Genomic DNA, 576,716 nt, shown 5'->3' on the forward strand with positions numbered 1-576,716 from the left:
AGTTCTCATCTTTCAAAGGTCAAAGTTCCTGCTGTTTCTGCCTACTTTTGGTAGCTTTCCAGTAGCTTCTAGTTGTGACTTTTCTTTTCTTTTGGCAGCATTTTCTGCAGATTTTGTATGTTATCTGTAGGAGTGCTCATCCGGCTAAACTTCTAGTCGTTACTAGAAGACAAAACTAACTTTCAATACGTCCATGTTTACCTGGGCTGTCTAGAATCAAGCTCTTTTTCAATAGAAAAAGAATCCTTAGTGAAAAGAAGGTAAAACTAAAATTTGTTTTCAGCCTTGTTGACCTGGAGAGTATAAGAGAATTGGAGGTCCAACAGGCACCCCTCAGAAAAGAAACACAGAGTCGGTTCGGAACTTGACCCCTGCCCTAATGCTGCCTGAATGCTGACCCTGGAGTTTGGTTTTGCTGCAGGAGAATAAACAGTTAACTGTGGTGAGCGTTGCAATCTGCTCAGCTAGGACTTCCCTCCTCCTTATTTTTCTCCTACTTCCCATAACCGTCCCTTGAGAACCATTTCAGCAGGAACATGATCAGAGCATCCTATGAAATGGCAGTGCCGGGGTTAGTGAAGCATTTAGGAAATATGGTTTCCCAACAATATCTTGGGAACAAATAGGTCAGATGCAATTTTTATGTGTGATGTTCTATTGTTTTGTAGGAGAGGATCTTATGTTTGCCAATGTTTCCAATGGCTAAAAGAACAAATAAGACCAGTCCACATAAACCAGCCTTAGGGGTTTCACAGGCACACATACGCACTGCGTGGTGACTGCCCGGAACAAAGGTACCTGGCGAGGAGAGGGTCCAAGTAAAGAAAAGGGCAAGTCCAGAGACATGCCCAGGTTTGGCTTCCTGTTGTTATTTGTGTGTGGACCCAATGCTCCGGACATCTGCTGGGAAGTTCCCCCCACCCCGCCCTGATCTCTTCCAATCATGCAGAACTTAAGGAGTCCTCAAAGGGAAACGACTTCCATTTCGGCCTGTAGAGCAATTGTTTATAGCTGGGTTTGCAAAGAAGAATCTGGAATTATTTATTGGTAATTTGCACATTACTAAGTAACAGATGGTCTGCAAAAGAGAATTTCTTTTGCAACTTAAAAAATGGTTGGATTTCAAGTGCCTCCCGTGGAAGGCGTCTCACGTTGCATGAAAAGTCCTTCCAGGGACACCAGGCGGCCGAGGCCAGGCAAGGACCCCGAAGATCACAGAGGTGTGCTCAAAACCCCGGGAGCCTCTGCTGGGGACTTGGGGCGGTTCCGTCTTTGTCTGGGTGATCGCTTGCGTGAGTCTCCTGGTGACACGTGAGGACAGTGACACACTAGCGAGGTTCAGGATCATGTTTCTCCAAAACAACTGAGTAACAATAATGACAACAGTTTCATGTTAATTCTGCGGATATGCTGCACCCAGTGTCCTAACACAAAAAAGAGAAGAGAAGCTGGGAGAGGGGAGGGGAGGGGAGGGGAGGGAGGAGAGGAGCGAAGGGGAGGCCCGGGGACCTGGATATCAGGGCAGCTGCCTAAACGCTCTTGGGGAGGTGCTGCTCCCCAAACCCACGTTCCTGTGCCCATGTCTGATGTGCGATGTCCTCTGGGGCACCCTCAGGAAGCCCCAATGCTGTGTGTCCCCTGGAGTGTTCCTGCCCCCTTAGGAGAAGCCGGGTGAGTCCAGGCCTCCAGCCACGTGCCCTGGGGCCCCTGGAGCCTGGGGATCTGAGAGGATGACTGGGAAGGTGACAGGGCCAGCTGGAGGATGTCCCCACGCTGGTGGGGGGGATGTGGAGGTGGCCACCCAGCCCCACTGATGCCTGAGACGTGGGGGCCCTTTCTTTCCTGGAGGAGGAACCGGCCCCGCTGCCTCCTGCCCAGGTTTGGGCCTGGCGGGTAGGGGCTGTGCTGGGGGATCTGGAAGGTTGAGGACGGGCCAGGCCCATTTTCTGTCCTCAGAGTGAGGACAACAGGGCAGGGTGAGCTGAGTGAACCAGGAGCACTTAAGGGCTTAACAGAACTAGGCCGGATTGTTCTCTTCTCAGAAGAAAGACAGGCGATGCTGACCTAAAATCCTGGATTATCGACCACTGGCAAGAGGCCCACTGGGGCCCTTTTTAGGCTACAGCACTTCAGACACCAAAAGGAGGGAAGCCTGAGGTGGTTCTAAACGCCCTTCCAGGGCTGCTCCACTTTCCAGAAGGAATTTGGGTGGGAACTCACCCTGTTGAAACGACTTGGATTCTGAGGCCCAGTCTGACCTTGGTATGTGCTGTGCTCCCGGAAGGCCAGTTCTTCAATAATAACTTATCAGCTTCTGTTGGTAGAATGTTGTTAGTGTTCAAAAGACTTCTCTGTCCACTGTTTCACTGTCTTTTATATCATTTAATCTTTAAAAAATGTTTCCAGAACGCATTTATAAAATTATTACCAAATGGAAAAGAGGTAAAAAGCAGCAGAAGATCAATACGGCGATGCTGGGCATTCTTCCAGAGGTACTTCCAAAGTGAGAAAATGAAAAAGGAAAAGGAAAAATGTATAGGAAGGAAGGAAGGAAAGGAAGGAAGGAAGGGAGGAAGGAAGGAAGGAAGGGAGGAAGGAAGGAAGGAAGGGAGGAAGGAAGGAAGGAAGGAAGGAAGGAAGGAAGGAGAAAAAGCCCCCAAGCCGTGTTCTCCGAGTCTGTTTATCAAATGGGAGGTAAATCGCTCCGGTTGCATCAGCCCCGTGAGCTGAGGTAAGATGAGGCAAGAGGGACCCGGAGCAGAAGAGGGACTTACCCGAGGTGACCACATTCCTTGGGGACACAGCCGGCTGAGGGCCCAGGCCCGCAGCCCTGGCGCTGCTCTATCAGGAAGAGATGCCCCGAGCAGGCAAGAGGAAGCAGGTGACGTTGTCTCACAAGGAGGCTCCATGTCTGAAAACATGAAGAAAGCATCCTCCACGTGCCCGGGTGTTGAGCTCAGGGCTTCAGGCCCACGGCAGGTGCAGTGACACGCGTGTCAGCTTTAATCAGGGGCTGATGTCATGACCCCAGTCCTGTGGTTTTAATCGAGGGGGCGTCCAAGGGAGAAATAGTGAGACCCCTGCCTCATGCCGTCAAGCTCCCCGTGGCTCACTTTCTCAGTACGTTGCCCTTCCTGGCCTCTGCTCAGGCCACGTTCAGCGGCTCCTGACCACTTGGCTCCGTGGCTGGGTCCCCTGTCACTCACCCCGCCAGCGTATCCCTCCGCGACCACCCCAGCACGGCCAGTGGCCCGCATCCTCCTCTGCTCCCCACCCTGCGGCCGGGTCTCCTTCCCAAGTCCCCCCAGAGTGTGGCTGCAGATCTGTCCAAATCGAGGGTCACCCTAGCCCTTGTCCGTTTCCCGTGTGCATGCACAGGACGCAGCTGCCAGGAGGGCTGTTAATTCTGTCCCTCATTATCAACCCTGGTAAACAGAAAGGAGGTTTGACTGGGCACAGAGGAATTTAAACTGTTAGCGCAAGTGGAGGTTTGGGGATTATCTGTGGATTTCCTTTATTTGTTCTCTTTCCTCCTTTGCCGCGGCTAATCCAGATTTGATGGGAAGTGAGGCATGAGCTGTTCCAGAAGCCGCGCAAAGTCCTTTGTGATGTGGGATCCTGCCTGCTCGCGGGTTGATTTTTGTCACTTCTCGCCATCAGGTGTCCGTGCATTGTGCTGCTGTGTTTCCTGAGTCTCCGAGGGGTTTTTAACCCAAAGCCGGTGCTGCAGGCCCACGGCCTCAGTTGGGTCCCTCCAGGCCTCAGAGAGGACGTAGGTGCATCCCTGGCTCCAGGCCACATGCCCTCTGTGTCTGGTGAGCGCTGGGGATGAAGCACCTTCATTCTACAGATTCTGCTCCTCACCTGTTAGCACTCCTGCCCCAGGTGGCCCCTGAAGCCAAAGGGACCCCAGTGTTCACATCCTCTCGGGATTTGGGAAGATGGGCTGGCGGCCCGTGGAGGGAAGACCTCGCCCTCCTCGTCAGGAGCGTGCCAGCCCTGCCAAACGCGCCCCCCCAGACTGGGATCCTCACCGATGAGAAGCACAACCGCCTGAGGAAGATGTTTGCACTAAGGTGGAAGACAAAACCCACTGACTAATTTTTGTTACACTTTTAAAATCCCAAAGGTTGGTCTGACTTTTCTGAGTCTGATTCTGACAAGGTTTTGATCAGTACATCCATCGACTCATTTATAGCCAAGATTTTCCTTTGGGAGTGAATCTTACAGTCCTTTAAGCTCTGTGTGAATTACTATGAGTTACAATATCTGATTTTTCTTTCAATTATCAAGAAGTCACAGGCAAGCTTTCACACAAAAAAGAAGAGACATTTTTATTAGAAATTAGAAAGTTAGAGCTACGTCATCCAAGAATAAAAGCTATATGCCCACACTAATCCCACGGTATGTTTGAGTGCTGATTTAATTGAATTAGTCAACAAAAAACAGAGATAAAAAGGAATTATTCCTCTCCTAACAAATGAAAATTGACTGTGGGTAAAAAAACCCAGATGATCAGTTAAACTTCAGAGTCCTGTAGTTCAAGTTCAGGGGGAGTGAGTCAGTGGGGCCTGTGCCTGGCGTGGGTGCAGCCCCAGGCGGGAGCAAGACGGCTTTAAACTCAGGAAGCTCAGCTCCGGCAACTTTTTTTCATGTGGGCTCTCAAATTCTCAGAGTGGAAGCTAAGTTACACAACTAATTTTGAAACAAAATTTTCCAGAGCTTAAAAAAAAGTTTTTAAGGAGAGTCATGAGATTTTTACTTCTAGTTACAAAGTTGTCCCCAAACCATTATGACTTACAATGACCTGAATTGATTTAAGGTAACTGCAGCCTGTGTGAGTGTCATAAAAGTCCAGGCACGTCTCCCCAGTTTACCTCAGAAGTAAACAAATGCACCTGAAGGGATCTTTGACTATAGAACTTTTCTTTCTCTTTGGAACAATATAAAGTGAACTTGCTTGAGAAATAGTTTAGGTAGCAGGAAAGAGTCTAGTAGCTAGTGAAGAATTTGCAATAGAATTATCATCATAACACATCACTTATTCCAGCTCACGAAGCTCCAGTCTCCCCAGTGCTGGGAACGTTAGCTAACGGTCTTTATCCGCGGGCTGTGCGTGTTTCATTCGCCACATTCTCTAATAACTCCCACTCCTTCTCCAGAGGCCATACTGAGCTGTGTTTAAAAAGGAACATAATGAAATTTAAAATTTTGACCTATTAATACTCCTCTGCGTGTACACATCTCGGGGATTTTGTTCATTCCATGCGTTACACTGATTACCCAGGGCAACTGAACGGGAAGAGCTCCACCTGTCACAGCTGGGTTCCCACCTCTTGACACGAGATCCCGAGGAGGGACCTGGCACATTTTCTGTAACTTGTAGAAACACATGAAATCACTGCTTCCTCTTTCCTACATCCTCGCCCCCAATCCCAGGACGTGGGGCCGTTTCAACCAGCAGTGGGAGAGCTGCTGTTTCCTGGGGGACGGGCATTGGACCGACCACACAGATACCGAGGAAGCCAAGTTCACTGCCATGTCTCTGAATGGGAAACCGGAACTGACATCAGGATTTCAACAAACCCTAGTGGACATTTAGAGCCGAGTCTAGTTCCCAGACATGATGGACCCTCGTTTCACATGTGCGGCACCAATTTTAACCCCCCTTCAATTTGGTAGAAAGTAAAAAAGCAAATAATCCTCAATAATATTAAACTGGAACATACCTGGGCTAGAAAAGGAAGAATTTAGGAATTTTAAAAAATACATATTTCTATGAAAAAGAAATATATAGAACTCTAATCTTCAACTTCTTTCCAAAACGGGGCCTTGTGAACTGGCCTCTGCCCATCACAGATGCAGAATCTCAGCGTGAACGAGAGCCTAGAGGTAATTTATTCTCAAGTGAATCTACTGTCACCAAGTTGTGCTTACCTTCGGGATGGCAAGTTGCAACAGGCACACTTTGATCCTTACTTTTTAACACCTTCTCTAATATTTGACACTCCTGGGAGCCCCTAAGTTGACCTCCGGCTTCCCTTGACGCCAGTGGAGCTGCTCTGGCCTGGAGCCTGGCATTTTCCTGCTCACAGCTCCTCAGGCCTCATCACGCTCTTCCCTTCCTGTGTCCACATCATACATGTTGGGATTCATCACGGCTTCACCGCAGCCTGTCTCCTCAATACCCAGTCTTCCTGGGTGATCTCATTCGAGTCCGTGGCTTCTGCTACCCCCTGAAAACTGGCTCCCCCTTCCCTGGGCAGGCCATCCTGGTTTAAACAGTCATGTTTCCTCTGTCGGATAATTGAAGCAGCTTTATCACTGACTTTCTCTTTCCCCTCGGACCATCCTGTACTCCACTGCCTGAGTAATTTTCTGAGATGCAGACAAGTCCGCATTAACCCAGTGTGTTAAGTCTTTCAATAACCCTTCATGACTTCAAATAGTTTATGAGGGTACGATCTTTCGTGATCCAGCCCCATCCCACCTGACCCATCTTGACACTTTGACTAGGACCCTGAGGATGTCCCATCAGGTCCACTCAGTAGACCGAGGCTGTTTTGTGATACCTGCGGTGCTCTTTCTTTGCAAGGCAAGTGCTGAAGTATAGATGGTGTATTGCATGGACAAACTGTGTGGCTGCCAGAACCCTCAGAGAAAAGAGGGTCCGAAAGAAAATATAAATATACATTTCATTGTTACTTCATTAGTTGAGTCATATGTTTTTGACTAATCAAACAGTTTTGAAAGACAAAGAGCAGAAGTGCATGACCTCTTAGCTTTCATGTGTTGATTGCATGCTGTATTTTATAACTCCCTTTGCTTTTTGTTTTCAGTACATTAGGCAGAGTCAGTGATGCTGTGGATGCAGTAAAGAGGCGGTGGCTACAGTTTTGAGGACATTGCATGTGTTGCCATCGGAGGCATTTAGAGGATGGGAACGATATAAGCAGAGGAGCGCCCACGGGAGTGGCGGTGGGGCTCCGTAGCAGGGGTGCGGGCTGGGGGACTGCATGCCCGGGGATCAGCCAGCTGCTGCTTTTGAGACTTTACTCCGACCAGATTCAGTCTGGGGATAGCCTTCCTGGCAGGTGAGTGCTGTCGCAAGTTGAGCTACGGACCCTTTGTGAGTTTAATGTAATTTTTGCTTACCTACTCACGGGCCTTGAGAATTTTTTAAATGCTTTCACAAATATGACCACAACCATCGTTCTACAGGGAAAGAAGCCACCCTCAGAAATTGAAACGTCTGGTCCAAATCCACAAGGCTGACCAGAAGGTGCGCGGGAAATAGAGACTAGGGCTTCCGAACGCTACTGTATATAGCACAGGCGCATGTCTATTTAAAGGTATTGCTCACGGGAGAGAAGAACCTAGAAAGTGAACAAGTTGATGTGTTTTATGCTTTGTTAATGGGAAACAAGGGGCGGCAGGAGGGGCCATCACACCTGAGCTTTGGTTCTGGGCCCGGCGGCCCAGGGATGGGCGGGTCAGGAACAGTCCAGAGGGGACGCGGACCCTTCCAAGGTGGAGAACACTTTGGACAAGCAGGTGCGCGAAGCCGGTGCGTTTGTTCTGAGGGAAGGCTGCGGAGTGTTCCAGGGTCAGAAGGGCACATGGCTGGTCTCGTGGGTGAACCGCGGGCTGCAGGGCCTGTTGGTCTGTGAAACAATTGCTTCGGATCAGCCTCCTTCACGGGAATCAAACCATCAGGGGACGACATCAGAACTTCAAACACACAACGGCCTGTGAGAACCGTCTTCTAAGAATTTGCCTTCCACTCGTCACTTTAAGCGTCCGTACTGCTCCTTTTTCTCTTGTCGTGACTGTTTATCGTCCTGTTTGGCTCCGGCGGGACAGCCAAGGCGGAGAGTGATTCAGGGGAGCTGGTGGCCGGCGGGGGTGCGCGGGCAGCGGGGGTGGCCTCGGCCCAGGAGAGTGCGGAGCGGGGGTGGGGGGTGGGGGTGGGAGGTGCTGGCTCTGGAGCCGGCAGACCGGCACTGGAATTTTGGCTTCCCATCCGGAGTGAGTTGGAACAAGCGGCTGAATCCCTCCCAGCCTCGGCCTCCTCGGCAACGTGGAGGTGATGACAGCAGCGTGTACCTGCCTCTCATACAGCATCTGTCACGATGCGCTAGCACTTCGCGAAGTCCAGCTTCAGCACTTACTCACACGCACGTGTATGTGTACAGACATGCACACATGCATGCGTACAGACATGCACACACACACACGGTCAGCCCAGAGCATGCCAGGAGAACTGCGAGTGAAGGGTCAGTGGTTCGTGCGCTAGGCCTGACGCCATCCCCAGAGTGGGCCGGCCGTCCCCTTGCTGTTCATCTGTTTCTCCAGGAGCTCGTGAAGCGGCGTCGAGGCCGCATCGAGGCCGCACCCGAGAACAGCCGCGCTCTGCAGAGGCGTTCGGTCTCCCCGTCAGCTGCCAGGTCACCTAGGTTTGAATCCACTCCCTGCTGCTCCCCTCAGGGGCTGGTGAGCCCTGCCTGCTGCCCACCGCGTGCAGCCTGTGAGCTCAGGATGGTTTTCCCTTTTTAACTGGTTGAAAACAACCAAAGGAATATTAATTCTCCGCACGAGAATTCTGTGAAATGCGGTGTCTGTGTTTCTCGGGTGTTGTCTGCAGCTGCGCTCACACCACCAGGGCAGAGCTGACCGGTGACAAAGGTGCCGCGGACCCGCAAAGCCTGAGCTACTCACCATCTGCTCCCCGACAGAAAAGGTCTGCTGGGCCCTTAACTCCGCAGGGTCAGGTCACTTAACCCCCCATGTCTCAGCTTTCTCGTCTGCAGGAGGGAGAAAATGATGCTGCAGAGTGACGATGTAGGGGGGAGAAAGGATGAGGAGGGAGGGGGAAACACTGTCAGCAGGGGTCCCGACCAGGGCGTCTCTCCCCTTCCCTTTTCCCCCTGACCAAGGCCTATTTTCTAAGCGGGTTCTCAAGCCCATTCATAAGCAGAAGGCAGTTTGAAAGGAATAACGCACGTTTGAAATACTATTTGAACTGGGGACAAATTTTGGTGGACGGCACGACACTCTGGTGGTGGAATTTGGGCAGCGAGTGGCCGTGGGGTAGGCAGAACTTGGGGGCAGAGGACCCGCCCTCCTGGGTTTTGGGGGCCACGCATCCTCGGTGGTCCACGTGTGGCCAGCTGGCAGCAGGAGTGGAATGGAAGCGGCTAACTCTGACCGCACGATGATTAAAATTCCGGGAAACCCCGACGGCTGCCCTCGCTGCATAAAAGGCTCGGGATCCCCTGCCAGCTGCTGGGCCTGAGAGTGACCCTCTTTCCCCACCTACGCTCACTCCAGAATTCTGCCAACAGATACATTTGTTCTCTGATTGTCACAGAATTCACCCAACTTGGAAAACTCTCCAGACGTTCAATTCACCGATTCTTTTAAAAACGATCCCTTTGTGTGTCTGTATCCGGCTTTGGGAACCAGTGTTGGAGCTACAGTCTGTTTATCTGTCACGCCTCCCTTTCTGTACACATTCCTCATCTCTGGGTGACGCTGCCACTTTTTGCATATTTGTGTCCAGGAGCGGGCATAGCAGTCATTGGTCCCAGGACGCCCGGGCGTGTGACTGGGAAAGCATGTGCGTATCACCTAGGCAGTGATGTTTCACTCAAGCAGCTGAGAGGTCCTGTGGAGCATTTCTTGTGTTTTCTATCCCTCCCTGAGCATTCGGTCCTTGGCTCTTCTGTTTGTTAAAATCCAGTGTACTTTGCGCAGCTATCGGGGCTGTCGTGTTCTGGACTGTGGATCCTGAGTTGAATAAGGTGTGGATTTGTTTTCTGGAAACACATTCCCCTGAGAACAGCCAATAGAAGAGAGAGAAGCTTTCAGACAATTCTTCCCTGTGTGGCCACCAGTTCTCCACCCTTCTGGTGTTGGAGACTTTTATCCAAGTGAAGCCACAGCCTGGTGTTGGTCAAGACTGGAAGGGAACTGGCAAGGTGATCCGTTTGTCTCCTGTCTTCTGGGGGAAAGACGAGGCTTCCGACTGTCACAGTTCCCACTGCAAAGCTCTCTTTCCGTTTATCCATCCAATTCCTTTCACCGTATCTTCAGAGAGGATGAAAATTCCACATGTCCAAACTCAGCCGGAGTTCCACCGGGTGCAGCGAGGGAGCTGCCCTTGTGCTGGGTGCTGGGTGCAGACGCACAAGACCTGGTAACTTTATGGTCGCAAAGACCAGAATCAGTGGGGGGACCAGAATCAGTGGAGGGACCACAGCACACAGACAAGTTACAGTGCCGGGCATGCGCGTAAGTCCTGTGAGGACGCAGCTGAAGGAGGAACGGGGCCAGTGGAGAATGAAGGGAGCCGCACAAAGCCTTTGGAACCAGCTCTGACTGTTTCCTTTAGTTAAATTCGCTCAAACATGCAAGCATTTATATAAACAGCAGTGTTTCTCTCAGTGATTCTGTGGGATTTCTAAAATGTGCATCTATTTAGTCTAAGATGAAATACTGGTTATAGGACGAAAAAAATTAAACATGCATTCCTCAGGGCCCAGGCCTCAACCACAAAATGAACTCCCCAAAAGAGTCATTAAATCACAGTGTGTGTTTAAAATAACAGATTTGAAAGAAAAATGTTCCAAGATATTAAACTTCAACATGATCTCTGACTGTAATCCCTTCTGCTCTTGGGTCTGGACAGCCCTTGGGCCCCCTTAAAACATCAAGGGAGAGCTTGGCAGGGCTCCTGGGAGGGAACCCACCCAGGCCTGCTGAGTGAGAACACGGCCGCCAGGCGCTGGGCTTCCCTGGGGGATGCGATGCTCTTCACAGATAGCTTGTGTGTGGACATCAGTCCCGAATCAGCTGCAGAACCCATAGATAACTTTTTTCTCCCCTGCAGATTCTGAGAAAGTAGAGCAGCGGATATAAGCAGACTCCCTCGGGCTGGCGAGTAGGAATTCCTCTGTGGAACCAGGAGGGACATAGCAAGTGTGTTCCTTCAAAGGGTGGCCTGGTCCTTGGGGCAGGGTTCTCAGTCCCAGGAAGCAACACGGGACTGTCAAAGTCCCTGGAAGGCTTTTGCAAACTTCTCTTACCCTCCACCCCTCTGGAGAGATGGGGCATCTGGCCTGTTCCCTCTGCTCCCCAAGAACCTCTGCCCCAGGGAAACGCCACCTCTGCAAGAGAAGAGAAGTGATGGTACATAAGGCATACACAGCGTCAGAATCCACAGCTCTACCCCAACCGCTGATGGATCAGAACCAGAAGGTCAGATACATTTCCGTGACCTTCCAGCAAAAACACGATGTTCAAGAACAATTACTTTCTGACTTTGATCACTGGCTGGGCTCTTACAATCTGTCAGAGGAAACCCAAAGCCAGGGTGGGAGCGTGAACGAGATTCAAGGGGAGGGAGTGTCCTCACCTCTGTTCCAGGTCAAACCCAAGGGCAGGGCGGGACCCCGGATGGCAAAAGAAAGAACTAGAAACCATGTCTTAAAAGGAATGCTTCAAGAGCTAAATGTTTACTGGAGACAAAACACAGTGCATAGATGACAGAATTTCCTTCAAATGTTTGAAGCACTACTGTTTGGAGGAGGAAAGAGCGTTATTTTGTTTGGCTCCAGAGGATAGAATTAGAACAGACAGGAAGAAGTTACAAGGATCCAGACTTTGAATCAATAGCAAAAGAACATTCTAACAGAGTTGTTTAGACAAACAATGATCGTTCTCTAAGGAGGAAAGGATCCTGTCTTTGAACTTGTTCAGGAAGAGCTGCAGAAGCACCTGTCAAGGATGCTGGAGGAGCTGCCTCCAATTTGGGAGGGGTGAACAGAGCGACCGGGGGTCCTTGTGAAGAGGCGACTTCTCCCTGCAGAGTCCGGGCTGCTTGCCCTGCCGATGCGCGGAGATGGGGGTGAGGTTTGATTCTTCAGTGCATCTGCAGGACGAGCCCTTTCTGAGTTGGCAAGTGGGGATGCTGTAAACATTTTCCTACTCTGCTCCATATTTGTACAAACAAATGTGTTTTTACTGAAACTAACGTAAATATTTGCTTACTAATGAATGCACTCACCAAGCACTGAATAGCCAAACAGACCCCTTTTTTCAACGCAAATAGCTAAGCCCAGTTGTTTTACACCTTAACCAATTAAACAAAAAACAGAGCCCACATTTGTCTTCATTCTTAGCTACAGAAATTACTGGTAACAAATCCAAAGTCGCAGCACCTTCCAGGGAAGCCGGGAGTAGAGGTCGTTAGAAGTATAAAGGTGTCCGGTGGGCACACAGCACAGACTGAGCCCAGAGTTTAATGGGAAACTCCCACGGGGCACAATCCCACAGCATAAAGTGACCACTGTCCACCCATCCCTCTTAGAAGCACAGGAACAATCAGAGGGCTGGGCCCTTGTTAATCCAATGGCACACCAGTCACTGGGGAGCCAAGGGTGGTTACGAGGGTCAATTTTTTTTTTTTTTTTTTTGCGGTACGCGGGCCTCTCACTGTTGTGGCCTCTCCCGTTGCGGAGCACAGGCTCCGGACGCGCAGGCTCAGCGGCCATGGCTCACGGGGCCCAGCCGCTCTGCGGCATGTGGGATCCTCCCAGACCGGGGCACGAACCCGTGTCCCCTGCATCGGCAGGCGGACTCTCAACCACTGCGCCACCAGGGAAGCCTGAGGGTCATTTTTACCAAATGATACTCCAGACTCCAAAAGAAAACAGAGTAAAAGACCATTTGCCCAATAGTCTAAACACCAGAAGCGTCACACACTAGGACCTTTCTACAGGGATTTAAAAATGAGCAGTGATTTTAAAATTTGCATCACCACAGTAACAGCAGGAAACGTGCCATGGTTTGTGGTCCATGGTGATGGCATAACCCACGGGTTGCAAATGACAGTTTAAGTTCAGTCACGGAGACCCTGCGATGGGCACACATAGTGACTCCATGAAAGACCGCCTCGTGTGTAAGAATTTCAGGATTTCATCCAACAACAATCATTTCCTACGGAGCTGACACGACTCTGGATTCTTACAGAAAAATAGAAATTTGAAATAGGAAGTTGTAGCAAGAGCAGCAGATGATACTGGCTGATCTTCTCTAAAGAGAAGTTCACTCATTTTCCACAAATATTTTATGACAGATTCCTGATGATGTGGTCTTGTCAGATCCCTCACTGCTCATCACAAAGATTTTTCCAGTAAATCATATTTCATGCATCCTCTGTTATTGTGTGGTGCTCAGGGCCACGTTTCAGGAGATAAGTGAGGACGGTAAATTATGATCCTCAGATGGAGATATAAGATTAGGCTTGTTCGTCAACTTGTTGTGAGAGAGAGGGTGTACTCTTGTTTAGAAAGAACGCATGACTGCAAGGCAGTGAACATGGGTCCAAGCTTAGATTCCCCGGTTCACTGGGCAAGGGTCATCTAGTTAAATTCCCCCTCTGTTCACGAGAGAGGAACACCCAGCCTGCCCGCACCTGCAGAACGGTGTGGACCAAAGCCCTGTGTAACTCGGAAGCATAGATGAGATTTGTGGGGAGCGGGGAGAGTGTGGACCCCACGGTAACCTGGGCTGGAATCCCGCTACTCACCACTTACTCACTCCTGGTAGCCGGCAGGCTTTAGTTAATGTCCCCGAGACTTAGGCTTTTCAGTTTGAAAATCCCTAAATTTTAGGGCGATGATCAGCTTTGAATAAAATACTGTTTAGATGCTCCCAGTAGAGGGTCTTGAGAAGGGAAGGTTCTGAATACCGACCGCTCTCGGCTGACCTTTCTGCAGCATTTAATGCATCACAGATGCGGTGCTCAGTGGCTTACCCATGTTCCATCATTCCAGCTTCATGACAACCTCGTGAGCGGATAGCATTAACCCCGCATCCCATACGAGGACCTGGAGCATTAGCATAGCTCCACAACTCACTGAATGTCACGTTATTTCCCTTTTCAAGGAAACACCAGAAATTCTTCATTCAACTGAGGGGACCTCCTAGAGGAGCTGGCTGATGTCTAACAGTTTCCCTCTGTTCTTTCTGGGAAATAGCATCACAGCTAGTATATTAGCCACCAAAGAAAAGAGCTGTCTTATTACTTTAGACTTACTCCTCATTTTTTGCCCAAAATGTTACCCAGATTGATCACCTACGTTTGTCACTAGACTCGGCTCAAAATGATTTTATTTTATACACAAATCTCGACACCATTAACAAAGACTTGCCATTACTTTGGGCACTTGACAGAACCTACGTTAGGGTCTAAAGACTTCTCCAAAATGGAAGTTTGGTCAATGGAAGCCCAGCTGAATGAGCATAAGGCTTCCCAGTGTGCTTTGGTTCCAAACATCTGATTTATTCTCTTAGAACCCCGTGTGACCTTCTCAGCACCGGGGCCGCCTGTTTCCTCCGCGAGATGCTCTCAATGGCTCCTCCCTGGGATGAGCATTCTGTCTCTCCTCCCACCTGTGGCTCTCAGCTCAGTCATCCCAAACCTGCCACGAACCTTTCTCTCTGGGCAGCAGGGTCACTCCTGGGGGAGCCGCTGCCCTTCCCCGACCTCGTTACACCTTTGAGTGTCTCTCCCTTAGACCCCAATATGCACTGCTCTTATTTGCCTCCGGGGTGTCTGTTCTCAGCCACGTTTAAATTTCAGCATTTGTCTCCATAAGCCGTGCCCCTCAGACCACCATCTATCACCTGACTCATCTGTTTCCCACGGTTGATTTCTCATCCTTTCCACGTTAAGTGACTTAGACCATCTCACCACGATTCCAACGAGGTTGAACATTGGCTCAAGGACACCCATTCCTGAGGGTGGGTGTGGTCTCCTCATTTACCTGGAGACTTGAGTCTCAGAGAGGATAAGTGATCATGCTGGATCACACAGCTTCTAAACTGCACACCCAGAGTAAGCCCTTTCCAGGGCCTGAGGAAGAGCTCAGCAAGTCGGAACTCATAATCTTGTATTCTTCTCCTTTAGAAGAGCCCCCAAACTTGCAGTGGAACCTCAGAAGATGACCTATTTTCCTTTCCTTGTCCTACCCAGAGCCAAGGGCTTCCAGCTGCTGGGACGTGTACAAATTCATCACACGTCATGGAGCTATTCTTGCACATTGCTCTAAATGTGGATGGTATTCCACATTCTTCAAGTATGCCTTCCCTGTTACTTTGAGACCCTTTTCTCTCCTCTAACTGCTTGAGGACCCCTGTAGCACCTGCCCCACCCCCTCCACGCTGGCACAGCCCTCACTTCTCTTAACGAGGCTGCCTGATTCTGCTCTGGCTGCTTTAACAAATACCACAGACTGGGCGTCTTAAACAACCACGAATTATCTCTCACAGCTCTGGATGCAGGGAGTCCCAGATCGAGGTGCCAGCAGACCACATGTAGCAGAGAGAGAAGAAAGAGAGAGAGGCTCCCCTGTTTCCTCTTATAAGGGCACCAATCCCATCATGAGGCCACCCCCCCACCATGTTCTAATTACCTCCCAAAGGTACTTACTTTTAATTTATCTCTTAAAACAACTCCATGGGGTTAGAGTTTCAAAATATGAATTTGGGGGACTTGAGCCCATGGTCATAGTGGACCCCAGTGCTGCACGGTTTGCCCTCCACAAGGGCAGGTCTAAACAGGCATGTCTGCTGAGCATTGGAGAGAGTTTGAAGTTGGCTTTGATGGAGTACTTATACCATGGGAATCAGCAAATTCTATAACACAGGTCTTTCTTCTCTTAAAGAGCTGGTTTACCAGTATACCCTTAATTGGTCTATTTAATCATCTTTTCTCCATTGACCTTTTCTGCCAATTTATTGTATATTAAGTTCCCAAAATACAGGGGTCTGTGTCTGAGCTCTCTATGCCATTTCGTTGGCCTATTTATCTGTTCTTTGACCTGTACAGTCCTGTTTTTTATGACTGTGCCTGTGAAGCATATCTTAATAGCTCACAGAACAAAATTCCACTCATCTTTTTCCACTCCTCTTAACTTTTCATAGGCCATTAAATATTAGAATATTATGCCATGTACATTTCAGAACCAATTTACCAAGTACCTTAAAATACATGTCTGACATTTGATTGAGGTTGTTTAAAATTATAGAATGTTGTTGGAGAATTAATGTCCTCAAAAATTAGTCATTCCATCCAGGAACATGATTAATTTTCCATTTACTCAAATTCTATTTTACGAAATTTAATTAGATTTTAACATTTTTTCTGAACAGCTTTTATTCATGATTTGTTAATTTCTGATGCTGCACAGATAGTGTTACAAGAGTGAATGGCATCTTATTTTTTTCTGTTTTCTAGTTGATTAGCTCAAAAAGCGCTATTGAATTTTGAAATTTGACTTTGCTAAACTCTCACTGCTTCTGTTGGATTTTGTTGAATTTTCTCTTTCATTTTCAGATCACGGTGTCTGAAAATAATGATATGCTTATGTCTTCCCTTTCAATTATTACACTGCCTCTCCTTCCTTCCTCCCTCCCTCCCTCCCTCCCTCCCTCCCTTCCTTCCTTCCTTCCTTCCTTCCTTCTTTCTTTCTTGCTTGCTTGCTTTCTTTCTTTCTTTATTTCTTCCTTCCTTTCTCTCTGTCTTTCTTTCTTCCTTTCTTTCTAATGATGACCAGCACCTACAGTACCAGGTTCAGCTGTAGCAATGATAATAAGCAGTCAACAGAACCTGATCCAGAAATGACCCAGATATTGGCACTATCAATGAGATGTTAAATATGTTAAATATTTAAATAAATAAATATTTAATTAAATAAGTATTTCAATAAAGATGTCAAATGTGTTAGAGAATCTAGTGCAACAGATGGACAACATGCATGAACAGATGGGGAATTTTGGCAGAGAGACAGAACTATAAAAAGAGTCAAATGGCAATGCTAGTAATAAAAAACATGATATCAGAGAAGAACTCCTTCAGTGAGCTTATCACCAAACTGGACACATCAGAATGAAAAATATTTGTGAATGCAGATAGGTAAATAGAAATTAAACCAAGTGAAACACAAAGAACAAAGAGAAAAAATAATAAAGCAAAACACGTAAGAGCTGTAGGACAAAAATAATAAAGCAAAACATGTAAGAGCTGTAGGACAATATGGAATACATATAATTGGAGTGGCCAGGGAAAGAGGTCAGGCAGAGGAAACATGTGAAGAGACAATGGCTGAGAATTTTTTAAATTAGAGAGTCAACAAAGTACAGATTCAAGAAGCTCAGGGAAACTGAAATGGGATAAATAAAAAGAAAAACATACCTAAGCACATCATAATCAAACTGCAGAAAACCAAAGAGAAAACAGAAAATCTTGATGGCAGCAGGAGAATGAAGACAACTTACACAGAGAAAAAGAAATGATAGCCAATTTCTCATCAGAAATTCATCAAGCCTAATTAAAATCAAGAGATGTCTTTAAAGTATTGAAAGAAAACTCAATAAGCCCAGCGTTCTGTGTCCAGTGAAAATACCTTACAGAAATGAAGACAGAACAAAGGCTTTTTAACAAAAGCCAAAAGAATTCACTGCCAAGAAATATTGAAGAAAGTTTTTCAGGAAGAAAGAATAGGATAGCAGACGGAAATGTGTTTGTACACAAAGAAAAGAAGTGTGATGGAAATAATAAAAATAATGTTATATATAATAGACACTTTCCTTACTTTTAATATCTTTAAAAGGGAATTGAATATCCAAAGCAAAACTATTAACAATGTGAAGCTTATGACATACATAGAAATAAACTGAATGACAACCATAGCATTGCACACACACACATGCGCGCACACATACACACACACACACACGTTTCCTATAACAAAAGACTTAAATAAGATCCAGAATCTTATAACATAATACCCAAATTTCCAGGATCTAATTGAAAACTGCTCATCATACCATGAATCAGGAAAATCTCAACTTGAATGAGAAAAGACAATTAACAGAGGCCAACGCTGAGGTGACACAGATGCTGAAATTATCTCACAAGGATTTTACAGCAGCTGTCATAAAAACGCTTCAACAGGAAATTTTGAACATGTTTGAAACAAATGAAAAATACAAAGTCTTGGCAAAGAAATAGAAGAAGTACCAAGAAATAAAGAAGAAGCAGATGGAAATTTTGTAACATATATATAATAACTGAAATTAAAAACTCTGTAGATGGGTTCAGCAGAAGAACAGAGAGACAGAAGAAGAATCACTGAACTTGGAGCTAGAACAATACAAATCACCCAGTTCTAACAATGGGGAAAAAACTTTTTGTTTTGAAAAAACAAAATGAACAGAGCCTCAGGGATTTGTGGTACTATAACAAAATATCTAATACTTGTGTCATGAAGTCCCAGAAGAAGAGAAGAGAGAGTGGGGCTGAAAAGACATTCAAAGAAGTAATGACTACAATATCCCAAATTTGGCAAAAGGCATAAGCTTAAAGATTCAAGAAACTGAGTGAACAATAAAAAACAATGAAAAGCTTAATTGGCTATACTCCAATATAAAATAAAAAGTTAAAAATAATAAAAAAAACAAAGAAATTCATGCCAAGACTCAACATAATCAAACTTCTGAAAACTTAAAACAAGAAAAATATCTTGGGGCTTCCCTGGTGGCGCAGTGGTTGGGAGTCTGCCTGCTAATGCAGGGGACACGGGTTCGAGCCTTGGTCTGGGAGGATCCCATGTGCCGCGGAGCGACTTGGCCCGTGAGCCACAACTACTGAGCCTGCGCGTCTGGAGCCTGTGTTTCGCAACAAGAAAGGCCGCGATAGTGGGAGGCCCGCGCACCGCGATGAAGAGTGGCCCCCACTTGCCACAACTAGAGAAAGCCCTCGCGCAGAAACGAAGACCCAACACAGCAAAAATTAATTAATTAATTAATAAAAAAAACTCCTACCCCCAACATATTAAAAAAAAAAAAAAAAGAAAAATATCTTGAGAGCAGCAAAAGAGAAATGACACTGTACCTATAAGGGTGACAATCTGAATGACGATGAATTTCTCATCAGAACCCTGGGGAAGACAGAAGGAAGCATCCTAAGTTTTTCAAGAGCTGAAAGAAAAGAACTGTCAACCTGGAATCCTATACCCAGCAAAAATATCCTTCAGGCATGAAAGGGAAGCCTACACAGTCTCAGATGAAGGACAAGTAAGAGAATTTGTCACTAGCAGATCCACCCTGTAAGAATGGCTTATGGAAGTTCTTGAAACTGAAAGGAAAGGATAAAAGAAGGAATCTTGGGAACATCATGAAGGATGAAAGAACGTGGAAAAAGCAAAAATATGGATAAATGGATTTTTCTTCTCCTCTCGAGTTTTTAAATGACATTTGATTTTGAAGCAGAAATTACAACATTTGTGCATTTCTCGTTCTTATAAGCCCCACATATTCAAGAGATATTATTCCATCTCATAATCCTGCTCACTAATCTCTTGGGAATTTTTTCGCTTACAGTTTATCATAGCTGAACAAACAATAGATTGGTTTTGCCAGAATGTTCTGGATCCTAAGCGAACAAAGATAGAAAGATTGATTATGATTTGGTTTCTACTTGGTGATTTGTTTAGATATTTGAAGAGACATCAGCTCAGAGTATCATCTCCACGGCTGAACCTTGCCAGTGATAAGGAGGTGCAAGTGATGAATTCAAGAACTCAGCACAGTAACAGAATGAGCGTGAATTGAGAGTGGGACCTATCGTAAGGTCTGTACCTTCTATGAGGGACGGCAGTTTCAAGGGCGTTCACCATCTCATAGGCCAGAGATTCTCCATGTGATTGTGTGTTTGCTTTTATTTCTTACCTAAACTTAAAAGGAAGGAATGAGAAGTTTCATTTGAGATGATGGTCCCAACACATTCTTAATCCAGCCGAGAGGGAAACCATCTCTGACTTTCGGGTCTACTTTGCAACTGGCTCAGAACCTGGTATTTACCAAGAGCTTATTATTTTCCAGGAATGTATCTCTCAAAAAATATAGAAAATACAGCAGCCTGTCAATAAATGACAGCTGTCATTACTGCTGGGGTTATTGTTGCTATTAAAGATGACCAGCATGTGGGAAAAACTCCTGGTCATGGAACCACACCAACTGGATGAGGAGAGTTAGAGAGTAAGAACCATGCCCAGGATCACACATGAGGAAGGGCCTCAGGGGTGATAAAGATGAGAGCAGGACGGTTGTCCAAGGATGACATGAACATACATACAGGAATGCACTTTTAGCCAACTTACAGCTTTAAACAAATGCAATAAATTGAAGTTAGAATGTGTCTCAAAAAACATAGTCAAAGGAAAATGTATATACAAGTGCAGAAATAAGTACAAATATATCCAGTAATCACAACCATAAATTTTTAACTTACATGTTAAAAGAGAGATGGAATTTTAAAATCCAGCTACATGCTGATTATGTAAATGGAAATATCAATAGATTTTGAAAATGCTACGCTGAGTTTAAAAAATGAAGTTGTTTTCTAAGATGATACCATGTATACATAATTTTAAAACACAGAACAGTATTATCTATTGCTTATGAATATATATGTAATTAAAATGTAAAAAATATAAACTAGAGGGACACTCACTGAATCTGTGATGGTAGTTCTCTGAAGAGGAGGTGAGTGAGTTCATACTTGCGGGTCCGGGTTGGATACAACTTTGTCATCATCTACATATTTCATTTTAATAAAACCCAGAAAAAAATGACTAAATGCTAACTCTCTTGTCTTTTATAGAGAGTATTTGGATTTGTACAGGCTTCTGCTTTAAAAAAAACAAAAAACAAAAAAGAAGGAAGAAGACCTTTAGAATAAAAGCCAGTGGGCACTTGTGCACTGCTGTGTAAGGGGTGCCAGGCCCACTGGGAAAATGATCTCAATGATGCTAAGAGTTGGGAAGATGGACTTTTAGATTCTCACGCAAAAACAGACATAAATTTGTCCTTTGATTGCTCTGAACATTAATAAAACTGTGTACCTACCAAATGAAAAATAGATACCTAGTGGGAAGCAGCCGCATAGCACAGGGAGATCAGCTCAGTGCTTTGTGACCACCTAGAGGGGTGGGATAGGGAGGGTGGGAGGGAGGGAGATGCAACAGGGAAGAGATATGGGAACATATGTATATGTATAACTGATTCACTGTGTTATAAAGCAGAAACTAACACACCCTTGTAAAGCAATTATACTCCAATAAAGATGTAAAAAAACCCCAAAAAACTGTGTACTCTGTACAAAAGAGCACTGTGTGTACTAGGAATAAAACGCATGCAGGAAAAATGTAGAGTTGGGGTCCTGTCTAGCTTAAAATTTTGCACGAAGGTATAGCACGCACCACAGCAAATGTTGTGTGATTCAGACAAGATGCGCTTGTTGCTATGGAAACATAGGAAACTCAAAAACAGTTCCAGGATTGTTTTGTCATCTGGTTCGTAGGGTTAATATGAGGGGCAAGTGACGTATTGCAGAATCTTCTGCATTCTATAAACTAACATAAGTGTAGGTTACTATTTGGAGTGTGATTATTAAGGGTTAAGAAGTTCACGGTGGTAGAATAGCCAAGTCCCTGATTTTGTTTTCATCTGGTAATTTGAGATTACGGCCTTGGAGAAAATTATAAAACATAGGAAGACTAGTATTTGTTTGGTGCAGAGTACCTGAAATTAACTAGGGAATAGTTTTTAATTCAGTTACTGAGCCAGCCACCGGCATCCCTGGGTTCCTAAGAAAACGCAGTTGGAAGATCGTATGTAAATGAGGCTCTCGGGAAGTGCTTTGCGCATCTGAGCCAACTTTTTCTGGTTGAATGATTTTTTAGAATCACATTAAAGCCTATTCATTATTTGGATATTGAAAGCCAACTTCTCACAGACTCCTCCACCCAGGGAGACCTCACCATCGGGAGCTCTGAGAGTTGCTCCTGGCAAAGGAGGGGCTGCACACCATCTGCCTCCTGACGGTGAGAGAGGGTGGTCGAGCAGAGAGGGGAGAGCAGACTTCTGCTGGAGGTGCAGTGGATGGATCTGTGGGCTTCCAGAAAGAGTAAGGGCCCCTCCCCTCCTCCGCGCTGTGCCGACGGGACGGGAGGACGTTAGTGCCGCTTCTCAGCTTGGGCTACTCATGCTAAGAAGAGGATGCAACGCGAAAATCCCTCAAAGCAATAGCCAATTGAAAATCAATGTATACTTAGGTTTGAAATATATTTAAGGACAGCCATTACATTTCTTAGTGACATACTCCGCGTATCTGTGAAGCTAGGAAATATCAATGAATTTTGGACTCCATCTATGTAAGGATGAGGAGGAAGTGAAAATCTCGACACCTGAATCCTGAATTGGATCCAGTTGGCCTAATTTCTCCTTCTCCTCTTTCCTTTTCCCTCTGATGTAGTAAAATCATTTCTAGGAAGAAATGTGCTTTAGAGTCAACCTCTCAGTCCTCTCGGCTCCCAGGTTGGGGGTGACAGCAGTTCCATGTCCCCTGTGGTCAGACTCTACCCAGAAAGGATTCTCTTTCAGACTGTGATGGGGATGGAGGTAGGACCTGGGACCCCGGACCAGCGCTGGTGCCTGGGAGGACTGCTAAGATATCAAAATTGGACCACAGCGCTGTGGACTTCTGTAAGCCACACACCACTGGTGACTAGCCAGGACTCCCTGCAACTAATGTTATTTTCAGTGACTGACTATTTTTTTTTAACATCTTTATTGGAGTATAATTGCTTTACAAGGGTGTGTTAGTTTCTGCTTTATAACAAAGTGAATCAGTTATACATATACATATGTCTCCATATCTCTTCCCTCTTGCATCTCCCTCCCTCCCACCCTCCCTATCCCACCCCTCTAGGTGGTCACAAAGCACCGAGCTGATCTCCCTGTGCTATGTGGCTGCTTCCCACTAGCTATCTATTTTACGTTTGGTAGTGTATATATGTCCATGCCACTGTCTCACTTTGTCACAGCTTACCCTTCCCCCTCCCCATATCCTCAAGTCCATTCTCTAGTAGGAGTGACTGACTTTTAATATGATCTGCATGTTCATATAAATTTATGTTGTGTTTAGGACACAGCAGTGCACGTAGCGCTAGCAGCTGGGGCCTGTCTTTTCTTTTACCTTTTCTTTTTTTTATTTTTAAAAATTTTATAGAAGTATAGTTGATTTACAATTTTATGTTAATTTCTGCTGTACAGCAAAGTTACTCAATTATACATATATATATTCTTTTTCATATTCTCTTCCATTATGATTTATTACAGGATATTGAATATAATTCCCTGTGCTATACAGTAGGACCTTATTGTTTATCCATCCTATATATACTAGTTGAGATATGGATTTTCTACTCAGTAACTTACTGTTGCTGCTCGCGGTGGGGAGAACAAACCAGGCCGTCCTCGCCCCGGCATTCAAGGCCCTGCAGGCAGCTGTCCAGTCCCATCTGTCACCTCATGTCTTACAGACGTGGTCTATTTCCAAACAAGTCAGGGACCAGCGACGCTGCATCTTTGCTCGCCACGCCTTCAGCTCAGAGCGCCCTTCCCTCCGAAAATGGGACCCGTCACACTCATGACCCACAACACTAAGTCCTGGGGACACATGAGGGAGGCATGTGTGACCCCAGAACATCCTACTTCTCCAGGCGGCACATTACCCACCACCCACCAATGAGTTAAAAGTTGAGATAACACAACAAGGAAATAAACATGCATCTTAAACATAAGAAAAAACGCTCAGTTTCATTCATAGTAAGAGAAATGCCAAATAAAACCTCACTAAGATACCATTTCTGATTAGCAGTTTGATAATAATAAAAACTGTGATAAAACAGCATGTGGCTGAGGGAAAGGGGCGTTTTCACATAGAATTGGCAGGTGTGTAAACACCAATCAGTGGGGATGGCTATTGGGAAACATCTAGTAAATGATAAGTACATCCGTCCTTTGACCCAGAAATTCCACTTCCAGGAATGCATCCTCCCCATATATAGGTTGATGTGGGAAATAACATACGTACACAATTATTTAGTGCATCATTGTAACTGCAAAGAGGGTAAAACACCCAAACGTCCCTTAGTCGGGGTTGGTGCCCTCACTCACCTGTTATATGAACTAGATCACAGTGCAGGCAGGGCCCTGGGATGTGACTACGGGAGGAATCGAGGAAAATCTATATGATATATTGTTCCATTAGGTGCAGACAGTACAGGTCACATTTTAAAGGGGGAGGAATGTTTATTTCTATTTGCTTATGCAAGTGTGAAGACAGTCTGAGAGGATACACGGGAAGCCAAGAGTCATGGTGACCTGTTGCTTTGTTCTATTCTGGGGAAGGAGAAACTGGGGAATGTGCTGGAAGGAGATGTTGGCCCTCATTTTAAAATATTTTCTGCTTTGTGAGCCATGGTAATGTGTGCTCTAACCAAAAATTAAACAAGTACATTTTCCAAAATTAAAGTGGATTTGCCATTTGAGGTGGGGGAGGGCTAACTTGCAACATTGGAAACAGCTGCCTGGGATGCGGCACTGAGAATTCGGAACCTTCATCTGAACTCCTCCGGAAAAGTTGTCCAGATCCAACACAGGCATCCACTCGGTGGGGAGGGAGGGGGCAGGGGAGGGAGGGGGATGGGAAGGAGGGGGAGGGGGAACGAGGGGGCGGGGAGGAGAGGACCTAGAATTTGCTGAAACCACTCTTGGCCTAATAAGTTAGATAAATTTATTACCATCAGTTTTTTCTTTTATTTGAACAAAAATGTCCCATTTCTTAGGACACGATGGTATGGCTTCATCGTAGGGTCTGTGATTTGAGAAACAAGTGCCCACCTACCCATTTAATTCACAGTTTCAATAAGGAGGTCAAGAAAGCCGAAGGCAGAACTCTGGGCTCACACCTCTGGGGCCTCCATCGTGCGGAAGGTCACTTAAACCACTGAGCTTTTGGTCCTTTTATGAAAATTGGAGTCAGCCCCCGGGTACGACGTCAGATTCCACCACAAGACAGCCAACGGGAAGGACGGCCATCCTGTGTCACCTCCCCAACCTCAGGTGTCCTGCTTGGGCTGCCTGTCCTGTGCCCTCCTCATCCCTCGGGGCCCCTCAGGACCCTCAGGTGGGGCAGGAAGGGGCTCAGGCAGACTCAGCCCCTCCCGAGGGCACTGCCCACAGCCTCCTGCTCTCCCTGATGACATCAGCCTTCAGTGGGTCTTCCAGGGGACCGAGAGAGAACAGAACAAGGGGTGCTGACTTTGGAGACATATCCACAGCAGTTCCTGGGGCAGGAACTCAGAACCAGCCTCTTAAAAGGAAACTCTGTTCCCCGGGGCATTCCTGTGGACTTTGCGCACAGAGGCTCACTTGCCACATTTCTCTGGGTGTCAGGGTGGTGCCTGGATCAGCCTCCATCTGCTCAGCAGAACCCCGTTTATTCGCAAAGCAGGAGCAGCCTCCCCACAGCCTTGAAAACCAAACTTCTAAACGCCCACCGTCAGGCCCACGAGCTTCTCTCCACTCTGCCGGCGCTGCCTCGGTCACGCTCTGGGACAGTCCTGGAGACGTCCAGCCCGCAGGCGCACGGAGGGCTGCATCCTTGTACCCTGATGACCAAAGGGCGACTTCAAAGCAACGGTCATCTCCTAAGAGGTCCAAGGCTCAATGCCTCCCTCAGGTGAACGTTGGTAAGATCTAATACTTTCCTGACTTGCAAAAACACTCTCATCCACGCGCACAGAAGGGCGCAGGAAGGCCTAAATCCTAGCCAACCACTCAGCAGGAATTTGCACATCTCGCAGACACATCAAATACAGTTTACTCTTCTTCCCAGCTGTGCTATGATGGCTTGGCCTCCCCAGCGCATAAGCACCTTGAGATGAAAGAAACAAAACGGGACAGAAGTGAACGGGTGAATAAACCGAATCCCCACACATCCCTCAAAGGAACCAACGTATCTGGGGAAGGTGGATGTTCCCCAGGGACCCACCGTCCCTCTGAGATGAACCCGCCTCCCTCCCCTCTGGCATCCCAGGCCAGGGGCGCATCGGAGGGCAGTACCCACAACTCCTAATGATATGAACTAATCCTCCCAGGGTCCTGAGGGGATGTAATTATGCAGCCAGGGTTCTGAAAAGGCTGGTGAAACGTCAGAAGCTTCACAGCTGTATTTCCACACTGAGAGAGATTTGCCATCGTGGAAAAAAAAAAAAGGTTCCTTCATGTAGCATGGAGCCCTCCTTGACTGTGGGGTCGCTGGGTGCATACATTTGATTTCCAGATTTAAAGTTCCTGTTGCGTTTTGTGACTGGCTGGGTAATCCCGTGCCACCCAGCCCCATTGTCCACTCAAACTCCCCATCAATGGAGGATAAGCCCCCTCCAGGAGCCCCTGAATTTCCACAAAGGCTGAAAAAACTCCCTGGCAACTCCGTCGGTTTCTCATCCACGCAGGGGCATTTGCTCGGCGGTCCCCACCCCCATGCCGTCCCCAGCACACAAAAAGGCTTCTATTTTTTCCAGGGATTACATGGAGGGCAGAGAAAAGAGCAGCTAGGACACGTGACACAGGGGGTGCTGTGAATAGCTGGCTGAGCGGGCCTTTGAGCCTGCGGCTAATTTACTGCCTGGGTTTCCTTTCCTGCGGCTTTGAAGGGGCCGTTGTACTCCACCCACCAAAGTCCTAATCGCCCTGCCTATCCTCCCATCCACCCAAGGAACTAACTCCAAAGCACTCTGACGTACTCGAAATAAAATCAAATAAAAGGGATGCTCAAGAAATCCGCATCCCTGAAGCCCATTGCCTTGAAGTCAAGTTTCTGAAAAGCCCTGTAAGAGTATCTCATTCCAGCCGGAGAGTGGCTTCCGAGCTCGCCCCCCTGGCTGGCCTGGCTCCTGCAGGGAGCGGGAAGACCCAGCTCCAAGTCTCTGCCCCCAGCTTGGTGCCTGAAAGACCCCTACTGTGTCTCCAGGCCTTTTCTCCGAGTGAGGAGTCCTGAGCAGGACGAGGCGGAGCCGGTCTTCCAGCCAATCGGTTTGATCAGAGCCATTCCTTCCTCTGCTCCTGGAGGTTAGGGGCAACCCGAGAGAATGGGGCCCTAAGAAGATTAAATATCCAATGAAGAGAGAAGCTGAAAGCAAACTGCAGGAGTCGAGGAAGGGAAAATCGAACAGGGGATTCACAGATTTGAAAGGGGTAAGTATGTATTCCTTTCTCTCGTCACCAATTCTAGTGGCAAGTTAGCAAAACGAAGAGGCTAAGTTTTGATTCTAGTTCTGAATGGTGCAGGGTCACCAGTCTTCCAACCCTCCATGTGCTCACAGACCTGATAACTAGGAAAAAGGGCTTAAAAACATGTCAAGATTCAAAAGCACCTTTAAATGTGATTTCAAGTACCATTAATTTTCAAATTGGCATTTTTATGACTCAAAGCAAAGTCAAACTTCATATGTTGCAATATTAGAACCAGTTGAACAGTTAGAGGCTGCTTATACCTGAGATGTATGATCTTTCCACACCATCCCCTGGCTCAGAAACAAATTTTAAATATAAGATGATTTCTCATTTATTCAGGAAAAGTGAATTTTGGAAGCTAAAGATGGCTGAATTTGTGTGGTGATATTAATTGCACATGGTTATCAAGCGTGCTATTTCATTCCATTCTTCACATCTGTAAACACTCACCCTCACCTGTCAATTCTGTGACCATACTTTTGATCCCAATGGAACATTCAGCATTGTGACACACAGAGCACGGTATTATTTTTAACTAGGAGGTTTGACTAAAACTTGACAACGTCGTTGTGGAACCTCACAGACGCTTGCGATCATCCGCCTCATCTCACCCCCATCCTGTGGTTTGAAAGTGGATTCTGGAAATCAGAGCTGGACCCAGAGCCCTGGTCACGTGGGCGTGGGGTTCCAGGGCCCCCAGCCTCTCACGGTTTCCCTGACAGCTGCCATCTGGAAAACATTAAATCGCCTCATCCTTTATATGGGTCCATTATGTTCTACCAAATTCATTACCAGTGATCAACTGAGGGCGGAGAACGTTTGAAATCAAAACGAACAGGAAATACTTAATGAAGAAAGGGATGTAAATGAAAACGAGTTCCTGGTGACGGTGACAAGGAGACAAGTGCTGGACCTGCTGTGTGTCCCTTAAATGCACTGGCTTTGGCAATACTTCTTGAATCACCTAAAGATAAGAAATTTAGCTCTCACACATGTGAGAAAAAGTACGGCCCAGGTCTAAGCTGACGTGTATCTTCAACGACACTCGGAAGGTTTGTGTCGCAGCCAGGAAGCCAGGTTTTTGGCAGGTTGTTATCTACAAAGGGAAAACGTACACAAGAACCTCCTCTCTGAGAAAGGGCCCCCAAAGCAGTGTGACTCTAAAGAAAAGTCTTTCCCACAGACACTGCCTGTGGTACCCTAACCCTAATAAGCCATTGACGGAGGGGCCTCCAAGACCCCGCCATTCACAGAGAGGGCTGCCCGCCAACCTGGGCCAGGCACCCCCTTTCCATAGGATAGCTATTCTTCATGTGGATCCGCCCCTGGTTTCTGACATTCAAGCCTCAGACATTGGTGCTCAGAGTGTACTTTCCTACCTCTGGCAGTGAGCTGGCTTCTGTGCTGTGGGGACAGCCCCTTGCCCCTCCATCACCCCACAGAAACAGAAGCTGCACCCATCGGATCGTGCTGGCCTCTACCTGTGAGCAACAGACAGGTGTGCACACGCTCCCTTGGGGACACGGATGGGGAAGGGAACCAGATGTCCCCCTCCTCAGCTGGTCAGGAGGGTAAGACAAATGCTCTTCCACCCTCTGTGCCAAAAAAATGCAAGCTCCGAGCATGTGAGAGAGAGAGAGAGACAGAGACACAGAGAGAGAGGAGGCTGGGCTCCTTATCAAGGGCTTCCTTGCCAGCTGGCATCAGAGAGCTGTGTGGGGATGGGGCCAGGAAACGCTGGTCGGGAGCTCCACAGAGGGGCAGCCACCTGGCACTTGTGGAAATGTCTGCCCCAGCGAGAGCGACCCCACCATCACCTACAGCTTGTTCAACCGCAAGTTCCCCACCAACGAAAAGCCTGTTTCGTTGCACGTCTGCTGCCCCCTGCCTGGGAGGGACCCCCGAGTCCCCGTAGCCGTCGTGGCCGTGTCTCCTCCTCCCCACAGGAAACCTCCCCAAGGTGGGGATGCCCCGCTCAGCCCTGACATCAAGGGCTCTGCTTGGAAGTAGCCCAGCTGGGTGCCTTCTTCAGCCAGGATGCTCACCAGGCCGCAGCCCATCGTTTGTAAAGTAAACTCGGAATCCATGTTTAAACCTCCAGAGGAAAGGAGGGGCTTTCCCAGAAGCCCTCAAACGCCCCCCTCAACTTCCCTGCCTGCCCTCCGCCCGCTTTCCTTCCTCCTCAGCCCCGGGCAGCTGACGTGCGCTTTCAGCAGGCCAGGCGTGACCAGGAATTGTTATGCCCTGAACTGATGCAAGAAAACAGTCTTGTAAAGTGGATCGATGAACAAGGGCACGTGAGTGCTCACGCGAAGCACGCTCCAGCGTCAGCTCTGGGGTTTTAGCTTTCCTGGAACCCATGTCCAAATCCAGTTCTATGGACCGGATCACATAACCGACTTGGAGATGAGATGGATCTCTATAAAGTTCCCTAATAGTGTTTAAATAAGTACATGAAGAAATGAACTTGGGAAGTAAACACGTCACCCCCACCTGTGCACTCTCGCGACGTCACTAACAAATTTCAGCACCTCTACGGTACCACGATCACCATCATGAATCTGACAAAAATCGTCTCTGAATGACAAAGACCCGTCCAGGTAGCACCGTGAGGAAACCATTTCATTTTCTGTGGCAAGGTGAATTGTTTCAATATTTCTGATGCTGTACATATTAAGGGTAAGCTCACGGTTCAGACCTGGCCCTTCTCATTCCAAATACGACCCCCCCCCCCCACCAGGAATAAACTAAGAAAAAACATAAATGACTTGTGCAAAATAGGGGGAAATTAAAATCAACTCAAATACCCTCAGAACTATCTACCTGCATGAAGGTGATGTCTTAGAGCTTTCAAGGTCATGAGAGAGTGCGGTTCAAGGTGACGTGAGGGTGTTGGGAAGGACTTCCCAGATGGAAAAGCACCTCCGTGTCCCCTGTTTTGTGTTTGTAGGAAAAAAAGGCTTTCGTCTCCTAGGCCTTCCCCAGATTCCAAAGAGCAGGCTCGAGTAGTTCATGATCAGGAGAATAAAGTCACCTTATGATCCTAGTCCCTCCTGAAGGGATATAGGTTGTTATAACCTGATGCATATCTTTAAGATGTTCTGTAGAAACTAAGACCCCCACCAGGTGGAGGATGGTGACTACACGCTGACCACAAGCATGCAGACCCCAGACTGGTTGGAACCAGAAGGTTGAGATTCCCAAAACATCACCCCGTTACCTCACAGCCAACCCATCAGAAGGTCCACAAGCTGTTAATGTATCCTTCCACCCTCTCCCCTAACACTGTCTTTAAAAACCCTTGCCTGACAGCCGTCAGGGAGCTTGGGTCTTTTGAGAATGAGCTGCCTGTTCTCCTTGCTTGACACCCTGCAAATAAACCCTTACTTTGCCGCAAACACTCGCTGTCAGAGTTTGGCTTTCTGCACCATGGGCACACGGGTCCTCGTCAGGGCCTGGGTTCCACCCTGAGCTCATCCACACCAGCTTGTTCCCTCCTTGGGAGACATTTCAGAGATGAGAGAAGTAGCTGCCGGGGTCGCACAGTAACTGGAGGGGCAGGGCGTCACTGCTGGTCCATCGCTGGGGGGATGGCCAGGGAAGGGGCGGGTGTGCACTCTTCGCTGCGAGTTGAGGGCCTTAGATTCATGTTTTCTCATCCAATCCTAATGCCTTAGGAGGCAGAGACTTTTCCCACCAACACTCCCACATGCACACCCACACCCACTCCTCTGTCCTTCCTCTGCCTCACCTTTCTCTCTATACTTATCACTACGTGGCCTTGTGTACATGTTACTTGGTTTTGGACTCTTTCCTCTTCTCTAGAACGCAAACTGTGGGCTTATTTTTTCCTCTCTTCCCCACTCTTGGGTTGCCCATTTCTGGAACGTGGCATGTAGGTGGAGCTCAAGAAGAAACGGTTGAACTAATTAGAGAAATCAAATGCAGAGTAGTTGTCTAACTTGCCCAAGGTCTTGGAGCTGGTCCGTCACAGCCCAGGGATTTGAACTCTGGGCGTCCCAACCTGGAAACCATACTCTTTCCTTTCACTGTCATGATCATCAGAAAACACGTATGTTGAGTGAAACCTTTTTTGTAGTCGCCCCACTTCTCACCTCGGTGACTATTTAGTGATAGGAAACGGGCCCCACCCCCTTCTGCTGAACAATTGTCAACGTCTGCAAACAGCTCTGGTTCCCTCCACGTGTCCAGCCTCGCAGGAAGCAGCTCCCCACCTCTCTCCTGAGCACACGTTAGCTTCTCCTTCTGAAGACCCATCTCCTCGCGTGAATCCACAGAAGTAGGAGGACAGGCCAAACGGAAGACCCCACTGCCTTCACTGGGCTTACCTGCTGCTCCCCATCACTGCCCCAACTCTTCTCTGTCTTGCCAACTGACACGGTGGATTCAAAGTCACAAACGTGTCCATACATCCTCCGCAAAGACGGTGTCACGTGGGCAGAAGGTGAAAAACTGCTGGCAGCCCGGCAATTCCCTGGGTGAGGCAGGAAGCCTGCCAGCCTCCCCAGCTCCTCTGGGGCTGGAATCAAGACCCAGCAGCCCTGAGCCAAGAACCCAGCTGCTGTGTTCAGACTTGGTGATCCCGCGTTCCTTATGAACCTTCCCGTGCGCGTGCCCTTGGGGTATCGCTGTGTGGGCAGGGCACCCTTGCCCAACGACCTTGGGTAACCCAGCACCTCATTCTTGGGGGTGCCCCTCTGCCCCCCTATGCTATGTGAAATGTGCTGGCAGAAACCAAGCGTCACAGCAAGGGGTGGAAACCTCTCACTCCAGACCCAGCCCCAGGAAGTCCCACCTCGAGCCTGTCCTTCTGATTCATAAGAAAGGCTGAGAAAGCTTTCCTTCACCTTCACCTTAGGAGGACACCGTTGGAGTTTGCTAGTGATGGGATCCCTTCCTACAACTTAAAAGGGCCAGGCTGCCCGCACAAGCCTCCTGAAGTCTCGTGGTCCCCCTGAGTTCAGAACGTCCTCCTGATTCTCCGAGGCCACCCTGCAGGGCTCTGCCCTCCTTCCCCACGCGCCAACCACCAGCCCCTTCTGTCCCCAGTGATGACTCTGCTGGGGCAAAGATGAGTGACGACTCTGTGAGGCTAGCATTCATCTCTGAGCCGTGCCACTTTTGGAGGAGCCTACACGCCCTCAGTGAGTTCTGGTCCTTGGAGAACGTTCATCTGGAAATGTCTAGAACATTCTGTGCCTGATGGAGTTGTAGCTGGGCAGACATCAAATACCCATTTTCCAATGGGGAAGTAGGTTCTTTGAAGGTAACAGCATTCAGAAGCATCTTGGAAATGGCACAAAACTGGTTATTTAGGTGCAAACGGCTGCTGTGATCTGGGCGTCACCCGTGCAGGCTGGTCAGCAGCTCTGCACGCGTGTGAGTGGCCGCTGCGGGCTCCGTGCTCCGGCCCCGCGTCCTGGGGTACAGGTGCTGCCCTGGCCTTTGTTAAGCTGCTGGTGCCCTTGACCTTCTCAGGTTTCTCTCAAAGGTGTTGTCCCTTCGATACCAGACAGTTTGAGTTCCCCGAAGGCAATGGGCTTCTGCTTTCTCTTTCTGAATGTTACACCATGGATACTCCAGAGATGAAGCATCCAAAAGATGTCCACGGAGACCAGGCCGAGAAAGGGCGCCTGACGGCCCAGAGCCGGAACAGCTGCCGTCTGGCTGTTGAAGGCACGCACTTCTTCCTCGTGAGCCAGGCCACCTCCCTGCTCTAACAGGGCATCTCCAGAAGCTTCTCTCCACTGGCAGCCAGGGCCCCTCTCCCAACACGTGTTGTCTCACGCCCCACATGGCCTCCAGACCACTTTCAGAGCACAGTGCATGCCCCGCCCTGATTTACCAAGTCCTGCTGCCCCCAGGCTCTTCTCTCCCCAGGAGGCCCAGCTTCTCTTTGAACCTGCCCAGCGAGTCCTCAGCTCAGAGCTTTAATTTACTGCTCCTTCCACGTGCAATGCTTTTCTCCCAGACTTCATTACCTTTTAATTTATTTAATCAACACTAATATAGCAAGGGGGTGGGGGAGGGATGAGTTGGGAGTTTGGGATTAGCAGATGCAAACTATTGTATATACTATGGATAAACAACAGGGTCCTACTGTATAGCACAGGGAACTATATTCAATATCCTGTGAAAAATCATATGGAAAAGAATATATATATGTATAACTGAGTCACTTTGCTGTACAGCAGAAACTAACACAACAATGTAAATCATCTATACGTCAACAAAATAAATTTTTTTAAAAACCCACTAATATAGCAAGGAATTTGTGGCAACATTTACAAATCTTAACTCATCTTCCCTGATCGTCACACCTCAGCTGATTTGTTAGCCCATCAGAGAGGCTTTCCTGATCTTCTGCTAAACCAGCTACCAGGTCTCCACGACCTTCTACATTCCTTGCCGTACACGTGACCCTACACGCTGCTTCCTTCTTTTGGTTACTATTCTCTCTCTCTCTCCCCCACTGGAACGTCAGCTCTGTGAAAACAGGACAATATGCCCTTAGAGTCAAGGATGGTCTCAGAGGTATACACATGGGTACTGTCTTGTGAAAAATGAATGAATATATAGAACACTCTGAGTATTTTCACCCCAAATTTCAGTGCACATAACACTCCCAACATGGAGACAATTATTTACTGGCAAACTTGTAGGAATGTGACACTCTCCTGTTCACACGTGAAAACTCACCTTTCAAATTCAATTGCATAAGATCACTGCCCACTTGAACTCAGAAATGGAATATACGTTCCAAGGACATGGTCATGAGGACAAGGTTTTTGTCTTCAGGTCTTAAGACAACCATTCTATTCCTTAGGGTTTCCTACTGGAGGCCCAATGCCTTTGCCATTTGAAAAACAAAACATGCCTCCATGACAAAAATCCATTCCTTTCCCTGTGCCACTCATCCTTGGGGACCCAAGAGGTATTTTGATCCTATAAGTATTGATAACTAAGGGAAAAGTAATTTTCAGGTCTTAAATTATCACTGAACATACAATCAGAACTGAAAGGAAGCAGGATCGCCTCTCTAGCTCAGAGGGTTTTTGAATCCTTTTTATCTGACCAAGACCCGCGGTAAGAATCACATCTTGGATCATAACCTGTACTCATTCCCATACAGACTGGAATGGATGATTCACAGAACCATCTGTACCATTACCACCAATAATATTCTCCTGTATCTTTGTTCTCTTCTATTCTAGTACATGCTTCAAAAGGCCAGCCTAGCTCACCTAATGGTTTCACAACCCACTAACGGTTTATAACCTACAGTTTGAAGACACTGACTCCAATCCCACCCTTTTCCTTGCAGAGAAGAAAGTACAGCCCGGAAGACTGTGAACTGCCCAGGGTCCAAGAGTTAGTGCAGAGCCAGGATGAAGCCTGGTGTCTGACTCACAGCTCCTGTCCGAACAATCGCTTCTCCTCCCCTGTGTGAGTCTCTGATCACCTGGGAAGAAACTGCATCCGTTAAAGTGTTGTCTTTTGAGCTTTTAAAACTCAAACAGCGCTCAGCCATCAGCGGGTCGTAAACCGGGTCCCGGTGCTGACACCACGTACGTGACACCATTTCCTCTCCAAGGAAGACAGCCTACCCGCTGACCTGAGCCAGCCCCGCCCCCGCGAGTTAGTGATGCCCCTGAAAGGCTTGACCCCTGCCTGGCAGAGTGGGTTTGTGTGTGGAGAGCATTGTGCCCAGGGGGCCAGTTGCATTGCAGAGCAGTGTGTTTCCTCACATTCGTCTCAAAGATGTTGACCTGCAGATCTGAGGTCTTCTGCACAGAGGAAAGGCATTTCATGAGATGATAATCCCAAGAGGGAATTCCAAGGTCAAAGGGAAACGGCTGGAATTAATAAACTCATTGGTTAATACGAGGTAAGCCCTAGAACTCAGAGAGGGTTCTTTTAAACATTCAGAGACGAATCTGGACCACTAATGTCTGATACCCTTTTCTAGGTTTAAGGGAAGGGACAAGAAACACCAGGTTTCCCACGTACAATCTCGGTAGGTGGTTTGGAAGAGCCCCCAGGCCCCTGGGGAAGGGGGTCACCTCTAACTTAGTAAGTGTGCACTGAGCCATGTAAGAGCTACACCTGCCTCTGTGGCGGCTTTGCATACAGTACATGAATAGTAAATTAAAAAGTCCAAGCAGCTGGGGCTCAATACTGTCCCAGAGGAAGAGCTGAGCAGGACAGACAGGCAGCATGAAAACCCCAAACCAAGGAAGGCCATGGACTGGCTCAGACGGCAAGGTGGCCAGTTCCCCTGGGTCACGCGGAGGTGCTTGTGCGCCCTTACCTTTGGCTCCTTGCGTCTCCCGGCTCCCCCACAAGCAGCCGCGGTGCTCAGGGTCTCAGCGCCCGCTTGCCTGACTCAGTATGTGTGCCCCCCTGCCTCCACCCCTATCATCAGCCCCTGAGCCTCGTCACTCGCTGCAGGAGCCTCCCTCCCACACGGCAGGACCTGGGGCACTGCACCTGAGCGGGGGGTGGGGGGGGTGGGGGGGGTGGGGGGGTGGGGGGGTGTGGCATCGGGCAGGCCTTGCCTCTGGGCTCTGATGCTAAGAGACAAGGCAACAGGCAAGAGAAAACTCCTAAGTAGAAACCAAAGCAAGCGTGGGGCCGTCCTTCCACAGGAGGAGTCGGGCTGGGAAAGGCAGGCACCAGGGAGCCCAGATTGGGGGAATAGGACAGGAGAGTGTGGAGAGTGGGCAAATGTGGAGGAATCCCTTGAGCCATAGGATACATCTCAGGCCAGCCTTTGGAAGGGTGGGAGGGGCTAGGATCGGAGAGCATAGGCTAGGGCAGGGCAGGATAGAACAGGAGAAGATGGCCTGTGGCCAGGGTACGGATTGTCCTGGGACGGGCTTGGGAGGACTGGGTGATGATGTAAAACGCAGCTCCTCTTGGAGGGGGTCTCGGTTGAGGAAAATGGGCCGTGCGCTTGGAAAGTTGCTCAGGTTTCCAGTCCCACGGAATGGGCTCCAGCCGACAGCATGTCCCCAGGAAGTGGCCCAAGTGCGCCTAGCACAGCGCCCCTCCCTGCCCAGAGGTCAGGGTCCTTGGCTCGGTGCCAGCTGCATCACCCCCTGCACCTCACGCCGCCCACCGCCGCCTCCACCCCCGGTGCGGCGACTTTTTCCTAAACCAGGGGCTCTGACTTTAGCCAGAAATAGTGACTCAATAATAAAGAACACGAGGAGGTGACGCCGGACCCTGTGAAACACCTTCGCTGTCAGAACGACAAACCAGTGAGGTCATACCTCTTCCCCTTCATTATTCTAAATCTTTATCGAAAATCACTCTATTGCCTCTCACGGACCCAGGAGTTCTGTCACACATGTTAAAGTCAAACTGTAGAGAGAGGGGCCTCACAAAACATGTGTGCCCAGAGCCCTGCAACCCTGCAGCCAGCCCTGGGGAGGAGGGGGGCCACCCAACAGTGGCCTTGATCTTACCTTTTTTTTTTTTTTTTTTTTTTTTGCGGTACGCGGGCCTCTCACTGTTGTGGCCTCTCCCGTTGCGGAGCACAGGCTCCAGACGCGCACGCTCAGCGGCCATGGCTCACGGGCCCAGCCGCTCCGCGGCACGTGGGATCCTCCCAGACCGGGGCACGAACCTGTGTCCCCTGCATCGGCAGGCGGACTCCCAACCACTGCGTCACCAGGGAAGCCCTGATCTTACCTTTGATCCCCCTTCTCGGTGGCTTTGGTCACATATGTCCACGGTGCCAGCTCTAGCCACACAGTCTGTCCTCAGTAAATAGGTCTAGGGAGGAAGGGAGACAGAGGCGGTAACACTAGCGATGCCCTTAATGCTTTATTTTTTATCTTCTCAAAAGTGGGCGTGCTAGGGAACTCTCCTAAGCAGTGATATGAGAGGACTTCTAGAAGGAGATGTAAGTGGAGGTCAGATAGTGGGCCGACTTCAAATTGAAGTTCAGTTTCAGAGAAAAGCGATGTTCTCAGCCTAAAGCTGAGAGGCCCCGGGGGGCCGAGGGCATGGGGGAGGCTGGTGGGCCTGCCCTTTGATCCCCGCTGCATGCCGATTCCACTGCAGATTAGGAAACGTGCCAGAAACCACAAGGACAGCCGTGTGGGCTCAGAAGGGACTCGCTCTTGGATGGTAAACCCACAAATGAACACACACGTTCAGAACTCATAAATGTTCCAGAAAAGACAGCACACTCTAAAAGCCGTGTGCATTTCGTTACTAAGCCAATGGACCCATTTGTTCCAGTTTTATGTCCCTGGAAGGATATATCCTGGCAGGATCACCCCAGGCTGCTCCTTTGATTTCTCCGTCCTGGGTGGTGACCTCTGCCAGCACCCCTGATGCGGACCTGGGATGGTCTCACTTCCACCTGTGCCAAGCCAGGGCTCTTAACCAGATGACTGCAGTGGAAATTTCTCTGATCTCTTTTTTTTCTGAAATTTGGGTTGAAAATGAGGTTTGAGGGTAAAGTACACTTTATAAGCCAAGACACGAGCATCACCGGCTTAAACAGCTGAAATGATTGTTCTGCTGAAACCCTACTGTTGTAAACATGTGTGGTCACAAAACACACGATCAGACCCACGGTCACAGCCTCCGTGCAGCCTGACTACATTTCTGACGACCCCGTCTCCTCTGGTCTCGAGGCCTGGGAAACACCCAGCTTCTCAGAATTCGAGGGGTGAATATCTTTCATTTGATACAACTTCTTCCCAACTCAGGAAAATGGTGATGCAGACGGCCGCATTTTCCAGATTCAGAATGGCAACAGGAGGCCTTCCTGGCATTCGCCAGGCCCCCAAACCCACGATCAGCACTGACTCCTGCTCGGTTGAGGCCACACATCTCCACTGAGCCTGACCCCGGGCAGGACACTCTGGGCATTTCTGTTCCCCACGACAACTGTGATCTGTGGTCCTGCCCCCCTGAGGGTTTTCCTTTGCGGCAATGGGGGTGGTGAGCTGGAAGATACACGTACATTTTTACTGGATGAATTAATACACGAATGCAGGCTGCATTCGTTCTCTGCTTTCTAGGGGACAGACTCTGTCACCATCTACTGTGGCACGACACCCACTGGCATAGAAGAGTCGCAGTGCTAACCAGACAAGAGGCAGCCATGGCAACACGAGTCTCCCAAGGGAGTGAAAAAGGAATCATTCTGTGGCCCAGTACCGTTTCGGCTGTGCCTGGAAATTGTGGTTTTGTCAAAGCTAAAGGATTGTGGAATCTTAGAGCTGGAAGAGATTATTAGATCATCCAGCCCAACATCCAGCCCAGGAATTCTCTCTAAGATATCACTGGCAGGATGTGCTAAAACCTTTGAAGGTTGGGGCTTTCCAGCTGAGGAGGAGTCCGGGGCGTGACTGTAACCAGCCTTTAACCAACCTGTACACAGCTGCGTTTGTTGTGGGCAGAGTAACTGTCCTGCGCTAAGAGCTTTGAATGTGTCCTCGGTTACCCTTCAAAACAAACTTACTAAAGAGGAACTACTGATTTCTGCATTTATAGATAAGAAAACTGAGAGTTAGATATTAATTAACTCGCCCTTGGTCACACAACCGGTAACTGGCAAAACAGGTCAATCTGACATCAGAGCTAAACGGGTAATGTAAACTGTCCTTCCTCTGTGGCCTCGTATGCCCTATAACAAGGTGTCACCTTCTTCTTAGGGTCAAGAGGAGGCTTTCATGCCTTGGAGAGTAAGGACGTGCCTCCTTCCTGAAGATGCTTTGGATGCCAGGAGACCTCCCCACACATCTGAGGGACCACAGAACTGCCACTGCCCTTGTTTAAGGACTACTCACAACCTGACTCCAATCATTTGCTGTGGAGTCTTCCTATCAGCCTTTCTCCCCTCTTTATTTTTTTTTTTTTCTGTACGCGGGCATCTCACTGTTGTGGCCTCTCCCGTTGCGGAGCACAAGCTCCGGACACGCAGGCTCAGCGGCCATGGCTCACGGGCCCAGCTGCTCCGCGGCATGTGGGATCTTCCCGGACCGGGGCACGAACCCGTGTCCCCTTCATCGGCAGGCGGACTCGCAACCACTGCGCCACCAGGGAAGCCCTACCCCCTCTTTTGAAAGTTGAGGCCATTTTCTTCACAACTCCAGACGTCTGGCACTTCTCACGTGTTTTTGTAGGATATTGTCAGTAACGTTGCCTGTAGTGGTGTCAAAATCCTATCTTCAATTCTTGGGTTTTATGAATCGTGTTATTGAAATCATGGGAAAAAAGGCTCCAAAGGTGGATTTCCTTCCCCCTCAGACATTTCTAGTAGATTTTAACAAACTTCCCATCGTGTCAATAAATAAGGGCAGGTGAATGGTACTTGTGCATGAACCGTTTCTTTTCAGTTAAATATTTTGCTGCAACTTCTACTCAGGAAATATGTTGTAGACCAACTTTATTTCCGTCACCTTGGCTTTACCAGGACTTGAGTGGGGTGTTGACATTTTTTTTTAAAATAAATTCGTTTTATTTATTTATTTGGCTGCGTTGGGTCTTCGTTTCTGTGCGAGGGCTTTCTCTGGTTGCGACGGGCAGGGGCCACTCTTCATCGCGGTGCGCGGGCCTCTCACTGTCGCGGCCTCTCCTGTTGCGGAGCACAGGCGCCAGATGTGCAGGCTCAGTAGTTGTGGCTCACGGGCCCAGTTGCTCTGCGGCATGAGGGATCTTCCCAGACCAGGGCTCGAACCCGTGTCCCCTGAATTGGCAGGCAGATTCTGAAACACTGCGCCACCCGGGAAGCCCGGGCTGTTGACATTTAAGTGGGGACCATGGTAAAGGAACCTACGATTTTCATCCTGGGGAAATCACTACAGCTACACCAGTCGGCCCCCTTCTTACCTACATCACTGAACAGAGGGGTTGATATTTGGAGATTATTATTAATCCTCAGGAGTCAGCACTTCTTCACAGTTTGTAGAACTGTGAAGGACTCTGTGAACATCTGGTACAATCAGCAGGGTACCCAAACTAGCACAGATGAAAAGGCTTTCCCTGAGGAAGAGGTGGAACACAGGGGCTTGTTAGGGCAGTGAACCTCTTCTGCGTGACACAGTAGTGACAGTCATATGTCACTGTACATTTGTCAAAACCCATAGGAAGTACAACACAAAGAGTGAACCCTACTACAGACTGTGGCCCTTAGTTTAATAATAATATATGAATACTGGCTCATCAATTGTGACAAATGTACCACACCCAGGCAAGATGTTCGTAATAGGAGAAATGGGGGGGGGGAGTCGAGGGTATGTGGGAACTCTCTGTACTTTTCCCTCAATGTTTTCTGTAATCCTAAACAGCTAAAAAAAACCCTGTTTTAAATAAGAACAAAAGCCTCCTCTTAGCCAGTACACAAATCTGCTGCAAAATAAAAAGAAAGGGGAGAGAGAAAAAAAGAAGGAAGCAAGGAAGGAAGGGAGGAAAAGGAAAGGAGCACTGAATGACAAAGGACCCAATTAGGAAGAACGCATAACTTAAGAAATGGAAGAAGTTCAAATATAACTTGAGGAAAAGAAGAAATTCCCAGAGTGCTTTACACTATAGAATTTTGAAAACACATGTTAATAAATGATTATAGCATGTGGCTGTGATATAGCCAAAAAAAAAAAAAAAGTAAAATAATGCTGTATCCACTGAGGCAGGAGAGAGGTTAATTGAAAGCATCATGTCACAAAGTAAATCGACAGTAACATGAGCTCCGAGCAGAATGCTGTGTGTCCCAGTCAGAGATTAACACCTAGAGGACAGCAGTCCCAGAAGCCTGGGCAGTAAGCACAGGATGAGCCGGTTGTGAAACTAAACCTCCTAGAAGTGAGGGTTTGGGTTTTCGGCTGCCCTAACCCTGACTGTCAAGAAGGTGAGCGTATCTATCCAGGGCTCAGGGCTACCAATAACACTTGAGCGTGGAAGCCACCTTGGTACAGATTAGAAAAAGGCACAAGCTCTAGGAGAATAAGTGGGTGAATAAAAAGATGCTCTTCTGGCTGGACCAGTCAGCAAACGGCATGCTCTCTGGGCACAGCGGTCAGCACAGTGCCCTTCCTTCCCCATCCTTGCTGGGGCCACGGCTCGGTGGAGTGCAGGTTGGATTTCGGCTCCCATAGTGCCCAGTGCAGGACACAATCTGCACAACCGTCCCTGCTTCTTCACTTGGACAGACTCATCCTGCAGGTGTGTAGCCCCAGATCCTGAGTTCTGGGTGCAGATCCCCCTTTGATGAATAACTGCACTGATGCCCTAGGAGTTTTTGTCCAGAAAACCCCAGTCCACCCAAGGAGGCAAAACCACTCCTTCTTGTTCAATATGGAAATGTATCAATACATGGGCTTCTAAAAATTAATATAGGGGGCTTCCCTGGTGGCGCAGTGGTTGAGAGTCCGCCTGCCGATGCAGGGGATACGGGTTCGTGCCCCGGTCCGGGAGGATCCCACATGCCGCGGAGCGGTTGGGCCCGTGAGCCATGGCTGCTGAGCCTGCGCGTCTGGAGCCTGTGCTCTGCAACGGGAGAGGCCGCAACAGTGAGAGGCCCGCGTACCGCAAAAAATAAAAATAAATAAATAAATAAAAATAAATATAGGGACTTCCCTGGTGGCGCAGTGGTTAAGAATCCAGCTGCCAATGCAGGGGACACGGGTTTGAGCCCTGGTCTGGGAAGATCCCACATGCTGTGGAGGAACTAAGCCCATGCGCCACAACTACTGAGCCCATGTGACACAACAGCTGAGGCCTGCATGCCTGGAGCCCATGCTCCACAACAAGAGAAGCCACCGCAATGAGAAGCCTGTGCATCACAAAGAAGAGTAGCCCCCACTCACCGCAACTAGAGAAAGCCCACGCGCAGCAACAAAAGACCCAATGCAGCCAAAAATAAATAAATAAATAAATTAAATTTTAAAAAAGACAAAACATTAAAAATAAATATAGAGATAAACTGAGTCAAACTTATAAGATTAATTATTTGTGTTGATTTACATTTATAAACAGAATGATAAGATGTGTGCGTTACATCTGAAGTCTTGAAATTTGATTTTAACATTTGCCATTTGAATCAGTCAGATATTCATGTGAAGCCAAACAACTCATAAATCATCTTCTCTGCACATAAAATCACTGCTTTAACATTGAAAAGCGCTCCATAAAATAATAAGCAAGATAGGATTTGAAAAAGAACACAGATAGAGGATTATAGAATTGTAAAGCTGCAGAAATAAATTGAGCATGGAAATAATACCATTACGGAACCAAGAAATAGATTAGAAACAGCAAGAAACAAAATACTTAAGGTCAGAAATCAATTACTAACATTAAAGAATGGTTTCATATTATCAGAGTAAATGCAAAGGAAAAAGACAAATCACTTACAACAAGAACAATGTAATAGATAAAAGTTAGTGTCCTTAAGAAAAAGGTCAGCCAGTGAAAAACTAAAAGGCACTCAAAAACATATCATGAAAAGCGTTTTCCTGAAATGCAGGGAGAAGAGACACTCCGGATCATGGTGTCATATTTTTCAGAGAATCAATACAAAAATTATGACTATTGAGACTTATCCTGGTTGTTATTAACTTTCCTGGAGAAAATCAATAATTCGTCAGTTGTCCAAGTAGAGAATCTTCTAGGGAGCATCTGGCCAGCCTCAGGCTTGTCCACAGCAATATTAAAGCCAAAAAACAGTGGAGCAATGTTATAAGGGGAAGCTAACGTGATCCAAGGATGTTACACCCAACCGAGATGCATTCAAGTCTAAAACGTCCCCAACATGAAAGGACCAGAGAAATACAGCACCCTAGAGTCCTTCTTGAAAAACTATGTATTGATGCAACCAAGGCATAAACAGAGAAACTGAGGTCTAACATTTCGTGCCAGAAAATAGTGGAGCGATGTTTACGGATTCTAAGGGAAAGTGATCCAGGAATATGATATCCAGCCAAGTTTTCCTTTCAAGCATTTGAGAATGAAATCCAGCCAACCAAGGGATAAATCAAAATAAAGAAACAAGGAATAGAACAAGGAATAATAAAAGAACTAACGGTGAGAAAGAAATTGTTTACAAAGAGAGCTGTGCTCAACAACCCATGGTTACAACATGAAATATAAATGTTCTAAAACTTAGAATCACAAAACGACATGAAAAAGGAGGCAGGGGGATAGTAAAAGTATTCATGTCCCATTTTTCACAAAAGTGGATCGACCCTACCTAAAAATGAAACGTTCTTTATAACAACTAACGCCTCCTACCACAACGTTTTCCTGATCTTTTTCGTTAATTATGAAGAATCTTTTGTGGAGAAAAAAACATTGATCTGAATTCCCAAAATCCCTCCGTTTTACATAGATTTCTGCTTAATTTAGGGAAAATTAAATTACTTTTTTAAAAGTAGGATGCACAGCACGATACCATGTTTATAAGACGATACTGTTAAGTCGGCCTATGTTTTCATTGGTATCTATTCATGGAAATATGGCTGGAAATGTATTCACATAATGATAATGACACCTAATTCTTTGTGACAAGGTTTGGGGTGATTTTTTTCCTCTCTTTGTATTTTTCTGCATTGTGTGACTTTTTACAACGATTATCAATCATTTTCACAAAAAGTATAAAGTAGTTATTCTTAAAGGAAAAAAAATTGGCTTCAGGAGGTGAAAAATTGGTGGATCAGGAGGGAGAAGGCTGTATACTCTGATAGTCGACTTGAAAGCTGCTCCCACAGGCGCAGGACTAGACCCACAGACAAGCAGACATGGTGAGATTTGAAGGACACAAAAAGCCACCAGCTTGTCCAAAATTGTCATCCCTTTGAATTATCAACTATGGTTACATCCACTTGGATTCATTTATCAAATCTTGTTTCAAATTGCTGGTGGCTGAAACACCAAGCCCAGAGGGATGGCAGAGGTGGGCTGGCACCTGTACTGAGCGAGGGGCAGCAGTACCGAGGTCGGAGGAGCCTGGGGCTGGGGACACTGGGAGGTTGAGAATGCGAGGGAGCAGAGATGGGGGTGGAAGCAGCATTGGCCAGGGAGCAGGTCTTTGCAAACTGGAGGCCCCAAAGCTTGAGTATCACACAAAAGGAGGTCAGTTTGAGAACAGATGTCAATGAAGAGCTAAGGGGCAGAGGATAACCAACAGGGACCTACTGTAGAGCACAGGGAACTCTACTCAATGCTCTGTGATAACCTATATGACAAAAGAATCTGAAAAAGAATGGCTATATGTATAGCTGAATCACTTTGCTGTACACCTGAAACTAACACAACATCGTAAATCAACTATGCTCCAATAAAATTAAAATAAAAAAAGAACTAAGGGACAGAGGGATGGAAGGATAAGGTGGAGATGGGGACCCTACAAGTAATTTCCTTCAGGTGAGAAATTTTTGCCAAACGCTCCTCTGAAAGGCCCCTGGCTCACGTCATGGGCTCAACTCACTGATTTTGGCCCCTGAGGAGGGTAGTGATAAGGCTGAAATATCAGGCACGTGTGAGGTGGGCTAGCATGGGAGGGCTCCCATCACAGCCTGGGGGCAGCAGGAGGCGTCTGTCTCCACTGGGGTGAGGAGCAGCATGGCCTTGAAAGGAGAGGGGCAGAGGATAATTAAGCCCTAAAGATGAGCCTGCCAATCTCCACCCTTTGCCCAATCTCCAGCAGCCTTTTCCCAGGGAAGCTGCAGGACACACCTCTTGCAATAAGCCAAGCAAAGTGCCCAAGAGCCGCCGGAAATGTCTGTTTGGGTAGCAAGTGTCTGGTCTCCTCTTGAGGAGGGGAAGGGGCTGTCCCCGTGCTGGTCACCCTGCACACAGCCATTTCCAAGACACTCCCCTCTTCCTGCGTTTTACACCCGTTAACCCTAGAGAAAAGCCGAAAGCCTGCTTGGCCCCTGTTTGCACAGCAGTCGTTTAGAAATGGCACCGAGCTCTTATCAGGCTGGCTGATTCATGCTGAAACTTGGGAATTATGTCCAATCAGCAGAGATGTTTAGGAGAAGGTGCTGCTCATCCTGCCTGGAAACACCCCCTGGTCAGCACAGCTCACAGAGATGGAGTTTGGAGGTGCTATCTCTCAGTGGAGCCAAAAAGGGAGAAGGGATTAATTTCGAGCAACACACATTCATTTAAAAATCATAATTAGTCACCGTAGTGTACCCCCGAAGACGGGCAGAGGCCAGGAATGCAGCTGGCCTTACTGATGCGGAATCCGGAGCAAAGACCAGAGAGAACGGGCGTGCCCAGGACCAGGGAGGGGAAAAAGCCATGAACGAAATAGAACAGATCATGTTCGACCCCTGACACGAGGCAGGACGTTCCCTCCTTGAGGGAAGTCGGGGACCAAACAGATGCTCTGGGCACAGCTGTTGCAAACAGCTTCTCATCAAGGCTCCTACAAAGACCGCAGCACAGACACTGCTACCACCAGCAATGAGGACGTTAAGAAACACCATATCAAGCATTTGAGAATTTCTTCAGGGTCACCGAGTCCGACGGACTCTGTGTCTTAGCACACATGCATCTTTGCCTCCTCGCACGTCACACCGCAAACACCTTGCCTTTCTCCCTGAATTCATTGAATCCCCCGCCTGCGTTTCTCCCTCTGCTTGTCTGTCATCCACACGATTTTCAGAGTCATTTTCCTAAAATGTAACCTTATGATGCTCCTCCTCTGCTGAAGCCCCTCTGATGGCTGCTCGTGGCTTCCTGGTCAGTTATAGCCTCTTGACCAGGGGTGAATGACGCCCACCTCTCTGGCCGTATCCCCTGCGTTTCCCAGGTGAACAACCTGTCAGGTTCGCCCAGGACTGTCCTGTTTTAGTTGTGCTTCCCGGGGAACTTTCAGTCCCTGCAAAACCAGGACGACTGGTCTCCCTACCACTATGTACAGCTCCCTGAAAACTCCCTCTGGGCTGTCACCGCTCGTATTGTATGAGCTGAGAATGGTCCTCTTTCTCCTCCTACAAAACCCAGCCCACATCTCATCCCCTGGGATGGCAGGTGGGCACCCTCTCAAAGGGTGGGCTACAACCATCAGCTTTAGCATCCCCTGGGACCTTGTCAGAAATAGGAATCCTTGGACCCCACCCCAGACCTACTGATTCAGAAATCTGTGTTATGACAAGCCCCCCAGGGATTCTGATGGACCTGAAGGGTGAGAACCAGTGCCCCAGAAACCCTCCCTGAGCAGGGACCCCTCTCCAGCAGCCTCGCCAACCCCCTGCGATGTCTGCCTTACTTTGAGCCTGGCCACATTTTTTTTTTTTTTTAATGTTATTCTATTTATTTATTTATTTTTGGCTGCGTTGGGTCTTCATTGCTGCATGCGGGCTTTCTCTAGTTGCGGCGAGTGGGGGCTACTCTTTGTTGTGGTGCACAGGCTTCTCACTGCGGTGGCTTCTCTTGTTGCAGAGCACAAGCTCTAGGCACGTGGGCTTCAGTAGTTGTGGCATACACACTCAGTAGTTGTGGCTCACGGGCTCTAGAGAACAGGCTCAGTAGTTGTGGCACATGGGCTTATTTGCTCGGTGACATGTGGGATCTTCCCGGACCAGGGATCGAACCCATGTCCCCTGCATTGGCAGGCGGATTCTTAACCACTGCGCCACCAGGGAAGTCCCTGGCCGCGTTTTTAATATCAACTCATGACACTCGAGTGCAATTATTGGCAGAAATCTACCTTCTCAGCCGAGAAGTTCTTTGAAGACAGCATTGCCACTTTCTACTACTCTCCAGGTAATATCAGTTTATATTTATAAGTCCTTGGCAGTTTTATTAACTCTTTTATTAAGGCAGCAGACTTATTAAATTATATTTAGTTTCCTAAGTCAAACCACGTTGCAGAGAAGTGTGTAATCCCTGGGGAAAGAATGTGGGAAAATGACAAAGGCGCAGGTGTCCACACGACGCCCGGAAGCGTCTGTAAGAGTGAATTTTGCCCTAATTCTCATTAAAAGCCATGGGTCTTATCTCCCCTCATTTAATCATAATGATAGACATTCTTTTTGTGATCAAAGGATTATCACTACTTTTCACAATATCTTATCCCTTGAGCTCTAAGGCTACACATTGAAGTTTTAGACATTAAAAAAAAAAAAACCCTCTAGGGGACTAAAAATTGATTTTGAATATTTTACAGCCTCTGAGCCCACACTGTCTTTGTATACTTTTGGTCTCAATTAAAACCACCGCCACATGCCTGCTATTAATAATGACAGCAATTTACTTCTGTTGAAATTGAAAGCCTTCAGTTCTCTTTGAAAAACCTAAATGCATTTCACATGGTTTACAGACATGTTTCAAAGCTTTCTTCTCCTTTATAGTTTTTTTTTCTTTTTGTGTTTTTGAAATAGACTTAATCTTCAAAGTTTATGATTGCCGTCGGTGGGTGCCTGAAGACAGAGATCTGAGCATACACAGCTGTACACGTGTGTGTGTGTGTGCATTTACATGGATACCCGTATGTATATGTTGTGGTCAAATCATTCTGCCTTCCGAGACAGCTTGTTATTGTTCATGTGAATGTAATTTAACTGATTTTTTTTCCCAGAATTTTTCCTTGACATTTTAAGAGTCAGTGAAACTATGGAAAAAGAAAAAAACTTCCAATGAAGAAACATAATTGTTTTCAGCAAGCCACATGTGACATTTCAGATGTATGTTTTATACAGTATTGTCTTGAAAGAGCATGCATTTGGGAAGCTTTCTTAAAGTAAATCATTGGAAGAAAACCTAAAGCAAATCATTAACGTTCATCAGATACATACGAAGAGATGGGATTTGGACAACGTCAAATGCAAGTTTTCGTAGTCCAGTTTCATACCCTGAATATTGAAAAAACAAACTCTGATTCAAAAAGGATTACGCCCCGCCCAAAAGAAGTGCACATGTTGGCGAGTTGCTGGTGTGAGTGAGGGAAGACGTCTGGAAGCAATTGGGGCAAAACGTCCCCGACACTCAGTAGGAAGCAGACCCCATGCCAGGGCCCTGGGATTCTGAAGGACTCGCAAAATTTAGAGTCAAAATTAAGTAGAAGGGTTTTAAGTCAATAAGTAGGAAAGTGCATTTTTAAATTATCTTCAAGCCATTAATAATGAAGTTTGGGATTTTGTTTGGAATCTGTTCACTGTAACCGATCTTTGTTGATCATATTTGTTGAAATAGCTGATCTGTGCCATTTTGCTGGATAGACACAAAATAAACCCATATACAGTCAAGTGATTACCTACACTATAGTTCACGCAGAAAATGTTCTATATTTACAATGCATCAGATGAGCAATTTCACTTATTCATTTACTTATTTGTTCATTACTGAAACGGTGGTGGGCTCATTACAGATGATTGGATATTTCAGGAATTGTTCAGTAACAACTGTAAATTACTGTATTATCTTGCATTGCATTCCTTTTTAATTTAACTTTGTGCGGAGGAGTTGAACAGACCAAATATTTCATGCCTCTCCAGTTCAGCTATATTCAGAGTCATGATGTGAAAAGAACGTATTGATATGGGTGGTGATTCACGAAAAACTAGCTGGAAGTGACAATGTGTTGATGGATCAAAAGTGAGCAGGTAAATAGGCAAAAGACCCAAATGCTGCTGTATCACTGGCTCCGTAGCATTCTTTATTTAAAATCAAGTAAAACGTTACTCATAAAACGCTAAATTAAAATAACCAGATTTCACTGGTCATGTAGAATACATGAATCTTTGTGATAAAGTTAATGTGGCATAAACATTCCCCAAACTTCCACTTTAGAGCATATCATGTATAAGAATCCTTAAAAAAAACCACAAAGCTCTGACGTTATTTAGTAAACCCTTATGGAAAATGTATCCAAATTAGAAGCTGAAAATGAGTCATTTAAGAGCCATAGAAATTAAATGAAACAGGCTAGAATTCCTTTTACTATATTCAACTGGTCAACAGTTTCGGTTTCATAATTATTAATTTACTGCTACCAGCAATTTTTGACACCTGCTTTTCAGGTAATGTTTTTAAAAAACTTAATAGTCAATATATTTACGAAGAGTTCAACAGGTGACATTATACACACTTTCTCTAGTTAATGCTTTAACCTCTGTCCTTAACTTTTTATCTGAGACAAAATTAGCAAAGTTCAGTAATCCCCTCGAGGTTTTAAATTCAGCTTTATATGGTGCAAAGAAAGCAGCCTCTACCCAATGGAGAGAGGCTCATCTTCCATTTTCCTTGCCTGAAGGAAGGGATCCAATTTCTTCCGATTTTATAAAACATCTAGAGCTGAGGGCTCAACATTTTTGATCACATACCCCTTATTGTTAAAAAAAAAATCACTCTATCCTTAATAAAACATACACAAAGACTATGATTTTTTTCTCTTTTTTAATAAATTTATTTATTTAATTTATTTATTTTTGGCAGCGTTGGGTCTTCGGTGCTGCACACAGGCTTTCTCTAGCTGCAGCGAGCGGGGGCTGCTCTTCGTTGCGGTGCACGGACTTCTCACTGTGGTGGCTCTTGTTGCGGAGCTCGGGCTCTAGGCACGTGGGCTTCAGTAGTTGTGGCAAGCAGGCTCAGTAGTTGTGGCTCGTGGGCTCTGGAGTGCAGGCTCAGTAGTTGTGGTGCACGGGCTTAGTTGCTCCGCGGCACGTGGGATCTTCCTGGACCAGGGCTCGAACCCGTGTCCCCTGCATTGGCAGGTGGATTCTTAACCACTGCGCCACCAAGGAAGCCCCAAGACTATGATTTTTTAAAGGATGAAGAGAGGATAAACTAAACAATCCTGAACATTATTAATGGCATAAACAGTATCTTTTTGCTTCATGATGGACTATGCTTCTTTGAAAATCTAACATAAAAACAAAAGTAGGCAGAAATGCCGCTGTTTTCTTCCTGCCCCCCGAGGGCAATGGGGGGGCACACGTACACTCTGAGTGTTTTTCCCAACCGTGTTCATGTGTCCATCCTCCTGTCTCCGATCTCAGGTCTGGGGAGAGGCATCGCCACGCGGTGGGATGTAAAATCCACACGTGCCAGTTACATCCGAGACTGTTGAGGTTGGAAACTCTTTCCTCTGTGCGTCATGGGCCCGGGGACAGGGAAAATGCTTGGCCTTTCTGGGCCTCCCTGGGCTTCTGCAGGAGCAGACGTTCCATGAGCACGGGAGGCGGGGGGTGGTGGCACGAGGAGCTTCCTCAACCCTCAGCAGCCCCCAGGGTTGGGGCCTAGGGATGCTGGAGCCACGGGACCGGAACCACGTGTTCTGAGCTGACCTCCCAGCGACCAGGCTGCCGGCCCCACTCGGGATGAAGCCAGTTCTCCCAGGATCCTCTCTCCCCAACACCCAGGGGCGTCTTCCATGTTCACACCCCACATGGCTTTCTATTCCCAATGTGTGTTCCCTCGTTTAACCCCCAACTGCCTCTACAAGGAGACCCCCTCCCCCACACACACACCCACCCAGTTCCGGGAAGGCAGAGACCGTTCCAGGTAGATCGGCCAGAATATCAGAGTCCAGCCACCCGCGGTCCTCAAACACTCCTGCTCCTTGAGCCCCAGATCCCGGTGCTGGAATCCTCTGATCCCTGATCCCCGGGGCAGAATCGTAGCAGACACGCCCATCCTTCCCCAAGAGGAAGTTCAAGAGTCTCAGGGACGCCAATCCAACCCACCCACCCTGGGTTTGTAGCTGCAGCACCTGGTGACATGGGTCCCCTGGGAGAGCACTGTGGAGTGGTGGGGCCGCAGGGCTGGCAGTCCCCCTTCAGGTATGTCGGGCAGCTGCTCCAGCGGCCATTCCCAGAGTCCAGGGTCCTGGCGTCCACGGGGCCGTCTGCACTGTCTGGTCCCGTGACAGCAAGTGGCCATGACTTTACCAGAGCAGTCCGTGCTTTCTGTTGAAATCAGCTAAAGTTGGTCTGTGTTGCTTCCCAGCTGAGAACCCTCGCTCGTACAATTAGTTCAAAGAGGTGATTTCAAGGTCAAGGCGAACGGTTACCATCGGCCCTGAGGAATGGCCTTAAGTAACAGAAGAGAAGCCTGTTTCCACCCTTCGAGTCTGTGGGGCTCTCCCCCAGGAGCGTGTCGTGACTAAGGCCACCGGTGTCTTATCTCAGGAATGCTCACCAGGAGACACTCAGAATCCTCCTCAGCGTCTGGTCAACAGCCTCCCGGGCAGTCTAGCTCACATCGGTGCTACCTAATGCAGCATGTCACTTGTCATCTGTCTCGAGGCTGGGCGATGCCACCATGGAGTTGGGACACAGAAGGTCAGGGCACTGAAAGCTCATTGAGCGCAGACACCAGCCCCAGTCCCGCCTCCCTGGCCCTGGGCTTGTCCAGCACATGGCTTGGTTTGGTTTTACAGAACCGTGTTGTCTAACCAATGACACCGTCCACACTTCATAAGACTAGCCGGTTCTGCACGATATGGTTTTAATATTTTCCCTTTTTGTATGAATGCCCGTGTCAGAATGCTCCCGGAAGACTGTCAGCTGGCTGGCAGTATTCACTTGGCCCAGTACTGGTTTGTTTTTCCCCACTTTGTTCATATTACCGAGTGTATTCGGTGAATGTGGGAAGCAGGCAACACACACACACACACACACACACACACACACACACACACAGAGCTTGGTTGTTTAGCAGCTGCCTGAGGATGACTTCATTGTGCAGTAAGAACTATGGTGTTTAATACTGTTATTATTGTGTGTAATTGCAGGCTGGTTTTTAGCCATTTCGTATACTTCATGAACTTTAAGTTAAACTACACGGCCCCCAAAGGCAAACGCGTTAAAGCTAAATTATTTCATTTCTCCTTTGTAACAACTTCCGTCTCCACTTGAAATAAAATTAACTGAATAAGCTGAAGACCCTGCATCTTCATATTATGAGAAGAAGTTGTTCTACTTTGAAAGAAGAAGATAAACAAAGGGAATATCTTAAATAAACACGGATAGCCTACCTCTCGGTGGGACTAAACTTTTCTGTGCATTTCCTATTTCTTAAGGAGTCACAAAGCTTACTGCAGCCCAGGGAAATGGTTTTAGTTTTACAGTTTGTTTTCTGTCCTTTTATTTCTATTTATTTTAGCTTCAAAGAGTTTTGTATCCAAAAGGAATAGAAATTGGGAAAAATCACTTTGGAACTCTGGTAAGAAAATGCCTCTGCTCTCACCTGCCAACAGCAAACCTCTTCCCATCAGGGAAAGAAGCTATCGTAAGGTGTCTGTTAGACTCTGTCCTATTTGTGTATTCATTTAAGCCAGGTACACTGATTTTCATAATGAGCTATAAATAAGTTTGTGAGAGCTGACACTCATCGTACCAAGTCCCAGATGTAAAAATAGACTCTTTCTATTTTCCTTAGGTAGTACTGAAATAGAGTAGTTTTCTTCAGTCTTGGGCCGCCATACCCACGTGCAGTGTGGTTGACCCACCTTGAGGACCGCCTGCCAAGTCCATCTTGACCCAAAGTGCCACTGTTAGGTGGCATCAGCATTTCCCACTTCATGAAGTGTCCTTGGACAACACAAAGGCCGTCAGTGTATTCAATTACGGGATCATGGTCCAGCTCTTGAAATGCATCAACTTCCCACGTATTATAGGAGGCCTCATGGGTGAGGCCTCTGACCAGCAGCGAAGAGAGACCAGGAGTCCCAGGTCCCCAGCTTGCTGACGACGGAGAAATTGCCACCAGGAAATGGAAGATACGACAAGAGGACAAAGCACGGAATGAAAAGCAGGCAGAGCTTTTGGGGGCCGCCCTGTCCATCAGGTCTGTTCCCCAGCGGGACCTCGTAGAAGATAACATGGCAGCTCTTGTGTGAAGCCACCATCCCACAAATCTAAAGACCTGAGCCATGTCCCTCTCTTCCTCTGCTCTCATGTGGGAAAGGCGAGGGCTTTGCAACCTGATTCATGGCTCAGATAATTCAGGTGCTGAATTTCTATTACATAAGCTGGAAAACAGAACAGAACTAGATAACCTTGACAAGTCAGACCAGAACCCAAAAATGACACTCCCGTTGGTGTTACCAAATTCTCCACCCCCAGCTAAAAATCATAAATAAAACAACCAGAGCCATAACATAAATGAAAGAGAAATCTGGCTTCCCCGGATTTCAAAATAAACACAGCAAAGCCAAGTCCCGCCACCCTGTCGCCCGCACCCCCGAGGGGAGCGAGTGGCCCTGTCCACACAAGCACAGAGGCTCACGAGGTGCCCCGGGCTCTAGGTGGTTGCTTCCAACCCAGCCCGGAAATTCCGCCTTTCCCGTTTCCATCCAGCGCTGGGTGTCAACTGCACCTTAAATGCTAGCTCTTTAGCCTTGTTATTTATGGTCTAGTATGAATGCTTTTGTGAGATCAAGTCTTGTTTGGTAAGGACGAAGGGCAGAGGACAGGAGGGTCTTTGAGGAGGGGGTGAAGGAAGGAAGCCCAGTCAGATGGGAGCTGAGCAGGGCAGCCCCAGGGAGAGGGAGGCAGGAAATGAATCCTTATGAGGATCCCTCACCTAATTAATCCGGGGCCTGTCTGTGTTCTTCTGGTGAAAATAGTGGTGCACTTGTGTAGACAGTGCCTGAAACACCGTGGGTTCTAAATAAATGCATATTAATGAATAAATGACTTAAAGTGGACACGAAGGCTGTCCCTTGGCCTGTGGGTTCTGCTCCCAGTAATAGTCGTAACAGGAGGCCCAGAATTCAGGGGACGTAAAGGAGGAAACCCAAGCTGCGACCCCTCAGGCCCCCTCCAGCTTCCTAGCCCTTAACATCCATGAGGGTCCTCCCAGGATCTCCAGGCTCGTGCTTCACCTAATTCACACCCCTAATCCACCCTCCAGCCCCAAGAGGTAACAATTTCACTATTATGGCCAATTCACAGATGAGAAACCTGAGGCTGGGGCTCCACCAGGACTCACAGACAGTAGGTGGTGGAGGCAGAAATTAAACCTGCTCTGACAGAACCTGAGGCCTTTGCCCCAAACACGAGGCCACGCTGCCTCTGTCATCGTTGAAAACGTGAAAATCACTAGCAGTGATCCCTGTGGATCTCTCTCCTCTCACCACACTTGTTTAGGAGGGTCCTGGAGCTGAGCGGACCCTCCTGGGAAATTTTAGGAAACCAGGAGGGTATCTGCCAGCCATCACTCCTATACACGTTTGATTATACTTGTAACTGCAGAGATTTTAATTTTCAGAAATATTCTCAAAGCTGCATATATTTGGAGTGTGTGTGTGCGTGTGTGGGGCATGTGTGTTGCTGTCTGTGTGTGAAGAGGGTAGCAGAAAGAGCAAAGGCCCCGTGCCTTTGGGACCACACGTGTCTCATCTGTGATTCCCCTCCCTTGCACTGTGCGTTCACAGCACGTGGGAGAATCTCGGGGCGCTGGGGGCCAACCCACAGTGTGAGCACTGTTCTCCCGGGTGTCCGGTAGTGGCCACCTGTTTCCACACACCTCACCTCCCGTGGGCTCTGCTGGTCCTCGCCGCCCTGCTAGCAGGTGTGTATGTACCGCATCTCCTGGAAGAGCACACCTGTCAAAGGCTCCTGTCCTCTGAGGCCCCGCTCCTCTCACACCCCCGTGACGAGGCTCTCCCCTCTCCCTGCTTATTCTCTGCATCACCAGTTGAGCCCAGCACAGGGTGTAGTGGGGAGCATAAGATCTGGAATCAGGAACGCCTGGATCCGAATCCTGGGTCAGCCTCTTTGCAGCCTCCCAACCTGGGCAGTTAACACCCGTGGTACTCAGTTTCTTTGTGGGGCAGGTAGGGATGGTTAACAGCTCACCACTCACCAGTTATAAGACTTGGGTGAGTTAATTCAGTGCGGCTGGAGCTCCGCACTCAGAGGAACGAGAACAGGGACAGAGGGGGGGTCCCAGACCTTAGCCTGCTGTGGACTGAAGTCTCCTCGCCCTCCTCTCTGCCAGGACACTGGGAAGTGGGGTGTTTTGGCTGGTCAAATTTCCACCCCAAATAAAATGTTGCTGAAGCCAAATCAAAGGCATGATGGGCATTAAACAAGCAACCAACCACTGTCGCCTTGGGTTATACGTTTTCCGTAGCTCATGGGCATGCCCTAGCTGTGGACGTCCTTGATTCTGAACTTAAAGAGGCTGAATTAAAATGTCATTCCCTCGTGCCAAAGGAGGGAAAAATTGATAAAGTGATTGTAAACCAGGAGCTTGCTCTCAAGTAGAAAATATTTGGATACAAGGGCAGGAGAACCTAACGTATCTCCAGAAGCAGCAAGGGCAGAAGTGATGCAATGAAGGAAAGTAGTGATGCAGGATATAAATTTAAGAGGAAAGCCAAACTACAATTAACTTAACAAACATAATGCCTCAAAGTCCTGCTTTCCGAGTTTTGAATCACTCCGAGACAGGAAGCATGGTTCTGAAACACAGAGTGGAAGTGAGGATACTCTGAAACGAGGTGGGGGGACCTGGGGTCTTGTCCCCAGCTCTTGGGAAATTGGGAAAGTCTGACTTCAAGGGGCCTCGGTCTCCTCATAGCTCTGAACCCATCAGGGGTAGATGCCACCCCCCGAGGGTAAGAGGACCCGCCTGGCGTTTCTCCCACCTGCTTTATGGTCAGTCGTTTCACTTCTGACAGCTTTGGAGCTGTCCACCCTGCTTGCGTTCCAAGATGAGAGAAGCGAGGTCTGGCCTAGATGCCGACAGCCCCACCATGGGCCCGACCCCCTGCTTCATCTCGGGAGTGCCTGCAGATGCTCGTGTCACAGTGACCTTGCAGCTGTCCTCGAGGTGCAAGCAATCCTGCCCCACAGCCCTAAGGCCACCCCCACTGATGAAGGGTCAGCCAACCAAGAGCGTCAGACTCTTACACCCGGAGAATGGTCCTAAACACGCCTGCCCCTTTGTTCTGGGTGAGCTTAGCATCACATTGGCTTCTTGTTCTGTGAGCCTGGTTGGTACACTTAACTCTGTCTATTTTCCACCCTGATTTGCCGGAGTATTGGAGGCTCTTTACGGAACTCTAGGAGTCCTTTACAGTAGAACATTTTGTTTCACCCCACCAGTTGGGAGTCAGTGAAGAGCTACTAACTCAGGCACTGGGCTGAAGCAGATGAAAAATCTAGAGACAAGATCTGAGAAAACAAACTGTATACACAGGTAGTTTTCCTAGGTGGATATGGTTAATTTATTTTTGACTGAACTCTGGGGCCTTTGTGAACGCTTGTGTCTGTTTATAAAAGTTTCCCCCCCCTGCTGTCTTTGTAAGGATAGAGGCAGCAAAGACACTAAAATCTGTACAAGAAAACAGACTCGAAGTTAGGGCCTGATGTGGTCCAACATGAATAAAATACACAGTGTCCATGTGCAGGGAGGTAACATTGCCGAGTGTTGAGTGTCAGTGGGAGATATTAGCACAGACACGGTAAACCTCTCCAATCTCCAGTTCACGTGTCTAAGTCAGAACAGCCCTGGCTGTCCTCTGGCCTTCACAAAACTGCATGAAGATCAAAAGGAGACTGTGCCTTTGAAAGTCTTTTGAGAATTACAACGTGTTACACAAATGTGGAGATTAAGCACCACCGTGGACTTGGCAATGCTGAACTTGGGGACCACAGGAATGTTTTGTTTCAGCTCAGCCCTGCCTTGGAGAGCTGGGTTTCAGGTAGACGGAATGTGATTGCATGTGGCCAGGCCTACACAGCTCGTCACTCTGACACACACAACCAAAGCCACGACAACACAGACATGCACCTTCTACATTTGGAGACTCATAGCGGCGGGCAGCCTTTCAGTGACCATCTGGTCAACCTGCCTGTTTTACACATTGCAACAATCTGCTCTAAAAACTAAGCTGCTTGGATATTTTACACATAAAACAGTAAACCGCAGACCCAAGCACCCAGATACCAACTGCAATAAATGTCCAGATAGCCTGTCTAGCCTTACCTTTGAGCTTGAATGTCTCAGAACTCATAGAAATAAATCTACTTCTGAGAGGTAAAATGTATGTATGCATGTATATATGTACGTATGTGTTTATTTACAGCACAGGCTTAGAGCTGAAAACAGTACCTTCCTGGGAGTTGAAAACCTACTGACTCTACCCCTATAAAGTTGTGTGACTTTTAGGCAAATGACTGAATTTCTTTGGCCTTAGTTTTCCCCTCTGTAAAAAGAGATTAGTAATAGCTGAAGTATTTAAATCAAAGATAAACAACATTGAATGTGATGTTATGATGATGTAACCAGATGGGAAAAGACCACTCCAGATGGCCAGTTGAAATGAAATATATTTGGTTTCATATAATCAAAACATACCTAGTGAATTAAAGAAATGATGTTATTGTACATATTTGATATATGATTAATTATAATAGGAGTCATCTTATAATTTATTGTTTTCACACAGTGTTTCTCAAACAGTGTTGCCCCCCCAGGGGCTTTCTTAGACATTTATTCCTAATTGCCCCCTCCTCCCCCGTTAAGTTGTAGGTAATGTGGATATACAGTTCACCTGTGATGCACATCTCACCCTTTGGAGGGCCACAAGCCATTGTAGTAGCTGAGTCTTTTTAACACCCTCCCCCACCAAAAACAGATTTTGGGGGGCAGTTGTGCCGGGTGGTCCAGCCTACAGTGCTCGGTGTCGGAGGGTTATTTTTAGGGCACGCTTACACAGCGCTGGACGGTGTGCAGGTTCATGCTCCTATTACTTCCATCTCACAGCCGTGTTAAGTAGCTCGCCCAAGTTCCTGTAGGGATTTGACCAGAGCACCATCCTGTCTCTCATTTGTCAAGCATGTCTGAGCACTGCTACGAGCGCACTGACAACCTCAGGCGCGCCGGGGTTGAATGCCAGCCCTTCTGTGTCCCCCTGTTTCTGTCATTGTGTGCTGCAGTGGTGGAGGGTGGTGTCAGCCTCATAGAGACTCTTTCTTGATGCTCTGATCTTATCCTGCCTCATAGACCAGCCCAACAAATGCCCTTTATGGAAAGACTTGTGAAGGGGCCGGGGGAGGAGATGTAACATAATACCCAATTTTCTTCCTGCCCTCAAAGAGGCAAATGATCTAGTGAAGCAGATAAAGCAGTTGGACATACAAGGCAAGCAGCCCTACAGGAAAAAATATTATAAGAGGACATAAAAGTACAGAAAAAAACGCTACTGAAGTCATTTATTGTCTCCTGCCCCTGGGTGAGCTCGTATTTTCTTTCAGTGGGAAGGGCTCTCAGTCTTGTCACCAGCTCCCCAAACAAACTTGGTTAGACTGAATCACCCTCATCCACATCTGTCCCTATTTTCAGACATTGTACATAAGTATCCACTTGGCAGTTGGTTAGTACATGTTGATGGATGGATGGATGGATGGATGGATGGAGGAATGAACAGACACTAAGCTCACAAACATTTGACTGGTTTTCTCTGATAACCACCATGAGTATAAAATGGAATGTAACCTTTAATTTCTTAAGCTCAGAAGACCGTGCCACTCACAGATGCATCTAAACTGCATGTTATTTTCAAAATAGAGTTGTTCTAATTAATGTATTTTAAAAATATAACCCAGAGGACATCCCTTTCTAAGGACTCCTCAGGATAATTTTATTAGTTCTGCCTCTGAGGAAGCTGTATAGGATTTTTCAAATTTAATGTCTTTATCATTTACTTAAGCCCTGCTCTGAGCAATATACTGGAAGCACTGGGTCAGGTGCTGAAAGCAGTGGAGAGGTGACCCAGCACCGTTCCTGTCCTGCAGACCCTTACCGTCCCAAGGAATCACCATGGTGTCACGGGCTTGGAGCTGACATCTACCAAGTTTTGAGAAAAGTCTTCTCCCGGTGCCATTGCCCATCCTCTGAGGACACAGAGGCAGGATAATGTTTTCAACCATATTCACAGTTGGACACATTTTGGAATTGATGTTTTAATTCCTCTGACCCTTCTTAAAACTATCATTTTGTTCACGAACCAAAAGCCCTGGGATCTCTGAAATTCCAAATGGCTTGCAGGATTGCACGCCCTTAGATCAATTTCACAGGCTGCACTAGGAAACCAAATTGCAGCACAGGTTTTAAAGGACTTTGGTCCTTGTGTCTCTCAAGATAATGGTGAAATCGAGCTTGTCTACTGCTCTGTGCTCCCTAAAAATCAAGACACCCTTCCAAGAAAATCAAGCCAAGGTGAGCACCCGAGCTCTGTGCCCAGCACAATACATCCCAGAAAATTTCCTCATGATCCAGAGTTACTGGGGGAGAGCAAAGGACTGGTTCTCAAAGACTGAGCCAATTATAGAGGCTCTTAGGATCTGCAGTGTTCATGGGAAAAGACAACTTGGTAACCATGTGAGCAGCCTTGTGAGCTGGTGACTGAACAATCATGGGGTTCCAAGTGTGCCTCTGATTTGCTTTGTGGCTGGGAATCAGCCCCTTTGTGTTTCTCCTTCCCCATCAACATGAAAAAATTTATTTACCAGTGGCTCCGTATAGTCTAGCATGCTTGCCGATGCTGCTAAGGGCATCTTGTCCAGCTGCCCCTGCCTGGGACTCTCCTATCATCACCAGGACCTGCTCAAGACTTGGTCCTTACAAGTGGCCCAGAGAAGTTCCTTGTGCCGGTTTCAGGGGGCCAGATTCTGAGCAGCTCATAACCACCTTACTTCCTGCCTGGGAATGCCGTCCTCCCAATTCTGCTACTCTAAGCATGTATCCACATGTAATCACTCTAAGACAAACTTAAACTGTTTTGGTTTTTTTTTCCACTATTCTCTTCCAGAAGTGAGTACACTAACAGCAAACATAAAATATAATGCAGAAAGTGAAACCTATATTGAGAACGAGTCTCCCCTTCCAGACAGGCACAAGGCAGTGAAGGAATCTCTGAGAGCCACGACTCTGGCTGGATGTTGAGGGTCGAGCATTTAAAGCTATGACACCACGTGTGGAAAATAAACTGGCAAAACAAATTTCAAACTGGTGACATCATTCTGGCTCTGTTTCTACTACACCAGTAAAACCAGTTGGAAAAACAAAAATGGAATCAACTTAATTGTCAAGCTGACACCAAATTATGGTGGGCCTGTTGGTTTTCTTCTTCTTTTAAATAACAAGATCAAATAATCATTTATGTAAGTGTACTACCTAATTGTTCTGCTAACATGTGATGAATGACCTTCACATTTCAGTGACGATCGGCCCAGTTGCTTGTACATAAACACACCACCCCAGCACTCTCTCGTGTCATTTGTTTGTTTCAAATATTCCCTGATAGACTAAAAGGCATCCAATGACGAAACGCATAGAAAAGTAGACATCGCCCACTAGATGTTCTTGGTGACAAGGCTAAGTTCTGTTTAAGCAGCCAAATATGCTGTTTACATCATTCCCAACTGCCCAGCATTCACGAGAAATTCAAGTTCCTGCTTTAAACCCAACTGACCCTTGGGCAACATTCAAATCCCACAGGTCATAATCTGATACCCAAACCTAGTAAGAGGCAAGCATGTGATTGGGAAGCGTTGGTCCAGAGAGATGCTGCACAGCAAGCCCAACTCAGATACTCTCCTGCTCCTAGGTTTTATGACACCAACCGTCCCTTCTCTCACCACGGAGTCTTTCATCTGCCAGATTTGCAAACATCAGCCCGTAATCCTCACAGCATCCTTGTGAGGTAGGCAGGTGGTGCATGTTGCAATCCCTCATATTAAAGATGGAAAGATGATACTGATGGTGATAAAAACTAAAGCACCTCGAACAGTGCCAGGACCATCACATCAAAAGACCTGTGGCTTTCTCAGGAAAAAAAAAAGGGCAACTGTCACATGTATTCTCATCCATTTTACTGTTTTACACAGATGCTAATGTCCAGCTAGTTTTGAAAGTCTACAGCACAAAGAGTTGAATTACTACATTGTTCAAAGGGACAGAAAACTCTCTTGGAAATCAGGCATTCTTTTTTAAGTATTTTATTTATGAAAAACACCAGCAGAGTACAGAAATGTTCTCCTGATTCCACGTGGTCCCTGGCTGCTCCTCAGCCAGCGTGAGGAGGTGACATTCAGCCTTCCCTACTGACAAACCCTCCTGGAGGAGAGCCCTCCAGATTCATCGGAGCGCGTCGGGCACCTCCGTCAGCAGGGGAGGCGCCTTGACTGAAACCAGCGCCTGGAATGGACTGATGGAGACTGTCCCTGCCTTTGGGTCTTCAACGCCCATGTAAAACTGAACACCCCAAGACTGACAAACCTTAAACAGAACCAAGCTTTGGGCTGGGAGGGAGGAGGGATCGGGGAAGGGGGCCTCTGAGATTTCTCCCGTGTCCCAACGAGTCCTGCCTCCTGGAAGGGGAGGGTGGAGGGGGCCCTGCACCCCTTCCTGGGTCAGCTGGGGCCTGCGGCCGGGCTCCTGCGCTCGGGAACCCGGCGTCAGGACGCGGCGCTCAGCATCCCCACCCGTGCGGTGGAAACCTCTTCTCTTTTCTGCCGTCTCTTCTCTCCTCTCCTTTCCCTCGTTCTCACGTGCCCGCGGGCCACAAACACACGCCCCAAGCTTGGCACGCGGACCTCTCTCCGACCCGCTGGAGACCTGGGCCTTGCAGCGTCCCCACCCCTTTTGGAACGCCTTTTACAAGTGGGGAATCCTCCCCTGTGAGTGGAGGGAAGACAGGGGTCCAGAGCTGCCCCGGGTGGGTGCAGAGAGGGTGAAGGGCACTTTTTCCTCCTTTGGCGGCGGGGGCCCGGGCGTAGGTCTGTGAGCCCCTCGCAGGAGGAGCTGTCCTAGAGTGAGCGGCCGAGGAGGAGGGGAGGAACGGGGCCGGAGCCGGAGGCTAAGAGGGGATGAGGCTAGTGGAGGGCGGGGCAGGGTAGCGAGGGGAGTGGAAGAAGAGAGCAGAGGCACCGGAGGGGGAGGGGAGGGCCAGGGGGCGAAGAAGTGCAGAGGGCGCCAGGGCAGGGGCGGCGGTGCCCAGCACCCTTCAAGTCCTGAGCCGGGTCCCGGGAGGATCCCCAGCCCGGTCCAGGCCCCGCTCACGCCCATATCACCTCGCCCCACCCAGCCCAGCCCCCGCATAGCCCCTCCCCGTTCAGACCCCGCCCTCCCCGCCCCCATCCAGGCCTCGCCCCGCCCGATCCAGGCCTCTCCCCCCACATCGCCCCGCCCACCGTCCAGGCCCCGTCCCGCCCCACATCGCTCCGCCCCGTCCAGGCCCCGCCCCCGCCCGCCCCTTTCCCGCGGCGGCGCCCTGGAAATATGAAGAGGAGCTGCGGCGGTTGCGGCGGCTGTGGCCAGTGCAGCGCGGAGCGGCGGCGGCGGCCGGGCGAGCACGGGGCGGCCGGGCGCGCAGGGCCGGGCGCGGGACGGGAGGCCGGGAGCGGAGGGGCCGGGCCGGGCATGGGGCGCGCCGCGGCCGCCTGAAGCGCGGGCCTGGCCCTGTCCCCGCGCGGCCGGGCCGCGCCGCCCGGGCTGCAGGCGGGTCCCGGGAAGCTGGGTCCCCGGACGGCGGGCGGTGCGGCGCGCGCGGGCGGCCCCGGAGGAGGCCTGGAGATGTCCTGTGTGCGCCGCCTCCTGCTCACATCCCTGTTCCCGGCCCTCCTGCTTCACGGTGAGTCTGGGGGTGCCGGGAGCCGAGTGGACACCCCGGAACCGAGGGGACCGCGCGGCCGGGTGCAGCCCCTTCCTGGGCACCCTGGAAGAGGCTCGCCTTCCCGGGCGCCGGCCGCGCTCTCTCTGGAAGGGCGCGCACACAGACTTTATGTCCAAGTCACCGGACACTTGTGTCCACTCTGCGGGGTTTCAGACTATAGGCGGTCATGGAACCGCAGGCTATGCGACCCTTTACAGAGTGTCAGAGCGCAGGCAAGGCTCTTGCTGGGGTCCAAGCTTTGGGGGCACTGTGCAGAGAACTGTGATCATTTCAGGGAAAAAGCAGCTCGGGGTGTTTGTGTTCGTCCCTCGGAGGACGAGTGTGTTGAGGGGCTGGGGAGGGGTCTCTCCCAGGTGGACCGGTAGGTTCTCTGGACGGACTTTCAGGGAGCAGGGGCCTCCTAGCAGCCAAGGTGCAGTAATTAAAACCAGTCCCCTAAGTTCTCCGGGACCTGAGCTTGTTTCCTCCCGCTCTTCTGGGTCGTTTTGTTTCTGTTTCATGTGTCACATGTCGTCAGCAGCTCTAGTAAACCCTCAGCCAGAGAACAGCAGGCTTTAAAAGAGTTCCAGGAATTGCACTGAGGAAAATAAGATAGCATTGCACCGGGGGTGGGAAGGCAGATTTTGTGGGAGATCTGTGGCGATCATGGGGACAGGTGGCTGCAGAACACGTGCTGATCTAGATGTCCTGGGCCAGCTTTTCCTAACGGTGGACACCTGACTGTTCAGCAGAGTGTCCGCCAGGAGCAGGACTCTCCTGCCTCCACACCCACCACGGGCACCCCAAACCTCTGTACATCGGGTCATCAGGTCAGCACCCTCATGGCCTCTAGGTTTCTGATCCAGCTTCAGAAGGCATTTGGCCAGCACTGAAGGTCAGGGGTGACTCCCACACCATCTAGGAAGGTGAGGAGACAGCAACCCGGGAGCCCTGTGCAGCTGTATTCTTTGTCACCCTGCTGGGGCTGGCAGTATGGGTAGCGCAGGTCCACAGGCCCTGCACACAAGTTGGGCTGGGCCAGACCTGCCTGATGGCCAAGGTGTGCCCGGAGCCCCAGTGATCCCAGACTTTCCAAGTCAGGATGGAAGGCTGGCAGTTCGAGGGCCAGAGAGAGAAGGTGTAATTACAGGGTTGTACTCCTAGGCCCATCTGCTTAGAATTACAGAGCCGTTTTCATCTTTGGCTGAAACATGAAACACATCAGAGCCAATGGGCAGATCAAACAACAGCTGCCACCCACACCAGAAACAGGCAGAGAGAGAGACACAGGGGAGCGTGTCCCCTAAAAGTCTCCTGTCGCATCTGTGCAGGAAGATGGTCCTATGGGCAAGTGCCTTTAAAATGCAAAAGTACTTGACAATTTGGCATGAACAGAATTGTTTTTTCATAAAGCCGTTTGCCTTTCGGACTACAAAAGCTATGCTCAGAAACACAGCCTGGGCCAACCCACCCTGAACTTTTCTTCCTTGTTTTGAGAGCTGGAAGTTGTAACCATACTTCCTGCACCACAGTGCGGTAACGGCTGGTAAGGGGAGCCCAAGTATATCCTCAGTGAGGTTCAAGTATAGCCCCAGATTTCCAAATTCCAGCTGGAGTCAGCCTGAGCTCCTTGAGGTCAGGGGTTCACCCAGATCCACAGTGTGCAGGGAGGGAGTAAGGAAGGGGGGAATAAGCCGGTGGGGCCAGACCCCGTGCACGTGTGCACGTGTGTGTGCACATGTGCATATGACGAAGAGTATGTAAAATAAAAAAGGAGGTTTGCCAAGTTTAATGGGATGACGGGGATAACCCTGCAAAAAGTCACCCCATTTCAAAGTGAACCTGCAGTGGCAGAGTTATTCACACTGCTGTTGCCCACAGAGCAACTGCACTCGTTCAGGGCGCGTGGGACTCCAGCACAGAGGAGAAACCGAGGGAGTGGTCCTTCTGGGTATAAATCTCTGCGATTTGAGAGAGGCTTGTCACGATTCCTTAGGATAATGTAAAGCACCAAGAAGAAATTGGGTATTCTCTCTTTTCTGTCTGATTTTTACTTGGTTGAAGTAGTTTTAATGGGAAATGGGTATTAATCAACCTAACCCATGGGAATGACTTGAGAGTGTGTCCTACTCTGTAGTTAGGGACTTTGCAAGTATTTAGAAATTCCGTTGTAACAGATGGAGCTTGATTATGTATCTTAATAGAAGTCGTCCGTCTGAAGGACATTACCTGTACTCTTTTAGAATGGCTTCATGATTTTTTTCCTGATACAGAGGCATTTTTATTTTGCTACTTGTATATTTATGACAGCAATTAGGTAGGTAAAAACATATTTTCTATGGTTATGAATGTACTTGGGACCAACTTTACGAAATTTAGTTCCAGACATCATTTATAGATTATTTGTTACACTAACAAGTCTCATTAATAAGATTAACAAGCGCACAAGGCCTTCAGGAAGATTCTGGGTGAAGATGCTGTAGAAACTCTTTATTGTGTTTGCCATCCGATCTTTGTTCAGTTTTTTTGGTTACTTTTATTTCAACTCAGGCAAGTTATAAATCACCCCTAGGTTCTATTGGTGAGTAAATTAGGGTCTGGAAAGACTGGAGTCCATTGTTTATTTTTTGCTGTGTTTTAAAACTGTAAATGTAGTGGGAGACCCAAGTTCAAAATGTGACGGCATAAAAGTATACATGTTGGTCTTACTTTCCTGTCCTCCAGCGTCTGAGAACAATTGCATTTCTTAATCCAAGTAAAACCTATTGAATGTCATGAAGGTATGCAGCTGGGGTATGTCCCTTGTCACTGTTTTATTTGCTTAGATGAAAAGCCACGAAAATCATTCTGTTCCAGAAACCAGATTAACATGAGATATTTCAGAAAAAGTGGTGCTTTAATGTGCCCCAAAGTGCTCATTCTCTTTATTAATGGAAACATTTGACTTTAAGTTTTGGAGCCGTTGTTGGGGAGATGTTCTTCCATCGCCATTTACTTGTGTAGAATTCATCAACTTTTCTGAAATGGGAAGACACTTCTGAGCTATCACCTTTCACTTGAGTGTATTCTACTAAAACTGAACAAACAAACAAACTGTGGATTACCGAATGACTGCTTAACCAACAAAATGTGAGGAAACATTACAGTAGGGTAAAGTAGAATCTTTGAAATATCATTTTACTGGAGGCAGTTTTTGTGACCAAGAAAACATTGCCTTTCCTGCACTTTTTCCCCCTTAGTCATAAAATGTAATCTTGAAAAGAAATATTACTCATCTGCTCATAGCAGGGAGCAAGGGTCTCAGACAGATGGTAAATATTCTCTTTTGAGAGAAACTGACTATCTTCAAGCACGTGGCTGAGCCGTCCCGTCATAGCCGTGGTCCTTCTTTTTCTCCCTAAAGGATTAAAGAACTCAACACCAGGGGATGATAGGACTGTGTAAATACCTACCGTTTAGGGTCAGACTGATGACAATTTGATAGAATCAATTAAAGGGAAGCATAAAACTTTTAGGACTGGAAATATGAAAGGACTCATTAGTGATCTCGTACACCTGTGGAAAGCTGACATGGCAGCACGTGGCCTGTGCGCGGCATTGAAGCGATCCCAAGGAAAAGCTCAGGAAGAACCTGCCACCATCCGAGCATGAGCTCTTGCTGTGTCCAGATGTTATGTGCACAGACCATTGAGTTCTTTTCAATTTGGGTTCATATTGGGAGTAAAGTTATTTTGGAATGTCATGTGATAGGGATCTAGGTCAGAGTAAGGATGTGGTGTCACCCTGTAGTGACTGAGGCTCATCTGTTCTCGAAGGGTTTTCTAGCTTCATTCCTTCAGCCAACCATTCGGTCGACAGGTACATTAAGAGGGCCTCCTGCGTGCCTGTGTCACTGCCGGCTGAGGACAGGGCTGTGAGGAGGGGCAGCCCCCCTTCCTGAGGAGGCCTGAGAATACCTGGCAGGATGAGAAGAGCTTATTGGAGAGCCCAGAGGTGGGAGCCTGGCACACCGCCCTTGACTGCGGTGTTCTTCCCTGCTGGGAATCCCAGCACTCAACACACACACGCACACCCCACACACATCAAGCACACACCAGACACACAAACACACACATACCATGCACGTAGTCAGACACGCCATACACAGACACACACACCATGCACACACACATACGCATACACACACACACACACACACACACACACACGACTGTGTGAAGAGCACAGCTATGGCGGCAGCCATCAGCTCCAGGCCCAGCAGGAAAACCATGCTGTCTGTGGTTGGACCCCAGTGTCTGGCCCGGTGACCATGGCCTTAGAAGAAAACGACTTAGAAAATTACCTCATTTTCATCAAAAGTTAAATGAAGCCAGGAATCTGAAATCTTGACTTTACTATATTTCTCATAAAGGGAAAGTGCTTTTAGATAAGGTTTAAAGCTTGGCAAAAGCAGCTCTCTCAGCTTTGATCTCCAACAACGTGGAAATAAAAGCAAGCGCTTGGTGAGTGTAGGTGCCCACCTGGGAGTGAACGGCAGCTTTTGTTCCAAAACATGGAAGCTGTGCAGGCGGTCACGTAGCCGCCTCGACTTCACAGCCCACATTACAGTGATGATGGCTCTCTTACCGGGGCTGGGCGATTTCACGGCAAAGTCATCACCTGCATTTCACCTCATCGCTCCCGTTTTCTCTGCTGCGTGTTTTTCTGCATCGCACCAGTTCCACCGTGAGATGCTTCCTCACTCTGGTGTGGGATTGACGCAGGTCACGTTGTATCAAGGACAGAAACGTGCAAAGTGAGCGGGAAAGGGCCTTTCAGAGACCCTCTCAGAGACCACCATTGTGAATGTCTTGACATTATATTTATTTGGCCGTTTTGATTTTATTTTTTTAAGCATTAAAGTACCTATGCAGTGACTAACCCGATCAAAGATGAGTTCATTCCCAAGTGTGCCTGAAAAGTGTCTCCTTCCGAACTCAGTTCACATGTTATTGTGTGTAAAGTGGTTTGGTGCTTTGGGTTCTCGATCTAGAGAGACAGGTGAAAAGCTGCTGAGCACATCAAGAGGATTCTCCCAGGGACTTGGCCACACGCTGTGGTCCTCCCTCACTTTTCCCTTCACGTGTCAGCGATGGGGCAGGCCTTGGAGACGACCTCACACGCAGTAGGCCCTCAGTCACCTGCTGAAGGGACGACTCAGGGTCTCTGCTCCATCCCCCGCCCCATGCCCTTTGTCTTCTGCCTGGTCCCTATTGGTGGCCTGGCTCGAGGGCTCAGGAATAAGCGTTGCTGTAGGCGGCGGAGAAATACTGCATTTGTTCCCTTTGAAGCCTGTGCTCAGGGCTGCTTTCTGTGTGCGGAGTCTGGTGACTTGGGTGATGCCAACAGTCACCTGGCCTCACGGGCCTTGAACTTAGGGTACAGATGCCCATGTAAATGGTTAATCCTGTGCTTCCTCTATTTGGGGAAATCTGGTTTTTTATTTGCTATCTCTGGGTGTTTTCACTCTCTGAACAGTAGACTGGCAATCATGGTAGTAGTAAAGATCATTCTGGAGTCATTTAGGATTTCTGTTGTGAGTGATTTCATCCGTGGAAGTGAGAAACTCTTACACACACACACACCCGCGCATGTGATACACCCTCCAGAACCCAAGGAGCTCATGTAGTTCTCTGCAAATGGTCATCTATAAAATTGTCCCCTAAAGCCTTCGGGAATTAATTTGTTTTCAACAGGAGAACAATTTCCTTCCAGGGTCTACATTTTTCTCCCACCCGTACTTGAAAGAAGCTGCCCCCTTGTCATAACCATTTGATCTGGGCCCAGGCCATGGGACCCCAGATATTGGAGACCATTTTGTAGTGAAGCCACTTTGATAACCTGCTTCATCAGAACGCCACTGGTCGGGGCGGTGCTGTGGTGGCTCCCACTGGCGCTGGTATCGGGGCCTGGCTGTTCGTAGAACCCTTGACGTTGAAGGCTGGTTCTCCACCCACTCCCTTCTGTTCCCGTGTAGTAACTGGAATTTGATACATGAGATAATATAGGCGTGAAGTGAGCCTTCGAGTGTTTTAGAAACATTAGTTATTATCCCCATTACTGTAATGTTCACTTTGTACAGGGGAACGAAAGGCACCTATCCGATGACTTAGCCAAAGTCACCTTGAAGCCTGAAAACTCAGTCCCTTTCTTACTGCACTGATGTTGTTTAACCCTTCGAGATGCTCTTTTCCTTGGATTCATTTACAGCAAAAATCTTAATGGATGGAGCCCAATGAACCAGTCTTTGCAACTGACCAAAATATCTAGAATCCTCAGTTCGTCAAAGTCTTGATGTTATTTGTGTGTGCCTCCTCACTCGTATAAGAAACACAAGGGGAAAAACCCTCTCTTGGACTAAATAGGGTTGTCACCTGTCCACCCCACTAGCTCCGTATCCAAAGCAACATCCCACAGGCACTGATGTTCCTAACGATTACCTCACTGTGATCTGCCTTAAGAGCCTGGAAGATCATAATGTCCACTGCACTCAACGTTGAATAGCAGAATTATCGACAACCAAATATTGTGGTTAGTCAATACTTCTGATTATACAGATAATCCAATCAAGTGAAGGTTTTTAAAGTTATTATATATAATAAGCACATTTATTATTATAACTAATAAGTACACTCAGGCAGGAACTGTTATTACAGCTAGTCACCACCCTTAAGTTGGATGTTTATTTATACAATTGAAGATGTATGAAAGTGGACATATAAGTATTTTGCAAAAGTTTTTTTCCAGATATAGTGCTAAATTAGTACAGACCCTTACTTTCCTCTCTCTGTCTTTCCCTCCCTCCCTTCCTTCTTTCCTCTCTTTTCAAATAACTTTCTGGTAATACCTTTTCCCACAACATGCCAAAGATGGTCCGTGCCTCTCCGGGACCACAAAAAGATTTACTGCTTTGTTGAAAGCAGTTCCCTTCTCTTATCTTTCTCATTTATTCAGGCAAAAATGATGCACTGAACCATGGCAGAAGCTTCATAATTGATCTTTCTGCTTCTTAGCCCTCCAAAAAAAGGGAAAAGCAGTCTTTTCAAAATGGAATCCTTATCCTGCGTTACATTGCTTACAAGCTTTGGGTGGTTCCTCTTCCCTGTTTCAGCCCAGTCCATGCTCAGGATGACGCACTCACAGCTCTTGATCACAGCCTGGCCTCTGTTTTGCCACTGTTCCCTCCTGGGCCACCCTGCAATCTCCCCTCCCTAAGGCCTCTCCATCCTCCCTGCACGAATCTCCCGCCCCTCCTTACGTTGGGCATGTGCTGTATAAACCCTGCCTGGACCACTTCTGTTCAGTCTTCAAGGCATAGCTGCCTGCTCCCTCCATCCTTCTGAGTCCCTTTATAAGTCCATTGGGATTCTGATTTCTTCCCCAACTGACGATTCCTTGGGGCATAATGTTTGTAGCTTCTGTGCCTGCACAGTGCCTGGCCCTGCAGAGAGTCCTTTCTGATTGTTTGAATGAGTGAGTTGCTAGTTTCAGTCTCAGATTTGGAGCTGACATAGTTCTGGCGATGCAGGAACATGGGGATCCCTGGGTTGACCAGAAGTCTAAGGCTGGTCTCCTTGGAGGGCACCCATGGCTGATGCTGAGAAGGAAGTCGTGGGATGTAAGGTGAGAGCGTTCCACATGGCCTCCCCTGTGGCTGAACTAGGTGCTTCAAGGGGCCTTTTCATTCCCAGCCATTTACTAGAAGGAGGCCTCACATGGGGGCGGGGGGGGGGTGTAATCCACGTCCCACACCAAATAAGCCAATAAGCGTTGGTGACCCCTGTCCATACTTGACCCTAAGAGACGGCTTCTCTTGCCTGACAGCAACGCCTGCTGTCACTTGACCCTTTTAATTTTGCTCCCTAAGGGTCATTGAGGTGGTGGGTATTTCAAAGGAAAAAGATAAAAAGAGAATAAATTCCAACCCTATTTTCCCATCCTAAAAATTCAGTCCCACCCTCGCGAGTGAGCCCTCAGCCACTGTGTCCTGGGGAGGGGCTGGCTGTCGAGTCCTCCATCTGGCTATCCTGCTGGCCTCCTGGACCGACGGCCTTGCCAGGTCCCTGACGTTGGCTCCTGTTTGACAGGAACAGTAGCAAGACGGAGCTTGGTCTCTGGAAACCCTGAGTGACGTAATCTTCTGCCTGCTTTCTAATGATGTGCAAATGGGTGGTTCTGGGATTTTATGTCTTCCCCACCCCCTGGTTAAAAAGCTGACTGTCGGCTCCAGCCTCCTGCACAACCGTGCAGGTCCTGAGCACCACGGCCCCTTCCTTTGCCTCTGAACCCACCTCCTGCCCAGACCCCACCATCCCACCCTAGTCCTTGGACGTGCAGTCCAAGTGAGACCTTAAGAGCCTCCGGGTCAGAAAAACTTATCTTCCATCTTCTTTATGCTTCCAGCCCCTAAGCTACACAGAGTGGCAGCGTGTAGTTATTTGTTAAACCGAGTAGAGCTTGTCACCACCCCTGCTCTCCATTCGGGTCACCAGTTAGTTGGCTGCCAGAAGCCCGGGCCTCGCTCTGTGCACACTGTCCCTCCAGAGCGCAGAGTGAGCTGGGCTCCAGGAGACTCTTACCATTATTCTAGCCATTCTGTTAGTTAGGAAGGCCTTCCTCAGGACCTCCAAGAGCCTTACTCATCATTTAAAATAATAGTAACTAACATCTAACAAGAACCATGAACCATGTGCTAAAGGAAATGATCTCAGTGGATCCTGAGACCAACTCCAGGTGACGGCAGTGCTGTCACCCGCTCCGTACAGATGAGCACACTAAGGCTTGGGGGACTTAAGTGACTTGTTTATGGTCACAGTGCTGATCATGTGTTTCATCGATTGTAGGATTTACAGTTTTTCATGTATAAGGTCTGGGCAGTGTGTGTGCATCTCCGGTGGGTGGGGCCTCTGGCCCCTGTGAGCCTGCAGGTGGCAGTCATGCGGCAGACCTGTCATCGCCTGTGTGAACCTGGACCCATACTGTCCTCATGTCACTTCCTCTGTGTGTGTCCTTGTTACTCTCGATCTATGGTTTAGTTGCCAATAGGTTGGTTTTGAAAATAGAGTAAACACTGCAGCCAAGTGTTAGAATTCACTTGTAAACTCCACTCTCAGCGCCGAAAAGAAAAACAGTGTGGAAATCAGGCAGCCCAGTAACAGAGCCAGGGGTGTCCGTGTAACATCAGTGGGGCGAGTATTTATCACGGTGAGGGGGGTAGTAACTGCACTTACATATTTTCTCACCGAGAAACAGTTATTTGGAAAGAAAGATGCCACAAAAAGATAAGGCTGTGTTTGAGCCTTGTTGCCAAGATTCGTGCAGAGCAAACCGACTACCTGTCCTGAGTGAAGCGTTGCAGCTGAAGGCCAGACACGGTGCCAGTTCTCTTTGGAGAGAGAAAGCAGTTGGAGGCCCTGTGCGTGCTCCGAGGGTGTTGGGACTGCTGCTAAGGCAGGTGTCATCGTTTAAATGCAAGTGTTTTTGTCGCTGATAATAAAATAATGATGCATCTTAATCATTGAAATCTTGGATTTGATGAAATCCTTTAAGCGGCTGATCTAGTTTCAAACCCAAGCAGCCCAGCTCCAGAATTTCACCGATATCCGCTCCCCTCCCGGCTCTCCTTAGCTTTACGGGAAAACATTTGCAGGGTGTAAAGGGGTTTATAAATCAATTTTTAGTACATAGCTTGGTTGATCGTGAGAGCATGACCTCTTTACTGAATGCTGGGTGTCATCTTTCAAGAAGACTCTTCCGCAACTCCCAGTGCTTTGTGACGAGTTAAGATATGTATCTTTGCCACGTTACAATTTATCATCCAATTGGCCCACCAGATGGCAAGTTGTACTGTTTGATTTCATTCCCGACAGGGAATTCAGGAAGTGCTTCCTATCAACAAGATGACCACAAATCTTGGGGTTGATGGAGGTATCCCCCCGTCCTCTAGTTTAAAGCTAACTGAGAGAGATCAGCACAAGTGCCAGACAAATGGGGATTAAAATGCTGGAATTGGGATAAATACCCCATCAGAAGTCACAGTACAGGTGGATGTCCATGTAGGATTGCCAACAGGTCACCCCTGCATTTTCCAGACTTTCCACCTGGCTCAGTGCCACAGCCCAACCACTGAAGGGTCCTTACTATGGGGGTGGGAGGGGGCTGATCAAAATGCATATATTTTATGTATTTTGAAAACAGGCTGGTTTTGCAAAGAAACAGAGAAAAATAGCCCAGTTAGCAGGCTTGTTTCCGTCTTCTCTCTGGGGAGGGTCAGGGACGGAGCACCCAGGACCACTGTTTCAGTGGAAGTGCCTTCCCTGGGGTGGGAGCTCGAGGCCACGGAGGGGGTCCTCGCTTAACAGCCCTGAGCATTAATGTCTACTCCACCTGACACAGATTTCTGAGTTTTAGTGTCACCCTTGTTCTAGCTCAGGCGTGACTCACCTGGTTTGGCTGAATGGGGTTGCTGGTGAGGTTGCGTTTAACATTCATTGCAAAACGATTACCGCAGTTTCATTAGCATCCATCTTTTATTGTTGTACGTTTGTCTAACTAGTGTCGTTTTTTTTTTTTTTTGCTAACACAGTGCTGAATTCCTAGTAGGTCCACAATAAAGACCTCTCAGATTGTGAGTCACTTCAGGAGTGAATCTCAGAGGAAACGTGGGCTTTCAGATGATAACTCCATCTGTTTTCCTTGCGTTTTTCTGCACACGAGGCTGGTGGTACTTTTGCATGTGTAAATTTTGGCCAACCCGGACGACGTGAAGATAAACTTAGTCCTAGTGTCCCTTTACCCGTGGAAAATACAGATGTGCAATCAACCCTGTAACATGTGTTTGTTTGTCACCAACTCTAAGGGGCAGCCTTGGAAGATCACTGGGGGAAATGCCACACCTGAGCCCTTATAGGGCGGGCGTAGGACTTGCACCCCCTCCAGAGGGCGTCCGTTTGGGGATTGAGAGACCCCGAGGTGCATGAGGTGGTGCGGGCAGAAGGGAGTCCCCACTGTGGGGCGCCTCCTAGCTGTTCCCTGGGCCTTTCTCCCCGTCTCCATTCACCCTTCACTGAAGCTGCTGGCTCTCTGCCTTCCTGTCTGTGTGTCACTGCACCTGACCACCCTTCCTGACTACCTTTTCTACCTGTCCCCTCAGCCCCATCTCCAGCCTTGATGACTCTGGAGCACACAGTTCTGTCCCCTGCAGCCCTGCACAGCTGCTCGTGGGATGCACGGCCTTGTTTGCAGTTTCATGGACCTGGGTTTGAGCTCAGGCTTTGCCAGGAGCTCGCCAAGCGACCTCATGCAAATCACATTCGTTATCTCCACAGACCCCAGTTTTCTCACCTGGGAGAGGATCTCCTGGGACACTGTAGAATGTGAATTCTAGGAGAGCAAAGACAGTGATAAAACCTGGCATTTCCCACCTGTGGGATGTCCCCGCCTCGGGGACAGCTCCTCAGCTGGCCTCACGTCTCTGCAGCTCCCCTGACACCTGCCTTGCGTGTATCTGTTTCAGGGCTGGGAGAGGGCTCTGCCCTCCTTCATCCGGACAGCAGGTCCCACCCTAGGTCCTTGGAGAAAAGTGCCTGGAGGGCTTTCAAGGAATCCCAGTGTCACCACATGCTCAAACATCTCCACAATGGTGCCAGGATCACTGTGCAGATGCCGCCTGCCATCGAGGGCCACTGGGTGTCTACCGGGTAAGAGGCTGGGGCGGGGGCCCCGGGAGGTCCTGGAGAGCGCACTGCTATGCAGAGCCTTCTTAGGGTTTCTCAGGTGCACAGAGACTTTCTAGAATTTACAGTGATTCTGGGGTTGTCTGAGTTCTAACTCACAGCCAAGCGACGCTTTGAAACTCGGGTTGGTGAAGAAACAGAGCTCAGTCCTGTTGAAATCTTAGCCTCAGCAGCGGTGATACGGTACCACTGTATCCCACATGGGAGTGAATATGTCCTTGTTTATTGAACCCCGTAGGACCACTCCTGTATGAAAAGAAACCATTAGCAAGTGAAATTAGGAGTCTGTGTTTCACCAACCCTGAAACACGACTTGCAAGCTTCTGATGGTCTAAATATTCTAGCCATATTCTGGTAATTTAATATACAGCTTCAGGGTCTGAGAGTAAGTTAAAAGGTACCCATGCCACCTCAACCAGCCAGGGTGCAGCTCTTGGCTTCTTTTCCAGGCGGTGGAGCTGAGATTTATCCCAGTTTGAGCTCTTGCTTATCTTCCATTAGAGCTTTTAAAAATAGCCCAGAGGCAGACCTGCAATCTCTTTCCTGCGCATTAAATTGTTGCAAATTCACAAGGCTAAAGGTGGGATCTGATCACTTCTGTGCAGACCACTCCTCCAGGTACCTTGGGGAGGAATCACAGGCATCCAGAGAAGAGAAAAAAGAAATCTTACGAGGAAGACCTAGCGGTTTTTGGTTTTTGGTTTTTTCCTAAAAATGGAGTTTCTCGAAATAACCGCATGGTCAGTATTGGCACAAACAATCTTAACGCGACGTACTTTTAAATAATTTATCATTTTGTTCAACAAATATTTCTGGAGCTCACAAATATTTACCGCATGTGAGCACTGTTCTAGATTTTGTGTGTATAGCAGCGAACCAAACAGACATGGCCCCTGTCTTCGGGAATTTTACAAATACACAAAGAAGTGTTACGAAGAGGGAAGAAACAACAGGTGCTCAAGGAGAATACCAGGGCCCCTATTTTAGGACAGGGTGGGGTAGGAAGGGCTACCAAGAAGAGGACACTTGAGCTGAGATGTCCTTGGCTGTGCAACACCAGGGAAGAGCTTTCCCTGTGGGAGGACTAGCAGAGGCTGGACCGGAGAAGCACGGACAGGAGCCCTTGTTCTGGGGGTGGGGAACAGCCCCAGGCAGGTCAAGGAGGAGGCGGGGCCAGCCCCCAGGGCCCCCTGCACGCCTTGTCTCTTCGAGTTTGGCTTTTAATCTAAGAGAACTGGGACGTCATTGAAGAGATTTCAGCAAGGGCTGTGCTCAAACCTGATTCAGCATGACTGAAGGGCGCTCTGGCTGCAAGTGGGTGGTGGGAAGAGTGACTTGGGGACAACCAGGGTTCTTGGCCTCCTTAATCCATAGAAGTTGATAAGAGGCCAGACAAGAAATTCAGGCCAGGCTTTATTGGGGACCCTGGTGCAGCAAGGGGAGCAAGAACAAACAACAGGTTCCCTTGCTTGCTTCCCAAGGAAGGGCGAGCTGGTTCCTTGTATGGGGTGAGGGTAGGGGCAGTTCCAGGGGTGGGGCCGGAGGCGTGGCTCAGGCGGTCTGCCCACCCCTTGGTGATGTTGAGTGCAGGGGGCAGGTGCAGTACCCTGCTTTGCTCCTGACTCTTCAGAAGTGGCAGTTGGCTTTTTGGTCTCTTTGTATCTTGTTATCCATAATTTGCCCCAACTGAGCATGTGCGCAGTTATTTTTAGTCTCTTATAGTTTCTTTGTATTTTGTTGCCCGAGGAGACGAGTGTTCAGGTACAAGCACTGCAGCAAAAGGGTCCCAGGTCCCAAATTGTTTCAACTTGGGGATGACCAATTAAAAGACTCAACAGTCCCAGCTGGAGATGACCAAGGCCTGGGTGAGGGGCGTCGGGGATGGGGCGATGGAGAAGTGAGTGGGCTTGAGCTTGGGACCAAATCAACAGATTCTCAAGCTGAGATGAAGTGTTAGAAGTCGGCGATCCTCCTGTCTGAACTGCAACAGACACGAATCGCTGCTCACACGGAAGGACTCCTCTGTCCCTGGGCAGGAACATGGGCTTCCTCTCCCTCCTGTCACAGAGACGGATGCCCAGAGCACCTCTGGCTGCTGTCTGGTGGTATCTGCGGCAGGTGACAGTCTTTACTGAGCTCATGGTACCCACTTCTAAGTGACCCATTCATCAGTTTGTAAACTAATAGTAGTTTTGAGAACCACTGGCCTTTGGAATTTCAGTCCCACTGCTTGATTTCGCCACTCAGCTCAAACCAGAACTACTGTATCTAATAAGTTTATATATAAATAATAGACACAAGCAGGGTTATACGGCCAAGACTGATAAGACTGAAGTCTCAATGTCACTGAGACTAGGATCTGATTAAAGGTGACGAGTGGACAGATTCTTTGCCCAATGCAAGGAAGGAAACCCCCTCATTTCCTGATGTGGGCCGTGCTGCAGTTGTAAAAATTGATTACAGTTAGACCAGATGAGGAAGGTCCCATCCAGGTGTTTCTGGCCTAGGCATCCAGCCTTTACCTGATGCCACAGCAGAAAACATTTTGCAGACTTCCCTGGTGGCACAGTGGTTAAGAATCTGCCTGCCAATGCAGGGAATACAGGTTCGATCCCTGGTCCGGGAAGATCCCACATGCCGCGGAGCAACTAAGCCCATGCGCCACAACTACTGAGCCTGCACTCTAGAGCCCACAAGCCACAACTGCTGAGCCCACGTGCCACAACTACTGAAGCCTGCACTCCTAGAGCCTGTGCTCCGCAACAAGAGAAGCCACTGCAATGAGAAGCCTGCGCACCGCAACAAAGAGTAGCCCCCGCTCGCCGCAACTAGAGAAAGCCCGCGTGCAACAACGAATACCCAATGCAACCAAAAATAAATAAATAAATAATATTTTAAAAAGATATTAATATTAAAAAAAAAAGAAAACATTCTGCCACTGTCGGCAGCACAGCCGAAGGAGCCCTACCTGCCTCTTTATTTTCTGCTAGAGGGAAAACTAATTTTGACTGGACGGGGTAAGAGATGAATTTCCAGTGGCCTCCAAGGGGTGCCTCCGTGAGACTAGATTCCGTTCCAGGACAACAGACACCTGGCACCTGGCTGCTGTGGACACGGTCCAGATGATGGAAGTGGTCAGGAAATCAACATCTCTGACAACACAGGGAGCATCTTTCCTAGGCCAGCCCCGCACCCTCCTTCCTCCTTCCCGCCTGGGAGTGAGGCCAAGGGGGGCGCTGAGGACGGCAGGTTCCTGCCCTTCTGTCTTGTCCATAAAGTGAAAGGAGGACAACCCCGGTGTAGAGTGACCGGGAGCACGGGTGCTGGGCCAGGCTCCCCCGGGCTCACATCTGGCTCCAGTGCTGGCTGGTGAGGGGACCTTGGACACATTGCCTCAGCTCTTATGCCTCAGTTTCCCTATCTGTAAAACAGGACGGTAATAATACCCACCCTTATAGCACAGGGAACTGTACTCAATATCTTGTAATAACCTATAATGGAAAAGACTCTGAAAAAGAACAAAACTGAATCATTCTGCTATATACCTGAAACATTGCAAATCAACTATACTTCAACAACAAAAAAAATAGAGAATAAAATGATCCTTGGGATGTAAATAATAATAATAATAATACCCCCCATCCCCCAGCTCATAGGTTTCTGTGCGGGTTCCATGAACTGCCCGGAGTACCATCCTGTTATCATTACCGTGATCTCCTGGCACTGTGATGAGCCTCCTCCTCATGGCTTTGGGCTCACAGGCGTCTTCCTCCCCCTTTTCTGCAGCTGTGAGGTGCGGTCGGGCCCCGAGTTCATCACCAGGTCCTACCGGTTCTACCACAACAACACGTTCAAGGCCTACCAGTTCTACTACGGTGGCAACCGCTGCACCAGCCCCACCTACACACTGGTGGTCCGCGGCAAGATCCGCCTGCGCCAGGCCTCCTGGATCATCCGTGGCGGCACCGAGGCTGACTACCAGCTGCACCGCGTGCAGGTCGTGTGCCACTCAGAGGCTGTGGCGGAGCGGCTCGGCCAGCTGGTCAACCGCACGTGCCCTGGCTTCATGCCCGCTGGGGGTCCCTGGGTGCAGGACGTGCCCTATGACCTGTGGCGGGAGGAGGGCGGCCGCGAGTGCACCCGGGCCGTGAACTTTGCCATGCACGAGCTGCAGCTGGTCCGCGTGGAGAAGCAGTACCTGCAGCACAACCTGGACCGCCTGGTGGAGGAGCTCTTCCTGGGTGACATCCACACTGACGCCTCCCAGAGGATGTTCTACAGGCCGTCCAGCTACCAGCCCCCACTGCAGAATGCCAAGGTACCCCTCACACCCTGCATAGCCCCTGGTGGGGCAGGGCTCTGCATCATGGAGGGGCTGTTGGGGGGGATGGGGGCGGGAGGGCTGCAGGTTGGGTGGGGGGACACGTAGCCCAGTCAGGAGGCCTGGGTGGGCCACCACCTTGCTCTGTGATGGGGCCTCGGTTTTCCTATTTGATGAGGGTGGTGGTCCTAGGACTGGTGATGCAGAACAGCCTTGGTGGTCGTCCTCGAAAATTCCTAAGGCTCCCTTCTGCCCTGACCCTCTGGGAACTTCTTCTGTGAGTCTAAGAGGAAAGCTTGCAGGAAACGTGGAGATGTTTAACCTATCTGGGAAGATGCCCAGCAGGGATCCTGGCCCTGGGGCTGGGGGCAAGGACAGTGCTGCTGGCCTGGGGCTGTGGACCCTTAGAACCTCCTGTTTCGTCTCCACAACGACCCTGTGAGGCAGTGACGACCACCTCTTAGCAGAAGAGGGGGCAGCTGAGGTGCGAGGGGTGGTCTCCTGCCCAAGGTCACTGCTTGGTGAGTTTCAGGGCTGGAACTTGCCCCCAAACCTTTCCCCAGACCCCACTGGACTATTTCCCCAAATCCCACACTCTTCCCATCAGACTAAGTGAGAAATCACTGTGACCCGAGGGGAGGATGGAGGGGGCAGGAAACAATTAAAACCTTCTAATGTTCTTTTCTTAAATGATAGTCCCTGTAATTACACTTGGAATTCTCCAGGCATTTCCTTCCCACGGGCTCAGAGTCCGTGTCTGCACGTAACAGGGTCATTACCACCGCAGAAGCTGGGGAGGCAGGAAGGGGGCCTGGGGGGCAGCGGCTTTCTCCCACCATCAGACCGGCCCACCATCAGACAGGCTTTTCTGGACTCCTTTCTAGAACAGCAACTCTCCAGTTGCAGGGCTTGTCCAACTTTTGTTTGGTGGTTTATTTGTTTTTAAAGCATCTGTTTTCTTCTCAGTCCTTGGAGCGCGCTCATGCCTGGTGAGGGTCCTGCTGGTACTGCCCCCGCCGGACCACTCGGTTGTCTTCTTTCTGTCTGTTACCGCGAGCTTGTGTCGTGAAAGTTGCCTTTATGATGACTGTGGGGCGTCTGCCAGGAGGCCGAGCGGGCAGGGAGGCTTCCTCTGGATGCGCATCTCAGGGACATCCCCTCCCCGTGCCGAGGGGACGCTGGGCTCCGCGCAGACCCCGGCCAGGTCTGCTGTGCTGTGCCTTGCGCGTTCTAGAGGCGCCAGGTGAGGCAGGGCTGCGAGGGAGAGGGCGGCCCTCCTGCCCCGGGGACCTCAGGCGTCCTCTCAGGGAGCGGGCGGGCAGTGGGCTCTGCCTGCTTCACAGCCGATGCAGAGGCACCGAGATGGGACTCTGCCTAGGGCCCTCCAGGGCGAGGGCCCGGCTTCTGGGAAACGGAGGAACCGTCGAGGGACCTCTGCAGGTGGCCGCCTTATCCAGACACTGCAGCTTAACGACGCTTCTCTGCAAACTCCTGGTGTCAGGTGGCAGCGAGAACGGGATTTTCAGACATGCATCTGGCTTTCTATGAGCACAGTCGAGCCAACATTCACATTATCTCCGGGAGTAGGGGTGTCGTGAGTGAAAACGGTCTGCAGCTCATCCAGAAACCCCATGGGAACCAGAGCCCTGACCCAGCCTGGCCTGAGCCTGTGGGAGGATCCTCCCAGGAGCAGAGCCTTCATCCCTGCTCACCTTCCAGCGAGGATGCTGGTGAGTAGGGTGGCCAGGGCCCAGGAAGGAGAGAGGAGGCTGGATGGAGGCCCCCTGCCCAGAGGAAGCAGCAGACAGCCTGGACCAACTGGCTACCACTCTGAACCTGACCTTGGGCTGTTGGTGCACGTTGTCGGGTCCAGACTCCGTTTCCTCACCTGCGGATGCCCACGTGGGCTCTTTGATCTCTTGAGCTCTCCTTAGGCCTGGAAAAGAAAGGAGTACCCACAACCACCTTTCTTGTCTTACCTCCGTCTCTGCCACTCTTCTCACTCCCATTCTCTCTTCCCTCCTCTGCAGGGGCAGTTGTGGGACCGTCTCCCCAGATTCTTAAGAAGTAAACTCTTTAAACCCTAGGCCACAATCCCTCATTCAAGAAATATTAAGGGTGGAAAGAACCTTGGATCTTGGAGATTATCCAGGACACACTGTTAAGCTTTTTTGTTTTAAAGGAAGGTACAGAATAGCATGAACAGTGTGGTGCCATGTGTAAAGCTAGTAATAGAAGAAGAAGGTGAGCTGAACCGGGAGCCAGTGTTTCTGCAGTGGAACAGCGATGGCCTCAGAGGAGGGGGACAGTGTGGCCGGGGGAAAGATACTTGTCACCGTGAACGTTTCTGTCCCTGCTGTGACTTGTGCTGTGATCTTATACTACCCAAACTCCATCACCACGCTCAAAACAGATTCCAAAAAGGCAGGATTCTGAGGCTCGGAGGAACGCTGTGGCCACAGAGGAAGCCGATGAAGAGGCTGGGCGGACGCAGGCCGGCGTCCAGGACCTGGCCTGTGCTCTCCCCCGAAAGCCGGCCCAGGTCCGCGTGGCTCTGGGAGCTGAAAGGACCCGTTCTTCTCCTGTTGTCCCTGGCGTGTGCATCCTGGCCTGCAGTGAGCAAGCAGTCAGGAAGTTTTGAGATCCCTCCCCAGGCCGGCTAGGAGAAGGGATCAGTGGACTTGGCCGCTGGTGCCTTTCCAAAGCCCCAGGTGCTGCCTGCCCGCTGGGCTCCTGCAGACCACCCCCCCCCGCCGGGAAGGAGGAGGGCTGGGGGCGCATCCGGACAGACGACAGGCCTCGCCAACCCCTCTGAACCCTTCACCTTCCCTAATCGCCGGTCCATAGAGACCTGGCTGAAAATTAGTTTAAATGCTAAATTGAGTTTAAAACGACTAGTCTCAGCCCCTCTGGAAACGGGACACCATGTAAAAATAGAGATTTTAAATCAACTTGATTTTCTAGGCTTTATACAGCTTTGCTGTGAGGTTCAGAGCCCTTCGGCAAAAAAAAAAAATGATGTTTGAAGAGAATCAGGTGAGCTGCGAGGATTCTTTCAGGATGAAGTTGGCTACTCTTCATTAAAAAAAACAGGACCCCCTAAAATAACCCTGAAAGAAGATGCTTTGCTCGAATCGAGTTTAGCATCAGGGCAGCCCTTACCCTCTGCCTGGATTCCTGTGCGGTGGAGGGTTAGCCAGGTGCCCTCTTTCCTTGGCAGAATCAAAAGTAATTAAGAGCAAATGATTGCTGGGGTCATTGGAAACGCCAGGGCCTCAGGATCATACTTGCAAGCAAGCAGAATTGGTCTTTTTCCAAAACCCTGCACTGATGAGGCCACAGGGCCGTAAATCAAAGGGCTTGCCTGCAAACCAGACCGCTCTCCCCAAGCCACGTCTCTGAGAGAGCCTGCCTGGAACACCGATAGTGGGTGGGGCTGCCCGTCGGAGGCGGAAACACAGCAGAGTGTTTTGGGGTGCCGGACCGCTGGGAGGAAGCAGGGGTACTCGTGTGCTTTCTCTCCTAAGTTCCCTGCAGGCCTCTGGACTGTGAACAGTCGTTTGTTTTTGAGGGAGCTTGTCTTTCCTAGCCTCCTCAGAGCATGTGAGAAATACAGATTTATGGTGACATCTGTGACATCTGAGGGACTTTGGACCACGTGGCTGTGGACATTGGAGTTTCCGCCCAGCTCCAGGAGGCAGCTCTGCAGCAGGAAGGGGTCTCTCCTTAGGCATGTGGCTGGTGTGGCTCCCGGCGGGGTGGGTAAGTGGGTGTCACAGGTGCACGAGTAGAAGGATCCAGAAGCTCACAGAGGAATCCCTGTCCCTGCTCTTTCTGTCAGTGCAGGGCAAAGAGAAGAGGGTTTTGCGGAGGTGACGGTACTCAGAAGAGGTGGTAGAGGACCGGGGCCTTCAAGGAGTCATGACCGAGACAGTGCCAGAAGCCCACCTTATGTTCAATCAGTATGCCCCTTGCAGAAAACCGTGACCCTGCCCCCAGCCCGGGCATTCACTGCCAGGCCGCACGTGCTGCCCGCAGGATGAAAAAAGAGCCGGCGATGGGGGTCGGGTGATGGGTTCTGGCCTCCGAAAGGCTTGCTCACGTGGACATTTTGTTTGGGTCGAGATATGAAGAGTCACACGATTGCCACACTGCACAGCTGCTGGCCTCTGCTGTGAGTGCAGAAACAGTTCATTATTTTTCCTGATTCCTGAGTGCAAGATTTTTATTTAAGGAGTCAGCAGACCAGGAAGTCGTTGTCAGGGACAATGCAAGTGGTAAACATTTCATCCCTTAAAAGTCCAGAAGCTGAGAGGACAGCGTGAACACCTGGGCGGCAGGAAATCGACCATTGGAGAGTCTGGGTCAAGTCCTGTGTGCGGGGCATTGGCCACCGTGGGCAGAGGGCAGGGGAGAAGGGGGCCAAACGTGGGGTCTGCTGCCTTTACAGCCAGTGTGATTATGAAGATGAGTCTCCTTCAACTCTTTAAATACGTTTAAATTAATAGGAGGGGAAGAAACAATCAAACAAGTAAAACTTAATCAGCATTTTCTTCTGAAACCATTCTTATAGTCATTTGTATTGAAGAACCACCTTCTCATGGTCCTTTTATCGAGCTCTGGGCTCTGTGCAAAGTGTGTATGTACAGGCAAGGTGGAGATGAAATTGTCTTTTATGTGATTTACCGGAAAGGCCTTTGGGAGCTCACATCTCAGAGTCTAAACTTCACGGAAATCCCATTTCTAGAAAATGCAGTGCTGCTCCCGGGCACCCACCGATGCTCCTTTTTCCCTCCAGGAAGCGGTGTTCTGTCGGTTCCGCTCGCAGAAGACCTGGCAGCCAAACGCAGGCCCCGAGGAACCGGCCATGCCTCTCTTACCCTTTTCCATCGTCCTTCCAGCCCGGGCCCCTCTGTGGTGGTTGCATCACAGCTACAGGGTTGCTGTGCAGAGTCCTTGTGAGGCTAAGTCCTTCTGTCCTCAACGCCTGCCACCTGCTCCTGGCAGGCGGTGGCCAGGCTGAGGGGGTCCGAGCGCTGCCGTGTGCATGTGGCATTGGCTGCGCCGGCCTGGCCAGACACACTGCCAGCCTCTGGGTGTGGCCCCAAGGCTGCAGTTACAGAGACCCAACCTGTGTGGCCACGGCCATTTCCCCTACTTTCTTCTGAAAGGGGAATCATCACGGCTCCTTTGGGAGGTCAGAATGAGCCCTAGTCCACAACATCCCAGGATCCCAGCTCTGAAAGGCACCCCAAGAGGCCCCTCCCACAAGACGGGCAGCACTCACGGTTGTGATGAATGCTGGCTGCTCTGTTCATCTTGTTGCGTATCCGAGGACAACTTTCTAACCATCCATGAGCCCCTGAGCCATGAACCTGTATCACACCTGCTGTATTCTCCTAGGTGTCGTGGGACGTAGGAAAACGGGAGGGCGCTGGTCTTGGCCTCAAATACCTACCATGTCACGGAGAGGAGCCGGGAAGGATGTCCGTGTAGAAAGCCCTACCATAGGGCGTCTGCAGTTCAGTCACACACGTGGTGAACGGCACTCGGGAAGACCGCTTTCAGCATCATCCTTGGCCATCCGTGGAGGTTTCTTCCTGAGAAACGTGACCCGGGGGAGCAGAACTCTAGGAAGGGGCATTTCATCATCTATCCCCATTTCTCCTCCTCAAACAGAACATTTAGCCCAAGAAATGTCTCATGCAGGCTGCTTCTCTAGTTGACTTATTCACGACAAGATCACGTCAAGTAACTTTTTCCATTCTGGGAAGATGCTGGGAAACAAGTGGATCCGTCAGCAAATGCTGACAAACCAGCTCTCCAGAAATAAACGTTGGCGGGGAACAGGGCAAAGCCTAGAGAACCGTGTCAGTCATCGGCCAGAGAGGACCTTTTCAAGGGACCAGAGCCCTTGGTAGGGAGACGTGTGTTCCTTGCAGACCCCAGCCTAAGGGGCAGCCTGGGGCCGGAAGGGAGCACTCTGCAAGCCCCACAGCCGAGTTCTGTCCCAGATCCCTCCGAACCATGTCGTTCTCTCTCTCTCTGTGCTTCGGTGGCCTCATCTGTGACGTGTACTGTGGTCTCTTTGGGAGACTGAGAAGCGTAAGAGACGATGTACTTGAACTTCCCCAGCATCAAACGCCCTGTACATGCAAACTGTGTTATTTAACTGTTCCCAGGGCCGGGCCAGGATCAGGAAGCACAGTGGGAAAAGCCCCCTCTGCCTAGGACATTGCTCACTGATAAAATGTGATGTTTTAGAATAAGCTTGATTTCTTTCTTAAGAGATTAATAATGGTATAGGGATTCCCCACCCCCACCCAGGAATGAAAGCTTTTTATAGTTGGTGTAAAGAATAGCAGCAAGGAACACGTTCTGGTCCCTCGGCTCTAGCCCTCAGCTTCTTGTGCACAGGAACCCTGACGTTAAAATAGCCTATCTGAGATGCAAGGGAGGGAGCGATGTGAAGCCTAACGGGAGAGCCTGGGAAAGACGGCTTCTCAGATGAGACCCATGGATCAGAGCATGGACCAAACAGAGTAACTTCATGAAGCAAATGAGATTTCATGGTACAAATCACTCTTCATGTTGAAAAACTCTTCCCCTTTCGTCATTGTGAATGGCCGCTGTTTGAGAAAAGCGTCTTGGAAAAGAGAAACTTTAGAGCCAGTGTGATATCTAGGCCTTAATTTCTGCTTCTCCATGGTTGTTCCTGTAGGTCTTTGGGGTTTTATTCAAGCCAAAGAGAGTGGTAATTAAGAGCAGAAATCAGATTTTTAAAAAATCTGTCCACATGGGCTTCCCTGGTGGCGCAGTGGTTGAGGGTCCGCCTGCCAATGCAGGGGACACGGGTTCGTGCCCGGGTCCGGGAAGATCCCACGTGCCGCGGAGCGGCTGGGCCTGTGAGCCATGGCCGCTGGGCCTGCGCGTCCGGAGCCTGTGCTCTGCGGCGGGGGAGGCCACAGCAGTGAGAGGCCCGCATACCGCAAAAAAAAAAAAAAAAAAAAAAAAATCTGTCCACAAGACAGAAAGGTGTTCCCTTTATCCAACGTTGGCTGAAACTGTCCCCTTGTTGACAGCATCCACAGAGAGGGCAAACCTCCCACACTGACTTATGACATCTTTGTTTCCTTAATGCCAGCCAGAGAGTTGGTTAAAACGGTGACTAGTCAACTCAACAACAGCAAAAAGCAACCCGATTAAAAGATGGGCAAAGGACTTGAATAGACATTTCTCCAAAGCAGATGTACACATAGGCCATAAGCACATGAAAAGATGCTCAGCATTTCTAATCATGAGGGAAGTGCAAGTCAAAACTTCAGTGAGGTAGCACATCACACTTATTAGGTTGGCTGTTATCAAAAAAAATAATAATAATAACAACTGCTGGTGAGGGTGTAGAGAAATTGGAACCGTCGTGCTTTGCTGGTGAGACTATACAATGGTGCAGCTGCTGTGGAAAACAATATGGCAGGTTCTCAAAAAATATTGAACATAGAATCACCATATAATCTAGCAATTCCACTTCTAGGTATATACCCAAAAGAATTGAAAGCATGTTCTCAGATAGATTGGACACCCATGTTCATGGCAGCATTATTCACAATAACCAAAAAGTGAAAGCAACCCAGGTGTCCATTGACAGATGAATGCATAAACGAAATGTGGTCCATCCATACAGTGGAAAACTCTTCAGCCTTAAAAAGGAGGGAAATTCTGACACATGCTACAACATGGATGAACCTTGAAGACATTATGTTACGAGAAATAAGCCAGTTACAAGAAGGACAAATACTGTATGATCCCACTTATATGTGGGCCCTCTAGTAGTCAGATCCATAGACACAGAAAGTAGGATGGTGGTTGTCAAGGGCTACGATGGGGGGTGGGATGGAGAGTTGTATTCAATGGGGATCGAGTTTCAGTTGGGGAAGATGAAAAAGTTCTGGAGATGATGGTGGGGGTGGTTGCACGACAGTGAATTACTTAGATGGGAAGTTTCATGTTATGTACGTTTGACCACAATGAAGTAAAGTAGCTAGTTCAGGAATTTGGTGAGACCAATACCCAAAGGGCAGCTTCCTCCCACTCCTTCCCTACCGATGGGTGACAAGCTTCCCTGAAACTACCCGGCCTGCCTTTCTCTGCTGCCGACCAGAAACCCTTCAGCCGGGACCATCTCTCGCCTGAAGGACCACAGCCCAGCCAGATACTCATCTCAGAGCTCAGGACCCGTGCCCTGTCATTCTTAAAGAAAAACACCAAACTCTAGCGTGTTGGGCATGGAACAGCCTGGGCCCCACGTTGGTGCCCCCTCCCCTCCGAGCCGGTTCCTTTTCTGAAGAGCAGTTGATACCTGGTGTCGTCCGAGCAGTGGCTCTTGCAAGAACTAAGACCCCTTGTTCCTGCCCCGCCTGCTCAATCTAAGAAGCTTTCTGGGCACTTCCTGAATGATATTGGTATTTGAGAAAACAAATCTTTTCAGGGATTGAGGCTCGTGTCTTCCTGGAATGGTCAGAAATGAAGTGGTCACAACTGATGTTTTTAAATTCCCAAATCACATATAGCGAACCGAGTGGTGGGGAACAGAAAGAAGGGGATGGAGGCTGGGTCGGCGTGTAGGGACCTGCAGTGCACGTGGGCTGCATAGGATCTGCTCAGTGAGTGAGTGTTGGGGGGGGGGCAGTCAGCAAGCTTCCAGCTGGCGAGCTCCCAGTGGAGTAGCTGAGCCATCACTCCTCGTGGGTGTTTTGGAAGCTGCCTGGCGTATGTTCTCAGAGGTTCCTCTCTCTTTCCAGGGCCGTCTCCTGCACCACTCAGTGTGCTGGCTAACAGGTACCGGCACCAGATTTCCCCCTCCCCCGTCCTGTCTGTGAAATCTCAGAGACTTGAGTCTGAGTACAGGGCTGGTTTCACACAGACCATGTGGGGCTGGGGCATGGGAGCAGGGGCAGCAGGTACAGTTTGATCAAGGTGCTGATCGTGATAACGCTTGTTAGCCATTAAGGAAGGGGCTACTTCCTGGGTGTGGGAGTTAATATGATGTCACAGAAATCACGTTAACTTTCCATCCCAGACTTTCAGTAAAAACCCCCTTTTGGGGTAAAAAATTGGAACCTTCGCTTCCTAGTAGTTTACAAGAAAATACATAGTGGCAAAATTACTGAATTCAGTGATGCTTTTTTTTAACTAAATTTGTGTCTTTTTCACCCTGTTATGCATTTGAAAGATAGTGGCACATATAGCAGGAGCCGTGCCATTTGTTTGGTCTTCCCACTGAGTGCCATGCGCGCGTGCAACCCCATGCCGAGAAACTTCTCCTCATGGTGGTTCTGGGAGCCCGAGTGGGACCCACCTTAGTCTAATCCTCATTTCTTATGGTATTTAGGCCCAGGGTCCCCAGCTGCAGTCGCTGGCCTGTGGATCTCCTGCCAAGGCCGGAACCATCTCTTTCTGTGCAGTTAAGTGCAGGCCTCGTGGGCTGTGTACACATGTCCTTCCTGTCTGTTTCCTTGCTGTAGCTTGCAGATGGCTCACTGCTGACCACGGGCTGCAGGGCACTTTCTCCCGTGTGTCCCAGAGGCCTTGGTAGGAAACTGTAGGCCCACAGACGCATGGGCCCCGGGACAGCGAGGCCTCTGCACTGCCTGTTTGATCTCATTGTCCGCAGGCCCCGAACAGACCTCCTCTCCCGTAAATAACAACTCCAGGCTCAGCTGATGAGCACAGGGACTGTCCGCGGGCGCTGAGCTGTCCTGGGAGGAGAGTGTGGAAGGGGCGGCTGGGGAACCCTGGCCCCCTGCAATTCTCACCTACTCTCCCAGGCAACCCAGCCTTCAACCAAAGAACCGCTGTAGCCCTGCATGCCGTCAGTGCCGGCGATGGAAAGGCCTGGAGGTTTGGATTTCTGCCCAGAAAACAAGTGCCTGCCTGCCCGAGTGGCCACCTGTCAGTCCCTGTCTACAGGCCAGGAGCTGCTGGACCAGGAGCTGCTGCACAGTGGGCCCCGGGCAGGGGCAGGGCCAGTGTCGCCCTCCTGCCACAGCGCCGGGCACATTCACGTGGGCCTCTAGCGTGGCTGGTGTCTGGCAGCCCGGGAGGCTTTACAGACCTGCATGGGAGGGGGAGTAGTGGAGATGCCCACTAGTGGAGATGCCCCTTCTGTGGAGGCAGCCCTGGCACATGGGCCTCTGGTGACTTGGGTCCAACAGTGGATGGCAGTCTGGGCAAGGAGCTAGCTCCTGTGTCTCCAGACCTGGCTTTTTGTGTGAGCCCCGAGCCCTCCAGGCAAACAGCATCTACGTGGCTGACAGTGTCGGACCCCCCTACTCTACTCGGAGGAGGTTTTCTAAGTGGCAACCCTAGACAGCCCTTGTGCCAGGTCCATGTTGGTGCTATAAGCAGGCCCGGCCAGAGAGGCGCTCCCGAAAGACGAGGCGGCCACTCTCTTGCACTGATTAGATGGTGTGAAGCTGTAAAGCAGGAAGCATTCAGAGCCCATAAACCATCCAGGCCTCAGGCCAGCAGACGCAGGTAGGGACAGGAGTGCCCACGGCCTCTCCGGGCCTCTGCTCTTGCCTCCTTTGGGGCTGTGTCCTTCATGCCTCCTTCATGGGGACCTCTGCCCTCACTACACAGTGCCCTGTGTCACCCACGGCAACTGGAGTACTGTCCTTTTTTTTCTTTTGTGTCTCATACTTATTTTTAATGGAAGAATCTAGTTGTAAAATACGCGTCACATAAAATTTACCATCTTAGCCATGTTTAGGCGTCAGTTCAGTGACGTCAAGGACATTCACATTGTCATACGATCTTCATCTCCATCTGGCCACGAACTCCCCACCCCAGCCCCTGGTAACTCTATTCTGCTTTCTGTCTCCATGGATTTGATGACTTGAGGTCCCTCCTATAAGTGGGATCGCACAGAATTTGTCCTTCTGTGACTGGCTTATTTCACTCAGAATGATGCCCTCACGGTTCATCCTTGTAACAACATGTGTGTCAGGATTCCCGTCCTTTTGTGAGGCTGAACCATAGTCCAGTGTGTGTCTAGACCACGTTTTGATGATCCATTCAGCCATCGATGTACATTGTGTTGTTTCCGTTTTTAGGTTATTGCAAATCGTGCTGCTGTGAACGTGGGTGAACAAATACCTCTTTGAGACCCTGATTTCAGTGCTTTGGGGTATAAACCAGAAGTGGGGTTGCTGGGTCCTAAGGTGATCCTTTTCCACAGCAGCTGCACCCCTTTACGTTCCTACCAGCAGTGCACGAGAGTTCCAGTTTCTCCACGGCCCCGCCAATGCTGTCATTTTTTGCTCGTTCTGATAGTAGCCATCCTAATTGGGGTGAGGTGATGCCAGCCTTTCTTTTTGAAATCAAGTGTCCGGGACAAATGGTCCGAAAATGTAACAGGATTCTAAAGGGGGTCCAGATCACAGCTGAAATATTTAGGCAAGGCTCTACTGTTAGCCAAACACACTATGTACTTGTGAGCACACGCAGGCACACACACCCGGTCTGTGGCTCCAGTTGCCCCTGGGGTTCCCAGGTTACTGGTGGCGGTGCCTCAGGGGCTGCCGTCGCATCTGCCGTGAGCCCCGTCGAACGCAGCGCATGCGCACTGCTCTCATGGAGACGTTTTTTTCCCCCCGTGTTTGTGTTTTGGCTCCAGAACCACGACCACGCCTGCATTGCCTGCCGCATCATCCACCGGTCGGACGAGCACCGGCCACCCCTGCTGCCCCCCAAGGCGGACCTGACGGTGGGCCTGCACGGCGAGTGGGTGAGCCAGCGCTGCGAGGTGCGGCCCGAGGTCCTCTTCCTCACGCGCCACTTCATCTTCCACGACAACAACCACACCTGGGAGGGGCACTACTACCACTACTCCGACCCCGTGTGCAAGCATCCCACCTTCACCATCTACGCCAAGGGTCGCTACAGCCGCGGCGTGCACTCCGCCAGGGTCATGGGTGGCACGGAGTTTGTGTTCAAAGGTAGGGCTCCTGCCCCACACCCCATACCCCGAGGTCACGGCAGCAGTTTGGGGACGTGTTTGTGGAGGCGGAGCCAGGGGCAAAGGGCATCTTCTCTGCTAGGGATGTTGGGGAGTGGACTGCCTGCCTGCATCGTTCTCTGCAGCCTCGGAGCTGGCGTTAGTGACGCCCAGGTGCGCAGAGTGTGCGCGTCGTGCCCTTGAGAAGATGCCACGTGCTTGCAGGCGGGCGGGCGGTATGCCTGGTGATCACCTAAGTAAGGCAGGTAAAGGGTGACATTCTCCAGGCTGCAAGGCTGTGAGCAAGGGGTGGTGGGGGCCTTGTGATCTCTATTTCTAGACCTTTTTTAAGCTTGTGCATCTTTTTAGGAAGGTGTCAACCCTGTCATGGACAAATAAGAGGGTTGGCCTAGATACCCCTCCCAGGATAGCATCCTGTGATTCAGTCCATTTAATATGAAGTATTTCTGCCAACCCAGATAAGCCCTGGGGCATTTTACTGCCCCCCCCCACCTTAGGGAGGAAGAGTGGCTCTAGGGACAAAGGGCCTTTGGTAGCTGTCGCCCAGAGAACAGCTGTCTGGGTCTCAGTCCCCTCCAAAGCTCTCACGTGTACGCAGGATATGGGCCCCTGGGAGAGCCTCAGAAGCGTCCTCTACAGGGGCTGGGATTTCCTTTGAGCAGATTGGAGCAGATTTTCCTTGCTTGCAACCTTATTTATTTTAGTTGCCTGATGTATGGGCCAGTATAGACTGCTCACTAATATAGGTGTCTGACACCAAAACTATTTAAAAACCTCAAAACCTATTCGTAAAAACAAATGCCAGTTTTCGTTGAATACTGTGTCCATCCCAAAGAGCAGTGTCTTCACAGGAACGGGCTTGGTCAGCTGTAGTCTGGGCTCAGCATTTACTGCCAGATGGGCTGGACTTTTCCTGTGGCGCCTTCAGGGTGCTTGGTGTGGCCACCGGTCACGTCCAGACATGGGACCTTTTCCATCTGAGGGTCTTTTCTGTGGGCTACGGTCTGGTGGGTTGGTCTGCAGGCTGGGTTTGAGAGCAGAAGCCTATGAGGCTTGGTGCCCCCGGCATCCTTGAATCACGGAGCTGTCCTGTGTCCTTGGCAGTGAACCACATGAAGGTCACCCCCATGGACGCAGCCACTGCCTCGCTCCTCAATGTCTTCAACGGGAACGAGTGCGGGGCCGAGGGCTCCTGGCAGGTGGGTGTCCAGCAGGACGTGACCCATACCAATGGCTGTGTGGCACTGGGCATCAAACTACCTCACACGGAATACGAGATCTTCAAGATGGAGCAGGATGCCCGCGGCCGCTACCTGCTCTTCAACGGCCAGAGGCCCAGCGACGGCTCCAGCCCGGACAGACCCGAGAAGAGAGCCACATCCTACCAGATGCCCTTGGTCCAGTGTGCCTCCTCGGCGCCCAGGGCTGAGGACTTCTCTGAGGACTCCGGGCAGCATCAGCACCGGAGCCAGGCACCCGGGAGCGGCCCGTGTCCCCTGCTGCTGGCTGGGCTCACTGGCCTTTGGACTCTGCAGCCCTGGCACAGTCTTGGATAGAAGCGCTTACAGAGTTTGATTTTTCCAAACCAGGATGCCTTACAATTTACAGATTTTCTTTACAGAAAGAAAAGACACTTCTTCCTCGGATGCACTTGAGCGGCTGAGAACAGTCCTCCTCCCCCGCCTGGCCCCCGCCCGCCTGGCCTGAGTCATGAGCTGTTTGAAGTTTTGGCTTTGAACTGCATCCAGTCGGATCCCAGGCCTGGGCGTCCTCACCATATAATTGCACTTTAAGACCACAGAGAGGTTCAGGCGAGCGTGTTGGCAGCGGGAGCAGGGTAAGCGCTCCATCTTCTTTTCTTCCTCTTCGTGATTATTGCATTTCGGGGGGGACTGAGGAGAAACAAACAGCAGCTTCAGCTTTTCCTGCTGCTTCACTGCGGTTGCTTTCTGCTCCTTTGAGCCCGTTTCACTCTCCGAGTTTTCCAACCTGGAATGCAGTGCAGAGTTGGTTTGGGACTGCGATCCAGACACCTTTGATGAAATAAAGAAGAGATAGGGGTGCAGGAAAAGACACTGGTGTAACGGAACCACCTTGACAGCTTTATGCAAAAAGAGAGCAAATCCACACTTTCAAATGTTGAAAAGTATCTGTAATTAAAGTTTCAGAGTCATTTAAACGTTGGTTGTTTTAACTTGTTGGGAGATGTTGATGCTGGTCTCTGGGTGGCTGCAGGATGCATGCTGCTCTTACCTGCCCGGGGGACAGGGTGGTGGAGTATGTGTCAGATGGAGGCTGTCCCGCTACAGACGGACAGGAGCAGCAGTGCAGGGAGGGTGACGGTGCGTGATGGTGACCCGAGTGACGCAGTGCCCATTCGGTCTGGCCTCATCTCCGTGGGACCCCATCCCGGCTCACGTCGTGTCTGGAGCTTCACTCTGTCTTCTCTGTCACTTCAAAGACCAAGACTCAGAGGCCATGCGTGGGCGCCACGGGCCTGGCTGTGCAGAGAAGGCGGTGGGGGGATCCTAGCCAGCTGCCCCACGAGACCATCCACCCTCCTCACTGGACGGGCCGGCCCGACCCGGCTGTGTCACTGCAGAGGGTCTCAGGCCACCTTCTACAGAGTCTGTGAGGGTGCATGAGTGACATCTGCATGTCACTTTGGATTATTACGAATGGTGCGCTCAGGACGCCAAAGGTGGTTGCCAGGGGAGACCGATGGAGGGAAATGGTGAGTAAACGACAGAAAGCCTGGACATAACTAAAGACCAGTGTGGAAACCACGGTCAAGGTCTAGAGTCACACCTATATTTAAGAGTTACCCTTACGAGATGCTGTGATGTTAAGTTATAAGTGGGGCATGGAGGACCACAGTGCTTTACCTCTAGATGATATTTGACGTTGTGGTTGAGGGGGTTTATTCAAATGAAAGTACTAACTTAATGTCTGCCAAGTTTATAAACAGAGATGTCAAAAATACTCCCACAATACACATTTTACCTGTGGGTCTATTTAATTAATACTAATGCTATCTTTAAAGAATATAATAAAATTATGTAAAAAGCGATGATCACTGCTAGAGAATACTTCAGTGATTTACCATAAAAGTGATAGGTTTATAGCCACGTAATTCGCAGCCACTCACCTGGACTTAGCTATTCACACTGTTTAAACGTACACTCCACCTATGTATACACACACATAGGTACATATACCCAAATATATAGGCATTAACGTGTGTACAGTGTGTGACTATATGTATATGTGTCTTAGGGATGACATGAAATTCACTTTCTGATCCACTACAGAGAATGACCAGTATAGTTTATTCACAGATTATTGTCAGTTGGATTTATGGCTGTTACTTACCATCTCACCACATACATCACGTCCTAAAACTAAACCGCCTGTGCAGCCTATGAAGATCTTCATTTTAAGTGGTTTCCCGTCACCTTGAAGAAACATAATGACCAATCTCTAAGGTTTGAGAGCTGGAAATTTTAACTCAAGACCAAGATGCTATCTCTGAGGAAGGAATGGGTGACTCTAGAATATTCCATGACAAGCAGAAAATACTCCATGACAGGCACTCGGGCCCTGGCAAGTCTACCCCTAAGTTAGAAGTGGGTGGTTCCTGTAACTCCGAGATTTGGGGGAGGTAGGGAGTGAATATAGGACAACTCTGCTAGGTGTCGTTGGCCTCTGGGGACTAGACTTCTCGTCCCCAGAAGCAGGCCGGTCAGGCACAGGGTCAGAAAGTTGAACCTTGGGCAACAATGCAATTTGGTTGTGATCTAGGCTTCAGACTCTATAAAATCCAGTTGACCCTGGACTCAGGAAGGAGTTTCCTAGGGTCCCAGTGTCTCCTGTACAGAACGAAGGGAGTTTGTTCAGACAGGACAAGCCCAGCCGTCTGTCCTAGAGGAACATCGCCCATCATGTCCAGCATCTGGAACTGCCGGGCACCGTCCATCCTAAGTAGTCCGTCTCCGGGTTCCCGTGCTGTGCAGCCCACCAGGGTGACTCTCTGTGCTGCTCAACACGAAGGATCCCTGTTAGAGGAGCTGGCAGCCCAGGGCATCCTTGGTGGGGCCTCATACCCACACCTGATGGAAACAACTTGAGTGTAAGAGTCTTGTGGTTCCTGGTTGAAGGAAAAGCTTTACGATAGTAAGAGCGCTGTTCTCTAGTCCACCAACTCTTTAAATATATTCTTGAAAACAAAGATGATGTTCACAGCCGTCCACAGAAACATCACGATGTTTTATTTTAAATGGTACAGCCCATCCCTGTAACACATACTGGGTCCCTGGCAGTGGACTACAGAAGCCAACAGACAGCATGTAATTAGGTATTTCAGGACACTGTCCTCAAAGGGAGATGCTGGACCACCTGAGTTGGGGTGGGGGAGAAGGGGTGGTGGGTGGGACAGGGAGAGCAGGTCCTCTCTTTTCTCCCCCGCACAGAATTTTCTGGTCTTCTTGACACATCTGAGGGTTCATGAACCCAAACAGCCTTCATTAGGATACAACTGCAAATAAGAGCAAATAAAGGCAGCTGGATAATAAATGTTTCCCACTGATTTCTAGGTTCTGGAGAAAATGCATAAGCATTCTTTTCATACCAGTAGGAGAATCACATGTCCTAAAATACCAATTGAATTATTCAAATCCCTATGATGGTCCAAGAGTGTTTCTGGCTCACAGGGTAGACAATTGCTGATGTATTTGGAGCCCCTGTTTTATCGCAACCCCATTTCCTTGGTGTCGTTAGGCAGAATTAACACTATCACAAGGAAGAATATTGGCCAAGTCATGACCTCCAACTTCTCATTGGCTAAGATGTGACGGAGCCGACACTTAATACGGCAGCATCCCTCTGGGGGAGACTGAATTGACACCTAGTTGTCAGCCACCAACGGTGTGAGGCCGGACAAATACATCTCCTTTACTCAAGCTCACTGCCCACTGGAAAGCGAGTCTCAGGGTCTAACTAGTGCCTCTCATTCAAAGAGCAAGGCCATGGTTTCCATGGATGCATTTGGGTCTCTTAGTTTCTGCCATTTGTTGTACAGCCACCACTGTGGCCCCTACGCCCTGGAGAATACCACCCAGAAATCCCATCCCCCTTCATTTAAGGAATCCCATCCCCCTTCATTTAAGGAATCCCATCCCCCTTCATTTAAGGAATCCCATGTAGCTGTTACATTGGAATTCAGAGGGGCAAGGGTTCGTGGGCTCAGAGAGCCACATGGTGCAGTCTGTTGTGTGTGAGGGGTGACTGTGTGTGGGCTTTTTTGCTGTTGGGTTGTAGGAGTTCCTTCTATATTTTGGCTATTAACCCTTTATTAGATACATGGTTTAAAAATGTTTTCTCCAATTCATAGGTTATCTTTTCATTATATGAATAATCTTAACTAAGGAAGTAAAAGACTTGTACGTTGAAAACTATAAAACATTGATGAAAGAAACTAAGGGAGGCACACATAAATGGGAAGACATCCATGGTCATGGATTGGAAGAAATAACATTGTTAAAATGGCCATACTACCCGAAGAGAGCTGCAGATTCAATGCAATTCCTATCAAAATCTCAATGGCATTTTTTTCAGAAATAGAAAAAACAACCCTAAAATGTATGTGGAACCATAAAGGACCCTGAGTAGCCAAAGCTATCTTGAGAAAGAGCAAAACTGGAGGCATCACATTTCCTGATTTCAGAATTTATTGCAAACCCACAGTCCTGTGGGGTACTGACACAAAGCCAGACACACAGTCACCTGGTCTCTTGACAAGGGTGCCAGGAATACACAAGAAGAGTCTCTTCAACGAATGGTGTTGGAAAGGCTGGATATTCACATGCAAAAGAGTGAAATTGGGCCCTTACACCATAGACAAAACAAAACAAAGCAAAACACAAAGTCAAAATGGATTCAAGGCTTAAACATAAGACCCAAAACTGTTAAACTCCTAAGAAGAAGACATAAGGGAAAAGTTTCATGACATTGGTCTTGACAGTGATTTCATGGATATGATTCTAAAAGCATAGGCAACAAAAGCAAAAATAAACAAATGGATTATGTCAAACCAAAAAGCTTCTTCACAGGGCTTCCCTGGTGGCGCAGTGGTTGAGGGTCTGCCTGCCGATGCAGGGGACACGGGTTCGTGCCCCGATCCGGTAGGATCCCACATGCCGCGGAGCGGCTGGGCCCGTGAGCCATGGCTGCTGAGCCTGTGCATCCGGAGCCTGTGCTCCTCAACGGGAGAGGCCACAACAGTGAGAGGCCCGCATACCGCAAAAAAAAAAAAAAAAAGCTTCTTCACAGCAAAGAAAAAAATCAACACAGGGAAAAAGCAACCCATGGAATGAGAGAAAATATGGCAAACCATATATCTGATAAGGGTTAATCTCCAAAATACATAAGGAACTCCTACAACTCAATAGCAGCAGCAAAAAAAAAAACAACCCCAAAAGCCCCCCAAATAACTTGCTTTAAAAAATGGTCAAAGGATTTGAATAGACATTTCTCAAAAAAAAAAAGTTCTGTTTTCTCTTCTCTGACTATTTTTGCTGTGGAAACAACTGGATGATGTCATTAATGAATGGTATAAACATGGAAGTGCAGACTTTACAAAAGAGCTGGTCAAAGATGAGAAATAGCTCTGATTTCCAAACAAGAGTCATTTCAATAGCCAAGGAAACAAAGTCCCTGGTACGATAAAATGCATTCTCTAAAGAACCTTCTTTGAGTTTGTTCCAGCACAAATGTCTACCTACAGTATTCATAGCAAACTCCAGCCAACCTCTGCATTTCCTTATTAGCTTGAAACTAAATGGCAGGAAACACCCAGGGGCACCAATAACACTTCAGAATCTTGTGCCAATTTCCAACTGGGTAGACAGTCCTGTAGAGCTAGTCTCTTAATACTTTGAAAAATTCCATTGAAATGAGAGATTACAAACTTGAAAGGCAAGTCCTTTTGTGCATCAATAAATAAAACATCAAAGTGATGATTGATCCAGAGATAGGCAGAAGTCGCGTGTCATTTTCAGCATAATAAAGCAGAGAATATGAATTCACATGAGCGGCCTGATTGGAAATAAAACAAACCATGCTTTCTGTTTCTGGAGTAACCTTTCTCCCCAGGAGTGATGGAGGCCTTAACACCATGGTACTTCGCCCACTTGTTCACTGGTGCCTTGTGTCTCATAATTTTTCCAGACCACAGAGAGCCAGTAAGTTATCTTCTCCGTTACAGTTCACTCAAAGAGCGTCGGGATATTGGAGAAAATGGTGGTGATAAAAATTCACAGGAACTCTGTGCAAAATTTGGCCACACATGCAAACGTCTATGAGCGAACAAGTTTAAAAAGTTACTCATGCTGTACACCTGAAACTAACACAACATTGTTAATCAACTCTGCTCCAATATAAAATAAAAAATAAAATAAAATAAAAACAGTTATTCAACCTGTTATTGTAAAGTCTGTGAAGTCCCAGCATCTTCCTCCAGGCCGATTACACAGCCCAGCTGCTTTTTACCAGGAGTCATGCTACACAGCACAGTGGTGCAGGCAGCTTAGCTAAGCCTAGGTGGCATGACTTACATAAATTACTCTAAGGTTCAAATGTTTATTTTGATTATTCTTCACTTATTTTAACATGACCAACATGAAGTAAACCAATCGTTAGACTATGCCCTTCCACCATCTAGGAATAACAATTATGTCGCAACAAATAGAGGACTTTACACTCAAAGAAAATTTAGATCTATCTAGTTCTATCACATACCCAGTGCAGTGACCCCCTCGGTGCTGAAACTCACGAAGCCATCCAGGGTCAGCTTGAACATTTCCAGAAACATTGCGGAAACCTCCAAGGCATGTCATTCCATTTCTGAACACTTGTAATTCTTTAAAAATTCTTTCTAATATTGGGATGAATATTAGACCCTAGTTCCACCCAAGACCCTAGTTCTGTCAGAAGAAATTAGACTCTTTCTCCACTTGACAGACTTCCAAATAACTGTTCTCCCCAATTCTTTTCTTTGGTAAAGTTTTTTCACACTTTCCTAATACGATTTGCATCCGGTACTGCAAATCATTGCTCCATTCTTTCTTATTTAGTTAAGCTTCAGTTTGGAAAATTAACAGTTCTCTTAAAATACTGAATAAAATATCATAGATATAGATGGACCAATGAAAATAATATTATTACCACTACTTCCCCTATTCTAGACCAACTCTGGTGGAATCAATAAATTATAGTTTTAAAAAGAAGACATTCATTTTTGGCACTGGTGTCCTTAAATATTTAGAAGTTAAAATTTTATGTTGCATGGCATAGAAATGTCGGGACTCAACAAACCATTGCTAAAAGAAACTTGAGAAGAATCAGATATTTTTTAATAAGGAAATAATTTAGGTACGTATTGGTTGCGTCTATCTAGAAGCTATTCCAATGCAACATCAGCTTTCCCCACCTCGTGTCTGGTATCCAAGGCATGCATCATATATAATCCACAAAATAACAGATGCTGCGTGAAGATACTTGTTAAAATATTTTACCTTTGACAGATTCACTGCTTATCAAAACTCACAGAAGATACTTAATTGCAATGAAAGAACCAGGTCAGTCCGCAGGGCAAGATGTTAGGGTGTGTTTGGCATGACCTCTGGGTTTTGTTTCCATGTGGAACCAAGAAGCTTCAAGAATTTGACATCTTTTCCGGGGGGAAGATCAAATAGGGAACATGACCTTGGTCTGATAGCAAGTGGTTGTATTTAGCATAGAGGAGTGGTTCTAAACTTGTATTTTGCTTATCAGTTCTTTATTGTTTATGCTTTTGAAAATGTATATTCTTGGCTTTCCTCTTACTGCATTAGTTTAGATCTTACGGCAGTAGTTTAGCACGGTTAAATAGTTTCAGTTTTTTAACTTGCAATCAATATTTCTTTAGTTACTTATTTTTATCCCACTTTATTCCAAAAATGATTCAAGGCAGCTTACGGAAATACCTACAATTCAAGAGACCAAGTGGAATATAAAAATAGCTGAGTGCATCTGGGCAAACAAAATCAAAGGCTACAAAAATAAGAACAAGCCAGATGTGACCTGGGTGTTCTCAGGATGTGCTGGTAAACCTTGGCCCCTCCCTAGAGGGGAGCCATACATAGTTAATGTCAGGCTTTCTAGAAGCCAAAGAGGTAACATGACTTAAAATTTCATATGACTTGAACAAATTAATTGCTCAGGAAAAAGAGCAACTATTTCTGAAAGCAGAGAGAGATTCTCCTTGGGAAACGTCTTTGGTAAAGAAGACTCCACCTACTTATTCCTCAGTTTGGCTAGCACACTCATTTCTATTCAGGAATTTGGACGCTCCATAATCTTGCACGCTACCTGCTGAGCTGCGTGCTGTTGGGTGCTGTTTTGTGCATCTTTTAGAAGATGCATAATGGTGCCTGTGTTGCACCCACGTCTAGTCCCAATATGGACATTTTCTCTTAAATTTGAAACCCTGGGTCCCTCTGAAATTACCCTTCACTGGTCCAGTTATCTTTAGAAAACATAATTTTCTTATTTGTGTGCACCTTTGAAGTCTGTGGCTTTCATATTCAATTAGTGCGTGAAACACAGGGATCTTCCTTCCTGGGCTTTGTGGAGCAACCTTGGACTTTCATCCTTCAGTTAAATCTAATGAAGAAAAGGAACTGAAGGAATGGCCCATAAAAGTGAGATGTTACTGTGTGCTAATGAAAGGCAGACTGTCTCCTAGTAACTCAAGTCGTAAACACAAGGTTGGTTCCCATCAAAGAGTCTTAATGATCTGTCCCCAGAGGGTTCCGTAATTATGGGATCCTATTATCAGGTGTGTCAATAAACACCCAAACACGTGCATGCAGAGTATGCTCTGCTAAGCTTATCCAAGTTCAAATCCTTAGAGCAAAAACACTTATACAACCTCATTGGGAAAGGGTCCCTGCTTTTTTTCATATATCCAAAGATGTTCTTAGCTTAGAGCGCTGTGGAGGGGAGAGTGGAGTGGAGTGGCGATCAGGGAGTTCATCCCACTGTCCACACCACTGGAGGGTCTGATGTGGCCAGCCCCGAGGGTCTCCCCTCTCCACCCAAGTCAGTCTGCATCCTTCACCCCAGCTCTCTCATAAGATGGTTGGCAGTGGAGAATCTTCCTTTTTTCAGGATGCTATCCACCTGGACAGTCCACCCCTGATAAATTACGTCAACCCTGGGTGGTGTTTCTTTCGGAAGAGTCCGCTGGCTCTCAGAGCCATGGTATAAGATCAGAAACACCAAGGAGAGAATTTTTAGTTCATGTGGTCCCAAATCACTCCCTTGTACCACCCTGTCATTGACAGCCTCCTGGATCTGACCCCAGGAGGTACCCTGTCTCTCCCATCTTCTCCCTCTTTCTGCAATTCTTCCTTGTTTCCTTGCAGAGGGTTTTTTTAAGTCCTCCATGCAGGCCAATTTCTTCTCTGGGAAATCCCTGCTCTCCCTAAGAGACGTGTGTATGTACTTGTGTGTGTGTGTGTGTGTGTGTGTGTGTGTGTGTGTTTTGCATCACAAAGCTTTTTCTTTGTCTTACAAAGAAAAAGCTGGGCTTTTTGGGAGATTTGTCTTTCTCTGTCTGACTTACTTCACTGAGTATGATAATCTCTAGGTCCATCCATGTCCTGGCTTTATTGGGAGATTCCTTCTTGGCTGGGTCCCAGCCGGTTCCCAGACAGGAGAAGGCAGTGGGCTCTAAATGAGTTCAAAGTGAATTTAAAAGAGCATCTACACGTCCTCCCCCCGTTCTGCGCCTGCCTGAGCTGGGGCGGTGTTCATCCCTAGCGGCAGGCATGGCACTGAAGGATGGGCCTGTGTGTTTTTTGCAGTATTAGGAAGCATTCGGTCTTCCCTGGAATTGCTTACAATCCAAGAGTTAACCCAGATTAGCCTCTTTCTCTATTTCCAGTCATCCCCCCTCCATTTCCTTCTCCCAATAAAAGTGTTTCCTCACTTCATCTTTGTACTTACAAGGACCGATCACTCTGTACACACACAAATCAGCCAGCGTTCAAATACCAGACTGAAGCACAAACTTCAAATGGGAAAAATACCAGTTACCTGAATGTTTCTTTCCTCCTAATTGTTATTATATTGTTATTATTCCTCAACCTTTTCTGCTAACTTTTCGGGATTCAGATATAACCCGCACCATCCTGACGAAGAATCACCTGCTCAGTTGATGAACGTTGAGTGTCTGGTCCACACGCACACCTGAAGCACAGGTGGCGCTCACGGCACCGGGGTCCCCGTCCCAGAAGCTCCCTTACCCATTGATGTATGCTAGTCCTGAGGACCTCGTCTCCCTAACGCTTCCCCGAGCTATTTGAGATTACACCCACGCCCACAGCCCCGTAACTCACCCCACACCCCAGCCCCGGCAGGTTCTATCTCCTTGGTAGCACTTCCCATATTTGTAATTTTTTAAAGCGTTGTATGATAGCTGACACTTCTGCTCCCAAGTGCTCCCCTCGAGGGAAGTGTCCATGCCTTCCTTGCCCGTGCTGTGTCCACATCCGGGTTCCCAGTACTTTGCAAACACGTGATGGATGAAGAAGTAAACGTTGAATGTGCCATCTGGTTTCTCCCACCCACTGTAAAGCCTGGCTTTATTCAAAACTGCTCCAGACAGAATTCTAAGTTACAGAATATTACAAAGTTTGAACATTGAGTAAAGAGATTTCATCATAGCCCTGGCAATCAGCAGAACCCTGGCTTCAAAAATCTGTCTTTTGATTCAATTCAGAATGTTTGGTTCTGTATATAAAACATCCACACTTTTTTTTTCCCTAAGATGAATGTTACCCTCATTCTTGGTCTAAAACTGTTGCCAGGAGCAAAGTTAACCGTAAGGGCCCCGCTACACAGACATCCAGTGCTTGCCTGAGAAACAGAGAGGGAACCTTTCACACAGGAGGCAGAAAAGAGAATCTTGCCTGGGAAAAAAATTACACACAGATAGTCCTAGCAACACGTGTGAAGATCTCCGTCTTTTCTGGTGGGTGCCTGAAGAGCAGGGTGGCCACAGCTGGGCCCTGGGAGCTGAGAGCACCCACTCTGCCAAACTTGACCGGAGGGTAGTCCTGGGGTCGGGCCGCGGAGGGGTGGAGCGGGGGTGGGGGTGGGGGGAAGCCGGGGACAAGGCAGGAGGGACGGGACAGGGCAGGACAGTTTATCAGTTGATAAACTGATAAGGGAAAAGCTAAAGTTGCTATATTTTTAAATAAATAAGATACAGAAGGTTGTAAGTCAGTAAGAAGGTTGATTTGAGAGTCTATTTTGAATATCAAAGCTGTGCCCTGTAGTTTAAACTAGACGTTGCCTGCCGGTCGATGCTTAACTAAATTATAGGTCCCGTCTTGGACTTAAGAGTCAAAGCCACAAAATTAAAGTTCTACGACAGCACGTGCCGCAGCTTCTGAAGAGGGGCTCCGGAGCCGAAGCGTCAGGGCTGCTCCAGGGGGTCTCTCTGTTCAGACGCATCCCTGTGGGCTCTTCACAGCACGCCTTGGGGGTGGGATCTTTCTGTGCTCACCTAGGATCAGCCCCGACCCCTGGAAATGGGGGCAGAGTAAATCATTGCTAACGTAGAGACTCTTCCTAGAACCGTCCACACACACGGTCCGTCCTCGCGATGGTCCCATCTGACCGTGTCGGCGCTCAGCACAGCCTGCTGGATGGAATGGCCAGCTCACTTGTCCTTCTGTCCCCAGGACAATCCTTGGTGGGTGGCAGAAAGCCAACCAAGGGCAAAAAGAGGCCACCCAGGGAGTGTCCTTGAAGAGGCAACGAGGCCAGCGGCGGGGTGGGGGTGGGGGTGTAGTGGACAGCGGGGAGCTGGGCCTGGAAGCAGGTCCACACCGAGGGCAGGGTTGGGCCTGTGGGGATGTCGGAGCTGTGGGCTGAGACCCTGAGGGAGGAGCTGGAAACAGGGGAAACCGGAAGCATGGAAAACCAGAAAAGGGCGTGGGCAGAGCAGGAGCTGGGAGCTTGGTGTCTGAGTGGGGATGCAGAGGCCCCGGGGCTTGTGGCAGCCCTGCCTGCACCTCTGGGGAGCAGAGGCATTTGGAGGTGTCAGCACAAGAGCTAAAGGGCCAGGTCCCAGCTTGGCAGGGGATGGAGGGAGTCGTGGATGGAAGTCCCTCTCCTCCCTCTTTTTGCTTTTTTACCTTTGCTTTTACCTATTCGTCCCTTTTCCAAGAAGTTCCAAAGAACCATGGGGAAAGCACGTCATCTACAGTTACGTGTCCCAGTTGTGATGACTTTAACTGCTCTGGAGGTTCCCAGGTCAGGACCCAGAGGTGGATTGTGAGAAATGTGAAGTCCTCAAGCAAAAGACCCACCCCTCCCCTCCCTTCCCCTCCAGGCCGGGTTCCTCTGCTTCGTCCTCTGTGAGCTGGGATGAAGGTACCATCATCGCCTTCATCCCCCTTCCTCCCGACGTCCCCTCCTCTCTGGGGTGGCAAAGCATCTGCTGAGCTATCAGCAGAGCAGGTGGGGGCAGACTCGGGACCTGGACCAGGCGGTGGGTTCCCAGCCCCTGGAGTTGCTACATTTTCTTCTGCCAGTGGGGACCTGCTGAAGCCGTGGTAACCTCAGTGTTTTCCGAGGATTTGCAGCCCCGAAGCCCGAGGCTGCCCCTGTGGTTCGGCTGCGAGGGACTTCCACGTCCTCTGTGAGCTGGGGGAGGATTCTCGGCCTACGTTTCTGAAAAGCTGTGCGTGAAAGAACCTAGAAACGACAGGAATGATGACGGCTGCTGTGTACTGAGCTCCGGGCCACGTGCTTTGGACAGTCACCTGTGAAATCGACAATGGCTCACAGGACAGGCACTCGGTGGGCTTATCCACCGCTGCTTAGCAAACAGTCCCGAAGCTTGGGGCTGAAAACAAAATGTCATGAATGTATCCTGAGACTGTGTGGACTGGACTTTGGATGGAGCACAGTCAGGGGCCCCGTGTCCGCTTCGTGGTGGCTGGGACCTCCGATGCTGGCAGAGCTGGGCATCCTTCCCTCCACATACGCGGACCTCTCACCGTGAGCTTGGGCTTAGACTGGTCAGGGCGCCCAGAGCGCCGGGAAGTGGGAGTCGCCTTGCCCGAAGGCCTGGGCCCTGGAACATCGCTTTCTCCAAGTTCTATTGTTCAAACAGTCACAGACCCACCCGGGTGCAAGGCAGGGGACACAGACCCCACCTCTCAGTGGGACGGGCGTCTGAGATTTGACCACCACTTTCAATCCACCGCAGTATTATTATCCCCATTTTATAGGAAAGGAAACCGAGGCTCAAGAACCCCAATGATTTCTGTCTTATAAGAAACAGAGCTGAGGTCGGAAAGGATGATGAACCCTAAGCCTCTTCTTCCCAGGACACAGCCCTGCTCTCTCATCCTGTGAACGTTTGGCTCAAGGTGAGACTTGGTGAGGGGCAAACTAGCTTTGCACAGGATTTGGAATAAAGCATAGCGAGCACAGCAAATCATTTTGCCACCATCCTTTATACTGTGTATCCCTCGCCGAAGAGGCCCCTTCCGTCTGATATTCAGCCGTAGAATCTAGAATTTCTGTTCTGTTTGAGAGGTTGTTCAAGGTAAAAGAGGAGGAAAAAACCCAAATGAATAAAATCACCAATTTAGATGAGAGCTACCTGGCCTAGGGTAGGTTTCTTTCCCCAGAGAAGAGACGTGTATTTACATTATGAGACAAGCTGGGATCCAATGGGAACCCCTTGTTATTATTACATTTCCTCTTGAGAAGGATTTGTAAATGAAAACATAACTTGCTATTTTAGTATTTTGTTTTTCAGGGAAGAAAAACCCTTTGCAAAAACAAATTTAAAAGGAAAAACTTAGCCACTCAAGCACTTGTTTATTTTCTTATTTGCCAGGCTAAAACCATCTTCTTTCATCTCTGATTTCATTGGGGGTTGGGAAGGGTGGGGGTTTTCTTCCTTTTTCCGAATCTGGGAGGACCCTTCACATTCTAGCAGTACTGAATCCTTGCTCATCCGTGGTCTTCCTGCTTCCTGGCCTCCCGGGAGGAGCTGCAGGCCAGGAGCGCCGCTCAGCGGACAGATGGGGAAAGGCAGGCCCGGGGAGCTGGCGGGGGAGCTTGGGGGATTGACATGGCCACGGTCCCTCTCTGGATCTTTTCTCTTTTTCTAGCATGTGCCTTACCATACTGCTGTTATTCTATCTCCTCAGCTACCGAGAATCTCGAGAAGAAGGGTCTTACAGATGCTGTTGCAGTCCCAGTGCCATTGTGGGCTTGAAATTTTCACATTTGAGTAAACTTCCTATCATACATAGACTATGAGTACTTTCTAAGCTTCTCTATTAACATGTATTAATTTCTAATCACACAAGCAGAAGGAAGTTATATTTAAGTGAGAGATGTTTTCCTGAAGATTTTCAAGCATACTTCAAACTTTGCCTGATTCCAGACAGATCTTGACTCAGGAAGGTGTGTTGGTTCAGTGGTTCCTTGTGCTCCTGGAAGGGGCCAGGCACCCCGGCGTCACCAACATGCTGCCGCACTTTATCAGCAGCGCTCCTGGGCCAGACAGACCCTGGCTCAGGCCTTCATTCGGGCAGGTCTTTACTCAACAGTCACCTACGGTCACCTGCCCAGGGAGGTAACTGCGCCCACCCTCACCACCCACTGTCCCAGCCGCTCCTCTTATTTTCCCCGAAGCAGGGATCCATCTAGCATCCCGTCTACACTGGTTTATTTAGCGTGTTTCCTGCCTGCCTCCTACTCCCTCACCGTTCCCGTCCATCCCCGGGGGTGGGGTACAGCCTGGAGCAGTGCCTGGCATGGAGAACCCACTCCACAAAGATTTGCTGAGTAAATGCCTAAAGAGTGAACAAGATAAACCCAGGTCACACCTGCTTCTTCCCGATAGCTTCAAATTGTACACTTCTGGAGGAATTTTTTGTTTGGAAGATGCATGTTATTTTTTAAAACTTCATAGAAAAGAGTCAAGCGTTCTTAATATTTTAAGTTGTATTATTTCAAGTTTCCTAATTGTCGTTTGCACAAAATATAACCACGTGAATATATTCTCCTTGCAAGAGAATTAAATTATTACAATGTGAGGCTAAAGCTCTCTTTACAAATACACCTATGGGATATGGTTTTAAAAAGAGACCATTTGCAGGGTGGAATAGGTCATCTCCAAGCAGTGCAACAAAATACAGAGTAGGACTCCTCCAAGCCAAGTCAGTAGGCTGGTTTTATCTTTCATTCAAAGAGAACGAGCAACGTTCTACATCTTTTTCTCTGTCTTTTTTTTTTTAACATCTTTATTGGAGTATAATTGCTTTACAATGGTGTGTTAGTTTCTGCTTTATAACAAAGTGAATCAGCTATACATATATCTCTGTCCTCTTAAAAGTGATGCTCATCAAGACGATTGTGTTGGTTCAAGTTCATGTGAAACACACGTGCTGTTGAACATCAATGCTGCAGACCTTTCCAGCTCTACTGCACTCGGAGCCCTTGGGCGGCACTGTTTAACTTGCCAACAAAATAGTGAAGGGCATCGCTGTCATGTGGAAAGTACAGTATGAAAGCAAAACCGAACCTGACTGTTATCCAAAGTCATCACCACTCTTGTTTGGATGCCTGGTGGCTATAAAAGTACATGCAGGTGGTGCCCCCTGGCGCTTTCAAGGGGAACTGCAGGACGCAGAGCCCACCGGCCCCGGGCTCCGGAGCCCCAGTGCCACACGTGGGAGGAACAGTCACCTGGCAGCTCACTTCGGTCACACGTAATAAACTCTCAACCCCAACTTTTAAATTATTAGTGAAATTTCAAATAAGTACCATACGTAGTAAAGTGCACTGTGATGTTTTTCTTTAAAAACATTTGGAAATCTATAATTGGTCCATGCACCTTAGTGGGGGTAATGTGTGAGTTGTTTATTAAACTACAGTTGACCCCTTGAACAACACTGGTTTGAACTGTGTGGGTCCGCTTATATGCGGGTTTTTTAGTAAATATATTGGAAAATTGGGGGGGATTGTCAACAATTTGAAAAACACACAGATGAACCACAAAGCTGAGAAATATCGAAAAAAATTAAAAGGTATGTCATGAATGCATAAGATATATGTAGACACTGGTCTCTCCTTACATAAGCATAAGGTGACTGATATGTAATATAAAATTAATAACGTTCGTTTTCTAACTGCTTCATAACTTTACTTTCAGAAAATTACATTACTGTACGGTAGAACTCTCTCTCTTGTAATTGGAGGAACTGCCTATCAGCCTATCATCAACAGATAAGTGTTTTTTAAAAAGTGTAACAGTGTGTCCAATACTGTATTATGAATATGCCATAATACTGTGTGCCATAAAATTTTTATATATTGATTCACTCATGAGTATATAGGCTGGGCTACCAAGAGGCAACGGTATGGATGACACTAGGTGACCATAAAGCAATCACATTGCTGCTTCTTTGTTATCAATGCCTGAATCATTACACCTGTAAATAAATATGAATTTACTTTTCACATTATCTTTTAATCTTTGACGTCTAGTGTTAGTAATACATATAACACCTACAGTGTTTTGTATCACGAGACAATTTTGATGTAGGTACTGATGATTCATCTTGTGAACAGACCATGTAAAGTTATGACGTCAATAAGTACAGCACAGTACTGTAAGTGTGTTTTCTCTTCCTTATGATTTTCTTAATAATATTTTCTTTTCTCTAGCTCATTTTATTGTAAGAATAGAATATATAGTACATACAACATACAAAATATGTGTTAATCAACAGTTTATGTTACTGGTAACGCCTCCAGTCAACAGTGAGTTATTAGTGGTTGAGTTCTGGGGGAGTCAAATGTTTCATGTGGAGTTTTGACTGCCTGGCGGGGCTGGGACCCCTAACCACCACGTTGTTCAAGGGTCAACTTTACTACGAAACAGAGAAGATTTTTCAGTCCATTATAGTGGCTCAAGTGTAGACTTTGGAGTCAAATGGCTCTGGGCTCCCACTGATTGGCTGTGAGGCATCAGGCAAGTTTCTTAGCTTCTCTGAGCCTCCTCGGTGTCCTCACACGTGTTTGGGCAGCAAGCAGGCTGAGTCGCTATCAACCAGCGTGGGTGAGGAGAAGCAGATCTGGGGAGCACAGGGAGCTCACATTCTGATAGGTTATGTGTGAGTCTTTAGACTTCTGAGCACACACTGCACCTGTCTGGAGAAGTCATTCTCTACATCAATCTCACAGAGACCTAGAGATGATTTTTTTATCACTAAGACTTTACAAAGAAAAAATATATATAGATCATAATGGCATCTATCATCTTCTCCCCAAAAAAGCCAGGGATAATTTTCTAAAATCCTATTACAAGGAGACGGACCCATCAAATTATAATAGGATTTGTTCTAAACGTTTCGTTGCAAGGTTGGTTTTTTTTTTGTAGCTCAGAATATATTTTCCTAGAGAAATGATTTTATGACTTATGGTTATACTCTTGGGCCAATCTCAGAAGTGTATCTCATCTATAAAGTAGCAGTATACTTGGAAACAACAAAACAGTAAACGATAACACTGCAAAGGTACTAGGAATTAAACAAAACACACAACTTGATATAGGAGCTCCTGTGTTTCCCCAGTTATGATCTGTGGGCTGAAACAGCCAGAGTTCATCAACCAAACTCTTTCCCCAAGTGACGACAAAGACCCTTCATTTCATTGAACATCAGCAGAGGGAGGTGGGTCTAGGAATCTTGCTTCCAGGCATCAGACCAGACTGTGGTGGGGCAAGTTTGTGGTTGCAAGGAGTCTGGGGACGCTGAGAACTCTCCCAGATGGCAGCCCACCCCTGGAGAGCCATTTGGGGTAGCAAGCTCTATTTTAAGCCTCGACCCTCTTAGCATCCCTGGCTGGGTCTGAACATGAAACAGACAATGACAGATTAACAGGAGAAAAGCATACAGATTCATTGAATAGACGTTTCAGGTGACATGGGAGTCCCATAAGGAGATGGGCACCAGAAGGCACATCTGGTTCCACGCTCACCACTGTGTCCTGCGTGTGTAGGAACAGAGCCCATTCAGAGTAGTTACAGGAAATATTAATAAAGGAATGTGTGAACAAGGGCCAACGAGGAGGAGGCTACAGACTCTGAGTGTAAATCCTTTAGAAGAACTCTGCACCCTTTCACCCTTTGGTTTTACAGGTTGACCACATTGGGTGTTTAGTTAAGTGTGATTTCACTCAAAGACGTAAGGTTTTCTGTTTCTGGACAAAGACATCAGAGACGGTCCTCCTGTACTTCCCCAGTCACCCCAGAGCAGCGGTGGACAGGCAGTCACGGCCACCACATTTCACAGCTCCTGTGTCCCCACCTCTTGAATCTGGTCTTGCCTTGCGACTTGCTTTGACCAATAAAATGGGCAGAAGTGGAGTGGACTTGGTCCCAGGAGCCGAGGCCCAGCTTCCACTGGCCCCTCTAGGATTGCTGTGGCCAGAGGACAGGACGACGGGAGGCCTCCTGCCGGGGTATGACTGTACCCAAAAGCCTAAAGGACGTGAGGATGGACGGGGAAGGGCCGAGGCCACTTCACCCAGACACCAGAGGAAGCACAGCACATCTGCAAAAGATGCAGGTAGATTGGGAGACAGGGTGGTGGGCCCGAAAGGAAGGTCTCTTTTAATTGCTATTTTCTATTAAACAGGAAGAGTCGGCAGTCAGGCGGGGAGGCAGGGAGATTGTGTTGGAGTTCTGAAGGGAAGTGGGTGTGGACAGCCATCCCAGCGAGTGGGTGCGTTATCTGACCGGGAAAATGTACAGTCGCTCAGCAGCACAGAGGCCTCCTGGATGTCTGTGAGCATTAATTCGAGTAACGAGTCATGTCAGCAGCTGCTTTGTTTTCCTCCAGCCCCCTTCACCTGCTCTGAGCAGTTCCGGAGTCGGTGGAGAGCTGCGGTTTCCCCAAACAAGGAGAAAAGAGGCACAGAGAACCCGGGGTGTTTCGAGGACACGCAGATGGGAAGCTAAAGTGATGGAGCACGGAACCCACGCTGGGTAAAGAGGGACGGGTGAATAGGGGCAGAGGGACGGCAAAAGGCGGGAGTTCTGTTGAAGGTGAACAGTTATCGAATTATCGGAGCTAGGGTTCGGTCTGTCGCACTCCCTGCCGACCTGCCAGTGGTTAGAACAGCGCCTGATACATAAAACGTGCTCAACAAAACTGCGTTCCACTGGCGAATGGAATCGCGAACCCCTTTACTACCCACTGCGCCTGCGCACTGGGCCACGCTTGAGGCCAGCCCGGGCGCTCTGCGCCTGCGCAACATCTGCCTGTGCGGCGCCTGCGCGGCTCCTGGGCCGCTTCGCTGCACTAGGTTTGAGCCTTACGGGCCCTGGTAGCGCGGCTGCGGCGCAGTACCGGCCTCCTCTTCGGCGTTCCCACGCCCATTCGGCGGGCTCTCGGCCTCCACGTCAGGGCCGCGCCGCGGAGATGGCGGCTCAGAAGATAAACGAGGGGCTGGAGCACCTGGCCAAAGCAGAGAAATGGTGAGTGAGAGGTCCAGCGCTGCCCTGGGTAGGCGCCTGGACCGGGCCCCTCCGAGGCCGGTCTGAGTCAGCACCGGGTGGGGGGTGCTGGGGCGGGGGGGGGGCCGGGCCGGACGGGCGTGGTGGGGTCGCCGCGCCCCGGAAGCGCTGCCGTCGGACGTCAGAAGTCGTCTTGCCTGGGGCCGTGGGGGCGCCGCCGTTGTCGCGGGCACGGCTCTCCGCGTCGGCAGTTGGGATGCCGGTGCTTCCCGGCGCGTTGGGCGGCTTCCAGGCCCAACTGTATTTAAAAATCTTTAGTTTTTCCCATGTGTATGTAGCACATAAGACAATTGAGAGATTGTATCTTGTTTTTGGTGGGGTTTTTAAAAATTATGTTAAGATACAGAATATAATGAGGGCTTTGGGGTAGAGGTGGTGGATTAGAATTTTGCTTTATTGCAGCACTTCCTCAGTTGGTGGATTAGAGTAGACAGGTTGCAATTTAAGGATTTTATTTTTCCGAACAATAATGTTTTTGGTAAGCTTGAGAACTGTTTACAAATTTGAATCTTATAACAGTATTAGACAAACACAAATGTTAAATAAATTTAATTGGCAGAAAATTAAAAGGAACAAAATGAAGGGTGTACTTCTGCAGGCTCTGGGGCTTCCCTGATTCTTTGGAAGGTAACACTGTTACATGTAAGCAGGCTTTCACTAACTGAATTCAAATGTAGAATTTAAGATGGTGTTTATTTAGCGGTTCTTATGCACACCCAAGTTTGACAATGTGAAATTATCATAAAATTTTAAAAAGAGTTTCAGAAAGGGCAAATTAGATAGGGACTCAATTGATTGTCCTTTGGTGCGGTGTCTAAGATGCCGTGTGATCCTGGGATCCTGGAAAGCAGTTTGTCGTGCTTTCCCGTCATCCTGTCTCTGGTTGTCCTTCCTGTTCACTGGTGGTTAACTGCAGTCTTTTTTGCTGATTCCCTGTGTCTCTCTGAGTGTTTGGTTCTGTAGTCTTTCTGGCCTCTCTCTCCAGTCTCCCTGCGGGTCTTCACGGGTGTGACAGGTGCTGATGATTCTGGTAATCTCCGGCCTTTCCTGAGCTGCAGTCTCACGAGTCCACCTGCTTATTGCTGTGCTTCAGCCTACCTCAAGCTTCTGTGCGTCTCAGGGCTTGTTACACCCTGGATTGCTGCTGCTGCCACTCCCGGGATCCTGGTTCAGCAGGGCTGGGCTGGGGCTCAGCACTTCATACATTTCTAGCGCACTTCTGCGTGATGCTGCTCATCTGGGGATCAGGCCTTGAGAACCTCCACTCCCCTTGGATGCTATACAGACATTTCAAAAGGGGGAAACCATGTCTATGACAGTGGGAGGGAAAGTGGTGAGGTTGTTTGTAATTGTCAGTAAGTTTGGATGGAGGTGGGCGAGATGGGGACTGTGTACCTGATGGTCCCCCCCTCCCTTTTTAATGACCTACAAGATCCTTATAAGCAGGGTTCTGACTTAGGAGTGTGGTTGGTAACTTCTGTTAAATGTGTCTCTCTTTCATTTTAGCCTGAAAACTGGTTTTTTAAAATGGAAGCCAGATTATGACAGTGCCGCTTCTGAGTATGGAAAAGCAGGTACGTGTGACTGTAGCCCTGTCCCTGCAGTGTGTAATCTTGAAGCAGGCTGGTAACTTCATCTCGGCATAGTTCTCACTCTTAATGCTTCCTATATAGTATTTGCATTATTAAACCCTGCGCTTTTCCACTTCCTGTTTTCAGATGTCGAGTTCTGAGCTGTAGACCCAGCCGCCTCTCCCTCTCCCACGAGTGCAGATGGCACGGCGGGTGCCCCTGCAGGCTTTTAACATCGTTCATATGTTCTTGAACTTCACTCAGTTGATACTACTTCTGGGAGTTTGGTCATATTTTTTACTATTACTGAATAAAGATTTTTCTCGTTGGCTTTTTAAAACCTTAGGCTTATCTTCCGCATGCGCACGGAGCGTGTTTGGCTCTCGCTCTTGATGACCCTCCTGTGGAGATGCACTGATATGTGTTCATGAAGAGTTAAGCTCATATGCATGTTTTATTGCCTTTATCTGCATATGAGATAAAAACAACCTGAAATTTGCAACAGAAAGGGAATTTGTTAAAAATTTAGCATTTTAAGTTATGGAATGATAGTTTTCAACATATCCGTGATTATTTTGGTTATAAAGCATAATACGATTTTGAAATACCCTGGACACATTTTACTGTGTGTTTCAGCAGTAGCCCTGATCACATTTGTAGAAATCACCTAGGAAATGTGCTTTTGGCAAACTTTAGTTTTAGTATGTCACCAAGAAGAAAGAAGTCAGTAAATTGAAACTAATAAGCATAATGTAGGATGTATTTTCTAGATAATAAAAGAAATGACAACAAATTAATCTTTAGCGCTTTTATTTAAGTCTTGAGTAAATTCTCTGTTGCATTATGGAAATTACTGTACCTCATATTTAGAAGGAAAATTATTAGAAGTTCAAATTTTACATGGATTTTATGGACACCTTGTACAAGAACACCTTTAACTGGAGGGCACAACATTTTGCAAGTATCCTCCATGAGGGAAATTTAACACAGAGTTGTTATGTATGTATCTGTGACCATGAGCTGCTTTCAGAAATGAATATTTCAAGTCAGATTTTCCCATGAAAACATCTTTTGTTTATTTTCGTTAAGGGGTTATACAAGATACATTTCATCAGTAAATTTTTCAAAGAGAAAAATGTAGAAATGCAGGGATGAAAATAATTTGTCATTTGTTTATTTTCTACATTTTGTTAAATGTAATTTTAAGAGTGTGGGTGGTTTTTTTGTTTTGTTTTGTTTTGTTTTTTGTGGTACACGGGCCTCTCACTGTTGTAGCCTCTCCCATTGCGGAGCACAGGCTCCGGACACAGAGGCTCAGCGGCCATGGCTCACGGGCCTAGCTGCTCCGTGGCATGTGGGATCTTCCCGGACCAGGGCACGAACCTGTGTCCCCTGCATCGGCAGGCGGACTCTCAACCACTGCGCCACCAGGGAAGCCCTAAGAGTGTGTTTTTAACAAACAATGTTTTCTTAAAGCAGTATCCTTTTCATTTATTTGTAAGCAACACTTTGTAAGTTTTCCAAAGTCCGTAAGATCGTATTTAAAGATTGTGCCAAAAAGGAAGATTTATTATAAAAATATTGAGTGTGTTTATTAGACTTCAGTTTCAGAATAATTTAAAAGATAGAATAAGCCATAACTAAAGCACTGTTTCTATTATTAAATGTGAAACTGGTGAGGTAAGGTGCTGTTTTAGTGACAGTGCCTGTAGTTTGGGTGTGTTGGTTTGACTGATGCCGTCTTAGTTTCCCAAGCTTAGATGGTGGTGTTAGAAAGACTTGGGCTTGAGTGGAAGGAGTACTGATTTATTGCCAATAGTGTACAATTAAGAAAAAAAAAAACCTTTTGAAAATACTTGTAAGTTATTGATAATCAAAAAAGTTGTAAGAAAATGGCTTAGAAAAAAGTAGTATTTATAGTTTTATGAAATTTCCTAAGTATTTGATTAAAATAAGTGTTAAGTTTATTTTCTGATACTTCACATGTCATGCTCATTTTGGTAAGGATTTATTTGAGGTTTCTTTAAATGATGGAAATAGACAGTCTATATATTTTTTCTCTCTTTCAGCTGTTGCTTTTAAAAATGCCAAACAGTTTGAACAAGCAAAAGACGCCTGCCTGAGAGAAGCTGTCGCCCACGAGAATAACAGGGCGTATCTTTTCAGCCTTTAGAGATTGTTATAAATTTGCTGCATGTGGAGTACAGTGCTATTAAATTAGAAGCCACTTAGAAAAATACTGCATGTCTAAACTCTGGAAGTGCATTTATAGAGACTTGGTCATAAGGTCCACACTGCTTTGCAGAGCTGCGTTTGAGAGTTTATTTCTGTTGTTTCTGGATTTGCTTCATGATGGTTTTACTTGGGATGAAGTGAGGGAGATATAGAGACAGGTGCTGAAAAATGAAGAAGTGGCACGGGTATTAGAGACATGTTAACTGCTCTATAAATATTTTAAAAATGTAGTTTTCCTCCGATATTTGAAATAAAATTTTTAAGTAGTTTAAAACAAATTTTCCTGAGGTATTTTATAATCTTATCAACTAAAAAATGTTTATTTTACCTCACTTGCAGATTATGGATATAATAACCTTGCATTTTAGTAAAACTTCAAGTTAATGCATCATGGAAGTAGCTTAAAAATCGATGTGTTTTGTCAGTGTTTTTGTGAATTACATAGTTTTTAGGAGACAGCTACAGGTGATAAATTTTTCTTCTTTTCCTGATTTGTAGGGTTCGTCTTTTCAAACAAACTGGGACAGTGATTTAGTTAACCTTGTTTTTTAAATAGTAGATCTTTAGAAATTATTGATTTGCTTTTTTTTCCTTAATTTTGACTTTGTTACATCTATTCAGTCTTTTTCATGCTGCCAAGTAAGTAAATATTCTCCATGTGTTCATGTATTTGTAGATTATTATGTTTTAAATGTTGCTTTTTCTTAGGTCAGTAAATTTTTCCTAAGTTATAAATTCAGAAATAGTGAATTAATTTGTATTGATTTAAATAAAATAGTCATTTCCATTTGTTTCAGTCTTCACCTGAATCTTAAAAATGAAGTCACTCCTAAGATAATTCAGTGTTTAAGTTAAATCACCATCATATTTTTAGGACCGTTTTGTTCAATAACCTATGAAAAAACGAGTTAGAATCTCTTTTTTTCCCTCTTTTTTAATAGTTAATGGTGCCTGTGGAGAGAAGCAGGAAGCTTTCTTTTGCTTTTGTGGAGAAAAACACTTACTTGTTTCAAAACTTGGATTTAGGTTTGTCAAGTACAGTAGAAAGTCATTTAACCTCTCTGACCTTTACTTAACTTTGCATCTGCAAAGTGAAATCCCTTTACCTCAGATGTCTGTTGTTTCCAAGGCATTATTGCCCACGTAAATAAAAGGAAGAAAAATTATGTTGTGTTGTAATGAGAGCCTAAAGTAAGTATGTGTTGTCTGAGCCAGTTTTAATTGATGAAGCTTCTCATGTCTGTGGTAGAAAGCTTCTCTTCCCCCATCTCATCAAGATCTCATCTGAGAACTTATATTCTCTCTGCAGAGCTTATGAACAAGCCGGCATGATGCTGAAGGTCAGTACCGTTGTGTCACAGCTGCTCTATAGGTAAAATGAGTTACAGTTTGAAGTTCCCATAAGAACAAGACCAGCAAGTTTTGTATCCTAAAGAATTTGTTAACTTAGTGAAGGACAGACTTGAAAACAACCTGTGCAAGGTCAGCACGGAGATACAGTATGTCAACCCTAAATAGATAATACCTAAAATCTTTACATCTAGCTTTTACATGATTTTTCTTCAGTTTTTAAAAAAAGTTTTGAATTGGAGATATTAGACATAAGGAGCACATGATGCTGAGACTTGGAGTTTACTAATAAGATACGTAGGGTTACTCTGTTGATGGCGCTCAGAGTAAGAGGGCTGCAAGCGCAGGTGAACGCAGGGCTTGCTGAGATGGAGGAGGCCGGCCTGGGTGTGCAGGAAGTGGGGAGAAACACGCCCCTGGAGGAGGCCGGCTGCTGCACAGCCCCACTCGCCAGTGCCATGTGGGGCGCAAGCCTGCAGATGCCGTAGCCTATGACATGTTTAAAATGCGAAGCCACAGAACAGACCTCCTGTGAAAGTATCTGACTTTAAGATATGGAGGGTTGAAGCAAGCCATCCTCGGAAATGACACACAGCCCTTGGGCTGCCAGTTTGCAGCCTTTGGCACAGGCCTTGTATGTAGTAGGAGCTCATAAGTATTCCAGGAATTGTAAATGCTTAGAAAACTGTGAAGAGCAAGTATTTTGGTTTCTACTGTGTGTGTAGTTTCCCTGAAACTCTGTGAAGGGATGAACTCTGCAGAAATCAACTGATGCGTTTTTGGTTTAGCAAAATGAAGCTTGATGGAGAGAGTGACCATGTGAACGCATTTCATTTTCAATATGTTTATTATTGTATTATGTTTTGGGTCCTTTGCTTTCTTGAATTTCAGATTGTTAATTCTGTATTTAAGTTGTTGCACTTACTGGTCCATGCTGTATTGTTTGCCTAAAGGAGATGCAGAAACTCCCGGAGGCTGTTCAGCTGATTGAGAAAGCTAGCATGATGTACCTGGAGAACGGCACCCCGGACACAGCAGCCATGGCCTTGGAGCGGGCTGGAAAGTGAGTGTGTGGACACAGGTCTCTGCGTGGAAGTCTTTTTGTTTTAATAAAGTCCTTTGTAAAACAAGTTTTCTATTTCTCATGTAAGTCAGATTTTCTTGTCTAATTTAGGCTTATAGAAAACGTGGATCCAGAAAAGGCTGTGCAGTTATATCAGCAGACAGCTAATGTGTTTGAAGTAAGTTTGAATTTTTTTTTCTTTGAGTATATAGAATTTTATGTTCATGATATATAGGAAAACAGAGAAATGCAGTGGCTGCTTTGAAAACTTTTCTGTGCTCACAGCTGAACTCTTGTTTTCTTCTGTTAGTAGTGAGATGGCTTAGCAGCTTTGGAGGAATTCCCACCCCCACCCCACCCCCCGATCCAGTGCTATTACCTTTTTTTTTTAAGATTTATTTATTATTTATTTTATTTATTTTTGGCTGCATCAAGTCTTAGTTGTGGTGTGCAGGATCTTTCGTGGCGGTGCGGGCTCTTCGTTGTGGCACATGGGCTTTCTCTCTCTCGTTGTGGCGTGCGGTCTCCAGGGCGTGTGGGCTCTGTAGTTGTGGCGTGTGGGCTTAGTTGCTCCACGGCTTGTGGGATCTTAGTTCCCTGACCAGGGTTCGAACCTACGTCCCCTGCATTGTAAGGCAGATTCTTTACCACTGGACCACCAGGGAAGTCCCCAGTGCCATTACTTTTTTATCAGAAATTGTTAGGGGAAGAAAAAGATTCCTACATTGAAGCAGCCAACACTCCCTTCTCTTGGATTCCTGCAGAATGAAGAGCGCTTACGACAGGCAGTTGAATTACTAGGAAAGGCCTCCAGGCTGCTGGTGCGAGGGCGCAGGTACGTGTCATAGAGCTGTGCTCCTGTGTCCCTGTGACCTTCTGGCCACAGGGACAGGCTTGTTAATCTTTTGGTGTAACCATGGGCACACCAGGCTACAAGACAGCAGCACGTTGGATTAAATTTTGAAAGATCTGCCGCTTCTCTAAAGTGTCATCCCAAAATGTATCGTGCGTTGTGCTCTTGTTGGCTAAGCCCTGACTCAGCAACTTGGGAGGGGGCAGTTGTCTTGTTCTGTTGTCTGGGTGGGTGGTGATGCCTCTCAAGGACAAGTATCCGTATGAGCTAAGTGACAAGATGCCCTAAGTGCTCACCCAGGAAAATTGACAGGTTACGACAGCCAAATAGCGTCGTTAGACAGGGTACTGATTTTTTCTCCTTCACACTTAGGACCTATGGCACAAATAGCCGGACCCCAGAAACCTAGAATCCTATGGATTTTCCTTTTGTGTTTTACTTCAACTTAAGCTTAGTAAACAATCTCCCTTATTAATAAAATTCTGCAAAGGAAAATATGTGAGAGTAGATGGAAGAAGACTGTTGAGGGTCAAAGTGGCAAGAAGGACCTTGTTTCGCCTCTCCCTGTCTACTCTCCCCTGCTGCGCGTTCTGGCCCCAGGAGCTGTCGGGGTCATGAAGGCCGCGGTGGGCGTGTGAGGGCCCGGTGGGGGTCCTGGTTCCTGGGAGCCAGTGCTCTTGGGGCGTCTGCACGGCCTTTCAGTGAGGGAAAGGTATCCGCGGTGACTGAGTCAGGGCTGGGCTCCGGCACGTCTCACAGATGCTCACAGAGCGGTTTGTTGGACTTGCTGGGTGCTCATTAATGGATGGTCCTTACCAGACCTAAAACTCCGCATATGAAGCGGCCTGTCCTTGAGTTCTTTCGCCCTGTCTGCTTGGTGTCTTAGAAGGGCGAGTCTGACATTTAGAAGGCAAGCCGAGTGAGCAGAGCTTACGGAAACACGGGTTATGGAGCAGTCGTTACAGTGCCTGATGTGGTCTTTACTTCTCTAAAACCTGTAACATCAAGTACATTATAGGACCTCTGCTGTGGATCACTTAGACCCGCCTTGTTCTGCATTTCTTATTTTGTCTTTAGGTTTGATGAGGCGGCACTCTCTATTCAGAAAGAAAAAAATATTTATAAGGAAATTGAGAATTATCCAACTTGTTATAAGGTATGCTTTGAAAGTGCTTATATTTGGCTTTTCCTTAGATCATTTTTCATATTGGTGTAACTGTGTACCTAAGACCGGGTTCCCTGAATGTTTGTTTATTTTTAAAATAATACCTTATGGGCCTCTATTTTTGGCCAAGATGGAGTAAGCCCACTATCACCTCTCTCCTGATCACAGCTAACACTGCTAGGCAAAACAGAAGGCTGTGCCCCTCGGACCCTGAAAAGTGAGCAGCCAAGAGGGCTGGAGGGCAGGGAGCACAGGGCGGCTTTCCTCCCCGAGGGCCCCCCGCCCCATCTGTCTAACCAGAGGGGCTCAGAGGAGAGGCCCCACATCTCCTGCTCCTTCTCCCTCGGCTCCTCTGCAGCTGAGCCCTGGTCGTGGAGTTGCAGCTGGGATGGTGGTGCAGGCGGATGAAACACTGTCTGCCCCAGTCAGAGGAGCTGGGAAGATGAGCTCAGAGAGCCAGGAGAAGAGCCCAGAGAGGAGGGCTGGAAGTGGGCCCTCCCCGCCCCCCCCAGTACGCGCACGTGTGTGTGTGTGTGTGTGTGTGTGGGGCTGTGAGTGGGGGGGGGCACTCCAGCTGCGTGTGCAGGGCACACCCAGAGCAGCGGAGCAGGTGGCTGAACTAAGACTAGAGCCACTGCCCAGAAAGCAGACAGAACGTGCAGCCTGAGCCCGAGATCGTGGGAGGGCCCTGCAGTGTCCAGGGGGCAGTCCCAGGTGACTCAACATAGAACGGGTCAGGAAAGTGTGACCGTTGTCAGGAGGAAGGACCACAGAGGGGACCCGGATGTTGGAGTCACCAGGTCAGGACCAGGAAGCAGCTGTCACAGCTGCTCCATGTGGCAGAGGTGAACATGGGCGAAATAATGGACAAAAGGACTGATTTTTATTTTTTTAATAGAAACCATAAATGAACTAAATGAGAATTTTAGAACTGAAAAAGCAGTGTCTGAACTAAAATACCGGATGGGCTTTTATATAAATAAAATAAGCAGATGGGCTTAATCTGAAAACGGAGATGACAAAAGATCAATAAAAGTTGTCTGAAAAAATAGATATAAAAAAGATTGAAAAATACTTCGTGTAGAGCTCTTTTGCCGATAAGATCTTATCAGTTGTGTCTGTGGTCTCAGTCCTTTTGTTGGCTTATAAATAGTGTCTATTTCTGTTACATGAAGTTTCCATTCATTTATCTTTTCCTCGTATCTCTTGAAGAATTCCAAAGTAGAATTGCAGAGTTATGCCCCCTGCTTCTTGTTCCCTTTTCAAAATGAAACCTATATAAGCATTTAGAGGAAATTTTCTGTAAATTGTGCAGTGGCTGTGTTCTGGGGCTTTGTTTCTCCAAGTGTGGCCCTCAGACTGGCGGGACCACGACCACCTGGGAGCCGGTGAGGAGCAGTGGACTCTCAGGCTTCCCCACCACCAGCTCCACCGTCTCCAGCAAGACCCCCGGGTGGGGTGTGCGCATTGTAGTTTGAGGTGCGGTGTTCTGGGGTGTTCTCCCCCCAGTGTCCTGTGGAGGTGGCTGCAGAATTCACGAGTCTCTCCAGGTGCAAACTGAGTCAAATTCCAGGTGTCAGGAAATTGACTTCTGCAGGGATATGATCTTGGCCTAATCACCTCTTTTGTTTTAGAAAACAATTGCCCAAGTCTTAGTGCATCTGCACAGAAATGACTACGTGGCCGCAGAGCGCTGCGTCCGGGAGAGCTACAGGTAAGACCTGCCAGTGCACGGCTGCTTCTCCGCCCCAGCTCACTGCCTAGATAGGCAGTCCTGGCTGTGGAACGGGGTTTTTGTTTTCTGTTTTTTTGTTTTTAATATAGTTCAGAGCAATATGAGTGCGTGGCTAGAATTTCAGCTTCTGCAGCAGAATTTTTATGAGTTGTGTTCTTTCCTGTGTTTTTCTCCTGGGGGCTTCCGTGGAATTGAGTGATTTTGTGATATTTGCCATCTAAGAGAAAAATAACAAGAGAAAGAAAAGTCTTCAGGTTGTATGTTACAGGAAGGTCAGGCTATAAGGGGTTTTCTCCTTGGCCATGTTTAAACCGAGCAGCCTGAGGCCAGGCACCCTGGCTCCGGGGCCCCGGGTTCTCCGCTGTCGGCCGTCCGGTGTGGGTGGGTGCGCCGAGGGCCGGACGCAGACGTGCCGTGTGCTCCCCGCAGCATCCCTGGCTTCAACGGCAGTGAGGACTGCACCGCCCTGGAGCAGCTGCTCGAGGGCTACGACCAGCAGGACCAGGACCAGGTGGCCGAGGTCTGCAACTCGCCCCTGTTCAAGTACATGGACAATGACGTGAGTGCCTCCTCTTGGCCCTCCCTCCCTCTCCCATGCGCTCGTAAGGTTTCTCCCTCTGCTGTTCGCCTGGAGCTGCTGCTCAGAGGAGGCTCACGATGGGTGCACGTTGCCTGGCTGGCCGGCTGCTGGGGGGTTTGCCGTGGGCGACGCCCGCTCCTCCTCCGTCTGCTGGCCTCCCTCCAGGGTGCTGGGTTAGTGAGTTTCTCTCAGGCTCACGGTCTCAGGGCCCATGGTGCGTGGCCTTTGTGGGTCGGCAGGCCTGTTGGAATCCCACTTCTGAGAGCACCCGCTGTGGGGTGCAGGGTGGTGGCTGACGGTCTGAAGCTCAGTTTACTCATCTGTAAACGTGGGGCAGCTGGCCCCCGTCTTGCTGCCTGTGGTGACAAGTGGATGAGTCGGGAGGGGCCCGTCCCCCCACAGTGGGACGCCCGCTGTGATCAGGCTTCTCTTCTTCCCAGTTTCCCTGTTCAGTAGATTCATGAGCGCCTGCTCATTGCATTTGGTCTGGTGGCTTTAGTCTTGTGATGGTATCAGATCAGTGTAAGACCTTGGTAGTTTGTTTTTTTCTTAATAAAATGATGTACTTGGAGGAACCAGTGCTTTTCTAGGTAAATTCTGGCATCAGCTTTTGTAAGTTTGTGTTTTCAACACTGACTCAGCAGATGGTTATTTCGTAAGGACCAGAAGCGTCCCTCAGCTCGTGTGTCTGGTTATCTGATTCCTCAGTGTGCCGTAGAATTGAGGTTTTCCTCGTCGTGCCCCTGCCCCACCCTGGTCACAAGCCCCGATGGCTGAGCAGCGTTGGGTTTTATGGTGGTCTTTCCGTCTGAGTGGTATCCGGGGTTTTTGGGGACGGAGAGCAGGCTCGTCTCACAGGTGACTCCGGGGAGGCGTCGCGGGTCAGGCCTGAGTGTCCAGTCTGAGCAGTGCTTTGTCGTTGACAGTACGCGAAGCTGGGCCTGAGCCTGCTGGTCCCAGGAGGGGGAGTCAAGAAGAAGGCGGCGGCCCCCCCGCAGGCCACGCCCAAAGGCCACGCCGCCCCCGCCGCTGAGGACGAGGAGGACGAGTATGCAGGGGGGCTGTGCTAGGCACTTGTCCCCTCACAGACCCCACATGGCCCGGATGTCGCCGCACGGCCCGGGGCGCGGCCAGACCTCACGCCATCCTGGCTCTGATGCTGGTAAAGACAAAGTCTTAGCTCCCATTTCCTGGACCACCCGTCCTGCCCACTGCCTGTGAAGCATTTTTTTCTTTCCATGATAAGAGCTCTTCTCAGACACCAGCAGGCATTAACAGAGAAATGTACTGTCGCATTTTAGGACAGTTGACTTTAAAATTGGCAAACCAAATTCTAGACAGATCTATTGTAAACAAAGGTAATAGGCATAGATAGTCTTAGATAGCCTTTTCTCTTGGGCTCTTGTAATTTATTGTTAGAGAAGTTTTTTTTGCATTTTATTTAATAATTGCTGTTAAAAGTGATGTTTACTGGTTAAACAAAATAGTATTTTAAACATTTGTTATGCCTTCAGAAGGAAATTTATCCCCCGTGATAATCAGAGGCATTTAAATTGTTCAATCTTCAGAGTCGAGATTGGGACAGGAAGCTGTTTTGAGCCTTACAATGTTACTTATCTCAATACAAGATGCATCTGAAGTCTCATGTGTAAGTTTGAACATTTTGAAGGGTGGCACATTACAGTGATTCTGTAAATGTCTTCAGTTGTCTCTGGAATATGGGTATTTTTCCACCTGAAACACATAGTGATGGTCTCTGAACCCACCAGGTTGTTGACCGACTGGGACTAATGAGGACCTTTGTCCTGAGTTTGCACAGTGTGGTGGTTTCCATCAGGCTGGGATGCATACGTGGCTTCCCTCTGCGTCGTCCAGGGCTGTGACAGGACAGCAGCTTGACTCAGGAGGTGCTGTCTGTAAACCTCTTGCATGTGGCTGAAAGGTGGGGGCTGAGTTTCAAGGGCTGGGCTGCCGCTGTCTAGTGCTTTCTGGGTCTTTCCTGACGGGTCATTTTCGAGGCGTTCCTCTCCCTGTGCACAGAGCCATCTCCCTGTCCCCTGACTGGAAAGAGGCCCAGACACCACAGTGCGCTCTGCAGGAGACGCTGCCCGCCTGGCTTCCCGGGCTTGGATCTGCTGGCCTCCCTGGGATCCTGGGGTGGGTCATCATGAGTGGTCGCAGCCACGCTGGGCTCTGTGGCGGGTTCGGGGAACGTCCTCTCGGGGCCCGTGTGCCGGAGTGGTTGGGCAGTGGGATGGACTCTATCAGAAGTCTGGTGCAGAACACTAATCCACGCAATCTCTCCAGTCCCCCTGTTGCCTGCGTGGCTCTGCGCACTTCCAGTCACTGTTTGGAGACACTGAGTGGTGGTCTCAGTAAAGCCATGTTTAGGCGTTTGTGGTTAATGACGTGTTAAGAGTTCTGAGGCCCCGTCCTCCTGCTGTGCCCTCCAGATCCAGTCACACTTCAGGAGTCTTATGCTGATGTGCATTTGAGCTACTTAACAATCCCTATCAACAGATTCGGCAACACTTAAAAGGTATTTTAGACCGTTTCCTGTAGACCATATTATCCATTACAGCTTTGGAAAAAAGCTTTTATTTCTCTTTTCTTACATATTAAACAAAAATGAGGGCTGAGTCGAAGGGTCCTGTAGCAGCCGTGGGACTGGGCCTCACAGCACAGGAGGCTTGAGCTGGGGCGTCCTCCACACCAGCCCCTTCTCGGCCTTCATGTCAGAACTCGTGTGCGGGGCGTGTGGGTGTCTCTGACGTCACGGCTGTTCTGCGTGGTGTCTAGTGAGGAGCATCTCGTTTTCCCCTCATAGAAGCCTTTACCCTGAGGGGACACTCAGAAGTGGGGAACTGGTGTTCACAGCAGGAAGAGGTGTCTCCAGAGCTCATGTCATCACTTTACCAAAGTGGGCGTCTGTCTGCATGGGTGTGCTCAGGATCCAGCCATCAGCGTTCTGTTGTGTTGTAGCGAAGCAGGCTACAAAGTCTAGGTAATATATCGAATTTATTTGTACATATGCAGAGTATGGTATTTGTGTATGGAAACTGCTTTATTCCTCTTATTTCCAGCTCTGATGAATAATATCAAATGTGATATGGAAATGCAGGTTATTGCTTCTATAGGATATAATTATGAAAATAAAATCTGAAACTCTATAAGTATGATCATTCTTTTTATTATTATTCATTTTGCTTGGTTTATTTCCCTTTTTTTCCAAAGATACATCTTCAGCTATTTACATGATCCCAGCCGTGCTGGACAAGAACAATATTTCGTCTGTTCTTGTAAGTTGTGCCTTATGCCGGGAGTCAGTTAAGTCCCTCTGGGGGTTACTTCAAATGCGTGGAGCTTTTTAAGGTGCCAGTCATCCTGCTACTGTCACACTGTGCTCTCTGGCCTTGGTGAGGTGGGAGGCTTCAGCACACCTTCCAAGAGAGTAATTCTTTCATCGAGTTAAGTGAGAGAAAAATACCCAGGAGGTGAGAAAACTGAAATGGCATTGTTTGCATTTATACATAGTTGACACCTTAGTTACCAGCGGATTTACTAAAATTAATCACACGTTTATTGAGTGAGTGCTGTGTAATGCTGGCCTGTCCTCTGGGGAATGGGGATCGGTAGTAGGATTTGACACCAGGATTTGGTGGAAGTTGGAGTAAGAGGTGGAGAGAATGCAGGGGACGGAGGGGCTTGGGTGCAATGCGATTTTGGTTTCCCTCAGGACACCTTGGCGTGTTCTGAGTGGCCTTGTGGTCCCCCTGGCGTTTGTGAAGATGGGTCAGCTGGGAAAGACAACAGAAGCCGTCTCCCTCTGTCTCCCTCTGTCCCCGCCCCCATGTTTTCATTAGGTTGGTATCAAGAAAAGGCTCGTCACCGACTTTAATTTGATACTAAATTTAAGGACATAAAAAATGTCTTGAAGGAAAAAAGGACTGAGGCAAACATCCCTTTCGAAAAAGGAGAGCAACCCTTTTCCATTTGAGTGTTTTTTTAAATGGTCAAGGGGCCTTTGCCCATGGAAAGAACTTACATGGCTTTTAATAACAGTCAGTGGTACTGATTAAAATTCCCCTAAAAAATAGCCCCACTTACAAACTAGGTGAACTAAATCCCCTTCGAATTTAAGGTAGAACATTTTAAATTATATTTATAAATCTTTTATTTCTGATTCTCCCAAAGCTTTCAAGAGGCCTAAATAGGGCCGTTTTAAAACTTAGCTTTCAAAATCTCAGTAAGCACTTAGCTAACTTGTATACGTACAGTAAACCTTGTGTGTATTGTTTGTAAATGTGAATGAATGTGACCTCCGCCAGGGGGCGCCTTGATTCTCTCCCGGGCAGCAAGTCTCCGGACGTTGAGCCAGTATTAACAAATACAGAAGCGCTCAACGGAGGTGGCTCTGTTCATTGAAGTTGGCCGGCCCCTCGTCAGGCTCTGTCACTCTGTGTTACCACCGTTATCTAGCACCTTTCAAACCAAATGGATGTAACATTGCTAAGTCCACGGAAACGTACTGTACCTTACGGAGTGGTTTCGCCCACCCTCCACACCTCACTTAGAGGGGCTGAGTGTACCCCACACCTCAGGTTTCAAGAAGCATATGAGTCCCTGCCCCCCAGGATCCAGCCACGCTGTCTCGGGTGATTGTTGGCCTCCAGGTTTCCAGGTGTCGGAATGTCGGAGCCAAACCATAAAGTTGATTGAAGCTAAGCTGGGCTCGGGCTGTGATTTCCCAGAGGTGATACATGGGCAGCGTGGTGGTCGGGAGAGAAGGAGAAATCAGAAACAGAGTTTGTTCGACCTGCCCTGTTGGCACTTGGAGCTTGTCCATGACTCCTCCCTAGAGCCCGTCGCCAGCCCCTCTTGGGTGGGCTTCCTGCGTGGAGCAGGGCAGCGGTCTGCCCTGAAGACCTCGGCAGTGAGCACTGTCGCCTGCACGACCGGTGGAGGATCCATACACCCTCAGGCCCTATTCACCCGATGACCGTGGGTTGAGTCAGAGCCACGTGGCCCCAGAGAGTGGTGGCTGTGGCCCTGGCCCTGCCCCTCATCCCGCTGGGCCCATGGACAGTGCAGGAATTGGTCACGGGCACATACTGCTTACCGTAAATTCATGTCAGGTTGGGGACTGGGTGACAGAAGTCACTGCATCTCATGGGGGTCAGACTGACCCTGGGCACCCAGAGGAATGTGTCGTCTCTGAGCTGCAGGCATCATCGTCTAGGAGGTGCACAGACCCTGTTCCCCGAGGGTGTCCACGCGCGACCCACGCCCAACTCCGGCAGCAGTGATGGGCTTGGAGGCGCGCTTCAGCCAGGGCCAGCTTCATGATTTTCGGGGCCCAGGGCAAAATGAAAATGGAGGGCCCTTTGTTCCAAACTCAGGCAGAAAGCCTTCTTCCCCTCCTGTGTGTCCCTCTGCCTGCCCCGCCCTGCCCCGCCTTTGTCTTCAGGGCCAGTCCTTGGGGAGAGCACCTCATGGGGGCATCGGCCCTGCCAGCAACTCGGCCCAGAGGTTGCCACAGGGGCGGGGGGCCCCCCAACATCTAAGGCTCCAAGCCCCAGCACATCCCCCACCGCCCCATAGCACTTCGCTTACAAAACACAAACCCAAAGGCAAAATTCTTAAACTCCAGGTGACCTCAGGGATGGCCCTCTGGGTTCTGCGGGCCCTGTGCCACTGCAGAGATCGCCGGAAGCAGGGTTGTCTGGGCCGGGCCCCACTGCAGGGCAGCCGGCGGACGGCCTGGGTGCAGGTGTAAACGTGCTCCTTCCGCAGCAGCAGTTTCCTGTTTGGATGTGCACCCTACCCTGGACGTGACTCCAGCCTGGGGCAGCTCCCCCAGGCCCTGGGGGTCTAGTTCCGGGCTCCATTGCAGGAGGGTGGATGGATTTGATCCTTCAGCCCAGAAGCCCTCCGGCCTCTCAGGCCCTTTACTGCCCAGGGAACAAATGGCATTTCTCCTGCTGGTACTAAGCCAGCCTCCTTGAATTACTACTAAGCTGGGAGGCCCCCCTGGGGTGGGGGGAGGGGATCAGAGGTTTAAAGAAACCCAGACTCTTCAGTCTGCAGTGGAGACGCCCCAGAACCAGTGGGAAGGCTGCTGAGGGTGGGGGGTAAACCAGTGGCCCTCAGCCACTGCAGCCATCCCGCTCCTCAGGACGGGGAAGCACAGGATGCTCTGCCAGAGAGCTGAGGTGCACGTCAGAGGAGTGATCTCAGTGAGCCCGGACTGGGGCGTTTTCCCATACACAGAAAAGCGGATGTCTGGTTTTCTTTAATTAAGTGATCTTTGATGTCCCATCTACCTGGGGTTTGTTGCAAAACCCCCTCTGTATCCTGGCTTCTCCCTTACCTCTTCAGAGCAGTCCCTCACAGGTATCTGAGAGGCTGCCTCCCGACTTGAAGTTCTTAGAAAGTCTGCTGAGTAAAACATAATTCTCAACTTTTAGGTTGTGCTTTTTCCCCCCCCCAGTTGATGGCCTTTATCTGTGGGCTGTCTCCCTCCTCCCCCCCCTTTTTGGCTTGTTTAATAACAAGCAGGTTTGTGACTCTGCCTGAAATGCCCAGTTTCTTAGGAGGATCTTTAACATTTTTTGTCAGTGTTTTATCAACATTTTTTATCAGTCGTAGAACTGCACAGGTCGTGCATGATTAAAAGTCTGGCAAATCACCACTTTATTTCTACAACTCCTATACTTTTTTTTTTTTTTTTGCGGTACACGGGATCTCACTGTTGTGGCCTCTCCCGTCGCGGAGCACAGGCTCTGGACGCGCAGGCTCAGCGGCCATGGCTCACGGGCCTAGCTGCTCCACGGCATGTGGGATCTTCCCGGACCGGGGCACGAACCTGTGTCCCCTGCATCGGCAGGCGGACTCTCAACCACTGTGCCACCAGGGAAACCCCCTTGGATTGTTTTTTCCTAATGTGTTCTGATTTTTTTTGTTATTAATTTTCCCATTTTCAAGGTTTGTAACATTTACATCTTGTTCTTTAACCACAATCCCTCAGGTTTTTTAGTCTTAAAAACTTAATCTTAAATTTATATTTAAATGGGTTTAGAGCTCACCAGCACCAGTTTTTAACCATTATTTTTCCTTTTTTTAAAAAAAATGATTTTGACTCATCCCTTGATTGGCTAAATTTCACCATTTCTCTTTTTCCAAGAAAAGCTCATGGATTTCTTGAATTATTGCCTACATGACAGCATCTGCCTTGTGTCTTTTTACTTTATGTACAACTTGGCTAAGTAGAACACTTATGGGTGACACCTTCCCCCCTCAGAAACTTGTTAATATTGCTTTACTCCTGGACGTGAAAACTGCATGGGAGGAATCTGAGCCAACCAGCCCTTCCCCTTGTGTGTATGTGGACGTTCCGCCCGATGCACCTGACTCTTCCTGTGTCCCGGGGCTCCCACCCTGGACTAAGCTGGGTGTTGATAATTCTACATGGGGTTTATATATTCACGGTGCAGGTTGTATAGTCAAATGTGCCATCGTTTCAGGAATATTTAATTCTAAATGAATTTATTTTCATCAAAGTAATATATGCACATAACCTAAGGGTCAAATACACTCCGCCTACACTCCCCCAAACCCCAATCCAATTTTCTGGTGATGACCAAATTCACATTTTCTCTTTCTTTTATGTATACTTTCTAAATAACATGTTTATAATATAACATAACATGTTTATAATGTTCTTCCTTGGTTTTTAGATTTTAGAAAGTGTTGAATAAGTTCCTTTGGTGAAAGTTGAGATTTCTCCTAGGACTTTTTGCAGCCCCCTGCCTCAGCTAATACAGTTTTGATTGATTAGTGCCTTATGTTTTCATATTTTACATATATAAGTAACATCTATTGCTTATCAGATTTTTCTGTAACTAGCATAGAGGTTTTCCCTGAACATCCAAAGGCTTTCTCCACCTTCCTTACCCTGATTTTTTTTTTCCATAGTCTTTTCTTGTCTTTCCTCCCTTCAAGAATACAACCCAGGGACTTAGTCTTATCCCCAGGGCCTAGAACCGTGCCTGGCTTGAAATCGTTACACATTAGATCCTTGCTAAGTGAATAAATCTGAGAAAATAGAGAGCCACAATTATGTATTCTTTCTTGTTCATCCTTTGTTTTTTCCCCAAATTAATAATTGCCTGGAATTAATCATAGCCTCACTTTTTTACTTGCCTGTATTTCTATATAATTATAATTGATCCTTTTCAAAATTCCCAAAGGGCTTTTAACCCCTCTGCACACTCTCCATGTTGCAGTAATACATCACGTGGGCCCTCCTCCAGCCCCCAGCCTCCCTGGTGTCCAGCATTGTGAGCAGCTGTGTGCAGACGCCCTCCCCACGCAGGGGTCTCTGTGCCCCTCCCTCTCCCCAGGGTCCTGCTTCCTGGTTCCCATCTTCCTCTTCCTTGTTTATTCCCTCATTTCAGTGGAGCACGTCTTCCAGGAATTTCCCAGAAAATGGGGCCAGAGGGACTGTTTTGAGCTGTTGGCTGTCTGCACTGTGTCACCGTAATGTTTGTGCCTTGGCTGGAAATCCTCTTCCCTCAGGGATTCGAAAGCACTGCTCCATTACCTTCTAGCTCCATGTCCAAGTCCATTGCCCGTTTGATAGTTCTCCTCTCTCTGAAATTACCTCGGATGTGCTCTGAAATTTCACCAGATGTGCCCTGGAGTGATTCTTTGCATTGATTATGCTGGGAAAATCTCTTCATTTCTTTATTTTTAAAAGTAATTTCCACTCTTCAGTTTTCTCTTCTTAAATTTCCTATTAGTGGTGTGTTGCACTGCCCGATTCAATCCTCTAATTTTATTACCTCTTCTCTCCTATTTTTCATCTTTTACACATTTTCTCAATTTTATCTTTCAAACCTTCCATTCATTTCCACTTAAGGTCTCAGATTTTTAATTTGCACTGAGCTCTTCCTTCTTACCTCATTTTCTAATTGTTCCTTTTTCCACTCCTAACATAAACTATTCTTATTTCCTGAACTCAATATCATGTATTATCTTTTGGAAAATGCCGATTATCCTGCGTTTCAAATTCTGCCCCTGAGATGCATTTTGGCCTCTGTCTTTGTGTTGAAGGCACTCCCAAGTGTCTGGTGATTCTCTGTGACTCTTTACCTTTGAGAGGGAGGCACTAAAAGCTACCCGGGGTTGCCGGGAGGCTGTTTGTGGGCGGGGTTATGGGTGAAGGGCTGTGATGCAGGGTGATTTGTACACGTGTTTGGAAGTTTCTTTTGGGGATCCCAGGATGCTGAGGAGCTGAAGGTCTTTTCCCTGGTCCGTTGGTCCTTCCAGAGAAGACAACTCATGTTCTGTGAGCAGGTGGAAGAGGGGCCAGGGTCTCCCAGCAGCTCCTGAACTTGCACTTGTAATTCTGTTAACATGATGAATTACAATGACATGTTTTCTGATGTTAAACCCACTTGATCATGATGAATTTTTTTTAGTGTACTGCTGAAATGGATTTGCTGATGCTTTGTTAAGGATTTCTGTGTCTGTGCTCATGGGGGCTATCTTTCTTTAAGTTCCTTATCTTGAAACGTCTTTGATGATTTTGGCACCAGGGTAACCGTGGCCTTAGCAAATGAGCTGAGAAGCATTCCTTTCTCCTGTGCTTTCTAAGAGAGTTCATGGAAGGATTGGTATTTCTCTTTACATTTTTGCCAGAATTCAAAAATGAATTCATCTTGCCTGGAGTTTTTTTTTCTGGGAAAGTTTTCAATTATGAATTCAGTTTCCTTAATTGGCATAGGACTATTCTGTTTCTTTGAAAATTTTCTTTTGAGTCAGTTTTTGCAATACATGCCTTTCATGGAATTTTTCCATTTTGTTTAAGTTGTAAAATTTATTGACCTACACTTGTTCATAATATATAACCTCATCATCCTTTTAATGTCTGGAAAATCTGGAGTGATGTCCCTCAGCTTCTGGCTCTCAAATCAGTATTTATTGCTTTATTCCATTTGTATTTTTCTATTTCTTCTTGAGTTGAATTTTATCATTTACATATACATTTTAAGAAAATTTTCTATTTGATCTAAGTTTTCAAGTATATTAGTACATAATTGTTTATAATATTTCCTTATGGTTGTTTTTAAATTTATGCTTTGTCTTTCTCTTTTTCTTTTCCCTTTTTTTCTTTTGTCAGCCTTGGTAGAGCTTTGTTTGAATTTATTTTCTTCAGAAACAACTTGATTTTAGTGTTACTCTCTTGCATTTTTTCTTGTATTTTCTCTCTTACAAATATTCTTACCTTTGACTTCCTTTATCTATTATTTATGTTTATTATTATCTGTTTCATTCTATCTATTCTCTCTTCCATCTTGAATTAAAAGCTTAATTCATCTATTTTCAGTCTCATTGATTAGTGCACCTTACTTACATTTTACAAATTTTGAAATGTAGTCATTTTCTTTTGATGAATTAAACAATTTTGCATTCCATTTTTTTAAACTCATGAACTATTTAGGAATTTACATTTTCCTACCATGATTTTAAAATTATTTTTGCTTAGTCATTAGTAATTTTTCAATCTTGGTTTAAGAACATGTGAGTCAAGACAGGCTAGATCATGCTGCCAGAATGAATAACCCCTGAATCCCTGTGGCTTAAAACAGCACAATTTTAATCTCACCTACACTATGGGACCATCAAAGTTTGGTAGTTACCTGGGCACCCTGTTACCAGTTGCTGTGTGAGCGGTTCCAGGAGAGAGGAGGAAAGAATGTCTGAAAGCTCCAGGCCACTAGGGACAGAACTCATCACAAAGCCCTACCCGATCACAAGGGGCAGAGGTGGGAAATGCAGTCCTGCTACGTGCCTGGAAGAGGGGAGAGCTGTGTGGGGTAAACAGCGCAGTATGAGGACTTTTGGTTGCAATTTGTTGATACTTTTTAAATTTAACCTGGTCAAGTTTCGTAAATGTTCCGTGTACCCTAGAGTTTATGTATTCTCTATTTGTAGAGGGTTGGGCTCTGTAAAAAGTGGACATATCAGACTTCTGAGCTGAGTTGTTCGAATAATTATTCACCTTGATCTGTGAGATTCTGCAAGAAGACTCTTCTAATCTCTCACCATGGCCATGACTTTGATTCCATCAGTTTCTCCTTGCACTTATGTCCATGTATTTCGAAGGTGACATGGTTAGGTTTGATTACTGTATGCTTTTGATCTGCACCCCTAATTTTTACCAAAAATGATAAAAATACTGATCAAGAGGGCTCATATACTGGCCATCTTCTCTAATTCACTACTAACTGGTGCTAGTTGTCACTACAGCATATGGCCAGGATTTCATTTTATCCTCCCAGCCCGGCTGTAAGGCCATTGCAATATTATTGATTTATTCCTGAACACAGATCCCAGACCAGATCCTCAAAGGCCCAGTTCCTTCCTCCACCCATGCTGCTCTCAGAAAAGACAAACTGCTGTTTGAGGCCAAAACAACCATGAAAGACCCATTTTCCCCAGCAGCTGTTTTGGTGGTTCTGTGTGTGCAAATACTCGTACTATGGAAACAAGCTGTTCAAACTGTGTCTTGCCACTCTGCCAAGTTGCAGGGCAGTTACCTGAGGGCAGGTGATGTGTCCGTCGTTCATCGGTACATCGTCAGCGCCTAGCGCAGAGTGGGGCTTAGCAACACCAGGACCAAGAGGGACAAAGGGATACAAGCTGTGTGGGGTGGGGTGTGGGTAGGGTGGGGTGGCGTGTGTGTGGGGGTCCCTGGTCTGTAACCTTCTTCCTTCTGATTCCTTCCCTGAATGTATTCCCTTTTCTGTAGTTCATTTCCTGGGTCATTCTCATCAGGGGTCCCACAAAGCAGTGCTGAGCCCAAACACCTTCCTCGTGACCTCGTGACCCCCCCATCCCCCTTGGTGTCTCCATGGAGCCTGCCTGAGCCTGGCGCTGTCTCTGGCCAGACCCCAGCATGGGAGGCGGCCCGGCCAGGCTCCCACGATGACTGAGGTCTGCAAGGGCCCCCCCTCGGCCCTTCTGCAAGAAGACTTTGTTTTTAGTACAAATGTACATTCAGTACATTTTCAGTACTGACACCACAGGGTCTCTCCTCTTTTCTGGTTATTTTATATTTTCTGATTTTTTGGTTTTGGGGGGTTTTTTTGTTATGCTTTCTGGGTTTCATGCCCCAAGGGCCGTGCAGGGCAGAGGTGCTTGTCATCAGCCTCTGGGGCTCCGGGCAGCGCTGAACAATGAACCATCTGCAAGGCTCATTAATATTTCACACCTTGCATCAGCCAGATGCCCCGGAGCAACATCGCTCATGATTTCGTAGAGCTGTGTGGTTCTTTAATGTGTGGTTAGCGTTTTAGGAAGGCCCAGCCCTGGAGCGCTCAGCGTTTGTGCTGGCAGCCTCCCGGTCAGGCTCTGGGCAGCCCCTCGGGGCCGAGCCACCAGCCAGCCAACGGCACCGGGAATCCAGAGAGGTTACCCCAGAACTCTCCACGGCTCAGCTGGCCTCTGTTTTCATAAAGTCTTCCTACGTGGAGATGGAACAACATTCCCGTATGTGAATTTTTCCCTGGAAGAAACTTGCTGTGATGGAGGTGGTACCAAAAATCTAAACAGATGAACGCATCAGGGAAAACAGTTAGAAGATGGAAACCGGTTTTATTTAGTAGGATTTTAAGTGCCTACACTGGCACACTTGGAGGTCTGCGTCCTGGGAAGTGAGTGAGGGCCTGGGTCCTGCGGCTGCATCGGGGCAGGCCCAGCAGTGCAGGCATCGGGTCGGTTGGTCCAGGTGTTCTGGGCTCTATCCCAGGCGGTGTCCTTCGCCGGTGACTCCTGTCCCCTCCAGGCCCTCCCTTTCCTATTTCCCACTGTCCTCTGGACACCATCCACCCTTCGTGTAAGTTCAAGGCAACATGCCCCCTGCCCTGGGGCTGCTCCATTTGGGACTTCTCTCTAGCGCAGAACAGCAAATGTAGTTTGTCTTTGCAAAATAATCTAATCCAGTGGGTGGGGAGTGATTTCATGGGAGGTCTGAGAGGCTCCTTAGTGATACTGAACCCAGACCAAGTGGGTGACTGACTCACTGCCCCCCTCTAGGGTTGAGCCCAGGCTTGGAGCCACCGACTAAGCCTCACTTATTATCATTTATTAATGAGGCAGACCAGACATTTCCAGTGATTGGCTACTTAGTTCCAAGCCTAGAGACGTCCCTTGTCAGCCATCATTTTTATAAGGCTGCAAAAATTCTTCACTTTTCTCCATAAGCTTGACCTAGTTTTCCCATCAGGCCTTTGACCAGCAGCCGAGAAAGTGTTAAGTGATCAGGAGGGGAATGTGAGGCACGTGGATACGGACCTTCCTTCTCTGAGCTTTAGTTTCTCAATTGCTTTAGACGCCCCTTTCGAAGGGATGGGGGAATGAAATTTTGGATCCAGGCAGGGTAGACGACCTCTTGGCTAGAAGGCAAGGGTCAACATTTCCCAAGCGTCTTCGCCTGGAATCAAGACTCCAGCTCTGTGTGCATCTCCAGAGCATCCCTGGGAAGCAGGACGGGAAGGGAGTGTCCTCCAACCTGGCTGATGTCAGAATCACCTGGATGGTTTAAATGTGGTAGATTCTTGGACCCCGGACCCCAGGTCAGAGTTGTGGGACCATGTGAAGTCTAGAAGTCTGTATTTTTTAACAAGAACTGGGGGTGATTCTGATGATTAGTCTGTGTTAGGAGCGCATGGATTAGACATCCTGTCCCCAAACACAGATCCATGACAAGAGCTGGGACGCTGATGAAACGAGGTATTTCTGGGCCCTAGATCCGTATGATCTGATCGGTGAGTCTTGTAGGGTTCTGGAACCTATGGTTTTTCAAAGCTCTTCTGTTGGTTCTGATGAAATTCCAGGACCACAGGGGATGGAGACCAGGGCTGCAAGCCTACTGCTGTAATGAGCAGTAAGAATGGCTTGCACAGGGCAGGAGCGGGGCTCCGGACTGGAGGGGCAGGGGTTTAGGGGAGTCGACCAAACAGGTATCTGTTGACTTCATGGCCTGAGCGAGTCCCAGACCCTCTGAGCCCCTCCGCCCCAGTGAATGAGTATTAACAAATAGAAGACAGGAAAGAGAGAGAGCGTTGGGGTGAAAATCATGATTTTGGTTTTGGTCCTGAATGTGAATGTGAGGTGCCTGTGGATTCACCTAGGATCCATCTGAGCAGTGGGTAAAAGGCAAGACAGACGCCGAGGAAGGAAATCAGTGTAGAGCGCCTGCCTGGACGGGCATTCAGTCCGGATGACATCCCTCATTGATGGTGACGTTTGTCACCCAGAAGCGAGCTTGGTGAGAGAGACAGAACCACCAGGAGGAAGAGGGCTCCTAGGAAAGCTTTCGGAGCTGATTTTAGGCACTTTTGAAAGGAAGACTCTGTGCCCCATTGGATGACGTCTTGCCTGCAGGGCAGGGGTTACGATGAGGACCCTCTGCTGAGAGCCGGGCCGCCTATTCCTTCCAGGGCCCCGAAGCTCTTCCGGGCTGTTCCGAGCGTCTGAACCCCTCCCTCGGGTTGGGAGACTGGCTGGTATCCCCCTGACGCCCAAGGTGACACCAACCAGCCTAGAGGCACTTCCTCCTGGCATTGGACGACGTTCACTGGGAAGGAGACGTACACGTTTGTGTGAGAGACGCAGGGGCTGTGCCTGTGAGACGTGGGGCCTCCCGGGGGACAGTCCCGCCACCTTTAGGGTTTCTACCTGGAGGTCAGATCACACCAACCTTAACCCCTCCCCCTCTATCCTGAAAACCCCGCTTCCTTGGCCTTTTCCCAGCCCTTGGCCTTTTCCCAGCCCTTCCCCCTCTCTCCCTCCGGAATAGCAACTGGCCCTGAACCTGAACCTGGAGAAGGAGGATGGCTGCACCCACCAGGGGCTGGGAGGACGATGGGCGGGACCTGGCGGGAAGCAGAGACCCTGGGAGGACAGGGCGGGGATGCGGGGTGTGTGAGGGGCATCCTGGGTGCTAACCAAGGATGGGCCAGGCTCTGCGGCTGTGGCCACATGTTCAGCCCTGGATGCGAATGGCTCCAGTCCCTGTGCGCTCTGCTCACCCGGCCTGGGCCTCCAGCCTGGTCCCCAGCCCCTTCCTCCACCCCCACCCCCACACACACCCCCCCGCTCTCCTGGACGCTTGGGTATCTCACAGTCTCCTGGGTGTCTGTGGCCTTTCAGAAGTCCTTTCCCAGACTGCGGTGGATGCAGAAGCAGGGAGATGGGGGCCCAGAGCTGCTTGAGTGCCGCCTGCCGTTTCCATCCTCCCGCTGTCGCTCTCCAGGACGTTTCCTTTCTGTCCTTCCTCCGGCCAAGGGTCGAGTGGGCGCCTCAATCACGCCTGGCAGCTCCCCGTTTCCTCGGCCACCTGGCTGGCGCTCCTCACCTGCTCTGCCTGAAAGAACAAATGCGGGCACGTGCGCATAAACGTTGGGGAAAAGCGGCTTTGGGGAAAGTCTCCCTGCAACCTATTAAATCTCCCCTAAATCTAACCCTAAAGACCATTGCTTTGGACCTGCAGGGCAGCTGCGTCCCGTGGGCGGCCCCGGCTCCTCCAGCTGTGCCTCTGGGAGAGGGGGTGGGGTGCAATGGGGGTATCTCTCCCAAAGAGACGCAGCAGCCAGAGGTCACCACGCACCAGGATGCAGCCCTGCACTGGGTGAAGGTCACGGTCAGGGTTTTGGATTCTGCTCACCTGACTCGACAGACAGGCTTCCCAGCCAGTCTCGGACCCACGTGACTCCACCAGGCTTCCGTTGAGCTTCTGCTCTGGGTTTTGGCAAATACCCTTTATGCTTCTGAGACACGCATTGGCCTTGGACAGCTGGGCAGGCAGGGACTTGTCTCAAATGCTTTTGAAATTGGTCATTATGAGCAAGTTCTGTGGGTCTTACTGATTTTGGGACTCTTTTAAAAATGAGGCACAATCAGAAACTTGGTGTTGAGTGGAATGAACATCTGAAGTACCAAAAGGCCCTGTGAAGATGCCACGAGCTTCTTCCCTGAAGTGGCCTCTGTTCCTCCCAAGAATGGGGACACGGCTCTACTGTCTTCGACTATGAACTCATGAAGGTAAGAGAATTTAATCCGTCTTCTTTAATCCTTGGACATTAACTTGATTTACTATTTTAACTTTCGTTTCTCCCTGAAAAATTGTGAAAGGAGGCTTGCATTTAAGGTTGAAGTATTTCCATGTTAGCATTTTATTTTGACGTATCTTAGGGATGTCATTTTATTTCTCTGCACATCCTCACAGAGGTGACATTGGACCAAGTGCCTGGACCATAGTTTGTGATGGGAAATTGAATAAGGACTAAAAGTTTGGTCTTAGGTGTGGAGTGGTATAGAAATCACTTAATTGATGGAGTTTCTGAGCCATTTCAGAGCCTTCTGGGGACAAAATCTAAACTGACCACTGGAGGTCCCATGATGTTGGTGATGGAGGATGGATTCGATGTGGGCTCAGGGGAGTTAGAGGGTCCCCAGGCTGGCTTCCTTCCTCCAGGGGGGATGGCCACATACTTGGCTAATCAGGGACTAATGATTAAGGGGTTTAAAGAAGAAGATCTGGGAGAAGATCTGGGAGGACTTTTTCTCCCCTATTCTGCGTGGGTTTTTCCATGGGGAAGAATAGCATCACTGTAATATTCCTGGTCTCTCCCCACTTTCATATTCATTCCCCCCGCTGAGTTTTATCAATATTTATCAATATTACAGGTGGCTTTTTTTTTTATTGAAACAATTTTTTTAGAGCAGTTTTGGGTTCACAGCAAAATTGAGAGGAAGGTACACAGATTTCCCATAGACTTCCGGACCCACACATGCACAGTCTCCCCCATTATCAGCATCCCCCGCCAGATGGGACGTTTGTTACAAATGAGGACCTGACATTGACACATCATTGTCACCCAAAGGCCATAGTTTACATTACAGTTCACTCTTGGTGGTGTACAGTCTATGGGTCTGGACAAATGTATTTTATGACATGTATCCATCATTACAGTTTCATACAGAGTATTTTCACTGCCCTACAATCCTCTGAGCTCTGCCTCTTCCCTTCCTTCCGCCTTAACCCCTGACAACCATTGATCTCTTACTGTCTGGATAGTTTTGCCTTTTCCAGAACGTAATATATTTGGAATCATACAGTATGTAGCCTTTTCAGATTGGCTTCTTTCACTGAGTAAAATGCATTTATGTTTCCCCCATGTCTTTTCATGTCTTGAGAGCTCATTTCTTTTTACTGCAGAATACTATTCCATTGTCTAGATTCTAACACAGTTTTATTTATTTATCCATTCACCTACCGAAGGACATCTTTGTTGCTTCCAAGATGTTGGCAATTATGCATAAAGCACCCAGATGCTGGGCCTTTGCTCAGGACCTGGAAGGGCGGCCCCAGCTCACCAGCACCCCCAGGTCTGGGTGAAGCCCCACGTCCCTCTGCCTGGTCCTCCCTCCTCGCTGGCCAGACCGCCCCCCCCCCCAGGTCCTTGGGGACGGCCCCTCTCAGAGCTGTCTCCAGAGAACATATTCTAAGGGGACGTGTGTCCCTCATCTCTGGGCCTGGTCCGGCCTCATTTGAGGCTGAGGATTAAGCCGGTTTACAGCTTGCTGATCCCTTCACGTTGTCAGATAATTGGGCTGAACAGGGTCGTGACGGGCTGGCCGGGGGTCCCAGCAGAGGCACCTCCTTCTCTGGGGAGTCCCACTCCAACACAGGCCTCGGCAGGGCTGGTCCTTCTACATCTCTCTGTGTCGTTCTGTGTCCTCCCTCCTCCACACCCGAGGCTTTTTCTTGAACCATGGGACTTGTTTACCATCCTGGCATCCTTTACCTCTACGCCTGTTAGAAGGATTCCTATTCCTTCTCTTCCTAAATATGCTGTAATGTGCTCTCTCGAGGTCCCTTGCTGACATTTTTAAAAGAAAGAATTCACAACCAGGAACGTGCAGGAAGATGCTTCCTGCTGTTGGGAAATCATGTGTGGGCTGAAGAGCTCCCTGAGTGCTCTGAGTTTATTGCTAAGATGACAAGCATTTCTCTAAGCAGGGGGGAGGCACGCGGCTTTCACAGCTGAAGCACAGGTTTCACTGATTCCCTAGAAGACACGGGGCATCAGTTGAACTCTGATATGTTTTAAAAGATCCATATTCACTGTAATGGTTTCCTTCTGGGAAGTTAATTTCTCACCAGTTGTTTCCTGCTTTTATTATTCCCATAGAGCACCCACATGAGAAAACCCACAATGCAACCAACAAGAAGTGGATTCTTAGCTGATTTTTCTAGCTCCCGGTACACAGTACAGAGAAGTCGCCTTTCCTCGTTCACGCAGTAGGGCAGAATGAAGAGGATTCTTGAGGTGACTTTGCAGGATGTGCTTTATTTTGTCAGTCCTGAACCCAAACTACAGAGGATCATTTTTTGGGGGGGGGACATAGTCTAGTCCATTCGATGATTCTTCTCAGAAACTGTCTTTTAATATGGAATGAAAACTACATTTCAATCATCAGTTTTTCATGCTACATTGTTATTTCATGAAGAGGTTGTATGACCCATAATAATAATTTAAGAAAAGGCCATTTGTTTATTTCCCCAAGCTCAATATACACATTTCTTCCATAATTTTGAACTTAAAAAAACCCGTCTCAGATGTAAAAATGTGAATTGGAATATGTAAACTCGTTGATAGACCTGAAAAACAGGGGAAAAAAATGTCACATACTGGAAAAACCACTGCCGTGAATCATGGAAATGGGAGGAAGCGTGGGGGTGGGGCAGAGGAGAGCTCAGACCTCAGTCAGTAAAAGTGACAACGTCCAAGGACCCCGCCTCCAGCTGGGCGTCGGTGTTTCACGGAGAGCAGTAACTCTCTGAACCAGAAAACCACCAGGTCAGAGTGAGTCACCCACCACCTGGGCCTCAGCAACACCATGTCCACGTATTTGTTTTGCTGCTGTTTTTTCCTGAGAGGTCACTGGTGTTTAATGGAAAGACGTCTCATTAGTCTTCAGTTAAGGTAAGGCAGTAAGTGTCACTAATGTTATGTTTTTGCTTAGGATGAGGCTTATCCTTCCACTGGCATCGCCATGGGTCACTGGCCCCCTCCCTGTTTCCCCTCTAGACATACGGGTAGGAGTTTTCAGTCCCCGTTCTGTTGCGTATTCGGGGTGCAGGGCCCCCGTCCTCCTCACGGCAGTGTCCCCTTGGCCGCAGAGCCCCGTGCATTGCGTTGCATTGTAGCGTCTCTTCGGAGGGCGCCGCCCCTCACAGGAGAAGGCCTCTCCTTCCTTCTCCTCCTCCTGTTCTGTTCCTCTGAGGGACGAGACCCATCAGTGACTCCAACACGTAGTCCATCAGACTGCAAGACACCGGCACTAAAACATAAAGCGAGTAGCCCTGATTTCAGAGGAATGGAATTACAAAGGACTTTTCGAGAGTACCTCTGCTCGTAGCTCTGAGGGCAAAAGGAAGCCCAGTCCTTCTGCAGCAGTCAGAAGAGAGACCGTTTCCACCGAATTAGAAATGCTTAGCTCTTAGGAGAGTATTGTGCTTTTCTTTTTTTCTTTGGAAAATTCCAATGTGAACTTGGCTTGTGGTCTGTGGCCTGGGGCGTCAGTTTGTTTTCTCCCTGGTCCATTTGATCATGGTTTCTGGCGAACGGTACAGGAATATTAATTTGGCATAGAGGTCCTCCTCCAGTTCCAGCTCCCCGGTCTCTCGAACTAAAAAAATATCTGTGCATAACTTCAAAATCCGATCCACATTCGGAAGCTCTTCAAACATGATGGAGTGAGAAATACCGCTGAAGAATTCACGGACAAACTTCCCAATCACCAGGACCACTGAAGCGTAGAGGCCCATGATACTGAAAAAAAAAAATGAGGTAGAAATGTATCTGGCCGTTACATATGGTTAAGAGAACATGCCTAAAAGAAAAAAAAATTGAACATTTTCCCTCAAATGCCATAAAAGACGTGATAGACTTACCAAGGCTTAAGTTGTTTCCCCTTGGTGAAAACATTGACCTTTCTGCTGATTAAAGGGTAATGCATGCTTTTTTTAAAAAAAATTACACATTACAGAACTGTGGGACTTGAAAAATGAAAGTCCTTTGAAATCTTACATTCTGGAAACAACCAATGTTAATAGTTTCGTGTATGAACTTCTGGTGGTTTTACTGCGTATATTATATGCATAAGCTACGTAACATATCTGGTAGATAGAGGGGTGGGATGGGGGGTGGGAGGGAGACGCAAGAGGGAGGAGATATGGGGATATATGTATATGTATAGCTGATTCACTTTGTTATAAGGCAGAAACTAACATACCATTATAAAGCAATTATAATGCAATAAAGATGTTAAAAATATATATATGTGATAGAAATGCAATTATTTTATACACTTTTCTGTATCCAGGACTTTCTCAGGGATTCATGTTTATAATAAAATTCTGGATAGACAGTGATTTCTTAAGAGGCTCATTCTGGGAAGAAGAAAACTTTGTACTAGCATCTTGTAGGGGGTGTGCCTGTCCTAGGGTTGAAGTGTCAGAACATGGAGAAGTGGTAACATCGGGCATGTCCCAAACTGTGATTTCTACCTGACTCTCCATCTGTTCAGGTCAGAAGGCAATGTTAGCAGAAAAGAGAGAACTCTGCCTATTTCTAGTTTAAGCCCTGAATTGCACTAAACTGTGCTGTAACAGGAAGGAATAGTTAAGAAGCTGGAAATATGGCGTCTGGTCCTATGCTTGGTGGTGGGACTCACACAAGGCATTTTTGACTTCTTTGGGACTCTGGTTCCTCAGTTTTTAGAACGAAGGGCCCTGTGACAAACCATAATGGAAAGAAAAAAAATATATATATATATATATATGAATAACTGAGTCACTTTGCTGTACAGAAGAAATTAACACAACACTGTAAATCAACTAGACTTCAATAAAATTTAAAAATAAATAAAATAAAATGAAGGGCCAAGGATCTGTGAATTCTAATAATGCAGCTATAGAATTTTAGAATTCTAAGAAGATAAAAGACTTGCCATCCTCAACTTGGTGTGATACATAAGTGGGATCTCGTAACTGTTAATGGTGAAATGGTTCCTTACCCGTAGCCGGCCAGGAACCCCAGGCTTGGGGGGCTGACCTTGTCATTGAAGACCACCAGCTCCAGGGCCTGCGCATGCTGGTTGTAGATTCTATTCCCAGTCAAGTTGAGAACCCACCACTCACTGTTGGATTTAGTTGTATTGTCTCTGGACAGAATAATGGTGATGTTCATGAAATTATTTTCTGGAGAAGGAGAAACATGAAATCAAATTAGCAGGAGAGTTTATGGATTTAATGCACTTCATTCTCAGATGAACCAGGATGGCCTGGTTGGTACCCATGGCATCTGGTTCCAGGATGGGGACACACGGGCACATCGGCTCTGTGAGAGGAAAAGGAGGAGGGGGCCTGGCCGTGGGGGTCTCTCTCTTTCTCTAAGAGGCCAGTCCTGTTGCTACATGAGACAGCAGCAAAGTCACAGGGTGAATGGAGACCCATCACCGGAGCATCTTGGCTGACAATTCCAAACAACTAATTAGACATTTAAAAACCCCAGTAGCTGACTGTTGATGGAACTGATGGATTCCTTCATGTTACCACCGTTTACTGAGTGCCTTCCAGGAGGAAGGTGGTCCAGGAGGTGCTAAGGGGTCACCAGGTTGCACGCAGCCTGGTTCAATGGGAAAGGCCATGCACACAAGCACTATTTATGGGCACGTGGCAACCCCCGGCACTGACAAGGTCTGTTAGCTGGGGGCGACCACTTCTGGGTGGTATGATCCCTGAGGACTTCCCAGAGGAGGTGACTTTTTTGCTGGCTGAGAGCTTTAATAGATGGAGCCCTACTACTGGTACTCAGTCACCCTCGGGCTGAATCAAGTCCATTTCCTGCCATCTTTTTATTCTTATCGTGGGGCCTTCAGAGTTAACGCTGTATTAGGCAGTTTTCTGCCCAAGATACGGCTGCTAATAGAAACAAACAGATTCTGATGAATCAGTTAACATGTCACTGAACGTGGAGTTAAGTCAATCAAGTTCTGTATCAATGAACAAAGGAAGATGAAGAACACGCCCCCAGGTGAGTAAATGATCCCTTCTTGCTGGTGGACACAGCTCAGAGCCTTATGCTTCTTGCAAACCATGTCACGGGGAAGAAAACTGGAAAGGAGCTTGATAAAGGCTGAAAAGGCAAACTACAGACATTGAATAAAAGAAAGATTAAGAAACGTTCTGAAACAATTCCTTCTCATTCTTACCAGATAAAAGTTGCTTTATGGGTTTGGAGTTAGAGTCACTGGGTGCTTTCACGTAGTATGGGTAAATCCTTTCTATGGTCCTGGGCATTAAGAGAAAAAAGGATAATTAGGTTTTAGTTGTTTTACCCATGCAAAATTGTTTTTTTGTTGTTCTTGTTGCTATTTTTGACCTCATCTCAAACAAGTAATGGGGAGAGTCTTCCTATAACTACGCGATGTGCAGTCATCATAGTTTATCGGTTTCCATTAAAATGAGAAGTCTCTGAAGCCGAATAAATTCACCAGGTTCTAACCAGACACTCATGCCAACTCTGTACACAAGCTGGTTAATGGCTTAAAAACTGCTGCAGAGATTTTCCCACATCTGTGACTTTTCTGAAGCCAGGGGCTGTCTTTCTTGCTAGGATCCTACCCACTCTTCCAATTTTAATTTTTGGGATTCCAAAACTCTCTCTAGTGAAGTGGGCTGCCCGAGCAGATCCAGAGACGGGAGTGAGGGGCGGGGGGGCAGAGGACTGGCATCCTAGCCCTTAGCCCACCCTGCGCACGGGCCACTCCATCTTTCCAGGGCTGTTTTCTTATCCAGGAAGTGATGGGGGAGGATCCGACGGTTCTCAGGGGCCCTTAGTGTTTAGTGATTGACAAGGGGTGCTTTAGGGACCATGTCTGAGGGCTGCATCGTGGCAGTCCTCACACTCAGCACTTTGACCTGGGGCTGGGGCAGACAGGGGACAGAGCTGGGCTGCGGCTGGTGGGCGTCTGGAATACTTTACTTAGCAGTTTGGGACCAATGGCAGTGTTTTTCTCCTGCTGGTTCTCATGTTAGAATCTAAACGTCACAGCTCAGATGTTTGGAGTGGAGTATTGTGTGGCAGGATAATATATTAAGATACAGTTTTTCCCCTCAAACTTCCACCCACCCCCTCGCCTTCTTCTCATGCCCATTTGTTAGCCAGGCATTTGGTGCCCCAGGGACAGGAGTAATAGTAGAAAAGGGTCTCCCAGGGCCTTTCCCTGGCTTTTGGTGATTACGGTCAGATGAGAGCAAGGTTTGCTCCCCAGAGAAGAGGTCAGTCGTCCCCGGACGAGCTGGGCAGGGGCGGGGGGAGGAGAGCAGATGCGCTTTGATCCAGCCCATCAAGGACTCTAAGTACAGGCTCACTTGAGTTACCAAAGAAGGAAGAAATGGCGTTTCTTGCACACACGTATTTGTAGAGGAGATTTGGACCAGATACACACACCTTCTAACACTGTATTAAAAATGACAATCAACTTACACTGGCGTTTTGGAACTTTCTGTGTTGTTGCCAGCTATCATTTTAGCAATGTGCTCTCGTGTCGTATTTTTAAGAGGAAAAGAAAGCTTATCTGTTGCTATTTCGGCTTTTGCACCCAGACTCATGTTTCTGTGAAGGAAAAAAAAAGAGCTCAATGTCAGTGGTTATTCAGAAGTCTGCAGGAGAGGTTAAAAACTCACTGAACTATTAATCTCACCAAGTTTCACTGTGTCCACAATTGTCAACCTCAACCTGTCCTCCTCACCTTTACAGCCAGCCTCTTAGACATCCAGGGAGGCCTCAGACACCTTTAACACAGATACAGGTGAGGAGGAGAGTGTGGGGACACAAGAGAAATCCCTGATGATCTAACAGGGATTCTGAAACACTTTATGTTAACCCAGTGACGTTAGTCTCCATGGGGACTCAGAGAATCTATGTTTTAAAAAGAAAGTTCACAATGAGATATCACCTCACACCTGTCAGAATGGCACGATGCCCATCATTAAAAAGACAAGAGTTACCAAGTGCTCTTGGTGAGGAGAAAAGGGGACCCTTGTGCACTGTTGGTGGGAATGTAAGTTGCTGCAGCCACTATGGAGAACAGTTTGGAGGTTCCTCAAAAAGTTAGAAATAGAGCTACCATGTAACTGAGCAATCCCACTTCTGGGTATTTTTCCAAAGCAAATGAAAACACTAACTTGAAAAGATATCTGCACCCCCATGTTCACTGCAGCATTATTTACAATAGCCAAGATACAGAAGCAACCTAAGTACATTGACAGATAAATGAATAAAGAAGATGACACACACACACAGGAATATTCAGCCATAAAAAAAGAATGAAATCTTGCTATTTGTGATAGCCTAATGCCATCAGGTTTCATCCAGGTTAAGTGAAATAAGTCAGAAATACTATATAATCTCGTTTGTATGTGGAATCTAAAAATAAAAGCACAAAACCTGAACTCATAGATACAGAGAATGAATTGGTGGTTCCCAGAGGTGGGGTGGTGGTGAATGAAATGGGTGAAGGGGGTCAAAGGGCACAAATTCCAGATATAACATGAGTAAGTCCTGGGGATGTGATGTACAGCATGGTGACTGTAGTTAATAATACTGTACTGTATATTTGAAAGTTGCTAAACGAGTAGATCTTAAAAGTTCTCACGGGGAAAAAATTTTTGGTAACTGTGTGGTGATGGATGTTAACTAGACTTCTTGTGATCATTTTGAAACGTATACAAATATCAAATCATTATGTTGCACCCCTGTAACTAAAATAATGCTACATGTCAATTATATCTCAATCAAAAGCAGAATGTTCAATCAGAAATTGATTTTTAATTTCTTTTGGTGGCTCTTCAAAGGAAGGGCTAGGAAGTGCATTTTTGCCAGTACAGAATTCCACGTGAGGAGTTTGGGACATTTAAAAGGAGAAAATAAGATTAAAGAAGGAGTTCTTTAAATTCTGAGCGGCCTCCTTCAAAAGACTTCTTACTACTTCCTTGTGAAGTCAGATTCTAGAAGGCTTTCTTCCTTACTTATCATGATTCTTTCTTAATTCCAACCAAGAAGCTGGTATTGTGGACCCAACAAACCTATCACGGGACTGCCCAGAGTCCTGAGTCACAGCCTGTCATGAAGGAAACTGAGCTAATCAGACCGGGTATTACGTCCAGGCCCCCCAACGGCCCCCCGGACACGTCGGGCTTTCGGAGGCAAGAACGTTTTGCGAGACGTGCTGCGTGGTGGCCGCAGGCTGGCCAGAGGCTCAGATGGGGTGGGAAGGAATCTCCCTGCTCTCCCGTCCTGGGACTGCCCAGAGGCTCTCCCAGCTCAGGCTCGGAGAAAAGAGGTGCTGGGGCTCCCCAAGTGCTGGAGGCCGGCAAGGGAGAATCAGGGTTCCCAGCGCTGCAAGTCCTTTGTGATTAAGACCAGACCCCCAAGCACCCCCAAGTTACACTTCACCTGACTCAGTTTCATGTTATGAGTCATCACCCTCTTTCTTTTCTCTCCACCTTTCTCTCTTGGTCACAGATCTCACTGCCAGCCTCTTTAAAGCTGAAGTTAGTAGAAAAAAGGAAAACTAAGAAGTTCTTCGTTTTGTCAATGATTCCCAGGCAAATCATTATTTAATAAACAAAAATGTTAGCTGTAGCATCGAATGAATGTTCCCAGGAAGTAATGTGAACCAAGATCAGAATTTATCTGAGGTGTGTATCCTTCCACACCCCCCAACCCCCGCCCCGAGTTCAGGTTGGGGAAGGGGGAATTATGCATGGAAATACAGTAACTACCTCTGCACACTCCATGAAAAAACAACAGAGAAGCTACTATTGGGATCCATGAGCTCGTGTATCATTTTCTGCTTACTGGGAGGGCTGATGGTCCACAAAGAATTTGAGTTTCCTTCCAGTTCTGCTACTGTTATGTCTTCTTTTTCATAATTTTCCAGAAATTGCATAGCACCCTGTGTGCACACAAATACACTTGCATAAACAGATACATACTTGAGGATGTGTAAGAAAGTAACTACTCTTCCCTTTAACTGACCGTATCCAGGGGGAATCTCTTCCTCTGAAAGGCACCTCCCTACAATGGGTTGCCTGGTGTGTTCTGACACTGTCAGCTCCAGTCACATCACCAAACCCCAGTGGTGATGTTGCCACACCCACGGCCATGGAATCATTCCAATGAAACAGTAAAGAAAAATCAGATGATTTAGTGTCATTTTTTCCTTCCCACTAAAGAAAGACATTTATCAGCTATTGGGGAACGTCCATCTCATGAGAGAGTCAAATTTAATCCACCCAGGACATCGGGGCCCTTCCTCACAGCTGTGCACTCCTCAAGATTACTTTTGACAGTGTGCACTTACAGGCCGATCATTTTACAAGAGAGAACAGCATCTGTTTGCCTAATCACTTTATTTAAATAAAAAGCATCATCTGTAAAGCCAATTTTAATTATGAAGAATCATGCTACCATCTTATTAAAAGCATGGAATGTAGAGAAAAGGATGATGTCCACCACAGCTCTGTCACCAGAACATCATCCCTGTTTTATACAGTAGAGGATGCATATCTTCATTTTTTAAATCATTTAAAAATAATAGTGTCTTTTAAAAGTTATGTTTCATTTTGAGAAATTTTCGTGCCATGAAATCATCTTTATAATGATTATCTTATTACAAAGGAAGTTGCCTGAAAAATCTGCTGTAATTGATTCACTCATTCCCTACTTGTTGAATCCCAAATTGCCTCTAGTTCTTACTAAGGCGGAGCGTGCCACCACAAACAGGCACCTCTTGGAGCTTTTCCATATTTTGAATGATTTCCTTAGGATAGATTCCCTACCAGTTAAAGGGATCCATATCTACCACAATTTAAAAAATTTATAAAGGATCAACACCTGTTGTGCTTATCATGAAAATACTCTGAATTAGAAATATGTTTATTATCACATGTCTGATAATATAGACATAACATCTTAGATGATCAAAGCGGCCAGTGGCCAGGAACCTGCTGTGTGTGACTAATAACCCCCAGAAAGTCCTGCCCACCGGCTCAGGCCATGGTAAAGTGGTGAATAAATAAGGTGACAACAGTCAGCTGGTCGATATGACAGGTGTTCATCGAGACCGACTCCATGCATTTACTTACAGTGTCCTTAGAAAAAGCTTTAATAAATTTATTAAATTTCGGCTGGTCCATAACTTTCAGCTGGCTTTGCTGGGCACTCATTGTGAAAATAGGCTGGAAAACAAAGACACACAGGATGGTTACTATTCCAAAGCACTTCTCTGCATCCTGGGTTCTAAGAAAAATATTAGGTCGTGTATCACCCACAACTAGAACAGAACTCTCCCTTCACGGTCTTCTGCACCTTAGCTCACATATCACATATTTGCAGAACAGTCAAAATTCAGACAGAAAATATGTCCGCAAAACCTAAGTAAGTCCTCTGGGTGGTTATCGGGGAAAAGCACGGCTGGGCAAGGCACTGGCAGGGGCCGGGGGAGGGGGGAGACCCCGGAGGGAGGCGCGGTTACCTGGTACCCGCCCAGGGTAATTGTGACCGAGACGTCCAGGGGCTGGTTGATGACCCCGGCGACAGATTTGACCAGAGACATGAAGAGCAGAGGGAACCAGACAATACAGATGAGCAGGACGATGATCATCCCCCCCATCCCGTACTTGACCACCTTCTTCTTCTTCTGCCCCCGGGGCTGCGGGTACCTCTGCAACAGAAGGGCCACGCGCTCAGGCGGGGTCCCCGGGGAGAAGCGGGTGGGGGAAGGGCGGGCGCTCTAACCACGGGGTCCGCCCTGGATTGGGTCCTGAATCTGCTCTGAATCCACTCTGTCCCAACCCGGGAACAAGGCAGGCAGTGATGCAGGGCTGCGAGGATCCCGCTACACGGAACACAGGGTCCGTCACGGCCTGAGCGGCTTTCTCCTTAACAGGGCTGTGTGGGTTTGCTGGGGGCTGACCTATGGACCAAGGGACCAAAGCCTCTGCTGAATAAACCTCTGGTTTTAAGGGATCAGGCGAGATAAGGATATTTTAAATTCCTGAATATTCAAAACCTGTGCCTTTCAACGGGCTCCTCCCCAGCATGGTGGGCGGAAAACATTTTAACTTCATTCATGACACACGTCAGGACCACGCTGTCCAAGCTGGAATCACCTCTGTTTGCTGCATCAAGGGCTCCCCAGCCCCAAGCTCAGGCTGCGGGCGGTGGAGGGCCCAGCTTTGCCACGTGTTGTGGAAACCGCTCGGTCTACAGGCCTGTTCCTTGCTTAGCTGCTGCTTCTCCAGGACCTGTTTCCCTTCAGGGCTACTCAGGAGGCTGGACTACATCCCTTAAATAACAGTAATTCTATCCATATGTCAACCTTAATATCCAACCTAGCAGAATATGCAAATATTTGCACTTCAATTTCCTTTGCACAGGATGTTACATTGTCTGTCCCTCATCAAAGAGTAATCAGAGGCTGACCCTGATTCCCAGCCACCTGACCCCACTTTTCTCCAGCACATCTCATTCCCTCTTGCTCTCAAATGAGCCACTTCAGAATTATTGGGTTGTACAGCAATACACCTTCTTCTTAACCACAATATACAGCTGCCAGAAGAAGAACAAATCTGGATGCTATTCTCACTAAGGCAACAGCAGGTCCAAGATTCCTAACTCGCGTGGGGTGAAATCAATGGGGCATTTATAGGTCCTAGTAGTTTCTGCTTCATTTATTTGGCCGGAAAATTTGCAGAAGTTCCTATTAATAACAGCCTGTATCTAAGAGAAACAAATAGGGCTAAGGCATCATTATTGGCTTACTTTTTCCGACTCCCGCCAACACTTGAGGATGAATATGTGAGCATAGATGTCCTCCACACAGATCCAGCTGGACAGGCTCAGGGTCGTGTCTGTCCACACCCAGTCCATCACGGCCCTCAGCTCCGTCAGAAAAGGGACGAGGCGGAACCTAGCAGGAACCATGTCTTGTTACAGGGACAGTTGTGGGATGGGCCCCCATCACCTGGCCAACCCCGAGGGCTCATGGAGGTCCTGATTGTTTCAGCCCTTACAACTTAGAAAAAATTCTCAAGGTGACCATTATGGTCAAATCCAACTTGGAATACAACTGCTTTTCATTGTAAGTCCAATAAAGGATTTTTGTCTTTTGACAAAAATACCTTTTTGAAAAAGGTCTTTTTCATTCTTAAGATTAATTTTTTTCTTTCTTTTTTTTTTTGCTAATGGTCTTAACAAACTGGAATTCCCTTTTCAAATAAGTTTGAAGGGTCTTCAGTTTCTTTCATTAAAGTCATGGTTTTCATGGTACAAATCTTTCACTTCTTTGGCTACATTTATCTTTGGCTAAATTTAACATACAACTGATTTCTATATGTTGATTTTATATCCTGCAACTTCACTGAATGAAAATGTTGATTAGTTCCAACAGGTTTTGAGTGAGTCTTTAGGATTTTCTCTATATAAAGATCATATGGGGGGAGGGATAAATTAGGAGGTTGGAATTAACATCTACGCACTACTATATATAAAATAGCTAACCAACAAGGACCTACTGTATAGCACAGGGAACCATACTCAGTATTTTGTAATAACCTATAAGGTTATGTGTGTATGTGTGTGTGTGTGTGTGTGTGTGTGTGTATACCAGAATCACTTTGCCGTACAGCAGAAAGTAACACGACATTGTAAATCAACGATACTTCAGTTAAAAAAAATTTTTAAAAAGGTCATATCATCTGCAAACACAATTTTACTTTTTTATTTTTTCAAGTTGCTGATTTTGTTTTTTTTCTTTTCTCATTTTTTTTCTTCTTATTTTGGTGCCCTTCTTTCACTCAACATTTTTTGTTTTTTAAATTTTATTTTATATTGGAGTATAGCTGATTTACAATGTTGTGTTAGTTTCAGGTGTACAGCAAAGTGATTCAGTTATACATATACATGTATATATTCTTTTTCAAATTCCTTTCCCATTTAGGTTGTTAAAGAATATTGAGCAGAGTTCCCTGTGCTATACAGTAGGTTCTTGTTTGTTATCCATTTTAAATATAGCAGTGTGTACATTTCAATCCCAAACTCCCTAACTATCCCTTCCCCACTGGTAACCATAAGTTCATTCTTTAAGTCTGTGAGTCTGTTTCTGTTTTGTAAGTAAGTTCATTTTAAACATTTGCTTCTGCTATGAGAATCTGCTGGTCGTAGGATTATTGAATTATGGGGGCTTTGCTGTCGAATGAGCTAGGGAAGGTTATATACTCTTGGTCGGGGAAAGATGAGGAGAGGTGAGAAAAGTCATCAGGCGTGGCCACGTCATCGGGGGCACAGCAGGGCCCACGGCTGGGGGACCTACTAGGTGACTGAGGCTATCGAGACCCTGGCTCAGTCCCTTGTATTTCAGCTGGAAGTGGGATGGCCTGGGCTCCTCTGGGGTCTGGGTTTGGTCCTTGTTTCTTGACCGACACAGAGCTCCTTCCAGGCTGGGGCTCATCCCAGACCCTCCCAGCAGCTTGGGTTGCCACCCGGATTTCTCCCCTGAGCTCCTCAGCTTTGAAGGGAGTGCTATTCCACCCCCTTGAAGACGTGTCAGGCCCCCTCCCCACACGGGGCAGCATGCAGTGAAACTCTGACATGCGTGGTGGTTCTCAACATCCGAGCACACTCAACACTCCTCCATGACTGAGTCCCCAGTCCCCAAGTCTGGTGCTCCAGGGGCCAGCAATGCTCCAGGGGCCAGCAGTGCCCCAGCAGCCTGACCCTTCACCCTGTGGTATAATCTCCATGGGAACCGGGAGGGGATGCTCACACTGAAACCCTCACACAGAAGAACGAACATGTCCGTGTGAGTGTTAATAACTTCCTACCAGGAACAGGCAAGTCGCGTGGCATTCAGGTTGACATTAGGTGACATTAGTGGAATCAATGCCCCTCCCATGGATGGCTTGTTGCACAAGCAAAATTCCAGAGGCATTTTGGAACACTCCAGATTCCAAATATTCTGTTGCACTGTGCCCAGAATATATTAATACTTAGGATCATGGACCCCAATTTTTCATCCTGAAATAGTATCAGTGTAATTATACACGATACAGAAATAGAAAACGAACCCACGCGGCTGACTTTAGAGCAGCATCCTGGCCAGGTGGGTGGAACCACACACAGAAAGGCGTTTCAAGGGCCACACATGCTCTCCTGTCAAACACTGTAGGAGCCCTGCAGGGACCCACATGCTGAGGTCACCAGCTTCTTCTCCACTCCCTCCCAGGGAGGGGACACAATGCCGTCCCGCGGCCAGCCCCGCTCTGTGAGTGGCTGTGACAGCACAGAGCGTCTCACCCTTGAAACAAGAAGAGATTGACGTAGTTGTAGCTCTTGGTGAGGAAGTTTCCGAGGACCCGCGTTGGGTAGCCGCAGCGGATCTGGTAGGCGGACAACCCGAAATACACGCATTTCACGAAGTACCAAAGCTGGGCGACCAGGTTCTGGCTGAATTTCCTGAGATGTGAAAACACAGAAAAGTGGAGGATGGAATACTCTTCTGGAACAAAAGGACACCAGTTTAGCATAAATTTAAAAAAGCCTAATTGCCCATCTGGCACTTAAAGACAGTTCAGTAAATTCTCTCTACATAGTGGATCTCTTCAAAAGGCAAGAGGTGGGGTCAGAAAATCTAATGATTAAAAAAAATTGCTCTGAATGTGCCCCCAATTTATTAGAGCATTATTCAGTTGTTTCAGCCATAATTAAAATAAATGACTGTTAAGTGGATTTACTAGTAAACATTTTCTCAGGACTTTGATGGTGCCGCTATCATGGTCCAGATTGAAGCTCAACAAAGAAAAAACCAAAATGTGGTTTTTACTTGACAAGATGTATAATTTGGAAGATGTAGGAGAAAGAATTCTGACAAATGAACCCCCATTTTTTTTTCTTTTGCTATACGTACATAAGACAGGTCAGGGATTAATACATTTTTGACACCTGGATTTTGGTTCCAGTTCTGTTTGCTATGGAGTTTGTTCCTCAAGCCATCATTTTTCTAAACATCAATGTCTATATGAAAAGTTTCCCTTGCTCTAAAAATCCATGACTCTCTGATCTACTAACTTGCCTTTTTCTAATGACATCCTCAGAGCTAGAGATGGTAGTTCGTTCTCCTGGTGGACAGTTAATGAAGAGGCCCATAGTGTTGAACAGTTCATGAATGCTAGCGTAAGTCTGAGCAAAAACTTAGTGGAACTAAATTTCACACTGGAAAAAAAATTAGAACACATTTTCAAAGAATGATGACCTATAGGATCATTTTTAACTTTGGATAAACGCGGCATCCTGTGAGTCTTAAACATGATTAGTACAAATTTTTAAAAATGAATCCGACTTTCAACTCAGTAAGATTTAAGTATAATCTTCCCTGTGTTTAAAATTAAGAGCGATACTTTAAGTTTTTTAGACAAAGCAGTGTATTACTCTTTACGTTGTATCCTGGATTTGTCTTATTAATTTTCAATTTTGTTATCAGAAGAAAACATGTACTATTTTTTCATTGAGAACAGCTATTCTTTAGTTGACAAGATCTAAGAACAAGCCAGGAGCATGTGGGCCTATGTGTCTGGGGGCCTAGAGGCCTCCACGTGGATGTCAGCAGCTAAAGATCTCAGAAATGTTGCTTTTGAGTGTCTCTGCTGTGGAGAAACCCAGCCTCGGTATTTCAGGACCTAATGAATTACTTTAACTGCATTTGACCATGGTGGGCGCTTGACAAGTTACCAGTAAGATATCAGATACTTTACGGAGAGCCCCCATCAACTATCCAGTTCCTCGTCTTTCTAGGAACTGTCCATATTGGTAGAACTTTAGGAAATCACATTTTTTTAAATCTCTCCAGGAAAATGCCCTTTGATTTTACAGATACTTGATATAAAAACTACATGGGAAAGAATTCTTCTATATTTATCAAAATTATAATCAAAGACTTAAAACTGTGTTGCCTTCTATTCTTTATAAAAGGTCCAACCCCTGTTTTACCTACTAAAAAAAATTCCCTTTCTATGATGTTAAAGTGGGTCAACTTGGAATAAGTACTAGTTAACCTACAGATCCTGAAGCAATCACGTTAACCGTAATTAGGGACACTGAGGTTGTCCTGTACTGGGAAGCGTTTGTCTGTGGCGTCTCTGCATGGTTTATTCCCGGAGGCTGGAGTCACGCCCTCCCCGTCTCCCTCGGCACCTACCGTGCAGAGCTGTGTAGACTGTAGGGAACCCTTGGATATCTGTGGGCTATATGGTGTGATGCACACAGAAAAAGCCATTTATCAGATAAATTATTCAAGATATCCGAGCTTCCTTGTCCTCAGTGTTATGACCGGTAGCCCTAATTTTCTTCTGTAGGGCTTAAAATACTCCTAATCTATTTCTCCCCTTACGCTTTCCTTGTCTGGAAAGGATTTAGACAATATGACTATTAATCAATGGTTTCTCTTTAAACAATGAATGAAATTTTCAGTAAATTTGAAGGAAGAAAAATGAATTTTGGAGGTTAAAGAGTAGCAGCAGGGCTTCCCTGGTGGCGCAGTGGTTGAGAGTCCGCCTGCCGATGCAGGGGACACGGGTTCGTGCCCCGGTCCGGGAAGATCCCACGTGCCGCGGAGCGGCCGGGCCCGTGAGCCATGGCCGCTGAGCCTGCGCGTCCGGAGCCTGTGCTCCACAACGGGAGAGGCCACAGCAGTGAGAGGCCCGCGTACCGCAAAAAAAAAAAAAAAAAAAAAAAAAAGTAGCAGCACAGTTTGAAATGTCAAGAAATTATGTTGTCACTGACATGCCGGCAGTGATGCCAGAGACTCACTAATCCTAATATATCTTGAATGAAAGATCCAAAACCAAAGACAGATTAGTCTGTCGCACTAGGGATGGCCATTACGTGAGACCCAAAGGTGAGATCCCAGGAGAAGAAAGGACCTGTGTGGCCATAGTTTGGTGACTCTCACAGTGTCGGGAGCCTGGGAGCCCCGTGTGTGAAAGGCCGTGAAAGGCCGACAGGTCCTTGCTTTACTCACGTGGGTGTCACAGCCCTTTTCTCCTGGTCTGCTGCCCTGGACCTAAGAGGTCCTCGATAAACGTGAACTTGAACTGAATATGCACGATTTGTAAGACACGCCAGAGAAGCTCTCATTCATTCGGTCCTTATAGCAGATGTTTCAGCCGTGTTTGGTTGGCAGGCGTTGTCGCTAGGCCGTTGACCTCCTCAAAAGCCTGGCAGGACAACGTGGTCGCCAGAAGAATGCCCCCAGCCCCCACCCAAAGACATGCACGTCCTAGTCCCCAGAACCTGGGAACGTGTGACCTCCCATGGCAAAGAGGACTTGACAGACGTGTTAAGGTCGGGGACCTGGAGAGGCGGAGCAACCGGGGCTGTCCAGGTGGCCTCAGTCAGTGAGTCCTTAGCGGGAGAGAGCCTTGCTCAGCCATGGGTGGAGGGAGACGCGGCAGGGGAACAGAGGCTGGGTTTGAAGATGGAGGAGGAGAGGTGCAGAGCATGGGCATCTCTAGAAGCTGGGCGGGAGGGGGATGCTCCCCTGGAGCCCCCAGAAAGAACCACAGCCCTGCCCACACACATGAATCAGTCCAGTGAGACCTGGGTCTGCCCCCTGACCTGCAGAACTGCAAGACGACACACCTGCATTGCTTTAAACTCTAACTTTGTAGTGATTTGTTACGGCAGCAACAGGACACCAACACAAGCAGAAATAACCAAACCATTTGCCGATTTGACCTAAAAGGACTAAAATGCTAAAAGGACTCTCAGTGGCTTCACTGTTGCAGTATTTCTGGGAGCTCTGGTCTCTGCTGGACCCCCTGTCAGGACATGGCAAAGATTTAGGCTCAAGGGCTCTGGAACTCTCTCTTGGGACTGGCTGGAATAATCAAATCCTTTTCACACTGCAGAGTGAAATAATAGGTTGTGTTACCTAAAAAAAAAAAAATCTTCCTGGAAGCAAGTACGGGATGCTTCCCATGGAGGCAGGAGTGCAACACACAGTAGGCGCAGCACACAGTAGGGCCAAGAGCCCTGGGGTTGGGGGTTGGTCCCTCCAGTAATTGGCTGAGTGACTCTGGGGAGGTCACACTTCCATATGGGCTCACCTGTCTTCATCTGGAAAATTAGACAGTAGGTCTAGAAAGCTTTTTAAGGTCTTTTCTTCTCTGAAATTAAGAATTTCAATGAGAGCTGCTGGAGCATGCCTCCTTGATGCTTTTAAAAATCAGACAAATTACCAAAATTCACCATCCAGCTATCCTGGGTGTTAAATTTGGCCTATTTCTCTGCTTTGAGATATAGCTATAATTAAATATTTACAGAGAAAATTGTACTTATTCTATTTTAAAGACTAACAAATAAGGGACTTCCCTGGTGGCGTAGTGGTTAAGAATCCGCCTGCCAATGCTGGGGACACGGGTTCTAGCCCTGGTCTGGGAAGATCCCACAAGCCACAGAGCAACTAATCCCGTGTGCCACAACTACAGAGCCCATGTGCCACAACTACGGAAGCCCACGCACCTAGAGCCCATGATCCACAACAAGAGAAGCCACCGCAATGAGAAGCCCGCGCACCGCAACGAAGAGTCGCCCCCGCTCGCTGCAACTAGAAAAGGCCTACGCGTAGCAACGAAGACCCAACGCAGCCATAAATAAATTAAAAAAAAAAAACTCTTTAAAAAAAATAAGATTCACAATGTTCTCATGACCAAATTCTAATATGTTTACAAACGGCTTGCCCTATTCTGAATTATCTTTACCATGTGAGCTACATTTCCTCCCCTAGTTTGCGGCGTGGAATGGAAGGCTTACGGAGCTATTGGGTATATTCTGAGTAACAACCCTTTATATAGTTAGTTCTACTTTAGACTCAGGAAAGATGATCCTAATTCCAATTTTCCTTTTAAAATATTTTCATTGCCACCATTTATTATCACAAAGCAATGACTCCCTAGACTGAGGTCAGAAAGTCAGCCTGAATGTTCAGGTGGGGGCAGACGTCAGTCTAGCCACTGGTAGAAGAGACTTGGTTTCCTCGTGGAGAATTACATTTGAGTCGGTTTCTGAACAGCATTAGGAAAATCCATTTTCATTACTTGTTACTCCAGAAACGGTGCTCACCAGCTTGACGGACAGGTTATTCCTAAGGCTTGGCTGTGAATGACTCATGAGGTCTGATAAAGAGATCAAACTGATGGTACACATGAAGCCCTTTTCATGACATGTTCTTAAAAAGGTCACTCCTCTCATGTTATATGGACAGTTCCCTGCTCCCCTTCTGCAGACCCTTTGCTTTCATCGTCTACCAGAGCCGATACCAGGCACACCTCCTTTTACCGCGCTTCACAGATACTGTGATTTTTACAAATGGAAAGTTTGTGGCCACCCTGCGTCCAGCAAGTCTGTCAGCACCATTTTTCCAACAGCATTTGCTCCCTTCGTGTCTCTGTGTCACAATTAGGTAATTGTTGCAATAGTTCAGGCTTTTTCATTACGATTGTATTTGTTGTGGTGACCTGTGGTCAGTGATCTTTGATGTTACTACTATAACTCACTGAACGCCCAGGTGATGGGTAGCATTTTTTAGCAATAAAGTATTTTTAGATTAAGGTATAAACATTGTGTTTTTAATACATAATGCTATTGTACACTTAATAGACTACAGTTTGGTGTAAACGTAACTTTTATAGGCATCGGGAAACCAGAAAATTCCTGCCACCTGATTTGTTGTGGTGGTCAGAACCGAACCCGCCGTATCCCCAAGGTCTGCCTGCATTTCCTGTTCATAGGGGTCTCCCTGGTTTTTCTTTCCTGGACTGACTCACTCATCTGCTCATGCGTGAAGCACCAACTTGGCCCCAGCACCGTTCTGGGTGGAGGCGTGCCCTCTGGTCTGAGATCTGACCTTGGGGAGGGGAGCCCTGCCAGGGGAGAGGAGAGGCTGTCAGGAGGCACCGAGGAGGGTCAGCATGGCCAGAGCTGGGGGCTCAAGGGACAGACGGCCTCCAGCCCCCTCCTGGGACAGCGCCAGCCCTTCCCTACCCAAGTCCTCGGCCTCCAAGGCCCCTTCACAGCAATAGCTGTATTAACTGCAGCAGCGGCGGCATGGGGGCTGCTGTGTTTACCCCTCAGAAGGACCCAGGGAGGCAGACCCCTCGTCACCTGCACCCCTTTCTCTACCAGTTGAACAGACTCCGTTCTTTTCATCCACTTCTCATGTGACACACTTTTGCATCCTCTCATCCCCTTACGCTGTTAACACCGCACTCCAGTCCGTCTCTCTAACTGCTCAGGTCACAGCACGAGGACCCCAGGTGTGCGCTGACCGCTCAGCCCGTCCCCTCCCTAGCTGAGAGCACTAGGTCTGCGAATGCGTATAAAACGCAGTGATGACGTTTCTGAGGAATCAGCTCACGCCCTGGCTTCACACTGAGTTTAGCATTGATTAAACCCCCTGACTTTCCCTTCTCCTACGGGCCGATCCTTATGAAAATGTCTGCGTGAAAGCGGCCCGCACGGCTCTAGCTTCCGAAGGCCTTACCTCTCAGTCACCCCAGGCAAGATGAAGAACATCCAGAAGTGAATCCCAAACACCAGGATGACCTGGAAGATGACCTTCCCCAGCACCGTCTTCCTGAGGTACAGTGCCCGGTCTACCACCATGGTGCCGAACTGAATGAGGACCATCACCAAGAAGGGCCCCGGGACCTGGTCCTCCGACAGCGAGGAGGTGATGTCGGCCGCGGCTGAATGTTTCTGGGGGGGAGACCACAGGTTCAGGCCCGGTGGCACCCACGGGACAGCAGCGCTAGTCCCTGGTGTGCAGTGGCCTTGGTCCCCGACCTACCCCAAAGGCCCAGAAGCCAAAGACGATGATGACGAAGTCGACGGTGTCTGCCAGGAACATGAGCACGTACACGTCGGTCACGGCGCTGTAGTCGGGGTGGATGAGGTCGTAGAAGAACTGTCTGATGGGCACGTAGAGCTGCAGGGTCCTGCCAGACAGACACCCGGAGGGGGGATGCAGGAGCCACTGGATACAGTGATCAGAGCATTCCATCCTCTGCTTCCCTCCTCCCACCAGCTCTCAGCCCCTGCCCCCGACCTCAGGACAGTCTGCTGGGGGAAGGGGGCTCCTGCCCCAACAGAGACTGTGCACTAGTTCATGGCCGACGGGACCACAGACCTCTTCTCTCCTTGAAGCATAATGGAGCGGTAGCCCCAGAAATGAGGGGCCGGTTTATCCCCTGATTCGATTACTCTCCACCTGTGAGGCCCTGATCCTGCTACCCAGCCCTCTGCGCTTCTGTAAAAGGTGTGATAAGTAATGAGGCGGGAGGCCTGGGCTGCGGTGAGAGCAAACGGGGCCTGTGGTCCTGCCTGAGACACAGGAAATGCCACGCAGCCCCTGCTCCTCCCGTTTCCGACCCCGTGTGTCCCCCGGGTCCCGGGCAGCGCCCTGGGCTTTGGAGCTCACCTCGCTCCATCCTTCATGGCCCTGTGCCCTGGCCCTGGCTTGTCTGCCCAGCCCCTGTCCCCCCATCTTCACTGTGCTCTGGGTTCCACCTTCAGTTCAAGGCCACGTTCAGGTGAGCAGCGCCCTCGGTCTCAGAGCCCAGACTCAGGGCCAGCCCTGTTGCACCTCCCCCGTTTCCACTCCTGTCTCTGCATCCCTGTCACCTGGGGGAGGGGCCTGTGAACTCAGCTGGTGAACTTGGGCGGCAGGACAGACCAACCACTTCCCGCGTGCACCTCGGTTTCCCTCTATGGGGTAAGTGTATCTCTAAGAACCTTCCAGCTTTGACTTCATTCCCTCTCTGTCTGGTTGGACTCTTTCATATGCCTGGAAATACACACGGTGAGCCCGTGTTCAAATAGAAAAAGTCTGTTTAGAAATGCAGTGGATGTAAAAATAAATCATCCTTATTGGAAAGTGATTTTTAAAAGCAGTATCACGATGGGCTATTTCGTTCTGCCTGAAGCAGATGATGTTTGTGGTGGGACAAGTCACTTCACTCGTCACCTCTGGCTGATGTGGAGTGACACCAGCTCCCCAGCCCCAAGGCGTTCTCACGCACTCACTTCTTTATGGTAAACGCTTTTGCTTTGATTAAGTGTTCTCGAAGCTTCTCCACATAAAGTTCCCGTCTGCTTTTTTGCTTGCCGCTCACAACACTGCTTCCTTTCTGGCTGCTGTTTCGGGTGCTTGTGCTGCCTGAAAGTAAAAAGAAACCGAGATGCACCGTGAGTTGCAGGTTTGTCGACGTAAATATTGCAGAAGCCCCGCCGCCCCCAGGACAGAGGATGGTCTGAAGCTGTTTAGAAGGTGAGACACACAGATGCCCGTAAGAACAGAGGCGGAGAACTTGGAATCTGCAGCCTCAACTCTGCTTCCATAGCCAAAGGCATCCGTGGGTTTTCACACCCACTGCTGGCTCTTTCCTCGGCCGTGGTGGGACCTCTGTCCCAGGAGGAAGTAGACCGTAGAACAGTTTTTATCGTGCTCTGTGGGGTCCCAGGTTTTTGTTGCGGGTTTTCTAGATTGGGTCCAGGACCCATGCCTTTTTTCAGGTCCAAATGTCTGTAACTGTAAAACAAATAGGAGACGACCTGCCAGTGCTTGCCTGAAAAATGTCTTCTGCTGATGAATACAGAGTGTCTGGAAGGCTTCAGACAGAAGCACTACCAACACAAAAGCCCACTTACCCCAAGAGGGGCAACTGGAACGCATATGTACTTTCCTACTACTGGCTGTTGAGTAAGAAATTAATAACTAGCTTAGGAAATAACTAAGAAGGTTTGGCTAAAAGTTCCCATTGATTAAAATGTATTTTCAAAATAAATCGTGATGTATACTCAGCAGAATCTCTGGATATGATTTATAACTACCCTGTATCCAACATCCACTAGGTACGAGGCGGCGTGCTGGCCACTTTTCTCCACGACCTGGAATCCTCGTCCCGGGGACGACTCAGACAGACACCCTGGACAGTGATGTGATCGCCCCGGGCCACACAAACAGCTCAGCCCAGACTCGGAATTCCGTCTGTCTGGTTGCAAAGTACATTCTTTTCACATCACAATATCTGTCTCCTCGACAGCACCCAAAAAACTCCCCTGCCCCGGACCCACTGGAACCAGGGAAATGGTTCAGCCTGGGGACACCGTGTGACAGATACCTCTCTTGGACCTATTGGAGGAAAAGCTGGAGTCCTGGGACGTCTGGGAGCCGCTGCTGGAGCGCTTCCTCCTGATGGCGGCCGGCTGCTCGGGGAAGGTCACGTGCACCGACTCCACGGACGCGGCCAGGTTGATGGACTTCAGGGAGTCGGAGGAACCCCTCCTACCGTGGCTGAGGGACAGCGCGTCGTCCGAGCCCACCTCGTCAGAGCCACTGTCTGCGATGTCATCGTCGTCCCACAGGCCGTGGCACTGAGAAGGCAAGGAAGGGACAGCTCAGCCCGCCGTTCCGGGGAGGGGGCTGGGATTCTGCCCTATGACATCCCAGCCACCAGAGCGTCCCTCAGGATAAACGTAAAACAGGGCGACTGTAGCTGACAACACTGTTGTACAGCGGAAACTGGCTAGGAGAGTGCAACTTAAATGCTGTCACCAAACAGACAGAGAGGCAGGTGAGGAGGTGTTGGATGCACTAATTAACCAGAGGGAGAGAGCCTTTGCTCCATGTATACGTTTATCGAATCACTGCATGTACACCTTGAATACCTTACAATTTCATTTGTCAATTATACGTCAATAAAACTTTGTCAATTATACATCCATTATACGTCAATAAAACTGAAATTTAAAAAAAGATTAGAAACCCAAAGCAGTGCAAAGGATTCTAAGAAAGAGCATCATCTATAATTTTCCAACGGTCCCAGCAGAGTGGAGGCGGTGGGCATAGACCATAGCATTTGGCTCTTCAGTGGAGATGCAGACAGATGATGGGGTGGAGGTCAAACAGAATCAACGCAGCTGGTTCCCTGAGCGGAAGTGCTTTCCAGCACACACTGCTGTGCTGACAGCGTGCACCGGCAGTACCGAGCTGAAGTGGCCATGGGTGAACTGATCCCCGCCCCGTGCTCACCAAATATCTGTACTGGAATTACGGTGCTGCTCCTCCCCCAGCCTGCACCACAAGACCTGAATCCTGGGATCACCTGGGATCACCACGGCTGACCCAGGAACAGACCTGCAAATCCTCTACTCCAACAATGCCGGCCCACGTGTGAGAGTCTGTGACGCATCCTGCAGAGCCTGGTTTTTGCTTCAAGGAAGTGGGATAAAGGGGGCCGGTAAGGACAGGAGGGAGGATTGCAGAAGAGAGGGCTGAGGAAGCAGGACTTTCCTGGAATGAGATGCTACGTGGACCACAAGTCGCCCTGGTGTTGACCTTGGACGAAGTTGCCCAGTGAGCTGTCCGCCCCCTGAGCGCCCTGGCTGCCAGGCTAGCATTTATCCCCAGGACCCCGTCCAGTCCTCCGTCTGACTCTGTAGAGAATAAGAGCTCCAGGCCCATTTGCCAAACCAACTCGGAGAACGATCCGTTCATCCAAAGACAGAGTCACGTAATTTACAGATTTTTCTTAAATATTTATGTATAGATATATATTTCTTAAACACATTCAATGAATGTATTCTTATAACAGACATTTTAGATGCTCGTAATGGGATTTTTCAGTTTATACTGATTTCTTTCAAATCATTTTGAAAGTGGCTTTGTCTTTTGTTAACATTTTATTAACGTATTTGGATTCTTTCACTGCTTTCTCAGTAGCATATTTATTTAGGTTTGTTAATTCTTCCAATTATTTATAAAATTATATTTATTCATAGAAATAGGATAATTTTAACCACTTTTGAAATTTGCACATAGTTTTTAATTGTTTGGATTTCAAAGCAGCATTGTTAAAAGGTTGAAAAAAATGATTTTTTCAAAAGCTGTAGGATAGTTTTGTCTTTTTATGAAAGGATTTATCATTACAAAAAGCATTTTTCATACCATTAGCCAAAATTTCAGCATTACAGTACCTCAAATATATTCACTGTATATAAGACATTTTCAAAGAAGAAATCAGAGTAAGTGTACCAATATGAAACACCAAAATTTCATTTATTGTGTGCTTTAAATATAAAATCATAGCTGTTAAACCATCTGAATGTTGATGAAAAAGTAATAAAAGTATCTAAAGTTTTATAATTTTCTTAAAATGACACGCAAAAGGATTCAGAATTTGCAAGAGAAACTGGAAGCGGCCAAAATTATACTAAATGCTGAAATTTAAAACTTTAATTTCTAGAACTAAAAAGATAAGGTTAAACATCTATTAATATGTTCGTCAAGAATTAGTAAATTGGCTACATTCAGGTAATTACCATATTCATCAGAAGAACTGGAAAAATTAAGCAAATTTTATTTTGGCTAATGGGTGCCTGTGGATAAATACCTTTGCAAACTCACCACACCCCAATGACTCAGGTAAGCCACCCCCCGCCAAGTGAAGGGTTAGGGACTTGCAGTTTGCAAGGTGACAAAAGGCAGAGTAAAGGTCTTGGTCATGGTACACCAATGAAAGCCTGTTTGAAACAGCCCACTGAATAGGACAGAAGTTGAACATACTGTTACATGTACGTGTGCGTGTGTGTGTGTGTACGCATTAACTGAGGCCAAGCTTGTTCTCAAAAGGAACGAATAAAGATACTACTTGATAAAATGAATTTAAAATACGTTATACGAGACAAGTTAAAATAAGAGAAGGAAAGTAAGACTGTGACCACAGGCACATCAATATCTAATTTTTAGAGTTGAGTGGCATATTACAAGTTTAGCTTATAATTCACAGTGTGTGAGAAGAGAAAGCCCCACAGACTCTCAGTGGGATGACAGGAGTTACTGATCCCGAGAAGGTCACTCTGTAGACAGGTCTTCCCAGAGCAACGAGGGAATGGCTTTCTCAGCCTGTGCTCTCTGGGAGCACAGCCCTGGGCTTCCCAGGCCCATCACGTAGATGGTCTCTCACTAAAGCCGGTGGTTTCACGACAAGAAACTACAAGAGAAGCAATGCTACTAGAAGGGGGTGGGCCGAGGTCAGGATGGAGAGGAGACCCCAAACTGCAGCTCCCTGATGATCTGCCGTGGATCAGGAGGTAAGAACTGCTCACCGTTCGGGTGTTGGGTTAATTAGGCTGTGTTCAACCCAGGGTAGAGACGGGAAAATTTCCCCTTGATTTATTACAAACTCCATTATTGAGCACACAGTGTTGGAGAAAATGAATGAAATGAACACAACTGTCTGTTAACAAGGAAAAAAAGAGCACACACACAGACCCCACCCCATGGACCCTCGGCCCCATGCGATCGCAATGCTCGGGTTCTCGGGAATCTTTCAGGGGCTGTGAACGGGCAGTACCTTCAGGATGGACCGGTGGAAGAAGAGGGCCAGCAGCTGGATGAGGTCGTAGAGAACGTAGCCCTCCTTCTTCTCCACCCCGATGATATTGGGTGGGTGGTAAGGCTTGTCTTTGTTCAATTCCACATTCTTGTTCCAGGGAAAGAACCCAAACTGGAAGAAATACTTGACCACAATTGCCACCTGCACACAGATGATAGAAATTTTTAAAAAACGAGTCCTTTTAAGAATAGTTCTATAGGAGAAACAGTGACACAAAAAAATTAAGGGGAAAAAGTCTCAGTTTTGTTGCTGGGAATGCACACACCATGTGGAATAACAAATTCTCATTCTCAGACTCTGACTTTAGGACAAGCGCAGAATCTCACCTCCAGGGCCTTTTTTTTTTGCGGTACGTGGGCCTCTCACTGCTGTGGCCTCTCCCATTGCGGAGCACAGGCTCAGCGGCCATGGCTCACGGGCGCAGCCGCTCCGCGGTATGTGGGATCTTCCCGGACCGGGGCACGAACCTGTGTCCCCTGCAACGGCAGGCGGACTCTCAACCACTGCGCCACCAGGGAAGCCCACCTCCAGGGCCTGTGACTACGGATACATCAGGGCCATTTATGTTACTTCTGACTCGGCTTAAATGACTTCTGCTACTGTTGAGGAATTGGCTAATTTCTACTGATTCAATTGGATATTTACACAAGTATTCAGCTATTAACTATGGTAATTAGAACCAACAAGAACAGGAAGACCTTTATCTTTATACTTCAGGGTATTGCTTTAATTTGGAATCTTTAGGAGCAAACCACACAGGCTCGCTGTACACGATATTACTTTATTCTCATCTCTCTCTTCTCACCATTTTATTGCTCATTGGAAGTGCTCAAGAAATAAAAGTGAATGAAACAAAATCTTGCCAATTGTGCTGGTAACTAGCTCACGGTGCAAACGTGGAGATGTTTGCAGAGATGGACACTGAAACATCGTCCAACGTCTGCGTCATCAGGGGTTAATTCATTACACATAATCCATCAATAAAAATAGTTTTACAAGTCCTCCATTGACCTAGAGTCCCCCTTCAGCCCTCCTCCTCTCACACTTCTTCCCAAAGTCGAGCCTCTGTGAAGAGCAGCCCTGCGTCCCTTACCCTGGTGCTTGCACCCAGCGCTGGGTACCCACACAGAAGCCAGAGTCCAGCCACACCCCCCTTGCACCCCACCCAGTGTCCCTTCCTGAACCTGCTCCTCTGCCCCCTCCTCTCAGCCCCCCATGCGGTGACATTGGTCCGGACCGTGATATTTCTCACCCCGGCTGTTTTCCAAGCCTCCACTTTATGAAAACTTGCTAAAACACACACTTGCCGGAGTCATGTCCCATTCAACTCCTTCAACCCAAGGGACCGAGTGCTGAGCTCACACCCCGTGGACAGGCATCCCTGGGCGCCTCTGCTGCCCGCCCCTCCAGCCTCCTTGCAGCCCCATCACGGCCCGTCCGTCCTGCGCTCGCCGGGCTGTCTTACGCCTTCGTTTCTTCGCAAGGACTGGACTCACTTTGCTTTCGTCCTTTGCCGAACTTCTCTCCTTCCCACGTACCCCCTTGTGCTGACGAGTCCCCCCACCCCGGCTACAAGAGGCCACACGCCTGCCGCGCTCTGCACCAGTGCCCACCCATGCCGTGTGGTTTTGAACTGTAGGCAATTCTCCGTTTACACTCATCAGTTCGCTACAGGAACCTGCAACCACTGAGAAACAGGAACGACCATTTTTTTAAAACTTTCTGTTGTTTCCTCTTGCCCAGCATAGCCCCCAGCTGTGGCCCAAAGTCTGGGTTGTGCAGGGAATTAACGTCAACAACGCCTCAGTGTGACAGAGAAAATGGAGAGCCCCACTTTGAATCGGGAAGAGCTCATTTCAAGACGAAAGCTGCGCACCAGCGGCTCTTTGTCCCTTCTCCACATTCCTAGAACCTGCCCTTACCTCAAGTCAGGTAAGAAGCTCCTCCTGCAGAGGCGCTGGGGAGAATCTCCGGGCCCCAAACAGGGAGTCACTTATGCCCCGATCACCAAGTTATGCAATGGAAGTAATATTTAAGAGCCATTATTTAGACAGACTAATTAAAGTCATGGGTATGTATTTGGCTTCACATCTTTTATTTTTATTATGGAAATAAGATGCATGATAGCAATACTTTAAAATGAATACTTTGGAGATGATTTAATACATAACTTTGTTTTAATTTTGCTGTTGAATTACTTGTAAACCTATAAAATTTCTAGACTCTAACTCTACACCATGATGAGTACTATCCTTGAAGAAGCAATTACAGCTCCACTGTTAGTGAAAACTTTCCTTCTGAGCCAGGTAAGAAAATGGGGCTTCTTCACAAATCTAAGATGACAAAGAACCGTGACGGCCCGAGGAGCAATGTCCTTAAGAGCCTCCCTTCTACTCCCAGTTTTACGGTTGCCATGGGAATTTGTGAACTGCTACGTACACAACAGGGTAGGGCAGAAAGGCAGGTTCATATATTTGGGCAGAGTGCCTCTTGTCCCCTCACGGGTGATGAAAACAGGGTGGCAATTCTCCTTTTCTGTTATTCAGACTTTTAAGGAGGTGGGTATGTGACTTTGTGTTTTGATGTGTGGAAATTGCCTTTAGGTTTAAAAATGGGAGAAACGCATGCTGCGTCAAACTGTTCAAGGTGCTCACTGTACTGTCTGATGCAGTGTCCATCACTGACTGTGCACCGGCCCCTGGGCCGCGCTTGTGTCTGCCTTTCACTTACCGTCCTGGTGGCTGAAACCACAGGGCAGACACCAGACCTCAAAGGCCTCCCCCACCACTCGCTAGTTGGGTAACTTCGGGGCAATTATTTAACCTCACTGAGGCTATTTCCTTATCTGTTAGATGGAATGATATTAGCCCCTATGCAGTGTGAGGTGTGAAATGATAAATATAATTACCGGCACCAGGTAACTGTTGGTTATAATCATGTGTCCACCTAAGAATATCAGTTTCACTGACTGTTTATGTGAAATTGTCTGGAGCCGGGCAGGCCCACCCAGAGTGACGCCCTGTGACGGGCAGGCCAGTTCCGCCCGAGGCCTACCTCTGTGTAGACGATGGCCATCATCCAGAAGCGTCTGCTGGGCCGGGGGACGGACAGCATGGCCCAGAGGAAGATCAGGATGGGCAGCACGAGTGTGATGACGGAGGCAGAGACCATGTGGTTGAGGATGATGACGAAGTAGCACACCATCTCCGAGCGGGCCACCAGCGTGTTGTACATGGCGTAGAACAGCAGCAGGAAGCGGGGCTGCCCAACGTAGAACTTCTCCGACTCTTCCAGCTCATCGTCATGGAACATCCTGTTAGAATAAGCAGCGTGACACTACGTGGGTCTTAATTCCCCCAGATGACTGACTTCCTCTTGGTGTGACCCTGGTGTCCCTCCCTGCTTCCCAGGTCCCCAGGTGTCTTGTGGCGTCAACTTCATATTGTGCTACAGAAAGAGACGTGAGACGCTTCCCTGGTGGCACAGTGGTTAAGAATCCGCCTGCCAATGCAGGGGACACGGGTCCGAGCCCTGGTCCGGGAAGATCCCACATGACGCGGAGCAACTAAGCTCGTGAGCCACAACTACTGAAGCCCACACGCCTAGAGCCTGTGCTCTGCAACAAGAGAAGCCACCACAATGAGAAGCCCGTGCACCGCAAAGAAGAGTGGCCCCCACTCGCCGCAGCTAGAGAAAGCCCACATGGAGCAATGAAGACCCAATGCAGCCAAAAATAAATAAATAAATAAAAGAGAGACGTGAGCACTCATGTCTGTTACAGACGCTTTGCTGGTTGTACGATTCAGTGGTAGAAGCACCAAGCTGGCTCCTACTTGCGGTGCAGGAAGTACTGAAAGCAGCACGTTGCCTCTAAACGTCCGAGTGGACGTTCTGCACGTGGGTCTCTGCGCCCAGCAGCCCAGCGGGCACGAAGGGATACTCCCGGCTGTGGCCTTCGCTGTGGCCGAGGCTCTTACTTGTTCAGCAGTAGCTCGCTGGCCGTCAGCTCATGGGTCAGGGGTGGCAGGATGCTGGCCTCCAGGCGGTCTGAGCGGCTGTCGTCGGGGCTGACCGCCATGTGGGTCTGGCCCCCCGAGTCGTCCCGGGAGTCAAAAGACAGGCGCTCCAAGCTGACGGCCTTGCTGTAGGACGGCGGGGCCTCCACTTCGCCGTCCTGCATGGGGTCCTGCGGGGACTGGGTGTCCTCAGGCACCTCCTCATCCTGCTCGGCCTCCACCTCCTCTATGGTCTCTGTGGTCCCCTGGCGCGAGTACAGCATCGTGCACTGCGTGGGCTCACTGTCGGGACACAGGGACGGGCACCGCCTGGTCTCAGCATCCCACTCCCCGCCCTCCCGAGGGCACCCACAGCCACGCATCCAGGCACGTGGGGGGAAACGCCCCCTCGCTCCCCCGTGTTCCACCGGCTTTGCTCCGTCTGGATAATCTGTCTGGTCCGCAGAGATGGTGGGCTGGGCTGCGGCTCCCAGGGTGCTAAAGCCTCCTGAGCAGAGGTTTTCAATCCCATCAAGCTTCCCAGCCACGGGGCCTGGTGTTTATTTCCAATCAAGACACAGTGAGCACAGCTCACCTCCCAGTGTATGGATTTTAAAGAAAGGTGCTCACGGAAACGAGAAGACTCAGCTGGCTGGGTCCACAGGTCTTAGCCAAGATACACTCTACTCTCAGTGGAACCCAGATCCATAAGGGGAGGACGGGAATGAGGGACCGTTGGCAAGACAATGGCATGCTTTATAACACACGGCGCACTTCCTGCATGCTTGCTTCTCCCTGTGTTTCCATCCTTTGCCTTTTCTCACTGGTGCCTCTTACATCTGACTGAATGCTCACCACCTCCCTGTCCCTGGCTCCCCACCGCCTGGTATGTGGAAGCCCCACCCACCACTCTCTGCCCTGAGGGTCTCTCTCCAGGGCTGAGTCCCCAGCTCGGGCTGCCCTCCTGCTCTCTCTCCTCCCAACGACGCTACCAGCTCCCCTTCCAGCTTCCTTTTTCATGAGCTCCTCTGCCATTATCTTCACTCTACTTTTGCTTCCTTTTCTTCTCTTTTGCATCCCTCCTGTCCTTCTAACTTTCCCTGCCAGGTCCGTGCAGGAAAAGCTGGAAATGAAATACAGCAGAGAGCCGTGAAATTCAAAGCGTGCTTTCTATACTGTCTACCTCGACACACCCAGCCCTGAAGGGGAGGGGGCAAAGTCATCTAGAGATGCAGAGCCTGCCGGGTGTAGAGCGATAATCTGTGAGACTCTGAGAAGGTGCTGCTATCTGAAGGGCACGTGTGCGCAGCTGGGGACATAAACACTGGGATGCTCAAATACGCAGGCTGTGCGCATTCTCCTTGTCACGGACACTGGAGCACATATGAGTGAATGAATGAATGCAACTGGCTGAGCCCTGAGACTGAGAACCACATTTGTCTGAGCTCTTGATCCTAACTCAGGGGTCTTCAGCGTCCCCAGGGCTTTGGTTCTAAGCGTGCACATCAGTTAGAAGGCTGTCGGAACACCAAGCCAGCCAGCCTTTGGCTAAGACTCACCTTGATTAGACATGGCCGTGAAACTGACTGATCACCCCCTTGAGTTTTCAGACCCCTGGAGCCAGCCCCACGCCAGGTCTAACTTCCAGTGGGACCGTAAGCGACCACAGGCACGCTCTCTGTGGTTTTAAATGAGGTCTGGCCCCAAAGGGATTCAGCAAATCCTGGTACATTCAGGAATCAACAGAGTGGAATGGCATAGCATGTGGCAGCCAGAAAACATCTCAAATGGCCATGGCATTCCCAGAAACACCAGGCGCCAGCCTCCTGCAGCTCTGAACTGAGATACAGAGCTGCCGGCAACAAGGACTTAACACCTCCCTGATTTGCCAACGCTGACATTAGTTTTGGATTGGGTTATCTGGGTAGGTTGTTTGGTGTCGGGATAAGCACAGTGCCGCTCGTGCTTCTGTGCTCCTGCTGACTTTTCAAAGGCAATTCAAAAAAGCTTTTGGCTTTTACGCAAGTAATTTCATTTCTAAATGATTGTTGTTTTATCATAGGATTTAATGAGAAAACTTAAGCCCAAAGTAATCGTTTCCAAACCAAACAAGTTAAGGTCTACAAAGGTGATCTATTCTACTGCACAATAATATTCTTTTTAAAAAACCAATGGTACAATATATCCTGACTTTTATGTTAATTATGCATATAAAACGTGGACAGATTCATCCTGTATCAACCAAATGTGACTACATATGGGATTTGGGGATTTTTTTTCCCCTACTTCATGGATCTTTGGATGAAATCGTGAGAAAAAGTTTCCTGCCCTTCCTGACCCATTTCTCCCTGTGAGGACCACCTACCTGAGCCCTCAACCAAGGAGGAAGAAACATGCTTGTTCCTTTGGAAATAAAAAGTGTGAAATACTTACAAAATGAAGGACAATGTTTATAGTAGGATTTTTAAGAAACTCCTAACAGACAAAAACCAAAGAGCAGTTAGTTTAATAGAATGCTGTCCTGGGAACGACCAGTTGTATCCCAGGAAGGGCAGTGGTTATGCTTTGGTTAGTCATGCACATTCTTAAAATAAAAATTAACAAAAACACACAGGTCACAAGAACTCATTTGTGCAATGACCCAGGGGGGAGGTGACACGGTTACGGACAACGCATGCACGTGTGAGCACCTGGAGGCTAAGCTGGCGCTCTCAGCTGACGAAGAGGACACATCCATGCTGAGCATTTTACGGAGCCCGGGCCGAGCGCGCTCACTTGTTTTAGGAACAGTTTCTGGTCCATCTAAATCATCAAGGGTGGACTGCCTTGAGAACAGCATGGTTGCTTCCGTGTAGCAGCTAGCAGCGCAAACAGTCACAGAGACACAGTGTTAAAACAGCACTGGAACATGAGTCACACACGGTCAGCGACCCAGACACCGCCATGCAGCAAACCACGCGCCACTCCAGCACCACGGACAGCGACCATCGCAGCGGGGCCTCCGGGACAGAAAAGGGAAGATAAAACACAGCAGTACTGGGCTGAAAAGAATATAACAGCTGATACATGAGGAAATGTCACTCTCTGGGTGGGACAGGGAACTAGAATAAAGACAAGTCCCGACCTTTCTCTCACAGAGCAGAATTCATAGTTTTACAACTGAGTTTTTTTTGATGAAAGGAAACATGTTTTATTCACAGCCCCCCACCCAATTCTGAGTTCATTGAGAGCATTTTGTAGCCGAACTGGTTACACAGAAATATCTGCTCATGTAAATTTTATATAAAAATGTCATTTTTTTTTTTTTAAAACACAGTCTCCAAAGGGAAAGAGGGAAGCTCAGGACTGACCACAACAAACTGAATTTTCCATCCCATTTTCTGAGTGATATTCAGTTGAACCAAACTAGATGGCTTGGAGAAGAGATGCTGGTTTGATATGCAACTGGATATAAACCAACATCAAAAAAATGAAACAAAATGGTAAAAGGCAACAACAAAGGAAATCCAGCAGTGGCAGGGCCATTTTGTCTGTTAACTGTTCATTGAGCCTAATGAATGGTTTTCTTCAGATCACGTTTTAGGTGTTGGCGGATGTCATGAGGGCGGGAGCCCATTGGCTGAAATCCTCAGCTCCTGTCACCTGACAATCAGGGAGGAAGGGCGGCAGAGTTAGGGCTGAGCTGCTACTGGGTGATCACAGTACTGGAGATGCAGCCAACAGAGCTCAGACAGAGGTGTGACTGCAGTTCATATGCAGAGTTTAACCCCAGAGAGGGACACACCCCCCAAAGTGCCTGACACAGAGGCTCCTGGGGCACTAATCTTCAGCTTGAGTACGAGTGACCCAGCTGACCCTTGTGATACTGGACGGCTGATTTCCTGAATAAATGTCACATGTGGCTGCACTAGGGGACCTGCTGTGTGCCGGCTGCAGTCAGACGCCCACAGTCAGTGACCATGGGGCAGAAACGGAAGCCATTCAGGACAGTGGAGCTACCTCTGGGGTCCCCTGTGGGAGTAGGGAATTCGAGGTTCTCTTGGAACCATCAAAGGGTTTCAGGTTCCTGGAGTTACAGCTCCCCCACCAAGCCCCAAGTGCTCTGGAGGGGGCACCCTGACTGCACGTTACAGCCATGTGGCCAACACGGGGGCTGGGCGATGAGAGGGGGGAACACGCAGGCAACCAAACAGTCTCTAATAAGGATTTTTAAAAAATGACATTGACTCCTTTAGATGTCAGCCCGTCCTGGACAAAAAGAGGAGATGATGGGGAGATGAACTAGGAACGCAGTGGACGAGCACAGTGGGCCTGGGCCTGGGTCTCCACGCCGACCGACACTGGCTGCCTGCTGGGTTTTAGATAAAGCGCTTCCCCTCTTCGGGGTCGGTTTCATCATTTATGAGATGATGGAACTGGATCTGTGAGCTTCTGTGTCATTTCCTATTTTCAGAGGTGGAGCCCATGGCCTTTTGGGAGTTTGCAGCAGAAAGATGCTGTGCGCCCTCACCTGCTCGATTTTCTGCACGGGTATCATTGCTCTGACTCCAAAGTCCTATTAACCTTGTTAATTCTTAGGTGAGTTGTACTGTCACATCAGCCCACTTTCGGACCCCACACAACCCCAGACTATTGGGTTATTTGCAGTGGACCAATTTGTCATCCAAGCCAGGACAGTTTTAAAAGGGAAAGGGGAGAGGAGAAGCTTCACAATAACAGATGACAAATCTAATCGGACGATGTCTTCATCGAGATGCCCCAGGGGCACACAGCACACACTTCAAATGCTAACCACTCTGGTCCTATCTAGGAATGTTCCTTAGAATGTCACCGTTTCCTGAAGGAACTTAAACTAATTTATTTTCTGGGAAGGTAGAGGATATCCGATTTCATAAAACAACCATTTTTTTTAAAAAAGCGCTCTTTTCCAACTGGATTTGAAGGAAATCGGGACGATTCCAATAAGTCAAAGGGAATACAAACTCCTTTGTCAGGTTCCCACCCTGACCCCCTCTACTGTCTGCCAGAGGGAAAAGTGGCTGAGATGGGGTGAGTAGGAAGGCTCCACGCAGGCTGGGTCCTCGGAAAGGGGCCAGGCCCCATGGAGCGTGTGTGTCCCCATGTCCCCGCCGGGGTTGACGCTACCCTGCCGCAGGGCACAGGTGTCGGAGAGCAAGCTTCCATGCTGGAAGTCCCTCCCAGAGAAGGTCACTGCCTCCCCAGCAATCGGCAAGGCTTCCTGTGGACTCTAATGCAGACACATGATTTGCAAGTTTCCTCAACAAAGAAACTGGAAGCTCTGCTCAGCCTTTAAGGAAAGGGCAGATATGTTCACTCAGTTACTAATGACATAATGAACCTACTGTGTCTCCCTTTTCTTTAGGTTACAAATAAAGAGTAAAAGAACATTAAAAAGTAATTTTGAAGGTATTAGCTTTCTACTAGTAAGTGTATTGACGGATTGACCATTTAAAAATGTTTGGGATACTCGACAGTCTCTGTTAAAAAGCAATCGATGGATTTAAAAATCTCCTGCCTCACAGTTTTTGACTATGGGTTCAGCTTTGTTTGTCATCTTGGACCAGATTTAAAGGCAGTTACTTGATTTTATTTTGACCAGTCTTTATTTTCTTTTTCTTCGTCGACCTCCTAAAGTTGTGATTTACAGTACTTAGTTACTTTCTTCATTGACCATAGTCTCAGTGGTTACACAGCTGAAAGTTACTGATAAGTAACTTTCAGGAATAACGAATCATGCATGTTTATTTTATGAACAACTGACTTTCAGTTCACTTTCTAATTTTCGCTTTGGTTCATTTGGTTCAGAGTTCGGTTCTGGAACCACTATTCTTAAGCCAGGCTCACATATAATATTCCGGAGGCCCGTGAAACCCCTGAAGTTCTACATAAAAAATTTGTAATTATGTGTGGTTTCCCCCTTTGGGAAATAGTCTATAGCCTCATGAAATTTCAGAAGAGGCTCATGTCTCTGTCAAATGGGGATGATAACAGTACATCTCGAAGGGTCTTTTAAGGATAAAGTGAAGAAACCCATGCACAGTGTTTAGTGCAGCCCCAGGTGAAGGGTCAGCGCAGGTGCCTGTGTGAAGTCGGGCTGTGACCACACAATGCGGAAGATGGGGGCAGACAGAACCACTTCTCAAATTTCTAAAATCACAAACCATAGAGTAACGTTTCTGAAAGGAAAAAGATCAAGGATGGCAATAGTAGAAGATTCTAGAACAGAAGATTCTTTCTGGAGCAGCATTTTAAAGGCATTAAAGAGGCAGCTCTTGATACAATTCGTCATTTTGTGATGTGGAAGCCTCGTCCATCTGACTTGACTCCAGCTTGGAAATCCCAGTCCTGTGGCTGTGAATCATACAGCTCCTGCTAATAATTATTATTGATTCCTGCTTCTATCTGCCCGGTCCAGGGACAGGCAATGCTCTGCTTGGCTGTGGCCACAGAGACAGCCCAGAATGGCTGGGCACCCTGCATGATTCTGATTAATCTGCACCTCACCCATCATTTCTCACCTCTGTTACCTTTGTCAAAAGCAACACCATCGTGGAGCACGTGACGTACCTGGAGATGCTGTCGTGGGAATCTAAGCTGTCCATCCTATGGGCTGTCTGTATACCTGCGGTGGCGCCAGGACGGTCATCGATGGTGTCCAGTCCCGACTCTCTGGAAAGGTTCATGATGTGGTTCTGATAGTACATGTGGATGCTCTCCCGGGTTGGGACGTTGCCCTGCAGAGAAGGAGACATTGTCACGGTCCTCACGAAGCACTGGCCTGTGCAGCTGCCCGGCACTGCTCAATACGGACAACCCTCCGCCATCATGCACACCTTGAATAGGATGAAAAGCCAAGCTAGTCAAGCTGGGGATCGACATTAACTCATTGAATTAATGGTGCCCGATGTGACTGGGTCATGCTGCACAGAAACCCGTTCTCATTTATGGATGAAGATGGTCAAATGTACAAACTTTCTGTTATAAAATAAATCAATCCTGGGGATGCAGTGTACAGCATGGGGACTATAGTTAACAATACTGTGTTGCATATTGGAAAGTTACTAAGAGAACAGATCTTCAAAGTCCTCATCACAAGAAAAAAATTGATAACAAGGTGTGGTGATGGATGCTAACTAGACTTTCTGTGGTGATCATTTCACAATATATACAAATACCAAATTATTATGTTGTAAACCTGAAATTAATATGTTATATGTCACTTACATCTCCAAAACTAAAATTAAAATATTGAAAAAGAAATCCCTTCTTATAGGTAGATAATTTTGCTAAGTCAGAGTAACTTTTCCAGCAATGAACTATTCTTTTCAAATGTAATCTGTAAACCATCTGTGGCTGTATTTTGTGGCTCTGCATATATCCTGATTTTCCCTATGAGAAGTTTCACATCAAACTTGCCAGACTATACAACATGCCCCTGTATGAGACACGACAGAGCCTGTGCAGCTGCGAACGGTGGTGATGGGAGGGGACAGAAAGGACCCACTGGCCGAGATCCCGGGACTGTGTGAGTGTGTGTGTGGCGTCTGATTATTTTCATTCTGAGCGTGGAACAGACTTAAATATACAAGAAAGCAAAGGGGTTATGTAAAGCTGTCTAGAGAGAACGGGTTTTGTCTGATCCTACTTGGGGCTCTGTATACTGACTTTCAGAACCGTGCCAGTAGTGCTACCTTTTTAATCTCTCTGGTCAGCATGCACCTCTCGATCCTCAGGACGGTGGAGATGTCGATGTGCTCCCTGGAGATGGAGTTCAACCACGTTGTGAAACTGTCCACGGTCGCCAGAAACAGGACCCAGGTGAACTTCAGAATATTAAATATCCTCTTGATGATATTATCTAGGAGGAAGAAGAGAACACGATTTAAAGGGACATCGTGCCCTCAGCCGCGGTGCTGTGTGTGGTATTTTACCAAAGGCAGCCCTGGTTTTGCCCTCGTCCCCAACATGGAGGGACAGGGGCGTCGTGGGGACCGCAGGCTAGGAAGCCGTGGGCGGACCTTTCCACATCTGCTGCGGAAGCACCAAAACCAAAGGCGGATAGAGTTCTTTTTAATAAATTCCAGGGACTTAATGTTTTTTTTTTTTTTTTGAAGATGTTGGGGGTCGGAGTTTATTAATTAATTAATTTATTTTTGCTGTGTTGGGTCTTCGTTTCTGTGTGAGGGCTTTCTCTAGTTGTGGCAAACGGGGGCCACTCTTCATCGTGGTGCGTGGGCCTTTCACTATCGCGGCCTCTCGTTGCAGAGCACAGGCTCCAGACGCGCAGGGTCAGTAGTTGTGGCTCACGGGCCTAGTTGCTCCGTGGCATGTGGGATCCTCCCAGACCTGGGCTCGAACCCATGTCCCCTGCATTAGCAGGCAGATTCTCAACCACTGCGCCACCAGGGAAGCCCGCGGATAGAGTTTTTAACCTTGGGTCAAAGCATCAGTCAGAATAGGTCTGTATGCAGTTAACAGGTTTGATTAAAAGTAGAGATTGTGCTCAAAGATATTTGTTACTGACGCAGGGACAGAAACAGTCTGTATCTATCCAGGTAACTGGGTCCTTTAAGACTTTTCCTGTATGTTTCTTCTTTTCTTAAGTAACAATTGTCGTGGGAAACAATTCTGTTGGTTCAGAAGACTCTGATGCTTCTACTGCAGCTGGATTGCAGTTAAACCACCTCAAAGGTATTTTGTAGGGAATTCAGTCCACACACTAAGAGTCTATCTAAACCACTGACTTACCTTGTCCATATGTATTTAATGACATCAAGCTGTGCTAACTACAAAATTTTCCCCGGGGGTTGTGGGTGGGGGTCAGTCGTCTCCAAAACACAGGAGCCCCGAGATTCCCGATGACCCTGGGCTGCCTTTCTCATCTCAGCTGTGACTGGGGACCCGCCTGGGAGGCCGCGTGTGACAAGCTCCACTTGGGGTCCCACCGTGTCCCTGATGTCGTGCCTCTCCGGCACCCCCGGAATTCAATGTGAGCTCTGGGTCACGGCTGTGACATAACTTATTTTAGGTCAGAATCAAAATAAAAGAGGGAAGATCCCATATTAACTGTCTGTCTTACTCATTGCTTCCCGTAAATCAGTGCTTTTTCAACTGGTATACAAGGAACGCTTCAAGACACATCACCAAATCGCCATCCATGTGTACCTATTTTTACTTTGGCTTTTTAAAAAATTAGTTTTATTAGCTATCTCAAACACTGACTGCAATAAAGGGAATACTTAGTGAACAGGACAATGAATTAAGAATTGCCTTATTGTTTAAAAAAATCAAAGCACCACCACCAACACTCTCAATAAGAAAAACAACCGGTATCCTTCACTCTTCCTCTCACCAGAAAAAGGAAATCAGATTCAAGTGTCATCGTAAGATCGTAATGAATTTATGATGAATGATGATAGTTTGGAATGGTTGTAGTTTAAGGTCACTAATACAGCAGGTAGAAAAAGACAAAATTCACTGACATAAGCTTTCCTGTGCGGGGGGGTCATTTTCTGGATGGGGCCGTACAGTACACATTTCCAGCTTTGCAGCCTTGCCGTCTCTGGTCGTCTCGGCTGGGGTGGTGTGAAAGCAGCTGTAGACAGTGGGTGGATCGTTTATCAATGGGCAAGCCTGGGTTACCAAACTTTAATGACGGACACTGACACTTGAATCCCATAGTTTTCATATGTCATTAAATACTCTTTCTTCTTTTGATTTTCTTCCAGCCATGAAACATGGTAAAAGTCATTCTTAGCTAACAAGCCACAGAAGAACAGGTGGCAGGTGGGATTTAGCCCAGAAGTGGTAGAGTCTTGCAACCTCTAGCCCAGGTGTATGGCCCATCCCTGGTCACTGTCCTCTCTCTAATTTAGAGACTGAAACATGAACCAGAGTTTGACTTTGTCATGGAAAAAAATTATTTGTGCATTTGGGTGGCCTAGGAGAAAGGCAGAACTTCTCTCAGGTGAAATTTTGCTCTTTTCAAAGGAAATCCATCCAAGGGAAGCTTAGCTAGAGTGTGGGCTCCGCACATGGTCCAGGTGGGTCAGGGAGACACAAGGAAGCGGTAGACGGTGCTACCTACTGAGGTCACAGGAACCTTGGAGCTGCCAGCTGGGACTCTGGGAAAGGAGCTGGGGGAACCATGTAGTGAGAAGGGGCCTTGAGCCTCCGGGTCAAGCAGGCCCAGAGGAACCAGCCAAGAGAGCCCCACCTGGCAGATACTGACTGCCCACAGCCTCTTCGTGTAGACATCAAAGGCAAGTTCGACCCCTGGAGGCTGAAGGACTAAACTTGACAAACTTTAGCAGCATCTTAATATTTTGATGACCTATTTTTTTTCATATATTCACAATTATTTTGTTAGAAGCTGTGAAGATAAGCCCAATTATTTTGCGGTTTTGCTTATGGTGTTCCTGACTACATTGGAGCCCTGTGTAACATAACGTGCACTTTACCCACTGGGGTGATCATAGACTCACATGGGAAATTAGGATTCTTATTCTTGTTTATTTTTTAACCATAGAGGCCGGAGGGCATAGTTGTTAAGAGCACAGACTCTGGATTCTGAGTCCTTGGATCCAAATCCCAACTCTACCCAAGTGGTTGTGTAGATTTGGAGAAGTTGGCTAATTTTTCTCTGCCTCAGTTTCTTCTTGGTTAAATGGGGAAGAGGGTTTTGAGGGGGTTGAACAAGTCGATGCATGTAAAGCTCATGGAAAAGTGCCTGGCAAAGGAGCTGTGCCGTGCAAAGCGTGATAAAGCTTTGCAGCAATAAAGGGGTATGTGGTCCCACAGACACATGAGCCGGTTACCTGGACGTGGAGGCCAGGTTCAAGGATTGTGCCTCCGAGGGCTTGGAGAGCATTCAGGAAGCCTCATTTTGTGTCAGCAGATGGCATCCTTGGATGTATTTGTGTCCAGAGCAAAAGAGCCTGAAAACCTTGCCTGCTGCTAAGTGATGCTTACAGGAATGCCAGCCCCATGAGGGACGAAGCAGCGTCTGTGGAGCCAAGAGGCATCTGGGTTCACTGCATTTGGAGGCTTCTGTTTCTCCTCTTTTTTTACTGATGGAGAAATCTTCCTCCTGATCGTGGACTCCGTGAAGCCCAAACGGCACCGTGACCGGGCTAGGAGTTAGAACACACCGGTTCTGTCCCCCACTGTGTGGAGTCCTGAGGAAACGCAGTGGGGTTTGGTTTTCTTCCCTAAGACGAGAAGGTTGGCCCAAGCCTGGAGGCCCGCTCAGTTCCGCAGTTACTTACTTCTCACTTCACTCCTTTTCCATGTACTTTAAATTAATTGCCAATATTTTTTGTGCCTCTACTCTGATGGCTTCCCTGGGACATTTACAAGTTGCTCTCCAAACTCCGTTTCATAGGTACTTGGACAAAGGAATTTATAAGCCGACTCTAATCCAACATTTCATTCCACAGTGTAAAGGTCAGGTCTACTTTTTGGAGTCCCTTTGCAATTTCACTAGAGATGAGATTTCAAGGGACACTGATTATTAAGTCACAGTCCAGCAACAGGATTTAATTCATTGTTTTCAGGCAGCCTTCCATTACGTACTATCTGGGCAAGAAACAAATTCCAATCTCGCCCCCCGCCGATGGGAGCCTTTATTTTGTTACCTGGTCCATCAGACTTCTTCTTGATCGGTTCATCCTCCCGGTCTTCCCACTCCACAGGACCTGACAAGATTGTTCGAGAAACACGGGTTACATCCTTTTAGGGTAAATTAATGCCAACACTACTCTTCTGGATTCAAAGGAATTTTATAATGAAATCTAGGACATTCTGCCGATTTGAAGAGCTCCTGGGGAAAAGTCATAAGAATTCTGAGCTTTCAGATTCTCTTCACTCCACTCCAGAATGAACCATGGAACTGGGGGTGGGTAAACTACAGTCCTCTGGCCAAATCTTTCCTGCTTCCTGTTGTTAAATGGCCTGTGAGTTCAACTATTTTTAATCGTTGAAAAAAGTCTGAAGAACAATAATATTTTGTGCATATGAAAATTACATGAAATTCAAATTTTACTGGAACACAGTTACACCCATTTGTGGACACACCGTCCAAGGCTGCTCTCATCCCAAGATGGCAGGGTTGCGTTGCAGCAGGAGTTTACAGCCTGCAAAGCTTACAATATTTACCATCCGGCCCTTTACAGAAAAAGTGTGCTGGCTCCTGTTACACACTGTGAAGTTGTAATTTTGAACACCTTGGGGTAATGTTATAAATTTTAGTGGGTCACCCTTAAAATGACATCACAGAGTTTCGTTTCATTTCTTAGCCTCTTCTTTTAAGGCTGAGGTTGTCAGATATAGCAAATGAGAATATAGGACACCCGGTTAAATTTGAATTTAAGATAAATAACACATCGTTTTTTTCCTTTTTTTTTGCGGTACGTGGGCCTCTCACTGTTGTGGCCTCTCCCGTTGCGGAGCACAGGCTCCGGACGCGCAGGCTTAGCAGCCATGGCTCATGGGCCCAGCTGCTCCGCAGCATGTGGGATCCTCCCGGACCCGTGTCCCCTGCATCGGCAGGCGGACTCTCAACCACTGCGCCACCAGGGAAGCCCCCACACATCATTTTTTAGTGTAAGTAAATCCCATGCAATATGTCCAAATTATACTGAAGCTTAAAGATTATTTGTTGTTTTTCTAAAAAATTCAGCTAGAACCGGGTTCCATGTGTGTTATCTGGTAACTCTATTAAACACGATTCACAACCTGACTCCAGTTAATCTTCCCAAATTTATTTTCTACTGTGCTCTTTTCTGCTGCTCTGTTTCACATCCCGTCTTTACTAGCTAAGCTGACCTGCTCTTTAGTTTTCATACACGAACTTGCTTTCTTCTGCCAGGCTCTGCTCAAAGACTATCTTTTGCACGAAGAACTGTATTCCTTTGCACACTGGGTCATAAGTCACCTTTTGTCCTCTGGTCCCACACTATTCTATGTATGCTTATTTTTTAAATGAAACCTTGCAGTTTCTATGTCAACAGGGATTTTTTCCCCTACATTTGTGTTCCCTACTGGTTAAGGTGGAGGGGTCTGGAGCCAGGACACCTGCTATGAATTCCAGACCCACCACTCACTGGCTGGCTGTAACCAGGGCAGGTTCCTTCACTCTTTGGGACCTCACATCCCCAAGTGTAGGGCAGGGAGTGAGGGGCGAGTGAGTTATTGCACAGAAAGCACAAAGGCAGCTGGCACTCTGGAAGGACAGATGCTACTTGTTTCATCTGCCGACGAAGAAGGGATGATCCCTTGTATCAAGAAGGTGCTGAATAAATATTTATTAAAGAAATAAACATTTATTTCTGTCCCAATATCTTTGAATTATTGCTGTTCTAGATTTGTAGGTAAACGATGGTGCATCTATGCACGAAATAATCTTCATGATACAGACTAATGAGATATTAACAAGATGACTAAAGATTTTTTCGAACTGGCCCAATAATTTTGGAAGAACAAATGTCTGAGAATAGCAAATACAATTTTGAAAGAAGGAGCATAGTGAGGGAAGTTTGCAGCACTAAATATTAAAACTAACTCTAGCTACTGGACTCAAAAATATAGGACAGTGGCTCAGATCTAGACAGTAGGATAGTGGATCAGAATACAGAGTCCAGAAACATACCTAAGAGCCATACCACAAATGGGAGCTTAATATTGAGAAAAGGAGCATTTAACTTCAATGGAAAAAGGAAGACATTACCGAAAAGGTTTAGCATAATAGACCTCTACTTCACAGAATAATAAAAAATTTAAAAGGTAAATAAAATTAAGAGGAAATATAAGAAAACATTTGCATAAAATTGGGGGGGAAGACTTCCTTAAACAAGATGAAAACATAGAAATTGCAAAAAGAAATTCAGACCTATTTGACATCACAAAAAAATTAAACATTGCTTAGAAAACATATACCATAAACTAAATCAAAAGATAAGCATTGGATTGGAAAAAAGATACTTGTAACACTTAAAAAAGGATAATATCCCTAACATATAAATATTTCCTAAATTAATAAAGACAAACAACCCAATAGAATGACAGTATGGAACATGATAAAAATTTTAAATCTCAGATTTGAAAGTAAAAAATACCAAGAAAATATGAAATAGGAAATGTTCAATCTCATTAGTTAGGAAAATTCAAATGAAAATAAAAGCCGTTTGTCATCCTTGAGAAAGACACACAATAAATAGAGTAATAACAGCCTATGGGATAAGGCTACAGGGGAATAGACACTCCTGCACCTTATACATAGGAGTGTAAATTTCTAAAACCTTTTGGGAAGATATTTATTAAAGTAAAAAAGCACCCACTTTAACCCAGAAATCCCACTTTCGATCATCTATTTTGTGGAAAGTGTGTGTTCTTCCTGACTTTTTGCCATGCATTTAAATACACACACACACGACTACATGTGAACTTCTGTGCAAGGATATCTATGACAGCATTCTTAATTGTGGCAAAATCTGGAAGCAAACCTTATGTCCATTAGTGATGGAAGAGTTGGATAAATTATGCATATCCATATTATAGAATATTTTGCAGCTATAAAAAAAGGATGACATAGTTTTATAAATACTTAATTGGAGAAGTGTTCATGATACATTGCTGATGAACGTACAGGAGAATTTGGACGGCATGGACTCATTTTTGAAACAAAGGAAACACTGCCTGTACATCACAGGAAAGGGGCGGAAGAGAGCACAACCAATGCAAGGCTTTGGTGCCTCAGGGTAGCTTTCAAGGCCAGACTGTGCATCCACTTCTTTTTTTTTTTTTTAATTTATTTATTTATTTATTTATTTTTGGCTGTGTTGGGTCTTCGTTGCTGCGCGCGGGCTTCTCTATAGTTGCGGCAAGCAGGGGCCACTCTCCGTCGCGCCGTGCGGGCTTCTCATTGCGGTGGCCTCTCCTGCTGAGAAGCACGGGCTCCAGGCACGTGGGTTCAGTAGTTGTGGCTCGCGGGCTCTAGAGCGCAGGCTCAGTAGCTGTGGCGCACGGGCCCAGTCGCTCCGCGGCATGTGGGATTCTCCTAGACCAGGGCTCAAACCCGTGTCCCCTGCATTGGCAGGCGGACTCCCAACCGCTGAGCCACCAGGGAAGCCCGCATCCACTTCTTTATTGCTTGACTTGCTACATTGCCTGTGTCTTAATTTTGCCTTTTTTAAACCAATAAACTAAACTAAACTAAAAGCTACTGGGAGGTAGCAGCGACCAGAGTGGTCAGAAAGGAGAACGGCTTTGCAATTAGAGTTCCATTAGAAATTATGTTTTCCTTTTCTTTTCTTTTTTGAATACATTTTAAATTTGACAAAGAATCTATATATACATTTTCTTTGTAAAGAACTAAAATATAACAAGGCTAAAGGTTCCTTGAATCCTACCCCTTAATCTCAGTCTCTCCCCACCCTCTGCCAGAGGTCACCACTGTAATTAACTTGCTAAGTATTCTTCCTGATCTTCCTCTGGCATTTATACACGACTATATGTACCCATTAAAAATGCAAAACATTGTCTGGAGGCACTCTGGTTTCCTTTGTTTCATAAATGGTTTCATAATGTGCATGCCAGTTTGCAGCATAATGCTTTTCATTTAACAATATGTCAGGAATTGTTCTCCAAGTCAGTTCAAAGTAGCCCATATCATTTTTTAAATTACTAAGTCGTAAGCCATAATACATTGGTAACATAATTTACTTGATTCTTCTTCTTTATGTGGGCATTCAGGATGTTTCCAAATTTTTGTTAGTTATAAATAATGTTTGATGAATATTCTTGGACACGTGTGCTTGTGCTCATGTGCAAATATTGATTCAAGTTAAGCCGTACACCTGGAGGTGGGACAGATCTCTGGTAGGAGACACACATTTAAAATTTTCATGGATGCTGACACCTGCTCTTCAAAGTGGATATGCTGCTTTACACCACCACAAATACGTAGGCTCCCACTAGCTCCAAACAGCGATACTATCAAATGTTTAGGTTCTTGCCAATCCAATAGGTTAAAAAAACAGTATGTCAAAAATATTTAGTTTGTGTTTCTTGTACTACTACTGAAATTGAGCTCCTTTTGGCCATTTCTATTTTCTGATCTCGAATTGTTTTTCACATCCGTTCATTCATTGGGTTGAATTTTTCTTTTACTGATTTTTAGAAGTTCTTAATCTATCTGGAACACTAGTCTTTAGTCTGATATATAATGAAAATGTTTTTCCTGATTGCCCCACTTGCTCTTTAACTTTGCTTTTGGTGTGTCTTACCGTCGTTTGGAATTCTTTTCCCCCTTAGAGATGTGTTCCTATCATATGTTTTCAAATGAATCAGTATAATGTTGAATATGGCACTGGTGGCTATGTTCCATTTTGGTTCCTGACTACACTTTAATTGTGCTTTCCCTTTTTTTCTTGATCAAATTTCCATAGGTTCATCTTTATCATTAGTTTTTTCCAAGAACAGCTTTTCACTTAATAATCAGGTTGTATCTTATATTTCTTTTCTATAACTTAATATCCACCTAAAAATTATTATTTTCCTTCTACTTTCTTTAGGTTTATTTTGCTTCTCTCTCTCTTCTCACTTTATAAAATGCACCTTAACTTAAATTCATGTTTTACTTTATTCCAAGACCTGAGTAATTAAGGGTAGGTAAAACTCTTTGCACTCTTTAGAAGTCAAGAATTTCATTCCTCCCAAGCTTGTCTTTTGCGGTTCCTCATTTGTGTTCAAGGTCACAGAAGCAGGGGTGCTGCCGCATTCATCACTTACCATCCCCAGATCCTCTTCTCCTTCTTTTCTGTTCTTCTCTTGCAGATCTTTTTTTCTCTTTGCGCCTCTGTCGGAGTGCTGTTTTAGGGTCAGTAATCCAGGCTTGATAAACAAACTGAAGGGAGAAAACGCCATTATTTTCTGGATTTTTAATAAGCTGAATTAAAAGAAAAGGGACCAATACCAAGCTTCCTGACCTTCAGAATCTTTTCTTTCTCTGAACACAAAGTAAACTTCTCTTTCACATATCCCTCAATACACTGAGCTGACCTGTGCTATTTCCATTATCATGAAATAAAATGTGAAAACAGATGTTGTAGGCATATATTTTGTTCGGTATCAGACAATCATGAAATACTTTGGGTCTACAAACCACCATTTCTCCCACATCCCCACATCCCACCACCATCTGTGATACTTAGTTCCTGATCCTATTGCATTATACACGCTAGGAACAAGCTGGAAGCCTGGCTAGGTGTCATTCGTTTTCTCCCGGCACAAATAAACTTTGAGTTAAACCCCAAACATCTTTTGTTCATTTACTTTGGGAAAATACTTTTGCATGTTTGATACTCTCTCTTCTTTTTTTCTGTTTTTTTTTCTTTTTGGCCGTGCCCCTCGGCTTGCAGGATCTTAGTTCCCCAACCAGGGATCGAACCTGTGTCCCCTGCAGTGGAAGCACGGAGCCCTAACCACTGGACCACCAGGGAATTCCCAATACCCTCTCTTGTGAATAACAGCTATTACCAGCAACTTGAGAAAGGGCTTTGTAGATTGATTCGTATTTGGAGAGGAAAAATAATGTGATATGAAGGTTAAGGGGTTATTCCAGAATGGTACAGAAGGAAAACTGGGGTGCCTCTGGTTGCCTTTTGTCATTGTCGTTCAATAGCTAAAAACAGTTGCATTAATACAGTACAACCAATAACCGTAACAGAGCAATTGTGAACAGCCCGCCCAGCAACCGTATCCCAAGTCATGCAGAAGGAACAGAAAGAAACCCCTGACACGCAAAGTCAGCCATCCACAGCCTCGAAGCCGAGCAGCATGCTCTGCGTGCACCCACACACACCTGGTCTCAGGGAAGCTGGGTTTTCTATTAGGAAGATAAAGTTAAAGGAGTGTTTCCTGGGGGCGCTTGAAAACCCAGACACTTTCATTTTATGCTATATTATTTTCAGATTTCTGAAATCTTTGAAAAACAGAGTGTAAGCAAACTACTGGCATTGTAAAACTAAAGAGGGATTCAACTTTTCCATACATGGAAATGTAAAGGTCATGGGTTACCAAGACAGAACATTTCCTTTTTCTTCACAGGTAGAAATCTGAATCTTACGGGCAATTCACACACATGTAAGATCTGTACAGTGTCTGAATAAGAAACACAGGAGGCCAAAAATTCTCCTATTTTATGCCAAAAACATATTTTGGAAAGTGAGGAGAACTGGAATTTGAAGGAGAAGCACCAAAAAAAGGAATTCACGGTCGATGTTTATTGAGCGTGTTAATTGGGAATTCTATTAAGAGTAGCTCTGAGGTTTAGGATTTTAATAGGCAAACTTGCTTCGGCAAAATATTGATTTTAAAAAAAACTCTGAAATGCTAAACTCGAGAAATTTTCAGGCTTAACAGATACATATGGTGACATTTCCTTAAAAAAAGTGTTATGATGATACTGGTTTTAGATAAAGCAAGAATGCCAAAGTAGAAAATAAGAAAGTGATTCAGGATTTGTGAATGTATTAGGTGCGCAAGTCTTTTGCTCTGAAGAAAAATGAAGCCTCTGGGAGGGAGGGTGGGAAGGAGAGAGCAGGGTGGGTTCAGGACAGAACGGAAGGAATCTCGTAGAAAGGGCTCGGGCCACTCAGATGTTGCCTTATTGGAAAGGCATTCCTGGTGCTACGTGTGGTCCTTAAATGATTGATCCTGTTGGTGCTTTCTCATTGAGATGAGAGTTTGGATCATGCCAGTAAGGGGAGAGGAGGGACGGAGAGACTCTTATGACAAGGCCTCATTTGTAGGTAAATGCTCTCTATGTCGATGTTTGGAAATACAAATATTTTACAGTTCCAGGAACATCGGACAGAGGATCAGCCCAACTGTTTCAGGAAAGAGTTGATAATGAAGGAGGAAGAGGAAACATCCCAATTCTTACAGAGTTGAGACACTAAGTTTCGTTCTGAAACATCTCAGTTCTGAAGTCACAGAGGTAACTATCACCCACTGTCACGGTGTCTCTGGAGAACAGACACACGCACACTAATCCTAAGGAGAAAAACATATGAAAATGTGCATAAATGACGTCCGGCTTCTCCAACTGCTACTGCCACTGGCCTAACTTCATCTCAGACTCTGCCCTAAGTGATTGCACTGTAAACGTTAGGGAAATGGGATTCCTTTGACTGAAAACTTCTTATGCAAAATACATTTAATGTTTGAAACAGGAGAGAACTTTATGGAAGTGTAGATCTTGAACTGAAATTGGTTGTTTTCTAAAATGTTCTTTAATTCAGCTGTGATCCAGACCTTTCTTTTTGTTGCCCGTAACAAAAATTTTTTTTTTTTTACAGTAAGATGGGGGATAATCACATTGCAGTCTTCCATATAAATTCGTAAATATGAATGGAGAGACTCATAGTGCCGTCGTAAAAGGGGAGAGGAAAAGAAACCCAGGGAAGTGGCAACAGGGAATATTAAACTAAAAGTCAGAATCCTGGCATTTTAAAAAGGGAAGGAGCCCAGAGGTCGAGACCCTGCTACTCAAGGCAAACCAGCATTTACACTTCACCTGGGAGCTTGAGAAAAACATAGAATTGCAGGTCCCACCGGACCTGCTGAATCTAAATAACCTGCACTTAAATAAGACCCCCAGGTGAAAGGCGAGAAGCAAAGGTCTCCCTCGCTATCTAAACCCGGGAGGAACATTTTATTAGTTCAAGTGCTTACTCCAGATTAAGTCAGGAGAAATGGCTTTCTATAAAGTACAAGAATAGCGATTCATTGTTTATGATTTCCAGTAACTTAGTGACCACAGCACAGGTAGCCGGATACTTTCTGTTGTGCAGTGGGTGAATTAACAAATAACTGTAACAGCAGCATCCCTGACGACATGGAGTGTGGCGGCTGCGTAGACCTCCACAGCAGCTCAGCCCAGTGAAGAGAGATGCTGAACGCAGGGCGGAAGATGCCAGAAGAGTCCAGTTTAGGAAGATGGAGGCTTAAAAGGGAGCCAGAAAGGAGATGGAGCAAAATGAGTCTTTTATTACTGATTCCTAATTTTACCAGCTTTCTGAGAAAAATGATCATACTTTGACATATCATATCTGATGCATGCAACCAGATGTGACCTTTTAACATGAGATGTGACTTAGGCGAAACTACGAGAAGGGGAGAAATTAGATCTGTATCTGCATTTTCTCTTTCTATTTTTTAAATCGGCTCTGATGTCCACCGAAAAACACATAATAAGAAATTTGTCTTCTCAGAACAGTTTTTGGAAAAGTTTGCCTAATAGTTTAAATTCTTCTAATTCCTTCATCATACGATGTATAGAACAGGGAAAACACAGATGTGGAGCAACGGGATCTGCTCGTCTAAAGGTCTACAGAGCGGAGGGCCACACACCACACATCAGTAAAACATCAAATACCTTTGCAGCTCTGATTAAATACTGAAGAATAGTTTTGGGAAGTTTAATGACAGACTTTGGCAAGGCTAAAATGGCTGACGCAAACTTCCCAATAGCTCTCTACAAAGAAGGACAAAGCAAGAGTAATTAGTAGAAAAAAACCAAAAACTGATCATTTAATATATGACATTGGTATGAGTTTGTCTCTATAATTACATCGACTAAGTTAAAACGTGCTCATCACTGAATGTGGAATCAAATATACCCTGCTTGTAGGTTAGGAATAAAGAAAATAGCCTATTGTTCATGTAATCTGTAAAAATGGTGAAGATGGTCATGTTCTCTCCTCTGCTGCATGATGAGTGATGGTTAGAGGAAAACTCGTTGGAATAAAAATAAACAAGTCAAGTTATTAGTATTCGATAAGCCAGCTACAGACATGCACATAGACACTGTCATCAAGAAACACACACGGGAGGTAATGGGGCCGGTGACAAAGCCTCAAAGCAAGGTGTCCCGGTGAATAATTTAGTTCTTCAATTTCACTGGGAAGACAGGGGTGGAGATAACCTGCCAGCTTGGGAAGACCTGGCCAGCAAGCTGACAATGGCCTTCTCATGGACACATCATGAGCCTGGATGGACGTCCTTCCGTGTGCCCTGTAGTCTAACAAATGGGAAAGAAGAGTCCTCTATACGCTCCTTTGTAACAGAAATCTATACCAAGTTTTCATCCCATAGGTAACTCTACTGACTTTAACAAGCACTATACATTCACTGGATACACGATACTAGGCTGGTGAGTCCTAGCGCCAAGAATGATACAGCAGGCTCTGAAAAAGAAAGGCCGTTAAGCTGAGAACGTCAAAACTGGGCTGGAGGTTTTCATGATTTCAATACATTCTAAAATCTTTAGCAATACAAACGGAACTGATTTTCGAAATTTGAAGTAACACTGAAATGACCGTTTATGTTCACAACAAAGCAGGGCTTTTATTTTCATGGTCAACTATTTCACCTATGGAACTAGAAGTCCACTCAAACAACACAAAGCAATGCCAGCAAAGGAAAGTTCACCCAAGGAAGCCTTAGTTTTGATAGAGCATCAGAATTTTTTATGCAAATGAACGAAGCCCTGGCTGGACCAGTGCTCCCGCAGGAACTCTTGCGGTAATGATGGCAACGCTGACAGCAAGCAGCAGGATGGGACACACTGTTTCAGATGTAAATCAGACGCTTCTGGGAGCTACAACATATGAACACGGCAGAAGAAATCTAGGCCTGCAATCAAGGTCTGTCAAGAAGAAAAACTCTTCAACTAGCAAAGACCGTGATTCCCTCATCCCCGTAATTACCTGGAAAGCTGACCTTCGTGGAGGCTCTTCATCCTCCTTTTTTAATTCTTCCTCTTCCTCCTCTTCACTGTCCGTTTCAAACAAATAGTAATCTCCACTCCTGACCACTAAGCAAAACAAAATATTTACTTATTTCTTGGAAGAGACATGAGATAACTGGGGGCGTATGAATGAAATGCCCCCAAAGACACACAAATTGTCCTTCAAAGGACCACAGCAAGAGACGTTGGTGGGGTGGAGGAAACAGGAGATGAGGGGGTGCTATGTGGTCTGCAGAGCACCAGGCCTCGTCCAGGCCTCCGAGGAGACTTGGCCACAGCTGCATTCATCTGGCGTTTTCTTCCTTTTTCATAGCAAATTTTACACAGATGCACCAGATCAGCTCTGCGGCAGCCGCTTTGGTTACCAAGATGGCCAAAGACTGAAAACTATCATCGTGTCACAATTCAGCACTTTGGGGCCTTTAGGCAAGGCCAAAGGGAAGCAGAGGCTTTGCTGTTGTCTGAATGGGTCCAAACTGCTGTAGCAAAGCTAATCAGGATGATTCAGGAGCAAGAATCAGTGTCACCAGCCTTCTCCTTCACTTTATACTGTGCAGACATGGGGCCGTAATACAGATGGCAAGACATTTGAAAGAGTTTTTTTAAAAAATCACACATTGTCATGAGGAGCAAATGGGCAGGTAACATCAAAAAAAGAGCACCACCACCACACTCTGGCTGTTTCTACGCCTAGAATGGGACAGATGGAGGTCCGGCAGACATGGTCCACACAGTTTAGCGCTGTGAGGCTTCTGGTCAACCAGGAGCCCTCAGTCACTTACTGAAATTTGAGGAGAACTGTGCCGACCATAAGACCCAAAGCACAAACAGTATGGATCGTCCTTGCCTTGCCTGACATTGTCCCTACCGGGACATACTGCTGTCTTAAGCACGGGAGCAGAGAGAGCTGAAATGTTCAGAGAGTTAAAGAAGTTTGAGAATGGAATCTTTATCAATTTGATCATTACTTTATCAGAGAAAAGAGACCCAGCATGTGCATTTCTGATGCTACAAGAACTGTACCATCATTGCAGGAAAACATATTCATATTTTCAAGTTACATTTGTGTTTTCAAATGCTGAGGTGTCTTTTGGATGACATCACGTGATGTCTTTATTTATCTTTTGGACTTCTCCGTTGTAAGGTCATGGGGAACCTTGGCTTGTTGAAAATTAGTTGCTTGAATATCACTAAACACAACAGTGAATAATTTTGCCCAGATTTCAGACGAATCTGGAGGCTCCATCGTGAAGATGCAGTGTGCATGAATTGGGCCTTATATCCTTGAACAGAAGCACTGTAATTTGTTATTTTTATTTTGAAGAAAGAACCAGGCCCAGAGGACTGGGCCTAAGCCTGAGGAAATAAACGCAATTCAAAATAAGGTAAGAATAAGCAAGAACAAACCAAAGTCACAGCATTCTGTTGGACAGTGAGGGTGACCATGAAAGTAATGCTTCAGATAAGCTCAGAGATTTGAGGGAAAGTCACATGGACTTGACGTCACGTGGTCATTTGGTAAAAACCAAGATTTCCAATATTGAACATTTTACCCTCATTATAGCCTCTAAAATCAACAATAGCTTCAATTGTATTCAATCATACCTTCAATAACTTTTTTTCATGTGGATACTGAGTCCAAACATTTTTCATCACAGTCATAACACTGATTTTTATTATTTGAAAAATGTTGCCAATTTGTACATGACAAGTACAATTAACACATCAAAAAAAGAAGGAAGTATTTTAAAAGTCTCCAATTCCTTTATAAATTGTTATTGAAATAAAACTAGGAAATAGAGACTATTTTCTGAAGTTCTATCTGCTAATAACAAGTAGAGAAGCTCTTATATATACGTTTCTGGGTTCTGATAGCTATGCTGCCCCAGCCTGGGTCCATATATGTACCATGAATGCTGATGCTGACGGCTGAGTGTGAAAATGACTTTTAAAATCCCACCACCTGTATCCCAAAGGAACTTGGCCCTTTATTTCAGATATTTGACAATAAAGTGACGCTTGGCACTGACTTAGGCTGTACAGAATCGACACAGAGACCCACTACACGAGGATGGAAGGTATCATTGAACAGCAATGATGCAATGGTTTGTGTGCACATAGATATGGAACTGAGAGGGTGCCCCCTACAGACCATGTTAAGCATCTCAGATGCTTACCCATAATATGAACAACGTAACAGCATTATTACGTCGTCAATGCGTTTACACAAGGGCACTCCAAAGACACTTATTCTTACACTTGCCACCTCTAAGGAATATGTAAAAGCCCAGTGACTCAAGAGAGATCAGAAAAAGGGCTTTCAATAAAGTGCTTCCAGGCAAGTTCTGGAAATCGTCACAGTCTACAAAATAAACCTCATGTCAATTCCTTTCCTTTCCTCACCAGCTGGTAAAAAGGAATATGTTTTGTAGAAAAATTTTAACGCCACGGTCAGACTCTGATTCCAAACTATGAGTGGCACACATCCCAGCATTATTGCACTGGAAGTCTTGTAACAGGCACAGGTAGTGTAATACCAGCCTTCAAGAACTTGATATAATGAGGGTGAAATGAATCAGAAAATCTAAAGTCAATAACCTTCAGAAGAAGTTCTTTCAAGGATAACCAACTCATAAGGTGATGATCAAAGACCATATCCAATTCCTTCCAAAATGCAATGTTTACATGAGCAAAGGAAAGAACCACAACGATTGCAGTAGGAATGTAACCCCGGACGAAAGGACAAAACATCAGTAGGACACCATTTTGAAATGGATAGGTCTCTCTAAATTAGCAAAGGGCCCTTTAAAACAGAAAGATCGGCACAGTTTACTTGTGACTTGATAGAAATCGGCACACAGCATCTGCACTACGAGATCGTTAGCATGACTGACACGCCAGTGGACCATAAGAGTCACACGGAATTTCAACTTGAATCTTTGTCTTTGGACTTGAGCAGAAAATAAAATGAAACTCTTTAGAACTCATGGATTTTTTTTATACCATAATGCTAAAATTCAATATTTGGGATTACGTTTGATTACATCCAGGTATCCTGAGCAAATTTTGAATATCACTTCCTCAGATGGGCTTGCTGATTTTAGGAAATTATTTCTTGGGTGAAAGGCCAATACCAGATCTAAATGACAGTAAGAATTAGGTGAGGGAAAGGATTCTGATCTGTGATTTTCTAGTGATTCTGAATATCACCCTGCTGATGTTACGGACCTTGGTGATATTACTCGTGATTACATTAGCTACAGTAATCGAGACATAAGACGCAAACGGCTGAAGACATTTTGAGTAATTTGCAAGATAATTAATAATTATTCAATAGTCTAACAAATTCAAGGAGGGCCAGATTGAAATGGATCGTTCCATTAGAATACCATCGCCAACAGTGAGTGCTGTGCCCTTTGCCAAGCGGAGCAGATAAAGCCACTGAGTTCCACGATTCCTCATCCATTTTTTTTTTTTTCTTGTGATCAGCGGGGTAATGCTCCAATTCTGTGTGGCTATGAAGCTCTGCTCTTCCAAAACCATCTTCTGACTTTGCTCTGAATTGGTCCTGGCTGAGCTGCGGGTGCCTCTGAGGCCAGCCACATGTTGGGCATTGAATTTAGAGTGTAGTTTTAGAGCTGTTTTGAAACTGGGAAGGAGGCAGGGTGAGAAAGTAAATGTGTTTTAAGGTCCTCATCTTTATGTTTAATAAATTGCCCAGAAATTTTACGTGCAAATGGAATCAAAGCTCTGGGAATGGGGAGGCGGGGAGGGAGGGCGTTGGTGCTCGTTGGCATTCACGTCAAGTGCCTTACAAAGAGGGTCACGGACACTCCGAATATAGCGGTTCTCCTTAAAGCAGAGTCCCAGGAAGAGCTGAAACTCATTTTTAAGAAGGGCTTTCAGCCATGAAACAAATACATCTCAGCAGAACTCTGGACCTCAGAATTGGATAATACATAATCAATCCCTCTTCCCTTTCTGAGCCTGTAAGTGGTACTTGGGAGCACGTAAGCCACAGGGTAATCAGCTGATTGCTCTGGACGACTCCGTCTGTCGGGCTCAGAGACCCACAGAGATCACACTTCCTACCCTCTGACCCCCTATCAAGTCACAAGCGTCAAACCATGCATGGGACACACAGGTCATGGGGACGCCTGAATTCTGGTCAAGGATATAAGGGTTAGAATCGATGAAATTGTAAGAGGATCAAGAAAACCTACTGGAAGCATGATCAACCCAAGGCCGCCACCACTGCTTTTTTTTGCCCTTGGCTTTCTGTTTGTCTGCTTCTCCTAAAATAAAATATGTCCAAATATTAATTCTTAGAAAGTGAGAAAACAAACTTTGAAAACCACGCTTTAACAACTCAATTGTCAAAATCTAGACAAGTTGCAAAAGTACATCAGAAGTCAGGAAAAGAAACTCTACTGAATCTGAAAAGTTTCCATGGGTCAGCAGCCGATTTCACAAGGTAAATACTCAGTATTCTATTAACATAACGCCACGTTTTCACTTTCTCTCTAGGAATTGAGGGCATATGAAGAAATATAATAATGAAGGGGTTATCTGTCAAAAATGCATCTCGCAGTAAATTTTCCATGGAATTAACAGAAAAGAAGCATCACCCAAATATTATAGAACAATTTAGTGGCAAATAATTTGTTAAAATGCATAATTCCAATAACCAGAAATTTCTCTTGTGATCATTTTAATGCATGGTTGGAAAAATATAAATTTACTGTTGATAAATAGATATTATGCACTGGCAGAATACCATGCATTGTTTCTCCATTCCTTTCAAACAGAAAATCGCCATGCAAACATCTTTAAAAAGAGCTTTTAAACTTAACTGGATATAACAAATCTATAATTAGATATAATAAATATGTATTTCATCTTAAGTTTCATTGGAACAGACCATAATTGAATGATATCTTAACTACTATTATTCAGAGACCTACATATTTAATTTTTGTATAAAATTTATAGAAATCAAAGGCAACAGTAGACTGCGTATCTTAAATAGCTTCCCTAAAGGAACAAATGAAGCAAACTCATCCTATTTTCTTCAGAATCACACGTCCGTGAAACAGAAGCTAGGTTATATTAAAGTCGTCTTGCTGAACTGGGGGGATACTTGTAAAGTCACAGACATTAAATATGTACTTTATGAAACAAACAAACACATCCCACTCACAATGGGAACATAAAACTTGCTGAGTTAAAAAGATACATTGATAAAACTGGCATAAGGAAAAGTAACATTATTTCACAGCCCTACCCAATATCATGCTTTTACTCAACATCAAGGTACTCTGGGCTAAGAAGGAAATGTTTCAACATACTTTCATCATCCTCTTCAGAGAGTTTTTGGATGTCCTGGCCTTCCCCTGACTCCTGAGTCAAGCTCAGCATCCTCTCCTTACCCTTTTTGTATTTCTGTTGCCTGGCCTTGATGCGATCCATCCTGTACAACAAAACAGCAGCAGCAATGCCAAGAACACACCCATAGTTACCTGTACACTTTTATGCAAACAGCTAAAATCATGGACAAAGTGGTCAACATTTGGGACTTGTGGATGCTTACTTATTAGCGACACGTCTCCTTGGTTTTTTTTTTTATACCCATGTTATTTTGCGCTACACAGGTGCTAGCTCAATCATATGATCAATAGTAATTATGCTAAATACTTTAAGTCCACTTATACCTTGTACCAAAGCCATTCTGAACACAGTAAATTATGAAATATAAATCCTTTATTCTCCCAGGTTTTGCATTATCTTTTTAGATACTGTCTGCCTCACATAGTTGTCGTGAAGGTCAGGTGAAAAGAGGTATGCGCGTGAGAACTGTTTTGTAAACAGGAAGTTGCTCCTCAAATGTTCTCGAGTATTCTATCAGACCCTGCGACTCTTCTCCATGTCAAATCTAATCTCTTATTGGATCTGGAAAAATGCTGAATTGCAGCTTTTTGTCTGTTTATTCAGGAAGTCTATTCAGAAACCGCAATGCTGAGCTTTTTCTCCCACATCTGCCCTCGTGAAAGATTTCATTTCTTAATTTAGTTTCTTAAAATTCTGAATGTATTGCCCAAGTTTTTAAACCGATTTAAGTGACATTTCTGTTTTGGGCAGCTTAAATAATATTTGTCTTTTGCAATGATCACTGCCTTCATTCTTTTTTATTCTGACCTCTCACTTGAGAGGATGCATTCTTAAAAAAATGGAAAAATCCAGTGACATGAATTATAGTAACAGGTCTCACTTACGGGAAATTCAGAACACATTCTACATGTGGGGTCAAATTTGTTATTTCTCTACACCTGATTTAGATAGCTAGAAACAACAATAGTAATAGTTATACCATACTGTATTTTCATTATTATTTCATTACATAACTCATATCTTTGATTGTGAAAATAACCATGCCATGGGATAGTGTAATTTTTACTGGCAAATATTTTTGCACGGGGAAAGAAGCTGGAAAAATGAGGTCAGGATGGAATTAAGTAGTCCTAGCAAACTCAGGGAATTTTCCTGGTGGGCTGACAGAGTACCTCCATTTCCTTAGAGAAAGTGGCTAGGTTTTGAATTCTATGGCCATCAGCTGTTAAACCTGGCCCCAAACATGTGAGGCACTAGCAATCCTCAGAGGTTCCACTTACTGCTAGAAATTTCACTCTAAGAGAATAATTATTTTCAGTGGGCTAATTAAAAAAAGAAAGAAAGAAAGAATTCTCAGATCTCCTGGGTGGAGTCAGTCCATTACTTGAGTTCTCCAGAATGGTGTGGTGGGAAAGGAGGCCTTGAACTGGATACAGGGAAATTCAGGGTGTATTTCTAGTACTGCCTCTGGTTAGTTGTGGATTTTTTTTTTTTTTTTTTTACCAGTATGCGGGCCTCTCACTGGTGTGGCCTCTCCCGTTGCGGAGCACAGGCTCTGGACGCGCAGGCTCAGTGGCCATGGCTCACGGGCCTAGCCGCTCCGCGGCATGTGGGATCTTCCCGGACCGGGGCACGAACCCGCGTCCCCTGCATCGGCAGGCGGACTCTCAACCACTGCGCCACCAGGGAAGCCCTAGTTGTGGATTTTAAGTCATCTGTTACATGGGTCATCAGTTTCTTCCCAAGCAGACTGGATTACATTATCTCTAAAGATCCTTCCAAAGTGAGAACTCTGTATTTGTTCACTTAACCCACAGATATGATGGACTTCAAGTGAGTATTACTGGGAACGACCCGGTCTCATTCACTAACTGTTTAATCTTTACCAATACTCAGGTAGAACTGTGAGTCCTGATTTAAAAATAGAAACTGGAATTCAGAGAATTCGACAGACCTGCCCAAGGCTCCCGAGTAAGCATCTGAACTAGGACCGCCCATGGCGGCCCCCTTCCCCCCACCCCGATGCTCTCCTCCTTTGGACCATTTCCATTTCAGTCAACACCCAGAGCAAACACCTGGGCAGTTGTGAAAGTTACCACAAACGGATTCCTCAGGGCTTGGGGCTCCCTGGGAGCTGAGAGCTGGCAGAATGGGACCAGGCAAACCCCAAATAAAAGGAAAGCATCCTTACTGCCTCTTAAGCTGGTCCATGGACTTTTTCTCTTCCTCAATTCTTGCCTTTACAGCCTTTACAATCGTGGCCTGGAAAAGTTCAGCCCCCCTGAAAGAAAGTCAGAAACATGGAACATATGAGCATTTTTATCGGTGTTACCCACCTTCCCCTGACAACGGTTACTAAGGGCTAGAAAACAATTCTTCGGGGGCAGCTGCCTGGCTGGGAGTGGGAGTCCCTTCCCTGTGGATGGACACGCACCGCCTCCTGCCTCCCCTGGCGGGAGGGGCTGCTCACAACCCTGCGGATAAGAGAAAAGAAAACGGTGTGTGTTTTCTGAGACTGTCAAGGCCCCTTCAAGCCTCTTAAAGCCTGTGCCCCTGACCTGCCCTCATTATGGTCGTCCCATGAGGGGACATTTAAGGAGGGGTGAGTTCAGGTTCATTTTCTACTCAGTAAGCAGGAAAGGGCGTGGAGCAAGCTGGGGCTTCGTGAGGGGAAATGCAATGGGATGGGCCGTCCAGCCCCTTCCCTTTGATTCTCTTCCCCCTGTCCTTCCATTCCCTTCTGTTCCTTCTCACTTTTCAACCCACTTCCAGGTCCCCTAGAGCTCATCAACTTCTCCGTATCCTCAGCTCTGTCCCATTGGGGTCCATCCCGTCTGCGGGAGCCCGTTGGGATGCCGGTCCCGTGCTGCCTGATGACGGGGCGGCAGCGGTGCAGGAATGCAGGGCTGGGCAGAGGATCTGGTGAACTGCCCCCTCCCCCATGCCACGGAAATTCTGCTTTTCTACAGCGGCTGTTTCAAGCTCCTTACACTTTCCTCAAACTAGAATTCTGTCAAGGGCTTTTCACTCCTGGCAGACGACCCAGCTGCTTGCTTTCCAGAGAGAACAAAGTCACGAGGCAATGATTCTCAGCCTCCTGCCACCCACCTCAGATGGCCTTTCCTGCGGTGACGTGGAGAAGGTGACAGCCCACGCCAATGGCCAGCGCCTCCCCATCCGCAGCCTGAGGGGCCCTGGCCCTCCCTCTCAGCCCCTCTTCCTGCATCTCTACCTTCCCATCCCCACTGCATCCTGCGCACAGGCATGCAAACATGCTCGGGTCTGCTAATCTTAGAAAAAGAACCACGCACACCGCACGGGTTTCTACGCACGGCCTTGCATCACTGCCCCTGCAGTCAAATATCCTGCAGGCACCATCCCCAAGCCGTCACCTCAACCTGAACTTGCTGGTGTTTGGCTCTGACCCCACCTGTCGAGGTCATTGATTTCAGCGTTCAGCCTTGTCTCTGCGTATCTTGTCTACTGAATTTCCGCTCTGAAGCTGCTGTCCTCGGGCCCACGCTCTCCTACTGGCTCAGACTCCCCACCCATCTCTGAGGTGTGACTGCTGCCCAGGGTCCTTGTCTCACCTCCACATTCTCTCCGGGCAGCTCCCATCACTCCACTGCCCCAACACCGTCTGTGTATCGACGACCCTCAAGTCTCCTCACATCTCCAGACCCGTCCACTCAGCTGCCCGAGGGCTTCCCGACGGGCTGCGTGTGTTTCACAAGCTCATGAGACCCACAGCTCCACAGTCGGAGCCCATCTCCGCTCCCGGCTGAGAGCTCCTCAGACCCTCTACCTTTGGGGCTGTCCCCCCACCACCTGTTGAGGCCAGAATCCTGGGCACAGTGCCCTCCTCTCTTCCCTTCCCATCACCACCTCCCTGCCAACCAATCGATTTCCACCTGGGCCAGTTTCACCTCTGAACTATCTTAATTTATCCCTTCCTGGTCCCGGCCATCACCTCCATCCTGAATCACCAGAGCCGCCACCTACCTGGTCCCTTCGCTTATGGTCCTGCTTAGACCCCATCTGTCCTGCAGCCCACTGAAAAGCAAGTGCAGCCACTTCTAAAGTCATAAACGTGGTTCTAAGGCCCCTGATAGTCTGGCCTTCCCGCAGCTTATTTCTCTCCACTTACTGTCTTCATCTTCACATGTCTGTGTGCCAGCCACTCCGACCCCCCGGTAACCTCCCTCGGCTGTCTCCCTCCTGCACCTTCCTCCTCTCACTCCTGTTCATCCCTCAGGCTGTAGCTTGGAATGGAGGCTGCCTTGGTCCTGCCCCGCGGCTGGTTGCACACCTGCCTACAATCCCCAGGTTCCCGAATGCCTCCTGCATCACGTGTGTCCCACCACCTGCAGCGGCTTGTGGACGGGTCCCTCTCCCTGCCCGTCTGCAGGCTCTAGGAGGGCACGCATGGCAAGCATCCACCTCCTCATAACAGAGCAGGTGGCAAACGAGTGAATGAATGAATGTCTAGTCTAGTCTTTGGAAGTTGCATCGTGAGTTCAGTGCTTATTAAGACACGGTTGTTTTTGGACAAGCATGAGCTGTACTCTGACCAAAGCCACCAGTTTCTATAACAGGAAGATTATGCTTTGTGAATAACTGTGACAACTTTGAGAAAAAGATGGTGGCTTACTATTATGTCCTGAGTGTCTAAGGACCGAATTTTAGGGGAAGGTGAGAAAGATGCATTTGCTAGCAAAAGGACTGGCTGCTACATACAAGTAAATAAGGTTACTATTGGGATGAGACATGTTCTGCTCTGAAAATGATGTCCTGGGCGTTAGGAAAACAACTGTAATGGTCAACTACTGTCCCTAAATGAAGTCAGCGTCCGTCTACATGGTGAGGGCTGAGGGTGCAGCAAGGCTCCTCGGATTAAACGTAGGTGCCCGAAGGGGAAGCTGGGATGAAGTGAGACAGTGGCATAGACATACATACACTACCAAATGTAAAATAGATAGCTAGGGTGAAGCAGCCGCATGGCACAGGGAGATCAGCTCGGTGCTTTGTGAACACCTGGAGGGGTGGGATAGGGAGGGTGGGAGGGAGGGAGATGCAAGAGGGAAGAGATGTGGAAACATACGTATATGTATAACTGATTCACTTTGTTATAAAGCAGAAACTAACACACCATTGTGAAGCAATTATACTCCAATAAAGATGTTAAAAAATAAATGTAGGTGCCCGACTGGGTCCTCATCCTATCTGGCTCCAGGTTAGTTAACAACGGCTGGGAATTCTCAGCCTTTCAATGGACCTTTGAAATACACATGTTGTTTCTCCTGGCAGAGAAGAAACAGGCTCTGGGAGCACTGGTGGTAGAGAGAGAATGAGAGTGATCAACACTGGTAACGATACGACACAAGCTAGCATCTACAAGGTCGTTTAGCACCATGGGTCCCGTGGGATTGAGGCAGGGCCAGGGTCTCAGAGACAAGCTCGCGCTAGGGGATCGTGCAGCTGCCCTCTGACCCCCATCTCAATGGCCTCCTCTTTAGTACCTAGGTCTCTTCCCAGTCTTTTCCCTAAACCTATACGACTGGGGGCAGAAAATGGACAAAGGGGGAATCTAAGGAGAAAGTAATAAACAGTGCCACTGGCCCGGAGAAGAAAAAAATCAGATTGTTGGGGGAAAAGAGCCTGAAAGGAAGGGGATAAGGAAAGACAAACAGGAAGGGTTTAGGGTGAGGCTGGAGTAACACGCTCCTCTGTCTACGGTCTGAAAAATAACAGATTATGTTTTTCTCTGTCTTCAGGAGTTTCTTCTTAAAAAGGAGGTGCCAGTGGGGGTGGGGGGTGGGGGGAGACGGACTAGACTCTGGACCAACGTGGCCTATGTTCCTGTTCTGACCGAGGCCAGAGGACCTACTCCAGTGATGAGGTCTGGACCGAGGGGCTCAGACAACCAGTCCATCTTTAACCTTCAAGGGTGTCCCAGTCCTCATAAGGTGTGATTCCCTCCATAGACTTGCTTGTTACTCTTCTGTTTTAGATCTTAAAGGCCTTGGGCTAAAGCCGTCTCGGATCAGTTTTCCTGGAAGGAATCTCTTAATTTCTTGTGGGTTCTACAAGCAAGCTCAGACAGGAATCAAGAGTGCAATATCACTTCCTGACAGGTTTCTTAAGAGAAACCCCTGGATTCCTTGGCCTGACCCACCTCGAAGCCAGGATCTGTGAAGCTTTTATATCCGCCACGACGTGCAGGAAATAGTAACTCATGAAAACTCTTCTCTGCAGCAGAAGGAAGGCAAAGCATATGCTGTCCCAAATAATCCCTGCTTCCCCGCTCGGTAGTTTACACGAGGAATCATCATCCGCTGGGCAAAAAGAAAAAGAAGAAAAAAATGAAAACTTACACCCATTTTCATTGCTATTTTATAAACTCTCGTGGCATGATCAGACTTGGGAAATCACACAGGCGTAAGAGCAAACTTCCGATGCACTGAGTCCCTCTGAGTGGGTTTATTCCCAGCCAAGGGCACACGCTTCAAATCCAGTATCAGCACTGATTCACAAGGCTGACCACAAAGTGAGCTCGTGATAGTGTAAGGCAGAGGATGGAAAGGGACCCCTCCCACCCAGCAAGGGCCATGGAGAAATAACATCTGCATGTCCCAATGCCAGAGGAAGTCTCTGGTACAAAAAAGACACATGTTCTGGGAATGGGCTCCCCCAGGGGTAGCCAGGGGAGCAGGTACGGTCTATCGGAAGAAGGGGTGTGCACAGAACATCTGATCCTAAGTCAGAACAAACTCCAGTGCCTCTTCATCCTCTGCAAAGTGTAGTAAGGATTGGAAGGCAGAGTTGGGGGAGGGGTGTCATGTTCAAGGCCCCATCCTGGGCGCCAAGGAGGATGGAGGTGCTGTCCAGGCTTCTGATGCAAGACACAGAGGGGCGGAAATGGAACTCCTGCCTCTGTACAGGTGGGAATCTAACTCCAGACACCCTGTTGCTGCTCCCAACTGTCTTCCCACGGTGGAGGTTCTCTGAGCTTCAGAGGAGGGGGGGTCTGGAGGCAGAGCTACTTGATGACCGAGATTCCAACCGCAGCAGCCACAGGTGTGTGTGGGCATCTGTGACCCTTCCCATTGTAACTCAAGGAAGTTCAAGGAGTTGCTGAAGGCCACAACTGCCCCCTAGACCTGCTCGGGGAGGGGGACAGGGACGTTTGTGGAAGAGGATGAGAGATGCGGTGGGGGGGTGTGTCCTGAGCACAGATCCCCAGCGTGGCACAAGCCCACAGCTCCGTGCAGACGCTGACTCACGTCCCTTCACCTCTTCCCTTCAGGGGCTTCGGCCCAGTTTCTAAATTAGAACAATACACTGCCCTTCCTTCTTTGTGCTTTTGTTCCCAAATTTGCTTTTCATACTTACGCATTTTGTAGCCCTTGACTGTGCAGGCCAGGCTGAAAGCTTGGATCAACCAGCAACTATTTTGAACCAACTTTTCAATATAGCCGCATGCTCCTATCTGAAAAACAAAGGGGAAAGGCATATCCTGAAGCTCCACAGCCGGAGAAAAGGCTGATGTCTTGCAATCCCAACAGGTGCGAGAATTCCCAAAGTCCCAGTCTGGTGGTGGATGGGGCCCCAAATCCAGTCCCCACCGGGTAGAGCGCCTGATGCTTCACTTCCTCAGGGAGTTAAACTCAAGGAGCAAGGGGAGAACCCTGAGCGTGACGCTTTCTGAACTTGGAAGCTTCTCTCTTTTCAAAGAGGAAATCTCAGACCACCGTAGGAACCAGCCCGGCGCTGTGATGGCAAACGGGTGAGCACGGATCCAGGACTGGGATTCTGACTCTCACGAGTCAGACAGAGTCAGACGTAGTAAACCTACGCTATTTGCCAGGAGATGGTCACAAACATAAGCTGCCTGGTGTAGCTCTTAGAGCAGGAAGAGAGGATGTGCTTGGAGCCAATTCTTTTTTTCTTTTTTGGTACGCGGGCCTCTCACTGTTGTGGCCTCTCCCGTTGCAGAGCGCTGGCTCAGCGGCCATGGCTCACGGGCCCAGCCGTTCCGAGGCACGTGGGATCTTCCCAGACCGGGGCACGAACCCGTGTCCCCTGCATCGGCAGGCAGACTCTCAACCACTGCGCCACCAGGGAAGCCCGAGCCAATTCTTTTTCAGCCAATTCTCTGAGTAAAGGAGACTTCTTTGTTGACTGTCACATTGTTGTCTCACAACAGTGATGTCTTATCACAGTTAAGTTCACATCCCAAGGGGGGAAAATAGCCTCCTCCTCAGGGAATCTCTTCCCCCCTCTGTCTCCCTGGACACCCCTGAATTCAAGTTTCTGATGAGCTCACATGGCAACGTCTCCAGGAAGCCTCTTCCCAACTTACCCAGGCCAGAAATTAGGCATCCTGTTTTGTACTGCTTTCCTAAAATACTGTCACAATGAGCATTAACAGAGTGTACTGTAATTATTTATAAGAAAGTCTATCTTCTCTTTTAGAATGTGAGTTCCTTAGGGGTAAAATCTGCGTACTATTCACCTCTAGTTCTTCAAGATATAAAACAGTGCCTGGCAAAGATCAGGTCTGCAACACAGGTTTAGAGAATGAATGAATGAATGAGCGGATGCTGCAGCCACACACTTTCCAGGAACAGTCATAGGGATCAGCCTCCAGCCGCAGATCTCTGCCCATCAGACGGGCTTTAGGATGAAAGGGTGACCTCCTGTCCTATCTCATGCCCTTTCCAACAACTCTCAACACCACCCCGCAGGCAAACACACACTGCTGGGGTTGAACTGATGAATAAAAATCATTTTGACTATCAGCTAGAAACTTAGCATTCTAATGGTCACGACACAAAATAAGTTCTTCAAATACATACTCCTGGTGACATAGACTTGGCTTCCCCAGATTTCTAAACACAGCAGTGCACGTGCCCAAATAAAAAAGTCAAATGCTTTCCAGTAGAATTGTCTGGTGAGCTCATCTGTAAGTACCAGGAAGGGGGGAAGCAGGAAGTCGTACATCACTGTTCTTCTAATGCACTGTCAGTTACAGCCGCTGAGTAGCAGGCCCTGGGATTCACTTTAAGCTGGAGGTAGGGGTGGATTAACTCCTTCGGCTCCTGAAAGGTCGTTGTTTAATTTCCTGACACAATAAATAGTTTAAAAGGTGTCTTTGTGGCCTAAAAGAATCCATGTGATTCCGGCATGATTCGTGGGCAGTTTATCTACCAGGGAAGTGGCCACGATGTGCCCTGGAACATGGATATTTAATAGAGAAGCAGCCACGTTCTGTGGACGGGAGATGTTTGTCTCAACCCTCCACTGTCTGAGCTGTTTTCTAGTCCAGACGCTGATGCTCAGATCAGCCGTAAAGCTTCCCCTGCATCCACCCTCATCTCAGGGCTTCATAAAACATCTGTGCCTTCAGGGGTCCATCCCTCCTCATCCCCACCCCCAGCGGTGTCATGGAGAGCCGCGCCCATTCTATTTACACTTCCACAGCCCTTTCTAGGTAAAAGAGTTGCTTTTAGCCAATATGATCCAATTTTTGAAGACATCCCATGACTGATTCAACTCATAAAAGGGCCACACTGCAGCCCGTCGTAGGAATGATCACCGATCGTTCCTCAGAAGAGATGGATCTGAATTAATAAAATACATTTTAGAGTTTATTCCTATGAAGACATATCCTCTTGTCCTTGAGAGGCTGGAAATGAGCAAAAAGGATTCTTCTTAATGTGGTAAAACAACGAGTAATGAATGGTCATTTGAATTCTGAGTTTGCAAGCATCTTATTGGGGCTTTTAAGAGAGCAGTGTGACGGGCCACGGGCTTTTAATAACCACTGAACGGATCGTTGACTCTGACGCTGAAACCACAAATGTGTTATACAGCGGAGCCACTTACCGACAGTATGTTTTTCATCGTGATCACAAAGACGTTGTATGCGATCAGCCAGTCCCAGTACCGCAGGATGCTCTTGATGGGCTTTAGCAGCAAATCGCCCCCGAAGAGCAGGAAGTAGAAGCAGGCCACCAGGTAACCCATGCAGAAGATGCTGATCCTGGTCGTCCCGGTGATGAAGATGATTGTGAGCACGAACCAGAAGAGATAGCTGAAGATGATCACTTTGGACATGTCCAGGTACGATCTGCAAAACAGAACCGAAAGACGACACAAACGACAGCACAGATCAAGTCGGGACACTCTAGTTGAGGAAGGAACAAATTCACACTCTCCTCCTGACTCTGTCTGCAGGCTCTGACCAGGCCAGCCTGGGAGCTCTGTGTTCCTCTCTCACCGATCACTGCCTGGTCCACAGGAAACCCTCGCCCAGTTAGTGATGGACAGAGTGGTACCTTGTGAAAACACCATGTGCATGTTTATTTTCATCGAATTTGGGCCAAACGTCCCACAAGTGGCACCATTTTCTGCCTACTACCTGAGTACTCAAAACCCGCTCTGTCTTTCTATAGGAGGCCGAGGAAATTCTAAGATACAGATGCCTCCTGGAGCAAGAGAATAGTTAAAAAGGGAGTCCTTTCCATGAACTGGAAATTAATGGATTAAAATAAATACAAAGATTTTGCTAGAGGTGAAAATCTCTCCTCCAGATGAGAAGTAGTTCTGCCCAAGCAGACCCAGAGCTTCCAGGCTCTGTCCAACAGTTTCTCTGCACCTCCCTCAGCTGACATGTGGCAGCCATTCTTCCACTATAACTCCCTGAAGGAGGCAGGTGCTCGGGCCTCCATCCTCCCGCAATGAAAGTAGTTGCCGCGGCTCCCCTGGCCTGGGCCATCGGCCCATCTGCGTTCACTTAATTACAGTCTCTCAGTTTTGGAGGTTTTGCTTTGGTTGTTTCTCTTCCCAGATTTGGAAAGAAGCAGAGAAGAACCAATTGTGGGTCAGATATTTGATAAAAGAGTTGCTATTTTGTGGGAGTTAACAAGTCACCTCTGATAAATCCGTGCAACACTGCCCAGCATCGTTAGGGAATAAGTTGTGCCTTAGACGAACACTGTCACATAAGCGAACTTTTGAACTTTACTCTTCTTAGACTAAAACATTCAACACTTTTAAATGTTTCTATGATTCTTTTCCTAAAATATATTACACTCATCCTTGATTTAACACACAGGAGAATGAATAAGATGTCGGTGTTTCTCAGCATCCCAGGATCACACAGGTAATGTTAGTGACTCAGTCCAGGGTGAGATCTGAAGGCCCAACAGGGCCTCCTGATGTGTGTGGCTTGAAGTCAGTAGAACTGGGCTGCTGGCGTGTTTGAGTGTGTGTGTGCGCGTGCAACACGTGCGCGTTAGCACACTGTATGTTTTCCACACATATCCCTCCCCTGCCTGCAGCTGTTAATTCCTCCTGCAGGAGGCCTGGCCTCCGCTCCTCAGCCCTGACTTGCTTCAGTTTCAGAAATCATAAAACTAAGCTTGTGAGAAGGACACGGAAACACCAGCCAACACGCTCTGTGGAGGAGCCTCTGGGGCTCCCGGGCAGCAAGTGAGGCCCGGGGCTGTCCTGGGGTTCAGGGGCAGCTGCTTTCCAGAGCTGCTGAGGGCTGTCCACGGAGGATGGAGGAAACGTGGGAGGCTCGGCTTCCAGACCACTGGGCCATCCTGCCCCATGATTCTTGCCTTTGGGGGTGCAATCAGCGGGTCAGCTCCCCGGGAAAGGCAGGGGGAGCTGGAGGCACAGATTCCAGGGATGCACCTTCCCAGGGGCTGTGCTCTCGGGCGGCTGCGTTACCTGCAGTGGATGAAGTCGGGGACGGGGTTGTGCTGGCTGAACGAGGCCGCATCCAGGTTCATGCAGATCTCCACATTGTCACCTGCCATGATCCGCACGGCGGCCTTGTTTTCATCCTCGAAAATCTGCCGTTGTAGGGAGGCGCACAGAAGCAGCATGAAGTCATCTGGCAAGACAGACACGGGAACTGAAACCCCCTGCTCCCCCTCTGCACCTAGGGATGCGAGGAGGGGTCCCCACGGGGTACCAGCGGCTCCTCATCTGCTACCTGAGTTACGTCCTGGGAGTTCACTTCCTCCTGGATTCCAACCTCCCCCACCCACCACGGGGACGCAGGAGGGACCACAGACGCTCCGGGGCTCCCAGGGGAGAGTCCCTGGACGCTGTATGCTCGTCGGTGAGTGAAAGCAACAGGCGATGACTAGTCTTCACGAATCTCTTACACGACAATGTTTGCCTGCATTGATCTCCCCCTGAAGCTTTGAGGGGCCACTGAGCACTTTCCGTCATCTTTATCTCTTCACAAGCCGTAGATGCAGGCGTTCTGGCTTTCTTTGTCCTCTCCGTCCCCCTCTGCACTGGTAACCAGACTTACCAGAACATACAGGGCGTGGAGGCTGGTGAGAGCAGGTGAAGACGGTGGCCGATGGGGGCGGGTAGAGACGACGGAGCTGCCCTCATGGCCGGCTGCCCAGAACAGTTCCCCCTCCCAGAGGTGTTGTCTTTAATCTACACCCGCATGTGGGTGGGCAGCACCAAATCTCCACCCCCTACGGCAGATGCCCAGACCTTAACCTTTGGATGGTCACCCGCCCTTGGACGGGCTCGGGCTGCAGCCCCACTCAGGAGCATCTGTGGTCCGGCTGCGTCCTTCCGGCTACCCCAGCCCACCTGTAGGTGTATGTCTGCGGTGGCAGCAAGAAGCAAGCAATTTGCCCAGGACAAGGCCTCCCCCTGCAGTCCACCTTCTAGAAGGTGGGTGTGTGGTGGCGGAGAGCGGGGTTGTGCATTGGGAAGTGAAATCATGAAAGCGAACATGGTGTTTCCGATGCTATGTATTAACTCTGCAGATGTAACAGGGCCAGCAGAAGCCACTAGCAGCCTGGGATGCTGATGCGTGGAAACCAGCCTATGACTGTATGTGGGGTAGGGGGGCCCACAAACGCACCACCAGGAGAAGGACGAGCAAGTGGGAATCCCAACGGCCCCACTTACACACGAGGAACACGGGGTTGGGCCGCACGATGAAGTCTGGGAAATACAGCCACTTGACGATGTTGTCATTGAAGCTGGCGCCCTTGAACCTCCAGGGGTAATCTGCAGGGTGGAGGCGGGAGGAGCCGGGTCAGGGCACCCCTCCGTGCCCTTGTCCCCACTGTCCCTGAGCAGGCTCCCGGTGGGGGGCATTCACCTCGGCACGGGGCGGGAGGGATGCCGATGCAGATGAAGTACTGGAAGGTGATGATGCAGGCCAGGAAGCAACAGTACTTGGGCCAGATCTCCGCGATGGCTTTCCTTCGGCGCCGGTACAAGACGGCAATCAGCCAGCAGGCATGAATCATGGCGTAGAAATCCATCCGCTGTCCGATCACATTAACTGACATGAGGAAACAGGTCTGTGTAAGGATGAAAAGAAGCAGAGAGTCGGCTTCACGGGGAAGGGGAGTGGTGTCAGCGGCCCACCCCGAGCGGGCGGTGGAGACCTGCATTCCTGGGGCCGGGTCCCTGCAGGTGTTCACCTGCGCTGCCTCTTTGGGGTGTTTGCATCACGAAGACAGAAAAACTGACCAGGTCACTCTCAATAAGAACCACTTCAAATGGCGGAGGGAATTACCGTTATGATCTCGCCATGAAACGTCACTGTTCCAAGTACATTCCATCGAGGGCAGGCCTGCCACACCATTCAGGTCAAAACAATGCATTTTGGCTAAGGTTACACATCCGGAAGGCACAAAACAGACATCCACACATCTGTAAGACCAGAGATCCCGAGAGGCCATGTCCACTGCCACAGAGCAGGGGACTGGCACCAGGTCCTGGAGACTTTCAACCAGGCCAGGCTAACCCTTCAGTAAGGCTCCTCCCGGATCCTGAGGGGACAGAGACGTGCCACAAAGCCCCAGTGGACACCTGGCCAAAAGCAGCCACTGGAATTTTCACAGGAAAGAAAGAAAACAGGTCAGCAAGGAAACTCACCTCCAGACCAAACTTGTAGAAGAAGTAATTGATGAAGTACTTGGCACAATTGACAAGTCCATCATCCAGGTGGAGTCTCGTAATGTCGTGAAAGATGGTTTTAGACACGGGGGCTGTGAGGTTGTTCCGACCGCGATAATACTCCTGATGGCGGTAGATGGTGACCTCAAAGGCCAGAATGGCCAGCATCAGGAGGTTGTTCTGGAAAGCAAGTAAACTGCATGTGATGCCACGTGGTCATTTAAACAATCCCCACGAGATACCATCTCGTTCCATTCTGGGTGTCTAAAAGAACAGTGCATGATCAAATCCCACCTCTATAAAATACAGTCTTGAATTCAATGCTCATTTTCCCTGTTTTATGGGAACGAGGGTGGAGTTATCTCCAATATGCAAATCAGGCTAATTTCCATGATAACAGGATTTGGAACCTCTACACCAAAGACAGGTGATGGTCATGCCTGTTCCTGAAAAAGTACACACTGAACCTGGAAGCCTTGTCCAGTTACTTTGGGAGGGTCGTCCAACCTTCTTTGCGACTGAAAGTGAGAAACCCTTGTACAGTGTCCTACAAGGACCCCAGGAGACAGACTGAACTGCCGAGTGGGACTGGCATTAGAGGGGGGATTTTTGAACACCTCTGAAAGCTGGCTAGAGAGAGCAGTAGGTGGAAAAATACGCTGATTATACCACAGAATAATAATAGTGATGACAATAATTATTAATAAAATAGATAACACTTATGTGCCAGACACTATTCTAATCCCCCTTTTCAACTATAAGTTTGTTTTATCTTTACAACAGCTCTCAATGGTAGATATCATTCATACCTTACAAATGATACCTGCCATATGAGAAAAAAACTAGAAAGCTACACCAAGCAAAGTGAGATGCTGAGCGCACTTTCAGATTCTGGGAGTTGAGTACAAAGGTTTTAAGTGCATTGTCAGCAAAATCCATCAAAGTAAAATGCTCAGATTATCCATCAGAATAAAATGTGAATAATCTGAACTATATTGCTTTCCTTATGTTTGTTACAACTACTTGCAATCAAAATTCCCTTTTCAGAGATATGCTCTTTTTATCTGGCTACCTCTAAACATAACATACGCCCTTGGTTAAATTTGTAGAATTTAGATAGCAAACATTTCTTGTAACGTGACACCTACTTCTCAGAAACGATCACTGCTGACCATTTGGTATAATTTACTCAGTATTTTTTCTTTGTGTCTAAAAGACTTCATCCTATGTATGGTGTTTGGAAGTTTGCTTTTCTTTTCAACGTTACAGTGTATTTTGGACATCTTTCAGTGTCTGATAGTGTCAATCTACCTCTGTCTTTGAGTGGTTTTATAATGTTCCAGTGAATATACTTGTCATACGTTATTCAATGGATCTCAGACTACTCGATCGATTTCTTTTCAGCATAATGCAATACTGATTTTAATGTTCAGTTGCCTGTTTCGAAGGTGACTGCAAACGCCATGTAAGAGGATGAGGCCCCTATCAAAGCTGAAGTTAGCATCGCCTGGGAAAGGGCTCCAGACATTAACTTGGCAGACACACAAACTTAGGGTGACAAGGGCTTTACCCTCAGGTAGACAAGCAAAGGAGAGGACTTCCTCAGGCCGACCCACTCTGCTGGGTCAATGGGGGCGCTGTAGAGCAGAGACTTGTTCAGCTGCTGCAGGGGTATATTCGTTTGGTTTTCATTTGGCTGAAAAGAAGAGAAAGGGGAGTAAGAAATGGCCTCATGGATTAGGAGAGTTCAGAGTAGTCTCCCTCAGCTACAGTTGGGGGGAGAGAAGACCCACTTCACGGGGGAAATCTCAGCATCAGAAGAGATGGGGGGCCAGAATGCCTCCAACCTGCTGAGCTGCTGAAGGCCAGACAGGATGTTCTGGGGATGTGTGTCCCCCAGTATCTGCATCCCTTCCCTGAAGGCCAGGCAAAGAGATGCCCCCCCTGCCCCACCAACCCCATGTCTGAGGCTCACCAAGGAACAGTTGACAGAAAAGTTTTCAGGCTTAATGGTCTGCAGCTGGTACAACATTTTGCAGACAATGATCACACATGTCCAGACAGTGCAGACACTTGAAGCCAGGCGGCGGAGCTTGGCGTACGGCAGAGCAAAAGCCCAAGAAATCAAAAATACATAGTTGAACAGAGACACCTGAAAACAGAAAATCAGAAATGGGGACAAAAATACGCAACACGGCACAACATCTACAAAACCTGGCAACCTGATTGATCCTGTTCTGCTGAGTTCAGCAAAGGCTGATTGAGTTCCTTGCATGGGCAAGGCATGGCCCTGAATGTTAAGACACATGCCTTGTAGGTAGACAGGTGTATAACCAGGTGATGTCAAATAACGTAGCAGCGGCAAACTACACAGATGAACAGGCTCCTGTGAGAACACCCACAGGGGGTCCTTGGCCCAATCTGGAGCTTCAGGAACATCTCCTGGCAGAGATGACTCCTGAGCTGTGCGTTGAAGGATGCAGGAAGTCAGCCAGGCCAGGAAAGGTGAGAAGTGCATTTCAGGTAAAGGATATACAAGCAAAGGCAGCAAAGCATGAAGTAGCATGATAGGAGCAGGTGACCCCACACAGCTGGAGATTTTGGACTCAACAGCGGTGAACAGCAGCAGAAAGGGAGGCTGGACATGCATCTGGGAGCCACATTTTGATGGACCCTTTACAACCATGTACATGAACCCCTCCTGCAGAAAGCAGAGAGTGCTGAAGGGCTTTCCACTGGGAAACCCTAGGGAAATATTGCATTTTATTTAGATAGTGTAGCTGAGGAATGCAGGTGCATCGGTGGGGTTGGGCCAGAGGTCAGGGGACCAGCTCACACCCACTGCAGTTGTCCAGGAGAACAATGACAGGGGCCCAAACTGGGGTAGTGGGGCAGACACGGGGAGGAGTCGGGGGTCTGAGGCGGGAAGTAAAATTAGCAGGATTTGAAGACTGATTAGCTTTGAGTGGTTTGGGGGGCGAGGGAGGAAGTGTGGGAGATGCCTCCCAGCTTCAGGCTTGGGAGCCAGAGCCCTGAGAGGATGGCAGTCCCCAACCGAGACAGGATCTGGGGTGGGGGCAGGTGTAAAGCAGGAAGGCAATGACTTCAACTTGCTTTGAGACCATGAGTGTGTTTTTCCATCAGGTTAGATGCCCACTCATTTCTAACCTTTCTTCAGAGCTTGCAGTTCATTGAACAGTACAGAAGCACTGCCATCTTATTCAGTCATGGAAAATCCTCACTTATTCTGAATATCGTTAAAATAATATCCGACTATTGTTAAACTGATATCATAGAAACATTTAGTATGATCGGGTAGAAATAACCACAAGAATGCAATTGATAAAACTGAACAGGTACCAAGTGCCAAGCACTCAGAGAGGTATGGTTACCTGTTGGGCTTACAAAGCTATACAACAAGAAGTGTGGAGACACCAAGACAATATTAATTCTGCAGTTTGTTACCTACGACTCTTCTACTTAACTACTTGTCACTGTCCAAGGCATGGAACCTCTCTGAGAGTCAAGTGTTGAAACAGTACAGCAGTAGGAGCTGCTTACAGAATTGAGGATGAAAGAAATATTGTCCAAGGAAGTGCCCTGTAAACTACAGTCACAAACATAACAAATAACAAAAGTTACATTTTAGCAAGATATTCTGACCGGCCGGCCGACGGGGGCCGACTCCTCCCCCGTCATCAGCAAGTGTCCTGCTAATTGGGGTGCTAAAAAGCAAATCCTATTAAAGCTCCCATAAAATTAAGTCTATTTGTTATTTCTTTTATTATGTATTTAAGGCATTGAGTGCAAAAACAGTACGATGAATTGACATAGGACTTTTAATCTTTTGAGTGATAGAAAAAGATGATACCTTTTATTAAGTTAATTAACGAATTAGGTTCACGGTCATACATCTCGTGCAGCTCCCTGACCTCAAGAAACACCCAGGTAGTGCAAGTGAGAACTGCAACAGACAGCCACGACACCTGATGGCGGGGGTGCGCTGAGCCGAGTTGTGGGTGTTGATGCCACCGCTGAACATCTAATCCAGGGTTAGAGAAGATGGCCCAGAGGGCGTTAGATCTGAACTGAGGCCGGGGGTACAAACAGGAGCTGGCCAGACAGAGGAATTGCAGGTGTCAGCCCACACAGGTGAGGGGAGCGTGGGGTGACCATCCTCGGAGCCGCAGGTGGTCCATCTTGAGAGCAGTGGGCTCTGAGTCCGTTCAGAGGACTCGGCAGCCCACCCGGCAGTTCAAGTGTCTAGGGCAGGAAATGGTGATGTGGTACAGGGCCAGATCAAGTGACTGTGAGGATGAGAGAGAGCTTTGAAAGTTTTCGAGAAGAGGATGAACACGATCCTAGTTACAGACTGGAAAGAAGACCCTGGCCACACAATGGAATACGTATTGGAAGGAGAAAGGATTAGAGCAATTTGGGGAATTGGTCAGAGGATAGTTGCCTTTCATATCCACGGGCTCCCCATCCTGGGGTACAGAGGGCCAGCTGTAATCTCAAAGGGGGCTGAGGGAGAGGTGGTGGGCTCAGCTGTAGAGATATTTTGTGGAAGGGGCTTTGGGACACTCAAGAATGAGGTCCCGTCCAGTTGTCCCTTGGAGATACGGGTCTGGAGTTTAAAGAGAGGACGGGTTTGAAGGTACAGATGTCCGCTCATTGTATGGAGATGACACGTGGAGCACAGGAGCTCCCGACACAGCTGCCGAAAGTCTGGAGTCAGTAGAGGGGGCTGCAGATGGAGCCTGCAGGCCCCTGAGAGAAGCTGGTGGGGAGAGGGGACGGGGACCATGAGTGAGACAGAGGAAAGGCCAGGAAGTGTTCGGATTTGGAAAACAACGGTGGGGAGAGCTTCAAGGATAAGGAAATGGTCACCAGGATCCAACGACCTGGAGAATCAAGTTAAATAAGGACTGAAAAGCTCTGTCACGTGGGCGGTTTTGTTTCTTATCTTTTTTTAAAAAAATTAATTTTAATTTTATTTTTTTGTGGTACGAAGGCCTCTCACTGTTGTGGCCTCTCCCGTTGCGGAGCACAGGCTCCGGACGTGCAGGCTCAGCGGCCATGGCTCACGGGCCCAGCCGCTCCGTGGCATGTGGGATCTTCCCGGACCGGGGCACGAACCCGTGTCCCCTGCATCGGCAGGCGGACTCTCAGCCACTGCGCCACCAGGGAAGCCCTCTTATCATTTTACAAACAGGAAAACGGGGACTCAGAGAAGTGTGGTGCTTCATTCAATGCAATCATGGTTGACAGAGGTCTCCTCATGTCCCCGATGATAAAAATCTCATGGAACATACATTTTAAAAAAATGACAGATATCTAGGCCCCCACCAATATCCAACGAGTCAGAATTCCTAGGGAAATAGCTGATCATCCATGTGTACAACAAGCAGTCAGACAACCCTTATTACGCTTGCCCATCCCCGGTCCCCCGCCCTCAGAGCCCCCTCTGCTTCAGTGTCACCTCCACGGGGCCACCTCGGCATGACATCCCCCTCCTGAGCACCCAGAGGCTCCTCCCCCATCAGCAGTGGCAGTGACTTTGGTTTTATTTACCAGCCGCTACCGTCAGACTGCAAGCTGAGGGAGGAAACGTGTCTGCCATGCTTTTGTGTCAGCACCTAGCACCATAGAACCATTCAATTTATTGTAATTTACTGTAAGTCCATAATAAAGGCTAAATGCATGCTTAGCGAGAGTGAAAAGAATAATAATAATGAAGCATCAACTGATATCTGGGGAAAATCTCAAACTTGCACAGTTATTGTATTTACTTCCTTCAGTCAGTAAACATTTACGGAGCTTCTGCACTGGCCAGGCCCTGTGGGACACGCTAAAGATACTTGAAGAAGTGAGGACCGGCCCCTCCTCCAAGAATAACGTGATCTCACAGAGCTCACCAGGAACCTTTTGAAATTAGCACAGCTGCGTATAAAACAAGGAGAAGACAATGGTAAAAATCTAGGTCTTTCCAAAATGGTGTCGCTCTGAGTAAGAGATGCAGAAGGGTTTCTGTAATGAATTCTTTCCCATGGTCTCCCTCCTCAGACGTCCATGAAGATAACCTGGGGCAAGTTTCATATTTGTGGGGGGAATGGCCCCGTAAGCTTGTGAAAACCAGCACCCTTGCTGGTGGCCTTGGATAACGATGGTTTGAATGCAAGGCACATGTGTGGCCACATATCTTGAAGATTTAACTGGGGATGTGGACTTTGTTCTCATCTTGTCATTTACTGATGGGCTTTTTTTGAGAAAGGATTTTTTTGTATTAATCAAAATTAATAAGCTACGGACAGCAACTATACGCAGCAAATGTCATTGCTGATGGACTGCTCCTGTGGGGATGAGTGGAGCCTTCAAAGCAGAAGAGGCCCCTACGGGCAGAGGTGAGCACCTCAGAACGCACAAGCCCGGGGAGGCCGTTCTCAGGTGAGCGGTGCCCCTAGATGGTGCAAAGTTCAGCCACATCCACGCTGGGCTGGCACATGGCTCCTTATGAGAACTACATGCAAGAGGCAGCGTCTATCTCTCCTCCCACCTGTAGTCAATGCAGAGAGATGTTAAATCCAAGTGTCATGAGAACCCAAGTTGGAGCAGGTCAGTGTGACATTGCAAAACGAGGTTCTGGCCAAAAGTGTACAAATTTCCAGTCGACGGGAAACCATGTAGAGATCTGCCAATGGGTCCAGGAGGACACAAATGGGTCAAAACGGTGAAGACGACAGGAGGGCGTGTGAAGGGGATTCTCTGTAGGGCGGTGCTTCTGTCTGTCCCTCGACCCTGAGATGGTGAGGGTAGAAGGAGATGCCAATTCTCTACAAAAGTCCTGAGGGAGGTGCTCCAAGCAGGACCCCTCAGCAGTCTCAGTGTGTGCACCTTGGAGTTGGTGACAGGGTTGGGGCACAGATGTCCAATGTCACCCGGAAAATCCAGCAGCAAGGAGAGAGAGGATGCTTTGGTGACAGTGCAGGGTCATTGCTTCATTGGGACCCATGTCCAGAGGCAGAGCGGGGACCCCGTGCCTACTGCTCCAGGGCTGTTGTGGACATGCACGTGGGGCTGTTTGAACACAGCTCAGGGGAGCGCCCACAAGGCTGTGGGTCCAAGAGGAGTGGGTGCTGGAAACCACGGGCTGGGTGACGGCCCCAGAGCTGCAGCTGGAGCCATCACAGAAGAGCCTCCGGGAGGAAAAGGGTAGATTTGATCATCCTCAGCCCAGTGTGAGGCCATCCTAGGACAGTACAAGTCAGATCAGAATATCCCACATCCCCGCCACCCCTGCCCAAGTCCATAACACCAGTCAGTTCATTGGAGCAGGGAGGCGGTGAGGGAGGTGAGTGTGAGAAAGAAAGAAGCGGCTGGAAGAGGACATGTTTCCACTGGGTGAGAGACCAGAGTTTGCTTCTTCTCCGTGGCTAGACAACTCTGATTAACGAACTGAGATCTTGCTTGCTATTCAAGGTAGCCACAGGGCTTTCCATTACCTGAGGATGATCAGAATGTGTCGTGCATTCGGGGCACGGAGAAAAGTTCAGTTGTTCTTACAATGATGCCTTGTGTTCTGATGGCTCAGCGCTCCCATGACATTAATAAGAATCAGCTGTGAACACGGTGATGGTGCCCAGGGACCAAGTCAGTGCAGAGAGGGGAGGCCTCAGAGTCACTGACCCCCAGGACCACGTGGTGACTCACCCTTCAGGTGGAGTGACCTCCCCAGACACACTTGGGGGTCAAACCATCCTACAGCACCAGGATTCCAGCAGTGCCAGCAGTGGGAGGAGAAGAATGTCTCCGATTCATGAGTCTCTTAACGTGTTTTATAGTTATAGGTGAGAGAGATGGGATGAGGAATGAAAATTTTGGAAGTCTGTGCAATATGTGAAATGTAGGGGAGGAACTGGTCGCCTGCCACCAGAGGCCGTTTTTCTAACGGTGCAAGAGGGTGAAGAGACCGTAATCCTTTATTTACGTGACAGCCTATTAATAACGCATTCTCAAGACTCAACAGGATGATTGGAAATTATATGTATATATGTCTGCTTTTCATTTAGGATTTATGAGAAAGTGGTGTCATTTAACCCTCTCTTTCTTTCTCCTTCTGGACTCGCCAGGATGGATTCAGAGAGTGGGTCTCCCATGCCCTACTCACACTAATTTCTCTTTCATTAAAAGCCCACTCCCATCATTCAATTGTCTTACGATGCCCCCGCACCCACTCTGCCACACATCAGAAATCATCTGCACACCAGACTTGGTTAATTCAGAAACGGACTTTGTTCATTTTTAGCCACAGGCTTCCCCTGATCCTTTTTCATTGTTCTTTAATATTCCGACCCTCAAATTCTGTCTGAATTGGTCAATTCACCTGTAAAGTTAAAATGCTTTAACTTTTTTATTCTCAATTACTATATATATTAGGCTACATTTTAGTTCTAATCAATGTATAGACTTGGTTACTTAACGACGGAGCATGTGTCATTTTCTGCCACAAATCTCACGGGGACAGTGGTTCCTGTTTTGTCCCCTCCTGGCCCTGACTACCCACCCACTTCAGATGGTTTGTATGAAAAGGGAGAAAGTCCCAGTTTAGACTGGAGAGCTCACAGTAAGGTTTACCCCTTAGTTACCTACTCGTGAAACATTTGGGGTTCATAGTACTGTAGTTGTAATATTATATTATTACTTAACTTTTTAAAAATTATAGGCAGTCTTTCCTGACCTAATGTTTAGAGGGCAAAGACTCTTTGAGTTGTCACTAACTCAAAAAGAGTCCAGGGAAGTTAGAAATACGTGAAAATTATCTGTTGAAGAAATTGAAAGAAAGCTAACTTCTCACAGTAAACACCAAACCATTGTTGGCTGAATGATGACTCTTCTCTTTTCAGGTAAGAAAACAGAAGTGCTATTACAATGTTGAAAGACTTTGTGCTTCATCTCAGAAACTCCAATCGTGAACAGGCTGAGCTCTAAGAAAGATTCTATCACATTTTGGAACCTGCGTTTCCTTGGTAGCATGTACCGGAATGTTATTGTTTTCCCCAAAGAGAATTTATGGAGGTGGATTCCCACGCGCGTAGTGCAGAAAAGCATCCTGTCTCATACCCTTCACTAAAGACTAGATGAAAATCAGGAACCTCTGTGATAGGACCACACTGTTGAGGGACTAAGCCGGGGGCTCTTTCTGCCCTGAGATCGCTCCCTCTTCTCAGAATAGCTGTGCTGTGGTTTTCTGTGTGTCAAGTGTATGTGCCTGTCTCACACCTTGGTGTCCTGACGTCGTGGGAAATCACCCTTAAAAAATCAGGGACAGTTGACCAAGGAAAGTGGCGATGGGACCTGGTTCGGTTTGGCCTGAGGATAAACAGGCGTCACTTGCCTCTTTCACGGACACCCAGATGATGTAGGAGGAGACGATCTTGATGATGTGAAGCTCCAGGATCCACCACAGGAACGTCTGCAGCTGGTGGAAACACTCCAGGAACTTCAGGAACAGCACCGTGAGGCGGTCTATCACCAGGTGCCACTTGTTCCTCAGATCTGCAGGGCAGGGAATGTGCCCGAGGGCACGAAAAGGGCTTGTGTGTGCGATTACAGTTGAAAGCCTACCTTGTATCATTCCCATGGGAACTGCAAGATCACAGGAGTGGATGAATTTTTTCTAAGACACCCCGACCTGGAGGAAGGTGGCCCAAGAATCCCACGTCCGGTGATGACTTCGACGTCACACGCCGAGAATGAACGAAGGACAGGCTGCTTTCGCCCACCTCTTCATTAAATTTGTGCAAAAAAGGATTTTGACCTTGTTTACTCTTAGGGCTGAGCTATGATTCCTTGATTTCCCCCGAATATTAAGTAGCTGAGCTCCCTCTTCATGACATTTTTTTTTGCCAAAACAGTGGTTCCTTAAGCGCCAGTCTCCTTGCCGGGGCTTAACTAGGGGGTGGGCAAAGCCCACCAGCCGCCCTGGACGAGCCCACCCCTGTCACAGCGGAGGATGGACCTGAGAGGCTGAAGGACTGAGTCACACTTCACCAAGTGCGGTGCTCAGACTCATTCCAGTCATAATTTTTAATCAAATTCGTCATTTTCTACCTTCCACCTTGTGCTAGGGAATAACATTTTGCAGACTAGGGTCATGCTTCTGCCTAGAAGGTGGTCTGTCCCGGTTAATCTGAACAAAAGTCCTCACAGGACTGTTTCACGCAATCAGCCTGTCCCCGCCTCTGCAGACAGAAGCTCACGGCCCCAGGCAGATAACACCCAGGGTCTCTGTACGTAGTTTCCTGACCTGGCTGGGGTGTCTGCAACAGGTAATATACTTGGTTCTGAAAGTTTAAGGAAGGTTTTAGTTAGTGTGAAAATGTTTATTTACAGAGCGACTCGGGTGACTCACTACAAGATTGAGGTCACACCTGGGCACAGTTTCGAGGCTACAGGGGCAAGTAAAGAGGAAGCTGCAGCCCAGTTTTTGGTGAGATGTTATTGTAAAGCTCAAACCTGCCTTTAAGTATAAAACACAACCTAGTCCTGAGCCCGTGGTCCCCAGAGCTTGGTTTCCTTCACCTGAGGAAGGCACATCGCTCAGATACGGAGGGAGCATTTCTGGGCCTCTCCTAGGGTTTCTGCGACGAGTGGGCGAAGGGGCCAGTTTGTGGGGAGCTTGTCTTTGGGAGGGATCTTCCTCCCGGTGCTGCCTTTTATCTTCTACTTTGTAAAGCACAGAGCACCAGGAAAAACAAGGGCAGCATCTCAGCATCACAGCCTCAGAATGTCACCTCCCCCACCAAAGGCTGTGATCTCTGGTTCCTCCATGCTTCCTGGGAACTAACAGACTAAACGAAACTGGGCAGGACCCTGCAGGACCCAGACAACCAGCCATCTGCCATCTTCCTCTAAGTCAGAATTACAGGGAAATCCTTGGGGCAATTGGAACAGGAAAACTATGACTACAGCAACCAAAAGACCACACCCTGGTCTCTAGTTCACTGCCTGGGTCGAGCGTATACTCGTTTTATGCACTTGGAGCAAGCCAGTGTTTCGTTCCCTCCGTCTGGGAGCCGGCATCTTCTGAGCAGCTCCTGGGGCGGGCGGGTGGCTTACCTGACGTCTCTTCCTCCTCCTCGTCGTCCTCTTCCTCACTGTCCTTGCCGAGCTCGCCCTTCTTGGCCTTTGCAGGGCATCCCCCCGGCTTCTCCTCCCCAGGTCCCGCCAGCTGCTTGGCTTCCGCCACCTCCAAGCTGGCGGTCGGCTTCATCATGGCGAGGTCCGGAAGGCTTCCCTCGGGGTGGGCCAGTCTGTGGGCAGAGAGCAGCCGAATCAGGGGAGGGAAGGCTTCCGGGGGATGCGAGTGAGGGGCCCGTGAAGGAGGATAAACAAAACGGAAGTCACTACACAGCCTGGCATGTGGGCTTGTTAGCATCTGGTCGCTTTTTATTTCTTAAAGCTCTTTCTAACAACGAACTGTAAACTCAGGTTTGGTTAGCTCTTCCAATTCAGGTTCTAGTGATGAGTTGGTCATGAGAGCTAGCGACACCTAAACTTGACATTTTTCCCACAGGAGAAAATGGTCAGAGTTTAGGATGGAGAAGCATGAAATGGCATTGTGTAGAGCAAGCATTTCATGGCTTCACAGGGGGACTTACTCATTTTGGTAGATTGGTAATTTTTTCTTGATGCTGCTCAAAGTAATTGAAATAGAAAGGGAAAAAAGGAGATGAGAACAGAAGAATTATAAGGAAAGTCAGAGATCACACATCATGCTATACATCATCCACTATTGCATTCCTGTACCCCGGGTGCAGGGGTCCTAACGCCAAGTGCATTCCAGGATGGCGGCAGCAGCGGGCTTTGGGAACCCTGTGCCTGGCAACTGATCTGAGAGTGGACGGGACTGCAGTGGTAAAGGACAGAATGCAGAGACTGCTGAGGCAAATCAGATCATGCTTTTTTAGTAACACAGCAAACTATCCCCCAGGAATCAAGTCATTCACATAGTAAGCAGGGATTTTAAAATTCTTAAATAACGTGTAACATCAGTCAACCTTTGCAGAGACCAACCCCATTCTGCCATCATCTGAAGCGTATGCAGCGGGTGCTAATGCTTTTGGGGGTAAGAAGCCTGCATCACGCCCCATCCTTGGGCACCAGGTGAGCTACTAGACCAGCTCTCCTGAGAAGACATGCATGAGGCTGGATGAGGGAGCTGAGCCTCTGAGCTCGTGGGAGCTGCAGCCTCACCGAGCCCAGCAGACTCTCGGGCGGTCCAGCTTATTTTGTGGTGGATAATAACAAGTTCGATCTTTCTCCTCAATTTTTTAAAAAAGTATATCTTTTTATTCATATTCAAATGAATGTTTGAAGGAATATTTGTGGGCAATAGATATTAGGAAAAGGTCTATTGGAATTACACATAGTCCTCTCCATTTGCAGTAATTAATCTATACATTTCAGCCCGGCTGTAACAGGATGGACACTTAATCATGTTATTATATCTGTACCGTTGTGGGCTCTGAGTCAATTATTTCACCTCTCTGGAATTTATTTGTTTTTTGTGTTTTACAAAATGAGGAAGTTTGGCTACATAAAAATCCAAGCTCACATGCAACTTGCTGGTTTTACATTTAAAACGCCTGTGATATTGGATAACTGTGGTCATGAATCTGCATCGTCCTTAGACTGTTAGAGAGGTTCTCCTTCAAAAGTCATTCTTTTTAACAGGGTGTCAAGTAGGTAAATGACAGAGTGTCAGAAACGAATTGTTCATTTAATGAACAAAGAACGTTCTGAGGATGGTAGAAGAAATTGTGCAGATATACACTTGCTTATTTTCTTAAGGTAGACAATTGACCCTCCACCTTTGGGGAAGTTCCCCATTCTGGAAACTGTAGTTCCACATCTCCTACACCAGCTCCATGCATCAACTCTCAGGGTACTTCTTTTCTGTCCCTGCTTCATCAGGACTCTACGTATTAAAGGGTATTAAGGTGAAAGTCAGGTGCTACACAAACGTCAATGTTTCTATGTCCTCTTCAGGGTAAGCAAGGGGTTGCATTTTACAAGTGAGAAGCCACTTTCACAATGACAGAAATTTGTGGATTTTACTGTGGAAGTATGACCACTTATATAATCTACCTCGGCACTGCCACGACTTGATACTGAAAACAACTTTCCAGTAATGAGTGCTATTTATGGAGGGAAACTCCCAGAGATGAGGCTGTTTCTGCAGTTGCCACTATGGCTCCGTAACAAAAAGTCCTCCAGCCACGAGACCCCCAAAGTGCTGTCCAGATTGAGGGGAGATTGTTGAACGAAGGAATCACAGAACCTCAGACTAAACCTTTTGGAAGTAAGTCCGGAAGATCTACTTCTGGAAACTTGTCAGTTACAGGAGACCTGGGACTTGATGGAGCTGGGGGTGTCGGGGAGAGGGGAGAGAGCTCCTGTGTCTAATGCTGCTACCTCCGCTCTGACATCATCCTCGTGAGGAAACAGTGACACTGATGCCCTCTGGAGCAGCCTGACCTCCGAGCTTGTAACACAGGGCCAACAAAAAAAAAAAAAAGAAAGAAAGAAAGAAAGAAAAGACAAAAGGGAAAGCGTGTATCAGGCTATAATTTACCAACCTAGGCGTTTGCCACCTGAAATTTCACCGAGAAAATTTGCGTGCATAAAATGAGTACAGATGAAAGTATTTTCAATGCATGGTTGGAGTTTCTATTTTAAAAAGACACTTGTGTGAATCTTTTCGACTTTCATTTTTTTCTCATTTTTCTCATACCATTTTTTTGAGGCAATCCAGAACAATAAGCATGCTCTTTGGAATCAGAACGACTTAGATTCAAGCCTCAACTAGACATCTTACTAGCGAGAGGACTTGGCAAAGTTCCTTACCATGTCTTTTATTTTATTTTTAAAAATTTTTTTATTAAAATATAGTTGATTTACAATGTTGCGTTAGATTCAGGTGTACAACAAAGTGATTCAGTTATACATGTATATATACATATACATATATATATATATATATATATATATATATATATATATATATATGTATATATACACATTGGGTTGGCCAAACAGTTCATTGGGGTTTTTCCAATGTTACTGAAAAACCCGAACAAACTGTTTGGCCAACCCAGTATATATTTGCCGTGTCTTTTAAATCTCAGTTTGCTGATCTATGAAATGGAATAACAGTGCCCACTTCCTGGAATGTTGTGAAAATGGAGGTGATTTCCGTTAAGCGCTTAACACGGTGCTTAGTACACAGGAACATTTTTAGAGTAAAGAACCATCTGCTAATGACAGATTTGCATATACTTTTTGATAATCCGCATCATCAGTTCATGCTAAGGAAGAGGCAGAATCAGGACACACCTTCGTGTGGGACCACATAGCACAGGTTGCTGGGGTGGGCGCTCAATTTGGACTCTAATTCTGTCATCAGCATATTCCTTAATGGCTTGTGTGTTAAAATGGCCATTCAGAGAACAGTGCAAACGTTTCTCCCTCGAGAATCCGTCTCAGATAGTCTCAATGCCCAGGGCCTCTTATGGCCACCATCACCTCCCTCCGCCATGTGGCCAGATCGGGTGGGTTGCTGCAGGGCTGGGGTCCGACTGCCCAGGGCAGGGTCGAGGCAGAACTGGCTGCCCCTTTGCTGTCACGGACGGCTGTATCGATTCCCCAGGAAAGCCTGTGTACCTTAACTTAGATACGTACCTCCCCCTAACTAATTTTAAAAAGGGATCCTGATTTTTCAAAGACTAAATTAAAAACCACCCTCTAGTGAAAAAAACATTCCCTGAAACTTCCAGCAAAGGAACTTAGGATGCTTGTAATTCTCTGCTGATCCTCACGTGTGGATTATCCCATCACTGGTGGATGATTTCCACTTTGGGATCCAAACCGACCAGCTGATGAACCAGATTCTCCCGGACCCCGCCCCAGCTTCCTTAAATCCCACCGTTTTGCCTGTCTTTCCCCTCAGGGAGCCCATTTCCTTCTCTTCTGCATTTTCTTGACCTCGCCTGTAACTCTGGTCTTGCTTTTATGATGATCCAAGCTCTGAGCTTAATCCTCTATTTCTTAGCCACGACGGTTCTCTCCTCTTGCATTCCAACAGAGCAGGTGACTTTTGTCTGTTTATTCACCCACCCTCTCTCTTTCATGCTTCCGCAGCTCTGTAAGTCAACGTGTGCATTTCTCAATTTGTGTCCACATCATTTTATTCTCTCCTTGAGGACAGAAATCCAGTCTCACTCTGCTCACCTCCCTTTGCTTGGTGTACACTATCATTCCCTGAGTGTTTGCTGAGTGAATTCTATGCTGGAGAGGCATTCTAATTTGAAACCAAAGAAACAAATTATGGAGAGTTGAAGAGGTTTAAGTCTGTACTAGGAGTTGACTTTGAAAAGCCACATATTAAGCTACTTTCCAAAAAAGAAAATGGAAATTCTACTACTTTAAAATCCCCTAAGGCCTAAATTCTATTTATTTATAGCTACTCCAAGGTAAACTGCACTCAACCCATTCATTAGACTATTAGAAAAAAGGAACTTTCTTGCAAATGTGTACTATTTATAAGTAATATTTAAAGTAGAAGTTTTAAAACTCTTTAAGATTATATTCTGGAACTCCTAAGCACTTTGAGAAAACTGTATTCAAAGATGAGCAGTTGATTTCATTTAATTCAATTTAATGTCACATCTTAACTCTGTGTGGTAGTCATTCCTCCAAAAATAATCTACTAGGCAAGATTGGGTATAATGGCTCTGGTTTGTGTATATGCGGGAGAAATAATCATTACTCCTGTTAAAATCTTCTAAGTCAGTCTGTTTACAGATTCAGCTGGAACCTCCTGCAATTTTTCACATCATCAAAATTTTACCAGTCACCCACTGTCCTAAACACACCCGCCACCTCACGCCTCGTAAGGTCAAGTCTAAATTGTAATCGATGCAGAAGTCAAATGTAGCTATGTCCCCTCTTTCACTGGAACTCATGTTTACAAACACATTATTCTCCTTATAAAACAGCACTGAGCGTACAGAAATAAATTTTGGGAGATGGAAAGCTTATTTACTTAAATAAAAGGTTCACCCTATCATTGGACACACTTCACGTGCAGCCTTTCAGAGGCACACATTATCCAGAGAGGGACGGGTTTGTTAGGTCACGTGTCCCTTAAGGCAGAGCTCTGGCCTTTCTTAAAATGTTAGCATTCAGACAAAAATGAGAGATTCCACTGGAAAGAAGACTGACCTAATGGTGGAATGCTTCAAGTTTTAAATTATTTTAGATGACTTTGCATCTAGATCGTTCTAAGAACTCCTGAGTGAATTCACTGGCCTTGTGACTTGGGGTAATGGGCATAGGCTTTCTCTCAAGAGAAAAGTCGGGGACAACGGGGACCAAAACTTGTAGTCGTCCCTCGGTATCCATGGTGGAGTGGTTCCAGGACCCCCGAAGATATCAAAATCCACGGATGCTCAAGTCCCTTATATAAAATGGTGTAGTATTTTCATATAACCTATGCACATCCTCCTGTATACTTTAAATCATTTCTAGATGACCTACAATACCTAATACTATGTGAATGCCATGCAAATAGTAGCTTGCTCACAGCAAATTCAAGTTTTGCTTTGGGGAACTTTCTGGAATTTTTTTTCTTTTCACATATTTTTGATCTGTAATTGGTTGAATCCATGCATGCAGAACCCGCGGATACGGAAGGCCAAGTGTATCAGCCATCAGAGCCCATCAAACCAATTCCTGACCTCTTGGGTGCCCCAGCCACCTCCTCTTAAAGCAAATGGTCAATACTTTATGAGAAACACTGAGGGAGAGAGACAGAGATTGTGCTTCCTTATGTTTAGAGGGATAAGATTGATGCAGCTGCTCGAGATTTCTAGTTCGAGTCTCTGTCTTACTTCTCTTCCTGGCAGCTAAAAACCTGAGGTTGACTTTTCTCTCTCAGGCTGTCCACAGAACTGGCCCCAAAGGGAGCAAGCCCAGCCTCCTTCCTCTTCTGCAGAGATCTGCACACGGTGCGCTAAGTTTTTACACCTCCTTCTAGAAGTTCTGCCTCCTAGGGTTTGCTATTTGGTTGTCAGCCTTGGGATGTTACTTAAGATAACAACTAGAAAACCAACAAATCTTTCCCAGGGTTATTTTGTTAAGTGGATTTCTTGCAAAATACATGTTTCTATTACCTAAATTACTGACTTGATTACTAATGACACGAAGTTATGGGAGTGGGCATTTTAATTCACCTACTTGATAAGGTAAGAAGAGTTTTGGCAAAGCAGACCCCAAAGGCTCTTTTCTCTGAACTCTTAGGGCACTTGAGGATAACTCTACACACGGCACATGTCAAAGCTCACTCTTTATTATGTGTGGTTACCTGCATGGCTTATCTCCCCAGCTGGGTGATATGCTTCTAAGGTACTGCCCAGCTTTGCCTTTTTGGCAGAAAGCAAATATATTGTGAAGTTGGGTCATGTAAAATACCGTCCTTCAATACGTTGCTCTTTCAAGTAGACGTATATTTGAAGAAACTGATGCTTTAATTTTCTCTTAACCATAGATTGTTGTGACCACTGTCACTTCATTCAGGAATACCTACTGAGGGTCCACTAATGGGTGAGCCTCCACGGTAAGTGAGATGGATTTTACAGGGACTCCGGGCCTGCGGGGTGGAGGCCTCGAGCAGGGGAGACAAGACAGCCAGACAGATAGGGGCTGAAGGTCAGTGTCGGGGGACAGCGATGAGAAAGTGCCCCGGGAATTCAGAGCAAGGGCAGTTCCGCTCAGCGGGGAGCCGGCAGTGTTGGGCAGGTCTGTGGAGGAGCTGGTTCTTGAGCTGAACTCTCCATCACGTGTTCAAGAGGGAGGTGGGCTCGCAGGCTAGCCGGGAACCAATGCTACCAAGGGTGACGTCAGTGGGGCTTGCGGCTGAGCCAGGCCGACGCCGAGGGCCAGCTGAAGACCCGCGGCCACCTCCAAGTCCGCTCGGCAGCACCGTTCGGTCCAAACGCTGAATGGCTGGGTTTGCAAAAGACATCCAGCGCACCTGCAGGCCACGCCCACTGTCTGATGATGCCATTTTCCACTTACAAGCTAATGAAGCGTTTAACACCCCCAGAGACCATTAACAAAAGGGAAACCGAGAGAGAAAACGTCGAGGTACCCACCTATTTATTATCAGATACACGCGCCCATTGACCTTGGCATGGCTACACGGGGGCACAAGGAAGCAGGCGGTGGCAGCGGGGGACAGTTGGAGAGAGAAAGAGGAGAGTGTTAGCCAGAGAGGAGGAGCGGATGTCCCGTAAGCTCTGCACCACCACATGTGTCACCGACATGCTTCACGCACTGGAGGAGGGTCCAGACAGTGAGATTCGGCAGCAGAGAAATCAGAGTCGGGAAATCGCCGGACGATAACAGTCTCTCCCTCCCTCCCCCCCAGTCACACACCTTGTCAGGAATCTGTAAGGTTTACATGTCCAGAACGCATTTATCAGATAAAATACCACGGAAAACATTAATTCTTGCTCCTTCCCCAGAATTAAAAGAAGAAAATCCTCCTAAATGTCCATATTCAACATACTGTTTTCTGGGGTGTTCTAAAACTGAAGACAGAAAAAACTCATTCTATTTCTATATGCATCACAGTACTTTCTAAAATAAATTATGGACAAACTGCAGTGACAGACATTTAAGTAAGGAGTGGATACTTAGTACCTTATTAAGTATATATTATATAATAATTACATTGTGATTATGTTCTATTATATATTTTATCAGTATATAAGGGAAATGCTATTCCTGAGGATGCCTACCTAGAACTAATAATAGTTTCACATAAGGTATATCATAAAACACTTTCATAGTGCTAACTTTATAAATTGTGGAAGGCTAAACACAATGAATTTTGCTTCAGACACAAGTGACATTTGCCTACAGGGCCTACACAAACCACAAAAATGACAGACAAAACAGGAAAAAGGACAGTTGGCTATTCACAGAAACAACAGGACTGGAATCACTTTAAGGGATAAAATGCATTGATTATTCCCAATTTGGGAGTTTTTTTTTTTTTTTTTTCCCCCAGCATCTACTAAGCGGGCAGGAACAGAGAAGGCAAAGCGGGACAGTCAATCCCAACCCCGAAAATACGTTTTTCTTCATCATTTTCATTTTAATGTAGCCATTTACTAGCGTTCTAGGGACTAAAACTACCGTGAGGTGAAAATTGCTAGTAAGGAAAATACTACAATGGAAAAGAGCTGCAAAAAAGATGGGATACGTATCTTATGGTCCAAGTTGAAACTTGGGGGACTTTTACATGAAACTCTTGCATGAAATCCCAAAACACCGAACTTGAGTGAGTCCTTTGAACTCCTCGAGTTTCTAGAAAACTGCTTTTCACAGAACCAAAAATGAAATCCTGCATTCCTAGACCATTCAGGTGGCTGCCATTATATACTCTCGCCTCACCCTTTTACATTTTCTTAGAAAAGCAACAGTTAAGGGGGGTGCTCAGGCTGAGCTGCGGCCAGAGGAGGGCCAGCTCCAGTCTCGGACTGAACAGACTGCTTGGCCTCCTTCCCTGTCCTGCCAGGCGAGGGGGTTATGGGCTGGCAGGACACCAGAGCAAACAGGGAGAACACATCTTGACATAGGCTGCTGTCCTTCTCCAGAACCTACATAATTAAATCAGGTTCTACATACTTAACAGGAACTCTGTGCAACAAATTCAGTTTTCCATAATTCCACTCCCTAGCACAGCACAACACAGACAGTTTGATATTTCATAAACTGTGCGTGATGAGATACTGCTGCATCTTCTTTGGATGGACACGTTGTTTCCCTTGAAAAAGAGCTAAGGGGAATTTTCAACTGTGGCATCTGTGCTCCTTTGAATACAGCACTTTGCTCCCTTATTTACTTAACAAGTGTTTTTCCAGGAACTGAATCACAGGCTATTATGTGAAGCAGAGAGGAAAATCAGTATCAAGGTTCATTAGACGAGTGCTTGTAATTTCCCCGTGATGGAGCAGATCTAGGCATGTGTGATGACCCACCGTGGCTTCAGCACACATGGCCAGGGAGAGCCAGATCCATCTGCTACTTGTAAACAATTTATGTTTACTGATGGGCAGACCACAGCAGGGAGCTGATGAAAGAAAACACTGCCCTCGCTTTCTTTCCTTAAATCTTATTCTGGTCACTCATAGATGGCAGATTCTCTCCTTTTAGCCAAGGTTCTCCCCTTCCAAGACGGAAGGTAGAATTCTGCACTGCGCTCTCACTCACAGCGACTTCTTCTCTGCCCGTTAGTGCGACAGAAACTCATCCTCCGAATTAGCCAGATTCTGTAAGTGTTCTAAAAACACCTCACCAGCCTGGACGCAAAAGCCACATCACCACCGCTGAGGAATTCCAGTCTACACAGCCACTCTGAACTAACTCGCGTGCCTGTCAAGATCACTGCACGAACCCTCATAAATCACTACCAACTGTTGCACCAAGAGCCGTCAAATATTCCGCATTTTGTCTCATTTCTCCCCCACTTACAGGCTGATACTCATGGCAAGTTCAGGGCTGAGATTCTAAGTGAGATGGTTGGGAGGGTCCAGGCTGCCTTCTTGGAGCTTCCTGCACGGGCTCACCTGTAGATGGTGCTGTCTTCCTTGCTGGGAATGGACTTCAGGTCCGTGAGTTCCAGGAAGCGGTCGTGGAAGTAGTGCAGGTGCAGGATGCACACCAGCAAGAAGGACGTGGGGATGAATATGCGCGTGAACAGCTCGGCCACCGTGAACTGTTTAAGGCCAAGGTCCTCCAGCCTGCAAAACAAAACGGCTTTCCCCGGTGGGCTCTCCTACCCGAACGTCTCCTGGAAGTTGGCTGTTTCACAGTGATTTCATATTGAGTGTTTTCAAGACAGCATTCTCGATTTCCCCATTTCCTGAAGCAGCTGAGCTGTTCTCCACCCCTCTCTCCCCACCCTGCTCTTCACTGGCACAACCGTCTACCTCGTGCAAAACGCCCCAATCAGGGCGTTCCCCCGACGCTTTCTTTGCCTTCCGGTCCCCACCATCTGCATTCCTTCGACCCTTGAATCTGTCCTCGTTTTCATTTCTAGTACCTCCTATTCTAGGTGGAGCCGCCATCCTCACTCGCAGGACCCCCCACTGCTGGCTGACCGTGCTGTTGTGTCTATTCTTTTTTTTTTTCTTTCTGCGGTATGTGGCCTCTCACTGCCGTGGCCTCTCCCGTTGCGGAGCCCAGGCTCCGGACGCGCAGGCTCAGCGGCCATGGCTCACGGGCCCAGCCGCTCCGCGGCATGTGGGATCCTCCCGGACCAGGGCACGAACCCGTGTCCCCTGCATCGGCAGGCGGACTCTCAACCACTGTGCCACCAGGGAAGCCCCTGTGTCTATTCTTGGCCTCCACACACATCACTTTTTCCTCAGCCAGTCAAGGGTGCTTTAAAGACTTTTAGAAATTTCACTATGAATGAGATGCAAACCATCACTACCTACAAGCCCTGCACCTCCGGGTGCCTAGCTGACCTTTCCCACTTCTCCCCTTGCTCCCCACAGCCCAGACTTCCTGCCTTTCCACACACACACACACACACACACACACACACACACCAAAGTTTGCCCTGCCTCAGGCCCTTTGCATTTGCTGCTCTCTTTTTCTGGAATATTCGTCCACCTCCCAGCTCCCAACTCACACAGTTTTCTAAAGACAAGCTCTGTCCTATTCTTCAAGAGTTTAAAATGACACCTCCTCAGGAACTTCCCTGGCTGTCCAGTGGTTAAGATTCGGCGCTTTCACTGCCGAGGGCGTGGGTTCAGTCCCTGCTCGGGGAACTAAGACCCTGCATGCTGCGTGGCGCAGCCAAAAGAAAAAATGACGCCTCCTCAGGGAAGCCTGCCCTGACTATTCCATGTCTAGTTACTGTCCCCCATTCTTCAGTATCTCAACCTGTTTCTGTTTCCTTCACAGACGTGTCGCAGTTGATTTGTTTGTACACTACGTAGGTTTTTGGTTTGTCTCCTCTCCTGGACTATAAACTCCACAGGGCTCAGACTCTGTCTCTCTTGCTTCCTGTTGCATCTTCAGCTACAGAAGAGTGTCTGGCCCAGGGGAGGCACTCAAGAAATATTTGCTGCATTGACTTAAAGATATATTAGTCTAGCTACACGGTGAACCCTCCTTTTAAACTTTCCTCTTGGCCACCTCAGGATACTCAGTTCTATGCCCAGTTCTGGTGGGATTTCTAAACGAACTTCAGAAGTTTACAGAAGCAAATTAGAAAAGCCTAGACTCCTATCTATTTCATGCACAAGAAAGATTTCATCATCACTAGTCTCTGAGCACTTTTCCTGTGGTACCAACTACTCCTTAGATCTTAGCACCTGCTCTATCAGTGAGGAGACGCTGATGTGTTACCTTATGAACCTACTGATGAGGAACTGGGCTCCAGCTAAGAAAGGAGGAAGCATGACAGTGAGGAACCGGGCAGGTGTGCTTCACATGAAGCCGACACTAGAAAATGCCATTTCATTAATAATGGGCGGAAAATTCACTTTTCAGTCGATATTTATTGAGTACCTACTATGTGCTAAAAGCTCAGGGCAAGGTCATGAGAACCCCAAATGACCAAGACCTGAGTCCTCTTCTGGAGGAAACTTTATTTTTTTTGAATATTATTTAATTTACTTTTTTATACAGCAGGTTCTTATTAGTTATCCATTTTATACATATTAGTGTATATATGTCCATCCCAATCTCCCAATTCATCCCACCCCCACCCCCACCCCGTCACTTTCTCGCCTTGGTGTCCATACGTTTGTTCTCTACATCTGTGTCTCAATTTCTGCCCTGCAAACCGGTTCATCTGTACCATTCTTCTAGAACTTATAGCCATCACTGGCTATAAGTTCTGGAGGAACTTATAGCCAGTGATGATGTCATGTTTTACTAAAACCTCCCAGAAAGATGTTTTGAACGACACACATTCACAACCTCATGCTGTTTGTCATTTTCCATCCCGCTGTCCACCACAATTACTTACTTTTCTTTTTTCAACCCCGTCATGTTTTGCCACAGGCCCGGGAAGTTTTCAAACTGATATGTGTATATAAAGATGAGCACCAGCATCGTGTAGATAACCACCGACATCCAGAAATATTTCAGGATCCGTCTCCACCACTCATAGTGCACCTGAACAACAGATAAGAAAAAAAAAGCGGTCAGAGGAAAACGCACAAAAACACCTGCTTTATTCAAAGAAGACAGGTGATTCCTTTACGAATGTTTGAAAACAAAGGCACGTTCATATTTAGTTTTTGAGGCTCTGTTCCTCGTAGGGTTGGGTGGCTGTGGATTGGAATCCGGTTCCACCAGAAGCTGTGAGCTGTGTCCTTGGGCAAAGCTGCTACCCTGAGCTTGTTTCCTCCTCAAGAGTACTTACTTTCCAGTTGTTCCCAGGATGAAATAATGATGTTTGTATCATCATCATTAATCATGTTTATTTCGGCATGATGTCTGGTCTATATCTGGTCTACGGGAGGCTTTCAGGGAGGTGTATTCTGTGCTTGTGGTCATGGCTGGGGAACTTGCCTCCATTTTGAAATTCAGAGTGATGCCATGTGAATACAAATGTGAGACCGCCACAGAGAGGAGGCATCCCTCTCTACCAAAAACCTGCGGGTTTTCATTAGGGAACATCTACCCGGAATTTCAAAAGGGTATTTCAAAGTGTGATTGACCTCCGTTGAGACATTTCCATCTCCACAGGTAATCGCCTCTTGTTAATCGAGGTTGCTTTACTTGTTTTCTTGGTTACCGGCAGGAATGTTTACTGTTACACTTGTGTACATCATCGGGTTCCCACCCGTCATCAGTCACACGGAATTTGTGGAGAGGCTAACTCATTTCAATATAACATTTCATATGTTCTAATTAATGAAATACTAAAGCACTCGATGCATTATACATACATTTGTAAACAGACACACACGCACATGCGCACGATTTTCTGATTCCAAACTCTGAAATACAAATGAACCGAATATTATCCAGTATTTTAGATTATCCAGCCACGGTTTTTACACTACTATTCAAAAGTGTAATCTAATGATACAGACTTATTTTTATTTTTTATTTTTTTCGATACGCGGGCCTCTTACTGTTGCGGCCTCTCCCATTGCGGAGCACAGGCTCCAGACGCGCAGGCTCAGCGGCCATGGCTCACGGGCCCAGTCGCTCTGCGGCATGTGGGATCTTCCCGGACCTGGGCACGAACCCGTGTCCCCTGCATCGGCAGGCGGACTCTCAACCACTGCGCCACCAGGGAAGCCCCAGACTTATTTTTTTAATTAATAATTTTTGAAAAAGTTATGAATTTTTTCTGACTTCATTTTACACATGCATTTGTTTTTCTTCAGTTTTGTCATGTTTATTTTATTTATTGAAGTATAGTTGATTTACAATGTTGTATAGGTTTCAGGTGTACAGCAAAGTGATTTAGCTATATATATATTTTTTCAGATTCTTTTCTTTTATATGTCATTACAAAATACTGGGTATAGTGCCCTGCGCTATACCATAGGTCCTTGTTTATCTATTTTATATATAGCAGTGTGTATCTGTTAATACCAAACTCCTAATTTATCTCTCCCCCCTTCCCTTTGGTAACCATAAGTTTGTTCTCTACGTCTGTGGGTCTGTTTCTGTTTTGTAAATAAGTTCATTTGTGTGGTATTTTAGATTCCACATGTAAGTGATATCATATGGTACTTATCTTTGTCTGTCTGACTCACTTCACTTAGTATGGTAATCTCCAGATCCATCCGTGTTGCTGCAAATGGCGTTATTTCGTTCTTTTTTTATGGCTGAGTAATATTCTATTGTGTATATGTACCACATCTTCTTTATCCATTCCTCTGTTGATGGACATTTCTAAGACCAGGAATAAGACAAGGATGCCCACTCTAACCACTTCTCCACCATTTTAAGAACCTAACATTTAAAATCAGTGCACAAGCTGAAGGGAGCTACTTCTCATTTTAGGATTCCTAGCGTGTAATGTCTGAATCTCATCGACCCCTTTACACAATGTTTTCACGAGGTCACAGTAACTTAGAGTCTTGTCGAAAGAAGCTCACGTACGTTCCTGGACAGATGTGAGGATTGAAAAACAGGGACAGCTGTGTACCCACCTGATACAGGGCCACACAGAACAGGAAGAGCACCATGTAGATGATCTTGTACATCACGATTTTGCCCTCGAAGCTGACGAAGAAGAACATGCCTCCACAGACGTAGATCCAGTACTTGATGAACAAGGCCACCACCAGGTTACCCAGCACCTTCATGATGTCCTGCTCATTGTCGTCGTCCTCCTCCTTCTTCTGCTCCTGCTTCTCCTCCTTTGCCTCCTCTTCTTCCTTCTTCTCCTGGGCCTCCCCATCCACCTGTATGTCCTGTTCGTCATCTTCAAAAGAGAAGACCATGCTGTTCAATGGAGCTGGTCCCCGGACCAGAACCACACTCTGCCCGGTGTGATGGGAGTGCCACACAGCGCATACATTTCGTGCATTACCATATGAGTTAAATAATTTTAGATGGTTCTAATAAACAAGCCAGAATTTATGGAACTAATTATAGTCCATTTTCCTAAAATTCTTAAAATACAGTTTTAAAGAAATACATTTGGTAATACTTTTATACTAATCTTTTTATAACACCTATTCCACTTGTAATATCCTGCTGTAACTATTGCAGGATCGAGGAAAAATACATAGGCAACAATAACACAAATAAAAACTACTACGACAACTTCAAATTCCAACTGTTAACATGACTCCAGACAATCCTAGCAGTATTTTACTGGATTTGGGTTAATGGTAATAATCTTAACCAAAAGTATGCTTTTAGAGAACTAAGAAAGTAAGAGTTAAAGCCAAATATCACTTAATTTAAATTAGAATTGAAGAATAATTGTAATTTACCTAAGTTTAAAATAGTTTTATGCACTGCAAATGCAAAGCTTATATTTGGTCTTACTTTAAAATATGCTAATATATGACTCATTTTTGTGTTACTAAGGCAACCTGTTAAATACATCTAAATAATGTATTCAAATGACCAGGAGATCCACAGAGTGAGGGGAATGCAAGTGAGGTGAGAGGTCAGAGCAACTGCTGATCTTAAATGAACTATTCTTTATATAAAGTAACTGGTGAATTTAATCACTCTATTAACAGACACATCCAAAGTCAAAGAGTCAAGATTCAAATCTTATAGACTTTTGTTGCTGAAAAGTAACTCCATGGTTAGGTCTAAACGAGAAACTATAAGAAAAGGATGAGTTGGTGTGTGTTGGTTTTCTCCTCCTTACCGGGTTAGTCTTAAGGTTACCAGCCCAACCTCTGTGAAACTTTATGGCATCCTTTTCAGACAAGGCTACACACATCACTAGTGGTCTCCAAGCCGTTCTACTAACATTAAATGATATTTATTGGTACATCCAGGCAGGTAGGAGTGAGAGGCTCTCATTTTACCCATATAGCAGGTCTAAAACTACAGAGGTGATCGATCATCAAAACATCAGATTCTATTTTTGACTTTGTGGTATATTCGTCTTTGAAAAGAAGAGGATTCGAATTTGGAAGATTTGAGTCACTTTCTTGGTACTAACACTCAGTAAATGTGACCGTGGAGAACCCAGTGCACTTCCCTGAGCTTCAGTTTCTCTTCCCTGAAGTGGGAGTCACTTTTGTGAGGATCAAATGACACAGGGTCTCTGAAGCTCCTGTGGACGGGGACTTAGCCCCGGGACACGGTCGTTTATCTGCTCACGTCTACACCTGGCCTCCTTCTGGTCTGGAGCAGAGCGCCCTGGATGTCCTCGGGGGCCCTTCCTCCCGTCACACACCTCACGCACTAATTACCTTTTTCTTCATTTTCCTGACTTCCGATTTTGACCTCAGACAGAAGAGCTTCCTTTTCTTGGAGAGCTTTTTGCTCTGTGAGGTGCTGTCTCAGCAACAGCCAAAACGTAATGGTGAAAAGGATCTGAAAGGAGAGAATTAGGAACACGAGCATCAAGTCTTTGAAGCATAAGCCTATTTCAACAACTACTACGCCTTCTCTGCATTTCAGTGGGAGCAATTACATGAACCTTTCCACTTGAGATAGAGTCAGGCACCCACTTGATTTCAGCTGAAAGTCACTGGCTTTTAAATCTCCTTTCCCGAGGACGCTGGCATGCCGTCCAGTGCCAGGGTGCATTCATGCCTGGGATGCCCCGGGAAGATGCACAGGACAATCTGGGCTGGAAACCAACTTGGACCAGTGGTCCCCTTCAAGGTGCTAGTCCTTGACTTCCTGTCCTTCCCTGACATCAGCACAAGTATCAGAAGATGATGTATTTCTCCATGATCCCTGTTGCTTCTGCAGTGGTCCTTATTTTGAAGAATTCCACAGATGGGAAAGAAGAACATTTCTTGCCAGCAAATAGAACCCCTTAATATTCCCATTCTTCTCCCAAAGCTGAAGGGGGAATTGTTCTAAGTGCCCACATGTTTATATTAACATTTTCCTGAGGGCTAGGAAAAACATTATGATTTCAAGCAGCAGCAAATATTTGGAACGTATTTTTGTACTTTTTTGCTTGGATGTGTTTGTTTTGATTACCGTGGTTTTGTCTGAATGCTTTGTTTTCTTGCTTTGCTGTTCACTTACCTTTGAGGCAAGTTCCCCTGGCTCTTTCTTTTCTAAAAATCCCGGGACCTTTTTAATTTCAGGGAGTTCAAAACTCCATATGTACTGTAATATGAGCAGTAGATTTCCGTAGACAACCATGAATGGAGAGCTGATCATGGCATATTTCCTTCTGTTGCGAATCATCCAAAGAGTGCAGGACCAGATCAGCAGCACGAACGTCAGCCAGCTGTGGTACGTGATGCTCCACGCCTCCAGGAAGGAAGGAGGAGAAAACGGTGCCGGTCAATACAACATACAGGCCCCACCCTGCTAAGTTAGACGTTATCTAGCAGGTAAAGGTCAGTAACATTCACACTATGGAGGGAGGGTGTTGTGGTGAAATCATGGAGGGACATCCCAGCTGCGGCAGGGGACACAGCGAGGAGAAAGGCGGCCTCTGTGAGCTAGCACTTGCCCTCGACTTCCTGGAAGGAAGAGGGTCGGGCAGGGGGCTTCACTCCACGTCCTTTGCCCTCCAGCCCTGAATGTCTTCCTTTTCACCCTGCTTTGCAGAATGAGAAGCAACCTGCTTTCTCCTTTATTCTTCCAAACCAGCTTGGGGTCGGCTATTTTTTCAGGGTGCTGGGTGAGTGTGGCCAAGCTGGGCTCAGAAACAGAAGCTGCAGGGACCACAGGGTCAGCACACAAGCTGGCTTCAGGGGTCACCCTTAGCAGACCCGCCAGGAAGACAGACATGATAGGAACCAGGGAATCTCCAGGAGGAGGTAGAGTGTTAGGTGTCCGCACACCGCAAACAGTAAAGCCAGGTTAATGGAGAGGCCGGCCTCCCCTTCCGCCCTGCAAGAGGCAAGACATCTTCCACTCACACCAAACTCCCACAGGTCCAGAAGATATCTCAAAGGGCAGCTGCTGGAACATTCTAGAAAATCAGGCTCATGAGAACCATTAACTTCAGTAAATCTATCCTCTCATACCATAATCTCGGATACCAAATTTCTGTGAAAAGGTCTTTAAAAATATTTTCTAGCTGTTATTTGGAGCTAATTGAAATCAGTCATATTCTTGAGTATCACGAATTACCAAGAGTTATTCGTAAAGTCTGAAATGTTTTACAAGTCTGTTTTGCTTCTGGAAAGCAGATAAGTATTGAGATAAATAAGATAAATGAATAAAGTCAGCACAGAACAAACAAATACTTCCTTGCAGTAATGTGCAAATCTGTCCGAAAGCAGAGCTAGCTTTTTAAATGTAGAGTTATTTAAAACTGTTGGTTAAAACATATGGTAATTATAAACTGGAAATTAAAATTGCTTTTAGTAAAATTAAGTGAGTGACTGACAACTGTTACCAAGTCTGCATTATTTTCATGAAGATAGTATTCCTTGGAAATAGTGTTATCAAAGGTCGGTAATATTTAATGCCTTTATCCCAGGATGAAATTCAGATCAGACCTGGCCATTTTTTTGTGGAGGACCCAAGAAAGTAATCTTCGCAGATATTATAATTCCAGCGTATTTTTCCCCCTGTACATTATCCTTGTTTGGGTGAAAGAGGGAGAAAAAGAAATTGTGAGGATTCCGCTCTTTGTGTTTTTGAACGAAGACATCTATCATTCTAACAGACCGTGCTCCTTTCTGTCTGTGATTAAAAGTCTGCTGCCACGGGGGAACTTCCACGGAAGACAGGCACTTTTAAAGCATTAATATTGGGGCTCCATGAAAACAACTGAAATGGCACCAGACGAGAGCACGTCTTTAACAAGAGATCTGCTCTCCTGTGTTGTTTTTACAATAGATTTCTTTTCTACTGAGGAACTGAATGTGTATTTCAAGTTTTTCTTTTTTTTTTAAGCTCTATTTCTTTACATAAAGAAACCAACTTCTCTGGCTTCTTTTTAGAGACAGAAAAAGAAACGTATACTCTTTTGAGTTCAGAATCTGAATTATTTGATGCTTTCAAATAGAGTTTTGCTGTAGTGTAAATTAGGGATTGACCTATAAACTGTCAAAAAGTACCCAGAGAGCACAGAATTCATATTATTTAGAGAACAGAGTTTGCAGTCCCCAAAAGAGCCATCTTTAATTTCGAGGAGCTTTCTGTTCCCAATGCTCTCAGCCATGGCCATGGTCCTTGCAGAAGCTGAAGCTGATGTGCAAACAGGTTTTCTCAGGAGACCTCTGGACTGAGAGCCTAGGGAAACTGTCTTTAGGTGATTTTTTTCCCTAGAATTATAGAATATTTTCTTTTTTTATCATTTACGGTGTCCATGGGATCTCACTACTGGCCACAAAATTTGAAGACTTTTGTGTGAAATAAGTTTCTCAAAATAAATTAGCTTTCCCAGTAAAATTCGTTTTTAGGAAGAGCAGAAATTGGCCTTCTTTTCTATCCTGTCTCTGGTCCCAAGGACGATTTCTGAAGCTCTGATGCTGGGGATGGAGCATATTCCTAGCGGTGAGCAGAAACGCAGGTAAACTGAGAGCTCACAACCAGAAGAAGCCCTCGGGGACTCGGCGCTTGACGCTTAGATCGGTAAACGTTTGCTGCAGCTCAAATGGAATAAAGCCTCAAATCTAAGACAAGCTGTGACTATAACCCTCATTATCTGAAAGAAATAAAAGTGGCCTTTGTTAATCGTGAACACCTTCAATGCCACTTAGAAAAACTACCCATATGTCCTTTAAAATCGGCAAAATAGGGGACAGTCTGACTTAGGCTAATTTGAGAGAAAGGTATTAATATTTAGGAGGAGGCTAGGTAGCACAGAGGACATGGTTTTGAAATCTATAATATAAAGGGCCCATGAGAAATTACCATAAGCGACCATTCTCCGCCAAGACATTGGGAAGATGAAGACATCAGTGCTGGCGGGAGGAGGTGGTGGGGCTTGGAGCCGGCGGGGTGCAAGCACCGTCCATCCCTCCAGCACGAATTCTGTGCCCAAGGACAGGACACAGAGCAAGATATAGGGGCAGAATCCAGGCAGAATTTAAGGGTTCTCGTAGGCACGCACCATCATAGCGATAAGGGCACAGATGTAACTCTGCTTCATGATGAACTGGAACACAGAGACCATGGCATGGACTTTGACACTCCTTTCCTCCTCATAGGCCTTCTCCTCCTCAAATTCTTCATTCTCATCTTCTCCCTCCTTCTTTTCTAGAGGGACAGATTATTTTATATAAAAATCTATGCAAATATGTGAATTTCACATAAACGTCCCAAGCAGTACAGAGCATGTATTTGTCATCTACAGTAACAGGGCAGCTTTCTTTCAACATAATAAACTGAGAGAAAAGGGAGAAAGGCCTCATCCAAGTTTTGGGGCTCTTGGTTTTTTTATGAGACGAAAAGAGCTCTTTCTGAAGACATCATCCACTAACCAGCAGAACTATTGGCCGTGATTATGCCATCAAATTACAGAAAGAGTAAAACACACATATGCACATAGTCTTAACACTAGAAACAAGTTGACTTGTTTAAAATAATTTTTTACCTTTTATTTTTCAAAGTTTACCCCAATTAGGCCACTTATTTTGTACCCAAGGACAGAACACACAGAGCAAGATGGAGGGGCAAAAGCTAGGCAGAAGTTAAGGAAATGAGCTTCATCAGACTGACCATGGAAGGAAGCAACCTCTGCTAGAAAAAAAAGGAAAAAGAACCAAATCCAATGAAGGATAAACCAAAGACAGATTCAGAGCTCCTGCGGGAGGATAAACCAAAGACAGATTCAGAGCTCCTGCGGGAGGATAAACCAAAGACAGATCCCGGCTCCTTACCCGGGGAGTCGGCGGCGGGCTCCCAGCGGTACTGTGGGGTGGAGTACAGGTCGGCCTTGGCGGGGCCATTCTCCAGGGGAAGGCTGGGGTGGATGGTGTGGTAATCCACAGGGTTGCCATTCACAGTCACCAACAGGCCCTGCCGGGGAGGCGGGGCAAAAGCAGCTGTGACGGCAGCTCTGGTTCCCAGTGTGGACCTGCCTCCTTCCCTCCTGGTAGGTGGGCACACGGGATGGTGCAGAGCCGATGGGGGGCCGAGCACTGTCGGCAGTGATGCCCACTAGCAAGACAGTCTTGCTCACCCCCTCCAAACCTACACCCCACAGAGCCATCACAGGACAAGGTAAACCTGACCTTGCCCACCTCTGCTGCACCCCAGGCCGTGCCCCCCTCTCCGTCCTCGCTATGAAGTGTGAAGCCTGGAAAGGCTGCTGAGGCTTCAGGACCTGCTCTTGTCTCCTCTCCAGCCTCAGCTCACGGCCCCTCCCCCCAGCCATCCTCCAGCTACAGGAACTCCAGACTCGCCCGGGTCCCGGCCTGCAGCCCGAGCACTGCCCGGGCCCCCCTGCCTGCCCCACACCCTGCGCGGCTCCCAGGACTTAGCAAATTCTCAGGTTAGACAGCAACCCCACAGGTCTCTACCTGATGCTGCAGCTTGCAATTCCCATGTTGCAGCACTCTGTACACTAAATACAATTTCCTGCTTTTTTTCTCTCTTTAGCTTTACAATTTTTCATTTATGCATATACATATAAACATATACACGCACACATACATATGTGTGTCCATGGACATGCAAGACTTCTTATTCAAATCATGGAACAGGCAAACCCTCCACTGTGGCTTTTTAAAAGTTTAAAAACATTTTATATGTTTATACGCGAGCTCATGTTTTATGAGTCAGTGTTTTAACAGCAATAAACCAGATACAATTTCTGCAAAAAAATTATTTTAAAATGTATGGAAATTTTATAGACCATTAAAATACACTCAGAGGGGCTAATTCCATTTATGTCCCTTTTACATCACTGACACGCGCAAAATTGAGGATTCTAAGGATATACTAACATCAGATGGTTTGTAGTCATCTTGAGTCATGGATAAAAGCTGCAAAAAGCAATGCAGGACAGCACGTTAATATGTGAGCAGAAAGCATCATCATGTTTATACATAGCGATAAAGTTGTACTACACACATACCCATCCCTTCAGCTAGCTGCATGCTAGTGTGTTAAAACTGCCATGCAAAATACAAAGGCATGAATAACGCAGCTGGAGGGTGCTGTTTTTATAACCCTTTCCAGTTTCCGATGTTAACTTTTAATCACGACAGTCAGTAAGCACTCATTCATTAACCACATGACTACAAAAGAGCTGATTACGTTTTTTCAAGTGTTTTGTTCTAATAGAATTAGCTGCTTGGTTTTATATTCCTAGGACCCTTTGAGACGTCTGCAGAATTCTGAAAGTATTGACTTTTCAAGAAATTGAAGTTTCATAATAAAGAAAATTTGATGTGCAGTGCAGGCTGGGATTAAGATTTGTGTATTGTCTGCAACAAAAGAATTATGACACGATTATGCCTTTTAGCTCTATTAATGCTAGGGGTTTGGGGCTCCCCCCAGTAACAAGTAACTGCTGAACTAAAGGTTCTCCCACTTTTTTGGGTCAGAACTCATTCACTTTCTTAAAAATCACTGAAGGTCCCAAAGAGTTTTTATTTATGCAGGTCCTATCCATCAGTACCTATCGTGCTAGAAATTAAAATGGAGGCATTAAAACTATTCACTTGTTAATTCATTAAAAATTGGAAAAAAACTTGTTCACATAAATAATTTTATTCAAATAGCTATAGTTTTAAAAAATAATGAAAAGAGTGTTGTTGTTTTACACTTTTGAGTATCTTTAATGTCTGGGTTCTCATGTCTGTTTGCACATTCAATCTGCTGTGAGGTACTGTTTTGGTTGAAGTAGTTAAAGGAACTCTGGCTTCACCCAGCGATGCAGCTGGAAAAGAAAGAAGTATCTCAGGAGTCCATCCAGACTGTGGATCCTCTCCTTGGACCCTCTCCCAAACTCAAGATGGGGAAGTAACCGAAGGTGAGCTGTGTGTGGAATCAGTAAAGCCCCTGGAGGATCCTGCACCCGGACCGGGTCCTTTACCTACACACACGTTGTGACCGCACGTGCTGGTGATGCGCTTTAGGGATCAGACAGCCCCACTGAATACTGACACGCTGTACTGCACAAAATCCGAGTCTTCCAATATTCTAATTTTCACTAAAAGTTCTCATTTTATCACTGGCAACAAATGCTGTCAGTTGTTTGCCTTGAAGCGATGGACCACTCCATTCACTTTCCAGTAACTGCTGAATGTCCATACCTGAGCCACCCCAACTGTCTGTCAGCTGTTCTTGCACGTCGACCTGGGCGGCTCACCTGTCAAGTGCTTCTCCTCCTCGAGGGGTCAGCACTTCAGGGGGACCTCCCCTCGTGTCACTCAGAATATTAAAAAGGTATGTGCCTCAAGGTTGACATTTAAGAAAAGCAATGACTGTTCCTGGTTCATCAAGAATATTCTTAAGTGGAACTGGCCTTTCTGCTTATTTTCCAAGGACACGACCACGGCTGCGGGGGTTCGTGCTGCTGCCTTGGTTGGTGCTTTTGTACCATCAGAGCAATTGTCAACATAGTCCAAAGGCGAATGTCTTAAGTATTATTACAAAAATAGTTTCGAGCCTGTGGATCCTGGCAAGGGTCCCAGGAATCCCCAGGGATGGCCCACAGACCTCATTTTGGAAACTGCTGTGCTGTCTCTCTGGCTTAGTGACATGGCAGGACAGTCTGACACGTGTGATGGGAGGAAAGGGCCCCCGGAAACCCCAGAGGTCTCCGGGCACCACGTCTGTTCCACGTGGCTGCCAGCTCCCTGAGAAGTTCATTCATTGTTTCCCTGTCTCTCAGTCCATGACAGTCAGGCATCAACTAGGACCACGTGTCTTAGAGAAACTCTTCCACCAAGTCAATCAGAGAATCTGCTCCTCGATTCCCAAACGTGCTGGGAAGCAAAGTGCTGACCCCGTCTGAGAATTGTATCTGTCTTCACCACATTGCAGATGGGCCATTTTAACAAGTCAGTGGCTGGGTTGTGTTGAAAATAGTGAACAAATGGTGAAAAGATGAAGAATCACACAGCTGTGCTCCCATCCCTGGCATCCACACTGCGGCCCCGACACAGCGAGAGGCTGGGGCTCTGCACGTCCACACAGACTGGCCGGTGTCCCGAAGGCCGTGTGAGCAGTCATCGTCACTGCAGCAGCCACCCCCACACAGGGAATTACTCTCTGCAGTGCATCCCACCACCCAAGCTGTTACCGCCCAGGGCCAAGGGGTCTCTTTGTTGTTTTTTGTTTGTTTTAAATACAACATTTTTTTAAAAATTAAGAACACTCTCTTTCTAGGGTTAAGAGACTTCAGGGAGAAGCACTGAACTATAAAAGTCTGGGTCTGATGGAGCCTGGGGTTTCCTTTTGAAGCACTGGGTTCCCTTCTCTGAACAGATGTTGGGCACTAAGACTTCCTCATCAAACTGCTCCTGTAAACTAAGCAATCTGGGTTTGCAGGTGGACTCATGTGACCTGAATTCAGCAATATAATAAAAAGCAGCAAAATAAACGAGAAACCCCTTTCCTTGCGGCTTACTTTTCTCTCATCCGTGGGGTAGTGGGTCGCGTACCACAGGCTCCGCCTCCTCTCGGCTGTGACGGGGACGGGGCTGCAGGCCAGGGCTCTGTCCTCTTCCTTGGTCCTCTCTTCCTGCACCTGAGACACAGAATAACCCACAGGACAGCCCTGCTCCCCGGAGCAGCCCCTCAGCGACCTGGGAGACCAGACACAGCTGCCCATCTCTACCCCCACGTGATGATTTTGTAAAGTAACGCATACACTACATGGGCTTTTATCCAGACGCTTTCAAAGATGGCCAAAATGCCACCCTGTAAATGCGAAGCACAGCAGTGTCGCTTGTTCCTGTTCCCTGCTAAGCCCCATGAAATACAGGAACAGGCGCTCACGTTACGTCACCGAGCCTCCTGTGTGTATTCTAACCTGCAGGAGGAAGGGGCTGGGCTGGGTTCACAAAAGTCACACCTGACTGTGGAACTCAGCCACGGGAATCTTTAATAAAGAAGACATTTACTAAAAGCAGAGTCATCTAGAGCTTACACTCAATATTAAGCAAAAAGAGAGTTGATACATAACACAGCTGCCTTGCCTAATGGGACCTTGGCCTGAATCAGACAGTTGGTCCAGGAGAGTTGATAGAAAAAAAGGATCAGAACGCACTTGGTGGTTGAGGATGGTTCCCAACAAAGATGCCCCGTAAAAGGCACTAACACATGTTGATATGGGGGCAGAGGGAGGGCACATAGTGCCACTGCCCAATTCCCGGGGCCCAGTGCACACAGAGCACCCACGGGGAGCACCAGATGCCCCGGGGAGCCGCGTGTTACATTCACCTCCAGACACCTGCTTCTCTCTCTCTTTCTCAAACATATACCGTAGACTTTTACCACAGAACTCATGTTTTCCATGAAATGTGCCAGGCCACCTGGAGCCATGATAGAACCAGGCACCTGCCCTCCATCTGCACCTCAGTGAGAAAGTCCCGTGTCCCAGCCCCGCTTAAAATACAGACCCCGAGGGTCGATGCTGTTGTGGATTAGGCCCTGTTCTCCACACACCCCCGCAGACGCTGTGGTTTGTGACCTGCTGTGAACTGTGTGGCCTGGAATGTGGACTGTCCACCCCAGAGGGCCCGTGGCTAAGGAGGCCAAGTGTCTCCTGGGCCTGAGGGGCTGTAACAGCCCAGCAGCACCTGGGCACAAGCTCCTGACTGACACACCACAGAGAAAGCCAAGGGCACCTGGAACTCTTGTGAACCCGAAGGCCTTAAAGTCATTTCCGTCGTTGGTTAAGACATTGTTCAGAGATGGTTTCCGTGAGATAGTTTAATCTCTCTTACACAGTTTTATGTGTGCACACACATACCCACATCTGTGTGTTTGTGGCGGAAGTGAACACAGCACCACTCTAAGGGGTTCTACTGGCACACTCATATCTTAGAAGAGACTTGGAGGAAAAGGTAACAGAAGGTAACTGGGCTTCTCCAGGAGCCCTTAGAGCGTTCTGTCACCACGTCACTGCCATCACTGGCTCCAAGGGAGAGGTGAGTCATGAGGCCCCTGCAAACAAGCACGCCTGTGTGGTCCTCCCACAGGAGGGAGGTGGGCAGACCCCCTTCCTGCAGGAGGCACTCCCGCTGGGATGGATGGAACACACCTCTCAGGGTTTCACTGTGCCGACTTGGGCCTGCTCACATCTTTGGGGGCTGCTTTTCCTCTTGTACAATGTAGAGTCCCCCAGAGCGGGGCCTCACGCCTGGGGCCCCCTCACACCGACGCTCTACCCCCAGCCCCAGGCCAGTGTCTGAGACGCTAGCTCTTGATAAACACTGGTTGCCTAGCCAGCTGACTGCGTGGATGGAGCCTGGATGAGCAGACAAAGAGGGGAGGCGGGCGGGGCACCAGGGCCCCCGAGCTGGAGGGACTGCATCACAGGCGCCAGGCTGGTGTCTAATGTGAGCTCTGCTCCCCAGCACGTGGCCATGAGGTGAGATGCGGCAGCCCCGTCTACACCACCTGCCTCCCTGTGTGCGGATCAGCTGCCTTACAGCTGAGCTTCTCAGGGTCATTTAGGGGAAGCAAAAGCAGACTGGAGTTTCCTGTCACAGAAAGGGGAAAGAGAGAGGCCACAAGCCACCCTGGTCCTGTTCCCAAAGTGCCACATGCTACTAATAATCCCATAGGGAACAGCCCAGTCCTCAGCCCTGCCCCGTGGTGGGGCCCCCGGGGGTTATGGTACCGCCGAGAGCGGGGGCATCCCCACGGCACCATCGGAGGTTGGAGGTCTGAGAAGATTTAGGAAACTCCAGTCGCCGTGGTAACAGGGTGTGTCATCATACAGACCCTAGCTTTGTCGGCAAATGTAGGCTTGAATCCGGTATTTACTGTTTGGTAAATGTGTGATTTACCTCTCGAACCTCGTTTTCCTCATCTCTAAGATGGGTACAATACCTATTCTTGAGAGTTATGCAGGGGATTGAATGAGATAATGTATGTAATCAACCTAGCACGTGGCCTGGCATATAGTAAGTGCTCAATTAAAACAACGCTTCCACTCCCCTCACCACGGACCGTCTGAGTAGCCATGGGTGATGCTAACATAGGGAAGCTGGTCTTTGTCCTGATAGTATCTGTATTCAGTTAGAACTCTTGGCAGAAGCAAAATACTATAATAAGAACACTATAGTTATTTTGGCATATAGTACTAATTAGCCAGCAGTTGATAGGAATGAACACTTTCCCCTGGAGTTTCCAGGCTACTTTGCAGACAAGACCATGAAAACCTTTGATCCTTACAAGGGGCTCCTGTAGCCAGATTCGGATTAGAGTGGCCAGCGTGTAGTACATCACCAGCAGGACGATGGGGTTGGCATGGTGGTACCATGACAGGTCTGGGTTTGCTACGATCTTCCACGTGCTGGAACAGTCTGTTTGGATGACTGATTTGATACCAAACAACCTGTTTCAAAACAAAGAAAAATATTAAACATGCAACAAAGATCTGGGTCCAGTCAACAGAACACAAACAGCTGGTTTTAACACGTTCATGAGCTAGTCCTAGGTGGATCCATCCCACTCTAAATACTTCATGACTCTTCTGTATATATAACTACATCTTTAAATAGTATCTGTGTGTATATATATAAAATATACACATAATATATGCATCCTAAAATCATACACTTGTGTGTTAGTGTGTATATAAAATTCATGCCAGCATTACCCAGATGGTTTTTACTCTGGTTCAAAAATCTAGCTAATACTAAATCCTTGCACACCTATTAGAAATGTATGTTTGAATTGTCACTCAGCCCTATTAAAACCCTGCACTATTGAAGTGTCAGGTATGTAGTAACATGTTACTAAGTCCAGCTAAATGAGCACATACTTTGTTTTAGGTGGGATCTAGCACTAGCTATTCAGTTAGTGTTGATATTATTGGGTAAGTATTAAAATTGGACACGGTTCTATGATTCAGCCATAAAAGCCAGATATTGTATACTAGAGTTTCTGTAAGACATATTTCTGTCGAATTTTATTTATGGGCAATTTGATTTTTTCACAGCCTTAAAATTATATCGTTAGGGCTTCCCTGGTGGTGCAGTGGTTGAGAGTCCGCCTGCCAATGCAGGGGACACGGGTTCGTGCCCCGGTCCGGGAAGATCCCACATGCCGCGGAGCGGCTGGGCCCGTGAGCCATGGCCGCTGAGCCTGCGCGTCTGGAGCCTGTGCTCCGGGATGGGAGAGGCCACAACAGTGAGAGGCCTGCGTACCGCAAAAAAAAAAAAAAAAAAAAAAAAAAAATATATATATATATATATATATATCGTTAATTGTTAAATTCTGAAATAGGTTTTTTAAATGTTGATTTCTACTATGTAATCAGATACGTTCTGATTATATAATAGGGAATTGTGTAAATATGATTCATTCAGAAATTCATTTTATGTGAATTTTTTCTTAGAAGTGACTCTACAAAGTGAAAGATATGTTTACATGTTAAGTGAGTCTTACATCTTTCTATTGTATGTAGCTTTTACATGCAAACTTCCTTTAACTTTTACATCCCATTCTTTACTGTTACAAGGTTTTCCAGGACTATGAGTTCTCCACTTGTAAAACCTCTCAGAGCTACTGCTGTTATTATCACGAGGCCAGGGCAGTATTAGTGAACTGCTGAGCACAGATTTTACAGAAAGCTACATAGAAAGTAACTTTCTTGGATTTTATCAGAAAAGAGTTAGACTAGAACTTGCTCTTATCATAGATCTTTTCTCCCAGGTCCAGGCAGATTTTTTTCTGTAGTTAGCATTACAGAGAAAAATGTCCTGATAACAAAAGAGTTATGCCCCACTTAGAATGATGGAACATTCCAAAAATCGTTTTGCAGTCCTCCATTAAAATGCAAATTTCTTGTATGAAGTACACAGAACTGAAAGCTTTTAGATTTAGGATTAAACAAACTGGACAGTCTTTGGATTAACCTAAGTGACAGATTTCAGCTACTAAATCCTCTCTCTTCTCACCCCACACCTGGTACATACGATAGAAATAACCTCACCATTCGTCAGTTTAAAAATACCTGTTTTCCCCATCAGAATGTTAGTGGTAATTTCCGCACTTATTTGTACACTGAATTATGTGTCTCTTAAAAAAACCCTGTATTACATCAACACCACACCTTCCCGTTGATAGTACAGCTCATTCCAACTGAGCAATCAGGCTTACGTGTTGTACCAGCAGTGTATAGACTAACAAACAAGGGTAGAAGCTATAGCATGTAAGACTGTTTTGCCCTGTAAGGAAGTTTTTCTAACAGGGCTATGCAAATATTGTCAGACCTAACATCTCTCTCTCTCTCTTTAAAGAGTCTGGATACTATAGAGAGAATTCCTATACCAGATAGGAAGTCTGTACATCCTCTCTGGCACTACGATTCTAGGATGCCAGACAATATCCAACTATTACTTCGTTTCCTTATCTTCTTATTGCAGACCTCCCGTGATCCAGGACTGCGTCTCGATATTGACAACACAAGAGAAGTGGTATCACAGCCCTCGCCCTCCAGGACTCACTCTCACTCTAAAGGTAACGCTGTGATGTGTGAGTCTGGTGAGAGCAGGGTGTTCCAGAGACCCTTTCTGTCTGTGGGTGTCCGGGATGCGTGATGGGCGGGGTCGTCAGAAGAATGCTGGACGTCCGGACAGTCCAAAAAGGGTAGATAAGTAGGTGAGAGAAAAGAGAAATCCTGAGAGCTGCTGGGCTGGGGTGGGGGTGGGGAGTCAGGGAGTGGCCATGGTGACAGCAAAATCTATTTCATTATTGACGCATCATCGGATATTTACAGACTTCCTTCTATGATGATTCCCACTAACCATTAGTGTCTTCACAGTGGTCCTGGTCCAAACTGATAGAATAAAGATATCTACGTTGTTAAAATGTATCCATCGTTAAAAGAACTTAAAAACGACTATCTTAAATCTCTCCATAGAGATGTCTCTTTGCCTGAGAAGTTACAGGGACACGACTATGGAGAAATGCATTCCAGTCATTGCTTATTTACAGGGAGAAAGATAAAGATCTTCTCTTCTATGCATTTGGAAGATCCCTTTAGCCCAGTTCTAGCGGTGACGGACACAGATGCACGTGGAGGGCGGCTCACCGTCTCTGGACCTTCAGTTCCTTACGGAACCTAACAGGAGAGGGGGTGGGGACGGGTGCAAGCATGTGGACGAATCTTAAGACCTCACACCTCTTCCACTTCTCAGAGGACGGCTGGAGACAGGTCCCGAGTCATGGTCCACTCCCAGCAGAGACCCACTGGAGCCGGCACGTGCTCCTGCGTGGGCGCCTGGCCTGTGCTCGGCTCTCTAGCTCATGACCAGCATCCTTGTCCACAGGGCAGCTCTCCATATCTCCTCCTGGACAATGGCAATCCAAATGATGGTCTCCATTTCTCCCTCCTCCGCGTTGGGACCGTCGCCAGAGTTACCGTCAGAGCGCTCGGGTTCAGCACGTCACTTTCGTCTCCTTCTTTCCTATCCTCCACCACCTGGAGAATAACCCCATGGCCCAGCTGAGTGTCCCCTGGCCTCCTCTCCCTGATCCCAGACACCACGACTTGAGCCTCACTGGACCATTTGGGATTTGCCATAAAATCTCAGGCCCTTTGGTTTTGCTATTTATTGATTTGTCTGGTGCTTTGAGGTAGCTGTGACTCTTCTGAGGTCACAGATGAGGGGGGTAGGACCCGGGAACCCTGCCGATTCCTTGGTAACGCAAATCCAGTCCAGCAGGCCAGGCATAGCTGCACAGAGTAGGCTGTCTCTCAGGACAACCACACTCCATAATACAGGCGTATCAGTGGGTCCCTTCTAGGTACCCCAACCATCCAGTACTGCAGGGGTCACCAGGATACCAGCAGTCCAGGAAGGTGGGATTGGATTACAGCCAGGACTACAGTTGGGGCCCTGATGTTGATTATGACAACTGGGTACGGCCGCAGGCACCAGCTCTTCATCCTCTCTGAGTCCAGATTTTCTTTACAGTCAATGTCAACTGAGAGTCTAAACCTGACCCCTCTGTTAATACTCCCTACGTTGTTGTTGGGCATTCTCGACAGCATCAAGGCCTGGCTCCCTTGCCACCATCTCCAGGAAGCCTCCTACGATTTCTCCTGATTGAAATCAATTTATCCTGCGCCGTGCATCCACGGCAATCGTTATCTGTAGTCATAGTTTTTATTCTATTACGTTTATGTGCTTGTTTCTCTGTCCAGTTTGATTCTAATTTCTTCAAAAAAAGGACTTGGGTCCTGTCGTCTTGCCTTGATGGCCATGCCTAGTATAGAGCAGGCTTTAAAGGGGTGAGCTTATTTAATTGAATTAAAAACACTAGGATAAAGTTATACCACGAAGTGAGAGCAGGCGTCTGCAGTCCTAGCAGGAACAGAGACTAAAGGGTGGCCAAGTTCTTGCTTTTGAAGAAGAAAAAGAATGGATGGGAAGACATTGTCCATAAAGAACCCTAACCTCCATGATTTCAGTGTGCTCGGTCTGGGAATAAGAACACAGAATAAGAGCAGAACAAGGCACCAGAGAACACTGTAACTTACTGAAGTCTGCTTGGGCCCTGTATTACAGAGAGTTATTTCTGTTCTGTACGGGCCGCCAAAAAGAATCTCGAACTTTACCTTCACGATGGATCAATCAATACATGTATATGGTTAAGAAAAAACACTTTTTTTTTTTTTTGGCCGTGCTGCTCAGCATGCAGGATCCCAGTTTCCTGACCAGGGCTTGAACCCGCGTCCCCTGCAGTGGAAGCGTGGAGTCTTAACCGCTGGGTCGCCAGGGAAGTCCCCAGAAAAAAAACTTTTCTAAAAAACCTGAGAGTCCAGGTTTATAATTAGGAAGCAATAAAATATTTAAACATCAAATAGGCACAAAATATGGAGCAGCCTGAATGATTCCTTCAAGATCCTACAACTGCACTTCACTCCGAAGCTTTTTGATAAAGGTGGGCACCGCAGCTACAGGAAGGGTCTCTCGTCACATCACTTCCACTCCTCCTCTGGCAGGGAGCACAGCTGTCTCTCCACCTCCCGTGGAGCACTTGCTTTGCGATTTTTCTCTCCTTCCAAAGCACTCCTAACATTTGACAGCACGTGGTGGCTATGACTTGGTTGCGTATTCGTTTCTACTTGCACATGTTGGCAGATTCACGAAACCTCCACTTGTTTTCAGGTTCACTCCAGACCACATCTGCTCAGTCTCCGGTAATACAGAAACCCAGTCATTTGCAAGAAATACGTAATACTGAAAATAACACCCCACTCTAAAACATTTAATTGTGGTAAAATCCACATAACACAAAGTTTACATCTTACATTTTTAAGTGTACAGTGAAGGGGTACTAACTACATTAACATTGCTGTACAACCAAACCCCAAACTTGTCATCTTGCAAAACTAAAACTCGTCCCCATTAAACACTAAACCCTCACCCCTCTCTCTCCCTCAGCTCGAGGCCACCACCATCCTACTTTATGTCTCCATAAAGACGATTACTCTGCATACCTTATAGACTATAAGTGGAATCACACAGTATGTGTTCTTTAGTGACCGGTTTATTTCATACAGCATAATGTCCTCAAGGTTCATCCATGTGGTAGCAGGTATCAGAATGTCCTTGCTTTTTAAGGCTGAATAATATTCCATTGTATGGATGGACCATATTTTGTTTATCCATTTCTCCAAGGATGAAGACTTTCACCTTTTGGCGATTATCAATAAAGTTGCCATGAACATGGGTGCACAAATACCTTTTCAAGACCCCACTTTCAATATTTTTGGCCATATACCCACATACCCTGTTTTTGTCTGAGAACGTCTTTATTTGACCTTTATTTCTTCCACCTGGATATAAAATTATACCTTGATTTTTCTTCTCTTTCTTTCAGCAGAACCTGAAAGATGTTGTCCTCTTGTCTTTCGACTGGCATCATTTCTGGTGAGTAGTCTGTGATAATTCTTATTCTCATTCCCTTGAACATAAGGTACTTTTTATTGTGATGCTTTTATTATTTTTCTCTATCACTGTTATTCAGAATTTAATTATACTGTGACTTGGTGTGGTTTTCTTTGTTGTTTGTTTAGATTGAATTTCTTGGATCTATGGGTTTATATTTTTCATCAAACTAGGGAAACATTTGGCCATTGTTTCTTAAAATATTTTTTTGTATTCACACATTTCTAAGACTCCAATTACACTTATGTTAAACCTTTTGAAATTATCCTACAGGTCACTGTGGTTCTGTTTATTATTATTATTTTTCAATCTCCTTTCTCTCTGTGCTTCAGTTTGGATACCTTCTAAGACCCTATATTTAAGTTCACTGGTCTTTTCTTCTGTGGTGTCTAATTTGCTCTTAAGCCCATTTAGTGAATTTTAAATTTCAATTACAGTATTTTTTTTCCCACTGCTCTCACTTCCATCTGTTCTTTTGGTCCATCAATTCTTTTTTATAGATTCTGTTTTTGTCTTCATGATGTTTGTATTCTTTAATCTTGAAAATAATTAAAAGGGCAGGACAGGAACAAAGACGCAGGTGTAGAGATGGACTTGAGGACACGGGGAGGGGGAAGGGTAAGCTGGGACGAAGTGAGAGAGTGGCATGGACATATATACACTACCAAACGTAAAATAGATAGCTAGTGGGAAGCAGCTGCACACCACAGGGAAATCAGCTTGGTGCTTTGTGGCCACCTAGAGGGGTGGGATAGGGAAGGAGGGAGGGAGGCAGAAGAGGGAGGAGATATGGGGATATATGTATACATACAGCTGATTCACTTTGTTATACAGCAGAAACTAACACAACATTGTAAAGCAATTATACTCCAATAAAGATGTTAAAAAAAGAGAGCTGCTTCAAAGAGTCTGCCATTTCTAGGTCGATTTTCATTGATTGATTTTTTCTTGTTTTGCATATGTCTAATAATTTTCAACTGGACGCTGGACATTGTCATTTTCACATTAAGTGTCTAGATTGTGATGTTCTCCTTTAAAGGGTGTTGAATTTTGTTCTGACAGGCAGGTAAGTTACCTGGAGATCAGCTTCGTCCTAGCAGGCTTGTTTTTCAGTTTCATTATGGCAAATCTATGTGGCTGATGACAAGACAGAGGTAAGGAGGTATACGATATAATGCACATAAAGCAATACCACAGAATTTGGCACGTAACAGCTGCTCAATAAATTCTGGCTTCTACGACTACTGTTGTTATTACTATGAAGTATGACATGAATGTGGTTTATGCCAGAGTCACAGCTTTTTAATTAATACTATATTGTTATTGCTGGCAAAGAAGAGTAAATAATGTCCTTCTTAAGATGGAGTAGAAGCACAGTCCCCCTCAGGGAACAGAGCTCTTCCAGGGTGGGAATATTTGGCACAGGTTGGGAGAGTCTGGGTGAGTGGCAGGGAGGGTGTGCAAATGTACAACATTGTCTTATTAATATTAGGTTATTCAGCAAGAAAAATCTCTTTCCTTCATCCTGGTAATGGGATCAAAGGAAAGAGAAGAAGGCCACTGAGGATACTGACAATAGTAGACTGGTTTCTGCAAAACATAGGTTCTTCTGGTGTTTCATACATGTGCACTCTCACACACCCACAATCTGTATGTCTCCTGTATTAAACTGAGAAAGATGCTTTGCAAAGAATGGCCCACAATTACTTTCTAAGTCAAGGAGAATGTGAATGAGGTGAGCTGCAGTCTTGTTCTGGACGTAATGGGACACAGACTTGATGCTTCTGGTGGGTTTCATTTCAACAGCCTTCACTGTCTTTGCTCTTATGACTTTTCAAGTCTAGAACGGGGAGAGTCTGTGGATTCAGTGATCCTCAAGGAGAAAAAGAAGTCCCCTCAAAGCGGGCAAAACAGAAACTCCTGGGGTCACCTTTTCAACGGCACCCACCTTGTCTGCTCTCATCCTCCACCCCCACCTTCTGATACATCTGCCCGCAGAATGCCCCAGCATTACGGGGTCAAGGTGGCAGAGCTGGTGTGTGTGGGGGACCATCCTTGAGAACGTTGGGCCAGCAAGACAGCTCGAGAGCCGCCAGCAGAGGGAGTCAGAATCTCCTCCTGATCCAAAACTCCACGGTGCAGTGAGTACCAGGAAAGGCCAAAAATCTAACTGCTGGCAGGGGGCAAAACGGAATCAGTTTTACACATGAATAAAAGCAAGGACAAGTTGTGAAAAAGGCAAGGCCAGTCAGATGTCCACAGAAAGGGAGGTCTGTGTTTCCAGCCCTTTTAAGGAATTTCCTCAACTTTAGACAAATGTCTTCGCTGGAAGGAGACTGAATCTACCTCTAAGTGACCCTCCCAGCAAGATGCTCTCCGGTCCATACGGCGTCCCATCTGGGTGAGGACAGACCGCTTTTACACATGAGTTCTTGCTACTCTGGCTTCCAACCCCCTTTCCCCCTGCATTGCATCATATGAAAAACACAGCCAATGTTTAACGTCTTTTTTCATTAGTTTCTTACTTATACTTTAAACACGTTTCCATGCCAAACTCATAGACACTTTTGAGAAATTGGAATCTGACCATTTCCGTACAACATTGTTTTCTTAAGCTTGGAAAAACTTTACATTGAGTCCCCCGGGCTCTGTATCACGGCTTTGAAGTCCTTTTTGGCACATGTGTGTCTTAACATTCTGCCAGTTTGCTGTAATTGGGCTTAACCCTACATGTGCAGAACGCTGCCTTCTAATAAAAGCATTCTGTCCATGGACAATTTTGCACCAGGTACAAGGTGTGCTGTCTTCAGAACAGGGATAGTTGATGGAAACATTGAGGTCATGTGGAAGGTCCCTCCCATTTCACTATTTAAGGCCCTCTACCCTTCTCTGATGTCACATCTTGAGTTCATAAGAGAACATTCATATTCTCTGAATGTTGTAGATTTATGGTCTACTTCCCGTGCCTGAACATATTTTCACCTCTGAGAGCACTGTGAGAAATGAGTCAGGACCAGGACTCCCAGGACCAGTTGGTCATCCTGCACAGCTTCTTATGACAAAACCAAGCTCAGCCCCTAAGCCCTGCAGCCTTCCATGCTGGGAGCATAAGAAAAAAACCCAGAAAATGTGGGTACTTCTATTACCCACGACTATAACGTTCTCTAAGTAGCTATAATGTAAACATGGACTTAAATACCTCATTTTAAAGCCCTACATAGTTAATAACGAATGAAGTTACAAAAGCAGAGAGAAGGAGACCCATGCCAAGCACACAGTTCCTCGGATGAATCAGGCACTACGTTGAATGTCTTAGGCCAGCTCTGGTGGGGATCTGCTTTTGGTTCCATTATACATGCAGATTTGAGGCACAAATGAATCAAAAGGTAGTTAAGTGGTGGGGCTTATGTATTCAGGTCTGCTGGCATCAAATCACACCACCCCATTTCTCAGGTGCAGTAAGTGGTAAAATAAGAAAACCCCAACAGTATCAGGAATCCCTAAGAAAGGGGTATTAATCAGCAGAAAGCTCTACTATAGGACACACTTATTAAATTTGTCCTTTTATGTGCTGAGTCCTGAGTCTTTTGGGCACTACAGTTAGTGCTGAGGATATGCAGGTAAATAAGATACTAACCCTGTCATCACAGAGCACCCATGCTAGCAGGAATACTACTCAAATACGGTGGAACGCTTTTAGAGAATGTGCTCTGACATGTTCACCCACACGAAAGTGGTTGTCAAGCTTTTCCTCCTGTAGAACTGTTTTGCCTAGATGGTGGGTGCAGAGAGATGACTTGCACCACCTCTTCCTGAGCATCAAGAGCAGCAGGAGTTACCTCTGAAGGGCACAGGAGCACCTCACTGACCCCACAGGAGGGTATCTCACTCTCCAAGAGAGTAGCTGATTGTCTGCTCTTACATTTTAATTTATATGAAGGGCGCTAAAGAGAAACCTGCAAGCTAATGACCAAGGAGTTTCATGTAGTGCCAGAAAGGTCAGAGAAATAGAAGGAAAAAGACTGGATAATCCATTTATGGAGAAATGCTTGAACAGGGGAAAGCAAGAAATCTTCTGTAAAAAAAGTTGTAACTAAACTAAAGTTATCCAAGGAAGAAGCAAACATATCTAGAAAAGGAAACAATTGGCAGAAGACTAGCTAAAACCCAGATCTTCTCCCTGTAAGTCCAGGTAAAAATGTTTCTATGTTTTTCTGGAATAAAGTCCTAAGTTTCTCAGGTTCATGTCATAGGAAATGGCCACAACTTTCTACAAAGTGTCCTTGTAATGTGGTCCAACAAAAATTATAAGCTGAATGGACCATGCTTGGGAATTTTCTATTTTAGGGAAACACAAATATATTTTAATGAACATGTATCATGGAAATATAGCTGAAAGTAGTTTTAAAGAAAGACAAAGGTTATCTTTGTGAAAAAAAATCCTCTTCCATCAATAAATGTCTAATAAAAAATTGTCTATTTGCCCTAAAACAATTTTTATTTGTGTTTGCTCTCATAGAGATAAAATTAATATACAATTCACTCTTTCATGTCATACATGTTAGTGTGGATGGGGTTAAAAGGTTTAGAAGAGTGAAATACTGGCTTAGTGGTCACGTTAACCAGTTCCAAACCCAATGAATCATGGAATGGATGGTAGAACTGGTTTTTTTGTTTGTTTCTTTCTTTCTTTTTCTTTTTTTTAATTCAGGGAAGCAGTTATCAGGAAGGTGAGCACAACAATTTTTCATTAATATTAACATACAAAGTAACAATAATAAGAACTTCAGATTTCTTGTCAGACAAAATGCAAGTGAGAAGACAGTGTGGCAACATCTTTCAGGTAGTGAAATAAAAGTTGTTACCCTAGAATTCTATATCCAGCAAAACTATCACCAGTAGACTTGCACTACAAAAAACAATGTGAAAAAAATTCTTTTACACAGAAGAAAAATAATAAAGATGGAAATGTGGACGTGTGGAAGAACATGAGAAATAATAATACCTGAGTAAATATGAATTTTTTATTAATTAAAAACCCTTAAAATATAATTGACCCCTTTAAACAAATATAATAATAGTGTAGTATAAAAGTAAAATGTATGATAACAATGGTACAAATTCTAGGAAGGGAGAGATTGCATTTTATCATTGAACAGTTCTTATATTATACAAAGGTAGTATAATATCACTTAAATATGAATTACTGATGCCCTAAACCAACCACCAATTTACCGAAACAAAGAGTTGACTACTAAGTCAATAAAAGAGGTAAAATGGAATCATAAGAAATTTTAATTTATATAGAAAAAGATAGGAAGAAAGAATAAATAGGAAAATAGAAGACAACAGAGAGATGATAGATCTCAACTTAAAAATATTAATAGTTATATTAAATGTAAGCGATCTAAATATCTCCAATTAAAAGGCAGAGATTGGACAACAAGGAAGATGATGGAGTAGAAAGCACCAGGATCTGTCTTCTGATCCAGACAACAATTGTACCTGCAGAAACTATCTAAAGTAACTATTTTGGAACTCTGGAGTTTACTTAAAGGCTTGAAGTTTCCAGAGAAAAGCTTGGCTGGAAAATTACAGTTAATATTGGTCAAATTCAGCCTTCAGTGTGGCAACAGGTCCCCACTCCCCATGCTCCAGCCCCATGAGAGGCAGCAGTGGGAATGGCAACCTGCATTCATGGTGTGGCTTGGTGGAGCTGGGGTGGGCAATAAGCACCTTGTCCTCCAACTACTGGGGTTTGTATTTGAATTGCAGATTGCTGCTTATGGTGACTGAAGTGCAGGTACAAAAGCTGGTCATCATTGTTTCAACTGACTGAAACAGCTTCCAGGGGATTTAAAGGAGCCACATCTTTTTTTGGGGAGGACACATTCGAGAACAACCATGTATATGGAGGAATTCAGAAAACTGTCATAAATGCCCAGGAAAAGATGTAGACTCAGAAAAGAGAAGGGAAGACCTTAAGCTTTCACTTCAGGTTGATCTCCAGTCAAGACTCTACAACAATTTTTTAAAAACTGAGGCAAACCCTGGGTCTGATTTCCAGAGTTAATACATTATAAAATTCAAATGTCCAGTTTTCAACAAAATATCATAAGGTATACAAAAAAATCAGGTAAATATGACCTAGTCAAAGGAAAAGAAATTATAAACAGAAACCATACCTGAAGATGTGCAGTCACTGGACTTACTAGACAAAGATTTTTATAAAATTGTCTTAAAGATACTCAAAGAGCTAAACAAAGACATGGACAAAGGCAAGAAAATGTTTGAACAAAATGATAATATCAATGAAGAGAAATTATAAAAAAAGAAACCAAAAATAAATTCTGGAGCTGCAAAGTACAATAACTGAAATGAAAATAACTAGAGAGATTCGAAAGTAGGTTTGAGGAAACAGAAGAAAGAATCGGTGAACTTGATAGGACAATCAAAATTATCGAGTCTGAGGAACAAAAAGAAAAAAAGAGGGCTTCCCTGGTGGCGCAGTGGTTAAGAATCTGCCTGCCAATGCAGGGGACATGGGTTCGAGCCCTGGTCCGGGAAGATCCCACATGCCGCGGACCAACTAAGCCCATGTGCCACAACTACTGAGCCTGCACTCTGGAGCCTGCGAGTCACAACTACTGAGCCCATGTGCCACAACTACTGAGGCCCTCGCACCTAGAGCCCGTGCTCCACAACAAGAGAAGCCACTGCAATGAGAAGCCCACGCACTGCAATGAGGAGCAGCCCCCTCTCGCTGCAACTGGAGAAAGCCCGTGCACAGCAACGAAGACCCAATGCAGCCAAAAATAAAATAAATAAATTTATAAAAAAGAATGAAGTAAAGTGAACAGAGCCTAAGAGACCTGTGGGACACCACCCAGTAGACCAACAAATGCATTGTGAGGAGTCCCAGAAGGGGAAGAGAAAGGGAAAGGGGCAGAAAGAATATTTGAAGAAATAATGGCTGAAAATTTCCCAAAAGCGATGAAAGACATGAATCTTCAAGAAGCTTGTAAACTCAAAAAGATGCCCACTGAGACAAAGTATAATCAAACTATTGAAAGTCAGAGAAAGAATCTTGAAAGCAGCAACAGAGAAGCAATTTGTCACATACTTGTAATCCTCAGTCAGATTATCAGCTAATTTCTCATCAGAAACTTTGGAGTCCAGAAGGCAGTGGCCTGATATATTCAAAGTACTAAAAGAAAACAGCTGTCAACCAAGAATTCTATATCTGGCAAAACCATCCTTCAAAAATGCAGGAGAAATTAAGACATTCCCAGATAAACAAAAGTTGAGGGAGTTTATGACCACAAGATCTGCCCCGCAAAGAAATGCTGAAGGGAATCCTGCAAGTGAAATAAAAGGACACTAGACAGTAACATCAAGAAATAAAGACCTCAGTAAAGGTAAGTACAAGGGCAATTATAAAAGCTAGTAGTATTGTAATTTTGGTTTTAAATCCACTTTTGAAATTTTCTACATGATTTAAAAGGCAAATTCATTAAAAAAATTATTCTTTCAAGACCACATGGAACATTAACCAAAATAGACCACATTCTGGACTACAGCACAAATGATATTCTCTGACAACAACAGAATTAAATTAAATCCAAAGAGAAATATCTCTGGAAAATCCCCAAATGTTTGGAAACCAAATATAAATAGCCAATGGATCAAAGAGGAAACTCAAATGGAAATTAAAACATATTTTGAACTGAATTAAAAATGAAACATACCATATCAAAATTTGTAGGATGCTACTAATGTGGTATTTAAGTGGAAATTTAGACTTAAATTGAATTGTTTCTAAACACCTATATTAGAAAAGAAGAGCTCAAATCAATGACTTCAATTTCCTCCTTTAGAATAATGACAGAAAAGAGACATAAAAAGAAGAGTAAATTAAATCCAAATTTTAATTTAATTTAATTAAGTCAAATAAACACAAAGGAAGAAGAGAAAGGAAATTAAATCTGAGCTGAAATCAATCAACAGAGAAAAACAAGGCCTAGTTCTTTGAGAAGATGATAAATTGATAATCTTTAGCTGGACTGAACAGGAAAAAAAATAAAGAAGGTACAAATTACTAATCTCTGGAATAAATTAAACAACATCATTACTGATTCTACAGATATTCAAAAGGAAATAAGTAAATATTATTGACAACATTATGCCAATAAATTTGACATCTTCCATGCAAAGGCAAATTCTCTGAAAGACACAAACTACGGAAACTCATTCAAGTAGAAATAACCTGAGAAGTCTTATATTTATTAAAGAAATTGAATTTGTGCTTAAAAACTTTCCCATAAAGAAAACTTCAAGCTCATATAGTTTCACAAGTGAATTCTTTCAAAAACTTAAAGAAGAAATAATACAAATTGTAAAACAACTCTTGCAGGAAATATTTGAAATACCTGAATCATTACTCCATACCAAAACCCAATGAAAGAAAACTACTAGCCATTATCTATTATGAACACAGATGAGAGAATTCTAAACAAAACTTTACCAATTCAAACTTAACAATATATAAAAAGGGTAATATCCCTTGACCAAATGAAATTTATCCTAGGAATACCAGGGTGGTTTAATAATCAAAAATCAATTCACCATATTAACAGACTAGAAAAGAATAAAAAAGATCTCAATAGATACACAAAAAGCATTTGACAAAATTTAATATCAATTGTGGATTAAAACTCAGCAGACTAAGAATAGATGGGGGTTTCTGTCAACCTAATAAAAAAAAAACTATGAAAAACCTATACCTATGAAAAACCTACAACCAATATCATATTTAATGATGAAAAACCAAAGGCTTTTCCCCATAGGGGAGAACATGACAGAATAACCATTCTTCCTTATTAATTCAACACTGAACTGGAGTTTTAGCAAGTGTGATAAGAAAAGGAAAAGAAGTAAAAGATATCCAAATAGAAAAGAATGAAGGTAAACTATTTTTACTCATAGATGACATGGCCATCTATGTAGAAAACATGATGGAATCTATAAAAGATCTTATAGAATCAATACATGTGTTTGGTATGGTGTCAGAATACAAGATCAGTATACAAAAATTAATTGTATTTTTATGTACTATGTGTAAAAATCAGAAATAAAAACTACCATTTACAAAGGCATTAAAATTATTAAATACTTAAGGGATAACTCTGACAATAGATGTGCAATACCTGTGATTAAAAATTTAAAAGTATTGCTGAGAGAAATTTGAAAATCTAAATAAATGGAGCGATATACCATATTCATATATCAGAAGACTTGATGCTACCCAAACCGTCATACAGATTCAATACAATCCCAAACAAAATCCCAGCAGGCTTTGCTGTAGACATTGACAAAGTGATTTAAAATTCATATGGAAACATAAAGGGCTTAGAATAGCCTAAACAACTTCAAATGTAAAAAAAAGAAAGACTAACATTACTTAAGTTCAAGACTTATTATCAAGCTACAGGTAATCAAGACAGTGACATAAAGATGAGTAGATCAATGGTACAGAATAGTCTATATATAAACCCAACCACATGCACATGGACTCTTGATTTTTAACAGCTGCAAAAGAAAGGACAGTCATTTCAAAAAATGATTCTGAACTATTTGACATCAAAGACAAAACAAACTAAAACTTCTAGAAGAAAACAAAAAAGAAACCTCTGTGAATTTGGGCTTGGCAAATATTTCTTAACTACCACACCAGAAGTGCGATTCAAAAAAGAACGACTATGAAGTGCACTTCATCAAAACTAAAAACTCAGCTCTTGCAAAGACACTAGTAAGAGAACGATAGTCCATAGACTGGGGAAATATTTGGAAAAATATATATCTGATAAATGATTTGTATCCTGATTTTCTAAACAACTCTCAGAACACAATTGTTAAGAAAACAAAGAAGATTTTTAAAAATGGGTAAAGTATTTTAACAGACACTTCATCAAAAAGATATATGAGCATAAAATCAGCTCATGAAAATATTCTCAGCCTCACTAGTCATTAGGGAAATGCATTAAATTAAAACCGCAATGAATTGCCTCTACACAACGATTAGAATGCCTGAAATTTAAGAAGATTGACTATACTAAGAGAGGATGAAAAAGAAATGAACCCTTACACTGCAACATGGCTAAATCCCAAAACAACTAGGCGTGGGGAAAGAAATCAGACCTGCCTCCCGCCCCAACCCAGGCTAATAATAATATCAACAATAACAATAATAATAATAGTAACATTAAAAAGTATATACTATATGATTCCATTTATATAAAATCCTAGAAAATATAATCTAATCAAGTTAGAGATAGCCATCAGTGGTTACCTGGAGATGGGATGGGAGGAGGCTGAGGGCAGGAGAGATTAAAAGGGGATGAGAAGGGACTTCCCTGGTGGTCCAGTGGTTAAGACACCACCTTCCCATGCAGGGGGTGCGGGTTCAATCCCTGGTCGGGGAACTAAGGCCCCACATGCCGTGGGGTGCGGCCAAAATTATTTTTTAATAAATAAATAATCTTTAAAGTTAACATATATTAAAAAAATGGGGGGGTGATGAGGAAACTCTTGGGATGGACGGGTGTGTTCATTACCTTGATCGTGGTGATGGTTTCACAGGTATGTTTATGTCAAAACTGATCAAATTGTATCCTTTAAATATATGCAGTTTATTTCATATCAATTATACCTCATGAAGGCTGTTAAGAAAAACAATTATACTACTTCCACCAAAAATGAGTAACTAGCAAGTTTATGAAAACCTTTGTCAAATTTTCTCAGAAAAAAGCTTCTTTAGAAGAAACTCTGAAGAGAAAAATCAATGCCTCTTGGTTCCCATTTCCAGAGCTAATCTCTTATCCTTGAGTCAGTTGCTTAGAACTAAAATGAAGATAACAACAGCTGAAGTTACTGCATAAGTAACATTCTGAACTTCAGAAAGCCAAGCGGTTACGAGGTAACATCATTCAGTATATTTATCCTCAAAATACTTTGCAAGTCAGCCAAATTGGCTTATCTACAGTGTAAAAAATTAATGAGGTGTTACTGCATTGAATTAAAATCCAGACCATGAATAAGAATCTTAGCTCTAATAAACAAGATGATCACACTTTCCAATAAACATTTGATAGCAAAATAATTGTTTTGTTCCAAAATGCCCTTTCTCAAAAGATCACTTTAATTTTTCATCAGCTGTTATCTTAACTTGAAGGAATAGTCCTTCTTCCCACAAGAAATTCTACCATCTTTAATTTGCTATTAATTTTTAAGGTTGAAAGCACCTAAATGTACCATCCAGAGATAATTTGTAATATGCTCATTAGTACTAATCATTTGGAGCAAATTTAGAAAAAATACAACCGCCAACTATGCCTAATCTCTATTCCTCTTCATATTTTGATAGACTAAATGTAAAATGAGTCATTTTTTTACTTGGCAAGGTTCACTGGACCCCACTTTATCCTTGAGAGCAGGGACAGCACTTGGGCAGAAGGTCCTGACCTATGGTGACCTGTGCAGGTGAGCTGCTCTGCAGAAATGAAGGCTCCAGAATGAGCCTGACCTGTCAGGTCAGCCAGGGCACCCAGGTCCCACAGAGGACAGGGTGGATCCTCCCTGAAAACCAGACATAGACCCTTCCTGTCTGGGTAGACGCCCTCAACAGCAAAGGTGAGACACAGGTAGTCAAGGCTGGAATTCTGGAAGGCCAGGTTGGGAGGTTTCAGGTTCTGGTTGGACAGACGTCCAGTGCCAAGGGTCGTCTGCCTGGTGAGAGGCAGTAGCTGCTTTGTACACAATGCCAGGTGTCACCCTGGGATCCTGGGTCAACACCACACCCACTTATGGCCCCAGGTGACCACGAGGTCGTGGGGAATCGCCCAAACGGACTCAGGGGTTCAAGTTTTTACTTTCTACCGATTTTCCATTTATCTGTGGAAAGTCAATTTATGTCTCTTGGCTCCTATTTTTTGCCTTTTAGATGAGCACAAATGAACTGGGTCTAACACCTGTCACTTAATCATAAGAATCTTTCCAAAAGGAAACCAAAAGTTTGGTTACTGTTACATCACCTACCAACTGGATAAATTAAACAACCACTGATTACCTGGGGTGCCATCGGTAACAAAAAGAGAAAGTGTTAACCAGTGGGTCCATTTACATTCTTCATCATTAAGATGACCCGCTTGACATTAATTATCCCCACACTGGACCGCTTTCAGATGAGGTTCTTGCCAACTGGCCTCCATTAAGAACCGTTTCACCTTTCTGTGCTGTCTGTGTTACCAAAGCTCAGATGGCTCTAATGAGAGGCAACACCGTGGCCATCCTGGGTGAGGCTGCAAACACGCTTAAACAACCTGGATTAGACAGCCACTTACAAAGCCAACTGCAGCCAACGTCACCCAAGGGCTGACTGCCTTGTGTCACTTTCTAGAGGACCCACTGGCTTCTCCAAACTAGAAGCCAGAGACATACAGCATCAGGGCTGTTATGACTCCTGACATATTATTGACATTTTTATGACTAGTATAAAAATAGGGTAAATATAATAAATACTACTGTACTTGTCATGTTTGTTTTTTCACATTTTCCTCATTTGTCACAGAATAGTTAAACGGTGATGCTGGAGTCTGAGGCTTTGCTTTTTCTCTCTTACATTGTTTTAACACTGGAATAAACATAGGGTTTTCCTTCACTAAACATAATGCATTTTCTTATCGTGATTTATTGAAATAGGACATGGAAAGGGCAACATAGGACAAATCGTTGTGTATTTATTTAATAGAAAATGCTGCCTCCATAGGGAATGACCCGAGAATCTTCCCTATTCCTTCCCACAATTCTCGTTCATTTTCAAATTGCACAACTTAAGGTGAAAAAAGCAGCAAAACAACAAAATGAATTTGAGCAAAGAAATCCAACCCGTGACTCCTGTGACTGTTGTAGAGCAAGTTCAGAGCTGTAATGAAAGCCAGTAAGGGGTGATAAGACACGACTTAGAGTTATTCAGTCACACACCCATTTCAGTGCCCACCACGCACAAACATTCACGACTCGGGGTGAGAAGTAAATGTACGGGCTACGTCATTCTCTATGTCGTGATAAGAAAACAGTAGACGTTTGACTCTCCTGTCAAGCCCTCCACCCTGGCCCACATCAGAACTTTCACCTGTACTGTCCAGATAATTGAAGGTGAGAAAACAAAGACCCTGTGCCTGTGGTCCAGGGCTGTTTTTAGATGAGTTCACCTCAGAATTGCTTGCGGTGTCATCTTCACAAGGAAACAGTCAACAGTGAGCTGACAAACTGTTAAAACTGGCTTTTCGTGAAGACATCAATGAGTAGACATTTGTTTACAGCATTCAGTGCATTTCTGCTCACGTTCAGAGCAAGTCAGGTCCACCTGCCTTTGTCCCGTCCTCCACCCAGCGCACCTCCCGCACTTTCGGTGCAGAAAACCCACAGGACACAAGCTGGCTGGGACTTGTGGCTTCATCAGTCTGGCCAACCTCACAAGGAGGAACACAGGTGAGGACTCTGAACACCAGCCCAACACCTTGATCCTTGCCTCCTTGCCTTCAAAATATAAGGTGTTTCCTGTCTACAGAAATTCCCCAGGAAACACAAAACCTTTGGAAGGGGCCACTCTTGGGACTAGCTAAGCCAAGTTTTGTTTAGTCTGCCATTTTTCTTAGGGAGACCTGCCAGAGTAAGTTGGGATTGGGCTCCATTCCATTAAACAAACTGTGTTGAGTGGTATGTTATCTGTCTTATATAAGTTATGTGGATTCGTTTTAAAGCTTTATTTTGCTGGATCAACTTCACAAGAAGGGGCACTACATTTTTTATGGTTATAACCATATAAAACCATACGCTCCAGCATTTCAGAATCCTACTCTCACTCCACCTTACCTTCCCATAGGTACGCTCATAACTGTCAAAAAAGAGCCCTGAATTTTGTTTTGGTAAATATGGTCACGCCAGGTCTGTGCACAAACGGGAGGGAATCACTAACTCTCCTCCCCAGGCAGCCCTCCTCCCTGCCCCTCCTCCACGTCCTCCCGAGTCTCCAGTTCACCCCGTCCATTGCTGGTCCCTGCCCACCTTCTCCACGTGCTTCCCTGGCTAGAATGATGGAGAAACTCCCCCCAGGTGCGGGTGCAGTTGGAAGGAAGCATATGATCTCTTGGGGCCCTTGGGCTGAAAGAAGACATCACTCTAGAAAAACACGAGCCCACAGAGGTGTGCCCCACGCAGGTGCGGGATTTGAGGTCACAACACCTGCGTACAGACCAGTGGAGTAGCATCGTGTGGGCCCAGGACCAGGGAAACCTCCAGACCCTCCCGCAGGGCAGAGCATTAACCAGCCCCGTGGAGGCTCCTTTACAACTGAGGACCGTGGGTTTGCTTCTTGGTCATCATGAGTTTTACCTAAATTTACAAGTAACCTGGGTGCTCATTACAACGTCACTCAAGAGGGCAAAAATGAGTAATCCTAATCTCCCTGGTCAGAAATTAGGGACTGACTACACTATAAGATAGCTACACAATCAAACACAATCAAACACTTTGCAGGCTATGAAAATCACACTCTAGAAGAACATTTCATAACATGGGAAGATACAGAACTTGCATAAAGCAAGTTATAAAACAGCATGTGCATCACGATTCAAAGTTTGTTTTTAAAAAACACATATATGCATAGGAAAAATGCTGCAAGAATACAGACCAAAAATGAACAGTATTTTGGGGAGTCAGGATTATATTTTTTTCAAGTGCTTTTCCTGATTCTTTATATTTTTCCAAATAATCACCAACAAGCATGTATTATACTAACGATAAATCAATTCAATATTTCTAAAAATAAAGATAGTTCTCATCAAAAAGCCTATTTGAAAGCTTACAAGAAGATAAAAACAACCTGGATTGTTTTGAGGAGAGCCACATCCGAACCTGGACACACGAGCTGGAGTCTCTGTGGTTATGAAATTTGGGACAAACACCTATGCAAGATGACTTTTTTTTCCTGCTTGTTTCCAGTTTGTTTTCTTCCAACTCAGAATTCATTGGTGGAAAGCAATGCATTGAAATTATGCCTTAAGAAAAAGCTATTGTTTAAAATATGTAAATTTTCAAGCTTTCAAGGGCTAAAAGGCAATGTCCTATTGTCACCAAGTAAATGGGGGGAAGACTCTACAATAAGGCAGTGTATATACGTATATGTGATATATATATATATATACATGCACATACACGTATATACATATATATATAAATGTGTGTATATTGCATTGTTTAGCTCAAACTATCTATACTCTGATAAGCAACCCAACTTCTAATGACTCTATGAGATTATAGCAATGAAGCTTTTAAACTTTTTCAAGGTAATTATCTTCAAAATGTTTATAACTTACAGTCATAATTTTGAGACAATCTAAATACAAATAAATATGGTAAGTTGTTAAACTATCAGGACTGCTATTATCCACACCATATGTTGGGAAGTCTGGTTCACCACCTGTTTGGACAGGACTTGTGAGCTAATAATGGTTTTTACATTTTTAAGTGGTTGGGAAAAATCAAAAGAAAAATAATATTTCATGAAATGTGAAAATAGTTTGAAATCCAAAGTTCGGTGTCCACGAAGTTTTGCTGGAACCCAGCCACACACGTTCTTTAAAATCTCATCCAGAGCTGCTTTTGCAATAAAACAGCTTCTTGGAAGAATTACGGCAGAGACCGTAGGCCTGCAAAGTCAAAAATATTTACAGTACTAACTGATCCTGTACAGAAAAAGTGTTTTCAAAGTGGTTCTGAATATCCTTTGTACTTCCTATCATCAGTCTCTAGATAGCAGAAAAGAGTCTTAAATTGGGGGGTATGGGGAGACTAAGGCCCCACAGAAGATATTTACGTTTCCAATTAAACCACCCCTAAAAGTCAGCCCTTCCAAAAGTACAAAACTTTTTTCTACACGTGTTCAATAAACCAAAAATCAAATGTCTAGAAGAAACTGAAATATTCATTTAATCTAGAACTAATGTCTGTACTGAAATTTCGCATCTATTCACTCTTGCCTAAAATAAATATTGTGTAAATCTGTACCACAAAAAGAGCTTCGCAGTTTCCCCCCAGCTTTATTGAGGTACAACTGACATGTGAAGTTGTAATATATTTAAAGTGGACAGCACGATGATTTGATATAAGTATACATTGTGAAATGTAGTACCTCAGTCAAGTTAACTAACAATCAATCACCTCACATAGTTACTCTTTTTCTTTTCCTTTCTTTTTTTTTTTCTTGGTAAGAATGCTTAAGATCTACTCTCCTAGCAAATTTCAATACAATGTTATTACAATACAGTGTGATTAACCTGCTGTTCACAGATCCTCAGAATTTACTAATCTTATACCTGAAAGTTTGTACCTTTTACCCACCCCTCCCTATTTCCCTCACCCCCCAGCCCCTGGCAACCACCACTCCACTCTCTGTTTCTATAAGTTTGACTTTTGTTTAGATTCCACATATAGGGTGAGATCATACAGTATTTGTCTTTCTCTGTCTGACTTATTTCACTCAGCATAATGCCCTCCAGGTCCACCCACATTGTTGCAAATGGCAGGACTTCCTTCTTTTTTATGGCCGAGTAATATTCCTTATATGTTTATACCAAGCTTTCTTTATCCATCAGTCCATCAATAAGCACCTAGGTTATTGTCTTGTCTCCTCCGTGTTCTGTGTCTATGCAACATTCTTCTCTTTTTAGATGGAATTATGCTTGTTACACCTCCAGGTTAAGCAAACTGGATTTAGAATTAGGTAGACTCTGTGTGTGTGTGTGTGTCTGTGTGTGTGTGTGTGTTGGGTATATCTTTTTTATCTGACTATAAGTGGTTTTAGGACTTGACTCACTTTTTTTTTAGCATTGTACAGAGATAGCCACAAACTAGCTTGTAAGTACTGTGAGTAAGGAGAGTGGGTCACACACACACACGCGCACACACTCCCCGCTTCTTCACATTTACTGTCACATGAAAACCATCTTAGGATCTCCTGGAAGAAGGATGAAATCTCTATTGTCCGCGTGATAACATTATTCATGTTCCTTTAAAATGCAGGTATCTCACTTCAACAAGAAGACGAAAAGCACCTGCACCACCTCGCTGGGCGCATGGAGAGAATCCTCACACTGTTCTCACCAAACCCACAATTCTCTCCTGCCACTTCCGTTCCCTTTTCTTTTTTTCTGGAACTTTCCATTCTGGACTTTTCCACAGAAAAATCAAAGTTAAAATAGGACAATGGATAACCCCATGCCAACCACCTAGTTTAGATCATTTTATTTATTTTTCTCTCATTCTCTTTCTATCTCCCTCTGTGGGTCTGCGGGTCTCTCCCACAATGGTTGCTAAACCAGTAGGAAGTCGCAGACATCCCTAAAGAATTCACCATGTATGTCTAAATTAACAACATTTTCTTGGATATCCACATACAATCACACACCTAAGAGTTAACAGGAATTCTATACTGTCAGCTAATAACCAGTGACTATTGAAATTTCCCCTTTTAACCTCAGAATGCCTCATAGAGATTTGTCGTTGAACAAGGGTGTAATCCAGGGTCAGGCTTCCCATCTGTCTGTGAGGTTTCCTCACTTCTTTAAACTAGAACAGTCCCTGCCCAACTCCCTCCACATACATTTCTTTTTCAGGATACTGATTTTTGAAGAGACCAGATCGTTTCCCTTACAGATTGTACATTCTGGACTTTGATGATCGCTTTCCTGTGGAGTCATTAATTTATTTATTAATGTTTTTATTGGAGTATAATTGCTTTACAATGGTGTGTTAGTTTCTGCTGTTTAACAAAGTGAATCAGCTATACATATGCATATATCCCCATATCTCTTCCCTCTTGCGTCTCCCTCCCACCCTCCCTATTCCACCCCCCTAGGTGGTCACAAAGCACCGAGCTGATCTCCCTGTGCTATGTGACTGCTTCCCACTAGCTATTTTACATTTGGTAGTGTAGGTATGTCCATATATACACTACCACTCTCTCACTTTGTCCCAGCTTACCCTTCCCCCTCCCCATGTCCTCAAGTCTATTCTCTAGTAGGTCTGCATCTTTATTCCGGTCTTGCCCCTAAGTTCTTTATGACCTTTTTTTTTTTTTTTAGATTCCATATATATGTGTTAGCATACAGTATTTGTTTCTCTTTCTGACTTACTTCACTCTGTATGACAGACTCTAGGTCCATCCACCTCACTACAAATAACTCAATTTCGTTTCCTTTTATGGCTGAGTAATATTCCATTGTATATATGTGCCACATCTTCTTTATCCATTCATCCGATGATGGGCACTTAGGTTGTTTCCATCTCCGGGCTATTGTAAACAGAGCTGCAATGAACATTGTGGTACATGACTCTTTTTGAATCATGGTTTTCTCAGGGTATATGCGCAGTAGTGGGATTGCTGGGTCGTATGGTAGTTCTATTTTTAGTTTTTTAAGGAACCTCCATATGTTCTCCATAGTGGCTGTATCAATTTACATTCCCACCAACAGTGTATGAGGGTTCCCTTTTCTCCCTGTGGAGTCATTTAAATCATATTTCTATCCTTTATATTTCCTGTAAAGCGAAAGTTAGGTCTAAAGGTTTAACAATATGATGCCATATTCCCCACAATGCATCAAGCCTAGAAGTCTGAAATGTCAAGGGATCCCACCTTGGTAATGTTAGTTTGGATCAATTGGTTAAGGTGTTGACCACCATTGCAAAGGTCTTTTCCCTTTGTAATTAGCAAATAATAATCAGTGAGGTTATACTCCGTCGTTGTTGCAAACAGCCTTCATCCCAGCAACCTCTTTAAGTCGTGGTTTCAGTTTGTGAATAGATCTAAGTATTTCATTAAAAATTGATTGATAAATGGTAATTTTCTAATTCTAGTATTCCTTTCCCATTCATTAGCTGGTGTCATCCTGTAAAGAAGAGTTTTCCCTCATTAACTGAGAATGGCCTGGAGTTCCTTCTAAAAAGTCGAAGTAAATGCTGGGTTCTTTACCTTTAATTCCCATTTCGTAGTAAGAATTTGGGACAGTAATCACTGACAACTGAAGCAAATTAGATATTTCTCTCTGTCTCCCTGTCTCTCTCTCTCATATACACACACACATCATGGACTCATGCATTTTTACTTTTACATTTTTATAATCATTTGTTTTTGATTAACGATGCTGATAAATGATGCTCAGTTTGTCCTCTGTTTGCCCTTGAGAGCTCCTTACAGCTGATGCTCTGACATGTCCTTATTATCCTTTGCTGTAAAATGTTCTTCCTGGGTCTCTTTCCATGGCTGAGACCATCTGTCTGTCCTTCGCTACAATGAGCAGCTTCCCCTGCCCGCCGCGTCCCAGAAGCACCTCCATCTGAAGCGACACCTCCTCACTCTAGACAGTGTCAGCCAATACATTCAAGGCAGAGCCAGCTTCCCCATCCCTGCCAAACCTGGCTTGACACGTCAATGGGCATCCAGGAGAGCCCCAGCAGATGCACAGTGCCCGGCAGGGTCATAAGGGGGCCCTCCCGAGGGCTCGCGGATTAGCTTACTGAACTGTGAAATGTCTAGCAGTTGATTCCTCTTACCTGGCATAGTAGTCGTTGGGAGGGACTGCTTCTTGGAAGAACTGGAACTGGTACAAATACAGTCCAATCAAGTGTCCCGCAGTGAAGATAGCCAGCAGGACACAGAGACAGCTGAACAGCAAGGGGTCGAAGGTTCGGCACCAGGACCACCAGGTGCACAGACCCAAAAACACAAAGAAGTACACGGACGAGGTCAGAGAGGGCAGCATCATTCCTGAGGAGGGAGAAACGCTAGAGTGAGACACCGCGTAGACGCAGAAACCGTGCGCCTCGCAGGAAACGTCACTACTGGAGATGAAGTGAACTTCCTTCCTATGCTTTTAGTACAATTCATCACACTTTATTGAAAAATCAGAATTAATGCTATTCTTAACATGAAAAAAGTCACATGTAAAGTGAAATTTGTAAATATGGGGAAATACCAGATGATGAAGAAACCCTACCTGTGGCGTTTGGGCCCCGCAAACATCCACTTTTCATACCAGTAGAATTTAGCTTATTTACTTGCCTGTGTCCATCTATCTACTCTCCCCCAATTCTTCAGGAATACTGTATGTGCACTCTAACTTTCCCCAATACATTTTTTAAAATAATGATTTGCTTTTGTTTGTTTGTTAACTAGGATTCATAATACTACATTCTGTGGCAGCTAAAGTCTCACGAAACCTTTGCCCTGCCTGATGAAATCTGATTTGCACTACCACTAAACGGGGAAATGTAAAACGAGGTAATTCCTTTACAGGTATTTAAAAACTCTGGGGGGAGCAATGGCTTCCCATCAAAATCCTGAGTTACATTTCTCGAGAAATACTATTCACTTTTCCATTTTTTAACTTTCCTATGGAAAAACAGTTAAATTGTTTCATCTCGTGAAATTTCACCGAAGCAGGATGGAATAAAGTTCACAGTACCTCTGGGGCAACGGGGAAGGGGGCGAAGATGGAGATAACGTTTTTATGGAACAAGCAGCCCGCAGCCAACAGCGAGAGGAAGTGAGCGTCTGTGCTGGAAGATTACAATCTAACTCTGGAAGAAAAATAGTCTATCCTGGAGAGTTACATTAAGATTGCTAGTGACTCCATGTAAACAGAAAAGCTTTCAGAGAGCACATGTGCAGCTCTGGACGGGACCACGAAAACTGTCCCTTGTCCCAGATCACCATTCACAGGCTCTGACGGAGGACAGCAGTTGTCCGGATCGTCACATAGAAAATGATGTCACCTAACAGCTATGGAAGAAGACTGCTTTACGGAGGTTAACAGCAACCATCGAAAAACATCAAACCTAGATCTGAACAGGAAAAGCTACATGTGCGTGTTTGTACATGTGGCCAATTTTACAAAAGCTACAGCTATGATTCTGGTGCCACGGAACAGAACTGCTTCCTTCTTTGTTTTCTCTTCAACCCTTCCTTTCATTACTCGCCAGCTCCCTCCTTGTGCTCCACCAGGAGTCGGAGACCCTCACCTGATGAACCCAGTAAAATCGTCACAACCACCTTCCCCGCGGTGGTTATCATGTTGCCAATGAACTCCTTAAGCTTGGAAGCCACAGAGGCCAGCCTGCGGAACAGTTTTAATTTCGTGCTTTCTTCCAAATCGCCTTCAACACCATCTCTTTCCTCTAAATCCTCTTCATAGATCAGTGCCTCTTCTGGGTCTATTTTTCCTCCTCCAGCCTAAATAAATGAAAAACAGAAAACACTGCAGTCCAGAACTCTTGTCTATCCACCCAACAGATTATATGGTTTGCAATATACGGGCTAGTCGATGAGGTGAATTTCACAGATCAGGAAAAATTGCAGACAACCACTCAACCACGTTAAGCACCCCCAGGTCTCCAGTTGTCCCTCTGTAAAGCCCAAGGAACTTTGATCTTTCCTGAAAAAGTAAACAGGAATCATCGCTAATCATAGGGTCCCTAACGGCGTTTCATCTTACCTACATGAGCTCATTTTTTACAGGCAGAAGAAGAAACTGTCCATTCATAAAGTTAGCTGCTTATGGTTCCTCAAATTTACCGAGCTTGCCACCAAGGTGATGGGAAGTTTGATGAATGTGTCCATGGCTTAAACGGAAAGGATGGGCCAAATCAGCGCTTAGGAAATCCCTTTTCTTTCTGGAGTTTATTTTTGTTCACTATTTTAGGATTTCCTGCCCGTGGGAGGATGAGTGGTCCCAGCTACTTGGCTAAATAAACAGTCGCTTCCTATCTTATCCTTTTAGAGAATCGTGCACCAGTCCAATCCCAGGCCATTCAGGACCTCAGGACCATCACTAGAGATTCAGGAAGGAAACACATGTACAGCACATACACATACTTCCATGGATTATTTTATTTTATTTTTTAAACATCTTTATTGGAGTATAATTGCTTTACAATGGTGTGTTAGTTTCTGCTGTACAACAAAGTGAATCAGCTATATGTGTACATATATCCCCATATCCCCTCCCTCTTGCGGCTCCCTCCCACCCTCCCTATCCCACCCCTCTAGGTGGTCACGAAGCACCGAGCTGATCTCCCTGTGCTATGCGGCTGCTGCCCACTAGCTATCTGTTTTACGTTTGGTAGTGTATATATGTCCATGCCACTCTCTCACTTTCTCCCAGCTTACCCTTCCCCCTCCCCATGGATTATTTTAAACTGGGTATCCTGTGGGGTCTTTTTGTTTGTTTTTAAAGAACACATAAGAATGTTTTGGCTAATTACAATCTTATCCTGGAAGGATTAGATTTTTTTAAAGGAATTATAAATATAAACCATCACCTTAAGACAAAAGGAGCCGGTTTTAGACGCATGAAACTTTGCTTGCATTCACCCCAGGCTGACAGGCTTCACCCTGAAAAGACCACAGCTGTCTGCAGAGCCAGAAGGATCCTTAAGCCCAGATCAGACATGGAGCCGAGGCTTAGGAAGTAGAGCCTGGCTGCTCCATTTCCCCATTTTAAAGGTTCTTTCTTTTTAAAATTTTTTTATTGAATGAAAGATTCTTCAAATTCTATAGTGCTTTACAACTTTCAAAAGTTTCACGCACATGGTTTCATATAATTCCATAGCAAGCCTTTTCCCCCACCCTTATATTGCCCCTCCCCCCTTCCCTCTTCCCACTGGTAACCACTAGCTTGTTCTCTATACGTGTGTGGTCTGCTTCTTTTCGATTTATTCACTAGTTTGTCATAGTTTTTAGATTCCACATATAGATGATAACACACAGTACTTATCTTTCTCTGTCTAACTTATTTCACCTAGCATAATGCCCTTCAAGTCCATCCATGGTGCTACAAACGGCATTATTTCATTCTTTTTGATGGCTGCGTAGTATTCCATTGCATATATATACACCACATCTTCTTTATCCACATCTTCTTTATGTCAATGGGCATTTAGGTTGCTTCCATACCTTGGCTATTGTAAATAATGCTGCTATGAACACTGGGGTGCATGTATCTTTTCGAATTAGTGTTTTTGGTTTTTTCAGGTATATATATATATACTTTCTTGATACACTTAATTCAGATATTACATAATATTCACTGCTGGTGTCTGAAGCTCCATCTGTGCACCAGCTCACTGCAGGAAGCCAGGCACAGGAGACGGGTACACAGCTCAGTACGTGCTGTTTGCCCAGGTGGGTACAGACCACTCGGGACTTACATTGGCTGTTGATGAAGCCAAGGCTACAGGATGCATCCCCTCCCCTACATACACACACACACAACACACATACGTCCACACACACACACACATACACGATCCACACACACAACACACACATACACAGAGACACACATATATACAGAGACACAATACACACACAACACACACATACATATACAAAGACACACAGAGATACACACAGAGACACACACGCAACACACATATGTACACACACAATACACAGAGACACACACATACACAATACACACACAACACACAATACATATACAGAAACACACACATACCTACACACAACACAGACACACACATACACACACAGGGATTTAATCCCAGGCAATTCAAGTTCACATACCCAAAATGGGTTTTGCATTCTACTGTATTCCATCACAGCACATTTGTACTTTTTCTGGAAGGAGAAAGAATGTTTCAGGCTTATGCATTAAGAGTTTTCTATCTGTTCAGAGCTCAGTATGTACCAGTGTCTCTAGTAAGAGACAGAGCCCCACACATGTAAACAAGTAAAAAAATTAACAGCTAAATATCTCACAGCAATAAATGCTATTCTGAGAATTAAAATAGGGTGATGTGATTGCGAGTGTCAGGGCAGCTATTTTAGATTCTGAGGTCTGGGAGAGCCTCTCTGAGGAGGTGACATTTCAGCTGAGATCTGAATGTCACAGAGTCACCAGCCATGTGAAAATTCTAGGCCAGAGCCTTCCAGGCAGTGGCAAGGGCTGGCTGAGCCTCCATGGTGTGTCCCCAGACCCACTCCCTCCTCCCCCTTCTCCTCGTTGTCAGCAGATACCCCTATGTCCTGCCTCACAGAGACAAGAGGGCTGAGCCCCAGCCAGTGCACCAGCCCACCCCCTGCAGCAGGTGCTCATGGCCCCCTCCTGGGACGGTGGATGAGCTGCAGGTGCTGGGGCACCTGGGAGAAGGACAGCCCACCACCCTCCCCTGCCCCGCATCACCCGTTTGGGAGTTTCAAAGTGAAAGTCTCCAAGAGTTGGCTGGATGCATGGCGGCACGTCCCCGACACTTGAACCCGCTCTAACAGGACTTTGATAACCAACTACTCCACCCAATGAGGGGAACAACAAGATCTGTTTCACAGGGTGCCTCCAGTGGCTGCAGGGGGAGGGCAGGGGGATCCCACAGCCAGGAGGCTGTTCTGATGGAGGAGGGGGCAGGGAATGGAGCTGAAGAGCGTTCGTGTCTTGGCCGAATGTCTTGGAGGTCGAGTCAGCAGAACTGATTGGTAAATTTCACGTGGAGGGAGGAGGGGTGGAGGAGAATCAGAGGTAGTTCCTGTGCTGTTGTTGTCTTTGCTGATGAGATCAGGACAGCCAGGAGTGGAGCAGGTGGGGGAATCCAGTTCTGAGATGAAGGTGTCACGGGGGCAGCTAGTGTAGGATTCTGGAGTGTGGAGAGGTCTACCTGAGGTTCACTGCCAAAGTCAGGGGTCTGATGAGGTGACCTGGAGAGAACATAGAGGTGCCCACCTGTCGGAGCTGCCACACCTGGGACCAGTCTGTCTCTCCAACCTGATCCTCATCTCTTGGCCCAGAAACATCACATGCAGGGAACCACATGGAGAACCCAGAATCCACAGGTGCTTTGCCTTGGGATGTGCTGTCCCCACCCCACGGGAGCCCTTGCCCAGTGTCCAAGGCCCCGGCTCCCAGGCCAGCCTTCCTTCAGCTTCTCCATCTCCCAAAGCTGAGTTGCTGTGGGGACCAAGCTGAGTTGCTGTGGCACTCACGGAGCTATGGCACTCACGGAGCCTTCCACGTGGGGCATCTGTTGCTTAGTACCTCCCGCACAACAGGTGGGTGACACACTAAAAATCCCTCCTTGAGGAAGGAAGTTTGTCCAAAACCTTCAGTTCCCATACTTGAACGAGGAGACAGAGAGAGAGAACACAGGTAGAGGCGCCTGGTCCCAGTCAGAAACACACTCCTAACTTTCGTAATAAATGACTGACTGCTCAGTTATGGAATTGCTGCGGATGTAGATGAAATCAAATAGAAATCTCTGGTCAAGAACCTTCGTGAGCTCAGACAAATGCATTCCCCTGACCTCTCTCGGGTGGGACTGGGGCCCCTGTGATTTTATAAACATACCAGCGTACTTGAGGTTTTCCAGCATTTTTGTACCGGAATCCCTGGGGCTTTCAGTTAAAAAACACTTTTTAAACCTGCCAAGCTGAGAGGGAGCCGAAAGTGAGCCCCTACCGTCCAGGCCGGTGCCAGAACTGCCACTAGCCACATCAGGCTGGGTTGGTAACAGGCTGGCTTTGTCCCCAGAACAATCCACATGTGCAGTGTAAACCCCGACGGCCTGGAAGCGCCTCAGCTCACCTACCATATTTACCAACGAACAGCGTTAGCTGCTGGAGTTGTAATCTGTCCCTGTGTCGGAACCCAACTTGGTTCTGGCCTTGGAGCTAAGGAGGAGCAGCTGTAAATAAAGGTTTATCCCCCTGGTTCCTGAGCTCTCGTAGTAATGAAAGACAAAGAGGCCCTTTATAAAGTTTAAAAAGCCAAATAAAATATTACCTATCAGTGTGGCCCAGCTCGAAGTCTGCAACTTATCTGAAGCATTGTAAGTGCTTTAATGCATCTTCTTCAAAAGCCCCTGACTTCGAAACACACCAAATGTGCTAAGGTAGCATCTCATTTCGCGTGAGGATGCGCCCAGTGCCACAGAGTCAACTGTGTGAGAGGCCACGGCTCCCCGAGCCTGGACAGGGCCTCCTAGTCTCACCCCACCACTGCGCCCCACCCTGCAGCCCTGCCCCAGCAGTCACAGCATTAGCTGTTATTCCCACTCAATTCTGGACCAGGAAGACACCATCGATTACTTTCAGTAGAACCCAAACATCATGTTTCCTTATCTCCAAGCACTAAACAATTCAGCCTGGGTTGGACTAAATTCCAAGAATCACCTGGGAATCTTTAAGAGGACAGATTACCAAGCTCCACCTCAAACTTCCTACATCAGAAATTCTGGGAGTGAATCCCAGGAATCTGTCTGATTAAAGAGCTGCACAAGGTGATTTGGAAGCAACCAGCCTGGAATCCACGCCCTTGCTGACATCTGCAACCTTGGACCAACTCATCCTACCTGAAAATACTGTGTTTGAGTCGTATGCTAGGCAGACTCCATTAATTGGAAAATATATTGAAATAATTTATCTGTGGAATCTCTTTCTGATTTCAGCCAACCTTTAGATGTTAGACCAGAAATTCTCATGCCATGGAAGCCATTTTCCTCTTCCTCTTGGGTAAAACCAAGCTATTAAAGACATTTCGATGGGAGGGTATCAGAGTCACAGATAATGAGCCACGAGATCCTGGAGGCAAAGGGAACATTTTTCTAAGATGTCAGAGTTGTTTAGTTAACAGTTTATCTCACAGAGTGGGTTCATCTCAACAGAAGAGCCCAAGGAAGGAATAGGCCATGATGTGAGTCATCGCAGAAGAGGAGCAAGTCTCACCCATAGCATCCTCGTGGACACAAGCAGCCAGATAGAGCCCGGGAGCCGTGCTGGTGTGGGGTCACGTGCGTTATGTAAGCCTAACGTGACCGCATTGCACAGACAAAGCCAAAAGTTTATTCTGTTTCTGCGCTTGTTTTAGGAAGATTATTTTTCCAAACGTATAAGAGCAGTTAAATCGTTCCTTGTTCCATGTGGAAAAGTGAGTATAGAGATGTATGCTTTCAACCACCTCCTACAGAGCAATAAAAGTTTAATAAGGGACAAGCAAAGACACACTGAATTAGCAGGCAGTGACCCGCTGGGTGAGCCAGGACTGCAGGCCTGGGGAGCTTTAATAAAATCAGGTCTGGTACCACTGTATGTTTGCCTGCCTCCCAGAGATTCTGACCGAATGGGTCTGGGATGGGCCCTGCACCTGGACCTTTACACATTCCCAGGTCAAAGGCAGTTCAAGGTGGTGGTGAAGGAGGAGCCTGAACTCACCTCCTCCCGTGGACACGACAAATATGCAGCTACACATGGATCAATTTCCCCTGAAAAGAACCTGAGAACTAGCTGAACACCTGGTCCCCAACAGAGGATAGAAAGGGCCACACCCAGACAGGCAGGGGAGGCATGTGGTCTCACTCACCCTAAAGCCAGTGAAATGACAGCAGTGTGACACGTACTGAGACTGTATGTAAAGGAGAGTCATTCATAAATCCAAAGGCATCAGCTGGAGGGGTGGGGGATGGTGGAAACACTCCCCAGAGCCAGAGGTGCCATTGCGCTCCCCACCTAACCTGCTGGAGCAGGCAGGTGAGCTCAGACACAGGGTTGAGCGATTGTAGCACTACCCTGCCGACCTGCTGAAGTCGGAGAGCTCCAGTGGCTGAGGTGGCTGGGCACGAGTGGTCTTGGCATCCTCCCGCTCCTGCCTTTAAGCTGACACACGCACACAGACAGGGCACTCTCCTCTGCATTGCTGAAGCTGTGGGCACACAGTCAAGTCATTTTCCTGCTGCCTTCCCAAAGCAAAGGACCAAGCCTGGCCCCCACACTCTCCAGCTGAAGCCAGCAGGAGCATACAGTCCAGATAGAGACACAACTTGATTGCCTGGCCCTGGTGGCCAATGGGGCTGGAGACCCTGAGCTCCACTGGAGCAATCGGAAAGAGAGCTCTTGTCAGGCCACCACCCCCAGGGCACTGCACATATAGCAGGCAAACACAACCCCTGGCTTCCTTTGAAAAAGGCCCATTCATGGAACCTGGAGCCTCAGGTTTCTTTTGTGCCTAGAGGCTAAGGAAGGGTTCCCAGGGAAGTAAGCAGAATGACAACAGCCTCATACCCCCTTGGCCTCACTACAGCTCAATGAGACTTCCTAGGAAGGAGCTTGTGCACTCCTCAAGAGTCCCGATTTTTGCAACTGTCGCCCAGAGGACACATCCAGATCTCCACATCTGGAGAACAGCAGGGATTACAATTGTGGCCCCGCAGGACTGTATATATCTGCATACTTTAGAAGCTGTTGCCTGAGAGACTGGCTTCCAATCAGACTAAGTGCTAAATGAGAGTCCTCCCCTCAGAACACTGACAGGTCCTGACACACCCTCAACAACAGGGCCATATCAAAAACTACAAAGATTCGAGAGACCACCAAGAGCTAAGGCAGGGTTGAACAAGAAGGGTCATCCCTACGCAAGGCCACACCTTCAAGACTGAGAGGCAGCAGTTTTGCCTACTACACAGAAACAGTCAGCAAAATGATATGGAGATAAGTAATCTACCTGATAAAGAACTGAAAGCAATGGCCATAAAGATGCTCTCTGACCTCAGGAGAAGAATGGATGAATACAGTGAGAACTTCAACAAAGAGCTGAATATATTAAAAAAAGAACCAATCTGTGCTGAAGAATACAATAACTGAAATGAAAAATACATGAGAAGGAATCAAAAGCAGATTCGATGACAGAGAAGAACAGATTGGCAATCTGGAAGACAGGGTAGTGGAAATCATCCAATCAGAAGAAAAGAAAAAAAAATTTTTAATGAGGATAGTTTAAGGGACATCTGGGACAACATCAAGTGCACTAACATTTACATTATAGGGGTCCCAGAAGGAGAGGAGAGAGAAAAAGGGGCAGAGAACTTATCTGAAGAAATAATGGCTGAAAACTTCCCAAACCTGGGAAAGGAAACAGACACTCAGTTCTAGAAAGTGCACAGTCCCAAACAAGATGAACCCAACAAGATCCACACTAAGACACATTATAATCAAAATGTCAAAATTAAAGATAAAGAGAGAATTTTAAAAGCAGTAAGAGAAAAACAACTGGTTACATATAAAGGAACCCCCATAAGACTACTGGTGGATATTTCAGCAGAAACTTTGCAGACCAGAAGGGAGCAGCACGATACATTCAAAGTGCTGATAATAAAAACCACAACCAAGATTACTCTATCCAGCAAGGTTATCACTCAGAAGTGAAGGAGACATAAAGGGTTTCTCAGACAAGCAAAAACGAAAGGAGTTCATCACTAAACCAACCTTACAAGGTATGTTAAGGGGTGATTTTCAACCTGAAAAGTAAAGGCCTTAACGAGAAATAAGAAAACATGTGAAAGAGAAAAGTCTCTCTGGTAAAGGCAAACATATAGTAAAGTTAGTGGATGAAACACTTCTAAAGCTATTATGAAGGTTAAAAGGCAAAAGTAGTAAAATCAACTGTAACTACAATGAGTATTTAAGGAATACACAAAATAAAAAGATGTAAAATATAACATAAAAGGCATAAAATGTGGAGAGGGGAGTAAAAATGTAGTGCTGTCAGAATGTATTCAAACCTAAGTGACTATCCACTTAAAATAGATTGTTTTATACAGATTGTTATATGTGAGCCTCATGGAAACCAAAACCCAAAACCTTTAAATAAATAGACAAAAAATAAAGGGAAAGGAATCCAAACATAACACTAAAGAAAATCATAAAACCACAAGGGAAGAGAACAAGAGAAGAAAGGAACAGAGAAAGTTTACCAAAGGGGAAAAAAAAATATGAGAAAACAACGAACAAAATGGCAGAACATACCTATCAATAATTACTTTACATTACTTTAAATGTCTAAATTCTCCAATCAAAAGATACAGGGTGGCTGAATGGATAAAAAAACAAAAGACTCACTTCAGATCTAAAGACATGCATTGGCGGAAAGTGAAGGGATAGAAAAAGATATTTTATGCAAATGGAAATTCTTTAAAAAGCTGGAGTAGCAATATTTAGATAAAATACACTTTAAAACAGAGACTGTAAAAAAGACGAAGAAGGGCATTACATAATGATAAAGGGATCAATACAACAAGAGGATATAACATTTGTAAACATGCACCCAACAAAGGATCATGTAAATTTATAAAGCAAATATTAACTGACATAAAGGAAGAAATTAACAGTAATACAGTAATAGTAGGGGACTTTAATACCCCATTTGCCTCAATGGATAGATCATCCAGACAGAAAATCAATGACACATTATGCCAGATGGAAAATAGATATCCAAAACTGCAGAAAACATATTCTTTTCAAGTGCACATGGAACTTTCCCCAGGATAGATCACATGCTAGATCAAAAAACAAGTCTCAATAGATTTAAGAAGACTGAAATCATATCAAGCATCTTTTCCAACCACAAAGGTAAGAAACTGGAAGTCAATTATGAGAAGAAAACTGGAAAAAACACAAACGTATGGAGACTAAACAACATATTATTAAGCAATCACTGGGTCAATGAAGAAATGAAGAGGAGATTAAAAAAAATACCTGAGACAAGTGAAAATGGAAACAATTTTCCAAAATCTGTGGGACACAACAAAAGCCGTTCTAAGAGGGAAGTTCATAGTGATACAGGACTACCCTGGTAAACAAGAAAAATCTCAATTAAACAAACTAACCTCACACCTGAAGAAACTAAAAAGAGAAAAACAAACAAAACCCAAAGTTAGTAGAATGAAGAAAATAATAAAGATCAGAATGGAAATAAACGAAATAGAAACTAAAAAACAATAGAAACGATCAGTGAAACCAAGAGCTGGTTCTTTGACAAGATAAAGACAAGTGCTAAACCTTTAGCCAGTCTCACCAAGAAAAAAAGAGAGCAGGCCTAAATAAATAAAATCATAAATGAAAGAGGAGATGTTACCACAGAAATACAAAGGATCATAAGAGATTACTATGAACAATTATATGCCAACAAATTGGACAACTTAGAAGAAATGGATAAATTCTTAGAAACACATAACCTTCCAAAACTGAATCATGAAGAAACAGACAATATAAAAAGACCAAATAATAGTAACGAAACTGAATTAGTAATTAAAAATCTTCCAACAAACAAAAGTCCAGGACCAAAGAGCTTCACAGAGGAAATCTATCAAACATTTGAAGAAGAGTTAATACTTATGTTTCTCAAACTATTCCAAAACATTGATGAGGAGTGAATGCTTCCAAACTCATTTTACAAGGCCAGCATTACCCTGATACCAAAACCAGACAAAGAGGCCACAAGAAAAAATTAGAGGCCAATATCTCCAATGAACACAGATGCAAAAATATTCAATAAAATATTAGCAAACCAAATCCAACAATACAGTAAAAGGATTACACACCATGATCAAGTAAGTTTTATTCCAGAAATGCAAGGATGGTTCAACATCCACAGATCAATCAACAAAGAATAAAAATCATATGATCATCTCAATAGATACAGAAAAAGCACTCAACACAACTCAACGTCTGTTTACAGTGAAAACTCTCAACAAAGTGGGTATAGAGGGGACATACCTCAACGTAACAAAAGCCACACATGACAAACCCACAGCTAGCATCATACTCAACAGTGAAAAGCTGAAAGCTTTTCCTCTAAGATCAGGAACAGGATAAGGATGCCCACTCTCATCACTTTTTTTACACACAGTGTTGAAAGTCCTAGCCACAGCAATTAGGCAAGGAAAAAAAAAAGACACCCAAATTAAAAAGAAGTAAAACTGGCACTATTTGCCCATGGCATGATACTATATATAGAAAACCCTAAAGACTCCACCAAAAAACTATCAGTACTAATAAATTAAGCAAAGTTTCAGTATACAAAATTAATATACAGAAATCAGTTGCATTTCTATACACTAATAACAAACTATCAGAAAGAGAAATTAAGAAAGCAATCCCATTTACAACTGCATCAAAAAGAATAAAATACCTAGGAATAAATTTAACCAAGGAGGTTAAAGACTTGTACTCTGAAAACTATAAGACATTGATGAAAGAAACTGAAGATGACACAAATAAATGGAAAGATATACTGTGCTCAAGGGTTGGAAGAATTAGTATTGTTAAAATGTCTATACTACCCAAAGCAATATACAGATTCAATGCAATCCCTACCAAGTAGCAATGGGATTTTTTACAGAACTAGAACAAAGAATCCTGAAACTTTTATGGAACCACAAAAGACCCCAAATAGCCAAAATAATCTTGAGAAAGAACAAAGCCAGAGGTATCATGCTCCCCTATTTCAAACTATATTATAAAGCTAGAGAAATCAAAACAGTATGGTACTGGCACAAAACATACACATAGATCAATGGAACACAACAGAGAGCCCAGAAACAAACCCACCCATTTATGGTCAATTAATCTATGACAAGGGAGGCAAGAATATACAATGGAGAAAAGACAGTCTCTTCAATAAGTGGTGTTGAGAAAACTGGACAGTTACATGCAAAAGAATGAAACTACTCTCACACAATATGCAAAAATAAATTCAAAATGAGTTAAAGACTCATCCCACCCTAGACTTGGCACAGTGCTCCAAGCAGAGATCAGGCTCCGGAAAAAAGTTCTGATTGGAGTTAGGAACAGACAGATGGATGGGAGGATGGGAAAGGAAAGTGGTGGGTTCCAGGGTAGGTACAGCACTGCTCAACCTTTTGACATTTTAATAATAAAGACATGCATTTTCTTTGCATCTTAGTTCATCACAAGTAATTATTTGGGTCCTGGAACTTTCAGGACACTTTTAGGCAACAGGAAGGGTCTGTGCACCCTTAGAACTGTGGCTTTTGTCATCACTCCCTGAATTCTTCATTTCTACAGGGAGCACAGCAGTCAGAAGAGCTAAATTTAGCTGGTTCTCATAAAAGAAAACGGGTGGTTCAGGGTCAGTCATAATCACTGTAACCAAAGACAAACAGAGACGGATGACCGTGTCTTTGTGCTTGAAAGCCAGGATCTAGAAAATGTAAAGCAGGTGACTCTGGACTAGATCTCAGGTGGGAACTGAGCAGATGCCTAATTAAAAGGTGACAATAAAGAGATTGATTCCTTCCATTCTTTGTTTCTTGCTCTTAAAAAAAGAGTAACTTGAGCTTCAAAGTTGAAGCTTGACGTGCAGCCCAGCTGGTCATTTTCTGGGCCAGATGTTACAGTAGACTAATGAACGTTAGGTATTAGAAAGGAGGGTGCAGATTTGAGGTTCCGAAGGAATTTCCAAATAACATTATCAGGACCTAAATGTTACATCACTGAATTTTTAATGGATGGGCAATGATTTATACTGGAATATTCTTTATATCCTTCATGTTTGATTTGTCAGACTATTTAGAAGACGCCTCTTGAAGCAGACTAAGTTGAGATTAAAATTCCTACTTGAATAAAGATTTAATTTATCATAAATTTAGTTCAATAGTATATTAAACTATTATCTGTTTCAAAAAAAAATAAGGCCTGAAATCTTGTTAAATAGCTAGAAAGACCTAGAAGTATATAAACACACAGATGCTATCAGCTTGGTAAAATTACTGATGTAATTGGTGTTTTATTGCACAGATAACCTTTCTACACAATTTAATTTTCATAACACAATTCATTTTTTTAAAGGCTTAAGAATCAGAATCTTTTTCCCAGTTATGATTTGTCGATCTGCTTCCGAATTAAAATGAATGAATAAACAAGACCACAGATACGTCAGCTGGAAAAGAACGTTTTATGGCACTTGGGGAGTTGGTTCTTGACTGAGCTCTGCTCTCTGTAAAATTCAAGAACAGGGGCAAAGCCTCCCACCCATGCCCCCGGGGATTTTTAGGGGGAATCCTTGGGTTTGTGATGCCCTTTAAAACAGCAAACTTGAGACTCATTAACAAGTCCATGAAGATTAGGGAAGACTCCTGAGCCTTCTCCAGGGATTAGTTGCTACTTTGAAACCATGCTAGATTTGAAAAGGAATTCTCCCAGGCACCAGAGGATTGATTAATCTGCCATTTCTCCACTGAGATAAATGAAGGAAGAAGGAACGCCAGCAAACACTATCCTTTCAAAGGATCCTTGGGACTTCCCTGGTGGCGCAGTGAAGAATCCGCCTGCTAATGCAGGGGACACGGGTTTGATCCCTGGTCCGGGAAGATCCCACATGCCACAGAGCAACTAAGCCCATGTGCCGCAACTACTGAGCCTGCACTCTAGAGCCCACAAGCCACAACTACTGAGCCCATGTGCCACAACTACTGAAACCCACGTGCCCTAGAGCCCTTGCTCTACAACAAGAAGCCAATGCAATGAGAAGCCGGCGCACCACAACAAAGAGTAGTCCCCATTGGCCGCAACTAGAGAAAGCCCGTGCACAGCAACAAAGACCCAACGCAGCCAAAAAAAAAAAAAAAAAAAAAAAAAAAAGCCAGGAATTAAAAAAAAAAAATTCAAAGGATCCTCAAAAACCAAGCAATCTAGAACACAAACGCCAAGATTTACAAGTAGCAGGAAGTATGCTAGGGACTTCAAAATAAAACAACTTGTCTTGCTTATTTCTCCTGGCCATGTATTTCTATTCTTTTCAGACTCTAGCTAGATGGTTCCCCAGTAAGATTTCCTCCTGGATTCATCTCAGAAGATTGACTCTAGCCTGCTCCCCTGGGCCATCTGGGGGCTGGAATGTACTAAGACAATGGAACTTAATATCTAAATTAGACCCAAACAAACTTAACCGAGAGGGAAATCAACCTCATAATAATGATATTTAGTATTTTCAAAGCCCCAATAAATAATGTTTAGAGTAGCTACCCCTCTTTTCCTTATTGTTAAATAATGTCATCAATAATATATAGGGCACAGATATTTAAACAACTTTCAAATGGGAGAGAGGTACCATAAGCCTGTCTTGGAGAACCGAGGGGAATCAGGAAGGAAACATGATTTTAGAATTAGTCAATGATATCGTGTCTCTTCTTCACCAGATGTGTGATCTTCACCTTAACCTAACATCCCTTATCTTCCATAGGTCAGTGTAGGTTTTCCTAGTTTTATGGCAAAAGAGAGTTTGAATTTGGAGACAGAAGTCCTTTTTATAGGAAGTTTTATAATTCAGTCATGGTTGTCTGTTACTAAAGGCACAGAGGGGATTCTTTTACCAAGTGGGATGGCCTCAAACACACCCTCCAACTTAGCTTTCTTTCATTCTACAAGACTCTGAATTTGAAATTTCTGAGATTGTTCTACTGCCTCTCAAACTGGAGAAGAGCAGAGGGAGAGCGGGTGCCCTTTATTATTAAGTCCTCACAACAATCTCTGCTTTGCAGAAAAAGAGAATAAACAATTTTTCCAACATCACACAGCCACCTTAGGTGGCTTCCAAGTCCGACTTTAGAGTCCACTCAATTCCCAGTAAATATCCTTTACACTCCATCTATAATATGAGGATAACTGAAAATCAACCTCACTTTATAAATAATAATAATGAAAAACCCTAAGTCTGGAGAGCTTGAGTTAATGGATTTATTTTCACTGAACCTGGAAAATTTGGGGTCATTATTTAAGCCAGCTGATTTTCAAAACTGTAAATATTATAAAATAAATTTCAAATGTAAAAATGGATCTTAAAAATTTAAATTGTCATATAATTATAAAGCCAACCAGAAGAAAAAGCACCTTCATAGTTTTACCTATTTTCAGGACACCAAAAAGTGTTGTGTAGTTTGCAAACTTGAATACAAGAGATGGGTAGTTATTACCTTGCTATAATTAATTTTTACACCATGCACCTTTTTTAACATTTGTCTTAAAAATAGTAGAATATGCATATGTAATGTGATTGTATATCTTTTACCCATCAGGATTTTAGGCGATAACATCATTTCTAGTCTGCAGAGGTTAATTGAATCATATTCACTCTTTCTTCGTTGTTGTATTTCTGATAAGTACACAAGGTAAACTGCTGCTTATTTGTGAAGCATGTACATCATCTGCTGTAACTGAGAATTTTCTTCCTTTGATGGCTTCGTGGTTATCATTCTCAATACAAGTAATTTCAAGTAACTTCAGTTTTATAGGTTTAATTTCTTGCCAAAGCTTATGAATGAAATATTTGGTACTTGTGTCTTATGTCAAATGCCCAAATGTACTCTTTTAAGGAAATATTTTCACTGTAAATTTCATCTTTCAATTACCAAATCAATTACTTTTTAAGTCAATGTTACCTAGACTCACATAACAAGTGCAGTTATTAGAACAAACAGGTCAGGGACAGAGTGACAGCTGTCTCACGCCAGAATGCTCCCATTCACCACGAAGTGAAATCTGACGTGTCCCCTGGTCCAGCTAAAAACTTAGCTAAAAATGCACATACATTTTACTCATTCTTACACTCTTCCAAATGCATATATTTTTTCTCTGGAGGGCTTTAAAAATACCTCGATGGAAGCATGTGGAGTTAACACACTGACGCGGGACAGCAAGGTGCACAGACTGGAAGCCTCCTTCAAGGTAGAATTAATTTTTTTCTCTTACAACTACCAGGTGTTACTTCTCTAAGAGCATTGCAGTAATGAAGGTATCTAGACCATAGGCTATGATACAAATTTGAAAGGTTCCCCATCTGAATTAAGGGCAGATGACAGTGAAGAGACACAGGGTCAAGCCCAGGCCCTTAGGGGATGATGCCTCTTGCAGGGCAGCCCTCATGGTCTCCAAACTTGTCTCCTCGTGGCCCAGGCATGGGTGAGCATGCCCACACGAGGGTGTGCCAAGTAACCGCCCAGCACGGGAGGGCATGAAGCACAGTGCATATCTCACTATTACACTGTCACAACCTACCAAGGTCAAGGCCCCAGAAATCAAAGAAGGAAGAGGCACAAAGTCACGTTTACCGATTCTTCATTCTCAAACTCCAGGTTATACTGCGCTGCTTCTTCAGTCACTGGTTTCTGAACGATGTTCCTACAGACCAGCCAGATGGTCAGACTGGCTATGAACATGCCGACGTCAGGCACAAACACTCGGATCCCGTTGCCAGCATCAGCTCCCTTTAAGCTATGGAGGGGAAAAAAGCAGGGGGCGGGGGGTGGAGAGGAAATTTAGTTGTTTTTATGTTGCTATGGTTAAACCATCATAAAGTATGCTTAAATCTTCTTAATGATTTAAAATAAAGAATGCTCAGTTTCTGCCCAGAAGGTACCAGAAAGCTTTTCACCAACCCCGGTCTTATGTAATCTACTAAGATTCAGGAAACTTCCAGGGAGTTTTAGAAATAGTATAAAGAACCCTAAACCAATTCTCACTCCTAAAACGTGCTAATGAACTAACTTGTTATTAAATAAACCACGTGTCCAGTACAGAGACAGGTGTTTGCAATCTAGCTGGAGCAGTTAAATACTAGATGTACACAAGCAGCTACGAGATATTGGGCCTTGGAAGTAAATCAAAGTTAGAAGGAAACATGGAGAAGATGTTAAAGCAATCCTTGAATAGGAGCTCTTCATGATTTTGAATACTGATTTGATTTTGTTTTCCATCCTGTTCCAAGAAAGATCGTTAACAGAGAACTCAGAAGATTCGGTTCCAGTGTCAGTAGGACCTGACAGCTGCCTTTCACTGGAGGCCTTCCCCACATCCTGCGTCCTTCCTCTGCCCCAAAGAGATAACACTGTTTGTCTTCTTTACCTCACTGGACTCAGATGAAAGTGACCCAATGTGTATCAGAGATAAAGCTTGTTTAGGGACAGGAAGCAGAAGATAGGAAATTATGCATGTAAAGATACATAGTTTTCCATATACACTTCATGTGATGAAATACATACTGTAGTCATTTACATTGGATATGTGATATATTGGTAAAAACATAATAATAGCAAGACCCCATCACCTAGAAATAACCATGTTAACATTTTAGTAAACGAAAACATCATATGATATCGCTTATATGTGGACTCTAAAAACATGATACAAATAAACTTATTTACAAACCAGAAATAGACTCACAGACATTGAAAACAAACTTGTGGTTACCAAAGGGGAAAGGCGGGGAAGGGATAGATTAGGAATTTGGGATTAACATACACACACTACCGGTACATAAAATAGATAAGCAACAAGGACCTACTGTTTAGCACAGGGAACTGTACTCAATATTTTGTAATAACCTATAATGGAAAAGAATCTAAAAAAGAATATATGTGTATACATATATATATGTATATATAACTGAATCACTTTGCTGTATACCTGAAACTGACACAACATTGTAAATCGACTATATTTCAATAAAATTTTTAAAAATTAGTAATAATATCTACCACTTACTGAGCAATTGCTTTGTGCTCAGAGCTTCGTACATATTATTTAGTCCAACCAATCACCTTAAGGAGTTAGGCATTATTACTTAGCCTCCTTTTACATATGAAAAAAGTAAGGCTCCAAAAGGTAAACTTACTTCCCTAAAGTCACACAGAGAGTCAGAGAGAGAACAGAATTATCCTCGAGCTCCCTGTAAGTGCGAAGTTTATGCTGTCAACCGCTGCATCCTCCGTACGTATCCCCACGGCCTTCCCTTCCAGTCTTCCTTCTGTGCATGGACATGCGTTCTGAGAGTTAACAAGACTAGGCTCATACTTTACCTATGGATTTCGACAATGATTTGTTCATTTAATACATCACTCACATTTTCACAACTCACTGAAGAGTTTTAAGCCTCACCACACTCACAGTCAGACAGGATTTACTTAACTAGTCCACTACTGTTGTACATTTAGAATATTTCCATCCATTTGTTACTATAATATAAATAAAAGTTAAATCTTCATTAAGTAAAGAGTCTTCTAATCCAAGATCTTCTAGGAAGAATTCCTTAGACCAGTCTAACTGGCTTTTTATAAAAATGGACTGGAAGAGGGCATCCCCTGTAGAAGCTTCGATTTTCCACATGACTTTAAACTCTTCTGAACAGAGAAACATGAAAGTGATGAGACATCCCTTTACTTCCATAAATAAAACACATGTGGTTGTGTGAAAGGTTTCTAAAGATGGCAAGTTCCTTTCATATGGGTTAAGAGTAAGTCAATTATGAAAACTTCATCCAAACTTTATAATTACTTATGAAACTTATAATCCAGAATCGTAACGATGAAACCTGATGATTGATTTCATCATAATAAAAATGTAGAGGTTTGCTGTCTACTTTTAAAGTACATCTAACATGATCAGACAGAGCAAAGGAGAATTAATATCACCAGAATGAGAACTCGGAGAGAGGCCAGAAAACAAAGGCCAGGCTGGGGCGGGGTAGGGGTGTTTCCTGTGTGGGGCTGTCAGGGGAGCTGGTGGGTCCTTCCCGGGTGGATTTGGGGGGATAAATTATTGTGGCTCCTTTGTGGAAAATGAGTTGACCATGGCATTTTATGAAAAGCACCAACCAAGCAGACTGGAGGAGAAAGAGTTCTTACAGAAAGCCAGCAGCACCGGGCTCCTCCCACCTGTTCTCTGCAGGCGCATCCCCATTTGCAAACAGTGGCTTTGAGGCTACAGCCCCAGCTTTGTGCTTCCTGGTCCCCAAAGAGACACTCGATAGCCCACATACACTAAGGGAGTAAATGAACGCAGCTTGCAAAAGCAATCCTCCACCTGCTGTGACAGAATGTAGCTCCTGGATCCAGGACTGGGCTGCAATCCGACTCAGAATGGAATCCTTCAGCCACAGAGGTGCCAACCTATCAACTGCGGCTCTCGGGTCCCGAGCTAACACAGCAGCACATTCACGGCACTGCCTAGCGGACACAACGAGCCTTCAGAAGACGATAACACGGGCCGTGGACAATAGACAAAGTCCAACCGATATGTCCCGTGGGGACCATCTTATCACTAAAGTCTCCTTCTTCACTGTCTAGACCAGTGTCTACTGAGTTACATTAATCAGAGCGCTAGTCCTCAGAAGTGCTGCAAATTAAAGCAAAACAAGACAAGACGAAAGGAGAAAAAAAACAGTTGCTGGTCAAATAAGTGTTAGAAAATCGCAACGAATATTATTATAGTAAAAAACTTGAGAAGTTCTGTAGTAAAACAGTAACTCTGAGCTTACTTAAGCCTCCATCTCCCAAATTTATTTGACCACAAACCATTTCTTAGTTTTATCTAACACCTATTACATTCTGCCGAGCTAGTGCTCACGGTGCAAGCTTTAGAAAATGCTGACTCAGTGTCTCCTCACTGGTCTATAGGTTTGATCACAATGAATGGACAATTTGGAAACTATACTAACGTGTAGCTAATCTTTATACATTTGGTTTTGAATAAGCCCCTAATAATTGCAGTCAGTGATACCTCATTCCTCTCCCTCAGCCCTCCTCCCATCTATCCACCCACTCACTCAGGAAGTCACTGCAGCCATGGAGCTGGAAGAAACCAGAAAAGATCTAGTCCATTTCCTCATCTTGCAAATAAGAAACCAACCCAGGGTAGGCTGAAGCCTGGACCAAATGCACAGCTGGCGGCAGAGCCCTTGTTGGGAGCTGCCACTCACCGCACTTGCCCCCGCTTTTACCTGGTGCCGCAGCTTCCCCCCAATCACCGCTCCCACCGCAAGGCCCGATGGCCCATTCCAACCCCATCCCATGCCGCCTCTGTGCTGCGCTGGACAAATCCGCTCCCAGATCCACTCTCCCTGCTTTCCTTCCCTCTCTTGTCTACTTCTCCACCTCCCTCTGGACACCCCCAAAGGCTCACCTTGCTGGGAGATCCCCCAAGGGAGTACGGGGCTGGGCTGTGCCCACCAGGCTCCTCTTCTCTGCCTCCCGCTTAAATGTTGATGAGTTGGCAAGGTCTAGTCCTCACTTATTTTTTCTAACTCCACATGGCAGACCTGAATGACACACTCACCACCGAGGCTCCACTCAGCATCTGCACGACGACTTACAAACCTGCACACCCAGTCCAAGCATGTCCCCAAGACCCATTTTCCTACTAGACATCTCCACTCAGTATTCGACAGCTTCTTACAACTAAATGCTATCTCTACCCCAAAATCTGCTCTTCCTCCCTTATTCCTCACCTTGAAAGATGGCGCTGTCACCAGTGTAGCAACCAGGACAGAACCTGGGCCCTGCCATCGGTCACAGGAAACTGGAGATTCTGTCTCCATGCCTGTGTTTCTCTTCCCCACCCTCCTCTATTTTGGCTTCTGGATTATTGAACGGCATCCTTGTCACTTTGCCTCAGGGCGTCCCCTCTGCTAAGCAGGCCTCCTCCGCATTAGCACCCCAGCTTAACTTTTAGAAGCACAGGTTGGGCACGCCCACCGCCCTGCTGACGAGAAAGGTCCATAGTCCCAAGCACACCCGCGAGGCCCTCGGTGTTGCAGGCCCGTCTGCCTTGTCTCTTGCTATGACTTCCTTGGACCTCAAATTCCACCCACGCTGACCGCATACACCAGGACAGGCAGGTGTTTGTCCCTCCGAGTCAGTGTGCGATCTTCCCCCTTGGACCACGACGCCCTTCTCACACACGCTTCCAGGGTGCCCTCATCAGTCAAGACTCACCTCCCACACCTCCACCTTGAAGCCTGTCCACCACCTGCCACCTTTAGATGCCTAACTGCCTACGTACACTTAATACTTTATGTCGCTAACTTGTTTGTGAACCTCTGTATCCAGGAGGACTATATATATATATGTTTACATATTACGTGTGTGTGTGTGTGTGTGTGTGTGTGTGTGTGTGTGTGTTACAGTGTGTGCTCTGAGTACAGGCTGGCAGAATTAATGTTATCTCCAAATATTTACTCTTTCCTTCCTATGACAACAGTTTGTGCAAAGTACTGTTGAAGAATTAGATCTGCTGTCTGCCACAAAGAGCCCCGTACTTTAGCTCGGGGAAGGTAAAGTACAAAGGGCAAGACACGTCACTGTGGTCTGGGGAACAGCTGAAGATCGAGGGGTTGATGAGTAACATCTTAATTATTTGGACACAATTTAATTTTCAAAATTGGAAATTATAAGCCATTCAGAATACATATGCAGTTTTATTAAATGCATATATTGGAGAAAACATTTCAAGAAAAAGGAATACGTGCTGTAGCTAATGAACAATGGCTTGATTTGGTGGGATTTTGTATGTATTCACTCCAAAGATATTTATTGAGCCTCTAGCACGTGCCAGGCACTGTCCCTGGGCACTGAGTGTTGGTTATGAAAGTGTCTTAAACACAGAGATAAATCAGGAAGAGGGGTTATGGCCAGGTCCTCCCTACTGGACTCGGATTTCTGGCAAAGCATCCACATAACCAGAACGGCTGAAGGGTTCAGAGCAAATGAGGCCCTACTGTCATCACGGAACTGAGACTGCAGAGGAAATCGTGCACTGGTCTCGAGAAGTGGTGCCCAGAGGCGGTGTTTCCATGAGCGTGAGGTGTTGTGTGGAGGTGGCAGGTCACCCTGGAAGCCACGTGGGGTTTGTGCCTGAGAGGGAAGTCTTGACTGACAGGGTGGAGGTGAGAGTTTTCTTCTCATATATGTTGGCTAAAGTCAACAGTGTAAATTAGATGGTCCAGGGACCACGCACAGCACAGAGTAAATATTTGTGGAAGCCTCCATAAACGGATCGTCGGTGCGCATTACAGAGCATTTAACAACAAATTAAATTTTATTTCAAATAAATTCTGCATTTGAAACCAGGCTGACCAGGTTATGGGTAGAAGCCCTATGCTAATAAATTAACGAGATCAATGAATACATTTCCCCATAAAACGTTATCCTACATAGCTCGACTTTCCAGGCTCAGCTCAATTACATTTTCCATATAGAAAAGCACATGCTAAACTACTTAAAACATCATGTTCTCTTCAACAGGCAGACATTTCCTTTCCAATCTGGTTAGTCACATTGATCCTATTTGTTCAGAGAGATTATCCCTCTTGAAAGGGGGTCAAGGAAGCTGGAAATTGGGAAAAACCCACATATCCATCAAGAGGAGAGAGAATAGAGCCATAAAATACTATGAATCAATACATCAGTGCAAATGTGCGTGTGACCATCTCCATCAATAAATATGGATGCATCTCACAAACATAATATTAAGCAAAAAAACAAAAGAACTAGCAAAGGTACAGAATATAGACCAGTTAGAGATTCACCCATAAAGTGCTCCATGAAAGTCAGGAGACAGGGACTCAATCACCTGTGCTGGTGGTGCCCAGGTTCTTAAGATCCTTGAAAGCTGGTTGGTACATACAAAAGGATATCTTTAATATTTCATATTATTTTTAAAAGTCAGAAGAGACACACTGCCTAGAATTCTTCATGTAGAACACATCTTGAAAACACAAAGTCAATTATCTGCCTGGGAAAGATAATGACCAACTGATGCAGTCATGGCCATGATTATATTTGGTCTGATCGACTCATTAATCAAATTCAATTACCATCCTCCTATCCAAGTCCAGGGATGCAGTGAGGCAGGTGTGGATATTCATGGGCAAACCACTTTGCTTTTGTGAGTTTCTCACCAACAAAATGACTTCTTGGGGTCATCCCAACTGTCAAGTTTCATTCTGACTCAGAAAATTCAAAATAAGGAGGCAGGGAAATGAAGATGGAGCAAAAGAAAAGAAAGAAAGAAAAGCATTGGAGTTTCAGGTACGGCCAAGAAGCAGACTCAGGAATAAACACAACCGCCGTCACCTTCAGAAGCTAGAAAAGAACAACCTCATTTATGCCATTCCTTTTGGGAAGCGAGTCCTTTGGTTCAGAGTTGGTAGGAAGGTCAACGTCAATTGAATTCCAATAAAATAATTAAAATGTCAAATGAGCATTATTTAAATGAATATGAACTGCTGAGATGGTTATACTTGGTTTTCTGGTGACCTCTGGAGCCCAGGCACTGATGCTCGACCGCGGCTCCACAGAAGCGGAGCTGCACAGGGACAGGGCTGCCCCAGGGCCTCTCCCCGAGCTCCCATCAGGGTCCCACTTCAACTCCTAGATGGACTGGTTCAGCTCTTCTTTCCTCCAGGGCCTTCACTTCCCCAGTAGCGCCCACAACTGTGCACAGTCTAGCTCCTGAAATACATTCTTTGCCTCACACCGGCTCCCCACAAACCCTGACTGACCCACCCCCATGGTGATCCTCTAATTAGCTTGCACAGGCCTTGCGGATGATAGCAACATGGGAAGTGAGGAAAATCTAACCTGTGTAAACTGCAGCCCTCACTCTGGAGCTGGGTGATTTACTCCAGATAATTGGAAGACACACGGTCTCGGGGTCTCCTCTGCGGGATCTGAAGTGTGAGGATTATGAATCTAATCTGCACACGTTTCTGCTGCAAAGCAGCCCTCACATGTCACCGGGACGTCTGCAAAGGCCATGCGATGTAAGCATTTGTCATCACTGCGGGATCCACTCCCAGTGAGGCTGGAATCAACTTCCAGTCTCCCCCACCCACCCCAGCCCCGCTTGCTGCCACCGTGCTGAGCGTCACCGTGCAGCTCAGGGTTCTCCCAGCTTCAGGCCACGACTAACTAGTTTATTATCAAATAAAGGCAGTGGCACAAACCAGCATTTTCTTTTTCATGAAACATAGCAGAATAAAACAGGAGCACACTGCATGCAGTAAGAGCAGCTATTGTTTTTTGAAACTGTAGGTATCTGTGTTGTATTGGATCATGACATAAAAGTGTACTGGTATAGTCACAGTAAAAAAAAAAAAAAAAAAAGCTTCAAAATCACTCTCCAGCACAGCTCTGTTCTATCAAACAGGTAGCAGTTGTGTTGAGGACAGATGAAGATAACATAAATCCTTTCCTCAAATCTCTCGGAGCCAAATGTGTTGCAAAATTCATACTTTTCCAGATGTCAGGAAGGCGCCTCTTACAAGATGATGTAATGGTGGCAGCAGGCACGAGGGCAGTGCCCCCCTCCCGCCCCGTCCCGCCCCAAGCACACACACCTGTGACCCTTCACACTCAATGCAATGGTCTCCCCTTGGCTCCCAGGTCAGTTCCGGTCAGGTTTTGCCAACAAGAAATTAGGCTAAAACATCAAGTTTTCAGAGCATTTTCGATTTTGAGATTGCAGATGAGGGATAAGGTTCTTTACTCAAGCACGTCATAACAAACTAGAAATATGAAGCTGTAAAACAAATCAAAATTGTTCCAGGAATAAAATATTAATCAAAGGAGTGAAAAAAATCTCTGAATTTTTACCTGTCAAAAGATGCACCCTATGTTCCGTAAATCCAAGAAAAGAAAATATAAATTTGTAAGGCATGAATTATGGCGTGTTGGCCCACACTGCAAACAGAATTGCCAAAGCATCTCTCTAAATAGTTTCCCGTGCAGTTAAAATGTGATTTCGTTTTCAAAGTTTTTTCAGAAAGCATTTCAAGTAATTTAGGATTCACTGACTGAAGGCACACTAAAAGCAGAGGACATAATCAATAGACATATCAAAATATATGTCCACACAGAGACCTGTAGGCAAAGGTTTAGAGCCGCTTTATTCAGAATCACCAATAGCTGAAAACAACCCAAACATCTACCAACTGGACCCTGGATAATTGTGGTGATCCATACAATGTAATACGATTAACAATGAAAGTAAGGATGCTTTCAACTCAGTGGATGAACCTAAAAAGCATTATGTTAAGTGAAAGAAGCCAGACACAAAAGGCCACAGACTGTGAGTCCATGAGCCCAAAGGTGGGGGACTGAGGACAAAGGGGCAGAAGGAGGCTTTCTAGGATGATGAAAATATTATAAATCTTGAAATGGTGGTGATCACATGACTGCATATGTGTGTCAAACTCATAGAACGACACACCTAAAAAGGGGAGAATTTCACTGGCTGTAAATTATACCTTAGTAAATGCGATGGGGGGAGGCACTGGAGTAACAGCAGTATGAAGTGTCAAGGGCAATAGAGGGGAAACCCCAAATCTGAGACAATGTAAACAGGAGAAACAGCGGCAAGCAAACCTAACAAGCACTTGATACAAATGTCATGTTTTAAACCAGCTGCATCTGTAGATATGTTAACTGTTGAAAATGTACTGAATGGCAGAGATTGTCCTGGGACATATCAACATCCGAAAAGGAAGGTGGTCCCAAAGGTCCTTGAACATCTCACTACAGTATTTCCATGAAGCTGCCTCCCCCAGGGGATTTCCCTAGGAGAAAAATTTACAGCAGGGATAAAATTAACAATGTGGGATGGAGAGGAAACGGTTTCTTTTGCAAATCCCTTTGCTTGAAATTCTAGGAAATTATGTTTGAGCAGTTCAAGACCCATTACAAAATCACTGATTTATGGGTTTAGAGCTAGGTTATTGGGAGACTTTTCCTCTAAAGATAGATTCGTTATTTTTATAAATAAACAAACAAAATAAACACTCCTAGAGTGAGTCGTGGCCTCTGAGGTTTGTATGCCTGCGAATCTGGGCAGCGCGTTTCTGCCCTGTTCTCGGGCGGCGAGTCTCCTGCTCTGGACGGGCTGGATTTCTCAAGGATGGTCACAAAGTTCGTGCTCACCATCTTCCGTGTCCCTGTCACGACCCCTCACAAACTCTCCCCACTCCCTGTGCAAATACTGACCTCCTTTGATTCACCACCACAAAGCCAACCGCCCACACTGGGTCCCTATAGTGTGGTTCCCTGATAATGATGGACACAAAGCTGTCCCTGTTGACCCTGAGCTTTCGGTTGTCTGCTGAGAGTGGGTCAGCAATTCAGGATGGGGCTGTTGCTTACACTTCCTTTCCACCCTCTTCATGTCTCCCTCAATGCTAGGTACCAGGTCTTCATGTAATAAATACCCCTTTATTGACTTGTATAAGAAATCATCATTTTTTATAGTTGATAAATTTGGTGGGGCTGAATGTTCCATAAGGGCTAATGTTTAGGCTGGAATGACGGTGTCATCCTCCCAGGCAGTTGAACGAACAAGACTTTCAATGAAATGCCTACTACGTCCAGGGCCCTGGAGCTTCCTCCTGGTACACGGGCGTTTTAATGTCCTGTGTCTGTGGATTCCACAATCCCAGCCCCTCCTTATAAACAGGAAATTCCCTAAAAGAGGAAGGAGTCTGGCCCAAGCTTCTACCTGATTCCTCCTCCCCAGCCCAGGGCTCCGCCGACTGTTGTTTGTCCAGAGAGAAAATGTGTCCAGCAGCCTGGGGCTCCCCCGGCTTGTCTGGCAGAGAGAGCCCATGACCTTGTGGGTCAGTTCCACCCCTTCTGGAGCCGCCACGGAATCAGGCCGGGGTGGTGCTGTTGGTCAAACAATGTGCAGCATCCAGGCCTGAGTGGGGCTGGGGATCGTGGGGCCTGAACTAGGAGGTCCCCACGGCAGGGACAGCACTCCCTCTGAGCCCGTGCCCGGCAAAAAATGGAGGAAGCTTTGCTTTTGTCTGTTTTGGTTTTATTCTTTTCCCTAAAAGTCACTCAGGCAATTTGTGGATAAGGATACACAGCCTTCCTGGGGTACAGGGGGAAGTGAGGGGACAAATGCTAACCACTTAGCCACTCAGCCCAGGAATCCAGAGACAGAGAAGAGTCAAACGGAACAGCATCCCTATCTCAGCATCATTTTCCTTCAGAACTTACACACCTGTTTTCTGGAACGTGCTGGCGTCCACCCGCACTTGGGGCAAAGCCAGCGCTCCGCTCAGATTTCTAAGGACAGGGTCCTGCACCCCCCAGAACACAGTGTATGTCCATCAGCATCCCAACACAAGACACCAGCACATTCACCGAAACAACACTCACTCCAGGATGGAAGCCAGTGATCTGCCTGGATTCCTAAGTCAATATATTTCGCTGGTCAGAGCCGAGAGCAGAGATTTCAAATACACCCATTTCCCGAGAGGACCAAGTGAAACAACCTTCCCTCTCTTTGCGGCAGGCGGGTCAGCGACAGCCGCGTGAGGGTCCCCTAGGCTGCTCCGCCTTTTCTTATCTGGTGTTTATGGTCCCCGGGCTGCTGTCTTGTTCATTGACCAGCATTTCCATTTGCTCTGTGGATGACAGGCCACCAGGCCATCTCACAATCCCCAGGAAGAGTGAGATGGACCTAAACCTCAGTAGTGACCACAGGGAGGGTGTGGAAGGAGGGAACAGACATCAGAACCTCTCAGAGGTAAGAAGGAGTCTCTGTCTGGGTAAGTCAGTGGGTATAGGAGAGTCTGGTGTGTGTGTGGGGGTCCTGCCTGACCACAGCTTCCCAAGCTCCCCCAGCACTGAGGGATGGGATAAACTGAGGCAACAGGATTGCCCCTGGTATGTAATCAGACCTTCACAACGTCCGCAGAGGTTAGCAACAAGAAGAGGCACAGGCTCTACAATCAGGAAGACTTAACTGTCATTTAGTCCTGTGTAAAGAAGTCACTTAACCCTCCGAATGTTCACTGTTAGCTACTTCCAGTATTTTGTATATGTTTAGAGAGGTTTGTGTGGCTGTGAGCTTGTAGAAATAGATCAGGGCATAAGAAGAGCCAGGAGGGGGCTTCCCTGGTGGCGCAGTGGTTGAGAGTCCGCCTGCCGATGCAGGGGACACGGGTTCGTGCCCCGGTCCGGGAAGATCCCACATGCCGCGGAGTGGCTGGGCCCGTGAGCCATGGCTGCTGAGCCTGCGCGTCCGGAGCCTGTGCTCCGCAACGGGAGAGGCCACAACAGTAAGAGGCCCACGTACCGCCAAAAAAAAAAAAAAAAGAAGAGCCAGGAGGAACTGTTTCCACTTTGTTCATTGTGGATGACAGGATTCTGATGGGAAACCCAAACAGTTCCTATGAAATATGCCTCATACAAACTGTTGCTTTATCCAAGCGAGGATGTCTCAGTCCCTAGCTAAGGTGTTTGGCTGGGCTGCGGGAAAGACATTTTATAGCAGCTAAAGCTACATTAAGAGCTAATTTCAGACTCTCGCGATGCAGAGCAAATGAGAAATCTGAACCAAGGGTTGAGAGTATCTGTTAGCACGATTCTCCAAAACATTCCATTCCGTAGACTCAACATCCAAATTTTATCTCCCTATCAAACAGCGTGAATTTCCTATTATTCATCGTGCTGTCTGCACCAAGACTTGAAAGCTTTCAGTGATCTATTACACAGTTCATTTGCTCGTGTCATTAATGAAATCTAAAACGTTCCGGCTGGTACCTTGCATTTTGTATAGAACAAGGTGCCAAGGTTACCACCTGGGAATTCCGGGTTTCAGTTCATAAATTCTCTGTAGGACCTGATCTTCACCACTCATTCAGTCAAAGACTGTTTATATTAAGTCCTAGGGACCTGACTTAGTGAAGATGGAGATTACAAGTCAGAAAATCTTTTCTTCCAGAAATATTTTGAAGGAAAAAGGATGAAGGATTACATCTTTTTTTTCTAGAAGAAAAATAGATCTGTTCACCAAATACTTATTAAATGATGTCATTGTGCTTAAATAAAAAGAGTTTCCTTTCCAAGTTGGAAGTCAAAGTCCTAGGTAAAACTCTCAACAGACTAAGAAATGGAAATCACCTACTTTTATTATACACACACATAATACACATACTCTCATACACACACATACACATAGACCATACACACATGTATGCATATATTAATCTATAGCTTTTACTCTGAGTTTCGAGTATACCCAAGATATATTGGCAGATCAAAGAAAACAGCAAATTTGATCAACTGCATGAGTAAAGTTTAATGAAACCGATTATATGATATCACATGGATGTAAAAGCCTCAGATGTAAGATCTAACTTTTCTTTCGATTGTGTGGGAGTTATAGACACTTGTTATGGACTGAATGTTTGTGTCCTCTCAAAATTCAGCTGCTGAAATCCTAACCCCCCTAATCCTAATACCCCAGATCCTAATGCTGTGACAGTATTAAAAGATGAGGGCCTTTGGGAGGTGATTAGGTCATGAGGGTGGAGCCCCCATGAAAGGGATTAGTGCCCTTATAAAAGGGACCCCACGGAGCTCTCCTGCATTCTTTCTGCCAGATGAGGACACAGTGACCAGATGGTGTCTGTGAACCAGGAAGCAATCCCTCACCAGACACTGAATCTGCCAGAGCCTTGATCTTGGACTCCCAGTCTCCAGAACTATGAGGAATAAACGTTTGTTGTTTAGCCCCCCCCCCCGTTTGTGCTGTTATTGTAGCTTGAAAGGACTAAGACAGTATTTAATACATTTTTAGCAAGAATGAATGAGACCTCCATCTACTGTCCTATAATGAAATATGGCCATCTCCTGACAACAGGTTTAAATAGAATCTAAGTCAGAATCCTGGTCATCCTACAGGTGTGTGCTGGCAGCCAGAACTTTATTTGGACTAAAGATAAAACCATGCAGTTGGTCTTACTCATAACACAGCAGCTTTCTCTACTGGTGCCTAAGGGGACACCTAGTCACCACATCCCTGCAAATTTTGATCCCGAATAGTCACATCCCACTAGACTAGGCTGCGGATGTGAAGATGATCCATGGGTGGCAGGGTACCAAGCCTTGGTTTCCAGTTCCACTCGTTGGTACGGAGCTGATAACCACTTCAGAACGTTGGAAAGTTTAACAGAGATGATGCCTACACAACACTGTCTACTGAGCTTTTTTGAATATTCTTCCTGTCATTATTGATATAATAATTCTCACCAAATGGTGGCAAAACAAATTCAGTAGTAATAAATTCCCATCTCACTGTGTACATTCAGACCTGGATGTTGACAAATTCCAGTTTAAAATTCCCATTTCCAGTTCTTCTGCTTAACTTCTCTGTGTCTCGCATAACCATGTGCAAAAGGAGGGAGAGGGTATCTCTGGGTCTCAGAAGCTCCATGACCCAGACACGAATGTGTGATTCTGGGACCTAAGTTTAACTCTTGCTGCCCACCTGCTTCTGGGTAATTGAGGGATGGGAATGAACATTTATTCGCCGATTTTACAATTTGAGAAAGAAACACAACGATGTCTTCATCTAAACAAGGCTTTTAAAGTGGGGTTCAGGGACTGTGTTGTACTTTTGAATCCCCTGAACCTGCATGTAAAGTTTTTTTTCTTTATGTGCGTATGTGCATTTTTCTGGAAAGCTAGTCTATTACTTTCATCAGACTTTCTAAGGATCTGAGACATGACACTAACCCTTCTCCCCCCCAAAAAAATTGTCAGCCAAGGATTTCTAAAGAATCATAATTGTTGATTAAAGTAATAATATTATGAATAATAATAGTGCTATTTTGGGCTTTCATAGAATAAATCAATGCCAAAGAGAAAATCGGAATCCAAGCTTTTTAGTTTAGTATCAGTTAAGATGGTTTAGTACTGGCTTCTTAGTTCAGAAGGCAAACCCAGGGTGGAGGTTTATTTGGGAAGCCCTTCTGGTAAGTACAAGAGGTTGTGACCAGTGAGGGATGGAGAAGAGAGACACCCAGACAGGTGTCCTGTCTACAGGTCGCTGCCATAAGGGACAGAAGCCTATGCAATGCCCTTGGGTTGTCCCCAAGACTGAGCAGGGAGGCGGCAGCCCTTGCCCATGACTGCTCACTAACGCTTCTGGGCCTTTCCCCTCAGGCCCCTCCAGCACTGCCTGTGCTGGAGCGAATTTCTAAGGGGCAGGAGGAAGCCGCCGGGTGAGAAGCAGAGAGCTGCAGGCACTAGCTGGGGAGACAGCAGCTGTGGGGTGGGCTCAGCCACCTGGACGAGACCCGTTTCATAATCCATCTTCTCCCACGCACCAAGTCCAAGTATTCACCAAGCTGTGATTTCAGACTGTATTTCCTGAAACACACTTGGTTCACACCCTCTCTCATATTCAATGTCACTGTCTCATTCAGACACTCGTAATCGCCCTCTGAACTCCTGCCATTGCTTTCTACAGGGTCTTCTGGCTCATCCTCTGGTCTGTGTCGCTGCCCACAGGACATTACTAGAAGCACACCCAACATCTTCCCCAGGCGTTACATCCTTCAAAGGCTCCCCAGCACTACCAGGTAAGAGCTACACTTCTGGTCTTGTCCGCAAAGTGCTTCCCGATGCGTTTTCACTGTCCTCAGTTTAATTTCCACGCTCATTTGTGCCTCATGCTCCACCTCTGACAGACGTACTCCAACGAAGCCATCCTCCAAAACCCTGCCTGGCAGCCCCTGAGGTCAAGCTTCCACAAACAGCTCCCCCCTCCCCCAACTAGGTAGCCAGGCTTCATCTCAGTCCTACCCCCCACATACACAATGACCCACCCTTGCTCTCCTCCACTTCTGTGCATCTATCATTATATGGTATCTGGTACATAGTAGGTGCTCAAAAAACACCCTCAAATGATTGCACTAAATGGAAGCATGAACTCACCATATCATCTTTAACGTTTACATGTTGGTATTTTCTATCAGACCAAGACCATGTCTCCCCATTCCCCTGCCCCCAGCCCCCAGCATAGTTATAATAATGCAGGCGCAGCAAACATGTGTGGACCCAAAGCATCATCAGTGCTGGCATGGCGGGTTGTAGATGAATGGGAAGCAGAGTCACATAAACCTAAGTTCTCATCAAGCCTCTGACACTCACTAGCTGTGTGATCTTGAATAAAATACTTAACCACTCTGGCTTTACTTCACTCATTTGTAAAATGGGGATGGTACACACATATATTATATGACTTCTTCCAACTAGACCCTCTCCTTTCCTGTAACAAGACTGTACATCCTGGCCATTCCCGTGTGACTGCAGGGCACCCCTGTAGGAAGAACCTGCTTCTCTGGCCATGACCTTGGAGTTGGCCACGTGACCTTCTCAGGCACTTGAAAGTAGCGGAAGTGGCCTGTGTCCCACCTGGGCACAGGCTCTAAAAGCCATGGTGGCTGTAGCAGTTTCTCCCCGGTCGCAAGCAAGGCATCCACCTAATGAAGGCCCTGGTTCAGCCTGGATCCCAGAAAGAAGAAGGCGCTTGGAGAAGATCCACAGTCGATCCAGCTTTTGCAGCTGATGTTTAATATGAGCAAGAAATAAACCTCTGGTCTCCTAAGTCACTGAGATACAAGGCTGTTAGCCAGAATAAGCCAGCAGAATCCAACTCTCGAAATGCTGTGAGAATTCCATAAACCAGACGAGCACTTAACAGAGAGCGAGGCCAACGTATGAGAGATTTGAACAAATCTAAGGGCCTTCCCATCACGTGTGCATCTAGCCCAGGCGTGGGCACAAGGCAGAGGTTTGCAAATGTTCAAGTAAATGAATAAATAAATAAGTTGGGCTTAATTTTAAACACCAAAGCACAGAAGTATCCTTTACTTCCCGTCATTTTCTGAATATAGATTATTTTGACAAAAATTTTGTAACATAATTTCCAAAGAGCCTGCTAAGGTTTCTAGAAATATTTATATACAGTCTGAAAAAATTAAATAATTTAGAAGTTCATCTTGTGGGAAGCTAGCACAACAACAGGGTAAATCTTTTAATCACAAGACATGCATTGTGTGCAAAAGTACTGCTATTTTAAAAGCTACAAGTATGACAACACACAACTAAAACCCAACCAGGACCTCCCTGGTTTAACTCGGTAGACCACAAGATTATAGTAATGGTATGATTTGAATTTAATGTTTTTTCCTTTCTATGTGCTTCTCAGAGAAGTAATATATAGAAATGCTTGTCTTGCTTTAAATTAATAGGTATTCATATTATCCACTTTATCATACAGACTTAGGAACTTAAAAATTTCAGAAAAATAGGGCTTCCCTGGTGGCTCAGTGGTTGAGAGTCCGCCTGCCGATGCAGGGGACACGGGTTCGTGCCCCGGTCCGGGAAGATCCCACATGCCGCGGAGCGGCTGGGCCCGTGAGCCATGGCCGCTGAGCCAGCGCTCTGCAACGGGAGAGGCCACAACAGTGAGAGGTCCGCATACCGAAAAAAAAAAAAAAATCAGAAAAATATAGCAGAAACTATAGAAATTAATATCTTTGTTTCTATCACAATTGATTTCACTTAACCTCATTTGATTTCACTTAATCTCATTTCATGGATGAGAGTTTTCAAATAGAAAAGCATATCATAAAACCTTCCTTGGAGTCTACCTTTCCATTATTCCTCAATATTTCACATAATATTACCTAAGGAAACAGCATTAATTTCAATTACACAGTGAATGAATTATACATAAAGCTGGAGGATAAAAACGAATTTAAAAATTGGCCTTAAATTTCTCAAGTAATTAATTCATACTCCAAAAGAAAAGGCCAATAGAAATTAAAATGCATCAAGAAGGGCAGAATCCCTGAAAGTAGGGGTGAGGCCAACAGAGAAATGACACACTAATATTTTTTTAAAAGGCCATTTGTTTATCAAACATTTATTAAATGCCTATTATTTGACAATCCCTGGGCTGGCACTAGAGGTTATAAAATAGTAAGACACACATCCTGCCCTCAGAAGCAAGGGTCTAGAATAAGACATATAAGACACACAAGATCATGAATACACCTGGTGGCTTCGTTACAGGAGGTGACAGGAGACAGGGAGGGAGCCTGAGGGCGGTGGCTGAGCCGGTGGGGAAGGTCCGGGAGGAGGTGGAGGTAGAGTACCGGTAGCTGCTGTGTCCTGAAGGGACCACAGACACAAAAGGGGGAAAAACCAACGAAACAGGTGCAGAGACACCTGCTAAGCCTCCCTGCTTCTGCTGCCACAGAATCAGGTCCTCAAGTGTGTCTCCCTTTATCCGACCTTTCACTTTGCTCACCTGGGTGGGTCAGGTGCAAGATGCCTCAGTGAACAAGACGGATACGGCCCTGATTGCATGGAGCCCTTGACCCTAGTACTGGGATCCCATCATCGTGTCCAACTCAGGGCAGGAGACTCAGCAGTCGGAGGATAGAGACTCGGAAGGTCAGGGAATTAAGTAACTGTTCACAGGGACACACACTCAAAGCCCCTCTGCTCTGAGGCCTGAGCCAGCTCGACCTGCAGGCTGCCCCGTCCTCCTACAAGCTGCGATGTACTGATAAGAAGATGCTGGGGCCCTGGTTTCCTGCCTTCTGCCCACGTGCTTCCCCATCAAGGACTCTGTCAACTCTTCACCAAACGTCTGATCAGTCAGTATGTGTCAGGCATATCAAGACAGACCCATCCTTCCTGCCCCAGAGTGGGAGAAACACAGGGGAACAGCTGCAGTCATAATTTACCCAGTACCATCAAGGAGGCACGTGAAAAGTGTTACAAGAAGAGGTGAGAGGAAGCCATCAGGCAAGGTTTCACAAAAGCAATGACGTCTAAAACTTGATGGAGGCGGGGAGCTCCCCATGGAATAGACAGTGGGGCAGGGGAGCCAACAACAGACAGGCAGTGGGAGGCTGCCCTCCTAGCACCACCAAGACACAGCCACGCCTCTTGAACCATCTCTACACCAGGGAAAAAAATCCTAGGGATAATTGTGTTTCATAAGAGCAGGCTGCCTTCAGGGAGATCTATATTTTATTTTATTTTATTTATTTAATTTATTTTTGAGATCTATATTTTAAAATAGTCTTTGAAGGGGCAAGATATTTCATTCCACAATCCAAGCAGAGCATCAAATAAAATCATGTACAATAGGGTGAATACTAATGTAATCTGAGGTGCTGTGCTGATTATAGAGATTTATTAAGAATAACTACCTTGCTTTTTAAGTAAATAGGGGTGAGAAAGCAGTAGAAGATGGTTACTTTGAAAGAGGCATCGATAAGATTTCCCTGAGAGCAGGAACCTTATTTCTGTTGGCGGGTTACTGTGCACAAGCCCACTAACTCGCTGAAATATTTTTTCTCCAGTGAAAAGTGTAGCTTAAGAAAGAGAAGACCCCGTGTAGACCTCGCTCACAGCTTCCTGTGAGGACACTAGCGCTTTCTGGTGGCTCCACTTCCTGTCCCCTCCTGCACACACAGCAGAGGGATATATGCTCCTGGCCCCTAAATCAGCACAGTGACTTGCTTTGGGCCATGAACTGTGACTTGTGGTGACAGATGCAACTTCCAGGCGAAACACTTAAAATCCAGTGCGCAATTCCCCAAATTCTGCTTCCATGCTTAAGCAAACTCAGAAACATCATGTCAAGACAGAGGTGTCACAGACTGAAGCCAAACAGTGACACACCTTGCACAGGCAACCTCCCCACGAAGTTGTCTGCCTCCTCATCAGATTTTGTACAAACGAGAAAGAAGCATTTGTTGTAAGAAGCCACGGGGAACCTGGGACACTCCCTGGCTGATACACTTGCTCAGAACTTGCAGAGTATCAGTGCAGGGACAGGGCCAGGCCTACCTGCATCACCATTACCTCGATGAGTGAGTGACTTATGCTTTGGAAATATTTATAATCAAAAGTTTAGAAAATCTGCAGGGAAAGGTGAGCTTTCTGAGTGAAATAAAAAATGTTAGGCACAGATATTTTTCTCCATAATGAGAACAAAAACAAAACAACTGAGTCTCCTTGTGTTATGCAGATAGCAATATCTAGGGCCAGGAGTGGAAAGGGGTCTTGGGAGTGGCACCAAAGTTGTAGGAACCTATATCTTATACCCTAACCCGAGCCCTAACCCTAACCAAAATTACAGGAGCCTATATCCTTCCTATGTCACGAGCACTCCTCTGATGAAATCGAAAAATAAACTCCTGATATCGCCCACAGAGAGCAACTGTTTGCAAGGTGAACATAACACATGATCATGAATTCAGCCATATAAACTGTGACAATGTGTATTTATTCTGAGACAGTGTATATAATGGCATGGTTTCTGGGGAGGAAAGGGCTGCACACTGTCTCATCGTGTTACAGGCAGGCTCAATCCCTAGATCTTCCCTTGGATTACAAAATGTACAGCAGGGGACACCTTTGCTTTCTTCTTCTTGGAGCAAGCTTTGAGGTTTAGCTGACTCAGTCACTTTGTTTTTACATGTGACCACTTTAAAGTATTCAGCTAGCCAACAGACTGATGGGCAAACTTCAAAGGACATAGTGCTGAAAGGGTCAATATCTCCTACAATGGCTCTAAAGAAGCAGATAGCTTCATTTAGGATATAAGTGGAATTCCCTTTAAGAGAAAGACGAGGATAAACTTGAGAAGAAATCAAGCAAGGCCATATTTAACGGCACGGCTTGACACGGTCTTTGCAACTGTAAATGCACAACAACCCCATAGATCAATATCTGCTCTGTATTTTAAGACACTCGATGCAATGCAGAGACGGTTCCCCTGCCCGTTAATGAGGCAACACTGGACAACATGGGAAAACACAGGATGACATTTTAAGATAACATCTAAAACCAAGGATGATCTCTAAACTAGGACTGCAGTTCAAAACTACAGCATATCCTTAATAATATTTTTATTTGTACATTTATTTGGAAGCATACCCATTTTAGAGAGCCATTATAATATGGAAATTATACTGTCTGGCTTTCTTCAAAATGTTCATTAAGTGAGAACAGCCGATAAGACTTGAGACTAAAGATTACGTCCCCAGAGCTACAGGGATAAGAAAAATAAAACAACACAAAGCCAAAGAAGGCTATAATTCAAGCATTCAGTGTGGTTGGGTGTAGAAAGCCAGGCAGACCTTCGCTTAAATGCAGGTCAATACGCCCACATGGCTATGACTCTCTGGGTAGCTACTTGATCTTCTTCCGGTTTCCTTCCCTGTCAGATGAGGCCCAGAGTCTACAGTGTGGGTCACAAAGGACGGCTAGTAGCCAATCCAGCCAGCTTCCTGTTTTTGTAAATAAAGTTTTATCGGAACACAGCCATGCTCATCGTCTGTGGCTGCCTTCTGCTACAACAGAAGAACCTGAAATGTGGCCTATCCACCCTGCAGAGTAAAAGTTTGCCAATCCCTCGTCTGTGGGATTGTTGTATGGACTGGAAATGATTGGCGCACGGCAGTTGTTTTCATTAAATCGTTATTCAAGTAAGCAAAAGGTTAAGATCATGCAAACTAGGAAGAGTATGTTCCAATTGCCAAATTCTGCAGATCGATGAATCCTTAACCATCTTGGAAGAAGCTCTTGCCCTGAGTGCTTCACTCAGGAGACAGCAAAGAATCTCAGCCTGCACTTTGCTCTACAGAAAAATGACTCAGGATAAATGCAGATTAAAAGGACACTGAGGGCTTCCCTGGTGGCGCAGTGGCTGAGGGTCCACCTGCCGATGCAGGGGACGCAGGTTCGTGCCCCGGTCTGGGAGGATCCCACATGCCGCGGAGCGGCTGGGCCCGTGGGCCATGGCTGCTGGGCCTGTGCGTCCGGAGCCTGTGCTCCGCAACGGGAGAGGCCACAACAGTGAGAGGCCCGCGTACCGCAAAAAAAAAAAGGACACTGAGATACCATTTCTCACCTAACAGATTGGCAAAAAAATCTCAAGTTTGACAGCATGTTCTGTTGGCGAGGCTCTGGGGAAACAACTGCTCTCATCCACTGCTGGCGGGGGGTGCAAACTGCCGAAATTTTAAGGAGAGAAATTTGGCAATGTTTAGCAAAATTCCATAAAAACTTATTCTTTGATTGTACTTGGCAACCTATCCCTCGGATATCTGGCAAAAATACAAGTGTGCACAAGGTTATTCATTTCAAGGTATTCTGGTAAGAGCCAAAGGCTGGGAGCCGCCTCCGTGTCCACCCTTGGGATAAATGGCTGACTCCAGGTCCAGAATACTGGGTGGGCTTGATAACTCCAGCTATGCTAGAAGGATGGAAACGATAAACGACCAGGTGGCCTGCATCAAAGGACAAGAAGTCAACACGAAGTTGCCCCCAATGGCAGAAAGGGAGTGATTTGAGTTTACATGAAACAGAGGGCAGAATGACAAGGTAAACAATGCCACAAACAGACACATCCAGACAAGACAGCGGTTCTACAAGACAGCTGAGCTGGTTTCCTCGGAAGCCAGGAAAGTGAAGAGAAACCCAACGAAGATGGGAGGGAATCAGGGGACATGATCCCAACACAGAGGCTTGAGATGTGACAACAGAACAGAATGTGTGGTGACCACGGTAACTGGCCTTATGGTGGTGACCATTTCGTGATGTATAAAAATATCAAATCATTATGTTGTACACCTGAAACTAATATATTGTATGTTAATTATAACTCAGTCAAAAAATTTTTTTTAACTTTTTAAAACCAAAAAATTAAAATGGAATGTGTGGGCTTTAGAAGCATGCTGATTCAAACCAGTATCTGTAAGATGACATTTTTGAGATGATCAGGAAATGTAAACATTGACTGGGTATTAAATGGTGCTAAGGACTTACTGGTATTTGTATTTGGTACCACTGCGGCATCATGATTCTGAAAGAAAACATCCATTTTTTCAGAGACGTATACTGACTTAAGTAGGGATGAACTGACATGATACCTGAGATTTTCTTTACAATATTTTAGCCCCCTCCCCGCTAAAAATGGACAAAGCAAGTATGGCAAAGTGTCCTTGAAGCTGGGCAACAGATAACTGATGTTCAATTTGCTCTTCTCTCCTCTTTGGTTATCGTTGACATTTTTCGGAACACAAAAGAAGAATCAAGAGAAAGATGCTTTGGGGAAAGGTTTCACACACGGTGAGGCCGCACATGATATTCCAGCTTTTAAGTTGATCCATGCGATCTGCCCATCCCAAGCCAACCTCCTCCGATAACCTCAAGGACTACCTGTGGGAGCTCACTGGGAGATGAACAGTGACAGTGCTGACAGGATGTAAGTGTACGGAGAGAAATAAATAAACCTTTGAGTCAATTAAAAATGGTACCAGAAATGCTATCACAGTCAGCCTGGTGATGAGCTAGCTGTACTCACGCGCTACTGGAGAAATAATGCATTCTAAGGTATTTTATTATCCCTTTTATATGCTCTAAGCACTCTGTCAGCTTGATCAATACACATAAAAACACATTTTCAATACGATGAAAAGAACTAGTCAAAAGCTACCTTTAGAGTAAAAAAAAAAAATCACTTTTCTCTCTTTCAATAGCTGTATCGACATTGCAAACTATGAGATGCTAAATGCCCTTTATGCTGCCATTAGGCCTATATTGACCCTACCTCCACATTTTCTGATGTTATAATGAGTATGCTTTTTCTCTTCTGGTGTAGAAATGCTTTTAGCAAAGAGTGACACGATCTCAGCCTTCCACTTTGAGCTAATAAGATTGGACAATTTTAATTATTGCAAAGATATCAATATAAATATAAATTTCTCTGTACTAAACCTGTAGAACTAAATATAACACATGACATCAGAAAGAGTTTACTCTCTTTTCTGTGATGCTCTAATTCTACAATTTACCTTTCACACTATTTCACAGTTGAAGAAGCATTTTCACATAAATTGCTCCATTCAATCTACATTTTCACTCTGTGTGCAGGCAAAAATGTCATAAAGCAAAGGTCTACTTTACAAGGAAATTGAGGCTCAAAAACGATGACTTACTCAAGGGCACAGTCACTGAAGTAATGGTGGCAAGACCACCAATTTATAGTCAATGAACTGCTTGGAATAAAATAGGCCATGAGTCACCAAGCCCTGCTTACCTTTCAAAGCCGATCTGTCGGAATGTCTTTTCCCAGGTTGAGCCTGTAACAGAAGGAAGAGATGTTATTAAATGCACAACAAGGATTCAGTTTTGCCCTGATTTTGCACAGCCTGGTAGAGATTTGCTTGTACATCTAAGCAGAATGACTGTCTTTCCTCAAAGGCATCCCCCCCTGCCTCCCCAAATGGCCTTTCAGAGACCAGCCCAGGTGAGTGCATACCACCACCACCCCCGCCCCCAGTAACAGAGCAGACCAATAAATCATTCTCTAAAAGTCTACATGTGTCCCAAGCAGAAAAATGTGTAATACTCTCCTGTTAAAAATAATGAAATAGTAGCACATTGTAAGCTGCACTCTCCAAAATTCAACTTTTAACTTCATGTGGCATTTGGAAAGCTAGAGGGCACTTTGACATTCCAGTCCACTAGACACCATGGCTTTACCTCCTCAATGCTGAAGCACAGGATTTACATGTATTTTTTAAGCTGAACATTTTAATTGGAAGTCTCCTGAGTGTGAAAACGCTGTTTCCAGTGACACAATTTGACGAATAGTGTATCCAAGTCCACAGAAGAATAGCTAGGTATAAAAATGATTTTCTACAATTTTTTCATGAAATAATTCTTCCCTCCATTATAAGCATAACTATTTTCTGAGTACTTAATGTAAAGAAAAGTGCTCATTTTTATCAAAGACCATGTCAATAAGAAGCCTGCATTCGTGAGAGGTAAGGGTTCTGCTAACCCACACTTTGACATTTTCCCGATGCTCAGTCAGTGGCAACAATATCTTGATTTCAGTAACTGTTCAAGTAGACACCACTGCCCGCCCACCCCCCCCCCAGCCCTAAATCCATGAGCTGTGTTATGTACCAGTTGCGTTAATAATCACAGCAGATAATCACTACCTTTCTGTACAGTTTAGTCTTGCAAACAGGAAGTGGTGAATTCAGCACTGGGTCTCCAGAGGCAGTTAAAAGCCACCCTGCTTCTGTTCCTCAAGTCACAGTAAGCCAGGACGGCACTTATGTTTCTTTCTTGAGAACTCTGCCTCCAGTGCTTTATTCGCGGGCGGACTATCAGTGCCTCCTAGGCATTAGACAGACTTTCTGGAAAGACAGGAGATTATACAAAGTAGTTTCCTGGGCCCTCTCTGAGGACTAAGCTAGTCCCAAGGGAGCATGAATGTGGTGATTTCACTAAGGGACTTGGGTTCATACTACTCGGTTATGATGGAGCATTTTAAATAATTGCTATAAATAATGCAGGACTAAATTGGGGATCAGAAGTACACACACATGCGTACACACATAAATTTAAAGCAGATCAGGTTTATCTCCTCGGACGAAGTTACTCTTGCCCAGTTGAATTCCAATAGGCTTTGCTAAGTAGGAGGAAAAGAACTGGAATTTTAGTTAAGCAGCCCAGGAATTTCTGATGGCCCCTGAACCAGGGGAGCGGGCCCCATATGAATGTCATCTGTCCTGTGAGTCACATGCAAAACAATGGAGAATCCCCATCTCAGGAATTCTTAAACGACAGTTATCCTGCCCCTGAATACTAGCAATTAAGACACTGCCCAAGAATATATAACCTGAATCAGAAACCACGCTGAACTCTGGGACCGCTGGCAACAGTCTGGCCCAAAGTCAGAGGTGGGAGAGATTAAGAGCCTCACGCCAAGTGAGAAGCAGACAGTCTGTGCTCGGACCCAGTGGGGAGGGTTGGGGTAGGGAGGCATTTAGATGCTACTTCTCTTGACTTCTCTTGCTTTCATTGAGAAACAAAGCACATTTTAACTTTTTCCACATTTCCATTTTTTCCCCAGATCTTCTCAGCGCGTTCTAAAATTGATTTTTAAATAGACTCCATTTATTATCAAGGTAAAATAAAAATAAATGATTTTGCTAGACTGCACATTCAGGCTCTTAAAACACGGAACTTTCATTAAGAAATAGGTTCCATTTTCATATTTCTGAGAAAAATAAACTTATTCCAAAAGGGCAGAACAAGGTAAAAGTTTTGGGGTCAAGACTTCCAGGACTCCTTAAAATAGATATTATTAACCCATTCAACCAAGCACAGTGGAGATGGGGGAACATAACTTCCTTCCTGTCACTAGAAGTCAATTTAATTAGTAATTTGAGCATCTTACGTACCATAGGTGCTCATCATTGTTTGCTGGTGATCCTCTACTAAACATCTTAATACATTAGGTATGAGACTGAATATATTCAAATATGGTTTCTGTCCTCGAATACCACATACTCTAGAGGTTTGGGTTTTTGTGTCTTTTGTGAGCACTTAGTCATGGGGAAAGGAGAAACACAATAAATGGAACAGACATATCCAGATCCTTTGGCACCAAGAATATTTTTGACAGCCCATTATTCAGTTGCTGGGGAATTCTTTTACAGTCATTCACCATGTTTTACATGGTAAAGTAATATGATTCTCCCGTGCCAGAGCAGTCCAACACACAGAGAAAAGCAGAGAAAACAAAGTTGCTGGCAGACTTCCTTGATTCAACACTTTTTAAATGAGATTTATAATATGAAGTCTAGAACATGTTACAGTCTGCAGGTGAAAGCAAAGGACAGCAACAATGAAAAGAAGGGAAATGTATAGCATAGAGAAATGGATATAATTCACTAGAGGGGTTGTTCCTTTCCAATGTTAGATGAAGTAGTTAGAAATAATGCATTGCATTCTTCATGTTTAAAAATTAGTTACCAAAGGGGGAAGGTGAGGGGAGGGATAAATTAGAAGTTTGGGATTAACATATACACACTACTATATATACAATAGATAATCAACAAGGTCCTACTGTATAGCACCAGGAACTCTACTCAGTATTCTGTAATAACCTATATGGGAAAAGAATCTGAAAAAGAATGGATATATGTATATGTATAACTGAATCACTTTGCTGTACACCTGAGACTAACACAACATTGTAAATCAACTATACTCCAATATAAAATAAATTTAAATCTAAAATAATTAAATAAAAGAAGAATTTCCCTTGATAGCATTGGCATCTCAATGACAGAGCTGACATCTGGAGCAGAGGGAGGGTAACCGAGTCCAAAAGCTGGAAACAAAACCTGGGCTAAATATCACTCAGTCTGCAGGGCAAGTTCCAGTGTCTCATCCATGTGTGTCTCAGGTAACAAAATATCCCTTAACATCCTTCAGCACCAACACTCCAAGTGGGAAGTGCCGTGCCCAGAAGTAGGGCATCTACTCCTGGAACGAATCGAATCCATTGACAGCTACTCCTTTACAAGGTGAACCAGGCTCTGTGCGTCCATCCTCCCTCTCCTCCCTCTTCCATCCCATGCTCCTGCTGGCCTCAGCAGCTTCCAAGTTCCTGTCTCTCCGCAACAGAAAGCAGTTTTGGAGACCTCCTTTCTTTGGGAACTACTTTGCCCCGGCCAATAAGCTGCTTCTGCGGGCCCCAAGGCATCCTACCTCCCACCCTGGCCATGGGGGCAGGGGATCTGGACATCCTCGCAGCACCTGTCTCCTGGTCACAGGTGACCATATGTGCATGTGATGGGCTAGGTCAGGCCAAAGTGGAACCTTCTCCAGGCAGGTAAGAAGCTCTTTTCCTCACCTGTCAGAGAATCAAGGTCATGTGAGCCCAGCCCTGACAATGTTCCCAATATGATGGCCACAGGGAGAACGCTGTGTAAGAGGAAAAAAGGGGTCCTGAGCAGAGGGAAGCCAGGAAAGAGGAGAGGGGGCTGCTGATGGCATCCCAGGGTCTGTTCCCAGCAGTTCTTGGTGTCCCCACCTTCCTGCCACTCCTGTTACAAGAGAGGAAAATCTGTGTTGTTTCCTCCAGTGCTAAGTCTAGTTTCAAGTCTGACATTTGTATCTCAAAGAGCACCACATATGAACAAGAAAAATAAGATTTTAACAACACCTTGAGCATCAAAATTTTAGGTGGGAATTAAAATATTTTTAAGAAATTCCAGCTTTTTAAAACCATATTTTAAATTAAGAGAATGGACATTCTCCCCCAAATTAACATAGCAATAGAAACATGTAAGCCAAGACAAGGAAGGAACCTAAGTGTCCATCCACAGGTGAATGGATAAAGAACATGTGAGGTAGATAGACAGACAGGTAGATATAACGTAATATAGATGTAATATATATGTGTATATATATACAATGTAATATTACTCGGCCATAAAAAAAACAAAATAATGCCATTTGCAGCAACATGGATGGACCTAGAGATTATCATACTAAGTGAAGTAAATCAGAAAGAAAAGACAAATACAATGTACCACTTATATGTGGAATTGAAAAAAATGATACAAATGAATTTATTTACACAACAAATAGATCCAAAGACACAGAAAACAAACTTATGGTTACCAGGGGGGAAGAGGGGCAGGCAAGGGATAAATTGGGAGATTGGGATTGACATATACGCACTACTATATATAGAACAGATAATCAGCAATGTTCTGCTGTATAGCACAGGGAACTATATTCAATATCTTGTAATAACCTATAATGGCAAAGAATCTGAAAAAGAATGCATACATATATGTATGTATGTATAACCGAATCACTTTGCTGTGCACCTGAAACTAACACAACATTGTAAATCAACTATAATTCAATTAAACAAACCGGGTTACACTCACCCCCTTACCAGGTGCCCACTTATACATATCAGCTAATTTAATCCATGAGGTCAGTACTATTATTATCCCTCTTTCGGGTGATAAGCTGAGGGGTGGGGGATTCGGGACTGCAGACCCAGCGCTTTAACTCCCTCCCTCACTGCCCTGTCCTGCATGGGGGCCCTGTCCTTGTCTCTCCTTCCTTCTTCCTTTTCCTCCTTCCTATCATTTGTCTCTTGCCCCGATCTGGTTATAATATAGATTCAAAATATTTCATTTTTAGCTCCACAAAGTTTTGTGCGTCTGGTTATTAACTTAAGAAGCACGAAGTGCCTAGAGCAGACGTGCTGTGTCATCAAACCCCTCCTCTGGAACCTGCGAGCTTCTACCGCGGTAATTTTGTGAAACACTCAGTACGCCCAGCAGGAGCTCAGTCTGTACAAATACACGTAGATATGTACCTGGTACATGATGGAGTAGGGCTGATTATTTTTTATTTCATCTAATTTTTCTGTAGTCGCGGTTTAAAACCACAGGGCTTTGACTGTTACTTGAAACCAGCCAACTCTGTTCTCCCAGCCCGGCTCTGGTCGTCTGTATTTTTTTTAGACAAATTACTCTGGGGTCTTTATAACACCAAGGGGTTTTCCACAACTCCCATTCAGTTTGTAATTTCATTTTTTCATAAATGTTAGAGAACATGCAAAAATTTCTATCTTGATGTTGTAAATTGGTTACTCACTTTGTTATGTTTCTTCATTGATTACTTTTATCAATAATTTTAAAATCAACTTATTGCTCAATTTCTAATACAAAAATGCAACTACAAGTTTCATAATGCAGTTGGAAAACTGGTGGTCAAATGAGGCACAGATTTTTCTCCTAATTGAACAGGTTTACACCAAGTGTGTCACAGACATTGACAGTCAGTTGAACTTGGACCTGCACCTCTGCTTTTTCCAAAATAATTAACGGAAAAGGACTAATAATACATGGGAGTGGCAGATTTTTGCCAGCATATTCCTATAAAAGTGGCAGCATTTTCATATATCATAGGGGCTTCCAGGCAGCTGAACATGGGACCTGGCACAGGAATTGGTGATGAAACAGTCAAATACCAGAAAATGTTACCACTTAGGAGCTTTCTGGTAGAAGCTTCATTGACATTATTTTTAACTGTTTAAAGGAAAAGATTTTCCTACCCAATCAAAGAGGCAAGATTTTACCACACATTGAATGTTGGACAGAATGTGAAATTCTAAGAGGAAAAGAGATTCTTCTCAATTGACTAGTAGTGATATTTTACTTTGCAAATGTTAAGATGCTCTTGTGTTGAATTGCACCTGAACTCCATCAAACCCCAGGAATGGCTGCTCTAATGGGTGATGTGTATCCAAGCAATGCAGTTTTCCCAGACAAGGAGCAATTTCAGCATTTTGGGTGAAATGGTGAGATCTGCAAAATTCTCTGAGTCCTAATTCCCAGGTGATATTTATCATTAGTGAGTTAAAAGTAACTGTAAAAGATAAGGATAAGGAAAAAAATCTTTACCATCCCTTAATTAATACTTTTTATATTAAAAGACCTATACAGGTATATTTTTTAAAGCATCATTTTCGCCTCTACCTAATACTCTTGTTTTGTAATGTCCATCATCCCCGGCTCCGATCATCAGTATCCAGATGACATGGCTTTAATCACGTAATAATATATAACGTAACTCTTTCTGTGCCAATAAATATGGACCTCTAATCATTTTAATGCACATAGAGTATTACATAATTTAATAAAATGCAAGTTCCTTACCAATTGCCGGTGCTATACAAATTATATCTACATTTTTGCTATTACATATAGCAATATTTTGAACATCTTTTACATATATCTTTGAACACTTATTTAGTTATTACTTAAAGATAAATTCCTCAAAGTAGAACTATTGTATTGTGATACATCACATGCAAAATTTTGATTAATACTATAAAAATTTTTACCCTCAAATTTTATTCAAATACATATACTTGATTGAATTCAATTTTATGAATCTTTTTATCTTTTATAAGACATTTTATTTGAACTTATATTTTCATAATTAAGAATGAAATTAAACAAATGTTCTTAGGTTTGTATGCAATTTTAGTATTTTCTTTTCTGAATTGTCTGTTCACGTTCATTGCCCATTTGTCTGTTAGATGTTTGTCTTTGTCCTACTGATTTGTTAGAACACTTTATATATTAGGGCTAATAATCTCAAATGTGGCATATCTGCAGCAAATACATTTGCCCTTTTCATTAAAAATTTCATAATTAAATTTCAAAAATTAATCATGTATTTCCCTGAATAGAACTGATGAATGTTTACATTATTAATTGATTTCTATCATTTTAGCTTTTCAGTTTTTTAATTTACATATTTGTCTTCCCAATAGGTGAGAACAAATATTAAATTGTTTCTTTGATCTTCATGAATCCTTTAATATCCATATATCTGAACTCTAGGAGGTCTTAGATGAGCACAGTGCATGTTTTGTGCTACTATCTGAGTTGACTGGTCAGTCTGAAAAATACCCATGACCAGTATTCACTCTTTGTAGAGACTAGGACAAGCCTCTCCACAAATCTTAAGGCCTGTTCACAACTACGCAACACTCTCTTCTATGAGTGGAGGATGCAACAACATCCTAAAAGACTTTGAAAACTTACTTTCAAATTACTCTAAAATGAAATGTAAATCCTAAATAATTAACCCCCTCATCAAATAATGGATTTCTAAACATAATTATTGGCTATAACATCTCTGGTTGAAGATTAGATCTGATTGGCAGTCAGTGATGCTTCTCCCACCAACTTCCCACTATAATAGCTACGGACACACTGGAAGAGAGAAACACACACACACAGAATAAATCTATTTTCCAGAATCTCAGAGAAACTTTCACACGTAGGTTAGTTAACTGAACTGAATAGTGAAACTCAACTTGTAAGATTCTATGCGTATGTCTCCCATGGAAACCAAAGCAACCTTAAAGGAGATAAAAGTATGTTTTGTTCTTTCCCCAGTGTATTAGCCCCAGTTCAGAAACACAAAGTCCATACAAACCAGAAAGTGAGCAACTGCACCTTCTCTGCCAAGGATGCCTCTTTCTTTTGCTCCCAACATCATCACCATCATCATCAATATCATCATCATCATCACCACCATCATCACCACCATCACCATCACCATCATCATCACCATCACCATCATCACCATCATCACCATCATCACCATTATCACTAACACCATCATCATCATCACCATCACCATCATCATTATCAACATCACTATCATCACCATCACTATCACTATCATCACCATCATCATCACCATCACTATCATCACCATCACCATCACTATCATCACCATCATCATCACCATCACCATCACCATCATCATCATCATCACCATCACCATCATCATCCCCGCCTTCCCCTGCCCTCTTGCCTTCAATACCTTTCCACCCCCAGTCCAAGAGTTTGTGTGTGCATTTATGTTTGCCTAAGCATGCATATATTTGTGTTTGTGTTTGGACGTGTGTGGGGTGGGATGGGTGTGTGGAGAGTAATGGGCAGGGAAGAAGGGAACCACCCCTCCATGGTCCACTGTCTTTTGGGGACACATAGTCCTCATCAGTTATAGGAAAAATTATAGGAATAGTTGGGGTCTGAAAATCCCTGGCAACTACCCATCCTGAGTGCTAGAAATGGACTAAATACACAATAATTAGAAAATGTTTATATACACTGTTTATACACAGTGGAATAGTATGTGACACTAAAATTAGATTTTTTATAAAAAGAAATGAGCTAACTGAGATGCCATCCTGCTCATTCTTATATGATCTTCATGATATGGTTGGATATAGAAATTTAATGAGGTAAAGACCTATAGGAAAATCACTGAATAACTGGGAAATCACCAGAAAGTGTTAAAATCGGCAGTCTGCAGTCCACCTAGGGCGGTGCTCAGCTTTGGGGATACAGGTGGGCACAGTGTCTGACAGCTCACAAATGGCCCCTTAGATGGGGGCCTGATTTTAGCAGGAGACCAAGTCAGAGGCTATCCCTGATGAGGGTGTTATGTCACCACTTCTTCATAAGCTAATGTGTAACGCACGTGTTCTTATTTTCTAGGCCTCAAATATAAAATTTTACATTTCAGAGTCGATGATACACAACTTTTATCCTTTCTTAAGCTAGCTTGTGATTTCACATACTTCAACTAGATGACACCACTGGTGCTAATTTTCCTCTATTTCAGGGTGTCAGTTTTCTCTGAAAACCAAAAATGAAGCACCCCAAATTTCAGCAGGACAGATGGCAAGAACTCAGCTTTTGCAGCAAAATTAACTTTGGCCCTGACCCATGACAACCCCACGACTTGTCATGCCCAGCTATGATGTCATGATGTGTGATGTCACGATGGCCAGCTCCAGGTCTGCAGCTTAGTTGAGGCATCTCTGAAATGAGGATTGAAGCCGTCTTCACACAAATACAACGAGGACGTGTATTCAGAGCATCTGCACAGCGTCCGGCACAAACTAGGTGGTATATACTGGTAGCCGCTACTGATATTAGGCCCCCAACCAGCTTCTCAACCAGTGCTTTACACGAACAAGGCTGCACCTAGGAGCTGAGAGCATCAACTGTGCAGGATACCACAGCCGATTTCCCCTCTCCATCCCTCGTCCCTACACACTCACACTCACACACTCACACACATGCACACACTACAAGGTCCAGGAATAAACTTTAGCATCTTTTCTCTTTTTAATTTGGAGCGTCATTATATCTTGTGCTTTGTTTCAGTTAATCCATGTTGCATTATATGTTTTTCCGTTTAGTGTATATTTGCCAAAACCCTCCTAAAATTATCTTAGGGGAAGGGCATAGATGCATATTTAGGTTAAGCCCATAACTAATTTCATTTAAACTAAGTCCTTCAGAAAGAGCTTCACAAGCTTATAAAAGTATTCAGATTGCGGTTTATGAGGTTGTCCCTTAAAAATACACACGAGAACGTGAATCGCACATCGGGGACCCTGTCATTTCTGCAGAAGCTGAAAGAGCAGCGTCCTCACGCAGAGGACGTGCGCGCGCACACACACACACACACACACACACACACACATACACAAAGGGAGGGCAGCAACGATGAAACTCAAGGTTGGCCAACAAGATGTCTTAACAAACAACCATCTTTTTTCCAAGAAAAATGTAGTTACATTCTTTTGAGAGAAGGAGGAAGAAAACCGATTTGGTTTTCTCACTGGCCATTATCTCTAGCACTTGGGCCAGTATTTCGGTGGAGGAGGCCCTGTCTCCTGGGATGAGGGTGTCACTTTGGTGCTCCTTCGGGCATCTATCATGGCGTTGTGGTTCCTTACCCGGGCTGTGGCTTCCTTTACACTAACTACAAATTCCCATCGCCAGAGGTGTGTGCCTTGTTTTTCCTGAGGTTTTATTGGAAGCAACCAAGTCCCTGTGCAGTCTGACAGCAAAGCCCTCACCCACACCCTGCTTCTGAGGAAGAACAAATAAAAATGTCATTGCTGAGTTCGCTGTGCAGCCTCGGGCACAGGGACCGCAGGCCTGCATCCGTCCCCGGGTCACACACAGTGGAGAAGGCAGGCCGCACACTTCCTGGACGTCTCATCTGAGCATCCTCCGTTGGCTTCCAGGACTGGGTCACGTTTCCCAGTATTGTTACCGGATTCACCTTCAACCCTCTCAGAAGTCAGGATTTTCTTTTCTCTTCTTTACTTTTTTGGACCGAGACTCTTTGAAGCTTGGGTTCTTGGCCCCAAAAAGCATCTGTGGGGGACTTTTCTCTCCAAACAGAATCCTGAATTTGGTCAGACGGGGAGACTTATGGGGGAGTTTCCAGGCCGCAGACGGTGGGAGGGGGTGGTCCCCTCGCTCCCCTCAGGCCATGGAGAGAGGCTGATGTAACAGTTCTGGGACAGCCAAGCCTTTTCTCCAGAATCATGCTTTTTACTGATAAATACTGTGAACATTACAGGCACATACAAGAATATCTGACTAATCTTCTGGCACAGAGCAGAATCCCTGAGCTTGAAATTTGAAGCAGTTGAAAAGCCATCAATATGCTATTAAAGATGCAGCAAATACCAGACTTAAAAAGTCGCTCTGTATAGAGTATTTTCAAACGTGAAGTATTTACTGGCACCTGACGTGAAGGGTAAAGCTTTCTTGGACACACGACAGAATTCCCCTCTCGCTGTGCTTTTCCAGGAGTCCAGACGGACGCTGTATGTTGCAGACAGAAGCCTTCCTGGGTGCTGATAACTCTAGCAGACAGGCTTCTTTCACTTTATGGTGTCTTCTCTCTGCTTTAGGTCTAATTATAGATATAAAAACTACAATTTAGGGGAATAAAATGTTTCTGACAAGGGCAAGCGACCAATTCCCCTGAAGAACTTAGACGTGGATTAATGTATTATATTTAGTCCGGGGGAGTCAGACATTCAGAAGCCCCTCCTTATTCACAATGCCCTACCTTCCCTCGGAGGCTCGGTCCCTAAAGCAGCCCCTGAGAGGTGACCTCCCTCGGGACGGAGCGAGGCTCTAACACAGATGGTTAGGAAAGGGAACAGGATCCCCCCAGGCCTTGGGCTTTGAGACAAACATCAGTGTTTCCATTGGACAGAAAGGGAGAGGAGGACTTGGAAGTAAAATGCAAAGTCTACAATGCAGAGGAGGATGCTGAGTTCTGGTTCAGGGGTGCAGGGTGACAAACGCAAGTTGTCAGGGCACGAGGTCACAGACAGCAACCTTACAGAAACAGAAGCAGAGGCCCAGACTGCTGGGCAGGGGCCGCGTGGACCGTCACTGCCCGTGAAGTCTCGGGGAATGAGATGGACACACCCACTTGGTCCCCTGTGTCCTGATTCCTCTGCCTCACATGTCCTCCTCACTCCCCTTGGGAGGGGAAGGAGTCAGAGTTCTAGTTTTTCAATCCTGAGTTCTTAAACCATGCCTGGGGCCAAACGCTATACAGAAACAATGAAAAGGGGGTATCGTAAATGAACAAATGTGAACACGGAGCAGGTGATTTAGTCAGTGATTTAGTCCATGGATGGTCTCAACGCCATCACATCCTGGTGCACAGAGCCGGCATGACAACAGCCAAGAGATCCCCTTGTTTCTTAGTGACCTTAAGAGATTCGGGGCCACCGTCCTATGGGGGCATCTGCATGACACAGGCCAGAACGTCTCTTCCTGGGTTGTAGTTCAAAGTGGAGGAAACAGCCGGGAAGCATTTGGGATGCAAGGCGATACAAGTCTGGTGCCCACGTCTCAGGGCTAAACGTGGCCCCTTCCTATCTGTGCAAAACTTACAGCACTTCACCTTCATCCCTGCTTAATGGTTTAATTTGGATGCATTAACGGAAAGGGAGAAAAATAAAGTCTTGGTTTGTCTTTGTGCTGACTCAAAAAGATTTACAGAACTTTGCTGAGGCTTTGGCTAACTGCGGCCTCCCAACTGCTGCTGAAAAGGTACCCGTGCATCGGGCTTTATGTAAACACTCCCGGCATTAACCACAGCTACAGCGTAAGGCAGAGCCGCAGAAAATATTCTTGTTTATGTGATGAGCTGGAGCACCTCGCCTGAGCACCCCACTGAAATGTGGGGCTCCACAGAAGAAACCAGAACGGTGCAATAGGGACCGGGAACGCTCACTGGTAATGCTGGCGCCCTCGTCGGGGTGACGGGGATACACCCCCCCATCCTGTCTTCACTGAAGTGATTCCCAAACGGTGCAGAATTGCCCCAGATGCAAAGAAATTCTGAGTGATTCTGACCAGATTCCTACACCGTTTCCTGTACCTTCAAGGAAGACTGGAGAGTTTGAACAAAAGAAGGAACAGCTCTTCCTAAATGCTCACTGTGAACCATAATTTTGCATTTCAGAAGTTTCACATTTGGGGACCATTTCAAACAAGACACAGGCAAGGAATGGGTCCCACACATCACATCTTACCTTTGAGGGTCCGGGAAGAAGAGGGTCCTTGGCAGGCTGGGAGAGGTGAGGGCCCCTACCCCTTTCTTGGCCCCGTTTGCAACCAGCCCTCAGAATAGAAACGGCTGCTGCTCCCACTCACAGATTATTTTATTGAAGTGTAGTTGATTTACAATATCGTGTTAGTTTCAGGTGTACAGCACAGTGATTCAGTTATATATGCATACATATATATGTATTCTTTTTCAGATTCTTTTCCCTTATAGGTTATTACAAAATACAGAGTATAGTTCCCAGTGCTACACTGTAGGTCCTTGTTGGTTATCTATTTTATATACCGCCCATAGATTTTTAAAGCTCTTCTTTGGATTTTAATGGAATTAGACACAATTTGGTAAATGGATGGAGCGTTAAGAGTGTATACGTTTGCCAAGAGGAGATCTTGGGTTTACAAGTTCCTGTGGGTTCTTAGCTGGGAGCAAAGGAGGCCCTGGTGGTGCTGGTCGGGTGTCTGCCCGTGACATTGTTATGGATGGATCCACATAATCTGATCATCTCTGCTTTTTGAGGTTCTCTCTATACCTGGACAACAATAAAGTTATAACTCTAAAATAGTTTTTAGAAAACAAATATCTAGGGAGCGATTAAAGATAAGATTTTTATATAATTCTCTTAGAGCACTTAAGTTCAAAGAAAGAGGTGTTGGCTACCCCTATAGGGAATCTCCCTCCTGTCGTTTGCCCAAAAGCCCCATAGTGGGACACCAGGGATGTTTCGCTGGATTTTTCTCAACACTTTTAGTTTAAAATAAAGAAAGTCTATCTTATTTTAAATTATAGAACTTCATATTCACTACTCTAGACTTCAATCTTAAGATTAGGAACTCTGGGATGTAACAGAACTAAATACTAGTTGCGTGTGATTTGTAGGGTCTGACGTGTAGATCTCAACACGTAGAATTATAGTTCTACTCTCCCTCTTCTCTATTTTTCTGTCATTTAACTATTAAACATATATCTATCTATAATTTTAATAGGTTCTAGAATGTAATACCTGCAAAGGATTTTTCCTTACTACACAACTAATGTACATTCATCTGAATCATGAGTAATCCCACCATCCAGAAACTAACCACTGTTAATCCGTTGGTAAATATCCTTTGGGACTTCTTTTTGTTCTGAGTGGCGGGGCCTGGGAAATCACACACATTGTTAGGTAACAGACTTCCTTTCTTAACTTCATGCAGTAAAATGTGTCTTATCAACGTATACTCTTAAGCAGCACAATTTTGGGTGGTCACCAAGCCTTCCAGTGCAGGGATGCGTGGTGATTCATGAGCCAGCTCTTCCGACTGGACGCTTAGGCTGTGGGTGGCTACCCCTTTGCAAACGCTAAGATAGCTCCTTAAATAAAGAAGTAGCAAGATGATGGACACGTTTATGCCTTTCAAGACTTATAACTAGAAATGTCCTACAAAATCACAATAATTTACAAGTTGAACCTTATGAAATTGACGACAGTTGACCACTTTTGCCTATAAAAACCATTTCAAAGCACTCAACATACCATAAGCATAACTTTTTAAAAGAATCTGAGTAACCGCACTTCATTACTTTATTCAGCGTTTGGGAAATGTGGACAGAGCAGCTACTACAGCTGAGTGTTATTTCAGGCCCTGAATATAAACCTGGAAGCACAGCGTCCGGTGTCTGTGCCTGTCAGCAGTTTACGATCTAGAGCTGAAGAGAAGCAACAAAGACAGAGAAGTGATTAAAAATTACCGCGAGTTTTAAGAGGTAAAAGAAAGGAAGAGACTGTGTTAGATTGGGAGGTGTGTGTGGGGGGGTGTCACAGTCAACTGCCCGTGAAGCTTTCAACCCACATTTATGTGGAAGGAGATTCCAGTCCCAGGACTCGCAACTTTCCTATCGCTTTTGAGGACAGAGTTGGCAGTATGTCCTAATGGGAAGTGATTCATTTAAAACGGTACACCATTGTAACGCAATTATACTCCAATAAAGATGTTAAAATAAATAAATAAAATGGTACCTTAGAAACTTTCTCTTCCACACATAGCCCGAGTTGGTCTCCTTGGAGACACCTGGGAAGTCTCTGCAGAGGCACCAGATTCCAGTCACTTTCAGAGCAAGAAAAGCAAGGTTCTGTCAGGTGACTTGGTGCTGTGAGCTGGCATTGGCCCTCCAGCAGTTTTCAGGAGTTAAAAATGAGGCTTGCTTTCTTTTAGCATGAGGGCCTCACCCTCCTTTCTGTCAAGAGTGGTTTTAGGATCAGACTTCCGAAATTGCAATGTCTCGATTCCTTTTTTTTTTTTTTTTAAGTAGTGCAAACTTTACAGCTCATAAACCTTCATTGGATTTATAAAGGTAGAGCTTGCTTTGGAAAGTCTGCTGGAGTTTGTTCTCATGAAATTGCTTTTTAACACACTCTTCAAAGAGAAAGAAAGGAAAAGAAAGTCTTAAGGTCATAGAAAGGAGGCTTCACGAGCACCCAGGCTGAGGCAAGCTCTCAGATTATCGGGAATTCTGGCAGATTTGCTTAAACTTCTATATGTTATCTCCCCTATGTACAAAGCTAGCTCATGATCATGCTGTCTTTATGCTCCAGGTGATGGATGAAAGCAATCTGAAAATAGCCCTGCACTGGAGTCAAAACTGGATTTCCACAAAGTTGAGTGTTTTCTTTATTCCTCTCATTTGCTAGTGTTCCATCTCCCAAATTCAGGGAGCTTCCTTCCAAGTAGCTAACCACCCACCCCCGCCCCCGCCCATGTCTCTCCTCAGCAATTTACAATGTTCTAGATGTCTTGTTCCCCACCTTCCGCCCCGACATTTCCTGAATTCTGCTTCCTATTCCCAAAGCCTTTGCCCTGGCTGTGGTTATCCAGGAAAATGGTAAATTAAGCCACATAAGAGTGAGTTCCTTTCAAAACCTGCCTTAATTCAATGAGTTGGGACCCAAATAGTGGACTACAGAGAAGCAAAGCAGAGCAGAGAGATGTGACACTTTCAGTAAGAAATTACGTAGGTAAACGTCAAAGAAGTCTCATATGTACAAAGCATGTTTTGCTTTTAATATGCAAACGACTCAGCCATCTGAAATGGCACATAAAGATCTCATTTTATATTTTATATTCATTTTATATTCAATTCCACCTTATAACTGACCAAAATGGGAAGCAGGGCATCTATGGAGTAACATAAAGAGCAAGCCTGGCATCAGAAGACCTGCAGTTAAATCTTAATTCAACTCATAGCCTATGTGAAATTCGTTCTTGGCCTCAGCTTTCTCATCTGTAAGATGGGGTGAATAATACTTACTTCATGTGGTTCTTAGCATTAAATTGAAATAATACTGGGAAGAATGCTTTGCAAAGAGCTCAGTGCTACAGAAATGCAAATTACTGAATAAAAGTTAACATTCGGCACTTAATAGGTATTAACAGCAGCAAGGTCTGACCACAGGCGAACACCTATTTTAAGCTTTAACTTGTGCCAAAAATCCAGGGCCAGACAGAGGAAGGAAAGGCCCGTAAATCGAACAGTCTCCTTAAGAAGCCTCCTTAGGAAGTCAGCAAAGATTTAAACATTTTTAGCTTCCAGTTAAATTAGCATTGAGCAACTCCAGAAAAATGCTAAAAATCAATTATGTAGGCTTCACGTGTCATGAATAAAATATATTGTTCTAATAGACAACAAGAAGCTTACTGAAAGATTCCTTTTGACCAGAAAAAGGAGAATATTCAATGCATTTTATAAATGGAGATGATTTTCCAAAAAGAAATTTCCATCACTCAAAAGTGATAGCTGGGTAATGGTTATTCACATTTCAAAAGTGGGTTTACGTTCTTTTTTTAAATTTTTTTTTAAATTGAAGTATAGTTAACTTACAATGTTGTGTTAGTTTCAAGTGTACACCAAAGTGATTCAGTTATACATATATATATATTCTTTTCCATTAAAAGCTATTACAACATACTGAGTATAGTTCCTTGTGCTATACAGCAGAACCTTGCTGATTATTTTATACACAGTACTGCGCGTCTGCTAATCCCAAACTCCTATTTTATCTCCCCCCTCCTACCTCCACTATCCCCTTTGGTAAACCATAAGTTTGTTTTCTACGTCTGTGGGTCTATTTCTGTTTTGTAAGTAAGTTCGTTTTAACCTTTTTTTAGATTCCATATATAAGTGATATCATATATTTGTCTTTCTCTGTCTGACTTACATTCTTAACATAGTTTCAAGAGGAGACTCTGTAAAATGCAAGAGGTTTAGCGAGGATTATATTATAGGTTGTAGCGAAACTTTAATTCCCACGGATGCGTGTGCAGTACACCCGTAGAAGAGATGAGACTGACAGTGAACACCAAGAAGAATGTACATCACATACCACAAAAGTGACAGCCGTGTAACAGGAAGGGTGTCCTTGGGAAGGGCTCTGTAGCTGATGCTAAAGATGCTTCTGCACAGGCCGTGGGAGATGCGTGGGTGTCACCTGATTCCCATCTAGACCCCAGGGCCCTCAGTTGCCCTCTTCAGAGACACAGCCTCCAGGGGTTGTTAGCCAGCATCTCCAACAGAAAGCCAACCCCTAGAGGAGGCTACTAGTGCTGTGGCCACCTTCATCTCTGATTCACCCAGGGATTTGTTACTTATTAAAATAAACGTTAAGGTGAATTGTCCTTGGTGAAGTCGGCATTGCTCGGGCTATGTGGCTTGGCAAGCGCACGGCAGAGCCCTGGAATGAACAGTAAAATGAACCCAGTGAGTTCCTCCCCCTCGCCCCCAGGGGCTGGCGCATATTCAGCTGGGAGAGCTGATTCTGCGATCCTGAGGGGTCCAGCTCCTGATCTGACGGGGTTAGTGCTGCACCGATGCCAATAGCAAGTACAGTATCCAGATAATGCCAGGGACCATCACAGTGTTCTCCTCTAGCGAACATTTTATGCAAGGTGTCCTCCAGACCCTTATAGGATTTGGCACTGGGACTTGGTGTAGAGTAGAGGACAGGACATATCACTGTTTTTGTGCCTGCTGATAACGAATGTTGACTAAATGTCTCTAAAAGAATTCAGTCTGAGATACTAAAAGATCCCGTCTGGGTCCTCATCACCCAGAAGCAAGTTTATACAAGAAGACACATGGCCCGAAATTTTCTCTAAATACCAAGGTCTGTTGCTGTTTACTAAACATAATGTAAGAGTTGTGCATGACCAACTTACCTGGGTCCATTCTCAACACTGACATGTTGATTTGAAAATATCAACTGTCTCGACATTTAAATATCTAAACATAAGGGACCTCCATCCTTGGCAGTGTGGCCAGCTAGATACCCTAAACGATTCTCCCAACTGAAAAAGAAATGGTAAGTTCAACATCTTAGAAGACATTTAAATGCATCACTAACCCAAAAGACAGTTAGGAATCCTTGGAAGCCAAAAGAATAAGTGAAAAGTAGGCTTACAGTCTAGAAGTGTCCGCCCTTCCCTTGTAATACTGGCTAATCACACAGAGCACTGGGAAGTGGTGACCCACCCCAGGCCCCACCCAGAGCCGGGAGTCCAAAAGAGACATCTGAATAAAGGGGGACCCTAAATGGGGTCACCCTCAGTGTGAATTTTAACTGGACATAATCCCAACTCAGGAGGAAATGGCAAGGTAGCTTGCCTGTATCTATCAGGTAGAGGGAAAAAACATTTCCCCTGAGAATTCACACCTACAAACTGGTCTACACACAGGTGTGCTGCCTGGATTCACATGACCTATGTGGTCTGAAAAACTTCTACCTGTGAATTTATTTTAAGATGATACCAGGCAGGTGGGGCGCCCTACATGCCTGGCAGAAGCAAATTCTCTTGGAAAGGGATACATTTTCATACTAAGCTTCTAAGTATTCCTCTAAGACAAATTTCCCAGGAATAAGAGATGAAAATAAAATGAATAAAAGACTCAAGAATCCAAAGCATCGTGACTTGAAAGCCAAAAGTAACAGTCAAGAGTTGAGATGTTGGAATTACAAGATACGGGATATAAAATGAGTTGGTTTAACACATTTAAATAAACAAAAATGAAGATTAAAATTGTGAGTAGGGAAGAAAAGACTAAAGTGACAAGAGGATTTTAAAAAGAACTAAAAAAAAAAACAGAAAGGAAATGAAAACATAAATACTGGAAACAAAAACTCAATGGATGAGGTTATCACCCATCAGTTTTGGCACAAGGGGATCAGAGAATAAAAAGTTTTTAAAAATACCCAAAATACAACATGAAGGACAGAGGTTCCCCTAATCAGAGTTCCAAAAGGAAAGAATTAAAAGAACAAGAAAGAAATAACATCCAAAGAGATAATGTGTACAGATTTCCAGATCTGATGAAAGATATGAATTCTTGAATTATATTATGACAATCTAATGAAACACAAACAAGAATAAATAAAAAGAAATTATTCAGATAAATATCTTAGTTAAAGAACAGATCACCAAAGACTCTATCTTAAAATCAGCCTGAGAGCAAAAGCAGATTTCCTACGAAGGAGGAGCAATAAGCCTGAGCATAGTGTTAGAGGCAACAGTGAGTAGAATAATATCTTCAAATTATGAGAGAGGTTCTGCTTCCAACCAAGATGGAGTGACAGGAACCAGATTTACTCTCCCACCTCAGACAGCCCAAAACAAAACAATATACCAAAGACAAGTGTATGAAACAACAGTTTTCAAGACATTCAGTCTCAAGCAACGTCAGACAGTGATCCTTGAGCAGAAGAAAACTCAGCAAAGCCAACAACTGCTCCCAGATTTCTGCCAGGAGAGGGTGTCTGCATGCAGCACAGGGAAGGGGAGGAAGTAGGCAGAGCCCAGGGACCCCTGAGCAAGAAGATGTAGCTGAGAGTTCAGGGAGACCAGGGATGCCCCTTGCCCAGGGAAGGGCCCCTGAGGGTGGGGAACAGGACAGCAGAAGGACCCTGTTCTGCCTGAGGGTTCTGCCAGGTCCTGGTCAGCACATGCGTATGAGGAAACAACTCTAGGAGTTTGCCTCCTGTATATAAAATGGGTAAACAGCAAGGACCTACTGTACAGCACAGGGAACTATATACAATGTTTTGTAATAGCCTATTGGGAAAAGAACCTGAAAAAGAATATCTGTCTATCTATCTATCTATCTAGATAGATAGATAGCTAGGTAGATATATCACTGTGCTGTACACATGAAACAAACACAACATTGTAAATCAACTATACTTTAATTTTTAAAATTAATTAATCAAAACAAAATTTAAGTATCACTATTTAAAAAAACGGTCTTGCCTCAGTGGGGGAGAAACTGGCCATAGACAGAACGCTGCTCCAGGCCTGCCTAACAAACGTCCAAACAAGCTCCAAAAAGATCAAAACGTTCCAAATAACCGAACTTGATTCCAGAACACAGCTTAAGAATACTTACAGGAATAAAAAAATATCCAGCACCCAGCAAGGTAAAATTCACAAGGTGGGCATCCAATTAAAAATCACCAGGTATATAAAGAAAAAAATGTAACTCTGTGAGGTGATGGATGTTAACTAGACTTATTGCGAGCATTTTGCAATATATACAAACATAGAATCATTATGTTGTACACCTAAAACTAATGTAATGTTCTGTATACATTAGATGACAATAAAACTGGAAAAAAGAAAAGCATTAAAAGAGCAAAACAAATTTATTAGTTGGAGCTAATAAATTAAAAACTGGGATAACTTTAATTTAAAAATATTCAATCCAAAGTAAGATAGAAAAATATAAAAAGGAGAAGAAAAGATAGTATAAATAGAAAAAAATAGTGGATGACAGATACAAGCTCAAAGCTACTAATTATCACACTGAATGTAAACGATCTCAAGGCTGCGGAGGGGCGCACTTGAGACTTCTAAGATACAGGCAGTGTGTTACTTGTATGGTTAATCTTTGTATCTTAAACGTGACTTCAATATATAATAAAATATAGAGTGTTTATAGAATCTCATACCAAGAATTACTGTAACAATACTCCCGCATACACAAATGAGCTGTTCTGATATTCTGACCAATAGCTCTTTATTTATCACAGATTCTTGATGAGTTATGATTAATTTTGTTAAATTAGAAGACTTTTCTGTAAGAGCTGTGTTCTCAAGAAATCCTATGATGCATAGTTTTTGATAAATGCAAACTGTGAATATCTGCAAATGTCAAATAATCCTAATAAAAGCTGACCTGGTCCTCAAATTGTGGCACTGATGATGTTCTAAGATTGATACATTTGTTGGCTTCTTGGCTGGAATGGGTTCTGAGAGAGTGTTCGTTGGAGAGGGTGAGAAATGGAAGGAGTCAGTTTGGTACAGACGAGAAAATACACAGAGCAGGGGGGACTGTGTGAAGATTTACTACTCCAAAGAGGGGAAATATCTGATTCAGCTATAAAAGACTAGTCAAGGGACTTGCCTGGCGGTCCAGTGGTTAGGACTCCCCTTCCAATGCAGAGGGTGCGGGTTCGATCCTTGGATGGGGAGCTAAGATCCCACGTGCCTTGTGGCCCAAAAACCCAAAACAGAAGCATATTGTAACAAATTCAATAAAGACTTTAAAAATGGTCCACATCAAAAAAAATCTTAAAAAAAAAAGAAGACCGGTCGAATCTTTAACCAAATTGTCATATCATTTCCCAATAATAATTCACAAAAATATGATCCTCTCTGAAAACTTTCACTTATGGAGAATCTGATCTTAGATTTTCTTTTATAACGTGTGTGTGTGCACATGAGTGTGTTCATGTGTGTGTTACAGAAATACAAAGTATGAAATAAATAAAGTAGTGTGATTTGCATCAATGCACGTAGATGCACACACTCACTCTCATGATATGTGAGGGCACTGCACGCTGTTTGTAAAAGGTAGCCTCTTAGAACCATGTTGATTTTATTCCAGCACCTACCACCTGCTCCAGAAAATAGACGGAACGTGTCCATCTCAATGCAAGGCCAACAGTCCTTAAAGAAGGCTGTGTAACAGCGCTCTTAAGTGTTAACCCAGAGATAATCATTTATTGGTTGGCAGAAATGATAGTGAGATCTATTTTGAGATAAAATTTCCCAGGAAGCAGTAACCTAAGTTTTAATTTTTTTTCACTGGCTAATGACGGAGAAATAGGAAACTTTTTTTTTCTCTCGTTTCCTACCACTTTGTAGCCGCCTGAATCAATACTAATGCAGGATATGGGTGAGAGTCCATGTACCTTTGCCCTTCACATCAGCAATCCTACAAGAACAAGTAAAACCAAACTAATGCCATCAATACCAACGTGAATATGCTGAAAAAATGTTTAAAGAAAGGAGGCTGGGGCTAAACATGTCCCTTCTCCAACACTCTTCTTAGAGGTCAGCCAAGAAGTCTCCAGAACCCAATTCCCACCCCTTCGTCCACGAGCGCAGGGAGGCTCCAGAGAGAACACGGAGCCTTCCAGCCCGGGGTCCAGCAGCGAACCTGCACTCAACCCTCCTGCTCCATCTGGAAACGGAAGGTCTCAGAAGAGGGTTGGGTGTCACCGGGACACCAGCCACAAGTGGCAGGAAAATTACCACCTTCATACCGTTAACAAGGCCAGCTTGCACAGTGCATCTGAGAGGTAGCCAAGAAGGGGCTTTTCTTCCCAGGACTCAAACAAGGCATCGTCACAGACTTCAAAACAGGTAGGAAAACCCATTCAGGTGACGGAGGGACCCATGTGGTCAAGAGCTGTCTCTTCTGTCCCTCAGCTGATGGCCTCCAAAATCCTTGATAACAGAACCAAGAAGCAGAAGGAGGTAGCTTCCTCTGGACCCAAATGCTTTCCAATCGTGTCCTTGAAGGACAAATGTGGATTTTCAAAGATTTCATGAAAAATTTATTGGATAAATCAAGTTAAGTCAGTTGTATTGGTTTTTATTACATCTTATGAAAACAAAAGAAAACAAATCATTTTAATTGAGGAACCAGGGACTGAACTAGATTTATATTGTTAAGAGTTTCTAGAAATGTTGTTTTCACCCTATATATTTTAATGAGGGTTGATATTGAAATTAAATGATGAGTTACAGTTGAACTCCAGCTTAGCACCGATGAACCCACTTTTATTCTGTTGCAAATTAATGTGCTTTATATTATAATGAGAAAGGTTAATAATAGTATACCTGTCATTTTGTCACTTAAAAAACTTGTCTACTGTGTGCCAGACACCTTCTGAAGCTGAAGGTAAGAGAGAAGTGAGCTCTCTGAAGATCACAGCCTAACGGAAGGGGCAAGTGTAAAAAACATAAACGTGCTTGAACAAAGAATGGAAAATACACTGTGAAAACTAACTCATGACATTTTGTCATTTCAGCTAAGATCTCAGGTCGCCAACCAAATATTGTATACATCTTCAACAGTTTTTTCAACTAGGGGGCAGGGCATGTAAGTTACTGGAAATGCAACTTTATCTATGACCAGTACCCTGATAACACCCACATCTGTGTTGCCAAGATGTCTTTTCTGAACCATAGATCCATTTACACAATAACCTATCAGACGTTTCCACTTACAGCCCCACAGACGCATGGATCTGGATTTCAAACACGAAACTGACACCCATCCTCCCTTCCCCTCCCCCCCTCCCCCCCCCACGTCAAATCTGAGCTTTCCTGTGCGGTCCTTACACTGTTGAAATGGTACCTCCATCCACCCAATCAGCGTCTTTCTGTTTCCTCCGCACTGAATTAGACGATAAATCATCTTGAAGCATCTCGTCTAAAATTCCTCTGCAATCTCCTTAGTACAGGTTCTCATCGCTTTTCACCCAACAGTCTCCTGACTGGTCCTTCTGCCTCTATCACCCCAATCTGTCATCAGTCACATACACACACCCACGCAAAGATGTACACGGTGGCCAGAATGATCTTTCTAGAGCATCATTTATTCCTGTTTCCACCACTGTTTAAAACCCTCAGTGGCTCTTGCCACCTACAGGCTAAATTCTAAATTCCTGTAAGTGACCTCCAAGACCTTACAAATACCTGGATCACTTTCCATGCCCTGCAGCTGGACGAGTTCTTCAATCCTTTGGGGGATGACTTTACTTCATAATTATCTCTATGACGGCTTCACCGTATGTTACTGCAGGGATCTGTTTATGTGCCTGCCTCTTATCTTAGGTGAGGAACTCTCCAGAGCAAGGGGGCTATAGCTTACTTACCTGTGGTTCCCTGGGTCTGGCACACTCCTTGGGACACAGAATCCCCATATATTCAATCAAGATTTGTTGAATAAATGAATGAGAAACATATAAGGTAGGAAACTGTTTCAAAACCATCCTCTGATTTGGTCTTCACAACAGCTCTTGAGACAAGTTATCATAATTTTGAGGATCTCTGGTTGAACAAGAATCTACTGCTCTGACGCCCTACTCTTCACAAAAGTCCCAAAGCAAATAACGAGGGGAAACTCCAATTTGTTCCAACAATGGTCAGTGGCTTTTTTAAGAAAAACATTTTTCTTATTAAGGCATAATTTACATAACCTAAAACTCACTAGTTTTTGTGTAGAATTTTTCAAGTTCTGACAGATGCATCTGGTCATGTAACCACCACGTCTGCCAAGATATAGAGCAGCTCCATCAGCCCCATGGCTTTTGTAGTCCCCCAGCCACTGGTGACCACTGACCTATTTTCTGTCTTTAGAGTTTGATCCTTCCCAGAATATCATCCATGTCATCATATAGGCTGGAGCATCTGAGTCTGGCTTCTGTCACTCAGCATCATACATGTGAGAGTTGGCATGTTACTCTGTGGATCAGTACAGTGTGCTTTTCATTGCTGACTAATATTCCAACCAGGGGCTGCAGTTTATTGATCTATTCACCAGCTGAAAGACATTTGGGTTTTCTTCCCAGTTTGGGGCAATTACAAATAAAGGTACTATGAACATTTGCTTAGAGATTTTTGTGTGAATATAAGTTTTCATTTCACTTGAGTAAATATCCAATAGTAAGAATTCTGGGTTGAATAAGTAATTCTGGGTTGAATAAGAAGTTCCTTCCCTCCTTCCTTCCTTCCCTACCTCCTTCCTTCCTTCTTTCCTTCCCTCCTTCCTTCTTTCCTTCCCTCCTTCCTTCCTTCCTTCCTTTTCGCCATTCTAAGAGATGTATACTGGTAATCTCATGTTTTAAATTTTCATTTTCCTAATGACTAACAAGACCAAGTACAGTATATTTTCATGTGTTTATTTGCCATCTGTATATCTTCTTTGGTGAAGTGTCTGCTCAAAGTTGTTGCCCATTTTAAAAACTGAGATGTACGTTTTCTTAATATTGGGTATTGAGAGTTCTTCATATATTCTGGATACAAGTCCTTTCTCAGATATGTGATTTGCAAATATTGTCTTCCAATTTGTGGCTTCACTTTTTACTGTCTTACTGGATTTTGAGAAGTTCTTAATTTTGATGAAGTCCAATTAATCAATTTTCTTTCCTTATGAATCATGCTTTTGGTGTCATATTTAAGAAATCTTCTCCTTTGTCCAACTCAAGGCCACAAAGATCCTATTTTTTAAAAGAGTTTTATGGTTTTAACCTTTACATTTAGGTCTATGACCCATTTTGAGTTAATTTTTCTATATGGTACAAGGTAAGGATTGACGTCCTTATTTTTAATACGAATTTTAAGATGGAATGAATTTTAAAATTGATTTAAATACAGATTTTAAATATGGAACCCGATTATTTACGTCTCCACAAAGTTGCTTTTGCATCTCTGTTGAAAATTAACTGACCATGTACGTGTGGATCTAGTTCTGGACTCTCTTATTCTTCCCCACTAATGTATATGTCTCTCTTTTCACCAGTAGCAAACTGGCTTGATTACAGTGGCTTTATACTGTTTTGACCACCTCCTATTCACCTGTTGGTGAGAGAGGGATCCCCTGCCCTCAACAGAACGAGATGGCTGAACACATGACATACAATACTAAGCAGATCAGACTGGCAGAGATTCTTAGCCACAAATACTCCTGACCCTGGGAATGAGGATGCTGCATGCCCTGCGGGGCCACAGGAGGTCAAAAACTGAGCACGGCTGTAGGGAGGCAGGCTCTGTAACATCAAGAGGGTAGGGTACCCCCTGCTGATCACAGGAGGATGCGATGGGCTTGTTTGAATAATTCTTCAATCTACTGAACATTTCAGCTCCGTAAACAACTATACAGAGTGTGTGCCTTGGAAGCAAATGAGCCCTAAAGCAGAGGCGTGAGCAGGAGGAGATGGTGGCCGCATTCTTCCATGTGTCCACTTTGTTTCTCCATGGCCTCCCTGCCTGAAATGTCACGCATGCTCACCTCGATATTTCATTTCTACCTTCCTGGGTTAATTTTCTTCTTAGTGATTATTACCACTGGAATATTGTAAAGCTTATTTATATGTCTCCCACATTACAGGATATCAGGATTTAGGTTGGTGCTGTTTTTAAGCTACTGTATCCCAAGCATCTAGAACAATGCCTAACACACATGGGTGACTAAGAAATGTTTGTTTGTTGGATGCATGAAAGGACTTGAGCTGTCTTTCCGTGACTCTGACATCCTTGGGGGTGGGGAAGGGGATGTCTCCTCTCTCTGTGGATTGAAATAAAGTGTCCGTCGTGATTTCATGGAATTTGTGTATGAGGCCTTGGATGACTCAGCTACCTGGAGTAAGTTTCCGACTGAGGAGTCTTATCATGATCCAGTTCCACGATTCCCAACCAATCACAACATCCTTATAATAATACCCCTTAGTTTCATCCGAGTAGAAACAAAAAGCCTACTTTTCCCAGAAGCACATTCATGGACTTCAGGCAGCCTATCATTTTAAAATAAGTGTTAAGCAACATTGTATATCAACCAGACTTCAATTTAAAATTTTTTTTTAAATAATAGATAAATTAAGTGTTAAGGCCATAAAAAAGTAGACGTAATCTAGGAAATAAATTTAGTCCCTCTGACTTTAAAACATAAATAAAAATACCAGTTCTATGAGAATTGTATATTATCGAGTATAAAGTTTACTGGTGTAGTTACTAAAACATAATAAATTTGAAAATTACATCATTATGGAGAATGTTTACTGCTTTGACTCAAAGCCAAGAAAAAATAATATTTCCAAGAGTAAAATAAATGCCAGTTACTGTTAACAAGAAGGTCTATCTATAACTGAAGCACAGAGAGAAAACACTGAATACATTGTATTTTGTTGACAAAAAAGGTACGTTGATTATTCAGTTTTATGAGATGCCTGTTGTTGCATTTCACTAGCCTACAGATTCAAAATTTTAAGTATAAACTAGTGACTTGGCCGTTTTAAATGGAACACGTGTTTTGGTTTGCTTTGTTTTCAGAGTCTTCGTGGTGAAATGGTGAGCTCACCTGCATCCAAGTGAATAGAAAGGGTAAATGATCTTATAGAGACATCATCAGAGGCTTCCCATCCTGGCTGGATTTTAAGCTTACAGTTATCTAAAGGAGAGTTCTTAAATAATAATATAAGTTTTGCATGACTTAATTGTTTGGATAGAGGGAAATGTCACATTCCCAAGTTCATTGCCAACATGTCAGAAGATCACATGGAGATAACACACGGCAGGTATGACTGACATGTCATGTATGTGACACATCCACGCAGATATAAAGAATTAAGTCTTCAAATCGATTATGAAGACTCTGCATCTCACTCTGTCAACTTCTCGATGCCACCTGTGCTTACCGACACCCCCCGTGAGACGTCCAGCTCATCTGCTCCCACGGCCACTCTTTTATTTCATGAAATCACAAGTCCACTGAGAAACAGTGACTCATCCAGGGCAGAAAGTCAGAAGATTTTCAGACTTAGACAAGAGCCTCTGATTCAATGACAGCTCTAATACAGCAAGCATCTGCCTTTCTTTTAAGTAAAATATTCATTTAGTATACCTTCAATAAACTCAAACAAATGACATAAACTTTAATCTCATCACAAAGTATTTTACATTAATAAGTCTTCATTGTATCCAAGGTACTTAGAAATAATAAAGAAATAAAGAGATGGTAACATTTCCCAAGCATTAATTGCTCCCTGAATAACTGTTAAAGCTGCCATATTTCTAGCTTTGGAGAATCTCAAGTATATTTTATATACAGATGCTTTTTAATGTTTGTAAAAGTCCCAAAATTACCGAATTGAACTAAATCAAGCTTTTTATCAGCCTTGAAATGTTTGACATCCTGAGGCTCCAAGCTTGACCTTAAAGAAATGCAGTTGCTATTTTCATCTTTTTGTTGAAATTAGAAAATCTTAAAAATGTCAAAACAACATAGTAAAGCACATGAAAAGATGCTCAACATTGTTAATTATTAGAGAAATGCAAATCAAAACTACAGTGAGGTATCACCTCACACTGGTCAGAATGGCCATCATCAACAAGTCTGCAAATAATAAATGCTGGAGAGGGTGTGGAGAAAAGGGAACCCTCTTACACTGTTGGTGGGAATGTAAATGGCGCAGCCACTATGGAGAACACTACGGAGGTTCCTTATGAAACTAAAAATAGAGCTACCATATGACCCAGCAATCCCACTCCAGGGCATATATCTGGAGAAAGCCATAATTTGAAAAGATACACACACCCCAATGTTCACTGCAGCACTATTCACTATAGCCAAGACATGGAAGGAACCTATATGTCCATCATCAATGGATAAAGAAGATGAGGTACATATATACAATGGAATATTACTCAGACTTTAAAAAGAATGAAATAATGCCATTTGCAGCAACATGGATGGACCTGGAGATGATCACACTAAGTGAAGTAAGCCAGACAAAGACAAATATCATATGATATCATTTATATGTGGGATCTAAAGAAACGATACAAATGAACTCATTTACAAAACAGAAACAGACTCACAGCCTTCGAAAACAAACTTACGGTTACCAAAGGGCAAAGATGTGGGGAGAGGGATAAATTAGGAGTTTGGGATTAACATATACACAATACTATATATAGATAATCAGTAAGGACCTACTGTACAGCACAGGGAACTCTACTCAGTATCCTGTAATAACCTGTATGGGAAAAGAATCTGTAAAAGAAAGAATATATGTATATGGACAACTGAATCACTTTGCTGTACACCTGAAAAAAAAGGCAATATAGTATGTACTTTAAATTTAACATTGGTTTTATTCAACCAAATGCTCGAGAACTCAAATGATTTAGCTGTATGATAGCAAGGAGCAAAACTTCTTATATGTCCAATTTCTAACATCTTTTTCAGAAACACAGCCAGACTCTACAACAGAAGTAGGAATTCTCTAGCCCCAAAGCTATTGTTTTTATACTATTGCTTCTCTCTATTCTAACTCTAAAAACTAATTAGAAACATGAAGGGTAGCATTTCCAATCCTAAAAAAAGTCATCTACAGACACAGCCTATTAGAATACCTTAGTGACATGAAGAAGCAATAGAGTAGCAGCAGTTACACTGGTGTGGCCACACACAAAAAAACTGCCTAACTTTATGGCTGATTTTGCTTGATTAGTTTTTTATGGATCAGGTGTGTGTCCGTTTTTGTTTTTGTTTCTTTTGTTGTGAAAATTAAGGTTCTTTTTGGAGAAGATTCTGAATAAGTCTGAAAAACCAAAATGCAAGTAGATAATGTAGGTTTTGGAGGACTTCAAAATGCAGATGCTAACAGCCTGAATTGCCATCTATCGATAACGTTCAGTCACCTTCATTTCAGAGTAAGACATAGACTAAGTGTATGTCTCAACACCAAGCCATAAAACTGACAAATAGCTTCTCGTAAAGGTAGTATTATACCATATATTTTGGAACTCAGCTTACCCTTAATTTATAGGTGTTTTTATCTGTCATTCTTCCATGAATTATGACAGTATCAAGAAGTACTGCCATCTATTTGGGGGGAACAGAAGAGAAATGTAGAAATAAATGGAATGTTTTTCTTATTGTCCTCTACTATAACCAATTAATGAGGAAAACCATCTTTAACTTTTTCTGGATGTTATACATCAAGGCAAGATCTTGACTTTAAATTTGATATGTATTTGGTGAAATTCTCTGATAGACTCTAGGCAACGATGCAGAAATGTTGCTTTTAGCCCACAGAGTAAATGCTACAATCTTAAGAGCTGTTCAATATCTCACAGTAAACTGACTCTTTCCAAGGATATTTCCATTTAAATTTGATAAGAGGAACTTGCCTGAGTATGTTTATATCCCCAGAGTCAATTCTAATCTTAGAGTTCATAAGATGATAGAGGTGTATGCATTTCATGATAGATCAGCACTTTCATAGTTGTTACTGTGGACAGCTACATAGTTTCATCCTTTGGCTTTCTGCCTCAACATCCCTTCCTCCAGGAAGTCTCCCATCCCAGGCCAGACTAGAACCTATTATGCATATTTCCACTGATCTTTTTACATCCTCAGTACCAGCTCTGCTAGTGGTGTTCACTCCTCCGTCCGCCTCCACCTTCCACCAGTGGACTGCAAGGCCTGTGAGGGCAGGCACACAGCAGGCGTTTAATAAATAGTTATTGCATAAATTCATATGTGACAGGACTGTGGGATTGTAAATAACCTGAATTACTTGAAACTAATTTTCTTTGTGGCTGTTGTAGAAGCTACTCTATGGAGAAACATTTTCAAAATTAACAATGCAAGATATCGTAATTATCATTGTTACGATTTAAATATGACATTCAAATTTCTCAGTTAAGGAAATAAACACAGAATAATATTTTTGGAAGAGTACATATAAAAATAAACATGAGATTGCAATGAAAATATCCTCCTGATTCTGCAAAACTAAAAAGAAGGAAATCTGTGTGCCGTCTCCTGATTCCTGTGGTTTATATGTCAAGGGTGCTTTGGTTTTTATTATCACCCTTTCGGAAACTACCCATCAACCCGTACTCCACTGCGTTGCTTCTTAACGTGGTTTTGGGGTCTTCAAGAATGATCACCCATTTAAAAATTAGAGATTGTAAACGAAGTAACAATGCAAGGTAATGAAAGAAAAGCTTTTGAAACCATATTTATCAACATGCAATATTTAAAACATTTGTCTACAAATATAACATTTTATAGTAATATCTTTAATATTATCTATATACTCAGATCCTGCAATGGGGATCTTAGAAAATGTTTAAGTGTCCCTAAACATGAATGTAAGAGAGAAATTATATCAGCAACTTCTTTGCCAACCTTCTACATCCCTGAAATGTATTTTTAATGCATGAAATCAAGAGGATTGTTCTAAATCCAAATTTCTGTTTACGGAAAGAAATGTGTTTTATGTATGAATCCACATACCTAATCCCTAAATATACACCAGTTCTGTAAGTCTGAAGAATAACTCAACCGTGTCATAAAGTTAATACTTTCGGGAATGGCAGGACTATTCCCGGCCCAGCTGTGCTACCTCCACAATGCCCTTGAACGGTCCTTGCATCATACCGGGCCTTTGACAACACACAGTTAGAGCTTTATGTTGTCCGCCTAGCCTTTTGAGGTTAAGATTACTCCCGCACCACAGAGATTTGCCTTAGAGTTTTTATGGTAAATAATTTACACTAGAAATGCTGCATCATGAAATTGAGGGTAGGGAAATTGTTATTTAAGCAAACACAGTCGATCCCAAATCATCTGATATTTCCTGGATCTTACAGCAGGCTCGGTGGACATGGGGTGTGGAGCAGAGGGGCCCAAGGCTATTCACTGGAGGCGTCTCTCCTCTGAACCTAGTTATTAATGAGGCCCACCCCGCTCCCAGCTGTTTCCTCCTCTCCCCTCCTCGCTACTTCTAAGGCCAGCTTTGTCTTTCATATTTTCACTCCTGACATCCCCAAATCCAAATGGAAATCCAAGTTTCCTTTTGCAAAGGAAATCAACACCAGGTAACTTTACCTGATATATCATTTTTAAAGAGAAATAAAAGCCTTCAGGTGGACATGTCTTTCTCCTAATTCCTCATGAATTGAAAAGAAGGGAAATGGTAACAACCATAGAGTAAGATGTTCAGAGTCCACCCAGAGCAGGGGGGTCGGGCTCAGCAGAGAGAGGACGGACGTCCCTGCCCTGGAGCTGCTCTCACGGACTGGAAGGTGAGGATCCATGGAAAAGCGGTCCTCAAACAAGGGAGTCATCTGATTTCACCCTTTCATTTCCTTTTCTGTCGCTACTAATTCACTTATTCACTCTTCCAACAATTTGGGGGCAGGATTCTATCCATGGACCACTGTAGTAGATGCTCAGGTCACAAAAATAACACACGACAAACCCTCCGCTCAATCTGATCATAGGCTAATGGGAGAACAGACAGAATCAGGGATTATAGCTCAGCATGAAAAGTTCCATGCCCGATGCTTAGAGTCTGGAGAGCTGGAAGGCCCTGACCCAGGCATTCCCCACGGCACACGTGACCCTGCCATGTCCGCATTGCTCACTCTTACGGGGAAAGATATTCTGGGAGGCCAATATCCTCACCAAGTGAAGTTACTAAGTCACTGCCAACCACGAATACTTCACCTGGAGCTCACCCAGCACAGCTTCCAAATTTGTGTATCCTATTCTTACCTAGTCCTCACAATCTAATCAACCAAAGCCCGATTTCGCCATAAAGTTTTCCCCAGTAACCTTAGGAGGCTGCGTGATGCCCGTGGAGCAAGGACACCTCGATTTGAAATCCTGCTGCTAGTTGAGTGACCTAAGGGAAGACACTTTCTGCCTCAGGTCCTCACCCCCGATCAGGAGGGTGGTGGTGAGAGCCAGTCAGGATTAAAGTGAGATCGTGTGAGCAAAGTGCTGGTTGACTTTACAACAACAAATGTTAGTTTCTTCTTTTCCTTACCTTTTCATCCTTTGTCTCTTGCCTCTAAAATTCTATAATATAGAAAGCGTGATAAATAGTGAAGAATATAGCGATTATATATTCCTCTGTGCTGAGGGGCAGGGCGTGGAGGACAAGCTTTCAGGGAGAAGAGGAAATGGGATTCCCAGCCCCGGAGAAGGGGTGAGTTCCTGGTAGGGAAGTTACTGAGGGAGAGAAAAAAGTACTGGCAGAGGGCGAGTGTCACTACGACCCTGTCACTGACACCACCTTGCAGCTAGAGCCGTCTCACCATTGCCCCGGATCTCAGCCACACAGCACAGAACAAACCCCCCAATAACAGAATTAGTAAGAAACTGAGATAAAGGGGTCACAGAGAATTATTTGGTATCATGTAAGTTTTGCACATTTCATAATTTCCAAGTTTAACCCACATGACTGTGTATAACTTGGTCTGGGTTATTTCTGCCTCCTTGTCGCTGTGATTTTGTGTGATTTTAGGCAAGAAATATGACTCCTCTAATAATAGTAGAAACATTAACAACAACAGTAATAATAGTTTATAGTCATGGAGCACTTGCTATGGGGCAGGCACTGTGCCAAGTGCATGGCCTGTATTAACTCAACCCTCACAGCAGCGCTGTGAGACAGTGACCACCATCACCTTCATTTTACAGTCAAAGAAACTCAGGCACAGAGATGAGTAACTTACCTACAGTCACCTGAGATCCTAAATTCACTCATATATTGGATAGTATAAAAATTCTCATGAAAAATGTTTCTACCATAAAATGAGAGACTCTTGGAAAAATGATGATAAAGTATATGTCACTCTACGACTATCACTCCAAGTGAATCAAGATACCAACCAGCCCTGGCCTACGAGACTTTCACCCTGATGGGGTTTCTCTTCCCCATGGTGCTCCCATCCCAATTCGCCCCCTTGCCCTGGGCAGTAAAAACTAATTGTATTCATCATTCCAGGAACATTGACTCATCAGCATCAGGTTACCAGAGTTCCCTTTCAGCCGTGCTCTCCACCCAGGCCTGGGCTCTGGAAAGCAGAGCATCTAGGGAGGGGCTCACTGCGCGCCCACCCCACCATCATCGGGGTGGGGTGCCGACCCGCCAGGCCCACGCCTGGCCCTGAGTCTTCTTGTCACCTGCTGAGGTTTCAGACGCTGGGTCTGGACATTGGAACCCTAGTGTTTTGAGGACAGGAAGGCAGTAGAATAAAGTACCATCAAGGCCTAGAATAACCTCTTGGTCAGTGGCTCCTGGGCCGAGTCTCCTGTGCTCTCAGGATGAGAAAAGTTGGAACTCTAGGTGCCCCTCCCCCTACAGGGGGGAGAAAACTGCTAATTTGAGGGGTCTGACCCTCAGGGAGAAACAGATCTAATGATGAGTCCAGCAATTGAATGAAGCAAAGAAAAGACACAATTCTTTATAAGGACAAATCTCCAAACAATAGAAAACCATGGACTGAATACCAGAAACTCATTTAAACCCTTTGAAACTGCACTACTCCAAAGTCCTAGGAAGTGCAGTGGAGAAAATAATCCTAAACAGATGATAAATAAGGGGTTTCACAGAGAGGAGGAAAGAGCAGGAAAGATCCCAGCTCAGATCAGCGGTGGCTCCGGGCCACTCACTCACCCTCTGAGCCCACCTTTTCATCCCTGTCCTCAATGCCACCCTCCCCCCACCTCCTCCAGCCTCAGCCTCATCCCCGCCTCAACCCCAAGTGCAGACTGGGCACTGCATTTATACAAAAGAAAGGCAACTCCCTGGAGAAGAGAGACCGTAAGAAGGCACAGCCCTACGTGGAGGAATAAGATGAGTCCCGGTCTCCAGCCGGATCCAGCCTGGAAGAGGGTGGCCACTCATCTCAGGCCCTGCCTGCATAGCCCGACCCACCCTAAGTGGAATGGGCTGGTGTGTATGGAGTGCCCTCCTCAAAGGATATTGGAGCCAATTTGTAACAAGAAAAAAGGAGTCATTAATCGGAAAAGGGATACAGTGACCCTACAGATACTAGGTGCTCTATACATAGTAGCTACCATCACCGCAAATCTTCCCTTCATAGTTTTGAGCTCAAAAGTTTCTTTCAATCAACAGCCTGCTTCAGCACAGCCCCAGCGTCCAGATTGGCCCTGCAATTCCACCAAGAGTGCCACAGGTCCGCCACTGAGGCTAACAGACTACTTCTATGGGCTCTGCAGTGACATAATTGAAGCCGGGTTTACATTGATTGAAACAGTATAGTTTTGACAGAATGAAAATATTTTAGTAAGCGGCACAACACATGTTTGAGGAAAATTCACAGAGGTGCCCCTGCCCCATGGATTACCTCACTTACCTGTGAAAGCACCGTTTTGGAAGTGAAGGGGGAGGGGTGGTAGGGCCCCCTTCTGCACAACAGCATCTTTAACAAACGCGCCAGCTGGTCAAGCACTAACTGGGCTGGTTTGAAACAGCGTTCACTATTGCCAGTGACTATTCACAGGGCTCTGGGGGGAAAGAACTTCCAATGGCTCAATGTTTATAAATGCTACTGCTGTCCCCCAAACACACGTCTCAGATTACTGAGGGATGCTGGGAGCTTTTGCCAGAACTTGGGTGAGGGTATATGAGTTTTAAACGGGAGAGGAGTCGTTAGGGAAACCAAATTAAACTCATATAAAGGAGCGCTTGGTGGTTCGGAGTCTGAAGACCACTTGAGTAAGATGGGGAACCCGGACCTGTCTGGATTCCTTCATTTTAATTTGACAAAGTCTCACAGACAGAGAAAGCATTCAGAAGGCACAACACAGCCGGCCAGGCACTTTGTGTCTTTTTATTTGAAGTTTTGCTACTTTACCTCTACAGCTGCCAAAAAAAAAAAAAAAAGGCTAAACTTCAAATGTGGGATATCAAAATAGCGGAGTTTGTGTTTACAACTCGGATGGTGTAATCGAAACTCCAAATGCTGGAGAAACAATAACACGAGTGAGGCGAAGTCAGCCAGAAATGAAAAGTCAGTGTTTCCATTACCACGCAGACAGGGTTTTTCAAGAGTTTATATAACTTGATCGTTAAAAAATGCTCCAGGCTGAAAACCTGGTTTGTGTCAATCTTGGACTAAACTAGTTTGCAAAACTCAAGTTTGTTTGCTCTGCTTTTTTATCCCTTTTCAAGAATGTATTGCTTTGAAACACTGCACATGAAGCTGAACCAAAAAAGTATGGAGACCTTGTGAGCCAATGGTGTTGCAGCATCACCCGTTTTTTAGAAGAAACTGCTGCTTTCTCTATGTAGGCTCACCTTCAAGGTGACTATGGCACTCAAATCCCTTTTCTAACTCATTCTTTTGTGTCTCCCTTCTCTGCGGTGACTTCAAAGATATTGGAACTTCACATTGGAACGTTCGCTTTTGTGGAAATAAATTTCAAATTGGAATTTAACTTGTTAGGAATAAAGTTTACTGTTGTGATTTTCATTATGTTGGCTCGGGTGGAACAGAATAGAGCTTTTATATGGGGACGTCAAAAAGGAAGGAAGGGGGCTTCCCTGGTGGCGCAGTGGTTGAGAGTCCGCCTGCCGATGCGGGGGACACGGGTTTGTGCCCCAGTCCGGGAAGATCCCACATGCCGCGGAGCGGTTGGGCCCGTGAGCCATGGCCGCTCAGCCTGCGCGTCTGGAGCCTGTGCTCCGCAACGGGAGATACCACAACAGTGAGAGGCCCGCGTACCGAAAAAAAAAAAAAGGAAGGAAGGCAGTACAATAGACTTGTACGTGTTCAAGACACATCGCCGTGAAGAGGGCAGTGGAGGTCAGCTGTGCATGAATAAAATGATCTAGGGAAGCACAGTGTCTGGAAGCCCACATATTTGGCTGGGAGGTTAGGAAAGGCGGGCCTAGCTCTCCAAGACTGGGTTGCAAGAAATGCCCAGGAAGAGGCATGTCAAGAGGCCAGATCTGACTGGTCTCTATCCTTCACCACCAAGAAAGACAGACTTCATCTTCCATCCAAAGGGTCTAAGTAATTTGGATTCTTGCCTGGGAAGGAGCAGATAACTCAAGAATGAGCTTCTGTGTGTGTGCATATGTGGTGTGATTTGTGTGTGTGTGTGGTGTGTGTCTGCATGTGTGTGGTGTGTGCATATGTGGGGTGTGTGGTATGTGTGTGGTGTTTGCATATGTGGTGTGTGTGTGCGTGTGTATGCATGTGGTGTGTGTGTGTGTGTGTGTGTACTTTAAGTTTGTATGTCTTTCTGTCCGTCTCTGCCTATGCCTTATAGGAGAGACTCCACAGTACATTCGTTTGTAAATGCGGAAAATGGACTTAACATTTCACATTACATTTCTTACTTTCACCTTTATAGAATTATTGAAAATGTTATTTTGAATAAAAATAGAAAGACATAGACTGTGGATTGGAAGAAACGATGTGCTCACACCCTAATTTAAGCCCCCTCCAGCACAGTCCTTTCCACAGCATCACTCAGCACCTAAAAGTATCTGCAGACACAGGCAAGCTGTAGTTTATAAGCTCAAATTTGAAAAATCTGATGAGTTGTAATATATCCTGTGATGAAATACTTTCAGTGATAAAGAGAGCTCATTATTCATAAATGGCCTTTTTTAAAACAAAAGACAATATTTTATTTTCTACATTGCAGTAGTATGAATTCTTACTCAAGAGAAAGTAAATAAAATTTTGACATCAAAACATTATTATATATATAACATTATATAGTTGGTTATGGAGTCTCATCTGGTATACCTACCTATTTATTTTTCTTCAAATTCAGCTTTCATTTTTGGGAAGGTGGCAAGCTTCCAGACAACACTTACGGTTAAAAATCCTTCCTTCTGGCCCTAGGAATGCCTGATTAAGAACTACCCAAAGGATTTTTGATTAAGAAGCAATACAAACTATCATTGCTAACATTTCTACTAAGTCCAAAGAGACTTGAATCCGGCCAAATGTAATAAATCCTTTTTATCATTATAATAATATAACGAAAGTACCATTATTTAAACATTTTATTTTATCGAGTTTTTAATAATGATATGACTTTTATCAAGCATTAAAACCACATCTTAACAATGGGATATTATTCAGCCATGAAAAGGAATGAAGTCCTAACTCAGGCTACAACATGGATGAAACTTGCAAACATTATACTGAGTGAAAGAAGCTGGATACAAAAGGTCACGTATCACTTAATTCTGTTTGGATGAAATGTCCAGAGCAGGTATAACTACTAGAGGCAGAAAGTAAATTAGTGGTTGCCTAGGGATGCATGGAGAGAGAAAGAAGAATAACTTCATGGGTGCAGGGTTTCTTTCTGGGGTGATGAAAGGGTTTTGGAATTAGATAGTGGTGATGGTTGCACAACCCAAAAACCACTGAACTGTGTTCCTTAAATGGGGGAACTTTATGGTATATGAATTCTATCTCAATTAAAAAAATAATAACCATATCTTAAATCATCAGATCTTAAATCAAGAATCATTTTGATAGGCACTATTATCCAAGGAACTCAGCACTCAATAAAATGGCCAGAATGAATGCTCACTTTAGTTCTGTAAAGTTTAGCTCTCTAAAAGTTACACGGTGAGGGATAGTGAATAATTTATGACTACAGATTTTACTAAAGAATCTCTCACTACATTTATGTTAATACTATTTGATCCATGAAGAATTTTGATCTGGCTTTTATTTTACAGGGAATGGTTGGTTTGCTTCACTTCACTTGTGCTAGCACTTATGAAAGATCAGGAAATTTCAAACCTACAAATGGGTTCCTCAGCAAAAAACTGACCATTTGAAAACTATTATTTTAGTCTATTTCAAATATTCACTTAAAACATGTGGATTGTATTCCATCTACTTGAAATGCTTCTGTTTCTTTCAAACGACAACCACACAGCCTACAAAAATGGAAGTAGAATTTATCCAATGGTAGGTTAATTCTGGAAAGATGATCCTACCTAGATAAAGCATATACGTGTCGACGTTTTCAGATCAAAACCTCAAAATATAATGTGTATAAGGTATATTTCCTTATTCATTTCCTTATGAATAGCAAAAAAATCTCCCAGTTTGAAAAAGAAACTATCGTGTCATTCACATTTTTCCCATAAAGATGCACGAAATCTTACATTATTCTTTACAATAAGCCTGAAGTCACTGTCGTATTTATTTGACGTTTGTACTCGTATTTATCTTATTAGATATTGTACATCTCATCTCACCAGCCATAGTGGCAGCACCAGGGTCTGTACGTAAATCTTGATTTTTTTTTAGACCACACCCAAGCATAATGTCTTACATACAGATCACAGTCTAATATCTAATATATGTTGAAGATGCATGAATTAAGCTGTTCACATTACCCCATTGTCTAGGTATATAAATTTCTTTGAATGTATTTATAGTGTATTAGATTGACAAACGGCCAAAAATTGTCACAAATTTTGTAATGTCATCATTGCCTAGATTTCTATAAGCATTATGACACATAGCTTTGTTATTCACGTACGTAATATAAAAAAAAAGCCACCATCATACTCACAGTTGTAACCAGGTGCAATGCGGTGCTGTGCCTCCAGACTTGCCAACGTGATGTGGAAAATTATATGCAGCAACAGGAAGGAAAAGCTGGTGAAGCACAGAGACTTTAACAACCGTCCTGTGTGTCCTGGGAAGAAAAGCACAGAGATTATGAGCAATCCTGAGATGACCTCACTCATTCTGACCTTCGTACCAGTCCACGTAGAACACATTTCTACATTACCTATTGTGTAGACTGACTCAAAAGAATATGAAGTGTAACAATGACTCTCTTAATTATTAGTCTAAAGCTAAAAGCATCTTATTCCCTTTGTAAAATTATATAAACACTGATTAAAAATGCGACATGAAAGAAAGATGCTTTCCTATTTATCACAGGATATGTTACCACAAAACGGAACCACTAGAAAGCCTCTGGTCCAGAAAGTTTTATAAGGGAGTTCTGCCAACTTTGATGAAACAGATAATCCCTGTCTTGTAAAAACAGTTCCAGAGAGTAGAAAAAGAAGGAAGGTTGCTTAAAACATTTTACAATTTAGAGTAAGTTTAATTTCAAAATTAAATAAAACTAGAAAAAGAAAGGAATTTATAAGCCCATTTTACTTATGAATATAGACACAAATTATTTGAAAAAAATATTTGCTCACTAACTGAAATATCAAGGTAAAATGCAATACATCACAATAAGCTAGTATTTATTGCCGAGAAAGAAATGTGGCTTAATAGTAACAAATCTGTAAGGATAAGTCATATACTGGTAGGCTGATATGATAATTTTCTTAATGGATATGGAATAAGAATCTCATGAAGTTCAAAATCTATTTACAGTAAAATAATACAACACTCAGAAAACTAGGAATAGAAGGAAATATCCTTAAGATAATAAAGAATTGGGACTTCCCCGGTGGTGCAGTTGTTAAGAATCTGCCTGCTAATGCAGGGTACACAGGTTCAATCTCTGGTCCAGGAAGATGCCACATGCCACAGAGCAGCTAAGCCCATGCACCACAACTACTGAGCCTGCACTCTAGAGCCCACAAACCACAACTACTGAGCCCACACGCCACAACTACTGAAGCCCACGCACCTAGAGCCCGTGTTCTGCAACAAAGAGAAGCCACTGCAATGAGAAGCCTGCGCACCGCAACGAAGGGTAGCCCCTGCTCGCCGCAACTAAAGAAAGTCCGCGCACAGCGATGAAGACCCAATGCAGCCAAAAAAGAAAAAGAAAAAGATAATAAAGAATTTATGCCATAACTAAAGCAAATATCCTGTTTATGGTGGAATTTTAGACATAGTTGTATTAATATCAGAGAACCATGAAGGACACTTGATACCCTTGCCACTTATATCACTGGTTGTACCGGCCAGTGTTATAAGAAAAAGAAAGAGTTGTAATAACTAGAATTATTTACAAATATGATCAAATGGAATTATTTGCAGATGACATCATCATCAATATAGAATGTCAAACTGAATCCACAGACCAACTATTAGAAAAAAATACACAAAAATGATTCAGATGCAATATCATCTTGCAAAAATAAATATATCTCCTCTGCATTAGCAATCATCAGATAGAAAACAAGATACAACTTAAATTAGCAACCAAAACTGTATTGTAAATGGTTTTGTCAATGTGTCAGTCTAATCAAACATCTGATCAGATTAAAGTCTGTAATGAACTGACTTTACTAAATAAAGAGATTTTTCTTGATAATCTGGGCAAACTGATTCAATCAGCTGGAAGTCCTGAAAAGAACAGGTGATTACCCTAAAAAATGAAGCTTAAAGGTCTAAAATGTCATAAACATAAATACAAATATAACTAAAATGTCTCATTTTGTCTCACTTCTGATTTATGAGTTTAGCCAAGGCTTGTCAATTCTGTCGATCTTTTCAAAGAAACAACTTTTGGTTTTGTTGATTCTCACTATTGTTTTTCTATTCTCTGTTTCATTTAGCTCTGTTCTCACCTCTATTACTTCCTTCATTCTGCTAGTTTGCAGTTTAGTTTGCCCTTCTCCTTCTAGCTCCTTAAGGTGTAAACCTAGGGTATTGATTTGAGATCATTCTTTTTTGATAGTTGTTTACAGCTATAAATTCCCCTGTGATCACTGCTTTTGCTGCACCCAATAAGTTTTGGTATGTTATGTTTTGCTTCCATTTGTCTCTAAGTATTCTTTAATTTCCCCTGTGATTATCTCTTTGACCCACTGGTGTCTAAGAATGCATTGTTTAATTTCCATATTTCCAATTTTCCTTCTGTTATTAATGTCTTAGTTTCTATTGTACTTTGAGAAGATACTTTATATGCTTTCAATCTTTTCAAATTTCTTGAGAATTTTTCCATGGTCTAACATATGGTCTATCCTGGAGCATATTCCATGTAAACTTGAGAAGAATAGGTATCCTCCTATTGCTGAGTGAAGAATTTCATACTTATCTGTTAGGTCTAGTTGGTTTATAGTTTTGTTCAAGTCTTCTTTTTCCTTATCATTCTTCTATTTAGATGTTCTTTCCAGTATTGAAAGTGGGCTACTGAAGTATCCAATTATTATTGTAGAATTGTCTATTTCTCCCTTCAAGTCTGCCAATGTTTGATTCATGTATTTTGGGGCTCTGTTGTTTGCTGAGTAGATGTTTATAATTGTTACATCTTCTTGAATTGACCTTTTATCAATATATGATGTCCTTCTTTGTAACAGTTTTTTTTTTTTTTTTTTTTTTTTTTTTGCGGTATGCGGGCCTCTCACTGTTGTGGCCTCTCCCGTTGCGGAGCACAGGCTCCGGAAGCGCAGGCTCAGCGGCCATGGCGCACGGGCCCAGCCGCTCCGCGGCAAGTGGGATCCTCCCGGACCGGGGCACGAACCCGCGTCCCCTACATTGGCAGGCGGACTCTCAACCACTGCACCACCAGGGAAGCCCCTGTAACAGTTTTTTTACTTAAAATACATTTTGTCTAATACTAATGCAGCCACCGCAGCACTTTTTTGGTTATTATTAGCATAGAATATCTTTTTCCATCCCTTCACTTTCAACCAACTTTGTCTTTCGATTTTAAGTGAATCTCCTGTAGACAACATATAATTGGGCCATGTATTATTATGTATTCTACTCCTTTTACCTTTCATTGGCGAGTTTAATCCAATCATATTAAAATAACTACTGATAAGGATATGTTTTTGTCATTGTGCTATTTCTTTCCTGTATGTCATACATATTTTTCCCTCATTTCCTGTTACTTCTTTCTTTTGTGTTTTTGAAGGATAAATTTGCCTAATATAAGATTCTTTTTTAAAAACATAGAAAACAGTTAATTAGTTGATTCATTTTTTACATTGTATATATTCTTTTTAAGATTCTTTCCATTACAGGTTATTACAAGATAGTACTGAATATAGTTCCCTGTGCTATACAGTAGGACCTTGTTGTATCTATCCTATTCTAACCCCGTAACTTCTTGCTAACTAATAATAAGACTGAATTAATTAGTTGGAGTGTAATACCATCAGATATATACTCTTTCAAAAACTTTTTTTCCCTCCTGATCTTGCTTCCAAAGACTGTCCTGGTTGCAAAGCTGCTGCTGCCCTGAAGGCATCTAAAGTCTCCTCCACCCCATTCTATCTCTCTGACCAGAGGAACTGGGGGAAGGGGTCCCAAGAGCTAAAGACTGAACGGGAAATCTTGGTGAGAAGAGACCCAGAGGGGGATCCTCTAATTCTGTTATAAACCAGTGTAAGTCCTGGTCTCACCCCCAAGCTACACATGCGTGGAACAGACCCAAAAGAGCTTTCGGAACTGAACTACGATACAAAGAACCACACAGGTCCCAGACCGACCCCTGAGGGGTACGTGCACAAAGCAGACCCAAATAGAAAAGCAAAGGTTTGAGAACTGAACTGACATGGAACCAGCAGCCACAGAAAGTGAGACAAAGCTTGTGAGCTGAAACCAACCAGACTGCCTGCTAAACCACAGAAACAAAGGGGAAAAAAATCAACATTATCCAGAGGATTTTGAGATGACCCAATGATTCATAACACAATATTCAAAGTGACCAGGATATAATCCCAAATTACTTGGCATAGGAAACACCAGGAAAATCTGACCAATTCTCAAGAGAAAAGATAATGAAGTCAACCTTGAAATTACCCAGATGCTGGAATTATTAGAAAATGACTTTAAAGCATCCCTTACAACCACACTCCACGAGGTCAAGGTAAATAATCTTGAAATGGAGAGCTCGAAGCTGTCAGCATAGAAAGAGAAAAAAAAACAAGCAAGAAATAAAAACTTTAGAATTGAAAAAATACAACATCTGAAATTTAAAATTCACTTGATGGACTCAATAGTGGAATAGAGATGACAAAGAAATGAGTCAGTAATCTGGAGAGATTAATAGAAATTATGGACTTTGACTATCAGAGGGCTAAAGATTGAAAAAATTCATCTGCTCTCAGGTCTGAGATCAAAGGATCAAGGCCCATCATTTGTGTCATTTATGTCATTAGACTTACCAAAAGAGAGGAAAGAGAGAGTGGTCCAGAAAAAAATTTGGATGATAGCTAAAAATTCCCCAAATTCATTGAAGACATAATTTACACACTCAATACACTCAGCAAATGTAAAAAGGATGAACTTGAAGAAACCACAACAGACTCAGAATAACCAACTGGCTGGAAATCTAACATAAAGAAAAACTCCAAAAGCAGAGAGAGAAAAATGTCACATTACACACAGGGGGACAACTCTGAATTACCACATATTTTTCATCACAAACAGTGAAGAACAGAATAGCTGGAAAAGCATCTTTAAAGTTATGAAAGGAAAGAACTATGAACCCAGGATTCTATATCCTGTGAAAACATCCTTCAGGAATGAAGACAAAAAGAAGACATTTTCAGACTAAGGAACACTGAGAGTATTTGTCACCAGGAAGTCTGCTCTAAAAGAAATGCTAACATAGCTTGTTCAGGCTGAAGGGGAATGATACTAAAGGAAAACGTGGAACTTCAGTCATGAATAGGAGCGAAAGAAATGGGTAAAAAGATATTTGTTTTCATACACACACACACTCACACTCACGTACACACACCCCTAATTACAGCCATGCTCCAATTAATTCACGGCATTTCTAGAAATGATCTCTGTTTTTCTGGTTTTGGAAGTATTTTGTGTGCACAGAAATAATTGAGGGTATTATGTTGCCCATGAGTTTTGAGTAGTCAGTCTTATTTATACAAGAAATACAAATCATCCAAGGATATGTCACGTAATAAATAATCACTCATAATTAGAAACATAAGAAAATGGGGCATATGTTTAAAAGACTTAAAAATATATCGGCTAACTTCAAGATGATTTCCCAAAGTAACTCAGATAGCAGGTTCACAAAATAGGCAATTTATGGCCAGCATGACACGGGACCAAACTGCATACTTATATACTATTTTTCTCTGGTTATTAAGCAGAAGAAATTCAATATTAACAGAAAGAATAAATAACAAGGAGAAAAAGTAGAGTTTTTTCAATCAATTTTAATTTGGGTTTTATTCATTGATTTTGTTTATCTGTAATATATTTCCTCAAATAGAGTTAAAAAAAATACTACTGTTACCCCGTAGATTACATCCAGGAACTGGGATTTAAACATAGGTATAAATCTAACTCCTTATTTATAATACTTTTGAAAGTATTCAGAGGCTATTTTTTGAATTTTATTTTATTTTTTACACAGAATTTTATTTTATTTTTTTATACAGTTGTATAAAATTAGTTTTATACAACTAATTTTCTTATTAGTTATCTATTATATACATATTGGTGTATATATGTCAATCCCAATCTCCCAATTCATCCCAGTACCACCATGCCCCAACCCTGCTTTCACCACTTGGTGTCCATACGTTTGTCCTCTATATCTGTGTCTCTATTTCTGCCTTGAAAACTAGTTGATCTGTACCATTCTTCTAGATTCCACATATATGCATTAATATACGATATTTGTTTTTCTCTTTCTGACTTACTTCACTCTTTATGACAGTCTCTAGGTCCATCCACGTCTCTACAAACAACCAAATTTCATTCCTTTGTATGGCTGAGTAATATTCCATTATATATATGTACCACATCTTCTTTATCCATTCGAACTGTCAATGGGCATTTAGGTTGCTTCCATGACCTGGCTATTGTAAATAGTGCTGCAATGAACACTGCGGTGCATGTGTCTTTTTGAATTATGGTTTTCTCTGGGTATATGCCCAGTAGTGGGATTGTTGGGTCATATGGTAATTCCATTTTTAGTTGTTTTTAAGGAACCTCCATACTGTTCTCCACAGTGGCTGTATCAATTTACATTCCCACCAACAGTGCAAGAGGGTTCACTTTTCTCCACACCCTCTCCAGCATTTATTGTTTGTAGATTTTCTGATGATACCCATTCTAACCGGTGTGAGATGATACCTCACTGTACTTTTGATTTGCATTTCTCTAATAATTAGTGATGTTGAGCAGCTTTTCATGTGCTTCTTGGGCATCTTTATGTATTCTTTGGAGAAATGTCTATTTAGGTCTTCTGCCCATTTTTGGATTGGGTTGTTTGTTTTTTTAATATTGAGCTGCATGAGCTGTCTATAAATTTTGGAGATTAATCTTCTGTCCATTGATTCATTTGCAAATATTTTCTCCCATTCTGAGGGTGGTCTTTTCATCTTGTTTATAGTTTCGTTTGCTGTGTGAAAGCTTTTAAGTTTCATTAGGTCCCATTTGTTTATTTTTGTTTTTATTTCCATTACTCTAGGAGGTGGGTCAAAAAAGATCTTGCTGTGATTTATGTCAAAGAGTGTTCTTCCCATGTTTTCCTCTAAGAGTTTTACAGTGTCCAGTCTTACATTTAGGTCTTTAATCCATTTTGCGTTTATTTTTTGTACGGTATTAGGGAGTGTTCTAATTTCATTCTTTTACATGCAGCTGCCCAGTTTTCCCAGCACCACTTATTGAAGAGACTGTCTTTTCTCCATTGTATATCCTTGTCTCCTTTGGCATAGATTAGTTACCATAGGTGCATGGGTTTACCGCTGGGCTTTCTATCTTGTTCCATTGATCTATGTTTCTGTTTTTGTGCCAGTACCATATTGTCTTGGTTACTGTAGCTTTGTAGTATAGTCTGAAGTCAGGGAGCCTAATTCCTTCAGCTCCGTTTTTTTCCCTCCATATTGCTTTGGCTATTCAGGGTCTTTTGTGTCTCCATACAAATTTTAAGATTTTTTTATTCTAGTTCTGTAAAAAATGCCACTGGTAATTTGATAGGGATTGCACTGAAACTGTAGATTGCTTCGGGTAGTTTAGTCATTTTGACAATATTGATTCTTCCAATCCAAGAACACGTTATATCTCTCCATCTGCTTGTGTCAGCTTTGATTTCTTTCATTAGTGTCTTATAGTTTTCTGAGTACAGGTCTTTTACCTCCTTAGGTAGGTTTATTCCTAGATATTTTACTCTTTTTGTTGCAATGGTGAATGGGATTGTTTCCTTAATTTCCCTTTCTAATCGTTCGTTGTTAGTGTATAGGATGCAAGAGATTTCTGTGCATTAATTTTGTATCCTGCAACTTTACCAAATTCATTGATTAGCTGTAGTAGTTTTCTGGTGGCATCTTTAGGATTCTCTTTGTATAGTATCATGTCATCTGCAAACAGTGACAGTTTTACTTCTTTTTTTTCCAATTTGTATTCATTTTATTTCTTTTTCTTCTCTGATTGCCGTGGCTAGGACTTCCAAAACTATGTTGAATAACAGTGGCGAGTGGACATCCTTGTCTTGTTCCTGATCTTAAAGGAAATGCTTTCAGTTTCTCACCATTGAGAATGGTGTTTTCTGTGGGTTTGTCATAAATCGCCTATATTATGTTGCGGTAGGTTCCCTCTATGCCCATTTTCTGGAGAGTTTTTATCATAAATGGGTGTTGAATTTTATCAACAGCTTTTCCTGCATCTATTGAGATGATCATATGATTTTTGTTCTTCAGTTTGTTAATATGGTGTATCACATTGATTGATTTGCATATATTGAAGAATCCTTGCATCCCTGGAATAAATCTCACTTGATCACGGTGTATGATCCTTTTAATGTGTTGTTGGATTCTGTTTGCTAGTATTTTGTTGAGGATTTTTGCATCTATATTCATCAGTGACACTGGCCTGTAATTTCCTTTTTTTGTAGTATCTTTGTCTGCTTTTGGTGTCAGGGTGATGGTGGCCTCATAGAATGAGTTTGGGAGTGTTCCTTCCTCTGCAATTTTTTGGAAGAGTTTGAGAAGGATGGGTGTTAGCTCTTCTCTAAATGTTTGATAGAATTCACCTGTGAAGCCATCTGGTCTTGGACTTTTGTTTGTTGGAAGGTTTTTAATCACAGTTTCAATTTCATTACTTGTGATTGGTTGGTTCATATTTTCTATTTCTTCCTGGTTCAGTCTTGCAAGGTTATATACCTTTCTAAGTATTTGTCCATTTCTTCCAGGTTGTCCATTTTATTGGCATAGAGTTGCTTTTAGTAGTCTCTTATGGTGCTTTGTGTTTCTGCAGTGTCCATTGTAACTTCTCCTTTTTCATTTCTAATTTTATTGATTTGAGTCCTCTCCCTCTTTTTCTTGATGAGTCTGGCTAAAGGTTTATCCCTTTGTTTATCTTCTCAAAGAAAAAGCTTTTAGTTTTATTGATCTTTGCTATTGTTTTCTTTGTTTCTATTTCATTTACTTCTGCTCTGATCTTTATGATTTCTTTCCTTCTGCTAACTTTGGGTTTTGTTTGTTCTTCTTTCTCTAGTTCCTTTAGGTGTAAGTTTAGATTGTTTATTTGAGCTTTTTCTTGTTTCTTGACATAGGATCGTACTGCTATAAACTTCCCTCTTAGAACTGCTTTTGCTGCATCCCATAGATTTTGGATCGTCATGTTTTCATTGTTATTTGTTTCTAGGTATTTTTTGATTTCCTCTTTGATTTCTTCAGTGATCTCTCAGTTATTTAGCAGCGTATTGTTTAGCCTCCATGTGTTGTGTTTTCTACATTTCTTCCCCTGTAATTTAATTCTAATCTCATAGCGTTGTGGTCGGAAAAGATGTTTGATGTGATTTCAATTTTCTTACATTTACCGAGGCTTGATTTGTGACCCAATATGTGATCTACCCTGGATAATGTTCCTTGTGCACTTGAGAAGTGTAATCTGCTGTTTTCGGATGGAATGTCCTATAAATATCAATTAAATCTATCTGGTCTATTGTGTCATTTAAAGCTTGTGTTTCCTTATTTTCTGTCTGAATGATGTGTCCATTGGTGTAAGTGAGGTGTTAAAGTTCCCCACTATTATTGTGTGGCTGTCAATTTCCTCTTTTACAGCTGTTACCATTTGCCTATGTATTGAGGTGCTCCTATGTTGGGTTCATATACATTTATAATTGTTATATGTACTTCTTGGATTGATCCCTTGATCATTATGTAGTGTCCCTCCTTGTCTCTTGTAACAGTCTTTATTTTAAAGTCTATTTTATCTGATATGAGTATGGCTACTCCAGCTTTCTTTTGATTTCCATTTGCGTGGAATATCTTTTTCCATCCCCTCACTTTCAGTCTGTACGTTTCCCTAGGTCTGAAGTGGGTCTCTTGTAGACAGCATATATATGGGTCTTGTTTTTGTATCCATTCAGCCTGTGTCTTTTGGTTGGAGCATTTAATCCATTCACATGTAAGGTAATTATCAATAGGTATGTTCCTATTACCATTTTCTTAATTGTTTTGGGTTTGGTTTTGTATGTCCTTTTCTTCTCTTGTGTTTGTTTCCCACTTAGAGAAGTTCCTTTAGCATTTGTTGTAGAGCTGGTTTGGTGATGCTGAATTTTCTTAGCTTTTGCTTGTCTGTAAAGCTTTTGATTTCTCCGTCAAATCTGAATAAGATCCTTGCTGTATAGAGTAATCTTGGTTGCAGGTTCTTCCCTTTCATGACTTTGAATATATCATGCCACTCCCTTCTGGCTTGTAGAGTTTCTGCTGAGAAATCAGCTGTTAACCTTATGGGAGTTCCCTTGTATGTTATCTGTCATTTTTCCCTTGTTGCTTTTAATAATTTTTCTTTGTCTTTAATTTTTGTCAGTTTGATTACTGTGTGTCTCAGCATGTTTCTCCTTGGGTTTATCCTGCTTGGGACTCTCTGTGCTTCCTGGACTTGGGTGGCTATTTCCTTTCCCGTGTTAGGGAAGTTTTTGACTATAATCTCTTCAAATACTTTCTCCGGTCCTTTCTCTCTCTCTCTTCTCCTTCTGGGACCCCCATAATGTGAATGTTGGTGCATTTAATGTTGTCCCAGAGGTCTCTTAGGCTGTCTTTTCTTTTCATTCCTTTTTCTTTATTCTGTTACGCAGCAGTGAATTCCACCATTCTGTCTTCCAGGTCACTTATCCGTTCCTCTGCCTCAGTTATTCTGCTATTGATCCCTTCTAGTGTATTTTTCACTTCAGTTATTGTATTGTTCATCTTTGTTTGTTTGTTCTTTAATTCTTATAGGTCTTTGTTAAACATTTCTTGCATCTTCTCGATCTTTACCTCCATTCTTTTTCCGTGGTCCTGGATCATCTTCACTATCATTATTATGAATTCTTTTTCTGGAAGGTTTCCTATCTCTACTTCATTTAATTGTTTTTCTGGGTTTGAATCTTGTTCCTTTATCTGGCACATAGTCCTCTGTCTTTTCATTTTGTCTATCTTTCTGCGAATGTGGTTTTCATTCCACAGGCTGCAGGATTGTAGTTCTTCGTGCTCCTGCTGTCTGCCCTCTGGTGGATGAGGCTATCCAAGAGGCTTGTGCAAGCTTCCTGATGGGAGCAACTGGTGGTGGGTAGAGCTGGGTGTTGCTCTGGTGGGCAGAGCTCAGTAAAACTTTAATCCGCTTGTCTGCTGATGAGTGGGGCTGAGTTCCCTCCCTGATGGTTGTTTGGTCTGAGGTGATCCAGCACTCGAGGCTACAGGCTCTTTGGTGGGGCTAATGGCAGACTCTGGGAGGGCTCACGCCATGGAGTACCTCACAGAACTTCTGCTGCCAGTGTCCTTGTCCCCACCGTGAGCCACAGTCACCCCCCGCCTCTGAAGGAGAGCCTCTAACACCAGCAGGTAGGTGGTTTGGTCTCCTATGGGGTCACTGCTCCTTCCCCCTGGGTCCTGATGCACACAGTACTTTGTGTGTGTCCTCCAAGAGGGGAGTCTCTGTTTCCCCCAGCCCTGTTGAAGTGCTGCAATCAAATCCCGCTAGTCTTCAAAGTCTGATTCTCTGGCAATTCCTCCTCCTGTTGCTGGACCCCCAGGTTGGGAAGCCTGATGTGAGGCTTGGAACCTTCACTCCAGTGGGTGGACTTCTGTGGTATAATTGTTCTCCAGTTTGTGAGTCACCCATCCAGTGGTTATGGGATTTGATTATATTGTGATTGTGCCCCTCCTACCATCTCCTCGTGGCTTCTCATTTGTCTTTGGATGTGGGATATCTTTTTTGGTGAGTTCCAGTGTCTTCCTGTCAACGATCATTCAGCAGTCAGCCGTGATTCCGGTGCTCTTGCAAGAGGTAGTGAGCACACATCCTTCTACTCCACCATCTTGAACCCTCAGAGGCTGCTGCTTTAGTCAACATTCCCAAACTCTAGCTTTCAAGTGATTTTAAAGGTGACAGTTAACGTGCAAGATCCATGAAGCTATGAATTCCCCTATCCTACCAATTCTCCAAGGAGAGCTCGGAGCCTTTTGGTAATATTCTCTGCGGTAAAAATGAAACAGCAAAAATTTCATTGATGTGGGTTTATAGATAAGTTAATGAATCAAATACAAACTCTGTATTTATACAGAGTTTAACGAGTTTTTTTAATATATTTCAAAGTCTCCTTTAGTCTTCCCCCAAGATACTTTTATTATTTATTTACAATTTAATTAGAAAGGCCTAGTAAAAGCACCATGAAGCCAATATATATGGCATTTAGAAAAAAAAACACCAGCTTGGAAAGCAAGTATTTATATTTAATGAATTTCCTATAATTTTAGACTCCCAATAGAACAAATGAAAAGCAGGTTGATACATAAAACTGAGTGTTTTCCCTTCAAAATGAGGTTAAATACAAACACCTATTAGCTGGAAAGACGGTGCTGGGACTGCAAAATAAACTGAACAGTCAAGCTTTCAGGTTGCCTATGTGAAGTTGCTAATACTCACCATTTGACTTACAAGAATAGCCATTTCATTGGCATGAAACTAATATAAATGGAGAGAAGAAATACACATCTACTATATGTTCTAGTTGAAATCTCACTGAGGCCATCATTCCAGCACTGCCCAAAACCCTTCTTTGCTAAAAAGAATGACTCATAGAGAGGCTTTCTGGGAACACTACAAAAGCCAATGGAAGAATACATGACAAGATTATTCCCCCAAAATTCTTCCCAACTAGACTAGAAGCTTCCATGGCATGTCTCCAAGTGGGACTTGGAATTCCCCCTGTGCCCCACCTCTTAATCCTCCCTTGCAAAAGCTCCATTTTCTATTTCCAATTTTGTTACTGGCGTATTACTGAAGCCAAAAAAATACTTTTTCCCCTCTCCCTTCCCATTTGGACCTATCATTTATAACCCTGGCTATTTTTTTTCAATACTATTATAACTAGTTTTTATTAATCTAGCTTTTTAAAATTTATTTATTTTCCTTATTTATTTTTGGCTGTGTTGGGTCTTCACTGCTGTGCGTGGGCTTTCTCTAGGTGCGGCAAGTGGGGGCTACTCTTTGTTGTGGTGAGTGGGCTTCTCATTGCAGTGGCTTCTCTTTTTGCGGAGCACGGGTTCTAGGCATGCAGGCTTCAGTAGTTGTGGCACATGGGCTCAGTAGTTGTGGCACACAGGCTCCAGAGCACAGGCTCAGTAGTTGTGGCACACGGGTTTAGTTGCTCCATGGCATGTGGGATCTTCCCGGACCAGGGCTCAAACCTGTGTCCCCTGCATTGGCAGGAGGATTCTTAACCACTGTACCACCAGGGAAGCCCTACCCTGGCTTTATGTACTATTACTTAATAAGTTTTAAAGTGTTGTAATTGCTTCTAAAATGTTCCCCACAATGAAGCCGATAGAATCAGGGAGAAGAACAGTGCTCAGGGTGTGGGGATGGTGGCTAAGGGGCCAGGGGAGGGAGTGACGCTGCCGCACCACGTGTCTACTCCTCCCCTGCTTCCAAATTTACCACTTGTGACCAGGCCGTATTTCTTCTGCATCCTTCCTTACTGCTTTGACCACAGGGACCTCCTTCTGACTCCCACACTGCATAGTGTCTGTATCTGACACTTAGGAATACGTATGTTATAATGTGAGTTGCTGTCCTGGGTTGGTTCCCAGGAAACAGGCTCTGAGTTGAGATTGCTGTGCAGACAGTTACTTGGGAGGGTGCTCGGCAAGGACACCAACGGGGGGTGAAGGGGCAGGGCTGGCCTGGGATGCAGCTCCGGTGGAGCCTCAGCTGGTGCTTGGGGAGCCTGGAGTTGGAATGGCCCTTCACAGTTGTCTAGGATTGAGGCAAGGGGGCTGAGCCTTTGTATCTCACCCACCCCCCATCACTGACCAGAAATTAGATGTGGGCTGTCCCCACAGATGGGTGTAACTTGCAGCTTCCTACCATTGAAGACAGTTACTGGGGAGGAACTCAGCTGTGGGCAGTCAAGAGTCAACAGTCAGGAATATCCACAGGGGATAAGTGCCACAGTCATGGCCTGCTGGGCCACTGGGCCATCTGGTTCTAGACATTGATGGACCTTGGATAGGTCATAAGCATCCTGAACACAGGGGCTGCTTCCAGCACAGGGAAGCCTTCACAGGAACCTCATGCCTAAATATCTGCAAGGCAAAAGCAGGTCTGAGGGCACAAGGCAGTGGGTCTTCCAACTCCAGAAAACCCTGGGGGCCTGGGGCTTCCAGGTGATAGAGTAGTTCTTACAGTGAGCTACCTTTTTGGCTCTAAACATGTAGAAATCATAGGTAAAATATGAAGCACGTCACCAGCAACACATACCCAGTCACCAGCACAAGATAGATATCTCTAAGGTTAGAAATGGAAGAGAAATGCACAGCTTTGTGCAGGTGGCCTTGAAGCAGACACTGGAGACCAAAGCTGGCTTCCCGATGAGCATTTCATTGCATGCTCAGTGTCAACAAGGAGGCTGTTGCTGGGAACACTGATGAAAACAGGGGTTTGGGTTACAGCTCCCCAGTTTTCAAAAGGATGCTGGAAAAGAATCTATGGTTTACAAGGAGCTTAGGGAGGGGGGAGATGGTAGGTCTGACTACTGAGCAAGCCCAAATCCCCAGCATCGTCCAAGGACACATCTTAACTCTCCACAGTGCCCCACGGGTCCAGGTGGGGAAACTGCAAGAGTATTAGAGGGAAAGATAAGCACAGGGAGTGAAGAAAGAACTCCAAGGACAGCAGGAGAGAGAGGGGGACTGAGACAAAGAAGAACTTCTTATTCATTACAAGGAGAAACATAAAGGCAGAAAAGACGACTGGGACATGGATTCACCAAAGCAAAAGTTAAAAATTGTGAAACGTACTGAAAATGACTTTAAGTTGCTTGGGAGCCTCAAAAAGATAAATAAGTTAAATCCTAAAATGTGAACAAGAAATTACTTTTTACAAACAGAAATGAAGGAAAGCAGATGACACTGAAAAAAGCAACTGTATGTCTTGGAAATTTAAAACATAGTCGTATAATTAGTTAAATACATCAATAGATGAGCTAAGCTGCAGGTGGGATAGAGACAAAGATAAATTTAGTTAAGTGGATGGCAGTACAGAGGAGTTCACCCAGAAATAGGCACAAAGTAACAAGGAAGAAACTGAACAGCAGATGGGAGACATGGAGGGTGGATTGAGAGAATTCTACTTACGGCGTTAGGAATTCCAAAAGAGTAGCAGAAACAGGGAAAGAAATATTTTGATGAATTGTCTTCTATTCATTTATATGGTAATTTATTCATAAACAAACAGCTGTTTCATGACTACTATGTGAGAGTCATCTTGCTGAGACTTCAGCCTCTAGCACAGAACAAGAACACAGCACACTCTTGAGATCATACATGCTGGTGAGGAGCAGAGAGGAAATGCCAGATGCACCGTAAAGATAAAATTGGTAAGGAAAAAACTGGACAGAAATCGGAAGTAAGAATTTTGTTTAATTAGAAACAATATATGTATAAATACTCTGGCGCATGAGGATAGGTTGGAGGAGCCAAAGCTTTCAGCTGAATTGGAAATTCTAGGTCATCCAGCTCCGAGAACCAGATAGTAAATATCTTAGGTAAAGACACAATTCTGCCCTTGCCGTGCAAAAGCACACAGACAACACATGAACAAATTAGTAACGGCTGTGTTCCAGTAAAACCTTATTTGTGGGCACTGAAACTTGAAGTCAGGTAATGTCCTTATGTCTTAAAATAATCTTGATTTTTTTCAGTCATTTAAATTAGCTCACAGGCCATCCAAAAACTGTGGTAGGTAGAGGCAGATTTGGCCCCTGGGCTAGAGTTTGTGGACCCACAGAAGCTGAAGCAAAATGTTCACAAGTTAGAGAAGCAAAAAAGACTGAGCTTTGCTATTCGAGAAATTTCCTAGCCGGCATTCCACTGATTCCACGATGTTTGAGGGTCATTCCCATTTATAGGGAACAAACAAAGCAGGTGTTGACTCATTCTGACCAGGTTGTAAACACTGGCGTTCACTGTTTGCATTCACATGGCTGCGTTCTCCAGAGAAGACCCCACACACACTTTCACTTTCTCTGATTTCACCATTTCCAGAAGGAAATCAGGCCAAAAATCAGAACTCCAGTTGTAAATATATGCTGAATTCTTAATATCATGAGGTAGTTGTTTTGTTGTGATGTTTTACGGGAGAGAAAAAGAAAGCTATTCAGGTAGAAATGTATTAAAACACACAGAACCTTGTATAAGCACACTGAAAATTTCCTGCTAAAGTCTGAAAAGCTGAACTATGGAAAAGACGCCAAATTGGATAACTCAAGTTCAAGCACCCAAAAAAAGGCTTTCCTAGCACATTCTCATGGCCCTGCATGGGCGGGTTTGGCAGAGAACAGGCCAATACAAACATCCAACATGGATATGAAGAATTTTCTTCAGTAGAATCAATTGATTAACCAGCCCCACTCAGACAGAGGAAGGCATTTCCAAGTGCACGAGCTCTGAGGCCCCTCGTTGAGTGGCCAACGTTGGCCTTTGCAGGAGGTCAAGGGCAGGCTTCAGCCAACAGATTCAAAGGCAGACGTCAGAAAGATGCCCAGCCCTCTGCAGAGCAGAGCTCCCCCATGATGAGCCTTGTTCCCCCTCCTGGAGGGCGGGACAGCCCGCGGAGGCTGCGTGACACAGGGAGCGTCGGGAACGTGTATGGCATTTACCAGCGCACTGGAAGTTATGTGGAAGTTTTCCCACATAAAAGTGGAACCTCCAAGTTGGGGCTGTGGGCCAATTCAGTAAACAACCTATTGAACTAAGGGAAGAGGGTTGACAGTCACTATTTTTTGTTGCTTTTGCTTTTTTTTTTTTTTAACTATGTTACGACTTCTGCCCCTTGGACCCTAAACAACAGATGGTTTCCGTGTTTTTCTGCCCAGGCCTGAGAAGGTGGGGTGGAGTGTGACCCAACCACTGCCCACATCATCTTTGCAGGGATGCCCTGCCCGGGCCCTGAGCTCCCGAGATCTCCATGTGGCACATGGGGAGGGGCTGTCAGTGGTGACTCCCCTGGGCACTGGCAGTGCGAAGCCAGCCTTGCTGCTCCCTGCTTCCCTCTGAGTGGAACTGCTCCAAACTCCAGAGAAAAACAAACAGAAAGAGGGGATAACTTCGATGTTTACCAGATACGGCTCCTGACTGGAGGCCCTGACCCACTCCACCTCTGGTTCTGGGATTCACACATTTCTCAGACTACTCAGGACCCCGACATTGATCCTCAGAGAGACTGCACTGGAACCCAGCTGTATCAGAGAGTAGCCACTTGAGAATAAAAAGCCTTGATCGCTTTTAAGATGATTCAAAATATGAGAAGCATGGTTTGTTGCCCATATGTTTATTTCCAACCTAGCAGCCGCCTTGGGGAGTTGAGTCAGAAAAGCTATGGAAGGAAGAAAATACAAAATAAACAAATAATACACACCAAAAATCTGCTCTGCTAAGCAAGTTGTCAAAATAAGGAGGGAGAATTTTTTTAAACAAATTGTGAGGTTCATGGATCTCATTTCTGAGAACTTCAGTTGTCTTAGTTCATCGTTCGAGGGAGGAAAGTGCCCTTCCACATGCTGTTTCTGCAAACTCTCACCGCCTTCAGCACAAGGACCTTTGTCAGATGAGAGCTCTTTGCTATACGTCGCTCCCGGGGGTGGATGCCTGCACGTCCTACATTGACTGGAAGCCTCGGGAAGGCAGGACCAAGTGTGACAGCTCTCGGGACACTCCCGAATGTCGGCACGGCACTCGGCACATAAACCAGCCCATCCACTGTTACCAAAAGGACTTAACAATAAATGAAAACTGCATGAGAGGAGCTGGTCCTTGAGCACTGATCTCGGTACGTGTGGGTTCTGCACAGCCAGCAGGAAGACCTCTTACTGCTTGTTCAACTAAAAGGCCAGTTTGCCGAATTCTGCAGTGAGGGACCTAAAAATGGTAACGAGTGGGGAACCATCAGGTGACGGAGTCCATTGCTCTCGAGGCAGGCAGATCCCCGTGGAGCATTCTTCCAGCCTTAGCTTTCCAGGTCTCCTGCACCGAGCTCTCCTGCAATCCCTTTAGGAAAATGCTGAATGTCATCTGAAAACAATGCCTGTCCAGCTACACTTCATCCTCTTCTACCACATGCGACTCTGCCCTGTTCTTTTTCCTTTTGCCTCTCTTTCCAGGGAGTCCAGTTTGGTTCCACATTGACCGAGCATCAGCCATGAACACTCACAGCCTCCAGCCTCACACTGATGGAGAGTCTGAGCCTCAGTGCTGGGGCGTCTCCACACACCTGGGAGTGGTCCAGGTGCAGACTAGTGACTGTCCACGTGCTTCATCCCATCTGCCTTTGGTGGGCATGAGATGCCCGCTTAGCTGGCCAGGCATCTTCCTGTCCCGGCTGGCCCAGCAGGAGAGACACTTTGTGCTGCTATCGTCTTGTTCCCACGGAGAACACACACCAGGTGACCGTGACTAACTGCCTCGTGACCTGCTGTGTTTATCTCTCCAGCCCCGTGCTTCCCTCTCCGGCCGTGGGGCCATGCGGCAGCCATCAGCCGGCCCTGCTTCTGTTTGCTCTCTGTGCTCCAAAGCCCCAGGGAATGAGTCATCCACAAAGGGGTCTCCAGGGAGAGGCACAGACTGCCTTCAACTTCTCTTCCCAGAAAGAGCCCAGCACACTTTGGAAAACCAACGTTTTCAATTAATTTTTCGTCATGACTCCAACAGTACTTTTTCACTTACTTTGGAAACTGGCAAGAAGACAGTGCAATTTCTCTCTTTAGATGGTACATGCCTATCTGTCCCTTTGGCTCAGGCCCGAGGTGTGAAGTTTAGACCTTCCCTGGTCATCCAAGCTGCAACAGACACAGTCGCCCCAGGGGTTCCTTGTCATATTACCCTGCTTTGTGCACCGCGCTACTTGCAATCACCTTATTTTATGTTTTTCTCTTCTTATCACCTGATTCGCTCTTGCAAATGTGAGCCGCACGAGTGCAAGGATCCCGTTTGCCCTGCTGTGGCCACTGTACTCCCGATGTGCAGAAGAGTGCTTAGCAGGTAGTTAGCACACAAAAAATATTGGTTGAATGAATGAACGGATGAAGGAAATGTCATGGGTGGACCTAAGAAGTCGTATGTTAACTTACAGTGGTTGACACAGCCATGTGGGTGACACAGTGGAACATCTTCAACTTTGGCCAGGCTGAAGGACTGAGGGGAGTAGGACATTAGTCCATGGTGACAAAGTGTCTCCGCAGAGTTCAATTCCTTGAGCTCAAAGATTTACCTAGTATTAGCCTACTGGCCTGCATCCACACCCCGACATCTGCCATGAAACAGAGCAGCCAAACTCACACGTCCCTCCTTCCCACCACCTTCAGGGTTCATGCATCTTCCCCTTCCTCCCTCTCTCCCTTCCTTCCTTCCTTCCTCCCTCCCTCCCTCCCTTCCTTGCTCTCTCTCAATCACACACACACACACACACACACACACACACACACACACACACACACACACAGATCTTAAGATGCTTCTCTCAGTTTCATAGATTACTTGACTCGAGTATATTCTTAGTATGAAGATCCTTCCCTAATGATTTAAAAAAATGATTTTAAAGGATCTTCTTTTAATTGCATTACTTATGGTTTATTTTTTTTCATTTTAACCAGGACTTATATCATTTAGAAGATAAAATATGTGCAGAGATTTTAAAAGTGTCCTCAGAACTGATATGGCAAACTGAATCCTCAGACTCAGTCCTCAAGATTCATTTATTAAGGAAAATCAATACATCTGGCTTCCATAAGTGACTTTTTTTTTTACATTAAAGCTTTAAGTCACTTGTCTAGGCTGAATACGGTGAAATGCATAGATATTAAGCGTAAAGTGCAATGAGTTTTGGCAGGTGTTTGCATCTGTGAAACTGCCACAATAGGACCCAGAATGTTCCTTTTGCCCTTTGCAGTCAATTCTCACCCTTACAGAGATTTAAGAATCTCAATGAACCGTAAGTGTAATAAAACAAAGAGAAATCTCCCTGGGATACATCACAGCCAAACTACTGAAAGTCTAAGAAAAGAGAAAGAGTTTAAAAGAGCCAGAGATAAATAACACATTATGTGAAAGTGGATAATGACATGATTTATGACATCATCAAAAAACTATGGACGCCAGAAGAAGTTGAAATGACATATTCATCGTGCTGAAACAGAAAGATTTTCAACTCAAAATTCTATACCTAGTGAAGCTGTCCTTCAAAAATGAAGTCAAGCATAAAGCCATTTTAGGACAAAAACAGAGAGGATTTTCAACCAACAGACTTGCCCTATAAGGAATGCTAAAAGAAGTTCTTCAGAGAAGGAAAATCACACAACCGGCAACTCAGATCTACAGGAAGGAACAAATTGTACAGAAATGGTAAATATGGGAGTGAACATAACCTCCCGCCTCCAGCAGAGTCCCCGGCCCCGAATGCCTTCAGAGGCACACCTTCCTCCTCACCTGGCAGGTACTGTGTGCATTTGACAAGGGGGCAATGCTTGTATATACAGAGGAATATATAAACCCAGGTCTCCTGCTACCCACAGCTTTTCCCACCCACCACTGAGTAGGCGTCAAACTCCCTGAATTTAGAAATGTTCCCTTTAGAAAAGCGATCCTTTCTCCAGATCAGCTAGAAAACCACCAAACTTTCTTTACCTTCTGTGGCTGCAATGTGTTCCAGCCACAGCAGTGACCTTGTGCTGGTCACTGAAATGCTGTCCCCTCACTGGGACAGGCCAGCCACACCAGGGCACCGGCATCTGCCCAACGAGAAGAGGTCACAGCAATTCCCCAACACAAGTCATTCTACCAGTAGCTACGTAACTCTTGCGACGGCTTCCCTTCCTGGCTGCCTCCACGCTTCATGACGGATGATGACCTTCCTGAACTGCCTGCTGGTCCACATCTGTCTTCGCGTATCCACTGGGCCCAGTCTCTCTTTGGTTCACTGGTGTTTGACCCTTGGTAATTGAAACCTCTGGACCGCTAGCTCTGACCATGTAGTTTCCAAATTGCTTTTGTGGTTCAGCATTCCATCATTCCCACAGCCCTTAATCACCAACCACCCATCCATTCTAACACTTGCTGGATGCACGCTTTATGCCAGCAGTATACTGGTTGCTATGGTGACAAAGGTAAACAACAAACAGTCCCTGTGCTGGAAGCCCTCACAGTTTCCCAAGGGGTGAGGGGCGGGATGACTGATTTAAGTAACGGAGGAGGTGACAAGTTGTGCTAGAGGCTTAAGGCTCGAACAAATGTGTTGTTTTTCACCAGTAATTAAAGATTCTCAAATAAGTCAGAGAAAGACAAATACTGTATGTAACACTTATACGTGGAAGCTAAAAAATCAACAAACTAGTGAATAGAACAAAAAAGAAGCAGATTGGGGTGGAGTCAAGATGGCGGACTAGGAGGATGTGGAATTCGCATCTCTGCACAACTTGGGCACCTACCAGGCACTGGTGGGGGACCACAGACACCTAAGGGGATGGGAGGAACCCCCAGTGACCGGATAGGACGTGGGGCATGGGGGGAGTGAAGGGGGAGGAGAAGTGGAGGTGGGAGGGGACTGGCGCCCCTGAGGGGTGGCTGGGGGAGGGGAAGGGATCCCACGCCCGAAGGGGGAAATTGTGGGACCACTGGGAGGACAGAGGATCAAAAGGGAGCATGGCCAGGTTTCCCCTGCCCACTTGGGCCCCTGGCAGCTTGCTGAGATCCCGGGCCTGATCCTCTGCCCACCAAGCCCCCTCCAGCCACACGGGTCCTGAGGGAGTGGGAGGGAGGGAAGTGGGAGCAAAAGTAAAGGCCGGACCTCCAGGACCAGCACCCTGAGAGGGGTGGGGGAGGGGCAATAGAGGAGTCAGGGGAAAAAAGAGTTATTATGGGATTCTATGAAATCGTTAATGAATGCAAGCCCGTGTGCCTGACACACAGTGAGGCCAAGCAATACCAAAACGTCAGAGTTTGGAGCAGAGAAAGGTTTACTGCAGAGCCATGCAAGGAGATGGGTGGCTGATGCCTTCAAAACCCCGAATTCCCCGAAAGCTTTCAGCAAAGCCCTTTTACAGGAAAGGTGTGTGAGGGGTGTGGTTAGGTGTTGCAAACTTCTTGGTGTTGGATCCTTTGTTCTTGAGGTCAGGTCCTGTAAACCTCCGCCTAAAAAATGTTATTCTCTGTTCTGACAAGAAAGGGCAATGTCTCAGGGCTCAACACTTGCCCTCCGAGGTCCAGGTCTTGCCTAAGAGGAGGGGGTCCCTGCGGGGGCCGGTTACCCTGCCCGGGAGCATTAGTCCAGCAGCCAGTCTGGGTCCTCCCGCCAGTGCCCAGGCCCAGCTGAAGAGGCAGATCTCAGTGGGCAGTGCCCTCAGGGTCAGGTCCCCAGACCCTGCCCAGCCGTCATCACTGAGGGAGCCGTGCGCCCAGGACCCAGCCAGCCCTCAGGCTTTTCATTTAAACTGGAGAGAATCGATCAGTAGGAGTACCTGTTGTAGCAAATGTCAATCAGGTTAATTCCCAGCTCACCACAACTGCCCTTCTCTGAGGACAGCTCCAACCACAGAGGAGGACCTGAGTAATGATGTGCAATGTCCTTGCCACTTAACCCTGACCTCTGGCCACATCCTAGGGGTGGGCAACTAATCGAAGCTGGACCAATTTTGAAACTTCAACGGAGAGACTGAAGCTGGCTGAAGCTGTTACCTTAATGGCAGTGTCCATATACTCCAGTTGCCGAGGACTCCACGGACTGCGACCGATGGTGACCGTGGCCGCCATCAGGTGGAGGAGGTTGAGGGTGGGGGAGAGGTTCGCGCTGCTTCAAGGCCTGGGCCCGGCCAGTGGGTGGCCGCGGCGAGGGTTGTGTGGCTCTGCGGGACACAGCCCCCAGCCTGTCCCCAGCCCCCAGCTCACCCGATCGCCCTGAGGCCGGAGGGCCGGGAGGACCTGGGGAGAAGGGTGTGATCCGCCTTCTCCGTGCTATCTGCCACGAGGGCCACAGCCAGGCTGACCATTGGTGGAGCGGGGCCTCTAACCGCTGGGCTCGGGGTCTTACAATAATGATCAAGCATTGACGGCTGCATGCCCACCCCACCCCAGTTACAAAATCATGTGTGTGAAACATGATTTTGAAAATTCTAAAGCAGGATAGAATCTAAAGAATTTTTCATTCAATAAAGAAAGTAACAAAAAATAAAATGTAAGTGATTCCACAGAAAAAAATAAAAATAGCTCTTAAAAAACGATTATCAATATTTTGGAGCTCTCCTGCTATGGATAATAATAAATCTTCCAGCTGATTAATTCAATAGGGAAACCAGCATGTGAAAACCTTCTCATACAACAATAACTGTTTTTATTAACTTCTTAGTTCAGTAAAAATAAACCAAATACCTACCGGGTGCCAGCACTGTGCTAATGCTATGGTCCCACCTGACTCTGGGTAACACGTAGACCAGAAGGAAAAAACGGCCCTTAAGGAGAACCTCACTATGTTCTTCTGGTTTCCAAAGTTGTAAAATCAAGCCACTCCGAATGCTGCCTGTCTGCTCCCCAGGGTACTTGCGACACCATGGTTAAAGTTCCAAAGATGCTCTGAGAAGGATAACATGCTGCAGAAACCCAGGACTGCAGACACTAATCACACCATCCTCTGGAAACGAGAGTCTGACTCCACACACGTCACATCCACCCACAACATCTCCGGGAACAGAAATGCAGCAACTTCACTCAGGCGCACATGAGGTGAGGCACTGATTCAAAGGTCTGTAATCAGGAAGCCTCATTTACGCTCCAGATCTGTTTTAGCTGAAAAACTCACCACCTTGGAGTAGGTGGTTCTGGGAAGATGGGGAAAAACAAAAATATTCATGGACATCTGTGTGTCATCAAACAATACAAGAATCTAAGTACATTGGCCATTATTTTGCCCTTCGTGGTAACTGCCGTGGCAGGTGGGGCCCACGTCTATTTTTTTATACACTTGGTCCAAAGAAGTGCTTGGCCCAAAGAGGAAGCCCAAAGCATAGTACACTAGTGTATGACATCTTCCCACTGAATCAACAGCTAAAAGGTTAGATTCGTTTTTAAATGCACTAAATTCATGTTTTTGATCAACATCTATTCATTGTACATCTACAGCAGACAAGACACCACACCATGCAGAATGAGGAAACAGAAGCAGGGCCCTAAACACAAGCCCTTACATCCCGTCCCTGTGGTCAGAACATCCCAGGAGCTTCCCATAGTCTGCAAGTAGGCAGGACTCTGGAACGCTTAAAACACATTTTTGGGGCTTCCCTGGTGGCGCAGTGGTTGAGAGTCCGCCTGCCGATGCAGGGGACACGGGTTCGTGCCCCGGTCCGGGAGGATTACACATGCCGCGGAGCGGCTGGGCCCGTGAGCCATGGCGGCTGAGCCTGCACGTCCGGAGCCTGTGCTCCGCAACAGGAGAGGCCACAGCAGTGAGAGGCCCGCATACCGCAAAAAAACAAAAAAAACCCCACACTTTTGTCTATCTTTGATATTTTAATTTTCAGATTAAATCTTTTATTTCTTTATTCATTCATCTACTTGACAAGGATTTGTGTACACTTGATCTTTGTTTCCTGTAGTCGTACTTTTAAAAAGGGTCTTAATTCAATTCTATTACTAACAATTGAAGACTGTAACGGAGTTAAGGTTATAAATATCAGTATCAAACTAACCTCTCCTGGCCAGTGGCATCTACTACAACAGAGTCTGATTCTTCTCTTTCATGGAAATCGGAGCATGAATGTACATTAATCCTTTTCCTTTTGCAGCATATTTATACTTACGTACATTTAAATATTTCCTTCCCATAGCTACTAAATTCCTTATTACTGCATATATTTGGACAATGTTTATTTTAAATGTGCTCGATAACTGTGCTTTAATACTCTTATATAATAGAATTAGAATTCTACTTTAAATAGAATTGAACACTTTGCGATGGGCATTCATATTTCTTTTCTATCACATTTACTTTCTATCATTCAGATGCTATAACTCCATAAGGAAGATCCACAGCCTGGGGAGCCCATTCCACAGCCTTCAGGGGAGCAGCACCCCTCCAGATGCAGTTAGCTGATCTTTGACTTGCATCCCCAGGAAAAATTAAATCCACAATCCTTCATATATCTATGTTCACAAAAATATATACATAAACATGTACATAACTGAAAACGGGTTCATGACCAATGGTTTCATTATTCTTGTTCTTTTGCAAAAGGAAAAAAGAAGTTCTAGGGGAGACATTAAGTGGGTTTCCCTCCATTCTTGAAGGTAAAATATTTTCAAGGGATAAATCTGAATGATTGTTCCTTAGAACTCTAGAAAATCGTTTCAGCATCCTCTTCAACTTTCTAAGTGCTTCATGATGACATCTAAGTATCAGCTAAACTGTCCACCCACAGTGTCTACTGAGCAGGTTTTTTTCGGGTACAACAGGTCAGTGAACTAAGAGTCTAGGGGTCGTCTGTTTCCCCAGCACAGAGGTCAGTGCTGGTGGATCCCACATCTAATCTCCACAGACACCGTGAAAAGCCTATTACATGGCTCTAGAGTCTAACAACTTTTAATTAAGCTTGATTCTTATTAATAATTAAACAGATGTGAATACTTGTGTGGGCAGTTTAAATGTAAATTTCTGATCTTCATCCGACACCACAGGATGACAGCCCAGGTGGTGTTTTAGGTTGATTTTTTTTTTTAATATTCTTCATTATACAACACTATGCAAATGAAAACATCTTTAAACCAGAAAGTAGACAGCCATCCTTTTCTATCCATTAGTTTGTAAACAAATGTAATACTTGATTTTACCTTACGTTGGTTATCAATGCATTCTTTTAAAACATTAGGTTATTGATATATTCTAAAATTTTCTGATTAAATCTTTTATTTCTTCATTATCCATTTGAAAAGTTACTTGGCAGAATAATGGCCCCCAAAGATGTCCACACTCTAATCCCCAGAATCTGAGAATACGTTTCCTCATATGGCAAAAAGGATTTTTCAAATGTGATAAAGGAATCACTTTGCTGTACAGCAGAAATTAATACAACATTGTAAATCAACTACACTTTAATAGAATAAAATTTTTTTAAAAACCTTTAAGATTGACTGTTTAAATCAGAACTGATCTCAGATACACGTAAGCTCAACTTCATATTTCAAATATTATTTTGAAAATGGAAACCTTTCCAACTATCTTATGATGCTTCTTTGTTTCCATCACTATTTCAGTAACTAAAAATCATCTCTGCATCAGTGGGAAACACCTCTGATGGGGCAATTCTGGAGGCATCCTTCCTCCCCTCTCCCGCCCTGCTTTTCCCTTCCAACCTCAACTCCTTCCCTTCTTTCTTCCCTCTGTCCCCATCATTCCTGTACACCCAACCCAACAAGGACCACAGAAACTTTTTATTAACCTCTGTTTATGCCTCAGTGCAGCATATGTAATCAGCACCAGGGGCAGGAAGAAGGAAATGAGCCTCTGATTCCTCTTCTGGGAGCTGTAATCCCACAGGAAAGACACAGAGGCCAAGTGGTTGAATGGGCAGACGGGGGCAGGGGGGTGCGTGACGTGAATGTGATCATAGAATCAGGATGGATACAACAGTGAGGCAGAGTAAATCATCCCTGTGTGAGGATAAAGGATGAGACCCAGACGCACAATGTGGACAGAGGGCGTTAAACAAACAGAAGCCCAGGCAGCCCAAGGAGCAGGAGAGAGTGAGCCCCGCAGCCTCTGCAGGAGCCTGGAGCCGAAAGCCTCACGGGCAGCAGCTCCAGAGAACTGCAGTTCGTTCACCAAAACTGGCAGCCAGGTGTTCATGAGGCCCATGTGAAGAGGAAGGGCGGGGCTTACGAGCCCAGCGCTGGGAAAGGCAGAGGCACACGTGCAGAAGCAGACACGTGGCACCAAGAGGTCACTTTTAATGTAAAACTGAACTGGGGACGGGATGCATCTCCACGGGGGCACCTGCTCCCAGCTCTGGTCCACACGAATGCAGACTTATCTGCTTATTTAGCTGCTTCTTCATAAGGCGGTGCTGGGAGAGGCTCATCTGGTCAGGCTCAGAGCCTTTGTCCTTGCCTTGTCCCCCCCACTGTTGACTGATGTGGACACCCCGACATGCGGGTGTTTAAACGCAGGATCGGGAGAAGCAGAAGGGCAGCAGATGGGAGGGCACAAGAGACCAGAGGTGACAGAGTAGCAAACAATCTCAGATGGAGGATCGCGAAGACCAGGCCCGGAGAAAACTCCCCAGGAGGGGGCAGGGGACAGGGAGGGACCGTAACTCTGAGGTTGTTGGCGGGACACCACTCAGGGAGTTGCCAGAAGATGTGTTTTTGCTCTAGGTGGACCTTTCTCAAGGTCAAATGACTGGGCTGCCCTGGAAGTTGGTGGACCCCTTGTCTCACCAGAAGGGTTTAGGCAAGAAGGCAAGTGCAGCAGGCGGAAGGGGGTTCTTCTAGAGAGGACCTCCAATGTCCCCACCACCCTGCATGTGGATGGGATTTTCAATACTCTGACCAAGTGCAAATGCCTCTCACCACGATACATGTCATTACAAGTAAACACAATCATTGTTAGAGTACGAATGCTTTTTATGTACATCCGTTGGGTGTGTGAGATCCGATGTGATATAATCACGTAGCATCTATTTCAGTCATTCCAGGAATGGAAAACACGCTGTAAAACTTCATAGCTGTTTGTTCTGCCAGTGCTTGTAGTAGCTGCGTGGCAGAATGACTCCTAGGGATGAATGAAGTGGTCTCATGTTGCCAGCAGGGCTGCCTTCACTCCTCCTGGAATGTTCCCCCTCAGGGTCTCGGCACTGATGGATCCTCCATGCTCAGACTGAGCCCCTTTCTCTGAGCTCAGACAGACTCCCGCGTGAGACCACCTGCTCAGACACTGCATGCATGTCTTGTGGCCTCCGTAACAAAGGACCACATGCTGGGTGGCTTAAAACAGAAATGCACTGCCTCACAGTTGTGGAGGCTAGAAGCCTGCAATCCAGTTGCCTGAAGGCTCTGGGGTAGAACCGTTTCTTCCCTCTTCCAGCTTCTGGTGGTGGCCAGTCCTCCTTAGGGCCCCCTGTCCTGCAGCTGCATCACTGCAGTCACTGCTCAGTCATCACGTGGTGTGGTGTCCTCCCAGTGTGTGTGACCGTCTGTCTATCTCTGTCTGCACCTCCATGCCTCTTCTCTCTTCTTATAAGGACATCAGTCACACTGGGTTAGGGTCCACCCTACTCCTGTATGACTTCATCTTAATTACATCTGCAATGTTCCCATTTCCAAATAACGCCATGTACTGAGGTACAGCAGGGGCGGGGGTAAGAGTTCAGCATACCTTTTTGAGGGACACAGTTCAACTCATAACGGGTATCTTAAACATAACATATCTAAATGGAATCTCTTAATTCTAACCCCAAACACTTCCTGACCTCTTTATTTCATTTCAGTAAATGTCACCATGATCCCTCCAGCTGATGGATGCAAAAACTTGGGAGAAATCATGGATTTTTCTGCCTGCATCACAGTTCACACCCAATTCATCAGCAAAGCCTGCTGATTTACCTCCAGAATGTACACTAATCCAACCCACCCCATCCCCACTGACAGCGAGCCCAACCCCTCACCTCTGTCCAGGACCACGGAGGCACGAGCCTTCCCAGGATTCCCCCCATTACCTGTCTTGCTCCCCGACCAGGCATTTTCCACGGAGATCTTTTGAAGACATGAATCTTGTCATATAATCCATGACTTAAAACCCTGTAAGGCTGCCCACAGCACTGAGAATGAAATGAACACTCTTTACCAAGCCTACACACCCTGACGGCTAGCTCTCCACCTGGGGTCTCACATCCATCCCCACCATCCACACGAGCTTCCTTTCACATCCTCAGAACAGGTAAGCCTTTTACTCCTGGGGGCCTTTGCACTTCCTGTGTAGAATCAGAGTCAACCCCTGATTTTCAGCCTGACTTGTTTTTCCCCCCTCAAGTTTCAGTTTAAATGTCTCCTCATCACAGAGGCCTTCCGAGACCAGACCAAGTAAAACATTTTTCCACTTTCTCTCGGGGCCTGGAACAGCCCCATTCATGGCTCCCCAGAGCAGCGTTTGATATCCATACCCCTGCCATGCCTCACACTGGGCAGAATGTCCTTACTTCCCTGCCTGAGACACATTCGTGAGAAGAAATACTAATTTCTGATTGTCACTGAGATGTCTTGAATGTTTGTCATGCAGCAAAAGCTGCCTGATACACTTTGCATCTCACCACTCTGTTTACTTTCTCCACAGCGCTAATTACAATCTGCAACAGAATTATTTACTTGCCTATTTCCTTGTTTACTGCAATCACTAGCAAGTGAATCCTTGAAGGCAGAAGGCATCTCAGCCTGATGTGAGCCCAAGAAGTACTGGTAAGAGGGGTGGAGGAACTCCCTTGGGGGCCGAGTCTATCTATTCTTCATCTGACCCAACATTGCACTCTTTCTTTAAAAAATGCTTTTCTATGAAACAAGTTAAAAACTTCAATTTCCTAGTTTTCAAAGTATGGGATTTAGAGACTGGTTTAAAACAAAACAAAACAGAAAACAATTCTTCCCTCAGCAAGAAAAGACAACACAGGAAGAGGTCACTTGTTGAAAGATTAGGTGTAACTTTTTTTGTTGTTGTTGCGGTACGCGGGCCTCTCACTGTTGTGGCCTCTCCCGTAGTGGAGCACAGGCTCTGGACGCGCAGGCTCAGCGGCCATGGCTCACGGGCCCAGCTGCTCCGCGGCATGTGGGATCTTCCCAGACCAGGGCACGAACCCACGTCCCCTGCATCGGCAGGCGGACTCTCAACCACTGCGCCACCAGGGAAGCCCTAGGTGTAACTTTTAATAATATTCTGTGGGATTCCACAGTTTGTCATCCTTGACTCTTCTCTGTCTGATGGGCCCCATGAGTGTCTCAGCATCACCGCTGGACGCTAAGCCTCCAGGGAGCCTGATGATTCAAATGTCTGCACCAAGCGGTTTCCTGCAGAAACATTCCTGCTCGGCTGAAATTGAGCTGGCACTGGGGGTGCAGTAATTTCCCATCATTAGTTCAAGTCAAAACGCAGAATTATGTATTTCTGATTCACACATCTGCAGACCCGCTGTTTTCCTGTCTGTGCCTGGTACTAATGAATTGCTGGATTTTTCTAGAAAAATAAACGCTCACAGTTCTTGGGGCTGTGGACAAGATCGTCCGAACTGCCCAATAATTGCAGAGTGGGGTTTTGAAAACATTAGAATCGCAGGTCTCTAGCTGTCTGCTGCAAGAGGGACAGACAAAATGATACTTCATATTTCACAAAGTGAGGCCTTCCTTTCTAGACAATTAACTGATCTCACTGATTGAATCCTTTCTTGAAGCGTGAGGCAGGCCTCACAGGCAGCTTTAAGAATACTTGGAATTCACCATTTTGGAAGCAAGTTACTATCCTGCTACTGGATTCTTCCATCTTACACTTCAGGCTAGTTCTTGTTATCTTTCAAAGTGAAAAACAAACAAACAAACAAAAAAAAACAAATGTAAACCCAAAAGAAAATCAAAGAAGTCCAGGAGGTAAAAAAGTAAGAAAGCAGACGGTATTAAAAGCTATTGATATTTCACCACCCAAAGTGGACATACTCGCTTAGCAGAAATGCACCAACAGCAGTTTTTGCCTACAAGTGGATATGGAACACACCCACTGTGGACTCGGACCTCCATCCTCCTGGAAGCATGTCTGGGGGCGGAGGGTGGGTACTCCACACCAACTGCCAAGTTCACATCTCAGCTCCTTTACTCAAGAGTGGTGAGAATGCACGCTCTCTCTGCCCAGGGTCCCCGTCAGTACAATGGAGATGACAACCAAGATGTCATTTTCAGTTGCAATTAAAATATATTACATTCTGGAAACAGTGTCTTTTAAGTAATAAGCCACTGTGTATGTTTCTTATCATTTTTGATCCTCACAAATCTTATGGGAGGTAAACACGGCAAGTATCAGCCTTTGTTATTTCATAGGAAATATTTAAGGTTTGAGTGGACTGGCCAAGGACGCATACAAACCACGGTTCAGCCTTGCAGGGCTGCCCCCTGCCCCGCCCTGCCCACCCCTCCCCTGAATTCCCGGAGGCTCAGATGCCCAACTTCTGTTTCCCGAACACCGTCTTCCAAACCCCGCTGCTATATTATGTATTATCTGTTAATGTATCCGTTTCTCCCACTAACCCTTAAGAGGCTTAGGACAGAGACCACACACTCAGCTCTGTATTTTCAGCTCCCAGACAGGATGGGGGCGGGAGGCATTGGTTAAATGTGTGTGGAACCGAACCAGACACAAGAAAGAGAAACAGGAAAAACCTCTGCCCTGGAAGTAACTGTCAGAAGTGCCTCTGGCAGCCCTTGAGCTGATATGAGCCCCATCCAAGTTCTGTCCAGGATTTATGGTTATTAGACTTGACTCTGCCCAAGAGTGTTTGGTGACACAAGAACAACACTCATGAAAGATCACAGTGCCGTCACTGCTGGGCTGTGTGGGAAGCAGCATGAGCCCAGCCACGCTTTGATGATGGAGAGAGAGTGGGACAAACTAAAGCTGGTACAGAATTCACCAGCGGCTGGCGGAGGTGCAGAATCTGAACAGAACTCGGGGTGCGGGTGACACTTGGAGGGATGAATGGGAACAGCATTTGAGATGAGGGAACAGAAGGAGCAGCCCATGACCCTGAGCTCCAGACACCCATTCGACTATGGGCAGGACCCCACCAGCCATGCAGCCCCCAGGGGCTGCCGGGCAGTCATGGTCCTGCCGGGAGCTCCGGTAATGAGGCTCAAGAGGTTAAAAAAAAAAAAGGAATCAAATTGATAGTGAAACAGGAAATGTCATTATAAATTTAATTTTCAAGATAATACAGGCTTTGCATGAGAGCTATACCTAAAAGTCATCTGGGATCACCAGTAAGTTCATATTTATTTGTATGGTTTTCTTCAGAAACCAGGGTTGGTATCTTTAATTTAATTTAAACATCTGTCCTAGGTAATTGGTTGATGAATGAACAGGAGTTCAGTGGGGTTTAAGTTCCATTTGGGTACACTTTGACAATTATGCTGTACAAATAAATGTAAAAATCATTAACATTAATTGAAAATAGCCATTCACTGTAACTCCAGGACTAACAGTGATCTTGATATAACATTTAGAGTTTCAGTTCGATACTGAAATTTCAGTTTATGACTCGGTAAGTGGTTTTTCCATTTGAGAATGGTTATTTTTTCTTTTTAACACTAGAATAGACTTAAAAATAATTGTTAAGTAGACTAAAAGAGTTTCACTAAAGTGAGGTCTTTTTTGATAAATTCTTCAAAAACTGTGTCTGAGAAGGACACCACAGAAGCAGGGACTAGCGGTTCATGGTTAGTTCAGGGTGACCTGCTGGGTCCTCAGGTCACACGGGTGCCGTCACAGCAGAACAAGCAGTACGTACTTGGGTTTATAGTCTGATGTTCAAGTTTACGTGCGGTGGCGGATGTGTGATGGCTAGTCCCTGAGTCTGTCCTTGACGTTTCCCAAAGTGGACTTGGACACTGCAAGTCTGCGGTTTCAGCAATGTGTTTCTTCAGATGGATCCTCACGAATTCTGGAGAGAGAAGGAACTGACCATCTCGTGGGCTCAGAACTACACGTGGCCACCCTGAGTCAGCCACAGGCCTGAGAACATCTGTTTGGGTCTTTCTTGTGCTCAGTGTTTTATCAGAAAGCCTGCTGGTTCATTTCTGCAGCAAGGATTCGTCAAGCGCCCTCCAATCGACGACCAAGTTCAGTGTCACAGAAGACAGAGTTGAACAAACTTCAGCTCAGATGGCAAAGAACACTTTGCATCCAAAATGTGTGTGTAGGGCGGGATGGGGGAGGCCCAACACGTTAACTGTGAAATCTCATTAAATTACCATAGCATGAGCTCACCGTTACATTTCCACGATCACAGTGAAAATGGCATCTAGGCCTTCTTCACATTCGATTTGAAAACATAGCTGGATTGGGCTCACATGGCAACACTGCTGGGTGGCCGCCCTGCCAACCCAAACATATCACATCCAAGAGGGACCTCTGGTTTTCCTCTGTCGACGCTGCTCTGCCCTCCAGCCCAGCAAACAAGCTCCGCCACCCAGCTGTCGCTAATACGTGAAAACAAGGACTTTTCTTAGGTCCTCGCCCGTCCTCCCTGCACGTTTCATACCAAATCCATCCCAGTGTCCTGTTGATTTTTCCTCCCAAATAAGGCTTTTTTAAACCGAAGTATAGTTAATTTACAATACTGCATTAATTTCAAACATACAGAAACGTGATTCAGTTATACATATATGTGTGTGTATATACACACACATATACACACACACATATACGTATACATGTGTGTATACACACATATACACATACATATATGTGTATATACACACACACATATATATTGATATATACACACACATATATACATATACACATATGCACATATATATGTGCATACACACACACACACACTTTTTTTTTTCAGATTCTTTTCCATGATAGGTTATTACAAGATATTGAGTAGAGTTCCCTGTGCTCTACAGTAGGTCCTTGTTGTTTACCTATTTTATATTAATCCCAAACTCCTAATTCATTTCCTTCCCCCCAAATAAGGTTTTGAATGTGTGCCCTTTATCTCTTATCTCTACTGCCACCGTGCTGGCCGGGCCCCCTCCTTGTTCCCGCAGCCTCCAGACACCTCCCTCTCGGCCTCGGATGGAGCTTTCACACAAGCAGATCAGACCTGCCATCATTGTGCTTGACACTTCTCCCCCACCTCTGCCCACTCCGACCCCTGATGACGGCAGACCCTCCACCCCGGGTCCCTCTGCCCCAGCCCCCTTCCCCATTTTATCACAGCACGCAACCTGACTTGCAATTGTGTTATTGTCACTTTCCTTGTTTGTTGTCTGGTCTGCCTCCCTCACTAGGTTGCAAGCTCTATGAACTGGTCTGAACAACCTTAACTAGCTAGAAAATATTTTTATCTCCTCTGAAATACTTGGCGATTTTTACTCCCTTTAAGTAATATAAGAAGGCAATGTTCTGCATCCAATCTTTCATTTCAATGCTTCTCATACTACGTTATTTCTGAAGAATTTTTAATAACAAATTACCACCCAAATTTCAGCCAAGAAACCAACCCCTTGTCGTGCTGTTAATGTAAATAAATTCGACTAAGGTGCCAGGTGTCTGAAGACATACTGACCACCCAGGGTCAGATATATGGGCTCGATGGGCATGAGAACTGCCAGGCAATTTACTCCTCAATTATGAGACATTTGATAAGGTCAAAAATTCCACATGGAGGGAAAAATGTATCCAGGAATCAAGAAAATATACTGTTGCTTTTTTATTATTCTCCATAAAACATCCTTTAGTTTCGGAACCACCTCTCGTATATTATCTGGAAGGTCCCCAAGGACCCCCCTCCTTCCCTTCAGTGATGAGAGAACGGGGACCCAAATATGCGACCTGCCCAAGATCAGATAACCTTCCAATGGCTATTGGGTGGGGGAGGGGCTGATGTCAGTTAGAAAGCTCTAGCATTTATTCACCTGATACCTCTGCCAAGTTTTACTTCTGCCCTGGTTTCTGAAGCCCGGATGTAATGTCATCTTGGCTCGAGCCCCAGTGAAGACCTGTAAACCCTGGGTCTCCTCTGGGTCCACGGAGAGGACCAAGCAGGGCTGGTGCTGCCACTTGCAGATACTTGGCAAGATGTCTCACTGACTGGGATGGGAAAGTATTCCATAAAGACTAGCATCTAGAAAAAGGTATTTCACTAAACAATCACATTTTTTACTAACTTGGGCTTAGTTCCGGACACTCTGCAAAATGCATTTCTGCTTAGCAGAATTTGAGGAGCCACCTCAAACAGACCACTGCACCACAACGAAACCTTGTTCTTGTAATTTTTTTAACTGGCCCATCAGGATCTTGGGTAAGCTCACTTTTTGTCTCCAAAAAAATTAACTTCATACATCATGACTTTTAAAGTGATACTCCGCTCTTAATTCTTCGATTTTACAACAGAAACGAACAACTGCTAGAATTTTTAAATTACCCTGTAATTTCTTAAAGCACAGCTGAGTTTTACAACTCTGGGATCATACTATTTTGATATTTTAATCATCTTCACAAAGATGATATTCAAATTGTACTATTTTTAAATTTTTCCAGAAATAATATTCAAGTTATTTGACCAGCTGTCTGACTCAGACAGCAACTACTCAGAACCAACGGCAGTTGTATCATGGGGGCAGGTCCTGAAGGCCATCAGGTGAGCCCGGTGTAACCCACTGGTCGCTGCATCATAAGGTGATGTCCTGGTCCTGGAGGAGGAGCTGGGACGTCGGGGCAGTGTGGCGTCGCGGGGGGGGTGGGGTGCGGGGTGGCAAGTTCAGGTGGCGGCTGTTCATCAACCTATTGGGTGTATTTTCATACAATCTGTAATCCGTTTGGCTGCACAGGTGCACCCCAGCTGAACATCAGCCTGACTCTATCCTCATATCACATCTCCCAGATGTAAGACAAAACTCTCTCTCTCACATGCACACAGATATTTACAGCCAACTCTAACGATGACACAATGATAATCATGAGCTTATCTATGAAACAGAAACACATTCACAGACATAGGGAACAGAGCTGTGGTTGCCAAAGAGGAGGGGGGTGGGGAGGGATGGATTGGGAGTTTGGGATTAGCAGATGCAAACTATTATACATAGAATTGGATAAACAACAAGGTCTTACTGTATATAGCACAGGGAACTATATTCAACATACTGTGATAAACCATAATGGAAAAGAATATGAAAAAGAGGGACTTCCCTGGTGGTGCAGTGGATAAGACTCTGGGCTCCCAATGCAGGGGGCCTGGGTTCAATCCCTGGTCAGAGAACTAGATCCCACATGCATGCTACAACTAAGAGTTCGCATGCCACAACTAAGGAACCTGCCTGCTGCAACTAAGACCTGGTGCAACCAAATAAATACATTTAAAAAAATAAAATGAAAAAGAATGTGTATATATGTATAACTGAGTCACTTTGCTGTACAGCAGAAATTAACACAACACTGTAAATTAACTATACTTCAAAAACTTTTTTAAAAAATTAATAATCATGAGAAATTACACTTTTGAGGACCTGTCTTACGCCAGGCATACCTGATATTAATTATCTTATTTAATTTGAACAACAAACCAATGAGGTGAAAAGCTTCTGTGAATGGCAGAAATGTAAACCCAAACGAACACAGCGGCTGAGCGCCTTCTGTCCCAACATGGATTTTCAGGTCTCCAGTATGGTCTATAGGACAGAGGACTACATTTGAAACAAATGAAGCTCAGGGATCTTTTAACGAGACCACAGGGATTTCTGCAAAGGAATAAATTCCACTTACCCAGCTCTGCCCATTCATTTCCATGTCTGCAGACAGAAGGTAATAGCATCCTCCCATTACATCCGTACCTCACCTGGGAATAGGATGTGCTGAGTGTCAGCCCCTGCTGTCCTGGTGCAGGGAGCTATTCCTGGACTGGCCCAGAGCAAGCGTACAGACTTCAGCCACTCTGGCTGGTCTAAGAGCACCAGGGCAAAACACACAGATGCTGCTGGGAGGATTTTGAAACAAAAAGACAGGTGTGTGTTCCTTCAAAAGGGTAGTATGATCAAAGCCAGAAGGCAAGTGACTTTCAATTTGAAAACATTACTGTACACAAGCAGAAACATATCTGTACACACGTGCATGCGTGTGTGTGAAAGTGTACACACCCGAGACCTCGAGTTATCTAGAGAAAGGCTATTCTTGCATACCACTCACCCTAGATGCTTTTTTAAAAATTTTATTTACTTATTTATTTTTGGCTGTCTTAGGTCTTCATTGCTGTGCACAGGCTTTCTCTAGTTGCGGTGAGTGGGGTCTACTCTTCGTTGCGGCACGCGGGCTTCTCATTGCAGTGGCTTCTCTTGTTGCAGAGCACGGGCTCTAGGCACACGGGCTTCAGTAGTTGTGGCACATGGGCTCAGTAGTTGTGACTCGCGGGCTCTAGAGCGCAGACTCAGTAGTTGTGGCTCATGGGCTTAGTTGCTCCGCGGCATGTGGGATCTTCCCGGACCAGGGCTTGAACCCATGTCCCCTGCATTGGCAGGTGGATTCTTAACCACTGCACCACCAAGGAAGCCCCCTAGATGCTTTTGAAGCCAGACATTCAAGAACGCTTTTGGAGCCTGGCCATTAAGTCAGCCACACTGAATCCACAGTAGGCCTGAGCAGGACTGTCCTGGTGATTCAGAAGAGAGGGTAGAAGGATGCCCAACCCTTCCCAGCCAGGACAGCTCTCCACTCTCCTCCCCCTGCAGGTCAAGCACACGGGGACGGGGCACCAGTGACCAGCGCACCAGCCATCCTTCTTCCGCCTGGTCAGACAAGGACAGGTGGGGAGGGTATAAGAGCTGACAGCCTCTGAGCATCCCCTCTGAGCCCGACAGTCATGTCACGGGATGCTCTCAACAGCCCTGGGGTGGGCACTATTCTTACCTGCATTTCACAGATGAGAAAACCAAGGTGCAGAGGCGCCAAGTGACTTACCAAACCCTAAGTCAGTCAGCAGAGGAGGCAGGATCTGATTCGAAGTTCGTGTAATTCCCAAGTCTGGGCACACGGCCACGGAGATTTTAGATTCTGGGGCCGACCCTGGCTAGTGGGGGTGGGGACTTCCCTCCCTCCCGCCAACCAAACACAGACGTGGTCTGGAGTCTGCACATGCGTCCCATCTGTTACCATGTGCATTTAGAGTGTGATGGACATCAGAGTTAGCATGATGTTGACTTAGAGAAACGCATGTTTCGCCAGATCTTTGACAGCACTACCTACAAACACAAGAAGGGCACGTCCTTGACGAATGTTTGACTCCGGGCAACTGTCTCAATGCCTGATGTCAAAATAACTGCATTGCATTGAAAAAGCCAGTCTCAAAACATAAACAGTCTAACAAGAGTCAGACGCACACGGTGCAGGCCGGAAACAAAGCTCTTTCTGCCTGTGAACCCGCCGTACCCAGAGCACAAGCCCTGCTCTCACAGCAGTCCCTCCCGAAGAAGCCACAGTTTGACTGAAAACTAGCACATGACCCACCAGCCCTGGGCTGCTCAATGCAATCAGGTGCATCACTGTTGCCCGCAAAGACAGGTCACGCCAACCAAGTAGCGGTTTTCCCAACATCCCCCCCGAAGTACTACCTGCAGATTTTCCCGGGCTGGGTTATAACTCAACAATGGAGAAATTTAAACAATCTAATGCTGCGATGAGTTGAAACTAATGGGAGAGAAAAACTCAGATTTTAAATTTTGATACTTTGTAAAAGTGCCCAAACTCCAGGCTTCCTCAAGTGATATCCTCACCCCGAGCTGTGCGTACAACTTCCTGGGGGGACCTGGAAACAACACCGCTCTCTTCGTTCTGCAAAAGGTAGTAAGTACTGCCTGCTCTTCTCTTCTGAAATATTTGACCCCAAAGCTTTACTTTGCTCTCTTCTGACTTAAACAGGAGCTACGGTATTTTTAAACAGGAGCTACGTTATTTTCTCTATGTAAAAAGGAGGAGTAAAGTCCACTTATAAACTAAATGAGCTACCTTTTCAGCATCGTCTGGGCTCAGTCCTGCCCACCCTCTCACCACCCCTTACGGGAGCTGAAACAAACCCACAGGCTTTCCTGTGCTGGAAAAAATCTCCCAGGATGGAGTATCCAGCCCACATCCTCATTCTGAAATCGGGTGTCATGTGTTCACCAAGCTCTACCTTCCCGACTGCCGAGCAGGTTCCCTTCTCAGCAACGACAGAAATGAGTCAGGACAAAACTCAAGACCTTCTCCACCCCGGTTCTCAAGTGCATGGAAAGCCAATTCATCTGAGAGAACAAGTCACTCTGCAGAGCGTACAGCTAGGGAGGAGCCAAGGGCTGCTTGGGGCTCCTCCGGCTGGAATGGACACAGCGCACTGGGCAGGTGCCCAGAGAGGGGAGGTTCCAGGCCAATTATCAGGAAGTAGAAAGAATACCAAAGACCTCCAATATGAACAGGAAGTCGTTTTGTCCCTGAAAAAGGCCCACAGAGGGTTAAAAAGTAAGATAATGATGAGGAATCAATGTCCCCAAAACTCGGTACCTGTGGGAGGATGCACGACACAGGTGCAACACACACCTGTAAATAAGTGAACTCCTAACAAAGCACTGATACTCCGACCTAAAAGCCCATGGGTTCTCCCCTAAAGAGCAGCAGTAACATCTGTGCTACAGGCACTTGTCAGAGGCAGAAACTCAGCATCTGTCCTTCCTACCCTGCCTGTGAGCGAGAATTCCGCGTCTGGAGGTGGGCCTCGGAGCACAGGCTCGGCCCCGGCAGAGCTGGGGACGTGAGGGAACAGTCAAAAGCAGCCCCTGGTGCAGACAGTCGGAGCCACCTGGAAGCCCAGGTACAAGCTTGCCAGGTGATTCTACATGATCACGGCACTGAGAATCTTGGCCAAAAGCAAATGCATCCCTTTGTTGCCTTGGAGAATCTGAATTTTTATCTTGCGAATAAGGTTAAGAAAGGAAATAGCTGTGGTTTTTATTTACTGAAGCGATTGTCAGAGTTGGGTTCACAGCCTCTAACGGCCTCCTCTTCCTGAGGATGAATACGTGGAACCAACTCCAAGCTGAAGCGGGAAGAATTGCTCCGCTTCTGAGAAACCCACTGGTTTTCATCCCACGGACTCGGAATTCTTCAGATAACTACTTCCCTCTTTGACCTGGCTACTTAAATGCTTGGAGTTTCCTATGAACCCACTTCTGCTAAAGTCTGCAGAACCTTGGGAATTTTATCCCTGGGTTTATCTATTTTCTATGCTATGTATCATGCTATATGTTATTAGATGGATAGAATAAGCCATTTTACATCCTATTTGGAATAAAGAGAGATATAAATAAAGATCAAATATATTTAATTAAAAATTATACAAGTATTTTGTATGGAATTTTTGACAGTCTTGAAGGCAATGAATTATTGAAGGCTGGTTTCACCAGTATAACCAGCATCGTCCTATTAAGTTTGTCCTGTGGAATACACTGGGAGAAAGTAACATTAAAATTAATTTCCAAAATATAAAAACAGCTCGTACAGCTCAATATTAAAAAAAAAAACAACAATCAAAAAATGGGCAGAGGACCTAAATAGACATTTCTCCAAATAAGACATACAGATGGCCAACAGGCGCATGAAAAGATGCTCAACATCACTAATCATTGGAGAAATACAAATCAAAATTACAATCAGGTATCACCTCACACCGGTCAGAATGGCCATCATTTAAAAGTCTATAAATAATAAATGCTGGAGAGGGTGTGGAGGAAAGGGAACCCTCCTACACTGTTGGTGGGAATATAAACTGGTGCAGCCACTATGGAAAACAGGATAGCCACTATGGAAAAAACTCCTGGGCATATATCTGGAAAGATGAAAACCATAATTCGAAAAGGTACATGCACCCCAATATCCATAGCAGCATTATTTACTATAGCCAAGACATGCAAGCAACCTAAATGTCTATCGACAGAGGAATGGATAAAGAAGACGTGATACACGTATACAATGGAATATTGCTCCGCCATAAAAAAGAATGAAATAACGCCATTTGCAGCAACATGGATGGACCTAGAGATTATCATACTCAGTGAAGTCAGACAGAGAAAGACAAATATCATATGATATGGCTTATATGTGGAATCTAAAAAAATGATACAAATGAACCTATTTACAAACTCACACAGAAGTTACCAAAGGGGAAAGTGGAGAGGGAATAAATTAGGAATTTGGGATTAACAGAACAGATACATACTACTATATATAAAATAGATGAAAAGGTCCTATTGTATAGCACAAGAAACTATATTCAATATCCTGTAATAACCTATAATGAAAAGAATCTGAATATATATATATATATAAAACTGGATCACTTTCCTGTACACCAAAAATATTGTACATCAACTATACTTAAATTTACTAAGTAAATAAATAAATAAAACTGGGTGAGAAGTAAGAATACAACGGACAGTATCACACGGTTTTCACTGGCTCAAATACTGTAAGAGGTCCTCAGCACACCCTAACACTACTTTAGCATCTTAGCTTCCGTATAAATTTCTTCTTCTCCAGATCCCACTCACCAGAATTACTATAAAATAACATAGCCATCAAAATCATACCACCTATTCACACAGAATTCATCATATTATATTTGGATAATGTAAATTACTTGCAAAGAAGAGCCACAAGCCTTCAAACTGCTGAGCGGAGCAATTTTATTTCTAAGGTGTATTTTCTTTCCCTAATTTTTAACCCAAACTTATTCAATGACAGGAAATTAAAAGGAAACCATTCCCCTGGCAAGCGTAAGCCAACGCCCTTATTTAAGACTCTCCATTCATTCCAAAAGTTTTAGGTCCAATCCCAGTTCTCCTTTACCCCCCACCATTTTTCAACACCCATGAGCTCTGGGATATGGTTCCCTGAACACAAACTTCCTGCGTGAGGACAGGTCACACCTCTGGGGGAGGCATGGCACCGTAGCCATCAAGCAGCACGGTAGTTAGGGAAGAGCCCTGAATCAGAATTCCAAACTGTGGAATTCTCCTCTGTTGGCTCTGCCACTTCTTGCTTGGCTTTTGATGAATTATGCAACTTCTCTTCAATTCAATTTATTCATTGGTAAAATGCAGAAGAAAAGAAATGAATTGAGCTCCATGCAACCCATAAGTATAGTTGAGACAGACAAATTAGATCACATAGGATGCTTTTAGAAATTATAGACTTCAGAAACAAATTTATGGTTACCAAAGGGAAAGGTGGGGGAGAGGATAAATTGGGAGACTGGGATTGACAAACATGCAGTGCTATAAATAAAATAGATAATCAACAAGGACCTGCTATATAGCACAGGGAACTCTACTCAATATTCTGTAATAATCTATATAGGAAAAGAATCTGAAAAAGAATGGATATATGCATATGTGTAACTGAATCAATGTGTACACCTGAAACTAACACATTGTGAATCAACTGTATATATCAACTGTATAAATATAAAAGGAAAATTAAATTAAAAAAGAAATTATAAACGGCAACGATTAATTTTTCCAATTTTTTCCATGTTTCCACAGATACGTAACTGATGGGTCCTTACACAAAATAAGGGACCCAAGGGCATTGCCTAAAGCATGACTAATTTACAAAATTGGTCCTAACAAAATTCACACTGTCTGTAGGTTTCCACAGTGAGGATGAAAAGAGGGAAGAGATATGGGAACATATGTATATGTATAACTGATTCACTTTGTTGTAAAGCAGAAACTAACACAGTACTGTAAAGCAATTATACTCCAATAAAGATGTTAAAAAAAAAAAAAGAAAGGAAGAGGGAAGGGAGGAGGGGAAAGAAAGGGGGCAGGAAGGAAATATACTTGGACACTTAAGAGTCATAAAGAGCAAGGTGCGGTCTGCACACATGCAGCCCGGGGGCAGAGCTGTGCTGGGCAATGGTAAGGTGGCAGGAGCACACGCTCTGAAGAATTTAACACCGGGCACTGACTGGACTTCTTCCCGACAAATGAAACGTTCTATAGGCAGAAAGAGGAAAAAAAGCCGTGCCAAGTTCCAGAATATGGTAGAGACATAGTTTTAACAGATTTCTTGAAAACCAGGCTGCTTTGGGGAAGGTTTCTGTGATGCCCCACGTCCTGGCTTTATTTTACAGTATTCTCTCCTTGCAAATATTCAGGCAAACCCTGTGAATTCTCCTAACTCATTCTCCCCTTTCTTCTCATCCCCTGGACCTAAGTAACCCCCTTCTTAAGTTGGATCCATTTAAAATGCACACGAACACACTCCCACACATGCACACACATGTTTTCTTCCCCCTTCCATCACCACCCTCAGGATCAAAAATTAGTAAAAACATGCTAAAGCGCTTGATATGTTAAGATCCCCCAAGGATATCGCTTCCTGATGCTTTATTACGAACAGGTGCATTAACCTCCAGCTGCATTAACCTCCGCATCCCCCCTGCCCACTCCAGACGCACAAACGGACGCGCACCCTTTAACCGAGAGCTGTACAAGTCAGAACAGCTTCAGATAAACTGCGCTCAGAAGGTCACAGGTGACATGGCCCCACCTGCACATTTCAGAAGGCTCAAAAAACACACAGAGGGGCTTCCCTGATGACGCAGTGGTTGAGAGTCTGCCTGTCAATGCAGGGGACACGGGTTCGAGTCCTGGTCTGGGAAGATCCCACATGCCGCGGAGCAACTAGGCCCGTGAGCCACAATTACTGAGCCTGCGCGTCTGGAGCCTGTGCTCCACAACAAGAGGCCGCGATAGTGAGAGGCCCGCGCACCGTGATGAAGAGTGGCCCCCTCTCGCCGCAACTAGAGAAAGCCCTCGCACAGAAACAAAGACCCAACACAGCCATAAATAATAAATAAATAAATAAAAATTAAAAAAAAAAACATACAGAGTTATTGGCCAGACGTAGCCTCAAAGACGGGCTGCGTATTAATGACGCCCAACTAAAATCAGAGCTTTCGGTAAATGCTCCTCCCCATTCTCTTTAGTTACATAACATACGATATACATTTATACATATTATTTACATAGTAGCAAACTTTAGTTATTTGTGCTGTTATTCCTATTATTGACATGATGTTACACTTACACATTGACTCAGATTTCCAAGTATAATCTCAGAATTATATTGGAAACTCCTTCAGTTTAGAGACATTGGTTTATTTACATTTCTTTGTATCCTGAGTCCTAACTTGGCAAATCTCCAGTAAAGACCTCCGAGGTAATGGGTATACTGAGAATATAACGAGAACATAACTGTCATCATCACTATTGACAGAATAACTATATCACATGTCTGTGGGACAATCAGGTACCTAAGTGGATGTTTTGCTGCCATTCCTGAACGATAGCATGAAAGGACTGGGCTTGCGATGCTCTGTAATGTTCAGGACTGTATCACTCATATAGAAAATGCATAGCCTAATATTATCTATGTACTTAGTCTAATATTATCTATGTATTTATATAAGGGTTACTTTCTGACTTTATACTTATGGTAGGGCACTTCCCTTTCTGAAATCTTTTCTCCCACGCTTTGGTCCCGCCACCATAATGAACCTCATTGTCAGGGTGAAGAGTGTATTTTGGTCTCATCATTAAGTCCTTGCACTAGTGCTGCTTTCCTTTCCAGTACGTTTGATTTCCATGAAATTGGATCCCATCAGCCTCCTTTCCCCCAAATTCTTGTTTTTTCATAACTTAAACTCCAGCAGTACTCACAATAAAGGGTTACTTTAAATTATCTTTATTTTTCTAGGAAAAAAAGTATAAATGAGGCCAAGTAAATGGGGTTAGTGGGAACCGTCTAAAAGGCCTTGAAATGCCACCGTTGGAGCTGTTTTGGAGAAAGCAGCTCCCTCTGGTGCAAACAGAAACTTGTCTCTGGACGGGTCACATTACCCAGCCCAGAACTTGGGGTGTCTTCTGAAGGTGTGAGGACGAGGAGGAGGAGTCTGGTGTTGGTATTTGGATGGTCCATGGCAGGTGGGAAAACTGGAAAATAAAGCCTGAACCGGGCTTCCCTGGTGGCGCAGTGGTCGAGAGTCCGCCTGCCGATGCAGGGGACACGGGTCGTGCCCCAGTCGGGGAAGATCCCACATGCTGCGGAGCGGCTGGGCCCGTGAGCCATGGCCGCTGAGCCTGCGCGCCCGGAGCCTGTGCTCCGCAACGGGAGAGGCCACAACAGTGAGAGGCCCACGTACCGCAAAAAAAAAAAAAAAAAATCCTGAACCACTGAATGGCCTGTCTTCAATTAAACTGCTCTCATCATTGCCCCTAACCCTCTGGGGTGACTGGCCAGGGGGACCCTGAACGGTGAGGTGCAGGTACCCGTGGACACTTGGAGATTAGATGATGCCACACTACTCACACGCTCGCCAAATTCAATCACAAGGCTCCAGGAAGGAGGAGAAAGAATAATTGCAGACCAAGCCCAGCGGCTGTGAAAGGCCCACACAGATCGGAGGAGGGGCATACTGGGCAGCGTGGCCCTCAGCCCAGGGAGGGACAGAGATGTGATTTCAGAGCAAAACAGCACATAGAACCCATCCTGCATTCCAGACACTCACTCTCATTGTTCCTAAAGGTCAGTGGGTTTTTAACTAAATAGTTCGAACTGGAGGAAACCGTGATTTCTTCATTGTTTATTTTCCAGTATTATCGCCCCGCATCTGTGGTCCTTTTGTGTTTAGACTAAATTTGTTCATTTTCCCGCTCCGTCAATTGTATGGATCTTCTTAACGTGGGAAAATAGTACAAATTATTGTTGCTTGAATACCACTTGTAAAAAATATAAACTTTATATAATTTGGAAAACTGAGTAAAACATCCTGTAAGGAACCCATCTACTTGTTTCATCTTCACCTCATTCTCCGACAGTGACGTCTGTGCAGGCACTATCTATATTGACACTTTGTGCAAAATGCAGCTACATCAAGACTTATACCTGGAACTGAGCAGAAAGAGTGTCTACGCACCTATTTTAACCACGTCCCCACTGTCCTGGTCAAGAAGGCCATATTCCGAGCCCCTGGTAGGCGAGCATCCCCTGTCCATACATCTATTTCACACTACTCCTTAAAGGCCAAATGTTCTCTCCAGGAAACACACTGTCCCACAGGAGGAACGCAGTGCGGGTCACCATGTAACCATCTCCCCCAAGAGTTATAACATGTGTGTTCATTCAGGCCAGTCTGGACGGGTGTGTTTGATGGGGCGTCACTGCAGTGTCATACTCTTTGGGAGGCAGGAAAGGGATACAGGAGATAAAACCCACAGCAGTTGCCATGCATTGTAAACCATCACTAGGAACCTTGAGCTAGTGACTCAGGGACCACAACCAACCTGCTAAGTTGAATCAAATGTATAGTTAAGTGAGACACAGAAAATACTTCTTTAGTGTATTCTTCTGCTGATAACTTTTGGTTTCAGTTTTATCAGCACGCTGGCTCTAATCCCAAAACAGCTCAGCGAAAAATGTTTTGGCAAAAGAGGGGCATATACTAGAGACAAGTTTAATCAGCTAACTCGAAGACCAGCCTGATCCCATTTCCAACGTTTTGCTGTTATCATCCCATATTTGTATGAATGAATAGCTGATAGGGTAGATCAACATTTTGCACGAAACTGAAAAGCAGAGTTTAGAAATGCTTGTCTCCTGGAGCGCAAACTGAGCCAAGCAAATGGTGACTTGAAAAGGTGGGGCATCTACAGCCATACATCCTGAATGCACCCGATCTCATCTGAAAAGGTGGTGAATAGTTCCTTCCTGACACACACACACACACACACACACACACACACACACACACACACACACAAGTATGATTATTATTAGGGCTGCCAGATTTTAGCAAATAAAAATGCAGGACATCCAGTTCAATTTGAATCTCAAAAAAATGAATAATTTAATTTTTAATAAGTATGTTCCATGTAATTGGGGACAAAATTATACAAAAAAATTATTTGTTACTTATCTGAAATTTAAATTGGCCACACTTTATTTTTTCCAGTAATCACAATTATTACATATACATATGTATGAATGGACTGTAAATAATTTGATTGTCATTTTGTCAGAGAGATTTTGTCTCTGTGTAGAAGAGAGGTTGAGAGAGAGAGAGAACAAATCTATAGGTTAAACAAGACATGAGAATAAGAAAAATTCATGAAATTCATGGGGAAAAAGTATCCACTTTCTCCCAAACTATATATACTCCCTGAAGTCAACAGAGAGCTTACTGATTTTTTTAATAATCCTACTGTAAGTGAAAACTGTCTCATCAATATGTTGGTACTGACATTATCCAAGAGTTCTGATAACAATCCTTTCATAGCTTTCATAATTAGGATACATTAGAGCCATAATTGGGGATACAAAAATGTAGGAGACAGTTATATATATACACATATGTATAATTATATGTTTTTATATATATATATATATAAAAACTGACAAACATCTGGCAAATTAACCTAAACCTCTTCCTCGTTTATAAGGTGGGAAAATACTATCTCTTAGGATATTGTGAGTATTATAAGAAATAATCAAAGTAAAAGGTCTTTGTGAAATGTGAAAATAAATAGCATTATTATTACATTAATGAGTCATTTAAACACTGAAAGCTTAAAAAGTGCAAGCTTCTTCCACAGCCCTCCTCTGCACCATTCCTGTAAGGACACTAACACCCAGCACATCCAGAGGTAGATCTGTGTCCCAGGTTTAAAATTCTAGGCCTTTAAGAAAAAAATGCAGAAAAAACACAGCTAATTGCAAATCAAATATAGAGAACACTTCACCAAAGAAGTTGTGACAACTTTACAGAGGCTCTCCTCAACCACACAATTGTCCAAGATGTCTTAATATACCTTAAAGAAAATTCGAGCCACAATTTTAGGAAACCCCTTGCAAACAGTATGACAGTTCTCCTCTCCTACTTCAAGCTCTATGTCACTAGAACCCTAAGCCCCAAATTCTAGCGCAAAACGTACACAGTTAACTCTTGTTATTTGCACTAGTGATGCTCTATGACGTTGCCCTGAGCTGAATGGGACAGTACGGGGAAATACAGGTTCCTAGGAGCCTCTGGTTACAACATTTTCATCAGCCGATCAATACATAACCTGTTTAAAGACACCTTATTCAATAGATTCATCAACAGTGAACTCATGGCCAACAGTACCGTGACCCCTGCTTGAACATGGTCTCTCTGATAAACGTACTTTCTCCATAAGGCACATCCCAGCCTTCTTTTTTTTTTCATTTTTTTTTAAATTGAAGCATAATTTATTTACAATGTTGTGTTAGTTTCAGCAGTACAGCAGTGATTCAGTTATATCTTGATATAGATAGATATAGATAGATATTCCTTTTCAGATTCTTTTCCATTATAGGTTATTACAAGATATTGAGTAGAGTTCCCTGTGCCCTACAGTAGGTCCTTGTTGTTTATCTGTTTTATATATAGTAGGGTGTATACGTTCATCCCAAACTCCTAATTTATCCCCCACCTTTCCCCTTTGGTAACCATAAGTTTGCTTTCTATGTCTTTGAATCTGTTTCTGTTTTGTAAATAAATTCATTTTTAGATTCCACATATAAGTGATATTTGTCTCTCTCTGACTTACTTTACTCAGTATGATAATCTCTAGGCCCATCCATGTTGCTGCAAATGGCATTATTTCATCCTTTTTTATGGCCGAGTAGTATGCCATCATATACATATACCACATCTTCTTTATCCATTCATCTGTCGATGAATACTTAGGTTGCTTCGTGTCTTGGGTATTGTAAGTAGTGCTTCTATGAACACAGGGGTGCATATATCTTGTCGAATTAGAGTTTTCATCTTTTCCGGTTCTACACCCTGGAGTGGGATTGCAGGATCACACGTTCAGCCTTCTTGCACTTAGAAGCACAGGACAGCACTTAGCACTACGCTTGGGGCCATTTTAAACGGCAACATCACCAACACAAAGAACAGAAACGTGGTACACATGGCACTAGCTAGACTGTAAACAGGACACTTGTTCACAGTCTGAGCTGAACCCAGAAGGAGAGCCTCGCCTTGACCTTCCTCGGTTGCACGTGAGTGGCCAGCAACTCCAATCCCCTGCTGCTCTGCTTGGGTCTGACAATGACCATGAAAGCTGTGTGACCATTATTATTTTGGGGTCACAAATAAATTTAATTCACAAATACAGAGTATGCCAATGATGAGGGTCAACTGTATTTAGACTTTAGAATGTAGTCTGAAAAGTTAAACTTATCCTTTAGTATCACCAAATGGAGAGTAAATTTCTGGATTATAGAGCTATGTTGTTTACTTTTGCTTTCTGTTGTATTACCAGTTCTTACATATTATTTGCAAAGAGTAAACGCCTCATAAATATTTGTGACACGAATGAGTGAATGAATGAATGAATCAATCAATACTTCATCCTGTCCCCCACTCAGTGTAAGTCTATCTTTCTGTGACAGACTATCCCAGGAATTAATGCAGGGGACTCGTTCATTGAGATTCTGTTAGGGTGTTACACACAAAGTCCAAAAAACAGCAAAACTCCGGACCACAAATATGTTTAAATTCCCCGGGTAACCATTCTCTAATCATCCCTCCTTCCAACTAGCCGCTGCCCCATTTCCAAACAAAAAAGCCTAGCCCAGCCCAGCTTTCAGAAGCTTGGCCTCCTTTCTCCCTTCTGCTTGCACGTGAGCCGATGAAAGGCCTTTGTGAAAGCTCTGGCTGCTGAATATTTGATGAGCAGCATCTGGTTGAATGACAGAGCCCGTCACTGCTATTTAAAGACAGGTGCAGCCCACCAGCCCCCATCACCACTGTCAGCTCATCAGATGAACGAGTGTTTGCCCAACACTTGTCTCCATGAACAAGCAGCCAGCCGCGACCAGCATGCATGATCATGCCTTCCAATAAGCTGGCCGTTGAATGAGCCTGGCAGCAAACAGATAATTAATCCTCACCTATCACGCAGTCCGCTAGCGAGTAACTGTGGAACAAAGAAACAGCAGAGGCAGGCAGTAAGGCCTCTGTGACCGGAAGACGCTGGTCCTGCGGCTTCGGTGTCCATCACTCCGCCGTCCAGACCCGGCCTTGCTGTTAGCCGCTTCCTCTGCTCGCTTTCTGCCTCTCAACTGAGAGGAGCAGTGATGGATCTTTGCAGCCTCTGCATGGCCAGGTCCCTCTGGGGAAGCTGAGGCTGGAACCTTACAGACTAACAGCTGCCGGGTAATCACTCAGCGCACTTCTCAAGAACGCTGAGGAAGTTAGGAGGGGAATTGACAGGATCATGTTGAGTAAATGGGGCTCATCTTCAGGAAAATTGTGTGTTGCTCTAAAATGTGCTTTCTCCTCCTTTTTTTTTTTTTTTTGCAGGGCCACTGCTAGCTTCGCTCACCCATGGGACGCCTTCCCCTGGAAGCACACAATCCTGTACTGGAGTAGGGACCCCTTCCCCCAGAAGCACACAATCCTGTTGTTTTGGTCAGCACAACAGGGGCCAAAATCCAGCCTTCACGGGCCCTCCTGGCCAGGGCCCTGTGTCAGCAGGTCTTAGATGACCCACTCAGGCCAGGGACACAGACTGTGGAGGGAGGGAGGGCAGCAAGGCCGGGGAGAGGGAGAGGCTGGGGTGCAACTCGGTGATGGCGGAGGCTCAGACAACCCCACAGGAAGCTCCAGAGCTGAGACAGCAGGACTGTCCCAGAACAAGGCAAGGAGACCCCACCATAACCAGTCATCAAAATGGGGGCCACATCTACCACCTGGAGAGACCCTCTCAGCTTGGGACGGTTCTCAGAGATGGACGGACAGGGCCGTGAGCCCTCGGCCACCATCATGCCAAACAATGGAGAGAATCAATGCCTTGATCCTAAAGAGGCGTCTGTGTGTGTGTGTGTGTGTGTGTGTGTGTGTCTGTGTGTGTCTGTGTTGGGGGCACGGGGACATCCCCACCCAGGCAGCAGCACCAGCTTGCCAGGCACCCCTGAATCTTAGAAGAGCAATCTTCCTCTTGCAGAGGCCGTTATATCCAAAGGAACCTGATATGATGGAGCAGAGAACAGTCCTTTGCACCCAATTGCCAATGGACCCTGTAACCCTGGTCATGGGTGGCCAGGCTGCAGGGGGACAGACAAAAAGAGGCCACTCCAGGACACACACATGCCCGGACTCCAGGCCATCCTCCTGCAGGTCTGGGGCTCTGGGCGGGGCTCCAGGCCAGCCCACCCTGTGTCACCAGCATCATGGGCGCCAGGCCAGCAGAGGAGGCGGAGAGTGGCCTTCCCCAAATATTCCTTAAGTGCACAGAGTATTGGCAACTTGAAAGGCAGGATATATATTTATGCAAAACTAACTTAAAAAGTAAATGGAGTGAGAATGGAAAGGAGGAAGGAAGGAGAGGGGATGAGGAGAATGGAGGGAGGGGGTGTGCTAAACGGTGAGTTGGGCGTTCACAAGGAGCAGTGTCACGGTCACCCGGGGCACCAGCACCCAGCCAGCCACCCACGACAGATGCGCAGTGATGCTCATTCAGTGAACAAAAGAAATCGAACACATACTGTGTATCAATATCATACGACATAACCTATTGAATGAGATCAAGAAATGTGAATGGTCTTTTAGTCAATACATAATAAATGAATAATTTTTAAACATTCAGGAAAAAAATTATCCTTGGGATTCTCTTCTCTGCTTAATGCTGAGCAAATATCCTAAAAGGTGGTTTAAAGTACAATAACTGTCCTCTTATACTGTCATAAGGCAGCTGGATTACATGCAAAATCCCTCCACTTATTTTCACTCTGTATTAATTTTATAATAAAACCAGTCAAAGGTGGGAAATGCCTCGGTCGGTAACTGAATTATTTATATTAGAAGCTTTCACTCACTGGATCAAATTTTTAAAATGTTCATTTGAGGAATTATTCATGAACCTCTGTGTGTTTCTCAGCTTCTTTGTCTGTAAAATAAGAACAATACGAATTCCTATCTTACAGGAGTGTTAGAAGGACTCAGGGAGTTACCGTCTAGAAAGCTTGGGGGAGCTGTCCCACAAAGAGCAAGCATGTGTTATCTACTTATTTTTCTTCTAATGAATAATTCGCACTGTTTGAAAGCTAAATGTACGTTGTCATCTCAAAGGGTTCTTTTGTATGAATCTGTGCAAATACACGTGGGTCTGTTTAAGAGAAATAGTTACCCACAAAGTAAAGCCTAGACTCTAACAAGTGAATCCATCAGAAATTAGTCTCGTCCAGACTTTGAAGTAAGTCAGCTTCAAAACTGCAATAAATTGACTTCAAATACACACAGAAGCAAATCAAATCAGTTGAACCCTTTCAAAGGGAAAATAAATTTTTAAAGTAAGAGAAGAGTGATGATCTCCTTCTCTGGGCTCTTTAACCATTGTTCAGCACAGAGCACAGGGAGGTGTGTCCATGAACTTGATCCCACTGGCAGACATCTTAAGGTTCTGATCAAGACCAGCACCAGGACTCAACAAGGAGGAAAGCGGGACTCTGAGAACCGAAGGAACCTGCCCACGATCGTGCTGTTAATTCACATCCTGGGGCCAGAGAGACTGTGCCATTCACTGTACAGCGTCCAACTACCCAGGACGGCGTTGACCAGGCACAAGTAAATGTTTATCAAGTGAGTAAACAAAAGAAAAGTGATTTGAAGTGTGAATCAGCAAACTGACATCCAGTCCAGGTGACCCCCTTCCCTGTCATGACAGACAGCATCTAAATAACAGGTGAGGCCACACTGCAGATTTGGTTTATCACAGCCAGAGTTTAGGACTTGTGAAAACCTCTCCTTAGTCATAATAATACGACCCAATGTTTCCTGAGCTGAGAATTATATGTGTTGCCTCAAAGTTCTTCTGTGTCACTGAATAGTCTTTGCCAAATCCAAAACAACCACCGCCCCCTCAAAAGGACAGATAAAGAAACCTAAAAGACCTATCACTAATTTATTCAAAAGTTCAAGAAACAAGCATCTAGTCATTTTGGTAGCCTTCTGTTTGGTTGTGAGCTGATATTGGTAATAGAACACCTACCCCAAAGAATTTGTTCAATTAAATATTTTCTTGCCTTTTGCTTTATGATGACATAATAAACCAGATGGTTTATTATGGTATAATAATAATAGTATAAAGATTAACAGTGTTTTCAACAAAAACCAGATGCAAGCAGTTTAAAATATCTGCTACTATTTCCTCTCTGACGTCTAAACACGTCTTTACAAGTTACAGACCTCTTTGCCTCTTCATGTCGGCAAATGGAACATCATTTTTCTTTTCTCAGGGAGTCTTTAGTGATTCTGGTAAAGTGTACCCTGGGTCAGAACCTCAGGGCAAGGCCCTCTGGTGATTATTTTACACACACACACACACACACACACACACACTCTCTACTCCATGATGATTACAATTTCCTCTTAAACTAGGACTCCTGTTCAGAGATGGAGAGAAAATATTCTTCCCTATCATCTTGGAATAACTTTGGCAACAGTTTACAAAAGTGAACTTGACCTGCTAAAATTTCACTTGCTCACAATTGTCCTCAAAGCACAGTGAAGCCTCTCGATTACCGCCCGTCTAATTCCATCCACCCCCTCCCAAATGTTGAAAGAGATCCCCAAAACGAGAAAAACTACCTTCTTAAAAACTTTTGAGTTGTAAACACAAGCAAATACAGAAAAGGAACTGCTACCTTGCTCAAAATAACAGAGCAAAGTTAATTAGAAAAAAAAGATATTTCAGAGACCCACTCCTTTCCTAACAGGGAGGAGAAAATCTTCTTCATGAAACCCCATATTGAAAAATATTTGGAGGGCAAATCCTGAAAGTTTCGCCCTTTTGTTTTCCTTTGGCAACGTGACCGCCTCAGCCGAGGGCTGGACCCACATCTGTGTTTCACCTGCTCCGGGAGGACCTGGCCTTCGTAACTGAACAGGGAGGCTTAAATTAAGAAAGACCCACCCAGCACCCAAAGCCCTTCCCTTTCCTCCACCACTGGGAGTTCTGTTCTCACCTACTAATGTCATCCGATTTCAGAGAAGGCTCCCAGTGAGTATGAGTCCCTGGACTAGAAGACAGCTTTGCTGTTAGAAATAATTACCCTCCTTAGACAACACTCATCTCTGCTCCTTTGACGTGTGTGTGTGTGTGTGTGTGTGTGTGAGTGTGTGTGACATAAACATTGCACACATGAACTGATTAGATGATGATGCTTCTAAGATATCTTTGCTGTAGGTCAACTGCTAATATTGCCCAGCAAGTGTTGTAGTCTTGACGTTTGGAGCATTCCTTTTTAAGCAGCCCCCAATTAGTAAATGACTCTCCCCAAAAAAGAATGGAGAAGATCCTCTTACCCACCCCAGCCTGCAGGAGGGCACGTGAACAAAGACAAGCTGCAGGCAGGACCAAGCAAGCGATTTCCAGCAAATCCCAGATTTCACACTGTAGCCAGATGTGTGTCTCTCACCCCAGACCCCGGACACTTTATTGATAAAGTTAGAGCTGTCGTTTATCCAAAGTGCATGCAAGGATGTAAAAATTTCTGTTGAAACCAACTGAAAAAGACTTGGGACTCTGAGCATTTACAAAATCAAAATCTAATAAAGTATGGTCAGGTGCAGGGAATGGAGCAGTCTATCCCCTCACTGTGCAGTGTTCCTAGTTGGTTAAGTGGATTTATAACCCAGTGCGTTTTCTTTTCATTCCAGAATGGAGGGGGTCCTGCCTTTTCAATGCATGATTTTGCTAACCTCTAATTAAATGAGTTAGCACACAGGGAGTGCTTACAACAGTTCCTGGTACATAGGAAATGTGACATACTATTAGTACCCTCAGTTCACGGATCTCTGCAGATACTCCCTCTGAGCCTCTGGTCTGGGCCAGGTAGGTGCAGCCTGACTCTTGTGGTCCAGATTCCCCTGTAGATCAAGCTAATCAACACCTCCTTCAGGATGTTGCCTTCTCGCTTCCGCATCTCATTTTGCCTGATATCCTAGATCTCGTCTATCCACACAAACCCATCATGGAAAGATGTTCCATGTGTTCGTCATTCATGTGTATCAACCAGGTGCTCTCATGTCAATAAATCTTAAACCTCCTCACCAATCATGAGGAGTCACCTTCAGACACTTTGTTTTATACTAAATACTCTGGGTTTTGTCTTTTTCTTTTCTAAAATTGACATGACTGATTTCATCACCAGTTTTTCCCTCATCAAACTTGACTCCAAATACTATGAGATCAGACCCTCCTTAAAAGGACAACGGTTTGCCACCATTGAGCCTATTGAAGGCAAACTCTAAAGGCAACTGCAGAGGACTAATTTGAGGTCAGTTCCAATGACAGCGTCACTGGAATACATCTATGGCTTCCAAAGACAACCTCTTTGAAAGAGCTACCATTCAATGATATACATAAGAGCCAGCATGTTTGGGAGGCCATGCCAGTGAAGAACCATGTTTTCTTCTCATTTTTATCCTCCACACACCCAAACATAGTGTTCCGTGAAGGGCAGTCTCTCAATGAACATTTGTTGAAAGAAATAAACAATCACACTTAATAAGATGTATTTTCTATATAACATACACGTACGTCATCAATCTGCACTGATGCAAAGGAAAATGTCTCCTTTAAACACACCCATATTATCTCTCCAGACGCTTGTGCCCAGGACCTGGTAATCTATCAGCCAACAAGTATTTATTAAGCGAGTGGGTTTCCCTCCACCCTTGCAAATCCTGAGAATGGTGTTCCATCCTGGGCATGAGTCAGACAACACAGTGGTTAAAAGCGTGGCCACCCACACAGTGCCCGTGTCCTGGGGCTTGTTCTTACGCCGCCCGAACTCAGGCTTTGTCTGTAACATGAGGACTTCTGATAATAGTTTTTAATAATAATGGCAGCTCCCTCAAAAGGTCATTGTAGGAATTAAATTAATTGATGCCTGTAAGTAATAATACATACTTAGTAGGCAGTGCCACTGGCTCTCTAGTAGTTGGTTACTTAATAGAAATATTATTTAACAAGAAAGGCTGGAAATCACACAATTCTTAGCTGATATCTAAAGAGCACAAGGAAAAATCTTGAGGTTAGGACTAGCCATGAGATCGAGATTTCTAAATCTCTGACGTTCAAAGTAATAACGTTGTGCCTCAAAATAACAGTCGTATTGTCATGAGCCAGTACGTAATGAGTATATACAGTATATGGACTTCTTCCACATCTCGTACGATTTACCACTTATATTCCATCCAAAGAAAATACCAACCCTCCCACCATACTGGCCGATGGGGGTACTCATTCCACATAAGGTATAGGAAACCTAACATGCGTCTGGTTAAAGAATTTAATATCTCATCAACCTGGAATATTTGGACCACCTGAAGTTAATTATATATTAGTTCCTATTTAATGGAGTGAAGTCTCAATTTAAATGCAAAGCACACTGCTAACTGAACAGCAAGCAAAGATTTACTGCGCTTCCTACAGTATCACAGGCTTAAACAAAATGCCTAACGTTGTACGGAAAAGCATAGAACATTTTGATTTCTTCAATTACTTCATATCCCCTGATCCCCAATAAATCTAAAATAGCAAACTCCCATAGCCTATCGCCCTGCCCCGAGCTTCTGTCCCCAGAGGACAGACGGGTGTAGGTGATGAACTGTTCTGTGACGTTTGCTCTCGTGGAGGTTGAGGGACGCAGAGCACTAGGGCTGCATTCCTAAATGCTCCTAGAGCTCTAGACTCTAGAAATGAATGCGTTCATTCATTCATTCCATAAATATTTACTGACTGCCTGCTACACACCAGATGCTGTCTCGTAGCCTGGAAATGCAGCAGTTAACAAAACAGCAAAATCTTAGCCATCTTCAAGGGGGTGCATTAGAAGCGACTCAGTGAATAAATGTATCAAAGTGGGGCCTCGGCTCAGCCTCGGGTGAGACCCTGGAAGGCCGAGGGGCCAAGGAGAGCATCCCAGGAGCCGAGAGAGCTGCCTGGGTGGAGAGACTCCCAGCCCAGGGACAGGGGCTTCGCTGAGACCCCCTGGGCACTGTGGGATGCACTACACCAACATCTGACTCTTGCTGAGAAATCCAAGGAGAAAGAAGAGAGGGAGGAATTGCACACTGACTGATGGCAGATTCAAGGTGCGTCTCCTCCGGGCCCCAAGTGTGCATGCCTGTGACTGTGTGTGTGTGTGTGTGTGCACAAGTGTGTATGTGTGTGTGCGTGTGTGGCAGAGGACCTACACCGCCAGGCAGAGCGGATGCCGTTGGGTTCTCCCAGGTGACACTGGACTTTCCTGTTTGTGAGAAATGAGTATCAACAGGAACTTGAAAGGCCGAGTGTGTGTGACCCCCCCAAGGCCCCCTGCAAAGCCACACAGCCATCACCCTTCCAGGCCCATCACCGTCTGCATGGACACCACACAGGCATCATCCTGGACCACATGGCCCAAGCCCTGGACCCCACCACAAACGCCCGGCCTGGGTGCCTCGAATCACAGATGTGGAAACGCCGGATGGGGAGTCCTACATGTTCACAAAAGTCATATGGGGGCCTCCCTCCCTCGAGTCCCTGTGCGTTTTCAGACACAGCAAATAAATGAGGTTATGAGGTCTCAGCCACACCCCTCAGGAAGGACGGAAGGACAGGACACACAATCCCAGCCCTGCCCCCAGGTACCAACTGGAAAGATGCCTGCGGGCTCCCTTTGAGCTGTTCGTCTCTCAGCGCCTGGGAGGGAGACATGGCAGACACCTGCGCACGGTGATGCTGTCTGTGCTCTGACCTTGTGACACTTTGGTGATTCAGGATATTTCTCCCCACACACAGGAGCCGCTCTTTGCCTCTGATTTCACGTTTCACATATGAGTTTCCTGACCGTGTGACTCCCTGTGCTCCAGGCACAGACAATGGGCCACTGACACACACGAGGACTAAGCCGCACATCCCAGGTCACCATCACCCCTACAGAGACCACTGGGCAGAGCAGGGCCAGGTAGTTTGGGAAGAAGGCAAAGCCAGGCATCATCACATTAAGTATGAAGGGGAATCCCACTGACCTGGTTCCCAGGTAAAACAAGGGGACACCCTGATAGAAAAGCAATAGATCATTTAATGGAGTACAAACAGGTACTCATTTTTAAAGCACTTAATGCTACATATGTACGAAACCTCCTTTCTTTAAAACATGAGCTCCCAGCCATGAAATAGGAGTCACCTGTATGTTATCAACTTGGTTCTGAGGCCAGAAGCTACTCTGTTTAAACATCTTTGCTTACGCTGGACTCTAGGAATCAGGCTGGAGTGGGTGGGGTCCCGTGAACAGCATATTTTTGGTTTGATGAGGATTTGTATAGACTCACATTTCTCTAGTCCTTCTTAATTTTGTGTATTAAGGACTTAAGTGACTTAGAAGAGCTATTATTTAGATTCTTCTTAAGGCAGGAAAATCAACATAGCATCTGCAGTCCTAACCATTAGGATGAATGATCAAAAGACCCACAATCAATGTAATAATAGTCAGGGGGAGAATGGGAGAGATAAAGTCATGATTTTAGGCTCTGTTTCTACCAAGTCTCTACTGCTTTTCCTGAAGAGTCAGCACCGTGAGCTGGCAACCCGGAGCCATGGCCATCCCCAGGTCAAACCCAACTTTCCATCCCTTCCTGTAAACATACGGCCATCACACTCACTAAGGCACTGGGCACAGTCCTTATTTCTTGTAATGGCACTGTTTTGAAAAACAATTAAGTTAACTCAGTGCGGTTTAACTTCTATCGTTGTGGAAGAACTTCAAATGTGTAAATGTACCAACCAGACCAGGCTTCCTCATCAGAGCCTCAGGAAACAGAGGCACTATTTCCTTCTATGCCTTCAGGTGCTTGGAGAGCAACGGGGGAGGGATCTAAAGGTCTGCAGGAACACGCTTGAGAAACGAGAACTCGAATCTCTCCCTTTCTGTCCTTGATGGAGGTACACGTGACAGCTCTCAGCTGACACGTGAAGGAGCCACGACCGCACCCGGCTTCCTCCCCAGGTCTCCTGCTCCGGGGCTCAGAGACCCCTTCTCTGCCTGCCACCTCCTTCTCCCCGGCAGACAGAATACACAAATCTGTGCCACTGTTATCACCCCGTCTGCCTCATTTTAATGACAGCACACTGAGTTGCTCTTAATCAGCCAAACCCTTCCAGACTGTCTGCAAACCTACAAATACAGGCCTGCCAGGGAAGCTGTACGGGGAAGACAGCTGTATGAGTGACAAAAACACGTCACCACCAAGTGCCACACAGCTCTACTGCTGAGACGTGTGACCCTGCTCCCCACTGGACCGGCATCTCTCCCATCAGATAACGACAGCCCCGGGGAGCCCCCAGACACACTCAGCTGTGGTACCGAGTAGCAAAGGTCTCTTACCTTGCATGGTGGCTTTGGTTGGTTCTGAGAACAGGGGGATGAGCAGAAGGTAGATGAGGTAGACGAAGGAGAGCCCATTGTACCGGAACGCACAGGCTGCGGGGGGAGAAGAGGTGAGAGGCGTTAGTGACGGACAGCCTTAGGCATCACGGCATCAGGCGGCATCTCTGGAGCAGATCTTCAAGTAGGGAGGAAGAACGGAGCATCCGTTCTGTGCCCATCATTACTTGGAGCGTGATGAGAAACGGGAATTAAAACGCACGGTCCCTGCTCTTAGAACCCAACCAAGAGGGCAGCATCGGCGTCCCTGATTGAAGGCAGGCCCGAAACACGTCACAAAGTAAGCTGGGCAAACTAAAATTGCTACGGAAACATAGGCAATGGGGCTGTGAGGGCTTGAGGCGTTCGCCTAAGGCTGTGGATGGAAGAAGAGTTGAGACTGAAGGGGAAGAAAAGAAAAGAAAATATTTGCCAAATGCTCTGCGGCCAGGCCTGTCCCCAGTTATCTGATTAGTCCCCTTCTGATAAGGAAGGCTCCCAGGCCCAGAGACTCACCCACTCCCTGGGTGCTCCCAGCGAGGAGGTGACGGAGACAAAACTAAACTCAGGCCCCAAGTCTTCGCTTCTTGCTCTGCGTATCTCGTCTTAAAGGGCGCACGGCAGGTCGGAGATGTGCTCCTTCCCTCCCCAAGCTCCCCTTCCTCATCTATGAAATGGGTCTAATAACCGTCTCTGACTCAGAGGCTTACGACGAGGAGTGAAGGTTTAAACACTTGGCCAGAGTCTTGGACCCGGAAAGCCCTCAAAAACACGAGCAACTGTGGTGAGGATCCTCGTTACCAGACAGGGAGAGGGTGGTGTGCGGCATCCATGTAGAAAGAAAATGAGCGCCTTATAGCAATTAAAAATAAACTTATTGGATGAATAAAGAAAGGCTGAGGGAGGGAGAAGGAGTAAGTATGCATGTGTGGATGAGATCAGTTTTACGGATTCACAGGATGGAGAAGTGTTGGAACAAAAGTTAGTCGGAGGGGCTTCCCTGGTGGCGCAGTGGTTGAGAGTCCACCTGCTGATGCAGGGGACACGGGTTCGTGCCCCGGTCCGGGAGGATCCCACATGCCGCGGAGCGGCTGGGCCCGTGAGCCATGGCCGCTGAGCCTGCGCGTCCGGAGCCTGTGCTCCACAACGGGAGAGGCCACAGCAGTGAGAGGCCCGTGTACCGCAAAAAAAAAAAAAAAAGTTAGTCGGAGAGAAAGTGGAGAGAACGTGGAGCTGAAAGAACTAGTCCCTGACCATCTGGATCCGGAGAAAACATTTCAGAAAGAGTAATCTAAGACTGCACGTGGGCTGGACTGGTGGGCCGGGAAACTTCAGTGTTGCAGCAACAAGGTGTAAATGGTGCAGAAACAACAGAACTTAAGAAGCAGTACATGAAATAAAAAGGCATTTGGTACAATAAATATGGAGAGATGTGAAGAGAAATTACAAAAAAGTGACTCCAAGGATCGCAACCGCGGTGATAAGGATTCCTGCCGTGGAGGAAAATAAGACATTTAAGGAGAAGGTGGTAAGTTTACCTTTAGACACATGCACGGAATCCAACCGTGGGACTCAGCCCTGATGGAAACAGTCAAGGGACAGTGTGGGCAGGATCGCTGCTCAGTGACCCCAGAGGGAAGTGGAGATGGGCCCTGAGCAGAGGGGTGAGCGGGCAGGACAAGAGGGGATGGACTCTCTGAAGGCCACAGCAACAAGGGGAGGCAGCTGCCTACATGGGGGGCCAGGGGGGTGAGATGGGGAAGGGAAAATGGGCAGGTACGGAAGAAAAAGTCAGCAGAAAATTGAGGACAGATAGGAGAAAAACCGGGGAAGTCCATTTTCACAAGAAAAGTTTTCATGGAAGAAGTTTACTACAACAGAGAGAGGGGCTGGTCATTTGATCATCTGTGAGGGTGTCCAGGACAGCCTCCAGAAAGGGATGCAGACCCAGCAGGGGGATGGGAGTTGAGAGATGGAAGCACAAGGGGAACATCACCAGGAGCAGGAAACAAGAAGGCTGTGCAGGGGCTCACAAGGCCAGAGAGGGCTGAGCTGGGGAGACACATCACGGGCAAGGGCTGGGTGCTCCTGCCTGCAGAGTCAGAGTGCCTGGGACCTGGGGACAGACCAGAGTGGGATGCACATGGCATTAGGAGATGGGGTCCCAGCTGCTGGTGGCTTCCTTTGGACAATGACAGGCAAGCAGGGTACAGTGAGGGATGCTGTGGGGGGAGGAAGGCATCAACAGAAGTGCTTTTTCATCCCGCAGGGGTCGTGCACATGACGGTAGCTTTGTTTACCACCATGGCCACTCCCAACCTCCTTTATGAAAGACCCAAAGCAGGAAGAAACTTCCACACTATCACTGGACAGGAAAATGTATAAATGAAGCAAAATAAAAGAGCAAGAACCCATGCTTGGATTGTCTATCTAGCTATTTTTTTCTGTCTCTTACTTCTCATCCAGAGTTGATGTTCCTTAACAACCCAAAAGACATTTGGTTATTCATCCAGTCACTAAGTATTTTTTGAGCACATACTATGTCCTTGAGACTGACCAGCATCCCTTCACTTTCAGGAGGGGAGATGTATGGTGAACAATAAGCACAATAGGAGATTGCAAGCCATGCTGGAAGATGAACACCCTGTAAACAAGAACTCGGGGGTGGGGAGTGGCAAGGGGGACAGGGCCGTGGGGTGGAGGAGGCAGCCGCTGCATCCCCTAGGAGCACCGCAGGAGGTGAGATCCAAGCCCTGAGGTGAGGCGGTGAGGGGGCGACCAGCCACCCCATGAGCAGCAGGCCACGGGGCAGCAAAGCCCCCAGCCTGTCTGACTACCCCTGGCCCGCAGTGGCCCAGGCAGTCCTGGATGGGGCCGGGTCACATGGGCCTTAGGAGGGATCAGAGGACTCAGTGTCCACTCTGTGACATCGACTAAGTGATGGATCTCACCCTCCGTCAAGGTTGCAGCCTGGCTCCTGCCTGGGCCTGCGGCTCCCTGTCCCACCGACACACATCCTGCCCTTCCAAGCGGCTGCCCGGCTGAACAGCCCTGCACTGTGCTGCTTCTGGCCTCAAGGCCTCCAAGGCACTGGACCACCTTCCTGCATCCAGCCTGTTCCTGCTCTGCTCCAGTGTTTCCTCCCCCAAAGCAGGTGCCTTCCTTCTGCTGGGGGCACCTCTCCCAGAGCTCTTCTCATCCAGGGTCACGGGCATTTGTCCATGTGTCTGTGACCATCTCTGTTACCTCCAGGGCCCGGGGGACAGGAGGTTCTCAGGCTCACAAAAGGAATAGACAGGAATAAGTGAGTGAAATGGAATGAAAGCCACGAGGGTGCCTGAAAAGGAAACCAGGGTAACAAGGCTACAGCCTTCCCAATAGCATCAAAACACCACCACTGGCTCTGCCCCAAATAAACATTTCATCAAGTGGAGTGTCGCTTTGATTTTAGCCTTGGGCTTTTTAATGTTAATGCACATCGTGCAGCAAAATTACCTAATTCTGTGTATTTCTGGGTAAAGAGAAAACTAGAGCTTACTTGTATGATGGTATCACTTTAAAGAGTGTGCCCAGGGCGTGTGTCCGCTGTGAGTTCATGTCGGTATCAGCTCACAGGAACACCGCCCCGGGTCAAGCCCTAACTGTGCATTAACTCGCTCTCTCACCACCCTCCTTTCACAGACCCTGTTTTTACTCTCTCTCTCTACACATGACAAAGCAGCAGGGGTAGGAAGCACAGCAAGTGGCCGGGCTGAGATTGGAGCCTGGGAGCTCGTCCTGAGCCTGCGCCTCTGTCCGGAAGCCTGGCGGCCTCACCTGCCTGACCCGTCCCCGGGTAACTGTCAGGGGCTCAGGGGGCCAGAACCTTCGCTCCACAGGATGCCTGTCGCTGTTTCAGTTTTATTACTTCGTTCTGTAAGGTTTCATATAATGCACACTGGAAATGTGTAAACTTAGGAAATTCCCAATGACTAACTTTGCAGGGGGTAGAAGGGAGACCACTCTTGGGTTCTCAGGGCAGAACCTTTAGTTACCATTATTTATATCAAAGTCCCAAATGCTTAAAGAGAAGCAAGGACGACCCAGGGTGGTAGGGAGCCTCCAAATGGTCCCCGTGTGTGATCCCCTGCTCCTGAGTGTGGGCTGGACCCAGGGGCTCCCTGCCAGTGACCAGAGTCAGTGAAAGTAGCAGGATAGCTCTTGGTGGCTTCTACCGTGGGTGCCCCTTGGTCCCTGAGTGGAGCCAGCCGCCAGGCTACAAGTTGTCCCGAGGAGACGCCCGGAGGGAAGGAGCCGCAGTCTCCAGCCAGCAGCCAGCCCGCACCAGCCAACGGCCACACGAGTGAGCCTGCAAGCAAGTCCCCCAGAGACGGCAGCCTGAGCGGTCTTAACTGCAGCCCGTGAGAGCCTGAGCCGGAGGCACGGGCTGAACCTCCCCGGATTCCCGACTCCCAGAAACTCCGCAGCAGGGTTTGTTGCTTTAAGCTGCTTAATGTTTGGGTAATTTGTAAGCAGCAACTGATGACTAATAACTAACCTTTCACACACACACACACACAAAAATCAAGCCACTTCTAAAAATCCACCTTCGTTTATTTTTGTCTAAAATTATCCAGTTTGATTGATGACAGTGGCCTAATTGCTGAATTTTCGGCTTTGTTTTATGTGTGAAGTTGCTGCCCAGGAGCCACCCGAGCTTACGGGGACTCTGAATGCCATATCTAAGTGCATTACCCACCTAGAGCAAAATACGCCTTTGAACTTGTCAATAAGGCACATTCGAGCTAGAAAAGCCTCAGGAGGCAAAGAGCAATGCTCCTTTATCCAGGGTAATGTTGTCTTGGTCTAGGACCTGGAGTCCCAGAGCACAGCCCTGCTCCTATAAAAAGCTATCAGATGCTGGTACCCATGCCTCTCGTGGGCCGTCCAGGCTCCTGGACCTCTGTCCCCTGCCTCAAGGATTTTACTGTCGACAGTACAATTTTTTTACAGTGCAGATCAAGGTGTTCTAAGGAAAAAGGTTCTTCACTTTAGCCAAGAATGCACTATCTTTTCCACTATTTCTATCTGGTTTTAACCATCCAAAATTATATGGAAATTTCCCTCAAAGGATGACAACAGGAATTTCCCCAAAAGACCTTGCCAGGACTAGAGAGCTCACAATTAGAAACTGCAAGATAAGTCATCAAGTGAAGAGCATTATAAACATACGTGCTGCCATGTGAACCGTAAACAACTGGACTGATCTCATTAACACATTTCATTTTCTAGAGGTGAAAACTGATGGGCAGTTTAGGAAAAACTCTGCAAGTTGGAGAAACGATTGATGTGACTTTGACAGCTTAGAGTTTAATCAATATAGAAAGGGGAAAATCTCTTGCAAATAGGAAATTTTAAGATGGCCGCATAACATTTATCAAAATACTTGTGTTGCAATACAGGTGTACTAGTTTCCCATGTATTACACGATGACAAAGAGGTTTATGCACACTTTAACTTCCATAATAGTTGAAGGTAATAATCTTAATTATGTTATTAAAGGTAAGTGCCCTCAGAGCTGAATATTTTAGCAAAAGCGTGTCCTCACTTCCTCCACACCGTTCAGCAAAGCCAAAGAGCCCCTCACCATGAATGGCCTGCGAAAAAACAAAGCTTAAATGTTTAGAGCCTCCATTTCAACTAAGTACATTCTAAACACTCTTTATGACCTCAGAATGCTTTATTTATTTTAACAGTTGCCAGAACAGTAGATACACATTATTCAGAATAAGCAACTTCAGTACCAAGAGACAAGATAGTCAGTTCAGTGATTCCAGAATTATTTTGTGTTTACACTTTCCTTCTGTGCTCTGAATCAATCAATGGTTTTTAAAAGGATGGTGATTTTTATAAAAATAGTAATAACAAGAGAAGCAGCTGCAAAATACTTACAATGCAGCAGAAAAAAAACGAAACAAAAAAAAACCCCAACAATTGCAGATTTTTCCTAAGGAAGCAAAACCAACAAAGAAATGAGAGACAGGAAAGCCTGCTAAGTCACCTCACTCATTGTCTGTGTAAATTATTTCCCCCAGGACACACTCCTGTGTTTTACATCCGGTGAAACTTACATATGTTTCACGTGGTGATGCTTTAGGCAGCCGACAGGCAAGACAAGATTACTCCCTTCTTTCTTCCTGTTATCTCTGACCTCCATATCCAGTGGAGGTCCTATGCCAAATGCTCCCTTCAGAAAGTTGCAAAAATTAGTTCTTCAAGAAAGAGGACACCAGATGGTCCCTCCCACTGCAGTTCAGAAAGGCAGACATCTGCCCACACACTCTTACCATGAAGCGCCTGCCCTATGCTCCCCACGCCAACATGAGTGTGTTCACACATGTGGGACACAGAGGAGAACAGAAATATTCATCAAATAAGAAACACACATATAGAAACAGTCCCTATATCTTAACACTACTTTTTTATCCAGAGATGTATGAAAGCTGACTTTGTTCCAGGGAGTCTGTCAGTCAACACTGAATCCATCAGTCACGTGTTTCTGACACTTCAAAAAACAGAAATCTCTCATCACATAAAAGAAACGGTAATTATGTGGTGAAGGTGTTAGCTAAGCTGCAGAGGTAATCATTTCGCAATATACAGATGTGTCAAATCAATACATAAACTTACACAATGTTACATGTCAACTGTATCTCAATGAAGCTGGGAAAAATATATATTGGGTGTTAATTTCATTATAGAAGTTAGTTAAAAGAATGTAATTTTAGAGTAAAGCCTCCAGGAAAACAGGACTTTTACAGGGAATAGAACTTAGAATCAAACTGTTTTAGCAGAAAATCATAACCATTACTCAGTTTACTAAACATTTTAAGGAATCTAAGGAAAAATCAGGTGAAAGCATCTTATTTGTAGAGGATAAAAGCCTTTGGTCTGAGTTTTCTACTTTTTTTCCAAACAACCTGGGGTACAATCTGTAAAATATGGGTTGAACCAGATGGTCACTAAAACCTTAGTGTGATTTTTTTTTTTTTTTTTGCGGTATGTGGGCCTTTCACTGTTGTGGCCTCTCCCATAGTGGAGCACAGGCTCTGGACGCGCAGGCTCAATGGCCACGGCTCACGGGCGCAGCCGCTCCGTGGCATGCGGGATCTTCCCGGACCGGGGCACGAACCCGTGTCCCCTGCATCGGCAGGCGGACTCTCAACCACTGTGCCACCAGGGAAGCCCTAGTGTGAATTTTTTTTAGCCACATGAGTTTAAAACTTTGTTGCCTTTTTAATTATTTTAAAAGGGTAGGATTCTCTTTTCTATTTTAATTAATTTAATATATACCTGATCGAATATTATTAACAGTATTAAAAGTTTGAGTTTTGTAAACTCATCCTGATTGATTGTACATTTGGCAGAAAATAAATTTTAAAGAAAGAATACAGTGCTCTTTCCTCCTTTAAAAATATCTTTTAATACGTCATTCACAATTTTACAAAGTATTCATAGAAAGTGGTCATATTTAAAATGCAAATCCCATGCTCAAGCTTGACCTGGCGACCTGATCCAGAGAGTAATAGCACAGACTGTCTCTCGTGATTGCAATGAGGAAATAAAGCTTTTGTGCTAATACATCACTCCTTAAGCTTTCTGAACACTTATATTAGAAATCAGATCTATTTCACCCTGAGTATGAAGAGCCCTGCATTTAAATCCATAGCTCCTACGCTTCCTCAAAATAAAACTTGCTCTCTTACTACTGTGATGAATAAGAAATTAGGCTGGGCAAGTGAATGCAGAGAATGGTCAAGCATTAAAACTGTTTCTTCACCTACCCATCATAGTAGCTCTTTTTCAATCTCTTGAAGAGGAGAGTTAGTGTTTGTGGACAGGGACACCGAGAGTCACTTAGGTCTGTGTCTCTGTATTTATTGATTTCTGCAGATATCACTCATCATGCTTTATATATACATTTATTCTCATGTGAGAAAGGTACCTTTTAACTTAGTAGTCTCAACTCACTTTTATGTAATTCAACAATTTATAACTGGACCACTATACCTCTCTACTATTCTATTACTAGCAGAATGTAGATTCACCTTTTAATTTTTTAATTATTAATTGCAATTAAGATTTAATCTATCAAGATTATATCTATTTAGTCTATAAACATTAAATTATTAATCTTTAAGAATTTAAAACTTATTCTCCTCAGTAAAATTTTTAAAGAGAGCTGATGATCCCTCATGTTTAATTTTATACTAACTTCACTTTATTCATTCTATCTCATTTTTAATTAACACTACTTTTCTGTAATTTTCCCAAAAGTTAACTTATCTTCCTAACATATACAAATTCTATTGGACTACCAATTCATTATAGTTGGATTTTTACATGATTGGTCCTCTGAAAAACTGAAGAGAAGTGCTTAGAACCCTAATAAGACAGCAAAGCTCCTTACTGGATTTCTGGTTACTTAGATTTTTTTTTTTTTTGCGGTATGCGGGCCTCTCACCGCTGCGGCCTCTCCCGTTGCGGAGCACAGGCTCCGGACGCGCAGGCCCAGCGGCCATGGCTCACGGGCCCAGCCGCTCCGCGGCATGTGGGATCCTCCCGGACCGGGGCACGAACCCGCGTCCCCTGCAGCGGCAGGCGGACTCTCAACCACCGCGCCACCAGGGAAGCCCTGGTTACTTAGATTTTTCATGCCAAGTCCGATTCACAAGTTTACCATCTACAAGATGCAGCAAGATTTCAAATTTGGAAAGTTACTCCTCCATTTACGTTACTCTCAGTATGTCTAAACTATTCGGATGAACCATTGAATTTGATGGCTTCATAGAAGAAAAACAGTCAAATACTAGGGAGTTCATACCATTCAATCTGAAATAAATTGGGACTGGCTTACTGGACTGCAGTACGAGTAGAGACTAAATGTCGTTTTCATTTCAGAAATAAGAGAAATCTGCTGCAATGCCATTCTATCCCCTGATGCTCAAGGGCCTCCCACATGCTGGTCCCTGAGCAATCTGAGACAGCTGTAGAAAAGGAGACACCAGGGCTGGAGAATATATGTGTATGTACATGTGTACGTAGGCTCATGTAGGCGGCATGGCTTTTAATAACAGGATTAATTTACTGGCTGCCACAGTTTCCTTCTTTCAAGTACTCAGTAAAATGAGATTTTTTTTGCAGCCTTTCACTGTAGGCTTCAGAATATTCTATATTATTCTTGGCAGCATCCTCCCTGCACTGGTGTGTGCATTAGCATGAAAAGAAGTCGGTTCAGCTGCCGACCATGAAGTCCTATTTCTTCCATCCTTAGCACACAATGCGGCCTCACACAGTATCTCGTTTAACAACTAATATGGCTGAAAACTGATTAAAAAGGACTGTTTTTAGGTTGATAAATTTATTTTGACATCCAGCCTGCTTCTTCCTAGGAACACCCTCTTCCCTGACATATATGGAGCCAGCGCTATTGCCTTCAAATATTTCTGGTGCCAGAGAAATAGACACACCTCTTATGGCATGAATTCAGCCCTCAGCTCTGTCTGGGGTTCATGCTTCTGATATCATAGTGATGAAGAGCAGCCTCTGACCACAGTGTGAAATCCTCACTCCCAGAACAATGTCCAAAATAGCGAGGAATTGGACTCACACCTCAAAATCAGCTTCTCCACCAGATCTGCTTGGGCTGTAACTCAGACTCACAGCCTTTGACTTTGCATTCAGTCCTTTCCTCATCATTCTGAATGCTAATCCCACTCAAAGTACGTGTAGCTGAGGATGGAGTGGGGCACCACACACTCCTGGCGGTGGACCAACCACAGGGACATTCAGGGCATCCCACCCAGCTTCATCCCATCCCCAGCTGCCTCTGCCTTCTGATCTCTCTCACTGCCCTTCTTTTCAATACACACTACATCCTCCCGCCTCATAAATTTAAGGTAATTTAAGAACACCAGTGGGATGCTCTATTGGGAGAATTAATTATTCCAGGAATATGTTTAAGCTTACGATACGTGCTTTCATCAGCTCATGGCCTTGACCCATGAGAGAGCGTTTGATTTTTGGTCAATAAATGAAGAAGTTTTGGATGTCCTAAATTTCCAAGCATAGATGACCTTTCCTGACCTATGCCCTGGATTTACTAGATGACCCATAATGTGTCAGAACTTTCCCCAAAGTCCTCAAAGTGAGACTGTTTTGCTATCCTAGTCTATCTCCAAAAAGTAGGCATGACTCATGAGCCCTTTTGAGGCTAAGCTGGATGGTTGCTATCAAAACTCTGTCGAGGCTGGGTTACCTCCACAAATGTCATCGCTAGGTCACTCGGTCAGTTTTCACGGGGACAAGGAGGTTGCAGAACCCTTCCACTCTTGGCCTGTGCCCAGGAACAGCTCAGACAACAATGCATGTCCTTAGACACACACCCGCTTTTACCCAAACCCACCACTAGCCATTCCCCAAGTGCACGTTCAGCCACGTCGGAACACAGACCCCCTCCTGTTCATTCCTCTATTTCCAGTTTCTATGCCCATTTCTAATCATAGTAAGCAGTCAATAAATACTCACTGAAAGAGTAACTAAATCCCTGTCTCTTTCTTCGCCAACCCGTAATGTCCTCTGCCCAACCATGCCTCCCAAATCCCGAAGCATCCTTCAAACTCACTCGAACGTCTGTCTCCTCCCACAGAATGCCCTCATCACCCAATAAAATGTAAACTTCTCTGAATAAAAAAGCACACTTGTCTAGCAATAAGGGAATAATTCAGTAAGGACTGCCACACCAGGAACTCTGTGCCACATTCACAAAGAATGGCCGCTGCTCATGTGCACGGACATTGAAAGATGTTCACCAAACAATCCGTCAAAACCTAGGTTACAGAACTGTACACAATACGACAGGTCTACGAGCTTGATATTTACAATATTCAATCAGTATTCCCATTTTCAGGAAACTAAGGCTCACAAAGGATATATAATTTGTCCAAAGTCAAGGCGAAACTGGCATTTAACCCCTCCACTCTGCCAGCCCTCTCTGCACACAGAAAACATCTGGAAGAATATATCAGACCATTAACTGCTGGGAAGAGGAACTGAAGGAGGGAAAACAGGGGCTTTTTATCTAATAATGTTAAATTTTCTTATAAAAGGTGTACATTTTGTATTTTAAAATAAAATCAAATTTAAGGCATAGCAATCTCTTCCATTTCTGAACACCCATCACATTTTGGCTCCATCACTCTTATGACTTGGCTCCACGTGGCCTTGTAGTACTTCACCCTGTGAACATGTCACCTTCTTGACTGGACCGTAAGCCCCCTAAGAGCAGGGCTGTGCCTTCGCTGTGTCTTTGGGTGCCTAGTAGAGTATCTCTCACATTACAATCACAGGACAATGGTGCAGAATGAAGAAAGGAATGAAAGGCGGGACTTCCGTTGCCCTTAGAGATGGAGGGATCTGAGAAAAGCTGTCATATCTGACTAGGGGTGTAAATATTCAATGGTTTTCACCAAACAGATGACTCTGCAATGTTCAATCTGGCTCACATAATGACATGGCTACAACAACAATATTCAAAAGGGATGAAACAAAAGTATCTGTCGGAAAAATAATATTTGGGTAATAACTTCCGCTTAGGCGTCCAGGAAGAGGCAAGAAACAAGAGAGCTTCCTGAATCATGAACCTTTTCTGTCACAATGAAGTCACACTTCAGGGAGCTTCTCTTGGAAGAAAAAGGTATATGAAGTTAAACTCCAAGTCTTAACCACTTTTTCCCTACAAGTGGATTCAATGCAAATTCTACGTCCCCACAAGAAGCTCTATGAGGCTTTGGGCAGCTTTGGGGAGTGAAAAGACATTTATTAACCTTATATACCGCACAAAGAAAATGAGCAAATACACTTTCAGTGTCCAGCTTTAGCAAAAATTGAACCTCATAGCCTGACTCCTCCTTGGTGGCAACTAAGAGGAAATCAAAATGTGAATCTCAATAGAGCTGCATTGGACAAATCCAGTAATACAAGGAGCTTCAACTTCCCGTCACAGAAAAGGAATTATGCCAGGTGTAATTTGTTAATGTTATTAGAGGCTGGGTGAATCAGCAGTGCTTAAATAACAGGTGGGATGAGCTGAAAGGATTTTGCAGACGTCCTAAGCCATCCTGGGGCCACTTCTCCGCTGGCGGGGCACAGCTCCCAGCTGGGACAGCACTAACCAGGTGTGATCTAGGGGTGAGGCTAGATGCCCCCTTGGGTCTGGGGATAAAGGGCTGGGAGCAAAAGGTTTCCAGTTGACCCCTTTAAATCCAACATGCCCTCAGGACCTCCAGTGTTTTCTTCCGTTTCTCCTTCAGTTAAAAATGGGGAGGAACCTCTCAAAACCAAATTCAACGATCTGGCGTAAATCACAACATCATGGCCAACAACCAAGTAACATCCACCCATCTCATCAGTAAGAACTAAAACGTCACATGAACAGGTAGCCAGCAGCCAAAGGAAGGGGAATCGAGATCACAAGTGCTGATAATATTCTTTGGGAAAGGACACCATTCTGAGGTGATTCTGCATTTCTAAGTTGACTGGCCCTTCCTTGGCACAAATGAATCCTAAAGAGCAGATAACTCTCATTTTTTTCCTCAGAAAAAGCACTAAAGTTGGCTGTTGTTGTATTTTCTCAGCTCTCATCTGGAACATGTTAATTTTCGAAGCAGACTGCCCAGAAATACAACCTGGAAAGCAAAGGACAGCAAACTCCAGCCTTCTTCTTCTTACTCATTTTCTTTAGAAATACACCCCTGGGGCCCCCAAAACTCCTCTCCCGGAGGCCTCTTCCAGACTGCAATAATCGGGCCATTTCAAAGGAAAAAGAGCTCAATTCGGTCCTAGCAAATTATATCAAACACATAAGTCAGGATGTAGGAATGTCAAAACACACTGAATTGAACCAATTCGTAGCTTGTTGGGAATCAGAGGTGTCAGCGTCTGTCACAGAAGCCACCTCTGTGGCCACATCTCCTCCTCTGTTCTGTAGTCCTACTCAGGGTGGGCCCAGGACCCACTCCAGCTGGCGGCCCACACGATTCACAGCCCGGGGGTCCAGCCCACAGTGTATAAAAAAACCATTTTTTTAAAGCAGACTTGAATTGGAATGCTTACTGGCACACAAAAATCCTGCTTTGGGAAGGAAGGAAGGAGGGACGGACGGAAGGAAGGAAGGAAGGGAGGGAGGGAGGGAGAGAGAGAGGAGGGAAGGAAGGAAAGAAGGAGGGAGGGAGGGAAGGGGAGGAGGAGGGGAGGCATACCTCCCACAGTGAAAACCCTAATGGTGAGTGTGGTGACCTGAAGCCTCTGAACCTCCCAGGACAGAGACTATAAATCGTCCCCTGCACCCCCAGCATTTAGTACGATGTCCCAACACAGAGTGAGAGATGGTTAAATACATGTTGTACTGAACTGGATTGACGTGACATACTAGAAAATAATATTTATGATGATATACACCAGTTTCTGAAAATTGATAATATGTCAAAAGTGGGAAATATTAAAATTATTAGTTGCCGTAAAAATTGATGTGAAGCTGACTTTTAAAAACATCATCTTGCTTATTCTAGTGATAAAATTCAACACGGAAGTCTTAATAACAGGTTAGTGAGACCAATAAGTAAGTGGAAAAAATAAACAGGAGGACAAGGAAGTTATTATAAATACCGGAACAATAAGAACCAATTTGCAAATTTGCCGGTAAGTATCCTGAAGGAAGTGACAGACGTGAAAACACTATTATGTGGTGAGAATGGAGGCCTGTTCATCCAACCAAAATATCTTGCAATTTAAAAAATGAAGCAAATAAATAATCCAAGGGTTTTTTTTTTTTTAATGGAAAGAGGTAAAGGAGCTGAAAATGTCATATTTAAGAGAAAACAGAATTTTTGATTCAAAACTGCACCTCCATCCCCAAGGTTTTTTTCCTGGAATAACGTGTCTTGTATGTTTTGGATAAAAATGAGTGGCAAGTCCTGCCTGTGGCTTGTCAGGAAATCGGCCACATCCTCTTCAGTGTCACCTCCAGCCCTGAGCACCGGCAGAGCCTGGGTGATGATAGCTCGGGGCCAGTCTGCCTTCTCTGCAGGCGGAACTCTGGGCTCACAGCATCTCTCTCCCAAGCCATACCCTTGGTCTTTCTTCGTTAGAATCTAAATATATTTTTCTGACTCTAGACAATGAGAGTGTTTTTCCTCTGCAAAGAAATAAGAACACGGGGCTGGTGCTCAAGGAGTCTGTAAGCTCAATGGACAGGGAGAAGAAGCCAAGTGGACGCCCTGGTGCTTCCTGTGATCGGTGAGAAGAATGTTGGTCTCTGATCCAGGCCTCCCCGCTTCCTCCCTCGTCCCCAAACTCTTCAGCAAGAGCACGTGACCTCCCACAGCAGGAATTCAGCTGTGCTCCTGTCTGTCTCCGTCAGGTATTCATCCTCCTCCCCGGCTCCTCCGTGCTGGACACAGGTGTGGCAATAAGAGGGCTCCGCATGCCATCCGGGACCACGTGCCCAGCAGCTCCTGCCCTTCTCCCTGCCGCCTTCTGTGCCCGCTCAGGATCCCAGGTGCAACCACCACTGGCAGCCCCCCCCCCCCGCTTCTTCCTTCCTGGTTGTCTCTTCGCCTTTGTACTAAAACCCACTGCTTCCTGTGTTTCCTTCTTGCTAGGCTTGAGTATCATCTTCAGGAAGCCGTCTCTTGAGCGATGGATGCTGAGGAAGGGGCCTCCTTGGCTGTGCTCCCACAGGGCCTATGCAGATCTCTGGGTGTACCCACAATCCTGGACTATTCGGTCACAAGTCACTTCCCCCCACAAAATTTTAAGTGCCTGGAGGCATCGGCTACATCCTATGCATTCCTGTATCTCCAAGGGCCCAACAGAGATGGTCCCGAAATGAACGCAGGGGAGCAGAATTCCAAGTCAATCAGGATGAGGCCGAAATCCCGTTCTGATGCTTCTCTAACAGCTGCCTGATTGAGAAAACCTCGACGGAATGAAGTGCATTGATATGTCCTTAAATGAGAAGTCCAGAGAACTCTCTGTGGCTTTCTAGCCTAACCAGCATGTCTACAGGGCAGAAACAAGGAACGTCCATAAGAGAGCACATAGCCGTCTGATTTCCTTAGTTCCTTGAGCCCACGCATAATCAATGTAGCAATTGTTTTCCTCATCATAGGTGCCATTTCTTAGCTACAAATAAAGAAGACCTTGTCAACCAAGGTCCCAGAGAGCACAGGGGGCACAGTCAAATAGGGTGATGAAGGACTACATCCAGGTGTACAGTCTGGGTTCAAAAAGGTTCAAAGGACAGCAGAGAAGCAGAGGGCCACCAACAGAGGGGAGAACCTTGCACCCGACCCCTCTCCCGCCCTCCCATCTCTTGCCAACGCCTCTCCTTGGCCAAACCCACCCAGAAGCGCAAGGGCAGAAAAGCATCGTAATGCAATCCGTGCACCCGTCTCAGTGCACACAAGGGTGGCTGGTGGTCTGGAGGAGCAAAAGCCGAAAATATCCAACAGTGACTGGTGCTCCCAAGACCAACAAGTGCAGAGAAAAGGACTGCCTACGGGAACTAGCCAGGTAACTGTACAAGGAGCGCTGAGTTTTATTTAGTTATCACAGAAACTGCTCCCCTGCTGTACTGTTTAATCAGTTCTAGCAATTGCAGTCTGCCTGTGCTCATGACATGCACACTGTGTGTACCCCTGGTCAGTATCCTTACAATAGGCCGCATGTCACAACCTTCTGGATAGTCCCATCCACACCCAATGAGTCCAAATCCCAGCGCCTCAACAATTATATTTTTCCAAAGCATTCCAGGCAACTTAGATGCGCAAAATGGCTGGTAACCACCCCTATAAGCTCTCAGAGCTAAAATCATCTGAACTCATCTTTGTTTTTCTTTTGTTCGTTTTTGGGTTTTTTTTGCGGTACGCGGGCCTCTCACTGTTGTGGCCTCTCCCGCTGCGGAGCACAGGCTCCGGACGCGCAGGCTCAGCGGCCATGGCTCACGGGCCCAGCCGCTCCGCGGCATGTGGGATCTTCCCGGACCGGGGCACGAACCCATGTCCCCTGCATCGGCAGGCGGACTCTCAACCACTGTGCCACCAGGGAAGCCCTGAACTCATCTCGACAATAGAATTCTTGACAGGGTACACTGAGGACCTGCCTTGTAAGACTTAAAACCCGTCCTTGGATTGAACTAACCCAGGAGAACACAAGGTGTGATGGAGCATCTCCAACAGAAGAGACATAACTGAGTTTGAGAAATTATTCCCTCAACAAGAGATAAGACTATGGAGGAGTGATGGCTGGTGAGTCTGCAAAGAATTACCGACGGCCTCCATAACCTCCCCAAACACCTTCCCATCCCAGGACTTGGAAAATAACGAGGAAAGGATGTACAATAATTTGATGGCCCAAACTGCTAAAATTTGTTTTAAGAGACAAGGATTTCAGGTTAAATGATGGGCGTGGGTGAGGGAATCCTTCCTCATCCAAGGAATAATAACCACCGTCCAGCATTTCAGAACAGCAGCTGTGTGCTGGGTGCTGGCCAATCTCTGTTAACTCCATCACACAGCTTTCGAACCGGCACATGGTTCGTTGAGCTGATGGCAAAGCGTGTGGACAGGTGGAGGGTCCATCTACCTCTTCAAATAGTCCATCCAATCAAGAAGTCTTCACAGAGGCCCTCGACAAGAGGAGACCCTCCTTTCTGTCCACAGGGCCTGAGGAGGTGAGTAGTGTTTCAAACGCAAACCTCTCTGAGTTCTGCTTCCTGTGCCAGACCTTCACGGCCACCACTACTCAGGCTCTGATAAAAGCCCAGACCATCGCAGGTCCTACGAAGAAAGCCTACTGAGCTCATGAGATTTGGTCTCGGAGGGATCGTACGATTGTGACAGAAGACGTCAAACATTTTCCCATCCCTCTTCTCATCCCAGGGAAGAGGCGAGCACACAAGGGCTTAACTGGAAATTCGGAAACGGGCCTCGAGGTAGCGACCAGCCAGGCAGAACCCTTCCGAGAGGAAAAGGCACAGCAGGAAAGCAACGGCCCCAGTGCCCTGATTCTGCCGGTCTGTGCCTCACGTTCAGCCCAACTGACCAAGGTTTCTCTTTCCTATTGATTCTCCATTTCGGAGCATCTGTCACAGGGCCCTTTTCCTGGAACAGACTACAGAAGTCCCCTCTGACCTCTGATAAGCTGACTGCCAAGTTGGGTCTACCGATTGAATGGCCAGGAGACAAAGGAGAGAGAGGGAAGGAGGAGGGAGGGAGAAACACACACTGTCCCTTAAAATCAAAATGAAACGTAAGTATTTATATTTGGCTTTAAGCTTGCAAATGGAAGTGAATGTGAGACCCCTCCAAGGACGCACCAATTCCACACGGTCGAAGGGCTTCACGGTGTCCACTGACTGCACTGACCAAACACTCTGGACCTAAAAGGCTGGGTGGGGGGAGAGGGCAAGGGAAGTCAATTACTTCCAGGCAAACTGCCCAATAAGCTTCAAGTATAAATACAAGGCAAAAATAGATGCACAAGCATTTTATCTTTCCAATCAGCGTTTCCCAGCCACACATCCTGCTTCCTCTGAGGGGCTGCACAAGTCACAGTCGTCTTTCAAACAGCCTCACACGTTCGTACGGGGAAGGTCCATTCGTTAAGAAATCCACGAGCATACAGCTTCAGGGATCCCTGTGTTAGTACATGTGAAATGTTGCCTCTCTGGTCTCTGTTTAAAAGTAAACAAGAAATATCCCCTAATAAACATATAAGTGTAGTGGAGAAAAATTACTAGATTGGCAGGCTTTCAGCCCTGGCACTCAAGAGGGATGTTTATATTGAAAACGTATTCCAAGGCAAAAATGATCTAACAACTCATCTGGTGAGAACCTTCTGGCTCCACTATCCCATCTACAGCATAGAGATAAGAAGGGTACTTATTTCAGGGGTGACAGGGGAGGTGAACCAGGACAGGAGCACGCCCAGAAGGGGCTGGTCTTGCTCACCATGTTCTTGTTGTTGGAAATCTCCCCGGCACTTGTGACTTGTCATTGCCAATCCTCGATTCAGCTCTCGCGATCGGGGATTAGTAACTGGACACTTGTCCCCAGTGGCGGCCCCAACTCAGGAGTACAAAGCAGGTCTCCCTGGTTAGAGTCCCTCCTCAGACGCCCTTCTTCTACTTCAACAAGCCGCTAAAGCCGACCTGTCCCGCCACCAGTTCAAGGGAGGAGAGACCAGCGGGTTTCCATGTTTTGTTAGTGAAACACAGCCAGGGTTCCAATAAAAGACTCTTTGGAGAGGGGGGCAGATGTTGTCTTTGATACAGGGTCAATTTCACTCACACATGTGGCTGAAAAGTCAGCTTTCAAAAGGTTGTCTGGTAACTTGACCGTAGAAAGAGATCTGAGCATAGAGATTCATGGAGGATATTCTGGTCCAAGATCAAAAACACATTATCTCGTGACAGAGGCAAAGAACTGGGAATAACAAAAAGAAACAGTTTAAAATATTTTTAAAAGTCCATATTATGGAATACTGTTCATCCACCTGAAATCATGCTGATGATGAATTTTTACCAAGAGACTGTTAAATAATTACAGCAAATTAGAAAACACGTATAGCATAGGATTTAATTAAGATAACATATGAAGTGATATGTAAATATTCATTTGATAAAAGCTAAGGTAAGGAAACATAAAAGACAGTAGGAGTAGCCATCGCTCAGTAATGCAATTACAATTGATTCGTATTCTGTATCTACAGAGTTCAGTCTGTTTTTACATTTTCTAGAATGGACACAGATTATTTTTGTAACACGGAAAAGAAGTTATTAAAGTTGTTTTTAATTCTCATGAAAAAACTAAGACACATTTTTTCACAACCAAGAATAAACTTAACTGGGCAGGGCAATCTGGATGCAACTTGGAATCTTGAGGAAATTTGAACAAAAAGGGTTTTGTAAAACCAGGAAAGAGAGTCACAGATGAGTTCAGCCTGGACCCATCAGCAACGGAGCCTATGTCATTAGCGTCAGAACTAAGAAAATTACGATGCGTGGGGCTCCCTGCCTGCCGTTTCCAACCTTGTACCCACACACCCATCCTCTGAGCGAGAAGGAGATCTCACATTTTTCTCTTGCCCTTTCCCTATCAAAACCTGTTCTCAGAAAAATTGGTTTCATAGGTGTCCACAGTGTTTAAAATCCCACCATCCTTATTTTCCCTAAGGCCTGACAAGCCCAAGAGCTTTCAATACTGAATGTGTCCGAGGTCAGGGCCATGTGGTGTCCAGGATATTTTCAAATCAGAGAGGATTTCCGGAAACATTCTAACTTCAGTAGCTTTGCTTACCAGTGATACATTGAAAAAATAATAATCTGGAATAGATTGTTGGGCAGCCTGGCGGAAACTGTATCTTTTCTCCTGGTTTGGAAGGTGACTTGCCATCTCCAGAAACCCTGGGTAACCTGCACAGAGCAGGGTGGCCGTTTGGAGCAATGGCCCAACCCTACCACTCAGGCTGGTTCCCAGCCAACACCCTTCGTGATGAACAGTTGATACAACAGGAAGATCCTGAAAGAGTTCTAAAATCACTTCACCTTCATGCACACAATTTAACGAACAAACAATAACTGATTACTGTTTAATCTTTTTTGTTCATCTCTTTAAGACTTCATATAAGTTCACCAAGAAGAAAACAAGCTTGTTGTTTTGATGTAACCAGATGACAGTCAGGTTTAGGGCACCAGATATTCTTGTACAAAATTCTCCCTTTACAGATTCTGGGTAGATGCCTCCAAATGACTTTCTCTTTGGTATCAAATCTATTCCCTCCACATCTTAAACTACCTTAAAAGAAACGTTTAAAGTTTTACATCTTTAGTGCTATGGTGGGCTAAATAAAAGGCTTCTCTGACTGTAAGTACCATGAAGGTAAATAATGGATCTTTTTTGTTCCAACCCGTACACTTAGCCCCTGGCACAGAGCTTAGTGCACCATAAACACTCAGTAAATGGGTATCAAGTGACAGAATGTTACGTGTACAGCAGGACAAGACTAGTGAATTGAGTGACTCCAAATTGGTGATTTTCCACTATTTTCCAGCTGCCTCAGTGGGTAAAGCAATTTCATTCTCTTAAAGACCTAGTGGCAAAATGCAAGAGTCTCAGACAGCTGCAGGAGCCGGGAGGTGACAACACCATCCCAGCAACTCTGCAACAGCGAGTCACTTCCGCAGGTGCCCAGAAGCCCTGCCCATCACTGTCTGAAAACAGACACCACCACCCACGGCCCACGGGCACCCCAATCTTTCCTACCCAACTCTGGCTGGATTTTTGCTTCTCTTAATAAAGTGAAGACATTCCTTCTCAATTTTTCGGTACAAATTCTGAACAGGAAAGAAAAATAGGGGTTGGATGAAGAGGCGATCACTCTATATAAATTATAGAATATCTTCAAAGATTACCTGGGATCACTGTCCGGTTCTCATAGATGTGTCTCTCCCTTATAAACATTAGTCTGCAAATTTAGACCCACTTAAAATGTCACGTGAAGCACCACAGGGATGGCTTGACTGGAAGCTGTCTCAGGAGCCCTGTCAGCTCTTCCCCACCGGACGGGGGTCTGAGGCCATCAGTGTGTGGCCTCACATTCGGGGGTGGAAACGGATGCTCTGGTCCCTGCCCACTGCCCTTGCTCAGCCCTCTATGGAGAAGACTTCTGGTTCATGCCAAGGGGATGCTTGTCCCCCTCTGATGGGAGAGATTCCAGCAACTCTCTGTGGTCATGCTGAAACGGCTGCACAGCGGAGACTCGCAGAAGAGCCACAGTCCACTTCCAGGTGTGGATCACAAATTAAAGGATGAACCTAACCAGCCCCAAAGGTCTAGACACCGGCCCCCTTCCCGTTTTCTCCTGGGGCCTAATGAGAAAAAAATATTAATAATAGTCCCCTTCCTTGCCAGACAGGAGGTACAAGCTACTTACAAAGAAATGCCCTGGCTCTGTGCTTTGGAATCACTGGTGTTTGAACTACGTGGTTTTCACTTTAAAAGTGAGGAACTTGACACCCAGGGAGGCTAAGTCACCTGCCCCAGGTCGTAGCTAAATTAGAAAAAAAAACCCAGGGGTCAGATCAGCTCAGCCCCTACTCACTCCATCCCACACCTTTGCTCCCCCTTCCGCTTTTAAAATTAACTCAGTATGTGGTCAAAGATATTTCTGAACAATATGGAAAACATAACAAACTCATATAACACTAGTGAAAATTATTTTAGTCATACCAGGAGAGAATCGAATGGCAGTGGGAAAGAAATAGGCATATCCTGTTGTGTGGTTAATAAAAGCTAATAACCTCGACATGAACCCCCTTTCGTAGGACTTCTGGATCCCGAGTCAGGACGTCAACCAGTTTGGAAGACTTGGTCTAAACAGCCCTGAAATCCCCTGCAGCAGATTCGGAGCGAGATAGGATGAATTGGCCTCCTTTTCCGTTCACTGGTCCCCACCACTTCCAAAAATAATACTCTGGCCCAGCTGCTCAGTAGGCCTTCAGTTTATTTGTAGTTAGCTGGAATAGGAGACCATAAATTAAACTCAGATGCTGTGAGGGAGACATGTCAGTCCTTCCAAATCCAACACTGAAAAGCCTTTCTTGTTTTCGAGCTGAATGAAAGAACGCTGGGCCATGGAGCTCTGACACAACACGCCACCAAATCCAAAGATGAAGGGCCAGAAAAAATGGACTTGTCCTGAGATGGTTTGCACCCTCTAAGCCAGCGAGCCTACTCGTTCCTTGTTTTAACCCCCAAGTTACCTGGGTAGCAGCAGGTCTTCTAAGAAGTGCTGGGCAGCTGAGGGCCTTCCTGGGCACACACGGCATAAGGGATGCTGCCACAGAGAGGGGCTACGGCACCCTATGTCCACCAGAGCCTGTGGCTCCAGGATCCAGGCTCCAGTCCTGCTACCTAATCCCACCTCACTGGCTTCTTTGATGCTTGCTTGGTTTTTAAAGCTGAACCCCGTCCAAGGGGGCAGAGGCCCAGAGCAGGCATCCAGGGGCCTGACTTCTGAGCTGCAGACCTGCTTCCACCACCATAGACACATACCTCACTGCCCCTCCTCATGGATAAAATGAAGATCTTTACTAATCCATCCATGTGGCCATTTCCAGTTCTTTGCAGCAAGGATTTCAGAGGGAAACAGGAAGTGGACCACCTTTAAAATGTAATTCTTGGGGCTTCCCTGGTGGCACAGTGGTTGAGAGTCCACCTGCCGATGCAGGGGACATGGGTTCGTGCCCCAGTCCGGGAAGATCCCACATGCTGCGGAATGGCTAGGCCCATGAGCCATGGCCGCTGAGCCTGCACATCCGGAGCCTGTGTTCTGCAACGGGAGAGGCCGCAACAGTGAGAGTCCCGCGTACCACAAAAAAAAAAAAATGTAATTTCTCAAATCGATGCTTCTTTCCTGCCCCTCGTCACCCCCCCCACCTCTTGTCACTCAAACAAAGTGTGTCTGAAACTGAAAAGCAGGGACAGTGGGTCACCCACTAACACAGGAAGAGCCATCTGACACAGAAGCAGTCATTCTCCCATGCTAGCTGCTGCACACGGCCGGCAAAACTGGAAACCTGCTTCCGCCTGCCCCCCGCCGTCCCCACCCCAAGAGATTTCCACTTGCTTCATCTAAGAAAGATTTAACATCTAAAGTCAGAAGGGCTTTCCCTCCAGGACGCTGTCAGACAAAAATAGCTAATGAGTTAGGTCTCCAGGGCAGGACACTTCTTTATAAGAGGCAACTTCATCCTCTCCTCGGAAATAGTTCCTGCTCCACGTCCTGCAAACAGGTGTCAGCAAACTACATCCTCTGTGCCAAGCCCTGAGCTGAGATTGGTTTTTACATTGTTCAATGATTGGGGAAAAAAAGGCAAAAGAAGAAAATTTCATGAAACGTGAAAGTTATGTAAAAGTCAAATCTCAGCATCCGTAAATAAACTCTATGGCTGCACAGCCAGGCTCATCCTTTCAGATGTTCTCCCAGCTGCTTCTTTGCCAGGAGGGCAGAGTGGAGTGCTTGCAACAGAGCCTGGAATATCTACCACGCAGCCCTCACAGAAAAGGTGCAAGGGACCAGGTCCAGAATTCAGTACAGAGCAGGCACTGAGCTGAGAGGTCCTCTGACGGAACACACAGGCCGGCCTGGGCGGGCTTACCCTTTGAGGGAAACAGACTAACCACCAGCAAGCTAGTCTGCTTCACCCGACCTCCCTGCTCTGCTTCTTAGCTTCATCCCAAATCCACTTAGCTCATTTTAATTTAAATATGTTAACTCTATTCTTGCAGCGTGACCACCTCTGTTTCCCATTTAGAAAGATGACTGTGTTATTAGTTGTTTGGAAATCCTGTTTTATGGCTGATGAATATTCCTCAGTCAGAAAGTCTACCCACTTGGCTGTTTCCTGAAGACGTCTGTGCACCTCTGTGCTTTGTCCTTATTTAAAATTCTACATGTCCCTGAGAAAGGAAAGATGTGAGCCTTATATTTTTCACCTCCTGGTCTTGTGTCTATGATTTTTTAAATTAAAATACACTAATTATATTATAAAAACTGAATTAGTAGTTAAACAAATGTTCATGTAGTTTAATCCAGTAAACTTCCAGGCATTTATTTTAAGAAAATAATCAGAAATGCGGGCAAGACCTCATGTATCAGGGTGGTAATCTTGGCAGTATTTGTAATACTGAAAAATTAGAGACAATATCCAATAATGTGGAATAATTAATTAATTATGACACTGCCTTGGGATGGGATATCACAAAATTATTATTAACATGATTTTCCAAAAATATTGATCATGGGAAAATTTGAAAACAAGGTACATACACACATATGTGGAAATGTACATATGAAAGTATTTATCCCAAAATGTTAATAATGATTATATGTAGGTGATTAAATTTGGGTGACCTTTTTTCCCTTCCTGTGTTTCTTTATTTTCCAATTTTCTAATTTTTTTCTTACAAAGTAATAAATGCTCTTAATAAAATTTTCCAACATTAAAAAGTCCATAAAATAAAAAGGAAGTTCCACACCCCCTACATTACTCTCAGGTACTCACTGTTAATTTCAGTGTTTTCTTCCAACCAGTTTCTTTTTCACAAAAGCAAGAACATACTATTGACTATGTTCTATAATCTGCCTTTTCAAGTAAGTACTTATTATGTCAGTACATACATATGTGTTGCGCTCCTTTTTTAAAAGACCGCATAATTGCCATCATCACCATGATTTATGTAATCAGTCCCCCATGACTGGACTGTGGGATTCAGTCCTGCATTCAACAATCTTAAACACATATCTGCTCATCTATGCCAGCATTTCTGCAGGTTAACAACTTTTTGGAAGATAAAAATGGGCCTATTCTGATTTCAATAGTTAATACCATACTTTCCTCCAAAAGAAGTCGAAAAGCACGTGCTTCATCTAGGAGTTCCTTGTTAAATGCACTTTCAGCAATTCCAAATCAGTCCATTTATTTGGCCATTTATTTTTCGACAGGTGAGGTATGGGAGGTATGGGAGGTATGGGAGGTGAGGTATGGGATCTTGTTATCATTTTAATTTAACATTTTTATTATTAGTGAGTTTGATTTTATCTTTGTATAACTTTTTGATAATACGTACTTCTTTTGTAAGTTGTTGATAAATATCATTTTCCATCTTTCTTGGAGGCTCTCTCTCTTATTGCAGCCAAATGATTACATCCTCTAATACATCATGGAGAGCAAACCTTTGTTAATTATATACATTACAAACATTTTCTCCCCAGATATCATTTGCCTTTATACCTTGTATATGAAGTTTTTCATCATTAAAAAAAACCTTTTCATTATTATTTTATATTAAGAAAATTAAGGGTACTTTAAATGGATCAATATAAAGCTTTCAATAAACGTGGATAAACTGGGAAGTTGAAGCCTCAGTACCTGGACCGTTTCTCCTCACTGACCTGAACAGGAAATTGTGTCTTGCTCAGCAGGGAAGATTTAAAGGTTTTGGACTTGGAAGAGAGTTTCCATAATTATTCAAAAAGAATGAGGTTTTTAACTGAATACACCCATTGTCCTAAATCCACAATCATTTGATTGTCTTGCTAAAACAACTGAAGTTTCAAATGATTGCTCCATTTGATTTTTCCTTCCATCTGAATGCTTTTTAAAAAGGAGTGGAATTAATTATCACGAAAACATTCATGTAATAGAGTCAAATGTCACTGAGACTAAAGTGATGATTTAGAGGATCTAGCTGGCTGGACAGTAGCCAGCTGCCATCCTAAATGCTGAGGACAACAGCAGTTTAAAAGTCTGTTCCCGCCCATTGAGAATTTCAACTTGCACTGCCTTGAAAGGCGTTTCCTTAAATATCGTGACGCCATGTTTGATTCTCACCATATTGTCATGTTTGTAATTCTCCAACAAATGCCTGGGAACCCTGGGGTCATGCAAAGGCAGGTACAAAGGACCCACTTAACCTCCCATGGCCACGGTGAATTCAAGAGTTCACTCGGGATGGGACAACCTTCTGGCTGGACACTCAGTTTAGAGACTGTATATCCATCCTGGCATCCCTGGCATCCAGGAGTCCCATAGGGTCTGGGTTTGGTTCAGATTCATCACAAGCTTCCTCAAGGCTGAATGGAGTCCCCACCCTTCGTTAGGGTCATCACACCCCAGCCCAATTTTTAAAAAATTAATACTGTGTAAACAGAAACTCCAATTAAATAGAGTCGGGAGACCAGAAGGGGTAGCTCTCAAGCCCTGTGACCATAGCAGAGCCCAGCAGGAAGAAGAAAGACTCCTCTTCTTTCCTAGAAGGACTCAGCCAATGAAAAGCCATGGATCTGTTTATGACAGCCCTCCCCCCACCTCCTCCCCTCTGTAAAAGCATCTCCTTCCCTTACCACGTGGGGATTCGCACGGGCTCTCCAGTGTCACTGACCCGAATTGCAATTCTCTGCTGATCCCCAATAAACCCATCTTTGCTGCAGAAATATCTGGCATCTATTTGTTTCAGGGCAACAGGTTCCTCTGGACTGAGCCAACCCACGTCCTCTACTGACCTTCCCTGATCATCAGGAACATTCCTCGAGACTTCTAAGTCCTCTCTAGAGCTGGGGACTGGGCTGAGTCGATCCAGAGGCTCTGGGAGCGGCTGCATGCACCTCTCCTCTCCAATGCAGCCTTTGCTGGCCCGGACCCCTCTCAGAGGCCCAGTATTAGAAATGGAAGCTGGCTTTTTAAAGTTGTAGGAAAATGTAAAAGTGTCTGTTTCTAGCAAATCCCCTCTTTCATATACCATTTATACTGGAGACCATCAATTATAAAGCACAACATCAATTTTATGTACCAGTAGAAAAAAAAGCTGCCGATAATTTTTAAAAATACATTATAGGGACTTCCCTGGTGGTCTTCCAATGCAGGGGACGCGGGTTCGATCCCTGGTCAGGGAACTAAGATCCCTCATGCCACAGGACAACTAAGCCCACGCACCGCAACTACTGAGCCTGCGCGCCACAACTAGAGAGAAGCCCATGTGCTGCAACTAGGGAAGGCCGTGCACCGCAGTGAAAGATCCTGCATGCCACAACAAAGATCCCGTGTGCCGCAACTAAGGCTCAACGCAGCCAAATAAATAAATAAATATTTTTTAAATACATTATAATTAGAGTTGTTGAAATTGTTTTTTAATTTAATTTTATTTATTTTTTTATACAGCAGGTTCTATTAGTCATCCATTTTATACACATCAGTGTATACGTGTCAGAGTTGTTGAAATTTTTAATGAAAAAAATATATTTCCCCATAAAATTCCATTTCTCACCTGCCAGTGTGGCCAAAAAAAAAAAAAAAAGATGATCATGTTCAGTGCTTATATCCTCACAAAGAACGTCTTAAAATATTTAAGGTCAGTTGGGTTGGTCTTTTTCCTCCGTATGTGGCAGAGGGCCTCGTACTCCAGTCAAATTTTCTAGGACACACAAACTCTCACACTTAGCATCCTAACCATAGGGGATCTGACATAATACCACACATCAAGGTGTTTTGAAAGTGAATAAACAATAGGTCAAGCATTTGCCATTTTCAATGAAAGCCACATTCTTTTTAAATTCCTTGACACCCATCCTTTGCTTTCCTTATTTCTGCTCAGAATTTTTTTCTAGGTTCACAGCACAAAAGTGATGGAGAGATTACCCTGATCATTGTCATATTGGAAACTCTCGGTAAAAAGTGAAGATGTCAGTTGTTATAAAGGGATAATCATAAATGAGTTGAGCTTTTCATTTTCCAGTATGTTTTCTCCATTTGGTTTAGGCCGAGGTCACATGGAACAATGTTCCTTATAAAATGATTTTTTAAAATTTCAGACTGTAAATGGCTTAGCAGTGGAAGCACGTGGATGGATCCTTAGTCAGGACTTTACAACTCATGTCTGTATCACTCTTGACAAATAAAAATCTCTTTGATGTTTAAAGTAAAGCTGTTTTCAAGGCTGGAAATCATACTTAGAAAGCCTTCAAAAGTTACCGAATATAATGGGTTGTACATTTAATCAATTTAAGCAACGATTACTCAATATGAAGCTTATAGAATCTATAGCTTGTATATCCAAAATCACAGAGCTGAGCAATTCCATGACACCACGCAGTGGAAATCGGTAGTTTGTTTCCACACCTCCCTTCCCACCTTCTAGAATCAGCTCCTTTTGTTTGGGGGAATATCGTCTCAGCCCCCTCGCCAAACGTGTCTTCCTGGTAACTGCCCCGATCCCAGTACAACTTGGCCCAGCCAAGGAGGATGGGTCCCAGGGCAACACAAAGTGGAAGTGGAATCCTGGTGGCACTGGAATTCCTGGCCCCAACTCTGCCGATGCCCGCTGTATTCCTGATCTTCCTGCAATCACACAAACATTCCAGAACTTTCTTCTCTTTGTCTCAAGTAGTGTGCATTAGACAGCTGTGACTCAGAACCAGGAGGATCCCTGTGGGCTGGTGGGACAAAATGAAACCCTAGAGTCTTCTTATTCTAAACAGTGAGGGGGAATTGGGTTTAAATGATATGCATGATGACCTCACCAGTCTAGAGACATCTAAAACACTTCCATTGAACTATACGTGTAATTAAGATTCAAAACGGTAAGTAGTGAAAAGAGGTCATTTTCAACGTGGTCATTTAGAAAGTAGACCCAGAAGCAACATCTCTAAGTGGTTACTTGCGGATGACGGGGGCAGGGCGTTAGAACAGCAATGGCTGTAGGTGGCTGAGAGTTCAGTTTGACTCCGGAACCACCAGCTGGTGAACCCGGTGGGCCTCTTCACTTCTGAGCCTCTGTGCCCCAATCTACAATATGCAAATCTGAACAGGTAACCTCCAGGTAACTGCCCCCACAACACCTAGTTACAGGATTCCCTTTCCTCAAACACTCATTTTCTGAGATCAGTGACCCACGATGTTTCTGGATATTGAAAAGAAAAATCTAAGTAAACCAAACACTCATGCTGGGTTTGTGACTTGGAGTCATATAACTGCTCTGAATCCAATCAACCTGTCACAGAAAATGCCAGGTCCCCCATCCTCTCACCTTTCCTTCTGTAACAGGAGGCTCTCAGGACCCACATCAGAGGAGCTCCAGGAAGAAAACTCTGGAATACGAGCTCACTGGTGAGTATAAGCTGCCCAAGTCACAGGAAACAGACTTCAGAGTACTGTACCTGGCACGCATTATACAAGTGCTTTTTTCAGCCTTGCAAAGTCCTGGCAGGTATTCATAAAGCTGAGTAATTAATCTATTGCCGTGGATCCGAGCAAGACAACGTTCTCAGCATGGAAGGGTCCCTAAAGGCCCCTGGCTTAACTTCCTGCCTATTCCTGAACCCCTCCACACCCCAGACTGGGAAGAGGGAACTTCGGATCATCCAAGATAACATTCCATCTGAGAAGAGCTTTCAATGGTAAGACGTTCCTCCTCTTATGAACCAGAATTCTTTGGCCCTCTTCCAATCACCTGCTCCTAATTCTGTCTCACATTTGTGTCTCTGGAGGCACGTCCACTGCGTCTTGGTTATGAGGCCTTCAGAGGTCTGGAGACAACACTCACCGTCTTCCCCGTGCATGGCTACCTTCCCTTCCCCAGACAGCTCCTTACCTGCCAAGATCCCAGAGATGTTCCTTTCATGGGGATCAGCAGTTCCAAGTTTATTAGCCAAGTTTATTAGTTTATTAGGTTGAAATACCATTTGCCATCATTTGGCAAGAGCAGCCTAAGAAGGACACCAATTCAGAAGAAAGCAGGGCCAGGAAACAGAGAAAAAGAAGTGAGATTTGGATCCCAGGCCTTGCCGTGATTGAGGAAGTGTCAATAAATCACCCACTTTCTCTAATCAAGATTCTGTTTTGTTGCCAGAACTTGCAACCAAAAACTATAGCTCTGAGCCAAAACACTGCAAACCAAAATAGACTAACATCCCCTGTCTGACAGTCAGTGTCTAGAGACAAGGAAACTGGAAGATCAGAGTTCTTCCTCTAGCCTGTGGACCAGACAGAAACGAAGCTCTTCGAATTAATGAGAAGATGCCCCATCTGTAAAGTGTTTCCAGGGACAGGTAATAAATGACTCAGAGACTCGTTCTAGCTCTTGACATCTTCCCAGCAACACGCTTCCACACTTCAGCCACCACTTGGCAAGTCTCTCTAGCCTGGTTTATCTCCATCTCTTCAGCTTCATAGAAGCCGAGGAAGCTTTAGGGGTGAGGTTTGAACAAAATGGACATAACGGTCCACACAGGGCTTGGGTCTTACCGCAGGATCCCACAGAGCTCCGAAGGCAGCCGCAAGCGGCATGACAACATCGAGGGGCCTGCGGCAGCCCGAGCTGGAGGACGTTTCACTGAATGCCAGCGCTTCTTGAGGTTTGACTGTAAAGCTCCCTAACTGCATAAAAACCGTGTTATAAAACATAAGCAAAATTATGTTGGACAACAACCAGCAACACATTTGGACGGATCCTCCCTCCATGTGAGATTCAGCGGGAAGGGCCGGGGCCCCTAATGAACTACATGTGTTCCTGAACAGCTGACCCACGAGGTCCTTCTCCAAAGCACCGAAAGCCTGGGTTATGTGAAAAGCTCAAGCTTCATTTTTTAGCACATGGGAGGAAAAGTCAACCACGAACACGCTTTTAAAATGTCTTTTGATCATCTGCTTACACGTATCTGAAAAATACTGCTTTAGGCCCAAACTCACATGCAGCTGTGTTCATCCACAGGCCACCCCCGTGACCGTTCAGCCACCACGGGCCCTATTCAGCCTCCCAGCTCTCCCTCTGTAGCCAGTGCACATACAGGAAGAAAGGGGACCACAGAGGACAGGGGACAGGCAGGGCTCAAACGGCCTGGGGCTTGGGTCCTCTCCAACACAGTCTGTGGGTCCCCTGTATCTCTGGGTCTCCCCAGGGTTTGCACAGAGTCATTCTGATGCCCAGGTTCAGATCTGGACGTAGAGACCATGCTTTCTTCATTCATTTTGTCTCCCAAACCCAGTGCCCGGCACAGCGCAGGTACCAAAACCTGTTGACAGAGCTGATTCACGGCATCCCGGAAACGCACCTTTGGTCGCACTGAGCTTCACCTGAGCCCTGAGCCCCTGGAGCACAGCCCTGGTTAGGAACCACCACCCCCGAGAGGGCGCTGAGAGCCTGGTCACCCTCCAGGATTAAGGGCATGAGAAAGAGATCCGGGTCATGCACGCAAAGTCAAACTTTATAATTTTATCCTTTCACAATAGATATGATGTACCTATCACGGTAGAATATCTGTATACAGGAAATCTCTCCGTATTTGTTTCATTTGAGCCCATTCAATCTAAACCAATCCACAGGTGTCCAATGAAAAATTTAAACGCTTAGTTATTTTTCCCATTTTTCCATTTTAAAATGAGTAAAATAAGCTTTGATTGTAGGCTGTTTGCTGTTAACAGCTTTGCTCACTTCCTGGCAGGTCGGTTTAATACCCAACTGTTATGGCACCAGGATTGAAAGTTACTTTTAAATACATGTACAAATAGATGTCAAAAGCAATGTTATTAAAATAGCTGTATTATCAAAATAAAAGAAAGAAGGAAAGAAAGAAGGAAAGAAAGAAAGAAAGAAAGAAAGAAAGAAAGAAAGAAAGAAAGAAAGAAAGAAAGAAAGAAAGAAAGAGAAAGAAAGAAAGAAAGAAAGAAAGAAAGAAAGAAAGAAAGAAAGAAAGAAAGAAAGAAGGAAAGAAGGAAGGAAGGAAGGAAGGAAGGAAGGAAGAAAAAAGAAAAGAAAGAAAGGGAAAGGAAGGAAGGAAGGAAGGAAGGAAGGAAGGAAGGAAGGAAGGACGGAAGGAAGGAAGGAAGGAAGAAAAGAAAGAAGGGAACCTGCCCCCTTTTGTGTTCCAGGAAACAGCTCACTGCAAAGAAGACTTCTCTCCCTGGTACTTGATGAGATTCAGGGCTGCCCCCTTGTTTACCTTGGACAAGGCCAGACATGGACCCTCCACGCTCCTATTCTTTGTCTCATAAATTATTAGCGAACTGATTGTCCCCATTGACCAATCAGGACAAAATACCCACTGACATGACTTGACCAAACTGTAGTCACAGCCTCCTCACGGGGCCCTGGACATGACACCTGGGAGCAGGACGGTCCTCCCTAAGAGGCTCCAGAGAGCAAACTGACCTCAGGGAAAACCGATGGGCTGTCCCATTGCGCCCTGCATCCCACTTATTTGTTTATCCCCTATGAAAGCAAAGCCCTTCCTTCCTGATCTTTGAGACGCTAGCAGGTCTCATGGCCAGAGCATCCTCCCTACTGCAATCATCCTTGGGATAACGTCTCTCCTTACTGAAATTTGAATTGGGTTTTGTATTTCACTGAAGAATCTACTCAAATATTAGCAAACAGGTTATGTCCTTAGCACATTTTCTGGGACCACCCCCTCTGACCTGCTCCCAAGGCCTGAAGTGGACAGAGCCCAGGAGGCTGGGTGTTGTCCTGCCTTCCTTGCTGAGTTCCCGACCACACAACCCTCTCAGACATAACTTCTTAGCCTCGTCCTCTTTCAATATTTACCACCCCATTCCCCTGACTCTTGTGAGATATTCATGTGGTTCAACAGCTCCAGCAAAGGCAAGTCCATGACAATTTTGCGGACATACAGTGGATTCGGCTACATTAATGTAAGGGCTTCACTAGGTAACCAGACACCATCCCAGGTTGATAATCTTCCAAAGTATGGGCCTCTTTGGATAAGTCATTACACACATCTGGCTGCATTACATGGCCTTAAAATACCACCTGAAGATGTTTAGGATGAGGGAGATTCTATCACTAACGTGATGGCTCCTCCTCTACATAAAGTCCAAATCCCTCAGCCTGCACTCAAGACACCCAAACCTCCTTTCAATCTACTTTCCAGGCTTATCTGCCAACCACCCTAGTTGTGTTACTCCAGGACCCCTCACAATTACCAAGAGGCATAAGCAACTATCTCCAGCACCAGGGATTTTCCTAAAACTACCAGAGAATATGAGAGCATACAAGGGATCATCTGAGCCACAGACACTCGAGTCCAAGGCCAGAAGCCCTCGTGAAAAACCCAGAAACACAGTTCAGCTTCCCTCAGAATGCCACCTGTTACTACGTGACCCTCCTCTCTCTGTGCAGCTCACAGAAACCCCCAAAGAGAGGGCATCTTCAGGTCAGACTGTCACCAGCTCATCCCCTCTGGAGCTTCTCTCCCAACCCCTACTCTGCCTGGGCACCTCGGGCCCTTTTCACTCTTTGTTGCAGCCTGTGGACCACCGTCTTTGGCTCAGGAAGGAATCATGATCTGGTTCCTCAGATAGGGCTGTGGGGTTGGTTTCACTCAAAAGGAACGGGCAGAAAACACATCCCAGGGGTTCTTTCTAAGAAGCAATCACGGAGTCAGCTCCCCTGTGCCTGCCTTGCTTTCCACCCTAAATCTGCCCAGACGCTAAGGGAAGCAGGAACCGCATCTCTGATTCCTCCAGCCCCAGGGCTCCCCTCCTTGACCTTCGGGTACAGAGCTCCCTGAGCTTACCCTCTCTAGTCTTGTCTTTTTATTGTTCGTTTAGATGCACCTTGCCTTCCTCCCAAAAGGATGCAAAGCAGCCTCTATAATAGCACATTTTCAACATTATAAACAAGAATAGCTAGAAATCAAAAAGAAAATACTGCAGGTGGCCAACGTATACGAAACGTTATGAAAAGGGAAGGCTGTTGAGAAAAAAAAGCACATCAAGACAGAAATATTTTGTACTGCTGAAGTAATCTGGAATTGAAAAAAAACATGCTATAAAAACACTCTGGAAAGAAAAAGGCATTCTAGTAAATATGCAGTTACCCACCCACACAATATGAAATGCTATCAAGTTATGACTTCATGTGTTGAATGAAGGCTCAGTTTCTGATTAAAGCATTTAATTATTCTTCATAAATTCCATGAGAAAAAAATGAAATGACTAAATGGCCTATTGATATTGGAAAAAACTAAGTTAAATTGGGAATAAAATGACTTCATTCTAAAATTCACTATTAAAATGAATTTTCATAGAAGCACAGGAAAATATTTAACATGTGGTTGGAATGTATTTCAGAAAACTTAATCCTTCTAAATACATGGCACAGAAATATATCAGAGCACTGTTTCCAATTAATTAATAAAAAGTTCATTGAATCCTAGTAAGAGATAGACAGCTCAAACCTTTTGCTTATAAAGTTGGGCAAATAAATCAAACTGCATCATGACAACCCCAGCTCCTCAGATCCCTCTCCTATCAAACTGAAATCCAAGTCATATTTTAGACCTAAAAATATTCTAACTGGTGTAAAGATGTTTTCACATTGAACTTTTGTAGCTGGGGAGGGTAAGTTTACCAAAATTTATATGGTCTCAGAAGATTTACTTTCTAAACAATTTTTACAAAAACGTGATTAAATGAGTTCTCTTGGGGGAAGTATGTACAGTTTATCTAGAAAACCATGTTATACAGTAACAATAGAGAAAGAGTCATTCTAACAATTAATATATGATTTAGTTTCTTAAAATGTGACCTAACGTAAACTATGGACTTTAGGTGATAATGATGTGTCAATGTAGGTCCCCCAACTGCAGCAAATGTACCACTTGAGTACTAGATGCTCACAGTAGGGGGACAGGGATACATGGGAAAATCTCCATATTTTCTGCTCAACTCTGCTCTGAACCTATAACTGCTCTAAAAAATAAAGTCTAGTTAAAAGGAAATTTTTTTTTTTTTTTTTTTTTTTTTGCGGCACGCGGGCCTCTCACTGTTGTGGCCTCTCCCGTTGCGGAGCACAGGCTCCGGACGCGCAGGCTCAGCAGCCATGGCTCACGGGCCTAGCCGCTCCGCGGCATGTGGGATCTTCCCGGACCGGGGCACAAACCCGCGTCCCCTGCATCGGCAGGCGGACTCTCAACCACTGCGCCACCAGGGAAGCCCTAAAAGGAAATTTTTTTGTTACTATTACAAAAAATAGGTATCTAAATAGACATCAAATCACCTCCCATTAGCTTTTTGTGCCCAAAGTCATAGAGTCTGAGATTCTGTGAGAAAAAAATGCCCTGTCTACTGTTACTCCATCTCAACTATGTGCATTCCTCCCACAAATTCCTTCCTCATCTCATGTTAAAGTAACGGTTTCTGAATGCTCTTACCCTGATGAAATTGTGAAACACTAATGACTTTAGAAGCATTTTTCTCAGAAAAATACCTTATGGCCTCATGTATATGTGGAAGTTAAAACAAAAACAAGAAGGAACTAACAATACAGAGAATGGGGCTTCCCTGGTGGTGCAGTGGTTAAGAATCCACCTGCCAATGCAGGGTACATGGGTTCGAGCCTTGGTCCAGGAAGATCCCACATGCTGGAGAGCAACTAAGGCCATGCGCCACAACTACTGAGCCTGCGCTCTAGAGCCCACGAGCCACAACTACTGAGCCCGTGTGCTGCAACTACTGAAGCCCACACACCTAGAGCCCGTGCTCCGCAACAAGAGAAGCCACCACAATGAGAAGCCTGCGCACTGCAACGAAGAATAGCCCCTGCTCGCCACAACTAGAGAAAGCCCACGTGCAGCAACAAAGACCCAACACAGCCAAAAATAAAATAAATAAATTTATTTTTAAAAAAGCAATACAGAGAATGGATTGGTGGTTCCCAGAGGCGGGGCTGGGGGTGGGTGAAATGGACAAAGAGAGTCAAAAGGTGCAAACTTCCAGTTATAACAAAAATAAGTCCTGAGGCTGGAATGCACAGCATGGTGACCATAGTTAATGATACTGTATTGCATATTTGAAAGTTGTTGAGAAAGTGGATCTTAAAAGTTCTCATCACCTGAAAAAAATGTGCAACTAAGTGAGGTGATGGATGTTAACTAGACTTACTGTGGCAATCATTTCAAAATATATACAAATATCAAATCATCATGTTGTACACCTGAAACAAACATAACGTTACATGTCAATTATATCTCAATTTTTTAAAAAAGAATTTTTCTCATCTTAAAAGTTCCCAATTGGCATAAGAAAACTTTGGCCATGCTTACCTTAGTGCAATGGTTCTCAAATCACCTGGAGCACTTGGCAAATCTCAGGTGTCTACCTCAGAGGTTCTGACCTGTGGGTCCAAGGCGGGGCTTGGAATTTGCATTTCTAGCAAATCTGAGATGATGCTGATGGTGCTGCTTCAAAAGTCAAGACCCGCTGTCTTCATAAATGTCAAGAAACTCCAAGAGCTTTTTTTTTTTTTTTTTTTTTTTTTGCGGTACGCGGGCCTCTCACTGTTGTGGCCTCTCCCATTGCGGAGCACAGGCTCCGGACGCGCAGGCTCAGCGGCCATGGCTCACGGGCCTAGCCGCTCCGCGGCATGTGGGATCTTCCCGGACCGGGGCACGAACCCGTGTCCCCTGCATCGGCAGGCGGACTCTCAACCACTGCGCCACCAGGGAAGCCCCTCCAAGAGCTTTTTAAAATATTTGAAGCAGCAAAATTCTGAGTTGAATACTTCAGCAAAATTCTGAAGTGTGTGTGTATGTATATATACACATACATGTACATACATATATATATTTTTATATTGTATGTATATATTGTACATGTATATACATATATATTTTATGTGTATATATAGGTATGTGTGTATATATATATATATAAAAAATTGTATGAAATAAAATAAAATCCTGTTACAATTCGTCATGGTAGCTTCAGTTGGTTAAAATAGGTTCATTCCACTTCAGCGTTGTCTGTTTTTTGTCCAATGTCAATCAAAACGGGGTTGTTATTTTTTTTTCCACTTAGCTGTAAAAGGAAGTTGGCCACCACCAACAACGGGGCTGTACTGTTCCCTACTGAACATAAAAAATGTTCACAGATTATCACAAATTATCACCAAGAGTAAGATAAGGCTAGAAGCTCAAAGAAGCTCACAGGCCATTTCTAAATCTGTCAGAACTTGGACTTAGCTATTTAATCAACAACAGAGGTGCAATTAGCTTGACCTTGAGCTAAATAGGTCAGGAGTCTTGATATCACCTACATGTAGTTATTGATATGGGTAAACATAAAAATTCATAACTATCAAGACAGCTTCTTTTCCTCTTATCCTTCTGTCTCTCACAAAAGAGAATGTTCTCCAGGTTAATCATCAATTGTTTTCTACATAACGGTTAAGGGCTTTGAAGTTTTGGGTTATTTAAGATTGACAGTCCGTTGAATGAGCACTTTTCAGGACATGGAACTCAGAAATAAATGCTCATGTTTAAAATGTTTGAAATTTTTTAAAGTATGTTCACTTATTACACACTTGGTAATTGATAATTAAGTTCTGTAAGTGCTTCCTAAGCTTAAATCAGTCTACAGAGTAAGTTAAGGAAATGTCCCAGAAGAATGAGAATCCTTGTTTATGTTTATCTCTACCCATGCTGCACTTCCTAAACCCCTTTAAGGTCAAAAAAGAAAGGGCTTCCCTGGTGGCGCAGTGGTTGGGAGTCTGCCTGCCGATACTAGGGGACGCGGGTTCGTGCCCCGGTCCGGGAAGATCCCACATGCTGCGGAGCGGCTGCGCCTGTGAGCCATGGACGCTGAGCCTGCGCGTCCGGAGCCTGTGCTCCGCAACGGGAGAGGCCACAACAGTGAGAGGCCTGCGTACCGCAAAAAAAAAAAAAAAAAAAAAAAGGCTTTCTGTCACTGTTCTAAGTGAAAAATAGTTAAAGACATTCTAAATGTCCAAAATAAGGAAATGTTAAATAAGCTTGGTATTTAACTCATGATAACAGTAAACAGACATCCAAATAATAATTATGAAGACTAAGTGACAAAATAGATATATTATGATGTGAGACTAACAGGAGAATGCAAAATTTACATACATATTATGTCACAGTTATGCACAAAATACATGAATATGAAGAACACCACCGGTAACTCTCCAAAATACTTTAAGGAGTGCACTGTCAATAGATATTTTCACTTTGTCATTGGTTTGGGATGAACTTCTCAGAACTATATTAGGAGGAAACATGATTGGTTGAAAGGAAAAGTATTTTCACTGTGCTTAGAGCTGAATAATAAACATAATAAGCTTAAGAAAGCACCCTATAAAAATACAGCAGCTGGGGGCTTCCCTGGTGCCACAGTGGTTGAGAGTCTGCCTGCCGATGCAGGGGACACGGGTTCGTGCCCCGGTCCGGGAAGATCCCACATGCCGCAGAGCGGCTGGGCCCGTGAGCCATGGCCGCTGAGCCTGTGCGTCCGGAGCCTGTGCTCCGCAACGGGGAGAGGCCACAACAGTGAGAGGCCCGCATACCGAAAAAAAAAAAAAGAAAATACAGCAGCTGTCTGTAATAACTGCTATTTTCCAACATTTATCATAACAGATTTTAAAAGAATTACGAAAGTGAAAAAATGACTAGTGCCCACAGTATGGCAATGCCTTCAATGTGGCCTTCCATGTCCTATTTAGTATCCAATTTTAGAAACTTCCAAGAGTGTGGGGCTCCCATGAGGGCCAAGTTCCTCTGAGCCTCAGAGACGCTGGTAGAGGATGTACAGAGAAACTTCAAGAAGGCAGTTTCCAGAAAGCATGAAAATGCACCTCTGTAATGCTTGATTGACTTGTTCCTTGGGTGTGCATGAATAAAATTTGCAAACTTCTTTTCCAACCCCGTGGTACTGGATCACAAATTATTTTCCGTGTGGAAGAAAACATGATACCTAAAGTTAAAGGAGTTCTGGTCAAAAGCCAAGGAGGTCTTCAAATGTGAACATCTTCAGAATTCAAGAGAATTCAAGAGGAAACAGGTGCTGATCAGCTAAGTTGACCTAAAGACTCAACCTGGTTGAAGTTAGATGAGTTAATGATTATATTGAGCACGTTACCATCTAAGGGCACCACAAATAATTATTCCAGTCCACAGGGTGATCTGTAAAGAGCCAACGCAAAGGATTTGTCTGCCTGGTTGGTGAGCGCACATTTTAATCTTTGGGAATCCTCCAACAATACAAGTTTTGTTTACAATGCTTTCCCTACATTTTACTCATCACCTACGTCACTAAGTCTTAAAATTGCTTCCAAGGTCTAAGAATTTAAGTATTTCTAGTTGAGACAGAAAGAAAATTTCCCTTTGGATATTTGTCTATGAGATCAAAACATGGCATCTACTTGAAAGACCCAACTAACCTTTCAAAAAGGGTGGGAAGGGTTTGTGGGATCAATGGGCTTCTTCTTCAGGTGTCAGTATTCATGAGAAGGAGCATCACCAGGTCCAAGAGGAACATGAAGTCAGTGCCTCTGCTTTCAAAAGACTGAATTCCACAGGCAATCCGTGCTCAACACCGCTGCCCCAACGCCAAGGGATACAGAGCCTGCATTCAAAGACTTTCCCAAGAGCAGCATCTCAGCTCCTCCTCCTTTGACCCAGAATACTAAGCTTTCTGTTTATTTCCCAGCTGGATGGCTAAAAGTTTATGTTGTCAGCACACATGTAACAATTTTTATATTTCCTTCAATCCCCATAAACTTCTTGACACATTTCACAGAACTGACATTTCCTTTTACCTCTGCGAGTGCATCGTCTGCTCGTCCTACTTGTATAAATTATTTCTCCAGGCACTGTCATCACTGCAAACGGGCACATCTGAGGCAAGGTGTACCCACGTCGCCCAGCCAGACATGAACCCAAATGCTCTGGTCCCCAGTTCACAATCTTAACTACTGTCCAACCCGTCTCTCTAGGGTTCTGGGGTGCAGGTACTGTCCAAGGCTTGTCCTCTTCCACACCTGTTCCCTTTTTATTTCACTGTACAATTGATTGAGATGCCGGAGCAAGAACCCCAAGATTTGGTAGCATCATTCATCTCCAGTTGGACTGAGATGAGAACAAACTCTCCCAAACAGCATTAGAACATCAGACAAAATAGTAAGATGCGATCGATTGCACCTAACCTTTGGATCTCATTCAAATGCCAAACAACACCAGAATGTTGCATAACAGAAATAATGTAAAAAGAAAAAAAAATACCATCAAGAATCAGAATGAGAGGTATAACAGATGCCTTACATTCCCTCATTTTATTGTAAGATGGTTCCTTAAGGATGAATCACTGATACAAATTCAGGCTGGGTACATTGTTTCACAGTGAGTCTTGAACACAAAGAATTAGTCAAAAGAAAAAGAATTAGTCAAATAAAAACCACTCACCCATCAGATCAAGAAGAGACTTTAGCATCCAACTCTGTTGGAAGAATCTGCAGTTCAAGTAAGTATCTTATCAATAGATATCACTGCAGGCAGAGTGAGACCCAGGGCAAGAAACACAGTGATCTACAGGAGGATTTTTAACTCTTCACCTTGACCACAAATGAACCATATAAATCTATCCCTAGGGAAACTTGTATCATGTCACATAGTTACGTAACTGCAGTTTGCCTTGCAGAGCCTGTTAACTGGGAGTGAGGAGGAAGCCAGGAGAGTGATTTATAACAATACTAAAAAGATGAAAAGAATAGTTATTTGGGTGGATGGGGTAGGGGGGAAGCAATAGAACAAACATTAGCATGTGATTACAAATAAAACCAAGTTGTTACGGCTCAATTAAAAAATCATCAACTGATGACTCTCTTTGCCTAATTATGTTTTGAAAGAACTGTGTTTGCAACTTTCTCTGCTAAAAGCTAATTTGGCCTCTGTGGGTTATATTAACAATGAAATATGAAGGTAGCAGAGTTGCAGAATAGGCAGAAGATAAGAACTTGGTTCTCGAACATCAATGCAGCATTTGGACCACCTGAGTGTAGCTGAACCCAGCTCTCCATGCCAGACACATTGAACACTGCCTCTTGTCCTGCCGGCTCCAGATCAAGCCGGGGGAGTAAATGTAGCAGGTGACTGTTTCAAAACAACCTTCCTGTCTATAACTTAAAAGATACTAAAATCTCAGAGTTTCCAACAGTAAATAAACAATTGTATGAAATTGAATGCAATGAAAAATCAACCACGACCTGAAATTACTAACAAGTTGATACTTCATAGAATTGGGCTGGTTTTGGTAATCAAAATGTAAGTCTGGAGGTCAGGTTTGCTCCATATTCTAATTTGGAATCAGGATAATCAGACTACATCCAACAGAACCAGTCAGAAGTGCACAGGGCACTAAATCTCCCCATCATCGGGGTCATGACGGTCAGCAGTCCAGACCCATCCCTGGTCAACCACGGAGCCAGAATTACACCAAGTCACACCTGGTTACTAAATAACCCAGCCTCTTTTAAACTTCACATCTTTTACAAAGCACCAACGAGACCACACCTCCACAACCCAAGTGCAGGTTCAGTGCATCCTCTTAATGAAAAATATTTACCACAAAACGGGTTCTCCTCGAAAAGACATGTTTTGTTGCTTTACACTGTTAGCTAAACGTTCTTCCCTGCATGCTCCACATCCTGAGGGAAGCCAGGCCCCTCACCATTTAAACAGGACAAACGCTTGCCCCACCCAGGAAAGTGCCAGAAATGCCAAATGATTCCCTCCTGGGAAATCAGCAGAAAGAAAACAAAACGTTTTATTGAGCACCTACTAGGCTAGATGCTCTGGGCTGGGGAAGGGGCGGGGAGTGGGGGGGGGGGAAGGAGGGCAGAGAGGATCACCAGGTAGGAAAATAAATAGCTGATTCCCCCCACCAACGATTTAAAAGACTGCCAAGCAGCCTGTGACTCCAAACCTTAAAAAGAATAAATTTTTTTAAAAAAGAAAGCTTCAAAGAACTATCAGCACCTTACGTAAATTCTAGATGTCCAAATCAAACCTAAATCTAATGCTGTATCATTATCATCTACGGCAGGGCTCTGAAGACACTCACGGAAACATGAATCAAGCACCTACCTCTGCAAGGCCATGTTCCTATTTCTATGGCATCTATAGCTTGGGGACCTGTGGTCAGAGAGAGAATATATCTTTTCTGTTCATGATTTATCTGCATATTTTTTAAATGACAAATACTTGCAAATTAAATCATTTAATTAACAAATCACCTTTATGAAGAAATATAAAGTTATATTAAGCACACAAAATTCAGCAAAACATCACGTCAACTCTACTTTTTCCCTGAATCAGTAAAGCTGATGGAGGATGGTTTCATTCTCACAGGTCTGAGGAATTCGGGTTCCTCAGTGACTGTTCCTGCTTCCCCAAACTTTCTCAGACTTCTCTTGGATGGTCTTTCCTTTGCATTCCAAAAGATTTTACAGACTGAAAGGTCAAAGTCTTCTCTGATACCAAATGTGGTGAAGCAGTAAACACCATCTCCATTACAGCCTTAGATCCAGCAATGAGAGGACATTTTTGTAGATTCCCGCGACCAAAACATGGGTGTCATCTCATTGATCTGTAGATAAATTCTCATTCTCTTCAATCACCCATCTCAAGTATAATGTGAATTGAATGTACAAACTTCACTATAAAATCATGCATCAAATGAGAAGACTTCTTTCAGTCTCACTTAAGGTTTTTGTAACTTTTGCAGCGCCCTGGACAGATATTATCAAGATTTACCTTCTAAAAGTCGCGACTTAATTAGCCAAGAATCGTTTGGTAGCCTCCTACAGCCCACATGAAATGGAAATGAATGCCACCACTGAGAATTTTATTTCACAAATTTTATCTGAAAAACTAAAATTATAATTTTCCTTCCTCTAAATTCCAGCCCAAGAACAACGATTCACACACACCTCCCATCTCATATGGCTGCCCCTTTGATCTTAGAACAAGCATCATGGGAATTAGGAGCAGTACTGCATAGAAAACAAACCCAAGTTCTGAAATAAATTTTTCAAACTAATTATTCACAAGTAGATTTTTCTATTAATAAAAATAATGAGGTGAAACTCATCAGTGACATAAATGAGGAGGGAAAAGCCGCAAAGAGCTTGTCCCTGAATTCAGCAAGATTTGTCCACAAGATCCTTGCATAAAATTTTTTTCATCCAAGAGCAGCCAGAAGGCTCATTCTAATAAACTGGTGGTTTATTTTTGTAAAATCTTTAGATACTGGAGTTTTAAAACAAACAAGATAAGTCTTAATCATTTAATTTCCTGAAAATTAAAGTTGATCAATATATATAAAATGTGTGGGGTTTTTTTAAAAGCAAGCACACACAGTATCAGTCTTTCATTGAGACACTTGGTTTTCCCATCCAATAAATGCTAACGAACTTAGAGCAGGAGAGAGAGGTGCTTCCATCATGAACACTTTCCAATGAGATGAAGACTTGCTAATTCCAGGAGAGAAAAATCTGCCTCTAGCTTTTTGATTTCTAGATAAGTAAAATTTCACTAAATGAGGTGAATTAGTAGAGACCCCTTCTTATCAGCTTAAAGCCTGACTACTGAATGCCGAGGAATGAATCCCTTCATTTTCCAGAATGTAAACTGATTTAGGTTCACCTCTACATAAGGCAGAGACCTGCAACCTCCTTTACTGTAAAGATAAACACATCATCGCAGGTTAGCACAGGAAACAAGCACTGTGCCTGGCAGACAGTGGGCATCTCCACCACGTATCTTTGGCATAAACGGATGGGGACATTTCCGGGTGACTGCAGGGGATCATGTGAAAGACCCCAACACTCGCCTACACGTGGGACCAGATCACTCGGCAACTTTCTATTCCTGGAGGATCATGAAGGCTGCCACCTGAGGACCCAGCATAAATGAAGACAAGGAATTAATGAATTCCCTCCCTAGTTCCTCTCTGCATTTTCTGAGACTCAAGTTATCATTTATGGGGTCAGGCCCTAGAAAGAGAACAGCAACAGAATATAACATTCTAGAATTCTGTGCAATAGAAAAAAACAATCCAAAAATGCTCACTGAAAACACCTGCAGGACACACCTTGGTGCACAGATGTCCCATGAAGAAACGGGCAGAATGCTGGACGCCTCACACCTTAGCAGCTAAGGACAAGGGTTCCAGAGCAGACGGGGAATCAAGGAAGCTCCACCTCGCTCCTTGATTCAAGGACCTCTCTCCACCGGCCCCTCTCGACCGCAGCCAGGATGAGCACCAGGGCGTCAGCAGAAGACTGACTCGGGGCAGGTCCCCGGGATGAGACCCTCAGGGGCGTGACAGCACAGTCCTTCCTGTTGGCAGAGTCGGGAAAATCCAGCAGGGAAGCCACCCTTTCACCCACCCCCTCAGAATAAATGACACCCTTGAATCCAAAAACAATGCTACGATTTATGCACTGGGCTGCACTCGGTCAGTGTCCAGTTTAAAAAGGTCATCGCTCTGGCAGAAATGGAGAAAATAGGAGGAAAAATCCAGACTGGGAGCATTTATGCGAGTCAGTACTCACTGAGAATCACTTTTGTGTGGACTAGACTTAACACTTCACAGAGGGCCTCCACTGGACCACACAACGAAAGTTACTTAATTTTTCTGAGTTGTCATTTTCTCACACAAAAGCTATTTCCGCCTTCCATTTCCTCGAGTGTCAATTCAATGTAGTAACATGTATTTCTTTTTTTTAAATTTATTTTATTGGAGTATAGTTGATTTACAATGGTGTGTTGGCTTCTGGTGTAAAGCAAAGTGATTCAGTTATACATATATATATTCTTTTTCATATTCTTTTTAAAATATTCTTCTTTTATTGAAGTATAGTGCATTTACAATATCGTGTTAGTTTCAGGTGTACAGCACAGAGATTCAGTTATACATAGATATGTATTTATATATATTGATATATTCTTCTTCAGATTGTCTTCCCTTATAGGTTATTACAAAATATTGAGTATAGTTCCCTGTGCTATATAGTAGGTCCTTGTTGATTATCTATTTTATATATTGTAGTATGTATATGTTAATCCCAACCTCCTAATTTATCCCTCCCCCTTTCCCCTTCAGTAACCATAAATTTGTTTTCTATGTCCGTGAATCTCTTTCTCTTTTGGAAATAAGTTCATTAGTATCTTTTTTTTTTTTAGATTCCACATATAAGTGATATCATACGTTAAATATTTGTCTTTCTCTCTCTGGCTTACTTCACTTAATATGACAATCTCTAGGTCCATCCATGTTTCTGCAAATGCCATTATTTCATTTTTTTTATGGCTGAGTAGTATTCCAGTGTGTGTGTGTGTGTGTGTGTGTGTGTACACACACACATATATATATACCATCAACGTAGTACTATCTATTTCACAGAGCACTTGCAAGTATTAAAAGAGAGAAAGACTGCTTCCATGCATATATTCACACCTACAGGCCCGTCCACACAGGCACACAGTGAGTCTTCCACCTGCCAGGCACCCAGAGCTCCAGGGGGTGGAACACTGTGTGACAAAGGAAACCACAGTCCCTGCCTTTCTTGGGCTTACAGTGTAAAAGTGTATGAAATGGTTTTATAAAATGTGACATGTCTGTAGATAAGAAACATGGTTATCAGGCATCAGCATCACCACAGCACTTGCAAGATGAATTTGACATTTCAATACTTTTAAAATCCAACTTCTCCCATTACTTCAAGATACTTGAGGAAGGAAATAAGTCATTCCCATCACATAGACAGTGATGGCTCTGTTAGCTGACAAGGCACGTGTTTAAAGCTGAAAGGCCAGCACAGCTCATTAAGGGGCTGCATCATTTCCTCCCGACGTCTGAGGAAACCATAACACGCTCCATCCTACATACAGAACCACCCTTCAGGAAAGAGCCTTCTGGTGTTACAAAGTCCTCTTGTAACCACAAGGAAAGAAAGAAAGAAACTTCAACACTGGGATTAAGCGCTAGGCCAGAAAAAGAGACGCCAGCTCCGGAGAGGACAGCCTTCCAGCTCCGGCTGGCAGCAACTTTGGGTCCTTTCTCTGAGCAGATTTTCTGAAGTGTTTAGATGTCTTTGCCAGCACTGGCTTTTCATCGACTTGACTGGACGAAGCGGCCAGCCTCGTCTAAGATAAGATAAGCCAAGAGCGATATGAACAGAGCAAGTCACATCTGCTGCTGCTTCAACCTCCAGGGCAACGACACAATTTCAGAGGGAAGGTGCAGCTGACAGGAAGTGCATCTGGTCTTACCCATGGGGTGCTGTCCTCACCCCAAATCAAAGGATGTGTGACTCTAGTTATTCCCTCAATACGCCAGCTTTCCACCTGTACTCACCCAGGATCTGCGGCCACCCTGCCCTGAGGCCCTCAGGAGAGGCTGGAGGCCCCGTCTCCATCCAAGCCCACAGCAGCCACCAGCAGGTCACCCACCCTCAACCTCCACGCTCGACATCTGTCTCTTTGGCTCAAGTCCTTGTCCCGTTGCTTTAAGGTAAACATTCCCAGAAGTGTCAACAAAAGTGTTCTTCAGTCACAGTTTTATTACATCATTTTCTGAAAGTGGGACTTGGTGGTAAGGGGTGGGCTGTTATGAGCCAGGCTGATCCCTGCAACCTTGTTCTCCTCGGCCTTGAACACACCCCAGGCTCATCTCACTGGCCTGCAGCAGACCGTGGGCTCCCAGCTGGCAGGGACTCATCTCAGTGTCCTCGGGGCCTATCAGGAGCCGCGTCCACACACTGGGGACTAACCTTCCTACATTGGGGTCAGTTTCTTGGTCCCCTCCCCCATCACTCAACGTACACAACCTGATGGGCACAGTTAGCATGTTTCCGTGGGTCATCCTCATAAGACAGCGAATCTGGGCTACCTAGAGTTCAAGGAGGTTCCCAAGGGCGGGTACCATGCCTCATTCATGTTTTGTCTTCCCAGAATCTAGCCGTATTGGTTGACCAATCAATGACTGTTGAATGAACCAATGAGAGATCCACGTCATCACAATTCTATTTATTAAACGCTTACTATGTGTCAAATACTATGTTAGTAGCACTTTAAATACATTAATTTTAAAAAAAATTCTCCAATCACCCTATGAGGGAGGTACTCCCTCCCTCCACTTTACAGGTAAGGAAACTGAGACAGACATAGATGGAGTGGATGAGTGTGTGACGTCGTTTCCATTGTTGTGTACGCGTTACCGTAATGAACTGAACTCGTGTGCTGGCCACAGGCAGGGCCCCGCTGGAGATGCTGAAGTCGGAGCATCAGGGTGTGGGGGGCAGGGAACTGAGGAGGTGAGAGGCAAACTCACTGCCGTGAAAGGAACCAGCCAGCGCCAAGTACCGGGGAGACCATGAGGAGGTGTGACGTGGCAGTGAGTGGGGGGAGGGGGGTGTCTAGGTGCCACCTGACAGGTGACATTTAGGCTGGACCCTGGGGGAAGGCTGTGCCTTGGAGCAAACAGCCAGGGCAAAGGCCTGATAGCAAAAACAGCTGCATCGAGAAATAAAATAATCCCAGTGCAGTCAGAGATGCAGGGGCCACAGCTCCACTGGCTGCATTAGGGATTTAGCGTTTGTTTTCTAAGCAAGAAAGTGCTGGAGGTTTTAAGCAGAGGAGTGACATCTGATCTAAGTGTTAAAGCGATCAGTGTGGCTGGCATGTGGGGAAGGGACTGTCCAGAGGCATGGGAAGCATTTTCCTCCAAAAAATAAGATTCAACACGTACTTTGGGGAGCTGTAAGTACAAGGAGCAGAGAGTGCAGGGTGCCTGGGATGGGGGACCAGGGGTCCTACCTGCTTCTTCTGCATCCTGGGTCACCAGCCCAGCCAGGGGCACAAAGCAGTCATTTATTACATTTTATTAAAAATTGAATAAATCAATCAACTATTCTGGAGAATTTTCCATATTTCAGGTACTTCAAGTTTTTCACAGAAAAGATATAAAATAAATTCTAGATATTTTACATATTTAGGTTTAAAATATGCCAGGCATATTGTAATCCTCTTAGCAGGCCAATTAGATGGGTCCTCTAATCACCGCGTTTTGCGTAGGGGAGAAATGGGGTGCAGAGGGCACCTCAGCATCACCCAGAATCCAGGCTGCACAGCTGGGATCAGACGAGGTCAGCTCCGAAGCAGATGCTCAGCAGCCTTTACATGGTGACTGCCTTGGCTGACTCCCCGTGGAACCATCCAGAGAAACGGCCATGACGAGATAGACATGGATGATTTCTGCAAGGGTGTTCTGAGTTTCCTGGTTGTGTCAATCACTTACTATAATGAAGGCATCAGGTCTAAATTAACAAATCGCTGTTTTCCACACTGACAAAACATCCAAAGCTCTACTTCGTTTATTTGCTCGTGACTTCTCCACGTTGGGAAACTGGCCAACATCAGGTAGATAACCATCACATATACCAATGTTAATAAACAAATTCAGAACAAACTCTGCCCTTGGGAAGTTTTCCACTGATTTTGCTACATCACAGGAGATCTCTGATGCTTATGACCCCTTAACATCCCTTCCTAGAAATTAGTAGGATCCTACATTTGTAATATGCCTGCAAGTTCTGCCGTGGAAATCATAATATGTTGTATAAGACACTAGTGGAACTGCAAAGGTAGCTTCAAACCTCAGGGCAATTAAATCAGAACTTCATATAACTCATGATCATAAACTCATTCTAACTGTATCAGGAGTCAGGCTAAAATAGCACAGCCCACTGCCCAAGGTACTAGAAATTTACATGACACATAATTGAAAACGTTCTTCTGAGCAGGAATTTTGGCATTATTACATGAAAATTTTCTCAACACCCTCAAGGAATTTTGAATATCCTCAGACATCAGATTAAATAATTAATTAAACGCTGAAAAGTATTTATTTACTCTGCTTAATGTCTTTCCACTTATTACAAAATTATTAATTTTTATATTACAGATAAGCACAGAGACTCACATTTGTATCATGTTTTGGGATTTTTTTTCATTGCACAAAATAGGATAGTCTCTTGTACCACTTTTGAATTCTCACTACTTGGCTCACTTAACAACTAGCAGAAAATCATTCATCCTTACTTCATTCTTAAAAAATGTTCAAATCAAGAAACCATAATTGTTATATCTATCCAACTAAGTAAGCCATCCTCAAAGAATCCTCAAAACCTGCACTTTGGAGCCGAGTTTGACACCTAACATACTCAACTTGAACCATGTCCTAAGGGCAAAGGAGATCATTCAACTCCACCTCATTTCGTATGAAATTATCTGGTTGTTATCAATTAAATCTCAAACTGCGAAAATGTTCACAGAATTCAAATATTGCAAGAATCACAATTCAGTAGGAAAGTTAAGATTTCCACAACTTAAAATATAAGACATTTTATGATCATTAAGTTCTGTGTCTGAAATAACAATAAGAAAACAAAATCAACCAAGAAATACAGAGTTCGCTGTACAGCTCTGAAATCTAATAAGAATGAAAACAAGTTTACCACCTGTATCACCACAGAGCAAACCTGAGACAGTTCACTGCTCAGTAACCTTTGTCCACACAGACCGCTGTTGAAGACGAATCCACCCTCCTTCCTACACTTTGTGTATTTTACTAAGAGATCACTTTAAAGAATTATAACTGAATTTAAAACACCACAAGCTCCTCAGAAAACATACTTTAGCACCCTGGCTGGAAACAGAACTGATGTATTTTATCCTCATCAGTCATTGAATCCCCGCGCTCAGAATCACCCTCCTTTTGGTAACAGGTTTTTGCCCAGTTCACACCAGGTACCCTGGGAGGCATTCCAATCCTCAAGGCTCTGAGTCAGAGTAGCCAAGACAATGTCAGCGCACAGTGCTCAGAGGGCAGGCGGTGGGGAGAGGCCCAGACACACGTGGGAGAGAAAGGAAAAGCGGCAGGGCAGTGGGTTGGCCCTCAATTTGTCAGCCAGGTGCAGCCAGGGGCCTGGCTGACATCATTTCATTTACTTCTTTCTGTCGTTTTGAGATAGATGTGAGTTCTGCCATTTTTCAGATGGGGAAATGGAGGCTCAGGGAAGCCACCCACCTTGAAACTTGTCTCTTTTTTTTTGGCCACACCTCACAGCTTGCAGGATCTTAATTTCCCGAACAGGGATTGAACCCGAGTCGTCGGCAGTGAAAGCGCCAAGTACTAACCACTGGACCACCAGGAAATTCCCTAAATTTGTCTTCATCACCAGTGACAAGTGAGGTCAGCAAAGGCTGGACCCGGCCCTATGACTAGAAGCCCATGTCCCTGGAAAAGTTCTGGAAGCTGGAGGAAGGAGAAGAGGAGAGGACTTGGTTATTACTGAGGGAAGATGAGGGGGAGTGAAAACGAGTCCCCCTAAAACCGAGTCCCCTGACGACTGTGTGATGAATCTGTCCAAAACCTCATTCCCTTTATGTCCCATCCGTGTTCCCCTAAGGATTGAGGAGAATCAAAGAAAAGGGGGGACTGAAACTGAAACAGAACCCTGCAGGGTTCTTCCTGGGTACCAGCCCCTCAACGTCCCCTACTTCTTGTTTGGTGTTTCCCAAGTTCCAAAGAGCAGGCTCAAGGAGTTCATTATTAGGAGAATAAAGTCACCTTATGATCCTAGTTCCTCCTGAAGGGATATAGGTTGTTATAACCTGATGCATATCTTTAAGATGTTCTGTAGAAACTAAGACCCCCACCAGGTGGAGGATGGTGACTACACACTGACCACAAGCAAGCAGACCCCAGACTGGTTGGAACCAGAAGGTTGAGATTCCCAAAACATCACCCCGTTACCTCACAACCAACCAATCAGAAGAAGGTCCACGAGCTGATCACACACCCTGTGACCCTCACCCTTAACGTTGCTTTTAAACTCCCTTCCCTGAAAGCCATGTGGGGGAGTGGGGATTTTGGATCTTTTAGGCCCGAGCTGCCCGTGCTCTTTGCTCGGCACCTGCAATAAACACTATACTTTCCTTCACCACAACCGTGTCAGCAGATCGGCTTTGCTGCATGTGGGGCAAGCAGACCCAGGTTTGGCTGGGTAACAGTGGGGGGCGGGGTGCTGAGCTATGTCTGGGGTACCTCACATCTGAGAGTCTATGAAGTTTGAACCTCCACCTGGCGAGAGACAGCCACTCTTTATATTTACGTAGCCACTTGTCAGATGGGTACCTGTGATGCCCTCTAGAGAGAAACGTTGAAAAGGAAGTAAACGTATGTTCATCGTGGAACAAATACCAAGAAGACACAAGAACAGTGATGCTAAATGGTGGGTGTGTTTACGAAGCAACCACAGTGAAGTACACACTGAGAATGAGTGAATAAACCACAAGGACCCTGAACGAACACCTAGTAGCTTGTTGTCACCCTGGAAACAAGAACCCAAGGGGCTGAGGCCCTCACACCACCCGCAGTGGGTACAGAGGGATCTAGTGAGGGTGGGAGAATGAAAACTAGTGACCAGACAGCTCCAAGCTGCAGACCGCACAGATAACCTGAAAATCTCTCTCTTATGTTTGCCTCCCGTGTTGCTTAATTTTTAAGTAGAAAGAAGAAATTAGGTAACAAAAGAATATCTTATGTTTTTATTGAAAATTGAGATGGACAAAGTGCCGATAGCTGAACCAGGAATTCACAGGTGGGAAAATGTAAATGTTGATGTTCAGAGAACTTCAAGATAAGACTTTTAAACATTGTCAAGCTCCTCTTGGGCAACAGCCAATAAAGAAACGTAGAAAGCAAGCACGTCAGAAGTGATCACAAGACACAAATCCACAGAAAACCAGATATGAGCTTCCTTTGACACTGGGGTAAACCAGAGCCAGTGCTGCCTTCAGACAGAAAGGCCTGGGCACGTGGACAGACCTGGATCACTGCGAGTTCTAGTGAGTCTGGGAAATGGACAACAGGGTAGGGGCAAGAAAAGTCGGCCAAAATCAGATGAATATTTTAAAGAGTGATGGGAAGAAACACAGTCACCAATGGACCATTAAAACCACACTTCAAATACCTTTTTTTAAAGAAGATGCATTATATACATATTCAAATGTATAAAATGTGATTATGTTGCATAGTTATTCTAAACAGAGTTTGTTTGACTAGCATCTTTTCCCTCTTTGGAAGATCAGCAGTACATTTAAAATACACTCTCCAGGACTAGATGTAAAAGGTAAACCTGAGTCTAGACATATTGGAATAAGTAACCGATCACTGTCCCAAGGATAAAGTAACATCTGAGATTTGTTCCCTTAGAGGTAGTAACTTTGGGAAGATATACCCTTATTCTAAAGATAACTGCTCAAAGTACTTAGGTACCCAATTTAAGAAATGCGTTTGGGGCCGCTGCCACATCCCTTTTAATAACCTCGATGGTGGGAAATTGTTGAGGGTGGTTTTCAGGTTTGAAAATAACCCAGAGTAATTATAAGCTGAGCCCAGTGCAGGAGGTGAGGGTTGTCAGGCCAACCCTGCCACCGCGGGTCAGAGATGCACTGTGACTCCAAAGTGATGCAACTGCAAAAGTGATGACGCTTCGAAAATTACTGCTGAAGGGGTTTGTGGTTGTTAATGAGAAGTTTTAGGGAGCCGGAGGCTTCTGGAAAATGCTGGCTCTCCAGAAATAAACCCCATTTTATGGCAATCCCTCTCCCCCCAGCCTCGTCATCTGACCTTTCATCTTCTCTTCCCGGACTGAAAATGGTCCGGCCCAGGCCTGAGCTGCAGCTGCTCTGTCGGGAACAGGGTTGGGGGGTCTGGCTCTACCTGAGGATGCTTCACTGCTCACCTGCCACTCTGAGTTCAGGCCCCAAGGCCAAGAGTCAAGTAGGAGGAGGAGGGAAGGAGGGGAAGGAATAGGAAGGGGGAGGCTCTGAAGGGCAAGAAGCACCTGTGACTCTCACCTGTCCTACACACACCTGAGATTTTTGTGCCACCTCCCATTTCCTTTTCTGGGTAACAGAACTGCCCAGCTAAGATCTCAGAAGGTCTGTGAGGTCACTGAAACGTTATGCTTTGTGATAAAATTCAGTATTTTACTCAAAATATCTTTCTCTGATTCAAATCTTGTCTATACAGTTCTACGCCCTGACAATTTCATTTCAGTTCGGTTGGTAACTCCATGTGGTTTGATTTTCTTTATAGACATGTCTGATCATAAACTGCAGGTGGTAAAATTCTTTTATTTCTGCAAAGCCACACACAGCCGATTCTACAGCACACTTGACCACACAGTTTGGAGTTCTCGCTGTTACCATCACAGAGGGTGTGTGCTCTATGTGATACCGTGCTGGCAGCAAGTGAGGGAAAACCACCAAAAAGTGAGGATTGCAAAACCTCAGCTTGAGTGTGTCTCCTTCATAACCAACTGTTCTAAAAAATGCTCCATCGAATACCTAACATGATAGAAAATTATTTTCCTTAGCAATTCCTAACAATTCTTACAGATCGAGTGTGAAATACGTTAAGTCTGATGGTTATTAAGAAACCAGAACAATTTAGATGAAAGAATTCTGGTGTGTTGGCTAAAAAGTACTGCTTTCTAGTCACCCCTTCTAATACTGAAGGAAAGTATGTGCAGAAATATTACTGGAGAATCAGGAAAATATTCCTTAGCCTCTAACACCTCATTTTCTAGATAGTGTAATTGAGGAACAGAGCGTTTCCATGAATTGGCAAAGTCCCATAGCTCGCTATTAACAGGATGGAGACTTGGTCTTTAGACCTTCAGACCAGGGTGCCTCCGAAAATACGTGCTGCCTGGATCCCCAAGCAGGGGACGTGTTCTCGCCAAGATGCCAGAGCAGCACCTGCCAGCAGGCGGGCACAGTCCCAGGACAGCAGGAGGAGGAAGGACTCGGGTCTGCGTGGATCTATAACCCGTTTCCATGGCGCTCTGCTCCAGCTTCTCAGTTGCTACGGTCCTCCATCCCTCCTCCTTTTCTGCACCTGTGGCCAAAACTGCTGACTCCGGGAATTGAACCGCAACAGAAAACAGATCGATTTGTGTGGTTCAAGGAGAGCTAAAAACATTTTAAAAAATCATATGCATTTCAACGATGATGCTCTGGGCAAGCTTTACCACTGTCAAGCAGGTTTTTCTTTCTCTATTCACTGCAAAGCAAGTAAAAGGTATTAATTGTCCTACTGAGAAAATTCACATTTAGGAAAGTTGCAGAACATTCAAATTAGACCGTCATGAATTTTATTTTCAAAGATGTAAAAACCCATAGTTATAAGATGCTAGACTTAACTCTTTTTTCAGACTTCTGAAATATTCAAGGGAAAAAATTTAGCCCTTGATTTCATTAATCAATCAGCTGGCAATATTTCTTTGGTGTTCACTGTGGGTCACAGCCCTGCCTGGACAGCTGAACGGTAATGATGGGATACAATTTTTACAGTTTTAAAAAACCCTAAAAATATCTATTTACTACCTACTGTGTGTTATGCAGTAAGTTTAGTGCTGGGGATGTGACAAAGGATCACATGGGGTCCCTGAACTTGCAGGCATGTGGAAAGGAAGAGTGGGATCACATAACTTAGTACAAAACTCTGTGGTTCCGACATAGAGATCAGACTTGTGGTTGCCAAGGGGGAGGGGGAGGGGGAGGGAGAGGGATGGACTGGGAATTTGGGGTTGGCAGATGCAACTATTACATTTAGGATGGATAAACAACAAGGTCCTACTGTATAGCACGAGGAACTATATCCAATCTCCTGGGATAAACCATAATGGAAAAGAATATTAAAAAAAGAATGTATATATGTGTAAAACTGAGTCACTCTGCTGTACAGCAGAGATTGGCACAATATTGTAAATCAACTATACTTCAATAAAAAAATTTAAAAGTCCGTGATTATATGAAGCAAAGTGCCGGGTGAACACAGAGGAAGCCATTCAGCCTGCCTAGGAAGGAGAATTAAAGGTGAGCAGACGTCCCATGGTTTCAAAGGTAACAACGAGCAGTGGCACAGAGGCCTCCCTGCCTGTCCGACTAGGGGGTTGGGGGGCGGGGGACACAGACTGTCTTCAAATCAGGTCTTGTTCTGAAGCTTCCTTGGAGGTTATTGCAACTGCAAATTATCTGCCCGTGGAAACTACCTTGCCCCAAAGGAGCAGGTCCTCAGACTCACCTCAGACTAATAATAATGCCTAAATTCTGAGTTTTCAACTCATAAGGAGACCTAAGTTTTATTAAGTATTTACCACAGGCTAGGCACTGCACCAAGGGCTTTCCAAGCACCATCAGCAGCCCTCTGAGCTAGGTACCATTACTAACAACTCGTTTTACAAGTGAAACCACTGAAGAACAGAGAGGTTAAGCACCTTGATCAACATCACACAGCTAGCATGACAGGCCAAGATGGGGATCTAAACAACCAGGCTTTAGAGCTGAGGCATATTTCCCCTTGGATGTCAGAAACCATACACTACAAACAAAAGAAGGAGGAAGAGAAAGAATGTTTGTGTTCTGTTTCCTGTGTAAGGAGCTTGTCCTAGGAAAGATGTGCTACTTTTCGTAGCAGAACTCTTCTTAGTAAACCCCTAAATGCTCAGTGGTAGTCTGGCCTCTTAAGATACCCCTGGCATCTAGACCTTCTCCACATCCACCATCCCACACTGCTCCCCCCATTCAGCTTGGTTGCCCATCCTGAGCCAACTAAGCAATAGTAGGGAAGCAAGCTATTTGAACCGACTTATACAAGGACAAGGATGAGAAACCGTCCTCTTATTTTTCCACAGATATTTACACTTTAGATGAAGAGACCTGTGGCTCAAGGAAATGTGGTGGGAAAAGTGAGAAGGCATAGCTGGCAGCACAGGGGTCCCTCCTCAGGGTGGGCTGCTCTGTGGTGAGCTGAGCCTGCGGCTTTCCTCACGTCCAGAATCCACAAGCGCTGCTTGGTGGCTCCACAACAATAAGCTCGACCAGAGCCAGCTTCATGCTTCTTCCACATTATCCCACACCCCCAGCACCCATTCCTACACAGTCCTCAGATGTCGGTATAAATCGGGAAACTCCGGCAGCTCTCTGGAGGGTAGTGCACCTCCTCCAGACTCACATTCTGCACCTCACATTCGGGAGCTGCTGGGACTTGAGTCTGGTCCTGGGTCTAGAAGCCAAGGGCGGATGGCGGGGTAGAAAAATCAGAGGTGTCTGCAAGGCACATAAGTCACCCTCACCTACAGGAGGCACAGACGGAGATTTGTACACGAGTATCCCTTCTCTATTCTCATCACTGCAGCAGAAGCCCATGACCAGCTGAAATGAAGATGACATTCCCAGCCTCCCTTGCAGTCAGGTAGGTAAATGACATTATCCAAGTCAGGCTAATGGGATGTGAGTAGGAGTGAGTCATGTGACCTCCAGGTTGTGTCCTGGGATGGTGAGGAAGGGGGTCCCTCTGTGTATCCTCCGTCCATCCTCCAGCTGGACGTGGACGTGGGAACGGCGAACTTGAGCCACAGGGATGGATGCAACTCCGGCGGGACAGCAGAGCTCTGACGGCCCCGTTGGACCACCTCCCAGAGCGCAGTGAGCATGCGCACTGCAACCCGACTGCCACGTGAGGGAAATAAAGTTCGTCTCATCTCAGCCTCATTACCCTGAGAACATATACTGAAAAGGGGACTCATCTTTGCTTAGAACGGGCTGAAAGGGCCATCTGTCACCCAAAGAAAAGAATCTCCTCACTCCCAGGCCAGGATTGCACATTTGCCTGGCTGAGGCTACGCCCCGTGGTGGAGGTGGGCGTGGCCACATGGCTCCCCCAGATTTGCTGCGGGGAGGCTGGGATGTGATGGGCAGAAGGGCCACGTTCTCCTCACCGCAGAGTAGATTCTGGAAGGGGCTTCAAGCTGGGGAAGGCACATGGCTCAGCGGACAGGTAGGATGGACAGAGGCCAAGAGTCCAAGACGGAAGTTTGAGGCCCTTCCAAGACTGTAGGACACACAGGATGTGAACCCAGGCAACACTTCTGCCAGCCAAGGCCAAAGAGCAAAGACAAACCTAGGGGACGTCTATGAACACGGGGCGTGACCTGGACAGTGGTACCAACCTGCGGGCAGTGGTACCAACCTGCGGGCAGTGGTACTAACCGTCTCATCAGAAATGTGCAGGTTCAGGAGTGGAAGGAAAGCTTGCTCTGAGCACACGGGAGGTGGCTCAGGGCGAGGACAGGATGCCTGACATTGACGGAGTCAAGTTTAGGGGGCGGGGGGTGGTGGCGGTGGGGGGGGGCAGTTCAGAGAGGGAAAAAGTGCCCAGGGGAGAATCCTCTGAGTTTGGGTCATAGAGAAAATAACTCCCTAAGACAGCACTGAAAGTCTCAGCAAAACCTTCACCGCCCTGGTGACAGGTGAAATTGTCACAGAACTAACCACACGGATACACCCAGTCCATTCTTTGTTACGAAATGTGTGGAAAGTTTGAAATTCACATAGAAAAAAGTTGAAATATTCCCCCATAATATCCTAGTTTAATGCTAACGTGTGTCTACCAGTAAAGCTGAAAAGAAGAATTCAAAAATAGCAGGTTATGAATCAGGAGACATCACCATTCCATATGATGAAAAGAAGCAAACCAAAATTGTATGCTCAGCAGGAGCCTGGAAAAACATTTTTAAATTGATAGTATGTATAGTTTTTTTAATCTATCAATAAATAGGAAAAATGCAAATTTGTATGTTATCACTCTTGAATTCCTATTGGCTAGTTATTGGACAGTTCAAAAATTATGAAATTGCTACAAACTGTGTCTGATGTGCTCTCTGAACAGATATTTAGCGTGGGGTCTCCTCATTTTCTTGATCCTGCCATGTCCTAATGGGTCTAAGAGGCCAAGTGAGGGGCTGGTGAATGCGATAAGCTTCCTCTAGGTTTATCTCTTACAGCCAAATATTGTTTCAGTGTTTTCCAATTCAACCTTGTGTTTAGCCTCCATTCAATCAGATATTGGCTTTATTTTGTTGATCTGACGGCATGTCCTCAAAACAACTGTGTAAATCTACAAATCTTACAAAATTTACTGTTTTATATTCTATACATCGTATCATCATATGATTCTTCAATCAAGCGCTCTTAAATATGCAGCTACACTTACATTATTCTAAGTTCTCCTGGACATTTATGGAAAAAATTATAATATTATACTGTAACTATGCAACGTTATAAACAATTAACAATTAGTAGCATAGGATCTGAAAGGGAAATATCCATGTAATAAACACAGAGAAATTGAAAAATAAGATCATATTAAAAACTATGAAAATGATGGCATAGCGTCAGGAAGACAAAAGTAAACATTGTCAGTATAGTTCTAGGGAGAATCTATTATTTAATTAGAATGCAATGCAGATACATAGAATATTGAATAAAATGTCGAGAAAAATCCTGATCATTAAAAATCCTCCTGCCACACACAAACCAACTTTCAATCGCATAATTCAGCTCTAGATTTCAGTACTAAACTGCTTTCATACGAATCCCATCTACTCAACTCAGGCTCCTTACGACTCATGTCACCACCTGCTAGTCTGTTAACTTCTACACAGACTTTCCTCAAGCCTTCCTGCCACTATACTCACAAAAGCAGTCATAATCCCTCCCTTTAAGAGTACCTGCTGCGTGTCAGGCATTACCCAAGGTGTGCAGGAAGGAGGTATTAATATCTCCAACGTGCAGGAAGAGAAGCAAACAAGCCAAACCAACTCTGCAATCAGAGCCAGGATGTGAATGGAGGTCTCTTAAATTGCCCAGTCACTGCACCCTCCTCCCCAAATGATGAGCAGGCACACATGGCCTGTAGGGGGACAGACCCAGTGACAAACTATGAGGTGGACACATGGCTCCAGCTTTTACTGCCCAAGTGACAAAATGATCTTGCCTGTCTGTTTACGAAATAGTTTATTTTAGATTTAAGCTATAAATTCCCAGTCCTTTTCCCTAGTACTCTTGTCCTTTCTGAAAGTGATAAATAGTATACACCTGTCCAAGGCTGAGAAGGTGTGATGGAAAAGAAAGTGCTATTAAAGCTGCCAATGCGTCCTTCAGCAGCTGAGACTGCCTATCTCTGACAGCTACAGCAGAGGCCGGGGAGACTCTAGGCCCTGCTCATTGGTAATTCTTGGAGTACGTGTAAGTGTTATTACAAAATGACACGCGTTACAGGGGTAAATACATTACACAATAGAGAGGAAATTACGTTTAGATATAGCCTTACTCGTACATATTCCAAAAGTGACTCCAAAGTTTTGCTCATTTTAATCCAGCTATCTCTAAAGGGAATTTTAGAGATTCTTGGTGGATTTGCAATACTATCCAAGTGTGACTTGCCCTCAGAGCACTAGCTGGTTGGCTGATTCTTTTCATAATCTACACAGTCTCCTGTTCGGCTCTGGTCACCTCATTTAGGGGAAGCATAAACTCGCGATGCCTTGTGACTCCTTCCCCTCCTGGACCAATCTGTTCTGTCCAAGCCAGGCTCCCCTCTCCTCCCCGCAAAATAACAATAAGTCAGCTCTTCCAGGAAAGACATTAGGAGACTCCAAGCAACAGCAGGCAAGATGAAATGAACGGTCAGCAGCGTGAGAATAAAAATATGCCAACTGGTTCCCAACCCAGGAATGGACTCAAACCATATACTTAAAGTTGGGTGGGACAGTAGAGTCAAGCCAAAAGAAAATAAATGTAAAAATATTTCCGAAGTGCTCAACAGTGACCAGATACTATTATAATTATTAAAGATTGCACAATATTATGGAAGGTTTTGTCTAGGTTCTCTTTCATGTAAGGTTTAAAGAAAAAAAAAATCAGGGTGGCTACCCAAGTACTCATAGACAATTTTGGAGATCTTTAAAATTTTCAGTCTCTATTGATATAGGAAAACCTGCCACTGGATGTCCACTTTGGATGATAAACAACATATTATATCATATCATATATATCATATCATGTGATATATGACATCATATTATATTATATTATACTACAGTTTTGTTCTGCTTTAAACACTTAACAGCCACCTAACCTGTGTAAAAGAGGCCTGATTTCACTTATCATTTCTCTGTAAATTTCTTTTACAGAAAAAGAAAGAACTCAAACATCGAATTAAACACAATGGCAGTTAATTTTTAGCATCCATCCTTAGGTGAAGAGACTAGGGCATCCATGTGCAGAAACATTTCAACAGTCCATTGAAATGATGTTGGAGGAGTGGTTTTAAAGAGAAATGCATGAGCTTCTGCAAATGCTTGGCTTTGAAGGCTGCCTTAGCCAGATATAAAAATAGACGGCTAAAACGTAAAAATCGATTCTAATGGCAAGCGGATCACTGCACTCTTCCATGCCCAGGATATTAGGGAAACCTGAATATTTGATTTAGTAGCACCTTGGGAGCAGGCGGACCTGAAAACCCTCCAATAACCTTGAAAACATCCACTTCCTATAGAAGAGAATTGCATGCCCGAATCAGGCGACACCCACCCAGCCGCCTTCGTCCTGCAAGTCAAGTACGAAGATTAGAAGGCGAGTTAGCCCTCGGAAGTGGGTTGTCTTTCCTCACCGACCAGTGAGGGGTCAGTCGGGGGTCAGAGCTCTGGTCCTGCCAGGAGCTCTGCTCTCATCCAGGCAGGGGGCTAGGTCCGAGGTCCAAGCCCTTCCCCTTCCTCCTCTGGGGAGTGGGGAGCCACAGGAGCTAACATGATACGGCCCACCCCGCGCGCACCCTTCCACACACACTCACACACACACAGGTTAGCCTCCCTGAACCCGGAAGGCGGGGGGAATCCAGAGGAACGAGCTGGAAGGGAAGGCGGTGCAGGGCGGCGGGCGACGCGGCCCTCCTCTGTCCCCGGACGCCGCCCTCCCGCCGGGAAGGTCGGGGGGTGGGGGGGCCCACTGGGCGCACGTGCGCATCCCGCCCCCGGGCGAGCCTGGCTGGGACCCAGCGCTCCTCGGGCGGTGACCACATCGCGGGGCCCGGGGGTGCGGGGAGGAGGCCAGGGGGAGGGGCAAAGGGGCCGGGCGGTGGCGGGATCCCACCACGCGACCGTGGTCGCCGCTCCTCCCGGAGCCCCTGGGAGTGTGCCGCGCCCCGGCCCTCGGGAGGGCAGAGCTCAACAATCCTGCAGAAGGACTTTACGGTGTAGACCCCCATGATGAGTCGGAATGAGACAGCCCCCACTCAGGTGGCCGCGGACCATCGGGGCAAGCGAGCTGGGTCCTGCGAGCGCCAAACTCAGCACGAGGTCCCTGGCCATCAGCTGGTAATCCCTGCTGTCCTTTCGCTCCGCTAGGTGTGCGCCGCAGGAAACCATCCGCCTGACTCTTCCGACAGTCCCCGGGAGCTGCCACCCCGCCGAGACGGGGGAGCCACTCCCCACCTCACTGACAACCGCGAGTCGACCCCACACCGAAAGCCCCTGGTTAACCCTGGCTCCAGCGTCCACTCGGCAAATAGGGAATGAGCCAGGCACAGCGTCAGCGGGCCCCCAGACAGGACGCGACCTGTGAAGCAGCCGCGCTATTTCCCCAGATCGCTTTCCCAAAGGCTTTTTTCTTTTCAAACTCAAGCAAACTGGCGGGGAGAGTGGCCCTCAGCAGCTTCGTGGGAGCTGCGCTCCTCACCTAGAGGAGCGATGATCAAGGACAAAGATCCCTGCAAAACGGTCCTGCCCTGAAATTCAAGTGGCAAAGAGGCCGAGGCTGGCATCCGTGCTGGTCCCTCCTCCTGCCCAAGGATCAGGCCTCTCGCCTCCAGCTGTTTCCACTCCGCAAGCCTTCTCGGTTTTCCGCGGAGGTGTCTTGCGTGTTAATACTCGACTACAAAATCCCCCCCGGGAGCTGGGATCAACCCTCAGGAACCCCTCCAGGGCCCCCTTTCGATTACCTGCTCAAAGAAAACAGTTAGCACAGGTGTGATCTTGATTCCTCCACCTCTGGCAAAATGGAAAACGGTAGCTTTTTCTGCACAGGTCAGGCTCTCTTTATAAATGCAATTGCTACTTGGTAAGAAGTGTTCTCTTTTCTAGCTCTGATGGGGACAGGGGAGAGCTAGGCGCCCACAGTCACCTTAGGAGTGGGGTTCAGTGTAGCAGACGCGGTCTACTAGAGGAGAAACTTGGCAACTCTCACTCCAAGCCCACCGCCGGGCCCGTGTCTTTGGCCCTGACACCCAGTGGCTTTTCACGCCCTGCCAACCGCGTAGAAATAGTGAGATCCTTGCCTGGGAGTTGGCGAGGCTCCCTTCTGGCCCTCCCTTAAGTCTCGGAGTCCCAGTGCGACTCTCTAACCGGCGACAGATCTGTCTGGACGGCGCCGGAGTGGGGGATGGGTTTTGGTGTCTGCAGCCTCCGCGACCAGCACTTTTGTTGTAGTGGCTTTTTTGAGAGAAAAAGAAAGTAAGCAACTTCGGGGCACTGCTTCCTGGCGCCCTCCTGTTCTTTTTAGAACGACCTGAGTCCTTCCCTTCTTCCGTCACAATGGCTGGGATATTGGATAGGGGAGAGGTGGCCTAGGAACTGTCTGGTTCACCGTGCGCCCTGCGTCTAGGGACAGGCGGAGGGGGACTCCTGTACGATCCTGGGAAGGGGGTCTACAACTGCCTTCCAGCCAGATTCGCATCCTTTGTGCACGAGTCAGTACTCCACAAAAAAATTCCACGTGTAACTACATTCAACAGTCTCCAGCACAGGCCGGGCCCGGTCGCCCGGACTCTGCAGCTGGACCGTTGAGAGGGACCCCGCTCGTGGAGACCCCGCTCGTGCGCTCCGACGCGGAAAGTGCCAGTGCCCTGCTGTGGCACCGGGACTGCGGCGCGGGTTCTCCGAACCGGGTTCCGGGCACTCGAGCCAGTGACCCGGGTTTGCTCCGAAGCCCGCCCCCTCACCCTGGAATCTCGGAGAGCGGAAAACACTCACCTACTGCCAGGCAGACGGGGAGCAGCAGCCTGAAGATGAGCCCGCACACCACTTCCGAGGCCATCGCGTCCGTCCGGCGAGTCGGAGCAGAGGGTCGCTAGGACTGGGCTGCCAAGCCCATGCCCGCCTAAGACCTGCGGCCGGCGGCTCCCAGCCGCCCGGGCATCGTCTCTGCGAGAGCCGCCGCGCTGTGCGCCCCGAGGGCGCGTTCTCCACTCCCGGTCGCCCCTCTCCGCTCTCCCGGCCGCCGCTCAGCAGGCCTTAGGAAGCCCACTCGCCGGGCGCCCGACCCCGCACGGCCGGCCCATCCGGTGTGGACTCCCCGATCCGGCGCCGGGGGCTTCTGCAGCGGGTGGCGGAGGCCGGAGCGGGGCGGGGTACGGGGCACTTCAGGAGGGTCCCGCGAGGCGGTGCGGCGAGGAAAGGGGCGAGAAGGGCGTGCTGTCCTTCTGTCGGCTCCTAGGTTGTCGCTCGGGGGTGGGAGACAGTCTTCTCCACCGAGCCTCCTCCGAAGCGAGTTGCCTGGGCTGCCGGCCCGGCCCGGCCCTCGGCCTGGGCTCCCAGAGCGGCCCCGGCCCCGAGCGGCCCCGCGGCGTCTCCCCCAGTGGCGCGCGACTCAGCCTCTGCGCCCCCGGGCTTCGGGCTGGAGACAGCTGGGCGCGAGCGGCCCGGCGCAAGGAACCATCCCCGACAGCGCGGGGCTCGCTGACGGGTCCTCTGTGGGACGCAAGTGGGGGCAGAAGTCGAGACGAAAGCGCGCGAGAGGCTCAGGCTCCACTGGCTCCTCGGCGGCCTCGACTTAAACGAATAAAATGAAAACCGAACGCCTCCCGGCGGCCAGCGCGCCCCCGCCCCGCGTAGCGCAGCCTCGCCCTGGCGGCGCAGCCTGGGCTCCCGGCGGGCGCGCACTTCTCCACCTTCAATGAAACTTTCGAAGCCGCGCTCGCGGACGGGCGTGCGCGCCAGCCAATGGGAGGGCGGCTCGGAGCTGCGCGGGGTCCCGCCCCCGGGCGGCTGGAGGCCGGAGCAGGGTCGGGTCTCCGGAACCCGGTGTTGGCGAGCCCGAGCTTCCGAGAGGGGAACTTGGAGCGCTCGCTCCCCAGACTCGCAGCACTTCTGGGTCCTGTCCTTCTGCAGACAGAAGGAACCATCCTAGCATCGTGTCCACAGGGCGCGCCCCTGAGCTCAGCCTAGCCGAGGGAGTCCTTTAAGGCTCAGGAATCACGCGCGGGCGACATGAGAACAGAACAATTTTGTGGGACTGTCACGTGTGCCAGGCCCACGCGTGCCCACTAGCACGGATTGAGTAGAAACAGAATTAATGCAGACCAGTGTCCTGCCCATATAGAACCTGCTGAGAAGTGTCAGCTCTGACTGGGCTCTGGGAAATCCTGAGTCTTTCCAAGAATGGGCATAGGGGTGAGATGCGCGCCCGCTCTGTATATTTTGAAGAAGTCTTGTTTTCGCCTCGGATTTGTTTATTGCTTTTCATGGCCCCTGGGAAGAGAGTATACTGCTTCCCTTCTCTCCTCATAACCTCCCTTTTTCTCATTCTCTAGGTAAGATCTAGAGAGATCTGGTTCTAGCTTGGAGACGACAGCGTGTCTGAGTCCCACATCTCTCGATTATCCAGCAGTGGGGGAGACCCGCTTCAGCACTGTGGGAATCCTGGGGACCTGAAGTAGGTGATCTGATCCGTAGGGAGGACCGTTCAGAACTGGCATTTTCATCAGGAAGACAGAGAGGGAAAAACTTGACTTCCACGGCGCAGCAGCCTTCTGGGCTTGAATTGGTTTTACATGATGGAAAAGTCTGCTGATGGCAATTATGCAAACCTTGGTTCTCTGTGTTAATCAACCAGGTCTCCCTTTTTTGAGATACAGTAAGCTTACGTTCTGAGCTCAGGTGTCTTCACAAATTTGCTGAGAATGACAAATACACTGCAAACCATTACCTTTTTATGAAGCCACAAAGCAGTCAAATCTTGTGAAGACACCCAGAAATTTAGACCATCTGTGTGCCCTGGAGCCCTGGAGAAGCCTGGACCTCGGAACCTCAAACAGCGTGCCCCACACTAGGGCAAGAGAAGATAACAGGAACTTAAATTATCAGCAAATCAGTGACTACTGCCAGGAGGTGCTTTGTGTTTTGTAGAAGCCTGATGTCAGTCTGCCCCTATTTTCCAAGTTAGGGTCAGGGCTAGCACTGTGATGTTCCTAGGTGGTGTCATCTCTGTCCCTCTGTCTCTCCCTCTCTCTCGCTCTCTCTGGTACGACTTGTTCTTGGGACCTAGTTAAGAGGTCAAAAGCCCTCCTGAATTTTACGTAACACTGTGTCACCACATGAATCCTCAGTTTACTCTAAATATTTTGTCATTTTCCTTGTAGGTTTCCCATACTAACAACTGTCTAGATGTCTTCAAAATCGCTGTCTTAGATGCCTGGCTAGGAGATGCGTGATCTTACCTGATCCACCTCCTGCTTCTTCTGCCACTCTGTGTGCCAGTTTGGCTGTTTGATTTTTAGAGATTCTAAGACCTGGATCCCACTTCTTCGTCTATGAACACATAGGCTCCAGGGGTTTCCGTTGTCTACATCGTACCTAGAAGGGGTGCTCCCTCTGGCTGCAGGTTACAGGCACCTGGGAGCTTTTCATTAAATTAAACTGCTTGGTCTCCACGTGCAGAGATTCTGACTTGATCCTGGCCTGTGAGCCAGGGAAAGCTGTGAGCTTGGGAAAGCTGTCAGGTGGTTCTCAGGTGGGCAGTCGGAGGAGAGAACCACCATCCTGATTCACACATCAGAACTCAGGAAACAGGCCACTAATTTTCAAAACTAGTATTGCCCAAGCAAAGCCACCTTTCTGGAGCTGTGTTTTCACACTGGGGTTACACAGGTCTGCACAGCAATAGTCAGTGGCATTGTCTTTACAAGGGCTGTTTTACCCTAAAATTTCCCCAATCTGAAAAGCAGTAGCTGTTATCTAGACAGGCTGATTTTGAAGGATTTTCCAGCCCACAGGATACTGATCCCCTTGGTCGGAGCCCTGCTTGGCCAGCCACCTTTGTCCCCCATCTGAGCATGATCTTGCCTGAAACCTGGCGTGAGGTATAAAAATGGTTTGGGGAGAAAATCAACTACATTGAATACTCATAAACATATTGTTTTGATATTTAATGAGCACCTAAAGCATATGACCCCAACTTTTGCACACATGATGGATCAAGCATTGGTCACTCCAGGTGTCTCTGCATCTACATGGAAATCAATGGCTTCCTCGGGTCATTATTGAGACTTTAATGCCACAGATTCCTCTTCTGTAAGTTGAAGAAAGTAATACACGCTACCTCATGTGGAGTGCTATGCAGATGGAGATAACACCCAGAGAAACCTGGAGCACAGGCATCATCCAATGAGCAGTAGTGGCTATTATTAGTATTATTATTACTATTGCTATTGCTATTATTGGAAAACAAGGACTGTTCCTGCATTTCTGAAGCTGTTATGCTGAAACACGGTAGCTGCTCTGATAGTCAGATGCCCTGACCCTTAGTAACATGTTTAAAAACTGCCCTACAGTCGAGTGATAGACATTCTCACAAGTGTTTGAGTTTTAGCTGCAAAGAATATGTCACTTTGTGGCTTATGTGGGTTTCATCTCACCTCTTTAGCCTTTATCTTTTCTGAACTTGGTTTAATGCTACCCCAATTGACAAAATCATTCAGAAACACCATCCTTGTCCCAAATGCTAATTTTCTCTAACGTGCTCAATATGCAAACACAGAGTTAATAACCTTTTTCAGTCTCAACTGGTAACTTTACCAAACAGTGTTTCCCAGAGGAATATAAAAGTTGTCAACTTGGCAGTTGACACTCCCAGTGAAATCTGCCAAAATCCATAGACACCATCGAGCCTGCAGAGAACGTGATGCCTCTCGCCAACTTGAGGACGTCCTCTCCCATAGGTAACGTGTTCTCCTTACACATGTACTCAGTTAATACTTTCAGAGATACACGTTTCTGTGTTTTCATTTATAAGTCACAGTATTCGTCTAGAAGTGATTTTAGTTAGGAGCCACGTGGTTTTTGGCACTTTTACTTGAAAAACTTGGAAGCAGAATGAAAGCCTTTCTTCTTTTTGCTAATATATTCTGTGGTTACCCTTTTTATAAGCTGTCAGTTTGATGTTTACAGCAGAAGTATTTTCAAGGTCTCCAAATTCCAAAAACCTGGACAACTTCTACTAATTTGTAGGAGACATCATCGTGCTATACTTCTGCCAAAGAGGTTCTCCCCCAGACGGTTTCCCCCAGTCATCTCCAGCGAAAATGCAAGAAATCCCTATGTACCCACACTTCACCATCTGTGACATCTGGTCCTTACCTGTCATCTTCCTGCTGAGTGTACAGACAGTTTACACCTTGGCCCGAAGTACAATTTGTGAGCTGTCGTATGGATTCAGAATCTGAGGCAGACTGCTGAATTTGTGTCTGTTGATCAAGAACTTTGAAAAATCAGCCAACAGACCTATATGTGTGCCTTATTTTTTCAATCAGATTCTAGGCTTTCAGGGCATGGACAAAATTTCGTGTATAATGCGAACTGTAAAGCAGGCCATATAGCAAAACCTTGTTTCCAAGTGAATTGTATTCTGTTTATTTGGCTCCATTATTCACACACACACACACATATGCACATACACACACACACACAAATATTTATTACTGCGTAAGAAAAATCTCATATGAAAATAAAGGAGCATGTACAGTTTTATTTGTTTTTTGTAAGACACACATAAAGGAAGAGAGTATGAATTCATGGGAAAGGTGCTCTGTGGAGGCTGGTGACTTGCCTGGGGCACAGGTGCCCAGATGGCTGACACTAAAACATAGAAATCACCATGCATTATTCACAGCTGACACCACGAGCAGATTTTTTTTTATCAAGGGGTTGTCTAGCTGCTTTCTTTAGAGTTTCTCCTGAAGCCTTTGAAGAGGCTGAAACACTTAAACTCTGGGAAGAGTTTTAAGAAGGGGACAGGAATTCTGGTCACAGGTTAGCAGTGAAATGTGGTCATTCAAAGCAAGTTACTAAACAAAAAAATCACAAGTTTTTTTCTTTACCTAGAGCCACTGAAATAGGAAAAGCCTCCCTGTCTGTATCCTATAGACATTTATTAGTTAATAAACCCACATTTCAGAATGATTTGGATTTCAGTTGTATTTCTTGGAACTTCACCAGGACCTCTTAAATGGTCTTAGAAATATGAATATTCTTGGTGAGTCTAGGAGATTTTCATTCATTGCTCTTAAGAGCGTTCGGATGTGTGTTTGCATGGGATGTGTACAAGTTTGAGGATTGGCTCTTTCTAGTTATTAACATTAGCCTATGACTGGGACTCTCCCATCCCATTCAGTTGAGTCAGCGAGTTTGCAGCCTCCTTCACTTATTCTCCTGCAGTGCCACCTTTCGGCTAAAAGTATATTGAGTACCTAATGCAAGCAATTAGGCACAATCAACAAATGTCTCTTGAGAGCAAACGTATGGATACCAAGGGGGGAAAGCAGAGAGGTAGGGTGGTGGTGGGATGAATTGGGAGATTGGGATTGACATATATACACTAATATGTATAAAATAGATAACTAATAAGAACCTGCTGAATAAAAAAAATTTAAAAACAAAAACAAATGTCTCTTGCAGCCAACAATATGCTGATAGACTCAAAAACACAGCGGTGCAGAAGCAACACAGCTGCTGCCTTCATGAAGTGACCATCCGGTAAAGACAGACATGAATCAATAATTGTAAATAATTAAGTAAACCAGGCCCGAGTACAGAGGACTAAGCAGAAGAATTAGGTACTTACGGGAGAGTGTGATGGCGAACGTTGCTCACTTACAGGGAGTTTGAGCACAGATTCCTCCAGAAGGTGGTGCTTGTTACACTTTGAAGGATGACTGTGGATTCTGTGCAATGTAAGCATCGTGAAGGCAGGAACTTTGTTCTGTTCATTGCATCCCCTGGGGGGGCTTCTGCAGCTTAATGAGATCACATGGTTTCCAATCCAGATCCTTTCTATCTTCTTTTTAATTCAATTGGAACAGTCATAAGCACTTATTAAGCACACATGGAGTAACAGACACACCCAGGCATGTTACAGAGCTAAGGACAGCAGCCACCGAAACCTGGGGCGCGTGGGTCCACTGCAGCCCCCGGAGATCAATACAAGGGTTCTCCAGATCTGGGTCCTTGCAGCTCGGGCAACCTCTTGACCTTCCTGGTTTTCCCCACTTTGTGGTGTGTGTGTGTTTAATCTACCTTCCTTTAAATTTTAATACAGAAAGAGCATATTTACATGTGTTCTCTGGGCTGTGGCAATACTGTAGCCCACAAGAGGCTGTTCTTTAGGCCCGGTTTTATCCGTGTTTTCCATGACTTTTCAGCAGGGGGACTGCATCGGGGGTTGTGAGCCAACAAGCAAAGCGGATGTTGGCTCTGAAAAGCCCAATCACGTTTCTCCATGGGTCAGTGTGAAAGTGTCTCTGGCTTGTCCAAAGATGCGGTAAACGTCATGAGTTTTTCCAAGGTTCTTTGAGGTCCTTCCAACAAGTGTTTTGCTTGTTTGTTTTGGACATGAGGAAATGGCCCGTCTTACAAAAATAAATAAAAGACACCAGTCTCCTTTCCCCCAGTCCGAAGGGATTTTGTTTCCAGGTCAGAATTCCTCAGTGGAGAGGAGTCTTCACTCCCCCTGCCCCAGAGCTACCCTAGGGTTTGACTTTCCTTCCCTTCCTAATGGGGGAGAAAATGCCTTTTTTGATATTCTGTTAAAAAACTTGAGAAAAGTAGACATTTTAAAAACAAACATGCTACAAAATTAAAGAGGAACAAACCACAAATGGTATAAAATGTCTTTTCTAAAATACAAGTTTCTGATGTTATACATCTCAAAACAGGACAATTTCTGAGATGCCCCGAGATAACTGATCACCCACCTTGGATGAGTCCAGGGCCAGCTACACAAGTTGCTAGTTGCAATGCAAAATAAAATGTGTACTTCTTTCTCAAAAAGCAGGAAAAAAGTGCTCCTAAGTTACTAAAATATAAAGTTTTTCTCTTTCTTCCATGGTTTTTCTCTCAAATTGCCATAGCAGGTTTTAATTTGCCATTTAAGTTTTATGTGAAGACAAATTTCAATTTACATTATTGGCACAAATTTAACCATAAATCTTTGTACTCTGCAGTGCCAGCTTTGAATGCAAATAAGCGTGTAACTCATACACAGAATCACTGAAGCCACACAATTCGTATTTTGTAGCTTACATATGCATTTGTATTTTGTTCTTAGAGAAACGGTTGACATGCTACACAAAACTAATTCAACTGCTTTTATTTCACGTCTTGGTACACTCACGTGCTACCAACACTCTCTGCATTCCATTTGCTGAAAAGAAAGGACCAAGAGGAAAAGGAACTAAGGTTTGTCTTTGTTCTCTTTCTCTCTGTGTCATCACTTTATGCCTAAGGCTTTGGCTAACCAGGGAAAGGACATGAGTGAGAAAGGGTATGACGGATGGGGTGGTGGTTCTTTCAATGTCATTTTCTTCTCCCTTCTTTCGAAACAGATTCTTGTTCAAATTGTAAGCATGTCCTCTGGGGACTGCCAAGGCTCCACCCCTTCCTGGGCCACAGGTAACACTCCCACCTTGCACTCCCATGCATGGGGGTCCGCTGGAATTCGGGGCTCGTGGGCACTAGGAACGTCAAAGGCCAATGGAGCAGTGGACAGGTGGACATGAGTATTATGTGTACCTCCTCTGCTCATGACGCGCTTGTCCTGTGATGCCACTTGCCAAACACAAGGTCAAAGATAAAAGTATCGAACGTGTCCAGCCAGAGCATCACGCCAAGTGCCGGGTCCTCCAGTGGGATGAGAGTAGAGGCGGGGAGTGGCTGCGCCCTGCTGGGCGGGGCCTCCCATAGCTGCCCCATGGAGTGGGCATCCCTCCATGGCCCCCCACCCAGCCCCTCCCTCCAGCTGTGTGTCCAAGTGTCGTCCTCAGTGTTGGCTCACCCGACATCTAACTCTGTTCCAAGTTCCAACCACTCATAAGATGGAAACCTGGAAAGCAGCTCGGGAGGAGGCTGGAAGAAGAAACCCCTGGCCAGCAAGCGAGTCGAATACTCTCAATCTGTGTGCCCCTGTGCGTTTGAGGGGAAGCGCAGGTAAGAAGGTCGTGACTGCCTCCCTTTCCTTTGCCTCCAAAGTGGGCTTTTCATCCCCCTTCCCGGCTCACGTGGCACCTGGGCTGCGAGCAGGTGGGACCCGCTCCGGGTGTCACGGCGAGCGAGGGGCAGAGTCAGGACCCGGGTCTTCTCCAGGACGGTGGCGCGTGGCCCCTCGTGGTGGAGCACAGGGTGCAGGCGTGGGTTCGCCCCCCGCGGGGCTCGGGTCTGGCAGGGACCGCAGCACCGCATGGTCTGCGCATCCTGGACCCGCCCAGCAGCGCAGGGATGCAGGGCTTCAACCGGCCCCGAGAATCGTCACGAAGGACAGAACCTACATTGTGCAGTGAAGTCGCCCTGCCCCCAGCCAGAGCACAGGTGAGCACACCTGCCAGCGCGGGGACTGCCAACCAGCGCTGCAGCCCTCCCCTCTCCTCTAGAGTCTCCACCCTCCTTCCTTCCAGTGGAAGCAGGGGGTCGGTCCGGGAAGCCCCCTCTTACCTCCACCGTAAAAAAAACAAGAGTGTGTGTTGTGCGGTGGTGGAGGGGATTTGAAGTTAAATAGATCTACCTTCAAATCCCACCTTGTGCACTTGGAAGCTGCAACACCCAGGACAGTTACTTAAAATGGTGTGTTTTTGTTTCTGTTAAAATAATGAAGGTGAAGTGTGGACAGAGAGGACGGTCACCTCACCTTCTGTGTGGAAAGTGAGGATCTGGCCACTTGGGCAAAGGACGGCTGGAAAGAAAGAGCAGTTCAGCCTGTTTCCCAGAAACATGGGAGTTACCCCAGACCCAGCGGCTATAAGGATGATACGTGGCATTCTCTGGTTCCTTTTTCTTAAGAGCTCAGAGTGCTTCTGAGACATTATCTCATGAATTTGCAAATCATTCCTGGGAGTTAGGTAGAAAGGAATCCAGACAAGTTTCTAGCTTGCCTCTTTACTAAGAGCCAAAGATTGAAAGGTCCTCTCTGCAAGTAGACACACCTCCTGGGCATAGAAATACTATTACTCAAATCACACATGGGGTAGGTAAACGAGCAGATGAAAATAACACACACCTTCCAGAAGGTAAGTACTGTAACAAAAGTCTTCCTCCCTGATTTCTTGATAATGAAAGTGTTTATGGAGTTTTGCTCCCAGAAGTGGGACGGGACATTCACGCCCAGGTACTGTGTCCCTGCAAATGTAAGCATCCTCCCCCGGCGCCTGGCCGTGATGGGAGCACGATTGCCCTTTGAGCTAACTGTAAAATCAACCCCAAAGTGACGAGGCCGGAAACATGCAGTCACCCTAAATATACAAGATAAGCCGCAATCAACATGACCTCACTACCCTGATTGAAGACGCTAACAGATCTAAAGAGCGTGCTAGTTAAACGGAATAGAAACGTATGGAAAGTGCAGAGCAGTCCACCCCTGTGACCAGATAAACACCGTGCCGTAGAAAAGGAGACTCAATCAATACACCATCAATATCTGGTCCCATTAACAAGGCAGTTTCTAGAGGGAATGTCCCCCTTGACAGTTGGTTTTGGCACAAGGATAAGGAGGTAAACATGAGGTCCCCAGACTCACGGACTCTGGGAAATGCACCTCCAGCCAGGCATGAGCCTGGGCAGGCAGAGAGAAGAGCCTGTCGGAAGAATGATGGCCCCGCTGAGCAGAGACTTGGGGTTGGGGTTGTTGGGGGGTGGTTTATGCTGCAAGAGCTTGGCCGAGGGGGGCTCTCAGGAGGAGGGGGCAGGGGAGGGAAGCAGGTGGGCAGGGGGGAAGATCTGAGGAAGGCTGGGGACTCATAGAGCCCAGCTTGCACCTTGGTTTTGATGTCACGCATACATATTAGGAAGAACACCATGCACTTGCAAGAAAAGAATAAGGATGAGTTCCATGTACTGATCCGGAGGATCTCATGCATATTGTTAAGTGAAAAAACAAAGGGCAGATGTACACAGAGAATGGTCCATTCTGTGTATAGAAGTGAGTCAAATAATAACGTAGAGTCATATTTACAATAAAATAAACAAAATGATTCACAGGGACAAATAAAAGGTCCCTGTAAGTGTGTGAGGGGAGGTGGAAAGAACAGGGTGGGAATGGGAATTCTCAACATATCAATTTTATATTGTTTGGATTCTTCACCACACAAACTTATCACATAAATAATTTCTACAAGACCAAAATTGTTTAAATTTGCATTTCAAAGTTGTATTTAAGATTGGATTTTAGTAAACAATTCTAGAAGACTGTAGTTCAGTTTAACAACGGGTGAGAGTATATACAGTGAAGTGAAAAACACAGGGGGTAGAACAGTTAATTTAGTGTCCTGTCTTTTGTGAAAGAAAGGAGAGGAAGTGTGTGTGTCTGTGTGTGAGTGAGTGTGTGTGTTTGCTTATTTATGTAAAAAAAAAAAAGGATGGATAACCAGAGACTGCGGGCTTGGATTGGAGCAAGAGTTCTCTGAGTGTACATTTTAATATAATTTTGATATATAAATGGAACATGTACATATTTTCTATACTTAAAAAGTAAAATTACATAAAAAGATATAAAAATAAAATCCTAACGCTGAAACACAAGTGAACTGAATTCTATATTACATTGACATCTTAATTACAGAGAGAGAACATTTTAAGAAATCCTCAAACACAATATTCCAACTATAATTTCTGCACACTTTTTCAGTGGGCAATTGTTAACAGCAATATTGGTATTGTAATCTTGAAACTATTTTATGCTTATAAATAAAAAGATAAAACCAAAAGAATGAATATGTTCATAGGAATCAGGGGTTTTGTGTAAGAAAAAAAGAGGTTCAAATACAAAATGATTTAAGAAAAAACAGTAACACTGAACTTGAATTGGAAACCTCCATATTTACTCATGATTTTAAAAATACATCTTTACAGCTTTGTCCCCTGAAAAGTTCAGGAAACAAGGACGTCCCTGTAGCAGTTAGCATCCCTAGGTCCATATTTGACTTTCTAAGAACCATTTCCCTCTGGAAGGAATCCTGGCTCAGAGAAGAAATGGCTGAGCCCAGGTCTGAGATAAGCAAAGTGCAAAGTGAGCTGGAAAGCAAAGGCTCCCAGAAGACGGGACTGGCCAAAATGACCCCGGAGACAGTTTGAAGACACCCTTCCCGGTCAACTTGGGGAATTCTGGGCATTGGTAAAAATCATTGCGATAATGGATTGTCACACACTGAATAAATAAATGAGTCCATACTAATATTTAAAAAGTGGGGGCTAGAGAGAACACGTTTCTTTATATATAATAACATACAAATAATAATAAAGAAGAAATGATGGAATTTGATGCACATACACGCAACACACGCAGAGATCTGAGCAGGAATCATTAATGGGATCTAAAACCATTAAGTGGAAGGAGGAAAGGAAGTTGTTGGCAAACAGTATGTTTGTAGAACCTCACCTGGCAGATTATTCGCCAGTTGCTGAAGGAGAATGGAATGATCTGTCACCTTAAACATGTCATCACATTTCATTTCACCAGTGGGAGGCCCTGGCATCATGGGCCTCTTGATGTGATGCTCTATGAAGGACCCAACGTCAGCTTTGAAGTGTTTAAACTGAGTGTAATGAAGCCTCGAGAGTTCCAGTTTAAAGGACATTCAAGGGATAGCATGGATGAGTTACGTGGTACCATGAGGAACCTAGGTGCTCAGACCAAAAATCTAGAACCTTCAAAATGTGGGTGGAACATTTTACAAGACAAAGGGGAGGCATAACCACCAAATGCAACGCATGAACTTTGATCAGACGCTGCTAAAAAAAAAGCTATAAAAGACATTTTGGGGGTTTGGGGGGAAATTTGAATATGGATTGGATATTGGACAATATTTTTAAATTATAGGTTTTTCTGTTAGATACAATAATGATATTGTAGAAGGAGGGTCTTAGGAGATGCCTGATAAACTATTTAGGAGTGAAGTTTCATCATGTCTACAGTTTATTTTCAAATGGTTATTATCAAAATACATATATCTATATTTTCAAATGGTTAATAGCAACAATAACAACTATATATATGTGTGTGTGTGTATCTATCTATATATATATGTAATATATATGTAAGCATTTATTGTATTTTCCTTTCAACTTTTTCTGTGTTTAAAATTTTTGAAAAGTTGGTGAAAATTTTAAGTATCTTTTTTAAGTAGTAAATAATTCTAGAACAAGAGAAAAAACAATGGTTTTCATCAAAAAGAAAATGCTTATAAAGCTTTGCTGATTTCAGGCTATTCCCTTTTAATGTCACTGAGTGCAAGTGACAAACCACTCATAGGATTAGACTTGGAGACAAATATGTCCCATGAATTTTTAGCCCTTAAATAGCTGTGAAAGCAAAATGTCGTTTAATTTTTAAACAGCTTGTGTCTTTTCATATTCCATATTTTAAAAGTGATTCTAACATTTAAGACTTTTCACGTCTCGTCTATAACTAAAGGAAAGCTTGTTCTGACTTTCACAACTTTAAAAAGTTAAAAGGATTAAAATTATCTTAAGAGCTTTTATGGAGTTTGTGAGAACTGTGCAGCAATTTTGTGACAGCACAGCTTGGAAGGCACCTAGGATTTTGGTTTGGTAATTACAGAGCTATGGTATTTAACATCATATTTTTGCAGTTTGTCTTGTGCTCTTCCGCAGCCAAAAAGAAAAGCAGCAAACCATTTTCATCCCACTTTTTCCCAAAGAAAAGAGAAACGGTACCATGACAATGAGACGATTGTATTAAATTCAGATGAATTCGCAAATTCAATGAATATATATAGTAGCTCTTCCGAGCTTTGAAGTTCCCTGGCTACAAAATGCTCACATAATTCTCCATCCCCTTTTTCTTCCCCCCGCCCCCTGCCCCCCATATTCTCTCTCTCCCTACCTCCCTCTTCCCAAGTCACAGCTCTCACTATCAAGTTCAAATTCAGTCTCCCTGGAGCATCTTCAAAAACAGGGATGGGGTGGACAAAAGTGGCGGAGACTGCGCCATGAGAAAAGATGACAGAAGGAAAAATTCTGGGGGAATCGAAGACAAACAAATCTCAGGAGACGCAGAAATCAGCAAGCACCAGCTCGCTGGCCACTGAATCCCCGGCCGCGTGGCCCACTTGTACTTTTCACTTAGAGGGCAGCCCTTCGCCCAATGCTCTCGCCTCTCCTTCTGTACGTCCACCCCTCCGTACCTCCCTCCTTCCAACCCCACTGCCACTTTCAGTTCAAGGTGCAGCCACATGTGCCTTATAGTACATCGTGATACTAGACTCTCAGCCCATGCCTTCTCTGGCTTCTTTCACGCCCAAAGGCCCTAGACACATTCGGAAGGTGTATGAGTGACCAGCTGAAGGAAGAGAGGCAGGAAGAAATCTTCAAAACTGAAATGCCTAGAAAACATCCCTTGGGTGCGCTATATGCAGCATAGCTACACTCAATCTATTCCAACTATAGACACCAATCTCTGATACAGTAACCCCATCTTCAACTGATGTTTTATATGGAAAGTCGTACGTAAGTTGATTGACTAGGATTAAAGTGATCTGCAAAGTAAAGGAAACTCCGTAGTCACCACTGGGCCTGTTCTTGCCTTTAAAATCACATGGTGACTCCCATGTAAAGCAAACACCTCTCTGTAGGCCTGTGAGCCACAAGGGAGAGCGGCAGGGCGCCCAAACAGCCTTAAATTCCATCACGTAGAGTTTCGGGCGTCTTTAAGTTCAGCGCTTGGAACACAGATGGTCTTCATAACATACTACACCTGTAATAGCAACTTAGGATTTGTAAACCAGGCCCAGACACGCCCTGGAACGTGCTCCCTAATCCAGGACAGTTGATACTAAGTGTCTCTTGGAAGGCTTGTGTTTCTCAGGTTATGCCACTTGGCACATTTCAGGATGTTCTGGCAGAGTTTACTCACCTCCTTCCTCCATGGGCCTCGCAGGATTGCCAGCTGAAGAGATTCCGTATGACTCAGACCATCCACGGTCCCACATCTCCTGCAAAAACCATCAGAAGTCAGTGCGAGGTTGAATAAAACTCCAGAGAACCATCAGGTGATGATGCCTTTTCCCTGGAACATCAGTCCTAAAATAACCTCGTCCATGTCTAGGTCAGGCAACTCCCCCTGGAAGCATCAAACAGGCATTCCAGCCTGAAAAATAGAAAACCTGGGCTGCTCCCGAGAAGGAACCCAAAAGACACTAAGGGAGCAATGCTGCAAAGCCTCAGACAAGGTGCCCCCTGCGTCCCATCCTGCTCCTTTAATCAGACACATCAGTAACATGCACTGTGTTCAGAGATGTTCCCTGAGCTCCTACTGTGGGCTGGGCAGCCTCCTCCTCCCCCATCTGCCCCCCTCCCCCGCTGTGAGCTGCACTGTGTACCTTCTTACATACGACTGTACCTGCCCCTACACACACTCAGTCCTAAACTCCTTCAAGGGGACAGACTGTGTCTTATGTGATGCTGTGCACTCAGCAGGTAGTAGGGTGCTCAGCACACAGTGGGCACTCAGTGAAGAGTTGCTGAGTGAATGACCACTGGTGGGGGGCTCGTCAGCTCTCTGTTGGAATAGAAGTTTAGACCAGTCTGTTTTGAGCTCTTGCTGTGTATCAGCCGCATGTTCAGAAATGCATTACGTCACTTATTTTAGTCCCAACGACAGCTCTGCAGGGAAGGAGCCACCACCCCTGGGTTACAGACGAGGTGACCCAGGGGAAGGGGGCAGGTAACTGGGCATGGCCACGATTTGAGCATCCGTCTCTGGTGCCAAAGACATCCCCTTTCCCCCAGGAACCTAGGACTCCCCGAGGGAAGGCATGGGTGACCCGCAGCCGGGGTGACCCCTCACTCAGTCTGCCTCGAGGCTGCTGTGGATTCAGTGCTGTTGGGACGTGGAAGGGGAGGGTGAGGCACATCCAGGCTGATGGTGAGGGACCAAGGGAGGTAGTGGGGCATCTGGCATCAGGTCATCATCAGAAAGATGCAGAGCAGGCAGGCAGGCTCACCCCCAGCTGGGGGTCAGTGGGACAATCCAGCAGCAGGATGGAGCGGGCTGGTCCTGGAGAGGGGACACGGACCAGATTCTGGTGAAAACTGAATGAATAGGGGGCTGAAGGGCAGGAAAGGAGGGGCTTGGGTGAGGCAGTGGAGAGGTCACTTGCAGGGGACTCGAGTAAATAAAGTAACATGGTGGGGTACCGTTTTTGAAGAATGAGCTGGTGTGTGTTTACCCTGGACCTTCTCGTCCAGGTTATGGGTCAGAGGACGGGGCCGGGCTATGCCACAGCCCCTCCAGCTCGTGGCTGCAGTATCCCTGATGAAATCCTGGCTCCTGAGCTCCCTGCTTCCTGACACTGATTGCTTGTCCCTTTCCACTGCGTCAGGGGTCCCTCCAGCTGAATTAACCCCAAGAAACCATCAGAGCACACGGGAAGAGGTGTAGAGCCAGGTTCAGTGAGGACCACAGCCCCTGTCCCCGATGGCAAGGTTGGTGGGTGAACAGTGACACGGTGCATGTTACTGATGGAGTCTTAAATTTAGGGGGTTTGATAGAATAAGTGCTTATCTGGGGTTTGGAGTGTGAGAAGGAGACAGGCTTTGGCTAAGGTGGCCCTCAATACAGAGCAGAGAAAACAGACCCGGTTCAAGGCAGCCTTTTCTGTGCATCCAGGAGCTGGTGGCCTTCCAGAACTGCCCCGCTGCCCTGCAGGTGGGCCGCTCAGATCAGCAAGGGGTGGGCAATACCCCCTCCCGTCCACTGGAACCCAGGGTGCTCCGCAAACACCATTTAGAGCTCCCATCCAGATTGGGGGCAGCGTAGATGCCTACAGTTGGGTACCAGCTGAGGCCAGAGAAGGGGTTTTGGAGTCAAGCCAGCTGCCATGGGGGTGGGACCGGCTCCAGCACAGCCTGCCTGCTGCATGAGGGCACACGGCTGCTCCAACCGGGACTGCAGTGTAGACGGATCCTGCAGAGCAAACTTGGAACGTGAGAGGATGCTGGAGGTGCTGGTGGGGGGCGGTCCAGACAACAATCTGTGGGGCCTCCCTAACAGTAGAACCTGACAGACACAGGAAGAGATTGCAGATTTAAAAAAGACCCTCTCTTTTTGAGGGAATTGGGCAATCTGCTCTTTTTTTTTTTTTCATTTGAAAACCTCACTTCTCTCCTTCTAGGGAATAGTTACAAAGAGAGAAGGACTGCGTTACCTGTGAAATAAAATCTTCATGTCACAACATTTGTGGCTTTAGAGCAAATGGGAGAGAGAGGGAGAAAGAGAGAGAGAGAGAGGAACTGTAGAAGCCACGAGGGCATGAGTTGGCCCCAGGCTTTATGAGCAAGAAACCCACAACTAAGTTTCTGGCTCAGTCCCATAAAACAGGCAACAAAACCCAATGCTTAAATCCAGGCTGGTGACTCAACAGGGTGCCAAACTGAGTGGGCACCCTGATTGATGGCCCTGTCAAGCTCTCAGCAGTTTTCTGGTTTGTTTGGGGCACAACACCTCAAAGCCCATAAGTCACTGCCACCAAAGGCTGCGGGCATGGGGAGGGGGGCTGAAACCCCTCCCGCGTGCACACAGACCTTCTTTGTTGAGCCCGGCAGAGTTCACGGCAGCAGACTCTCAAGCTCTCGTTTCTTTTTGAGTTTACTTTAAATGTGACTCAGAAAAGAAAGAAATCAAACATTTTAAAGATCATTTGGGGCTCATTTTTCATCCAGACTTACTCAATGATAGAAAAACAAATTCATTTTCAAGGAACAGAGTCTTTGTCAATTACATTGAAGAATCCATTTCAAACACAGGAGTAATTTAATAGGGATATTGCTACATTTATAGGCGTTCATAGTATACGCTTTGCTTTAAAAGAGAAATAAGATGTCAAAGGTCTTTCATAATTCTAAAAGTGACAATAAATGTCACTTCATCACAGTGACATGACAATAAATCCATCGTGACAATAAATCCATCCATTTACTAACACATCGGTTCTATCAGTGATAATATTCTCCTTGAGAATAATCTTTTTCAAGCATCTAAGAGAAGAATGCAAATTAGCAAAATTACATGTGTTCCAAAAGTTTAATTATATTTTAGTTATTTGTGCTTAAAATCCAGAATTGGAAGAGGTGGGTTACAGGTACAGCAATAAATAAGCCAATTCATTCAGGATATGTCAGTCCATTATACAACTAAATTACCGCAATTCAAAATCTAACCACCAATTCAAAACAATATTTCTGGAACAAGTAGCTTTAGGTTCCAATCTAGGCTATTAGGGAAAAAACTAACCCCACACCTCCTCAGCCTCTCGCTCAAGAGCCTGGGTACGAAATCCAAGGGGCGCCAAGCTCCCTCTGGGGTGACTCTCCCATTCTGGAGGAGGTGGGGAGGGACTCATTGCTGAGATGCTTCTTAGGGCTGGGGAAGTCCTAAGAAGAAGAGGCAAGTCTCCTCCTGGCAGGAGCCTGAGAAATATTTAGCTGAAAGATTGATTCATAAATGAGAAGTGAATGTGCTTTCCCATCATGCACAAAATCATTGATTATTTGTCATTGTTTATCACGTGCCTTTTCTCCCACTAGACTGCCGGATGTCAGGGACCTTGTCGGCCTCACTCTTCGTGTGCCGTCAGCACAGACCCTTGTTCATAGGAAGAGAATGGAGTCAGGTGATTTGGAAGGATATTATGGGTATCACATGTGCCATAATGACTTAAGATCTCTGAGTCTTAGAATATTGAAAAGGACAAATAAAATGAGACTGTGTAAGGGGAATAAGAAAAGATATTAATAAACTCTAATTCAAAAAGATACATGCACCCCAGTGTTCATAGCAGCACTATTTACAATTGCCAAGACATGGAAGCAACCTAAGTGCCCATCAACAGATGAATGGATAAAGAAGATGTGGTACACACACACACACACACACACACACACACACACACACAATGGAATATTACTCAGCCATAAAAAAGAATGAAATAATGTCATTTGCAGCAATGGGGATGGACCTGGAGATTATCATACTAAGTGAAGTAAGTCAGACAGAGAAAGGCAAATATCGTATGATATCATTTATATGTGGAATCTAAAAAATGATACAAATGAACTTATTTACAAAACAGAAAGAGACTCACAGACATAGGAAACAAACTTATGGTTACCAAAGGGGAAGGGGAGGGGGGAAGGACAGACAAATTTTGAGTTTGGGATTAACAGATACAGACTACTATATATGAAAGAGATAACCAACAAGGACCTACTGTATAGCACAGGGAAGTATAGTCAACATCCTGTAATAAATCATAATGGAAAAGAATATAAAAAAGAATATATATATATAACTGAATCACTTTGCTGTACCCCTGAAACTAACACAACATTGTAAATCAACTATACTTCAATAAAAAAAGACAAGATATTAAAGCACTGAAATTTTTCCTCTTTGTGCACCGTAGAAATCATTGAACATTAAAGCTTGGAGGGAATCCTACAAGTTATCTGCTCCAACCTAGTCATGTTCGTTTTCCTTTGATTCGAGGCACTAAGGTAGAGCAGCAAACTCATCCTCCACATTGGTTATACTTAGAGAACTGTGTGCTTCAAACTCTAAGGAAGGGCTATGAAATGTTTTCAAGAGCAAGGATGTTTAAAAATATGTCATGTGAAGCATGGTAGGGCTTTTTAGAGTCAGATCATGTAAAATGAGAAATCAACCAGACTTATGGAAACACTTTGGACTAATCTCCTAACCTTCTACTCTAAATTAATGCTTAATTTAGCTTCATGCCATAGTCTAGTCTCAACCGAATAATGTTGATAAACCAAATGCTCAGAGACAGATATGCAAATTTTTAGTAATTACCTTATTAGGTTCACTTTGACTTTTCTAATTCAGAGCAGTAGTATTAATAATAACCTCCTGTAGGGCTTCCCTGGAGGCGCAATGGTTGAGAGTCCGCCTGCCGATGCAGGAGACGCAGGTTCGTGTCCCGGTCCGGGAAGATCCCACATGCCGCTCCGCGGCTGGGCTGTGAGCCATGGCCGCTGAGCCTGCGCGTCCGGGGCCTGTGCTTCGCAACGGGAGAGGCCACAACAGTGAGAGGCCCACATACTGCAAATAATAATAATAATAATAATAATAATAATAATAACCTCCTCGAGATTGTCCATCTTATAGGGTTAGGCAACAACACTGCCCGCTAAAAAGGGCTCTTGATTCTAAGTAGGCAGGGGTCCTAAAAATAGTCCTTCACACAAACCACAAAACTAAGCACATAGCAGGAGTTTTAAAACTAAGTTACTTAGTAACTTATGAAGATTTCATTGTAAAGATTTTGGTTTTAAAATGACAAAAAAAAAAAAAAAGAAATAGGGACAATAACAAGAGAAGAAACCATTGATGTTTTCACTAAAAACTACCCAAGGCAAAAGCAGGCCAGCAGCACGAGGTACTCAATCACTATGCTGAGATTTCCCAGAAATATTCTGAATAGAGAGAAGAAAGAACATGATTCTAATTTAAAGCAGAATCTAGAAGCTTCCCAAACTAGAACGTCTTCTGACAACATATAGACAAAAATACCATTGTTTTCATAAGGAAATACTTCTAGAAGTGTCTTATAATCAGGAAGTTAATCAATCAATAATAAAATACAATGTATTTGATTAAATGGGGCTGAAATTTCTATAGTATAAAAAGGCCATCTTCAAAAGCTGGCCTTTTTTATTATTGAATAATTTATTATTGAAATAATACATTTCCATAGGGAAAATCCCAGTTTCCAAATAGATCTGTGATAGGCCAGAGTGAACTGATGAGGCATAAAGAAAGTAACAGAACTGAAAGCATAAAATTAGTACTTGTTTTTCCCAACATAATTCATGGTTAAGCACAGAGGAAATATTGACTCAAAACACAATTTGAATAACGCTTAATAATCAGTTGAGTGTGTAAAGTTTTACACATTGCCAAAGAGACTAAAATAAAATAAATTAAAACACCAATATACTGAATGATTCACATCAGTTTTTAAGATGAAAAACATGTACTTACTATGAAAATTATGACTTTATTTAGAATGACAGATTTAAAGTTTAATATCCATTGGCTTCCTATACAAAGAATTAAAGTACAATTTGTCTTTTATCTAACTTAATTATTACAATTATAAGTTAATAGAGTCTGCCTTCCCCGAAGTCTCTATCCAGTGTTTAAACTGACTCTCACCATTTAGAAAATCGTTCATTTCCATCACTTGGCTAAAAGGTTTCAAGAGCTCAGAGAAGCTGGGTCATCAGTCCGGAAGTCATGAAGTCAAAGAAAAGTTAACCACAAAATGCAAACTTGCTTTTAAGTTCACAGAGCCGTTTACAAAGGTTACTGTCATACTTAATGCCAATTGAATCACACAAAAGTCAATCCATAGAGACATATTGCCTTTGTTCAGTAAGGATGTTTCCTCAGCCCATGCCAATTTTTTACACAGACCTCTGCACAATCAGCATATCAACAAGGAATTGAGATCTACGGAGCCTTTAATTCACTTTGGGGGTAAGGCTGAAGGGAATTATAACCATAATGTGACAGCCTAAATATGCAGTAATCTAAGAAAAGTTTGTTTCTTTAGCAGAAAGCATGGTAAGGGGTACATTATAAGAAACCCTGTAGGTAGCTGCTTTTTGTTTTTTGCTTGTGTGTTTTCTTTTCTAATAAAAACAATCTTATTTATACCATATTGTGGAAAGCATTATTAAAATAGTTAGTTATTCTCTAGGCCAGAAAAATATGTGTTAACATACAATATTAATATAATCCCATCATTAGCTTAAAATGAGAGGTTTAAAGAAATCCTGAGCTAAATAGTATCAGACGTGAGAGTTTTATCAAGGGAAAAAAATTTAGTTACAAATGTAAAAATGAGCAGATTTAAGTACATCAAATTGTTCTTTCTTTCTACTCACTTTCTTTTCATATTTATCCATCGTTTTGTGATAATGTCATCACAGTTTGCCTTTGGACCAAACGTGCTGGGCTGTGCCTAAGTGGCACTTTGGTGACCGTTGGTGTTTTAGCTGAAAAAGCTTGGACACAAGGAGTGGCCTGGGCCTTGGAGCGTGCACACGCGATGGCATCTTCTAAGATGGTTTTCTTTCCTAAATAACCTACGAGGATGCAGCCCCAGCACGGGGACAGATGAAGAGGACCAGAGCTGGGCCTGCTGAACTTTCAAATTCCTTGAGGATTGTTCTGTCGAAAGCCAGAGCTGGCAAGAAATGTCTTCCTTTCCTCTCTCTGATTCTGGCTTGACTTGGAACTTTGGCTTCACATCTGTCCAAGTGGACAGGCCCCAGTTACCTGTGGCCTACAGTCATATGTCATTGTTCAAAGTCAATTCTTTGATTTCTGTGAAGCAAATCTTTGATTTGAGAAAAATACTGTACGTAGTTGAAAAATCATCTGTTTTAGAGTCATAACACTTGGCCCCGAAGTCCTGACTACTGGGCAGAAGAATGGTCCCCAAAGACGTCCCACGCCCTAATCCCCAGAGCCTGTGAATATGTTAGGTTATGTATGAGGCAAAAGGAGAGGAGGATTTGCCAATCAATGACCTTAAAACAGGGAGTTGATTTCGGATTATTTCAATGGGCTCAATGTAATCACAGTGGTCCTTAAAAGGGGAAAGGGAGGCTGAAGATAAGTGTCAGAGAAGGCATGTGATGAGAGAACAGGTAAGGGAGATGGTGGGCCGCTGACCTGGCAGGTGGAGGAGGGGCCACCAGCCCCAGGTGCAGGCTCCTCTAGAGCTGGACCAGCATGGAAACGGGTCCTCCCTTGGGCCTCTGGAAGGGACAGCCCTGCTGACACCTCGATTTTAGCCCAGGGACAACTGTGCTGGACCCTGAACCACAGAACTGTGAGATAACACACTTTTGTTTTCTTAGGCCTCTAAGTTTGTGGTAACTTTCTATAGCAGCAGTGAGGCAAAAGTCACAAAATCTCTTTGAGATCCGTTATGTGTCAGATAAATAAGTTACATTAGGGCCTTTAGGACTCTGAAAATAGGACACATCATGAATTGCCCTTTGAGCCTGCAGGACCAAGAATGTAACAGAAAGGCCATGTGTGCCGCTTCACAGAAGGCTGGGGAGAAGGTGGGGTTTCAGTTACGTGCAGAGCATAGCTGGTGGTCAGGCAACTGCAGAGTCTGGCGTGTCCCGCAAAATGCTCACGCTGTGAATCTTTACTGAGCGCTTACCAAGCACCAGACCCTGTGCAGGGTCCTTCCCGTATATTCCCCAACAATTCTATGGGGTTGGTATAAAAATTATGCCCATTTTACCTGCATGAAAACTGAGTCTCATTGTCATCGGCAGTCTTTTGTCCCAGTCCACACATCCACTAAGTGGCTGAGCTGTGATTTGGACACCCACACCTATGTATTTTGATAAATTAGTCTTAGAATAGTGAGGTTTGACTATGGCAAATGGAAGAGAACATTTCTACTTAATAAGTTACTAAAAATCAAGTAGGCAAATATATTGAAAGTTAGGAATGAGGGGATATCACAGGTATGATTCTTTTCCCCTATATGGTGATATCCTAATCAAAGTTCAGTAGAGAATATAAGCTTAAGTATTTAAAATTAAAAAAAATCTTGGTTATACAGGGTTTTTTTTTTCTACAAATGAATTTTAAGCTTCCCTCAAAAATAAGTACTAGAGATTATTCTCCAAGGTTACAACTCACATTTCCAGTAATATGTACTCTCTTGGCTAAGGCAGTAGAATACTATCTTTTAAAGCAATTATTCCTCCTATGAAAAGAAAGAATATTTTTGATAGTTACTTTTCTCCTTTGGAAATTAACCTGTAAAGTATTCTATACATGTAAATGTGCACTACACACACACACACGCATGCACACACACACACACACACACACACACACTACCTTACAATTGTCTAGATACCCCAAAAGTCAAGCAAGAGGGAAAAAAATGGTGACTGACTTCAGATTTGCCTTTGGAAGAAAATGCCATGCATTATAAAGACCCAAACTGCTGAGAGAATTAAGACAGTAAAGGAAATTAACTTTGATTGAGTGTCCACATGCAAATCCCCTCCAAGTTGCTGGTGGGGCGGGGCTGAGGGACCCCAGCTCAGGTAGACTGCACAGCTGGAGAGAAGACCCCAGGGAGGAACCACGCTCCTTACGATAGAAAATGTAGGCTCCCTGTGCTATGCAGCTCGGTGCTTTGTGACCGCCTGGAGGGGTGGGAGGGAGGGAGACGCAAGAGGGAAGAGATATGGGAACATATGTATATGTATAACTGATTCACTTTGTTATAAAGCAGAAACTAACACACCATTGTAAAGCAATTATACTCCAATAAAGATGTGAAAAAGAAAAAGAAAAAAGAAAATGTAGGCTCTGCATAAAGTCCTAAGATATTTAGGAAAATGGTCAGAAGATTTGTTTCTTATGCGGCATCAACTACCAAGATGTCTGCATTGAAAAGATAATTATAGACGAAAACCATTGCTTACCTCATCTTCTTTGGGAAGAAAGAATATTATAAGAAAATTTTAAGAAAGAAGCTTTTAGTGTTGGAACTCTGAAGTCCAACTGTAGTAATTCTAGAAGGATGGAAGGATAAAAAAAAAAAGCCAAATAGGAGCTTTGTCAGCAGTGATAGACTCCGCAGAGGACAAAAGGAAAAGCAGTGGCAGGTGTTGTCAACTGTGTAATGAAGATTTCTTAGCAACTGCAGACATCCCAAGCCTTGGCAGTATCTGGCTCATCTGAAATGTTTGTCTATAAATTTCTGTAGGCTGCTGACCTAAGTGTTATCTAAAAAAGTTTCTGTACCCATTAGGTCTGGAATGCCACTGAGAAGGTAAGATTTATTGCTAGTTGAATTTTAAGGTCAATATGATTGATCTGAAATCCCCACATTGAATATGTACATGGTAAACATCTCTACATAAAGATTACTTTTAAATATATATCTGTAATTAATGTATATGTGTATTGAAGACTTTGGGTGGGTAAAAAGATATTTGGATTTTTTAAAACATCATTTTGCCAAAGTCCATTCTATGTCCCAATTTAGTTTAGTAACAACCCCCTGAACCTGAACACTTCTAATGGGGATTGTAATATGAGTAAGTACCCTTGTTTAAGGAAGGGTCCATCGTGGCACGGTCAGCCCTCCACATCCGCGGTTCCGCATCCCCGGATTCAACCAACCGTGGATGGAAAATCCTGCACCATTCGCCATTGGTTGAATCCGCGAATGTGGAACCCGAGGCTACGGAGTGCCAACTGCAAGGACTTGAGCACCTGCAGATTCTGGTATCCGCAGAGGGTCCTGGAACTGATACCCGGCGGATACCAAGGGATCACTGTAATAAAAAACGATGGCTGTTGTCATTTATCGGAACTTCCTGTGTGTGGAGGGGGGTTTAAGAGGCAGCTAAGTTGATAGATCTCATCAGTGCCCTTGATCTTTGGGGGACCAAAAAGCAAAAGGAAGAGAGCATTCCTACTTAATAAATTACTAAAAATCAAGTGAGCATTATTTATTGAAAGCTAAGAATGAGAGAATATCACACGTATGGTATTGTTTTTCCCCTAAGTGGTGATATTCCAATCATCCCAGCACCCAGTCTGGGATGATAAAAAGAAAACCCAGAAATCCACCACAATGTGTTTCAATACGTCTGTCTGCTTTTAGTATCAAAGTAATGCTGACCTCATAGAATGAGTTGGAAAATATCCCCTAATTTTCAATTTTTTGGAAGAATTGTCTATAATTGCTATTATTTATTTCTTTAATGCTTAGCAGAATTTGCCAATAAAGACATCTGGGCTTGGAGTTTTCCTTTCAGCTACATTAGTAAATATAGTGGAATTCAGTTTCTCATTTTTTCTTGAGCAGGTTTTGTCAGGTTGTCTCTTCCAAGGAACTGACCGTTTCATCAACATTATTATTTGTCATAAAGCTGCTCGTAAGTTTCCCTTATTATTCTTTCAATATTGTGACGTCACCGATCTCATTTCTGATATCTGTGATTTGCGCATGCTTTTTTTTCCCTATCAGTCTGAATAGATGATTGCCAGTTTCATTTTCATTAAATTCAAAAGACTTTCTATTCCTCCCCACATTCCTTCCCCCCTCCCCGGCCTTTTTCCATGGACTACTTTGGTGTGCCTCTTAGTTTCCAAATATTTAGGGATTTTCCTGATATTTTTCTGTTATTGACCTTTAAATGATTGTCACTGTGGGAAAAGGACATACTTTGTATGACTTGGATCCTTTTGAATTTGGGGGATTTGTTTCATGGCCCAGAATATGGTCTGTTTTGGTACGTGTCCACGTGGACTTCTGAGCACTCTGCCTGGTGCCCCATGAATTATGAGGTGTCCCGCTCTGGCTGCTGGGAGCAGGGAACATTCCCACCTGATTGCAGCTCCAGCTTCATTTCCTCTTTTCCTTTTGGGTGGGTCTTTCCCCAGCGCTCAGTATTTTCCTTACTTCAAGCAGTGACTCACAGTCAGCTGAAGACTCCAGGGCAAAGATCTCCCTGGCTCCTTCTCGGGGCTCCCCCTCTGTGAAGTCCAGCTGCTCAGCCCTGCCCAGACTCACAGCTTCCCTTCTTCTTCTGGCAAGACCACCCTCCTAGCCCTGGTCCCCCCACCTTGGGCAGCTTCCCCACTAACAGAGAGTGGCTCTCCTATCTGCCTCCACACTCAAAGGGTACCAATGTGTTGTTTGGGAGAAAGAACATCCAGCCTCACAGAGATGTACAATGTATTTGGAAAACACAAGATTATTTTAGTAGTTTTCCCAGATTATTATAGGTATTTTTCATTGGCAGTACACCCAATTTTGACACATGGTAATTTCTCAAAGTTTAATTGCAGCAAGGAATCACTAATCATGTTGATGAAAAGGGACCCTCCTATGCTGTTGGTGGGAGTGTAAATTGGTGCAGCCACTGTGGAAAACAGTAGAGAGGTTCCTTAAAAAACTGAAAATAGAGTTGCCACATGATCCAGCAGTCCCGCTCCTGCACATATATCTGGAAAAGATGAAAGTTCTCATTCAAAACGATACATGCACCCTAATGTTCATAGCAGCACTATTTACAATAGCCAAGACATGGAAGCAACCTAAGTGTCCATCAACAGATGAATGGATAAAGAAGATGTGGTACATATATACAAGGAAATATTACTCAGTCATAAAAAAGAATGAAATAATGCCATGTGCAGCAACCTAAAGATTATCATACTAAGTGAAGTAAGTCAGACAAGGAAAGGCAAATATATAATATCACTTATATGTGGAATCTAAAAATTGATACAAATGAACTTATTTACAAAACAGAAATAGACTCACAGATGTAGAAAACAAACTAATGGTTACCAAAGGCAAAAGGGGGAGGGGTTAAATTAGGAGTTTGGGATTAACGTATACACACTAATATATGTAAAATAGATAACCAACAAGGACCTACTATGTAGCACAGGGAACTATACTCAATATCTTGTAATAATCTATAAGGGAAACAAATCTGAAAAAGAATATATATGTATTATATGTATAATATATTATATATATATAACTAAATCACTTTGCTGTACCCCTGAAACTAACACAACACTGTAAATCAACTATACTTGAATTAAAAAAAGAATCATTGGTCTATGCTTCACTTGGAATGGCTCATTATCTATACAAGATTTTGCTACATCATGCATTCATCATTTGGCAAACACTGACACAGAGCTATGCTGACTTTATAAACGTTGATACATTTCATTACACAATATAAAAAATTGACAGTTGTTATTTTCATTGCAAATCTCATCATCAAGTCTTTAAAACTGGGAAGAGGTCAGGCTCACAGTAGCTAATTCCAAGTATTCAAGAATTCTAATTTTTACTCGAAATTTTGAAGTGTATCATTGGTAACAAATACTGTCCATTGTTTTATTTAAAGTAACAGACTCTGTTCTTTTCTGAGGACATCTTTGGCCAAAACCCAGGTCTGGGAAACTGAAGTTTGTCAGGGATCTTTCAGGAATAATCATGTTGATCACAGCTGATCCACCTGTGAGCGTGTGGCCATGAAGAGGACAGTGGTGACTTCTGGTTTTGCCACGATTCCTGCCCGGGGCTAACATGTCTTCTGATCTTTTAAATACCAAAGTCAACATGGTTAAAAAGGCAAATAGCATGTTAGTTTTATTATGAAAATCATTTTGGTTTTTTGTTTGTTTGCTCTTTATTTTTTGGCTGCGTTGGGTCTTTGTTGCTGTGCGCAGGCTTTCTCTAGTTGCGGCGAGCAGGGGCTACTCTTCATCGCGGTGCGTGGGCTTCTCATCGCGGTCGCTTCTCTTGTTGCAGAGCACAGGCTCTAGGTGCACGGGCTTAGTTGCTCCATGGCATGTGGGATCTTCATGGACCAGGGCTCGAACCCGTGTCCCCTGCATTGGCAGGCGGATTCTTAACAACTGTGCCACCAGGGAAGCCCAAGAAAATCGTTTTGACCTCATGAATTTTTTAAAAAATTCATAGAAACTCCAAGAGTGCACGCTTGGAAATCCCACTTTGAGAGTCACTGGTTTAGGGAAACTACATATGGTTACTCTTTGTCCCGATTCATGGAATCAGGTCCCTCTGGAGTGGAGCTGACCCTCAGCTCTTACCCCGACTCCATCCAAAATGTCTTCTCAATCTTGCGCCTGCTGTTTGGAAGAGTTAAGAATATGCTGAGGTGAAAGAGAGAAACTCCATGTTTCTTTGCAGCCAAGGCTTAGCTCCAACACCTTTTTCTTGTTAGCTTGATGTCATTCTGCCTTCCAGTGGGTCAGTTATAAGAGCTAAAAGCATTACTGTTCTCAGAGTTAGGGACTTTGTGCCGAAAGCCAGCCAAGCTGCCTCAGGCTGAGTTTTCTTTCTTTTCACCTTGAGGCAAAAGAAACCCAAAAAAGTCTAAACAAAAGACATCTAGACCAGGGGGCTTGATGTTGCTGCTGAATTTTAATGTTCAGACACATCATCTCACCAGAAATTTCACTTCCAGCCACTGACTACTGCCAGGCCTCGAGTTCTTTCATATTATGTCACTCATCTGTCTGGTTGGGGGGAAAGAAAGGGATATCTTTTCACTGGGAAAATATGTATTTACTTTGAAATTATTCTGTTATAGTTATTGAATCATAAGTTCAATTAAGAAAACATACTTGCATGAATATCCTCTTTCTTTAATTATCTCAAAATACACATAAAAGAGAAATCATTTGAAGGTGAACGTTTTCATTGCTGTTTTCTGTACCAGGGTCCCTTGTTTATGACCTGCCGGGGCACCCTGGCCCGCCCATCCCAGGGCTCACTATATGAGACCCCTGAGCCCTGCTGTCTGTCGCTTTCCAGACGGTCTGTATTCGGAGAAAAGGAAACTTGGGCCAGCTAGCAGACTGGCTCAGTACACACGCATTTCCTACTGAAAGTATTTTCAGGGCTTTTTAATTGTCCCTGAGATTTAAAAAAAATGATTATTATTTTAGGTTAAGGTACTGATATGCCTTATGAAATGTCGTGTTCCACGTTACTTGAGAGAGAGAATGTATTACTATTCTTCACATCCGAGATGTGAAGAAATATCATCTGAGATGATATTTCCCAAAAGTGGGAAATATATAGCAGAAGATAGCTCTGTAGCAAGAAAGTAATATCTACATACTTAAATGCTAATTAATGCTTTTCCTAAATGTTTGTAATAAACATAGCCTGAAGATCCTAGACCCCTACTTTATTTCCAGATAAGCTGCGGGAAAAAATAGTAGTTTCAAATAATATCCCTGCCACTAATCTAAAAAATTAATAGCGGGGCTTCCCTGGTGGCACAGTGGTTAGGAATCCGCCTGCCAATGCGGGTGACACGGGTTCGAGTCCTGGTCCAGGTAGATACCACATGCAGCAGAACAACTAAGCCCCTGCACCACAACTACTGAGCCTGTGCTCTAGAGCCTGTGTGCCACAACTACTGAGCCCGCATGCCACAACTACTGAAGCCCTTGTGCCTAGAGCCTGTGCACCGCAGCAAAGAGTAGCCCCCACTTGTTGCAACTAGAGAAAGCCCACACGCAGCAGTGAAGGCCCAACGCAGCCAAAAATAAATAAATAAATTTATAAATAAAATAAAATAAAAATTAATAGCAGAAAAGAATTGTAAAAGAGTATTTCTAATTGTCCTTCTACAGGATAAATTTTATTTGTTTGGTCCTCAACATTCCCATTGTCATTTGCCTAAATATGTTTATTAGACCTATCTCCTGCCTATGGAATTGAAAATAAAATTTACTGTTGGAGAGATGGAGAAAAGATCTGAAAACGTCCAAATAAAGTTCTTCCAGCTGATTGAAAATGAAAACACTTTTCCTATTTCTGGTAAAAATTCAAATTAGAAAAGCTTAATATTTATCTTCATTAGTGGGTCACACACCTCTACCGCTGTTACTACGGCAACTGAGATCTCAGGTCTCCGATAATCAGCATACTTCTTTCTTCCCAGGTGGGTTCTGGCTTCTGTAAGTAGGTTCTGCCCCAATCCCATCCCTGATGTTGGTTCAGGCAAGCCCAACAGCCTGTGTCCCACAACTAATAAATCTTGCAAAGTTCATGGAAATACCATCTACAAAGTGTCTCATCTCTAAAGCTAGGCTGCAGACAGTATTTTTGTATTTGCAATTAATTATCTCCAGCTGTTGGAGAGCAAAACCCTCCAACCTAAAGCATCAAACGAATATTCTTCATGCCCTGGGGGTGCAAAGTTCACTGCGCTCTTGTCAACGTCACAGAATCCGGGCAGAATCGTTAGGGGCAGGAAATGACATTCAGTTCAACACTCCCAGTTTCATAGGGAAAGTGAGTCTCAGAGATTGTGAGTTCTGTGTCCAAGGTCAAACTCCTGACTAGTGGTTGGTCCAGAACATGATCTGAGTCTAGAGGTTTTGTATGGTATGTTTTTCTTAAATGTTGTTCCACTTTCTTAATGAGGAATCCTAGATACCTGTAACCTACACTCAGGTGTACACAGCACGTGTGTGTGTGTGTGTGTGTGTGTGTGTGTGAGAGAGAGAGAGAGAGAGAGAGAGAGAGAGAGAGAGAAGAGAGGAAAAGTAAAGAAGCAGCAACGTAAATTAGGGAAAACTTCAAGTGTATTTTAGCCAACAGGCACGTGTCCAAGCAAACCTCTTCCCGGGGCTGCTAAATAAGAAAACAAAGTGGCCCTTTGAGTTTTGCCTCTTCTTCCCGCCTCTCACCCAGACTCTCACAGAAATGACGTAATGCAGTGCCTTGGATGAAGAGTGGGCGTTTGGAGGGGGAGATAAGAGAGAAGGAGATTGGAATCCATAAAGGGCAGCCCCTCAATTACTGAGTGTTGGCTGCAGAATTACACTGGGAGAGTGTTGAAACACTGCCCAACTTTTAGTTAATAGAGTCAAGAATGAATAATGTAAGCTTCTTGCTCAGTATCATAATCATAAGGTACAAGGGAACAACTGACTTTGTCTCGAAAACCCCTTTTAGGCGCTGAGACACACCCTCTCATCAAGATCACGATCACTTGGAGACGCATCAGAAGCCATCCATCACGGCCGCTCACTTCGCGCACGATGAGAGGCCTGTGTCTTCCCTTTACGACATCGTTTCTTTGGTCCAGCAGGTTGGCACAGCACTGCTGAGACGTGAGATGACTCACGGGCTCAAAGGCGAGGCCACGTTTCCCTGCTCAGGGCCGACCCGCAGAGAAACGAAGCTGACTTGTGTCAGCGGCCGCCTTGTTTTCCCAAGCGCTCGTCTGTAAAATGTTAACAGTGATCAGTGAGATGCAAATCCTTCATGTCCCTGTGTGCTGAGGACAGAGACAGATCCGGGAGCTCGCAGTCACCCACGTGCCCACAGTGTCTGCGGGGCCACCGGTCGGGACCTGCCATCCCGGTCCGTGGCCCTTGGAAGAGCCCACTCCCACCCCCCTGCTCGTGTTGCTGATGGAGGTAACTGGAAGCCCCAGGGCTGGCCTGGATATCACCTGCGTGTGCGCACGCGCGCGCACACACACACACACACACACACACACACACACACTCCTCACACTTCCGACTGGGGTCGCACACGTGCTGCCTCGGCCGTGCCTTCCTTGCCTCTGCGACCTCACGTGCTGGTCCCTCTGCTCTCTCCTCATCCAGCCCCTGCCATCACCTGGTCATCCTTCAGAATCCACGTCAGCTGCCACCATCTCCGTTCAGCCTTCTCTGTTCCTCCAAAGCTTGATTAGATTCCTCTCTTTAGGCCATCCGTAGACTCCCGCTATGCGTGTGTCTGCAAGCTCCTAACTCTTCTATTAGAATCGGATGTTTCTGGGTCTGTCTTCACTACATTGTCTTTATCTCAAGAATCTCGCACATACGTTGGTGCCCCATAAATTAAATAATGATTGAGGAGTGAGTGTGTGAATGGGTTTTGCACAAAGACAATCCCTTGAGGGAGGCATTCTATACATCGGGGATGGGCTGCCTTGAATCAGAAAGCTGCCAGAAGTGATCCTTTGAAGAATTTGTCCATCATCCAGTGAAAACAGCGAGCTTCAAGGAACTCAACACCTCCACGGTCATCACCACCGTGGGTCCCTCCATGCACACACTTACGCGCGCGCACACACACACACACACACACACACACCCATTTCCTGGGAAACTGTGGTTATCAGCCAAGCGTTTGCTTTTGGACACACATCCACATACCACAAAACAACTGTTGCTATGAAATATGTACACACAGTTGGACGTACTGATAAGTAGCAGGATGAACTGGCTTTACTCTGCTCACACCTTCTGGTAGTCACTGCTTTTGAGCAGAAGTCTGTGGTGGTCTGTCTCTTTTTACATGGCTGACACTTTTCTTCATTCTCACATCCCTTACTCTGCTTCCTTGCCAAGAATTTACTGTTTGTTTGGGGGCTTCTCATTGGAGACCTTCACTGAGAGTTTTTAAATCTTCCTTTCTTGGAAAATATGCTCATTTTGCAAAATCCTACTTATCAGGTCCAAGAAACTCTGTAGTCAAGAATCATACAGTTTCAGCATTTCTTGGGCTCTTTTTTGCTAAGATATCAGAGTATTCACCTCCCTCGTACATTTAACTCTATTCCCCTCACCTGCTCCTGGCAATTTCAAATTAGGAATTTTCTCTCATGTAACAACATTTAGGAATCCTCTATTTTTTCGGAGTGATCTGTTCGTACGAAAGGCAGGCTGAGCAGAAAAAGTACAAACTGCAAGGATCCCAACCCTGGGGGTTGGTTCCTCTATCTCCCCGTTGGGGGTGCACACCCACCCCTGACCACCCTGGACTTTCCAGGTCTAAAATTGCCTTTAAGACCAAGATCACATTCTTTGCTTTATACACAGCAGCTGGGACTCTGCTTTTCCAATAACACAAACTCACCTCAAACTCTATAAAGCAAGGCAGCAAACTTACGGTGAAGATATTGGGTGTCAGAGACCAGGGGCAGCATCGGGGTTGAGCCTCAGGCTTGATGGGGACCAGACAGACGCCAAGCTTCTCTCTCCTCTCCCTTCTCCTTGCGTTCTGGGTATCTGAGCCCTTAGTTCTCTCCGCATCAGCCCCCTCTGCTGCTTGGTCGGCATGGCTATCACCTGTTCCTTCCCTTCATATCATAGGATGAGGGCACCCAGAAGAGACTGATTCTCTTTTTTTGCTCCTTCCAAAATTCTTGAAGGAGAGATTTGTAGTAACCTGAATTTCTCTCATTCCCAGCCCTGGACAAATACATGCTGGCCTGCAAGGGGGTGTTACCTGACTGATACGGTAGTTCCCAGAATCGCCATGTGAACAGGGATTGAAGACAGCACCTTTCAGGGAGGGATGCTGGGCAAACATTCCTGCTGGTCTCCATCATTGTCGCTGTTGATAAATCCTGGACAAAATAGCGTGTACATCTGTGTCTCAGCTATAACTAGGGTGTACTGTCAGTGATATTTTATCTTCCTCCCTAGACCCAGCTTTACACAAACCCTCTTATTCCCCTAACACACACACACACACACACACACACACACTAGACAAAGAATCTAGTCCCATACGCAGGCTAGAGAGCTTGTCTCAGGAAATTACTGACCTGGACCATGAGAGAATGAAAAAGTGTTACCAAATGAAATTCTTTTTTCTTAAACTTCTAAGCAAATGAAGTTCATTGGGAAATGCTAACCCTTGACCTCTAGACCAGTTGAATATTTTGTGTAAAACTTCATTAAATTCTTATCTTACCCAAAAAGCTGACATCATGATTTCTTTTGCAAAATATGCCTAACAGCCAATAGAGATAACAGTGTTTGTGATTTCTGGAATAGCTGCTTCTTCTCACTCATGAGTCTCAGTTGCCAGAACCATTTCTATCAAATTTCCCTGGGTACAGTTTATCCATAAAAGTCAGAGGGAGATGGGGTAGCATTTCCGTCACCATGGCAGAACCAGGGTGAATAAATAACTCTGTTTGTGAGGAGTGGGCTTAATTTGGTGAGAAATTCCCTTGTTCTCAAATAGATCATTGTGAATATATGAATCGATTTTTCTTTTACCTGGGGCCCTCTAATGCGACAGCGGCTCCCACGGTAGAGCAGGGAGGACACACAGGGTGGAGGGAGCCGTGTGGGGAGCAGGGGCTTGTGGATGTAACAGGACATTCACGGTTACCTTTCCTGCTGTCCCAGGTCTGACTAAGGCCCCAGAGGCTGAGATCCTTACATTAGATGCCAAGTCTGATCATGATATAGACGCCCCTCGACCACCTACACGTCTCCTGCTTAGAGATGCTCCAGTGAGTCCTCACAGCCCTGGCCCATCACTCACCTCCGGACAGTGTAGGAGGCGGTAAATCACTCGCACTGAGCCTGAAGGGAGCAGCATGAAGACACCTTTGAAAGTCAGTGTCACTGGGCCCTGTGTTTCCATTACTGTTGGGTTGGCCAAAAAGTTCATTGGGGTTTTTCCACATCTTTCAGAAAAACCCAAACAAACTTTTTGGCCAACCCGATACTACATCCAAAGATGTTTCCCTCTAGAAAGTTTCTCTCTCCCCAGTAAGTAAACGTCCTGAGGGCTGCCTCACTGATTTTTCAGAGATGTCTGAGTGGGCCTGGGAAATTGTCCTCCTCGTCCCTCCCAGGCTCAGAACATACTGAGACATAAGTCCAAGAGGGAGACAGATGGAGATCCAGAATATTTCCTTTTATTACACATAAAGGCCAAGTTGGATGAAGCATCTAACTGTGAGAAGAGAATGGATCTTCTCACCTCAGACTATGGGTACCTCTTACGACGATGTCAAGATGACATTGATGGTGGTGATGATGACGATGATGTGAGGATGCTGCTGATGCTGACGGTGATGGTGTTGATGGTGAGGATGGTGATGATGCTGCTGATGCTGATGGTGATGATGGTGAGGATAACGGATGATGTGATGATGGTGATCATGGTGACGATGATGATGATAATCATGGTGACCACAATAGAGATGGGAGCAGAAGCCAGGGCAGAGTCCCAGACTCAGCGAGTGCCATCTGAAAGAGCAACACAGGGAAAGGTGGCACCATCGTGGTGTCCCCTGCTCTTCGCCTCTGGGCTCAGGCTGTGTGCTGCTCCCCTCATGTCAGACACTCCCCCATCCTGCAGAACTGGAACCATACTGTCTGAGCCCTTTACTGAGGTCTGCACTGACAGTCTGCATGTCACGAGTGCACTTTGGTGAAGAAACACTGAACTAGAACGAGTCCTGAGAACTTCACCGTCTCCATCTGAAATATAACCAGGCAATTCCACTGAAATCTCGAGGCCGATGAGGTAAACCCGAGTCTGCAGTCTGCTCTGGAGGGTCTTCAGATGGCGGATATTATTATAAGTCCCAACTTCAGACATTATATCAAGTCGTCATGCATTTCAAGGTCAGAAGCGTCAACTATATTGTATATTATGCACATTAAATATTATATATACGCACAAATATATACATATGTACATACATATATGTATATAATACAAATATTACATTTAACCAGATTTAACTATCAATTATCTAAAATCCCTAGGATTTCTGAGACTGCTAAACTAGTTATCCCAAATATCTATACACTTATTTGAAGTTAGTGAATAATTTTTACCTTTATCCATTTAATTTTAATTAATGCACATTCAAGGCCTATAGCACGTACTCAGCCATTTGTCTATAGTAACACACTTCTGTTGGTACCAACTCAGAATATAAAGTACATTTCATCAAATCTAAGGCACATCAGGGTTTCAGAGATAATAAAATGTGAAAAAAAATGTGTCTTAGAAATCAAGGAGATCTAATATCTTTTCTATGTGTGAGAATGACTGTATTTTCACAGATTGTCCTACATTCTCAGGCCACCCAGAACCAGAAACGTGGATAAAGGCACTCAAAAAATAACACTTTTCTTTTGGGAAAGCACAGAGTATCTCCAGCCCTAAACTGAGTGGCTACCTCCGTCAATACCTAGTATGCATTCAAGTTCATTGAAAAAAAGTTTTAATATTAACATTAGCATAAACAGGTGCCCATCACCCGTACCAAGTTAAAAAAAATACATTTTATAAAAGCCAAATTTTGAGGTATTTTATCAGTAACGTCCTTCTGTCAGAAGCTTGACCCCGTCTATACATCGGCAGATCCCTCGTTCCCTAACTAGGCTGCCCCTTTCTCCCAGCAGAGCCTCTGGGGACTCGGAGGCAGGGAAAGAGGTGACAGGAGGAGCCTGAGACGGACTCCGAGAACTGTGATTGTTGTCTTTGTATGTAAATTCCACTTTGTAAAATTGATACCCACCATCTCAGTGGCACTTTACATCCTAGAACCACACATGAGCATCACGTAAATCAATCAGTAAGAAACTGCTTTACAAATATTTGAAGCGTTGGCCCATGTTAAATTAGATTTACTTTGAAAGCACTTGGATTTTACTTCATTGTGATGTATGCCAAACTTATTATAAGGATTTACTCCTGTGGTTAAATTTCTCTTCATTCTGTGACAAAAAAATCAATCAAGAAAATGACAAGGTTTATGATGTCTCAGCTGGAAAGCTGACAGTGGCTGATGAAATTGAAGCATTGCGCTTCTCTTCCCAGATACCATATCACCCTAGACCACATCCTTCAACCTCTTCTATCTCCCACCCATAAAATTTTAAATGGCAAGGATGAATTTTGATTCTGTACTAGAAAGACATTTCTAGGATGAAATTAATTGGTGTCCTCCATGAAATCAAAGAAAGGAAACAAAAGTTGTTCACTAAGTGAATGATTTTTAGTTTTTCCTTCACTCTGAACTGTCATTCTTCTCATCCTTGACAAAATCAGCAAGACCCTATGGGGCCTTCCCAGGACAGACCCCACACCCCATGCCCTTGCCCGCCTCTTGTGTGTAGAAAAACTTTAGCCTCCTAGGCCTTCCCAAAAGTTTCAAAGAATAGATTTACTCAGAGAAATGAGAAAATGCAGAAAGAAAGAAAAGGAGTCGAGCAATACAAAATAATAACAGTTTAGCCATTAAACAAAGTCAAGGGCTTTTAGTTCCTCCTCAAGGGCTATAGATAATATTCTGAGCCATGTCCTTTGAGCTGTTATTTCCACTGCGATGTCTATTTAGAGGTAGTGCCACGAGTTCTAAGATGAAGCAAACTAATCACAAACCGCGGTCAGACTGAAGGGGTGTGGGAGAGGCCTTGCTGGCCAAGAGTCACGCTTTCATTCTGCAGGGGTCATTGGCTGCTGACCGGAGCCAGCCTGAGTCCAGTAAATACTTTCCATCCAAATTGTAAGGATATTTATCAAGAAGCCAGTATGCATGTCAGACTGGGTGCTAGAGGCACTTCTGGGGAATCAGAAGAAAGGGTGGTTGGCTACATACTTGTGGGTTCGGATGCAGAGATTATAAGGGAACGTTTATTTCTTTTGGCCAGTAAGGATACATCTTCCATGAATCATAGTTTTTTTTCACCCTAATCCTTAACTACACTATAAAAAGACCTTTGGAAATACGGTTTTTCAATAAATTACAAGGTTTTTTTTCTAATCCTTAGTTACAATATTAAAGGAACTTTGGATATAGGGAGATTTAAGGCTTTGGAATTTTTTTTAAGGCTTTCTTAAAACATATACATGGCTTGTCAACCTGTCACAGCAACTTGCAGCAGCGCTGTGGGCATGACCAGTACACACGATGGACTACTGTTGGGGGGGGGGGTGTGACCCGGGGATTCTTTCGGCAGAACTGACGGTGTGACGATCCTCAGGCACTAGTTCTTGGGCACAGCACCAGCAAGAGTGCAGCTGAGGATTAGAAAGTGTGTCTCAGCATCTTCCCCACTCCCATTGGTGCCCCGTCCCCTGCCCTGATGCGGCCACTCTTTGCTCTCAGTCCCCCACGTGGCACCTCAAGGCCTTTCCTTCCTGAGCCATGCCAGAACCTTCCACTCCAGTTACTCTGAGCCCTGTGAGTCCGTCTCCGTCTCCCGTGGGGAGAGATGGTCTGTCCCTTGCTCTTCCCCCATGGGTATCTGTATGTCCCCACGGCTTCCGAACTTGGGAAACCCCGAGCGGAGGCCCAGTAGGTGGCCATAGGGCTTGGGGGCGAGCGGGCAGCACTGGGGTGCTGTCTCTCCTACACCAGCACCAGGCACTGAGCCTGGCTTCCTGACTCCTCCCAACACCCCCAAGTCGCTCTCACAACTCACACACCTGCTGTGAAGTCACCCCCGTCACACCTCAACCTGCCCTCCTTTTTTTTTTTTTAATTTTTGTTTTACGTTGGGGTCTAGTCGATTACCAACATTGTGCTAGTTTCAGGCGTACAGCAAAGTGATTCAGTTCTACATATACATGTATCTATTCTTTTTCAGATTCTTTTCCCATGTAGGTTATTACAGAATACTGAGCAGAGTTCCCTGTGCTATACAGTAGGTCCTTGTTGGTTATCCATTTTAAATGTAGCAGTGGGTACATGTCAATCCCAAACTCCCTAACTATCCCTCTGCCCTTCCCATCCCCCCTGGGAACCACAAGTTGGTCTTCTATGTCTGTGAGTCTGTTTCTGTTTTGTAAATAAGTTCATCTGTATCATTTTTTAGATTCCGCATAAAGCGATATCGTGTGATATTTGTCTTTCTCGTCCTGCCCTCTCTCCTCCCCCGTCTCGTATCCGCTCACACTGACATGCTATTTCCTGCCCCCAGCACCCCTAAACCAATACACAGATATATACAACTCCAAGTCCCCCACCCCCGAAACTCTCAGAAATGAAATAAAAGCGAATATAGTTCTCTGCCATGATGGAAACAACAGAACGCAAAGGGACAAATGAACGTGTAGTGGTATGATGTGCGTGAGTGACTGGAGATGGGGTCTGACAAGTAAAGAGAGACACCGTAACCAGCAGGCCTTTCCCTGCAGCTGGAGCAGAGCTTATCTCTACAGAGAAGATAGCAAACAAGAAACAGAGCAGGACATCATGAGAGACGCAAGACAGGAAACCCAAAAGGACAGCTCATCTCCACGCAGGCGTGACTGCCGGTGCCCGCGAGACGGCTCCACACTAACGAGAAGGTTCCACGGCGCCCTCAGGGGAGACACGTCAAAAAGTCAGCCCCCGCCCACAACCCCGCTGCTTCTGGTCTCAGCGCCCCCTGCACTGCACCTCTCCTGAGGCCCTAAGTGCCACCTCTCCAGACTCTGTTCAGCTCCTCTCCACATTCGTTTTAATATTTCATGGTTCTCTTGGAAGAGGGAGGAGCAACATCTCTCTGTGCATGTTCCTCTTAATCGATTTGTTATGGCAATTATAACTTTTTTTTACTCCAGAGGATGCGAAGGAGACTGCTGCTTCCTGGAAAGGGAGTGTTTTGGAAGACGGTGAAATGCAAGTGTCCTCCCCACGGTGCCACTTGTGGCGTGTTCCCCGAAGACTTCCCTGCTTTTCTGGAAAGCCAGGGTCCTTCCAGCCTGGGGGTTGATGGCTAAGACCTCATCTGAGGTGAGTAGACAAACTGTTGGGTTCATTTTGAAGAGAAACTTAGACAAGAGAGAGTTGGGCCACAGGCTTCCCTTGAGAGAAGGTGTGGAGATGGGTCTGTTCCCATGGACGTGGCCTCGTGGCTCCCCACAGTCCCACAGAACTCACGCCGAGCCCTGGACCTCCAGCCCCGTCTGCGAACAGCCAGTGAGCTGTTCGTTCCAGTACATCTAATGTTTTCTTGAAGTTTTTGCTCCCAGATTTGGAAATGATTGTTGCAAGTAACACTGATTAATTCTACATTGTTATATTCTGGAAATTTCATAAATCCAACATGGAAATAATATGCAAAATAGAAGCTATTGACTAAAAAAATCAGATAGAATTATGCTAAATTAACCTTGTAAACATTTCATCTTTCCTTCCTCCCTCCCTCCCTCCCTCCCTCCTTCCTTCCTTCCCTCAGAAGGTGACATGATACAACCTGGGTTTTCACAGGGTCACTGTTGCTGCTGTGAGGCCGAACCACAGAGGCTGTTCCCATCACATTTGTAACCATCCTCATTTCCTCAACTTTCGATACGTCACCTGTGTCAAAACACAGAGTTATAGCTGTGGACAATCTCTGAAATCGTGTAATGTATAGTCACCCTGAAGGAACTGGTGAGTAAAAACAAAACTATGACTTTTCTGTAAGAACAAAAGAGCCACTTTTTTTTCAAAGTATGGCAAAGATTTGATTAACCTGAGGAATGCAGGGTACTGATTAATTGAGTTTTCTGATGAACTGACAGGTTAGTCTGATGGGGAAACTGATGAGAACGAAAACCATCATGTTCCTATCTTATTAAGAAAGTGTATAACGCACAATGCAGGTCATTTTGATGGTAATATCTTCTTCCCACTCCAAGTCATTGTCAGAAATACCTACAGGGCCAGAGAGATGGTACATGGGCTGGGCTGATGGACAGGTAGTCCTGGGGGCCATGAGGGAAATTCCGGGGAGGAAGAACCTTGTGGGGAGATGGGGGGAGGGCAGAGGTTCTTTTCCTGCAGAATCGACTCCTTCAACTGAGCTAAATAAATAAGATTCTGGGCCACATCGAAATGAGAGGAGATGCTCTCAGAAGGAAGTCTCCGGACTCCAAGTCCTCAGCCAGCATCACAGGGGTGGGGGGTTGGGCAGGGACCTCTGCTTTCTTCCTCTCACAATGGCTCACGTGTCCGCTGGTACATTTCACCATGGTCGACTCCTACCTTGTATCTGCGTGACCACCCCTGTCTCTTGGGCACGCCCACAAAATAAACTTGTTCTCAGGGAAAGGTTCAGACCACTGGCCAAATCAGCCCCCTCAAACACAGGTTGATCTTTCCCTGCACTCCTGTTATGTTAATAATTTAACTCTCATCAGACACTGACATCTGACACTGAAAGTATTTGAATGTTTTGTTTTTTCCCAAGTGACCGAGTTTCTTCTTTGCTCTCCGCCATCCCCGAGCAGGAAGGCAGCTGAGCCCTGGGATTCAGAGCCTGGAATCACATTCCCGGGCTGAGAGTGGATGAACAGTCACTGAGCAGCAGGTCAGACGCCCGTCGACCCTGGGACGCGGTGGGTGTGAGCACAGGGCCTGAGGCGTGTGCAGCTACTCAGATGGAAGCGCCTGTCAACATCTTGGTGACAAGCTGTAAATGCATTTACACTGTGCTCCATGGAAGTGAACCTCTCTAACCATCAGCTTCAGAGATCTGGGCAGTGGAGCTGGGTGGATACGCACCAGCACGGGCCCGGGTGTGAGGCAGAAACATTGAAGGTACTATTTGTGGCACACACCTTCCAGCCGCCGCTGGTCCACCCGATAGCCGGGTCAGGCAGAGGGATGGGGCGATCTGTGGACCTCTGGTCCCCAATAATCCCAGGCCCGACCAGAATACTGAGATGCAAATACTTACTCAGGGTTATCTTTTGTAATTTTGCCTACTTTAGGGTTGTGGAATTTTTAGCTAGAAATAAAGGAAGGGGGACCCTTCCCCACCTGGAGTCCTTCAGAGATGCTGTGTTGACGGACTCTGCCCCTGAACGACGGAAAAAGTGATTCACAGTCCACACCGCTGTCCAGGGTTGATTCAGCTGCTCCGCCAGCAGCTTCATTTCTTCTCTTGAACTTTCCTCATTCAACTTCTCAGCCATGTAAACCAACCACAGTTACAACCACTGTAAAGCAGACGGGCAGCGGGGAGGGGACATTAATGCCGAGAATGGACTCACTCTGTGATCAGGGCAGTGGTCCTGCCTTCCTGACAGCACAGAGAGGCATTACAGTTTCATGGGTCACCTAGACTCTAAAATCAAACTCAGGGCAGTAGCTACTAGCGACCTTGTTTGCTGGCCTATGTTCTAGAATGTAAGCACAGAAAGGTAAGGATTTTCACCATTTTATTCTTTGCTGTGTGCACTGCCCTGAAAACCAAACACCAGCCCAGAGGCCCAGTGAATGTTAGCAGTGCAGGAGTGCCAAGCATGGTAGTAAAATCATTCTGTGTTTCTATTTACATCTCATAAAAGCAGATTAATTTACATGCTAGGTGTCTATTTACACAGTAGATAACAGTGTATGTTCTCACCAATCTTCTTGTACCCACTGTTAAAACAGCAAATGAATAATCCCTTGATTTGTATTTCTCTTCATCTTGGGGAACTATTGTTTATCCCGTTGACTTCTGAAGAAATTGAAAGAGTAAAAAAGTTGGCCATTTATCTGAAATGAGTGTGTTTTTTTAAAACAGAAAAGGGTCCCCAGAGAATATTTACATGCTGTTGAGTAGTTAGTAAGAAAACATTTCAAAATAACCAGCATCAATGGAATTGTGGCGCCTGCAGCGCCGTCACTTAATTTCAAAGGAGAGACAGGCTAAATCCAGAAGACGACACAGCACAGGGCTCCATCGCACCTGCGTAGTCAACTTGGGTGTTTAAAAATGCAGACACATCAGTATGAATTGCTTCCGATAGCCAAGCATTCACAGCAGAGGGTTTGCTCTTAACTGTTTTTCTACTGCCGACTTGGGCTCGATGGCAGCATTTTCCATGACGTGTCCGTGATGAAATTGGATGCACATGCATGTGAGGTTTCCATCCAGCTAAGACCATGTTTGGGGAGAAGTCAACTGCACATGCAGTGTTCTGCCTATGGTCTGGAAACTCCAAGGTCACTAAAGTGCAGGAAGTTCAGAGAGACAGATGACAGGGAAGGATGGACTTGCCTGTTTGGAGGCTCAGGGTCATCACAGGACACCAAGCCCAGGCAGCGCAGTTCACAGGCACGTGGGGAGGCTAGGGAAGCTGGGAGGCTGGGGAGGAGGCTTGATTCTCTCCTCTCCTCCGCTGGCCTCCACATCCTTTCTCTTGGGAGACCCTCAATGAAGATGCATTCATTGGTTTTGTCTTCAGACAGTAGTCCATGGTTTTGTTCCAGAAATCCTTATTAAAATAGCACTCAGACTTTTCAAAAAATTTTTGTTTTACATTTTTGCCTCACTCTCGTAACAACACAGAAATGACTGCAGGGGGCTTACCACCTCCAGTAAGCCTCCCAGGCACCCGCAGACCAGAACAGAGCATTTTAATACCTTGACCACACCTCACAGCTACACAGGGGACACCAGGCCACGGTCCAGACTTGCGGGCTCCAGGAGGGCACCTCCCTGTCACACTGCACATGCTGCTCGAATGCAAGCTGCACGACTGCAAATTCAGGTTTGAAAACAGAAACAAACCTGTAAAGCAAAACACAGTAGCTATAAGCCTAGAAAGAGTGGTGAAAAATCTCAAATATAAACTCTAAATCCAAAAGCAAAAGTTAACTTAAAAAACTGAGTTACTGATGGTGAGGAAACATTTTCCTACATAGAAAAGTGGTGTCCAGGATGGATGGTGGGAGCAGAGAAAATGAATCTGTCAGCACCGTTCTGTGGCACAATGCAAGTCGCTGACCGTCTAGTTCAGGGGCTGGCACATTTTTCCTGTAAAGATAAGTATTTTAAGCTCTGTGAGCCATATGATGGTACCCGTTCCACTCCACCATGGTAGCGAGGGCACAGCCATAGAAAACATGCAGACAAACGAGCCTGACTGTGTCCGTGAAGTTTCTTTACAAGATTAGGCAGACGCCTGGTGTAGCGTGTTCATCGTTAAATCTCTCATTCATGCCTTTCATCCGCTAATCAATGGCATCATCAGTAACAGCTTGAATTGAATTTTGGAGGATCTCTGTTCAGCTTCATAAGGACACCACATTGGGTGAAATCCTTATGGGAAAACCAAAAACGTTTGTGATTTTTAAAATTTTCCACTGAAATCTAACCTTTGTCAGAGATCTTTCTACAGAAGTTGTTTTCACCCCGAAGGAGCTGCAATCCTGATTAGCTAGGATCAAAGATTTGAACTTGCAAGTACCTCTGCTTTCAGGCGATCTCCTAGAGCTGTAATTTCTACATCTAACGGCTGGTTTTAGAATAAGAAACCAAGTTACCTCATGGATTGATTTCCAAAAAATATATAAATGATTTTCCTAGGATATTATAAAGGCTTGAGTTTGTTTACCAAGAACTTCTAGGTTAGTGCAAACTTTTCCTATAATTAAGAAGGGGGCTTCCCTGGTGGTGCAGTGGTTGAGAGTCCACCTGCCGATGCAGGGGACACGGGTTCGTGCCCCGGTCCGGGAAGATCCCACGTGCCGCGGAGCGGCTGGGCCCGTGAGCCATGGCCGCTGAGCCTGCGCATCCGGAGCCTGAGCTCCGCAATGGGAGAGGCCACAACAGTGAGAGGCCCGCGTACTGCAAAAAACAACAACAACAAAAAGAAAGATCTGAGGAGCCCTAAAGAATCAGATCTGGGCTTCCAGTGGTTTGGTTTTTGTTATTTTGTAATTTTGTTCTTGTTTTTCTTCTACTGTTCAGCTGTGTTTCAGATTAATTGCAGTTGATACATTTCTATGTTCTTTAAATCTTAGATTGAGAACTATTTAAATATTTCTTGCTAGAAAATTCAAATTCATATTTCTTGCTAGAATTCAAAATCTAGAACAATCTTGAAATTAAGAATTTGATATTTTAAACCATTACCTTTATGTCGATGTATTCAGTTAAATGCAGTTATTCTTAAGAGCTCATATACACAAAGCAAAAAGTTGCAGAGTATAAAATTAAGTTCTTGGCATTTTAGAAATTACCTGGAGTATAGACTTCCACTGCTTGTTTCTATGAGAAATAAAACTTCTCAAGAAAAACACAAACCTGCCGCCACTACTTTAATCCACGTTTGAGAAGCTCCCATTTACATCACTTTTATGAATCTACTTGAATTGACTTCTAGTTAGTATCAAATGTTGCTTTGAAATGTTTTCCAAGGAGGTTTTTTTGTGTTTCTTTTTTTAAGAAAAACTGTTGATATTAAATACCATAATATCATAAAATCAGACAATTTTTCTCCAACAAGTAACAGACTCAGACAATTTAAAACATCCTAAGTAATGGCTTCGGTCTTCATTTAAACCTTTTGAAAGCAGAAAGAAATTTGTGTGTAAGAATATGTCGGTTTTAACAAAATTTATGGCATACCTTGTAATTTGATCTTTCTTATAGCTTAAACTATAGACTTTTTCAGGATTTGAAATATGAGAATATGCTTTCAGAAGGTTCAGTTGTTAAGTAATTTGAGGAGATAATCCTAAACTATGTTTAATCCCCCTCTGGTACCTAATTATAACCCGTGTCTAGATTTCCTGTGGGTAGCATCCCATGACTGAGGACTAATGAAATTACTTTGTTGATTGACTGATTCCTTCCTATTTGACCTTCTTTCTTTTCAGGGATCTTTTTCTTTGGACGATGGAAGCAGAGCAAAATGATATGCATGGCAAAGAGTTTTGACACGTAAGGATCGCCACTGATGGAGCCGTTTAGGGTGGGAGAACAGGGGGACAGAGGCTTCCTGGACCCACACACTGAGTTCTCAGCCCAGCTCTGCAGCCCCTTCTTATTCACGTCAACTTGGGTAACTGCTACTGCCTTTGGGCCCCAGTTTATCAGTAAAATAAAGAAAAGAATACGGACCTTGAAGACTGGACTTGCATTCATTCAAAAAGTAACTGACATTTTGTCAGGGATGTCCTGCCTCCACCACTTCCTGGCTGTGCCATCTTTGGCAGGTTACTTAACTTCTCTGTGCTTTGGTGTCCTCATCTGTAAAACAAGGGTTTTACCACCTCTATGTCTCACTGGGAGAGAGGATTAATGAGAGAGAGGTGCCTGCAGTGTTTAGGATGATACTTAGTACGTAGTAAGTGCTCAAGAAATAGTAAATATTGTTGTTGTTAAGACTGATATTTTTAAGGTATTATTAATGGTGGCCAATGGACGACTCTGTATCGGGCTTACAGCCTAGCAGGGAAGAGTGATGCACTGTGCTCATGCTGCCACAGAGGAGAAGAGGGAAGGGGGAAGCAAATAGCCAGGGCAGACCCATAGACTGAGAGACAAGCTCCTGAATGCGGCCTGAGGGCCGAGCAGGGGTTTGCTAAGCGAAGGGGTGGGGGAGTTAGAGGCACAGACAGAAAACAAGAAAGCGTCAGGAGGCCTGGAGCATTGGAGGAGCTGAAAGGCGCTGGTTCATTGAGCCTGAGATGGGGCTGGTGAAAATGCAGCTGGAGGGCTGGGGAGAAGCGGCTTAGGAGGCCCCCAAACCTTAGGAAGAGTTGTGGTTTCTATCCTGACAGCGATGGAAGCCAGAAAAGAGACTTAAGCGGGGAACTGAGAGGAGTTTCCCTTGAGAAGCACTGTTCTGGCTGCATTTGAAAGATTCCACTGAAAAGGCAGGACTGGAGGCAGCAGGGACCTCATCCTGGGTCTAGGATGGCATAGAGAGTTGGTGTCTCACTGCAGTCCTGTGATGACACTTCTCCTGACCGTGCATGAGGGCAGGTCATTACTATGCTCGACACCGGTAATTCGGGGACTCTCTGAACTGATAGGATCTACAGGTGGTCTCTTTAAGGATTAAAGCCAGTCAGCACCTTAGTCCACTTCGTCATGCTTTCTGCAGCTCTGGGATTCTAACTTGCACAGAACCGTGCTGCCAGTTTCTCCCCATTTTCCTTCAAAAGGAATGCAAGTCAGCTGGTCTCCACAATCCAGCAGAACTTTCAGTCAGGTCCACAAGGCAGAGGAATGGGGTTCACCACTGAACAGAGAAGGCTGAAAAGTGTTCAACTTTCTCCTGCTGATGGAAGATGCAGGTTAAGAAATGAAATGACCTGGATATCAGTTCAGGAAAAGTGGGACAGCAGCAGGCCAAGCTCCTGGACCACACAGTCCGTCTTTAAAACTTTGTGCAGAACGTAGCCGCCACCACGTCCCTGGGAGGGCCACCTCCTCCCAGTCTCCAAGTCATCTTTTAGTAAATTCCCAAGTGAAACTTGGTCCTCAACTTTCACCCACTGCCTTGGAGTGTGAAGGAAGCATCATTTTGCAAGTCACGGGTCAAAGGCGCCACGTGAAGGGAGCTGAGACCAAGCCCCAAACCACACGAGCAAAAACTTGCTCCCTTAGATCCAGATGTCTTTAGTTGAGCGCCCTGGGGACTGAGTTCTCTGCGAGAAGGGACCACTTCCCTGTAGTCCCTACAAGAAGTCCTAGTAATGGAATGTACCACTAATACGTGTGTATTAATTCCCCACCTGACATTTTATAGCCAAACAAACAAGGCAGCACAACAAGCTCATGGAAGATTTCAGCCTTTTTAGAGCAGAAAGGCCAGCACCATCCCCCAGTCACCACCCAAATAATGTCCCATCTACAAGGGACCATCTCCACAACAGCTGAAGAGCCCTGAGTGGTCACCAGGGAGTATCACTGGGCCCAAATGGAGGTGAGGGAAAGCCCAGGGCACGTGGAGAGAAAAAGATAATTCTCAGTGAGCTTTAATGTTTTAGATTTTAAGACGGAGGTGTGTATAATATCTCTTTTGAACATACCTGGTCTCTCTTAGCTGTGTGACTCCCTCTCCTCCCAGAAGAAGTGTGAGCGGGGCAGGGGTGATGAACGCTCGAGCCCGAAATTGTTGATCTAGTTCCTTGAAAATAAAAGACAAGTTGTGCCCTCAGGGAGCCTATCAAAGGAACCAAATATTTTGCAAAGACAATCCTTTTTTACCCTATCCCTTATTTTATTTTCTTTAAAGAAGCAAACACGAGTCCTATAATCACGGAATATAGAGATACACAGGGACGACTGCCACAGGGAAAAGGTAGGAGGTGCGGGGTGTTTACGAGGGTGTCCAGCCCAGCCTAGGAGCATCGGGGCAGTTTCTGGAAGGAATGGCCCCAAACTGAGATCAGAAGGTGAGCGGAAGTTAATAAGCAAGGCACAGGAGATCAGCAGAGGCCCTGAGCAAACTGGGGAAGTACAATCGCGATCAAGGGTGGGAAGAGGGAGGAGGAGAGGGGCGGCGATGGGGAGGGGACACCCGCAGGGGACACATGTCCCCGAAGGATTTCACCCTGAACAGCGGAGCGAAGACAGCAGGCCGTGAGCACGGGGAACACACAGTCGTGTTTGCAGCCCCACGGTGGCTCTTCGGAGCCTGGGACAGTGGGGGATGAGCCAACACAGGGACGGGGTAGGGGTGATGGCAGTCATGTAGGAGAAAGGACAGTACTGGGACTGCGGTGGTAGCAATGGCCGAGGGTGAGGAAAGAGGGCGGCTTCCAGAGCTGTGCTGAATTGGAGAGCTCCTCCGAGCTGAAGCTTCCTCCTCCATGTAGATCTTTCTGTTTCAGCACCAGTAACTGTAAACACTTGCTGTTTACACGTCTTTCTCCCCCACTAGACAGTAAGCTACTCCAAGCTGAGAGTGAGGTCTTCCCATTTGCATCCCCGGAGCTTGGCTCTGCAGTGGTGGGGTGGCCATCCAAGTCTGCTGAATCCAGATGGATGGAAAAGGGGAGCGAGGGGGTCACAGGGAGACTAACAAGCACAGACTCCCACGGGAGCTTACAGGCGGGCAAAGACGCCAGGAAAATTGGTAGATGGTGATGGTTCCAGGAAGAAGAAAGCCTGAAAACCTAGGAGGTGATGGTCACTCTCACTTTTTCTGTGCCACGCGCTGCCACACCCAATAAATCTGACCATCCGAGCAACAGCCCCCCCAGTTCCTTATATCTTGCAGACACCCACCCTCAGTCTTTCGAACCTGGAGTCAAACTTCCAGAAAGAGTCATGCCCTTATTAACCATAAAATACAAAATTCCCAAGACAAGAGGGGCCCTTCCCTCCCTCAGTCCCATGGGCAAGGTCTACGCCCATGACACCATCTCAACACCAGAGCCGGACTGTAGGGTCCGCACAGGCCAAGGGCCTCAAGGCTGCTTCACCCTCTCCTGGGACCTCATGGGGATGGCCCCCACCCTGGGATGGGGCACCATGACCCACTTAGGGCACAAGGGCCACAGACCCGGAGCACAGGTATAACGGGTGTGCTTCCCTCTGCCCGAGGACACAGACACTCAGCAAGGATTCCAGGCCACTTGTGCCCGCTCGGTCTACCGTGTCCCCCTCAGGATGGTCAAGGACAACTGTTCTGTGTCCCCCTGCTTGGGGGGAAGGGCCAGGTGCCAGCAGGGCCGCAGCAGCCTCCTCCTTGCTCACCCTCTTGCCCTGGGGACGCTTCCCTCCCCCCACCCAGACACCTTCGGTCTCGTCTCTGGAACATGAAAAATCTTGAACTTGGACTTTCTTGATGTCTGACATACCCCCATTCCTGTGGCCTCCGGGCTCTAGTGCCTCTGGACAGTCCTCTTCTCCCCTCCCCCTCCCCCTCCTCCCCTCCCCCTCCTCCCCCTCCCCCCTCCCCCTCCCCCTCCCCTCTCCCTCCCTCCTTCTCCCCTCCCCCTCCCTTGACACCAGCACACACTCAGTGGCCGGGGACAGTGGAGAATTTCCACGTGGGGGAGGCCATCTGGAGGGCGGGGGCAGCGCTGGGAAAGAGGGCTTGAACCCGGTCTGCAGAAGAAGCAGAGGGGCCCTGCTCAGAGAGCACACTGGATGGGGGCAGCTCAGAACGGCAGCTGCTCACTCCAGAACCGTCCAGCCCTCCGCCAAGTCCCCCGCTATAGGCACGTGGGGTCGCGCTGTGGTTCACATCTGGCCGACTTTCCAGTAGGGTTCCTACCTGGCTATCAGGCTGAAACCTCTCCTTCCTAACACGTGCACTGGTGACTGGTCACCTGGCTGAAAGTCACTCCCTCCTCCCTGCCATCCCCTGCTGGACTGGAGCTGGGCCCCGACCCCAGGTGCAGACTGTGGAGAGAGATGGGCCAGCACTGATTCCTTCACCCCCTCGGCAACCATTTATTGAATTCTTCCTTAGCTGGGACTCCAGGAATACAAGCGTGAAGGAGTGAAGTCCCTACCTCCTCAAGGAACCAGCAGTCAGACGGGAGAGAGACCAGTGACTGGGCAGGGATGACGGAGAGGCGCAGGCTCTGACTCAGGTGGTCCCGGTTGCTGGGGGACACAGAGGCGAGGCCAGACTCAGCTGTGGGGTGCAGGGAAGGGTCCCTGAAGGTGCTGGTTTCCCGGACCAGCTCTAGCACCTCTCGGTGCCTTCCTTTATCTCTGAAGCATCCACTTCTGATGTGAAACGGAGCTGTGCCTTGGCAAGCAACGCCGGATGGGGTCGGACCACAGTGCACCACTTATGCTTGCAGATGTAGAAGCTGGTTCTCCAAAGGTGCTCATGTACCTGGGGGTGCAAAACAGAGTGCTGGGGGCAGGTGCCCGAACCTCTGCTGATATCCATCCACTGTGATCTCCATCTAAAAACAGAAAAAGCTCAGGCGTTCCTCCCACTGAACATGGACAGACACACACGTCCCCCCATGTGTGCGTCAGGCATTGTCACACAGCTGAGAGGCGCGGGCACGTCCCGGCCAGCCCACTTGTTTAGCTTTCTGTGCTGCATCGCCGACTACACGTGCCCACAATTTACTAATTGTATCATCTGGATTTAACTGATAAACCACAGATTGAAGACAATTCTTGTGATATGCGCTCAAGAAAACAAGAAAGTGGGGAACTCACACTCCTAGCAGGAGCCATGTCTGCAGGTCAAAATAATAATTTCATTTTCACGTGGACCTTTATAAATTACTATGTCATTTAAAATGTACAGGACACAAAATATGCCTGTACAACAGAGTGTTCTCCAGTTTACAAGTGAATACCTCAATTCACAGTGTGTTTTAAAATGTTTCATTGATAACGATTTTTCATTAAAAATACCTGTGGACCATTGGTTTAGCTCGCCAACGCCCACCTCAAGGCAGGTAGCCACCTGATCCTCACCTTACTGGCTTGGCTTTCCCATCCTTGACGCCAGAAGCTCTGGCTCACGTAGGTGACAACTGCGGCCACACCAGCCATGGGACAAGGAAACAAAACAATGCCTTGGGTAAATCACAAAGTGACCGTCCAGAGGAACGCCTTCTACTTCCTGGCTGTTCCCACACGCGTATGAAAGCAACAGAACGCTGGTGACAGGGTGCTGCTCACCTGGCGGTGAGGCGTCCACAATGGTCTTATGACGTCTGCTCTTTGATTTGGCTTCCGGAGGTTTGCAGTTTGAAGAATTACCTTGCTCTGGAGGGAAACCATGTCCAATGATCACAATCTATCCTGTTTCCATTGGACACTCTGAATTCATTGGCCCCCATCCAAACCAAACCTCAGCCCCGATTTCCTCAATATTTGGCCCACATTTATAAACCTCGGAGAACCTCCCAGCCAAACTGGCTTGAATCTCCAGTCTCTTTACCTACATTGTACACAGCCCTGCTTTTAAAATCAGCAAGCCCTCCATTGACCACTCAAGAATCCCGTAGCTTCCCCTAGTTCTGTTGTAACGTCTGTATTGTTTGGTTAAGGAAGAAGAAAAATTTGCTTTGTGACTCAAATCACGTAAGCTTACTAGAACCGCAATGATCTGGGCAATCATTTTTGAAGCTGCAATAGCTAATCATTGTAGGTCAAGCTATGTATCCTGACAGACATACGGAGAATATTAACAGAAATCGTCCCACAATGTTTCTTTTAGAGCTTAAAGCTGCAATTTGCTAAATGTTCTCCCTCACTTTCTGTAGAAAAGTTCGTGGTCCCTTTTTAAATAAAATACGCTAATGCTTTCTACGTATTGCATTTGTAAAAAAAAATGCATACATGTGTGCAAAAAAAAGGGGGGGAATATTTGCACGTGGCAACATGTCACGTTCAAATCACGACATTGCAGAGTTTAACGTCACCTGTGAAAAATGTTGGTTCAGTGAGAATGTTTGTACTGTACGTACAGGAGGAACATGCTGTGTGTATTACACCCTATAAATGTAATACAGGAAATTAACATTAAGACTTCTGCAAAGTGAAAGCTCATATATCTCTCTCCCACGCAGGGTCCCCAGACTTGACTTCATCCTCCAAACATGGGACAGGGATGCTTCTTAAGTCTGCGTGTTGATTCTCCATCAGTCCTGTACACACCCTCAGGTAAGTGAGGGGGAAAGGCTGCATTTGTTTTCCTTTCCTAATATTCATTATAGCACCTGGGAGACATAAGCAGGAGATGCTGGCAGTCAGACCTCTGGCCAGATTCAGAGACTGGGGTGCAGGAAAGTTGTGGGTGTAGGTGAGGGGCCTCTTGTACATGTGCAGTCTCCTGTTACGTGCGGGGGTGGGGGGAGGGCTATGCTGGCTGCTGGGTTCAGCCTTCAGTTTAGATGTGAGGGACAGGATAAACAGAGATGAACAGCGAGGTGTTGTTTGAGGGATGGAGGCTGCCAGGCCAACCGGCCAAAGAAGGGACATCTTGAACCATGAGCAAGAAAAACAGCAAGGGGAGAGGCCAGGTACATCTACGTGTGCTACAGGCTAAAAGCAAACACCCGTTTAAACAGAGGCTTAGAAACGGGGTTGGGAGGGGGGACCTTCCTTAGCATCCCAGGTTGTTTACCGCCATTCTCACTGCAGATTGCACAGCCCTCCATCTCACTTCGTGGTGTAGGAAGCGACTAGACCTCAGCCCGTCCTCCTGAGTGAAGTTCCCAGAGGGCCACTGTCCTAACCAAGGCCTTTGTAGATTTTGAACCTGAGTTTCGTATTCACAAGTCAGGCAGCAAGTTGAAAGGCTGATTTCTAAGTTCAGTCAGAGATCACTGAAGGGGTTCAGCCCTGGAAGGTAAATGGGAACGTCTCGTAGTTAATTCATGGTCTTATCTCACCATCTTCATTTATTTAACAGCTGCTGTTCATTGACTCTAAGACACCCTCGATTTGTCACGTGCACCTTTATTTGTTGTTCCTCTAAGGAAAATACTACATTACGCCATCAATAACCATGAGAGCCATCCGTTGAAAGGTGCACACTGATTTCTTTTTTCTCTTTTTTAAAAATTTTTATTGAAATATAGTTGATTTACAATGTTGTGTTACTTTCAGATGTACATCAAAGTGATTCAATTATATTCAATGCATATATAAATGTATATATTCTTTTTTTACATTCTCTTCCATTATAGGTTATTACAAGATACCAAGTATAGTTCCCCGTGCTGTACAGTAGGTCCTTGTTGGTTATCTATTTTATATACAGTAGTGTGTATAAATTTGTGCCAAGTGGTATATTAACCCAAGGGTGTTTGCAAAAATCTCAGATAAAAAGCTGTTTATAAATCAAGTACTAGACGTTCACTCTTAGCCATATTTTCAATTCACACCTCACATGAGCTTGTAGTGGCCACGTTTCCTGAATGGTGAAGACATGTGATATGGATGCGGATAACAGATCAGAACATTTGAAACACGGACTGTCCTGAAAATTTGAGCTCCATGACCCCTGATACCTGCTTTCAATCACTGATACACGTGTACAGTCCCACAGTCTGAACCTATAAAAACACTCTAAATATTATTTTCAAAAATCATATTTGCCTTTCTTCCCAGGATCCTGGCGACACTAGTGGGACACGTATTTCCTTTCTTTTACTTAAGAAGGAGTCTGTGTTTCCTCTATTAAAAATGTAGGCACGAGAGACCCCCCCCATCACTACCACTCCTTCTAGTCAGTAGCTTGAAAGGTAGGGGCCAAGGTGAGAGGGGGCAGGGCAGGGTCTGGCAGGGGTCAGCATCAAAATCATGGTCTTTGGGGTCAAGTGTAAGTGTGAGATAAAGCTTTTTATTTAATCATCAGAAACAAGGTTTGGGCTTCCCTGGTGGCGCAGTGGTTGAGAGTCCGCCTGCCGATGCAGAGGACACGGGTTTGTGCCCCGGTCCGGGAAGATCCCACATGCCGCGGAGGGCTGGGCCCGTGAGCCATGGCCGCTGATCTGCGCGTCCGGAGCCTGTGCTCCACAGTGGGAGAGGCCACAACAGTGAGAGGCCCGCGTGCCGCAAAAAAAAAAATATATATATATATATATATACATATATATATATACATATATATATAGAAATAAGGTTTAACAAGTACTATGCCTGGGAGTAGAAATCTGGTGATTAGAATTTATCCTACATTATACATGGATTGTAATTTTTTATTTTTTATGCCTTCCTTTATAAAATTAAAGAAAAGGGAATATAGGTAGTTTACATAAGTACATACCTACTGTAACAAAATTTAAAATAAAGGTGATGAGGAAAGAAATAAAGTAATGAAAGTGGCAAAGCAGCAATAAGGATAAATCCAATTCATGGCTTGAGGTCTTCTATATTTATGAGAAGTCTATTTTTTTCCATAAATTTATTTATTTAATTAATTAATTTTTGGCTGCATTGGGTCTTCGTTGCTGTGCGCAGACTTTCTCTAGTTGTGGCGAGTGGGGGCTACTCTTCGTTGCGGCGGGCGGTCTTCTCATTGTGGTGGCATCTCTTGTTGCAGAGCACGGGCTCTAGGCACACGGGCTTCAGTAGTTGTGGCACATGGGCTCAGTAGTTGTGGCTCGCAGGCTCTAGAACGCAGGCTCAGTAGTTGTGGCACACGGACTTAGTTGCTCCGTGACATGTGGGATCTTCCCAGATCAAGATCAGGGCTCAAACCCGTGTCCCCTGCATTGGCAGGTGGATTCTTAACCACTGAGCTGCCAGGGAAGCCCAATAAGTCTATTTTTTTAAAAAGGCTCTGAACGTTTCGGCCACCGATTAAAAGAGAGAAATAATAGTCAGTTCTATGACTTGAAATGCCTGAAAGATAACACTCACCAGTGGTCAGGGGCTGCCTGCCGCTAATTAGAGCAGCTCCTGGTCCACGTGGAAGACACAGAATGGCTGTCACTATGGCACAAGCAGCAAATGGCACAACGTCCTTCATGTGGGTTCTTGAGGCGCATACGTGGGATCACGACCCTGCAGAATTGTGACAGCAATTTCACAGCTTGGTCCAATTTCTATTTTTCCAAGAATAAATGGTTTAGTATCTAGGAAAATGCATTGAAGGCCAATTCTCCAGGCAATCACCTATGGATATTCCTTACAATGTGGTTTCCGTTAGGTAGAGAAAGACAGTGATTCGGGTTTATACTCTGAAACATAGCTGCAGTGGAGTGGATTGTATTGAACCGTGTCGTTCGAATGCCAGGCGTGGCCTAAGCCAACTCCAGGCTGGGCTGGAATGGGGTCGTCCTGGCAAAGGTGAGCCATGTGACCAGCACAGTACTGGACACAACCCACCCCCCTTCCAGATGTGGACCAAGGGATGCTTGGGAAGCGCCCCATCTTCATTAAGAACCCTCTTCATTAAGAGGGTCATCTTCAGAAGTTCTCAGTCCTCATCCATGCTTTCAAGGTGGTTATGGCAATTAGACCCTTTATTCCAATAGATTTTTTTTTTTTAGAAATATGTCAGCATCTTTGGTTTTTTGTTTGTTTTATTTTTTTATCTTATTTTTTTTATTATTTGGCCATACCAAGCAGCATGTGGGATCTTAGTTCCCCGACCAGGGATCGAACCCACACCCCCTGCATTCAAAGCGTGGAGTCTTAACCACTGGACCACCAGGGAAAGCCCTATTCCAATAGAATCTTATGTGAATGCCTGACCTCTGCCCAAACGATGGAGGCAGCTGCCCCCGTCGAGGCAGGGGTGATGCCTGCAGCCCCACCTCGCTCTTCTGTGGACCCTCCACTGAGACCCCAGCACCTGAGAGCAAGTCCAGAAAGACTAACCCCACGGTCACTCTTCCAACAAGTTCCAGAAAGCCGTTTCTTTTGAGGTTGACAAAAACAACCAGGAATCTTTAAAATCAAGAACAAACACCCACCTTGTAATTGAAAAAAAAAATCAATAAAACTGTCACAGAATATTTAATACAAAGCAATAAAACTGCCTGATGAGCTCACCAAGATAGAATGGTTGCAAATTGTGTGTCCGGGCAACTCAGCAAGTTTGTTAACTCGAAGGCAATAAAATGTTGGTGAAAGTCTAACAAAACTGATGTCTAAAAAAATGATGTAATTTGGTAGTATTGTCAACTGACCCTTAAAGCCTAACTAATAACATAGAACTCACATTTTTTTTTAACATCTTTATTGGGGTATAATTGCTTTACAGTACTTTGTTAGTTTCTGCTGTATAACAAAGCGAATTAGCTACATGTATACATATATCCCCATATCCCCTCCCTCTTGCATCTGCCTCCCACCCTCCCTACCCCACCCCCCTAGGTGGTCACACAGCACCCAGCTGATGTCCCTGTGGGATGCAGCTGCTTCCCACTAGCTATCTGTTTTACATTTGGTAGTATATACGTGTCAATGCTACTCTCTCACTTTGTCCCAGCTTACACTTCCCCATCCCTGTGTCCTCAAGTCCATTCTCTAGTAGGTCTGTGTCTTTATTCCCGTCTTGCCCCTAGGTTCTTCATGACCATTTTTTTCCCTTAGATTCCATATATATGTGTTAGCATATGGTATTTGTTTTTCTCTTTCTGACTTACTTCACTCTGTATGACAGACTCTAGGTCCATCCACCTCACTACAAATAACTCAGTTTCGTTTCTTTTTATGGCTGGGTAATATTCCATTGTATACATGTGCCATATCTTCTTTATCCATTCATCTGTCGATAGACACCTAGGTTGCTTCCATGTCCGGGCTACTGTAAATAGTGCTGCAATGACCATTGTGGTACATGACTTTTTTTGAATTATGGTTTTCTCAGTGTATATGCCCAGTAGTGGGATTGATGGGTCATATGGTAGTTCTATTTTTAGTTTTTTAAGGAACCTCCATACTGTTCTCCATAGTGGCTGTATCAATTTACATTCCCACCAACAGTGCAAGAGGGTTCCCTTTTCTCCACACCCTCTCCAGCATTTATTGTTTCTAGATTTTTTGATAAGGACCATTCTGACTGGTGTGAGGTGATACCTCATTGTAGTTTTGGTTTGCATTTCTCTAATGATTAATGATGTTGAGCATCCTTTCATGTGTTTGTTGGCAATCTGTATATCTTCTTTGGAGAAATGTCTATTTAGGTCTTCTGCCCATTTTTGGATTGGGTTGTCTGTTTTTTGATATTGAGCTGCATGAGCTGCTTGTATATTTTGGAGATTAATCCTTTATCATTTGCTTCATGTGCAAATATTATCTCCCATTCTGAGGGTTGTCTTTTTGTCTTGTTTATGGTTTCCTTTGCTGTGCAAAAGCTTTTAAGTTTCATTAGGTCCCATTTGTTTATTTTTATTTCCATTCCTCTAGGAGGTGGGTCAAAAAGGATCTTGCTGTGATTTATGTCAAAGAGTGTTCTGCCTAGGTTTTCCTCTAAGAGTTTGATAGTGTCTAGCCTTACATTTAGGTCTTTAATCCATTTTGAGTTTAGTTTTGTGTATGGTGTTAGGGAGTGTTCTAATTTCCATCTTTTACATGGAGCTGTCCAGTTTTCCCAGCACCACTTATTGAAGAGGCTGTCCTTTCTCCACTGTACATTTCTGCCTCCTTTATCAAAGATAAGGTGACCATATGTGCGTGGGTTTACCTCTGGGCTTTCTATCCCATTCCATTGAGCTATATTTCTGTTTTTGTGCCAGTACCATATGAACTCACACTTTTTAATCCTCATTTAAAAGAATGTCTTTGTTGTTGTCCTCTAGGAATAATGAAGTCATTCAAAAGACAGGCCTTTCCTAAGTGAGCTAAGACACCTGAAAACCTTAAAGAAGGTAAGATTTGAACATGATAAAATTTAAAGGCTTTTTAAAGATAACATTTAAGAAATTAAAAGGCAAATAAGACACTGGGAGCTTAACATTTAAAGAAGAAAAGGTTAATGTTTATAAAAAGTTTCTAAAAATAAATAAGAAAAAGGCAAACATATAAAAATGAACAATGCCAAGAAAATATAAAATTTGTCACATCACATTGGCACCCTCCCCAGTCCACTTGCTGCATTTTCCGTCCTCTTCTCACTCCCATGGAAACTTACTTCCCCTGTGTTCTTCTGCTCCTTCTATTCCCTCTTCAAACCCTGCTTTGGGAAGTGAGCTGATAAGTTGAGACTAAGGCCTAGCCAGTAGCTTCCTTGGGGATTTGTATTTTAACAGAGGCAAGGGCCCTTGTGTTAGAAGACTACAGCTCCAACCGTGGCATCCCCAACATCATCGAGCAGAAAGAAGATTTCATTTTTAAGAAGAGCAAGCATTCCTGGTGACCCTCTATCCACCTGGTGACCAGCTGCTCTGCCTTCACCTAAGACTGATGCTGTTTCCATGTGTCATTAACTGCAGTAAATCTCCCTTCCTAAAATAAATCCAGGAGCCAGCTACGTCTGTGTCCTTTTCTGGCATCTGAGTATTGACACAGTCTGAAAGGAGTCTGTGCCCTCTGGCTCCAAACACCAAGTGTCGAAAAGCAAATTCTATCAGCTCCTAGAAATAAATACATATATACAGATATCAAAATTGCAGAACCAAAATAAACTAAAATTTTTCCTTGGTGGTACCCGTTGTGGTAATCAAATCTCATCTAAAATACTTTATGTACAACCCCAGGCACAGAGAAGGAATTTAAACACGGTAGTGATTCAGAATCAAAGAATAAATACAAGCATGTGGCTTCAGCAGAAGAGAGAACCTGGGGACAGGATGTGGCTGCAGAAGGAATATTTCCCCTTCAAACCACTGGCTTCAGGAGGTCTTTGGAAAGAAAGGATTAACAGGTTACTTTCATCTGAGGGCCTACATGACAGAATTTTTTAACTTAAATAGCCACCAAACGTACTAAAAATATAAGGAGGCTTTGGTTTGTTAGTTGATACGAACGTGGTAACGTCAGGCTCATAGATAATCCACAATCTAAGAAAAGTCACTTAATGATCTAATGCCTTACACCACTGCATTGCCAGATTCTGACTCTTTGTTATTACCATAGCAATCCCTCAAGGAGTTTTTTCTACTAAGTTTCAGGACAGTAAATAAAGAGGGTTCTAGGGCTTCCCTGGTGGCGCAGTGGTTGAGAGTCCGCCTGCCGATGCAGGGGACACAGGTTCGTGCCCCGGTCTGGGAAGATCCCACATGCCGCGGAGCGGCTGGGCCCTTGAGCCATGGCCACTGAGCCTGCGCGTCCAGTGCCTGTGCTCTGCAACGGGAGAGGCCACAACGGTGAGAGGCCCACGTACCGCAAAAAAAAAAAATAAATAAAGAGGGTTCTAGAATGAAAACAACCATAAGGAATAAATACCTAGGTTTATAGCTTAAGCATTTGTGTAACTTCCTGAAGTCCAAAGTAGGAAGATGGGAAGGGAACAGGACAGGGAGCAGGATAGATGGAGGAAAAGGATAATTCTGTTTCGGCCATCTTCAGTTTGAATTACCTGTAGAAAACTCAAAAAGAGCGGTCAAGTACACAGTGGGTTACACAAATTTAGAATAATGTAGAAATTTGGTCAAGAGATGTAAATGTAGGAGTCATTAGCATGTAAATAGCGTTAAGGTCATGGAGAAAATGCAGAGGAAAACCAGGACCCAAGGCAAAGGCCTGGGTGTCACTGCAGTGAACACACAGCACAAAGTGGATGCAGCGAGCCTCCTTGCTGGTTTGGGGTTCCAGCCTCAAATCCTTAGATTCACGGAGCCTTTGCTTCTTAGTGATACCAACCAGGGTTCTTGGCCTCCTTTTTTTCTTTTTTAATTTATTTTATTTATTCATTTTTTTGGGCTGCATTGGGTCTTCATTGCTGCGTGTGGGCTTACTCTAGTTGTGATGAGCGGCAGCTACTCTTCATTGCGGTGCGTGGGCTTCTCATTGCGGTGGCTTCTCTTGCTGTGGAGCACGGGTTCTAGGTGCACGGGCTTCAGTAGTTGCGGCACAAGTGCTCAGTAGTTGTGGATCGCAGGATCTAGAGTGCAGGTTCAATAGTTGTGGCACACAGGCTTAGTTGCTCCACAGCATGTGGGATCTTCCTGGACCAGGGCTCGAACTCATGTCCCCTGCAATGGGCAGGCAGATTCTTAACCACTGCGCCACCAGGGAAGTCCTTCTTGGCCTCCTTAATCAATAGAAATTGATCAGAGGCCAGACAAGAAATTCAGGCCAGGCATTATTAGGGCCCCTGCTGCAGCAGGGGGAAGTGAAAACAAGTAACAGTTTCCCTTGCTCGTTTGCTCCCTGAGGTGGGGGGTGAGCTGTTTCCTTATATGGGGTGAAGGTTAGGGCAGGTCCAGGGGTGGGGCTGGAGGGGTGGCTTAGGCAGTCTGCCCACCCCTTTGGTGGTGTTGTGTGCAGGGGGTGTATGCAGTACCCTGCTTTTGCCCCCTGCTCTTCAGAAGTGGCAATTGGGGTTTTTTAGTCTTTTTGTATCTTGTTGTCCCTAATTTGCCCCACCTGCACATGCACACAGTTATTTTTAGTCCTTTAAAGTTTCTTTGTATTTTGTTGCCCAAGGAGATGTGTGTCCAGGTGCAAGCACTGCAGCAAAGGGTCCCAGGTCCCAGGTCCCAGGTCCCGGCCCGTCTCATTAGGACCAGTTAAAGTGGGTGATTGAAGAGTTTAGTGAGGGAGGAGCTTCAAGATGGCGCAAGAGTAAGACGCGGAGATCACCTTCCTCCCCACAAATACATCAGAAATACATCTACATGTGGAACAGCTCCTACAGAACACCTACTGAAGGCTGGCAGAAGACCTCAGACCTCCCAAAAGGCAAGCAACTCCCCACATACCTGGCCGTGTGGATGAAAGGCTTTTGGTGCTCCAGCCAGGCATCAGGGCTGTGCCTCTGAGGTGGGAGGGAGCCAAGTCAGGACACTGGTCCACAAGAGATCTCCCAGCTCCATGTAATATCAAATGGCGAAAATCTCCCAGAGATCTCCATCTCAATGCCAAGACCCAGCTTCACTCAACGACCAGCAAGTTACAGTGCTGGATACCCTATGCCAAACAACTAGCAAGACAGGAACACAACCCCATCCATTAGCACAGAGGCTGCCTAAAATCATAACAAGGACACAGACGCCCCAAAACACACCACCAGACGTGGACCTGCCCACCAGAAAGACAAGATCCAGCCTCATCCACCAGAACACAGGCACCAGTCCCCGCCAGCAGGAAGCCTACACAACCCACTGAACCAAGCTTACCCACTGGGGACAGACACCAAAAACAACGGGAACTACGAACCTGCAGCCTGCAAAAAGGAGACCCCAAACACAGTAAGTTAAGCAAATGAGAAGACAGAAAAACACATAGCAGATGAAGGAGCAAGGCAAAAACCCACCAGACCTAACAAATGAAGAGGAAATAGGCAGTCTACCTGAAAAAGAATTCAGAATAATGATAGTAAAGATGATCCAAAATCTTGGAAATAGAATAAATACAAGAAACGTTTAACAAGGACCTAGAAAAACTAAAGAGCAAACAAACAGTGATGAACAACACAATAAATGAAATTAAAAATTCTCTAGAAGGGATCAATAGCAGAATAACTAAGACAGAAGAACGGATAAGTGACCTGGAAGATAAAATAGTGGAAATAACTATTGCAAAGCAGAATAAAGAAAAAAGAATGAAAAGAATTGAGGACAGTCTCAGAGACCTCTGGGACAACATTAAACGCACCAACATTCGAATTATAGGGATCCCTGAAGAAGAAGAGAAAAAGAAAGGGGCTGAGAAAATATTTGAAGAGATTATAGTTGAAAACTTCCCTAATACGGGAAAGGAAATAGTTAATCAAGTCCAGGAAGCACAGAGAGTCCCATACAGGACAAATCCAAGGAGAAACACGCCAAGACACATATTAATCAAACTATCAAAAATTAAATACAAAGAAAAAATATTAAAAGCAGCAAGGGAAAAACAACAAATAACACACAAGGGAATCCCCATAAGGTTAACAGCTGATCTTTCAGCAGAAACTCTGCAAGCCAGAAGGGAGTGGCAGGACATATTTAAAGTGATGAAGGAGAAAAACCTACAATGAAGATTACTCTACCCAGCAAGGATCTCATGAAGATTTGATGGAGAAATTAAAACCTTTACAGAAAAGCAAAAGCTAAGAGAATTCAGCACCACCAAACCAGCTTTACAACAAATGCTAAAGGAACTTCTCTAGGCAGGAAACACAAGAGAAGGAAAAGACCTACAATAGCAAACCCAAAACAATTAAGAAAATGGGAATAGGAACATACATATCGATAATTACCTTAAATGTAAATGGATTAAATGCTCCAACCAAAAGACATAGACTGGCTGAATGGATACAAAAACAAGACCCATATATATGCTGTCTACAAGCGACCCACTTCAGACCTAGGGACACATACAGACTGAAAGTGAGGGGATGGAAAAAGATATTCTATGCAAATGGAAATCAAAAGAAAGCTGGACTAGCAATTCTCATATCAGACAAAATGGACTTTAAAATAAAGACTATTACAAGAAACAAAGAAGGACACTACATAGTGATCAAGGGATAGATCCAAGAAGAAGATATAACAATTGTAAATATTTATGTGCCCAAAATAGGAGCACCTCAATATATAAGGCAAATACTAACAGCCATAAAAGGGGAAATCAACAGTAACACAATCATAGTAGGGGACTTTAACACCCCACTTTCACCAATGGAGAGATCATCCAAAATGAAAATAAATAAGGAAACACAAGCTTTAAATGATACATTAAATAAGATGGACTTAATTGATATTTATAGGACATTCCATCCAAAAACAACAGAATACACTTTCTTCTCAAGTGCTCATGGAACATTCTCCAGGATAGATCATATCTTGGGTCACAAATCAAGCCTTGGTAAATTTAAGAAAATTCAAATTGTATCAAGTATCTTTTCACGCCACAACGCTATGAGACTAGATATCAATTACAGGAAAAAAATCTGTAAAAAATACAAACACATGGAGGCTAAACAATACACTACTTAATAACCAAGAGATCACTGAAGAAATAAAAGAGGAAATCAAAAAATACCTAGAAACAAATGACAATGAAAACACGACCACCCAAAACCTATGGAATGCAGCAAAAGCAGTTCCAAGAGGGAAGTTTATAGCATTACAATCCTACCTTAAGAAACAAGAAACATCTCAAATAAACAACCTAACCTTGTACCTAAAGCAATTAGAGAAAGAAGAACAAAAAAACCCCAAAGTTAGCAGAAGGAAAGAAATCATAAAGATCAGATCAGAAATAAATGAAAAAGAAATTAAGGAAACAATTGCAACGATCAATAAAACTAAAAGCTGGTTCTTTGAGAAGATAAACAAAATTGATAAACCATTATCCAGACTCATCAAGAAAAAAAAGGGAGAAGACTCAAATCAATAGAATTAGAAATGAAATAGGAGAAGTAACAACTAACACTGCAGAAATACAAAGGATCATGAGAGATTACTACAAGCAACTCTATGCCAATAAAATGGACAACCTGGAAGAAATGGACAAATTCTTAGAAATGCACAACTTTCCGAGAGTGAACCAGGAAGAAATAGAAAATATTAACAGACCAATCACAAGCACTGAAATTGAAATTGTGATTAAAAATCTTCCAACAAACAAAAGCCCAGGATCAGATGGCTTTACAGGCAAATTCTGTCAAACATTTAGAGAAGAGCTAACATCTATCCTTCTCAAACTCTTCCAAAATATAGCAGAGGGAGGAACACCCCCAAACTCATTCTATGAGGTCACCATCACCCTGATACCAAAACGAGACAAAGATGTCACAAAGAAAGAAAACTACAGGCCAATATCACTGATGAACATAGACACAAAAATCCTCAACAAAATACTAGCAAACAGAATCCAACAGCACATTAAAAGGATCATACACCATGATCAAGTGGGGTTTATCCTAGGAATGCAAGGATTCTTCAATATACGCAAATCAATCAATGTGATACACCATATTAACAAATTGAAGGAGAAAAACCATATGATCATCTCAATAGATGCAGAGAAAGCTTTTGACAAAATTCAACATGCATTTATGATAAAAACCCTCTAGAAAGTAGGCATAGAGGGAACTTTCCTCAACATAATAAAGGCCATATATGAAAAACCCACAGCCAACATCGTCCTCAATGGTGAAAAACTGAAACCATCTTCACTAAGATCAGGAACAAGACAAGGTTGCCCACTCTCACCACTATTATTCAACATAGTTTTGTAAGTTTTAGCTACAGCTATCAGAGAAGAAAAAGAAATAAAAAGAATCCAAATCGGAAAAGAAGAAGTAAAGCTGTCACTGTTTGCAGATGACATGATACTATACACAGAGAAGCCTAAAGATGCTACCAGAAAACTACTAGAGCTAATCAATGAATTTGGTAAAGTAGCAGGATACAAAATTAATGCACAGAAATCTCTAGCATTCTTATACACTAATGATGAAAAATTTGAAAGTGAAATTAAGAAAACACTCCCATTTACCGTTGCAACAAAAAGAATAAAATATCTAGGAATAAACCTACCTAAGGAGACAAAAGACCTGTATGCAGAAAATTATGAGACACTGATGAAAGAAATTAAAGATGATACAAATAGATGGAGAGATATACCATGTTCTTGGATTGGAAGAATCAACATTGTGAAAATGACTCTACTACCCAAATCAATCTACAGATTCAATGCAATCCCTATCAAACTACCACTGGCATTTTTCACAGAACTAGAACAAAAAAATTCACAATTTGTATGGAAACACAAAAGACCCCAAATAGCCAAAGCAATCTTGAGAATGAAAAACGGAGCTGGAGGAATCAGGCTCCCTGACTTCAGACTATACTACAAAGCTACAGTAATCAAGACAGTATGGTACTGGCACAAAAACAGAAATATAGATCAATGGAATAAGATAGAACGCCCAGAGATAAACCCACGCACATATGGTCACCTTATCTTTGATAAAGGAGGCAAGAATATACAGTGGAGAAAAGACAGCCTCTTTGGTAAGTGGTACTGGAAAACTGGACAGGTACTTGTAAAAGTATGAAATTAGAACACTCCCTAAGAGCATACACAAAAATAAACTCAAAATGGATTAAAGACCTAAATGTAAGGCCAGACATTATCAAACTTTTAGAGGAAAACATAGACAGAACACTCTATGACATAAATCACAGCAAGATCCTTTTTGACCCACCTCCTAGGGAAATGGAAATAAAAACAAAAATAAACAAATGGGACCTAATGAAACTTAAAAGCTTTTTCACAGCAAAGGAAACCATAAACAAGATGAAAAGACAACCCTCAGAATGGGAGAAAATATTTGCAAATGAAGCAACTGACAAAGGATTAATCTCCAAAATTTACAAGCAGCTCATGCAGCTCAATATCAAAAACAACCCAATCCAAAAATGGGCAGAAGACCTAAATAGACATTTCTCCAAAGAAGATATACAGATTGCCAACAAACAGATGAAGGAATGCTCAATGTCATTAATCATTAGAGAAGTGCAAATCAAAACTACAATGAGATATCATCTCACACCAGTCAAAATGGCCACCATCAAAAAATCTAGAAACAATAAATGTTGGAGAGGGTGTGGAGAAAAGGGGACCCTCTTGCACTGTTGGTGGGAATGTAAATTGATACAGCCGCTATGGAGAACAGTACGGAGGTTCCTTAAAAAACTAAAAATAGAACTACCATACAACCCATCAATACTACTACTGGGCATATACCCTGAGAAAACCATAATTCAAAAAGAGTCGTGTACCAAAATGTTCATTGCAGCTCTATTTACAATAGCCAGGACATGGAAGCAACCTAAGTGTCCATTATCGGATGAATGGATAAAGAAGATGTGGCACATATATACAATGGAATATTACTCAGCCATAAAAAGAAACAAAATTGAGTTATATGTAGTGAGGTAGATGGACCTAGAGTCTGTCGTACAGAGTGAAGTAAGTCAGAATGAGAAAAAAAAATACCACATGTTAACACATATATATGGAATCTAAGAAAAAAAATGGTCATGAAGAACCTAGGGGCAAGACAGGAATAAAAACACAGACCTACTAGAGAATGGACTTGAGGATATGGGGAGGGGGAAGGGTAAGCTGTGACAAAGTGAGAGAGTGGCATGGACATATATACACTACCAAATGTAAAATAGATAGCTAGTGGGAAGCAGCCACATAGCACAGGGAGATCAGCTCGGTGCTTTGTGACCACCTAGAGGGGCGGGATAAGAAGGGTGGGAGGGAGAGAGATGCAAGAGGGAAGAGATATAGGAACATATGTATATGTATAACTGATTCACTTTGTTATAAAGCAGAAACTAATACACCATTGTAAAGCAATTATACTCCAATAAAGATGTTTAAAAAAAAAAGAGTTTAGTGAAAGAGTGCTTACCATTGTGCTATCAGGGTCAAAACAACAGCAGGGGATGATGGAGCAGCAGCGGTCAAGCCAAAACCACCAGTCCCAGACCTGCATTGCCTCTGCCCAGGCTGAGGGGACTGACGCACCACTGGCCCCACTACCTTCCCGCATCTCCTATCCACTAACCAGGGGAAACCGATGCACCAGACATGGCTGAGCCCGTCCTAGAAATCAGCCCCGGGCTCAGGGCAGGGGAGCATGGGGAGAGTGGATGTGGGAGGGAAGACCCAGAATCTCCAGTTCATCTCGTCAGCATAACTAGTGACCACTGACCCACGTCAGGGATTCAGTTTATTTCCAGACACCAGTGACCCAGAACTCAGATGCCATTCAGACTTTGTCTTCCCAAGAGCCAACTTCTCAAACTGGAGGATAGCCTTGTTCAGTTCTGCCTGTCATTACCTTTCTCTGTTAAAGCTGCATTTGTACCATACCTTTAATGTTTTACTGAATTTTCCATTATTCATTTAGCAAAATGAAAATGATTGTAATACAAAGAATGATACTACAGATACAGAGCATAAGGCTTACAATTTTATATTATTGAAATGAAAATGGAAATCATTAGATGTGCTCATTAGAAGCCAATTTTAGGTTTCAAACAAAAGGGCAGTGCGAAGGAAAAGAATAAAATTAAGGAATTTGTATGAGATGCACAAAACTAATGCCAATAATATGTGTCTAAAAGGAAAGATGTGATTAGAGATTTTAGAATAATTAGGGGTTGTCGGCAAAAAATTTCCTTCCCTCTATCATTTAACCTTTATAAATTTTTTCCAAGAAAATATTTCCTATGATATTCAGTAGGGGTGTAGCCTCTTATTTTGAGGAACTTTCATAATTATTGACTTTTCAGAGTTCTTTTGCCACGGGCACGTACACATAGACCAGCACTGTTCAAAGAACTGGCTGTAGTGATGGGAATGTCCCACATCTCTGCTGCCCCGTGTGGTCACCAGGAGCTGCACACGGCCATTGAGCAGCGGAAGTGTGACTAGTGCAAATGAGGTACTGAATCCTTAATATTACTTCATTTTTATTAATTTATATTTAAGCAGCCACCTGTGGCTTGTAGCTGCCATACTGGACAGTGGAAGAATCGATGCATTGGGGGACTTTACCCTACACACACGTGGGTATTAAATATTCTACGTTACACATATGAACACACACACTCAAATAGTCCGATGAGACAGAAAACTGGGGCCTAATTACTGATACCTGTAGATACCACTCACCTCTAAAGTTATAATTATTCAACAACTGATTATTGAGCCCAAATACATGCCCAGCACCGGGAAGAAGGGCTAAGTAGATGAACACAGTTCCTGATCCTGACGTTGCCTCTTACCTGACAACACGAGCAGGTGTTTATTTGGGGTTAGATATGAGAGAGCATAGTAAACAGTTCCACGCAACGTGGCAAGGGCTCTGATGGGAGAACTGAAGGCCACGGAAGCCGGGCAGGAGGCCCTACCTCGTCCAGGGAGAGCAGGGATTTTTGGATGTGATGCAGGGTGACCACACACCCAGCTGCCAGGACGGTCCTGGTGACACCTGTTACAGCAGCACAATTAACACCCTTGTGCATTTCCACTTGCAGACTATACGTTACACTTTGGACTATAAATTACACGGCCAGCCCAGAGAGGTCAGTGGCACGCCTTTCTTCCCCTGGAAAAGGGCAGGCTCCCAAAGGGCCTGGAAAAGTTCTTACACTTCTTTATGTTCTGTGCAACAGCTGGGGCAGCTTTGGGGTGTAAGTAGCCATAACTACATAGGAGATTTTACAATAATCAACGTAGTGCCCCTATGGGCCAGGTAATCACATCGTCACTTCCACACCTACGTCATGGAGCATCACTGCCTTTTAAAGGTGAGGGTTGTGGGGCAGAGAGGTGAAGCACTTGCTCGAGTTCAGCCAGGTGGTACCTGGCACCGCTGGACCCTGTCCTAGCATCTCATGCTGCCTCTCACGTCCGTTTCCCCCAAGGCAGCCCTGAAGGTCTCTGCCTGTCTGTCAAACGTTTGCCCACCTGCACCTCTGTGGAGCTTTGGACAGAGGAGAGTCTAGAGGTTCCGAGGGGTCATCAATCTTTTTTGCCCACATCATGGTTCTCCCAACAACCTTGTTCCTCAGGACAGGGTGTTCGCATCCCGGCTTACAATCAGGAGCCTCCTTTGGGGTAATTTCACGTTCCTTGCCATGCGCCTGGGAAAAGCCCAGGAAACCCTGCGGGTCTCCCCACTCCAGACAACTAGACAGAGTGACTTACATGGACCCCTCTGCCTTCCGTCTCCCACCCCCACCCCCAGGGCCCCTGAGCGCCCCCAGGAGTATTTCCATCCTGGCCTTATCTTATAAGGTTGTTCTCATTCTTATACCCGCATTGGTGTTTAGAGGTCTTTCCATGATATGAGGTATTTGTTTTTTAAAATGATTGTATTTAACTTTAAATCCAATGTAAATTTAAATAGCCATATCGCTTAGGGGCTACCATATTGGGCAGTGAAGATTTAGCCCATCTCCCTAGCTGTGATGTTCACACTTGTCCTTAGAAAATCTCATACATTTTTATGGAAAGAAGTTAGCAGTTAACAAGTTAATCTTACTCTAGCACTGTGCTGAGTGCTGTCTAGAGGTTATTTCATTGAGTCTTCATGATAAAGAAGGTGAAGTTTGCTAAGAACACCCAGCTCATTGGGGGCAGAGGAAGGATTTGAACCACACGTGCTGATTTTTAAAAGCTAGGTTCTCTCGTTCCGTTTTCCTGGAGCTGGAGTATCAAGCAGCCTTTAAGAGAGACACTGTAAGTGTAGCTTTAGGGTCAGGCAGATCTTGGTTCAAGTTCCAGCTCAACAAATAGCTTGCCTGTGGCCTTGGAGCACTTAGGTTAGTCACCTAACCTCTCTTTCATTTGCAAAGTGGAGATAATAATAGTAGCTTCATTACATATTATATATGTGATATAACATTCTGTATTTCATGGTATAATATCATATGTGCAGAACACAGTAACAATTAATATTATTGTTAGTTGTATGTAAAAATTCATTTCAAATCATTCTTTCTTTTTTTAAAAAATAAATTTATTTATTTATTTATGGCTGCATTGGGTCTTCGTTGCTGTGCACGGGTTTTCTCTAGTTGCGGTGAGCCGGGGCTACTCTTTGTGGTGGTGCACGGGCTTCTCATCGCTGTGGCTTCTCTTGTTGCGGAGCACGGGCTCTAGGTGCACGGGCTTCGGTAGTTGTGGCTCACGGGCTCTAGAGCGCAGGCTCAGTAGTGTGGCGCACGGGCTTAGTTGCTCCACGGCATGTGGGATCTTCCCGGACCAGGGCTCGAACCCATGTCCTCTGCATTGGCAGGCGGATTCTTAACCACTGTGCCACGAGGGAAGCCCTCAAGTCATTCTCTAAGTTAGTCACCAAAGCAGAATCCCAAAGACCTCTACTGGGCACATGTTCTTAGACTTCTTTGAGATAATAATTAAGATGAAAGCATAACACGACATCTCTCATTTTTTAAATCTCAGACAAGGGGGAAAATAAAACCTCTTATTCAGTCTAACATTTTTTTTTTCAGTTATTTTAAGTGGATGATTTAGGGATTGTTTGGTTTTGCCTGCCGTGTCATGAGCAAAGAGAGTAAGAAGATTTCAACAACTATCTGAAACAGAGGCAAACATCCTCCTGTGTGCCAGCCCCTGGCCCGTCCCGAGGAGATGGTCTGTCTCTCAGAGCAGGAGGTCATCGGAGCCATGGCGGTCGCCAGGCTCCACTTAAAACTATGTGACCTCAGAGTCCTGAATCGCTCCCAGTTTTCCAGTTCTTTCCCAGTGGAGAAATCTGAAGGGAGAGGAAAATACCATACTTTAAAGATGAGTCTTTCAAACCCTTTGCCCTGAGAGCCACAGATGCAAGTACGTAATTAAAAAAAAATATTTGGCACCGTGTTGACAGTCCGTCAAATATCAGATGGTACCCATATTTTATATTGATTGTATTATTTTTTCCAGAGGTGTGTATCACAGCTAGCCAGGTACACGTTCATTATGACATAATGGTATAAATTAATCTTGTCGACTACGATATTAAATTCTAAAGAACTGCTGACTGCTTCTTCGGGAAGCCAGGAATGTTTCTCATAGGAAGGTTTTCTAAACTCAAGACAGATTTTTCACGGTTCACGTCAGGCAGTACGTTCACGGGGCAAGAGTCAAACAGCCGGTGATGTCTTTAGGCTGCCAGACAGCGTTTATAGCTTGATGCAACTGTGGGGACAGGGGGACATTGGCGAGGGTGGCCAGGGGGCGGGCCCGAGCTGTGCGGTCTGAAAACCCAAATTTCTCCTTTGTCAGTTTCAGAGTGATTGGCTGACTCATGTGGGAAATCCAGTTTCTCCCAGAATCGCAAAGATTTCAAAGATCTGATTGATTCAGAGCAAAGCAATGTTCTGCAGCCTCGCTAGAGATGAGGTTTAACTTTGTGGAACATGTATGATAAGGTGGGCAATGAATGGAGTCCATGTTTCGCACTACAAGTAGAATCACGGGTAGTGGTGGGAGGAGGGGCCGAGCAGGGCCGAGCCTCCGATGCTTCGGAAGGAGGCTAATGGCCCTTTCATTGACCCCATAGCGTCCACGCAGGGCCGGTGACAGTGGAGGGGGGCGTCAGGTGGGACCAGGTGCCGTGTCTGGTGCTCTCAGACCCAATTCCGGCTTCACCTGCTGAGCACCTTTCTGAGTGGCGACGTTTGTCTTCTCTGCACAGCGAAATCAACATCTGAATTTAAAACCAGTGTTGTTGCAATTCTGATTCAGCTGCTAGGGTTCCTGCTGACGCCTGAACCCTGGAAGAGTAAATGGTCTGTGGACACGACAAAAATGACAAGTAGCAAAGAAAGATCTATTCCTAACCCAACAAGGAGTGGTCCGAGCAGCGGAGGACGTTTTGCTGATGAGACTTAAATGTAACACATCTCAACCCGAAAAGTTTTTCAACTTACTGCTGTGAATGGGTCCAGTCATTTACCAGAAAGCCTAGAAAAACAGGAATTTAGGGAAACAACCAGCATTTGTCTTGTTGAGAAGGACTGTCAGCTGGGGCCGGGCCTTTGGTAACAGATCAGTACAATGTACGGGGAGTCAGTTTCTCAGAGCAGAACTGGTCAAGCACTTTCAAGCTACAGCCAAAGGTAGGATCTGCCAACTCTCATTACTGCTGGGACTTTGCTATTGGGGGGGAGCTTCCAGAACTACTGCCCTGTTTAAAGGCAAAGGTGTTCCTAGTGATGGGGAGGGAGACAGCATTGAGGAGAGAAACCAGAAAATGGCAGGGGACCCCTTGGTGGTACGTAATGAAACCCTCATCTCCTGAAGCCGAAGGACAGACAGGGAAGCACCAAGGCCAAGGCTTCATCGTAGGAATAGCAGAGCTTCCGATGGTGAGTTCTCAGTCCGGCAGATCCCTGTTGTGGTAGCCGAGCTCCAGGAGTGAAGAAGGGCACTGAGACCTGGAGTGGGAAGGGTCTGGTGGACGCAGTCAGGAATTTTGAGTTCCGGATTCTCTTGAACCCTTAGGCCTGCAGAAGTGACCCACTTCTCCTTATTGGAAGATTGCCCCCCTCCCCCCCGTATGAGGATCATATAGGGGCCGCGGATGATGCAGTTTCCGTCTGAGACAAGGCTTGCCCCCCACTCAGGACCAGGCCCCACCTTGTCCCAGCAACCAGACCGACAGCAAAGGTCAAATCCCAGAACACCCAGTGGGCATGTGCTGAGCCTGCTAAGGAAACAGAAGGGGGGGCATCAAGCGACTGCACCCTGAAATGCCCTCCGTGACTCCACACTAAACAGTAGACCTTACCCTTCTCCACGTGTGACGAATGTGGAGCCTTCCTGCTCTTTTCATGCTGAAAATGGAAGGTATGTTCTATTTTCCATCGAACCTGCCCCTCCCCTGCAAAAATAACAAACAGTAATAAATTTTGTAAGAAATTATCACAGATCGGAACATATGACAAACTTCTTTGGTATTGCTCCGTTTAGTAGCCAGTGAATAGAATTTATGGAAAGGAGTTTTGGAATACTCTGAAGCAAATTTCCACAAAATAAAAGTAGAAAACTATTTCTTTATTTTAAAGTATGACCCCGAATTGCTAAAGGGTACATTCTTTACTTCGAAGTTATAAAATAAACCATCTCTTGGTTCACTCAGAACCAGAAGCCAATATACAGAAGCAAATCACTAAAAATTAATGTACCTGTACATATTTAAAGCTCTTCAAAATATTTCAAGCTGTGAAAATATTGATAATGAACGGCATTGAAACAGGCCCTAGCCTGCTTGAGACTGGGTCTAGCATCACAAATTGTTTAAACTGTTTGAAATAGGAGAGCTTTATGTAGGAAACAAAAAAATATAAGCATATTAATTGTACAACACTACTTTTGTTCAACTGAAGTGTGCTATGTGGACATAGTATTTGGCTAAAAATTAAATTTTCCCTATACTCAATGTTTGGAAATTTGGGGAAGGTCGGGGTTCAAGTCTTCTCCTGCTAGCTGCCAGACAAAATTGAAGAAACTTAACCGTCGTCCCTGACAGATTTTATCTATTTGAGAAATAATAACTGTAGTTCTAATAAACTTGTTCTATTTTTAGCAGTCTATCCATTTGACCATCTCAGTAAAACCCTTTTTTTTTTTAAAGAGTCATTCCAGGCATATGTGTACATTTTTATTAGGAGATCTCTAAACAACAGCAAGAAAAATTAATTCATTGCTTGCATATTATTATGCATAAATATTAAAAGTAATTCCCCAAATAAGGAAATACTGAGTACTCTGCCATTAAAATGAACCAGTTGCCCACAATTAATCTAGGATATGTTTTGTTCTTATAACCTTTTTTCTAATGTTAACAGAGAGCTGAGAGAACTTAAAAATGCCTTTATTTAGTCTTAAGAGGAATTTCATTTTCCTTTACTGAAATGCTGTCATTCATACTCAATAAAATGCTAACTTCTTTATTTTTATAAGCTTATCACACGAAATGTCAGATTTAATACATTGTGATTGCAGGATATCAGGAGGGTGGGTGAGTATGCAGAGAACTCAGAACTTTCTCTAAAATTAGTGCACATAACTTGCCTTAAAAACTTCCTTCTTCGGAGGACTTCTACTTTCAACCAAGAACCAGATCCATTCTCCTACTTGAAACAACTAAAAACCAAGATAAAGTATATGAAACAATGGTTTTTATCTATCAGACACCAGGCAGCAGAGCCCTGATCCCTGAGAAATGAGAAACGAATGAGGTGACCCCACTTCTGCCCTGACCGACCACCTCGAGAGAGTTTGGGACTGCAGCAACCCAGAATCGCTCAGCGATCTCTCTGATTTGGGGGGATGGAGCTGGGACCTGGAGAGGCCCTGACAGGCAGAGGACAGGAGAGAGCGCCCTGGGGGGTTCTCAGTTGAGTACTGATCAGTCGTCCACCCCACACGCAGGGAAGCAGCCCCCAGAGGGAGCAGAGGGAACACATCCTGACTCTCAAGGGTAGAAGAAGCTCACTTTTCCTGCCGTCAGGGGGTAAAACCTCACAAAGCCTGGGGCATGGGGAGAATACTCAGAAGGGTATTTGGCTCACAAAGCTTGAAACCGAAACTTGAAAAGATCAAATTGAATGTAGAACAAAGCTCAAGAATACTTCTAGGAATACAAAATATTCCGAGAAGTAGCACCCACGAGGTAAGTTTCACAATACCTGGCATCCCGGTGAAATCTTACCAGGCATGCAAGGAAGCAGGAGAATGCATCCATATAGGTCAGTCCATTCATGCAAACAGACCAAGAAATGACGTAAATGATAGAACTAACAGGCAAAGACGTTAAAATGTTCTTATATCTATATTCCCTACATTGAAAAGGTAGAGGAAATGTTAAGCAGAGATACAGATGATATAAAATAGCCCCAATTGAAAGTCTAGGTTGAAAAATACAATACCTGAGATGAAAAGTACCCGGAATGGGATAAACTGTAGGTTAGACACCATGAAAGAAAAGACATAGGAATAACAACTGTCCAAAACGATGAAACACAGAAAAAATACTGCGAACCAATAGAGCAGCTGTGAGCTGTGGACCAACTTCAAGTGTCCTAGTACATCTGTAATTCCAGTCCCTTTAGAAGAGGGCACAGAAAAAAATATTTGCAAAAGTAATGTCTTAAAATTTTCCTGATTTCATGAAAACTGTAAACCCACAGATCCGAAAGCTCAGTGAAACTCAAGCATAAGGAACATGATGAAAATTAGACCAACACACACTATAATCAAATGGCTTAAAACCCATGACTTTAAAAAAGACTACTTCAGGTTTTTAAAATTTATATTTACATTACAACCGCACTGCCTTGGCGCTAACATCTTTACCTAAATACGTTATAAATTTTATATACGTGAAATAAAGTCTGTTAATATCCTTTTATATAGCAACTATTAATTTATAAATTTAGGGGAGGGAGAGGCTGAAAAAGAAAGTTGAACTAGATTATCATCAAGCTATTCATTTGGGCCAGGCCTACATAAATCTGCATCTGAATCCCATCGCTGTTTGCTGGTGATTTTTTGTGGGTTGGGATTTTGGTTTTGCTTATAGTTTGTTGATTTTAAAGAAAAAAAAAAAAAACAGAGGAGCAACGTGGATGTTTATTTTACACAAGTAAAATCAAAATGAAAAATTGAGGGTGATTGGTGAATTTAGAGAAAAAAAAATCCAAGTAGTAAAGAGACAGGAATTCACAAGGTGACTTACAAACTGAGGTCTGCCCAAATACCAGGGAATGGTTTCTGATGATACCAATTTACTCATAAATCTATGTAACTATTTCTGACATTATGTGGTTAAATAGGAAAAGGACAGAATGCAGCTAATGTGAAAACTGTAATAATTATAGCAATAATTGAACGCATCCTGTATGGCAAATCCTTTTTGTACATTATCATGTTAAATCCTTAATTACAAACATGTCATGTATGAGTTACGAGTTACTAGTTAACAGTCCTGTTATTACAGAAGTAAAGACTGAGGTTTTGAGAAGTGACCATACGTGCCACAATTTAAGCCACACAGAGTATGAAGTAACATCAGACACAAGGCACCCGACAAGGAAGGCGGCGCCCATCTTCCCAATGAGAAGATGTAAACCTCACAAGACTGGCTCATTTCCATCTTTCAGGTCGCATTCCTGAAGGTCCCAAGTCCACAGAGAGCCTCCCAGACAAGCTTATACTGGAATTTAAGGAATTTTTTTCAGAGTTCTCCATAATTTGAAATTATTTCTGTATATGTTCACTTGCTTATTGTCTCTGTAGGTTTAAGCCTGATGAGGAAAGAGACAGTGCTTTCTTTATTTACCACTCACCACTGTACACCAGTACTGCTTCTGCTACCGTGACAATAACAATACTACAGCACTAGATTGAGTACCACATAAGTACTGCTGTATTTACACAGTCCAGAGAAAAAGATGAAGGATGGAGATGAAGTGGAACATGTTCATTTTTGTCACTTTGATGAAAACAGTAATAAAATGTCATAATACATTTATTGTGACAAGAAGAGTAAGACAATGTAAATTTAAGACAATTTCAATTACCATTCAGGTGTGCTCTTTAGCAGTCTTTCCATTAGAAATAGATTATTTCAATAGAAATGGTCACTTGCATTAGAAGTAGCCAGTTTCTGAACTCATCTATGAAACAGAAAGACTCACAGACGTAGGGAACAGACTTGTGGTTGTCAAGGGTGAGGTTAGGGGAGGGATGGACTTGGAGTTTGGGATTAACAGAACTATTATATATAGAATGGATAAACAACGTCCTATTGTACAATCCAGGGAACTATATTCAATATCCTGTGGTAAACCATAATGGAAAAGAATATGAAAAAGAATATATATATATGTATAACTGAATCACTTTGCTGTATAGCAGAAATTAACACAACACTGTAAATCAACTATACTTGAATAAAAAAAATTTAAAAAGTAGCCGTTTTCAATACGTGAAGCTCTGTTTTTTGTCCAAGGAAATCTTATTGGCTAACCGATGCTGCATAAGAGATGTAACTAAATAAACATCCACTTCATGTTTTCTAAGAAGCCTGTGCAGTGTTTGGAAAGTAATTAAAATTCTTGTGGCTTTTGGATATTTGATATCATCAAGCCAATGATCTCCTCACCCTTATTTTCCTAATTATCCCATTCCGATCATCATTCTGGTCACCAACTGCCTTATGGTTCCATTTAATGAAGTGCAGGGCTCCAGAAGTATTTAACTTAAAACATATGGAATGCACACGCCCAGAAGCAATTAAATCAATGGGAAATTCAGAATGCACTCCATTCCCTATACCTCGGAGCTCCAAAAATGTAAATTAGTCACACCCATCTAAGACAAACTGGATGCTTGGAATGGGACATTTTTAGAAAAACCATCACAGAAGAGTTTCCTTAAAGTAACAGATTTGTGCAAAGAAAATGAACAGTATAAATAGCTTTTTCCTTTCTAAAGCACAGTAAATTAGGAGTATTAACCCTAGTTTTCCAAAAGAGATGGAATACACTCAGTAAATTCCTTCTACAATTCTACCAAAAGCCATTACTGCTTCTGTACTTTAAGTGATAGTTTCTTAACCCAAAAGAACTTTATTCCTTTAACATCTAACTTACTTTAGATAACATAGAACACTGAGGAAAATATTGTAATTTTATTTTTTATCACCCGAGCCTGGTTTTGAATCTTTGCTCTCTTGCAAACTTAACGTGAGTTTCATTTATAGGATTTTTAATGATATGAAAGCAAATGAAAGACATTCAGGGAATGTGGGATCTTATCGAGACCCACGATGGCCATCTTATTACCTGGATCACTCGGTTAAAAACCTGCCGGGTCTGTTTGTTTCTGTCCCACCTGGAATCTCAACTCAGGCCATCTGAGATGTTCACCTTCCCTGATCCTTTGCCGCCTAGATCCTTAAACAAAATACCTCGGTAGGGAGTGTTTCCTTGCTCCCCTCCAAACCAAGTTAACCCCTCTGGCAAAGAAGCTGCGTCCTCACTGCCTGCCTCACCCTGTCCTGGAAGAACCTCGGACACCAACGGTCTGGAGGGAGGTGGGAGGGGAGGGGCGGCAGCCCCTAGCTAAGATGCCACAGGCTCTCACTGTTCTCACCAAAGTTTCAGTTGTTTTTCTTGAATAAAGCTTCTCAATTGTTGTTTGCCTTGGTCATTTTCTAGAGTCCTGCAATGATTGTCTATTTTTATCATTTCTTTTGGGGGAGAAAGTCTGCCATGCTCTTCACTCCACCATCCTGGAGGTTCAATGTCCACCTTCGTAGTTTTCAGCCACTGAGATTTGGGGCTTGTTTGCTACCCAGCCTGTCTTGACTGATACAGCAGGTACTGCCTCTCTCCTTCCCTCACTCCCTTTCTCTCATTCAAGTAAGTCACAAATGTTTAAAACATTCAAAACTTAATTCCCACTTCTAGTTTCGCCAACATGTAAAGAGCTTGGAGGTCGTTACTCCCTTTCTCACCAAAAGGAAAAAGATGAACACACTAAAAATCAATAAATTTCCGTAGACCCATCATGCAAGTGAAGTCACAGGGCAAACACCCGCCAACATCTGGAGAGACAATCAAATACAAGAACCACAGCCATGGTCAGATTACCTAAAGCAGAAGCTTCTGAACCAATCACTGGTACAGAACAATTACAATTTTATAGTTTTTGCACCATATACTTTTACACTAAGAGCCACAGTTATTTTATCTCCCCAGCAAGCCACTCATCTTCTCAATATATCATTATCCTCATTAACCCTGATCAATTTTGCCTTAAATATATTTCATTTTGTATGTTGTTATTGCCAGGATCAAGCGGCGTGACCTAGGAAAATGGTACTTCTAGCGGATGGGACAGGATCACATTTGTTTTCCTTCAGTGGACGCCATGTGAAAATAGTATAAACCTCATGGGTGAAGAGGGAATTCTGTGGGATGAGAAACAAAGGCAGTTTTTATATGGTTCAGTCCTCTGTGGAATCGCTGTGCTTTCCGTCTCTGGTCTGGCTGGTGCACTTGTGGCTCTGAGTCATCCTCTTTGAAGCGACCTTGGGGGGCGGCTGGCAATTCACATTACCTGACATTTTTCCTTCTCTTCTTCATACCTGTGTTACTTTCAGCTCAGGAACGTTTTGTGCAGGACGAGTTCTCTCCACCGTCTCTCCCTTGAGGTGGCCTTACCCCTTGTTTTGCTTCTCCGGTCGTGGCCTTGGCAGGGGAAGCCTGCTCCTTTGATGGTGCGTCTATTTTTAAGGCCGACAGCATTCACTGAGAGTCGCCCACACAGAGCTCCCAGGAGGCACAGAAAGCCCTGCTATTCCTATTTATTTGGGTGGAATTAGAATAAAAATAAAATTGGATGGTGAGCAAAATAGACCTCAATCGTGGCCGCGATGACAATGAATAAAAATTGTCATGAAATCCTATTGCCTACATCTTGGTTTTCACTTCTAAAAGGCTACACTCGGACCAACAGTGCCTCCTCCTATTTTGTGAAGCACCCTTGGTCTATTTTATGTGTTAAAGAAAAAAAGCTGTTCAATTCTATGAAATCTGCCCTCCTACCATCGCTGGCTGTGCCACCCTTTGGTGTCTCTGGATGCCATCAGAGGAATGTCAACACCTGCCTGGCCATCTGCTTCCTGGATGTTTCTTCTTTTGTAAGAGGTTCCCCCCAAATGAGGTATTTGGTTCCTCATGTCTACTCCACGGTCTCCCAGTTCACTTCACAAACTGATAAATCTTCCTGCTAAATTTAATAGATTGTGGTGGTGGTGGGGGGAACACTCCTGTGGATCAATTCCCCTTTTGTTTGTTTTTATTGTGGTAAAATATACATCACGTAAATTTACCATCTTAACCATCATTAAACGTACAGTTCAGTGGCACTAGGTGCATCACATCATTGTGTAACCATCACCACCATCCATCTCCAGAACGCTTCTCATCTTGCAAGATGAAATTCTGTCCCCATTCACTTCCCCCTCCCGCAGCCTCTGGCAGCCGGCGTTCTACTCTCCTTCTCTGTGAGTTTGACTCATATAAGGTGACTCATAGAAGCGGAATCATACAGTAGTTGTCTTTTTGAGGGTGGTTTATTTCACTTAACCTAATGTCTCCAATGTTCATCCATGTGGTAGCGTGTGTCAGAATGTCCTTCCTTTTTATGGCTGAATAGTACTGTATGTATAGACCACATTTTGTTTTATCTATCATCTGTTAATGGACACTCGGGTTGCTTCCATTTTAGCTACTAGATCAATTGATTCCTGTTAAAACAAACAAACTAACACACAAAAACAAAAACTTCAAGCAATACAATAAAGTGAAAAAAGGAAGGTAAAGCCACGTCACTTTTCTGGAGCACAGAGGAAACCATTCTTATCATTTTCATGAATGGCCACCAGCCATTTTTCTCTCTTCTTGTATACACATATATGGATAGAGATTGGATAAACAGGTTTACATAAATGAGTTTGTACTAGATGTGCTGTAACTGAATAATATGCCTTCACCATGTTTCCATGTCAAAATTACTATTTACATTATCATCTTCATGATTGGATCATATTCCATTAAGTTATCATGCAGTAATTTATTTAACCCATTCCTTATAAATGGAAATGCGATGTGATCTTTATTCATACAGTGTAGACAAGGCAGAGATGACAGTACTGGGGTAAATTCCCTGAAGTGGGATTTGCGCTCAAAGAAAAAAACACTAGCAAAAAGATTTAAATGTTCAGTAGTTTTCTTTTATCTTAAAAGCAAATTGCATAGGAGAAAAGTATCTATTTTCATGCGTATCAGCAAGTTTAACAATCTGCTAATATGCTTATTGGCTGTTTGTAATTCTTTTATGAATTATCTATGTACATCCTTTGCATATTCTGCTGTTTTAAAAAACCCTCTTCGTCTTTATAATAATACTTACATGTCAATTTTGTTCAGACTATTTTCTCTTTTTTGGTTTTTCTTTCAGTTTCTGTAAAGTTTTTTTTGACATAGAGAAGTTTTATTCTCTTGGAAGTAAATTTATTCATCTTTTTTTTTTTTTTTTTTTTTTTTTTTGCGGTACGCGGGCCTCTCACTGTTGTGGCCTCTCCCGTTGCGGAGCACAGGCTCCGGACGCGCAGGCTCAGCGGCCATGGCTCACGGGCCCAGCCACTCCACGGCATGTGGGATCTTCCCGGACCGGGGCACGAACCCGTGTCCCCTGAATCGGCAGGCGGACTCTCAACCACTGCGCCACCAGGGAAGCCCTATTCATCTTTTTTTTATGGTATCTGTTTTTTCTGACATTCGTGGAAAGGCTTTTATCACAATCATCCTCTCACTGGATATATCTCATACATACGTATACATGATCATAAATACTAATTAGCCGTATTCTTTAGGAAAATCTCATATTTCAATTTTTAAATATATGAAGCTTTTACATTTGGAGTTCATTTTTACATTAGAGTGAGGTGGAGATATACTTCAGTGTTTTCACAAATAAATAAACAGCCAGATTTCCCAATGCCATATATCAAATAATTTATTTCCCCTTATTGACTTAAAACATGTAGAAAAATGGTACAGATGAACCTATTTGCAGCGCAGGAATAGAGACGCAGACATAGAGAACGGACGTGTGGACGTAGTGGGGGAAGGGGAGGGTGGGACAAATTGGGAGATTAGGATTGACATAAACACACTACCATGTGTGAAATAGATAGCTAATGGGAACCTGCTGTATAGTGCAGGGAGCTCAGTGCTCTGTGATGACCTAGATGGGTGGGATTGGGGGTAGAGGGGGAGGTCCAAGAGGGAGGGGATATATGTATACATATAGCAGATTCACTTCATTGTACAGCAGAAACTAACACAACACTGTAAAGCAATTATACTCCAATTAAAACAAACAAAAAATCCTATCATGTCTATAATACACTGAAGCTCATATTTACCTCAGTTTTATTTCCGAATTCTCTAGGCCATCAAATTGAATATCTAATAGCTTACTGATAATACAGTGGAATGCTGTTATGCCCTGTGCCTTCCCATTTTTCCTTTAGTTTCATAATTTTTAGATTTTGTTTCATTTTTTAAGATAAATTTATAATAATTATCAGAAACTTTCAAAAGAATCATTTTGGTATTGCTCTGAAATATATTAATTTCAGGAAAAATTTTTTTTTAGTAAAATTAGCTCTTTATCCAGGGACCAGGTATATTACTCAATTTATTCCATTTTTCCTTTATTTCCTTCAGTAAGATTTTATCCTTTTACTCTATAGATACAAAAAATATTTGTTAATTTTGTTCAGGGTATTCCATGATTTGGAGATTTCTGTTGTCAGTGGTGCATTTCCTTCTATTATAGTTTATAATTCATTATTTCTGCTGAAATATGGTTTTACTATATTAATTATAACTAACATTCTTACCAAATGCATCTCTAAAAATATTTAGTTCACTCTCTTGAGTTTTTCAGTGACATATACCATTTCTACACTATGCCCATATCATATATATTGTGGTCTCTCTAATTGTATAGTCTAATACTTCCAGAACACTATGGAAAAACAGTGGTAACAGTAAAACAATGTTCCTTTCCTCACTTTAATAGGAATGCTTCTGCCCTTCCACTATGAAACATGAAGTTGGTTATGAATATATGTATTGATCCCAGTAAGTTATCCACCTACTTTACTAAAGGTGTTTATTTTTTAGGTTAGAAATCATTGTGGAACTTTTGTCAAATGTTCCTTTGGAAACTACAGAGACAACCAGACGGTGTCTCCTCTTTAGAATTAATATATTGTGAATTATTTCAGTCATTCCTAATTATGAACCATCTTATACATCTCAGAATAATTACTTAATCTTTATATTTTTAATTACTTGTTTAAAAACCCACAAGATTTTATTAAAGTTGTAAGAATAGTATAATAAATTTTTCTGTGTTCTTCGCCCGGATTTATTTACTCTTAACCACTTGCTATTTTTGTTCTCCCATCCCTTATATGTTTATATTTACTGAAATATTTGGTAGAAAAGTGCAGATATGATTAATCTATTCTGCCAAATACTTCAATGGGTGTGTACTAAAAACGAGAACATATATATAACATACATATATAGAACATATATAGAACATATATATATAAAAACGAGAACTCCTATATAACCATGGACACAATGATCAAATTTAAATGATGGTTAACATTGACACCTTAACTAACTGTCTATATTAAAATGTTGCCAATCTTCCCCATAATGTTCTTTATAGCTGTTATTTTTCTGATCCAGGATCCAATCATGCATTAAATTTAGTTATCTTGTCTCTTTAGCACTTTTAAATATGGAAAAGTTCCTCAGGATTTATTTTTCTTTCATGACATTGAAATCTTGAAAAACACAGGCCGGTAGCTTTATAGAATGCCCCTTAAATTGAATTTTTCTTGTGTCCCAAAGATTAGGTTCAGCTTATGCCTTCTGGGCAGGAATTCATAGAAATGATACGTCCTTAGTCATCTCAGCAGCAGACACCTGGTGTCGGTCCATCTGTGCTTGATAACATATCTGCCGAGTAAAATGACCATTTTTCTCCTTTGAAATTAGTAAGTAATCTGTGGAGGTAGACAGATATCCAGGACTGTATAAGATCTTTTTCCGCAACTAAGTCTCACCGAGGAGTTTTAGAATCCCTTAATAATTTTTGCCTGAATCAGACATTACTATGCTGGCCGCGACACGGTATTTCAGACTCTACCATTTCTTTTTATATTTACTGGTTGGCATTTTATTATAGGGAAGAGTTGTTCCTTCTTCCTAGGCCCCTCCCTCCTACCCTTCCTCACTCCCTCCATCCTCCCTCCCTCCTTCCATCCTTCCTTCCATTCTATGGATACATGAATTGTTTTTTCACCAATGAGTTATAGTCTATCACTATCTTTATTATGTATTCTTTCATTGTTCTGCCAGGTTCTACTTCTTAATATTCTATTTATTTTTCGTCAATATTTATAAGTGATACTGATCCACAGTTGTTATGTTGTGTGCTACCTTTACCTGGTTTTGGTACAGCTTTTATATAGGTGTTGTAAGAATAATCAGAAAGCTCTAGAACAGTTGAAATAACATAAAAATTTATGTTTCTTTTAAGTTTGGGAGAACCTCCTCATAATGTTTTTAAGAGGTAGATCTTTTGGACCTCTGTCCCTCTCTCTCTCTCTCTCCTTCATCAGTTTTATGTTAGTTATACTTTTATTTTATCCTATGTTAGATCTCTTTAGGATAGATTTCTGTCAAGGACTTTTTTATATTTAAGTTTCTCTATAACTGGTTATTTTCCTGTTCTTCTTTCTATTTTGGCATTCTTACACTCTTCCCCTTACCCATCTCTTGATTTATTTATTTATTGGGTTTTATCTGATTAATGTTTATTTTTCTCTTGAAGGAATAGCCCTTTATATATACATCCATTCTGTTATTTTTCCTTTTTCTGACTTATTTTCACAACTTTATTCATTTTTTCCTCCTGCTTTTCCTAGGTTTATTTTCTGTTACTTTTTAACAGCCTACGTTTTATGATAAATTCTATTTTTCCCTGAGTATAGGTTTGGCAGTAAGTTGTGGATTTTTATTTGGAGTTTTCCCATTATTACTATTTTCTGAATGTTCTGCAACTTCAGGCTTGACTTCCTCTTTGATCCTAAAGTTACTTTCCAGATGTTTGTATAATATCAAAATGGGTGGGGTTTTATTACACTGTTTTCATAGTTGGTACTTACTTATAATATTATTGCATAGCCAGAAATACATAATGTTTACTCTGTCTTACTTACAATTTTATTTCTTTGTAATCTAATATATTGCTAGTTTTTATAAATGTTTCATGAACATTTGAATTGAAAATTCAGTGTCAGTTTATAAGGTATACATTCAGTGTATATTAGATCTATTTGGTAAGCCTTATTTTTTCACTCGAATATTCTATGTATGTACTCTTATATACTTGATCATCAAGGACTGAGAAAAGACAAACTGTCTCACTTGTGTGGGACTTTTTTTTTCAGGTGTAACTCTTTTTTTTAATCAGTGAAAGAAACTGGGTCCTAAAAGCTAAAGTTATCTAAGCAGCAAGTCTGTGCATCCATCCTTTTGTTCTTGTTTTTGTTTTTGTTTAAATATGTTTAAACTATCACACTGCTGGCACACCTCATCGGCATAAAAGCTACACCATCCCTCCTAATTGTAGCCAAGTTACCCCATACCACGGAAAAAACAAAAACCCTTCTCTGGAAGATAATTTTCACTGAAATCTAACCAAGTTTCATTATGTGGACCGTGATAAGATTATAAAAATATACAAAAATTACATTTAACGCCTGCCCATCACTTTAAGGAAATGGTTTGTATATGTAATTTTTGTAATTTTTAAAAGGTAGTACGTTTTACCCTCATCTGGTCCTCGATGAAGCACAATGAGTAGGAAAGGAAAGGAAAAGAACGTCACAGAGGGTTCTCTCCGTAATGGACACCATGCCTTCCCTACATCCGGAGAACTTCCTTATGGCTCAAGTTCACTCTATATACATGCCCTGCTTTATATTTTATGTAAATGTGCCTGCTGGTTCTCTGTCCAGTTTACTCAGAGCAGATCAGACCTAACAAACGAAGTGAAGCCTGGTCCAGACAAAACTGTGAGTGGACACACCCCATGCCTCTGCCAGCCCTGCCCTGCCACCTCCTCCAGTCCAGGGTTGGGTTCTGTCCACCCCATGGCACTTCTCTGCTCTGGACAGTGTGAACCGGCTGCAGGAATTCTTACCACCTCAGAAGTACCCTTTTCATGCCTCTGGCAATGAATCTCAGTGCACAAACTGCAATCTCCATGAGGAGATTATATATATATTATATTCCATGAGGAATAGATTTTGACATCAAGTATTCCATCGAGGTCCTTGGATCAGGCTGTCCCCAACATCTACACCTCTCCCCACAGCGGTCCTCATACCAGGCCCCCAAAACGTGTCAGAAGAGTCTCACCATGTCTTTTATTTATATTTAAGCTCCAAGAGAAAATGCCTTTTCTGTACACACAGTGTGTGTGGTAACATTCACAGAGGCTGTGATGTGCCAGCACAGTCCAGGCTTGGTCACAAACCTTATCTTCAGGTCATAGCGGCTAACCTGGTCTAAACCCCAGTTCGTTGTTTTCACAAATGCTCACAAAATCCCTGCAGAGTTGATATCAAGAGTGAGTAGATCTGAAAAGTTCTCACCACAAGGAAAACAAAATGTGAGCATGGGTGGTGATGAATGTTAACCAGACTTGTTGTCGTGATCATTTCATAATACATGCAAAGATCGAATGGTTATCTCGTACACATGAAATTAACATAATGTCATAGGTTAATTATATCTCATTTTCTTAAAAAAGATTTCCAGAAGTCACACAGATACTAGGCAGTGGAGGGGGGGGTGGATTTGATGCCAGTTCTGCCTAACTTCCCTCCAACAACTGTTTCTCAAGCCGTGGGGTGAACAGGAATCAGCCAGGGTGCTAGTTTAGCATGCATCTTCTGACACAACCATACAAAATCTATGGATGCAGCAAAAGCAGTTCTTAGAGGGAAGTTCATAGTGATACAGGCCTTCCTCAAAACACAAGAAAAAGCTCAAATAAACAACCTAACCTAACTACTAAAAGAATCACAAGAAGAAGAACAAACAAAACCTAAAGTCAGCAGAAGGAAGGACACAATAAAGATCAGAGAGGAAATAAAATAAAATAGAGATTTAAAAATCATTAGAGAAATGCAAATCAAAACTACAATGAGATATCATCTCACACCAGTCAGAATGGCCATCATCAAAAAATCTAGAAACAATAAATGCTGGAGAGGGTGTGGAGAAAAGGGAACACTCTTGCACTGCTGGTGGGAATGTGAATTGGTTCAGCCACTATGGAGAACAGTATGGAGGTTCCTTAAAAAACTACAAATAGAACTACCATATGACCCAGCAATCCCACTACTGGGCATATACCCTGAGAAAACCAAAATTCAAGAAGAGTCATGTACCGAAATGTTCATTGCAGCTCTATTTACAATAGCCCGGAGATGGAAACAACCTAAGTGCCCATCATCTGATGAATGGATAAAGAAGATGTGGCACATATATACAATGGAATATTACTCAGCCATAAAAAGAAACGAAATTGAGCTATTTGTAATGAGGTGGATAGACCTAGAGTCTGTCATACAGAGTGAAGTAAGTCAGAAAGAAAAAGACAAATACCGTATGCTAACACATATATATGGAATTTAAGAAAAAAAATGTCATGAAGAACCTAGGGGTAAGGCAGGAATAAAGACACAGACCTCCTAGAGAACGGACTTGAGGTTATGGGGAGGGGGAAGGGTGAGCTGTGACAGGGCGAGAGAGAGTCATGGACATATACACACTAACAAACGTAGTAAGGTAGATAGCTAGTGGGAAGCAGCCGCATGGCACAGGGATATTGGCTCGGTGCTTTGTGACAGCCTGGAGGGGTGGGATAGGGAGGGTGGGAGGGAGGGAGACGCAAGAGGGAAGACATATGGGAACATATGTTTATGTATGACTGATTCACTTTGTTATAAAGCAGAAACTAACACACCATTGTAAAGCAATTATACCCCAATAAAGATGTTAAAAAAAAAAAACACAATAGAAAAAAATCAATAGAATGCACGTTCCCTGACACCCAACAGCCCCCAGTTCTGAATCTACCAGTCTGCGCTGGGGCCCAGGAATCTTGGTGTTTATCAAGCAGCTGATAAGCAGTGGGGTTAACAAGCCAGGCTGGGGCAGCAGCGCCCATGAGCTGGTTAGTCCTGCAGCCTAATTACCCCTGCTGGCTGCTCTCACTTGCTTACAAGAACCTCATCAAAAAAGGAGATTTTGATCTCTGATATGAAAGTCTAGTAAAAATACCTGCTTATTCTGTGTTCGCTAATGTCACTGGGTAAACACGTTGAAGAAAAATGAAGGATTTGTTCTGGGTCATTCCTGCTTTCAGTTGTGACAGCATCTAAGAAGGGTTTCATTCAATCAACATAGGCTATAATTTATGACTCATACTTGCAGGTTTTTTAAAATCATTCACACCCCAAAATCAAAGTTATTCAATATGGTTTTCCCCCTTCGTACTTCTAATGTCAAATATAAAGTGTTAGGAGAGAGACAGACAGACAGAACAATAAAATAATAAAATGTTTTCTTCTGCCAGAAGGTAAATACGATCACATCCAGGCTGCCCTCTCCCAGTCCACCTTTTTCTGAAGATACTTTTGTTGAACACAGAGAGCTCTTTATTCTCTTTTAAGTTGTAACAGGAAGAATAACTTGGGTGACTGTTCAACCCTTACCGGTTGGGTAACTTTATTTGGTAGAAAAACACAAGCCCTGTATTCGAAAGCGAGGGGCACAGAGTGAGTGGTATGTAACCCCCTTCAGGGAAAGACCTCAAAGTCCAGCAGGGTGGGGACTGCGGGCCGGGCTTGTCAACAACCTGCAAGCTCCCCCCACTTTCCCCCAAAGGCTCACTCTTCCTGACACTAAAGAGCACAGTCCAAGGGCCCAGAGAAAATCGGGGAGGGCTCCGAACTGCCTCGTCCCTGGGTATGGCTTGTCCACTACTCTGGTCATATGTGTGGGAGAAGTACTGTCATCAGAAAGTGAGGGACACCTAGTAATTCGGGAGTCGGGAGTCAGAGGAGGCCATGCCTCTGGTCCAGGGGCCAGGAGGATTTCAGATGACGTGGTGGGCGCAGTGGTGGAGGGTCGGGTAGGAGAGTGAGCACTTGGTTTACAGTCCTGTTAAACACAAGTCAGTGTGCCAGCTGTATGTGTTTGGCATCTGTAAGTGTTTCTTTGAAGAAGAGTTTTTCACTAAAAAATTTGGAAAACCAGTGATACTGGTCTTTTCATTCACAGGAAGAAAGTACAACCACTGCGCAGTCCACAAGGATCTCTGGTATCAAGAGGCCGCTTTAGATGGGTTTCCTGAGCCTCAGTCAGTTTTCTGTCAGCTCTAGCCGTGGAAAGAGGCCATGTGTATATAGAGACACATGAGGGTTATGGGCTAACTCAGTGAGAGATTAAGCTCCGTGTGTCCTTACAAAGACAGGTTTGACTTCTGTCCTCTTCGTCCCCCAGGAATGTAGGAACCATCAAACCATATATTTTTGAGAAGTAAAAAACCATAATTGCTATTTTAATTGATCCTCTGACCCAAATTATGTTTATCTGGAATAGTTTCTTTATGATATGAAGCTGAGCATTTATTTAAGAAGTTATATAGTGTTGTTTTTGCAGTAATTCAGTGGAAGATTTAATTTCCCAAATTGCATGCATACCTGAGTTTTTTGAACCCTCTTGAATGAGTCTAAGTAAAGCATTCCAAAAATCACAACTCTTGTGTTAACTTAGGATCCTGTCTGACAGGAGAGACCGCCTTGGTGATTTTATGGGGACTCTGGGGGAGGGGGATGGTGCGGAGAGGAGCAGGAAGTTAACAGCAGTCAGGCTCCACTCGACACACACACATACACATGACCACACACACATACATACACATAGACATACATACACACATATACAGACATTCACAGTCAGACACATATACACGCACACACACACTGAAATAAGGGTTCTGGACACTAATGTGTTTGCTTCCTGGTAGTGTTTTTGTTTTTGTGGGTTTTTTGCTGCTTTCGGTCTTCGTTGCTGCACACAGGCTTTCTCTAGTTGCAGCGAGTGGAGGCTACTTTTTGTTGTGGTGCACGGGCTTCTCATTGTGGTGGCTTCTCTTGTTGCGGAGCATGGGCTCTAGGCATGTGGGCTTCCGGCTTGCAGGCATTAGAGTGCAGGCTCAGTAGTTATGGCGCATGTGCTTAGTTGTTCTGCGGCATGTGGGATCCTCCTGGACCAGGGATCGAACCCGTGTCTCCCGCATTGACAGGCGGACTCTTCACCACTGCGCCACCAGCGCAGTACCCCTGGTAGTGTTTTTGTTTCAGCCACTAATCTCTGTGCATTTGGGAAAAAAAATCCAAGTTGTGCTATTTTAACTGATACTCACCATCCATCTCGTTGGTCTGTTCTTCTGCATCATCGCAAAGCCCCCAAATGCTGAGCAGGGAATTGAAGAGGGGGGAGTTGACCTTTCTGACCTTGAAGCTCATTCGCAATCCCATTCAAATCATCACACACAGGGAAAACTACTGTCTTCCTGGAAAAAAGAATCTGTCTAGCAAAAGGAGGCAGGCAGGAATTGATCCACTTCTCCAGGAACTTTCTGTCACCTTCTTAGAGAAGAATTTGAAAGCAGGTGACAATAGGAGCAGAACAGCTAGAAAGAGGAGGGAAGCACAGTGGAGGAAGATGAGCAGGTGCCCGAGAGGGCTGTTTGCTGTGCCCTAAAGCCAGCCTGGAGCACTGGGGTCAGCACAGGTCTAGTTTTCTGACCAAAAAAAAGTGCCAATAAATGCATCGAAAAAATACACTTTCTGCTTATAAGTTAGTTGAACCAGACCTTCTTCACTTGGTGCTGTATACAGAAGATGTGGTAATTTTGGTATCTTGATATCTTGGAAAGGGAATATTGAAGAATGTAAACGCCTGAAACATTTAATTCTAACTTCCCAAAAGATTGCCGAGGGACTTCCCTGGTGGCACAGTGGTTAAGAATCTGCCTGACAATGCAGGGGACACAGGTTTGAGCCCTGGTCCAGGAAGATGCCACACGCTGCGGAGCAACTAAGCTCGTGCGCCACAACTACTGAGTCTGTGAGCTAGAGCCCATGAGCCACAACTACTGAGCCCGCGTGCCACAACTACTGAAGTCCACATGCCTAGAGCCCATGCTCCACAACAAGAGAAGCCACTGAAATGAGAAGCCCATGCACTGCAACGAAGAGTAGCCCCCGCTTACTGCAACTAGAGGAAGCCCGCAGGCAGCAACGAAGACCCAGCACAGCCCAGAATAAATTAAAAAATTAAAATTAAAGATTGCCGAGACCTTTTCAGATGTACACTCTCGTATCACTGTCCGTCATTTCTGAGGACGCGTTTTAGGTGGGTTATGACACAGTGGAGGCACCTCTGTGTGAATCCCGCAGGAGCAAAGGGCATCAGCAGAGCATTTTGAAAAGGATTTAGTGAGGGGTGATTTACAAAGTGGGAAAAGAACAGGGAACCCCCAGGGTCCCTGACTGACGACAGAAGCCTGAATCGGGAGGAGAGCAGGCAGTTTCTAAGACTTGGGAACCGCAGGGCCATAGAGGAAGCGGGCCCTTCGGTGGAGAAGCACAGTGGCCCCAACTGCCGGGAAACGCCGGTTCTTCTCTGCCCGTCGCCCCCTCCTCCGTCGGGGGAGGGGGGGGCTTCCTGATGGCCCAGCCCAAAGGGAGTTAGAAGTCAGAGACCCCGCTGCACACAGGACCCTCGCGGCTCAGAGGATGAGGGTGGCGAGCAGATGCAGGAGGAGGGAAGCCGCCCGCGCATCCTGCAGCGAAGCAGCTCTGCAGCCGAGATCTGGGTCCGAATCCGGGTCCCACCGCTGCCGGCAGGTGGTTCCGGGCAGAGGATGTAGCTTTAGGGACCCGCGCTCATCAGGGTGAGACAGCCACATCTCCAGGGGCTGGAAGGACAAGTTACATTCTAACGCATCCCACGCAGAGCCTCAGCACACGGGAAACACTAATCGCATCTTAGTGGACTTCAGGGCTCTCTGATGACCTGACCTGGGGGAGGGACTGAGATTCCCGGGGCCCAGTTGTCCTCTGTCGGCCACACACAAAACCGTGGTGGCAGAGACAGGACCAGGCCACAGCCACACGGCCACGCAGGTCACTGGGGCTGCCCCGGATCACAGGTCTCCCCTGCCACATTCAGGATGGGGGTGGCCCCTTCCCAATGCATGGGAGGGAGAGGCTCTCAAGGGTCCCTGTTGTCCGCTCGTGAAAAAGCCTTACAGCAACACAGCAGCAAAACGACAACTTCCTCTAAGGACGGTGAGGCTGCCAGTTAGATCTGAGGAAGAGCCTCTGAAGCCCTCACGATGGCTGGAGGGCTCAGCTCCACCAAGGGAACGAGCATAAGAGCCTCTTTGTTTTCAGGGAAGGACGGCAGGCCCGGCAGACCAGGAGCTACCCCAACTCACAACTCAGAAAGTTATAAATCCTGCATCAGTCAGAAGATTCGCTGCATCTTGTTTCAAAGCTGCTGGGAATCCTGTGAGATTCCTCTTGGTGTAGTTAAAGCCTTGGTGAATTTATAGAAAATCCGAGCATCCACTGGGAGTGCAGGGCAGCCACCCCTGGGCTCTTCAAACAGTCAAGCTCTCGAATGGAAGAAAAACATTTCCTTCTCTCAGGAAACTCTTTCAGTTTTGGTAAGCAGATCATTTCTTGATTTAGGAGCTATTTCTAGTTAGACCCTCTGTCCTCAGAGGAAGAAGGGAGGAGCCTCACTTCTCCCACAGCACGTGGCTGAGGAAGGAGGCTCACAATGGGTGCAGACAGTGACCCTGGGGGCACTGTGGGCAGAGCCCTGGGCCCTGAGGATGCACTGCCCTCTGGGGACACAGGACATGTTGTGCCTGCCTGGCCTGGGCCTGGGCCCAGCTAAGAGGGCCACTGCCCGCTACAGAGCTTTCCTCCAGAAAGGGAGAAAGCGTGTCTACAAATGAAATCGTGAAAGTCAGAGTTATTGGGAAAAGTTTACTAAAAGTGGAATGAACGTGTAGTCTCGTGGAAGTCAGTTCTAGGACTGATATTCCAAATCCATCCACAACCAAACGTTCCAGCTACTCAGGGACATAAACAAAACACCCTTTTTAAGATATGGTTCCAAGACCATTTGAATTACAATAAATATTTCAAACGAATTTCTTTTAGGATAACATAGCTCCTTGTGGAAAGGTTACTTACTAATCTTGATTAGTTTTCTCATATTTAACACCCCTCTGGGGCAGGCTCATTTCTAAGCCATTAACTTGTTTCTTTCATTGTGTACAGTTAATTGAAACAAAGAAATGTTGCAGTGAGGCAAGAAGAGGAAATTCTTCTCATAATAAGGAAATTAAGATTTTGTTTTATTGTTATTACTATCTTCATGGCTAATTACAGTGTATTAGTGACAATGCAGGACTAATGAGAATAGGATACTTTGGGATAGGACACCTCACTCGTCTTCATTTATGAAGGAAGGCAAGTCAAAAATGCTAAGGTGAAGGAGAGGAGGGAAGGAAGGAAGGAAGGGAGGGAGGGAAGGAGGGAGGGAGGAAAAGGAGGAAAGTGTTCTCCTTTCTTGTGCAAACAACCATAGAATCAAGCACTAAGCCCATTCACTGTTGGTGGATTAAGGCTGGTGGATGACAGAGGAAAAAGACCTGCATCTGTACTGTCTTGTGTACCAGGATAACTTCTGCCAGACCAAGACCAGTGGAACAGATCCCAGCAGGAGGAAAGGGAAGCTAGCTGCAGGGGATGCTGTAAGAGAGCCCTGGCATTCTCACTTCCCAAGACTGGATCAGTTTAACCTTGAGGGCTCTTCAAGGACATGGGCCAGCCGGGCTGTGACAAGAAGTACAGGCACACTCCCTCTTGTGATATGGGGCGGGGTGGGGCTTGATGGCACGATTTACAAAGGTCCAGAAGCCAAGGGGGTGATGCCGGGGTCGGGGGGGGGTCTAAGGACACTGAGGAGGGCAAGAAGGGAGCGGTCCTGGGAGAGGGAGGCTGAACCCATGGGCCCAGGTGGCCAGAGCAAGGGGACTGCAGGAAACGAGCCACAGACCAGGGTGGGAAGCCAGGCAGTGAGACCCTGAGCTCTGACGTCCATGGCCTCCAGAGCACAGGTCAGCCTCCCGGGCAGACGGGTGGAGGGTCCCTGAGGAGCGTACAGAAGAGATCAGGCACATTCATCTTGTGCTGTGGGTTGTCCTGCTGACGCTGTTCACTGAATTGGGGAGACATAGTTGGGAGGGGCTGCAGTCTGCGTGTACAACTGTCAAGCCAGCGGGGCTGGGCCAGCCGAGATTGCAGACCACCTAGTACCCACAGATGTGACAACAGACGTTAGGTGGTTCACCGAGTAGATCCAATTCCAGGAACACGATTCCCCCAAAACACATCAGGGAGTAGCAGTGGGGAATCCCGGAGATCCAGAGGTGGGTGACATTCTGATGTCCAAGCAGGTGTCATGTTCTGGTAAGTGACCTTGCAGGGTCAAGGCAGCGGGATGGGGCTCAGACAGAGGGCTTCTGAGTGCGAATAGGGGGCCGGGTGGCAGGTTTTCAGGGCCTCCAATCCCAAAAGAGATGGGAAGCCTGATTAAGGCTAAAATTTAAATTGTTTTGAATGAGCCAGTAAAGAGTTGCTTGACAACATATTTAAATCCTGTTTTATTTCACCTGGTTTCAAAGCAGCCATTGACTCCTTAAAAACAAGGTCTTATTCTGCATTAAATAGGATGTTTCTTGAGCACCCCCTCTGCACTGGGTGCCTTTCTAGGTGAAGGGGGGGCAAGACTAAAGCAGGTTGTCATGGAGTTGCTCCGTGAAGGGTCTAAAACTACCTGAAAAATACTGATTTTGATGCACAACTTGAATGTTCATTTTCTTAAGAACAAAGACTCTGTATGTCTTGTTCTCAGCAGGATCCCAGGATTCACGACAGGGATATTCAGTAAGAACCTGCCTGGCTGACTTCCTACTGAACTATCTCCATTCACGTCAGACAACCAAAAGCGGGGGACACCATGATGAAAGATGAACTGTGACCAGCGGTTCTAAGAGGTGAAGCATTTGCCCCAGTGGATCAGACCACAAAAGAAAAGTAACATAAAAGGACATTTTGGTGTCTTGGCCCCTCCATTTGCAGGGGAGGGCAGGGAGTACGGCCTCACTAATTTGCTGATCTCAGTGTTCAAGCTTCTACATGGGCCATGATTGGAGGAAAATATTCCCAAAGGCATTCATAGTTTACAGGTCTTTTATTCTATATCCCCAATGCCCACATTTATTCCCATTTATTTATTAATTTTTTCATCACATTTAAGATCGAGCACTAACAATCTTACTGCTCCTTATTGTTCTTAGCACCTCCTTTCTTTCAACCGGTCATTTTAATAACGGTCTTTAATCTTCCTTCCTGCTGTTTCATGAGCTAACAAGATTTATAAAGAAAGTTCTTGACTCCAGGGCTTCCCTGGTGGCGCAGTGGTTAAGAATCCGCCTGCCAACACAGGGGACATGGGTTCGAGCCCTGGTCCAGAAAGATCCCATATGCTGTGGAGCAACTAAGCCCGTGTGCCACAACTACTGAGCCTGCGCTCTAGAGCCCACGAGCCACAACTACAGAGCCTGTGCGCCTAGACCTCATACTCTGCAACAAGAGAAGCCACTGCAATGAGAAGCCCGTGCACCACAACGAAGAGTAGCCCCCGCTCGCCGCAACTAGAGAAAAGCCTACACACAGCAACCAAGACCCAATGCAGCCAAAAATAAATAAATTAAATAAATAATAATAAAATTTAAAAAAAAGAAAAGAAAGCTACTGACTCCAGAAGACAGAGCATTTTCTAGAATCAGGCATGGAACAGAAGATGAGGAATGACTCCTGATGGTTGTTTTGAAAAATTGGCACAGCATAAAAATTGATCACACTTGAGTCACCCAGTGCAAGAAAAGGGAAATTAGTGCAACATTTCTCATAAAGAGTAAACTTTTGAACTTTTGGTATTTGTTTTTCTCTCAGAAATATCAGCAGTTTGGTACAAAATGATTGGAAAGCCCCATTTTCTAATAGGAAAATGACTTTTCAAGAACCACGATTTTGTGCTTCCCCAGCACAAAATGAAGGAAATCTTCAAATTCAGGAAAAACTCTGGCCATCAGCCCAATGCAGAATGAGAACTTCCATGGCTCTAAGAGCTGAGAAATAACAGAAATTCAGGCATCACCCTGAGGAAAGATTGGAGTTCCTTCAGCTCCCTGTTGTTTTCTGGTGTGAAAACAGAAAAGAAAATGAATCACGCAGCTGCTGCACAAGATTGTCTATGATGTTCTGGTATTACCAAAGGAAAACAAAAGCCAAGTGGATAATACAGTGGGAGTGGTCTACAAACAACAAATGCTGGAGAGGGTGTGGAGAATACGGAACCCTCTTGTACTGTTGGTAGGACTATAAATTGATACAGCCACTATGCAGAACTGTATGGAGCTTCCTTTAAAAACTAAAAACAGAATTACCATATGACCCAGCAATCCCACTACTGGACATATACCCAAAGAAAGCCATAATTCAAAAAGACACATGCACCCCAATGTTCATTGAAGCACTATTTACAATAGCCAGGTCATGGAAGTGACCTAAATGCCCATCAAAAGGCAAATGGATAAAGAAGATGTGGTACATATATAAATGGAATATTACTCAGCCATAAAAAGGAATGAAATTGGGTCAATTGTAGAGACATGGATGGACCTAGAGACTGTCACACAGAGTGAAGTAAGTCAGAAAGAGAAAAACAAATACCGTATATTAACGCATATATGTGGAATCTAGAAAAATGGTACAGATGAACTTGTTTGCAAGGCAGAAATAGAGACACAGATGTAGAGGACAAACGTATGGACACCAAGGGGGGAAAGTCAGGCGGCAGGGGGGATGAATTGGGAGATTGAGCCTGACATATATACCCTAATATGTATAAAATAGATAACTAATAAAAAATTAAAATTAAAAAAAAATAAAATACAGTGGGAGTGGGAGAACCCAAGTCTTCCTGAAAATTCCCATCAACTGTGAGTGAATCATGAAGGTTCTGTGGGCTCACCTTCAGAAGGGACATTTTGTGAGAAGGGACAAAATCACCATGAAAACGGAACTAAATGTCTTGGTTTCTTCTCACATCTTATGAAATGCTAAGGAGTGAGAGTAGGAAAGATGAGAGTATTTTATCTTTTAAACAGGATAAAATAAATCTTTGGCTTCAAGGGAACGTCTTGAAAAAGAAAAATCATGTATTATTATGCTTGATTACAAGTAGCTCTTTCCTAGATCCACGTATAGATTTCTCTCTGGGCAAATCGTGAGCGTGTTTATTGTTCTACAGTGGCGTTGCTTTTCTTGAGGGATCTTAGTGAGTCAGTTGGAAAGTTGGTCAGGGACTGTATCGAGGTTTGGAGCTAGATACTTACTAACTGAGAAGAGACATACTTATGAAAACTATCAATGCAAAGAAAAGACGAAGAATCAGGAGTGAAGACATGGACCAATCTGCCCACTGTCTGTTCACGATGCATTAGCGGAAACCACCGATGCAGTCAGCCCACATTCGCTGAAAAGACACCACATTAACCGACTCCATGAAGCACTCTGATGAGCAAGAGTAATGTCTTCAGTTAACAACACAGCACGAGTGCTGAGTCTCCATTTTCTGGAGTTTTTCCCTTGGCATTAGTCAAACCATCTCCAAGCTGGAGAGACCAGAGACTTCTGCTGCTGCAATAGAAACATCAATAATTAAAATGATTTCCGTTGCCCCTTCCGTTAGCATTTCCTATCCAAAAAGGCCATAAATCACTCCAATAAAAATGCCTCATTTTTGAAAGCCTGGGATCTGCATTTAGGTTTATGTGCTTCCATCTTATTTAGGCATCTGACACAGCAAGAATTCACCTGATGGCCGTGTGACAATGTCCTAGTCACACGACCACCATTCAGTGCTCCCAGCCAGGGGACATCACAAAAATAGATTTCACAGGATACCACCCACAGCTTTCTCCTTCCACCAGGATCCATGCTCCAAACCAGATTACCAGCTGCAATTAATTAACTCTAGTTACGGCATCCTTTTAAGATTAGACAGTGTGGGAGCAAAAACAGCAACAACTATAGCCTTACTAAGTGTCCGGGATCAGCCTACTAAGTGCCTGGACCTACCATCTTTGTTTTATCAAATATCAGACATAACCGTGCCTGGTTAATTCTATTTTCTTTGTTTTACAGACTTGAAACAATGATGGACTTGTCTAAATCTCCATAAATGATTAGGAGAACCTGAATTTCAATCTAATTCCCTCTGATTTAAAGATCTCACGAATTAAATTCTTCTTTTTTTAAAAAAATTGAAAGATGACCCTGGTCCGATTAGTAGAAAAGGATATAAGATGACAGTTGTCTCAACTGTTATCTTCAAAGCAAGACTCTGACCAGGTATTAAAGCAGATGGGAAAACACCCTATCCTTTAACTTGCTTAGGGAAAGAAATTTCTTAAATTGCTTCAGCGTCCAACCATGGATTACTCTGTACGTGTAAATTTATTCCTGAAACATTGCTCACTTCTGAGCAGGCTCTTCTGGTTCTACTCAACCCCCTCCAGACAGTACCTAGTGATGGTATCAGGTAACGCACACAAAGTGTAAGACCATGACATGGCCCATCCATTCCTTCCAGGCAGTTTCTCACCCTGTATGTATTGCAACAAGATGGATACTGAGTTAATAATTACTATGAATTACAAGCAGCATGGCAGAGCAGAAAAGGACTAAATTTGGGAGTCAGACATAATTGAATTCAAATCACAGTTTCACCACTTAACTGATTCACCACATTTTATTGGAGAAATTAAAACCAACTTCCATTGATTAAGAAATGAACTCAAGGGACTTCCCTGGTGGTGCAGTGGTTAAGAATCTGCCTGCCAATGTAGGGGACATGCATTCGAGCCCTGGTCCGGAAAGATCCCACATGCCACAGAGCAGCTAAGCCTGTGAGCCACAACTACTGAACCTGCGTGCCACAACTACTGAAGCCCACGTGCCTAGAGCCTGTGCTCTGCAACAAGAGAAACTACCATGACGAGAAGCCCGTGCACAGCAACAAAGAGGAGCCCCCACCCACTGCAACTAGAGAAAAGCCCACATGCAGCAACGAAGACCCAACGTAGCCAAAAATAAATAAATTTATTAAAGAAAAAGAAATGAACCCAAGAAGAGTAGAGAAAAACTGATCTACACGGCACTGGAAACAGGCTAGGATAAAACTCCTCCTTCCTAAAATGAGTGGATAGGAAAAAGTATATCTATCACAGAATCTATGCTGATCAGGAACAGGTTTGGTTACACACAACAGAACAACACAAAATACCAGTACGATAAGTATAAGTTTATTTTGTTATTACGTAATAGAATTCAGAAAAGATCCAGTATGGTTACTCCATGGATTAAAAAAAGGTAATAAAAAATAATGAAGGACTTCTAGCTCCTATTTTTCTTCTCTTCAATGCTGGCTTAGATCTTCAAAGTCACCTCAGAGTGAAAAGGATCTGTTAAAGCTCTAGTCATTACCTCTACACTGCAAACAAATAAGAGGAAAATAAGTAAAGGAAAATCAAAAGAGTACTTGGCCCTCTGCCCCACCTTTGAAAGACCCTTCTTGAAAGTTTTATGTAACACCTATGCTTGCACCTGATTGGCCAGAAATTGTCACATGACCATGTTTATCTAAAAAGAAGGCTGCCATGAAATGCTGTCTTTTGGCCAGATACGTTGCCCAGGCTTCTGAACCAAAGGACAAAAGGAAGAATAAATATGGAAAACAATTGGTGCTATAATTGTCAGATCCTATGACAATGACCTAGAACAGCCAAAACAGATTGAAAAAGAACAAGTTTGGAGGACTGATGCTATTTGTTTTTAACAATTACCACGAAACCAGAATAATCAAAAGAGTATGGTATCGGCATGAGAATAAACATATGCATCAATGGAAGAGAACAGAGTATTCCAAAACAGATGTAAACATCTATAGCCAATTGATTTTTGGCAAAGATTCTAAAGTAATTCAATGGGAAAGAAAAGTCATCTCAAAGAATGGTTACTATAACAACTGGATATCAGTTTGGGAAAAAAAATTAACCTCAACCACTGCTTCAAAACATACATAAAAATAATAACAAAACAAAACAAAAACTTCAACTACACACAAAAAGTAACACAAAATGGATTACAGAACTAAGTGTAAAACCTAACTATAAAATTTCCAGAAAAAAATAAGAAAAAATCATTGCACCGTATGTTAGACAAAGATTTCATAGACACAAGACTAAAAGCATAAGCCATTAAAAATCAAAATTGATAAATTGAACTTCACCAAAATTAAGAACTTGTATTCTTCCAAAAAGCAGAAGAAAATGAAAAGACAATTCAAGGATGGGGAGAAAATAGTTGCAAATCACACATTAGATAAAGGATTTTGTATTAGTTATCCACTGCTGCATAAAAGATACCTCCAAAATTAGCAGATTAAAACAACACACTTATCATCTCACAATTTCTGAGGGTCAGAAATCCCGGCGTGGCTTAGCTGAGTCCGCTGAGTTGGGGGTTTTCCCAAGGCTGCAACCAAGGTGCCGGCCAGGACTGCCATCTCTGAAGGCTCAGCTGGGGAAGCACAATTCCAGCCCTCACGAGGCTGTCAGCAGGATCTAGTTTCTCCAGGGCTGTTGGACTGAGGGGCCAGCAGGGGTAGGCCCAGAGTCACCCCGAGTTCCTTGTGTGGGCCTCTCCACCTGGCTTTGTCAGAGCAGCAAGAGGAGTCAGAGAGAAAGGGCTGGTCAGGGGAGGGCTAGTAAAGTGGGAACCGCAGGCTTTGACAACCTAGTCTTAGAAGTTATGGGACTTCCCTGGTGGCACAGTGGTTAAGAATCTGCCTGCCAGTGCAGGGTACACGGGTTTGATCCCTGGTCGGGAGGATCCCACATGCCGTGGAGCAACTAAGCCCGTGTGCCACAACTACTGAGCCTGAGCTCGAGAGCCTGAGAGCCACACCTACTGAGCCCATGTGCTGCAACTGCTGAAGCCCACGTGCCTAGAGCCCGTGCCCCACAACAAGAAAAGCCACCGCAATGAGAAGCCCGCGCACCACAACAAAGAGTAGCCCCCCCGCTCACCACAACTACAGGAAGCCCATGTGCAGCAACAAAGACCCAATGCAGCCAAAAATAAATAAATTTATTTTTTAAAAAAAGAAGTTATACCCATGCCTTTTAGCCCACTCTACTAATTAGAGGCTGTTCAGTACATCCAGCCACACTCACAATGAGGAGATTACACA

At 45.0% G+C, this 576,716-nt stretch overlaps 3 protein-coding genes across 6 annotated transcripts; 2 read left to right on the plus strand and 1 right to left on the minus strand.

The window, feature by feature from the left end:
- Positions 1-62,633: 62,633 nt before the first annotated feature.
- On the plus strand, positions 62,634-93,111 carry APCDD1 (APC down-regulated 1). Of its 2 annotated transcripts, XM_030836603.3 has the most exons (5): positions 62,634-62,797; positions 74,373-74,556; positions 78,379-78,910; positions 90,591-90,912; positions 92,037-93,111. In XM_030836603.3, the coding sequence occupies exons 1-5, from the start codon at positions 62,740-62,742 to the stop codon at positions 92,486-92,488; spliced, it is 1,548 nt and encodes a 515-aa protein (XP_030692463.1). In that variant the 5' UTR covers positions 62,634-62,739; the 3' UTR covers positions 92,489-93,111. The 2 variants fall into 2 exon arrangements, with proteins under 2 accessions (XP_030692463.1, XP_030692462.1); XM_030836602.3 differs by lacking the exon at positions 62,634-62,797 and having other exon boundaries at positions 70,652-74,556.
- An 18,283-nt stretch (positions 93,112-111,394) lies between these two features.
- NAPG (NSF attachment protein gamma) lies at positions 111,395-125,330 on the plus strand. 2 transcript variants are annotated; one of them, XM_030836600.2, is made up of 12 exons: positions 111,395-111,552; positions 113,098-113,165; positions 115,232-115,316; positions 116,019-116,036; positions 116,707-116,737; positions 117,701-117,810; positions 117,922-117,988; positions 118,575-118,645; positions 119,741-119,819; positions 121,463-121,542; positions 121,993-122,122; positions 123,070-125,330. In XM_030836600.2, exons 1-12 carry the CDS (start codon positions 111,497-111,499, stop codon positions 123,211-123,213), a joined length of 939 nt encoding a protein of 312 aa, XP_030692460.1. In that variant the 5' UTR covers positions 111,395-111,496; the 3' UTR covers positions 123,214-125,330. The 2 variants fall into 2 exon arrangements, with proteins under 2 accessions (XP_030692460.1, XP_060166673.1); XM_060310690.2 differs by lacking the exon at positions 111,395-111,552 and adding an exon at positions 111,744-111,861.
- A 15,525-nt stretch (positions 125,331-140,855) lies between these two features.
- PIEZO2 (piezo type mechanosensitive ion channel component 2) lies at positions 140,856-413,728 on the minus strand. Of its 2 annotated transcripts, XM_060310454.1 has the most exons (54): positions 413,641-413,728; positions 354,542-354,667; positions 315,399-315,441; positions 291,755-291,917; positions 275,873-276,083; positions 274,406-274,619; positions 249,006-249,168; positions 246,229-246,348; positions 243,596-243,634; positions 242,528-242,666; positions 241,759-241,904; positions 238,764-238,994; positions 237,971-238,094; positions 236,237-236,511; positions 234,088-234,236; positions 231,671-231,844; positions 229,190-229,231; positions 222,635-222,667; positions 222,093-222,286; positions 220,369-220,529; positions 212,950-213,126; positions 212,545-212,670; positions 210,954-211,154; positions 210,169-210,373; positions 209,973-210,074; positions 208,758-208,923; positions 206,904-207,147; positions 204,408-204,504; positions 203,191-203,350; positions 199,207-199,296; positions 196,976-197,097; positions 195,851-195,922; positions 191,587-191,693; positions 190,254-190,352; positions 186,605-186,719; positions 181,453-181,512; positions 177,508-177,674; positions 176,384-176,550; positions 169,778-170,098; positions 168,855-169,113; positions 165,759-165,941; positions 162,525-162,777; positions 161,428-161,560; positions 160,193-160,340; positions 159,887-160,101; positions 153,646-153,804; positions 151,114-151,261; positions 149,825-150,013; positions 149,436-149,528; positions 148,071-148,243; positions 145,771-145,899; positions 144,494-144,573; positions 143,297-143,480; positions 140,856-142,050 (listed from the first exon to the last, which is right to left on the minus strand). In XM_060310454.1, exons 1-54 carry the CDS (start codon positions 413,645-413,647, stop codon positions 141,798-141,800), a joined length of 8,151 nt encoding a protein of 2,716 aa, XP_060166437.1. In that variant the 5' UTR covers positions 413,648-413,728; the 3' UTR covers positions 140,856-141,797. The 2 variants fall into 2 exon arrangements, with proteins under 2 accessions (XP_060166437.1, XP_060166438.1); XM_060310455.1 differs by lacking the exon at positions 190,254-190,352.
- Between the last annotated feature and the right edge of the window lie 162,988 nt (positions 413,729-576,716).

The sequence above is a fragment of the Globicephala melas genome, chromosome 13 (genome assembly GCF_963455315.2).
Source record: "Globicephala melas chromosome 13, mGloMel1.2, whole genome shotgun sequence".
Lineage (NCBI taxonomy): Eukaryota > Metazoa > Chordata > Mammalia > Artiodactyla > Delphinidae > Globicephala > Globicephala melas.

What these genes read in the sequence shown, in the direction of transcription:
- PIEZO2 (XM_060310454.1), bottom strand. An exon ending in CACGAAGGTCAGCTTTCCAG is followed by an intron (nt 190,353 to 191,586) that starts GTAATTACGGGG and finishes CCTTCTTTGTAG; the next exon opens with AGAGCTATTGGGAAGTTTGC. An exon ending in GAGAAGAGGATCTGGGGATG is followed by an intron (nt 181,513 to 186,604) that starts GTAAGTGATGAA and finishes CAATCTTGTCAG; the next exon opens with GTCCTGTGGAGTGGGAAGAC.
- APCDD1 (XM_030836602.3), top strand. Translation starts at nt 74,288, where the DNA reads ATGTCCCCGCCTCGGGGACAGCTCCTCAGCTGGCCTCACGTCTCTGCA. An exon ending in GGCCACTGGGTGTCTACCGG is followed by an intron (nt 74,557 to 78,378) that starts GTAAGAGGCTGG and finishes CCTTTTCTGCAG; the next exon opens with CTGTGAGGTGCGGTCGGGCC. An exon ending in CACGGAGTTTGTGTTCAAAG is followed by an intron (nt 90,913 to 92,036) that starts GTAGGGCTCCTG and finishes TGTCCTTGGCAG; the next exon opens with TGAACCACATGAAGGTCACC.
- NAPG (XM_060310690.2), top strand. Translation starts at nt 111,788, where the DNA reads ATGCCGGTGCTTCCCGGCGCGTTGGGCGGCTTCCAGGCCCAACTGTAT. An exon ending in AGACAGCTAATGTGTTTGAA is followed by an intron (nt 117,989 to 118,574) that starts GTAAGTTTGAAT and finishes GGATTCCTGCAG; the next exon opens with AATGAAGAGCGCTTACGACA. An exon ending in ATTATCCAACTTGTTATAAG is followed by an intron (nt 119,820 to 121,462) that starts GTATGCTTTGAA and finishes CTTTTGTTTTAG; the next exon opens with AAAACAATTGCCCAAGTCTT.